Source organism: Periplaneta americana, chromosome 6, assembly GCF_040183065.1.
Source record: "Periplaneta americana isolate PAMFEO1 chromosome 6, P.americana_PAMFEO1_priV1, whole genome shotgun sequence".
Classification (NCBI taxonomy): Eukaryota; Metazoa; Arthropoda; class Insecta; order Blattodea; family Blattidae; genus Periplaneta; species Periplaneta americana.
Window position 1 is genome coordinate 37,110,626 of NC_091122.1, and position 481,164 is coordinate 37,591,789.

Below are 481,164 nucleotides of genomic sequence, written 5' to 3' on the forward strand. Positions count from 1 at the left end.
GCCACCTTTTTTCATATGGTGAAAAAAATGTTTTTTTCTTTTCTTTTCAATATTTACATGGTTTAAACCTTTACAGTGTGAAGCTTGTAATCTACAAGTATTTACATTTCTTAAAAAAGAGTAACGTCCTATATTAACATTTAGCAACTGTTGTGATCACATATTTTTTAGTATTTTACGTAACTTTTTTTATTATGAAAAATCATACATATAGACACATTTTGTGCAGATTTCGATACACCTGGTAACTTGGTTTGCACTAAATATGGCCAATTATTCCATTATATTCATTATCACTATATAACATTACCAATATATTTATTATGTGGTATGTACAAATCTTACAAAGAGAAAATTATACATTTGCAAAGAAAACAAAACAATTATTTTCAGTACCGTAGTAGATTTTCAAGAAGTCCAAAAAAAAAGTGAAATAGTAGTGAATAATAATAATAATAATAATAATAATAATAATAATAATAATAATAATAATAATAATAATAATAATATAGTATAGCGTAACAGATCAAAATAGCACTTCTTGGTCACTATATTTATGATCCTTTCAACGTTTTTATACAAGATATTAAATTAATTTTAAAAAATTCAATATCTATTTTGTAACAGTATAACTCACAATTTTACATTATAAGATAAATTCGATAACAGTGCTCCTCAACCTTTACTAGACATCAGTATTTGTTTTGTGTATTACGTTCCTTATATACATAAGTAATTTAATTGGACAATCATGTAAGAAATATGTATATAACTCTGCGTAATAAATTACCGAAGTTGGACTAAACCCCATTTATTTATAGAAAGGCAGTAGTTCCCTCAACTCAGAAACATTTCAGATCATTCAAAATTGATGAGATGATGACGATGATGTGATAATGGAGTAATGGGAATGAAATAGCAGGATCAAAAGTACTATGTAACCAGTCACACAGAGGTTCTGTCCAAAAATATTACAGGATATATTAAAAATTAAATCCTGTTCACTTGAAACTTGGAAAACTGTTAAACTTAATTTCTATGGAGTCTACTACCAGAAATTTGAGATATGTTATACAGACTTCATGCCATAGCAGATGGGCAGTGTACATGAAAGACAGTTCCGTCTTATTAGTAGGATGTGATTTTGTGGTGATTATTTTACCCCATTTAGTGCTTATTTTATCACGAATTCGTGAATATTTCGTGGAAATATTAAGGTATGGGTTAACATTTCGTGAAAATATCAGAACACAGCATACAAAATTAATATTACGTACAACATATAGAAATCGAATTACTAATTTTAAATGTTATAAACTTAATCGTATTTTCAATATTATGAACATTAAATTACACAAATTTTTTTCTTGAAAAGTAGGCCTATTATCCAGTCAATGCTTAACATCAGTTCACACGTATTTCGAAAAAGTATTGAAAAGTACTCTGATCAATCCAAAACTGTCTGATCCCAGACAGCAAATCTTACACTGGTTTACAGTACTTATCTATCCTGCTCTTGAATATAAAGTTTGAAAAGTCTCAAAATTGTTGTTGTTTTCTAATGCCAGGCGTTTGACAATAAAGTCATTTGACCTCTTGCACTCCAATATTTTTCAAAGATATTATCATGACTAGCCACTGAAGCACAGATTTTGAGGTGTTCCGAATCCATTTCTTGGTTTGAGTTGCACAATGGGCAGTTAGGGGACTGATATATTCCAATTCTATGCAGGTGTTTGGCCAAACAATCATGGCCTGTTGCCAATCTAAATTTAGCCACAGACGATTTTCGTGGTAAATCGGGAATTAACTGTGGATTTTGATGCAGAGAGTTCCATTTTTTCCCTTGGGATTGAGTTATCAAATTTTGTTTGTTGAAGTCTAAGTATGTAGATTTAATAAATCTCTTCACAGAGTAATAAGTAGATTTAGTAACAGGTCTGTAAGTAGCAGTGCTGCCCTTCTTTGCTAAAGCATCCGCATTCTCGTTTCCTAGGATTCCACAATGGGATGGTATCCATTGGAATACAATTATTTTATTGAGTGATAATAATTGACAGAGCATTTTAGTTATTTCTGCTGTTTGAGATGAAGGTGTGTGTTTAGAGACGATTGATAGAATAGCTAAAAAATAGCTCAAAATTTGAACATGACAAACGAACTCGTCAATGAAACCCTCTCACTATCAATGTTTGAAACAGGAAACCACAGTACTCCAAGACATGTTGAAGCAAAACTATTGTGATCCTGGTCTTATTCATGGATCTTGTAAACTAGAACCAGTATGCAAACTCTTTCGTCTCTGCAAAGACCTTGTAGGATTGTTCTTTACAGCTGATGCAGGGCAGCGCTATAGACGGGAAATGATTTATGAAATGGGGAAAACAATTTATACACCACTTCATAGGAAACATATTTTACTGTGCATTAGTTACAGTGCATAATGCAAATATGAGCTCATTTCATATGAAAAAATTCTTTCTCTGTTATTTGCTATGTGTTTATATTACTGTTATGATGAATGAGAACATTTTCGTCAGCCTGGGTAGCTAATCGGTATAGTGCTGGCCTTCTGTGCTCGAGGTTGCAAGTTCGATCCCACCCCAGATCGATGGCATTTAAGTGTGCTTAAATGCGACATGCTCATGTCAGTAGATTTACTGGCATGTAAAATAACTCCTGCGGGACAAAATTCCAGCACACCGGCAACGCTGATATAATCTCGGCAGTTGCGTCATTAAATGAAACGTAATTTGAATTTTTGATAACATTTTCTATGAAGTTAAGTAACTACAGATAACTTCACTTGATACATCACTAGGAGCAAACTAATGTAATTTTTCACTTATAAACAGACATTTCTGCTTTACCATTGCACTATCAAACTTACTGCACACTCCACAAAATTCAAAGAATGGCTCAATTTTACAGAAAGGACAGGAATGTATTGACAAGGACTTTTGAGTATTAAAATCCTTTCTTACAAAGGAAAGTACTGGTAATTACAACTTCCGACAGTGCTGACAGGGGTTTTTTTCAGGAGAGAGTGAAATTTCTTTCTTGCACTTGTGGTACAATGACCCTCAGTACAGTTAAAGTAACATATTTCTTCATCATGCTTTTAAAACTTTACTTTGTAAATTTGTAGTGTTTTTTGTATCGCAGATTTACTCCTGGTTGAGTGTTAGAGAAGATCGCATGGTCTTTAAATATGTCATGTTAAATAAACCATTACTATTATTATTATTATTATTATTATTATTATTATTAAAATATCATACATTTCGCAATTTATATGGAATTTTTTACTCATCCAAAAAAAGTGTTACAAACGGGATTTGGAAGCATTGTATGAGGGTAAAATTATGCAGGAATATATATGAAGTCTCCAAGAACAGTATAAAAAGTGCGTAATGAATGGGATAGCATTGTAAGAAGAAGTGTATTAATGAGGTTCTACTGTACCATAGTCGTCACATGATGTTATAATATTTTTTTTCTTAAAAAGGAGCAAAATCATTTCAATTGCAGTCAATTGAAACCCCATGAGCTTCCATGCGTACCATTACACCAATTGTTTTACATGGACTCTCCCATCCTTTACCACAGGCTCAATTGACTGCAGTGGCTGTGATGCGAACCTGCGATCTTAGGCACAATATGCTGGCTGGACATATCTTGCATGCCTTAAACCGCTAATGAATCCAACACTAATTTACCCGATTATGCATGTATACGAACTCAGGTTAAGAGTTATAAATTTGCATGCAATAGTGTATGTCTTCCAGTGTTTAAAGGTTAATCAAATCAATTGCTACAACCTATAGAATGAAACCAACCAGGAATACAATATTTCGTCTGTTGTTGGAAGGATACTGCATAGAAAACAAACTGTAGGTAAAATTTCATATTCCGTAATACATTCATGCAATTCTTTAAAATATACCCTCTGGATGCTCCCAATACATATTCGTAAATTTTATTTTTTTCGGTGCATGTTCTTTCTCTCATTATAAAGAAGTTAACAAATTTTACAGATTTATTGGTTGAGAAACACTGATTTAAATTAGGTACAACGAATATGACAAGGTCTGCATATATTTTTTCTGTGTTAATGAAAAATATTAAAATTCAGAACAAACTGCGAATGAAGATGTTTACACACACAATATTGATGATTAAAACGAAACTTTAATTTATAAAATGTTCATATTCAAGATTTCTGCAACTGTTACCAGAAATTTCAATAAAATGAAAAAGATCCAAAACAAAATATATTCTATAATCCCACTATGAAAAATGTCTACTGATGGTCTTACGCATTTTACTTCATGTACAGTAATAAACATGTATTATTTCTTACTTCTCACATTAATATAAAAGAACTGAAATTCTTATGATTCTGAAAATTAAACCTATACTCTAGTATGTTCGAAATTATATATAAAAAAAAAGGACATTAAAAAGTGGGCCCTCTGAAAGACCACAGAAAATTGGGAAGACCTCTAAGGGGAATTATGATGATTACGGCTCTGAACATTTGAATTCCCAAGTTTATAAGCAATTAAATTCAACGAAAATTCCATATGAACATAATAATAAAAAAAGAACTCCATAATATTAATAATCACATCCTTACACTAGTATTTTCGGTCGTTTTGTTGAAGTCATAAATGAAACCTGAAAATGAGCTAATGTTAGATTTTGGTCTTACTGTTTTATCTGTGGTTATGATGAGTCACTTGGAAAGGAAACTCTCTTATTATTTATACATAATAAATTTAATCATACTAATCATCTTCTTGGAATTGGTACACTGGCCTTATTTTAGTAGTTCATTAAAGCCTGATATAAACTAATTTCTAGTGGGGGACAACATTATAAAAGAAAGCCACTAATGTTTGAAAATTTACAATGGAGAGGATAGATGCATGGTTTTACTTTGCTAAATATTGAAGTCATGGATCTGAATCTCATTTGTACTGTTTTATATTAGCCAGGGTGCTCTGTCTTTACTTCAAACCGAAGTTAGAGTAAAATGAAGTACACTAATGTTTACCAAAAGTTTACATGCAATGGATTACCAGTATCACTACCACTGCTACTGCTACTGCTACTATTACTATCAATGTTCTCCCTGGGCTTCTGTAGTTGGGTGTAGGCTTACTGTCCAGCTAAAGCAAATGCTTTTTATTTCTTACATTAAAATTATTTATAAGACTGCCTGTCGTTACTCCTTTAGTATTATATTATTAGGGCCACTTGATAGAAATAGGATCATCAATAAACAGACTCGACTGTTTCCAATTTTTTTTTAAACTAATGGTGGGTATTTGACTGTTGTTCAATCACACATATGAAGCCAGTTGTGTAGACCAATTTACCAACAGAGTTGTTACCCAAGGTATGCCATAGGAGGCTGGTCAAAACTACACCAGTGATGAAATGAGATGATGATGGAGATTTTTTGGGATGTCACAAGAGAACCGGAGCTCTTGGAGAAAACTTCTGTGCTACCTGGACCATGAGACTGCATGACACAAGCTATAAATCGAGGTACACCAGAGATCGAACCTGGGTCCACAGGATTGTAAGTTTAACACTATAGCCACTAGACCACTACGGCAGCTTGTTTCCAATTGTTGAAAATGATATATTTTATTACTGAAATGTCTACTGTATGGTTGGCCTTGGTAGCGGATTCGATCCTGGCCCAGGTCGATGGCATATAAGTGTGTTTAAATGAGACAGGCTCATGTCAATAGATTTACTGGCATGTAAAAATAATTCCTGTGGGACAAAATTCCGGCACACTGGTGACGCTGGTGTAACCTCTGCAGTTGCGAGAGTCGTTAAATAAACCATAATTTTAATTTTGTACTGTATGATGTCCAATAAGAAAAAAGCAACATAACACTATTGCCAATACAACAACCAGATGAATTTTCTGATTTTCATAAGTGGCCCTAATAATATCAGCACACACGCACACATACATACACATACACATACAGTGTATGATGCTTATGTTACCACTTTTATGAAATCCCACATGGAGAGATTCTAAAACACTGCAAGAAATTTGTTTATAGGAATCAATGATTTGGTTTGTTATCACTTTTTTTTGCTGATTTATGAATTTTGTCCTTGTGCACATTATGGAAATACACAATGTTACAATCTGTTAAGGACAATCAGCAGTTGAAGAAGTGGTTTTCCTCTGAAGCAACAAAATCACAATGGATTGCACAGTCTTTCAAGAAAGAGATGGAAATAGAGGTGAAACACAATGTAGTAGCATTCGTACCTCCCTCCAACACCCTAAAAAAACCTGACCGGTGCTAAGGTAGCTTTCTGTCTTTAAAATTGTATGTTAACAGTAAAACCAAAGACAGTTTAGAAGTTCAGCTTTTTGTCTGCTTGTTGCAGTAAAACTATGGTAAAGTGTGCAAAATAAACTTGAACACTTAAAAAAATAAACTTTCAATTACTGAATGCTGTGAGAAATAACTGAAAATGAATCAATACAATGCAGTAATGCAGTTACAAATTTCACAATCCATTTTATGCAAGCTATTAAGAAACAGGAACAGTATCCTTAGAGCAGCAAAGGAAAATGGAAAGTTAAACTGTCATCGGAATTGGGGAAGACAGTCAGGTGAGTCAGTTTTAAAACTAAGGTTTGTAAAGAAGATGCTCATGTTGATATATCACAAAAGTGGAGGAAATTGTTAAGAAAACGGGAAAAGACGATTTTAAAGCAACACAAGAGTGGTTTGACCAATGAAAGTAACGAGAAAGCATCTGTACAAATGAACACATTGTAACAGAAGGATACTAATTTCTCTGTGGCAGAAAGATGGATAGAAGAGGAGTGGTCGAAAATTATATCAGAATTCCCTCCGAATTGTGTTCAAATGCAGATGAGACTGGACTTTATGATCTTCCTTCGTCTGAAAACATCTGTTAAAAATGAAAATGAAAAGAATGTAAAACTGCGAAGGATTGATTGACAGTCTTGTGTTGTGTAAATATGTGTGGAGAAGAAGAAAGATAACACCACAGTCTACTATATACAGTCGCGAAACTTGAGGTGTTTTTTTGCAACTCTCGTGATAAAGTGCTCCAAGCGGTTAGCAACTAGAAACAATAGGCTGTCCATGGTCGACTTTGGACTGTGTCGTATTTCTATCGAGTGCTAGCTCGTTGCGTATTTCACACTGATGCTTGTGAAATGTTCGTTATTGGTTATAATGAAAATGTTAATGGCTAAAATATAATAATTAGAATAATAATATGGGACAAGGAGGAGACGTTTGTAGTGCTATAAATTGTAGCAACAGTAAGAGATAGAGGCCAGAGTTATCCTTTTTCCGATTTCCGAAATATTCAGAAAGGTTCCTGGGTTTCCACAAGAATGCTGTGCAGAAACAAAACTGTTAATTTGAAGTTCTTTGTGATTGTTAGAATACATTATATCCTTAAATTTCACAATGAAATGTTTCAGTCTAAGCGAAAGGACATTAGATACTGGTTAAAGTTCTGTCATTTAGGCTGCTAAATTTCCAGAGAAATAAAGGTTAGATCTACTTTTTTTTTTCAGAGGATATATTTTTAATTGTAGCTATTAAATTTGTTATTATTTTTATGTGTTATTTTACTAAAGACGTAGAAAAATTAAGTTTGTTTTAATGAAATTTATTGATCACGTTTTATTTTAAATTCTGGTGGATTATTATTGCTTAGGCCTATGTTTTTCTTCAAAGGATATGTTTCTAATTATAGCTGTTAATTTTGTTGTTATTTTTATTTGTTGCTTTACTAGAGACGTAGAAAAAGTCTGTTACAATAAAATTTATTGATCACGTTTTATTTCCAATTCTGGTGTGATTATTATTGCTTAACCTCATCCCACTTTGATAACTATGCAAGCCTACACTACAAGTACCGGTACACGCAAGTTACTCCAGTAAGTCATATTTCCATTATTATTGTTGTAAAGAGAAATGCAAATTAATATTTATTGGTTTCATAGTTAATTATCGCTATAATCTTGAATGAGTGAAGCTATTAGAGTAAATTTCAGTTCGTTTCGCACAAACCAAAATTATATTAGCTTATTTCTTGCAGGTATCTTCGAGTTTATGGTGAAATTTAATATACTTCATTAAAATAATAAATTAATTTTATGCATTTCATATTTCTATAATGGAAGGAAGGTGTTAATTTTTCCAAAAGAACACAACGAAAGTGTAACATATTTTGTCGGCTGCTAGGAGAGAGATCTGCGATGATGAGGCGATAGTAGCGATCCTAGTGGTGGGCAACTACCCACGTTTGCATTTTTACTACATATTGAGCTTCGCAACTGTATATAGTAGACTGTGATAACACAATAGACGACTTTTTAACCCCTTCAGGCCTGATGTACATTACAGTGTACACTATTTCTTTTTTTATTTTTTTGGAATGTCTTCGATACTTTTAAATATTTTGAAAAATTCAATGTGATAGAAATGGAGAATATTATTTTTGAAACTTTTCTATACCTGAATTAAAAATAAAATTTAAAATTTTGGGGCTCCAGGGTTCAAAATTGTCCCCAAAATTTGATTTTCTGTGAAGACTTGATTTAGTAATTTTGGATTCCCAGAATTATTACGTGATGTTTTTTTTCTCAATTTTTTAAAGTATAAATTCAGGTCTGAAGGGGTTAAATACTGATAGTACAGCATCGTTTGCAGTTTCATACTGAAAATTGAAAACAACTTTTTCAATCATTGTTATCAATTAGTTAATGTTATCAGATTAGCAGCATTCAAAGGGATCATAATAAGCAATGTGCATACAACTAAATGGTTCAGATTCAATACTACTGCATTCATATTTTCTAAAAATAGAAGTGTGAAGCAGAACACTAAATAATCTAGAGACCAGAGACTAGATACAAACGATTTTGATTACAAAAAAATTGCTGACTGTCAGGCATCAATGAAAATAAGAAGTACAGGGACATCACTTTATTTTTACTAACATTTTTAACATTAACCTGGCTATACTCGGAAACACTGTTACCTCCCTTCCATTATAGGAGTTTGGAGTTGCTAGTGCAATATGTACACAAATCATTTTACTAGCTATAGGAGGAGAGAAAAGTAGTGTATCCATTTATGTTACAGGAAAATACAGTATTACGATTTTCAGTTTGGTCATTACTTTACAGTATTTTATCAAAAAACAGTAGAATAGTAACAATTCTTTTTTTCACAAACTCAAGTCTTCAGGTGGTTATATACATTATGTAATGTCTACTTTATTCAGCATATTACTAACCTAATTTATTCCTGAGAATTTTGTGAGCACTTCCGTAAGAAACCCCAATTTCTACAACTAACTTCTTGACCGACTTATTAGGACCTCGCTGCATCCTTTCTCTAGCATCTTCTACAACATCTTCTGTCACCTTTGTTGGCCATCTTACACTTTTCTTCCTTTCTGTACACTCTGTTGCTCTAAATTTATCTACCAGATTAATGACATCTCTACGAAAATATTCCGTAATGATATAATCAGGAAATTGTGAAAAAAAAAAGAAAAACTGTTGTTCACATTCGGTTATATTGTAATTCCAGTTTCCATCATTGTCCTTCATACCTACAAACAGTAAAACAAAACTCTTGTTTAAATGATGCTGTCAAGTACCGTACCATATTATAGGGTACCGCATTTTCGGTAACTCTAATCTTCACTTGTGCTCAGTCCACACAGATAAATTCAGTTATGCTACACACCATAACTGTGTGAAAATAAACTTCAATAATATAAGCTCTTTCTTCTATAGAAAATGCAACATATTTCTGAAACACACTGTACTCTGTACTGTTTATTTCACTGCTAGCAACAAGTTTGTGTGACTGACGTTAGCAAGGACATTAGTGAAAGGGGTGGGAGTCAAGTACATTTAGAAACGCAGGTACAATAAAAATTGAAGTAAAAATAAAATGATGTCCCTGTATAAATAATATGTGATCAACTAATTATTGTTTAACCTTAATATTTTGAGTATCTGTTGTTTTACTGATTAAAAAGTATAAACAGTGATATTTGTAGATTTTAATAGCACTTTGATGTTAAATTTTGTAGATTATTATAATGGCAGGCAATCTGTTAAAATAAGGCAATTTTTTAACAGCACAGTGTCACTTTTTGTATTCTTTAAAAAATTCTATCTAAAACATACAAATAATAGATACAGAAAGGGGAATGTGAAAAAGATAACAGCACTTGCAAAAATTATTACATAAATTAGGCCCTTACAGCAGTCTTTTTATTCATGCAAATAAGCGGTACTTTTTAATAATAATAAGAGAAAGGTGCGCTCGAAGGAGCATTAAAGTTTGGTTTATTGCACTGTTCATATTTTGCCTTTGATGAAGTCAGTTAGCGATCCTAAAGTAGAGGTTCTGCCACGTTCCGCCTGGCGCCCATGTGCTCCGTGTTCCAAGCAGAACTATTTGCCATCTTGCAAGCAGTGAAATGGAGCATTACCAACGGGATTGACTCATGTATTCACAGCGACTCTCAATCTGCCTTACAAACCATTGACGATAAATAAAACTTGCATTCCATAGCCATCGAAATTAGATCCTTACTACTTAAATTTGAAGGTCGTATTTGCTTAATGTGGGTGCGCGGCCACACAGGTACTGAAGGAAACGAAAGAGTGGATACATTAGCGAAGCAAGCAGCCTCAACCAATTCAGAATATAAATATTCCACCTGTCCTATTTCATACATTAAGCAGAGGATCGAGCACACAACTACACTCAAGTGAAATACATACTGGAACTCTAGTGTTAAAGGCTCTGTGACCAAGAAATTATTCTTTCCCAATGTACAAGACAGACTATGTTGCAGTCAGTTCTCAACCGACTTCTTTTTCACTCAATTTATGACCGGCCATGGAAAATTCGGTCCCTACTTTGAAAGATTTAGGATCAAAAGTGCAGAAGAATCTCTGTGCATATGCAAAGAGAATCAGATTGTTGAACATTTGATTTTTCACTGTCCAGTGTTCGAAAGGAAAAGACACTTTTTAAGATATCATATCTCGGACTGCAATTTAAATTACTGCACACCCCTTTACCATTTTCTTAGGAAAAAATGTTGTTACAAACAATTCACAGAGTTTATACGCCACATCCACGCAAGACTGTAGCTATTAATTGTATGTAAATTAATGATGATATAAAATCCTAATGCACTATCTAAAACAAGGTGTCTCTCTTTGGGACATAATAATAGTAATAACAACAATAACTATGTTTGTATTATAGATTTTACTATTGTTCAGTATTTGATGACAGGTATATAGTTTGTAACCATAAGTAATTTTGTTTTTATTTTTTTTTTACTATCGCAAACCAACTATGTAATAGGTGTTTTATTTGTAACTAAGCCAATTCTGTGCATTATCTCATTACTATTGCTTAAAATTATGTATAAAATCACAAATTAATGTAATAATCTTGCAATTTCTCTACACCTTCGATTATAATTTCTAATTTTATTTCATTTTGCAAATCAAGATTTCAGGTATAACTCCCTGTAAAGTTGATTTGATTCAATTATTTATTTCATTTTGTTTTAACTGAAAGTAATTATTGCATAACGTATTTAGTATTGTTTACTGTCTCTTAATTAGTGTATTTATATTGTAACTATGACTCAGACCTACTATTAATTCTTTAAAATTGTGTATTATCACTACATAATGTATTTCACATGTAACAAACTACAACCCTAATATACCAAAGGTAAAATAGGGTTTCAATATTTGGATAACAATAATAATAAAGGTTTGTGAACGCAGCCCAGGAGACGCTTCTAGAAGACTGTTGGATATCGAGATGGATGCTCGAGTTTTAAAGGGAGGATTATTAAAAGTGATACACGACTTCGGTCCCTGCTCGAAAAACAAGCTATTTATGTATTTGAAACTTAATGAGTCTCTGATAAATAAGAAAAGGCTCTCAGGAAGAATAAAAACTTGCCTCGACGAATTGTTGAGTAGCAATACGATTCAAGAAGTCCAGAAAAAGTATAGATTGAATGGGGATCCCGGTGTGCCGCTATTGTGGCTCTGCCCTACATGTGGGCAACCATTACCCCAACAACCCGATTCTATTCCAGATCCGGCAGAGCAATAAGATGGTGAAAAAATACAGTGTTCATCCTCCACATCGTTTGTGTTATGTTGAGTATTTATATTTTAGTCATTTATGGTCTGACTACACCTCCATTCTAAGCAGTACTTTTCGGAGATGTATTTGAATTCAGTAATTTTCTGGAACTAGCTGGCAAAAATGTTTACTTTCTCATTATACAGAGCGAAACAAATAAACCTTTACAATTTTAATGACATATACTTTTTGAACCAATAATAGCAAACGTGTGCAATCTGTTCTGAATTACAGAGCAACTGTGGAAGATTCCTCAGAGAAAATGCTGGAAATGTCTTCCACCTGCATCCGTACACAACTGTACTGTTTGCACCATATTCTGTGGCGTTCTCCAAAGTGTATCCTCGTCAATGTTGCTGATTTCATTCCTAATGGCCTCACGGAGTTCAGCAAGTGACCAGTATACTCTATCCTTAAGGTAGCCTCCATAAGAATAAGTCCGGAAAGGTTAGGTCAGGTGATCTGGATGGCCACATATTTTCTGAGATTATGCAATCACCATTGAAGCTGGCTGTAGTTTCATGGAAATGTTAGACGTATGACTTGTTGCACCATCTTGCTGGGAGTTGCCTGTATCCTGGCTCAATCGGCACAATGATTTCTCTGGTGAGTTCACTAAATGTCCTCGAACATCATCAACACAACCTTGACTCATTGCAGGTCTGTGTTTTCCACTCTCACTGAGGAGCGAGCCAGTTGTCTTCAGATTTTTTGTCATCAATAAAATAGTTGGCCCGGGTAAAACATTGTGCACACTGAATTCTTTTCAAAATGCGTGTTCAGTTTGAATCAAGGAATTTGTCTTCCAAAACCTTTTCACAATAAAAACACGCTGCCAAATTGAAAACTACATGTTCATGTTATGACTGCAAAAACTAGAGACTGTGATCCAAGAGGACTAAAAATAAAGTTTATACTAGCTTCCAGAAGGAAATTATAACTCATTAAAATGGTAAAAGTTTAAATGGATCACTCTATATTAAGTATAAAGAGAAAATATTGTGAAGCTGCATACAACAGTTTTGTGGTTCTGAAAAAGACTCTCAATATTTACAATACAAAGAAAATTATTTTTTGGCCTAGTCTCTGTGTACTACGATTTTTTTTTTTTTTTTTACAAATTAATGGACGGATTTTTTTCATACTGAGTATTTTTTCGAAGCAGTTCAATAGGAAGTGAATATGAAATATCATTATTACTAAAACACATTACCGGTATTTAAAAAAATAACATAAAACAAAAATTTACTTAAAATAGATTCAATCTATTTGTCACATAATTGTCACTGTACAAAATAGAAAAATATAAAATCAGTTTATCATATGTATCAGAGAAATTATTATTTATATAGTTATTATACATCAAAATATAAAAATCTTCAAATGAATTGGGTTTAGATATATTTCTTTATAAAATATTTTGCAAAGTTAGCTCAATTCTAGCCATTTAGAAAAAGAGCCAAAAGAAACTTTACCTTTCTATAAAAATAATTATTACCTATAATAGAACTGTAACATCAATTGAAGAAAAAATTATCCCAATTTTTGGGCTGAAAGATATCTACATGAATTTGTTTGTAAAATTAACATAACCCTATTCACTGTAGAAATGCAGAAAAATAAGAACACCTTATTTCTCTGTAGACTTGGGTGACCAGACATCCTGTTTTTAATGGAATTGTCCCTTTTTTCAGCCTTTTGTCCCGTCTCAAGAAAAATATGCTCGAGATGCCAAATGTCCTGTTTCTTTTTTTTTTTAATTGCAACCCATTTCCCTAAATTACTGTTCAAATAATTCTTTTCCTTTTATTTTATTTAATAATTACGTAAACCATTTATTAAATCTATACTGTTTCCATAGATATCACTGGAATGAATTCAATAAAGGCCATGTTGATCACAAAATGTCATTTGAAAAATGTGTCTTGCATGTACTCCTTTATTTTCCTGAAGGAAAGGCCAACACTTCCAGAGCACATTCACTCATCAAAAAAATATGATGCTTTCTTCATGGAGAATATTAAAATAGTTAAAAGTTAATAAGAGGCAAAAAAAAAGGAAAGACTACTGCAAAAAAAAAAAAGAGAGAGAGAGAGAGAGAGTTAAATTATCAGGCTGACACCCTGGAAACGTACAATGATAAGTGAAGATCGGAGAAGTGAGAGTGGGATTGATTATTTCTTGTGACGTTGGTAGAGGAGACTGATGCTGTTGACTGAACACGAAGACTGGTAGACAATGCGTGTTCATTGTGTGCGACTGAAATGATGACGAAAGTGTGTATGTTATATCATGTAAATTCCATTAAGTTAACAGAAATGTAAAAATATCTAATAAATTCAAAATGTTTTTCATTTGTTTCAAAATTATATGTCACTAGATCTCTAAAAACATCAGTGAAATTTGTATTATAATTTCTTACACAAAACAGTTCTTTAAACAAACTGATTAACAGCCAATTTTAACACATTTCATTAACAAGCATAATTTTCTTGTTTCATTAATGTTCATGATTTCACTTAACAGGGATTGAACAATGAAAAGCTCGGTAGAAATGAGGAGTAATACTAAAGAGATAGTAAAGAAAATGTAACATGGCATTTTGGTTATCCTCGGATTCGTTCATAGTATCCACTTACACAGACAGCTTGACTATCACTAATGAGCAGGCTTTGAGACTTCGGACCCAATAGAGCAGTTCAGTGGGAAATCCGCATTACGGCATACTGAGTATAGTGGTAAAGCATACAGTGGGTGGGGGTACTGTAGAATGAATGCCAACAAATACGCAAAGAAAACGCTCTGGATTTGAAGGTTCTGACAAATAATTTGGTTTTCATACAAAGTGTGTCTGAAACTATTACACGATTAGAAAAGTCAGAGCAAGAGATGCCGGAAGCCCTTAAATTAATTTAGAAAATGATACAGAGAATTAATGAGACACCAAGTACACCAGTTACTGAATGTGTAAAACAGAAGTGGAAATCAATTTTATGTAAAAATAACGGATATGGAACACTGTGTAACATAAACAGCAAATTAGTGGACATAGAGTCACCCGAGAATAAAGGACTGTCTCTTAGAGACTGCAATGATGTTAGGTTTTTTCGTTTTGCTCCTATCACATCATGCGACGTAGAGCACAGCTTTCTACAGTACAAACTTTGGCAGATAACCGAAAAAGATTTACGTTTGAGACACTGAGAATGTATCTTGTAGTAGGTACATTGCAATTCAGTACTGTAACTGCACTTCCTAAAGACGACCACTAGATAAATGAAAAAATTAAAATTGCTACATGCTTATTTCCACCATTAACACTGTGTATAATTAAACACAAATGCTTATAAAAGACAGAAGAATGAATGCTTTTCACATTCTTTTGACATTGTCATTGTGTAATGTATATTTACTTTCAGAATGTACATATGTATGTTTCCCCATACTACCGTACTCTACTCTAAATAACAACGTTGTTACCTCAACATATCTCTAACTACCTGCAGCAAGTCAACAACCTATAGTGCATGCACAGTAAACTTATTGTATCGGGTCCAAAGTCTCGAAGCCTGTGAGTATGACACATCACTGGCTCAAAAGCTCAGCTCACATCAATCTGTTGTCTTTCGTGAAATAAGTTGACACAGTTGTGATCATTATTAAATTTTATCATAAATGACACAGATATAGCAATGAACAGTGAGTATTTTTGTTAACAGTTGTGGGGCATGGCATTTTTCAAAGTGTTAGCTCCCACTGTATTTTACAGTAACATGCATGTAACACCCAACGGAAATCTGAGCAACTAGTTTATCCTCAATCTGAAATTCTTTGATTAAACTGAAAACATGGCCAGCCAAGGAAATGGCAGTGCGGTCTGAATCTTTCCTGCCATCAGGTATGATGTAATGCAAAATGGATGAAAGTTGAGATTTGCACATTACATCTGTAGCCTCGTCTTCTATTACAAATACAAATCGTGCTTCTTTGCCCTATTGCTTGATTTTATTGAATAAGACAATTCATATAGAATGAATACATCACTCAATATTATGAGATGTGCCAATAAAAACAGTAATGTTTCCAAATCGTTTCTTAATTTCTCATGAAATATTCCAGTCTGCTTTGAACACATACATAAAATCCGCCTTTGCTTTGCCTAAAATTCAAAATTTTCCTTGAAAATTTTTATGACCTTCAGACCATATCTTCTTGAAAATATTTTTTGCCCTACACATATTTGGATGAAGACGTATGATCATTTGCGAAATTCTATTTAATTGAATTCTGATTATTTTATCACATTTGTTTCCTGCAATCATGAACTACCTATCACTTTTCATAATTCTATAGAGTTGGATTTCTTATTAGTGAAAACGAGTTTAATTAGAGAATGAAAAGAAGACAACTGATGAAACTTGTATGTTACCATTTTTTAAAGACCATTTATCATCATATCTTCATAATGTTACCAAATTAATAATATAATTACTTCCCCTCCCCCCCCCATCTTTTTTTATTCAAATGAAAAGTAGTAATATTCTTTAAAAAATGCATGTCTATCACAAGTAATTCATTTATACAGCAATTTAGTTATTGCTTTTGTTTTCATTTTAAATACATTTTTAACCACCTGGACAATTATACAGTTATTATTCAAATACTTCTTCCCTTCTGCTCTGTCAATAATGAAGTAGTGGAGAGATGAAGGAATTATATGGGCTAGTAGAGTTGAATGAATTAATTAATTATTGATGTGCATGTGTATGTATACACAATTCTCAGAAGGAAATGAAAGGACTGATGTCTGTAGGTTCAAACAAAGCACCAAACAGTGCAGTTGCCATAAACATTTTATGGTTATAAGTGAACATAAATCTTCTCTTCTTGGCTTCCTCTAGATCAGCCATTTTCAACTGGTGTGCCATGAATGATCCGCTGATGTGCCACGAGAAAATGAAAATAGTAGGAGTTTTCGAAGTAAATTGGAAAAATAAAAGTGAAGAAAGTGGTAAAAAAGTGAGTCCACAATAGTCAACATTCAGTGAACGTGGCACAAGTCAAAATTCCCTCTGGTTTGGAACCACTAGTTTAGATTTATGTGTGTGCCATGAAATTTTAAATTATATCTTCAGTACGTCACATGGAAAGGTTGAAAAACGCTGCTCTAAATACAAAATGCAGAAAAAAGGTTTGCATCAACCATATCTCTTGTGAATCCTGCATTATTCTTGCTATAGATACAATCAAAAGCAAATAATGCAACCAATACCTTCCGAAATGAGCGTTCTGAAACAACTCTCATATCTTAGTAGACAGTAGAGCAGACAATGTGTAACTCACTTTCACTAGTTCTAGAAACCCGGGAAAATTATTTTGTTTCTAATCTATACAGAAATTCAGTGTAGGAAATTTGAAATATTATGTAGCCTAGTTCTCAAAAGAACATGATTTAAGTCCACACCTGTGGAGTAACGGTCAGCGCGTCTGGCCGCAAAACCAGGTGGCCCGGCTTCGATTCCCAGTCGGGGCAAATTACCTGGTTGAGGCTTTTTCCGGGGTTTTCCCTCAACCCAATATGAGCAAATGCTGGGTAACTTTTGGTGCTGAACCCCGGATTCATTTCACCGGCATTATCACCTTCATCTCATTCAGACGCTAAATAACCAAAGATGTTGATAAAGCGTCATAAAATAACCTACTAAAAAAACCATGATTTAATATCGCATCCAGTGACCTTCCGCGTCTATTGTAAATCTCATTTGCCAATGCAGGGAACAGATTTGCACAGCCACATAGAGTTGTATCACATTCTGTTTAGAGTTATCTGGTATTAATTTACCATTTTTAACATATACACAGTGGAAAAACATTTAAACGATTTACATCTTAAATATAATTAACTCATTAATAACTTTTCCCAATATTTATCAACTGTACATAAAATAGAATAACTCTTCTTGGGTTCTCAACCAGGTGGATTGGATATTTGCTTCCAAGCTTTTGATGACTAGCTCTGCCATCCTTTTCATTCCCTGAAGATGGCAGAGCTAGTCATCGAAAGCTTGGAAGCAAATATCCAACTCACCTGGCTGAGAACCCGAGAAGAGTTATTCTATGTTACCATAGAATGCCGGGAAAGCCTCAAGTCATACATTGTACCTAAAATGTTAATACAATAAACTTGACTCGTAATGAGGCAAATATTGCATTATTATTCACAGAATTTTCCTTCCCTACATTATAAATTACTGTTTTGTATACTAAATAAAAGTATTAAACAAATAATACCAGTAAGATTAGCTCATTCACATTATGAGGTAAATAAATTACGATTGCAACAGATGTAAAGTATCTGAATTTGAGTCATCTGTATCTTTCAGAACAAGGATACAGGAGTTCTGAAAACAGGACGAAGTCTTGCCATAAAGAGAAAATAAATATATGTGGACAGATAATGAGTTTCCCACCCACGCATGGTCAGTCATCCAAGCCATGGCAGGAAGCATGGGAACAAGTAATCAGTCTGAGCTAAATGGCTGTTGAAATCGCGCGTGTGCAGTAGTATGCTAAGAAAGGTATGGCTAATAATAGGCCCAAAATATTCTATTCAACAACTCGTACGTGCATACAGAATTGGCTCATGCTGCCAGGAAATTATTCCAAGAAAATTTCCCTGATGATTGCATTCCAACTCGTGCTGTGATTCGTAAATTACTTAACAAATTTTGGGATACAAGAATAAGAAACAAATACAGTGGTCATTGAAACTATTGCTGACATTGGGCATCGCCTAGAAAATTCCCCCAAATAATTTCATTAGTCAATGCCAGAAATGTTTGCAATATGAAGGAAATCACTTCCAACATCTTGGGTGATACATGTGAGTACATGTCTTTACAAATTATTATTTTTTGTAATATTATTAGTCATTGCCTCCAGTAATGAAGTTGTAGTTTTGTAAACTGCGGACACATGTTGCCATACGACCATGTGTACAGGCTCCACGGCCCATGCATAATATGGGAAACTCATAGTTCAGCCAGTACATAAACAAACTGGGAAAGTGAAAAACGTTTAGTTTCACTCAATTTCTTTCCTTGACTCCATACCCATCATAACACAGAAGGCATTTCTTCATAAAACTACCCAAGAATTCACACTCTGGTAAGAAGATACATTTAAGCAATAGTATGACTAACCCTTTCAGTTTAGAGATTCAGATCACAGACCCAAGATGAGGAAATGATTGTCACTTCACCATAGAAAAATATTGTATTGGCCAGAATCTAGTACGACCTCGATTGTAGTACTACTTCAAGCTTTCAAATGTTCTATATGGAAAAATTGAAATATCCAAATATAATACGACTTACACTTTGAAAAACGTTAGCAGTGCACACGATATGAACCATCCGAGTAGCGCTCAAGCCTCTAACACCTTTTTAGTTCCATTCTATCTCACACAATGCACGACCATGGAAAATGAGGAAGCTCTGCTAACTGCTACTTTCACTTTGGTAGTAATAGCATACATTTTCAACAGAACGAAACGTAGACCTATGGAGCTGTACAAGAATTTGTTAAGGGCTATAAACTTTCAAGAAATCAGCAACCAGTATAAAAACCTTACGACTACTTGGATGATTTCCATCAATTTTGGAGAATTATTGATGAAAATTGGGCCAAACTTTAAAAAAGCAACAACCAATCTCAAGTGAAGATAGGACAGTATTTATTGTACTAAACTCAATTCATCCTTTAAAGAATGTTATTGTGTAATTAACAAAGTATGTAAAAACACTATTTTTGGTTGATTGTATATATCAATATTCCAGGTTCACACTGACTTCACGATTCTTGGAGACAGGGGATTCATTTACAAGCCTTCAATACCTTTTGCAAATTTCAAAACAAGCTAATGGATAAATAATCCCAGAAGTTTGCCCAGCAATTGTCATTGCATTGAAGGAAAATATCAAGATGAGTTAAATTATAGTACCAACATAACGTGCTTCTTTAATGGCGATATTTTAATTGCAATACAAATAATGAAAATTGAGGGAATTAAAGATAAAAAATTCGAAATATCACACCAAGAAAAATCAATATTATTGGTGAATTTTGAAGTCGCATTGTAATAAAGAAACACATACAATAAAACTACAAACATTTTCTTTTTCGAATAATCAAAACTTGACTGCCAAATGATGTTTTTCATTTAAGTGTACAGTCAAAACGAATGTTTTAAATCAGCCAAAGAAAATTATTTTAAAATAAAACATAGGAATGAAAAATACACACAACAGACAAGACAAAAATTATTCCATTCATCAAAAATAATATGAAAAAAAAAAACAGAGGATATTAAACGTGCTGGTTTCGACTATCAGAGCAGCCATGTGGTGAACACTCCAGGGACGGAGTTTTGGCTGGATGATGTTGAAGGGAGCCAAGAGAGTTTGATTCAAATCCGGAAATGTAGTAAGAATGGAATTTGAGATTTTGTCATTGAAAGGTTGATTTGAGAAGACTCTTGAGTCTAAGGACGTTGGGAGCTGAAGCATAGGAAGTTGAGGGAGTAACTGGTTGAGTAGGTTGTCTAAGGTAACCCATTTGGGAAGAAGACATATCAAATGAAGGTGCAGATGAATGAAAACGTTCTTGTCCATAGTAAGTTGGCATTTCAAAGAAGTTTCGTTTTGCTTTCACCTGAATGTCATAAATAGCTTGCTGAACCCCTTTCCTAGTAGTCGCATGATATGCTATCATTTTCAATGAAAGGAAAGCACAAAATGATTTGACTTCACATTTTTCAACTACGGTCTTCAACCTCCCAGAAGCCATCAGCATGGCTCAGGCAGTAGTGCGTTTGCCTGCTAATCCGGAGTTTCACTCAAACATGGGTTCGATTTCAGCTTGGGCTGATTACCTGATTGTGTTTTTTCAAGGTTTTCTTCAACTGTAAGGCGAATGTCAGGTAATCTATGGCTTATCCTCGGCTTCATCTCGTCAGATACCGACTCACTAACACAAATTCCATCGACGCTAAATAACCTAGAAGTTGATACAGCATCATAAAAATAACCAATTAAAAAACATTAACGTCCCAGCAGTGGCTTGCATAATTCCAATGGCGGTTACCAGTAATTCTGTACCATCATCCTGCCTCTTCGCTCGTTTTGGAGCCCTGCCTCCTCTTTGGCACGTTGTTTTTATTATAACAGTCAACATCACCAGGATTTCACAAGACTGGACATAATTCATGAAGTCCAATCTACTTCAGACCACTCCATGCTTGAAGTGTGTATGCTTCATGAAACAAACGGCAATGAACCCATCCACACTGCAGCAACAAATCCCTTTGTGTTCGCATCCTTGCCGCAGTGCATGCTTGAAATCGCATACACACGAGCGAACAAAGTCCCGAATTCTGTTTGACCCTTATTGCCGTGACACGCCCGTGTATACCTGGCCTTATAGACTAAAAAAACTTAGAGAGTTTAATGCTATTTTAAAGTTTTGCAGTTACAGTCTTTAGCAACACACTCTTCTGGTTTCAACCGCAATCTTCACCATAGTGATCACCTTCTTCTTCTTCCTCCTTCTATTGCCCTCTTCTTCTGAATAGGAACTGGGGTCATCTTCAGGCTGGTAATCTTCCCGGAGAATGACATTCTGACTGCCATCCTTGTTATTAGAAGCACAGCAGTTCTTAAAACCTTTCACAATTCTCTCATTGCTAATCCTATTCCATGCTGTCATTACCCACTTGGTCAGCAACTGCATGCTTTGTTTTTTCAATTTGTTGTTGGAGTCAGAGCATGGTCCCTTAAGCAATGATCTATCATATACTCTCTGTGCAGGCTAGGCTGTGATTATAAAACTAATATGTTTTATGGAATAATACAGTAACAACCAAGTGGTTCATATCCAGAAGTTCTGAAACAATTACTGGAATTAAATATAAACAATCTGTATAGAAGTGTGTACAACCTTGAAAAATTTCAAGAACTAATCACAATAAAAATGTTATTACTCCTCCAAATAGTTTTTTAAATAGAGTTGGGTCCTCGATACTTTCAATACTTGGATACTTGGGAGTATTAAGAATCATAGATACTTTCCAGAAAAGGACTACATACTTTTTAGTTTATAGGATTTCTCTCATTTTTTTTATTTATTTATCAGAGCTTCCTCAAATTAGAGGCTGCCATTAGACAAAGCATACAAAACAATACAAGAACAAATAGAAGATGAGAGCTAAAAGAGTAAGAAAAAAGGCAAACAAATACACAAACAAACAATGGCAGTTTACAGAAGAAAAAAAAAATTCAAGTAAAGAATCAATGAAGGCTAAGAAGAAAAAAGAAAAATGATAATGGTGCGTCAATTTTTTCCATACACTGAATTAGAGTCCATATACGTGGTTCCGTAAAAGTTTGACTGACTCTCTAATTATGAGGAGGGCCAGTTCATTCAGAAAAGATTTGTGCAGTCCTAGGGTCTTACAGAATTGAGAAGAGAAGTTGGGTATCGTTCCTCTTGCTCCAAACATCAATCCTGTAACACTGATATCGTGAAGTTGGTATTTATCTTTATAATACGGGATGGTTGGAACGTAGATTGCTCGTTTCTCCTCATGTATGTCTTCGGGCTGTCCTTTGTATGTTTCAAACCTCATGATGGGGTCGATTATCATACCCTGAGACAGGAATTCGCTAATGGCGATTATGTCAATTCGTCTGTTACTGCCATTGTCGGCAGTTCCGTGAACTTCTTCATAGACGGTGTATTTTAGTTTTCTAAGGGCATCGGCCAATTTAGTTCTAATTGCATGGTGCCTATGTATATGCAATGTTTCGCCATAAGGGCAGGCTCCCAGGACATGTCCAAGGGTTTCTATCTCACTGAGGCATCACCTGCAGTGTTGTCCTGAGACCTACCGGGTATAGGTATTTCTTTCAATTTCAGTGATAGATTAAAATTCCACTGTACCTCAGTGTTAGATTAAAATGCCACTATACCAAAGTGTTTGGAATCATGTGGTATATCCATCTCTGTTGAAGGTTTTACAGAAATGTGTTTCCTTTTCCAACATTCAAAAATATTTTGTAACATTTGTTGCAAAATAATCTTCACCCTTGGTAAATAAAAAATTTCAATTGCCCCAGTCGTGAGATTGGGAAATCCCTCAGCAGCATATAAAAGAATTCCTAGGGAAAGAGACATACAGCAAATGGTTTAGTATTGCCACCAGAATGGTTTTGGTCAGGAATAAGACATGTAAATGAACTCCAGATGTAGAAATAAAATTGGCAAGGTCTGGTATTCCCCTAGAAAAATAACCTAATTTACTTAAACCTCTAAATTCCTTGCCTGATTTTTAAATAAGATGTGACTGATGAGACTTAGTATACATAAGTAAAATGTTATTAAGAATAGACGACCCAATGCCATATACAAAAACTGTAACCACTGTGTATGTTAAGTACCTTTGTTACTCCGAATATAGAACTAACCAAAACAGTGAAGAAAACTGTAATAATGTAATTTGCACATTCCCTTAAAATTGCAGTATCAAGTACAGAGTACTGAAGCTGTGATATCAGTATAGGACATAAAGAAAACATGCGGTATCCAGTCATCTCTATTTTTAAACCATTTTTTTTTTCTAGAAGTTATATTGGTAACAGATATACTTTATATATGAAATTAAATTATATTAAAAATATATCAATGAGATCCAGGACTTTTCCAAGAAAATTTCAATTTATGTGCACATTTATTGTAACAAAAGGGGAGAAGATGGGGAACATTCACAGGGATAGAGTACTGTACATATAATGAACTGAAATGTATCAGATTGAATTTTCTAATCTTAAGTCATATATACATATAAGTTAAACCGTAAGTAATGTCATTAATTTGAGGGGCTATTCTTTGAGATATTTCAAACAAAAAAGTTTAACACAGATTTGCTCGTTTTTGCTTCCTTTTTGAGATAAAAATTGCTTTATATGAAACATTTCATAGAGTGTTTTGGGAAAATCATTGACTGAATTTCCAATATGTGCAGTCAAATTTAAGAGAGCAGTGAATTATGATAACAAAACATTAAAAGAATTTTAGTTCTGTCCTTTAAATGTGGAGAAATTTGATCTGAACAAATATAATTTTTTATTCTGCAAAGGAATTTTTCAATGCATATATACTGTACATATATAAAAGATGTTCCAAAATTCAACACGAACTGTCTACCTTCCAAGTGACAATTTTCGTTCAATCTGTACATAAAATGCTACTGCAGTAGAAAAAACTAGACGCATAATGTATAATACCGTATTTACTCGCGTAATTCACGCCATCACATATTTCACGCACCCAAATTATTTACTATATAATTTAATAAATTAATTTCCTCGTATATTTCACGCATTTAATATTCGTGAAATACTGTAACAAGTACATGCTGAAATTTGAAGTAATGAGGTGTGTTATGTTGAGGAGCCCTGAATGTACGGTATCTTAAATGCCGTAACGAGAGAGTGCATAGCGGTATTTGGGACCGGACAGCTACCTGTTACAGGTGCATCCTTCTCGTCTATGAAAGTCCTCTAAAAATACCGGTCTAGGGTATTGACTTCCCCCTACCATTTGAATGGGGATGGTTTGAAAGCTTTGTGTTGGATCGCATCAGTTGAGTTTGAGATTCGAAAAGGGAAACCTGTCAAAAACCGTTGTTAAAAGTTTTAACAATGAATTGTAAATCCCGATATTCAAGTCATACTGCGGTTCTGATGAAGAAAGCACTGATGTACAATCCTAATGGATCACTGGAGGATAGCATTTGTAAGTACCGGTAAATAAATTGTAACATTAAAAAAAAATTGTAGTTTTGTCATATTTACCCTTAAAAATACCAGCTTGTGAAATTTCTCGCTTAATTCACGCACCCTTAATTTATAGATCAAAATTGCGGGAAAAAAGTGCGTGAAATATTCGAGTAAATACGGTATATGTGATGATACAGCATTCTTCTAAACATTTCTAAAATCTTTTAAATGGGTGTAAAGTCATCAATGAAATCTTTAACCATAATACTCACGATACACAAGCACAACCTCTATTTTAAAGCTTTTATATACAAATCAGAGACTGTAAACACAAAAATACAAAAGTCAAATATAATTTCTGTTCATAAAATAACTTAAGGAAAGTCACAATGCCAATTAAAGAACAACCATCTTACAATAAAGAAAAATATAATAATGTTCACGAATTACATACCAAAATTCTGCGAAAATAAATATAAATTTCAAATAAAGAACATGTAGAAGTATGTTACATCTTCCTCGATTATGCAGACAAAACTTTTAGGCAGTATTATATAGTATTTTAAGATCTATCAGAAAATCAAACATTTTGGCACAGTGATTTTCCCTTATCGCCACTTCAACATGAGTAAATTCTCAAGTGATATTTTCTTATATCTGTAAAATTGTCAGACAATATACAGTATTTAGGAAGAGAGCACAACTTGATAAAAAGTTAATTATATAACAATGTTGTTAGTCCAATGTATCTTCGCAAATGAATGCATCAATAAAAGGAATGATTCAAGCAAGTCAGGTCACAGAGAAATGTTTGTGAAACAAAAGGGAAAATAGGCTCAGATCCAATAAAACTCCTAGTTCCAACAGAAAAATTCACTTCTGTTAAACGCTGAAAGTCCAATACTTCTCTTTTGAAAAAATATTTGAAAAATAAACACAAATGTTAGTGCTTCAAATACATGTCTATACAGTGATATATTTACATTATATATTTATACAGAATTAAGTGACTGGGATTGAGGAATCCTGCACATGGGCAAAACAAATTGAAAACACGCGTTCATCATTTCACTGGGAATTCTGTATTGCATAAAATTGGATATAATTACACAAAATATATTACTTCATCTTTGCAAAGAGCAGTGAAAAGTACAACAGGACAAGACCTGGTGCATATTTCAATCGATAAAAATGAATTGCAATAATAAATTTGTTCTCCAGTTGAAGATGTTTGTACTGTACCTTTATATACATAATTTTAATTGTAGTAGTGCCTTGAACAGTGTGGCTGATCCAGACATATAGGAAAGGGAACTTAAATCGTAAGACATGGATATGGTGTGGATAGAGAAGAGTACGCCAACTGCAGGTAAATAGAAATAAAAGTCCCTTTACAGAAATACAGAGACATGTAAAAAATCTTAGTAATTCGTATCCTTTAGTAACACAAAAGTATGTATGGCAATGTTAATAAAAATCAATTAAACAGAAAATTACGCAGATGACATTATGTTTGTCTTAGAATATGAAATCACATTGATGTAATATGTTTGAAATATGAATACTGCAATACAATATATACATATATATTAATTATTACAACTTGTTTTAGATCTAACAGGTCGTTCTTTGTAATTCAAAGGACAGAAATATGCTTCAAATTTTCATCTGTTTACATCATAATGTCGCCTTCCAGACGAAGAGATGTAACTCAAAAACATCAATTTGAGATATGCCAGTTTTCAGTACATCCGTATGTATTTTATATATGGAAATATTCAAGAATGGCATACCTGTAAAATCAATGGTTTTAAGTTATGTCTCTTCATCTAGAAGACGACAATGTGAATATATCCACATAACTCCCACCAAAACAGAAAGTTTCTGAATTCAGAATTTCAACAACAGATGAACAAATATTTCATAATCTTACAAATTATCATCAATTAAACAGTATGGAATAATTTTATGCTGGATAGTAAATAATGAAATATAAAGGTCAGCACGAAAATAATACTTCGTAACTTTTACCTAAGTAAAACAACTCATGTTACTCCATTGTGTGTTAAATCGATATTTTTCAAATCCTGAAAAATATCTGATACTTTTCGTAATTGTAGTGCTACATTAGAGTAGAACTCCAATTTATTGTGTGGAATAAGATCAAGTTAATATTAATTTTACTGTCACATTTTCGAGAAATGCTGTGGCTAACAGAAATTATTTAAGTTTACATGATGGAAAGCAAATATCTCTAGAAAATCAAGTTTGCATATTTAGGTCAGTTATTTAATGATACTGTCTGTGCGTTTTTTTAAAGCAAAACATGAAGCGTTGCAGCAAGACCCTTCTTTTATTACTTTTGCTTTACTTTCCAACTGTGCAGCAAATCCAAACACTGCTTTAAGAGTTTACTGCACGATCCATCATGGCAGAATTCATGTTTTGGTCTTTTGCAATGTTTATTATTGTTAAATTCGTCTAGCAATAATAATTCCATGTCATTATCATGTAAGTAGAAAATATTCAACATGTTTGGTTTTTTAAGGTTAAATTTATTACTGTAGTAATAGCAGCCAATATTAATTGTCCACCATTTTGCAGTCAGCTGGCCGAATTGCGTTTTTTTCGACCCTCTTTTTCCGCAGCAAGGGATAAACCACTTTACTAAAATACTTAAAAAAACGCAAGGTGTATCAACTATTAGGTTATTTAGCATTGATTGAGATGGTAACGGAAATATTTAGAAACATGTTATATTAATTCGACTGTTATAGCTTTCATGTTTTGTTAATGAAGATCAATATTAATTGCTCCATTGATGAAAGAAAATAATTTCGTAACAATGAGTTGACTGTACTGCAAATACACTAAGCGGCAAAAAAAAAAAAAAAAAAAGTAACAAAGGAATGCATGATTGTTTGGAACTACAGCTTTAACGATTTCCAGAAATGTACAGAGTTATAGGGAGACTGGAACCTAGTCAACTAGAACAGGTTCAGGGCCGAGAAGAGCAATATCTGCTGGGGATGATTAGATCCTATAGCTACAAAGCCTACAAGTTCTACGTGAGCATCACTCCATTGCTACTAAGGCTCGAAATTGACTCCAGCAAGTTTAAGGGGTCAACCTCTGATTGAAATTCTGTCTGATATGTGTCAGAGGAAGAACAATTGTTTGTATACATCTAAAGACTGATTAGTGTAATATTAACTAGTTGGCAATGCATTCTATAGAGGGGAAAAGGAACTGACCACCCTACCCTATTATCTCCCGGCCTAGTTGCCTCATAAGTGGTGCCTCGTTGGTATCACTTTTGAGGTTCAGACCTGTCTTCGGACAGTTGACTAAACATGAACAACATCAACGAAAGAACTCTCCGAAGGAGGTTCAAAGAAGCCAATCTCTCAAGATCATCTCACACAGGATCAAAACTCAACTGGAAGTATTGCTAGCTCATCTACATCATACGAGAAAATATTGTGGATGGACAATGCAACAATGGGAGCAATGGCGAGATGAGATAGATGATTTGCCATGGGATTACTTGACATCTGCCATACATTTGGAGAAAATCTCGGGGAAAAATCCAACTAGGTAATCAGCCCAAACACAGCTCTCAATCAGCAAGTTAATTGTACATTTGAAAATGAAAACTATAAATACATTTTGCGTTTGTTTTGATCTTTTGTATCATACAACAAACATAAAGAGATGTGCAAAAACAGTTTATGTTAGGACAAACAGTAAACAGCCTCATATTGCATCGCAAAAAATAGTACAAATATATATCTAATACACTAAAACCTCGTTTTAACATTCTCGCTTTGAAGGAATAATCTGTCAAGTCCCACCAAATTACCATAAAATTAATGTAATTAATTCCCGCTTTTAAGGAATACTTTTCAAGTGGATTTTGTGACAATGTAGCCTGAAATAAACTCGACTTTCAACAATCAATAGTACCATCATATTCGATAGTGCATCTCAATCGATAGTAACATGGCACCACGTGGCTGCGTCATTCTTTATGGTCTTACTTTGCAATGCTTTCCCAGAGTGGTTGCTTTGTTTTCGAGAGTTGTATGAATCCTGTTTCCAAGTGTTTTTGTTATTTTATGCTGTTCAATTCTCTTATACCTTTTTTGGATTGCTTAAAGATCTCTTTCCCTCAAAACAGTATTGAAACTATAGGAATATGCTTTGAAGAGATCATCACCTCTTAGAGATATCATACTTTTTTCTTCAGACTATTTACCAATATTGGTTATTGGCTCAATGTTGTTTGAAAAATTTTCAACTCTCTTCTATTTTCATTCTCTTACAATAATATTTCATTTTTGAGAATTTTTTACTCAACAAGTAACATCTCACTGAACATACATTATTACTACTGTTCATCAGTTTAATGAAACTTTAAGGAACTGTTGTGGTGGTTCACAGCTGGAATGCTGTACTTACAAGGCAGGGGAATCAGATTTAAATCCTGCTCCACCCTGAATTTATAACCTGTGTTGGGCAAGTTCTTGGTCCAAGCAACAGTGATTTTTTCCAGGTACTCCTATTCCTGCAGCCTGTAGTGCACTCTGGACAGTCTCTAATAAACTATGTGGCCTATGCTTTTCAACATTTGCGATATCTACCCGAAACAATACAAATTAATCCTATCTGAGCTTCACCAGTCTTACTAAACACAAAGAAGATGTCTTTCTTGGAAATAACGAAACCACGTTTTTTGCAGGCTTCTATTATTTTCATTTAACTGTACTTGGCTTCGATCGGAAAGGGTCGTAATGTACACCCTCCCAAAAAGGCTCGATTTTCTTGGGCATTGTTGCTGTGAGACACTGTGCACTCTATGAAATCACTCACTACTGGTCTGTCACCTCTCGCCACAGTTCAACTGTCGTGTGACTCCTGGCGTACACAATGTCATTTAAAAGTCATTTCCAGAAATCAGAAACAATCCTCTGTACTTTTTGCTACATCAATGTCCCATATTGGAGAGCTAGAGTTGATGGCTTTATTGCCAAATGATCTTCAAGATATTTTTCAATATTTGCAAGACGAAACAGGTTAGTATAAATGAAGGAACATGAGGTAAGGCCACTGTCACACCATAGTGAAGATTTGAAAATCTCTTCTTTAGTTGGCCAAAACAACATTCAATTATCACCCTTTCCGCTGAGATCTTTGCTGGGGTATATCAATAGTTCTGTAAGGTGACTGAGTGCACTTCCATATCCTTCATCTGCAAGAACACGGCACTCTTACGCCTATGTATTACTGTGTAAACTACACTATTTTGCCTAATTCATGAGTTGTTTACCGAGTCAGGCTATGAGTTGTTTACCGAGTCTATGCTGGTGAAATTCTTTTGAATCACATATTACCTGAACATTGAAGTGAAAGCTTTACGATTTATGTAATTCATCTCCATGGTATGAAAGTTTAGGAATCCTTACGTGTGTGCAATCTAGTGCTCCAATTACAGTCAGAAAGTTATACCTATACTGTCAGCCAAGCTATTTTTTTTAATCGGTTTATTTTACGATGCTTTATCAACTGTGATGGTTATCTAGCATCTGAGAGAAATGAGGGTGGTAATGTCAACGAAATGAGTCCAGGGTCCAGTGACGAAAGTTACCCAGTATTTGCTCTTAATGGGTTGAAGGAAAACCTAGGAGGTGGTAATGCCAGTGAAACAAGTCCAGGGTCCAATGCCGAGAATTACCCAACATTTGCTCTTAATGGGTTGAAGGAAAACCCCAGAAAAACTTCAATCAGGTTAACTTGTTCCAACCAGAATTTGAACCTGGGCCTGCTTGTTTCATGGTCAGATGGGCTAATTGTTACTCCACAGCACTGGATGCCAGTCAGTCTTAGCTGCTCTCATATTATTAGTGGAACATGAGCCTTTTCTGTTATTTTTCTACCACAAATGCAACAACTAATGAACTCCAATCTCTTGGTCAATACCAAACTGAAATTCAGGCTCTGCCACATACCTCAAAATAACGTTATTTTTTGTTCGGAGTTGGTGCTGCCCCACTTATTTACTCCTTATTTCCAATAAGGTTCAAGATTTTGTTTTCAAATCTATATATCTTCTTAAAACCATTATCTGACAGTGCTTTTCTATCTTTATAATATTTTTTTTAGCTCAAACTCGACAAAAGTAGCCATTTATGGTTTTATTAAATTGTTCGTGAATATCTGTTGGCTTAGATTCAACAATAACTAAACAAGTGGTGTCTAGAAAAGAGCATTTAAGATTTTTCTTAGAATAAACTAAGAAGCTAAAGGTTATGCTAAGGTCTATGCATTCGAATCTTAGTTTAAACTTAAACTAGAAGCAACATCTAGCATGACCTCCTGCATGAAGTTCTTATTGTGAAGTAAAGTATTTTCTATGGGGTTCTACGTGTGCAATTCTTAATTATAAGAAATCCATAGGAATAGCATTCACTATAATTTTATGCATATGATCTATTGAGTTCACAAGGTAATGTCCCATGTCACGGGACAGGGTAGGTATTCACTGAGGATGGCAACTTAACTACATACTCTCTCCAAGACAATGCCAATGTTTCTTAACATTCCAAGAAAGTTCTCGCAACCTTAGAGTTAGTATGGACAGCTAATTCTTTTTTATATTCACCCATTTGCTGTGGAGATCTAATAATGTGCGCATTTTGAGGGTAGGTTTTGACATGGACAAATTAATCCTTGTAAGTTTCAATAAAAAGGGCAATGACAAAAGATATATTCAGTTTAATTACCAAAATGTTCAACCTGACCAAAAACTGCAGTTTCCTTCATAACAATGTCTCCCACTTAGAGTTTTGTACCTGTACTTTCAGACAATAATGTACCACAGACCCACTGTACCTTATTGTAGGAAAAATTCATGATGATGTAAGATTAAGTGGCAACTCTCCAAGTGAGACTCTCTCATTTATTTGGTGAAAAACCATGCAACATCTAGAATATCGTCATTGATTTTAAGAAACTTCCTATATGACAGTACAAAGTATAATTGTTCAGGAGAAAGAAAAAAGTTAACTAAATATCAATGGGCTACACTAGTCCTATACCTGGTAAGGTTTATCTTGTCTCAATAGCAATAAAACGAAGTCCCTTCAAATGAAGGTGGAGATATGAGGGTTGTAAATTTTCAAAATTCCTTTCAAAATCTTGTTATTGTACAGGCTACCGGAACTCAGTTTCTTGAAAGACAAGCTCAGTGACGGAACTACACAGTACGCAGAGAGATATTTTGTAATTTTATTTTGCGCTACAGAATGTATCAACTAGTCCCTTCAGACACTGGATGGATGGACGGCATCGCTCCACTCCCCCATCACCAGAACAACACAGACGAAGTAAGACAGATCTCCTTTCTCTCTCTTTTCACAGTGAGACAAAATACATCACACAGACTTTAGGCATAAGAGGGAAAGTGAAAGGGACGCAGAAACCCCTATCCATGTCCTTTTCACTTACACCGCCTTATAAACAAATGCAGAGTAAGGCTCTGTGCATCAGTGGTGAATTTTAGGTGACCAGCGAAAGCTGAAAGTTCGTAAAAGCCTGATATAATCCGTCACTGACCTTCATGTCCGCTCATACTGCACCAAAACATACTGTCTCAGCCTGGGAAGGTGGAGTGGGGAGTTAAGGGGTGGTCTGCAATGACTCAATGGAGCCAATAATGCCCAGGTCTGTCCAACACTAAGTCATTGATGTCCATCATATTCACCAACGTTTTCTACCGAATTATCTAATATTCTTATATAGGCATACAGATATTTTATTACTTTTTTCTTCCTCCTAAAAAAAAATTAGGCTTTGTACTGTCACATAGCAGCTTTCATAAAATCAACGATGATATGTAGTTTGAATTCACTGGAAAAAACGTATTATAAATGTATATTTGTGTGAAAGAATTACAATGCATTATTTTCATGCTGAACCTTCTGTATTATGGAAATTAATGTTAATAAAGTACACAAATATGAAAATAAAAGTAAAAATTCTATTTACGATTTATGCACTGAATATTTATATGCTGTCATTAATAACTTGCATAATCTTGTCTCTTGTCTGACAAGAGAATACTCTTAAAATGTATGCTGGTTTAGGTCAGTAGAAATTAAATCACCTCTAATTTTGTACTTATTATAACAAATACGTAACAGTGTACTATCAGTTACTATATTTCATCTAAAATACTCAACAATTTATATACGTACAAAATTGAAATCTTAATATTCATCCACATAATTTTCTTCACAAATAGATTTAACAATGCTGTAACAGCAGAATAGGATACAGGATATCGCAATGTATGCTATTCAGTACACCCTCCATGATGTAGGAATAGAATAAATAACTGTATTATAATTTAAATAAAATAATTGTTTTAAGTATTATTTATGTTCCTGATCATGGATTTGAATCTATGCACATATTAAGGCGCATAATTTCCTTGAGATATTCAATTGATTTAAACATAAGAATGTTGGAATAATGTGTGTTCATTATGGATCATGCATGTGAATATATGCACAGTTAAGGAGCAGAATTTCCCTTGATCTATGCAAAATATTAAAGTACACAACCAAATAAACATATACAGCATAATTAATCTTTCATTTTGATTAACGAAAAGGAAATAAATTAATCTATATCATATTTAGTAATATAACCACGACTAGGGTCTTTCATTCTAGAGTTCCAATGCACAAGAGCGAGTATTTTCTCTTCTCTTCCTCATATACTTTGGGTTTCACTTACAAAAATCTGTCATAACCAATCTGAAATCTAGGTAGAACAAGACACAAGTTTTAATATTTAATAGCAATATAAAAACTTACAATTAAATTTAAAACTTGATTAAAAAGTAGTCAAATGAAAGAGAGTAAGTTACAAATGAAGATAAATTTTAAATGAGTGGTATTATGAAAGAAACAAGATCTGAAATGTAAAATGACTCGACTTCACACAAATTATGAAGGCAGAAGGAAATCTGCTTTAAGCCAATTGTGTGCCTCCTTAAACTGTACACTATGTTATACTATGACACTTCCACGATGGTTGTGCTGATAAAATATATTTATAAAATAAAGTCTCTTCATGTATCAATTGGAAATAAAGACAATTATTTCTATGTTTAAAATTCGTAATAGCTATTTTTTTAAGAAAATACATCCTGTAAATTCAGGTCTATAGTACAAATATCACTGCATTAAAATAATACTAAAAGCACCATTAAAATAATCTAGCATGGCAGTTAAGAGCAATTGGTTCTGAATTTGTAATACAAAGTATACCAAAATGTGCATAATGAAGTGTCATCCTGTCTACAGGGACATTTTTCTAGAAACACTTCTCTCTATCCAAACCAATTTCCTGATACGAGACCATCACATTGCACAGAAGCTTTCGCCACTTCATGATTTTCTGGATACACAAGCTCTTGTTCCCATATTTTTCAACAAGTGCTATGATGGAGGCTCACCAGCATCCTGTTTGCCTGAGTTGTGCTTCAGTGTAGATGCAGAGGCACAGTTTTCCGCAGATTCTGCAGAATTCTGGTTTTTCGTGCCATTGGACACGGAACCAGATGCTGCAGCTGCAGCTGCTGCGGCGGCGGCAGCAACTGCGGCGGCATTAGCAAATTCGGCAATGCTAAAAACAAACTGCAGGCAGCCGAACTTGATGTAGGAACCATGATTCAGAAGAGCTGTACCTTCCCATCCTGCTCCACTTCCACCGATCAGGCTTGAGCTGCTAGTCCGACAGCTGCACTTCCGACAGTCCTGACACAGCATATCCATAAACTTTCTACAATTTGCAACTTTGTGGAGAACAAGGCAAATTCCACACGTTTCAAGACGAGAAACAAGTTATAAATTCTTACACTATTTCAGAATCAGTTTTCAATATACAATTTTGTCTTCAGCCAATGAAACAAAAATATTTTACACAAGTATTTTCCATCTTTCATAGTATAAAAGCCTCTGTAAGGAAAGGTAATTTTTCGTCCAACTATATGCTTGAATTGATCAGGTTTTTTCCTTACGTATGATTTTAGAGAAATTTTATGAATTTAACTTACCGTTACACCAGTTGTATATTGATTTTAAACAAGCATTTGATACAATAAATAGGAATTATATATTTGATGCAATGGCAGAATTTGGAATCCCTAGAAAGTTAATTGCCTTAACCAAGATGACCTTAATGAATACACAAAATAAAGTTAAAATACAAAATAAATGATCAGAAAAGTTCATAACTCATAATGGAATTAGACAGGGTGACTCCTTATCAACACTCTTATTTAATATTGGTCTAGAGTGAGTTATTAGAAAGATTGCCATTAATCCAGTGGGAACCATATTTAATAGAATGTTTCAATACTTTGCTTTTGCTGATGATGTAGCTGTATTTGCACGGAATGTGTCATCCTTAAATGATGTCCTCAAACAGATACATAATGAGACAAATGCTTCAAATTTAAATATTAACAGAACAAAGACAAAGTATATGAATAACATAACCACGAGAGACAATACTGTAAAAACTGTTGTCTTAAATGAGGTTACTTTTGAGAAAGTGTCAAGGTTCCGATATCTCGGCTCGATAGTCACCGAGGATAACAACATATTAACTGAAATCAAGGATAAAATAGCCATTGGTAATCGACGCCTCAGAGCATTGATAAAATTATAAGAACCAGATATATCTAAAAAAAAATGAAGGTGAGGATTTATAAAACAATTATTAAACCTACGGTGACTTTTGGAAGCGAAACCTGGACTCTACCTGAACGAGCAATAACCATCTTAAATACGTGGGAAAGGAAAATTTTAAGAAAAATTTATGGCCCTATTTATGATAAGGGAGAGTAGAGAATTAGGACCAATTCTGAACTACAAAAACTATATAAAGATCCAAGTATTGTCACTGATATAAAAATTAGACGGCTGGAGTGGCTGGGCCACATTATCAGAATGGACAATAATAATATTCCTAAAAGATTACTAGATGCCATGCTAAGTGGTAAAAGAAGAGCAGGAAGACCTAAACTACGATGGTTGGATGATGTTCAGGATGATCTAGTTAAAGCAGGAATTAAGAGATGGAGACGGAGAGCCCTAGAGAGGGAAGATTGGGCGGCAATTCTTAAGGAGGTCAAGGCTAAACTAAAAGGGCTGTATGACCACAGATGATGATATGCTTGAATTTTTAATTCTACAATATTCATAATAAGTGAGATAATACTGTAATAAAAAGTTGTTGGTGGAATAAGAAAGAAAGCCTACATTCAAACTCCATTTCTTTTTTTAACAAGACAGAATCAGGAGATTAGAATTACAGATAGTTTCCAAAATCCAGGCAAGATGGGCACGAACTTAGTACACAAGTACCACTGATTAAAACAAAATACTACAAAACATCCCTTTAAGCATGTGTCTGAAATTGTCTGTAAGAATGAAATTTTAGCTTGATCACATTGTTTAGAATATGTGCCCAAAGTATGATTCCCACATTTCAAAGATATTGCATGTATTTCTAACATATAAATACACATACACTAATACTTACAAATGTACTCACGTAGTATGCAAACACAAAAATTAATTTTGTTCCATTCCATTCCATTAATTCAAACCCTGATTTAGATAAACTGAAGTTGAATGTTGTTTCTTATCAATATTAATTGTATTAACTTACTTAAAGAATAAAGTCTAGGAATACATAAATAATATTAAATGTTACGAAGTTAGGTTACTAAAACCCAAAAGTCAAGCAGAACACTGACTTAACAATGTAGATATATATTTAAAACTCAGCAAAACAAAAAAGTGTGGCCAACTACTGCACTGAAACAGACTATCAATTCACAATTTTTCCAGAACTTCTCGTCTTCTTCTTCATAACCATCATAACACATGTTGATGAAGACAGTGGTGATGGTGATGATGATGATGATGACGGTGGTGATGACACTATACAGCATTAGCCAAGAAAGCATACCATACTGTATCATCTCCAAGAAAAACCAATCAATATATATTACAGAAACTTGACCTTTATATCAAGAATTGAACGACGGTAGCAAGAATATAAATGTACTAACACAGCTTCTGTTACTCTACGTAATTTTATTTTGTTTATAATTTTTTACAGTTATCTGGCCCAGGTGTCAGTGTTAAATTTTTATATGGTGTAACTAGCCGAATTTTGATAAAAGTACACAGCCTCTCTCCCCCATTTCTAAATACATGTTATCTCGTAATTAATGTCTGTTTTTTATGCCTGGTAAGTCTGTTAAGACTTTTAATGCTTTTTCATAAGTGTGTGAAATTTTTTAAAAGTATATGTACTGTACATATATACATACATATGCAGTACATTAGATTATGAATTAAAGACAGAATAAAAGAGTAAGAATAAAAAGGGAAAGTTGGAAGAGATAAGAGTGAGCTGGGGAGTAAGGTAATTAGAAGGAAAAGAAAGGGACAGCAAGGGAAGGGAAAAAAGAGGAAGATGAAAAGGAAGCTATGGGATCAGAAAAAATCGTATTTAAATAAAAAAAAAAAAAGTGAAATGTGCTAACAATAATAAATCAATTGAATTTTTTACATTTGTGATGATGTCATATCAAAAGGCAGTAGATACGAGCTTACAATTTTCCCATATCCTGTTTATCACAAACAAAATACCTAAATTTTAGTTTTATTATAATGTATATAAATTAATACTAAATACGTAACACTTCTTTTTCTTAAAGAGAGGTAGGAAACAAACATAGGTGTACATGACAACTATGAGAGTCAGTCAGAAATTATCCAAAATATACAGTAGCTTACATTTTCTATTGAGACTGTACTGCAAGTTACATACACACCACTATACATGACAGCTCTTCCAGCTTTGTACCACAAGTTTCACTTCGATAGTTGAATCTTTTCATTAGTTCTGGTTATATGAACATGACCTCTCTATAAGTTTGCATCTACGAAGGATAGAGAGCAGTGAACCAATTTTTAAGGCTAGAGTTTGTCGACATACACTGTAAACTTGTAGCATAATCAGAGGTGTACTGTAATGTCTATGAATGGATCAACAAGTTCAAAAATGGTTTAGAAAAGTTCAATCATGCAAGAATTGGACGATCATCCATCTTACCTATTGATGACAACAATGAACATGTACAGAACATGATACTTCAGAACAGGTGCGATACTGTTGATGAAGTGGCAAATAAAATACATATCAGTCATGATCCTGCACGGAAAATCAACCACAACGAACTCTACTTTCATAAAGTCTGTGCACAAGAAGTCCTTGAACAACTCTCAGAACTGCACAAACATCAATGGCTCTTGAACCACAACGTTAATGAAGTTAATTCCTTCTTCTAAAGGATCATCACTGGGGATAAAACTCGGATGTCACTTTGGGCCCGAAAGCAAGTGGTAGAGCATCAAATGGAAGCATCCTGAATCACCAGCCAAGAATACAACCAACAGTGGAACAAAATTGATGGCAAAACGTTTCCATTTGTGCAATTCCAAAAGTTATTTAGGAACACACCTTGATAAGACTTTATCGGAGGGGGGGGGGAGGTTATTTTGTGGATGATTTTATATGAAGAACTATAACTGATATTCATGTTTTTTGTCACTTCATTAATAAGTCACGCACTTGTTCCGAAGAATCATATTATGAGCACATTACAATGCTGCCATCAGTAGGTGTAATGGATGAAAGTCAGCTCGTTCTTTATGCTTGACTATACTTACTTACTTACTGACTTTTAAGGAACCTGTAGGTTCATTGCCGCCCTCACATAAGCCCGCCATTGGTCCCTATCCTGAGCAAGATTACTCCACTTTCTACCATCATATTCTACCTCCCTCAAATCCATTTTAATATTATCTTCCCATCTACGTCTCGGCCTCCCCAAAGGTCTTTTTCCTTCCGGCCTCCCAACTAACACTCTATATGCATTTCTGGATTCGCCCATACGTGCTACATGTCCTGCCCATCTCAAACGTCTGGATTTTATGTTCCTAATTATGTCAGGTGAAGTATACAATGCGTGCAGCTCTGCGTTGTGTAACTTTCTCCATTCTCCTGTAACTTCATCCCTCTTAGCCCCAAATATTTTCCTAAGAACCTTATTCTCAAACACCCTTAATCTCTGTTCCTCTCTCAAAGTGAGAGTCCAAGTTTCACAACCATACAGAACAACCGGTAATATAACTGTTTTATAAATTCTAACTTTCAGACTTTTTGACAGAAGACTAGATGACAAAAGCTTCTCAACCGAATAATAACAGGCATTTCCCATATTTATTCTGCGTTTAATTTCCTCCCGAGTGTCATTTATATTTGTTACTGTTGCTCCAAGATATTTGAATTTTTCCACCTCTTCGAAGGATAAATCTCCAATTTTTATAGTTCCATTTCGTACAATATTCTGGTCACGAGACATAATCATATACTTAGTCTTTTCGGGATTTACTTCCAACCCTATCGCTCTACTTGCTTCAACAAGAATTTCCGCGTTTTCCCTAATTGTTTGTGGATTTTCTCCTAACATATTCACGTCATCTGCACAGACAAGAAGCTGATGTAACCCGTTCAATTCCAAACCCTCTGTGTTATCCTGAACTTTCCTAATGGCATATTCTAGAGCGAAGTTAAAAAGTAAAGGTGATAGTGAATCTCCCTGCTTTAGCCTGCAGAGAATGACTGACTATTGACTATTGACTGCTTGACTATTCTCTAAACAATTTTTGAGCTTGTTGATCCTTTCATAGACACTGCTTTTTGGCAGTACAATATTCCTGTGTTGTGCTGAAAGTCTTCCATGTGTGTTGGGCCCTGACATACCTAAAGCCTTTAAAAATTGGATCACAGATCTCTCTTCTTCCTTGGTGCAAACTGACAGGGGAGAGTTCATGTTGATTTAGCCAAAACTAATGAAAGGATTCAACCACGGTGAAACTTTCAGCACAAAGCTGGGAAAGCTGAACACATATGTGATGTGGATGTGCACACAACTTGCAGTACAGTCTTCATAAAAAGTCACACCCATATTCTGGATAATTTTCGATTCACTCTCATACGTAAGAGTAACTAGAGAAGAAACATTCCATCTTTCTGTGAAAATGACTATAACTATTCTTACCTTTCCAGATCGTGCTGTCATGCAAGAAGCTGTGGCTTCTTCATCAGCTTCTTGCATTTTTCTTCGAACACTTCTCCTCTTATCTACAATCTCACGTATTGTCTTTACTAGTGGGTTAAGTTTGGATGGTCCAGGTGGAGGTTGTGGTGGGCCCATTTTCTCAGAAAAATCACAGGAGTAGAGAACATTATCCACTGTTGTTCCATGTTCACTGTAGTTTAATAGTTCGTAATGTTTTGTTGTCTGAAAATACAGAAGAAAATAAAAAAAGTTCTTACATTTAAGTATACTACCTTACACATAATGAAAAAGTTTGAATCCTAGCAAACTTAAATTTTACGATGAAAGAGTAATGGAACGGAGAAAAATTCTCTCCGGTGCCGGGATTTGAACCCGGGTTTTCAGCTCTACGTGCTGATACTTTATCCACTAAGCCACACCGGATACCACCCCGGCGTCGGACAGAATCGTCTCAGATTAAGCTCCAATTCTTGGGTTCCCACTAGTGGCCGCACTCTGCACTACATCATAGATGTCTATGAACGTAGGACCGAAGTCCACACATGTGCTGAGGTGCACTCGTTATGAGTGACTAGTTGGCCGGGATCCGACGGAATAAGCGCCGTCTTAAATCACGAAATGATTTACGCATATTATATAAATGTGGACTTCGGTCCTACGTTCATAGACATGACGTAGTGCAGAGGGCGGCCACTAGAGGGAACCCAAGATTTGGAGCTTAATCTGAGACGATTCTGTCTGACGCCGGGGTGGTATCCAGTGTGGCTTAGTGGATAAAGCATCAGCACGTAGAGCTGAAAACCCGGGTTCAAATCCCGGCGCCGGAGAGAATTTTTCTCCGTTCCATTACTCTTTCATCGTATGATGACGCAGAATATGTGCATGGAAATATCATATGTACCTCGGTACATTAAAATAATATATAAAACTTAAATTTGTTTCATTTTCCTTACAATGTCTATGTGGATACAAGACTAAAATAAATATTAGGAAATAGAGTAAAAACAGTATTTTACACAGAACAAAAATCTTCCTTTAAATCAAATTCTCGCATATCTGAAGAGTAAACCTTGTTGAGTGTTAAGAGAAACCCATTCAAAGCTTAAAGAATGACATATAATACTTTAAATACACGTATTTTAGAGAACATTACATGTTACAAAATAAAACCTACCAGGTAAATTACTAAAACTTGACGAGATTCAACAGAGTAATTAGTATGAAATGTTCCACTTCTACATGAAAGTCGCAATAGCGCATTTTATAAACATTCAGTAAGCAAAGATTACTACCTCATCATAAAATATGGAAGCATGTTTAGGTGAAACAAAATTACAGTGTCCATAATTGACCAACACTACATCCATGTCAGCACCTGAAAGAAAAGAACAAATATTATTAATATGTATTGTACTATTAAATGAAGGGTTTCAAGTCAGATGTGACTATCTAACAATATCACAAATGGAGAGATACTTGTTTTTAAAGTTCTTTGACATCATCAATAAAACAGAAAAATTAAAAGAATTGGTCCTTTTTAATTAAGAATGTTTTAAGATATTCTATTTATATATTTAAACATCATGTATTGCAGTATACAATTAAGTGATAAACTACCACCATAACAGACACATTTTCGTATCAGGTCAGTTATATTGGCTTAGAACAGGGGTGCACAATCCGCGGCTCGCAGGCTGAGGCCTGCGACTACGTTTGCTGGAGCCCGATAGTAAAGTTTCAAACTTAAAATTTAAAATAATATTTGAACAGACTTGTATTATTAATTACTATAAATTACAGCAATCACTAATTATTAAGACATTTATGTAAATTATTTCTTATTGGAGGATGTCTGTGACACTCCAAAAGAACATTTTTTAAAATATTGGCCCGCAGTATTTATAAGATTGAGCACCCCTGGCTTAGAATAAGGTACTGCCAAAATATTTAAATTATTACATTTTCACATCTTAACTTCTGACTAGCAAATTTATTTATTACATCGTTTTATTCCTATAATCGCAACAGTTCTGACTCTGAGTTAACAATAACTGCAGCATTAAATCTGTTTTTCCTCATATTTTAACATAAATGGTTCTTAATTTACCATAAACAAAAAAAGTTACGTTCACCAGAGCAATTATTCCTGAACTGAAGTAGTGGAGTGGATGAAAGGCAATAATAAGGGCTTAGACTTCCCTTTACAGATCATTCAAACACTGCTCAAGCTCCATAATCATTTCGACAATTTGAAGGTGTTCGGATAAAGGGGGTTAAGTTATTTTTTGTGCAAGTGGAGTTTCATTCACCAGGAGAATACACAAGTTAAATTCTACAAGTGGGTGAGCAAAAAAGCAAAATAATATTACCATTTGATGTTTTATTTGTGTAGAAAATCATTTGCAATAATTCAAAACTCATTTTTATGACTTATCTCCTTTTATCCAAATACCATTGAATTATTAAAGTTCTGTATAAACCTAGCTGTTATAACGGAGGTAAAAATGCTTTAGGATAGTCTACTTAGTCTATTGACAAATCACTCTGGCTGCATCGATTAAAACTCTAAATTTTGCAAAACTCTATTGGTTATTTTCTTCAGCACTGTTGCAGATACCTTCCCAGAAATGTTTATTCTTACATTTGAATTACATACTCTGGCCATCAGCTTGGAATATTTTCAAGGACAAGGAAATAGCTATGCTTGCTTGAAAATAATGATTCTATTATCTACTACTCCATATTTATAAAACATAACTCTGTGATGTTTGGTCAGAACATGATAACTCCAAAAATGGCCCTTTTTTCAGCTGAAAGTGCAGTCCAATATAAAATAGTTCTCTTTCGTTTAGTATAGCCATGATATCTCCATCTAATCTCATATTATTTTCATTCACATTTGTATGTAAATATAATTATGATTTGTATAGGAAAAGTGAAAATAAAAATGCTTGTATCTCAAAACAGATTTTTTGGTGTTATGTTTTGACCAAACACCACAGAACTCTGCTTAATGCTCATTCTATGAGTAGTAGTAGTATTAGCACACCCAACTATGCTAGTAACAACAGGTAGTTCCTTAAATGCACATGATAAAAAATCCACCACCTTCTCAACCCCAAGATTGGAGAGCAAGAGAATGAACAGTACTGAATTCACACTGACGTCAATTTAACAAGACAACGAACTTCCATCAGGCACAAAGGATATCCCAGTGTGGATTTTAGCACACAACCTAGTTTCTGGTACCTTCAAAACCACTACCATCTGTTGCATGAAATGTTTATTTCTAAATTTTTACAGTACTTACCCGTCCCAACTGTAAGTGTTCGGTAAGGCATAGAACACGGTAATCCTCGACCCGTAAGAGGGCACAGAATTGCCCTGGCCTGTACAGTGTGTGGTTCATGATGAAGAGCAGCTGCTGACGGAGAGCTCAAGGAGCCAGGTGGAGATGTAGATGTGGTACTGGAAGTACTAGAAGATAATGAAGGAAAGGAGTTTGTCGGTGGTGAAGGCGATGGTTGTGGAGTGGGTGAAGTACAAGGAGTTGTAGGACTTGGGAGAAGTTGTTGTAACCTTTGATATGCCAGCAGATGTATTAATCTCTCGTCTAATTTGCTCAGTTCAGAGTCTAAAGAAAGAAAGAAAAAAAAAATCAGATTAAAAGAATGACATGAATTTCGCACTCAAACTCTCCAGCATAGGTATGTCTTATTACCTAGAATGGAGAAAAACTTGGTCACTTCACTACCTATACAAAATCAAAGTACACTAAAATAAATAAATAAATAAATAAATATATATATATATATATATATTCAGGATTCTACAGCTACTGCCGTCTTCCTGTGCCAATCCTCCAAAGCCTTTTGTCTTGTGCGACTTCAGTCCTCAACCCCCTCTTGTGCGTGACCTCCATTACTTCGTTGTCCCAAGTTCTTTTTGGTCTACCTCTTTCCTCTTCTTCCTGGAGGTTTCCACTGGTAAATTTGTTTAAGCCATCTATTTTCGCCCATTCTTATCAGATGAACAAACCACTTCAAACTCTTATTTTCTATTCTATTTAACACTGTCTCTTTAGCATCCATTTTATGCCTAATTTCTTCATTTTTAATGTGGTCCAAGTGGGAGAGACTAGCACTTTGTCTCAAATAATCCATTTCTACGGCCAAAATTCTTTTTCTATAATATGCATTCGTTACCCATATTTCACTTCCGTAGTTTAATACAGATTCAACTAACATTTTACCAATATATTTTTTTGGTATCCTTCCAAAGATGTTTGTCCCACCATATAGAATTTAAACAAGTTATAATTTTTTTACTTTGTTCAATTCGGTTTTTTATTTCCTCTTCGCCAATACCTTCTGCTTTAGTTATAATTGTACCTAGATATTTTGCCTGGTTAACTTGTTTAATTTCAATTTCATCATCTATATCAATATTATCACTACTTTTAGTATTAATGGCCAAATATTGTTTTTTTTTTTTTATAATTTATAGAAAAACCCCAGGATTCATAAAATTTGTTTAATGTTTTGACCATAAATTCTAAATCAAAAAGATCTTGGGCGATCACTACTTGATCGTCTCATCTATGTCTCAGTCTCCCCAAAGGCCTTTTTCCCTCTGGCCTCCCAGGTAACACTCTACATGCATTTCTGGATTCGCCCATACATGCTACATGCCCTGCCCATCTCAAACGTTTGGATTTAATATTCATAATTCTGCCACTATTTGCTTACTTATAAAAAACAATTATTTAAAGATATAATCATGATAAATAATACATTTCATAAAGTGATAACAAAAAAAACTATTACATTCATTGAGAGTAACATTATACAAAGTACAATCAACTCCCTATAATTCGCGGTAATTAATGCACGAACTTCCGCGAAATATCGAAAATAGCAAATTATCCGCGAAATTTTTTATTATTATTATTATTATTATTATTATTATTATTATTATTATTATTATTATTATTATTATTATTATTTGAAGTCCAGTAAAAGGTAGTCTGACAGGTTTAATTACTAAAATACACTTCAAAATCAAATGCAAAGTGTGAAAAAGTGCAAAACATTTTGAAACATTACATTATCTCCTGGCTTAGTTGTCTCATGAGTGATGCCTTATTGGTGTCAGTGATGAGGTTCAAATCTATCTTCAGACAGCTGACTAAACAACATATTATTATGCAGTACTGCAGTGGAATAGAATCTTATAACAAGGAACGCAAATTTTACAAAATATCATGACACTTTAGTTTAACAAAAATGTCTTTTTTTTTTTCCTTAGAGGAGTGTTAATTTTTTCTGATTTTAGAACAAATCTAATTCGGAGATAATTACATATTCAGTAAATAAATGAGATAAAGCAGAATCAAAAAGAAAAATACTGGAGTAGTTAAGACTACTCGTAACTCTCACATATTCACTGTCCTAGTATTTTCAATATTATCAGAATAAGGAATGCCATTATCTTTGAATTAAAAGAAAAACGAAAAACCTATGAAACTCGTAATAACACTAATGCTTAACTCATTACAAAATGAAGTCATGTACTATTAACCTTCACACAAAACAATGATCCTTCACAGCCACATCTTTAAAGTACTGCATGCAACCAAACAGGAACATAAATAATATGATGGTGACGGTGTCGTGTATAGTTCCTGGGGTAGCTCAGTCGGTAGAGCATTCGCGTGCTAAGCAAAAGGTCCCGGGATCGATACCCGGCCCCGGAACAATTTTTCCTTGAAATTATTCAAACCTGCTTTACAGGGAGCTACTACCTGAAAGCCAGATTTGTATAATAAATAATATAACTCACCAACAGATCCACCCAGCATCGCTTGAAGTTGTGCACAGAGATTTGCGACAGCTGATGAATTGGGAAGTGTGGTAATGGAAGCCTTATTTGAAAACGAGTTGACTACAAGATTTGATGTTGGACTGCCCTTTCCTATAAAAACATAAAACATGCTTTCAGTATGTACAAGACATTCTAAGACACTTTAAAATAGCAGAGAAGGAGTTACTACCATAAAACCTTCTAGAAATAGTTCTTAGAAACTAGAGCACTAAATATTTCGTTACTTTAAAGCAGCATACATGTTTTTTTTTGTAATGAGAAATATCTAAAATAATGATAGTAACAGTAAGCAACAAAAGTATATATATATATAAAGCGCGCGCGCGCACGCACGCACGCACACACACAAACACCCCCCCCCCCCCTCGCGAGCTCGCGAATTTTTTCCACCTCTTCAAAATTTTGTTTTCATTTCGTACTATGTTCTGGTCACGAGGCATAATCATATACTTTGTCTTTTCTGGATTTACTTCCAAACCTATCTCATTACTTGCTTAAAGTGAAATTTCTGTGTTTTCCCCAAGAGTTTGTGGATTTTCTCCTAACATATTCACGTCCTCCACATAAACAAGCAGCTGATGTAACCCGTTCATTAATTACACAATTACAAAAAAATATGATGCTTTCAGATAATTAAGTCTGAATATTAATAATATACATTTTGCAAGATCTATTTCACCTGTGGCTCTTAAGGTCACAAGTTTCGTTCCTGAAGAAGCCATGGAAGTCTGCTGTGTTGTAGCAACTACAGCAAGTTTTCCCAGCTGTGGACGAACTACTGATGTCAGAGGACAACCATGTCGTGGTTGCAGGATTGATGTTGAGCTAACAACAAAGGAAACAACACTGTATAAGCACTATGCTGTCACAAAATTCTAAAGATAATGCTTATCAGGTACATTAATATGTAGGATTTAGCACAGAGAGTAAGATTTTAGTGCAAACAAATATTTGTTTCCAAAAATATACTTTACATCACAAATCTCAGAACAATCTTTTCAATATCTTAAAAGCCAAGTGTAAATACCACTATGTATTAAAAATTAAAGTAATTTGTATTTCTGACCTCTAGTATATTTAACATGACATTAGAAATATAAGCCTATAGGATGGTTTATATGTATACAGTTCATGTAATACAATTAACGTAATGAAATATTTTAACATATTCATTAGACTCTAATGACAAATCGTCAGCTTACAAGCAAAACACATTAAGTCTAAAATATTATCTCTGAAAAAAAGGTATTTTGAAACCACTTGACAAAACTGAATCCTCAAAATATTATTTTTAATAAGTTGTTTCTCTTTATGTGTATTTAATTTTCTAATTCTAAGTTTATACATATACATTATGTACATTATATACGTCTTTTTCTCAGAAGTAATATTTTTGACTTAATGTATTTTGCCTGTAAACTGACGAAATGAAGATATCACTATTTGAAAAACTGTGTAATAGCTTTCTATACCAAATAAAATTAAGTAATTAATTCATTACAGGGACATAAAAAATGAATAATGAACTAATGAAAGGAATAACTAAGTAAATCTATGTCCAAATACATGTACAAAACTTAAATTTTAAATTTTGAAAAATGTATGTCATTTTGGACGTAGGTACATGTTTACCAGTAATTCTTAGGATGATGATAAAGCAAAACGCAGGAATATATTTTTATTGGTCAGACACAACATATGGTACCAGTACATATCACGTTTGCTACTGATCAACGATTTGTGGGTTCAATTCTGACCACGCCTATACCATCGTTACCTTCGAAAGGGAAGAAAAGCTGAAAGGTCTGGGTAGTTGTTTTGAAGATAAAGAAACCTATTCCTAAATGAAAGGATTCTAAGCAAAATTTACTCGCTATTTCTTGCCCACATCTAAATAAAACTCTGCTAGTCATCATTCTATCATATCAGTCATCTATCCACCTTGTAGGTGCTTCATTTCAGAAATGAAATCTTTACACAGCTAGACTAGCAGAGTCCAGGAAAGTTGAAATAACTGTATCTGAGAGTAATAGAAACCAACCAATGACACATTTAAGTCACTGTATTACAAGATAAAGGTATCCCCTTTACATGCAATGGAGGGCATGAAGGTAAACTCCAGGGTCATTCAGGAAGTTTTGGCAATGAGAAAAATTCTATCACCACTTGGTAATGGACCCCGTTTTTTCAGTCTGCAGCCAGTTGTGCTACCAACTGAGCTACTTACGCATATTTTCCATTAAATTATACATAATTTATTAAATAACACCTACCACGCAAAACAACTTCTGGAAAAAAAATTTAAGTTTCAAATGATAAAATTATGTGTAAGGAAAGAATGAAAATGAAGGCAGACGAAATATCTTTTAACATGGAGGCAGGAACAATGATTCTGCAAAATCAATTCTATAGTTAGTTGGTAAATAACTAGAACATCTTGTAAGAAGTTTTCACCCCATAAATCACTTACAGAAACAAATTTTTTCGAAACTTCTACAATAAATAGTAAGAGAACATGAGTATTGTAAAAATAATATACCTGAAAACAAGTCGTTCTATGGTAACAGGCTTCTACAAAATTTAATTCATATATTTTTGACAGACTACAAACTCGTTCTTCTATTACATACAAACATGTAACAAATAACAAAAACACGTTCCATGCATGAATGTGATTCTATTGGCACAATGTTTATTCGTAAGTTAAATAATTCATAGATTCATTCATTTAGAACAGACACAGACTATGCAGTTATCTTATAATCTTTCTCTTACAGTATGATAAACATTTAAATATAACAAAAAAATTTTAACTTACACTGGAAAAAATATATATATGCGAATTAATAAATTTAGTAATATTAAACATTGAAGAAATATTTCATAGGACGACAAAGGAAGAGATGGCAAGAAAATGTGAAGATGAAACAGGCTTTAGACACCTTGAAAGATGAGAATGATGATATTTTAGAGACAAAGAAGTAGATCTATTCATTTTCTGTGAAGAAACACTGTTTTTCCTTATTCAAAAAAGTACAGTAGCTAAATAATACAATAATTGAATATCCCCCCGGAATAAGGGTCTAAGTATGTACTCAGATACCCACTCAGATCATTCAAAAGCATCTTCGTACATATAGTAATAAATCTTCATACATCCATCACAATTAGTAAATTTGAATAGTATTCATTTTTCAACCCTTAACAAACAAAAAGTACGAGGAAAAAATTACAGCAGAGAAAAGAAAATGACAAGAGATAAGAAAACCAAACCAGAAGTGAATGATAGCTTCAAAGTGAAAAAAGATTAGATATAATATTTTGAAAGAGAAATAGGCCTACACTACAAGTGTTTTAAAAAGGCATGCTTAGTTAAAAACAAACAGAAGTACATTTTCCCATAGCTTGTCAATATGCAGAATGTTATACATATCTCACAAAGTAACGAAATAACTTCTCAATCGTGCACATAGAAACATTATACTTAATTCAAGCACATACTTTTTTTTTAACAAAAAGAAAATCGTTTACATCACGTGTCAGGTATCATGACACATGGCAGTACAATCTCATATATTTTTTTTTATTTTATTGGGTTATTTTACGACGCTGTATCAACATCTAGGTTATTTAGCGTCTGAATGAAATAAAGGTGATAATGCCGGTGAAATGAGTCCAGGGTCCAGCACCGAAAGTTACCCAGCATTTGCTCATAATGGGTTGAGGGGAAAACCCCGGAAAAAACCTCAATCACGTAACTTGCCCTGACCAGGAATCGAACCCGGGCCACCTGATTTCGCGGCCAGATGCGCTGACCATTACTCCACAGGTGTGGACCAATCTCATATATATATATAAATTTTAATTTAGTTTAAAGGTATTCCTTTTAATACTGTGTCAAATAATATACTAACTAAAGCTCCTGCAGGGAAAGAAGCAACTTTTGATACCTCCATAACGTATATCTTTTAACTCCCATCCACCCCCTGAATCCCTCAGTCAATGGCAACTGAATACATAACTCGCCTTTCTATCTTTTTGACTCTGAATATTCCATATGCTTTACTAGAAACGTCAGAAGTGAAGCATCTTTCTCTGCAACCACTTTAATTATCATTTAAGTATACATGAACTTCTAAAAAGGAAGATAAATTTTAAGTATAGAATATAAACATACTGTACTCCTACCAGGAGAAAGTAGTCTCAGGGGAATGAGACGCAACAGGGTAATGCCGTGAATGAATGTTGATGTTATAAGATGTCATAAGGTCACACACGTGGGTACACGCATCTCCATTGGCTAACTCTCAAAGCACAAACAATAACACTGATACACACATATTTATACTACCCTAGTTACAAAATTAGATCACTGTTAATCTTCTGGTCTTTTAATCTCTCCATACAGGAAATAACATATGCAGAAGAGCGAATGTTTTTTTAAACTGACGTTATAACGGTAATATTATCTATCTACTTCACTCCAATATATGACGCAATAGTAAACACATTTCTTTCACAGTTAATCTCCTAGTTGGAGAACAGTAAGCTCTAGATAAGTGTGAACAGAAAATCAAAATTACAACAGCAAAACAATCTGCTTTAACACTCCTCAATTTTTATAAGAATATAGTAATATGAAACACAAAATATAGTGCTCATCTAGTTGCATACTATTTTTATAATAATGATGTACCGAAGTACATATGATATTTCCGTGCAGAAATTGTGCATCATCATATGATGAAGGATAATATAATAATATATGATATGCGAAAAATAATCACTTAGTGATTTAAGACGGTGCTTACTCTGTCGGATTCCGGCCACTTAGTCACTCATAACGAGTGTACCTCTGCACATGTATGGACATTGTGCCACTGTCATACATCTATGACGCAGTGCATGAGGGTAGGCCACTAGAGGGAACCCAAGTGGTGGAACTTAAACTGAGAGAATTCAATCCAACATAGGGATGGGAATCCGGTGTGGCTTAGTGGATAGAGTGTCAGCGCATAGAGCTGAAAACCTGGGTTCAAATCCCAGTGCCGGAGAGAATTTTTCTCTGTTCCACTCATCCTTCATTCTATAAAAGTAGTTTTCAATACATAAATATTTGAGTTTATTTTTAATTCCTTACTAGGACTACTTTTTTTGTATTATGTCATCATTAGTCTCGGAATCAGCTGACATGTTGCTGCATTTCCTGAAGCAGGAGGATACTATTTACTATACATGTGGGAAAACTAAAAATGAACGTCAGTAAAAAAAACTAAATGCAGCCAAGGTGCAAAAGAGAGTAACAGACTTTTTTTTAAATGGCTCATGATTAGTTAATTAAAAAAAACACATTCTTTTAAACTAACATTAGACTATAGTATTACAGATTACTTGTCACATTTGGTTAACTGTCAACTCCTTCCCATCCATTATAATGGATAACTGAGGTTCTCCTGTACAGATTTTGTATATAAATTTGTGCAAAATTAATTCAACATATGTACTTCAATTTGAAAAAGGAAGTTTAACTCTTGTCTGGCTGCGTATTAAACAATTTCATTTCTGTATGATTTTTAAGCGATAGTTCAAGAGAACTACATAAAATAATATCATTCTCAGCACGAAAAAGGACTGAATTGTTAGAAAATACACAGAATTTATAATGAGAAAGTATATGGGCTATTCCATATGAAATCAGTAAAAAACCTCGCATTTTTTTAATATTCAAATTTTTTCCCTATTTATACAAGGTGCTGAGGACAGTGCATTTTAAAAAATATACTATCGAAAGTCAAACGGTTTTCGTACTATTGAGCGACAAATTTAGCGTATTTTAGAGAAACAAACCTCTTTCAGTGCTCAGAATTCTGGAACCATTTACTGCAGAACATTGAACAGGAGCTCATTTTGAAGCTGACATTTGGTAGGTTATAACAAGTAATCCTTATTTTTATTGTATACAGAGATTTTACTTACTTTTAGGCTTTTTGCCCATTCGTAAAAATGTAAAAAATATTGAGAAAAAACCTTGCATTATTAAGAGGGATTCAGCATTGTTTGCTTAGTGGCTCGGCAATAAGTTTCGAGGGTATTAAATAAATTATTTTCATACGCCTGGACTTGAACGGCGCAGTACCGCATGCACTGGCCGAGAGCTGAAGATAAGCGAGCCTTGGGCGTCATTTTACTCCTGTATTTATGAAAACTTGTGATAAAGCTAGCCCAGCTATGCGCTACTAGATGAAACATCACGTGTTTGTCTCCTGGCCTTGCTTGTCTCAGCTAAATTCCGCCTCACAGTCAGCTGGTTACTTCACACGCGTAAGTTACTATTTGATATTTTCAATACTTTCTTATCAACGGTGCACCAGTAAAAAAATATGTGTTTATTTGTACTTTCAATGCGGAATCTAACCATATACTTTAAAAATATTTTTTCGTGGGCAAAGGCGTCTTAATGAAGAAAAATATAAATTTCTCCATTTCCATAAAAAGTAAGAAAAACTGTTTACATGTCAATATAAACTTTAATTTCTCAGCATCAAAATAAACCACGATTTTGATCATTGGGTGAAAGGGTTTCGGAGCCACAACAGTTTAAAGTTGCTAATTTTATGAAAATACGATAAATTTAAATATTTTTAATTTAGACACTATGAAGTTCTGATGCCTCAAACTTTGCACAAAGCATTGTATTACAGTTGTCAACGGACAGAAAAAGTTTCATTGTATTTAAAAATTGCAAGGTCAATTTTCTCCATATTTCGGTCGATTTGAGATGGAATAGCCCATATATTATCTTCATGAATTTGATTTTTGTTTAGAGTTATAAATTTTCAACATCACTTATTTAACTTCTACCGATGACTTGGTTGTTCAATTCAATTGTTAGACTTTATTTGATATATGGGAGATTCAAATAACTAAATCATTGGCAAAAGGGTTATTTTCATATCAGTCGCCTGAGAAGTTTTGGGAAGATCTTTACTAAGACCGAACTTAAAATGGCTTGAGATCAAGGTGCATTTATTTAAAATTGGATGTTGATGTGCCTAGGTTGTGGCTCAAAATTTTCGTGTTATGAATTCTAAAATCTAACATAACATATAAGACTTTACACCCAAATCTTCAAGTTCTTATATTAAACTGCAGACCTATCTAGAAACACAATTGCAATCTGATTTAAAATCCACAGAAACAGATAATGTGTTGTTTTTTCTCATATGCATCCTTTATGTCCTGCTCAAATGAGATTACTTATTCATTTGCTAATTGATGACTTCTAAATCCTGTTCAGATGCTGAAAATATATAGATTCCAATTAAATCCTACCAATATTACCAACTTCATAACTTTAGCAAAATAGTTGGTTAGAGAAAAAGATCTCTATTATTAATAACAGTAGTTCCTGGTTTCAGATTTGGAGTGATGACCTTATACCAGACTACTAGGACAGAAGTTATCCATACACACATTAATAGTGCCTTTGCTTTAAAACCCGGGGAATAAAAAAAAATAAGGCATTATTACAAAAACAGCCCTAGTCATTTTTAATGAAATTGAGTTAACACATTCACTGCCGAGCATTTAAAGGGCTAGCCTCTTAACGGAACCGGGGATTTTAAACATGACATACATTTTGCAGTGGTGTTAAATCGACTATGGTCGACGCTGGCAATTTTACACATTCATACCAAAATCGACATAAGTCGACTTTGGCCGTGAATGCGTTAAGGACACATTTGCTACTATTCGATATGTTTATAGAGTCCAAAAATGACACATATCAGATGCAATAACCACAAAGGTAAACACCAGTTGTACGGAAATAGCTGACATGTGTTATTCTATTTATTTTTATTGTTCTCCTGAAAGATAGCAATTTTGACAAGGGTTGTTTTTGTAATAATGTCTTCATATGTAATAATATAAAGCCTATGTGCAGCTGACACACTTCTATGATCCTAACAATAAAATTAAAATTTCGTTATCTAAAATACACAAAACAGTTAACAATATGAAAAGAATGGAAACAACTTGCAAAATCTAAGATGTTCTGACTTTCAGTTTTGTTGCTGAACAAATTAAATAATGAATATTGAGTACCATTATCACAAAATTATTTCTTTACACATTGAAATTTGTTTCAGTATATTATATAAAATTCAATGAAGAATATTTGGTTCAGTACATTATAAGAAATTCAACAAAGTGTAAATAATAGTACTACAAACTAATTTCTAAAACAAGTTTTTTAAAATATATTAGAAAATACACAAAACTACTCCTAATGGATGAAAAGCAGATAAGCCTTTATATGTCGCTCACAATCATTTAACTTCCTACAACATTGTGACCATTATTTGAGGACTTAAGTTCACTAAATATTATCTATCATACTCAAACTCTATCTTCCTCTCCATGCTGTTATTGTAATATATAAAATCATGCAAAAATTCTAAATATCAATTTACTCACCCTTGTTTAACAACTTTTGTTGTGACTATTTGGTTTGTTGTTCCTCCAGCACATTTATTTCCAGAACTATTATTATTATTGTTATTATTACTAATAGAATTATTATTATTATTAACGTTATTACTACTATTATTATTACTAGTATTATGCTGGATAACAGTACCACCAAACCCGGCACAAGTCTTCTGACACTGAGCACTCACTACACTTGAATCTTCTTTTATGTTGTTGTTATTGTTGTGATGATGGTTATTATTATTGTTGTTGTTATTATTACTGTTGCTAATGTTACTATTATTACTTTTGAACTCCCCATTTTGTTGTGATGGGTTTGTTAAAGTACATATTTGTTTGTCTTTGAGCAATGATATTGGCCCATTTGCTAACCCTGGAACTTTACCACACGGTGCAGGATCTGGCTGCAAACTACCATTCATTATGAACGTCCTCGTTGGATTTCCACTATTACGATTTAAAAGCGAGACACTTGGGTTGGTGGTACTCGAGCATGTACTAACAACAGAATTTGCTGTCACTGTAATGTTACAGTTACTAGTAGCACTACTATTGTTGCAACTGTTATTTGTTGGCGAAAGTGGGTCACTGTCCACTGGTGTTAATTGAGATTTCCTTATGGCACAGTCATTTTCCATAGCATTTGGTGATTTCTGTAACTGCTGTTTTTGTGTTGACATATGACACGCAATACTGGTTTGAAGGGCCACTACACTGCTGAGCCACTGAAACACAAAGATTAACACGATTATCGTACATGAAGTAAGTATAAAAAGTCCTTCAATAACCGTCTTATTAACCTAAAGAATGATACAAAAATTACATTATAGTACATTATGCAATGAGCCTATAATGGTAGTAATTAAGACGCGAGTATGTTTATGAAACGAGCGCAAGTGAGCATCTTAATTGCCATTATAGTCAAGTTTCATATGACTTTTTATGCTCGACCATGTTTCTAACTTGAAATTATTCATAAGTATTCATGTTATTCTTATCTGACTGAGGAGCATAACTGACCTTGTGCAATACCTCGTAAATTGTGAGATGTGCGCAGACGCGAAAGTGTTGATTTTTTTCGAGAAACAGATTTCGACATTGACCTTGACATTGAAAAACGAGATGACAAACTGAATTTATTTGAATATTATTTACAATTAACGCTAATTATTATAGTAACAGAACTGACTTTATTTCAAATATAGGTGATTTATTGTTGTCTTTCGATTGCATATCTGAGAATAATCGATACTAGCGCTTTCATATTACTACAATGGTATTTTCTGATTGGTGGAACACCTGAACTTTAATGAATAGGTGTACTTTAATGAGGTAACATATAGTGATACTGTGAGCATAAAGATAGGAATAGTGTGGCAAAACAATAAGATTCGATAATTGCATGATGTAAATATGGAGATGAATTAAAAACAGTATTACATGAAATAACTGTACAATCACAAAATAATGGAATAATAATCACTTAAAAGCGTAGTGGTGTAGTGATTAATCATCATACAGAGTCCAAATATTAAAATGCAAAAACCACGCATTAAATGAAAGACTAGAAGAACATGTGTGCAGCATAGATGAATGAGAATAACATAGTTAAAATGTGTAAAGTTTTGCAGCAGTCACGACACAAAATATGGGTAGTATATTAAGAATCTGTAAGAATCAATAAAAACGTTTAAGTGAAAAAGAAATGTAAAATATACGGAGCAAAGCAGAAATGTGTGTCAGATATAGCAATAAAATCGAATGAATCAATTGTAGAAAATAGCATGATACTACAGACTAAACAGAAAATGTCATATTTCCGTACACAGGTTTTTATCATGACAATCTCAATTTCTAGATATACAATATGAACATCATCTGAGTTTTTAAATACTGTGAAATCCTACTGACACAAGAATACACTCCTCCCACACTGAGGAAATTCTTGATTTACAGAATATAAAGGAAAGATCAGCTATTTTTAGCACAATGTATAGTGGTCGCAAAAAAAAAAATGGTCAGCTGAAATTTTTAGTCTTAGAAAAGAAGATTTGCGCATGTGCAGAAAAGTTTGAGCTAAGTACACAAGATAATATGTCTTAAAAGTTTCAATTTAGATATGCACTAATAAGGAGCAAATCATTTCTAACATTATGTACTGTAACAAAGAAAATTAGTGGTTTAAAATATCAATAAACTGCCTGTTATAGCAGATTCGAGAAATGCCCTCTGTGTTGGGTATATTTACTTAGGCAGGTGTCCACAAGATTACAGAATGGCTCAGGGGCAGAACTTTGGCTCTATCTTTCAATCATGAGTTCGAATCCGCATTGTGACAATTTTTTAATTATAATTTTTAGCATATCTATGTAGTATAATTGTATTTCATGTGTGTCATTCAAAATGTCCACTATCAGCATCTTGACATAATCTGGCTCCTTCAATTACTTCCCGCATATTGTTATATAATTTCTGAAGGGTTATAGTAGCTATTGCTGCTGTGACTCAATTTTGGTGTTGAATAAATAATATTTTTTTTTTTTTAACGAGGAAACACAAAGTCTAATACTGATAAGTAGACATCGGATTTTTAGGCACTAAAAATTGCAGTTTTAGGCGCCTAAAATAAGCTCAAAATTTGTAAAATTAGGTTCTATTTTAATGAAAATAGGCATTTTAGGCACATCAAGGTATCATACTTATTTCTTTCACTGAAATTTTTAGTTATACACTAAAATACGCACAAAAAAGTATGTTTAACCATTAAAAAAGAATACTATATTATATTTATAAACAGAGCTGCACAAATTTAATATATTGAAACTAATGAAATAATGATTATTGATATCAAGATTACTCATTTTAAGTTATTGAAATTCAGTTCCATGCTCAGACTTTATTATAATTATCTGCACAGTACACCACCAGAAATTGTGATTTTATGACACTCTGAAGGGCAGTACAGCTAATCGGTTTCAGACCAAAAACAGTCATTTTTATAGTATAGTATATCACATGTTGTGATTGTTGCCTGCTTCAAAACTAAGGTTGGTTCTTTGTCGGCATTTATGCCTCCAAACATGTTAAATTCGGTGAAATCTATTGCGAGTGTCGTGAGATCCAAAACATTTTGTTTCCTTTATCAATGGTTTCATGGCCGGTGTGAAGCAAATTTTCCACTTTTTAAATGTCTTAAATTTCGCAGTGAATGCATGTATAAATTATAAAAAGTAAGAGTAAAATGCGAAACTTTACAGTGAGTTGGGCATTTTTAGGCGAATATTAACAAATTAGGCTCTAATAACCGTTTTAGGGCATTTTAGGGCACTATAAAACTCTTTGAATACCTTTCAATTTCCATGAAACACAAATATTAATAATTATTTTTACTTTTCTCCTAAAGAAACAAAATAGGCATTTGCCCTAGAATCCGATGTCTGCTGATAAGTCAGTAGGTGACCACAAAACAGGTCCATTGGTCCTAACCAGGTATCGCCGAATAATTTGCAGGAGAATGACGATGATCGGGATACTTTCAGCATACATAGCACAAGCTGGCTGTGCATTTCGTGTGTACTCTCCAAATATTAATAAGATATCCATAGGGGTGTGATTTTTTGGTATAACGATATACGCGAAATATGTTAAAAACTTAATTTTATTAATGGAAAATACAAATCCCTTAGTACAAAATTAAGTGAAATATATCTGCGAATTTTCGCGAAATTGAGAGAAATTAACGAAATTACTTCATAATCAAGATATTTCCAACAAAAAACAGAATTTATGGAGAATTCACATCAAAAATGACTTAGATTCAGAATTTGAGGACAAGTAAAAAAATGTACAAATATGCAGTGTGTTCCATTTGAAATAAGTTAATGCCATTTCTGGTTGGTATTCAAATAAACTTGCAAATGTTTGTGTATTTTATATCATATAAACACTTCCCCCAAATTTACGTAAATCGTAGCATAACTATAAAAGATAATTGGAATCTACCAGGATTCAGTTACACCCAGTATATTTAAGACTACACAGTGTAAGCCTACATGTTTTCCAAAACACGCCAGATCAACAAATAAGACAGTAGAATCAATAATGAACTGATGTAAATGATATCTTTTTGGACTGCTGTAGGCATTTTTTATGTTTACTGTAATAGCAACTTTATTGTTCAATCCACTTAAATTTAAAACTAGAGACAATAACAACCATCCAGAAAATAATGGACATGACAACAAAATCTGAGCCAAAGCGAATAGTAATAGCTAACTGCTGCATATCAACATATTTCACATAATGTGCTCACATTGTATAACACATTGGATTTGATGAACTGTTTTCTTTACGAAACAATACATCCATTTGGATTACCTGTTCTTGTTCCTCCACTGTTGCTTTCTCCATGTCAACACTATCACAAGCATTCCTCTCTTCTCTTTTTTCTACAGCTGTTCTGTATTCTCCTTCTCTCAAAATATCACGTAATGAAGGCAAGAGAGGTGGAGGAAACCTGTACTGTTCCTTAACGGCATTTGGAACCTATAAACAACATTGCATTTACATAACACGAACACTAATAGATTCTACAATACAGAATTAAAATTTAGAGCAAGTCTTGATGGGAGTCTATCTGTATGTAAGAAACAATTTCACACAACTGTCCACAAGTAGCATATACACAGGGGCTCTTATTTACTGCACATGTGCAGTGTGTTGTAAGCGAAACTTATACAAAAAGGGAGCTCCAAATTTTATTTCCGCATCTGTACATTCCATCTTCACTTGTCAGAACTAAACAAAAACAAGGACAGTGTCAAGAAACATCCTGTCTCTTCATCTTCATCAAAGTTGTCATTGTCATGTTTAACATCATGTTCAGCAAAAATTAATATTTGCTTTGCTACATTAGCTTCAGATTGCCAGTGTAGATGGTTTGTCCATTTTTCTCTGTAAATAAGTGTTCATTTTCTTATGATAAATATTTTTGTTATACAATAATATCTAGGAAAAGACAGTTGTACTTTTTTTTTTGGTCACCAAATCATGTCAGTTCTTCCACTGTCACCCTAGATCATATATGTAACAGATAGGTCGGCCTTATAGACTTTGACGTCAGGTTTGTCAGGTTTACTACGCTGCCATCTAGTTGTTACATAAAGAGTCACGTCATAATTCCCATTTGAATTGCATTAGCGACTGTACTGCCTCTCGTATCTGTTTACGGCGGATGGGTGGCAATCCTGGCTGTTGTTCTCTTCAAAGTGCTGCTGATTTTAACACAGCGATGAGTTATTTGTTATATATATATATATATATATATATATATATGATCTAGGCTATCACGAACTATTACCATTACAAATCGAACATTATATTTTTTTCAAGATCAATATACAAGAATATTAAGGGTTTTAAAAAATCTCTCGAGTTATTCAACATTACCATTAATTAATAAATAATCCATGGTGCTACAGCCCATGAAGGGCCTGGACCGACCAGCCGGCTGCTGGCCTCACGACCACATGCCGAAGCAGAGGTGGACGATCATCCAACCAGAATGGAGGTATCGTGTGGTTAGCACGATGATCCCCCCAGCTGTTATAGCTGGTATTCGCAGTCGGATTTCGCTACATATCGTAGCTCCCCAAGTGCATCACGATGCTGGGTGGGCACCGGTCCCATGCACTGGCCGAAATTTCATGAGAAAATTTCTTCCCCCATGAGGACTCGAACCACCGCGCATTCAGTAATGCAAGTCCTAGGCAGGATGCCTTAGACCGCGACGCCACGGCGCATACCATTAATTACTATTAGATTAAAAATAAAAATACACAGCTTTATTTTAAAATACTCTATACCAAATAATACATCATTCAAGGTTTTCTGGATCCAAACATGTCACCTCTTCCTATACTTTTTGTTTGGTACAGTTCCAGTATCTCTGAACTTACATTATGTATTTTAGGATGACTAAAAACTTCCGACATCTGGAAAATTATATACAAACCTTCGTTGTAGATATCAGTTAGTGAGTATATGAGAGATATAAATTCACTTATGTCTACTAAACCATTACATCCATTCCAATCACATGATATCACACAAGACATTCTCGCCTCTACTCATTACCAGGCCCAGTAGGAAACTTATCTGCCTTCCACAGGGATGGAAGAGTCCAATTCTTTGTATTTGTCCTGTGTTATCTTACTTTTATCTCAGATCTTAATCTTGGCCAGAGTACAAAGTGTCAGGCACATGAGGGAAAACTCGTAACACAGCTGTGGAAGTAAGCTCTGCTTAGCAGTAAGGAAATGAAAAAAAATGAACTGCATTGTTACATACATACCCACACAAGTAGTATAAAATATTAAACATACATCTGCCTCATGTAAAGAAAGCCAAATCTGAATGATACTCACCCTGACTCTATTCCTAGGTGGTAGTTTAACTTTGAACCTAAAAGGAGGGTGTTTTCTGTGCGCTTTTCTAAAGAATTCCACTTTTATAGCATCCTGGTCTATAGGTCCTGCATAGCGATCCCATAACTTCACTCTCTCAGTGGCACTACAGGACATTAACAATTTTCGATCCTGCAATAGATAATTTGTGAAAATGTATTACATGAAACAGAACTACATATTTGAAACAGCCAAAAGAAAACTCACTGATTAAATTTTAATATAAAGAACAAAGTGGTTTCTCTCTCTCTTTATAAAATACAATGTAGTCTAAGTATATTTTCATAACAATCTACTTGCCAGTAAGTAAAAATAAGATAAAAACAATTACGTACACAAATTATATGGGCTATTCCATCTCAAATCGACCGAAATATAGAGACAATTGACCTTGCAATTTTTAAATACAATGAAACTTTTTCTGTCCGTTGACAACTGTGATACAATGCTTTGTGCAAAGTTTGAGGCCTCAGAACTTCATAGTGTTTAAATTAAAAATATTTAAATTTATCGTATTTTCATAAAATTAGCAACTTTAAACTGTTGTGGCTCCGAAACCCTTTCATCCCGTGAACAAAATCATGGTTTATTTTGATGCTGAGAAATTAAAGTTTATAGTGACATGTAAACAGTTTTTCTTACTTTTTATGGAAATGGAGAAATTTAGATTTTTCTTCATTAAGACACCTTTGCCCACGAAAAAATATTTTTAAAATATATGGTTAGATTCCGCATTGAAAGTACAAATAAACACATATTTTTTACTGGTGCACCATTGATAACAAAGTACTGAAAGTATCAAATAAAGAAAATTAATAGTATACGCGTGAAGTAACCAGCTGACTGTGATGCGGGATTTAGCCGAGACAAGCAAGGCCAGGAGACAAACACGTGATGTTTCGTCTAGTAGCGCATAGCTGGGCTAGCTTTATCACAAGTTTTCATAAATACAGGAGTAAAATGACGCCCAACGCTCGCTTATCTTCAGCTCTCGGCCAGTGTATGCTGTACTGCGCCGTTCAAGTCCAGGCATGTGAAAATAATTTATTTAATACCCTCGAAACTTATTGCCGAGCCACTAAGCAAACAATGCCGAATCCCTCTTAATAATGCAAGGTTTTTTTTCAATATTTTTTACATTTTCACAAATGGGCAAAAAGCCTAAAAGTAGTAAAATCAGATTATCTGTCTCTCTGTATACAATAAAAATAAGTATTGCTTCTTATCATAACCTACCAAATGTCAGCTTCAAAAATGAGCTCTCGTTCAATGTTCTGCAGTAAATGGTTCCAGAGTTCTGAGCGCTGAAAGAGGCTTGTTTTTATAAAATAAGCTAAATTTGTCGCTCAATAGTACGAAAACCGTTTGACTTTCGATAGTATATTTTTGAAAATGCACTCTCCTCAGCACCTTGCATAAATAGGGAAAAAATTAGAGTTTATTAAAAAAATGCGAGGTTTTTTACTGATCAATTTCATATGGAATAGCAGAACATTATTTAAAAATACTGTACAAAACACTTAACTATAGACATTGAAAATGGTGGGATACAAGACAGGCAAAAGAAAACTCACTGATTAAAAACTTTAATATAAAGAACAAACTGCTTTCTATCTCTCTTTATAAAATACAATGTAGGCAATAATGATCCAGTCAGTAAGTTTTTTTTTTTTATCCAATGCCACCAGGCTGTCTTTTCGACATTTCTGGTCTTCTCTCCTGGCTGTGGCTTAATTGTAATCCACTTCTGAGGTTGGGGCACCTGGAAGGCGGAGTTACATTACCCCGATGATGTGAGAGGATGATTATGATAATGTAGTGCCAGGAGAGGTCTTAAATCTAAATCTAAATTCCAGACCATGGACTAACACAGGAATAATCCCCTTTAAGAAAAAATTCCTGTACTCTAACCAGGAATCGAATCCGGGACCTCATGAACTATAGCCAGAAGCTCTAACCACTAGACCATGAGGCTGGTCTCCAGTCAGTAAGTAAAAACGGACTAAAAACAATTATGCACACACCCAAATTAGGTTATATATTTAAAAATACTGTACAAAACACTTACTATATATTGTTCTGGATGGTTAGGACACATCCATCTGCCTGAAGGTAAAGAAGTGAGAGGAGGATCAAGGCAATCCTGATGAAATAACAAAGGACAGTAGTCACAAGCTACCAGAGGTGCTTTCCGACAACTCCTGTTTCCAACAGAACAGAGAAGTAGCCATGAAGAACATTATCATGTTAGGTCTGGAAGTTTTATTAGACAGAGCGACTTAATGTAGCTTCAATAGGCTTTGTTTCATTGCTAAAATTTTATTTTGAAGCAATATTTATACTTGACAGTAAACAAATAATTCAATACAAAATGGCAATAAGAATTCATTCCAATAATAATATTTAAGATTGAAAGATTTCTTACAATCAGCCATGAAAGTCGTACAATGAAAGAAATGAAAAATGTTTTTAGTAATTAACTACAGTAATTCTTCAATTCTGTACCAATAAACCCATTATATTTAATCCTTATTAGAAATTATTAATCCTAAATTTGAATTCTAACTACTTCCACGTGAAATATACTGGGTGTTCATTTCAAAGTGTGTCATGACGTCACTGTTGTGAGTCAGCGATTTGAAGAGAGTTTCAGCTTTTATGTCAAAGAAGTTGCCTATTAATCAAGGCATTCAATCTGAACTTGAAAACATGTACGGTATGACTTGAACATCGTAGCAACAGATGGAAGTCTGTAAAGTCTGTGTGCTACCATAATCTCTTTCGAACTGTGTTTTGCTCAGGCAAGTCGTACGCAGAGTATTTGTTATCGGTTGCGTACGGCAACATTCCACAACACAAATCAAATGCTCCGTGTCCATGTTGACAGTCGAAGTTAATGTCAATAAATACTGTACCTAAGTAATCGTCTTAACCTCTCCCCATATCCCGACAGTAAGAAAAAAACTTACCCCAGTACGTGTTTCCGAACAGTTCACATTCCTGCCACTACTGGAGTTACCGTACGTATCGATAAGTACTTTTCAGAATGAATGCCGTACTTGCTAGGCAACTTCTCTTGCACATAGGTAATACACCTCTGCGGAAGTGTAGGAAGATTGCATTGTCTAGGCTTATCGGCTAGCCACATGATGTCATACAGCAAGCCATGACACACTTTGAACTGAACACGCAGTAGTCCATATAAATGCAAGTTTAACCATAAAAATTATACATTAATGAACTAATTAAAAACATCAGAGTATATACCTCAGGCAGATACTTACTTCCTACATTCAAAACAGACTTTGACAGGAAGTGGAACTAAACCATTATCCAATTCATAAGGCTTTTTCTTTGCTACAGAATTGCGTCTGTTTGATATTTTACTTGGGCCAGGTACTAAAAGGAAGAAACACAAACATCACACAAAGGATCACAATTAACAAAAAAGAAACATTTGTCTTATATGGAAATTGGTATCTGAAAACTGTGCAGTGGTTTCAGTTCCAGCAACACCTTCCTGAGCTAGCAAGAGAAAACTGCTACACAGCAACAGGCACCACAATTGGATAAAAACTATAACATTGATGTTTATTGAAGAGTCAGTAGGAAAAAGAAAAATGCTTAATAGTGTATAATGTAGCTGCAAGATTTGTGCTTTTTTTTTTTCTTTTAATAAAGCAGCACATTATTTTGTGTTACAAGGAATAGTGAAGTGCATTCCATAACCCACCAAAAGCAGTGTCGCGACACATGACCCTGACTCCACTCAAGCGTAACCATGGCATCCCCCTATACCCCCACCCTCTGTTTACAGCCTTCACTTCGACATAAGTAAAGACATTTATCAGCAGCGGACATATATATGTAATGTTACAAGTGTGTAGGATAATATGTTTCGATGTTTTTTTTTTCAAACAGAAAACAGATAATATGTAAAAACTTAATTTTAAGGAGCATGGGAGGAAAAGTATTTATTTTGTGCAGATGGCAAAAATATGAGGTACTTAATTTGTTGTAAAATTTTAAATGAAGTATAAAAGAAGTAAAAAAAAGTATGTTGTCATTATTCTTCTACGTATGTAGTGTAATTTGAATATTTCATTAATAAACAAACAATAAAAAGTATCACCTTCTATGTCTTAATCAGGGTAAAATACTTCGACGTTTTTTTCGACATATGTAGTGTAATTTGAATATTTCATTAATAAATAAACAATAAAAAGTATCGCCTTCTATGTCTTAATCGGGGTAAAATACTTCGACGTTTTTTTCGACATATGTAATGTAATTTGAATATTTCATTAATAAACGAACAATAAAAAGTATCGGCTTCTATGTGTTAATCGGGGTAAAATACTTCGACGTTTTTTTTCGACAAATGTAGTGTAATTTGAATATTTCATTAATAAACGAACAATAAAAAGTATCGGCTTCTATGTTTTAATCGGGGTAAAATACTTCGACGTTTTTTTCGACGTATGTAGTGTAATTTGAATATTTCATTAATAAACGAACAATAAAAAGTATCGGCTTCTTTGTCTTAATCGGGGTAAAATACTTCGACGTTTTTTTCGACATATGTAGTGTAATTTAAATATTTCATTAATAAATAAACAATAAAAAGTATCGGCTTCTATGTCTTAATCGCGGTAAAATACTTCGACGTTTTTTTAGATACTTTGACTTTTTTTTTTTTAAGTATGTAGTGTAATTTACAACTTCGTGACCAGCCTGGTACGTTTTTCTAATTTCAAATATCTGCTGATGTAAAGTACACATTCTCTTTATGGTAAATAAGAAAATAAATTTATTTTATTTTATTAATAATACAAAAATAATGAATAGAAGGATAAAACATTAACATGGAAAAAAGTGTGTATAGTTAATAAGTAGAAGAAAATTATATTGTTTTTATTTTTGATCACAGTCGTCTCTGCACTGTTATTCACTGCATTACCTGAGGAGATATCACTCCACCCCTCTCCCTGCGATAGTGGTGTGCAGGTTGCATTTCTATTACGTCACAATTTCGTAGTGTTTGGCAACCACTGCCATAACCTCTTATACTCAAATCCCATTCTCACCTTCCTGTGGTGCAACCTGTTTCTAACAAATGAGGCTCTGGGGACTGAGTCACAGCAGCATAACTGTTCCATCAAAAATGGAGGAAATGACATTTCGACATGCTGACCTGCCATGCATGCATAAGTGTCCCCTATGTGGTGAAGAGGGGATATGATCGGTGGAGTTGTCTGACAATCCTCCCGCGGGTAGTCATATGGACCGGCTAACCAACAGCAGGTGTGGTCCTCCAAACAGTTTGGGGGTTGCATGTAGGTGATATAACAGTCATAACATGAAAATATGGCTTCAGTGCCAAGAACTCAGCATTAGTTATCAACAACAACATAAGACCAGCACTTTTGTAGAGAAACATGAATTTGTCATAATATGAGAAGGGAGGTACCAGCAATTTAAAGAAGATAACATGAAAGTAACGTGAAATGGTCGTCAGAACAATGGCATAGTTGTTTTGAAAGGAATCTTGCCAATATAATGACGCCTTTTCATTCCAAAATTCAGTTACTCAACTAAAGATCCCAAAATAGTTTTCATTACAGTATACATACTCTTATCTGTGCCTGGGAAAGGTATACTCATGCCCATTTCTCTGGGCAATTCAAATTGTTTTGGATTCATAGCAGACGCTGCCTTCACCAACACATCAAGTGGGTTTGTAAATGGTGCACTTTCATCCTTCCGTGACCGCTTCTCATTTGTGGGAAGTTCTGCTGCCTCCCGTTTCCCTCGAAGGCGCCCTCTACATGTTGTAATAGCAGATGCTAGCTCTGTCCACAAACAATCGTATATTGCTTGAAATTACAAGATGGATTACAAATACACTGTGTATAATTGCAACTGAAACATGTCACTTGTATTCTAATGTAATTCAACAACAATGTTTCAACTATGAAACATAATTAATCTTTTGCAAACAAACACCTTGCACTGAAAAGGTAGATACGTAAATTAGTAATGTTTGTATATTTAATTATCTCTCTGTATAAATCATAGTCTCATACTAAATTATATACTAGTTTCTTCCAAACGGTTGATAGGAAATTTCATCCCCTGAATAGTGAACACAAACCATGAACAGAATTACTGATATACTATGCATTTTTAAATGACGCATGATGCATATTTTGTGCTGGAATTTGAGGCAGACGTTTCAAGAAACTTTGATTACTGACATACAAAGACTACTGTGGTGTCTGTATATAGCAATCAATGCTCACACATTAACAGAAAGAGAGCTCTTATAAGTTCATGCTACAATTCTTTCACATAATCTATGAGTTCTTTTAACTTTCCTATGTATCTCTTCCCCATTCCACTGTGTATAAACTTCATAAATCACAGTTCACAATGAAAAACACGCAACTACTGTATTCAGTAATTGCAAGTATATGCAATGAAACCTCTCTTATGCAGACACTTAAAGGAAATTATTTATTGTCTGTAACAGGTAAGTAACCGTTCTATAGAGGGAAATGTTTACAGAAGGAATATTTTAAATTAATGCACATGCATTTACAGTATTTCTTTAGTAGGTTATTTTACGGTGCTATATCAACATCTTAGGTTATTTGAATGGGTTATTTATCAAAGGGCGTAAGTCTTGAATACTAAATTGTTATCAATTTAAGAAAAACTGCTTACAGCTAAAATTTTGAAATTAAGGCTGAAATAAAAATTGTATCATAAATTCTACTACTAAGCATTAGAGTGTGAAACTTAGTCCTCTTCATATCTAAATCGATGTATCTATACCCAAAGAGCAGTTATTACATTACAAACTCATTTTCACAAAATTAGCGACTTAGGCCCTTTCATAAATAACCCATTCATTTAACATCTGAATGAGATGAAGGTGATAATGCCGATGAAATGAATCCGGGATCCAGCACCGATAGTTACCCACCATTTGCTCATATTGGGTTGAGGGAAAACCCCGGAAAAAACCTCAACCAGGTAACTTGCCCCGACCAGGAATCGAACCCGGGCCACCAGGTTTTGCAGCTAGATGCACTAACCAGTACTCCACAGATATAATCACAATATCACATTTTTCTCTCTGAGAATATTATAATACCTCTACTTTTTCTTTCTAAGTCAAATTCCCTTCAGGTCGTTGTGAATGCACTGTTAAATTACAAAACTTAAAACATACACAATCACCATAATACACTGCAGATTCAGTCGAACTTTATAAAGTGATGGACAGGTTGCATGTGGAAAGAAGTCAAATACACCTTCTTTCATGCTCAGTGGGGGTAGGGAATATTACAGTCCCGTCGCTCTAATTTCCGGCAGCCAATCACGTTGCAGGTTGGCTACATTTAAACGTGTGCGTCTTGTGATTCGCTGAGTAAGACGTTATTCATTTCTTAAGGCTCGATAAATACTTAATATAATCGCCCGCCATTTTGGCTCTTTCGTTGGCGTTCGCAGAAAGCACACGAGGATGTTATTTGCCGCTCAATTATTTGCTGAATTACAGTACGTTTGATTTATTATCATAGGAGCTACGACATGATAATGTTTAACGGTGTGGCAAATAGATTCCTTGTATGGTAGCTCGGCAACGAAAGAACAAAAATGGCGAACGATACTACCTACCTAAACTTTATAGAGCCTTCACTTCCTAAGACGTAAGCAAAGAGGAGGAGTCACGCCGGGAATAACAGTGTCGCGACTATAGCAGTACAAGTGAAACAAAAGAACATCTCCAAGCCAAAGATATTCTCTTTATGCTTTAAGTTGGAGCTATGACCTGGACAACAGCTGTGTTCCTACTCAATCACAATACAAGATTCTCTTTTAAGTTCACAGTTCTGCACAACCTTGTGTACGAGTTAAAGCCTCAATATCAATATTTTGTGAGGGGTTAAAAGGCAAACAGAATAAATTTGCGAATTTTATCTTTAAGCTATTCAACTTTCGACTCGATCTGAACAAAGTGTTCATAAGTGAGAGACGTCCAAGACAAATAAAAATAGCTTGTGTCCACATTGAAGAGTGTCCATTTTAAAAAAAATATTTCAGTATGGTGTTTCCTGTTCCTTTAGCTAGAGACTTCATAACACTGTCCATTATTAAAGAGGCGTCTGCAAAGAGAGATTTCACTGTACATATCTTTGTTTAACTGTGATTAAAATGTAGCATTATCTATCACATACTTCAAGAATACTGCTTTGTTTGTATGCAATCCTCACCCAATTTTAATACAAAAAACCTATTTACAAAACGCAGCAATCTGAATGAACTCTACATCCATACAGAAAGAAAAGTCTCTTCTTTTCTGGGAATTAAACTATTCAAACTTTCACTACCACATCAATACTCATACAACTGCAATCCTTCTCTACTATCATGTAACAAAGTAATATTACGAGATACTTACCTTTAACTTCCCGTGGCAACTTGACTTCACTTTTCATATTAATACTGCTACTTGGTACCATACCCTCCACCTTATTCTGAAATTCATTATTTCAATATCAAGTTTAAATAATAACACAACCCTGACATAAAATAGAATGAAACACATGAAATGAATCAAGATACTTACGGCAGCTATCCTACAAGAGTGACAAAGCCATTCTCCCATTGGAATATCAGTTTCATCAAGTGGTGGATCACTAAAATAAACAAACAGAAAATAGGTTAGTTATAAACAATTCAGAGACTGTAGATGCTATAAACGCACAAGTATGCATACAAGTTGCTGTGTTTGTTTTGATGTTCCTTGTAGAAAGGGTGTTGTGATATATTTATGAGTTTGTCTCCCATTTTGTCCTGTGGAAATAAAAGAAAGTGTTTTCTGCTCAATTTCAGTAGTCTGTGCTTATTCTACAAGCGAATCAAGGGATTCTGAATAAATTATGTCGAGAAAAAGCGTCCTCAGCTAAAGTAAAGAATGATAGTTTGAAGAAGGTGAGGGAAATTAGCACAGTGCTTCAACAATACGATGGTGATGAGGATGTTAATCATATTGTGTTACCAGATCATAAGTTTTGTCCCCTCACTTCATGTAATATAGAAAGAAAGAACTTTTTCTATGCATATGTTTATTTTTACGGACAGGAGAAACAAGTTGGATCCTGAAAACATGGAAAAGACTACAAAGTTTCATACAATCATGAAAAAAAATGAATTGTATAAAATTGGTTTTAATTAAATTAGAACTAAGAAATTAAAGTAACTGTGTGGTTTACCTTATGTCCAATAATTTGAATCAAGAAATGGATTCAGAACATCTCAAAATCTGTGCGTCAGTGGCTAACCATGACAATATCTTTGAAAAATATTGGAGTGCAAGAGGTCAAATGACTTTATTATCAAATGCCTGGCATTAGAAAACAACAACATAATTTGAATATTTTCCATTATATGGTTTGTGTTTTGGTTTTTATGGAATCCTATATTATGGTAAGTCTGCCAGCTCTTTAGTTTTTAATGCATACATAAGTGCATATTTTAGAGTTTTAGTGCATATAATTCTCAACACTAGCCATAACTCCAATTGAAGTATTTAAGAGTTTGCACAAAATATCAAATCTGCAAGGGTTCTGACATTAAATAATATAATTAAAAAGTTCACTTATAATTAACTTTCTCACTACTACTCTAAACTAAACCTTACAGATACTCATACTAAGTCTATGTAAAAAAAAAATGGCCTAACATGTTTCAGATGCCATGACAATTAACTAATAATGCTAGGCCTATGCACTTTTTTTAATACTTAAAATACACTCAAGATTCGCCAGTATCTATACTTGCCTATAATTGGAACAATTGTCACCATCTATGCAATTATAGCTGATCAATAATCTTTTCGATTTAGTTCCAAAATACAATTCATTTGTTTATAATACATTTTAAATTCTGCTCTCAGGTGACTCCTCCAATATACCTTTTCATACGAGAATTTCTAGCAAAAATCTACGGTACTTCACATTTCTATTTACCTTTCCCAACATATTATTCGTTCATCTCATCTCATATCATTGCACCTCAACCCTAAATTAAACATTCAATACATTTCTTGAATTCCTTTATCAAACCACTTTTTTGTTCAGAAAGTAAAACTTCACTATTAAGTTCAGTTCTAAATCAACGATGGGGAACTGAGCATCATGAGTAAAAAAATCCATTTCAACCCCTTTCAAGGTTTAGCACTGTTTGTTTATGAAGTAGAGGCACGGAACACTGACTCAATGCCAACATTTCAGTGGCATGTACTTAGCATTGAATAAGACGGAAGTTTCTTATGTTTGATCCCAAGTAAACATTCCGCTTTTCCATCTTGAAGGGAGAAAAAAATAATTTTCTTCCCATTCATTGTAGAAATTAAACTTTCGGTTTAAAGCCATCTTTTTTATTTACTCAATAAGTAAACACAAGGTTTGTAGGGAGTAATGAGTCAACACCAGTGATCACAGCAGAGGGGGGGGGGGGGGTCAAGACCACGCACTCTGCACTGACAATGGACTGGGTTGAAGGAGAAAAAGAGGAGACGGTATTCAGAGTACATGTTCCACGTCCCTGTTCTAAATATTAATGTGATACATTACAAACTGAATGTATCTTCTGCATTAAAAAATATTTATAACTTGCAAATCAAGCTTTCAAGTATAACTCCCTGTAAAGTTGATTTGAATAATTTCGAGGGAAAAATTGTTCCGGGGCCAGGCATCGAACCCGGGACCTTTGGTTAAACATACCAATGCTGTACCAACTGAGCTACCCGGGAACTTTACCAGACACTGATCCAATTTTTCCTTCTATATCCACAGACCTCAAAGTGGGCTGACAACCGCCAAGCAACCAACATTGAATGCACACTAACTCTGTGTGGTTTTTCTGTTAACAAACAGTAACATGTATTATGCAAATCAAGCTCTCAGGTATAACTCTCTGTGTAAAGTTGATTTGAATAATTTCGAGGGAAAAATTGTTCTGAGGCCGGGCATCGAACCTGGGACCTTTGATTAAACGTACCAACACTCTACCAACTGAGCTACCAGGAAACTCTACCAGACACCGATCCAATTTTTCCCTCTATATCCACAGACCTCAAAGTGGGCTGACAACCGTCAAGTAACCAACACAGTGCACACTAACTCTGTGTCGTTTTCTGTTAATGAACAGTGACATATATTATACAAATCAAGCTTTCAGGTATAACTCCCTGTGTAAAGTTGATTTGAATAATTTCGAGGGAAAAACTGTTCCGGGGCCAGGCATCGAACCCGAGACCTTTGGTTAAACGTACCAAAACTCTTCCAACTGAGCTACCCAGGATCTCTATCAGGTACGTTTAACCAAAGGTCCCAGGTTCGATGCTCGGCCACGAAATAATTTTTCCCTCGAAATTATTCTATTTATAACTTATTTGTAATTCAAAGAATGAAAGAAGAAAAATACTGTAACTCAGTACAAATTATTCCTTCAACCAATTTAAATAACTTGATTATGACTTATGAGGCATATACATTAAGAAATATCACTGCAAAGACTAACTCTTCATTTTTCTTAACATGGCATGTCCAAAGTATATTTACCTTTTGAAGTACAAACTTCATAATAATTTTATCAAATTTTAAATTAACAATAATACTTAGTCCTATTATAAAATGCTGAAATATATATTCAACGCATAATTAAACCTTCCCTTTCCTAACACAACTGACTTGTAAATCTGCAGCTCAATATGAGATTTTTCTAACATTGTGTCAGCAAACGCCAATTACATTTACAACTAAATCTGCCAACTATTGTCTTGTTTTATGAGCTAATTAAATTTAAGGTCCTCTCTAAGTTAATGTTGTAAATTATGCTTCAAAATTTTCTTCTTCTGTAAACAGTAGTTTCGATCTATGGAACATTAGTTCATACACCAGTTCAATATTATTCAAAGTTCACAAATTCATAAATTTCTGAAATCAATAGAATGTTATGTACTGTTCTGCTTTCCACATAGCAAAATAATATCTCTCTTCTACAAATATTTTACTGTGACAGTAAAATAAATATCGTAAACAAGTAATGAACATTAAATAACAAAGAAATAAGTTCTCTTTTTAAATATTATTTCAAATACTATATTAATTTCTATACACGTTTTTTGTACATTTTATTTATTCCTAATGTTTCAACATTGTGTTCCAATTCGTTAAATATGATATCACTAAGTCCAGGCCCAAAAATATCTGTACCACATCTGCGTATACAAGGATACATCATAGCTGCCGTATTATGGGTACATAGTTCACTTATTTCATTTAATAAAGCACAATAATTGGATGTAGAAACAGTATCAGGATGGAATGAAGGTGGGAATCCAAAGATAAAATCTTTTTCATCACCATCTACACTAATCACAAATTCCATTTGAATTTACAGCTTGAGATTCTACAGTATTTTACGGAGAATAAAAATCTTAAATTTCGGCATAAAAACTTGGTTAATTTCGGTGTTATTTCGCACAAAAAAAAAAAAAAAAAAAAAAAACATAAGCTCGATATTATTTTGCACCTACAAAAATACGACTATTTAACTCTCGTCGTGCAAAATACATTACTGAATATTCCTACAAAGACTAGAGGCCTGTATCATCAAGGGAATCTTAAGGATCTTTGTATATTTCAACAATACTTACAGTTTTCTACTGGCGTTTACCTGAAAGTATGAATAATATAAACTAATAAGCATCATTGAACATTCAGGCTATTTCTATTTTACATTTAAAAAATAATGCCACTCAAAATACAGTTTGAATATTAGATTCAAAATTCCGTATTCAAATAAGTTCTGAATATTACATTCAAAATTTTGTATACAAATATAAAATTTTCAAGAAAATTCTATTACCTAATTAAAACTAAATCCAGCTAACTCCAAACACTACAGTACAGTAGTCAGGGAACTTAGCTTCACCGAAGATTGTAGTATTAATTCACATATATATTTATATGACTTCCAATAAATATATCTTCAGAATTCGGTAAATTAAACTTTAGTTTAAAAAAATAGAATAAAAATGTCCCTTAAAAGACCCTAATTTCTAATAAATTCGTGCTAAAAACAACAAATTCGCGTATACACAAAATTTCACATAATTTTGCAAGTTCAAACTGCGATATTTTGACCTTGAAAGGCTTGAAACAATTTTTTTTTCAGCTAAAAAACTGTATTTCGCAAAGCTATGATTTGCGAAAACGAGATATCTCTATTTACAGTAAGGAAAGTCATTAAATTTACAGTATAACTGTTAAATGCTTCAACATTATTTGGAAAATGAAGAGGGAAGGGAAGGGAAGGGAAGGATTTACAGTAAGGAAAGTCATTAAATTTACAGTATAACTGTTAAATGCTTCAACATTATTTGGAAAATAAAGAGGGAAGGGAAGGGAAGGGAAGGGAAGGGAAGGGAAGGGAAGGGAAGGGAAGGGAAGGGAAGGGAAGGGAAGGGAAGGGAAGGGAAGGGAAGGGAAGGGAAGGGAAGGGAAGGGAAGGGAAGGGAAGGGGACAACCTGAAAGATTGACATATTTTGATCTTTCAAATGATTAACTTTACATTTTTTGTGACAAGTAAGACGACCACACAAAGGATAGCTTCTATGAGGAATTGGAACATACTTTTGATCATTATCTAGACATCACATGAAAATTTTATTGGGGGATTTCAACGCTAAAGTAGAATGGGAGGATATTTTTAGACCAACTATTGGAAAAGAGAGCCTAAACGTAACTAGTAGTGACAATGGAGTTAGATTAGTCAACTTTGCCACATCGAAAAATTTAATTGTCAAAAGTACAACATTCCCCCATAAGGATATACAAAAATATACTTGGACTTCTCCAGATGGATTGACACACAACCAAATAGATCACATCTTGATAGATAAATGGAGACATAATAGTATAGTAGACATTCGAACTTTCAGGGGTGCAGACTGTAATTCTGACCATTATTTGGTAATTGGAGAATTAAGAGAAAGACTATCAGTAGCCAAGTGAGTAGAGCAACAAGTTAATATTAGTAAATTCAATATTCTGAAAATTAAAGGACGAGGAAACTAAGCAACATTATCAGGTCGAAATTTCGAATAGGTTTGCCACTTCAGGAAGTTCCGACGAAGTTGAGAAAAGAGTTAGATGTTAATAGCGTGTGTGAGAATATCAGTGATAGTATCAAAACTGCAGCTGATGAAGATTGTTGCATGGTAGTAGAAAGGAGGAAACAGGCAAAATTGAAATTCTTACAGGATCCAGTTGAGAAGAAAAAATATAATTATTATTTCAATGAAAGACGGGAAGCAAGTCGTACACTTATGAATAAAAAGAGAGGTTACTTGAAGGAAAAACTGAATGAGGTAGAAACAAATAGCCTAGTAAGAATAAAAACATTCGAGATTTATAGATATTTAAGAACGGATAACAGGCAAGGGTAAACGTGATCAAGGATGAGAATGGTGACTTGCTGCAGACTCTAATTCAATCTTAAACTGATGGAAAAACTATTTTAGGCAACTACTAAATGTACATAGGCCAATAGAAATGATCGGGACGAAATTCAAATGCAAACTGCTGAGCCATTTATACCCGAACCCAGTTTCTGAAGTCGAAACTGCGATAGAAAATCTAAAAAAGTACAAGTCTCCAGGTATTGATCAAATTCCAGCAGAATTAATACAAGAGGGTGGAAGCGCATTATCTAGCGAAATTTATAAACTTGTACTTGCTATTTGGGGAAAAGGAACTTGTACCAGAACAATGGAAGGAGTCCATAACTGTACATATTTTTAAGAAGGGGGACAGGACTAACTGTACTAACTTTCGAGGAATATAACTTTTGTTCACATCATACAAAATTTTGTCCCATATTCTTCTGAGAAGATTAACTCCATACCGGTATATAGGTTTCTCTCAACATTATTCAGTTCTATGATTCACTTGGTTTTAACTAACACTCGTATTGTAAAAATCATCATAGGTATTTAATATTTCCTCTAGACTCTAGTAGCAATTAGACTTGCTGAAAATAGGCCTATTCGTAATCCATTATGAAAGAGAACTTTTACATAAAACAATCTGTCCCTTGCAAAAATTTTAAATAAACTTTACTTTACAGTCTACTACATTATGAACTACCAATGCCAATCATTCATAAAAAAACTATTTGTAGTATAAGATCAAAACCAAGTTCCTTCCCAAAAAGGCAAAAAATAAATAAATTAGGCTATATGTATTCTGAAACATAATATCTAGATATCAGTACGGTAAAAATATGCAATGACATAAGACCAATAGGCTACATAAAAACCTTCAAGCCTGTTATTTGATTTATCACATGGAAAAATGGCATGAGCAGATTATTGGATTACCGTATATAAAGTTATGTATTGTGTCAAAATCACAATATCACTAAGTTTCCTAAAAAGAAAAAACTGAAAATGGAGTACACTTAATATGAACAAAGAAGAAACAGTTCAAATGAAATTCAGTATTAAATGAAGAGTGTAATAATGAACCCACGTCGCAATAAATAGCCTACGCAACTACTGATTATCCTGTTTAAAATGTCTGAAGCCATTTTAAGAGAAGATTCATGTCAATTCAGATCAGATCCTCTCCATGATAATAATATTTTGTTGCACTAGCAACAATAACAACACAAAATATTACTGAGTATTTAAATATTCAGCATTCAGCTGATTATAGGCCTAGTGCTACAAAAAGAATAAATCAATACATCCATTTGAAATGTTTCGGATTACTTATTTCACTGTCTTTCTTCCTTCAACTGTGAATCAACTTTATGACCTAAGATAAAAGAAGAGGCAATATTGGCCAATTACAACGACGACGCACTGAAGAATAATTTTGATTTCTCTCTACAAATCATACATTTTCCTTTCTCTTAAGTTAAGTCTTCAAAGTAACTATCAAACAACTCAAGCCTTATATTGTTAAGTTAACAATGTTAAAACGGTATAATAACTGAAAGCAGTATTACGAAAAAAGGAAGCTTCATGTGACTACCTATCACATTTTACTTTCAATTCATTTTCACTAGGGTGCAGACTTGAATATTAGGGCTACAAACTAGCCTTCCACTTCATAACACTGTATCTATATAAATAATGGTAATTAGCAAGGGACCGCCGGTCTTTTAAAAGGTGTGTGTCAAGGTTAGTGGATTAGTTCCGGGGATAATCTAAGTGAAGTGAAGTGAGGTGAGGTGAGGTCGAGGATCTTAAATCATTGAAATATTTTCACATATTCCTCAGTCTCACGTCACTTAGATTATCCCCTTAACTAATCCATTAACCCTGTCACATACCTTGTAAAAGACCGGCGGTCCCTTGCTGATTATCTAAATAATAAATAATAACTTTAATATAAGACTGAAGGAATTATCATGTCAGACTTCATAATCCTACCGAACACTCTTAAATATCTCTGAATAATGCTTCCGTTCAAAACAGGCATGATAACTTCACAATTCAAATCCTAACGTCATAGGAACAATGCACTAACACTTTATCCCTTTGGGATTTATATTCTTCACAATTAACTTAAAGAAGCGTGACGATTAATTTATGATTCTTATCAAACACAGACATACAATATTGAAGTATATTACGAAATTTGAAAATGGACATGTCTTATCCTGTACTGCAGGGAACGGGACAAAGATTCTCCCAAGTCTTTTGCAAGTACTTCGGAGTAAAAAAATAAAATGAAAAAGAGAAGTGTGTCACAATTCTTTGTGACAACAATGTTACTTTATCTCTTATTATTTTTGGTATAAACTTACTGACACTGAAGGTGAAAAGAAGCTGGGCATTTATCACAACACAAAAGGTCTCCTCCTTCGCCACAAGAATCACAACTGTCGTGATTATGACCTTTCCCTGGACGTTTATAATATGGATGCAGTTCCTTCCCTTCCTTTTTCTTGGCTTTTGCAGCTTCGTCGCTTATAGGAGGGGCAATAAGAGCTTGTATTTGCTGTAACAAATGTTTAAATATAAATCTCTCATGTCAGTAGGTGTCAACGTTGGTGACATAAAACGAAATAGAAGTTTTAATCATAATTTTGTAAACATTTGGAAAAACACAACCGCCATTTTACTACAAAGATGGCTCCATTGACGATTTGCTACTCACGGGCATTAGACCTCCAGAAGTATCCAAATCATATTCTACGGTCGTCATTGTGGACTAAAACTTATTCTTGGATGTCACTCCTTTTGTTCACAAAGATTTACACGCCTTATGTCCGCTGAAAGACCATAAAATGGTGTCTTCTGCCCTTCGCTGGGTAGACTACACGTCCTGAATCTTCTGAAATATTTACACATCTGTCACACGCTCATATTAAACTGTAAAACAACAGTCTCAGTTCCTTTCTATTTGTATACATTCTAACACGTCACATGTATTATAATATTTACTGTATTTTTAAAAACATTATCCATAGCTAAATGAAAAAATTTTAAAGTAATCACAACAAATTCCTACATCTCTTGTTGGCGCAAATGGCTAAAGCACCAATACGCATGCGCACAAATAGCAAACATTATTAACCAATCACAACCAACCAATATTTAGTGCTACGGTACTCGGAATGAATTGATATCAAGGATTGTCTAGTAGAATTAAATAATCGTATTACGGTGGGCTGAATGTGACTATACATGTCAAATTACGTTGTGTAAAAATTGCTTCATCTATGTAAAATTTATAGCTACATCGCTTTTATTACCCTTCGCATTAAAATAAACATATTCATTCCAAGTTGAAATGCATTCTTTGTATTTACGAGTCACTTTGTCAAATTCGCGTTTAATGGTTTCCTCACAGGTAATCAGGGGTTTAATGTGCTAATAAGTTACCATAAAACGATGCATACTGTATTCACAATTTTCTATTGTAATTTTTTTGTTATGATCTATCAAACGTCATGAAAGAAACGTATGAAATTATCTCGAGAATCAGAGAATGAAGCGTTTAACAATGAAGATTTCATATACTCGAAGCAAAGAGAATACATTTGAAGACATTATTATCTCTGACTAATTTCGGTACAAAAAATAATTGTGTTCTATACTGAGAGGATAGGAAGACAGGAGAGAACAATCCGTTGAAGCAATCCAAGGAAAAATGCTTGAAATCGGTGCGGAGGATAAGAAATCAAACTACACCTCCTACGCCCCATAATCCTCCGCGAAATACCGCCAAATATTCAATTGCTACTATCGGACAGTCAGTCTTGTCAGGCCTATTGATTTTGCAGTAGATCTTCTGCTTTTTAGAAATCTACAGATCTACTTCTGAAAATCGAAAAATTAGACAACTCTCCTCTTCTTTGTCCTTTCGCAGCTTAATTTCACCAAACTTTTATTGAAATATAATATGAATGGGCCTTTCCTTATTGCATTAATGGTACTTATAAGCTGCAGGCAAGACCTTCTAAAAGATTCGCAGTGCTTGTCTGAGATCCTATTCTCTTAAACGAGCACGCATAGGAGTACCTTAAAACGTACCAAATCATTTACGAGAGTCCTACACACTTACGTCAAACACATAAAGTCAACATCAAAATCACTGGTCACTTCTTGTTAGGAATGTCTGATAAAATGACACTTTTCTCCTTTGATGTGTTGCAGGTCACCAGCCAGTTTTCTGAGTCCCTATTCCCTTAAATAAGCACGCACAAAGGTACCATAAAACGCGCCAAAATTATTCTTAAATTATCACTTCGTTGGAAATGCTTTCTCCATTGAATTTCAAAGGTTCGAATTTTCACAATGGACAGATTGGCAATAACTGTATTTAGAAAGCTCGGGTGTTAGAACAATGTACCGGTATAATATCACAGTGTAGTATATACAGTCACCCAGGTGGCTCGGGTTCGATTCCCGGTCGGGGCAACTTACCTGGTTGAGGTTTTTTCCGGGGTTTTCCCTCAACCCAATATGAGCAAATGCTGGGTAACTTTCGGTGTTGGACCCCGGACTCATTTCACCAGCATTATCACCTCCATCTCATTCAGACGCTAAATAACCTAAGCTGTTGATAAAGCGTCGTAAAATAAACAACTAAAATAAATATATAGTCACGAAGGTCAATACGTAGTAAATATGCATCCATAGATAGTTGCTAACGACTAGGATCACTAATATCGTCTCATTATAGACAATGCGAAATAGTACCGGCACAGTCTGTTGTTCCTAGCACCCTTACAACTCAAGCTTCGTGACTGTATACCGGTATACTAGACTGATAATATGATGCCCTCACTCTTTTCTTCACTCACGTTGCCTCAGAACGCAAATTGTTAGCATCCGAAATTAAAATAGACTATGCTCATAAGTTATCTCTTGAGTTTGTTTTACTAATTTTCAATTTTCAGGAACACACAATTGCAAAGCGAAAAGCCCCAAATTCATAATTTGAGAGCCAGTGTTGTTTCTGTCTTGCGAACTATCCTCGCATGTTATGTTAAACGCGAACATTTAAGGTCTGCAGAGATCGAAAAATTCGAGTACCAGTAGGTACCAGGATCCATGAGTTTCTCTTCCTGTAGAAAATATGTATTTTGGTGCAAAGGTGCAACTATCTTTGCCAAAATCAATTATTTACCACAGCAACATGTTACAATTTTTAAATTACATTACCTTGAGTTATAGTCGGTGAACCAGACAACAGTTCGCTTTCCTCTTGACATTTAGATTATCAGATCATTATCATATTCCTGTAGCCTACTGATTGCCTGCACACATGGACGGGAAATAACACCACTTTGAACTGTATTGTCGTTTACTTTTTGCATTTTGTTTACATGGTATTAAAAAGCTAGAGAGGTTTTGTGTTGAATTAACGTTCTTCCTTTCTTTAAAAAAAAAAAGTTAATTTTTTAACTTGCAAAATTTAAGAAGCAGTTGTATAAATTGGATCGGCTGAATGACACCACTGGAATGGATCTAATGGTGTAACTGGTTGAATATCGGCAAGTGGAGAACTCTGCATTAGAACATAGCATTTAAACCAAGTTAAAATTAATTATCAATTGAAGACTGGATATACGTAAAAAAAAAAAGGCTGTAAGTGCTAATATATTTGAAAATGAGTTAAAGAAATAATGTATGTCCCTGGCTCAACCCACTACGAAAAATGATAAGTCCCATTGTAATTTTATTTAGGCCCTAGCTTCTCCCTCAGATGTACAAAATGTATATTACTAATCGCACAAGAAAGCTCTATTTTCTACGCTTTGTCTCTTTGGCACTTACAGCCTTTTTTATGTTCAGTCTTCAATTGACTTTCAGTAAAAGTGAAATCTGTGAACTGCTAATTCCATCTGTGTTACTTTTGTATAGTGCCATTAGCAGCAAGTCAGTGAATAAAATGGTTGGACGAGAAATCAAATATCGAAAACGATGGGAAACTAAATATGATTGGTTGTACTTTAATCATACTATGTATGATTTTGTAAACTATGTGAAATGCATTTTGTAAACTATGTGAAATGCATTTAAGATGTTAGGTACAGCTTACAGCAGTAAAATTTTTGGAAATATTCAACATTTTTTTCCTCAATTATTAATGTATCTTTTACAATAATGAAAATTGGTAGGTGTAAAACACTGTCCTGCTATGTGAAAAAAATATTTTTATGATTTAAAAAAATTATTTACATTTTTTTTTTTCAAAATTCAAAATGATGGCAGTTTAATGCACAGTGATGAAGCATTTCCCTCATAATTCATAAACTTGTTAACTTTTTCATGTTCTCTCTCATTTTATTGCTGAAACTCATGTTTACAATATCATGCTCTTTCAACTACATTCCTTAATAAATAATATTTTTTTTTTGTGTTAGAAGAAAATACTGATATTTGACCATTTTTAAAATGAATTTATTTTTTTATCAGACAATCTATCAAAGGTAGAGAAATGATCTTGCATCATATTGTTGATATGACATGCATAAATACACACAAAAAATTTCACCACAGAATGTTGGATAGTTTTTGAGTTATGTGGGAAATGCTCATCACTGCACAGTGAACTGAATTTTGAAAGAAAAAAAAAATGTACTGTAAATAATTTTCTTTAAATCGTAAAAATATTTTTTTTTTCATATAGGAGAAGGACAGTGTTTCATACATACTAATTTTCATTATTGTACAAGATACAGTAATGGAGGAAAAAAATGTTGAATATTTAAAAAATTTTACTGCTGTAAGCTGTACCTAACAGCTTAAAAATGACATCGAAGCTCAAAAAAAAAAAAAAAAAAAAAAAAAAAAAAAAAAAAAAAAAAAAACCCGGAAGGTATTCATTTTAGTGCCTTTTTAAACTTTAGGAAAGCTACTGAAAGACGCATTTGTCTAATATAATTGGTACTTGTAGACTTACTAAATTTAGGTGGTTTATGTGAAAGGACACTTAACATTGGTGGTTGACTTTATGAAACAATTTTACACAAAAGGATAGCTGTTTTTTTCTATGTTCCCTTTCATACAGGCTGCCTCTGTTATTGTTGGGTAAGGTCTGAATTTTTGTTTCCTTTACTGTAAATTCTACCTCCCCCTCCGGCATAGTATATATTCACCTCAGGGGAAAAGGCAGTGGCGGTTCGTGAGTATTAAATTCAGGGGGGCTGCATACAAAAATACTTACCTTATTTAAAGATTAGTTCCATGCGCCTTGTCTTGTAGGTTGCAAACTTTTGAATCATCTTCTTATTGGAATCCGATATGTCGTTTAACATAGTCTATACAATGGAAAACATAGCTAATGCGGTCAGTCTCTCTTCTCTCATCGTATTTCTAAGATAGGATTTCACTCTTTTCAAACACGAAAAGCAACGTTCTGGTTTGGCAGTTGTCATTGGTATGGTGATAGCTATGCGTAGTAGTTTCACAACTTCTGAAAATGAGGCCTGCAAGTTCTCAGATAGAAGAAACTGCAAGAGCTTGACTGCGTCATTGTTATTTCTGAATTCTTGTCTCTGATACAACACAGTGAGATCAGTTTTTAGTTTGTCTTTATCGAACATTGGAAAAAGCTTCACACATACATTTAAGTCATTTTCAGGAAATGAGCTTTTGTAGCATTCAAATTTTTCTTGACACAGAAGAGAAGATAATATCCAGGGGCGTATTTTGCGGGCTACCGGTGGTAGCCCAAGGAAATTACAAAAGAAAAAGTTTATAATATAACATAATGTAATAATTTTGTATTATTAGTTTTACCATGGTAATTAAAATTAAAGTAATTGTTAGATATATTTTGTGTAATAATAGGGTCAGCGGTAGCCCAAACCCTTTAACCAGTATACGCCACTGATAATATCAGAAGATCTATGAAGTGGAATCGGGTGTTAGCTTGTGTGATAATGAGGTCACACACTTCCTTGGCTGCCACAACCCTTGTCTCAATCCCTTCGACCTTACGACGCTTTTTAGGGTTTTCATTTTCACAGATCTCGCTGCTCAACTGTGCACTGTTCCGTATTGTCTGTATGGCATTAACAAAACTTGATATGCACAGTCGGTTGCTGGTTCGATCCCGGCCCAGGTCGATGGCATTTAAGTGTGTTTAAATGAGACAGGCTCATGTCAGTAGATTTACTGACATTTAAAAGAATCCTGTGAGACAAAATTCCGGCATACCGGCGACGCTGATATAACCCCCCTGCAGTTGCGAGTGTCGTTAAATAAACCATAATTTAATTTTTTATATGCAGATTTGGACCTTAGAAATATCTAACTGGCGATGTTGTAGTTGGTTGTATAATATATCTACATGATACATCAATAAATGAAAAAAACTGAGCCAGAAATTGAATTCAGGACCTCCAAGAGCACGCACCAGGGCGCTTGCCTCATTTATTGTGATGTTGTTAGATGTTTCAGATTCCATTATGGTTTGAAAACATTCTAGCAATGGCTCCTTCTTCTCATGAACAACATTTACTATTCTTATTTTAAAACTCCATCTTGTTACCCCAGCTAATGGAATTGTCTTTGAAACACATTAATCTAATAAATACAGACTGAGTGGAGATCGAGGGAAAAAAGCAGGGATACGGATAAATCAGCAAAAAATATGAGAGCCTTTGTATTTTGTTTAGCGGCTCTTTCCATTATGAGATTCAACTGATGGGACTTAATTTCACATTTCTCCTGAATTGTTAAGGTACTGAACTGAATAGACTGTAAATATTGTACAGAATTAAACATTGTTGCACTTACGATGAAAGAGTAATGGAACGGAGAAAAATTCTCTCCGGCGCCGGGATTTGAACCCGGGTTTTCAGCTCTACGTGCTGACGCTTTATCCACTAAGCTACACCGGATTCTACCCCAGCGTCGGAAGAATTGTCTCTGATTAAGTTCCAACTCTTGAGTTCCCTCTGGTGGCCGCCCTCTGCACTACGTCATAGATATCTATGAACCTATGACCGAAGTCCACGCATGTGCTGAGATGCACTCGTAATGAGTGACTAGTTGGCCGGGATCTGACGGAATAAGCGCCGTCTTAAATCACGAAGTGATTTACGCATATCATGTATATTATTTTAATGTACCGAAGTACATATGATATTTCCATGCAGATCTTCTGCGTCATCATACGATGGAAGAGTAATGGAACGGAGAAAAATTCTCTCCGGTGCCGGGATTTGAACCCGGGTTTTCAGCTCTACGTGCTGACACTTTATCCACTAAGCCACACTCATTACGAGTGCACCTCAGCACATGCGTGGACTTCGGTCATAGGTTCATAGATATCTATGACGTAGTGCAGAGGGCGGCCACCAGAGGGAACCCAAGAGTTGGAACTTAATCAGAGACAATTCTTCCGACGCCGGGGTAGAATCCGGTGTGGCTTAGTGGATAAAGCGTCAGCACGTAGAGCTGAAAACCCGGGTTCAAATCCCAGCGCCGGAGAGAATTTTTCTCCGTTCCATTACTCTTTCATCGTATGATGACGCAGAATATCTGCATGGAAATATCATATGCACTTCGGTACATTAAAATAATATACATTGTTGCACTTGTTATACTCACAATATTAAAGAAAATGTATTTAAAACTGCGCGCTACTGACAAGCTGCTGCTAATTTAGCAGCGCAGGCTGCCAGGGAATCTCTGGATTCATGGCCAGGGGCAGCAGGGGGAGGGGTAAAACTAATGTGCAAAGCATCCGAGACGAGACTGGCAGCACCAGGGGAGGAAGTGACTTCACTAACGATTTTTACAACATAAAACGGGACAAGTGTCACAAATGTCTGAGGGTGCTGTAGCTCCACAGCCCCTTTTCGAAAGCCGCCCCTGGGAAAAGGTCTGAATTCAACACTGACCAGTATTATTTTCCTACATACCTTCTTCTATTTCACATTTGCAATTTGAAAAGGAAATATTTCTGGTAACTAAACTTACTATGTTTAACATATATGTTATGCAGTTGTAACTCAACCTGTCTTCCTCTTCCTGTCTAGTTCTCCCTCTGCCACAAACACACACACCTGGTCCTATGAAGTATCTCCCAGTCGGTTTCTTAATGTTTCTTCACGACATTAAATCTTTCAGCATTAGTTGTTGTAAATAGATGCCAGTATTTTCACACTAAACTTCTCTAGCTCACTGTGGTCAATACGGGATTTAATTATGTACTGTACCTATTTCAATGGTGATTCACTTTTGTACTTATGCCTATTTGAAGTAAAAAGATTTGACTCAATGTCAGCTTGTAAAATGAAAATGTACATAATTGAAGAACTGGCATGTACTTTTCACATAATATGGCTATTTTCTTTGCTGCTTACGATCAAAACTTTTTTTTTGTGCAATGGCAGGGCCCTTAACTTACCGTTATTCACCCCGATTACGAGCATGACTCATAGATGTGCAGAGAAGTGTAGATTACTTAGTTCATCAGACACTGTCCAGGGTGTGCATCATTAGCAATGGGTCTACGAGGTGTGGCTAATAAATAAAGGAACTAGTGTAAAAAAGTGGTTTATTGTCAAAATATTAGAAATGATTGGTTGTTAATTACATACGCAACTGTGGCTTACAGCTGTTTCGGTGCTTCTTCACACCATCCTCAGAGCCTACTAGATCTCGGCGTCATCTCGAACTTCGCTGCCTGTTGTGGGGTGCGTTTGCGTGTTGAAAAGTGGAGTCAAATAGTATGTGTGTTCTGAAATTGATCTGTGTGTTGAGAATTTGATCGGGGTGTGTTTTAGTGTGTGTGTATATTTCATATTGTTATAGTGTGTTGAGAACTCACCTTAATTTCCTTTAACATACTCCTCTTCCCTATCTATACAACATTGCATATATATCTTTCATTGTTCAAAGCAGTACTGCAGCTGATCATGTCATCCTCTTCAACAGTCAGCTGTTTTTGTATTTACCTCTTCCACAGACTGAAAATGTGTTTCTTTCAATACACCTTTCTCTTCTGGGAACAGGAAAAAAGTCACACAGAGCCAGATTTGGCGAATATGGAGGTTGCTCGAGTACAGGAATGTGTTTGCTTGCTATAAACTCTTTTATAGACAGGGCGTTGTGAGCTGGCACATTGTCTTGATTCAGAATCCACGAATTATTCTTCCACAGATCCGCTCTTTTCTTCCTCACTCATTCCCTCAGCTTGGTCAGGCCCTCAATGTAGTATTTCTGACTTACGGTTTGACTCTCATATGCTCATTCAGTTTCGACTTGCTCATTCTAGTTTTCTTCATCCTTGGTGAAAAGGGGGTTTTCCAGTGTATCAATTGCTTTGTCCGAAAATTCCATGTTTCATCACATGTAATGACACTTTTCAGCAAGTTGTTCTGTGAATCTCTCCATGATGTCAGAACAAAATGTTTTTCTGTTCGTCTTTTTGTTTTTGCGTGAGGTTTATAGGGGCCATATTTGCACACACTCTTTTATGTTCCACTGATCATGCAATCTTTGTCTTATTGTCTCTTTGTCCATGCTAGTTATGTCTGCGATCACCTGAAGGCTCAAACATTGATTATTCTGCACAATTTCATTATTTTTTTTATTTTTCTTTTACATTTTAATCAGTTTTCGAAGCCACAGGACCACCTGTATGTTTTAATCTTCCCCCTTCTCCCATCCTTCGCTAAATCATTTGTGCCATTCAGACATTTGCAAATGCGACATAGCATTATCGTCGTATACTTGCTTTAATACTCGTAGTTTCAAACATTACGTCGGAGATTTTTTCTTAATGCCATAATAATATTCAGATTAACACCCCACTCGACTTTTATACTTAAGGCTGGTTCACAATAAACCGGGAACGGAAACGAGAATGAGAACAGAAATGTTAACATAAATGTATTTAAATGTGGGTATTCACAATTAACTTTCACGTTCTCGTTCCCGGGGTCTGGCAAGCTTCTCGTTAATTGTGAATGTTCACATTTAAATACATTCATTTTAACAATATTTCCGTTCTCGTTGTCGTTTTCATTCCCGCTTTATTGTGAACCAGCCTTTACCATGATCCCAAAAAGATGACACAACAGCTTTTTCTTTCTCCAAAGCCCAGAGGCAAACTAAACCATAGGAAACCAGATCGAAGGTGTTTTTATCTGGACACATCAAAGTCAATTACTGGTACCCTACTACAATAAGTGTGTCCGCCGAGTTAGCTCTGTGGTAGCGTGTCTGCCTCCAGATTAGCTGGCCCAGGTTCGATTCCTGGTGGGATCAGAAATTTTCATGTAAAATTTCTACCTCGGGATTAGGAGAGATGGTGGTGCACAACTTCTAATCACTAGATTGTGCACCAATATGCCTTGGTTAAATCCCAAACCTCTCCGCAGTGCATATGAAGAGAAGGCATATGTCACTGTTGATAGTGATTTGTCCGTCGGATGGGGACATTAAGCCTGGCGGGTCCCTTGGTGCTATTCGACAGGAGTAGGCTACGTGCTATTTTATCTTTTGCAGAATTATTTTTGAAGTGAAACTTCTTTACGCAGGGTACAAGTCGAAGACTATGAAATAAAATTCTGTGACGGACATTTCGTGCTAATATTAGCACGACAGTATTGGAAATGTTTCGGCTTTAACTTTATGAATCAAGTTGCAAACCACGTATGCAGGGTTAACAGTCTTTCAGCTTTCTTAGAGTAGATAGTGGAGATTATGAAAGACAGTCTGCACTTTGTATCATACTGAAACATCTCTTCGAAGTATTAGTATACAGCACAAAATGAAATTGGCGAACACAATAAATGGTTGCAATACTATGGGAAAGGAATGACATGGGAGCATTTGAAACATAACACTATATCAATATTTGCTTCAATTATACTTCAATGCAATCCTAGTAACATTGCTATTGAATAGAAATCAGGTGCTTGCTTAGATGGAAAGATATTTACACCTGAGACTTCGGAGTGGAAAATAAGATATAACACTTTTTTACAGAACACGAAAATATAGTAATAAAAGTGACATTAACAAAGTAAATTCATTTTAAAAACAAAGCATTACAGTACAATCTAGGTTAGTTCCATTGGACTTTTAAATATTACATTAACTAAAAAGTGTAATCATAGGGCTCAGCAAAAGTCACACCTCATAAATATATTTTTCATAACTTTATTCTTTACAGTCCATATCTCTCTTTACAGCACGTCTTCAATTTATAAAGACACGCTGACAAAAAAATATTTTGTCAGGAATGCTCAATTTCTGAAGAGCACTTGTTTATATAAAATAATGTAAAATCATATTCATCATGAGATATGACTTTTGATTAATGCTGTACACACCAAAAACGAAGGAACAAGTTGATTCATAACTAAATTAAAGAAAAAAAAATAGTAATGACAACAAAAATTACACAACCTGTTTCATATCCACAGCATTACAAACTAGCGCAATTAGAACCGTTTATCGAAGGACAAAAATCAGTCTGTATACAACTGTACAGCACACAATAAGAACCGCACTTGTAAGAAAAACACTACGGTGTTGTACCAAAGTTATTATTATTAATATTATTATTAAGTATTATTATTATTGAAGATAGTTGCAAGTCTCGAAGGGTAGGGGAGAAATAGAGGAATGAGAGATTCATAAAATCACATTTTTCTCATATCTTATATCATTGAACATCATACAATTAGCAGACAGATGTAGACAGAGAAAAGGCACCTTTATATCTGAACTTTCAGACCAGCCAAAATAATATATAGGCCTACTAAAGTATCAATAAAATTTATATTAAATTACACGAAGTCTAATTGCATTAAAGGTGATAATGAAAGAAAAGTATCACTTACAATTTTGAAAGATCCTGTATGATACATTGTTCTTTAATGAAGGCCATGTATGTTTTCTCCAATAAACTTTGAAGACAGTCTAAATTTATGAAGCTAATACTTTAACTGTCTGTATTAAATATCTTAAAAGGCTGAATGTGTCTGTCATTCTGTGGAGATAAACGACAACTATATGCTATTTTTTTTTTAAATTAAATATTCAATTAGCAGCCATACTTCAAGTCCATAACATGACATGACATGACAGCCCACTGAGGGCCAATGCCGACCAGTTGACTGTTAACCTCACGTCCACATGTCTCAGGAGATGTGAATGATCACTGATACAGTATGGAAGTAACATCTGGTTAGCTGATATAGCTGGCTTTTGTAGCTGGATTTCACTACTCACTGTAGCTGGTCCCATAAACTGACCAAAATTTCATGACAAAAATTTTCTCCCTCATGAGGAACTGAATCAACATTCATACTGTATCACTACTTCAAAGCATGACAATTTAGACAACACAGCTATGGCGCAGGACCATATTTCAAGTAAAGTCTTCGAAATATTGCATTTATAGACAATTAATAATAATAATCCGTGGTGCTACAGCCCGTTAAGGGCCTAGACCGACCAGCCGGCTGCTGGCCTCACGCCCACATGCCGAAGCAGAGGTGGACGATCATCCAACCAGAATGTAGGTATCGTGTTGTTAGCATGATGATCCCCCCAGCTGTTATAGCTAGTATTTGCAACCGGACTTCGCAACCTATCGTAGCTCTCCAAGTGCATCACGATGCTGGGTGGGCACCGGTCCCATACACTGGCCGAAATTTCATGAGAAAATTTCTTCCCCCATGAGGAATCGAACCAGCACACATTCCATAACACGAGTCCTAGGCGGGATGCCTTAGACCGCGACACCACGGCGCAGGACTTTATAGACAATTATAAAATATTATATCCTTTTTCACGCAATTCATATTACAATATGCACTCTATAATAGCCTCCTTAAGACAAATAATGTACGTACTTTAAGGAGAAACGAATTTGAGATGAAGCAATAAGCCAATCCTTCTGTAATCACATACAAAATAAATAATATCTATTACTAGATAGAGATCATAATGATAACATGTCTAAATGGAGCCAGAATGAAGCCACTTCATTTCTTACAATAACTGAAAGGTAAAACACCTGCCATGTGAGACCACAGAGAGAAAGATAATTCATACATTGCACAAGAGGAAAAATGTACCGATCATTTCTTATTTTAATTATACTTGTTTTGAATTACTGAAAATTAACGGAAAATTAATATGTTTAGGCTACTACAACAGACAACAAACTATGAAAAAAAAAAAATTAAATATAAATTCATGTCTCTAACACTTACTTGATCTCTGAATTTCAAAACATATAAATAGAAAAACATTAAACATTCCACAGATTAAATACACAAACATCACATATATCAGCCCGGCTATCCACAATGAAACTTCCTTCTGTCTACACCATGTCTCTTAATTAATACATCTTGATTCTCAATTTTCAGTATACCTTATTTAAGTGTCATTTAAACACGATGTAACTGTTGGCTGAATTGACTCTAATAGAGTCTGATACAATGTCACAGTGAATACATAAGGAAAACACTGATCCAAAGTAACTGCACTCAAATGTGTCCAGTACAAATAATTGACATTTTACAAATCTAATAAGTGTCATTTCAGCTATCAGTTTTTTTTATCACCTGAAGTTGTTTGTCAGTGGTTTCCAAATTGTAGTTCACTGATAACTTTCAAACCACTTCTGAAAAAAAGTTCTCAAGTTATTTTTAATGCAGTTTCTGATTAAATTTAAATTGCGATTCTGTATATTTTATGCTTTAGAATGTCTGACTTACATTCATAGTCTTGACAATGGGAAATCGCACTGCAATTAAGATATATTTTAAAAGAAAGCATTAAATTTTCTTTTATTTACATTAGGAGAAGTATGGTAAAAAAGTCGAACAGTAGACAAGGTTACCGGTATGTATTTTCAGGAAATAGTTGTATATAGAGACAATTTAGGAACCACTGAAAGTTTATCTAAAGACAAGTAAATTTTTATGTGAAAAATGACTTCTTTAATATGGATACCAAATGTATTCACGCAGAAGAATGTTGAAAGTTGGCAGGTATGTATACTTATATATATATGCAATATGTTATAATAAATCTGATTCAGAAAGACGTTTAAAAATAACTACCAATTTTAAAATCACAATAATGTAGCCTGTGATATCACAAATTTCCCATTCCATTTTATTCACTGTCACTGTAAACATCAGATCACTGTGATTAGTATCTCATTCATGCAGACATGACAGTCACAAGTCACAACCAGTGTGATGATTTCATAGTTGGTCTTTCACTCATTTTGTCTTTGAATAATCACCAGTAGTAAGCAAACATGAGTGTATCAGTTTTCCGAATTCTGCCAGAAAATGAAGAATTTAATTTCATTTATACTGAATATTTTCAGTAACAAAGTATACTGAGTTCGTACATTAACTTTTTAATTTATTTTTATACAGTACTTAACATCACTGTGGGCCACCAGTGTGGCTAAGGCAGTAGCGCATTTGCCTTCTGATCCGGAGTTGTGCTCAGGCGTGGGTTCAATTCCTGCTTGGCCTGATTATCTGGTTAGGTTTTTTCCTAGGTTTTCCTCAACCGTAAGGCAAATGTCAGGTAACCTATAGCGAATTCTCGGCCTCATTTCGCCAAATACCATCTTGCTATCACTAATTCCATCGATGTTAAATAACCTAGCAGTTGATACAGCATTGTTAAATAACTATAAAAAAAAAAAAACTTCACCATGAGATACGATGCCTCGAAAATAATAAATCCTAGAGGAAGGGGGAAGAGAAAGGCTAGACTCTTAAATTGTACTTTACAACCAACTCTTGACTGAGAACAGGTTATATCAATTAAGAAAAAGTATGGTATTCACCTTAAAAAAAGATGACACTTACTGATGAATATTGATAATAAATGTAATAAAAATATTAAAATATTTTATCTAGAACATATTTCACTTCTTTGAATTAAATTTAATCTAGAAACAGCTCGTTTGAACAATTTTTTGGATCAACTATGATTTTGTTCCCATCATTGTCGTGGATAATAAAACTGTTATTTTCTTTCTAAGTTTTTTTAATGTCATTTTTTTTTGTTCTGATAAGTATTTGTACAACAAATTTCTTTACAGTAGTCTATCTTTACTTACCATTAGGTGATTACATTAATGTTCGATACCTTCTTATACATATCTATATTAGGACTAACGTTTTCTCTTTCACTCAAGTATCTTCAGATCCTTATTATTGCCATATATAATGAACACTTTGTTGATAATCTAATTTAGTTCTGGACTATACAATATTGAATTAAAAACATATTATTCTACTACACAATCTATAAATATCGATCTTATATTGTAATTATTTTCATTTAATTATGATGTACATGACATCTAGTTACTCTATAGAAAATATTTTATAACATTAGTTTGAAACATAAATGGTGCGTGTTCTTAAAGTTCTTGTTACAAGTTATAGTAGGCCTACATTATTATATATTTTAATTTGGGGTTGACTCGGTAACTAATAATGCATTGCTGTTACTTTGTAATATTTTTTTTTAGTTGGTTATTTAACGACGCTGTATCAACTATGAGATTATTTAGTGTTGATGAGATTGGTGATAGCGAGATGGTATTTAGCGAGACGAGGCCGAGGATTCGCCATAGATTACCTGGCATTCACCTTACGGTTGGGGAAAACCTCGGAAAAAACCCCAACCAGGTAATCAGTCCAAGCAGGGATCAAACCCGCGCCTGAGCACAACTTCAGACTGGCAGGCAAGCATCTTAACCGACTGTGGCTACTTTGTAGTACGTTTAGTTTTGCTGGTAACCACATTGGTGTTGAGAAGTCGGTGTTACATGTGCAGCAAGTGCAATCTCAGCTAAACATACTATAAAGTAACAGTAATGCATTACTAGCTACGGAGTCAACCCCAAATTAAATATAATCATGTATTACAACTTGTAACAAGAACTTTGAGAACACACACCGTACATGTTTTAAACTAATTTTAATAAATATTTTATATAGAGTAACTACATGCAATGTACACCATAATTAAATGAAAATAATTACAATATAAGATTGGTATTTATAGACTGTACAATTTACATAATTTTAATGTGTCTGATTTTAATTCAACATGTTCTCAAAGATTAGTACAATGTCGTAGAATAATATGTTTTTAATCCAATATTGTATAGTTCACAACTAAATTAGATCAACATGGTGTTCGTTATAAATAGCAATAATGATTTGAAGATGCTTGAATGAAAGCGAAAACTTTAGTACTAATATAGAAATGTATAACAAGGTGTACCATGAAAGTAATCTAATCACCTAATGATAATCAATCAATCTTCTTAATGTAACTAGCTGTTTGCTGACAACATAAAGTCCACTGTAGTCAATTCAGTTTTTGTTTTTCACGAGAAATGAGGGGTATTTTGATCGGTGTTCATTATAGTAGCTAGTAGCCAGAGTTGGGGTGTAGTCAATATATACTGCAGGGCTATGTTCACCTAATGATAAGTAAAAACGAAATATTGTAAAGAAATTTGTTTCTATTTTTTATTTTGTGCTAATGTTAACAACATTGTTATATCATCAACAAGAATGTAAATGAGTTTTCGGAATAACTGCTATAGATTCCTTCTGCATGTATATTATGTCATTGTTCTTCAAAGTCCAACTGATATACAGTCTTGAATATTAGAAATATTACAATTACGTACAAATATGTGCAACATCAAAGTCATAAAGCTTAAAAATTTAACGAGTCTATATAAAAAATCTTTTTTAAAGATAACTAACAATGGTTTTTGTAATTTCTGTAAACACAAAGAACAATAATTTCGAGATTCACAAAATGCAGGTGTAGCAGAGGTGTTGTTCGGGACAATATCAATATTAGTATCTAAATATTTTAAGACTGTTTTTCTATTTGCTTGATAACAAGAAGATATACACATTCTTAAGAAATTTTCAAAATCTTTATAGCCAATATGATCTTTAAACCATACAATTCTTTACAGCTCAACATTTTCATTTTGTGAAAAACAGAAGTTCAGTAATAAACTTGGACCCCACTCTGTTACAGTAGATAGCCACATAACTTTTGCAAATTTCTGACAGTATTACAGCCTAACAATAGTTCATCAAATACACGAAAGGTACTGAGAACATAGCAATTGATCGTAATAATATCTATTTCTCTGCATGTTACATTACTTGTATGACAATATTAGTAAGTCAGTGTTTCATGAGTTTATTCACAGCCATTATATTTCGTAAATGTCTCATATAAGAATTCCCAGATGTTCTACTTTAAGGTATACGCAAATTATGGTGAAGTGAAATTTCTCTACAAACAATATTCATATCCCATAAAAATCAAAGTGCAATTTTAAAAACTTATAAAATCCTATGTTTTAAGTGCCATAAAATTCATTTCATGGAAACTAATAGTCCGTTAAAAAAACACCTTATGATCTTTACATCCAATTTCCTAGAGTCCCACTTAAATAGTATCCTGCTGTGTTTTTGTCTATTTAATGATACCTTGGTTTCTATTATCTTTATGAAATTCTACATATAATCAGTGAATAATTACTCAATGTCAACTTAATCATACTAACTTGAGTCTTTATTCTGGAAGAATTCCGAAAACTGAAATGCAATGTTCATTCAATGGTATTTCATATTTTACATAGTGCATTCATTGTAGGGTGTTGCACACAGGTTAAATTCTTATTAACAAAAAACATCAGAGACAAAAGGTTACTATTTATGCCACAAGACGAGAATCAGAAGGTTATCAAACGACAGATTCACAAAAATATTAACATGAGGACATAGTATAATTAACGTCACGTCCATCAACACAGAACATGACACACCTTTAACTTAAAAAAATATAGATGTGTGTGCCACGCCACATTAGTAATTGTAACAACAAACAGCATATAAAAGAACAGTGTTCTGCCATGATAGAGAATATTACTGTTTCGTAGGAAAGGAAGGTTTCTGTAGAAAAGTGCAGGGATATACTTTTTCTTACCAGTAATACATCAATTCCTCCATGGGCACTTTTTAGTATATTACTGATAAAACAATTACTGTGGTATAATGATAAGTAATAATTCATGCATATTAGGGTAATTCAGCGACATCAAATGAATAACTGGATAGATTGCTCTTAAGAAGAAATTGAGAGGGGGGGGGGGACAAATTGTAATGAAAATGCGAAATCTGTATTACACAGAATTCAATACAATTGACAATAAAGCACTGGGAGAAGAAAATGATCACTTTAAACAATAAAAAAAAAAAACTTTTTTTAAAAGCTAACAAGAAATGTTAAAGTTAACATATTCATCACTTAAATGAACACTAAGAAATTAAAGAGAGTGAGTGAATGAATATATCTTACTTTTTATTTGGAGTATCTGTCTTTCTCTAGCACTTGACAGCCTTACCATTTTCTTATCCTGAACTCTTCGAACTCATTTGCAGATAGCAAATAATTAGGCGATTTGTACGTCACTACACTTCTTTAGTTTATTACAACTGCATTTGAATGTAGCCAGACAATAGTGTAAGTTCTTATAAGAGTAATAGTACAGATACTTTAATTAGCAGTAGTCATTTAAAATAGTAAATATACATACGAAGATAAAGAATGTCCTCTATTACATTTCTCATAGAATGGAATATTATAATTTGAGAACCATGCAATAGGGCAGATCCGAATAAAATTTTTTCCATTCATATTAAAATAAGCAAGCTGCAAACATACAACTCTTTAAATTACATTTTAAAGCATTAAAATACTTTGGTAGCATTTGTATGGAAAATTGAAATGCACGAGTAACAGGATAGGCATATACCACTTTCCGATATACGTACACATACTTCAAAATGTTTCTAAGGTTATCTATTTTAATAAAATATATTTATATGGAAGGAGATATAATAATCCGTGGTGTGACAGTCCATAGAGGGCCAAGGCCTACCAGCTGACTGCTAGTTTCACGTCCACATGCCTCACCAGAGTTGAATATGGGGGTAACGATAATCCCAGAGTATGAAAGGAGATAATAATCATTTATAAAATAATATGTGCCAACATAGCAAATACAAACCAGTAACAAAGACTACTATTAACATAAAATCATAAAAGTGCGCTCTTATGCTCAATGATTCTAATTACTTCTTTTTCCTCACGGCAGTCTTCTCTCAGGTTTTACAAATGTTATACATAAATACATTTGCCAAATAAATTCTGATATTCAAGTTAATCACAAAAGCATGCTCTGATTGCTTCTTTGTACAATACATTCTTTCTTTGTATAAAGAAACAGACCATCGCAACATTTCTCATGTAATGCAAAATGGAAGCACTTGATCTGTGTGTTTGTACATACTTAATATTGCTTCTCTTACAGTAGTTTAAAAAATATTCGAAACAGAAAAAAATTACTTTCATGTGGAATAAAATTTGTCAATGTATTAATGTTACAATGTTTCATCCCCGAACTATGAAAAATCGTTTTTATTATAAGCTAGAGATTTTACACTTGTTAGATTGCTTCAGCAGATTTTACATACATCATCACAAACGAAAAGTAAAATTAATTGATTAACTAGTGGACTTACTCTTGTTCATTATGTAAGATTTGTGCGGCTTACAGCTGTTTCAGTGCTTCACGCACCATCCTCAGAGCCTACTAGATCACGGCATCATCTCGAACTTCTCTGCCTGTTATGTGGGTGGTTTGATTGTTGAAAGGTGTTGAAGAGTGGAGTCAAATAGTGAACTGAAATTGATCTGTGTGTTGAGAATTTGATCTAGTGTGTTGAGTGTTGTATGTGTAAGATTTCCATGTCTGTATTTATGTTATTGTATGTATGGTTAGCATTGGTTATGTGATCGGCGTATGTAGATGTATTGTGTCCTCTCACACACTAGAACAATACGAAATATACAAACACACTAAAACACACCCCGATCAAATTCTCAAGGCATAGATCAATTTCAGTACACACACACTATTTGACTCAACTCTTCAACACCTTTCAACAATCAAACACACCCACATAATAGGCAGAGAAGTTCGAGATGACGCAGTGATCTAGTAGGCTCTGAGGATGGTGCGTGAAGCACTGAAACAACTGTAAGCCGCACAAATCTTACATAATTAACACGAGTAAGTCCACTAGTTAATCAATTAATTATATTCAAGTGTTAAAAGTAGTGTATGCAAGATTCAAAACGAAAAGTAAAGTTTCAATCATACTGTTTTACTGCAATGTATCTTCTGTAAAATAGTCTCATGTTTTCTTCCAGGATACAGAACAATAGTTACATAAAGAACATTTACGTATTATCGTGTTAGATCAGAAACTTGGTAACAAAATCGTTTAAAGTTCATTACTTCTCTGAAGCACTGCATACATAAACGTATACATTTTCTTTAAAGACCTCTTCTGCTACACTAGCTGTCATGATAATCTAGTGGCTGGAGCGCTGGATTTATAATCCTGCGAACCCAGGTTCGATCTCCGGCATACCAATTTATAACTTGTGTTGGGCAAGCCCGTGGTCCAGGTAACATAGGGGTTTTCTCAGGGAGCTCCAGTTCCCCTGTGGCATCCCAACAATTCTTCATGATCAACTCATCTCATCGCAGGTGTAGCGCAGCCCAGCCTTCTATGGTGCATCCTGGGCAATGATTTTGTTGATAAAATGGTCTAAACAACTGGCTTAATGTGGATGAATGATGAACAGTCAAGTAACCGTCATTATAAAAAATATCTGCTACAAATATAATTTAATTATATCTTTCCTTTTCAATAATTTTAAGAGTTTTTCAATTAACAGCAATGAATTTACATATATATCCACTACCTGAACATTTAATGAGAGATGTTTCTCTATATATAAAGAAACATTAGGGACATTATATATATATATATATATATATATATATACTGGGTGTTCATTTCAAAGTGTGTCATGATGTCACTGTTGTTGGGTCACCGATTTGAAGCTAGTTTCAGCTTACATGTTAGAGAAGTTGCCTATTATTTAAGGCGTTCTTCAATCTGAACTTGAGAACGTGTACGGTATAACTTGAACGTCGTAGCAACAGATGGCGGTCTGTACGGTCTGTGTGCTACCATAACCTCTTTCGAACTGTGTTTTGTGCCGGCAAGTCGTATGCAGGGTATTTGTTATCATCGGTTGCATACGGTAACATTCCACAACACAAATCAAATGCTCCGTGTCCATGTTGACCGTCGAAGTTAATGTCAACAAATACGTAAGTAATCGTCTTAACCCTCTCCCCATATCCCGACAGTACGTATTTCCAAACAGTTCACATTCCTGCCACTACCGGCGTTACCGTACGTATCGGTACGTACTCTTCAGAATGAATGCCGTACTTGCTAGGCAACTTCTCTGCCTCTTAGGTTATACACCTCTGCAGAAGTGTAGGAAGATTGAATTCTCTAGGCTCATCGGCTAGCCACATGACGGCATACAGCAAGCCATGACACATTTTGAACTGAACACCCAGTGTGTATGTATGTATGTATGTATATATATATATATATATATATATATATATATATATATACAGTAGAATCCCGGTTATCCATCAGTTATCCGACTCCCTTTCTCTCACTCTTTTTTTCTGCTGCAGAAAAAGTGTGAAATATTGTATACTACATTATATTATTATGCATTTTTTTTTTCTAAACAGGTTTATTACAATGCTTTATTGTTACAAAATATGTAGTAGGAATTCCGCCACTTCCAGCAAAAGAACAGAAACTGTTACTTTTGGGAGAGGGTGTTTTCCTAAACTTGTAAACAGTCACTACCTGCTTTCAAAGAAATGATGCCAAGAACTTTCACACAACCCGTACACCATTCAGTTCTTGTCTTACTGTTCGAGAGACCATACTGCGTAACTTCTAAACAAAATGTCTTCCATGTGTGTCAAAAGAAAATATGTTACACTACCAAAAAGAAGTGCAAATAATTTAGAGGTTTGGGAAATGAGAAACTGTGGCTCATCTCTTATTAGAATACAATACTGGCATTACAACAGTGCGTATTTCAATAAAAGACCAAGATAAAGTGTTGTTTTCTAATGCCAGGCGTTTGACAATAAAGTCATTTGACCTCTTGCACTCCAATATTTTTCAAAGATATTATCATGGCCAGCCACTGAAGCACAGATTTTGAGGTGTTCCGAATCCATTTCTTGGTTTGAGTTGCACAATGGGCAGTTAGGGGACTGATATATTCCAATTCTATGCAGGTGTTTGGCCAAACAATCATGGCCTGTTGCCAATCTAAATGCAGCTACAGACGATTTTCGTGGTAAATCGGGAATTAACTGTGGATTATGATGCAGAGAGTTCCATTTTTTCCCTTGAGATTGTGTTATCATATTTTGTTTGTTGAAGTCTAAGAATGTAGATTTAATAAATCTTTTCACAGAGGAATACGTAGATTTAGTAACAGGTCTGTAAGTAGCAGTGCTGCCCTTCTTTGCTAAAACATCCATCCGCATTCTCGTTTCCCAGGATTCCACAATGGGATGGTATCCATTGCAATACAATTCTTTTATTGAGTGATATTAATTGAGAGAGCATTTTAGTTATTTCTGCTGTTTGAGATGAAGGTGTGTGTCTAGAGACTATTGATAGAATAGCTACTTTAGAGTCTGACAATATAACTGCATTTTTAAATTTACTAATGTGGCATAGAAGATTCCTGAGACATTCACTTATTGCAATGATTTCTCCATCAAAACTTGTTGTTCCATATCCAAGAGATCTATAAAGTGAGAAGAGACACGTAACGCCTGAACCTGCACCTTGTTCTCTGGAGATCAAGGATCTGTCGGTGTATAAATGAAGCCAGTTTTGTGGAGGGTACCTAGTATTAATTGTCTCTAAAGACAATTGTTTCATTATTTCAATGTTTATTTCTGATTTCAGTATTTCTTCTGTTAAATTTAGATTATACTTTATATTTGATAGAGTTAAAGGGTTTGTTTAATTTGTAAGTTTTCTTTTAAATTCGGGATGTTGATTTTCTGTTTTAATTCTTGAACCATGGATATGAAATTTTTTTGAGTTTTTAATCTACAGAGAGGACTGTATGAATGCCAATTGTTTGCTGGTAATCTGATAAGTTTTTTATATTGGATCAGTGCTTTCTGCAGACAATTCTCACAAGCAGTTTCTTTGGCCCTTAAAAACCCATGATAAACACAAGACCACAAAGAAAATTATGAAACTGTAAGTACTGTACTTAATTTATGAAAATGTTTTATGTATGGATTATACGATGTTCAGTCCACCCCTTCATTACCACGGATAATAGAGGTTCTATTGTGTGTGTGTATAACATCCCTAAATTTCATCTAGCAAGTTCAGCAAGCCAAGAGTTCTAAAAAGGTAAAAATGAAATATTGTTCTTCATATAAAGCATAAATTATAAAAGTATGGGAAAATATCTTCAAACATTATCATTGTTGCTTTTATGAAACCTCCTATGTGACAGTACAGGGCATAATTTTTCAGGAGGAAAAAAATTAATAAAATATCAGTAGACCTACACTGATCCTCGATGATCAATGTTTTCTACTGAATTATCTAATATTCTTATGTAGGCCTATTGATATTTAATTACTTTCATGCTCGACCATGCCGAAATGTAGTAATTATACACCTGGTAGCAGTCCTTTAATGCATGTCATTAAAGTACACCTATTCATTAAAGTTCAGATTTTCGATTATTCTCGGATATGCAATCGAAAGACGAGGGGAACATCACAGAGGCTGGAAATCCAATACTGTCGCAGAAGGTTATGTTCTGTTACTATAATAATTAGCGTTAATTGTAAATGATATTCAAATAAATTCAATTTGTCATCTCGTTTTTCAATTCTAAATCAATTTCCAGGTTATACATTTTCTGCATTACATCAAGGTCAATGACATTATTGTTCCTTGGAAAAAATCAATAGTTCCGCGTCTGCGCACATCTCACAATTCAAGAGCTATGAACAAGGTCACTTCCGATCTTCTGTCAGATACAAATAAAATGTATACTTCTGAATAATTTAAAGTTAGAAATATGGTCGAGCATAAAAAGTCGTATGAAACTTGCCTATAATGGTAATTAAGACGCTCGTATGAAAATTATAAAACTCGCTTGCGCTAGTTTCATAAACAAACATACTTGCGTCTTAATTACTATCATTATAGGCTCGTTGCATAATGTACTATTTTCTTCCTATTGAAAAAATTATGCACTGTACTGTCGCATAGGTTTCATAAAATCAACAATGATATGTTACTTTGCCATTAAATGAAGATACACATTTATACAATAATAATTCAAGTGATCAACTCCACCTCCCAAATGCTAGATAGAGGCAATGTGTGCCCATTATTATAAAATTTCATTATTCATGGCTGGTAATTCATAAAAGTAAGAATAGGTATTATATAGAAAGAAAGGAAAAATATATATTTTTTTTCAGCTGAAACATTGAATGAGTAAAAGCAACTAAGATGGTCTTGAATCAAAGAACTTTGGCACAGAACATTAGTAATTTTCACAAGAATTTCATTTTTCTTACAAGTGAATATGTACTCACTCACTAATTAATTACATTCCTATCTATAATATCATAGTGATGACATCACTTACAAAAATGTGTGCAACATCCCAAATTTACTCCACAATGGTAAGAGATAATGTTATAATGTATAAATTGACAGCACAGAGGATACAGGTACAACATAAAGTATATTAACAGCAATTTCTCTACAACATTTTGTAAAACAGCTACGGTTTTATCTTAAAACAAGAGAGTGCAATAACTTTGTTTTTACAACAGTAAAAATTAATGTTAAAACCTAACTTCTGTGGACTAAAAAAAAAAAGACATCGTCATTTTAGAACACTTTAAAGCAGGATATGACAAAACAAGGTATTTTATTTTAAGTATTGGATTCATCTATTTAATATCTTTACTTTATGGATAAAATATACATTACTTCGAAATCACTATTCAAAATTGGAATATTTACTCCTTGATTTAAAAAGTATACTACCTCTATAATATTCTAATTCTGAACAGACATTCGGGTTCTATAATAAAATTAAACCAAGTATTATTGAAAGCTATCACATGTTAACTTGTATACCGTATTACCTGAATATAGAACAAAGGTAACAGTTTCCTTTAATAGATGAAACATATGTTCTATTCCACATTTATTCACTAAGATTTTGGAATACTCATGCAAATTAATTAAATGTGTATTAAGTAAGATCTAAGATACATCTCATTCACATAATATTATTAGAAAAAGACTAATATATTTTCCAATATGTGGAAAAGAAATATTTCTAATGTCTTCAATTACATAAATAAAGTAAAAGAAAAAAAATATTTCTTCCTTTTTATTAATTTCAATATGAATTACAGTAACTATAACAGAACTTCGTATTATATTAATATGTATTTTTATTAATTAAAATATTTTATGTATTATGTAAGTTTTATTATCACATCACATAATGCACATGGAAATTAATGACGATCCAACCTCTTTGGATGATGTATCACAATGCATTGTTAAATATTACAATTAAAATCTGTGTGGTCTCAAAATCCAACAACAGTGTTCAGTTAGAATATTCATCACAAAATAGTAGTTTCGAACCCTGTTAGTAATTCTCTTTACAAAAACTAATTGCTTGTTGTGATTTGTGCAAAAATGAAACATTTATAAAATGGTGCTCAGAATAAAAAAAAACTGTCTGGAACATAATGTTTTGGCTGTGTTCATGTCTTTCATTGTTGATTTAGATAACAGAAAGTATCAAAATAATAAAAGATGAAAAGGCTAGCATATGGTGTATTTCCTTCTTGCACACAGAATAAGACAAAGTACAGTACTTATTAAAAAATTAGTAATAACAAATGTGCAAGCTATTCATTCAGTTACAAAATACAATATCCTGACGATTGAAACTAAATAATGTACTAGCTACAACAATCTCTCTACAGCAATGAAAGTAGTTTAAACAAATTAGAACCCTCTAAAACTAGGATAACAGCATATTTTGTTTTAAGTTATAATTTTTTTTATATATTTTTAAAGAATACTGTTTCTTTTTTAATATCTAGGAGCAATGGCATACTTCCATGACACTATGTTCTTTTTGTAGTGCTTCTTACATATTTACTACAAAAAGCAGTAACAGTACTATACCGATAAAGATGTCGAAAGTATTTAAAAGAATTAAAATTATGCATAGGCCTATATATGTTGCTAATAATTGTATAGCACATAATATGTTAGTGTTTCAAAAATATAAATACAAAGTAACTCATTGAAAGAACTATTCTGTGGTAAAATACTATTGATTCATATTACATCATCATCTTTAAAAAATCTTATTTCAAAATAAAAAAGTAAATCAATAAATGTTAAAGTTGTCGCCTTTAGTTTATTTGTACTTTGATACATATAGCAAAATAAACTTTTTATCTGCATTATTTACAAAGACGGAAATATATTGAATATAACAAATTTAAGAATATAGGGACTTGCTTAAATACGTGTTCAAAAATGGTAGAAAATCATCTTATATTCAGGTCAATATGGTATACACAGTAAAGACGAAACAAGTTTTATTATGGAATAAAATATCTGCATACATACTGTATATGTTTACAGAAGAGAATGGAAGCTGAGTATATGAGATAATAATCACTACTGGAATAGGATCAATTTCTTTGTGTATAAATTAGTAAAATACCTCTTCTACATGTTTCATATGATTCAGAATGCAACACAAGAAACAATTATATCTCATACTGTTAACCAAGCTGAATGATATCTTCATGGAAGAACTGTATAACTTGTTCTAGAATAATTATATGTGTTGGTCCTTGCTCGAATTTCAGTTGAAATCATACTCAACAATGTCTATGTCAACATGTCCCTAACTTTAAACTTGCAGTAAGGCACATTTTATATATAAGTTTTCTGTTTTTAATTCAAATAGACTTCAATGAAATCTTGTATGGAGTGTTTCAAGTTAATTTTAACCAATTCTTACTATTGTATAGGACCACAATGTTTGTACATGTGCCTTCTGATAACCACTGAACCAAACAGCTATTTTCATAAAACACTGCAGTGATATCATTCCATTTTAGGTCACTTTGTTAATGCCCGTAATACATCTCTATCGAAAATGGCAGCTTTGGAAACTTTTTATTAAAGACATTAGCATTTATTGCTATATATATATATCTGTATATAACTTTATGTTAACATGTCATGATTCAAAAAGAGTTAACAAGTAAACTTTCAAGGACGACATAAAAGTTATGAATGTCCATAGCTCACTGGGATTCGGAACATGAAATTTACTGCATGTTATATAAAATAATAATTGTAAAAAAGTAGACTATTGAAGAACAACATTACATACCTGTAATTTCTTCGAACATTTCTAAAGACATAAAGGTAATGAACGAAAATGACCATGAGTTCTTTCCAGCCAAATTGGCACTTTCTGTAAAGACACAAAGGATTCTAAATGAATCCATGAAAAATTGGAAGAGTAAGGAATATTAAATTAATTTCGTTTTAAACATAATTTTGTAATCAATTTAATTAATACTATATTTAATAATGGTGCAATAAATGACGACATAAGAAACATATTTACTGTACTAATAAAGAGAAAGTATCTGCAGTATAAAATAAGAAAATCAAATGTACACTGATACCATAAATATGAGGTTTCACTGTTACTGCATACTATGGCCAAATTTCAATTATTTCGAAACATATTTAAAAAGAGTATCTTACATTTTGGCTGGTCTATAAGAAAGCATTTAATATCATAATTTTATTTTTTCTTAGCAAGTTTCATTACGAAAGTTTAATTTGAATTCAAATGTATTGTGTGTTAACAATGACCAACAATGTAGAGTATATCCTGTATGTTTGAGATTATAATACGAAATAATATTTTAACAGCCATGGAAATGAAGCACAATCAACTGTCTGCTTTTATTTTTCTTAATAATAGGGAACAGCCTTAGCTTAGTGCTATTTCCGCAGCTGATGGTCAGATACATAAATCATTACTGAAGAGATGCAAACTTCTATAGCATTCCTATGACAGCATTCTGTAAAAATGTCTTAATATTTACACAGTAATCCTTTCATTCAACTGTAGTTACATAATATGTCAATTTAATTATTGTATTTGCAGCCTCCTAATTCCAAGCAGATACCAATACTTTATTTTTTCGGTAATCTGTATTGCCAATACAGATTCTCGCAACAAATGTCTTATATTTGTATTACTGAATCAACTGATTATTGTCTTCAATTACATACCAATGAATTGTGTACACCAGGGGCAATTTCTCAGGGCATGCTATGCTTGCTGCGCAAGCCTAATATTTTCGTAGAATGTGTATTTCTCAAAATGGGATTACGTACATTAAAATTTCTTATGATTTTTGGATTATTGTATAGGCGTAATACCATCTGCAGGCTGCACACGCAAGTATCGCAACGCTTGCTCGTTTTTCGGAGCTACAGGAAAGACGTAGAAATAGCGAGAATATGATGCACGCGCAAGTGCCTTCCTCCTTAGTCCGTCCTAGGTGCACATGCTTCTGTTATGTGTTGTTTGAAGCTCTGGTCCAAGAGCTACACCAACGACTATTTAACGTTACACAGACCAGTATTGACAGCGGGAATGTGCTGTGATTTGCGAGTGCAATGTAATTGTATGAGCGGAATGCATGTGTTAGCTGCTGCATGTATTATTAATTCTTAAACATTAATTTGAAGTTTTGCAATGAGTTCGGAACTGTGTGTTATTGAAATCTTATTATTAAATCCATTTTCTGAGAAAGACTATTCAAGAGAAGACAGAAATAGAGAATGCTCGTTCAGTGCAGCTCAATACAACAATGTTCATTGGTTGGCAGGGTCGAAAAAACTAAATAAACTGTTTTGTTGGCCATGTTTGCTATATTATATCGAACTTCTACATCTGATAAGCGAATATGATCCAAGACTCATAATGATTTCATAATTATAAAATATATTATTTATGCGGGTCTGATTATTTTTATTAATTATGAACTATTATATCCTCCCATCTTCCCCTATGAATAAAAGAGCAAGCCTAACTTTTGTGACTAGCATTCGCCCCTGGTGTACACAACAACATTCATAATAGCAAATAATCAAAGAAAATAATGCAGAAGAAACATTTTTTTAACTTGTTTATAAGAATATAAAAATTATAGCATAAACTATAACATTTTGATATTAACACCAAAATGTGGAATGAAGAATAAAATTTATATTATTGGTACTTGCTGATATTTCACTTCATTCAGTGCAATATTAATAGTATTCTAAACACAAAAGTGTACATAGAAGGGTGCAAATGCAATATACTTTACATACAACTTTTTATCCATTCAAATACCGTATTTAACACATTTATGCCAGCATACATTAAAGTTAGGACACTTTACATAATGTAAGGTATCAGATATCTTTTTTACATCAAGTAAAAAATGGTATCATTATATTTGTCTCCTTCTGTGCTATCTATTTGAGAAATATGACATTTCTGACCAAATGGCAATGCATGGCAAAAGAAAGTTACACATAAATCATCCATCTCAACAATCTTCTGCTATGCAAAGCCACGTGTTTCTACCAATAAATGAACATTTTCCATTGCAGAAAACTTCAGAAAAATCTTTTTGTAAATTATGCTTCCATGGACAAAAAATTTGTTCACTGTTTCTAACTGTGTTGGTCGAATAAATCCATTGTTAAACCTTTACACTTGCTAGGTACTTTATTTTTACGTGGAGGAGCTGCCGAATCTCCCTGAGTGAAGCCACTTGACTATCATACAGTTTAGTGTCCACAGCTGATCCAAGACCACTCCGCGTTGAGTTGCAGCATCCGTTCTGATCACCGTTCTCCCCTCCAAAGAGACAAAGGGCTTGAAGATGGGAGGGAAGATCATCCGCAAAAATAGAGATAATGGACAGGGTTGGTGGAAGAGATTCCCAGTACTCCAATGCAGAGTCCAGTTCCTCTGCTGCCCCTTGAATATCTGTCACAAGTTTGTTGAAAGCTTCTATTCTTTTTGACTGGGACTGTTGATTCTAATATGGCAGAAATAAATTACAATGTAGCATTTGCAGTGAATAAAAATAAAAGCAAAAACACTAAATAATTGATTAAATGGCGATCTTACTCGTGTTAATTATGTAAGTATATGTGGCTTACAGTTGTTTCGGTGTTACTTGACACCATCCTCAGAGCCTACTAGATCTCGGCGCTATCTCAACTTCACTGCCTATTGCGTGGGTGTGTTCGTATGATGAAGAGTTGTGTCAAATAGTGTGTGTGTTCTGAAATTGATCTGTGTGTTGAGAATTGATTAGGGTGTGTTTTAGTGTGTCTGTATATTTCATATTGTTCTAGTGTGTTGAGTTTTTGGTTTCTGGGTTGTATGTGTAGGATTTCCATGTCTGTATTTATGTTATTGTAGGTGTGGTTAGCATTAGTTATGTGTTCGGCATATTGTAGATGTATTGTGTCCTCTGGTCATTGCGTTAATGTGTTCTTTGTATCGAGTTTGTGATGATCTGCCTGTCTGTCCAATGTAGGAACTGTCGCAACTATTGCATGTGAGTTTGTATACGCCTGTGTGGTTGTATTTATGCATACAAACTCACATGCAATAGTTGCGACAGTTTCTACATTGGACAGACAGGCAGATCATTCCAAACTCGATACAAAGAACACATTAAAGCAATAACTAGAAGACAGATGCCGAACACATAACTAATGCTAACCACACATACAATAACATAAATAAAGACATGGAAATCCTACACATACAACCCAAAAACCAAAAACTCAATACACTAGACCAATATGAAATATACAGACACACTAAAACACACCCTAATCAAATTCTCAACACACAGATCAATTTCAGAACACACACACTATTTGACACAACTCTTCATCACATGAACGCACCCACACAACAGGCAGCAAAGTTGAGATAGTGCCGAGATCTAGTAGGCTCTGAGGATGGTGTCAAGCAACACCGAAACAGCTGTAAGCCACACATGCTTACATAATTAACACAAGTAAGATCGCCATTTAATCAATTATTTATATTCAAGTGTTAAAAGTAATGTACGAAAGATTCAACATGAACAAAAACACTAAAGTTTGAATGAGTACAAGAAACAGATAGAAACCAGAGCAAAAAGAAAAGTTTACAAAATGAGATTTATTTGGATGATTACTTCAACATCATTTATGAAATAAAATAAAAAATAAATCTCAAAATAATAAACATCTTGCACAGAGTGCTGCCAGTGGCCAGTGAATTCTACCTTTTATTGGAAACAGTACTTATGGCACTATAAGTGCACAGAAAGTGTGCCTCTCTCATCATATTACTTTCGTCTGATAAGCAGGAAAGGCACATGGCTGGATGGTGGGAATTCATTGCTTAAACAGCTGTTTTAAGTCTGTCCTATAGTTGTTCGAACCACTTGAAAAATGACAGAGATAAAAATACTGTGTAGTTTAAAAGCAAGACATAGCATAGTAAACTTCGTTTGTAACAACTGTTGTGCAGATGTCTTAACTACGAACACTGTGATTACAAGTTGATTGTCTTGTGAGGAAATACAGTGGGTACATATATTCTAATGTTTTGAAATAATAAATATGAGATATTTTAAAAATCATGTACTACAGAACATCTTTAAAGAACATTGGCAGGCGAGAAAACATTTTACTAGCAGTTTACAGCAGACAAGAGGAAAACCGTCTATCTTTAAGCCTATTTTAGGTTTCCATTACATATTTAAATGTTAGATATTTAAAAAAATGATCTCAGAAATTCTTAGGGAACAGTAAGCACCAATAAGCAGAACTATCTAACATTATTACTCTCATTGAAGAAATTAATGAAAATCTCCTAGCCTCTAAATAAAAATGAAAAATTTAAAGACGAGTTTCCTTATTTCTTAGTATTTTAAGTAAATGTAGAAAAATGAAAATGACTCTGAGCTTAGGAACAGATGTATTAACATAAAAATCAAAATTACTACAGGTTTAAACATAATCATAATTGTTCAGCTACCGTCAAATGGGCAAACTTGGAACAGTGTTTAACTTGGAACATTATCATAGGGTATTTTCGTTTTGTCACAATAACACCAAACTGTAATAGAATCAATGTGCTGCACAACAAAGTAACAAGTGAAGATTATGTTGCCACTGTGACAAAACGAAAATACCCTATGATAATGTTCCAAGTTTGCCCATTTGACAGTACTTCTATGTTGTTTGTAATATTACGTGGAATTATTCAATCTATAATGTGTCCCTTTTTATCACATCTAACCAGCTACTTCCACACCACGACTACTCATATATCTGTTACACTTTTCGGCAATCGAAGTTAACTTCATCTATAATTAAAGATCAATGGGGGAATGTATACTGGGTGTTCAGTTCAAAGTGTGTCATGGCTCGCTGTATGCTGTCATATGGCTAGTCGATGAGCCTAGAGAATTCAATCTTCCTACACTTCCACAGAGGTGTATTACCTATGTGTCAGAGAAGTTGCATAGCAAGTACGGAATTCATTCTGAAGAGTACTTACTGATATGTACGGTAACGCCGGTAGTGGCAGGAATGTGAACTGTTTGGAAACATGTACTGAGGTGGGTTTTTTCTTTACTGTCAGGATATGGGGAGAGGGTTAAGACGATTTCTTACGCATTTGTTGACATTAACTTGGATGGTCAACATGGACACGGAGCATTTGATTTGTGTTGTGGAATGTTGCTGTATGCAACAGATGATAACAAATACCCTGCGTACGACTTGGCCACGCAAAACACAGTTCGAAAGAGGTTATGGTAGCACACAGACAGTACAGACCGCCATCTGTTGCTACGACGTTCAAGTTATACCATACACGTTCTCAAGTTCAGATTGAACGCCTTGATTAATAGGCAACTTCTCTGACATAAAAGCTGAAACTCGCTTCAAATCGCTGACTCACAACAGTGACGTCATGACACACTTTGAAATGAACACCCAGCATACACATGAAAAAGTCACATTTCGTGAAACATACAAAGTTTGCGTCTCTTCCCACTTTCAAACAAATTTCTCTCCTTCCCTAACTTCATGTACATTTCTTTAAGAATGAAGAAATTACTGAAGTTTGCTCTCTAGATAATGCTAATGCATTTATGAACAATCTTCTTATATTCATGTATTAATGTTGTAGCAAGTCTTTCAACAAGGTCTCAGACAAGAGCATCTTTTTTCTAGAAAATTTATTCCAAACGTATGAAGATATTGTACACAAAAAGTCATGATAATGGATATCTTTAGAGACAGTGACACAAATTGTGCATTATACGCACACACATATACACAGAGCATTCCTATGCAGACTGATCCCACTCCAGTCTCTCCCTGCTTAGCTTTCTCAGAATGGGTGCTTCACACTACTATCATATAAGCCAACATAACATGACTGCATAAGAATGCTCTGTATGTAGGCCTATGTATTGTATACAATATCATATACTTACATTCTGATTGTTGCAATTATCCTTTTTCTTCTTACTCTTCCTAACTAATGGAGCTTTCAAAGGTTTCACCAAACTGTGGCCAACACCACACAAAATAGCAGCAAAACTGATCATCTGTGTACATAAATAAGAATCAGCAAGTCTCTACTTTAATATGAAAAAATAGAAACACGATTCAACAGTAAAATGCAAGGATTTCGTAATTTTTCATAAATGGTAACAGATCTGAAATCTCAATATTGCATATCCCATAAGTCCATGTTAGAAATAAATCAAACTTTAAGATATCTTGTTACAGCTCAAACTTAAAGTTGAGTTCCGAATTATGACATAAATAATATAATTACTTTAGAAATATACTTTTAGGTATTCCATCCTGTTCACGAACTTTTTCCGTTTCAGAACAACATACAGTTTTCATATCAGGGAAAATATGTAAGACTAGAGAAACTTCGTTCCTTGCTTATACAGAGTGGATTCAGTAAATAAGTGCAAAAATTAAGCAGGAAATAGGGAATATTTTACAGAACTTTTGAGATAACGAACTTGGGATCTGTGAAGTCAGATTAAGGAGATATGAACTTAAGCATGTCTACTACTATCACTTATTGTTTTCCATATTATCTGCATTTATTATTTATATTTATTTACAATTACTTTACATTTATTTACCGGTACTTATTATTTACATTTTAAAATTATTTTCATATAATTTACAAATCCCAGTTCACAACGTAAAGCACATACTGTAATTAATCATAATCCACAGTTAATTCTCGATTTACCACGAAAATCGTCTGTAGCTGCATTTAGATTGGCAACAGGCCATGATTGTTTGGCCAAACACCTGCATAGAATTGGAATATATCAGTCCCCTAACTGCCCATTGTGCAACTCAAACCAAGAAATGGATTCGGAACACCTGAAAATCTGTGCTTCAGTGGCTGACCATGATAATATCTTTGAAAAATATTGGAGTGCAAGAAGTCAAATGACTTTATTGTCAAATGCCTGGCATTTGAAAACAACAACATTCTGTAATTAATTCTTGGAATGGTATGAAAGGGTATGGTCATTGAGTCATCATGTTCTGTAATGTGACAATGTAAATATGATAGAACCACCTTGTGGACGATAAGTTAACAAACAAAACATGAAGGATTGCCTAATATAAATAATAATGTGAATTTTAAATGTAAATACTAAAGGTTGGCAACCTATTGTAAGATAGAAAATGGTACATTGTTAACTCAGATTTGTAAGTAATATGAAAATAATAAATAAAAAAATGTAAATAGTAAGTATAAATAAATGCAAATAATATGGAAAACAGTAAGTGATAGCAACAAACTCATATCCTCATAATCTGCCTTTGCAGACCCCAAATTCCCTATCACAAAAGTTCCTATTTCTTCTTCTTCCTTTTTAGCATGCTTTTACTGAATAACTCTGTATACAGCTAACTACTGAAGTCAAACGAGACACTCAAAGAACATGAAAATATATATTTTAAATTATAATGTAAATGTATGTGATAGAGAAAAATAAATAATTTATTCGAGATTAATACAAATAATTGTCAATATTATTGTAATACAGAGAAGAGAAATCAAATCATCCAATCTCATAATTTAGTGGTTACAGTATTAGTGTAGTAATACCCATGATGCAATTAGTAACTGAAGCCACTATACGAACCAATATGGCGAGTATCACATATTTTCAAATTCATTTCCAATTCTTATATAACATGTTCTCTGTGGTTCACAGTGACACATGAATCTCATAATGTATAGGCTACTGTAAAAGATTTTAAAATTGTGTTATTAGTAGGGTTGCCAACCCTCTGTATTTCACGGGATCTCCCGTATTTGCCTCTAATTTTTAATAGTCTCCTGGCTCCCGTATTTTTCTTCTCCAAGCATTTTTCTTCCTTATTTTTTCAATGTAAAAATCATTATTCTAAACATTTGATTTCCTGTGACTGATGACTGTTTATATGATGAATTTTGTTGTTCAAGAGATGCATTGAAATGTGCAGTTTTTTTGGAATGTAAGCTTGCCGGAAATGGGTTTTAATGCTCACCTGTTTAAAATTAAACAATATTAATATAATTTTGGAAAAACTGGCTAGTTTTGTTCAATGTAAACCAAGTAGTAATGCTCATACAAGAGGATATTTCATTTCATGAACAATAAATTGGTCAGATATTTGAAACAGGAGTACGACACATCTAATCAAATCAGAGCTGCAAAGTGCAACTACTTGGCTATGCGAGACAAGATCTGTCTCAAAATACTGTTAATTTAAGCCTAGCCATCGAAATGTAGAATAAAGTTGCTTTTCAGTAACTGAACTGAATAATTAGCCAATTTTCTATGTGAAATTTTGGCGATTTCTTAATCTCTCGTATTTTCTTAAAAAAAAAAAAAAAGTTGGCAATGCATTATTAGTTATAATTTTAATTCCAAATAAATGGAAGAACTCACCTCTACTGTATTCACTACAAATTCCAGGAGTGCTCTTCTTCCAGACAGTTGATCTGCACCTTCAGCGCCCTGGACTTTGATCATGCCACTGGCTTTATGAACTGCTGATGTAATTAGATCTGCTGCTGTATTGGCCATTTTGGTCAAAGAACGGTCACTGCTATTTCCATCATCATCTCGTATAAGTAACTTCATAAGGCCTAACAATTCCAAGAGCACACAGCATGACGGTGAGGCCAGGTAACCATGCAGACGAGATGGCAATGGAGCTCCAATTATATTCTGCACAAACATAATCACGATTCAGTTATTTCAGAAAAAGAAACCTACAGTAGAACCCCCTTTTAACGAATCTCTGAGGAATTACTTTTTTTTTCTCCCTTTAAATAGGGTTTGGGAAAAACGTAATACGGCAAACGCTAAGCTCCGCCCACGACCCCTTTTCACTTTTGCCTTACAAGCTCACCACACACTCTAGTGGGAAAGAGTGGAAATAGGGGTTTAGGGTGGAGTGACATCTAGTGTAGGAAAGTGGAACAAAAAGAATAAATGCGACATCTATGAACCAAAAGAGGAACTTCGTCCTGTCTGCCTCGCTCTCTCTTCTCTCTCTCTCTCTCTCTCCAGCATCTCCTCCTCTGTTCCTTGCTTCATGTCTCTCTCTCTTTTTTTTTTCTTATGACTTCGCAGAGGGTAAGATTCGATCCGAGCAAGTTCGTAACTAAACGCTAAACGAACGCTTTTTGATCACGCTTTAGACCTCTCGGCTACCGAGGCGAGTTGGGGTAGAAGGGAAAATGAATCTATTTATGTTCAGGGAACTGCCATAACGTATTGCAGAAGAATGGCGTGGGGGACAATGACCGAATAACGTGGGTAGAAGTGGTGGAGCTTCATTGTGTCCGTGTTCAGCTTCGTGTACAGACATAACCACGTGCAGTGATGAGCCGTACCGAAGATGTGTACTTCTTCCTCAAATTGTGCAGGGAGAATTTGAAGGCGGATACGGTAAGGTACTGTGAGGAGCATGGACTACTTGCTAGTCATTACGAGTGCCCAACCTGTGGGAAAAATATGAAATTAGCGCCGAAAAGCGATGCTACTGATGGTGTGCACTGGACAGTGGGGGAGTGCGAAGTTAACAGGTGAGTGTAGTGTAATGAAAAGACCACATTACCGTATTGTGTTATGTTGTGTTAGTACATGTGGTGGGCTTTGTTGTGTTGTGTTGTGTAGTACATGCGGTGGCCTGTTGTCTAATGCGTTCCAATTTGGTTTTATGCTGTTGTCTAATGTCCCAATTTTGTTAGTATGTGTTATGAAATACGTGCGAGACGAGGCAGTGATCCATCGAAGCAGGACAGATAGTAGAGAGAGAGAGAGAGAGCATGTGAGCGAGGTGCCGAGCGGCGCGGGTGGGCATAACTTCCCCTACTGGCATTTGCAGTATTACGTTTTCGCCTAGGGTTTTACATAAAATGAGAAGGAAAAACTAAAATAATTAGTACTAACATGTGTGTTATATACCAAACATTATTATTATTTAATTAGGCCTACAATTATTATTATTTATAATAAATGTAATTATATTTTCTACTTCAAATGGTGAGAGACAAATGTTTCTCTGTTTGGTTGGACCTGAACAACATAAACTCGACAAGGAAAATTTCTCCCTCATTATTTCCCATAATAAAGTAGTTGGCAAATCATGCTTTTTCTCTTATGCGACAGTGTTATTTGAGAATTAGCCTCGACATCCCTTATTACTTTCACTTTCTGTCCGACAATTAATTTCTTTCAGTTAGTCACCATTGTAACAATGCATAAATTAACAAAAAAAACTTGTAAACAGGATCCATACAACTCGCAAGAACAAAGCAAGCAAAACAATCATTCTGTGAAAGCAACGCAAAGCAAGATCATAAAGAATAACACAGCCGCATTACTATCAATTGAGATGTGCTATTGAATATGTCGGTATTATTGATTAATGAAAGTCAAGTCCATATTTCGGGCTACATTATCACAAAATCTACTTGAAAAGTATTCCTTAAAACCAGAATTTTCCTTAAATATGGAAATTAATTATACAGAATTAGTTAAAAGTCCCGCACCACCTAAATAACTTTTGAAGCATACGGTTCAGTGACATGAAACTTGGTATGTGAGGATAACCAGAAGGTGAGCTAGCTTTGTTTTGTTTTTGTTAAGGAAGGAGTATTTTATTATTTTAATATTCAATACACTTTTCTGTTTTCTTGACTTAGCAACACTGAATTTGTACAGAAGTATCAAGTGTGGGTAATTTTTGAAAAGCTCTTAATGAGCTTCATTGAAAAATAAAAAAAATATATTGGGTGTTCCATTTAAATAAGAGAGTTGGAGTTACTTCCGGTTAAACCATAAGTAGAAAAAACTCGGTAATACCATTATTGAGTTCTTAGTTGGATATCCCCACATACCAAGGTTCGTGTCACTGAACCACATGCTTCAAAAGTTAGGTGGTGTGGGACTTTTAACTAATCCTGTATTACTTTTATGGTAATTTCGCTGGGGTTCAACAGATCATTCCTTAAAAAACAGGAAAGTTAAAAAAGGGTTTTACTGTATTATTAAAACTTTTATGCTCGACCATGCCGAAATGTAGTAATTATACACCTGGTAGCAGTCCTTTAATGCATGTCATTAAAGTACACCTACTCATTAAAGTACAGGTGTTCAGCCAATGACAACTCAGCTTACAGGTGTTCAGCCAATGACAAGTCAGCTTTGTACTGTTATAAAACCGCAAGTATCGATTATTCTCGGATATGCAATCGAAAGAGAATTAGTGAAAAGTCATGGAGGCTGGAAATCCAATACTGTCGCAGAAGGTTATGTTCTGTTACTATAATAATTAGCGTTAATTGTAAATAATATTCAAATAAATTCAATTTGTCATCTCGTTTTTCAATGTCGAATTCAATAATCAAAGTTACATCAAGTTTAACGGGATTACATCAAGGTCAATGACATTATTGTTCCTCGGAAAAAACCAATACTTTCGCGTCTGCGCACATCTCACAATTCACGGCCTAGAACAAGGTCACTTCCGATCTTGTCAGATACAAATAAAATGTATACATCTGAATAATTTCAAGTTAGAAATATGATCGAACATAAAAAGTCGTATGAAACTCGCCTATAATGGTAATTAAGAAGCTTGCGCTCGTTTCATAAACATCCATACTCGCTTCTTAATTACTATCATTACAGGCTCGTTGCATAATGTACTATTAAGAGTTGTACTTTGTACGTAACCAGGGTGCGAATTAAGATTTCCGATGAGAGGGGGGGAGGGATAGAATCCTAGATAGAGAATACCATACATAAAATTATTATTATCCCCATTCGATACGGCTCAATGCTTGGTTGCACTGAGTTGCTTGTTCTTGCATTTTGATTATAATAATAATTATATCCTTGAGCAGGCTTAAGATAAGATGTGTAATTCCTAAGTTATTGATTGTTGTCAGCTTGCCGGTGATGATAATACATCAATATTATTTTCTTTGCTTACTTTATACTGTACTTTATAAAGTATAGTTGTATTAAAACAATTATATTTTGTGAGGGGGGATAGAAGTTACGCCTGGCAGGGATGTTAATATGAATTTATGAGAGGAGGATAACATTCCAACAGGGGGGGAATCCCCCCCTCCCTCACGTGTTAATTCGCACCCTGTATGTAACACTCTCGGATTTTTACAAGAAAATACAATATCGTACCTGTGGGACTTGAGCAGGAGGATTCGTTGTGAAACTTTCATACAGATTGAGCAGTTCTTCTGTGATTTTGACAAACACTTCATATCGAGCAACTCCAAGTCCTTCATCCTTGTCTTCTCCATTAATAAGAGGGCCAACATTGTTTGGATGGTGATGATGTTGCTTAGGGTTCGGTGAATTACTTTCACTAGCACATGCTACGTCTACAGCTGCTGCCAAGCACCGCAGAGTTAAATTTCGAAGACGAAGGAATGACACATCATCCAAGAATGTTTGACGTTCAATTTCCTTTGAAACTTGTCTGTTAATGTAAGTAAAATAATTCTCTTTAAATTAAACAAAAATTCAACACAATGTGACTTGGGTATAAAATGTTAAGTTCCTTACTGTGGCACATACTTATCTCTAGAGACAGGATTTTCATGCACTATCAAATCGTAAAATATGCATGCAACCATGCACTATCAAATGGCCAAATATGCACAATGAAGGAAAAAAAACACTGAAAATATGCACTATCAAAACCGAAACTTACATTTTATTTTAGAATGACACAGACTTGAATAAAATTTATAACTGGGCGTTAATGCATAGGATGAAAATAAATGGTTCTAAAAGTAAATCTATAACATTTTGTAAAACCCGAGAGGAAACTAGTCTTAATTACGAATTCAGTGTTGTTGTAATTCCGCAAGAACAATGTTGTAAATACCTAGGAGTGTATTTAAACTCCAAACTTTCTTGGGGAGAGCATGTTGATAATGTTACGGGTAAAGCATGGTGGGCACTTTACTTTATTATGAGAATCTTGAGAAAGGCTAGCCCCAAATCGAGGGAAATAGCATATCCAATGTTAGTGCGACCGTTAATGGAATACGGAACTACATGTTGGGATCCCTATAGAATATATCAGATAAATTCCTTAGAAAGAATCCAGTATAGGGCAGCTAAATTTGTTGAAGGTAAAAGAGAAGATCGAAACGATACGATAAAAGAACTTAAATGGGAAACTTTGGAAAACAGACGTAGGAAAACTAGAATAACATCACTGTATAGAGCACATCTAGGTCAGAAAGCATGGGTAGACATAACGGCTCGGTTAGAAAAGCCAACGTACTATAGTAGGAACGATCATGATTTTAAAATCAAATGTAGGAAACAGAAAACGGATGTAGGTAAATTCTCATTTTTAAATAGAACTATAAATGATTGGAATGACCTACCTGCAGCGGTCTTTGAGGGCTGTCCTTCCTTAAGGAGTTTCAAGAATAATTTAAAAAGTTGTGTATCAAGTGCAAATTAAAATTAAGGTGACATTTAACATTTAATTTTTTAAGGTGACATGTATTTATTTAGCCTGACGAGTTACGTCCTTGGTTTGAATTGTAAATTATTAAAAAATAGCGTGTAAGAGGGCCTTAGACTAGAAATGTTTAGTTTAAATGTAGTTCTGTTTATAAGTACAATATGCATAAGGGTGTAATTATTTGACTTATTTGAACTGTTGTATCAGTGAAGCGAGGTGAGTCAGTGGAGTTATGGTTTTACAGTGCAGTGACTAGTTCCGATCAGTGATAATTTATAGGGTCAATGAAATGTGTTCTATAGTGTCAGTGAAATGTGTTATAGTGTGTCAGTGAAATGTGTCCTAAAGTGTCAGTGAAATGCGTCATAGTGCCACTACAGTGAGTGAGATGAGAATAAAGTGAAAGACTATTGAAACTTATGTAGGGCCTATACATAATTATGTAGGTTGTAATGTAAAATTAGGTATTTTATTTATGTTTTATTATTATTGTGTTAAATTATATTGTGTATTCTTATTGTATTGTGTATTGTAAATTTATTGTGCATTGCTTATCATTTTTTTGTGTATTGTTTATATTGTGTATACTACTGCCACCAGGTGCTTGCCCACTTGCAGTGTAAATAAATACATACATACAATGTACTACTAACAGTCTTTCCAAATTTCTAAGATATTCTTTTCCCTTGATCCACTGTGCCACAAGATCTCTTCTCGAACATTTAATAGGGGGCATTACAATACTTCACAGATCACCACAGAACATAAATACAGTAGCTAATTCACAAAACACCTGTACATGTAGCCTACTACAGACCTTTACTTAGTGCTTTCCAAATTAAAGGCATGTTAGGGGAAGCATGTTAGTGCTATTGTCGTCAAACTACAAAGTATGGGAGGGAGCAGAAGAGGCATCCTTCTAATAATAATTTTAGCCTTAGAGTAAGACTTGTATAGAACAGGAGTGTGGAATTCCAGTGTGACAATACATGCAAATATTCACAGAAAAAGTATACAATTTTCGAATTGACTAAACCATGAAATGGATATTTACAAAGTTTGAGAACTGTAGCAAGCTTATATAAAAACATGCATTTGCATGGAAATCCTGTCTCTACTTAACACAAAAGCAACACTGAGATTACTTTACTCATATTGCACACTGCACTGCATTTATTTCCATTACAAAATTCAATTTTTGACTTTCCTGGAATTTGCCTAACCCTACTGTCTTAATAACATAGAAGTGACTCACAAGGTTCTCACTCCCTTTCAGCCTAAGACAAGTGTCTTGTAAATGCAAATTATCTTTTAGTAGGTTATTTTTCAACCCTTTATCAACATCTTAGGTTATTTAGGTCTGAATGAGATGAAAGTGATGTCGGTGAAATGAGTCTGGGGTCCAGCACCGATAGTTACCTAGCAATTGCTCATATTGGGTTGAGAGAAAACCCTGGAAAAAACCTCAACCAGGTAACTTGCCCCAACCAGGAATCAAACCTGGGCCACCTGGTTTCGCGGCCAGACGCACTAACTGTTACTCCACAGGTGTGGACTGCAAATTATTTGTTGACAAGTATACTATATGTTGCTTTTATCATTCTCGAATATAATTTTAAATTTAAACAATCTTCTTAGTCACAAAAACTTAACACACAAATGTCTTATTATTTTACAGAAAATTGATACAGAACAAATTAAACTAATAATGTTATATATAGCTTTTGAAGTTATGCAAATATACATGGAAATGATGTGTGTAATAAGAAGGTGAGCGTAAGATTATTCTAAATAGAAAATAAGGATTTCCTTAATCCCTTCGGCCAATGCAGTGTGAGAATATTTTTGGAACATACAGTACTGCCTATTTGATAATATTCAAAGGAAATAATACACAAAAACAAATAAGACAGGACAGAACGTAATAAACAAATTCATAATTCAGCCATTTCGAACAAAATAACGACAGCCATCAATTAAGGAATGTGATCTCAAAACTCGATTAGTTCATTTTTATGATTTGTACATATATATATATATATATATATATATGATTATGTTTGAGCCCTCTATCATATTTTAAGCATGTTTTCTTCCAAAATAATGCCAATCCCCGTCTAAAAGGTTGTGTTATTGTGCACATCACTTGAAAACTTGCTCAGTCTGTAGACAGTGAATAAAAAAACTAGGCCAATCCTGTCGTAATAATGGACTAAACGCGTTTTGGCATCACATTCTTCAATTGGTCTTCAGTATAAACTTAGGTTGTCATTACTCATAAATTCTGTCTTTTAGTTATCAGTTCGTATAATATCTGAACATAAAGACTGTTTACTCTTGCTGCAAAAACACTTTTAGAAGCATGTTGAAGTAAAAATAAAATTGTGGGTCACCATTACCTTGCCCCAAGGGGCTGAATTACAGATCATTAACAGAATAAATACCACAGTATCAACACATATACAGTAATGTTATGAGAATGATGAAACAATATTTAAGTTATACTTATGCAATATGGAAGTAAAAAGACTATAAATAACATTGTTAAAATCCAAATAACGTCAAAGAAATTAAGCTGACAAGTTGCTTTGGAGTCTAACCTTAAGTGAGGGTCCCATGACATGATGACTTGTAAATCTCGATTATCCTGCAGATTATCCCAAGCCACTTTATCTTTCTCGGGTGTCACATCCATTCCTTCTATATACTGTTAAAAATTAACAATCATGAATTATAATAGGAATAACTCGTTGCACAAATTAATAAAGATACATGTCAAGATATTGAGACTGCAGTATTTAAGCAAAACAGAATACAGTTCAGATATAATGTACAGCATATAAATATGAGAATGTTCAAGTAGGGTGTGTATCCAAGCTTCACTTTCTAAGAATATAGCATTTCATTAGAATTAGTTTTAATGTTCATAACTGCTGAACTAGTACTTTTAATGAGGTTCAGTTAGCAGAAAAACGACATATTATGCAAAAGGAAAAGGTAGGTATTTAAGTGATATGACGCTGAGGAATTATGTAATGTGGGAAGATACTGAAGTTTCACCATTTCTATATAATCTTAATTATTAATAATATTTTGAAAAATAATTTAAAGTAATTTTTTTTGTATTCTTTAGCATAGATCATAGCATCTTAAGAATGATGTCATTAAGACTGTACTTCATGGTTTGCCTTTGTACCCAGTACACTGCTTCTATGAAATTACCAAGGTTTTTTTTTACTTCGTTATTTAACGATGCTGTGTCAACTACGAGATTATTTAGTGTCGATGGAATTGGTGATAGCGAGATGACATTTGGCGAGATGAGGTTGAGGATTCGCCATAGATTACCTGATATTTGCCTTATAGTTGGGGAAAATCTCAGTGCAAGCGGGAATTGAATCCACTTCCGAGCACAATTCCTGATTGGCAGGCAAGCGCCTAATCAACTGAGCTAGCCAGTGGCTAATTACCAATGTTATTTAAAAGTGTATTAAAGTGAGTCATCCTGAAGTCCATGCTTATTAAAACAGAATATAATGACCCTAGTGACACAATAGCAATATAAAGAAATTTTTAGTTACAAAGACTAACATATTTATTGGTATTAATAAGTGAAAATCTTAAATGTAAGTAATAGATATATCAAATTTTATTCCTTGCATTAAATAAATGAGAAAAAAGCTTACCTTAATAGTATCTGCGAAGTTTTTACTTGCCAGAAGCTCCAAGAGCATTCGTTCAATAGTAACAAGTGCATAATGCAATGAGTTGTTCAGTCTCTCTCGGAATTCCACAAATTCCTCTATCTTAAGAAAGGAACCAAATTTGTAAGAGAATGTTAGATGGTCTACACTCTGGAAATAAAAACGAACTAAATCAGAGTCTTCGAGGGATATTAAATTGGACTATCAACAAATACAGTTGAGCTTGGTTATAACAACAATGGTTAGTGCAACACCTCGGCTACAGTGACAGGGGATGGCAGTCATTCAGAATCACGATTTTTATATGTATTAAACAAATGTGATTTATTATTTTTATAAAAATACATTTTCAACAAGCAGCTCATTTATAGTGACATTCAGCAACAATGTCAATTTTTTAAAAATTCATGTTCTACATACATTATACACAGATTGTCCTTGCAAGGAATTCACAGGCATCTGGTAATGACGTAAGTGTCCAATACTGTTTTCATTTACTGTGACAAAAGCATTTTATAAGCCAAGATTTGGAATTCTAAACACAGAGGATTGTCCTACATTAAATAGAAACTGTTGTTGAGAGAAATAAGGTCATTAGTGATCAATACCATTTTCAGTTACTATGGCAAAAACAAATTAAGAGCCAAGATACAAACAATAGCAGGCCAAGTTGTGTACCATATTGTAATCCAGATATTCAATTCTGACTGTATTTTCAGACATTCAGTTTGCAAACTGTGTCACATAAAGTACAATGAAGCAAGGTGCAAAAAAAAAATAAATAAATAAATAAATAAAAAAATAATAATAATAATAATAATAATAATAATAAAAAAATAAAATAAAATAAATAATAAAAAAAAATAAGTGTGGAAGAGTCATGTCACAAAAATCGAGTGGTAAAAAGAAAATTATGTATGCCATGAATTTAGTTTTGTTAAGGAACAAATGAGTATGACTTTCAGATGAAATGTTTTGCAAAAAAAAAAAAATAAATAAATAAATAATAAAAAAAAAAAATAAATAAAATTACAGACTTCTAGAAGACATGTTTCTTTCTTTTAATTGAGAGTACTGCATACGGGCTATTCCATATGAAATCGATCGGTAAAAAACCTCGCATTTTTTTTATACTCTAATTTTTTCCCTACTTATACAAGGTGCTGAGGGGAGTGCATTTTCAAAAATATACTACCGAAAGTCAAACAGTTTTCGTATTATTGAGCGACAAATTTAGCGTATTTTATAAAAACAAGCCTCTTTCAGCACTCAGAACTCTGGAACCATTTACTGCAGAACATTGAACGAGAGCTTATTTCGAAGCTGACATTTGGTAGGTTATGTTAAGAAGTAATGCTTATTTTTATTGTACACAGAGAGACAGATAATCTGATTTTACTTGTTTTTAGGCCTTTTGATCATTTGTAAAAATGTAAAAAAATATTGAGAAAAAACCTTGCAGTATTAAGAGGGATTCCGCATTGTTTGCTTAGTGGTATGGCAATAAGTTTCGAGGGTATTAAATAGATTATTTTCACACGCCTAGACTTGAACGGCGCAATGGCCGAGAGCTGTAGATAAGCAAGCATTGGGCGTCATTTTTCTCCTGTGTTTATGAAAACTTGTGGTAAAGCTAGCCCAGCTACGACTGCTAAAGGAATCATCACGTGTTTATGTCTCCTGGCCTTGCTTGTCTCGACTACTTCCCATCTCACAGTCAGCTGGTTAGTTCACGCGTGTACTATTTATTTTCTTTATTTGATATTTTCAATACTTTCTTAACAACGTACCACCAGTAAAAAATATGTTTATTTGTACTTTCAATGCTGAATCTAACCATATATTTTAAAAATATTTTTTCGTTGCCAAAGGCGTTGTAATGAAGAAAAATCTCAATTTCTCCATTTCCATAAAAAGTAAGAAAAACTGTTTACATGTCAATATAAACTTTAACTTCTCAGCATCAAAATAAACCATGATTTTGATGATTGGGTGAAAGGGTTTCGGAGCCACAACAGTTTAAAGTTGCTAATTTTATGAAAATACGATAAATTTAAATATTATTAATTTAAACACTATTAAGTTCTGATGCCTCAAACTTTGCACAAAGCATTATATCACAGTTGTCTACGGACAGAAAAAGTTTCATTGTATTTAAAAATTGCAAGGTCAATTTTCTCTATATTTTGGTCGATTTGAGATGGAATAGCCCTTATATTTTAATTACTATACATTATAATATTTCATTCTGTATTTTACAAATTTTCCACAATCAAGCACAGCATTTCTATTCTAAAAATATAAAATAAATAAATAAAGAACGGTTTAAAGTATTTTAAAAAGCTATAGTACTGTAACATGTGGCAAATCCGATAAACATTTTCAGTTCTAAGTGTTAATCATATAAAGTTACATCCTAGCAAAGTGCTGATTTAATTTTAAAATCTTCTATTTTTCAGAATCCTATCTACCTAATGTAAACATCCTGCATTGTCTTCAACTTCATTTTTTAAAACTTTTGTTGTTGACCAGTCTCACCTCAATAGGAGGAGTGAATCTAGTCTTGCAATATTTCATCATTTAAAATGAGATACATACAACTGAATGTGTGAAAACGATTACTACATTACGTTTTAAAAGATTATTTAAATAATATTTCAATATTTATGACAACATATAATTATAACAAGTCATAAATGATTAGCTTGTCTATTATTTTGAGACTAATCGAAAGTAACAAGTGTGGCATGATTCTACACAGTTAGTGCCCATTCACAATGAAAAATAGGCGCAAACATAATGCGAACACAAAAGTTTGGAGTTAGTTTATTTAATGGATCCATTCATACTGGCTTACATAATCATTAACAATGACTACAGCTGCTAACGTGGTACGAGAAAAAAAAAACACTATCACACTGCACAGGAACAAAAAAAAACGATGCGATAAAATGGATTTATTTGATGAGAAACTGGTCATTTTCTTTCAAAGCCACTGTTGTCTCTATGACAAAGAAACACAAATCATATTAAGACATTTTGTTAAAAGAAAATATATGGAAACGAAATGAAATCTGAAGGTAGGTTCTAATTACAATATTATTAATATGTAGTGTCTTATATTATGAGAAATGTAAACATTTAAGTAGTAATATTATTTGTATAAGATATTTTATTTTTGTGTAGGAACACAAATTGCACTGTTACATCATCATTCATCATCGAAGCATCCATTTTTATTTGCCACACTTAATTATTTTATTTTGGAGTTAGCAACCTGTTGGCATTGTGAATGGTAAAGTGAACGTCATGTTCATGTCATATGTTTATGTGCCCCTGTTAATATTAAAGTTTTCATTGTGAATGGGTCCTTAGTCTTGTCTTCTATAATGTATGCAAAAGTGGTCTCCACTTACATCCTTGTAATTTCCTGTAAAAAACTTGAGTGTTGCTTCATAGAGTGCTGAAGTTGCTGCGAACTGGCCGGTAACAAAAATATGATTACAGTGATAATATCCCAAAGAGTCCAACTGCATATGTTTCACATCCAACAGCTCATATATTCTATGAGCAGCACCACCAGCTCCTGTACAGACACAATTTCATAAATTGAGGGTAAAGAAGTAATTCAAAATATCTTCTCATTTTGGTAACATTAGTTTGTTGCATGAAATACAACATTAAGGACGGAAAATGTGCAGAAATCTTAAAATGTGCAACAGAAATAATAAATACCATTAATATTATGTATGTAAAGTTAATTATAAATAGGGCTCGGAAGTTGATGACCTTAAAGTCACAGAAAAATGGCCTATAAAATGACCTTAAATTAAAAAAAAGACCATCTTCATAATGGTAAAATATTAAAAAAAAAGTATACTTTCATCTATGGAAAATACATTGTCACTAAAGTCAGTCACTAACTATTGCAAAAAATTTTATGCTCAACCATGCCGAAATGTAGTAATTATACACCTGGTAGTAGCCCTTTAATGCACCTCATTAAAGTACGCCTATTCATTATAATTCAGTTGTTCAGCCAATGAGAAATCGCCATTGTACCATTATAAAATCGCAAGTATCGATTATTCTCGGATATGCAATCAAAAGACAATTAGTGAAAAGTCACAGAGGCTGGAAATCCAATACTGTCGCAGAAGGTTATGTTCTGTTACTATAATAATTAGCGTTAATTGTAAATAATATTCAAATAAATTAAATTTGTCATCTCGTTTTTCAATTCTAAATCAATTTCCAGATTATATCAAGGCTAATGTTCATCTTATTCTCTACGTTATATCAAGGTCAATGACATTCGTGCTTCGGAAAAAATCAATACTTTCGCGTCTGCGCACATCTCACAATTCAGGTCAGTTCCGCTCCTCACTTACATAACCATAATATGAATACTTCTGCACTCCAATATTTTTCAAAGATATTATCATGACCAGCCACTGAAGCACAGATTTAAATATTAACTTTGATATAACATTGAAAAACGAGATGACAAATTGAATTTATTTGAATATTATTTACAATTAACGCTAATTATTATAGTAACAGAACATAACCTTCTGCGACAGTATTGGATTTCCAGCCTCCGTGACTTTTCGCTAATTCTCTTTCGATTGCATATCCGAGAATAATCTATACTTGCGGTTTTATAACGGTACAAAGCTGACTTGTCATTGGCTGAGGTTTTATAACGGTACAAAGCTGACTTGTCATTGGCTGAAAACCTGTACTTTAATGAGTAGGTGTACTTTAATGACATGCATTAAAGGACTGCTACCAGGTGTATAATTACTACACTTCGGCATGGTCGAGCATAAAGCAATTAAAAACACACACATTTGCATTTGCAACTAACTTGATATAATGAACATTTTGAGTCTTATAAAAATATATAATTTTTTTTTGCAGAAAACTGCACAAATAAATTGTTGAAGACGAAATTATTAATTTCGATGCAAGCTAACAATCTACTCTTCAGAAGAAAATTTATACACAGGATATCAAGAAAAGGAAAGTATTCTCTCTCCTGTACACATTATTTATATTACCATTAAAGTTGCACAAAACTGAACATTACCAGTCAGTCAGAAAACAAATGATACTGATGTAACAGTAGGAATAAAAGTTATGATCAAAAGATTTTCAAACTAACCCAGAACAGTGTAGAATCGTAACAATAGAAGCTTCACATGGAAGTTTGATGGACTGATTGTAAGAGCATATTCAAGGACTAGGATGGCATCATAAATATGCTGACTGCTTCCTGTCTCCACCCATACATCATACAGGATGTGTGCGGCCATAAGTGCATATGGATCATTACACCTATATAAAAGAACATTATAAATTACAATAAAAAATATATACTGAAATATACTGTACTTTCACTCACTTTTTTTTTTTAATTCCTTTACGACAGATTCAATACAACTTTAGAATATTTAAATGACATCATAAGAGATTTTCTTGAATGTCATTATTCAAACAGAGGTTTTCATAGATTCATAACAGTAAAGCAATATCTTTCAAAATTGTGGTAGTAATATATCCATATTTAAATAATGTTTACTATCTAGGTCTACATCTAATATAACAAATATTTATACATAAGAAGTCCATATTCCAATAACAATACCTGGTCATTTTTCTGAAACTTGTTTGCCTTTAAATTAAATTTTATACCTCCCAAAAATAAACATAAAAATGACTAAAACAGCCACTTCATTAATAATAATAATAATACAAAAATAAATAATGTAAAAAATGGATGAATGAATAAATAAATAAGTTAATAAATAATTCACTGAAAATATGGAATTACATACAACAATGTTATATAAACTATTCTATTTAAATAAATAAATAATTTTCTTAAAACATATTACTAATAAAACTGACACTGTATTTCCACATAACCTTGTATCAAAGGAATTGTGTATAATCTCTGTCTGTTAGACATCTATCTGTTCGCAGAATCATACCCTATCACAATTTTAACATTTTGACTAAAATGATCATTTCAATTCAAACAAATAAAAAATAATTCGTGTTTTAATTATCTATACAAAGATGGCTCCACTGTGTAGCAACAAATTTCTTGCTATAGTGTGAAGACATACGCATTGCTAGCTGTCTCCACACATTATATACATATTTCTCAGTGTAGTGTGTTATGGGCCTAATAGCAATAGCATTTTGTTTCTATATGACAAGTGATATGACAGAGTTGGCCTTGAAATGCGAAATAAAGTTACTTTATTTCATAGTGTTCAGAAAAGGCTTATTTTTCTTATGCAAAACTATTTAGAAAACTGTTACTTTCTGTTATTGTAGTAAATAAAGGTATATTTCCAATTAAAATCTCGAAATCGACTTTCCACAGTACTGGTATCACTATTTTTTCTCCCTACACTTCGAACAGTGGCAAAGTAAGAATAAAACTTGGAGTTACAGGACACAGTGATTTAAAATTAGAAATAGTGTAAGATGAAATACAATCAAACTCACGCGAACTCTGTATGCTGTATATCTCTATTAAAACTGTGTCCATGGTCATAATATTGAAGTAGAGACGATGCCAATGCCAGCTTATCTGTAACACTAAGGTCCAAGTGGCAACCAACACATCGGCTCAACTGGACACTGCTAATATGCTGTTGCATTTGTTTAACCTGCAATACAACATACACAGAAAAAAAAAAAAAACATATGTTTTGATGAAACATGAAGAGATTTTATGCGTCACATGCATAGATAGATTGATACATACATACATAACATTACATAAATATAATTTTGCCCATTGAAGAATGTTAAAGTAACAATGAGAACTACATACATTAAATAAAGCTATAAACAATAATTAAATCCACATTTCAACTTTCTTTACAAACGCGACAATTATTCATGTATTTCCACGTTTAAAAAACGTCAAAATATATTTAAAAATATACTTATACATGGTGCAGTCTTTAAGTTCTGGGAATGATCACAAAGCCTTGCTATTGACCATCACGTATGCTGGAGTGAGCTGTGATGCATAGTAAATAACACTGTTCAGAAGCTTACTAAAATTTGTGTTGAAAATGTTGAAATGCAAATAGTTCTTGGGCTGTGAATTTTTATTCAGTGCCAGGTCATTGGCAAATTGCGATTTTTTCTGTAACACAATCTCACAACACGCTTGCTGTAGTCCATGAGTCTAATTCGATGTTTTAAATGGTAGTCATGCTATAAAAATGGACAGACGACATGTGAATATGAAGATAAAAGACTTAAAAAAAAGTGTCGATGATGAAAACATGAAAAAGTGCGACATAAAAGATTTAGAACTGATAGTACTGCTGCCATAACGGGAATCTATCATAGTTCTATTCATCACATTCTTTCGGATACTTAGAACATGTCAGATATTGCAAAAAAAGAAAAGTGCGCACGCACCCACCCACCCAACTTATGGAAAAAGCAATTACAGGAGACGAAACTTTAATTTATGAATGTAACATAAAGACCAATCCACTCAATGAAAAAATCCACAATCTCCAAGACCTTATATATATATATATATATATATACATAAGTTTATTGCAATCGCGGGCTGCCAACAATGAACAGAGCAGATACAAGAGCATAAAAGTTACATGTTAATTAAAAAATATATATATATATATATATATATATATATATATATATATATTTTTAACAGAACAATAGAAAAGTTAAGGAAAAGATTATGCTTCCAAGTCTGGAGCAGTGTATAGAACATGTTCAAGGCTACACTTGTGGAAGACTCAGAATTTTTCTGTCCCAACCCATACAGCCTTTTATGTTCCCACCTTCCTGGCCAAAAACAAAATAACTGTTGTTCCTTACGCCCATAGTAAGTTTATCTTCCATAATGTGAATATTTTATCTTTCAATCATTTAAAAAAGAGCTAAAAGTAAGACTATTTCACAACATCATAGGACTTCAGGCTGAAATGCAGTGGACATTTAACGATGTGCAAAAAATTATTTTCAGGGACGTTTCCGAAATGGCGGAAGTGACGAGATGATTGGTGAAGGGTTTACAAATCAAAGGCTAAGCCACTTCATTTGTATTCAATTAATCCTGAAACTTTTCGACAGCACCATATTTTACTTAAGTCAGATCAAATAATATCACTACTCATATTCATTACTAATAATGTAGCAATGTTAGCATACCGATGACGGCAACTCTCCTTCCTTAAGGCCAACAGCTTCTTTTACTTTCTCGATGAAATCTTTCGTGCGATCATTTGGCAAAAGAGGGAGAAACATCTTAAGGTCTGACACACAGCATGGCTTATCTCCAAAGTTACGGAAGTATCTCATAAATAGTTCAACTATATCACCTGTATAAATGAAAGAACTTCATTAAAATACAATACATTTAATGAAATTATTTCTGTTATCACAGAAAACTGGAGAATAATATTTTTAAAGCACAATTATAACATAACAATACATTCATATAACGTTGTTTTAAGACTTGAGGAGAAAACAATACAAGTTCCTAAAATAAATAAAAATCTAGCCTATATCCAAAAATGTACATTGTTTTAATTTAGATATATCAATATTTACTCACTGAAATAAAAAAATCCAGCAAGATTTCAGACTTATGCATTTCTTTTTTCTGAAGCAGCGGCAAAATTCCTTTACTTTTCATGTTAATTTATTTTGGTTATATGTTATTTGTTTATACATTTTTTACATTTTACATTTATATGATCGTATTTTGTACTCTGGAAAATACAAAACGACATTTATATGTTCTAAAGCCATTTTGTTCGAAATTAGGTTTGCTGTGAAAATGTAAAATGTGGTCCATTTTGAAATTCGAGGAAATTCGAAGCTGCTCATATATTCCTCCAACAATCTTGTGTCCTCTAAAGAAATGCTTTAGAAATGGTGAAATATTTCATGACACATCATGATGTAAATGAATAAATTATGGAAGAGTTATCACAATATGAAGTCATGGTTTATTCCTTAGGAGCAAGCAGTCTGTTTTTTGTAAAATAATCACATGTTAATAATGAAAATTACACCGAGAAGATCAAAGTAAGTCAATGTCATAGAATTTTCTGAATTAGAGTATGAAATGCAATATATCAGACAACTTTAGTTCTAAGCAGCTAAGATTTTCTACAAATAATTTTTTGTTCTTCAAGAATATATGTTATAAATTTGAGTACCGGTACTGTATTACAGACTCAAAGATGGTTTAATAAAATTGTGAAGTTATAAATTTCTCTTGTGAAAATTTTTACTAATTGACTTAACTCTTTCTTCCTATACAGTCTTCAAAAATCTATTTCAGATGTTATTAAATGTCATTTCAGTTTTTCTCACCTATGCGTTTTTTTTCAGAGTTCGATAAAAATGTACAAAGTTTCACATTCAATATATTACAATTAAATCGTAGCCTAAGTTTCTTCCTCAAATGATATTACTTAAGTGCTGTCCTAGTAATTTGTTTGTGTGTGTAGGTTTCCCTGTCTCTCCTCACAACATTACTACTGGCTATGAAAAAATATCTGCCAATGCAATAATATAATCTTCGATACATTGTGACTGTCTGTAGTTCATGTGTTCTTAAGCTGAATACGCAAAAATATAAATATAAAAATAAAATGTGAATCTGAACTCAATTCAGCCACATTTAAAACTGATTTCTTCTTCTTCTTTTTTTTTGTAGTCTAAGAAAACTTAATTGTACGAGGCGTGTTCTTAAAGTAAGTTCTGTTTATTATAGCCGTCGCATCGCTGCAATCGTTATTTTGTGCATGAGTGTTTTCTTCTTCAGGCAAGCTGTGCATGCAGTTTCAGAGCTTCAGTCCGTGTGTGTGGTTAGTTGTGGTCAGTTGAAATGTTTAAAGTGATCGAGCACTCCACCGTCTGTGAGATGCGGTCTGTTATCCGTTTCTTGAATGCGAGAAACGTTCAAACCAGCTGACATTCATCGTCAGCTTTGTGAGGTGTATGGTGGTGATGATGATGCTATTAGTGATGGAATGGTCAGGAGATGGCCACACACAGCTCGTGACACCCAAAATCTAATCTCGAAATTTGGCTGGGAACAAATTGACCATCCCCCCTACAGCCCGGATTTGGCTCCAAGTGACTTTCATCTCTTCTTGCACCTCAAGAAGTTCCTCGGTGGTCAACATTTTGATGGCGACGATGAAGTGAAAACAGCAGTGCGGGAGTGGTTCGCATTGCAGCCGGACGAATTCTACAATGAGGGGATAGAAAGACTTGTGCCATGACTCAATAAATGCCTCAATAATGGTGGAGATTATGTTGAGAAGTAATTGAAGTGTGGGGAATACAATGCAACAAAAATGGTTTGTAAATATCTTCCCGTTTACTTACTAAACCCTTTTGGAACTTACTTTGAGAACACACCTCGTATGTATAAAATATACATTATAGTTGAGCTTAGAAATTAATATTAAAAACACAGGGAACAGGTATTCGGGAAGCCATTCTGTGATGGTCCAGACATTAAAACGATTTATACAACAATCGTACAATATTATATCTGTATGTCTTTTCCTTTTCAATCTTCGAAATGACGGTGCAAGTGGATGATTTTCTGGAATCAAAGGATTTTTATGATGATCAAGAAACTGTGTAGTCATCTGTAGCTATTCCGGAGGATTGTGTTCACCCCTGGAAATCCTAAATCAGAAGGCAGTATGGTGTTCTACACATACCAGTGCCTGCTATTAAGCCAGGCCTTGATTTTGGATGGTTTGTATTCTCTTAATTTGGCTGTAAGACGCAGAACTCCATACTGAACAGCCATATTGCCGGAAGTATATATGATCCATTTACACTGAACTGCTAGTGCTAATGTATTTTATTTTGTTAACAGGAATAACAGCAGTGGTGACGGTGGCAGCAGCAGCAGCAGCAGCAGTAGTAGTAGTACAGTGAAACTTCCCAATAGTGGACACCGCAGGGGAAAAATTAAATGTCCGTTATTGGGAAGTGTCCGCTATTTAGAAAATCGTTAGTATGTATACAATACATTAAAATTTCTCATACATATTCAACACTATATTTTACAGTACAGTGCAGTACAATAGACAGTGAGATTGTTTACAGTATTCATCCAGAGAGAAATCGTACCAGTAAATGTTTTGTAAATAAAATAAACATCAGTCACTGTACCACTTCACCTTACACAAAGAAATCTAGAATTGCATTCTCAGTATATGATTTTAAAATAACATCCTTATTTTTCAAAATTTCACTAACCTGAGTTTTTCCCACATTAAACTTTGTGGCCAGCTCACGAACACTAAATTTCTTCTTCTCATTATGCTTTATAATATCCACTTTCTCTTTTAGTGACAAACTTTTACGTTTTTATGACATTTTTAATGTGACTGTACTTCCGAACACTCAACTTGACAAACTAAGAAAGTACGGACTGCTCACGTACAGTATCACAACTAACAAACTGTGCTGCTTACCTTCAATAAAGTACAAGAACGTTCAAATGCACGATAATGATTGTTGCAAAGAATTCCGTTTAATTTACAACAGTCTTTTTCTTTTTTTCTTTCACGCTGTCCGTTATTTCGAAGTTTTAATTGTTGTTGGGAAATACATTTCAGTGTCCACGTCCGTTATTGAGAATGTCTGCTATTTGAAAGAATTTTACCATAACGGCCAATGTTATTTTGCAGGGGAATTTTAAAATGTCCACTATTGAGAGGAGTTCGCTATTCGGAAGTGTCCATTAAGGGAAGTTTCACTGTAGTAGTAATAAAACATTTCGTAATGCTGTACCTGTGTAAATTAAATTATGTTTTATTTCATGACGCTTGCAACTGTCGAGATTATATTGGGCCGTACGAATAAAGTTGAGCATATCCTTTTACTCTACTATTTTGAAGGATGTGCTTCAGATTTTAATAATAAAATGCAGAGCAAAACCTTCTGCTCTTGATGACGCAATAGGAAAAGAGTACTTGCTTCACAGGAAGAAGCATTTGCTTGGAGCGCAACCTTTTGCTTCAGAATTAGAAAAAATGTATGAATAAAGTGAAGCATATCCTTCGATTCCGAAGCATATCCTTCTAAAAAGTGAAGTCTGATCAGGAGCAGACTCATCTCTGTAGTTTACTGATTTGGTTTAATTACCAGTCGCATTACGTCGTGAAAAATACTACAAATTACGTTGGTGTACTGTTAGGGAGCAGTATAACAGTTTATATATACTTAATGAAGAAAATATCCAATGGATTACATCACATTTTCTGGAGGAAACACAGGAGATAAGAGGAGGGGCCCAAGTGCTAGCGCGCTGTCTACAATCCCGGAGGCCCGGATTCGATCCTTGGCCAGGTCGTGTTGGAATTTGTGATAGACAAATCAGACGTTGCAAAGAGTTTTCTCGGGATACTCCCGTTTCCCTGCAACATTCCATTTCATCTATTATCTGCAATAGTAAAAATAGGTTAGAGTGAATTCTTGGGAGTAGTACGGGTTTCCGATGCTGATATAGGAAGGGCTTGGAGCTCCGGTATTGCAGAAGAGATGGGTATACATTGGACCACTATGAGAAAAACTATTATTAATGTATTTAAATATAACGGAAAAAGCGAACAAATGGCTCAAGTTGTCACCATCATTACAAGATATAAACCTGAATAGTTATAGAAATTAAATTTTCCGAGTGTAATCAGTGTATTAGACTGCACTCGTGCGTATTGCTAAACATACACAGCATGGTGATATGGTGATAAAATTAGGAGTATGTTGCAAGCTACATGCAAAGCAAAAGAATGCTTTACTAGTGTTGCAGTTGGCCAGGGTCCGTTCTTGACTGTAGAATAAGGAAAAATTCGTCAGTTCGTGATGTGTTCAGTGGATTTAAAAATACTTGTCCTACTGAGTGACGGCTTCGAACCATGGCTCATGGTATCATATCGAAATCGGATTTTTAAATAAAGAGACAGTTATTTATAACAGAACGTTCCTTTGGCCAGCTATGAAGCAGGTTTCCCATTCTACAATACGCCTGTACAATGCTGCCTCAAACATCCCAACAGTCATATTGTTTGTTGCTTTGTGTTGCACAATGTAAACTAGTGAAGTACCTATATGATCATAATTATGACTTTACAGACAATATATAGGATTTAAATGAAGATGGAAATACTGAAGAGCAAGAGGAACCTGCCACTGAAAGGACTTCAAATACATTCACGTCACTGCATTGGTATAATTTTACTACTCGTATTTTATTGATGCACACAGATTAACGTAGAAACTTTAATTAACTATCAGTATTTCTTATAGTAGGCTTAATTATAATATTTAATAATGCTGTTATGGGTACTTCAAAGACGCATGTTAAGAGGAATTTATTAGTATGCCGAATTTTCTTACAATAATTTTTATCATTTTCTGAAATGCTACCTCTTTTTTTTCCTTTTCACTTCTGGAACTTGTCACTTTTTTCTAATATTCCAGGATGTGTAGCTAAAAATATAATTGTACTTTCAAGGGGCACAAAGCTACCGCTGTCTGAATCGGAAGATGCAGTTTTAACCACGTGGAATCCTTATTTAGTTGTGATTGAAATGTAAAGTAAAAGTAAATCCATGGCTTAACAGCCCTGAAGGGCCAAGACCGAACAGCCGGCTGCTGGCCTCACGTTCACATGCCGAAGTAGAGGTGGACGATCATCCAACCAGAATGGAGGTATCGTGTGGTTAGCACGATGATCCCCCCAGCCGTCATAACTGGTTTGCGAAACCGGATTTTCGCTACCTATCGTAGCTCCCCAAGTGCATCACGATGCTGGGTGGGTACCGGACCCATACACTGGCCGAAATTTTATGAGAAAATTTCTTCCCTCATGAGGACTCGAACCAGCGTGCATTCCGTAACGCGAGTCCTAGGCAAGATGCCTTAGACCACGACGCCACGGTGCGGGACTGTGATTGAAATGAGTGTGGTTTATTAGCATCAGAAGGAAACTTGCTTTATCATTTGGGTTGCCTACCATTGCTGCTTATCACATTTCTTTATGAAACCGAACACCCGCACTCAGCTGACAAAGAGCGCCGACAAATACACAGTACTGCAACATGAAACAATACAACAACATTCGTGAGCACATGCTCCTGTCTTAGAAGCATAAGGTCGAAGGATAAGGTAGAGGTTATTCTTACAATTCGAAGCATATGCTTATACTTCAACCTCTTGCTTCGGAGCACATCCTTATACTTCAACCTCTTGCTTCGAAGGAAATCCTTCAGTTTTATTCTTATGGCCCATTAGAGTTGCCGATGTGCCGGAATTTTTATCCTGCAGGAGTTCTGTCGCATTTAAACACACTTAAACGCCATTGACCTGGACCGGGATAGAACCTGGCTGTGTAAATTTCGATTAAAACTTATAGGGCCTACCATAAAAATATAATTATGTGATTAGATAAAGCCTTAATTCCAGTGTAAAATTCATACCAAGAAGCTCTTCTGGTTTGTCCCCACGCTCATGCAGTCTTCTGTAAAATTCTAAGTAGGCGAGATATGGTCCACGCAATCGCCTCGAAAGAGCTTCATTCTCAGAGAGTACAAGTGACAGGAAATCTTTGCACATTTCTAAGGTACTGTCTGCTATCTGCCATCTTGCATCAATACAACCATCACTATCAGCTGGTGTCGTATTATCTTTGACCTTAGAAGAATCATCTTGACCAGAATCAAGCAATGCAAGGGCAGATGTGAAGTAGTCCATATAATACGACCATCGATCCATACTGCAAAAGAAATTGTATTCAATATAAGATCATATTTATTAGAAACTAAACAAATGACATTTTCTAAATTCAACATTGATTTTATTGACGACATTGCACTTTAATTCTTAAAATCATCAGGAAATCTACCAGCACTCATTGAAATTGTTGTTAAATTGCAGATGAAATTCATCAATGCTCATTAGAATCTAAGGCTAGTGGTTCTAATGGATTTTGCACAGAATGTATTATTATTATTATTATTATTATTATTATGATTCCTACTCCATGCGGCAGTGGTCTAACATTTCTACAGATTGTAGAATTACCATCAGAGATAAACAATATGTGTACTATATAATACTGGTGACAGACTACAGTACTAATCGCGATTAGCACTTATTGCGATCAGGTCCGATCGCGATTACCGAAAATGTGGTGACACACTAGGTCCCGTCTGGTCAACAGCTGAATTACCATAGAGGAAACAATTTTCTCTATGTACATACGTATATGTTTGTTTCCCTCCTGGACAACACCTAAAGTTCATACTTTCTTTTGATGTTTGTTCATTGTTTTTTTTTTTTTTTTTTTTTTTTTTGATATGGGAATTTATTTGTTAAAATTGTTATATGCTTTACAATGTAAACTGATACAATTTATATCATTACTATTTATATTATTTTGAAAAGAGATTTTATAACCTATAAAATTTGTATCATCATGCCAAAAATTTATATTATTTTGTAATAAAATATATTTTTAAAATCAACCCTAACCTCAACGATAGCGTCGTAATGGAGACTGAAATTGCAAATCTGAAAAAGAAACCAGTTCCAGTTTGTAATCCATTATTTATTGAAATGAAATATCTTTCAACAGCCTTCTATTGCTCTCTACGTCTATATATATATGGCTGCAAAACGGTATCTGTCGGATACAGGGGGGAGAGCCATTAATCCTTCCCATTGAAGGCTTTAAGGAACCAACCTGGACAAATACCCAATGTCCCATCCCTACCTTCCCGTGGTGCAGCTGTTAGTAAGCATAATTTTACGAGCTAAACTAAAGGGAGGGGCTACTCATCAATTAGCACTGGTCAGCTTGATGAGTTATTGGCCGAATTTGGTATAATTTTCCTCTATTCAATACCTAATTCCCTCTTTACCCTTTCCTATCCATTCCTCTGACTGAACTCTTACTTTCTTCGACCCCGACAGTATTAGAGCATTCGAGGCCTAGGGGTTCAGTTCACTTTCCTTCCTACTCTTTCTACTTTTCTGTTCCCAGTGCTGACCTGCTATGGCACTAAAATCGTCCTCCAGTGGCTTAAGGAGGGAAAGTTGGTGATCAACAAGATCTCCCAACTAGATCCAGTGGACCCGTCGACCAACAGCAGGTGTGGTCCTCCACACATTCTGGGGGTTGTGTGTGAATGAAGTAGCCACCAAAACGTTAAAATATGGTGTTCACTTAAATCGGCTACAACTTGCCATTTTCATAATATCTTTGAAAAATATTGGAGTGCAAGAGGTCAAATGACTTTATTGTCAAATGCCTGGCATTAGAAAACAACAACAACATACATATATAATTCGTCATTTGTTAATATATTTCTTTTTACTTTTCTCACATCTGCATTAAATTTTTCCACTATGTCTAATAGTAGCCAAATTCATTTGCTAGCCATTCCTTTTCGTTTCTATTTCATATAATACACTGGAAGGGGTAACAAAATTCCACAGCAGAAGCTATCACGACGTCCTAAATAATATAAATTGAGGTGATTCGAAACCAAAGATTACTAAAATGTTACTTTCGTCCACTGGGCCGTGCCTCAGTGCAATTATCTTGTTCTGGAAACAGGATTTAGCTCCTGATTGTGATCGGGATGGTGACACACTACAAACCCGATCGCGATTAGGTCGACCCTATCATATTTTCATTTAATTTTGCACTCTTGTTGGGAAGTGTAGAAGTATTCTTCTGCTTTGAAGTTCAATTTCTTAGATCTGCTACATTATTTCAAATATACATATTTAATAAATAAAAATGAGATTATGGCATGCATTTTTGCAGAGATCCCTTTATTCTTAAGCAAGATACCAACATACAGTACTTACTCTTCCCTCAGAAGCAACTTATAGAGAATATTTGTGTCTCGCCACCTTTCCAATTTCATAAGCAAGCTGGCTCTCTTCAATGGAACAAAGACATAGGAAACAAGCTTCTCGCCCAACGGCCCCTCAACAACTTGCAATGCCTCTTCAAATTTACCCTAAGTGTATAAAATAAAAATCAGAGTAAGATATATTATCTGAAAATTCAGAATAAAATTCATTTTCTGCAAATAATAAAATCTTCATGATATAATGGACGAATTTACATGACATTTTCTTATAACTTATAGGCAAATTATGAGCAAAAATTTATATGATGCGAGTTATAATAGCATCACAAGTAACTTATTGTGAAGATGTGCATTCATGTAAGAAATCAGAATTAAAAAGACAATAAAATAAATAATACAAAGCACATCAACTATCTACACTTACATATACCTTAAAATTGATAATAGATAACATAAAATAGCTACATAACTTTGATATAATCATGCATAAAATGTTAAACTAGGAATATATAATGATATGCTGTGTTTTGAACGTATGCATGAGATATGAAAAGTACCAGTAATAGTTACTTAACAATACATACTGCAGATTTCATCATCGGTGTAATTTTGAAAACATTTCACAGTTTAATTTATCCATAATTTTATTAACACTGCTTTTTGTTATATAAACGGTATAATTACTGCACTACACTACGCAAAAATCCTAACTCGTAATAAAAGCATGTACAACTCAATAATAATAATAAATACAGGGAAGACAAACACTGAAGAAATGATTATGAACAAGGGAGTAAGACAAAGGTGTACGGTTTCACCTAATCTTTTCAATATCTATATTGAAGACACTATCAGGAGATGAAAAAAATTGGTACATTCAGGAATCAAATTAAAGCAGTATATGAGTTTAAATGTTTTATTATATGCTGACGCTGTAGTAATCATTGAAAATCATGAAGATGCTCTACAAAGATCTTCATTAATCATGAACACACTAAAAAATTACACTGAAGGGTCATAATTTAGAACAAGTGAAAAGTTTTAACTATCTATGTGCAATATAGCACCTCGCTATTATGGATATAAAGCAGCCATTTCAGGCACGCTTCCGTACAGGGGCAGCAGCATTTCTCTACGGTTAGAGCCTAGTTTAGGTGTGTGTATTAATCGAAAAAAATGTCATATAAGCATGCGTCCTATTCTCAATATTTTCTAGCCCCTAATTTTCGATTAATACACACACACCTAAACTGGGCTCTAACCTAGAGAAATGCCACTGCCCCTGTATGGAAGCGTGGCCGGGGGAAGATAAAAAAGTTAAATTTTTTTCTTTCACCATGTTAATAATGTCGAAAGAAGTGTTCATGCAAATTTTGGCCACTCACCCGCAATTACGAGGGCCGTAAAAAAAATAAATTCGCACAGGGGCCACTAACAGAAAGAAACACAATTGTCATTGGAAAAATGTATTGGAACAGACACAGCAATTGTTGAGCTATTTTCCAACATATTCCCCACCGTAAATGTGACATTTGTCATGTCATATGATCGACAGAGAGGTGCAAATGGCTGTCAAACGCTGGTTCTGATCCCAGGCAGTTGACTTCTAAGACACGATACAAAAATGATCCCATGGTATGACAAATGTCTCAATTCCTGTGGGAGATAGGCTATGTTAACAAATAGCTCAACAATTACTGTATCTATTTCAATAAATCTTTCCATGCAATTTTGCGTTTTTTTTTTTGTACACGACCCCAGCGAAAATCACTTTCTGGAAGGCCTCGTAATTGCACCCTTCAGAATGTTTGTTTGTGAGTTAATTAAGTCATAATACAAAAATTATTACGTTGATAAAGACAGTAAATGTACTAAGTTAATTAACTAAGCCATAATACAAAAATTATTCTCGATCTCGACAAGAATTCCTATTTTTATTAATAAAAGTTTACATTAGGCTAACATTAACAATAATTGGTATTAATCTTTAAATTTTTGTGTGAGAATCAAGGTCCAATTTTCCCGAAAGAAAGAAAGAAAGAAAGAAAGCAGTGTTTTGGAATTCCATGAAATCACCGATTCATTCTTCATGCAAGCCTAGTCGTGATCGACATAAATTCACTCTTAATTATAAATTATATTTTTGTCACTATTATTTTTAATTTATCTCGTTTAACACACTATACATTATAGATAGTAAACGATAAAGACTCATAGGTATATCACACCTGCATTTCCAGAATCATAAGATAAAGTTGCACTTCTTGCTCAGCTTCTATTTTCCCTTCGCTCACAAACTTCTTCACCATCCTCTCGGCAAGAGGTAGTACAACACTTTTGGCCAATTTTTCATCTGCCTTGTATGCCTGCATGACAACACTCATCACCGCCCAAAAGTAATATGGATTCTTTGGTTTGAGCTTGTAGAGTGCCATTGCAGCCTGCTGCTGTTTCTTGTAGTCAGCCACACGGACATACGACATAAATAAATGAGTAAGTAGTTCTTCATTGTTCGGTTCTTTCTTTGTAGCAGCTTCATATATCTCACATATCCTTTCAGCTGTTAAAAAGAGACGAATTTCATTCTTAAAAACAAATCCCAAACATTACATAATATGAATTCAATGTAGCCTACATCAATCTCGTAAACTTTCCTAAATACCTGTCTATGTGAATACATGCAATCAAAGAAATATAATCTCTATCGTAAAGTACAGGTATTATTGAAATAACAAACATGCAATTTATTAAACCTGCAAGCTTACGATTATGTATTTCCCGATAGCAGATAGTCATAGCTTGTAATGTTGAGTCATCACATGGAACTTCTGCTCTGACAACATCCAGAACTTGGATACATTCATCTTCCTTTCCTAACCGAAGTAGAGCAAGAGCCTTAAGGACCTGTACATTAAAATAATGTATTATGACAGAAGTAAATCACTCTAAACGTTAAGCTAATATAATTTAAAAACAAAAGATGGATCAAATTTCACTTCCAAATACATATTTCTTGTACCTTTGCGCACTGGAAATTTGGCTGCTTCTTAAGGACCTTTTCAGCTTCTTGCAGCGCCTTCTTATTGTTCCCATTGTCAAGCCAATCTAAATTAATGAAGAATTAATTACTTTACTACAAGTGTTTACATGCTATTCAATGAGATGAAACATAATATGGTATATTACAGAAAAAACGTCACAATGATGGAACTAGTTTCGTGCATATCCTTATTTAGATTCAAACGGTTTGGTATAAACATGTGTCTGTCGCCTGTGTTACATTATTACCATATATTGGACGAAGTCTTCTTTCCCCAACACTACTATCCACATGTGTCTTGGCAGCCATATTTGACAACAAATGCAGATTTTGAACGCAAGACGGGGGAAGAATCGCAGAATCGTCTGCTACATGTGCCGGGAAATTTGAATATTACCCCTGATTACGTATGTGATCAGAATATTACTCATTATGATTTCATCTTTATATTTTGAAAATTTTAATTAAGCAGTAGCGGAATTAAACCTCTCTTCATTGAACGAATGACACATTACGCAAAATCCAAAATAAGAATTTATTCCATTAATCAAGATAGTCTAATGCAAAAACTGATAATTCATACAGTAGATAGCAGCACATAGTAGGACTGTGCTGTACTCTGTTATTAATTCTGAGAACCAATAGAACTAGGAAGTAAGAAATGTTGCCTATATACAAGGTGCATATAAAACAAAATTTCCATTTCCATTTTACACTGCACTGCACACATTTTACATTGCGGAAAAGATCATTCAAAAAAGATTCAAATCCGAAATCGGAAACAATGATCTCATCCGAAACGAACAGTTTGGATTCCGTTCAGGTCATTCGTGCACACAGCAATTGCTGCGAACAACGGAATTCATTACCACTGCATTCAATTTAAATCGAACAGTAGCGGCTATATTCCTAGATTATACACAAGCCTTTGACAGGGTATGGCATGCGGGCTTGATATACAAATTAATTAACAATAATTTAAATTGCCGCCTAGTGAAGCTGTTGGACAATTATATTCGGGGCAGAACGTTCCAGGTTAAACTGAACGACGTGCACTCCACGTCGCGAGGTATTAACGCTGGAGTGCCTCAGGGCAGCGTTCTGGCACCGATACTTTTCCAAATTCATATTAATGACCTACCTTTTCATCAAAATTTCAATAATAGCATTCTAGCGCTATACGCGGACGATTCGGCATTTCTCACGGCATCGTGGAAGCCAACTGTTGCCATTAATAGGCTACAAGGTCACCTACGTGACATTGAACCATGGCTCCTCAGATGGAGACTTAAATTAAATATATCTAAAACACAAGCAATTTTATTTTGCAGAAGGAATAAATTCAATAGACCGGGAATAAATCATACAAAATTAGCCATAAATGGATCACAAATCGAGTGGAAAACTTCAGTTAAATATCTCGGAGTAACACTAGACAGACGGCTCACTTTCTCCGAACATGTACTACAAAAACTCAGACTTGCCAATTCTAGAATGGTGGAGCTTTATCCAATATTAAATAAAACCAGACATCTAAACATACACACAGCTCTAACTTTGTATAAAACATTAATTAGGTCAGTAATACTATATGCTTGTCCTGCTTGGGGACATGCACCTCTTACAGTCCGTAAAAAATTACAAGTTTTCCAAAACAAAATTTTAAGATTCATCACAGGACTTCCTAGAGTAACTCCTGTTAGATTGATTCATGAAGAACTAGAAATTTCGACAATTCAAGAATATATTTCAAATCAAGCCTTCTGCACGTACACCAAGTCGTACAGCAGCACAAACCCACTAATTTTTTCACTAGGAAATTACAATCCTACATTAGACAAACATAAAAGACCTAAGAGTGTACTCCACCTTCTAGCTTGGAACGACAACGTACAAGACAAATACCAAATTGAACACTAAATAACCACATGACTCTACACACAAACAAGTCTATTAATGCACTAATAATGTTATTTCTCTGTTTCAGGGTCATCACGTTATTGGCAGCATAGATGCATTGTTCTTATTGTAAACAATTTTTTATGTACCTTTAATGTATTTGTACTTTGAATAATGATTAAACCAAAACCTCCCACCTCAACATATTCCGACCCCACTATACCAATTGGCTTGTCGTCAGCACGACATCTCATCCTGCTCTAGGTTTTTCCGTGGTTTCCCTTGAGCAATAAGACAAATGTCGGGATGAGCCCTAAAAGAAATGGGCCACGGACCACTTCCCTTCCCCCACTCTTTCTCTTCTACTATCACAAAGAACTTGATAATTTCTTAGATAACAACCCTGTATTATGATAATAGGGGAAAATAAATATATTGTAAGTTCACAAGGCTAACGGCTTCGAAGCTGGGTACCTGGTTCTAATGAAGTGCACTGATAGCAATCTAAAACATGGGGGCATAAGATAGTTACTCTGCCTGCCATTAAAATTCACTTCACGAAATCCCCAAGGTAAAAAAAAAAAATCCATTTTACACATAAAGTAGGGCCCATCTCTTAAGAAGCAGACACCTCGCTTGTACGACCTCTTTTAACTTATGCAGCGCCAATGTGGGGGACAGCAAATAAGACACATGCATCGCCTACAAGTTCTTCAGAAAAAGTTCCTGCGAACAGCAACAAATGCCCCGTGGTTTGTAAGAAATCAGCAACTGCATCAAGAATTAGGAATTATTCCACTAGAACAGTACATCCATTCAATGTCAAAATCTTTCTTCAACAGCGTTCCCAGAGCTGTGACATAATATAACATTGGAGCAAGATCTTGTCAGCCATCTAGACTTAAAAGGAAACTACCTCAGGACATCTTTCTTAGCGATACTGACGACTCTTCATAAATTTAACACAGAAAATCATCATCATATTTTTATTCTTATAGTTCATAAAATGAATAAATTAATTAATTTAAAAATAAATTTAATTAGAGTAGCGTTTACAGCCAACCTCAGCATGATATTCTGTATGGGATATTCCATAATTTAACAGTTGTCTGTAATAGCAAGTTTGCTGGGCGACCAATAAATAAATAAAAAAAATAAGCAGTATAATGGGTGAAAAACTTGATATGGAAAAATATGTATTAAACCAGAGCTTTTATATCTGTTTTCACGAATAATGACAAAATTTTTCGTGATAAAATACACAAAGTTGTTGTTTACGAAAATATTGAAAAGAAAAAAGCAATAAATAATAGTTTTTAGTATTAATAGTCAGATTCTAACAATACAGTTGTCACTGTCACATCTTCATAACTGTTTTTCGTATCTCAGTAACTCTGTAACATTGTTATATTAAAGAGCTTTAAAATTGAGCTCATTCAAGTTGCTGACTGAATTAAACACATCTATCTGTCTGTCTATCCGTCCCATCCATCCATCCATCCATCCATCCATCCATCCATCCATCCATCCATCCGTCCATCCATCTATCTCCATATTTACACACATATCGATACATACTACACAAGCAGAAAGACTGACAAAAAGAAAAAAGAAAAAAAAAATATATATATATAATACGTACTTGTTTACAGTAATTATGACGAGGATTGAAACTATTGTAATCAGTAATTTGTTAAGAAACATTTTTCCTCCTGTTTTGAAATCTTTCTAAAATGTGTTGCTATTCAGGTATATAAAAACAAAAGATATTTCTGATTTCTAAATTTTGTCCTTTGCTTCTCTTCACAACAACAAATAGTTATGAGATTCTTAACAAACAGTTTACTTACTTACTTACTGGCTTTTAAGGAACCCGGAGGTTCATTGCCGCCCTCACATAAGCCCTCCATTGGTTCCTATTCTGAGCAAGATTAATCCAGTCCCTACCATCATATCCCACCTCCCTCAAATCCATTTTAATATTATCTTCCCATCTACGTCTCGGCCTCCCCAAAGGTATTTTCCCCTCTGGCCTCCCGATTAACACTCTATATGCATTTCTGGATTCGCCCATACGTGCTACATGCCCTGCCCATCTCAAACGTCTGGATTTAATGTTCCTAATTATGTCAGGTGAAGGATACAATGCGTGCAGCTCTGCGTTGTGTAACTTTCTCCATTCTCCTGTAACTTCATCCCTCTTAGCCCCAAATATTTTCCTAAGCACCTTATTCTCAAAAACCCTCAATCTCTGTTCCTCTCTCAAAGTGAGAGTCCAAGTTTCACAACCATACAGAACAACCGGTAATATAACTGTTTTATAAATTCTAACTTTCAGATTTTTTTACAGCAGACTGGAAGACAAAAGCTTCTCAACCGAATAATAACAGGCATTTCCCATATTTATTCTGCGTTTAATTTCCTCCCGAGTGTCATTTACATTTGTTACTGTTGCTCCAAGATATTTGAATTTTTCCACCTCTTCGAAGGATAAATCCCCAACTTTTATAGTTCCATTTCGTACAATATTCTATCACGAGACATAATCATATACTTAGTCTTTTCGGGATTTACTTCCAACCCTATCTCTTTACTTGCTTCAAGTAGAATTTCCGCGTTTTCCCTAATCGTTTGTGGATTTTCTCCTAACATATTCACGTCATCCGCATAGACAAGAAGCTGATGTAACCCGTTCAATTCCAAACCCTGTCTGTTATCCTGAACTTTCCTAATGGCATATTCTAGAGCGAAGTTAAAAAGTGAAGGCGATAGTGCATCTCCCTGCAAACAGTTTATAATGGTGAAATGTACGTATGAAAGGACACAATGCCCATTATCATTAAGAGTTCCTTAGATGAAGTTTAATTTATTTTAACTTCATACAGACTGAAGTATGTCGACAAAAATCAAGTGACCCAGCAGAAGTAGTGAAGGCGACAAGCATAGTGACTATGTATAAAGAAAGATATCCAACTGATGCATGATGTAAGATATATTATACTAATAGTTCATGTGTAAACAACAAGGAGGCAGGCTTTGGAATATTTAACACAGAATTTTCACAATGTACATCATTGCAAACAATTTCGACGGAAAACTAATAGCAATAAAACAGCTCTATTTAATATTTTATACAGGTTACATACAAAGAAAAACATTGTAATTCTATCAGACACCTACGCAGCATTACAGAGCATATCCAATAACAACAAAACAACAGAAAAACTACAACATATAAGAAAACTGTATAAAAACATCAAATCAAGAAATAAGGAAATTGACTTCCAGTGGATACCATCGCATGTGGGTGTGCTTGGCAATGAAGAAGGTAAGAAATTAGCTAAAACGCGCTAACTGTTACTCACAGGTGCACACAACTCCGTTCCTCGTTAGGTTAGTTCCCTTAGGACGAAGTCAAAAAGGAGAAAGAAAAATAAATAAATAAATAAATAAATAAATAAATAAATAAATAAATAAATAAATAAATAAATAAATAAATAAATGAATAAATAAATAAATAAATTTATAAACGAATTAATGAGTTTGACGTTTCGTTTAACTCGATAGCTCTACGAAGAATCACTGTGTCCAAGATTTGAAGCAGAGAATTCCGTTCGTCTTTAGATGACCAACTCAGCACGTAGTCATACAGAAGTGAATAATAAATAATAACAAATACTGTACGTAAATAAATGAATAAATTTATACATAAATTAATGAGTTAAGGCTTTCGATTAAATCGATAGCTTTACGAACAATCGCTGTGTCCAAGTTTTGAAGCAGGCAAAGACCCTCGTCTTTAGGTTAGTCACCTCAGCTCGTAGTCATAAAGAAGTAAAAAATAAATAAAATTAAATATGTAAATAAATCAATAAATTTATATATGAATTAATCAGTTAGTCGTTTCAATTACGTTGATAGGTATACGAAGAATCGCTTTGTCCAATATTTTAAGCAGGCAACTCCGTTTGTCTCTAGGTTGTTTCCCTCAGCACGTAGTCAAAAGAAGTAATAATAAGTAAAAGTAAATTAGTAGAGAATGAATAAGTTTATAAATAATTAATTATTTAATATTTTAGATTAAATAAATAGCTCTACGTTAGATCGCTGTGTACAAGATCTGAAGCAGGTAACTCCATTCTTCGTTAGGTTAGTTACCTCAACACGTTGTAATAAAGAAGTAAATAACGAATAAAAATAAATAAGTAAATAAATAAAAAAATATAATTGAATTAATGAGTAGGTTGTTTCTAATAAATCGATAGCTCTACGAAGAATCGCAGTGTCCTATATTTGAATCAGGGAACTCCGCTCGTCCTGAGGTTAATTCTCTCAGCACGCAGTCATAAACCAGTTAATAATAAATAAAAATGAATAAGTAAATGAATAATTTTTAAAATAAATTAATGAATTCGACGTTTCGATTAAAATAATCTACGAACAATCGCTGTGTCCGAGGTATGAAGCGGGCAATTCCGCTCGTCTCTAGGTTACTTCCTTCAGTTCGTAGTCATATAGAAGTAATAAATAAAAAATAGACGTAAATAAATTAATAAATTTATAACATGTTATAGAGTGGACGCGTGTGGCTTCTTCGGTTGATCATCTGCCTACATCATGTCAGATACATTTTTTAGAAGTTGTGCTGCTGTACGGTAAATAATATTTCAATGTAATTTTCTTTTAATTTCATGTCATTTTTTCATTATTTTAAGGGCATTTTATTGATCGTTTTAATTAAATTTTTAGGTCATCAATATCCGCCCCCTAGTTATAAGATATAGACATGCTCTCAAAATGCTCGTGTGCGCGCGCGCGCGCGCGTGTGTGTGTGTGTGTGTGTGTGTGGACGAACGGAAATATTCCTATATTCGACTACTTAGGTATTTTGTTATTATGTGCATACAAAACCAGAATATACCGCAACAAAGATTCTCTTATCTAACGGTCACCTGATATAGATCATCCTCGAATGTCACAATACGATCATCGGCTGCACTATGGTAACCTTTCATATGCTATCTGCAAAACGCCCTACTTCCAGCACCGGGACACTCCAGTGTGGCAGCATATATCGTCCATTAGCGTCTCCATTTTAGCCTGGCTGGCCACCTTCATCCATCCGGCATCAACAAAACTCGTACGCTTTAAACTGAAACCACAAAAATAATTTTAGCATGAAATGAAGACAATTGTATGGTGAAATGGATATTGTTGGTGAAATAAAATTTGATAATTTGGGGGAAACGGAAGAAACCCGGAAATAAGCTTCACTTTGTGATCTTGTCCATTCCATTATCATTTGCATTGAATAGTGAATATCGAAGCGCGCGCTCTTGTATAATTGTGAGGATTGAAAATCGATTTCAAAATTTTCACGAAAATATACGATTTCAAAATTTTCACGAAAATACACGATTTCAACATCCCTGATATCAAAAATTCATATCTATCTTTCTATGTAGGGCGATTTGTCCTAAACTATTGGACGGATTTTGCTCACATCTAGTATCGCACCAATTCATCCGAGAAAAATTCACATGAAATATAATCATTTTACGCAAAAAAGTAACGAACCTCTATTTGAAATTTAATGCACATAATAATGATTCACTTGAAATCACCGCTAACAATTTTCTTTTCGATAGTGATAAATGAAATTCCTAAGCAGTATGCTCCCAAAAGTTTTCATGTCAGAGTAATAAATTATCTTATATAATTTTGTCTCCAGTCTAAACATTTATAATTTAAAACATGTATCCGAATTGTTTTCTAAAATAACGTAACTCTATTCGTTACACAATATAATAAAAACGTAATTAATTTAATTTTAAAATTAGTTAATCGGTTTGTTTAATTAATATAAAATATTATATAATATATAATTATTGAAATAAAATAACCTATTTTACAAAGAAAAATGGTTATAATAATAATAATAATAATAATAATAATAATAATAATAATAATAGTAAACTGCTCCCCATTGAGGGTAGCCCTTACGTACTCAGTATATCCTCAAAAAAATTATTATACATATGTAAACATAGATATTATATTTTAAAGAAGGGAAACAAAGAAAAGGGCGTGAAAAATTACAATTGCTATTAATGTGACACCATGTGATTAATTAGGATTTGGCAGGATTTTTTTAACACAATTATCACAATGTCATCCCTCAGAGATGTTGGCAGAGCAAACTGCCGTCGAAATTCTTCGAAAAAAGCTGGTATAGTCCCACGAGTACCTATGAGCAAGCCAATACTTCAACGTGAATTAAGGCATATTTCAGCTTGAAATAGTTGACTGTAGGCTCATAGATCGACTTCTTCTCAAGGTGGACCTCGGCTGACTGATGACATATTATAATAATTACTTACATAAAACACAGATTATTTATATCACGAAAGAGCAATAACAGATTATAAATAACTTGAATATTATTTATAACGCTAAAGAACGAAAACAGAATATAAATGTTAACTTGAATATTATTTATATCGCTAAAGAACGATAAAAAGGTAAAGGTATCCCCGTAACATGCCATGAAGGCACTTGGGGGGCATGGAGGTAGAGCCCCGTGGATAACAGAATATAAATGCTAATTTGAATATTATTTATATCGCTAAAGAAAGATTAAAAAATAAAATGAAAACTTGACGAAGGCCCTAACTCACAATCTTCGAATCATTAAGCGAGCACTCTACCGCTGCTCTACGAGACGCATGTACAGAATAATTTCATAGTTCCGGAATTGCTTCTACAAGCACATGGATCCTGTAACATCGCCGTGACCCGAAGTGGACTTAGAAAATATTCGCTGTTCACGAGTACGGTCACTTCTTTTTTTGACAACTGTACCTTTCCTCCTGAATCACCCTGTGTGTAAGACCAGAAGACACATATACTCTGTTGGGATCGTTATGTCTGGCTGCACCAAACAACTGAACAACTATGCTTCTTCGCTATTATAAGATAACTAATTGCTAGAGTCAATTACATATATTATGCTCTGTTTTTTTTTGGAGTAGACAGACATAACGAGCCCAACAGAATAGACGACCTTTCTAGTCTTAGCTAATTGCCCAGATGATGGAACATGCATGTGGTTCCGAAACATTGGAAATGGTATGTTCCAGGACACGGTGGAATAACCTAAAGTCTATTTCTAATCTGTACTTATTTTATCTGGTATATGGTCATATATTATGCAAATGAATTACAGAATCTTGCATCACAACAAGAAACTATCAGCACCATCTCCTATACTTTCTATCGAAGGTACCAAATACCCCAGAGTGCAAGCAGACGTGTGGAGTACCGTTAGGCTGACTAGTCCGATAGTTCACTCGATGACATTACAGAGGTCGCAGTTCAACTCTACTCACAACTTGTAATGGTTAATAGGATTCTCCCTGTTTCAATTCAATACTTGACATTTGAGGGGCTCACAACCAGAGTGGACCAAGTCCACCAATGATCAGTTTGTGGATTAATACAATCTCGGATGAAGAAAACTTAGATTTATTCATTGCCATAACAAACCAAGTCCATAACTCATTTGTTACTCCACAGAAGACAGCATTTCCTATGGAAGGTGAAGGTTGCTAAGCGTGAGCCAGGAATTTTAAGACTCAATATCTCAGAACTATTCCAGATGGACTTGGTCCACTCTGGTTGTGAACCCCTCATTTATGTCTCCACTAGGTATGAAAAAACACAAACGACTTTCAATTGCGTGCACCTAAGTAATAATAGTCGTTGTGAAGACAAATATACTCACACTATCATATCCTATAATCACATGGATAAGCTGTATCATATTACTATTATTATTATTATTATTAGCTGAGAGATGCAGAAGGATTTTGGCGCACAGAAAATGATTTAATTTCCGTAATGATAATATTAAAACTTGTTAAATTGATAACTTTTGAACTGAACTGTGTTAACTAATAGACATTTTCTTAGAACGTCTGATAATGGTGAAAAACCAGCCGAAACTAATCACAAAGATTGAAGAGTTCGCCGGAAAAACGATGAATGTCACAGTTTTGTTAAGGTTGATGTCATTATCTAATTCAATGGATCACTACGAAATTTAATGTTGTTCTTATGAAAAATGGTAAAAAGGAGAATTATCACCACGAATACAATCATACTTTCCTTTATTTTCTATAGAAACAGCACTACATCTTGCAGTTATAGACACAATTAGATCATTATCTAATCCTTAACAGAAATGTGACATTCATCGTTTTTCCTGCGAACTCTTCAATATTACATTATTAGGCTAAGTTTCTATTAGTTAACACAGTGAACTTCAAAATTATCAATTTAATAAATTTTAACATTATCATTAGTGACATACCTCTGTGGAGTAGCTATGTCTGACCGTGAAACGAGTGGATTCGGGTTCAAATCTTGGATGAGGTTTTTTCCGAGGTTTTCCATCAATCAATTGATCCTTGGGCTCATTTCACCATCATCACATTCGTTTCTTTCCCATATGTCGGACTTGCTCTAATGTAAAGTCGGGTGCGGACTGCCACCGAACTTGAGCCCAGTGGTATGTGGTCATTAGCTGCTGGTGGTAGTGCTATGTACTGCGGGCTCTCTCCTGAGTTAGTGGAACCGGGATTGAGGGACCCCGGTGATGCCTACGTGGGAAGGTAAAAGAGATTTTGCGGACTGTAGGGAGCTCGGGGCCTTAGAACATGCACATCATTCCATTTCGCGTAATAAAATGGGCCCACCCAAGAGGCCTACGTGCGAGGGCAGTCCTTATCCCGTGCCCTTCCCCGTAAGGGGAACTAATAGATAAATATACAAGTGTTAAACGTTTTTGAATCAGTAATGAATATTTAACTTCCTTTTGTCTTCTATATGAAAATAAATTACAGAGATATAAGTTACTTACTTACTTACTTACTGTCTTTTAAGAACATGGAGGTTCATTGCCGCCCTCACATAAGCCCGCCATCGGTCCCTATCCTGAGCAAGATTAATCCATTCTCTATCATCATATCCCACCTCCCTCAAATCCATTTTAATATTATCTTCCCATCTACGTCTCGGCCCCCCCTAACGTCTTTTTCCCTCCGGCCTCCCAACTAACACTCTATATGCATTTCTGGATTCACCTATACGTGCTACATACCCTGCCCATCTCAAACGTCTGGATTTAATGTTCCTAATTATGTCAGGTGAAAAATACAGTTCTGTGTTGTTTAACTTTCTCCATTCTCCTGTAACTTCATCCCTCTTAGCCCCAAATATTTTCCTAAGCACCTTATTCTCAAACACCCTTAACTTATGTTCCTCTCTCAAAGTGAGACTCCAAATTTCACAGCCATAAAGAACAACCGGTAATATAACTGTTTTATCAATTCTAACTTTCAGATTTTTTGACAGCAGATTGGATGGTAAAAGCTTCTCAACCGAATAATAACAGGCATTTCCCATATTTATTCTGTGTTTAATTTCCTCCCGAGTATCATTTATATTTGTTACTGTTGCTCCAAGATATTTGAACTTCTCCACCTCTTCAAAAGATAAATTTCCAATTTTTATATTTCCATTTCGTACAATATTCTGGTCACGAGACATAATCATATACTTTGTCTTTTCGGGATTTACTTCCAAACCTATCTCTTTACTTGCTTCCAGTAAAATTCCCGTGTTTTCCCTAATCGTTTGTGGATTTTCTCCTAACATATTCACGTCATCCGCATAGACAAGCAGCTGATGTAACCCGTTCAATTCCAAACCCTGTCTGTTGTCCTGGATTTTCCTAATGGCATACTCTAGAGCAAAGTTAAAAAGTAAAGGTGATAGTGCATCTCCTTGCTCTAGCCCACAGTGAATTGGAAACGCATCTGAGAGAAACTGACCTATACGGACTCTGCTGTATGTTTCACTGAGACACATTTTAATTAATCGAATTAGTTTCTTGGGAATACCAAATTCAATAAGAATATCATATAAAACTTCTCTCTTAACAGAGATATATCATTGGTAAAACGAGTAAAACGTACGAAGATGATGATATATATATATATATATATATATTTTTTTTTTTTTGTCAAGAAGGTATAGCTTGAACGTGAGGAATAAATTACCAAGTTATGTAGGACTGACCGTCACGTTAACGAGGGCAGGAGAGAAACACTGTGTGCCCTTAACATAGAGCTCGTCTGAATAACTAATGATCGAATGTGAAAACTATTCTCTTTCCGATTCTTTCACCTTAAAAACAGACACAAAATATCCCCTCCCACCTCTTTCATCACTTCCTGAGGTGAAAATACTCCTGGAGCCGTCAGACCAGGTAGAGAGAGACAGAAACTCACCGGCCGTGGCTCTCAGCTGATGTGCTCTACCAAGTCAGTGCTCCGAGTGTGCCGCTAACAACCTGCGCGTGCTCTGCTCGGTGTCATCGAACGTGAGTCAGGACTCCGCGCTCCATGGAATTATGAATCCTTGTCACTGACAGAAGGTGAGTCCAGGACACATGATTTTACAAAATTATATTATAGTTCCAGATGGTAGAAATCTTGTGTTTGCGTATTTATTCTCTAACATTTTGAACCAGGATTCAAGCTAGAAAATAAATAATTATAGCAAAAATCCTCAAATGAAAAATTATATTTGTGCAAATTACGAAAAGCTTGTGCAATATTATAAATAATTGTGCAGAAAAATAAAATTGATAAAGTATGCAGAAACTAGTTCGATTAATTAAAATGTGTCTCAGTGAAACGTACAGCAGAGTCCGTATAGGTCAGTTTCTGTCAGATGCGTTTCCAATTCACTGTGGGCTAAAGCAAGGAGATGCACTATCACCTATCACGGAAATCAAACCACGGACCGCTTGAATGGAAAGCACGCATGCTAATCGTTGATCTATAAGCGGCGGACACAGGAATCAAACCACGGACCGCTTGAATGGAAAGCACGCATGCTAATCGTTGATCTACAGCGGCGGACAGGTTTAAGTTAGTTTTTCACTAATTTTTTTCAAAGTTATGAATCTCGTATATGCTCGTAGGTTTGTGCCACATAGAGTATACATTATAGTGACGTATTAATACGAATTGTAAATCGATGTATTTTCACAGTCTACTATATACAGTCACGAAGCTTGAGTTTTGAGAGTGTTAGAAACAATAGACTGTGACGGTACTATTTTGCATTGCCTGTAATGAGGCGATATTAGGATCGCTAATGTTTGCATATTTACTACGTAATGAGCTTCGCGACTGTATATACTAGACTGTGATATTTTGTTGAATTATATAACAGACTATTAAAAAGGGTCTTCATGTATTAATTCTACTTAAGGGGTTAGGTACAACTTACAACACTAACATTTTGGAAATATTCAACATTTTTTTCCTCCATTACTGTATTTTGTACAGTAATGGAAATTAGTAAGTGTAAAAAACTGTCCTTCTGCTGTATCAAAAAAGTATTGTTAATCTTACAAAAAATTATTTACAATTTTTTTTTTTCAAAATTCAATTCACTGTACAGTGATGAAGTGTTTCCCACATTGTTAAAAAACTATCCAACATTCTGTGATTCAATTTTTTGTGTATTTATGCGTGTCATATCTACAATATGATGCAAGATAACTTCTCTACCTTTGATAGCTTGTCTGATAAAAAATAAATTCCTGTTAAAAAGTGGTCAAATATTAGTATTTTCTTCTAACACAAAATAAAAAAATACATAATTTATCAAGGAATGTATTTAAAAGAGCATGATATTGTAAATATGAGTTTCAGCAATAAAATAAAAGAGAGAGAACATGAAAACTTTAACAAGTTTATGAGTTATGAGGGAAACGTTTCATCACTGCACAGTGAAATGTCACCAATCGGAATTTTGAAAAAAAAATATATATATATATATATTTCATATAGCAGAAGGACAGCGTTTTACACATACCAATTTTCATTATTGTACAAGATACAGTAATGGAGGAAAAAAATGTTGATTATTTCCAAAAACTTCACTGCTGTAAGCTGTACCTGACCCCTTAAAATGGGAAATCAGTCTGTGCGAGCGAAATACCCTCTTCCTTTTGTACTAAATTGAAGTATGATAGCAGAGATTTAGCTCATGATCTATTCCTGGCTGTTTATGCATTTTTAATTCATTTACATCCTCGTTAAGGTAATTTGCAATCTTCTGACTGTATTTATTTCAACTGTGCTGCGGAATTCAGTTCTTCATCATATTAGAATTTTGTAGACCAGGTTAGGACAGAAATGGGTTCAATCTGTGGCTTTGATAGTGTGGTTAATCGATCCAGTTGGGGGGTCACGTCTCGAAGAGTCTGCCTCTGGGGAAAGTTATACAATACATTAGCTCCTTCGAAAATATTTCAGGTTAAGTATCAGGAGCAACAGCAACAAAAATAACTGAATTCAAGAGCAAAGAGAGAGAGAGAGAGAGTAGGACAGAATTCGAAACTGTATTTGTAATTAAGAATCTTAAAGTGTAGCCTATTGCATTGGGAAAATGCACTTTATCAACATCGATGGAATTTGGATGGATTAAGTAATTTCGAAAATCTATTTATAACAATACTATATGAATCCGTCGGGCTAGCTCTGTGGTAGCGCGTCTGCCTCCAGACTAGCCGGCCCGGGTTTGATTCCCGGCGGGATCAGAGATTTTCGTGTAAAATTTCTTTCTCGGGACTAGGAGAGATAGCGATGCACTATGTCTTTTTTTAGTGGGTTATTTAACGACGCTGTATCAACTACGAGGTTATTTAGCGTCGATGAGATTGGTGATAGCGAGATGAGGCCGAGGATTCGTCATAGATTACCTGGCATTCACCTTATGGTTGGGGAAAACCTCGGAAAAAAACCCAACCAGGTAAACAGCCCAAGCGGGGATTGAACCCGCGCCCGAGCGCAACTTCAGACCGGCAGACAAGCGCCTTAACTGACTGAGCCACGCCGGTGGCTCACTTTGTCTTTCTTCTGTTGCAAGCATATGTTAAATTAAATTCAGTCTCTCTGGATATTGATAACATTAAATAAGCCGTTAAGTGCAGAAGTGGTGTAAGTAAAAAATGGGTAATGAGGGTTAAAGTAAACTTTCTGTAAAATACAGCGCAAAGTAGCAATTAATATTCAATTTATTTAAACTATTAGTAGTCAGTGGATAGCACAAAGGACATATTAATTGCTGCTTTGCGCTGTATTTTTACAGAATTTTTACTTTAAACCTCATTACCCAATTCTGACTTAAACCACTTCTGCTCTGAACGGCTCAAATCACGACAAATATCTGTCAATACAAAACTCTGCTTCGTAAAAGCAGAAAAAGACAATCAGCTGGCAAATGAAGGTCAAAATACGGGAGATATTGCATACCGTACTGCATATCTTCCAGGAGACAGCACTACTTCGGGCAGTCAGCTGACAAGTGAAGGTTAAGTAGAGGAGGTATTTCATACATTCCAGGAGATATCTACAGTAGAACCCCGATTATCCGTCACCCTATTAACCGATTGGCGGATTATCCGACTGTCTATTTCTCGCTCTTCTTTTTCTTCAGAAATAAATAACTTATATGAAGTACTGTTTTGTGCAAGTAGGTTCTACATGTTTTTGCTAGAGAGTGTTATTATAAGCTTTTATCGTTACACAGCATTGTCTACTGTTCGAATTGCCGTTCTATAATATAACTTGTATATAAAATGTCTTCCACGGATGTTAACAGGAAACGTGTTGTTCTAAGTATCGAAAAAGATGGAAATAATTGAATGATTTGAGAAAGAGAAACTGTGGCTCATCTCGCATCAGAATACGAGATTGGAGTTACAACTGCGCGATTTAATAAAAAAAAAACAAGGACAAAGTGTAAAAAAGTATGTAAATCTACAACATGAGGGCTCATTTATTTCTATCTTTCCTGAGACAGTCATTACAAAGGGCTTTCTTGCTTCTTAAAAACCCGTCGTTGACAACCAGACTTAAATTAGTGAACTTCTGATCCACTACCTAGCGAGTTAAATACAAGACCATGGAGGAAATAACGAAATCTTTTATTGTACGGGTTATCCGATATTTTCGATCAACTGTTCAGTCCATCCCCTTCATTACCACGGATAATAGAGGTTCTACTGTATTTTGCGAAAAACTGCCTCGCTATGTTTGTGACTCAAGCGCTACAGCGATGGTTAGTCGTGATATACAACTTCCTGCGAGTACAGATTTTACTGCAGTGAATGCGCATTACCACACGTCACCCACGCCCACATGATGCCAATAAATGCACTCACTCATTCACATCATCCGATAAATTCTCGGTCTGCTCAACCGAACAAGTGAACAACGTGAAAAGCTATTGGGACGCTCTATCCAAATTCCAGCACTCGCAGCGCCAAATTAAACGTGAGCAAGTATGCAATAATGTATGCAACATGGTGAAGATTACGGTTTACTTCCTGTTTTCAATACTTAAAAAATTTAACAATGTATTAATGCTCCAATAAATATCTTGTGCGAGATCGTGCGTATTTGCTTGCTTTCGGCATAAAACCAATCCGCGGAAAGTATAAAATTCCACATTCAGTATTCCCACCCTAACACACATAACAATTTCCCTCTTCTTACCGCTTAAGTGACATATTGATTTTACTGCTTTAGGCTTTTAACATATTATTTTTAGAGACGTTCAATATAGTAATAATTATAAATTGGAAACTTACCATTGCAATTTCACCTAAATTGCACTGTTAATTATTGTTTTTAAATATTTGAAAAAATTAAGTAAACTCTAAGTCATTACATAACCTTACCGTTTGTTTTAAGTTCGCATTTATAGACTGGGGGAAAAAAAGACAGACGTATATCACGGCCTGCTGGAGTATAGTAAACACAGAAAACATTTTAAAGCAACAATGTTGAAGATAGATATTTTTGTTTTGCAAATTTGCCGTCATTGAACAGAAAGCAAGATGGAGATTTCATTGCAACTAATTAGAAATTCCTCTTTCAGGTATCCTTTGAATAAAACCCAGCCAAAAATTGTATTCCACATAAAGCAAAATTAGAAATACATAAGCATGTTGAAGTTAAAGGCATTTGAAAGGATAAATTACCTATAAAACGAATAGGCTTTAAGTTAATTTTAAACTAATATCCTTCAAAGCTATAAATAAAGATTAAATTTCTTTAAGCCTTCGGATTTTACTTTTTTTTTATTGTGTATAATCTTTAGTTTTTTATTTAAGTCCTATAAACGATCTTCGCACAAAATAATGTACGATACACGAGCGGTATGTTTTATTTAAATTCTCGGAAATTAAAAAAGCTTTTTCGCTTTTTCAAACTTTCCTCGAACATGAAAACTTCAACCGCTCTTGTAACGCATATTACTATTGTTACTTTATTTGCTTCTCAGGGAAATGCGTTAGGTAATATTTAACTTATGATTAGAGCCCGGATGTTAGGCAAAATGCATTTTTTAAACTGAGTGTAAGTATGAAAGACCTATTAGAGGTAAACACATTTCCACACATTTTGGGACCATAGGCCCAATTTTTATTTTGTCTTTTTTGCCTATTTTAACTCCCGTTGCCTATTTTAAGGTTAAATGCCTTTTTTTTTAGCATTTTTACGTCGTTATTGTACATTTTCTATATTTTTAATGCATTTAAAATAAACCGCACATAAGTTATATATAAAAAAGAACGGTTGTACAAATTAAAAATATATATTCACCTCACACAAATATTTGCTGAGAATCTTATTCTCCAGCAATACATATGTTTCCAAGAAGTCGTAAACTTTTCTCCCCTATCTATTCCATCTTTTATGTCACTTAACAAAGATGTTTGAACAGTATAACCCTCAGTTCTCAGGTTTCTTCCGGGTTTACTAGCGAAAGACAGGGGATAGGGAAGTATTAAAAGTAAGTCTCCAGGTCCCATTACTGTTGTCCCTTGCACGCACAAGTCACGCGTACTTTGGAGTCTCTAAACCCCTTCTCATTTTTTTTAATTTTATTGGGTTATTTTACGACGCTGTATCAACATCTAGGTTATTTAGCGTCTGAATGAAATGAAGGTGATAATGCTGGTGAAATGAGTCCGGGGTCCAGCACCGAAAGCTACCCAGCATTTGCTCGTATTGGGTTGAGGGAAAACCCCGGAAAAACCTCAACCAGGTAACTTGCCCCGACCGATCCCCTTCTCATACCCCTCTTTTTGAGACAATACACAGTCGGTTTTTCCCGATTTCTAAAAGAAAGTAAGATAGTCCTTCTGAAATAAGTTGTTTTAAGTTTGCTCCAGTCACTTCAGTAGAATTATAAAGATCTTTTTCCACCATGAAAAACGTTCTCTCTGACAGGCGACTCACTATGACAGTTGACAACTTAAAAAAGCATCTTGGTGTGACATGTTAGCTAAGGAAAGTGAGTACCGTATGGGATAGTTTATTAAGTATTTGTTTATTTTTTGTATGTCTCCATGAATAATAAATGCCTATTTCACTGCCTATTTTTTTACTATTTTAGTGCCTATATGCCTGCCTATTTTAACCAAAATAAATGCCTAAACATCCGGGCTCTAATAATAATAGTCCGTGGCGCTAAGCCCTTTAAGGGCTCAGACCGAACAGTCGGCTGCTGGGCTCACGCCCTCTTCGGCGTGTGGACACCATTACGCGAACAACGCTCTTTCAAACAATGCTCAAATTTAAACTGCGTGTTCCTAGGACACTAATCGTTTATGCTCAGAATTGCATCAATACTTAAATATTTGAGTAATTTATCATGTAAACTCTGCCCGGTTACCAATTAATGTAGAAATAGTATACAGGTATGATTCAAAAGGTAAGGTCAACCGATGAACAAATGATTCAGAGTTATATTTAGAGCACCAAAAAATTCATTTATTTGTAACCGTTTCAGAGTTACAACAGGTCAAACAGTTAATTCACATCTCATGTTTCTTGCAATAAATACTAATTTACCGTCAGTTGTTTTGATCTAGGTTTGTTTACAAAGCATGATTTCCACCATTGACGGAATGACAATGGAACACACGCTTGAAATGTGATTGGCCAGCACGGTCTCCTGACTTAACGTCTCTGGACTTCTTTGTATGGGGTTTTATTAAAGAAAAGATGTTCGCTACGGGAGATTACAGACAGAGGTCATCTGCTCTAGCGAATTACTGCAGCTGCAACAGATATCAGACTGCGGAACGGGCTGTTACATCTTGTGCACAGCGCAGTAAGAGACGGCGCCCAGGCATGTTTGCGTGCAAACGTGCAGCTGCTCCAATAGAGTACTGTAAATTAGTAATTATTGTAAGTAAGTCACCTTAGTTGTGAGTAAATGTTTGACCTGTTGTAACTCTGAAACGGTTCCAAATAAATAAAACTGACAAAGGATTTTCCTGACCACGTTTTGTTTTAAAACAAATCCCATTACGATTTTAAAACTCATGGATTATAAATGAATCTTCTAGATTCAAAACCCTCTAAAGACCATTTTGTTCAGAATTGAGTTATACCCATACATTTTATTTTTATTTATTTATTTATTTATTTATTTATTTATTTATTTATTTATTTATTTATTTATTTATTTATTCGGGTAGAGTTAGGGCCATGAGGCCTTCTCTTCCACACTACCAGAAGTGAAATACATAACGAAACAATGACAAAAATAGTAAAGTCGTACTTAAGTATAAAAATCATTTTCATGCTCATTAACAAGATTACATGGGCTATAATGAAATATTAACTTAACATGATACATAATTAAGTTATTTACAATTCATATCCTAATTGTACTTTATGATAGGCCTAAAAGACAATTTATATACACACAGAATAACCTATAAAAATCGGCTAACACTCACAAATCAATATCATGTAAAAGTATGTAATTCTTAATTTAAATTGATTATCCGTTCGGCAATCCCTGACATGACGAGGTAAGGAGTTGGGATTATATTGCTTGATAAGAATGAATTCTAATGATTTATATAGTTTGAATTAAAAAAACCAGTAAATTTAAAGCAAATAGTTTGTTAAAAGTCACTGTTAGGTTGTAAATTCCTTCTATTTGGAACTAGTTACTGTCAAAAATCCTTTAATTTATGAAAGTGGATATAGGGGATTTTGATTCTACAGGATTCAAATATAATCCACATTTCGTTTAAGTAATGATTTATTTTGAGTGCGATTCTTTGAATTGGCTTTAGTCTTTATTTAAGGAAACAAAATAACGAATTGCGCAACCTACCCGAGAAACAGAAATGGGTTTTGAGCACGAGGCGTACCGAATATGTGGGTGGGTGGTGTTTAATCAATAGGTTATGCGGTTAGGATCAGATAAAAACAATGCGCCAGCATGGACCCTCATCTCCGACATTCACTGCAATAGGCCGAACTGCACTGAAATTAACCTCGCTCAACATTTTCGCCTCCATTCATTTCTCTACAGACCACATATCTATAAAATAAATACTCCAAAAACCCTATCCACATTTACAAAATATTCAGAGACAATCGAATTTAATTACCATCAATTAGTTTTTGACTAGGAATATGTCGTTTTAACGTTCGTGTTACTATTCGAATAAAATAATTACTTAGAATTAGATTCATATCGATCTCCTACCATGGTTCAAGCAGTTGAGTAATTGATTACAAATTCGGAGGACTCAGATTCAATTCCGGACAAGAGTGTGACGATCTGTCTGCTTTTGGAATGGATGTTTTGCGATTATTTATGCCACAACAGGCTACATGACCGAGGAATCAAAATGATGTTCAAGGACTATCTAATGTTCATTCTTAATCTTCAGTCGTCCTCGATGGACTATTGTTTAGATGAATTTAAAGTCGATAAAATCATAAGTATGGCGCTCTTCGAGAGGGAGATGGAAGTTGTGGGTCTCGTATCGTAAATTTACGGCTCGTAGAAGAACATTGTTCATGATAAATGACTGTAAGAAAAATTCGTGGGCGACATTTGATTTTGACACGGAAAAATCTCTACAGTTTAACTACTACTACTGCTACTGCTACTACCTGAAAACCACCGGCGTGGCTGAGTCGGTTAAGGTACTTGTCTGAAGTAACTATTTTCGAATTTAAGGCTTCCAAGGACCATCGGCCGGTCTGAAGTTGCGCTCGGGCGCGGGATCGATCCCCGCTTGGGCTGATTACCTGGTTTGGTTTTTCCTAGGTTTTCCCCAACCGTAAGGTGAATGCCAGGTAATCTATGACGAATCCTCGGGCTCATCTCGCCAAATACCATCTCGCTATCACTAATCTCATCGACGCTAAATTACCTCGTAGTTGATACAGCGTCGTTAAATAACCAACTAAAAAAACTACTACCTGAATAATTTCTGAAGTTGAAAGCGTTGTTATTTATTTATTTGTCTGTAACAGGGCAAAGCCCCAATATAAACAGTAAAAAATTATAATTATTTATACCATAAAAATTAAAGAAAATGTGAAAGAAGATACAGATACCAAAACAAATGAAAAATGAAAATGAAAAACTGTGGAAATATGAAAAAAAAAAAGATAAATATACATGTGTAAGATGAAAATTTAAACAGTAACAGATAGTAATATTATTTTAAATCGACTGTTTTCAATTTTTCAATAAGAAATAGTTTGTATTTAATATAAGAAATGATATCTATATCCATATTTTACATAATTAATTGAATTTAGAACATATTCTTAACAGTGGTGAATATTTGTGTGATGTGGCGTTTGGTATTTTACAGTGTAATAATCGGCGATTTCTTAAATTTGATGTTCGAGCGTTAAACTGAATTTGTGACAATATTTCGCTATTATCGAGTGGACCGTTCAATATTTTATACAATAAAAGTTGCTCAGCAAGTAATCTGAGACTGGCAAGAGGCATTAAATTAAATTCAGTAAGTAGACTGTTGTACGATTTTTTTTATGGAAGGTCGAATAATGATATTTTTTAAAATAAAGTTATCTTGAAAATCGTTTTTGAATTTTTTTTCTATTTGATTAGGGCCTAATATGTGATTTACAAGTGGGAGACAAAAATACGGAGGCATATTCCAATTTAACGCGTACAGGATAATTGAAAGCATATTTCTTATATTAAATATATAATTATGAAAATACAAATTATGATTAATAGTTACACCGAGATCTTGTGCACAATATATTCGGTCTAATTATATAATTAGCTCTAGAATAAGGTATAGTCCTTGTATAAGTCATACAACAACATTTTTTTGAGATTGAAATTTTATCTGGTATATGGGTATAACATCAGCTGATAAACATTGTCATAAATCTTTCAGAAATTTTGGATCAGAAATATGTTCTATTAATTAAACATTATTATTATTATTATTATTATTAATATTACTACTACTACTACTACTACTACTACTACTACTACTACTACTACTACTACTACTCTCGGTATGTATCGGCTACGTCAGGCAAATAAAGTGGAATATGTCTATTTAACCCATTATCAATGGTGAGAACATAGGTGGCTTCCCTGTCCCTTACTTTGCATAATATGGTCTTACACCTCTGATATTTATTTATAATTGGTTATTTAACGACCTTGTATGAATATCGTGGTTATCTGGTGGAATTGATGATGCAGAGGTGTATTTTGACGAGATTAAGTCCGAGAATTCTCCATGGAATTGCCTGATATTCTCACTAGTTTGAGAAAACCTCTTAAAAATCCTACAAGATCGCCAGCCCAAGCGGGATTCGAACCTACACCGCGCAGCCTCGGAGAACGAGTCCAACGCCGATGGTCCTTGGAAGCCTTAAATTCGAAAATAAGTTACTTACTAGAGTTTCATTATTATCCTGGTTAAACTGTCGTAACCTAGTAGCGACGTAAGTTAAAATTAAAAAGTATAGAAATTAAATTGAAACTTAAAATGACAAATGAGCACCGCAAGGTGTGATTAAAATTTGTGCTTCTTAAAATAGAAATTTCTTTCCACGATTCATTTCTATTTTGTGTCATGGAGTTCCAAACCGAGGATGAACTGCAACGTACTTCTCATCGACACTGAATAGCTCGCGGTCTGCGACATGTGATGTTGCTGGTCACGCCTCTTTGTGATACTCCGCTGGCATGCCGCAGAAGGAACAGAATCAATTGAATGACCAGTCATACATGGAATCCAGAACATTTCCTGACTCTGTTTGTGGTGAGAGTACCTGTGCACAATTTCAACCATAAATTGTGGTTAATCATCCGCTTCAGAACAAAAATTCACATCACTTCACTTCCTCTTCGTAATGAATCACCTTTTTCATTTTCACTTGTTCGTAGAGAAAGATATTTTAATATTTCAAAAGCTGTATTTCAACATTATCGGTAGACTATCTCTATTGCGATGAAAGTACAGCAGAGTGTGTTTGTGCATCGCTTTATAAACAATATTAAAACCAAGAAATATCTACTCAGAGAACATTAATAAGATTGAGATTTCACAGAGTAAAGAAAACTAGAGGAATGTTATTTACTTAAAACAGAGACTAATTTAATTGCTGAGTAATGTGTTACAATTAGAACTAAATCCATTTGAAACTTGTAATCTTCTTGATCTCGTCAGAAGCAGTGTCCAAGCTCTCTTTCCACACTTGGTCTCCGTTCTTTTCCTCCGATTGTGCTGTAGATCTTGGAACACCTGGCATATCAAAAGAAATCGAGGTCGACCCAATGCTCTCCTTGCATCTGGATTTCTAAGGAGAGCTTGATGTAACAAGTCGTTATTTTTAGTATATGGCTAAACAATTTCAATCTGAGAGCTGCTTTGTCATCTCGGTTGGGAGAACGCTGGCTTACGACGATCGCGGATTCAAGTTCAAATTTCCCCGATGTCACAGTTGTGTTCATGATGGGCAAAGCCTAGCTTCCTAAGCTTTTTCTCGGAATTCTTCAGTTTTCCCCTGGTCATTCTACAAACAATTTCCACAACTCCCATTTCATTAACATCTCCGACTCGAAAAATAGAGCCCGGCCCCAGAACAATTTTTCCCTCGAAATTATACACTGTGTGTGTTATGCAGTGCAGCATCATCCGTGTAATCGGCGCTTTTACAATTTTGAGCCTACCTTGATATTGAGGGAAAGATTGGATCGGTGTCGGCTAGAGTTCCCGGATAGCTCAGTTGGTAGAGCGTTGGTACGTTTAACCAAAAGATCCCGGATTCGATGCCCGACCCCGGAACAATTTTTCCCTCGAAATTATTCAAATCAACTTTACAGGGAGTTATACCTGAAAGCTTGATTTGCATAATACACGTCACTGTACGTTACAGAAAACCACAATTTAAGTCACACAGAGTTAATGTGCACTCAATGTTGGTTGCTTGACGGTTGTCAACCCACTTTGAGGTATGTGGATATAGAGGGAAGTCCACGCCTGTGGAGTAACGGTTAGCATGCCTAGCCGCGAAACCAGGTGGCCCGGGTTCGATTCCCGGTCGGGGCAAGTTACCTGGTTGAGGTTTTTCCGGGGTTTTCCCTCAACCCAATATGAGCAAATGCTGGGTAACTTTCGGTGTTGGACCCCGGACTCATTTCACCGGCATTATCACCTTCATCTCATTCAGACGCTAAATAACCTGAGCTGTTGATAAAGCGTCGTAAAATAACCTACTAAAAAAAAACTATAGAGGGAAAGATTGGATCGGTGTCGGGTAGAGTTCCCGGGTAGCTCAGTTGGTAGAGCGTTGGTACGTTTAACCAAAAGGTCCCGGGTTCGATGCCCGACCCCGGAACAATTTTTCACTCGAAATTATTCAAATCAACTTTACAGGGAGTTACACGTCACTGTACGTTACAGAAAACCACTCAATGTTGGTTGCTTGACGGTTGTCAGCCGACTTTGAGGTATGTGGATATAGAGGGAAAGATTGGATCGGTGTCGGGTAGAGTTCCCGGGTAGCTCAGTTGGTAGAGCGTTGGTACGTTTAACCAAAAGGTCCCGGATTCGATGCCCGACCCCGGAACAATTTTTCCCTCGAAATTATTCAAATCAACTTTACAGGGAGTTATACCTGAAAGCTTGATTTGCATAATACACATCACTGTACGTTACAGAAAACCACAATTTAAGTCACACAGAGTTAGTGTGCACTCAATGTTGGTTGCTCGACAATTGTCAGCCCACTTTAAGGTATGTGGATATAGAGGGAAAGATTGGATCGGTGTCGGGTAGAGTTCCCGGGTAGCTCAGTTGGCAGAGCGTTGGTACGTTTAACCAAAAGGTCCCGGGTTCAATGCCCGGCCCCGGAACAATTTTTCCCACGAAATTACTCAGAGCTCTGACTGTTTTTGCTTGACACCGAATAGGTAATCCACCATGGTGGGTATATCTTGCGGTTTTGTCCAAGATTAGTATATGGCAATAATGCTGGATTCTAGACGAGCCATGGATATGCATCACAGGCTTCGAGAACCTCACGCCTAAGGGGGCCATGTGGACTCAAAATAGATCTGCACACCACCACAAGAAGTATGGTATATGGATTTGATAGCTGGAGAAGAATGCGTGATGTGACGGATGAGGGCTTATCAATAAACAAACTCTTATCTTATGCTTAAAAATAAAGCGTACATCTTGACACCTGCTGGGTATTAATTGGCCGCGGATACTACAATAATATGCGTATGGAAATTAAAATATACTAATTAAGTAGTAACTATTAATAATTGCTTAATATAGTACTAATGTAATTAAAAGCTGAACTTCTCACTTCTTAAGCACAAGACCAATGACTATACTAATATCAGGAGACAAGTTCTATAGGAACTCTGAAGCACACAATTTTCGGAATTACAGACACACCTATCAGGGCAATAGCAAAATGAAAACGGTAATATAAGGTGAACCAGGAATGAAAAACTTGAACCCTCAAAATGTTACTTTTTTGTTAGATGTTTCTATTTATTTTTTCAATTCTACGATTGTACACATATATTATGTACACAATAATCCACGCCTTCTTGTCAGAAGTAACACTTTTGACTTAATGTGCTTTGATTGTAAGCTGAAGAGTACTAACAAATCTATATGAATATACAATACATGAGTTATTAGAAATGGAAATGAGATTATGTTATTGTATCACATAAAGACTCTGTTAAAGCTGCAGTTTGCCATTTGATTTATTCGTTAACATTATTATCTAAGGACTGATTTACTGTGGTAAGATTTAGGCAACTTTCCCTATATTTCAATTTTAGCATGTGAATGTGAACACGTGCCAATGCTATTAATTTTTAAAATAGTGGGAGTAACTGGATAAGATCATTTATATGAATTTAACATATGTATAAAGTATTGCGTTATCATACATTATTAGGTAAAAGAATGATTAATATCCTACAGCGAATCCTATGTTACGTGTATGATATTATAATAGACGTCTTGAATAAAGAGAAATGCTTCATTCTATTTTCGGACGGGCTAAGTACACTGCCTTCTGGTACTATTCACAACCGTGAAGAGAAGGCCTTCACAATAAACCCACTCATTTCACTAATTATTATAAAAGAAAAACCCCCTTCACCAGCCGCCGATAGCTTTTTTTTTTACCTTGGGGATGTAATTGAAGTGAATTTTAATGGCAGGCAGAGTAACTATCTCATGCCTCCATGTTTAAAATTGCTACCAGTGCACTTCATTTGAACCAGGTACCCAGCTTCGAAGCCGTTAACCCTGTGAACTTACAGTATAATTATTTCCCCTATTATTATAATACAGGTTTGTTATCTAAGAAATTAGCAAGTTCTTTGTGATAGTATGAACGAAAGAACGGGGGGGGGGGAGAGAAATGGTCCGTGGCCGATAGCTTCCTAGATATTTCTACATATATAGGTAAAGGAACGAAGATCACTAGAGGTTCCCAGAGAATAAATAATTATTGGAATAGTCTAAACATAGGGATTAAAGAATGAATATAGATTTCAAAAATGGAAGGATAATCTTGTTAGATAAAACACCAATGTATATGAGCATTTAAAGTAAGAGGAATTGAGTAATTTATTTTAAATTGTGTTTAATAAGTATATAGGACGATTCCTGCTATCTACCGTTCTGACAGGGAATCTAGAAAACGGAAGGAATACGCAATCAGTGAAGAGGTATTTGGAGACATTAATTGGTATGCTTGACCTAAACTTTTGTTCTACATGCCTAGAAACGGTATCGATTGCAAGGAACCTAGACTGAGAAAAGATGTATTTGAAGGCAGTTCGTGAGCTTTCGATTACAAAGTATGTATAATCTAAGTTAGTGTCTCCTATCGGGAATACACGATAACTGAGGATGTATTTGTAGGCAATTGGTGTACTCGATAGTAATTAGAAACAGTCGGGAGATCACCCAAGATTTCGATACTGTATCCAAAAGTTGACTCGACCTAAACGTGTGTTCTACAAGCCTAGAAATGTTATCGATTGCAAACTATGTAGAATTTAATGTTTGGTTCCGTTAAGGAACTAAATTCTAATACCTCCTCTCTCATTATACTATACCGTACTCCTAGAAACTGATGAAGTCTGTATATTTGAATGAATAGTATCGATACTGCGTTACATAATGCACTGTAAGCAATTCATATCACTCCTGATCACATATATATATATATATCAGATGGCCATTCCCATGTTATGAAATGGCAACATAAAATGAGAAGAACCACCAGAGCAACCACCGTCGGAAAGGCATTTTTTGGCAACAATCGCTAAATGGAAATACAGTTGTTCCATTCAATTCCCCCCTCCCCATAAATGTATATTTTTTAAGTACCAGGTCGCAAAATCGACCCATGCCTTTTACAAGATGTGTGTAACTTAATACATGATTCAGTCTAAAAATACAATTTACATTCAAACACTTTCACCAGGAGTGAAGTGTTTTACAAGAAATAACTCATACATTACACACTAGAAATTACTAAGCTATTGAGCAATGGATTTGGATGTGTTTTTACAGATTTTACAAATTTGGTTCTGGCATTTTGAATATAATCACTAAATAGCATTATATTTAGTGACTCATATAGTTAAGAGTTACTGATGTCATAGTCTGCTCCCGTGATAGTCCTACATACTGATCTTTGTATTTCATCCAGTCTTTTAATATGACGTATATGAGTATTTGACCAGATTTCGCAAGCATATAGCATATATGAACGGATCAGACAAGTGTATAATCAAACTTTGACTTTAAGAGAGATGCGACTTTTGAAAAGAGGATACAGCAGCATGAAATGTTGAAACGCTCTGTCTCTGATTAAACTTATATGTTGTCTGTAAGTCAGTCTTCTATCAAGATAAACGCCGAGATATTTTACAGCCGAATTAAAAGGTATGTTTTGTTGTTGAACTGTGAGTTCTTCTGGTAAGTGTGGGAATCTTATTCAAATTCTATAAGTGTTATAATGTGAGTTCTTTTGCAGTCGCCAGATGACAGCATAGTGAAATTGATAAAAATGATTGCTTTGAAAATCCATCAGGCTGATCAATCTGTTATATATAATTAGGGATATCACTAACGTTCTTTCCCCTGCTGCCTCACCTCCCGCTCCTCATGCTTAATACTTCTCCTTAAAATTCCACTTTCTATAACGGATTTGAACCTTCGAACGTTGAATTCAATGACAATCATAGTAACCGATATATTGCGAGGGAAACCGTGAAGGTTTGTAGCAGACTTTCAGGTTGGGTAACAGATTTAATCCTGATTATACTCCTGGTACAAGCAAAAATGTTCTGACCATAATATAGAGAGCTTTACCTATACAAATAAATGAAAGTGTCCTTATTCCATAACAGCCATTCAATAGAACGGTCTGCATTGAAATTGCAGTAGAGTCTGCGATTGGATTTCATTAATACGTAAATAGCAATTAGTGTAATGTAGGATACCTTTCACCGAGATAGGAATGGTTATGGTTCTTGAGACAAATAAATACAGACATACGGGACGTGTTCTGCATCTGCTTGTATTAAAACGCCGAAAGAGAAAGGCTTTTAATAGAACTGGCACACACATCTCCATACAAAAAGTGATAATGTGGGTAAACCACAGAATGGTAGCGCTACGATATAAAATACTTCCAAATATTTGTTACAAGTGTTATTGATTGGTAGTCGTAAAATTAACATGAAAATAATATCGGCTATAACAATCCTTAATATGACTTAAGATCACGTACAACACGTTGCAAAGTACCTAACAATTTATTATTTCCTTGTCCTCTTAAGGCGATTTTCTTCAGAAGAACATGTTCCTTAGAGCAAGCCAGAACACATAATTACCCGGCGCCAGGTAGCCACGGCACCTAGAAAATCTGTGTTCGTACTTGCATCACGGCGCTATGTTCGGTTCAAGTTTGTCGAGTATGGCGAAGTTCGATATTCGCCGATGTTCGCTCTGCAGAAGGAGGCCTGTCGTGTTTGTTCCACCTTGTTATAAAAATATTGGCTGCCTTCGCTCATGTTTTAATCGCTAAAGAATTTTTGCACAGATATTGCGGTTAGTTTTTCATATGAAATAATACGAAGTTTTTAATGTCTTAGTTGCCTCTTTCATGTTCGAACATTGCAGGACACTAGTTCATACCTCGTAAAAAAAAATCCGATTAACAACTGACGTGACTGTTTGTAACCCCTGCGCATTGAATGCCAGATCTTCTTCGCCACCATCTCCACCGCTACGTTTGATAAACTTTCCTTCCATGTTGGAAACAGTGGTATTTAAAAGAGATTCCGTGCACATTCATTATGATTTATGCATGGCATTGTGGTATACTTATTGTTAGTGTTACTATAGCTTCAGTTGACGTTCCAATATCGCGAACTCAGAAAATGTTTTGAATATGTAACACATCTTCCCAACGCCAGAGCCATAAATGTGTAAAATTATGTTTCGAGAATATGATGTTGATGAAGAAGTACTCATATGTCTGAAGATATTAATTTTAAGACCCATTTTTATCAAATTTTTCATTATTGGTACCGGTATTTTTGTTCCCGAAAATTGTGAAAAAATCTGGAACTTTGTTTTAAAGTAGATGTATCTCATAAAAATACCGTCTTATATAGTATTAGAAGTAATCGGTAATAGTAATAGTAGTAGCAGTAGTAGTAGTAGCAGTAGTAGTAGTAATAGTAGCAGTAGTAGTAGTAGCAGTAGTAGTAGTAGCAGTAGTAGTAGTAGTAGTAGCAGTAGTAGTAGTAGTAGCAGTAGTAGTAGTAGCAGTAGTAGTAATAGTAGCAGTAGTAGTAGCAGTAATAGCAGTAGGCTAGTAGTAGTAGTAGTAATAGTAGCAGTAGTAGTAGTAGTAGTAGTAGTAGTAGCAGTAGTAGTAGTAGCAGTAGTAGTAGTAGTAGTAGCAGTAGTAGTAGCAGTAGTAGTAATAGTAGCAGTAGTAGTAGCAGTAGGCTAGTAGTAGTAGTAGTAGTAATAGTAGCAGTAGTAGTAGTAGCAGTAGCAGTAGTAGGCCAGTAGTAGCAGTAGTAGTAGTAGTAGTAGTAGCAGTAGTAGTAGTAGTAGCAGTAGTAGGCTAGTAGTATTGGTAGGCTAGTAGTAGTAGCAGTAGTAGTAGTAGGATAGTAGCAGTAGTAGTAGTAGGCTAGTAGCAGTAGTAGTAGGCTAGTAGTAGTAGCAGTAGTAGTAGTAGTAGTAGTAGCAATAGTAGCAGTAGCAGTAGTAGTAGTAGTAGCAGTAGTAGTAGCAGTAGGCTAGTAGTAGTAGTAGCAGTAGTAGTAGGCTAGTAGTAGTAGTAGTAGCAGCAGTAATAGTAGTAGGCTAGTAGTAGTAGTAGCAGTAGTAGTAGGCTAGTAGTAGTAGTAGTAGTAGCAGTAGTAGTAGGCTAGTAGTAGTAGCAGTAGTAGTAGGCTAGTAGTAGTAGCATTAGTAGTAGTAGCAATAGTAGCAGTAGCAGTAGCAGTAGTAGTAGTAGTAGGCTAGTAGCAGTAGTAGTAGCAGTAGGCTAGTAGTAGTAGTAGTAGCAGTAGTAGTAGCAGCAGTAATAGTAGTAGGCTAGTAGTAGTAGTAGCAGTAGTAGTAGGGTAGTAGTAGTAGTAGGCTAGTAGTAGTAGCAGTAGTAGTAGGCTAGTAGCAGTAGTAGTAGCAGTAGGCTAGTGGTAGTAGCAGTAGTAGTAGTAGTAGGCTAGTAGTAATAGTAGCAGCAGTAGTAGTAGTAGCAGTAGTAGTAGTAGTAGTAGTAGCAGTAGTAGTAGCAGTAGTAGTAGTAGGCTAGTAGTAGTAGCAGTAGCAGTAGTAGTAGTAGGCTAGTAGTAATAGTAGCAGTAGCAGTAGTAGTAGTAGCAGGCTAGTAGTAGTAGTAGGCTAGTAGTAGTAGTAGCAGTAGTAGTAGGCTAGTAGTAGTAGTAGCAGCAGTAATAGTAGTAGGCTAGTAGTAGTAGTAGCAGTAGTAGTAGTAGGCTAGTAGTAGTAGTAGTGGCAGTAGTAGTAGTAGCAGTAATAGTAGTAGGCTAGTAGTAGTAGCAGTAGTAATAGTAAGCTAGTATTAGTAGCAGTAGGCTAGTAGTAGTAGTAGTAGCAGTAGTAGTAGTAGCAGTAATAGTAGTAGGCTAGTAGTAGTAGTAGTAGCAGTAGTAGTAGGCTAGTAGTAGTAGCAGTAGTAGTAGTAAGCTAGTAGTAGTAGCAGTAGGCTAGTAGTAGTAGTAGCAGTAGTAGTAGCAGTAATAGTAGTAGGCTAGTAGTAGTAGTAGTAGCAGTAGTAGTAGTCTTTTCCTGACTGCAGCGAGACAGAAACACTTGTAAGGCCCAATTGTATAAAGCTCTCTGACTAAAGATCAACTTTGATCGAAGATCGAAAAGTGAACAGAGTTCAGACACTTCTTCTATTGTATAAAACTTTTCTGCGATCAAATTACCTTGGTTCAAATGCAATCTAAGTTCACGTGAAAAGGATTTGGCAACATCGCATAAACAGGTGAAATACGTGATGCGCGGACAGGTTTGTTCAGTGTTGCCAATCTAGCGACTTTAACTCTTTTTCAACAACAATTTCTTTTAACTTTTATATTGCTTAAATAGGGATTTAGTGACCTTTTTAGCACCCCATAGTGACAAAGTTTAATTTTTCTTTGTTGATAATGAGAAATCTAGGGACTTTACAACTACTTTTTGGCGACTTTCCGTATTACACTCTGTTGGAGACACTGGTTTTTTGTGCAATGTAAATAATGGCGGACAATAAGAAGAAGGTTGACTGTTCTCAGAGTTGTTATCATGTTATGGTGTTTGATACTTCTAAACATAATAAAGCTTTTTAAAACGACAATTTTCGTTTAGTAATACAGTTAATTGAACATTTATGAATGTACCTATCATATTCATTAATAATTAATGGTTGTTATAAACATAATATAATTATAGGTTATGTTATTTGACACTGCTGAACACGATAGAGCCTTATAAAATATGAGATTGTTTGTGTATTAAGGCAAGAAATTGAAAGAAATATAAATATAAATGCACCTATCATATCTCTTAATATTAATAATAATGGATATTTTATTTGCACAATCTGCCACTCGTATATTTCAAACAGAAAAGAAATAACTGAACTTGGATCATCTAACTTAATCGGAGAAATTTCTTCAGTCAAAGTTTACTTTAGTTTGAGACAAATTAATCTCAGATTAGACTTTATACAACACAAAATTCCAAGTTCAGCTGAAACAAGGATCAATTTAACCTCTGATCTAAGATTAAATGGTTTATACAATCGGGCCTAAATGTGTTGGGCGAATCCTTGATTAATTGTAGACATCATAGAGTGAGACATTCTTTAGCATCTACGTTATAATCCTTAGGATGGGAAGTCTACGAGAAGGTACATTATGAGTCTTCAGATGGGTCTTTTAGAAGAGCTGATATCATTGAGATAAACAGGCGCGAAAAAAAAAATGCCGTTGTTATATATCCAACAATTCCTTTTGAGGCAGATTTAAATCAAGAAACAGCCGTTGACAAGAAGAACAAATCAATTTAAGAGCCTGTCCCCCATATCTTTCATACCGATATAACCTACCACTAGACAGGTGGACAATTATTGGTTTATTACGAGGGTAGCAGGGAGGAGTTTCAAAATTAACATGGTCATATTTGAAAGATTTGCACGTTCCTCTCACTTGGTTATGTGACACTGTGTTAGGTATAATCAAGGATTCATGAAAGATTCTTCAGACTAATGCCTAAACAGAACACGTGGCGCACTCATCTGCCAGGTCCTCACTCGTCTTGGATAGGTACTACTTAGGAAGTAAATCATTAGACGTAGGTATGTTTAGAATCAATTACTGCTAAATTTACATCACATTAAAATATGTTATTTTATGGGCACTGTAAACATTAGGGGCTATGCATAGACACGGGCGTGCTAAACTAGTCCTGACTATCGACTTGTACAGGATCATATCATATCATATCATATCATACCATATCATATCATATCATATCATATCATATCATATCATATCATATCATATCATATCATATCATATCATATCATATCGCTAACACTGGTTTATGAATATGAAAAACGTTATTTCGCTGATCATCCACCGGAAGCCCGCGCTAAGAATATCTGTGAATATGGCCCAATAATTCTTTACTAGTAGACCCTTCAAGATATATTGTTAGCAGAATGCTAATTCTTTTCACTGAAAGGCGGTTTCTAATTCCAGTTTTTACAAGATTCATGCAACTAAATCTTCGCTCACAATTTACAGTATGCGATGGAATTATATAAATCAATTAGAAGAAATTGTTCACTTAACTTACATGAATTGCACCAACTCTTTGAAATCAATTCCTGAACATCTATTGCTCAATATCTTTTTCGAACATTGCCCATGCCATTAGTATTTCATTTAAATTCAGATTAATTCAAACACATCTCTGATTTCATTTTCTCCATTACCATCTTCGTTTCTGAAGTCCAATGTGGTTGTCGCATTTTTGCACATTTACATTGAAAGTTAGTTGCATTATTAGAAGTTGAAAAACAAAATGCGATAAATGCATCTGTGGCTTAAACCCTAAAACTCTCTTTCTGATAGCTCATTCTTTTCCCTCTCTCACAGCTCACATGCCAGGTCTCGACTCCTTATCTACTGTATAGCAGCCTAAGTTGGCGACAAAGTCAAATAATGCATATAAAATAAACAGCAAAGATATAAAAACAATAAAATTGTATCAGAAACACTCAACAACATTAACTTTAAAAACTCATTAATATCATAAAACGGTTTGTTGATCAACCAACCAGAGACAAGTCTGTTAAAAGACTTCCTTTCCAGATTGAAAACATGTGTCGAAAATATATTTGCGACTCTCATCTACGTCTCGGCCTCCCCAAAGGTATTATTCCCTCCGGCCTTCCAACTAACACTCCATATGAATTTCTTGATTCGCTCATACGTGCTACATGCCCTGCCCATCTCAAACGTCTGGATTTAATGTTCCTAATTATGTCAGGTGAAGAATATAATGCGTGCAGTTCTGCGTTGTGTAACTTCCTCCATTCTCCTGTAACTTCATCCCTCTTAGCCCCAGATATTTTCCTAAGAACCTTATTCTCAAACACACTTAATCTCTGTTCCTCTCTCAAAGTGAGAGTCCAAGTTTCACAACCATACAAAACAACTGGTAATATAACTGTTTTATAAATTCTAACTTTCAGATTTTTTAACAGCAGCCTAGATGACAAAAGCTTCTCAACCGAATGATAACACGCATTTCCACCTCTTCGAAGGATAAATCTCAATTTTTATATTTATATTTCGTATAATATTCTGGTCGCGATACATAATCAAATACTTTGTTTTTTCGGGATTTACTTCCAAACCTATCGTTTTACTTGCTTCAAATAAAATTTCCGTGTTTTCCCTAAACGTTTGTTGATTTTCTCCGAACATATTCACGTCATCCGCATAGACAAGAAGCTGATGTAACCCATTCAATTCCAAACCCTCTCTGTTATCCTGAACTTTCCTAATGGCATATTCTACAGCGAATAGTAATAATAATAATAATAATAATAATAATAATAATAATAATAATAATCCCATGTAACAAAATAATAACTTCAAACTTCTTGGTGTTACTGTGGACACCACACTTACTTGTTCAGAGATAAGTGACAATATATTCATGACCGTGAGTGAACTGGTGGTTAGATGGATTTTCCTCCAAGGACAGACGCATCAGAATAGAAGACTCAATAAGCCACGTCGCCCTTCCAATTCACGTTTTAGAACATCCGGTCTGATTTGGTCGCCAGCCGGTGATAACCGTGTATTGCCCCGGAAGGCACGAAATTAGAAAAGAAACTGCTTTTGAAAGGAGTTGGCAAATCGCAGGACGTGAAGTAACAAATGCGTCCGTTGCCCAAGCGACGGGACAGGACGGCGGAGTCGCTAGAGCACGTCCGCTGATTCTCAGGCACCGCGGGTTCATCTGATACCTCAGACAACGGGCTTCTGGGATCATATCATGCAGCCTACGTATTGTAGCGAACATGAAGATGCTATTAATTATAGACCTGTGGCGATTCCTCCATGAAGGATATGAGGATGATCCTATAGTTTAATTTCGTGCCTCTGAGGATAGAAAACATTTTAATTACAGATTTTGATTTTCAATGCGTCCCGACGTATTAATTTCCTTTAAGCTTCCATTTTCTATCGTGAGTTGTCGCCACTGCACAACTCAAAAATAATTTCCGAGGAACCATCCAAATATCTTACAGCAAAGTATTTCTAGCAGTGAAGTTAATGGACAGGGGAGAGTGCGGAGGGAGGGGTATGGATTAAGTTTAACCGCGTTTGAGGATATGACCGCGTATCCTAATATTACGACCCTTCTTTCTGGGTGATGGAGACCCTGTCAGAGACTATAATAAGAATTTTCAAGTACCCTTATAGCCTCCTTAATTGCAGTTCATTGGTCATTTTAAAAGAATAGAAAAAAACGAAATAATTTGAAATGATATAATATAAAAAATAAAATGAATAAAAAAATTACACAAAAGTAAATAAAATGAGCTATAATAAATACAAGAATTAACAGGACTTTCAGATGACAGGACAGCCGAAAGAATATCTGAAGTTGTATTTGATCATTTAGAAGAATTTAACTGTAGCAAGAAATTAATTGCGCAAACGTACGACGGAACATCGGTAAATATCGGGCAGTACAATGGCTTAGGAACCATCTTCGCAACTAAAATGGAGAGGAGAATCGAACTTCATTACTAATAAATTGCCAGTTCCAGAATGGTGAGTCAAAGACTAACATAGGCCTACTTGTATTGACTTTGTATGCTCTATTATTATTATTATTATTATTATTATTATTATTATTGTTATTATTATTATACTAATATTATTATTAATATTAGTTTCTGTCTTGGTCATCAGTCATCAATCTTACATTCTACATAAAAAAATATCACGAGCCGCCACTGTTATAGACACTGCAACTTTTAAGACATTAAACTGGATGTCTGTTCCTTGTTTACTCTATGTACTGTGTCGTTTCAATTCACAATCTAATGCTATGCTTATTCGACCAAGAGAACTTGTCATCCGTCTAGTGGTAGGTTATATCGCTGTGAAAGATATGGAGGACAGGGTTCGTAAATTGATTTGTTTTCCTTGCCAACTGCCGTTTCTTGGTTTAAATCTGCCTCAAAACGAGAATAAATATTTTGGTGGAGAATGGCTGTGATAGAAGTTAAATTCTTGAAGGACGATGATGTGATCACATGTGATAATAATTATGTAATTATGGTGATACTAATATTGAATCAATAATTGAACAGCTCTTGTAATAAGTTATTCTTAAAGACCCTGCAGAACTTCTGAGTCCCTAACATACTTCCGAAGAAGTTTTTAACCTAACATTAAACAACTACACAATGCGGGGCTCCCTAGACGTGTGGTTATCACATCGAGATACCACCGCCGAGACAACACAGGACAAACACAAGATAAGGGATACACATAGAGTGGCCAGCTAGATCCCCAGATTTGTCGCCTTTGGACTTCTTTTTGTGGGGCCATTCAAAGTCAGTAGTATATCGAGAAAGACCCAAAAACTTAGATGATCTGGAGCATCGAATAATGGAAGTGGTGCAAGATATTGATAAAGCCTGGTTAAGTCATTTTTTAAATGGTTTCTATGATCGACTGACACTTTGTCAAGCAGCTGAGGGCTACCAGTTTGAACACAGAATTTAGAAGGTTAGCTAGTTTTGTTTTGTTTTTGTTAAGGAAGGTAAAAAAGAAAAAGGTAAAGGTATTCCCGTAACATGCTATGAGGGCATGGAGGTAGAGCCCCATGTTTTCCATGACCTCGATACTAGAATGAGGTGGTGTGGTCGGCACCACGCTCTGACCGCCTTTTACCCCCGGGAAAGACCCGGTACTCAATTTTATAGGAGGCTGAGTAAACCTCGGGGCAACGAGAAAAAAATCCCTTCATCACCTGGGATCGAACCCCGGACCTTCCAGCCCGTAGCCAGCTGCTCTACCAACTGAGCTACCCGGCCGCCCGTTAAGGAAGGAGTATTTTATTATTTTAATATTCGATACACTTTTCTGCTTTCTTGACTTAGAAACACTTAAGGTATATGTATACCTTTGCATTGCATACAAAAAAATTTGTTTTGTATAATTTTACTCTGTAAAATTTTTATACAATTGAGAATGGTACCAGAAAGAGAATGAAGTGAACAGATCCCTTGAAATTATGTCTAAATTGTTTATAAAATTATTTTGTTTATAATTTTGACATGCAACTTGAAACATGATAGCTCATGCAGTTTTTAAGATAGAGCCACAGTTTTTTCACTGTTTTATAGCTATTACTATTCTTTAGTGCCTGACATAGAGCTATTTTTTATTTTTATTTATATTAATTAAATATTATGATATATGTAACTTACAATAATATTTTATGTTGCATAAATCATGTAAAAAATCCATAGATAATTATTAATTATATTAATGTTATTTTACTCATTGTCAGGCACTGGGGACATTTCAAGGTTCAAAATGACACCAATATCTTCTTGGTATCACCATATTTGACTGAGATATCATGTTTGAAAGAATTAAATATTCTAAAATTACTATTTACAGGAAATGAGTCACAAACTTTCAGAGCCTAGAAGACTCCATCATCATATGTCACCTCTTAAGCAGCTTCATATCGGTCCAGTTTCAGCTTCTTTCTGCCTCTCAAATACCTCCGCCTTGTTTTAACTTCAGGTGTTGAATGTTTTTTGGGCATTTTTGTCCCTATTTCCATTGATGCAACAAATCCTGCGATGGTGTTTGTCCCAGGGTTTATGCCCATCGTCCTCAGAATTGTAATTTATACTTTTGTACTCTTATTAAAATGACGTACAACATCATTGACACACAAATTTACAGTTTTATGACTAACAGTAAAAGATTATAAATTACTTCATTGTGTAAAAAAGTTTTTTTCAATTTAATGATCATGCCCAGATATCTATGCATCTATTTCGGGAATAGAAAGAAGTTTATTTCACAAGCAATGCTGGACGAGGGGATTGACTGCTACGAAGATCACTCCAAAAGTAATGCACTCCAAAAGCAAGTGACCGTGGCTGATGACGCAGCATTTTTGAAAATGGGACTTATCTGAAAAAACCATAAGGCATAAATCGAAAATTCTTATATCAAATTAAAGGGGAGAAAATTCTCTATTAAAATAGTTATATTTTGAAAATTATAATTTTTCATCATTTTTTGGGTTTTGTGGGTGTACATATACCTTAATTTGTACAGAAGTATCACGTGTGGGTACTTCTTGAAAAGCTCTTAATGAGCACTATTCAAAAATAAAAAAAATATATATTTGGTGTTTCATTTAAAATAAGAGAGTTGGAGTTACTTCCGGTTAAACCGGAAGTAGAAAAAACTCGGTAATACCATTATTGAGTTTTTAGTATATGGTTATTCCCACATACCAAATTTCATTTAACTGTACTACATTCTTCAAAAGTTATTTAGGTGGTGCGGGACTTTTAACTAACCCTGTATATTATACAGTTTTATACACTCCAGGTAGGCCTACCATGCTTGTACTTTTAACAAATATTAACGTTATATGACGTGTATAGGCTAATGAATATTATGATGGTAATGGTGATGATTATGATAATGATGATGATCCAATATTTTGGCAGATCCAACGTATTGTTATAAAATTATTCTAAATGATACTTCTCAACTAGATGAGGTTTCCAGAGACAGTAAGTTTATTTAATAATTATGATGATAATGATGGCGATTAAAATTATTATAATTATAGTTTTGATGATACAACAACGATGAGATGAGATGTTAACTCTCTAAACTTGTCATAATTCTCTCTATATATCAAGAGTATCCTATAATTTACCAGGATTCAACTGTAATATTGCAGATAACAGGCCATCATTTCACTATCCCCATTGTTAATCAGCTGACGAATTAATCATCAATTAAATTATCAATGAGAAAGTCTCAATATGCCTATAACTTCGATAGGCCTACGAGTTATGTAATATAGTTCTGTATGCAAAAACTAACTACTGTAAGAAAAGGCCGGTTCTTCTACGGTTGAAGGAACCTTTTTAGGTATTCAAATAATTGTAACAATAGGATATGAAAACCGGAAGTTAGAATTTTGGAAGTACACTTGTGATTTAACATATTCGGCAGATGCGTGACTCGGAAGTGTGAAAGAACAGGTTCATGACAAAAGACAATGGAATTACCTGAATATAAAAATGAATAGTGAAAACAGAAAAAGTTGAAACAAGAATCCCACGTATCTAATACGAGAAAACTGTTTCCGACAAGAACAACTCAATTTTCAGTCTACGGCAATAAATAGACCTATTCTTATTTCTAACTACAGCATTTATTCGACAAAATGTGAAGCGGAAAGCGAAAAGGGACCTCTTGTCGGAGAAGTAAAATTTTCAGTACAAGCAAAATGGATGGTTAGGGTCGAAAATATCGATTATTATAGCTTAGTTTGTATTGTTCAAGCTCATATCAAATTTAAAAGTCTCTTAAATATGTAAAATTATATTAATGGTGACAATGTAGAACTTTAAAGCTTATTTTCTCAAAACATCTCATTTCCGTAACAAATACTCAAACTGCCATAACTCACTCAATTTATTACTTAGAAATCTAAATTTGGTATCAAAATTTTCAGTATTTAATGCTGAATTTGAAAATAACATAAACTCTAAATCTTAAATTTGCGACAAGAGGTCCCTTTTCGCTTTCCGCCTCACAATTAAAGAATTTGTATGTCATGTAATCTGAAAGTTTATTTAAGTACCGGAATGTATTTAATCTGAAGGTAAAGTAAGGCATTGATAATAATAATAATGATTTATTTTAGCTGGCAGAGTTAAGGCCGTAAGGCCTTCTCTTCCACTCAACCAGCAAAAAGTGTATATACATATGCATGAACTTACAAAGAATCCAACAATTTGATTTAGATGAGAGTTACATGTATACAAAAGTTATTTACAAATTAAACAACAAAATACTATGAACTATTAATTAAACACTGAAATAAACTGTGTAGCAGAATTAAACTAAAATACATAGAATGTTAATATATTTCAAATAATATTTGATAATAGAAAGAGATTACTACGAGACAATTAAAATACAGCACAATCAGGATGATGTCTAAAGAAAAAAGTAACAATGTAGTCAGTTGATAGTAGTAGGGATGTCAGTCCTATGTGCTTGCTGCCCTCACCCACTAGGAAATAACTCTGTAACTCATTTCCGTTGGAGGCTGAGTAAATTATAGAGCCATAGTACCACAAGAAACTTTAGATTAATGTAGAAAATGCATGACCCCATCGGAAATCGAACTCGCGACCTTCCAGCTTGCAGCCCAACGCCTTAACAGCAATGCTAACGCTCGACTGTGTATTTAATATACCTGTTTATATTATTTACAATTTTGTTTAATTGTGGAGTAATGAAATTTGATTATAATTTTATTGTTCATAAGGTATTTATTTGAATGGTAAATTATTCATTCGTTAATTAATTTTTAACCTAGCTTATGATCTGCGTTCATTCCACTTCGCTGACCAAAGCAACTTTACCGTTGCACTGAGGATAAGTAACCATCATAATGCTCCATATCCTGTCTTGTCACGGCTGCTTACTTTCAAACCTCCGTAGTCAAGAGCATGGAACAGGTTTTCTTTGCGTAGGATACTAGTCTCCATCTAACAGAACCGAATAAAAGTGCAATGACTTCCATTTTTGGCAGAATTAATCTCCCGTTACAATAGCCCGTAGTGTTCATAGTTAATAAGGCCATGTGATCTTATAACTACTATTTAACAACAAAAAAATTCAAGATTCTCAAATCAGAATAGTCTTGTTGCTTAATTCGTTGGTCTCTACGCTAAGTACAAATTATTTACTTGATTCTGCTCCACATATTTTAAAACAATGGATCAGATACTTTGACTTACTTTTTTGAAAGAATTATATTCCTCTTTTATCATATATCCATACTAACGATAACTCTAACAAAATCAGTTCAGATGAAACACAGTTACCATTGTAAATTCGTAGCTAGAGATATATGATGTATATTAAATAAATAAATGAATAAATAAATAAATAAATAAATAAATAAATAAATAAATAAATAAATAAATAAATAAATAAATAAATAAATAAATAAATAAATAAATAAATAAATAAATAAATAAATAAATAAATAAATAAATAAATAAATAAATAAATAAATAAATAAGAATTATTAATAATATAATATATAACCCCTTTGATTTGATTACCCCCTTTGATTTGATTACCTGGTTGGGTTTTTCCGAGGTTTCCCCCACCTAAAAGGCAAATGCCAGGTAATATTTTGGCGAATCCTCGGACCTCATCTCATCTCACTACATCTCGCCAAAATGTAAAAAAAAAAAATGTAAAAAAAATGTAAAAAAATGTAAAAAAATTGTACAAAATTGTAAAAATTGTAGAAAATTACTAAACTGTAGAACTATAAAAATTTGTAAAAATTGTAATTGTAATATTGTAAAATGTTGACATGTTCCACATCTTAAAGCTTCATTGCTCATGTAAGATCTATGGAATAAAATAAATGAATGAATGAATGAATGAATGAATGAATGAATGAATGAATGAATGAATGAATGAATGACCTATATTTCATTAAATTTATTTCGCTCTCAACCATATTCACAGTTCTTATAAATAAGAACCAATAAGAACCAGTTTTTTACAGTTTCGGTATGTTTAGAGAGGCATCTTTCTGATTATGTTACTGTTTATATTCTAACTCGGTCATTTCCAGGAGAAACAGTATGGTAAAATCAATATTTTCAATCAAAACCGGATAATTTCATAACATACTAATGCCAATATTTCCATGGTCTTTTTTGTATCAAAAACGTACATTTCCTGCATTCTGTATGTGCTGCAAATACCTATCTATTCAAAATCGGTCATTTCCACTTCTATGTTTAAGAGTAATAACATCTTATTGCTAATTAAAGTTATTGTAAAAGTGTTATAAATGTTATAATATATTCATTTTTCTATGATACAGTATAATGAAGGTGAAGGATTTCTATGGAGATAAGCTATTCAATTCTTATTTTTATTTTCGTGCAATGTGCATTCAGATAGTTGAACTAAATATTTTCTTTAATTGAAATTATTGTAAAAGTGTTACGGTATGGGTGATTATGTAGTAAACAACGACCAGGCCGCCATCTTCCCACATTAGAGGTCTTGGGCACATATTTGCCCGTTAGAGTATAGACTCACAATATGCTAGTCATAAGAAAATTTTCAAAATTTATATTAAAATATATGCAAGTTATGTATTTGGTAATGTAAGCTATGTGTGAGGTAAGTGACGCGTAGGCTATGTTTTACTGTTATAAATAGGGGGCAGATGTTGATGAAAAGTCATCTTCTTAATTTTCACATTAGGACGATGCCTATTAATATAGAAACCCCTTCTATGTTAATATCAACATAAAAACAATTTCTTATATTGCATTTTTTGACTTTTTGAACTAATAGGCTATTTTTATATTTTTTCGGCATTTTTTGGTCATTTTTAATACTTTGAAGAACTTTTAGATCATTTGGAATACATTTTATTTTCTTCTTTACCTATAGGTCTGTTAAATCATTTTCTAAACAAATAGGTCAGTAGTAATTACCTACTGAATAAGTGAATAACAGTGAATTTTGGGTTTTATAGTGTGGAACCGACTCTAAAGTCCATCCCTCATTCCACTGAAGGCTTCACTTCAGACAACGGAAGTAATATAAAATGCTTGACAACAGCTTAGTTTAAGTGAGGGCTTTGACCGCTACTGTTTTGTCGGTACGAGGGTGTCTTTAGAATTTATGTTTGGAAGGGGGCAAACTTTCACCGTGTCCTGGACAGGACGTGGATCGGAAGGGATGTCTACTGTAGTATACAGTATTTTCAACACAAAGATTGCAAGAATGGACGCTGCATCCACAATTTGTTTTGTTATTCACACTCCCTCATCTGGAAGCTCTGGTAACAAAAGTGAAGCGCGGCAGGAGGAGGAGACAGAGAATGAAGGCACTGACTTGGACCATCCCTGATTGAAACACATTGTAAACACTAATTAAATCTATAGTTTTTCCTTAAAAGTTTCATTTTGTTACATGTTCTTTTCCTTTATCTTAGCCTCCTCTCTCCGAGATTTGCAGGTGACTAATTTTTAACAAGTGGTGCGAATACGGTGAATAATATTTAAATGTCATTTTATTTTAATTCCATGTCATTTTTTCATTAGTTTAAGCGCAATTTAATGATCATTTTAAGTAGATTTTTAGGTCATCAACGTCCGCCCCCTAGTTATAAATGTCAAATAGCTGTCTTTCGAACAAAAGTGAACATTTCCCTCATATTTTCAAACAAAACCGGACACTTCCAAAATATGTTTGTCTATAAAATGCATGATTATTGACACCATTAGAACAACGGACGTAGTACACACGATACATAAAATTGTCATTCACTTTGGGGTAAAGTGAAGGCTCTATAAAGTTTTTCTACTTCCTAAACAAATACTATTTTGGAAATGAACGATTTTGTTCGCAACCTCCACAAATATAATTCCGCCAGATCCAGGATTTGAACTCGGGTCCGCGGTCGTCATAAGACAGCGATGTGCCGACTGAGCTACCAAGGCAACTAATTGGAGTTGTATGATTATCTCAAAATTCTGTAGGATCGAACCAAAATATTTTTTTTTCTAAAACAGCCGCTGCCTTCAGCAAGAATCTGCGTTATCGGAAAGAGCAACAACTCGGCTAAAAGCAGAAATAAGGTCGAAGCGAATTTTCATCACTTCTGCTTTCTCTGCAAATGAGATGTCAACCAAATGAATAGTTTTTACAGACGTGTCGCAGTATTGAAGCGTGCAATTTGGAGTTGTGCAAGGGATGGTAACAATACGAGACTCGTCGCCACCATCACGTCCTGGTTCAGTTACGTTGAGCAAGCCGCAGAGAACACCAGAACAGTGTTCTTGCACTTCGGATCCGGCTCAACCGCACAAAATGACGCCCTCCAAGCGCGAGTCTGTCACGGACTGATCTTTTGGCTTACCTTATTCTAACGGTCCCGTTTTCGACACTAGTTGAACCACACACCAGATTTTATAGAATGAACATCATCACAAAAGAAAAAAAAACAGCGGAATTTGTAACAAAGGCTTGCTTCTTATAGTAAGTGTAGCCTGCAATATTGGTACGCTTTACTTAACCAAGCTATAATAATAATAATAATAATAATAATAATAATAATAATAATAATAATAATAATAATAGAGGAGACTGTTGTACCTTTAAACACTTTTCACGTCTTATTTTTTTTAATTTTGGGAAATGAAATTCTTTTAATAAAAAAGTGCTTGGAATAATTATTGAAGATTCCTTTACAACTTCCTGTATGTATTTTCCTGTTTTTCAGATCTATTAAGGGTGGAAAAAATAAAATGAAGGGATATGTAATGTGTTCAAAGGTACAACAGGTTCATGTACCTTGGAACATACCTTCTTGTAAGTTGGAACATATAGAATATAGGTGGAAATATAAGCCAAAAAAACTGACAATTATATTTAAAATGTATTTGCCATCATAAACCAGAGCAGGCTTCTCTGATTGAGATTTTATTTCCTGGAGGAGCAATAACTACTTCAACAGCTTTCTTCAAGGCATCCGGATGAACTGGGGACCTATTAACTCCAGACTTACTTCGTGACATGATCTTAAAATAAAAGAAAAACAAAAACCGATAGTATTGTGTACATTGGAACACGTTCCATGGTAGAAGATGTTTTGTGTTCAAAGGTACAAGAGGATGCACTTTTAAACAAATATGGCTCCCAAAACTAGAGATTCTAATAAATCATTGAAATTAAAATATGTTATTACTCATCAGATGATAGGAAACACACCGTACTTGAAAGATAGTAACAAATAAAATCTCGTTTTGTGTTAGAAAACATATATCAATGAACGAAATGTTTACTTTTGGTACTAAAAAAACTTCTTTTGTCCACGAAACTCACACTTTGCAATAAATCAAACCGAAACTATGACCAGAGCTACTTAGCGGCTTTCTCTACAATCTACTTCAGTTTGAGTCCTCTAAGTAGAAGCAAAAATTAAAAACCAAAAAATGTTCAAAGGTACACTGTGCTAAAGGTACAACAGTCTCCCCTACTTACAAATGGCTTTTAAGGAACCCGAAGGTTCATTGCCGCCCTCACATAAGCCCGCCATCGGTCTCTATCCTGTACAAGATTAATCCAGTCCCTATCATCATATCCCACCTCCCTCAAATCCATTTTAATATTATACTCTCATCTACGTCTCGGCCTCCCCAAAGGTATTATTCCCTCCGACCTTCCAACTAACACTCTATATGAATTTCTTGATTCGCTCATACGTGCTACATGCCCTGCCCATCTCAAACGTCTGGATTTAATGTTCCTAATTATGTCAGGTGAAGAATATAATGCGTGCAGTTCTGCGTTGTGTAACTTCCTCCATTCTCCTGTAACTTCATCCCTCTTAGCCCCAGATATTTTCCTAAGAACCTTATTCTCAAACACACTTAATCTCTGTTCCTCTCTCAAAGTGAGAGTCCAAGTTTCACAACCATACAGAACAACTGGTAATATAACTGTTTTATAAATTCTAACTTTCAGATTTTTTAACAGCAGACTAGATGACAAAAGCTTCTCAACCGAATGATAACACGCATTTCCACCTCTTCGAAGGATAAATCTCAATTTTTATATTTATATTTCGTATAATATTCTGGTCGCGATACATAATTAAATACTTTATTTTTTCGGGATTTACTTCCAAACCTATCGTTTTACTTGCTTCAAATAAAATTTCCGTGTTTTCCCTAAACGTTTGTTGATTTTCTCCGAACATATTCACGTCATCCGCATAGACAAGAAGCTGATGTAACCCATTCAATTCCAAACCCTCTCTGTTATCCTGAACTTTCCTAATGGCATATTCTACAGCGAATAGTAATAATAATAATAATAATAATAATAATAATAATAATAATAATAATCCCATGTAACAAAATAATAACTTCAAACTTCTTGGTGTTACTGTGGATACCACACTTACTTGGTCACACAATGTTGATTTTGTTTGTAAAAAATTGTCAAGAGTAATATTTCTTCTGCGAACTTTGAAAATGTATATTCCGAAGAATTACATTACAGTTGTCTATTTTTCTTATTTTCATAGTATACTTCCTTACGGACTACTTTTATGAGGTAATAGTACTCATATTAATAAGGTTCTTATGTTACAAAAAAAAGCTATTAGAATTATAACAAATTCATCAATGAAGGCACACTGCAGACCGTTTTTGTGAATGAAAAAGTAATGACTATAACATCACTGTATATTTAAAAAGCTCTAAATTTTGTCAAAAATAATTCACAAATGTTGACACATAGGAATGATGTTCACCTATACAATACCAGAAATCGTTACCTATTTGATGTACCTAAGTGTAAACTAACCAAAACAATGAATAATTATTTTATTATGTCTTTAAAAATTGCAAATATATTTTCGACACATGTTTTCAATCTGGAAAGGAAGTCTTTTAACAGACTTGTCTCTGGTTGGTTGATCAACAAACCGTTTTATGATATTAATGAGTTTTTAAAGTTAATGTTGTTGAGTGTTTCTGATACAATTTTATTGTTTTTATATCTTTGCTGTTTATTTTATATGCATTATTTGACTTTGCCAATTGCACAAATTTGTGTTCACTGAGTGTACAATACTCAATATCCATTCTGGTTGGATGATCGTTCACCTCTGCTGAGGCTGGCGCCACAGATTGGCTAAAACCATTTCTATTAAAGAATAGGTTGGTCTGTATAGAAAACTGCTTCCTTTTATAACACATTTAATTGACGTAAAAATGAAACTTACGTATGCATTACATATTCAGACTGGTCATGTGAAGTGGATGTAGTGAAACGACCACATCGACCATGACGTTTACAAAAGAATTCCTGCTGTTTAAGTTGTTTCGCTCTTTTCAAAGACTTTTACTCTCTAATATTATTGTGCACGTGTACATAAACGATAAATCTAGTTATGTTGAATATACATAATGTGGTTGATGCCTCAGTTACATGAAGATAAACCAGGGTTTTTATTTCAACAAGATGGGGCTCCACCACATTTTCATCTGGAAGTGCGTGAGTATCTTAATGAGCATCTACCACAACGTTGGTGTGGACGGGCTTCTAACAATGATCGGTGTGTTCTCGTTGGCCTCCTCGGTCGCCAGATATGACTCCCTTTGATTTTTTTTCTATGGGGGTTTGTCAAAGATCAAGTGTATGTACCTCCTTTGCCAGTTAATCTTGAAGAACTTAATAACCGGATCCGTGCGGCAGTGGCAAGAGTTGATCGTGATATGCTCCAGCGGGTGTGGCAGGAGTGGATGTTTGTCGCGTGACGCGAGGAGGTCACATCGAGCACTTGTAACAGTTGATGGACCAAAAACTTGATGAGTTTCTCTTTTTATTGGTATAACTTTCAATAATGTACTTTTCATAATTCAAGGCTATGGAATCGGGTAAAGTCTTTGTAGTAGCCCTGTATTATGATATTGGGAATAATAACCGTTAGGAACAACGAAATGAGTCCGAGATTGAACGCCGAAAGTAACCTAGGAATTCTGGTTTAATTGAGGAGGGAAAACTTCGGAAAAACTCCAACCAGGTAAGTTGTCCCAACCGAAATTTGAACCTGGGCCCGCTCGTCCCACGGTCAGACATGCTAACCGTTATTCCACAGCAGTGGACCATTACATATACACTTCCATCATATTTTGAAGGTATGTTATCAATAAGAATTGCAGATGAAAGATAATTAAAACAGTTCAATTAACAGATGAACAGATTGAAGGCATTATTACAAAAACAGCCCAAGTCATTTTTAATGAAATTGAGTTAAGGACACATTTGCTACTATTTTAAATGTTTATAGAATCCAAAAATGACACATGTCAGGTGCAATAGCCACAAGGATAAACACCAGTTGTACGGAAACAGCTGACATGTGTTGTTCTATTTATTTTTATTGTTCTCCTGAAAAATAACAATTTTGGCAAGGGTTGTTTTTGTAATAATGTCTTCGATTAGTTTTTTCATCCTGAAAAAGAGTGAATATAAATGCTTGACAGAAACATTATAAATTAATTAGGTTTACCGACTTCAACATTTTGAAATGCAATGAGAGAATTAACTCCAAGTGTATATTTAGTATTAGCAACGATATAATGAAGTTGATGTGGTTAGATATATTTAAATTAAGTTGTAACTGCTAAACATTATACAAATTATTACAATAAAATCATAGTTGTTATTCTAAAATTGGGTCAGCTCGTGTTAGAAAGCAAGCATCCTGTCGAAATGTAACATCATGGATCGTCTCACTTCATACACGCGATAGTATATAATGTATGCCTTTTTAATTTCATAATACAATTTTAGTTTTCTAAATTTACATAATAGAGTCCACAGCTCATGTTCTCCAGTGAATTTAATTGACTTCTATATGAAATTATTATTATTATAAAAAGGTTGTAAAGATTCCACATCCATTCTATTATCTCTTGGTCCGGAAATGTCACGGACCGCTCTATTCTACATTTGAAATAGACAACTCACGAGAACGTTTCCGACCAGAAGAAACGGAATTAGACACCTTGATCAGTGAACCATGGTGTAACAGATACAAGTACATTTTAATCTGATCAGGATATAAAAGCGAACTTTCTTTCGTTCAGAGATGCCAGGTCTTTGAGAACTCAATCACGTGACCCGAGACGAAATACTGTAAATTCTCACCACAGCGACTTAGGCATGAGAAAGAGGAAGACGCAAATTATATGAACTCAGCAAACCTTGAAGATTTAGATTGTGTACACAGAGTCTTGAGGGAGATGTTATTAAGAATGTTCGACGTTTAAATATAGCATTCCCTGCAAGATAAGGCGTGCAGGTGATTCACCTTGATGCAACTGTTCCCTGGACAAACAATGTGCATGTATCCCTGACTGTATGTGGGCATTGTCTTGTTGTCTATGACTGCTTATGTCGCAGAAAGTTCCATTTGTGCAAAGCATTCGCAGAATGTTATAAACCCGGTTAGAAAATACATGTCTGGAATCACTAACTGAATAATGAACTATTGGGAAACTTTGATAATTTTATTTCTATTAATATTAATTAGTGGTGTAACGGGCCCGGATTCAAATCCTGGTTGGGACAAGTTACCTGGTTGAGGTTTTATCCGGGTTTTTCCCTCAACCCTCTAAAAGCAAGTAATAATAATAATAGTAATAATAATAATAATAATAATAATAATAATATTAACCTATGCCAGAACAAAGATACATATTTCTTTTTTATATAAAACACTCTAGCACCCCTAGAACGAGTAAGTTACATACCCATACATAATAATAATAATAATAATAATAATAATAATAATAATAATATTAACCTATGCCAGAACAAAGATACATATTTCTTTTTTATATAAAACACTCTAGCACCCCTAGAACGATTAAGTTACATACCCATACATAATAATAATAATAATAATAATAATAATAATATTAACCTATGCCAGAACAAAGATACATATTTCTTTTTTATATAAAACACTCTAGCACCCCTAGAACGAGTAAGTTACATACCCATACATAATAATAATAATAATAATAATAATAATAATATTAACCTATGCCAGAACAAAGATACGTATTTCTTTTTTATATAAAACACTCTAGCACCCCTAGAACGAGTAAGTTACATACCCATACATAATAATAATAATAATAATAATAATAATAATAATACTTATTATTATTATTACTATTATTATTATTATTATTATTATTATTATTATTATTATTATTTGCTCTTAAAGGGTTGAGGAAAAAACCCGGAAAAAACCTTAACCACATAATGTTAAGACATTATTTTATTAAATAACAAACTAAAAATTAAAAAAGGAAGAAGAAGAAACAGATACCATAAAAATTGAACTTTAAATTTTCTCTCTAATCAGCAATTTTTAAATTGATTTTTTGAAATAAGGAGCATTAGCAAATTATATGTTTGGAAATGTAGCTATTATCATGTTATAAAGCCTTGGACCGAAGTTGCTACTTTGTTTATATGCTACAGTTGTAGTAGATTTGGGTACTGTCAAGCATGTGTTGTCTGATCTTTTGATTTTATATCTATGTGAATATAAATTAAAAATATTTCAGTTTTTATGTACGAAATTCAATAATACATTCTTATAAATCTTATGGAAGTCAAATACTTTAAATTCTGAATACAGCAGTTCTGAAGGATAATCAAGAGGATTATTAAGGCACATTTTTATTATTCTTTTCTGTAGCAGAGTTATTGGCATGAGGGAGGTAGGCTACTATAAGCACTATCCCATTCTATAATGCCGTATTGTAATATAGCTTGTACTAATGCGAGGTAAATCAGTCGTAAAGTATGGACAGTCAAGTAATTTCGTAGGATGACAAAATTGTGAATAATTTTCTTAATTTATTGCACAGAAAAAGAACATGTTTACTCCAACGTAAATGTTGGTCGATTATTATTTCGAGATATTTAACTTGAGGAGATTCATTTAGAATAGGACAGTTACAACTATTAGAAGAACAATTGGATGTATGAATTTTTAAACACGAGCGAAAATGCTGGGTAACGTTCGGCAGTGGACCCTGGACTCATTTCGCTGGCATTATCACCTTCATATCATTCAGACGGTAGATAACCATAGTAGCTGATAAAGCACCGTAAAATGAACCACTAAAAATATAGATTCATGCTTGACTCAAGCGTATAATCAATCATATATCGATTGCTAAAGGATACAATTTTCTGAACAACAAGAATACATCCAGTTCTCTGTACTTAAAATAAATACAGAACTTAACCTCGTCATACAGCATGATTAATTATTTTGAACCATAATTAAACTATAGGACAGCTTCTGGTTATTATAGTAAGTGAATACGTTCACATTAGTATGCAGTAGCTATATGAGCTGATAACAAATTGTAGCAATTAGAATAGTGCAAAAACTGAGCTCACATACTGTACACTCAATATTCGCGACTACTGTCCGTTAATGACTGTCCGAAATTTTCCCTGGACGCTGGATCGGTCAAGGATATAGCGTTCCAGTGACTTGCCCTGCACGTTCACCGAACTTGAATTTTCTCGAACTTCTTTTTCTGTGGAAATAAATGTATTTGATTAATTATCAATGTCATTGCCATTGTCATTGACATAAGAGAGCAGTTGTGCTATCGAGTTGAACACTTTGCAACATGTTTGCTCAGTTCATTTCCATAGTTTCGTGAACAGAAAGATAATTTTGAACACTTTTTAAAGAAAGACAGTGAAAATGTTACCAGTACGTATTGTATTCGTGTGATACAAGACTAATGAAAGTAAGTTATGTGCATGACATTTAAAATGTAGAGTGTCATGTAAGGCTGACAAAATATATCGCTATATGAACATATTACACATTATTATTATTATTATTATTATTATTATTATTATTAGGCTACTGTGCTGAATAATTAAATTATGATTCGTAATAATTATAATACAGAGTAGTTAGTTGTTTTATTCTTGAATATACTCTCTATCGAGATTACATTTAAGTCACATTAATTAAAGTTTGACTTTTTTTGTACTTTTCATTTTACCAAGTAATACGTGACATATTCAACATACACGAAGTCTCATTTTCTTTTTTGTATTTGACTATTGTGTCTCTGAATCAATTTCACACTATCTTTAAGCATAGACTTAATAGAAGTCTGTCGATATTAGAACATATATACAGTAGTGTATTACATCAAATTTCTAAACCGGTTCTCAATACTAATTCAATACGTTCAGTAGCCTTTCTATTATAACTTATGGAGTTTATTTTTTCATACTTCTTTTCAGCTCTTACATCTCGAAACTCTGTGCAAGACACAAATAAGTTATTTTCCCATATAATTGAAGAGGAGGACCGACACAAGTCGTGAAGTGAAACTCTACAATTCCTTTCCATTTAATTTCTTCATACACGATGCTTGTTCACGCGCTGTTTCACACTAAGGTTAATGGCTGCTGTTGATATCGATTTGTCGTTAAATAGCCTTTAATTGTAGAACTGTTCTAAAAAAAGAGAACATAAATTATCATGCAAAGATTTCGGATACTGAAGATAATACATTTCTTACATTATTTATATAGCGCATACGTAGAATATTTATAGAAATAAAAGACGAACTTAAGGAAGAGAGAAGATATTAACATTATATATCTGAAAATTTAAGTCTAACTGAGGAGATAGCTGGAAAAAGAGCACATAGACGGAAATCATGTTGTGAGATAAACAGCTTTGAATTACTTCTAAACTTCCTTATTAAATTAAGTTTAATTTCTTGATCTTATATGCACTCATTTCAATAGAACAAAAGTTTTAAGAAAGTGTGTTATATTTGCCTTTTTTGGCTCAATGGACACTGCAATTAATTAAAAATCCAATAAATTTATTCATGTAATATGATTATTGAATTTAAAAAAATATATCAATTTCATAAATATTTGGAAACAAGTACGATGTAATAATTTAATAAATAAAACTTATATATCATTTTCATTATCAGAAATTACTTCTTGTTCTTTTGAAGCAGCTGAATCTATATATTATCTGTACCAGTACTGCTTTTATCACATAAAACCCATCACCATTCTGCAGCTGAAATCAGCTGTGCAATGATTAATTTCAACTGCTGTCCTCAGCTATACTGATTGAAGCTGCAGTGATTATAGAGACAAATATGGCGAATAATTCAAACAGATGGGCGTAAAAAAGACACATAAACCTGCATGTCCGTTTTCTAGCCAACGCCACAATTAATCCCGACACAGAATGGTCGATTTTGGTTTACGAAAATTGACCTTGCATTGTAATATATCCTCATTATGTAGTAAAATCACACTTGAATTAAAATATATGAAAAGAAAAAGTGAGAGATACTTATCGTTATTGTCTACAATAGCTTCATTTATTTATTTATTTTTTTAATTTATTTGACAATTTTTGTACATTAGTACTATCAATTGTGCTTAAATAATTAACGTTTATTTCTTTAAAATCAAACAACATATTTATTTGCAATCTTTAACAATTTTGTTTCACTTTTGTAATATCACAAAAAACAGTTCTGTGTTCAGAGAAACTATTTTAACAAAAAAAAGGGAACATTTGTAACATAAAATTTGATAGGGGCCTACCTAAGGTATAACTAGAGTTTGTAATACCTGCAAGATAATCCATTTCTCTTTATTCAATCCCAATGACAGGCGCAACTAATCGATACGAACATATGAAGACTTTGTCGGCTATGGATGCCGAATTATTTAATAATTTATTTCCTACAATTTTAACGCTAAGATGCCATACATTGTTGTATCCAACTCGTGGATAATCTTATTATGACACTCGTGAAAATTCACTCATGCCATAATCATCAAGGTTATCCACTTGTTGCATAAATAACTATTATCGCACACTTCATGGCCTGTCCTACCGTAATATACAGTATATTAGCACAGTCTACTATATACAGTCACGAAGCTTGAGTTTTGAGGGTGCTAGAAACAATAGACTGTGACGGTACTATTTTACATTGCCTGAAATGAGGCGATATTAGCGATCCTAGTGGTGAGCAATATCTAATGTTTGCATATTTACTACGTATTGAGCTTTGCGACTGTATATACTAGACTGTGATATTAGGGTCTGTATCACTTTCACCACAGAAACAATAACTTATTTACATAAATTTTAAAAGTAATTCTTGACCTTTTATTGCCTTCCAGAGATTCTGTACTCTTTGGACAGAATATGTTTTTATGAGAGTAGAATAAGTTTTCTAGAAGATGTCTTTTTTTGCAGTAATAAATAAAATTATGGTATGCAATTTCGATTTGGCGTGGAAACTTTTGCACTCGTGTAATTTCAGTACGAGCCTACGAATCTTTCCACTCATGCAAAAAAGTTCCAATTTACACACGTCACATAAATAACCATTTTGCCACAATAATCCTGTCTGCAGTATATAGCTTGTATGAGTTACAAGTACAGTTAAGACCTCGGATAACGTTGCTAGAACTTTTTCATGTTGTCACATGGACAACAATCAGTTCTTAATTTTTCCATCTGCATTCGTTCGTTAGACAAACTACACAGTTTATGTTCACGTTCCTGTTTGAAACGTATTGATAAACACATACGCAGTTCTCATGGGAAGAGGGACTTCTGATGAGTTATGTTTCTGACTAAGAATGGCATTAATTTTCATATCGAACAAGCCTTCATGATGTTCAAATCTACGATTCGTGTGTCACGAATTACGAATATTCACAGAATATTATTTAAATGTTCCTCGTGCTGCAATCTTTACAGAGAATTCATTTTTACAGAGGAAGGGCGTAAGATCAATTGTCAACATTACCTCTTAATTAACTACTGATCGTTATTTCTGCATTCATCTGCCAAAGCTATTGCACATAATATCAATCTATGCAAACAAAAAAAAGTTTCTTTGAAGCCATTGTTTTTTTTTTGTGTATGATTCGAGTATTTTCTTCGATTAGAATGCAATGGAATTGTTTGATGTTTACACATTGATACCAGCTTCAATTCAATTTATAAAATGTAGAATATTGCGATATCTTTCACTTTATATGAGCTGAATGTTTATTTCTAGGTATCCTAATAACTTACTCTTAAAATTGAATTACTATATAAAGTGTCAGTTTCTTGAACGAATATAAACTAAAATTACCAATGTCAGTTATATGCTCGCCTCTATGGTTCATTGGACAGCGCGTGCCCTTATCCAAACCAAGCTATTAATAATGGAATTCCTCAAGGATCAATATTAGGTCCCCTACTTTTTCTAGTGTTCATAAATGATCTTGCCTCCCCTAATAAAAGATGTAGGTCATCCCATATTATTTGCAGATGACACAAGTAGAGTAATTACAGTCAATAAATCCAAGACATTCCAATCTTCAATGAAGGAAATTCTCTTAAAAATAAGTGATTGGTTCTCAGTCAATAAATTAGTATTAAATTGTAACAAAACTGACATAATTCAATTTAAATCCTGTCCAAATTCAACCTCGCAAATTTCAAGAGCAATAATTAACAATAGGTCCCTATTAGAAACAACAACAATCAATTTTCTTGGCTTAAAATCGATAATGTGTTAAACTGGAAAAATCATATTAAAGAAATTACCCCCCAGCTAATTTCAGCATGTTTTGCTATTAGATCTATGAAAAAGATAGTAAATATCACTACCTTAAAAATAATATACTTTGCATACTTCCAATCGGTAATAAGTTTTGGAAAAAATTCTGGGGAAATTTCATAGATAGTAACAGTACATTTCTACTGCAAAAAAAAATATATTAGAATAATAGTAGGTGCCAAATTCGGGAATCGTGTAGGACTATTTTCAAAAACACTACAAATAATGCCCATGGCTTGTCAGTATATTCTTCATTAATAATCTTCCTCGTATGTAATCGTGAAAACTTTGTAACTAATTCAATAGTTCATAGCACAAATACGGGTCAAAAATGACTTTCATACTCCATCGGCAAGTCTATCGTGCTATCAAAAAGGAGCGCGTTATACGGCAGTAAAAATTTTAATAGCCTCCCTATCGATATAAAAAAACGAAACTCAGAATATAAGATTATTTAGGGCCAAATTAAAGAAGTACCTAATTTCTCACGCCTTCTATTCTGTAGGTGAATTCATGATATTCAACAACGCTTCATGAAATTGATACTAAAACTTTATGTTGTACTAGTAGACTATATTGTAAACCTCTTCTTTATAATATATTTCAACTAGACTGTGACTATAAATTAAGATTTTTCAGTAGTATTAAGTTTTTTGACTTGTTCCATATTCTAGCTGTGAAACAATGTATGAATACCATGGAATGTTAATAAATACAATACAATACAATTCAATACAAGCGGTTTGTGGTTCAATTCACTTTTCCGGCAGAAAGTCATCTCTTGTGATGACATAAGTAGTACATTTTTACGTCTCCTTTCCATAATTTATTTTGATTATCAAATTTACAATATTCTCTAGTTTGCACTTCCTCTTTAGCTTTTCCGTGAAGTTCCCGAGGATTTTCAACTCGCAGTTTCTTCCATCACTCAGCAGGGCATATTTTTCTCTTGTTCAAAAGGGTACAAGTTTTCAACAGACAAGACATGGCAAGCTCCAAGTGTTTTCGCGTGAAGGCGTTGATTACAGTATCGTTACTTGAGGTCATGGAACTATAGAACAACAGCGTATCGAAAGATAGAACTGATGAACACAGAGAGCGACTAATTGACAGTTAGTGACCGTAGTATAACTTTCCTCGAGTGACAAACCAAGCGGATAGGGCACAAGACAACGTAACATTTCATTCTTGGATTAACAGAGTTTTCTCAGTTGCAGTCTGTGTTTATATTAGTCTAGTAGTTAGAACCAGGGTAACTGTAAATTCCTATCTTCAATACTTTCACAGAAAAAAAATGGAAATATCCATTTTCTTCAAAAGTAACAACACATGTTATGTTTTTTATTTCAAATTCCAAGAAACCACATGAGTTTCAGTTACATTATGTTTTTCATGAAATTTAATTGGTAATATGAAGGATTATGAAGAAATAAAATTAACGACCAAAGTAAGAAATAAATCGAGAAAGGTTAAAATAATCTTACAATTGCAATTTATATTACAAAATTTATTCTGAATTCTCGCTTTTCGTTTGTAATTAATATAACTTTAGTCACCTGTGTAGCTCAGGATTAACGATCTGGAGTCTGCGCTCGGCATGGGTTCGAATCCTAATTGTACAGATATATGCTTGAATTTATTCCGAGATTCCCCAACTGTAAGGCGAGTGTTAGGTAATGTCATGGCAAAACTTCGGGCTCGTCTCACTAAATATCACTCCGTTGTTATCAATTCTACCGATGCTAGATAACAGAGCAGTTAATACAGCACTGTTAAATAACCGATAAAATGTATTTGATTTTTAATGAGGAGCAAGTATATTTGCATACAGTCATAGACTGATACAATTAAATACCTATATTTTCATTTTGGTAGTAACAATGGTCTTATTTTCGAATTTGAAAATAACATATCGTAATTTCAAACCACTAATTGGCGTAACGCGCAGGAATAGAATTTCCAACAAAAAATTAGAGAAAGCTTGGAATAAATAATATAGTGTATGATTATCACCAGTTAAAATGGAAATATGTTCAAAGAATGAGTAATTTGAGACATCCCGAGCAAGCATTTTATTGCAGATGGAAGAATGTAAAAGTTGTTGGACGACCTGAGAAGCAATGGTTGGACCAGTTCTGAGACTCGCACAGGCTCTGAAGGTCTGAACATTAAAAGGCAAAAGAAAAAGTGTGGCTCTTTGAGATCTGCTGCTGTAATTGTGGTGAACAATTTCTACACAATATGGATCTCACAAAAGCCTGTGTCATAATAAATCATATGGCTGTAGTTTTCATATAGTATGTTGGAAACAATGTACGCAAACAGTCATTGGCCGGGCGTTTATTTTGACGAAACCTAGGTCTGGACGTCAAATATTTCATCGTTAATTTTAATGAAATCTTCTATGTGACAGTACAGAGCATGCTTTTTTTTCAGGAGAAAGAAAAAAGTAATTAAATATCAATAGGCCTATTAGAAGAATATTAGATAATTTGGTAGAAAACATTGGTGAATATGATGGACATATCGGGGATCAGTGTAGGCCAATTGATGTTTAAATAATTTTTTCTTCCTCTTGAAAAATTATGCTCAGCATTGTCACACAGGAGATTTAATAAAATCAACGACGATTTGTCGAAACCCGAAATTCGGACTTTGGCCTTTATCAAACAGCCAAAGTTAGGTCTGTACAAATTGAAATCATCCAAAGCTCGAAATTATAGTCTCAATTCTGAACTCCGATTTTTCGGACGCATTCTTCCAACAAGATTTTCTGGACTTCTGTTTTCCGGGGTCAGTTTTCCGGAACTCGAATTTCAAGTATAACAGATGAACAGTTCGTGAATATCAACGATGTTCCCGATAAGCAAGTTAGCTTAAGTATGGTTGCAGCAGTATCATTTCAAGAAATGAATTTAATTCATATATTGATATTTTATTTCTACCTATTTTTTTATTTTATTGATATAAATATTAAGCGGGACAAGTTATATTAAATACTTTTTAATTATTTTTTTATTTTTGTTGGTTTTAAAATAACTATCAATTTAAGTTCATTAAAATTGTACTTTGTTAATTTATTGATTTATTATTATTTACGTACTTTATTGGAATGTTATATTAAATTATTATTTATTTAGTCTCAATCCAAGCAAGGCTTCATTAGATGTAGCTGTAGAAATCACTGTCCAAGTAATAAGCGTCATTGTGCCAAATCAGGTATGCTGAATCTAAATGTCATTTTCAAAGATATGAAAACGTTAATATAATCACAAGAAAAGTTTTTTTTGGGCCCTGGAAAATAGGCCTATTAGGCGTCCTAACCTAGATTTGATCAAAATAATCTGCCAACGGCAGTTTTCCCAGCTTGATCCGAACATAGAGGTCAATAATCCGAAGTAATTGAGACTGGTTATCAAGTAGTTAAAATTATCAAATATATGGAATTATTCTACCTGAACTTAAAAAAAATACTTTGTTCACTATTATAGATATAAAAAGATGTTAGGAGCTTCATTGGATTTTCTTTTCCAGTCTCGATTTCTGTGCTTTCCTGTGTTATACATATATTCGGTAGCGAGTTCGGATTATTGTGGTTTGGATTATCGAGGTTCTACCACAGTCTACTATATGCAGTCACGAAGCTTGAGTTTTGAGGGTGCTAGAAATAATAGATTGTAACGGTACTATTTTGCATTGCCTGTAATGAGGCGATATTAGCGATCCTAGTGGTGAGCAACTATCTAATGTTTGCATATTTACTACGTATTGAGCTTCGCGACTGTATATACTAGACTGTAGTTCTACCATATGGTAATGTTCAACTCATAGATTAAATCTAATTTTTCATGTAGATTTTAGTAGAACGAGTTTGTAAAATGATAAATAAGTGTTTTATTTTTCTCTGTCTGTATGAACTATTATACAGCTCAGTTGCAACAAAAGCATGCATAAAATACTCAACAATACAGTTATGAAACCGCAATTGTCCTCTGTAACGATTTTAGACAGCGCCCCTTTCAAAACCAAACGCACGAGCGACGTAATCGTACGTTTAATATCAGTGACTCGTAATTTCTTTACTTTCCTGAAAAGTTCGTGCTTCAAGAACATTCACGTAGATGTATAAGAAAATAATAAAAGTGGCATTCACTTCTTCTTCGTGTAAAAGCTCCCATTGTTACTTGCTAACGAAGTTTTCAGAAAGTGCATCCGTTATCATGATCGTGTCGTTATGCATTGTGTGCGACGCTGAACTCGAACTTGTTTCAGTCTCAGAATGCAAATTACTTTCGTTTCTATACAGATGAAAATCCGTGAAACAAAAGACTATGGACATCCTCAAATGTCCGTCCTAACATGGTACTGAAAACAAAGGGAGAAAATTATTCGTGAGCACGAAGCCAGACAGTCACAAGAGTCGTGAAGCGACAACTGATGTCAGCCAGCTCACATATTCAAAGTAGCGATTAGGCTCATGCACGAAAATGCGTGCTCATTTGGTAAGAAACCAGTAAAGGCGTAATAGCATTCTTCATCCAGAATCCAAGAAACGGACAACACAATGGAGTTCTACACAGTAAGTAAAGCAAGAACATGAAAACTTCTAAAAACTGTTTGTAATATATAACTTCATATGAAATTAATTTTAATAGTGTTTCTAAACAGTATTTTACATTAACATTTGAGGAAAAAAATTCGCTCCGGCGCCGGGGATCGAACCCGGGTCCTTGGTTCTACGTACCAAGCACTCTGACCACTGAGCTACGCCGAATTCAATCCACGGCACCGGATCCAATTCTCCTCCTTCAATGTTTCCCTTTGTGGCCTGACTCCAAGTTAGGTATATATGTTGACGTATATGTCCAATGTCAACTGCCATTATACTAGGAGCGCACTCAGATGAGTGACTTGTTTGGCCGGGATTCCACAGTTAAGTGCACTGTAATCTGTACAGACATATGCACTGCAGCTATGAGAATATTATAGATTTATTAATTTGTCATACAGAATATCTGTAATATTGACGGGTTCGATCCCCGGCGCCGGAGCGAATTTTTCTCCTCAAATATTAATATTGTCAATATTAAAGATATTATTCTGTATGATAAATTAATAAATCTATAATAGTATTTTACATGTTTTAATATACAAAAAACTAACCACTTAAAAACTAGCACCGAATAAGATAGATCAACAAACGTAGCACAGTTTTAATAGAGAAGGATACAAAATTTAGAATATCAACAATATCGAAGAATAGAAGTTGCAAAAATGAGTTTAAAAAAATAAAATACAGTTTCTCATTATACATTTTACGACTTTCGCAACAATTCTGTTTTATCCCGTTGCAAATAATAGGCCTATTGTCTATAGTTTATTTTAAATTTATTTTTCAGAATAAATTAATGAATTAAATATTGTAATACTCATCCAAATCAGTTGATTTCTTTTCTAGATTGAACATGAAACATATTTTTTGTAATTCAATAAAATATATATATATATATATATATATAGCACATGGAATTAATTTTGCACAAATTTACATGAAGTCAGTAAATCATTTATTACAAAAATATGTTAAATACATTAAAAATTATTATATACAGTACATTAAACAGTAATGGACGTATTAAATTTAAAACAAAAAGAATGAAATTAAATAAATTTTCCCTCGTATGAGCAACGCTCGTGGTCGGGGGTTCAAAACGTGCGTTTTATTATATTGTAATCATTTCTAATAGTTTCATATTTACGATAGTCGGAATTTAAGAGTGTTTGTATTAAGCATTAAAGTAAGCGCATTACATCTTATTTCCGTGGTTCACTCACGCGCAAGAAATGTAAGTAGGAACAGTAATCCAGTAACAATATGACGCTATTAACTGTCCGGCCGTCGGAGAAATAAAGATTATAACTAAATCCACAACGAAATGTAGTAATTAATTTATTTTAGGAAAAGGCTTTTTCCATCAAAAGTATCTTTACAGTAACCATATCATTTGACAGTTTATTCACCACAAAACAAAGATGGGGAAAATATTCGCCGATTCTTGAAGTGCTCTGCTATTATACGTTTTTGATTTCAAAAAACACACCTTAAATTTTGACTTAAAAGTAATATACAAAGTGGTGCATAAGTTGGTATTCAGTAATACAATATAGTTGTATTAAGTACAATTGATAACGAATCGATCAGGCAGTTAAATTGATGTCGATTGTTGATTGATGTCACGTAACTACAAATTATATGTAATCCTCATTTGTAATTAATAAAACTAGCCTATATTGTATTACCGTGTACCTACTTATGCAACGCCTGTTTTCCATCTGCATAATTCCTACATTAATTGACATTTAAATACTGAATATGAACAAAATCTGAACAAACGTTTACGAGAAATCGTTGTACAAAGACAGACGACATTCTCAAAACCACTTTCTCGATATTAGGATACTGAAAACATGCATTTCTGCAAAAATCTCCAATATATTATTTACAGCATCGCAATAATTCCATTTTACACTTTTGTATTTTGAAAAAATAAAAATGTAGACCTACCACTTAATCGTGACACAGACAAAGATGAATCAATAAGGAATGGGTACACAAAAATTATAGCAGATTTAAAATAAGGAAACATAGAAATTAATAATAATAATAATAATAATAATAATACCGAGTTGGAGAAAGCCCTAATTAATCTACAAAAATAATATATTCCTGTATTGGTTCTTAGTTCCTGATATTCTAATCATAACTTTTTAGCACGTCTAATTGCGTAAAGATTTGTGGGGAATACCGAAACATGTGTGTGAGAACGAGAGTTTTCCCTCTACAAACGGAACATATCTTACAGACGGCGTAACTTACGGGAAGAGGTTGGACGCAGCAAGCTACTCACAGAAATGTACTTTTGATGACCACTGCGTTAAACTATTGTGTGGTAAACGAAACCAAAGTAGGTACGTAATTTTTAAAGTAGTTACTCTTGCACCTTACATCAATTATTTCAGGTAGTCTAATTCTTAAATTTTGTCACTTATCTCTGAACAAGTTATTGGTAAATATTCTATTTAAACTATTTTGTGTGGTTATTAAATGTTAATTCTCAATAATTTCGCGTGGTTACTTTATTGTGTTCGAGTAAAATCAAATATATTCTATGAATTTTGTAGTAGTAAATTTGTTCTCTTAAGGACCGTAAACAGGACTTTTACCCCTAATTCCTAAAGAATATAACTTACATAGAGGAAGCGAAGTCTCGAGAAAGAAAGCTTGTTTTTGCACGATCGTGTTTTTCGCTGTATTTATAGCTTTTGTTGTTAGGCCTTGGAAGTTATAATTCCCACACAGAAACTTGTTTCTAGGGAAACCATTCTTCATAACATAAAACTATACTGAAATAGACCCATTACAGTGCACTTATTGTTACTTAGTTACCATTACAGTGCAGTTTTGAGAAGGATTTGGAATAATATTGCTCTAAATTTTCAATGCAAAATATATTGTATTTGCAATTTTAAAAATATGATCGTGCAAAAAATGTTGTACAATACTCGTTTCTGAAGTGCATTACAAAAACTCGGAAATTGAAAAACTCGCTCTGTTCGTTTTTCAAACTTTTTCTCAATTTTGTAAAAAGCACTTCTCAACCTTGTTTCGTAATATACTATTACAGTTCTAGCAAACTGGTGAAGGGTTGGTCACAACTCAAAGGAAAATTTGTTATTTTTCAAACATCAAAGCGATAATATCTTACTAATGAAAAACTAACAAAAGAAATGTTAATTAAATTGTAGATCATTAGGGACAAGAAATACAGAGACCATGCAAACGTTAGTTAACGAACTGGCCTTTGTTCTATAGAGTGTTCAGCTCGATTCCTGGCTGAGAACACGCACATTAGTCATGTTTGCATGGCAGGCGTAGACTGTGTCATTATAGATCCATAACTTCCCGCATATTTATACTCATATAATTATGATTAATAATAGCATACACACAATTTTATTTCATAATAAGTACTTATCTTTGTTACAAGAGTTGTTCAAAGTAGCATCCCTATCCATTCACACATTCTCGACATTTTTATGAAATTGTTATTCATATGCAATAGTAATATGCGTTACAAGAGCGGTATGTTGAAGTTTTCATGTTCGAGGAAAAGTTTGAAAAAGCGAAACGTAATTGAGCTTTTTTAATTTCCGAGAATTGAAAGAAAACATACCGCTCGTGTATCGTACATTATTTTGTGCGAAGATCGTTTATTACATACCTGAAAGAGGAATTTCTAATTAGTTGCAATGAAATCTCCATCTTGGTTTCTGTTCAATGACGGCAAATTTGCAAAACAAAAATATCTATCTTCAACATTGTTGCTTTAAAATGTTTTCTGTGTTTACTATACTCCAGCAGGCCGTAATATACGTCTGTCTCGTTTTTCCCCAGTCTATGATGAGTCTGGAATCTTGTTGATTTTTTCACGGCTTCCTTAATGTTACTTGCATCACAAATGCAGTAAATTTAGTGGAGTTGTAGAGGTTACTTAATTTTTGCAAATATTTAAAAACAATAATTAACAACGCAATTTAGGTGAAATTGCAGTGGTAAGTTTCCAATTTATAATTATTACTATATTGAACGTCTCTAAAAATAATATGTTAAAAGCCTAAAGCAGTAAAATGAATATGTCACTTAAGCGGTAAGAAGAGGGAAATTGTTATGTGTGTTAGGTTGGGAATACTGAATGTGGAATTTTAGACTTTCCGCGGATTGGTTTTGTGCGGAAACCAAGCAAATACGCACGATCTCGCACAAAAGTTATATGCTACGTATTTCCGTAATGCCTGGAATCTCTTTTCTTATATTGTCTATAAATTCGTTTAAGTATGAGAGTTATTCCTGTATCTCTGGTTTTTTTTTTACTTTCTTTTAGGCTAGGGTGTGAATAATAATTTCGTCGAAATGTCGGAAATGCATGAATAACAGAGACAAGTACTCATTATGAAATAGAACTATAATAATAAAAGTGTAAGCATGTATGAATATCTCACATAACTTCACTGCATTACCTGATGAAATTCTGCTGATCATAGAGTTCAATTTCAAAATACTTTTAAGTAAGGTCCGTAAGAAAAGCATAACTACACTTTCTTGAACGAAACAACTAGACATAATGCAGAAAGAGATAGAAAAGCAAATAAATACAAGTTATTCTAATGGAGTGGAAGGAAATACCATTAGATGCATTATTTAAATCCCTAAGCTATAGATGTTACAAGCTGCTTGAAAGGGAACTAATAAGAAATCTATATTTGGAGATATTTCGCTGGCAGCACCCGAAGAATTTCTCCTCGCCACTTCAAAAGTAGGCCTATGTCTGAGTCCCACTAAGTCTTCTATAAATTGGTTATTGATGGTATTTTCTCTTGTGTTAAAGCGGACACAACAAGTTAGTGACCTCCATCTAACTTACTGTATCAAATTACATGTATAGCTATCTTCATGCCCATATTCTATCTTAATATGCGCTCGGCATTCACAGTAGACTAAATTATGTTTTAATTGAAGTGACAGATGTAAAAGTTTTTTTAAAGCAGACACCAGAATATTCATTTATTATTTTTAAAGTGTTTAAAATGTGATGTATTTTGTTACGATAACACTCAGGGCAGGAGAGGACGAGAGAAAGCGAGAAGCTAATTTTGGTGAGGGAATTCTAATGAAAATTATTTACCTCATACTTTCCCTGGGGTTTATTGAGGCGCTAGTTCCCATTCCTACCCTCATTTCAAGAATATCCCGCATTCCTATTGTACTGAAACTGAAACGGTACAATGCCTTCAATTTTAGGGTGTTATTCAGGATTTACGAAAGAAATAAGTGATAACATTTCTTCCGAAGAAAGGCCAAGAGATTATCTTCAACAGTATATATAATTCGGAAAACTTAGTGTGGCAGGGATGTTTTTTCCTCTCTAACGATTTCTTATTGTTCAAAGTAAATAAAATGCTGTTAAACTGTCATTAAATAAACAAATGAGAATTGAAATAATTAAAGGCATAGAGCTTCTAGTAATACGGACAAGCTTTACCGAGACATAAAGAGAAGCGGGTTTTATAATAATCCCAAATTTGTAGATACTTCATAGAGTTAATTTCACAGGGAAGAAGTTCTATTTCAATAAAATATAAAAAGAATGATAATGTGAATATTTTGAGAACAACTGAACCTATAGCAAGTAGCAGAATAATTTAAAAAACAAAAATCACTCAAGTTAACAGACTTGGAGGACAGTGATTTTTAAAGGACACGCTCACAAACCTTTGTGCTAACAGGTTATATACTTGATGTCTCTTTAAAGTTTGTGGGTGATGATATGGCAAGAATGGAGTGATGGTAGAAGGAGAAGGATAGCTGAAGTCGTGGTAGAACTTGATTCATTATCAGAAATATCATGCGATTTTCCGGAGACTGAACTCGGTCCGTTTGGTGAGAAATCGTCAACAGACTGAGCTATGGCTGTGAGCTCTTAATTTCAATAATTTTGAATTATAAGCGATTAAATGTTTATACAGGGTGTTTCCGGGCTGGTGTTACAAACTTTCAGGGATGATGGGGAAGGACATATGTATCAATTTGAGATAAGGAACCCTGGTCCGGAAATGACTGAGTCGAAAATTATAAGCAAAAATAGTTGTGTGGAAATGGAATTGTAATTTCGCACCACGTGCCCTCCTTCCCTTAACCTTTTGAACAGTCGTGGAAAGACGGTATGGGCCGGATGTCTCCTACGTGGGTACTTGCACCGATACAATCTGTGAGCTTGTCTACTGTTCCCATTGGCTCATCCGTATTCTAAAATCAGGTCTGCATATTCCGCTCTCGTGTACTCCTCCATTTCACTAGGACTGATCGACTGGACACTGCAACTTGTACACATACACTGCTGTCTACAGACGTGCATATCAGGACCGACAATGTCCGTTACACATTACGCTAACTGCATTGCTTTAGTGTAGTTTCCAGTCCCCACCTTTCAGACAGCGCACTGAACGGAATACTGAAGGTAGACAACGTAAACAACGTCAGATGAATACAGTATGTCTAAGATGTACAGATAAATACACATAAATAAGGTGTACAGAGGAATAAAATTATTTCATTTCCACACAACTATTTTTGCTTGTAACTTTCGACTCACTCATTTCCGGAACAGGGTTCCTGATCTCAAATTGATACATGTGCCCTTCCCCATCATCCCTGAAAGTTTGTAACACTAGCCCGAAAACACTCTGTATACATATATTTACATGTATATTTACTTTTTAACACTTTGAGGTCTACAATTATATCCTTATAATGACTTAATAATGCATTCTTCCTAGAATTAAAAGGGAAATTCAACATTGTGAAATAATATATGTTTGAAGGAAAACAGATATTCAAAGAAAAACTAGGTGCAATCACGTATTAACTTGCATAAGTAGTCGCATCGTTTCCGTATTGGCTTACGTGAGGGAAACAATAGTGCATTGTCACCAACTTGTAGAAACGACAGAATTCTCGGAGAACAGGCGTTTCCATCTTGGTAGTCCACGAATGTTCCAGGGTTGGATAACAGTCGGACATTCCACTTCCGTTACGCATAGCGGAACTGCTTCCCTGTACTGTCATTCGAGATACATGCAGCATGACTCTGTTTCTTCCACATGATGACCAAACATATAAACATTGAAATGGATTGTCATTGCATTTAAGTGAAAACTACAATATGAACACTTTTAGAAGAACAATCGAAATAAAAATATTTAAGAGGAAAATACTCTGTAAGAGCTAAGATTCTTATAGAAAATTAAAGAGAGAATCTAATTCTTAGTAGCTGGGTTGGGATAAATAACAAACTGTACATATCTGGGAAAATCAAATATCTCATAGTTGCGTTGTAATGGATAATATAAATATCTGGGAAAAGTATTTCATTCCGAATGACTGGATTGTGATAAATAATATAATTATCTGGAAAAAATATGTCATTCCTAATATATAGGAAAAATATCTCATTTCCTATAACTTAGTTGTGATAGATAACATAGAATAAATTATCTGGGGAAAGTATCTCACTTCCAATAACCGGATTGTAATAGATAATATAAATATTTGGGAAAAGTATTTCATTCCGAATGACTGGATTGTGATAAATAATATAATTATCTGGAAAAAATATGTCATTCCTAATATATAGGAAAAATATCTCATTTCCTATAACTTAGTTGTGATAGATAACATAGAATAAATTATCTGGGGAAAGTATCTCACTTCCAATAACCGGATTGTAATAGATAATATAAATATTTGGGAAAAGTATTTCATTCCGAATGACTGGATTGTGATAAATAATATAATTATCTGGAAAAAATATGTCATTCCTAATATATAGGAAAAATATCTCATTTCCTATAACTTAGTTGTGATAGATAACATAGAATAAATTATCTGGGAAAAGTATCTCACTTCCAATAACCGGATTGTAATAGATAATATAAATATCTGGGAAAAGTATTTCATTCCGAATGACTGGATTGTGATAAATAATATAATTATCTGGAAAAAATATGTCATTCCTAATATATAGGAAAAATATCTCATTTCCTATAACTTAGTTGTGATAGATAACATAGAATAAATTATCTGGGAAAAGTATCTCACTTCCAATAACCGGATTGTAATAGATAATATAAATATCTGGGAAAAGTATTTCATTCCGAATGACTGGATTGTGATAAATAATATAATTATCTGGAAAAAATATGTCATTCCTAATATATAGGAAAAATATCTCATTTCCTATAACTTAGTTGTGATAGATAACATAGAATAAATTATCTGGGAAAAGTATCTCACTTCCAATAACCGGATTGTAATAGATAATATAAATATCTGGGAAAAGTATTTCATTCCGAATGACTGGATTGTGATAAATAATATAATTATCTGGAAAAAATATGTCATTCCTAATATATAGGAAAAATATCTCATTTCCTATAACTTAGTTGTGATAGATAACATAGAATAAATTATCTGGGAAAAGTATCTCACTTCCAATAACCGGATTGTAATAGATAATATAAATATCTGGGAAAAGTATTTCATTCCGAATGACTGGATTGTGATAAATAATATAATTATCTGGAAAAAATATGTCATTCCTAATATATAGGAAAAATATCTCATTTCCTATAACTTAGTTGTGATAGATAACATAGAATAAATTATCTGGGAAAAGTATCTCACTTCCAATAACCGGATTGTAATAGATAATATAAATATCTGGGAAAAGTATTTCATTCCGAATGACTGGATTGTGATAAATAATATAATTATCTGGAAAAAATATGTCATTCCTAATATATAGGAAAAATATCTCATTTCCTATAACTTAGTTGTGATAGATAACATAGAATAAATTATCTGGGAAAAGTATCTCACTTCCAATAACCGGATTGTAATAGATAATATAAATATCTGGGAAAAGTATTTCATTCCGAATGACTGGATTGTGATAAATAATATAATTATCTGGAAAAAATATGTCATTCCTAATATATAGGAAAAATATCTCATTTCCTATAACTTAGTTGTGATAGATAACATAGAATAAATTATCTGGGAAAAGTATCTCACTTCCAATAACCGGATTGTAATAGATAATATAAATATTTGGGAAAAGTATTTCATTCCGAATGACTGGATTGTGATAAATAATATAATTATCTGGAAAAAATATGTCATTCCTAATATATAGGAAAAATATCTCATTTCCTATAACTTAGTTGTGATAGATAACATAGAATAAATTATCTGGGAAAAGTATCTCACTTCCAATAACCGGATTGTAATAGATAATATAAATATCTGGGAAAAGTATTTCATTCCGAATGACTGGATTGTGATAAATAATATAATTATCTGGAAAAAAATATATCATTCCTAATATATAGGAAAAATATTTCATTTCCTATAACTTAGTTGCGATAGATAACATAGAATAAATTATCTGGGAAAAGTATCTCACTTCCAATAACCGTATTGTAATAGATAATATAAATATTTGGGAAAAGTATCTCATTCCTAATAATTGGGTTGTGATTTCCCAATAGTTGGTTTGTAATAGGTATTATAAATATCTGGGAAAAGTATCTCATTCCCAGTAACCGGATTGTGATAGATAATATAAATACAGAACAAATAACACTCTACAAAAACATATCAACACACAAACAAACAAATACAACCACACAGGCGTTTACAAACTCAAATGTAACACCTGCAACAACTTCTACATAGGACAGACAGGCAGATCATTTCAAACACGTTACAAAGAACACATCACAGCCATAACAAAATTACAAAACACCTCCACATATGCAGAACACATCACAAATGCCAACCATGCCTACAGAGACATCAACACAGACATGGAAATACTGCACATCCAACCAAAAAGCCAAAGACTCAACGCACTAGAACAATATGAAATGTACAGACACACGAAAACACATCCCAACGATATTCTCAACACACAACTCAATTTCAAAACACATACACTCTTTTGACTCCACACAGGAAACGAGGCGCCAAGACCAACAACGACCAGTTCCGAAGATGACCGAAAATAGGTAGAAACATGTTAACAAGGTACGTTAAAATTTAACACAAGAAAGTTCTTATCATACATATTCCGAAATAATATAAATATCTGGAAAAAGTATCTCATTCCTAATAATTGGGTTATGATAGATAATAGGCCTATAATTATCTTGCAAAGTATATCATTCCCAATAGCTGGTTTGTAATAGGTAATATATATATCTGGGAAAAGTATCTCATTCCAGTAAATGAAATGCAACAGATAATATAAATATCTGGGAAAAGTACCTCATTCCTAATAATTAGGTTGTGATAGACAATATAATTATCTGGAAAAAGTATCAATAATGATATCTGTATAGTGAACTTCGGACAAGAATGTAGAATGACCGAGCACGAGCGCTGCTCATTCGGTCTCAAATTTTGTTAATACTACTGTATCTTCTTTGTATATTGCTTGTATTATTTTATTTCTATTTCTCTTGTTTGTTTTGTAATTATATTCTTTATTCTGTATATTTAAATTTAAATAAATAAATAAATAAATAAATATATATATAAATAAATAAAAAATTAACATTTTAGATAAATTACTGCTTTCATATTACTCATGTCCAATGAATTCCATATAATGACGACAGTAAACCATGAAACATTTTTTTCCGCATTACATGAGTAATTCAACAATGATAAGAATAAAGAGTGGTAATTATTTATGAACAATTTGTTTTATGTATTCTTTTAGGACGTTTATATATTAAACAATGTGCAACATGATGATCAAGTATTCTCTTCCGAGCAATTTTCGTAATGTAAATTGCTGTCTTTGTGTGAGAATACAAGAAACGTTCATCCCTGACGTAAGGATAATTTTCTCATGTTTATGCAACCTTCATAGTACTTGCAAAGGTCCTTTCCAAAGTTACTAGTACGTTTAACAATAACATAATATTTTTCCCAAGGCAACTTGATTTGTGTGGGAAAATCCATGACCCATCTCTCAAACACATATACAAAAAATATCCAAATCGAAAATAGTGTATAACCTGGCGGTCCCACCTTACTTCATGCCCACTGAAGCTTGGAAAGAAAAAAATATAGTAAAATTCCAGCTTTATAATCCATGGAAAGAAAGTTGTGGGAAGACGTACACCAGTTTCGCAGGTCCCCATCAATCTCTGTACGAATCCGACGCGGCTGTTTTTACAGCTCACAATTGAACACAAGCACTTTTCAACCAGGTCTAAAGTACAAGGAATTTTGTCTTCTAGTGACTTTCAACTTGGGATTTCTTTGATCACATTTAAATTACGTAAGGATATTAGTATCATGCATGCAAAACTTGGGTATTTAGATAGGCCTACGTTCTAGTACACAAAGACAAACATAATGTTAAAATGCTTTTTGAAATGGGCCTCTCCAATGTTACTGGATCGTCTAACATTTCTTCTACTTGTAATCCTACCGCAATGTGACAATAATTAAGTTAATAAAATGTTTGAACCCAGCCATAGCACATGTTCTTTCCAATTAGTTACACATTGATATAGGCCTATAATAGCATTTAGCAAGTGATAATTTGCTATTCTTTTTGGTGTTTTTTAGATGATTCTTTATTGAGTAACCAAATGCATACTTAAGAAAACACATTTCAGAAACATTATAAAAGTAAATTTGTATACTTATTTCTAATGTGAGTATTATGAAGATTACAGATGTATATTGTACGGCACTTACTCGTATTTAGAAAGTCTTCTACTGAAAGTTTGATTTTACATTGTCTGTCTGTTCGCCCGTCTGTGAACTACTTAGGCTATTGGACTGATTTTGCCCGTATCTTATATGGGTCTAGGGATTTTCAACACTAACGTTTCCTCAACGTAATGATTCGTCACAATTTGTTTGTCACAGAGCTTTTCGTCACGTGAGTACGATACGTCACAAGGATATCTATTTTCTATATATATATATATATATATATATATATATATATATATATATATATATATTGCCGTTTAAAGATTCGATATGGTTATCAGCAATAATTTTCATTTCATCCAGGAGAAAGAAATGTTTTGCGATACTATAGAAAATAAAATATATAGAAACATTTTACGATACTATTAAAACAAAAACATGCAAAAGTTCTGCGATGCTCTAAAAATAAAAACCATGGAAACGTTCTGCGATACTATAAAAATAAAAATCATGGAAGTGTTTTGCGCTATTATTAAAATAAAAACCATGGAAACGTTTTACGTTCCATAAAATTAAAAACCATGGAAACATTTTGCGATACTATAAAAATTAAAAGCATGGAAATGTTTTTCGATACTATAAAAATAAGAACCATGAAAACATTTTGTAGTACTAAAAAATTAAAACCATGGAAGCGTTTTCCGCTATAGTCCGAAAATAAAAACCATGGAGATGTTTGGTTATATTATAGAAATAAAATTCATGGAAATGTTTTGCGATACTAAAAAATCAAAACCACGGGCAAGTTTTGCTATACTATAAAAATCAAAACCATAGGAACGTTTTACGATACTGTTAAAACAAAAATCATAGAAGTGTTCTGCGCTACTATTAAAATAAAAATTTGGAAAGGTTTTACGGCTCTATAAAAATAAAAACTATGGAAACATTTTGCGATACTATAAAAATGAAAACCATGGAGACGTTTTACGGTGCTATAAAATTAAAAACCATGGAAACATTTTGCGATACTATAAAAATTAAAAACATGAACATGTTTTGCAATAATATAAAAATAAAAACTATGGAAACGTTTTTCGGTACTAAAAAAATTGAAACCATGGAAACGTTTTGCGGTATAGTCTAAAAATAAAAACCATGGCGATGTTTTGTTGTATTATAAAAATAAAATTCATGGAAATGTTTTGCGTTATTATAAAATCAAAACCATGGGAATGTTTTCCTACATTATACAAATGAAAACCATAGGAACGTTTTGCGATACCATTAAAACAAAAACCATGGAAATGTTCTGCGATGCTATAAAAATAAAAACCATGGAAACGTTTTACGGCACTATAAAAATAAAAACCATGGAAACGTTTTGCGATACTATAAAAATGAAAACCATGGAGATATTTTTCGATACTAGAAATAAAAATCATGGGAATGTTTTGCGATAATATAAAAATAAAAACCATGGAGACGTTTTGCGATAATATAAAAATAAAAATCATGGAAATATTTTGCGAAATTATAAAAATAAGAACCATGGAAACATTTTGCAATACTTATAAAAATAAGGGTCATGGAAATGTTTTGAGATATTACAAAAATAAAAGCCATGGAAATGTTTTGCGATATATTATAAAATAAAAACTCTGGAAACGTTTTGCGGTATACAAACCATGGAAACGTTTTGCGATAAATAAAAACTATGGAAATATTTTTCGATAGTATAAAAATAAGAAGAATGGAAACATTTTGCAATATTATAAAAATAAGGATCATGGAAATGTTTTGAAATATTATAGAAATAAAAGCTATGGAAATGTTTTGCGATATTATAACAATAAATACCATGTAAATGTTTTGCGATATTATAAGAATAAAAATAATGCAATTGTTTTGGATATAAAAATAAATGTCATAAAAACGTTACAATCCTGAGACAAAGTGTGTAGTATGTTACCTACAGTTCTGTGACGAAAATGTAATGTGTGACGAATCAAACATATGACGAGTAATTTGTGACAAATGATCCGGAGTCATCTTATAGGCCTATATACTATGAGTTAATGCATCGTGGGAGTATCCACATGAAACGTAGTAATTTTAGCAAGGAAATAACAGTATTATATTCTGAGTAGTAGGCCTAGTCAGTGTCAAATGTCATGATTGCATACAGGTCTTCAGATCATTAATATCAGTCACATATGATTGGTAAACATTCGTCTTGACAAACACTACATCAAGTGTAGTGTGGTGGTATTATGTCCGGAGAACGAGGGGACCAAGGGAGTGGAGCGTCTCTTCGATACTTCTTCCAGGTAATGTCTTGCTAGACACGTCCATTTGGGTGTACCCCAATGATGGGAAGCGTTGTGTAGTTAAAAGAGTTAAAGAATAGTGTGTCACTGTATTCACTATAGATACTCAATCCTGAGTACTGTTCCAACTCATCATTCATTGCGATGGTTCTTCTTAGGATATTTGTTGATATTCTTTAATTATTGTCTTACCAGACATCACTTGGAGGTGGATGTTTTTTAATGAGTACAGTAATTTCGTTGTATCTAAGCCGCTGATTCACCCACAATTCAATAACAACAATGTAAATAACGTAACTATGTAAGATAATTCAATCTGCTGATTGATAATAAAACAGAAAAGAATTTACTATAAGACACAGCAAGATGCATGTATCTGACTAAAGGCGTTTAAGAACCATTCCCTTCTAAAGCCCTGGAGGAAATCTGTACACGCACTATATTTAAGGGGTGGGCGGATACCGTTGCCAGGCTGCTACAATTGTTGACCTCAAGTAAACTTTCCTTCCTCTCTGTCTGACTAGCCCATACAAAAACATAGCACCGTTTCTCTAAGTAGGTTGAAAGAAAACTCACTCGACAACTCCTGATACAAGGTCAGTGTTTCTTATTATTAGTGAAGTCATAGACATGCTTCTGGCGTCATTACACTTGTATAACAGTGAAAAAGTAGCCACAACAGCAGCGGTGTTGCTGTGCCTCTGGCATTTTTTGTATAGCTATACTTTTCTCACTTCCGATAATCGTAAGTGTACTTTTCCTTATGACTAGCATTATCTGTGGAGAATAGTCACCTACTTTACTTTTAATTGGCTTCAAATAATTTTAAATGTGAACCTCATCTTTAAAACATCATTCGTCCTGTTATGCGATATAAATATTAAGCACATATAGGCTATTTGTTTGTGCTTAAATGTATTTACGGGTGGTGCAACGAAAATCCTTCTGCATTTACACCATTCAGATAGACTCAATATGCACACACATCCAGGAGGTAGTATGAGATGTGTGGGACACCATACGACGAATGCGTTTTTAGCTTCGGACACCCGGTAGAGATGACTGCCTGTTGGAAAAGTATAGGCTATTGGATTTTTATTTGATGTGTTGCCATCTAGTGACCAATTCGAGATGTATCCACCATCAGGTCTTGAGAAACAGTATACAGTACATATCTGTACATTTGTAGTGGACGTGGGAACCAATCCGGGAATTTGCCATTTAAATAACTACTATAAATCCCAATCAGATTTTTCAAACTCAGAATTTGATCCCTGGACCTTCCGAGTGCAAGTTCAGTACTCTACTACTAAGCCACTCCGCTCGGTGGAGTTATAGAGGTGCTTATCGGCAGGGACATGGAGCATCCCTAAGCACGTCAGCCTCAATTATTTTTGAGCACTCGTGACGGAATGAGTTGCGTGCGTGCCGAATATGCTGACCGGCAAAGCCGATCACACCATCCTTCACACTACGTCATCATATGCGTATACCATATCTCTGGTGATGGTCTGCAGCATCCCACAGGGTCGTCATGTCGCCATCAGGGAGGAGATCCTGAGGAGAAGGACCCCAATGCCTCTTACGCAAAAATTGTAGTTGTTCAGAATCCACAACACTGCTGTCTATCAATCATGGGACAAACTGGGATCAACAAACACCATGACGGACGGCCGATTCGTCGTCACGCAAACATAGGAGATGTCCTATATTTCGAAACAAAAATGATAACGATAGGGGAATTGTGGAGCGTCTTAGTAGAATGATGAGGGGAAAACGAGAAAACCCCTAGAAAAATCCCCACAAATTTCGTTTGTCCACCAAAGATAGACGTTTGACATCGCCGAGATTTGAACTTTCGTCTACAATCGTCGTAAGTCAGCGCTTTACCAAGGCAGCTTCTGTCATTCCGTAGCTACTGTTGTGGTATTTCATATCGTTGGCTTAGAGCACATACTGTATTGTACTGTATGTACATTTCTAGTAAATATTGAGAAGGTGATATACTGATAATATGAGGCTAAATCTTCATTCTGCACAAGTATCGTATTGTATTTTATTGTATGGGATATTCTTAATATAGCAATTTTATTTTGCTGCAATATTTCTATAAGATGTATGCGACAGGAAACCATCTTTCAAGATTTCCCAAAATTTAGAAAGAGTGGACATATAATATTTATGTTCTAAGTGTAAGACATCGATATTATGTATATAGGTATAAATGATTTTAACACCATTACGGAATTTCGCTCTTAATGTAATAGCACAGTCTAGTATATACAGTCACGAAGCTTACTACGTAGTAAATATGGATCCATAGATACTTGCTAACCACTAGGATCGCTAATATCGCCTCACTACAGATAATGCAAAATAGTACCGGCACAGTCTATTGTTCCTAGCACCCTCACAACTAAAGCTTCGTGACTGTATATACTAGGCTGTGGTAATAGGGTCTAGCATGATATAGGGTCAGTATGATGTCATAGGTCTTCAAATTGGCAAGAAACAAACATCTATTTGTCATGTGGGAATAGATCCCACTATCATGTTTTCCGCGCAATGTTAAAACTTCAAGCTTTAGCCGTTGCGTGCACAGTGGCCCGAAAGAGCTTTACAAATAATCTATTACTTAAAATAAGTATATTTTTTTCGTTGAAGTAACCTTTTAACTTGATAATCTGTAAAATCGAAATGAATAGACATGATATGACCCTGAGATGCGCAGAAATATGCAGTCGATGGGTCTGCTCTTTCTCTGTGGCGCAGGTTATAGTGTGTCTCGCACGTTTCGCTTTAATGCGCACGGGAGTGTAAGAAGTCCAAGAGCATGGGATTCTTGCAGCAAGAAGTGTCGGACGTACAGAATGAATGATTTATGCAACACACTGCAACGATCAGTGCGAACCGACGCATGCTAATCACGCCATGAGAGGGAGCACTTACCGCTAACATTAAGTGTTGTGTCGCAAGGCGCTCGCTCCCTATGTTGAAACAGACGCCACGTGTAATATGACGTTACTGTTCTAACTTACGCTGTTTACACGTGCTTTATTACATGCTGTAGTTATTTAAAGACACAGGAGAAAGTAATTATATGAATATGACAGAATTTCAAAGTAGATCATTCCCAGTACCTATACATAAAAACAAATCAATAAGAAATGAAAAAGTTCATGTTCTCTCATATGATATCCAGAAGAGTGCTGCTGTCCACACCTGTAGAGTAAAGGCTGGTTCACAATAAACCGGAAACGGAAACGACAACAAAAACGGGAACGAAAATAATGTTAAAATGAATGTATTTAAATGTGAGTATTCACAATTGTTAATTGTGAATACTCACATTTAAATGCAGTTATTTTAACAATATTTCCGTTCTCGTTCTCGTTGTAGTTTTTTTCCCGATTTATTGTGAACCAGCCTTTACGGTTAGCGCGTCTAGCCGCAAAACTAGGCGGCGCCGGGTTCGATTCCCGGCCGGGGCAAATTACCTGGTTGAGGTTTTTTCCGGGGTTTTCCCTCAACTCAAAATGAGCAAATGCTGGGTAACTTTCGGTGTTGGACCCCGGACTCATTTCACCGGCATTATCACTTTCATCTCATTCAGACGCTAAATAACCTAAGCTGTTGATAAAGCGTCGTAAAATAATCTACTAAAATAAAAAATAAGAGTGCTTAAATTTTAGTGTTATCACCTGATTTCGGTCACAATTTCTCATTCTTTCGGCCAAGTAATGGTTCAGTCGTTATACGAGTAACTTACGGCTTATCGTCAAACACGAATGAGGTACAGTCTACATAACTGAATTATTCATTGATATTAATATGAATATCGGTATTACTAATTAATTATTAATTACGATCAAATTTCACAAGCTTAATTATTTTCATTTCATTAGTTTCCTTTACTTCAAACCAACATTACTGCTGCCAATATAACAGAAAATAACTGCCGGTTGTCGTATTTGTCAGTAAAGTATTCGAAATTCGAAAAAAGTTTGTAAAAGAAAATTCAACCTGATATCTAGAAAATCACTATAATCCACTAGCATATGTAATAATATGGGGAAAATGGATAAGTTTCACCTTAGGGTATTAAGCAAGCTGATCGGGATTATAGACACTCGCCAAGTGCTGGGAATACTATTGTAGCATGAAAGTTCTAGACCAGCTAAGTGCCAAAATCATATTTTTGAGTTATTGAAGAAAAACTGTTTAATTTTGTAATTGAAGCGGTGAGATCAATAACCATTTAAGTCTACTTTTGGCCATTCATTTTTTGCAAATTTGATATTAAATTTTGGATATTTCCACAAGTTTTACAACTTTAAAAGTTGGTATACTACTTTGTCTTGATCTCGAAAACAACCAGAAATATTATTTGCAAAAAATAATAATTAGGTAAGAAATAAAAAAGTATTTTTGCATTTTTCTCGAAAACTTGTGTAAATGGACTTGAATGGTTATTGATCTCACCGCTTCAATTGTGCTATACATGATACACTATCTGTGGACAGCCATAGGAACGACTTACATACGACCTAGAGCTTAGCGGGTCTTGCAATGCATTAGCCTCGGCATATAGATATTTTGACATAGAAAATTACAAATTGATAAAAATGGCACTTAGCTGGTTTAGAACTTCCATGCTACATTTGTTTGTATGGCCAGTATCGTGCGATTTACTGGAGGTGCGAAGTACTAAAATGTAGAATATGTGCTTACTTTAGCAGAAATACCAAAACAAATGAAGGAAAGCCTAAGGAGAATGTCCTCGAAACGTCTATCCAGGCAAGTATATATTTATCACCCTGCTGGTGAAAGGGACACAGGTCAGTAAGAAGTAGAGATGAAAAGATAACTAGCATTGGAACGAGGCAACGACGATCCGTTCTTGATTCGGAAGAAGTGAAGAAAAAAGCATTCTTGCAGGTAGTTTTGGGGCTGTATTAAACATCTATCATATGCTAATCCAAAATTTTTTGGTGACTTTTTTCACTCCGTACTTCACCGTTCAAAGCAGTACATCTAGTAGATCTACGTACTGTAAGATGAAGATATATGTCAATTTCTCTCGTCGGGAATTAAAACCATGATCATTTAGTTTACAGTTAGCCTACGGCGAAGACTCGCACATTGTTAATGCTTTGAGAAAAATGTTTTAAAGACTACTTCTTTAACCGTACTGCTAATTACTGTTATTTTCAACACGTTACTCAGGAAAATTACTAGTGATTGTCTCGTATTCGTGCTTCGCCATATGAAATGCTAAGGAGTATACATATTTTGTTTCCACTTTCGTGTGATAGACGAGGAAACTAAGGTTCAATCAAGGTACGACAGAAATTATATGGCCACACGTGATTCACAATGGTGCATTTGTTTCTATCAAATAAACGGACATAACCTCTTAAATATTAGGAATAGGACTCATTTTCATATCAACTTTGTTACTCACAACAACTACAAAACTCATATCCTAAAATTATGACCATTATTCCTGAATCACTCTGCATAGTAAAAAGAGTAAATTTTTACGTTAGAGTTCGTACAACTATGTATTATATCCAGGGACAGGTATTTATGGAAATTAATTTTATCATTTGTGTTTTTTAATAATGGTGTCGGCAGAGATTGATTTGTACTTTTGGCGGAGATTAATGGAAATTTTGGAAAACACAATTATTTTGGAATTGAAGTATTAATTCAGTATGAATATTACTTTCCAAATAATTAACATTAAAGGTTCGTTGGATTCTGGTAAATGTGCGGTATGCTCAATGGACAATATTTGTTGGATTGAGACTGTATTTAACAAACATTCATTAAAAATGAAAAAAACTTGCAGGCCTCAAAAATAACACTTTCAAATTATTAGTGAAATGTTGAATTCTTCGTCTTTTGAGTTCACTAATGTAATAGCAACACCTGGAATACCATGTAATATAGCCTACTTGGATATATAACAAATTCAAGTGAAAAAATAAATCCGAAAAAACTCATAATATGAAATTTGCTATAAAACGACGCAATAGTAATAATTCGCGAATGTGTTCATATTTCGCTATTAGAACTCTATTTCGCGATTTGTCGCGATTGTTTTATCCGCATATTATTAATCAGAATCACTTAATTCGTAAAGATTAGTAAAAAATCTATTGTATATCTATTATGTCGTGATTTTCACGATCTCCATAAATATTCGGCCCTGATTATATACATATGCATATTTTAGTATATAGGCCTAACTGCCTTCATGCTACTATTACGAATTCCATTTTAAGAATCTTTTACAGTATATTGTTGCAGATTTTGTTTTAAAAATTTTCTTGTCTAATCTTATTGCACACCTGTCTTATGTAAACAACATATTACCTCGTTTCCTAGTATTTTACTTCTGTATGAGTGATGCCATCACATTTTCCTCTTCCTGGGCAAGTTACTAGACTTCCTTCCAGATACCAGTGTGAGCACACAGAACTATTGTCTCAGTGATGTAAGTTTTGTTTTAGACAAATCCCCACCCTTCCTATATCCTGCATTGTGTCAAGAATTAACAGAGTATATTTTCGTCGGGCGCACCATTAGCAAATCTGAGACTGGGTTAAAAATTCTAATATGTCCAAGACGAGAAACAGCAGGGTTTCTCGGATTATTTCCGGCACGATACTTTCAGAAAATCATATTCCCGAATATCCTTGTTATATTATTGCTATATATTAATTTACACCAGATTCAAATTATCAAGTACTTTAGTGTTAAAGCGAAACGAGGTAAAGGAACTAGTTGTTGGTCAGAACTGGTTGTGTTTCACCTTTATTGAGAAACTAGTTCACTTACGACAAATTATACATTGCTATTACAGAATCACAACTCCTACAGCGGCCATTTCGTCGTGAAGTTGTGTTTTTATTAAGTGTAACAGTAATAATTTCACTTCAACCGTGGCGTGCACAAAATAAGGCATTTGTTTAAAATTATCACTTCGGATTTCAATTCGGAAATGTTTTTTCTTGGTAAGCGAATAGCGACTCCATATAAAATGTAAGATGTCTTTGTACAAAGCATTGAAACGAATAGCATTGGATTGACCGTGTAACAGACGACAAATGCATTCTCGCACGGTGGCCACCAAGGAGCCCCGATCTCACACCGTGCGACTTTTCTCTTTGGGGATTTATGACATACAATATTTACTTATGATTTAGATGAGTTGAAACAACTCATCACGATTGCTGTGGTCGATGCAGGTATGTTACACCGGATTTGGGACGAACTAAACTATTTCCTTGATGTGTGCCGTGACACAAAGAGCACATATTGAACATTTGTGAGTTCCCAAAGTAAACTTGAAGAATTACCTTATAAAACAGTGTAAATTGATTCCTCATAACTTTAATAGTTTTGTATTTATAAAACTGAAAATGTCTATTTATTTTGTACAATTCCTGTAGTATGTCAAGTCTCAATGAAATAAGTTCTGTTCTATCTTTTGTTGTTGTTATTATTATTATTATTATTATTATTATTATTATTATTATTAAACATCCTGTAAGTAGCCTGTGGTCAATTATAATGTTATGATGGGCCCGAAATATAATATATCTTTAACATATCTGGTTTGCGAGCAATTCTGACAGACTGTAACTACATCTTGGACTTTACATGTCTAATTTTATTTATTTCAATTTGTAAAGTAGAGTGTGATCAATATTATATTATAAATAAATGTACACTTGTCGAGAATAACGCAGTTTTTTTTTATCAAAGTGCTGTTGAGAGAGAGAATCGAGAACAAAGAACAATGGCCAACTTTCCAAAGATGTACTGGGATACACTACAAATAAGATAACATGTGCGTAAATTAAATAGCATTCAATATAATTCAACTTACTTAGGAAGATTCCATGGTGGCCCTCCCCACTCAATATTTCGAATGTATATAATACATTACTATATCAAGATAAAATTGTTTTCATAATAATTAATGACATAATAATAGAGAAAATAAGTCTACTCTACCTTATAGCGAAACCTTGAATTCATTTATACAATGAAAAACGCACACGGGAAGCAGCAAGGTATGACGATTATTATGTGTGACTATGTAATGCTATTGCAATTATAGCGGTATTGTCCAGCGTTGTGTAAAACTGAGAATATCACACGTTTTCATTATACGTCAGCGCAGTGAACTCAGAGATACAAATGCACGTATTCATTTTAATAACTGTTACAATCATAAGTTAGAAAACAATGTGTGTTCAACAACTCCAAATAAAACTGATTTAAGGTAAAGTGACTCAGAAATAAGTTAAAGAATGGGCGTTCATTCTATTACAGACTGCTTCCACATTATGGATGTGACGTCACGTAATTCAAAGTTCGATCAAACAAATTACCCTAAGCTCCAGAAATCGATTTTTACCCAGGTCGATTTTTCGCCCTCCTGTAAAATTCCGAATTCAGAATTTCCGTCATTTTTCCTAGGTATGGTCACAATGTATGGAATTTAAACTAATGTTCATTAAAAAATTTATTCAACAGCGACTTTCTTAAACCATTAGTGTATTGTTAGAACTGTACGTAGGCTTAGATATTAGCTGGATGTAATTCTGTGGTGTTCGGGTAAAGGCGGACAAGTCATTATTTTGTGCAGATGGAATTTTGTTCCCCAGATGAACACACAAGTTAAATCATACAAGTGAGTGTGCAAAAATTAAAAGAATACTAGAATTTGATTTGTTTTACTTGTGTAGAAAATTATTTGCAATAAGGATCCGAAGTTCAATTTTCATTTAGTTCCAAACTAATTTTTATGACATATCTCCCTTTACCCAAACAATATAGAATTAAAGCCAGCACGTAAACACCTTTCTTTTGGTTGTTTTCTTTTAATAATTGTTCTAAGAAATATTTGTAGTAGTTTATGAGGCATGTGTGTGAGTGTGTGTGTGTTTTTTTTTTTTTTTTTTTTTTTTTTTTTAGTTTGAACATTCCTCATTTAGTTACTTTCCTGTATATATTTAATTTATGGGTGGAAAATTAGATACATTTTTGTACCCTACTGCCTACTCTAATACAGAAAATTCTTCGGAATATGTATGATAAGAACTTTCTGTGTTAAATTTTAACGTACCTTGTTAACATGTTTCGACCTATTTTGGGTCATCAAGGTACGTTAAAATTTAACACAGAAAGTTCTTATCACATATAAGGTACGTTAAAATTTAACACAGAAAGTTCTTATCATACATAAGGTACGTTAAAATTTAACACAGAAAGTTCTTATCATAAATAAGGTACGTTAGAATTTAACACAGAAAGTTTTTATCATACATAAGGTACGTTAGAATTTAACACAGAAAGTTCTTATCATACATAAGGTACGTTAAAATTTAACACACAAAGTTCTTATCATACATAAGGTACGTTAAAATTTAACACAGAAAGTTCTTATCACACATAAGATATGTTAAAATTTAACACAGAAAGTTCTTATCATATATAAGGTACGTTAAAATTTAACACAGAAAGTTCTTATCATACATAAAGTACGTTAAAATTGAACACAGAAAGTTCTTATCACACATAAGATACGTTAAAATTTAACACAGAAAGTTCTTATCATACATATTCCGAAGTGATACAGTGTTAAAAGTTGTGTAATCAAGATGTATAGAAAATTCTTGTTTTCTGCTTTAAAGTATTTTTAGACCTTCAGTTATCATTACTTGCTCATTTGCAAACTATGCATTGTTAGGAAACTTGGTATTATGATGTGCAGTATTGTGAGATGATGAATATCTCGAGTTGTAATTTGCAATCTCAGACCCTGAAGACACAATACTTGGACCAGAAACCCATGACCTCCATTTTCTCGGTTTCACATTCTACTGTAAATCAGTTGTGTTGCGTCTAATTTTGCGTATGAGAACACAGGTACAAGGATTTTCAAGGCTGACTGAACTTTTAATTAAACATTTTCCTTCATTATCGTAGACGTTATCTCACCATAATCACTATCACCACTGTGCCATCATTATCACCCATCATCATCATCATCATCATCATCATCATAACATTGCCATTCTCATCGTCGTTGTCAACAACATTGACTGAGGTTCAGAGATCAAATGAAAATGATTATCGAAGTATAATGTAATTCAAAAGAAACTTCACAATTTAAAATGTTATACATATTATAATAGTACTTTGAGGTAGAAAAAATCACCGCATTTGGGCAAACAATGGGTGCTTTATTTATTATTTTTTGCATTTTCATAGCTACCAGTTTATTAAACATAAATGATTTTACTAGTACTACAGGGTGGGCCAAAGAAACGAGAGACTTTTAAAAAGTGAAATTAAACTTTAGATATTGTATTAAATTAAGTTTTATTATATGAAAATATAGAATATATTATGCCATTTGCATGTAAACACTATTCTTGAAAATGACATCCTTCAAATATTCTCCACCAACATGCATACATTCTTGTAATCGCTCTTTGAAGTTTCTCATTACACTTTGCGGCATTTCAACTGTGATGTTTGAAATTTCTTCACGAACTGCCATATTCAGTTCCTCAATGTTTCGCGGTTTGTTTGCGTATACCTTATTTTTTAGATACCCCATAAAAAGAAATCACATGCACTTAAATCGGGGGATCGTGCAGACCAGGGAATGTCTCCACTTCTCGATATGACTTGATTCCCAAACAAATTTGAACTTATCTATCACTGATTATGAATATAGTAAATCACGACGTTTCGAAAGTTGGCTCCACTTTCCCTTTTAAATAAACAAAATGGACGAGAAAGGTATTCTATTCGTTCCATCATAAATTGTCCATATGTTAAAATGTCCATGTGACAAAATGTCCACGAAACTAAAATGGTCATGACGTCAAAATGTCCATGAGATAAATGTTCAAACGACAAAATGTCCAGAACCGAAATTTTATTTCTCAAAATTTATTACGTACAGTACGTTATTATTACTCTGCTGCTTGAAGAGCACCCACACTTTTCAGGCGGTAGCCAAACTCTCTCAGACATATGAGAATTTAATCATTTTCCTTGTAAGTTTGGTAATTACTGACCATCCTGAGGATTTGTCGCTGATTACTCAAGTATGTTTTATTCACTGGCTCTTTTATTTACGTATGGTCTCCTCTTGCTTGTATGTTTGTGTCCACACTTTACAAAGTTACAAATTCGCCGTTCTTTACACCGCCAATAAATTTTATTTCTGTTCTTATTGTAGTCATGATGCTGGACTAGAAACCCTTTAAAAGCAAAAAAGAGTTTACTCTTTTGGGAAGTTATCACTTCAGGATCCCTTCCCATTTCACTTATAATTTACAATTACCACAGTTACCATGAACAATAAATTTGCAGTACAGTACATTATGCAACGAGCCTATAATGGTAGTAATTAAGACGCGAGTATGTTTGTTTATGAAACGAGCGCAAGCGAGTTTCATAATTTTCATACGAGCATCTTAATTACCATTATAGGCAAGTTTCATACGACTTTTTATGCTCGACCACATTTCTGACTTGAAATTATTCATAAATATTCATGTTATTCTTATCTGACTGGGGAGCGGAACTGACCTTGTGCAATATCTCGTAAATTGTGAGATGTGCGCAGACGCGAAAGTATTGATTTTTTCCGAGAAACAAAATGTCATTGACCTTGATATAATCTAGAGAGTAAAATAAACATTAATCTTGATATAACATTGAAATTGATTTAGACATTGAAAAACGAGATGACAAATTGAATTTATTTGAATATTATTTACAATTGACGCTAATTATTATTATAGTAACAGAACATAACCTTCTGCGACAGTATTGGATTTCCAGCCTCCGTGACGTTTCGCTAGTTGTCTTTCGATTGCATATCCGAGAATAATCGATACTTGCGCTTTCATATTGCTACAATGGTGTTTTCTGATTGGTGGAACACCTGAACTTTAATGAATAGGTGTACTTTAATGAGGTCCATTAAAGGGCTGCTACCAGGTGTATAATTACTACATTTAGGCATGGTCGAGCATAAACATATTTATGTTACAGATTTCTCATGGACATTCTGTCTACATTCTGGTGGACATTTTAGCAATCATGGACATTATGACTCAGGACATTTTGGTATGTCATTTTGGATATGGACAATATTATGGACATTTTAATCATAGACCTTATGTCTGGTAATCATTACAAACGGCCAAATCCACTCTCTTCTGAATAATCTACCATTGCTTTGTCCCTCATTTAGAACGATATAAATAAGAATATAAGATAAAATATAGAGCGTTGGTGTAATGAAATGTGTAATGTTAATAGAAATGGAATAAAGTCGGAAGAAACCCACATTCACAACAAGAATCACTCCAGTCCACACCTGGAATCGAACCCGCGTTCATGGAGTAAACCCTAGCTCTAGCACTCACCTACCGGAGGGATTTTCTCTGCTTGTCCCAATTATACTTACAAATCAGTGTCTGTTTAATGAAATGTTGTGTCTAATATATCCTTCCACTTGAGGTTTAATTTGAGTTATTACTAACGTGGATGACCGCAATAATTAAGTTTCACTATAATGACTTATTTTAACAAGTTTTTTTTTTCAAGACAGAGGTCGCGTGAAGACATGAAAGGTATGCATAAACGCATCATGTTCTTTTCCCACAAACGACTTTCGCTTCATTTCAGCAGGACATGTTCGATATATCGCACCCCTCGATGTGACCCAGTTCGACATCTGGGCGCCATAACAGCATCATAGCTAGAAACTAGTTTTGGAACTGGACATCGGTTTACATTGAGTTTTAAACGAGTATGAATTGTATGTGAAAATAACCAACATCCCGGAGCTACGTATAGCTACAATTATCAGAGAAGGCAAAAGTGACAGATGTTTTGAGGAAATCCATATCTTTGCCTGTAAGGACTATAGGAATTAGGTAAAATAAGCTTTCATGTTGGGAATAAATTAAATTTAATCATAGTAGAAAGAGGGAGCATAATTGCTAGGTTTTGACACAATTTATTTCATTAAGTCTCATTTCTTTATGAAAACTTTTCGTAGCTAAGTTTATTGACTCGTCACAAGAATGTAATATGATAATAATAGTAGCATTTTATTGAACGACGCTTTTTAACGAACGGAAATAATAAAATAATGATAATAATAATAATAATAATAATAATAATAATAATAGCAATGCATTATAACAGAATGTACTATTAAGAGTCAAGCAAGAACTGTTTTTGAGCCACAGACACTTAACAATTAAGTGGTATATGACCCACGCACATGAGAATATCCCGTATATGTTGTTATTGTTATTTATCCACCTGTATGAGAGTATTTCCAAGCTTGTATTATCTTTCTATAGTTGGATAGGAATGCAATGGAATTTCGAGAGGGGAGAACTACGACCCAGCACTGCAATCTTTCAAGTTCTATTGCGCTAACCCTCAAGCTAGGCGCATTCCCATACCGGCTCACTACTGCTTACCTGTGTTTAGAGCAGGCAACTCCACTCGTCCCTATGCCAGCCTCTTCCTTGCGTCGCCAGCCGACATTCGAAATGGAAAAATGTTGACGGAATTATGTAAATGCCTAATACGAGTATTGGGAAATGAGAGAGTCCCGAGGAAAAAACCCAACTACGACCTGTCCGCCACAAGCGTCACTATGGATTTTTCAACAGTAATCTCACTAGACGTTTTGATTTATCTAGAGAAAATCAAAACTCGAGTGGGATTTAATTGACTATTACACGATTAGAAGGAAGTATACAAAGATTAGAAGTAACGAAGTACTCCAATACAATAAAATATTAATTGACTTACGAAAATACAACTGTCTTCAAATGTATTATTGTACCATCTCAACATTACAAATATTACGCTAGATGCATGCTAGATGACAGTAGTGAGTTACAGTTGCATTCCACTTCAATTATCCGAATCCCAGTAATCAACGTCACTTGACAGATGATTTTCAATAAATCTTAATATTAAACAATCTCTGATACGTGACTATCCATAATATCATATAGCAGAAGTTATAACATAACCTAACTAATATACACAAGTGTTAGAAAAGTTTTAATTAACGACGATGACATAAAAAAATAAACATGAATAATTTTAAAAGGAATAATTATTGAATGTACAATTTTCAAATTTGAATGTGGTTGGTGGTTCAATTCATGTTATATTGGACGTGTGCGTAATAGAAGTGAACTCGTTGATTTAGGCCTACATGGTGTATTCAACTTATTCAGGATTTCTGAATGAATAATTTTAAAAGGAATAATTATTGAATGTACAATTTTCAAATTTGAATGTGGTTGGTGGTTCAATTGATGTTATATTGGACATGTGCGTAATAGAAGTGGAACTCGTTGATTTAGGCCTACATGGTGTATTCAACTTATTCAGGATTTCCGAATGGTGCTCTTCATTTATTTGTAAATCGGATTTCAGAAGATGCATAGGTATGATCAGTGATTTTTATTAATTCTTGTTCTTGAATGCCAATGCGAGTCATATTTGAAACTGCTGTGCATCGACTGGAGTGGTTTTATTTTATTATTTTTTTTTTTGACGTCCAGACCAGCGCAGTTTCAAATGTTGGCAAACAAAGAAACAAATGCTAGGGACGCGATAAAATTAAACAAATGCTAGGGACGCGATAAAATTGTGCGATAAGCAGCCATGATTGGTTGAAATGCGTCCTTTCATACCGTTTTATTGGTCAAAAGTAGTATGACGTAGTAAGAGTGTAATAGTCAATGAAAAATCCCAGGACTGACCGAACTCGAACTCGGAGTTCTGACCACTTAGCCACTGCAAGGGTAACTTTCTATAGTTACGCATGTATTGTGTACTCATCTGTTTTCGAGTCCATGTCAAAGCACCAGTGAATAACATGTTTTACAAATATATTACAACCCTCCCCCATGAACTATAATAAAGTCTTCCAGGTATATTATGTAAGCCTATATAAACGGACTTACCGGCGTAGCTTTGTTGGCTAAGGCGCTTGCCTACCGCGTTCGATTCCCGCTTGGGCTGATTACATGATTGGGTTTTTCCCGAGGTTTTCCCTAACCATAAGGCAAATGTCAGGTACTCTATGGCGAATCCTCGGCCTCATCTCGCCAAATATCTTCTCACTATCACCAATCTCATCGACGCTAAATAACCTCGTAGTTGATACAGCGTCGTTAAATAACCAAGTTAAAAAAATAAACGGATTTCCCTTATGTATAGAAATGGACTCGTTCTCATTGTCATTTTATCACAGCCCGCTATACTTAGCAGGCTGGTTTTTATCGGATATGACGTAAGCATTACCATGGCAACCGAAGTCGAATTTACAGTACATCCTACAAAATCCTTTAATTTGTTTTATTATAGTCGCGTCGCTATTATTTTCGGCGCGACTCCTCCTCTTTGCTTACGCCTTAGAAAGTGAAGACTCTATAAAGTCTAGGTAGGTATTATCATTCGCCATTTTAGTTCTTTCGTTGCCGAGGTACCAGACGAGGCGTTTCAGTTACATAAACTTAATGCTAAAGAACAAGAAATACACATTGCAAGGCTATCATAGTGATAATAAAACGTAATTTGAGCACCGTCACATGAATGCAGACTCCAATGGAATCTAATGCGAATAATTGAGACAGATGAAAAGATTATCTCCGTGAATGTATGTGCATTCACTCACAAACTTTCATTCTCCCCGAGGTCTTTGACGGTCTGTTTGCCAGTAATGAGAATGGGTGCTATTCTTCTTTGTCAATTAGCGAGGCCTCCGTGTTCGCGTTTGTCGAAATTGCCTCCTCTCTGACTTTTTACAAAAGATACAGGTGTGAACACGCGCTCTCACCTTCACACACTTTAAACTTTGCAACAGCTGAGCCAATAAAATGCTTTCTCACTGACAACTTTATCCTTCCTCACTACCACTATTCAGTCTTCAAATTCCCACTGTAAAATTATAGTAATAACAGTTTCACTTTGCCACGTCAAGAAATGTAGTTTCATAATTTTTTTGTCATTCTCAATATAAATGATAACTGTTTTGAAATGTAACTGACCGGATGGTTACCTATGCCTCAAGATTTTTTTTATCCAGTGCCCGCCTGAGGTAAAGAAACCTCAGTCGCCTTGCTGCCCAGTATAGTTTATATTAGGGTAGAGTAGCATAAATCGCACCACTGCTGCTAGTTTAAAACAAATTACTGTAGTAGTGTGGCATCTAGTGGTATTGTTACAATCTACCATATAAACTTCCACCATGTCACTTGATTTCTGCCACTTCTTTGTGTCAGCAGCGTGGTGATACTTACTTACTTACAAATGGCTTTTAAGGAACCCGAAGGTTCATTGCCGCCCTCACATAAGCCCGCCAGCGGTTCCCATCCTATGCAAGATTAATCCAGTCGCTATCATCATACCCCACCTCCCTCAAATCCATTTTAATATTATCTTCCCATCTACGTCTCGGCCTTCCTAAAGGTCTTTTTCCCTCTGGTCTCCCAACTAACACTCTATATGCATTTCTGGATTCGCCCATACGTGCTACATGCCCTGCCCATCTCAAACGTCTGGATTTAATGTTCCTAATTATGTCAGGTGAAGAATACAATGCGTGCAGTTCTGTGTTGTGTAACTTTCTCCATTCTCCTGTAACTTCATCCCGCTTAGCCCCAAATATTTTCCTTAGCACCTTATTCTCAAACACCCTGAACCTATGTTCCTCTCTCAGAGTGAGAGTCCAAGTTTCACAACCATACAGAAGAACCGGTAATATAACTGTTTTATAAATTCTAACTTTCAGATTTTTGGACAGCAGACTGGATGATAAGAGCTTCTCAACCGAATGATAACACGCATTTCCCATATTTATTGTGCGTTTAATTTCCTCCCGAGTGTCATTTATATTTGTTACTGTTGCTCCAAGATATTTGAATTTTTCCACCTCTTCGAAGGATAAATCTCCAATTTTTATATTTCCATTTCGTACAATATTCTGGTCACGAGACATAATCATATACTTAGTCTTTTCGGGATTTACTTCCAAACCGATCGCTCTACTTGCTTCAAGTAAAATTTCCGTGTTTTCCCTAATCGTTTGTGTATTTTCTCCTAACATATTCACGTCATCCGCATAGACAAGAAGCTGATGCTACCCGTTCAATTCCAAACCCTGCCTGTTATCCTGAACTTTCCTAATGGCATATTCTAGAGCGAAGTTGAAAAGTAAAGGTGATAGTGCATCTCCCTGCTTTAGCCCGCAGTGAATTGGAAAAGCATCAGATAGAAACTGACCTATGCGTACTCTGCTGTATGTTTCACTGAGACACATTTTAATTAATCGAACTAGTTTCTTGGGAATACCAAATTCAATAGGAATATCATATAATACTTCCCTCTTAACCGAGTCATATGCCTTTTTGAAATCTATGAATAACTGATATACTGTACCCTTATACTCCCATTTTTTCTCCATTATCTGTCGAATACAAAAAATCTGATCAATAGTCGATCTATTACGCCGAAAACCGCACTGATGATCCCCAATAATTTCATCTACGTACGGAGTTAATCTTCTCAAAAGAATATTGGACAAAATTTTGTACGACGTCAACAAAAGTGATATTCCTCGAAAGTTACCACAGTTGGCTTTGTCCCCCTTTTTAAAAATAGGTACAATTATGGACTCCTTCCATTGTTCTGGTACAATTTCCTTTTCCCAAATAGCAAGTACAAGTTTATAAATTTCGCTATATAATGCACTTCCACCCTCTTGTATTAATTCTGCTGGAATTTGATCGATGCTTATTATAGGGATACGTAACAAGCTGTTTTTTTTACGGTGATGGGTTGTTAGCCCTGATAGTGTATCTAATATTATCGCTCAGGTGGATTTAGCTAACATTTTGTAACTAAATAACGGATTTGTATGCAAAGGAATCCATAATATTAAGATGTTATTCGTTTAAAGAGGTATTAAAGAACATTTAACTTAGTAGGATTTTCGAACATGTGGTGATTATAGACTAGAATGAAGAAAATAATAACTTATGGCGTAGTTTCTCAATTCGCACCACTTTGTAGGTGCCTAACTCGCACCGGTGCGATATGAACAACTGTAGCAATTCTAACCGTACAAAAGGAGGCCCCAAACATTTTAACTGAACTAGGAATGCATCAGGTGGGTGCAATATCAAATGGTGAATGGTGTGTGTTGTACAAGCGCACCAGGTATTTTGTGCCACCTGTGATAATTTTTAAACGTCAAACAGTGCATCCTTAATTATCAGCTGGTTCTTCCAGGATCGTTATTTGTTTGCTCTGAGTCAGGTTACATCAACAGTGAACTATTTGTCGAATAGCTCAAACATTTTATTTGCCACTCAAACCTGCCATAGAAAAAAGTGCTGCTTCTGTATGTCCACCTATACGAACCATTCCAAAAATTTAGAAGCTAGATTATCTCGGGAAAATGGTGTGCTCCTGTTTTAGCTTCCTCGTCATAATACTCATAGGCCCAGACTTTACATGTTTCTATCTTCAAATCATTTCAGACAGCTATATCATGAAGCTGTTCTTAGGTGGCTTCGAGATAATCGTGGAGAAAAGGTGACGCAGTTTACAGTCTGAACTGCCTGGTGAAGCACATGGCAAATGTGTAACGATAAAAAACGCATTCAGAAAGTTTAAATGTTACGTAATTTACGCTCTATTTTTTCAATTTCATTTGTAGATGCGTTACTCTCTTTCATTAATTTCAATAAACTTGTAATTTGCATTTATTACATTATTCTTTCAAATACTCTTCAATATGTTCAATATTAAAAGCTTTCCTTCATCCTGTTCCCTGCAGATAAAGAGGTGCGATTTAAGAAACCGCAGGTGCTATTTAGGAAACTAGTTGCCTAAATGGTACCACTGACATGTGTTTCGAAAATGTCATTTTAATTAAAAAATATTAAATCAAATTCAAGAATTCTTTTTTACACCAAAGGTAAATGTTCTGGGAATGTATCTCTGTAAAGGAATGCAGAAAATAAAAATTGTATTGTTCAATAAAAATTATAAATGCTAAAGTGGCGCGATATAGGCAACCTTACCCTATCATATCTTTATCATCTTGTTTCTTCTTGAGTTTATTGTGTGTATAACTGATCAGTCTCTGAGATGTGAATCATTCATATTCCCTTGGTCTCAAAGTGGCCATCTTGGTGCGCTGATTACTGATCTGTGAAAGTGTCTCTGGAAGTATTCGTGTCCAGGTATTAATCTAAAAAAATTCCACTGAGTTTCGTCTCTTTTTCTTCTTTGGAATCCTTCCTCGTTCTTACTAAGTTGCTCTCATTTCTTTCTCACGCCAGCTGTGATGCCTTAAGATACGGACACTCAGCTTTCCTTCAGTTTACTAAGATGAAATGAAGAATTATATTGAGCTGAGGAGTGCAAGAAAGTTAGGGGTGGCAAAAGTTTATGAAAAGGAATAGAGAAAAAGGTGTTAAGTGTAAGAAGAAGTGTAAGAGTGTAATAAGATAGACTATCAAACAATGAATACAAGAGAATTAAAGTGAAAAAACAAAAAACATCTGAACAAATGTGAAGTGGAATGAGAGAGAAATTGCAAGTGTAATTAAGTGAATTAGATATTTGATGTTTTTCAATGTTATGGATTGAGGGTAGTATGAGGGTACTATAACTGTAGGAGTAGTATAGAAATAAATATATGGAAAGAGGAATAAAATAGGAAATTTAGGAGTGAAGCGAAGAGAAAGGGATCAATACGTAAATAAACAGAGGGTAGGAAAAAAAAGTGATGTAAGTGTTGTAAAATAGAGTAAACGAAAAAGTCAGCAAGTAATGTAGGAGAAAATAGCTGGAAAACAATGATTAAGTGTAGGTAGGATTTGAGGGTAGAGAAGAAAATAAATAAATAACGCAAATTATTAAGGAAGGAATATGCAATATTTAATAAGTGAGCGAGAAATGGAACGGAGACAGTCTAGGTAGGAGGGAGAGAATAGAAGAGGATAGAGAGGGAAGGACATATAGCAATTCAGTCTTAACAGAACATTAGAAAGTAATCAAGAAATTCTCGGCAAAGAATACACTAATAGAAAAGAGTTGTATGTATTAAAGGGATGGTGGACCGAAAAACAGAAATGTGAAGGTCCACCATAACTGTGAATTGTAAAATTGACTGACAAATAAATATCATATCATATCATATTGAGCTGAGGCCACGAGTGACTTTCAGAGTTTAATTTTTAGGTGGATGAGAAGCGATACGTAAATTTTTCCCGCTTTTCCCTCATTCAGAAAAAAGTATCTTTCACGCCAAATGTAGAATACAACATCCTCAATTTTACTTCCGTTTCGAAGGATGCCATATTAAATATCTTTACTGTCCTTAAAAATTTATCTTTTCATTCACGTATAGAGGGTTGTTTCCGATCTCTGATAACAAATTTGAATTACGTCATGTGAGTCAGGAATCACACCGACAGCTGAATTGCGGCGAAAGGTGACAGACCAATAGTGAGTGATTTCACAATCAGAGTGCACGGTGTATCACAGTAGCAATGCCCAAGAAAATCGAGCCTTTTTGGGAGGGGTACATAACAACCCTTTCCGATGCCAAGTACAGTTACGTGAAAATCATAGGAGCCTGCAAAAAACGTGGTTTCGTTATTTCCAAGAAAGGCATCTTGTGTGTACCTAGTAAGTCTGGCAAAGCTCGGATGGGATTAATTCCAGAGTGAAGAAAGCAAGCAAATCCACCCCCACGTCACAAGTCGCCGAACCCCACGAGATGATGCAAATTAATTTCATTCGATCTTAACCAATCTTATTAAGTACACAGAAGATGCCTTTCTTAGAAATAACGAAACCTTGTTTATTGCAGACTTCTTTTATTTTCACTTAACTGTACTTGACATCGGAAAGGGTTGTTATGTACCCTTCCCAAAAAGGCTCGATTTTCTTGGGAATTTCTGCTGTGAGTCGCCGTGCACTCTGACTATAAGATCATTCACTACTGGTCTGTCACCTCGCGCCACAGTCCAGATGTCGTGTGACTCCTGACGCACATAATGTCATTCAAATTCGTTATCAGCGATCGGAAACAACGTTGTAGAGCAACGATTTGGACAATCATTATTCAACATGCAATAAAAACGCTAAATAAACATAGCACACATGAAAATAAATATAGAGAAAACTAAGAAAATGTGATTTAACAGTAAAAAAAAAAAGCTGACACATTCTTCATAAACAACATATATATTAATTATAGTATTGAGGGATTCATATATTTGGGACATATGGTAAGCAAAGATGATGGAGCCCTTGAAGATGTTATAAATATAATTAAAAAACCTAATAATGCCTTTGTCAAATTGTATGCAATTTGGAAATAAAATTCCATATTAAGGCGTATTAAATTGAAGATCTTCAATAGTAACATCAAGTCATTTCTGTTATTTGAGTGTGAAAGCTGGAAGGCAAGTAAAATTATTGAAAATAAATTGAAAATATTCACGAATAGATGTTAACGAAGACTTTCAATAATCAGATTGTCAGAAAAATCTAAAATCAAGATCTATGGAAAATATAGGTAAAAAAATTAAATTAGAAACAAAGAAATGAAAATTGAATTAAACAGGACGTAAATTAAGGAAAGACAATGACTTTACTGAAAAGATGGCTTTAGAACAGAATCCTCAAGGGGACAGAGGAAGAACAACACTAAAACAAACATGGAGACGAACAGTTATTGGAGAAATTACGAAGAAAGAGAAAACGTGGAACATGGTGGATAAGCTGGCGTAGAAGAGGATCCGATGGAGACAATTTGTGGATGCCCTATGCTCCTGCTAGGAGATAAAGGAGATAATGATGATTATGATGATTTTGAATAAGACCGATAGCAAATGAAATGTATTATTGGATCAAATCGATCGAGAAATTAAAAAACAACTTGTAACATGTTTTTATAAGATAAATTATTGTTTATTTTTACGCCTCTTTCTCCCTCAACGGTTTAACTCTGATGTTATCTCCTATGGATAGAGGAATCCTACACTCAGTTGTGATACTTCTTGACATGAGCGACCAGTAGCAGAAAGTGACAAGATGACAAAGAAATTATGTTCTAAAGGCTTGTAGAATTGGGAACGAAGCGGATCATGACAATTTTAATTAGTATAATCCCAGAATTTGCCTGGAGATACTATACATGAAGTAATAAAAAAGGGTGTGGTTGTGTCGGGGACATAGCCGTGAGTTTACGTGAATGCGTGTCGACAGATAAAGACGATATCTTTCGTTTGGCACCAAAACCAGGGGATTAGCACATCGGAGTCGCGAGATATACTGTATTCCAACAACGAGAAAGTCTTTGGGGAATGAGACGAAGCGGGGTAATGCTGTGAATGAATGTTGATGTCATAAGGTCACACACGTGGGTACTCTTATCTCTATTGGCTAGCTCTCACAGCACAAACCATAACATTTATACACACATATTGATACTACCCTAGTTACAAAATTAGATCACTGTTAATCTCCTGGTCTTTTAATCTCTCCATACAGGAAATAACATATGCAGGAGAGCGCATGGTTTTTAAACTGACGTTATAATGGTAATATTCGTTCCAATAGATGACGCAATAGTAAGCACATTCCTTTCACGGTTGATCTCCTGGTTGGAGAACAGTAAGTCTAATGTCCGGAAATTTTCCACAAAATGACCGCCAGTCGCCGCGGACCACTTCCAAGTTCATGCTCGCATCGTAGTAATATACCCGATCGAATGAGATAACATTTATTTCAATCGTGTTATTAGTTAAGAAGTTATGATAAATCGTTACATCGAAGTTTCCGTCCTGGTAGCCCATACATCGCCTTGATTTTAAAGATATTTCACGTCAAAAGAGAAACACCTAAAATAATGTTAAATAAGAAAATTTTAAAGAAAATTTTCGATTGGTAAGTAGACAAAGAAGAAGAACATTGAAAGCCTGAAAGGAAAAATAGATGGACAAAAAATAAAATTGGAAAGATTAAAGAAACAATGGATGGATGAAATTAGACGAAGATGGATTGCTATAATTTCGCAATCAAAACTGTAATTGACAGGAAATTGCGAATAATTGACTTGCAAAAATTACTTAATTTAAAGTATCTCTCCCCTCGGCTGGATCTGAACCCAGATATCTGTGATCTAATAACAAATATGACAGCCTTTCGACCGTAGAAAAAACTTTACTTCGAAATGTATATGAAGCACGCTGCAACAAATACTGTTCAAGTAATGAATGGAAATTCCTGAAAGGTGATGGAACGAATTCTAAATGAACGTGACATTTCTTTATGCTGCCAATATGCTAATAGGAAGAGATGTTCCGAATGAGCTGCCAGGCCAGAGCATTGTGTGTTACTGGGGCAGAGCGAACAAAGCGAAACGCGAGCAGAACCGTGTCATTCTTCCGGTACCCACCACGCCTCGATGTCATCAGGTTTGCCTGCCCACAAGGGGTTTGCCTCGGGCTGCAACCAACATCTGGCAGCGGCGATGTCGGGGATATCTCTCTCACAATTACAACCAACTCAGAATTAATTCGATATCAAGAGTAAAACGTCGGTTGTGATTTTTTATCTTTTATAAAAGCCATACTTTATTATAATTTCAAATTCCGTACCTACTCAAACATGGTGGAATGATTGATTATGATCTAACGAAAAAAAAGGTACAATATTTACTTTCTAGAGAAGGGAAATAACTGCAGCATTTTAGCATTTTCTGGGAGGCTGAAAAAATTAAATCCTAAAAATCTCCCAAATGATAGTCCAGTTTGCTATGCCAGTTTTTCGAATTATTATGTTAAACATATTTATTGGAATCTAGGTGAAGATTAATTTTTTGGTCCTACAGAATACGTCTAGTACGGTAACAATTGAAGAGTCCACTGCAAGAATGATGGCTGTCACTTTCTTGTCGAAAATGAACCAAGACTGTCAATGCATAGCTTAAGACATACAAATTTATATGGCATTAACACTGATAGTCATTGTCCAGTAATGATCGGAAAATCACAGTTAAGCTTTGAGCGCTAAGCATTTCAAACTTTCAATTGCTACTCCTGAAAAATGTATTCCAAATGACATCCGCCATTCTTGCAGTGGATTCTTCAATTAATATTAGAGGAGAAAAATTCGCTCCGGCGCCGGGGATCGAACCCAGGTCCTTGGTTCTACGTACCAAACGCTCTAACCATTGAGCTACGCCGAAGTTAAATTCACAGCGCCGGATGGAATCCCCCTCCTGCAGTGTTTACCGTACCAGATATATTCTGTAGGACCAAAAAATTAATCTCCACGTAGATTCTTCGAGCAACAGCGCATATTACTGTGGAATCCCGGCCACCAAGTCACTCAACTGAGTGCGCTCCTTGTATAATGGCAGTTGACTTAATATAAAAATGTCTACATACATGTCGAATTTGGAGTCAGGCCACAAAGGGAAAAACACTGCAGGAGGGGGATTCGATCCGCTACTGGGGATTAACTTTGGCGTAGCTCAATGGTTAGAGCGCTTGGTACATAAACCCAAGGACCCGGGTTCGATCCTTGGCGTCGGAGCGAATTTTTTCCTATAATAATAATATTTAATGGAAATTACCACTCTATAGAAGATGAACGAAATGTAAATTAGGATTACGGTTAATTCCATTCTGTAAATATTTTACAAATATTTCATTATATTAGGGCCGTATTCATAGACATTCTTGGCGCAGGCTCCCGGTGGATGATCAGCGAACTAACGTTTTTCGTATTCATAAACCAGTGTTAGCGATATGATATATGAATCCTGTGCAAGTAACCAGTCGATAGCCGGGGCTAGTTTAGCACGCTCGTAGCGCGGGCTAGCGAAATATCTATGAATAGCACCCTTAGAGATTAAATAAGAGTTTCACTCGTATCAAATATAAATGTTATTTCATAAAAACTTATAAAATAGTAGGTACCTATGCTTAAAATATGAATAGTCGAATAATATAATATGTTGTGGTAGTAAGATCAAACTTAACAATATTGTCATTCCATTTTCTTTGTGTCAGCACGAAATAATATTCTTTAGTGATGTGTCTATTATTCCTGATTAAGTATCAAAATAAAAATAATGTTTCATTGCCATTATTATAATTAGTTAAAAGCATTTATCGTTGCAAAGTTAGTAGAATGGCTGAGGTAAAAAGGTGATAGATTGTAAATCTGTTTACCGTAATGCTAGTTTCAATAATATTGCAGTAGAAGAACAGAAAGATTTTCAATGTCGCTCTTGCTATTCGGAATAGAGAGGAACTCTGCGTTTGGGAAAACTACACTATCTACCAAAAAGGGATTGGGCACCGTTTTTGTCCCTTTAGAACCTCATGGTACCACCTCTTGTTGCTATAACAGCAGCCACCCTGTCAGGCATGCTCTCCACTAGTTTGGGTAGGATATCCACTGGAATGCGTCGCCATTCCTCTTGCAACATGGCACTCAGTTGGCCAATGGAAGTTGGCTGCATCTCCCGAGACCTCAATCGCCGGTCCAGTTCGTCCCAAAAGTGCTCAATGGGATTGAGATCAGGACTCTGTGCAGGCCAGTCCAGCCGATGAACATTATTGTCTGCATACCACTGCACAATACCCGCTGAAACATGGGGCCAACTTCAATTGTCCGAGTGCCATGTTGCAAGAGGAATGGCAACGCATTCCAGTGGATATCCTACCCAAACTAGTGGAGAGCATGCCTGACAGGGTGGCTGCTCTTATAGCAACAAGAGGTGGTACCACAAGGTTCTAAAGGGGCAAAAACAGTGCTCAATTACTTTTTGATAGATAGTGTATTTCCTTAAGTAAGCAGTAAATACCAAAGAGCATCTGTCGTGCCTGACTGTATGTAAATAAAAAGTGAAGGTGTTCCACATGTAGGTAATATAGACTCAAGAAAGGATGGAGAGCCACAGAACCCTGTTTTCATAACCCGAAAATGGATGTAAGTGATCAATGTCATGTTCCAACTTCTTTATAGTCGGAAACGAATTCCGGTACATCGTCTTAAGATTTTGCCTGTGCTCAGAACCAAACTCTGTCTTTTCTGTCCATAGTCAGTAGCTCTACTAACTGAATCGATTAACTTCATTTGAACAACACGTGCACAAAGAAAACTATAAAGAGATATATTAAATATAAACCAATATTACTGAAAGACCTACATAGATGAAAATCTGTCAATGTATATAGCTATTGCTTTATATTATTATTATTATTATTATTATTATTATTATTATTATTATTATTATTACTACTACTACTACTATTATTACTATTATTACTATTATTATTATTATTATTATTATTATTATTATTATTACTATTATTATTACTTTAGAGCAACAATAACTCGAAAGGAAACTAAATGCAGAATAAATATGGGAAATGCAGTCATCCAGTCTGCTTTCAAAAAATCTGAAAGTTAGAACTTATAAAAGAGTTATATTACCGGTTGTTCCATATGGTTATGAAAATTGGACTCTCGCTTTGAGAGAACAGAGGTAAAGAGTATTCGAGAATATGCTTAGGAAATATTTGGGGGCTAAGAGGGATGATATTACAGGAGAATGAGAAAGTTACACAACGCAGAACTGCACGCATTGTATTCTTCACCTAACATAATTAGGAACATTAAATCCAGACGTTTGAGATGAGCAGGGTATGTAGCACGTATGGGTGAATCCAGAAATGCATATAGGCCTAGTGTGTTAGTTGGAAGACCTGAGAGAAAAATACCTTTGGGGAAGCTGAGGTGTATCTGGGAGGATAATATTAAAAATTGATTTGGGGAAGGTGGGATATGATGGTAGGGACAGGATTAATTTTGCTCAAGATAGGGATCGATGGCGAGCTTATGTGAGAGCGGCAATGAACCTCCAGGTTCCTTAAAAGCCATTTGTAAGTAAGTTATTATTATTATCATTATTATTATTATTATTATTATTATTATTATTATTAAATAGAAGAACTCAGAATCACTTGACGACCGTATGATCGAAGTATAAGAATAATCTAGATGTATTTTTTTATTTCTTGGTTATTTAACGACGCTGTATCAACTACTAGGTTATTTAGCGTCGATGGGATTGATGATAGCGAGATGAGGCCGAGGATTCGCCATAGATTAGCTGACATTTGCCTTATGGTTGGGGAAAACCTCGGAAAAAAACCCAACCAGGTAATCAGCCCAAGCGAGAATCGAACCCGCGCCCGAACACAACTCCGGATCGTCAGGCAAGCGCCTTAGGGTACTTACACGTTGGAGCGACGATAAACGATAAAAGAAGCAGCGATGCTGTATCAGAGAGAATTGAAGCATGCATTGTCATTGAGGTGTGCATACTGGAGTAACGATAAAAGCGAAGATACACGATAAAAGCGACGAAAATGAAAAGTTCCATTTTCTTCGCTCTTGTCGTTCATATGATCTCTGATTAAGATAATATTAATCTGTATGAATACCGGTGAATATCAATATATCCGAATATTAATCGATTTATTATTATTTCGGCTTATTAAATTAATTATTGTAGATATTGACAAATTGATCAGTTGTGTATTTATTCGTCCTATGTTATGTGGTCACAAGAACCAATCACAACACAACGAATTTATACTATCTTTGGAATGAGAAACTGGTTTAATTTTGTACGTATTTAAGTTATATTAACCTTGAACTTGGCAGCTGATACTTTCTATATATCTTCTCTCATTAAGTGGATGCATAGAATATCTTCTGCTGATAAATCAAAATGTTCGCTTCCCGCGTTCTCGTTGCTCCGATACGAACACTTGATTCTTTGATAATACTAAAGCGTCGCTAGCTCATTTCTTTTATCGTTTATCGTTGCTCCAACGTGTACGTACCCTAAGCCGACTGAGCTACGCCGGTGGCTATCTAGATGTAAGTACGAGTATAATAAGAATAAGATATACAATCGATTATTGAATGCAACCTGTTCTCATTTTTAGAAATCATTTGATTACCCTTGCGTATAATGAAGTTCACAGTCGAATGCACAGTACGCTCTAATTCAGATGACGATCATTCGAAATCAATTTGATCTGCCAACACAAACAAATTCACACAGATAAAGATGAAATTAGGAGCTTCGCCAGAAATGTTTTCACGTTTCAGATAAGCACGTGCCTAGTAAAAATAAAACGAAGCAACACTTGCGTAAAGTCCAAGACACAGCGCTAAGGCACCGCGCTATCTGTGTCCTTACATCAGGTAACAGCGTGCATGCTTGGGAAGTTAATGAGAGAAGCAGTTCCCGAGATGTTGCGCTCAGACGCTTTCTATTTTCTAATGCTGGTCGTGGTCACAACCGCTACTCCATGTCGGGGTACCGCTAGTATTATTATGGTGCGTACGTATGCGGCCTACTGCTGGAGCGGTGGGCTCCTCCTGCCCCACATACGCCACTACGTGACCGTCAACTCAACAATTTATAGTCTTCCTCGTCACCAAGCTTACAGACACACGCCTACGACATAAATACGTACAGTATATTCTCTAAGGCGCCAAAGTACAGTAACTGGAAGAATTGAGTTGAGAGAAACATATATTTGAAAAAATTGAGAACTGAACTAAACGTGAATTGCAAAAAACTATGGAATATTACTCATAACTTCTTAAAATTTTATTAAAAAAAGTTTTATACAAAAGCTGTTGGAGATAAACAGGGGCAGATATTTATAGAGATTAATTTTATCATGGGTGTGAGACATGGACATTAAAAAAGAAAACAGAAGGTATGTTGGGGAGGTTTGAACGGAAGATACTCAGAAAAATATTCGGTCCTATACAAGAGAATCAACAATGGAGAATACGATACAACCAGGAACTGTATGAACTATATGAATCGATATATACTGGGTGTTCAGTTCAAAGTGTTCAAGGCTCGCTGTATGCTGTCACGTGGCTAACCGATGAGCCTAGAGAATTCAATCTTCCTACACTTCCGCAGAGGTGTATTACTTATCTGCCAGAGAAGTTGCCTAGCAAGTACGGCGTTCTTTCAGAAGAGTACTTACCCATAAGGACGGTAACGCCGGTAGTGGCAGGAATGTGAACTGTTTCGAAACATGTACTGAGGTGAGTTTTTTCTTACTATCGGGATATGGGGAGAGGGTTAAGACGATTACTTACGTACTTGTTGACATTAACTTCGACGGTCAACATGGACACAGTGCATTTGATTTGTATTGTGGAATGTTGCCGTGCGCAACCGATGATAACAAATACCCTGCGTACGACTTGGCCGCGCAAAACACAGTTCGAAAGAGGTTATGGTCGCACACAGACCGTACAGACCGCCATCTGTTGCTACGACGTTCAAGTTATACCGTACACATTCTCAAGCTCAGATTGAACGCCTTGATTGATAGGCAACTTCTCTGACACAAAAGCTGAAACTCGCTTCAAATCGCTGACTCATCAACAATGACGTCATGACACACTTTGAAATGAACACCAAGTATACTGGGTGTTCAGTTCAAAGTGTGTCATGGCTCGCTGTATGCCGTCATGTGGCTAGCCGATGAGCCTAGAGAATTCAATCTTCCTACACTTCCGCAGAGTTGTATAGCCTATGAGGCAGAGAAGTTGCCTAGCAAGTACGGCGTTCATTCTGAAGAGTACGTACCGATACGTACGGTAACGCCGGTAGTGGCAGGAATGTGAACTGTTTGGAAATACGTACTGTCGGGATATATGGGGAGAGGGTTAAGACGATTACTTACGTATTTGTTGACATTAACTTCGACGGTCGACATGGACACGGAGCATTTGATTTGTGTTGTGGAATGTTGCCGTACGCAACCGATGATAACAAATACCCTGCGTACGACTTGCCGGCGCAAAACACATTTCGAAAGAGGTTATGGTAGCACACAGACCGTACAGACCGCCATCTGTTGCTACGACGTTCAAGTTATACCGTACACGTTCTCAAGTTCAGATTGAAGAACGCCTTAAATAATAGGCAACTTCTCTAACATATAAGCTGAAACTCGCTTCAAATCGGTGACCCAACAACAGTGACGTCATTACACACTTTGAAATGAACACCCAGTATAGTCACACATATCAAGCTGAGGAGACTGGAATGGATGAGCAGAGAATACCAAAGAAAATTTTGGAAGGAAAGATTTATGGGAGGAGACCTGTTGGAAGACCTAAAGATAGGTGGATTGATGCGGTTACGACAGACTCCAGACTCTTCTTCGGAAGCGCGGCATGGAGAAGGATGGCGATGGATAGGGAAAAATGGAGGAAGAAGCTAGAGGAGGCTAGGGCCCAACATTGGGCTGTTAGGCCATAGTAGTAGTAGTAGTAATAGTAGTAGTAGTAATTTTATCATTTGTGTTTTTAATACTGGTGTCGGTGGAGAATGTTGAAGATTGATTTGTACTCTTGGCGGAGATTAATGGAAATTTTGGAAATACAATTATTTTGGAATCGGAGTATTAACTCAGTATGAATATTATTTTCCAAATAATTGACATTAAAGGTTTGTTGGATTCTAGTAAAGGTGCGGTATGGCCAATAGACAATATTTGTTGCATTGAGACTGTATTTAACACACATACATTAAAGATACTAAAAAAACTTGCAGCCGTCAAATTAACACTTTCAAATTATCAGTAAAATGTTGAATTCACCGTCTTTTGAGTTCACTAATGTAATAAGAGCACCTAAAATACCATGTAATATAGGCTACTTGCATATATATAACAAATTAAAGTGAAAAAAAACTCAGAATATGAAATTCGCTATAAAACGACGCAATAGTAATAATTCGCGAATGTGTTCATATTTCGCTATTAAAACTCTATTTCGCGATTTGTCACGATTGTTTTATCCACACATTATTAATCAGAATCACTTAATTCGTAAAGATTAGCGAAAATCTATTGTATATCGATTATGTCGTGATTTTCGCGATCTCCATAAACACCCGGCCCTGTAGATAAACCATACAATATGATACCAGTGTTCGAAAGAGGTTAGTTATTCAGGTATAAAGAGTGTGACAGTAAATTTTATTTTTTAAATGACACCCTATATTAAAATGTACATATTGCGAATCTACATTAAATATTACGTATAAACGTGTAGAAATTTTACGAATTCGCTCGTTCAATATCTTTTAACTATTTATTACACTTGTTTCGTGGACTTCAAACTTGAGGCAAATAAATATGTAAAATCATGTTGAGTAGGCCATAAAACTAAACAAAACACTATTAGTAACCAAACTTTACAACAGATCCTCAAAATGAGAAACATTCACAGCCAAACATTGTCCCATAGTGTCCCAACACAGTCTAATATATATAGTCACGAAGCTTGAGTTGATGAGGGTACTAGGAACAATAGACTGTGCCGGTACTATTTCTCATTGTATGTGATGAGGCGATAGTAGCGATCCTAGTGGTTAGCAATATTATCTATGGATGCATATTCCTACGTATTGAGCTTCGTGACTGTGTGGTCCCAGTCTATCACAAAAACACTCCAGTGTAGATATGAGAAGGAACAGATCAGTCATGCAACTGTGAGAAAGACAATAAACTGTGATTGTGATAGACTGGGACACTGCTATCGAGGTAAAAACTAAACTAAACGAAACATTTCTTCCTCTTAACACAATCACAAGAATAGGTACTGTCAAATATTTACTTAATTACTTATTTAGTGAAAGTATATTTAATTCATTTTTTATTTACTTATTTTCCGATGCAGTTTTATTTATTCTTTGCCTATTTATAAAACGAAAACTTGTCTCAAACTTGAATATATTATAAGATGTAAGATCCAGCTATGATATTTAATTAATTTTCCTTTAGCTACATAAATTTCACATTACTTGCACATTACATCAAGATTCTGTGGCTGATTGGTCATAAATAATATCGAAAAGTAACTTGGTTAAAAAATGCAATAACGTTAAAAAATGCAATAATAGCGTTATTTATCTTCATAAGACAGAAGTTTATTCGTCTTCCTCGTAGCAAACTCATCATAACAAATTGCAGCTATTGTGAAGGATTCAATTAGTCTTGCATTCAGAAGAAAGTAACAGTATTCTTTGCTACTTTCAACTTTTCTGTAATAACATTATAGAGGATGACTAGAGAATTACGAAGTTAAGTGAAAACAGATCTAAGTCCACTTTACAGATTTAGAAAGGATGCGAATGGAAAGATAAAAAGTTGAAGTCTAGTATGATTGAGGTTTTAGCTGAACAGAATGCTCAACGTCAGTAGGATGACAGAATGATTATGATCTGATAAATGAGAAGAGATTCTGAAAGGAGCGCCGTAACCTGTTCTAACGGGTCATGAACGGAATAAAACAAATCACATAATACCGAAGTCTTTCTCGCGATAAAGCCCCATATTTTCGCATCTAAATTAGCTGTTCACACAATTAGCTGTTCGATTGTGTTTATATAATCTACATACGCAATTTAATCTCCTTTATTTACTCCCCATTTCAATTTGGTTGATAGGCCTTTCCCCTCTACTCACACTCTCTACCATCAGTGAAGGAGAAGATGTTATGGACAATTTCACAAACGTTCGACTAATTGACTTTCAACACAGTAGCAAATTTCATTATTTAAAATTTGTGCCAGTAATCTACGTATATTTCGGAAGTCTACACTAAGTGCTTGTATTTCATTTTTATTGCTGTTCAAATCAACTGACACATTAAAAAGCTACTGAGAGCAGAAGTCAATGTTTTCTCCACCGCTAGCTGCTACTCTACGGCATACAGAGTGGGGCAATCTGCACTGTGTCGCTCCCCCCTGACTTCATAATAGAAACTAACATTTCTTAATTTAATTAATTATTAGTGAAAATATTGTAAGAATAACATTAAAATATACATAAACATGTAATTGTCAAACATCTGCATATTTACTTATGTATTTTATTTAATATTTTATTTTCTCGTGTGTACAGCTTGGGGGGTGCAGGTATAAGAGGTAACAGCTGCCATCTCTGTCGCTGATTGACTCAGGGGAAGTAAAAGGGGAAAGAAAATCCTTCGCGTCCTCTCAACTTGTACGAAATGTCGTTTAGATAGAAATTACAATGACCAATATGAAAATATCTAATAGAAATTATACCTTATGGAATATTTCTTCCTCTCTGGAAAAAGAATTATGGCATTTCAGATGTTTTGCATATTGTAACTAATGCCACACGTAACAATTTTAATGGATTTCTATTCCTTTTACAAGCTCATTTCTCGCAACTTTCTGGAGAAGTTCAAACGATCCTAGAAAGGGAAATATACTAAATTTTATGGCGACTTCTTAATGGATTACGTTTCAATAAAAAGAGACTTTCTTACTTACGCTCTTAAAGTACTTTCTCTTGTCAGGTAAAGACTAATTTATATTTTATTATTTCCACTTTACAACGTACGCTGATATAGGTATCCGCACCATAACATTAAGTAAATCAAAGAAACGAAGAGATTTATTACAACAGTAGTCATAGCTTGGGATCTCTTGATCACTGAGAAATACATAGCCTACATCCAAATCACCAGTTCTTTATAGTATGGAGACTGTGATCCGTATTTTTTTCTTGGTTATTTAACAACATTATTTCAACTGCAAGGTTATTTAGCGTTAATGGAATTAGTGATAACGAGATGATATTTGGCGAGATGAGGCCGAGGAATCGCCATAGATTACCTGACATTTTCCTTACGGTTGGGGAAAACCTCGGAAAAAAACCTAACCAGATAATCAGCCCAAGAGGGAATCGAACCCACGCCCGAGCGCAAATCCTTATCAGCAGGCATGCGCCTCAGCCGACTGAGCTACGCCGGTGGCTATGTGAACCGTATTATAATACAAGAAAGATTGAGCCATCAAAAGGGAATAAAAAATTAAAACAAAAGTCGAAACTTAACATCTCTGAAGGGTCAACCCGCCTTTCTGAAGTTGCGAGAACTATCGCGACACCGTGAACAAATAATGTTGAAGTCTTATAAAATATACAACGAAAGCTCTTTTCTGACGTATTCAGATACACCCAGACATGAGAGAATGGCCATGCTTTCATTTCTGCATGGTTGCGATTGATCCCAAGGTCACTTTCTATAATTAGAGCTACTAACCTCTAGAACAGGAAACTCCCCGTCAAACTGAATGAATAAGCATGTGGTTCAGTTTATGTATGAAACGTAACTAATAAGATTCTAACGCCATTGATAGTTAATTGCTTGAAAAATCATCCTTTGAAAATAAGTGTAAAGATTATCTCAGTACTAAATAAAAACGAAAAGATTACTGGAAATATTATACTTGTACACTGCATGCAACATGCAGTATTATCACAGTCTAGTACGAAGCTCAATACGTAGTAAATATGCATCCATAGATAGTTGCTAACCACTAGGATCGCTACTATCGCGTCATTACAGACAATGCGAAATAGTACCTGCACAGTCTATTGTTTCTAGTACCCTCATAAACTCAAGCTTCGTGACTGAATATACTAGACTGTGGTATTATTATACACCGTTGTTTAAATGAAACCACAGCTGCCAGACGTCCTGGATTTTCCAGGATTGTTCTGAATTTTAATGGTGTGTTCCGGGTCTTGGATTGTCCTGGAATATAAAAAAATGGAAAAATACAATTTTTTGTCCTTTTCTATAAAATTATTTTAAAAATTCCTTATTAATTTTTTCAAGATCCTGTCCAACCTATGTTCAACATCGTCGCCAACGCCGTTTGGCGCCTCCTATGAGGTTCTATTGAAATAAAAACGATAATACTATAATATGCATTGGGAATTATATCTTTATTCTATGTGGATATGGAGAAGAATGAAGCGTGTGAAATGGGCAGACAGAATAAGAAATGAAGCTGCGCTAGAAAGCGTGGGTGAAGAAAGAATGATGCTGAAACTGACCAGGAAGAGAAAAAGAAATCGGCTGGGCCACTGCCTCAGAAGAAACTGGCTACTGAAGGATGCAATGGAAGGAATGGTGAACGGAAGGAAGTTCAGGGTAGAAAAAGATATCAGATGATAGACAACATTAAGATAAATGGATCATATACGGAGACTAAGAGGAAGGCGAAAAATGGGAAAGATTGGAGATTGCTGGATTTGCAGTGAAAGTCGTGCTCATGGGCATAACACTACGAATGAATGAATCTTTATTCTTTACTACCTTTGGAAATTGATTTATTATTGATAGGATTTAAACATTGTTTAGTACATTTTTTTGTATAGATCAGGCTGTAATATGATATTTCTTTCAGACTTTATCAATAATTCAAAATAAATTTCATAATACAGCAAAATTGTAACAAAATTAAAAGTTTAGGCAAATTCATTTAATTGAAATGTGTAGTCACGTTAAGATACATTATCATTGCCTGTCCTGAATTCCTGACGAGAGAAACTGGCAATCCTGAATGAAACTGTATCGTCTGTTCTTAAAATCATTTATAAAACCACATCCCCTTTGTAAGATACTCTTAATTTTAAGTCACAAGAAATGATATTTACTCTTAGTATGATCATAGAGTAATTATGACCGCTTTTCGTCTACCTTGCCACCGTTGTTACTTCATTGTTCAACAGCCGCAACAACGATGCTGGATGATGAAATGTAACACAATAAGGTACCGGCACTGCCTTTGGCAATGTGGCTTATGACAGTCTTAACCACAGCCCGTCCGTTATGGAAGAATCCCCTATCATTCTCTACATTTTTACATCATTCAAGAGTGATGTCAGAGTCCCTGTCTCTTTCACACCGTCACCCATTATGCAACCTTCAGAAGTCAATAACCTACTCATCCTTTGCATGCCTCATAAAAAGGAAACCGAATCTCCGCTCAAGATATTATTACTTGCAATTTTCAGTTGAAGCAGTTTTAATTTATGCTTTTGAAATGAATTATAGTTCAGCCAATCTTCTTGCTCATTGTAATATATCTGTAATTTGAAAATATGTTATGTTCACTTGCATTGTGTATGCATGAAATAACTTGATTACAAGTCGGCCTAGGTGGCACAGTCGGTAGAGTGCTGATCTTCTGTGCCCGAGGTTGCTGGTTCGATCCCGGTCTAGATCGTTGGCATTTAAGTGTGCTTAAATGAGGCACGCTCATGTTAGTAGATTTACTGGTATGTAAAAGAACTCCTGCGGGACAAAATTTCGGCACACCGACGACGCTGATATTATAACCTCGGCAGTTGCGAACGTCGTTAAATGAAACATTAGGCCTATATAAAAAAACTTGATTACAACAATTCTATCATACTGTACAATGCGAGACGCTACAATTTATGTAATTTATCAATCGATGTAAATAACTCTTTTTTGAGTTTCATTTAATATCTTCTGGAGCAGAAGTTTAAGTACTCGTATTATTCCCACACTTTAATATGAAAGAAGTTGTTCTAATTAGGCTTGGATTTGAAATCTTTATATACCGGTATTATATTTTATTATTTTACAAACTATTTTAAAAATTATTTTCCTTTCAGTTCAGTAGTTAAATAGATAAAAGAATAAGGTATTTTCCGAAGGATAAGTTTTTGTGCTAATCGGTAAAAACAAGAACTTTCTCATGGGATAGATAAGAAAAGAGAAATAATGACATTCTGGAAAGGGAAACAAGAGTACCTCAACATACGAAGTTTGAAAAGATAAATAATTCTTCACATTTACCATCGACCTATCTCGCCTCCCTTTTAAGATCATGTACAAGAAATCTGAGTCATTTTCTGCTATCTACAAGAAAGTGTGAAATAATAGAACATTTGTAACTTGTAAAATAAGCCTCTTGTGTAGCTCAGTTGGTTAAGGCGCTTGTTTGCCGATTCGGAATTGCGCTCGGGCGAGGGTTCGATCCCCGCTTGGGCTGATTATCTGGTTGGGTCTTTTTTCGAAGTTTTTCCCCCAACCGTAAGGCGAATCTCAGGTAATCTATGGCGAATCCTCAGCCTCATTTCGCCTAATACCATCTCGTTACCACAACTCCCATCGCTAAATAATCTGGTAAAAATGTGAAACACAATTTCTTAATATACTGAGGAATATACCGGTACTTGTATTCTCCCACACTTAACTAACTGTTTTATTGAAAAAGTCTTTACTTGTAGACTTCATCTCGGAAATAATATGTCGACAAACTAGTATGCAAAATTACTGAAGCAGAATGGAACAGGAAATCCTCCTACTCAGTACATCTGTCACGATATGAACCCAGCATAAAATTTATCACGTTCCCAGGTTTTCTTTCCAGCTAACTTTCTACACAAATAACTGATCATCCTAAAGGAAGAAGTGAATGTACAAATAAAATCATATTATGACATTTACTCTTCATAAAACCATTTCTAAGAAATATTATATCTCTTCCAGCCTGATTTTCACCCTCTAATAAACTTTGTAGAAAATTTACACCAGAGTAAAGGTAAATATTAATAAATTATACATGAAATAAACGCCTCGTAAATCTTGGACTTTTACATGCAGCTGGATTTATGGGAAACATTTCAAGTTTTCGTATCCAAGTTGAAAGTGGTTTTAATAAGCATCACGCCTCATTAAAGGTGGCTGCACCGCATTCTATATTAATTCAAATACAGGCCTACTCTTATTCAGCTACTTCATTATTTAGCGAGGATAATTAGTAAAAATTTAAAATACGAGTAGTTTTAGATAAACCACAAAGAGATTCTCAAATTAATATAATCCTCAACCACTCTCTAGAATGTAACTGATGGTTATAGAGTAGGCCCATTTAGACTAATCTACTGCTATTTTAACCGAAATCGTACAGCTTATCTGAATACGGGTATGATACAGAAAATAAGATTTGCCTTTCAGGCTATAGAAACTACTCAAAGATTATCTGTATCCGTCTGTAATGGATCTACAAGGCGCATTGACATCATCGCTATCCCGACAAGATCAACAAGCGGATTCATAATTGATCCAACTGTAAGGATGGAAACGTGGGAAAATCAACAGGAAAAATGCGACATATACGACCCCACTATACCATATTATAAGGAAAAATATCATCTGACATCGATCGGAGTTATTGGATTACTGATTGGGGCTAGAGGGACCATCACAAAAAGATTAGCGCATTTTTGCAAGTAGTTTGGTCTAGGACAAACTCTTGTCACTGAAGTATCTCTTTCTGCAGTAAAGGGATCTATAAAAATCCTAAGAAACCATCTCTACACGTAAATAGATTGATCTTTTCCTATGGCGATCTGCTCACTTCAGTTGGGTCTTGCAACTAGTGCTAAATAGACGACTTTGATCACCTAATAGCAAATAGATACCGTACTAGGAAATTTTATGTTTTTTTTTTCTGGAATTAATTATCTTTTGTTTAGTCGTCTTCAATTATTTATAATTGTGTTATTTCTTTTTCTTTTCCTTCTCAATTGTTTTTTTTTTCATTATAATTGTGTACCTACCATTTACTAAAAAACAACAATTTTTTGGTAAGCTTTGTCTTCTAGGCAGCCTTCACTTGGAGGAAGCTGAATAAAATTTAGAATAAAAATAGCCAATATATTTTATTACAATAAGCTGCCTATAATTATTATAGCTGTTCCACAATCCACAGCTTCAAATTCATCGTCATTTAGAGCTCTATACATTCGTATAAAATTATAAAACGAATTGTTATTTATAAATAAAATTATATAAATCCATCTGTCTAGTCAATTTCACTTATTTTGTGTGACCTTTATTGTTTCAGGGAAGGAGGGACAGAAGCATGCCACAGTCATTCACCCTAGCGCTGCCGCTGCTAGGGCTGACGATTATCTCCCCGTGGTTACTACGGCTGGCAGAAGGTCATGGACGACTTATTGAACCCCCTTCCAGGGCCACTATGTGGAGGTAAGAAGGGTACTTGTATTTCTGTGATGAAGTGAAGATTCAAATTGCTTTTATGTTATTAAAATCAGTACAGATAGACTAACTGGATGAATTGAATCAGAATGATAAAAATGAGTGAGTGAGTGAGTGAGTGAGTGAGTGAGTAAAGACAATTTTGAATTTCTGGTTTTTTTTATTCAACTTCTTGCGAATGCTGAATATAAGATATGTGAATATACGCTGAAAATATATCACTGTTTCATGTGTTACATGTAAAATTAAAGGGCCATATTCATAAACATTCTTAGCGCGGGCTTCCGGTTGGATGATCAGCGAACTAACATTTTTCGTATTCATAAACCAGTGTTAGCGATATATGATATGATATGATATGATATGATATGATATGATATGATATGATATGATATGATATGATATGATATGATATGATATGATATGATATGATATGAATACTGTACAAGTAATCAGTCGATAGCCGGGGCTAGGTTAGCACGCTCGTAGCGCGGGCTAGCGAAATGTCTATGCAGAGCACCCTTAATGTTTTATTCGTCAAAACAATAATATTTTATAATACCAATAATCACAAGTACGAAAGTTCATCCATAACTTAGTACAAGTATTTCTTAATATTAATATGTTATTATTTATGTCAATATGTCAATATGACTTACAGTATGTATGATATGATATGATATGATATGATATGATATGATATGATATGATATGATATATGATATGATATGATATATGATGATATGATATGATATGATATGATATGATATGATATGATATGATATGATATGATATGATATGATATGATACGATATGAATACTGTACAAGTAATCAGTCGATAGCAGGGGCTAGGTTAGCATGCTCGTAGCGCGGGCTAGCGAAATGTCTATGCATAGCACCCTTAATGTTTTATTCGTCAAAACAATAATATTTTCTAATACCAATAACCACAAGTACGAAAGTTCATCCATAACTTAGTACAAGTATTTCTTAATATTGATATGTTATTATTTATGTCAATATGACTTACAGTATCTATACATCTGTGTGTCAATTATGCTCCATGTACGACCTATATTTCGCTGTTTTCGAGTGTAACTCATACAAATTAGTATTCATATTGTCTTTTTTCTTGTGTAAGAACTTAATCTCATTTTTCTTTGTGTCGCAAGTTTTATTTTGATAGCTGTTTTTCTTTTGTTTCCAATTTTGATAGTGGCATATTTAGATAATTTTGTTCTCAATGCATTTCCGATTGTAGTAAATATTTGCTGCAGTATTAAGAAGTTTTAATTTGGAATTTCGATATTATTTATAAATTCTAGTGTGACTCTGATTGAGCAACTTATTATTCATTTATTTTTATTTATTTATTTATTTATTTATTTACTTATTCTGGCAGAGTTAAGGCCATGAGGCCTTCTCTTCCACACTACCAGAAGTAAAATACATATTGAAACAATAACAAAAAATAATGGAATTTTCCGATAAGTCAATAATTTCTTAATATTGATATGTTAGTGTTTCCGTATGACTTACCACTACATAAGATAATAATACATTTTTCTGTATGTTTATACATTATATGACAACTTTTTTTTTTCTGAATTCCACAGGTATGGTTTCAGTACACCTCCGAACTATAATGATCATGAATTGTATTGCGGCGGATTCACACGGCAGTGGCAAAGAAATGGAGGAAAATGCGGGATTTGTGGAGATGCCTGGGATCTTCCAAAGGTGTGTTTTCATAGCCTACCATAACAGTAATCATTGATTTCTATTTCTCTACAAGGAGAAAGATCTCACTATATTGGTTTGCTAAGACCACAGTCTAGTATATACAGTCACGAAGCTTGAGTTTATGAGGGTACTAGGAACAATAGACTGTGCAAGTACTTTTTAGCATTGTCTGTAATGAGGCGATAGTAGCGATCCTAGTGGTTAGCAACTATCTATGGATGCACATTTCTACGTATTGAGCTTCGTGACTGTATATACTAGACTGTTCTAAGACGCGAACTTCCAAGCCAGTCCTTGAAGTTATAATGTAAAGAAAAATATCTTGCATCCTCCAGGGATCAAGATCACAATGATGTCCTATTATAAACAATGAAAATACTATGTTTGTTGTGTTAGTAAAATATTTAGCATAGTGATTAAATTACAGCCGGCGCAGTGTATGTAAAAGATAAGGCGCAACTTGACTCTGTATGGAATCCAAGGTCGTGGGTTCGAATATCACGAAGGACCCAAAGACATTGATATTTGTCCGTTTTACTTATGTTATCTCTGACAGTGACAATCTCGTGTACCCCAAGCCTTAAAATTTTCCCAGTAGAATGCAATATTTTATATTGACTAAATTTAAAGGGATAGGTACAGCTTACAGCAGTAAAATTTTGGAAATATTCAACATTTTTCCTCCATTACTGTATCTTGTACAATAACAAAAATTAGTATGTGTAAAACACTATATGAAAAAAAATAGTTTTACGATTTTAAAAAAATATTTACATTTTTGTTTTCAAAACTCAGTTCACTGTGCAGTGATGCAGCATTTTCCACATAACTCAAAAGTAACCAAATTCTGTGATGAAATATTTTATGTGCATTTATGCATGTCATATCTACAATATGATGCAAGATCACTTCTCTACCTTTGATAGATTGTCTGATAAAAAAATTAATTCGTTTAAAAAAATGGTCAAATATCAGTACTTTCTTCTAACACGAAATAAAAAATATATATATTATTTATCGAGGAATGTAGTTGAAAGAGCATGATATTGTAAACATGATTTTCAGCAATAAAATAAAAGAAAGAGAACATGAAAAAGTTAACAAGTTTATGAGTTATGAGGGAAATGCTTCAGCACTGCACAGTAAACTGCCACCATTTTGAATTTTGAAAAATATATATAAATAATTTTTTTTAATCGTAAAAATATTTTTTTCATATAGCAGAAGGATAGTGTTTTACACGTACCAATTTTCATTATTGTACAAGACACAGTAATGGAGGAAAAAAAAATTTAAATATTCCCAAAAATTTTACTGCTGCAAGCTATACCTAACCCCTTAATGTATTGAGGTTATTGTAATTTACATGTTTATAAATAGTACTAAGGATCATTGACGTAATTTGTTCTTATAATGTGTCAAAACTTCAATGAGTGTGCAGATATAGATGTTTGAATGTTACGCATAACAATTCTTACAAATGGTATGAAGACGAGACAAATAACTACGTAATATTGACTATGTACAAAGGAGTAGCTCTTCTGACAATGTCTTCTGACATAATGGATGTAGATAAACACCTGTTTGTAGTTCCCTTGGCTACAAGAATGAGCATGTTTTTCCAGCATGACAGAACCCTTGTACATTCTAGCTATCAGGTGATATGTAAACTAATTATCACATTCCTCGAACGATTGATCGGCCGCGGTGGCCAAGTGCATTGGCCACCAAGGTCCCCAGACCTTACTCCTGTCGAATTTTGTCTGTGGGGGTAGATGAAAGATGAAATGTACAAAAACAAAGTATATATAAGGGACGAATTAGTCGATCGCATTATAACTAGCACTGTCCTTATAAAAGAACGACAAGACAACCTCACAAGAGCAACACTTATGTTGTCAGAGCGGAAAAGTACATTGAACTGTTAGACCATATATGTAAATAAGCAATAAATGTAATCAATAAGTCATTTGCCTTTTCTCCTTGCCACTTGTAACTGTTTTTTTTATTTTAGTAGGTTATTTTACGACGCTTTATCAACAGCTTAGGTTATTTAGCGTCTGAATGAGATGAAGGTGATAATGCCGGTCTAATGAGTCCGGAGTCCAGCACCGAAAGTTACCCAACATTTGCTCATCATGGGTTGAGGGAAAACCGTGGAAAAAACCTCAACCAGGTAACTTGCCCCGACCGGGAATCGAACCCGGGCCACCTGGTTTCGCAGCCAGACGCGCTGACCGTTGTAACTCTTGTTAGGCATAATTATCTCCACACTCACTGAAAATTAGAAACTCTTGTATTGCCTTGATCACGAGCTTGTTCAGGGATTTGAACCCGGGCCCCCTTTACCTTTATAAAAATGGTGATACCACGTTGCTGCATATTCTCCAATACAATATCAATCTATCAACACAACTATCCTATAAAATATTATGTCACTTTCCTAAGGTTTGCATTATTGTCCTAACTTCATCTTCATTAACAACTTAATCATTTACATAACACAGGAATCATGTCTAATCAGAATTCAAAGAACATTATCTAAATGTTCCAAATCTGTACGTAACCTTCCAATACAAACATGCCATACAGTTGAATGAAAGTTGTGTTGCCATTGTATGCTGATGTGATGTATAAGGCGTGTAACATTCTCCTACTACGGCATTGAAATATGCTAAACACAGACCCATTGTTTTGATGCAACTTACTGATTGAGTCATGACAAACTGTTAGCACTCAGGAAATGTACCATTGGTGAGATTCCTATATTTCCTAAGGAAATGTCAGATTAAGTACCACAAATTGCACTTACAGAAGGTAGGTACTGGTAATTTGGAGGAAAGGAGTGATTAAAGGCCTCCATCATACTTCTGACAACTAACAAGTCACAACGTGACTATAGATTTGAATATTTTTTCCTATTATCTATTAAATAATTCTTAACCATAGAGTTTATACCTCATTTACCAAAAATGTTACCCCTAGCAATGTTACCATGGAGCTGAGGTGCAACAACGTAATTTGTTGGGTAAGAATTTTGTCATAAAAATTACACATGACAATTCTTACCATTATTTGTAATGGAGGGATTAACTGTGCTATACTATAAACTAGCTTAAAACTATACATTTAGGGAACTAACTAAAAGAACGCAGTAGGGGATGATACCACAGTCTAGTATGTACAGTCACGAAGCTTGAGTTGTGAGGGTGCTAGGAACAATAGACTGTGCTGGTACTATTTCGCATTGTCTGTAATGAGGCGATATTAGCGATCCTAATGGTTAGCAACTATCTATGGATGCATATTTACTACGTATTGAGCTTCGTGACTATATATACTAGACTGTGATGATACAATATTATCGCCATTATTGTATTTACTTTTTATTACTTCCATTTGTTACTTTTAATAATAGTTATTGACATAGAAGACCTCAAATAAAATGTGATAGGCCTATTAAATGAATGTATAACATGCATATCCTAATAGCTTCGGTAATTTTATTATGATTGTAATCGTGTAATCGGTACCTAATCGATTACAAAGTGCCCAACTGTAATAAGAAGGAAGTGAAGAGTATGTGTATAGGCCTACTTATATTTATGATCTTATCGTTGACTTCCATTTGTTTTTTTGCTTTAAAAGAAATGTGTGATTATGGAAATTACTGAGGGGTCTCTCCATAGCAAAAGTTTAACAACAATAATAATAATAATAATAATAATAATAATAATAATAATAATAATAATAATAATAATAATAATACCGTACTTACTTACAAATGGCTTTTAAAGAACCCGCAGGTTCATTGCCGCCCTCACATAAGCCCGCCAACAGTCCCTATCCTGTGCAAGATTAATCCAGTCTCTATCATCATATCCCACCTTCCTCAAACCCATTTAATATTGTCCTCCCATCTACGTCTCGGCCTCCCCAAAGGTCTTTTTCCCTCCGGCCTCCAAGTAATATTAATGATACCGTACTTCGATTGCTAAATAAAAAGAAAAAAAAACTTTACACTAAGCAAATAAATTGATGAAAATATAAAACATGATGAGCGCTCGGCTTCGGCAATGTTGAAACTTGAAAATGATTCTGAATTCATTGTTGTGGTGTTTTGAACCACAGACAAATAGAACATTAGTTTTGTGTGACAGTCGAAATGGTTCGAATATTGTTATTTTTTGTTATTATAGTAAAGTTACTTTGAAGTTATTTCATCTCAGTGAAATAAATTATAAACTTGAAATTTTGGTCAAAAAAGTTAAAAACTGTACCATATACCTCTAATATTTTAGGAGGGTAAAAACTATATTAAGAATTTTTAGGGGCATAATCTTGTCCCTACCTCTGATTGAGGTTATGGCTGATATATACAGATACAGAATTAAAATTTGGAGCGATTCTTGATGGGAGTTCACATGTAGGCAACAATTTTGCACGACTGTCCACAAGTAGCATACATACAGGGGCCCACGTTTACTGCACATGCGCAGTGTGTTGTAAGCGAAACAAATGGGAGCTCCAAAATTTATTTCCGTATCTGTACATTTATTATCAGGCAGTAGGCCTATATCTCACTTGACGAAATGTGTTAGAGGGAGAACAATTGTTTGATTAGTAGCTACAGGCTAAAACGATCTTTGTTCTTCGAACTCCCTCAGACACTGTGCACATTTCTATAAACATACCTACCCATAACGACTTCAGCTGCAAACAACTTTAGTAAGCCTACGTATAAGATATAAAATAAAATATATTAATACCAGAAAAAAGGGCGGATTGAAATGGGAGAATTCGTAACGAAATAATCATATGCAAGGGAGTTATAAAAATATTAATATAAAAGAAGACTCATCTTCATCTACGGTTTCTCACAAGACAGTCTTTCATCCATGGTCTTTCTTCCTAAGAAGAGACTAGAGAGTTGATGAGTTCATTTTCAACATTGTTATTTTTATATAAATAGACGAATTTTCATGTATCAAGTGCCTGGACATTAAATGAAATGGAATATTTTTACACTACCAGTACTTCTAAAAACCTACACTATAAAACTAGAGACTACTAGGCCTATACCTGTTTTTTTTTTTAAGATGGGACATGACAGTTAAGCGGCCGAGCTTGAAACTATAGCCACAGTCTAGTATATAGTCACGAAGCTCAATACGTAGTGAGAGCAGAGGCTCAATATACTACCGGTCCCCTGTATCTACGTAGGCCTACTAGAAACAGTCTGTTACATCCATCAGAATGCAAAACAGTTTATACCAAACTCTGAATACCATGACTACAACACTAGAACTTCCAGTAATATGCATTTAAAAATACCACAGGCTTGCCAGAAGTCTTAACAGTATATCTCATAATGGTTGTAAATTATACAGAGTGATTTATATAGAACTGACACATTTCTTTCATTAATTGTTTCAAAACGAATTGTGCTAGCGACAACTTATTATACCTAAAATGTAGAGGAATTTTGGGAGATTATTTATCTCTATAGCAAATGTTGAAAATGTCCTCCATCCTGCATAAGGCACAACTCAACACGTCGTTCCATGTTACTGGCCACTCGTTGGAGGACTCTGTTGTCAATAGCTTGAATCTCCTGTGTGATGTTGTGCTTCAGATCGTCCAATGTCTGGGGACGTGTGGCGTAAACCCTGTCTTTTAAGTAACCCCATAGAAAGAAGTCCGGCGTTGTCAAATCCGGAGATCTCGGTGGCCACAGGTTCCTGGAAATTATTCGGTCGTCACATAACCGGATAAATGGAACCATGCTTCATCTGTGAACCATGTGATGGACAATATGGCAGGATTTTGCACAATGAACGTCTGAAACCAACGACAATAATTCAATCTTTTATCCTTATCTGGTTCCTGTAGCTGATGAACAATCGTAACCCTATATGGCTCTAGGCTCTCTGACACATTGAGTAGGTGTACCCTGTCTCCTGCAACAAACGTCTTAATGATTTTTTGGGTGACTGCTCCAGTCGTGCTCTTACGTCAACAACAACCGTGGGAAGCCTAGATGAACGATGCTTGCCCTTTTCACTCACCAGAGATCCAGTTGTTTCCAATTTGTTTACCAGTCCCAGTATTGTGTTTCTTTTGGGAGGATTGCGAACACCAAATTCTCTCTGGTATGCCCTTTGAGTAGCTGTAATTGAATTCGTAATCCAGTATTGCTTCACAATAAACAAATTGGAAACAACTGGATCTCTGGTGAGTGAAAAGGGCAAGCATAATTCATCTAGGCTTTCCACGGTTGTCGCTGACGTAAGAGCACGACTGGAGCAGTCACCCAAAAAATCATTAAGAAGTTTGTCGCAGGAGACAGGGTACACCTACTCAATGTGTCAGAGAGCCTAAAGCCATATAGGGTTACGATTGTTCATCAGCTACAGGAACCAGATAAGGATAAAAGATTGAATTATTGTCGTTGGTTTCAGACGTTCATTGTGCAAAATCCTGCCATATTGTCCATCACATGGTTCACAGATGAAGCATGGTTCCATTTATCCGGTTATGTGACGACCGAATAATTTCCAGAACCTGTGGCCACCGAGATCTCCGGATTTGACAACGCCGGACATTTGCTATAGAGGTAAATAATCTCCCAAAATTCCTCTACATTTTAGGTATAATAAGTTGTCCTTTTGAAACAATTAATGAAAGAAATGTGTCAGTTCTATATAAATCACTCTGTACAACAAGCTCCCCTTACATTTCAGGAAGTGTGCCCAAAAAATTTTCAAGAAATCGGTAAAAAATATACTGTTGAAGCACATGCCACTGAGCATAAACGAGTACCTAAATTTAAATCTTGAACAGGAAATGTAACAATTTCTATGTTATATACTGTTATTGATTGCTGTTGTTTTCCCTGTTTACTGCTTCTTACCTTCCTCTTCATGTACCTGGTAGAAGCACGCTGGTCATAAGACAAACTGCCAAGATTGTCATTATAATAAAATATACAATGTTAGAAAGTGATCATTATTATGTTGTAATTACTATTGTATTTGTTTACATTACTATTATACTATTGTATTAACATGTAATTGTTATCTGACGATGTCATGAATCCTTGTATTCTGACGGCTAATAAATACATACATACATACATACAAATATGCATCCATAGATAGTTGCTAACCACTAGGATCGCTAATATCGCCTCATTACAGACAATGCGAAATAGTACCGGCACAGTCGATTGTTTCTAGCACCTCACAACTCAAGCTTCGTGACTGTATATACTAGACAGTGCTATAGCACTATCACAGTCTTAGCACTATGTTACCATATGGACTGCCACGCTGTCAGCTAATGGGATTGACGTTAGATGGCTGATGTTAAAATATTCATTGACAATTTATGCGAAGGTAAAAACATAATACAAAAATCGACAGAGAATGGAAGAAGAAACGTATCAATTATATATATATATATATATATATATATATATATATAAGGTCCTATTTTAAATAACCAATTATTGATACTAACATTATGTGCCCAATAATAATGTCGCCAAGAGAGCTATTGAGCACTCACCACGTGGGAACTGTAACCTTGGAAACTCAACCGTTGTTACCATAGCAACGGGCATACCCTGGCATACCACACTATGTAACATTCAGTTGTTTTTCCGATTATGCCACGTCCCATCTTAAAAAGAAATAATACAGGTATCAGCTGAGTGCTGATGTCGCCGCTGTCGTTGGATACAAAAAATCTATTATTACGGTGCATTGACGGGATCAAAGCATTCGTATAGGGAGATGACGCACTCTGCTAGTTCGTGGAATCAACACCTGTCAATTTACAACAGACGGGTAGTAAATTGTTATCAGTACGTAAATAAATAATAACAATCTACAAATTTTAATGAAGGTCTCGATTTAGTATTTGAACAATTCAGATTAGGCCTACAGGATATGAACAGGAAATGTTGTTTCAAGCAGTCTATCACATACGTAGGTCATGGTCTACTTTTGTTCAGTGTTAGAAAAACATAATAATTTCAGTTTATTATAATATGTACTACACACATTTCACATAATTCATTATATCAAGGCAATTAAACGAAGAATTATAATGGAAATAATTATCTGCAGTTTAAATTAAATTTTGAAATTTGGACTAAACTACGAAATCTTTCATGTACGGTAACTACGACATGAGTTCCCACAATTATTACAATAGAGAAATGGATAACGTTTACAAGTGACGAAATGAACATTACCGGCATCTATATGAAGAGTTAGAAAATAAATTACCGAGGGGAAATAATTAATAATTATATGAAGTAAGTTTCTAACAGTCGGCTTGCAAACACTTTTACAGTGTTCTTTTTTTATTTAGAAACTCAAAATAATGCTGAAACTCTTAACCTAACGCTATTTGTATAAATATTAAGATAGCTAGGGTTGTCAGATTTGTTTTAGGAAAAAAGGAATATGTATGCAAACTTCATACCGGTACAATAAAATTTATTGTTTATTGTGTAAGGTGTAAGGTCATAACGATATACCATTCTTACAAACCCATTAGGTCTAGTTTTATTTTAACATTTTCTTTAACTACTGCAAACCAAAGACGTTGTAGTTGCAAACACACATAGCATTATAAAAGTAAATATCTGCATATGGGCCTAATAGACTCCACGTTAAGGATAAGCGTATTGCGGAGGAAAAATATAGACAACCCTCAAATTAAGGAAGACATATTTTAAGGTACCGTAAAAAATGTACAATCTGGCAACCCTAATTATAGCCTATGTATATGACTAACCTCATGTTTCTTCTTTCCAACAGCCTCGCCCACATGAAGCAGGAGGAAAATATGCTCAGGGTATAATTGTACGTCGGTACAAAAAGAATTCAGCCATCACAATCAGAGTTGAGCTCACAGCAAACCACCGAGGCCACTTTGAGTTCCGACTGTGTCCCAACAATGCACCACGACGTGTTGGAACACAAACTTGTCTAGACAAATACGTACTACGACGAGCAAAGTTTGCAGGGGTAACAGACGAACAGAACCATGAAACCCGGTATTATCCTGCACAAGGAAATAAGGTAATGATGTCTATATAAAAAATACGCGCCAAGTCCAAATTCTATTTGAGATTACGGTTTATCGAATATGAAGATATCGATATCTTTTGTAAACTCGAGTAAAAACAAAAGGCATCGGTAGTGGAGCCATAGACTTACTAAATAACCGGAGCTTGGGGGGAGGGGGGACTTGTTATTGGTCAGCTGACAGAAACACTGGGAACATTCATTGGGACAGTTCAATCTCATAGGCTAGTGTATACAAAAGCTTATACTTATACCAACTGCTGTAGCATTTGTCAATTACGACCGTGAAACGAGTGAGCCCGGATTATTCTCCTTCTTCTTATTATATTATTATTTTATTTTTTAGTTGGTTATTTTACGACGCTTTATCAACATCTAAGGTTATTTAGCATCTGAATGTGATTAAGGTAATAATTCTGGTGAAATGAATCCGGGGTCCAGCACCGAAAGTTACCCAACATTCGCTCATATTGGGTTGAGGGAAAACCCCGGAAAAACCTCAACCAGGTAACTTGCCCGACCGGGAATCGAACCCGGGCCACCTGGTTTCACGACCAGACGCGCTAACCGTTACTCCACAGGTGTGGACTATTATTATTATTATTATTATTATTATTATTATTATTATCCGGTTAGTTTCTGCACTTGAGCTGAAGACAAATTATGAAAAATATATTATTATTTATTTATTTAATGCAACAAGCACTTGACTCATAACGTTGTGCTTACAAATGAAGAAGACAAAAAAAAATGAAATGAAATCATTTGCAACAAAAATAGCAAAATGATCACACAGCAAAATATAAATTTTTATGTGTATTCTTTTTGTTTTTAAACTGCACGATTACTATTGATTTATACGAGGTGCATCCAGAAAGTACGTTTCCCTATTAAAAAAAAAAAAAAGAAACACTTTCAGGAAAACATTTATTGGCAACAGGTACAGCATTGTTTCAGCTATTTTTCAACATAGCCACCATCAGAATTGAGACACTTGTTGTATCGTGGGATCAACTTTTGTATCCCTCTGTCATAGAAGTCTGCCGCCTGTGAATGGAACCAGCGTGTGACAGACGTCTTCAGCTCTTCGTCGTTGCCAAAACACTCACCGGAGGACAGGAATTTCTTGAGAGAGAGAGGGGGGGGAGAGGGAGATGGAGAGGGGAGGGGAGGGAGGCAGAGAGGTTCGGCCCATAGACCTGACAGAGCTGCCGATGAATTTCAATTGGCGCAATGCTTTGTGCATTAAAGAACTTCATCACCGACTGAACCTCGCAGGCGGCGGGAGAAGGAATAAGAGCTTCCATTTCGGACCACTGCTGCCACGCTACTGGCACCAGGCTGGACCTGTCCGGCTGGCATATGATTGATACGTCATAGATCTGTTACGCATGTGCAATTGACACGGCTAATTACGTTTACTTTCAAGGGGAAAAAATCGGGAAACTTACTTTCTGGATGCGCCTCGTAATTACCACTGTAGTAATGTGTGTGAGAATGATACCAATTTAATATTCATAAGATGATGACTATATTTTGTATCACTTCCTGTTAATATGGATAAATAATGCTGTATATATCCATGAATGCCAACTCCCATTCACTTCGTATTTTCATTAATGTAATATTCTGTAACAACCTTTAACTACTTTTTCAGGTGTTCGAGACGAGATACCTCTTACCACCTGGTCTGACTTGCACACAATGCATTCTTCAATGGAAATACATCGCGGGAAATAACTGGGGAACTTGTGAAAATGGCACTGGAGCGGTGGGATGTGGTCCTCAGGAGGAATTCAGGGCATGTGCTGATGTCGAGATAGTGGATTCATCTGGCGCTGCTGATGAGACACCATTCGATAATGAGATCCCAACACACGAAGAAAACAAGGACAACGAAAACACAACTACATCAACAGAAGAAACTCCAGTACCTGTGCCAGCAACCGACTGGTGGCTAATAACAGTGATTGTTGCTTGTGCTCTAATAGCAGTTACCTCTACACTGGCTCTGGTGTACTTGTATTACTATCACGCTGGTGACACAGTAAAACGATGGCTTGGAGGTGAACGGTTTCAGAAACAGGCACAACAGTCACCTCAACCTGTACCTCCCCCACGAGTAAAAAGACTGCAAACCTCCAATCCTGATGTGTAGAGAGGGAGAGAAGAAAAAAAGGAAACTGTTCATTATGGGGATGTGAAAAGACTCGAGTATTTATGACAGCTATTCGATATGATTTGAGTAGAATTACGACTGTAATCTTTGAATTTATTATGATAAGTAATATCTTCAAATGATGAATGGTATTCTGCCTCAAGTTCAGAAATAAAAACCTCTTTACAAGGAACCAAAGGAAAAAAATAATTAAAGATGTCGGAGCCTTTTTTATACATTGCATTCCAGAATTTCAGAGCCTAGTTCAGTAATGTTGGTACTACATTATTTTCATTAACTATCTCCATCAATATGCTGTTCAAGTACTTCATTCACAACAGAAATAGCAAATGGAGTTTAGTTGTATTTCATTATTAAACTACAATCCGACACTTTAATTGAAGTAATATTTGTACACCACTGCCAACAAAGGTAAATAGAAAAAAAATATATAAGACTGTATTGCAGTTAAATTTGTGCAACTAATTTTCAATTAAGATTTAAGAAATTTATTTTCATAAATTTATTTATTTCAATTTCGTGTGAAACCGAACATGGAACTGAAGAAGACATGTATATACAATTTTTATTTTAGAAATCAAAGTAATATATAAATTATTATATTAAAACGTTTTAATAACTAGTACTTGTTTAATTCCATTACATCCTACAACCTTCCTCAAAGTTCCTATATGAATGAATTTCATGTTAGTGTTCAATACTCATATAATTTTATATCATTCATATGAAAAATTCCTTGTAATTCACTCTCAGCAAATTCTACTTCAAGTAGACTGACGACTTGAGAAGGGAAGAATCAGACTATTTTTTCCCAAAACAGAGCGAAAAAGTTGTTGTTTTCTAATGCCAGGCATTTGACAATAAAGTCATTTGACCTCTTGCACTCCAATATTTTTCAAAGATATTATCATGACCAGCCACTGAAGCACAGATTTTGAGGTGTTCCGAATCCATTTCTTGGTTTGAGTTGCACAATGGGCAGTTAGGGGACTGATATATTCCTATTCTATGCAGGTGTTTGGCCAAACAATTATGGCCTTTTGCCAATCTAAATGCAGCTACAGACGATTTTCGTGGTAAATCGGGAATTAGCTGTGGATTTTGATGCAGAGAGTTCCATTTTTTCCCTTGGGATTGAGTTATCAAATTTTGTTTGTTGAAGTCTAAGTATGTAGATTTAATAAATCTCTTCACAGAGTAATACGTAGATTTAGTAACAGGTCTGTAAGTAGCAGTGCTGCCCTTCTTGCTAAAGCATCCGCATTCTCGTTTCCCAGGATTCCACAATGGGACGGTATCCATTGGAATACAATTCTTTTATTGAGTGATACTAATTGGGAGAGCATTTTAGTTATTTCTGCTGTTTGAGATGAAGGTGTGTGTTTAGAGACGATTGATAGAATAGCTGCTTTGGAGTCTGACAATATAACTGCATTCCTAAATTTATTGATGTGGCATAGAAGATTCCTGAGACATTCACTTATTGCAATGATTTCACCATCAAAACTTGTTGTTCCATATCCAAGAGATCTAAGAGCGAAAAAGTAGTATGCAGAAAACAACATTTTAATAATGTAATGGAAATTGAGTAGAAGTTTTTTACTACTGCATCATCTCATCTTTTTAATCATCATATCAATATTAGTCTTTTGTGCGAGATCGTGCGTATTTGCTTGCTTTCTGCACAAAACCAATACGCGGTAAGTATGAAATACCACATTCAGTATTCCCAACATAACACACATAACAATTTCCCTCTTCTTACCGCTTAAGAGACATATTCATTTTACTGCTTTAGGCTTTTAACATATGATTTTTAGAGACGTTTAACATAGTAATAATTATAAATTGGAAACTTACCACTTCAATTTCACCTAAATTGCACTGTTAATTATTGTTTTTAAATATTTGCAAAAATTAAGTAAACTCTACTACTCCACTAAAGTTATTGCATTCGTAATGCAAGTAACATTAAGGAAGCCGTGAAAAAATCAACAAGATTCCAGATTCCGATGTTATTATTGCAATATGTTATATAAATAATATTGTTAAAATATTAAAATGAAAAATAAATCATTACATAACCTTACCGTTTGTTTTAAGTTCGCATTTATAGACTGGGGGAAAAAAAAGACAGACGTATATCACGGCCTGCTGCAGTATAGTAAACACAGAAAACATTTTATAGCAACAATGTTGAAGAGAGATTTTTTGTTTTCCAAAATTGCCGTCATTGAACAAAAACCAAGATGGAGATTTCATTGCAACTAATTAGAAATTCCTCTTTCAGGTATGTAATAAACGATCTTCGCACAAAATAATGTACGATACACGAGCGGTATGTTTGTTTTCATGTTCGAGGAAAAGATTGAAAAAGCGAAACGCAGTTGAGCTTTTTTAATTTCCGAGAACTTGAAAACATCAACATACCGCTCTTGTAACGCATATTACTATTGAAGGAGCTGAAAAATACTGAATCTGTAACTTTAAATAAAAAAATCCAATAAGATTAAGTCTGAGAGGGAATTAATTACAAATGGAATCAAGAAATAAGGAGAAATTAATTCCGAATATCTCTTTCTTTTAATTAATTAGCACAGAAACGTACAATTCAGAGACAGGAAGTCACTTGGAAATTAATAATATGGCATTTATTTCTCTATTTCCACGATACAGATAAAAGAAGTAGTACAATATTTATCATTTTTAATTCAAATGCATAAAAATAAGACATTTATCACTGACAAATTAAAGTTAATCATAAGATATATTATTATATGAAACTAACTAATATATTCTACTTTTATACAATAACTGGATAGGTACTTAAGTGCCTAAATAAAAAAATACTTCACAATGTAGAAAGAAGATACATCACCTGATCACTGACTCGAACTACTTACATGGCATTGGTACATTTGTCAAGAGTTCCTCCTACTTCATCTTACTAGTATTAACAGAGTTAGATAGTTTCTCCTTGAATTTTGTGCAAAATCAGAATTAGAATTGATAGGTTAAAAATTATTGTAATCCTTCATTACTTTACTATCATATGACTCCTCAGAAGAATATCTGTTGTGTAACAACACAATACACAATATTGATTTATTAACATGTGGGAAGTTCATGTAAAAATTTCTTAATAATCAAATAGTATTTTATTTAATAATATTTAAGTAACATTCTGACTCATCCCTATTATAAAAGAACATTAGGAATGATAAAAAAAATCAAAATACTTTCTTTATATTTCGTAGAACGACAAAACTACATTCACTCAAAACTACCAGATGGAAAATAATATGATATTTAAAATTGTGTATTACTACCATGAGATGGCAGAGAGAATATTAGCAATGAAATTAAATATAAATATGCTTCCCATGGTGATGCAAATTTCATAATTTATTCTTTGGCATCATATACTAATTATAATTTACCTCAAAATCTAAACAGAAGTGAAAATATCAATCTTAAGAAGAAGGTAATGTTTTCAGTCTCACCTATTGTTGTTTCTTCAGAATGTTCATATTTCTCTGCAAAGGAGACTCCAATAACCACTTTTCATGAAACTCTGTATAAGAAAACTAAAACATTCAGAAATCAGGAGAGAATACAATATAAATAGTGTGGAAGCAAGATAAGTGCAACTGAAAATAAAACTTATAGTGACAAAGACAGCACACTGTGACCACAGTCTAGTATATACAGTCACGAAGCTCAATACATAGTAAATATGTATCCATAGATAGTTGCTAACCACTAGGATCGCTACTATCGCCTCATTATAGACAATGCGAAATAGAACCTGCACAGTCAATTGTTCCTAGTACCCTCATAAGCTCAAGCTTCGTGACTGTATATACTAGACTGTGCTGTGACTGTTTTTAGGAAGGACAAAACAATTGGCTATGTAGTTTAATGAAGATAACTTAAAAGAAGGGAATAAACTGTGAGGAGATCACTGTTTACTACGAAGTAAATATACTCAAATATTTATTTTATACATTCTAACATTAAATATAACAACATGAAAGAAAACTACTTTTCTTTAACAAAGTAGCATCCAGGAGGATAATTTACCTATATCATTTCTGTAGGTACAAAAAAAAAATACTTTCCTTGAAAACGAGACTGTCAAACTGGTTTGCCAATTTATTGAAAACATATTTTATAACAGGAAAAAAAAAAAAAATTATCAGAACGTACTGAATAACTACTCAACGAAAATAACTAAACTGATGGTACACTATTACCAGCACAATCAACTGAAGTATGAAAATTAAATGCATGTGGTGTTTTCTTTTACTAAGAACGGTGACAAAAAAAATTTAGGCAATATTATCCAGTAAATGCTGTCATATAAAATGAGGACAGTTCGTAAAAATCACAATGCCATGTATTATACTGTACAGAAAGAAGTATAAATCAGTAAATCGGTACTTGATGTGTGCCTCATTTCTTTGTTCCAAGCAGCAGCTGTCGAAAATCTGAATTACTCATTGGTTTCCGGGCATCTCCACTTCCTCCACCATCGTCACCATTTGTGGTGCTGCTGCTATTACTCCCATTACTTGTAACAGAGCTGGGTGCAGGTACATTGGTAGCAGAAGTGTTGCGTGACACTTGTAATGCTCTGGGAAGTAGGGACACTTGTGTTCGACCACGTCCACGCCTGTGTCAGATATAAACAATTATGTTCGTCAACTGAACTTAATTATCTGAACTTCAAACTTAGTTATTAGCAGCAGAGGTGTGAAATTTCATTCTAAAACTGGATCTGAATTTCACACCAATTAAAACTTAAACTAATGCACAGTAACAATTTCGAAGTAGTTAATACTATTGTTAACAAACATAACAGAAATGAATAAAATAATAAAAACAATCACGTTAATATACGAATCTTTGTTATATTGAAGTATTTATAGATAATTAGGTATACCATATCATCGTTCATTTTGAGGTAAATTGGGACACTCGAAGTAAGAAAAAAAATTTAAAAAGGAAAGGCGTAGACTGGACTTTCTCCACTGCTAGTAATGAAACAATATATTTTCTAATAATTTCAAGGTAAAAATTGTTCCGGGGCCGGGTATCGATCCCGGGACCTCTAGTTGAACGTACCAGCGCTCTTGCCAACTGAGCTACCCGGGAACTCCACCCGACACCGTCTCAACTTTTCCCTTTATATCCACACAACTCGCGTGGGCTGACGAAACGCCAGAGACCCACATCGAGTGCACATAATCTCTGTGCGACTTGATTGTGGTTTTTGTGTTAACGTACACAGTGACGTATATATTATGCAAATCTAGTCTTTCAGGTGAAGCTCCCTGTAAAGCAGATTCGAATAATTTCAAGGGAAAAATTGTTCTGGGGCCGGGTATCGATCCCGGACCTCTGGTTGAACGTACCAGCGCTCTTGCCAACTGAGCTACCCAGGAACTCCACCCAACACCGTCTCAACTTTTCCCTTTATATCCACACAACTCGCGTGGGCTGATGAAATGCCAGAGACCCACATCGAGTGCACACAATCTCTGTGTGACTTGAAATTGTGGTTTTCTGTTAACGTACACAGTGACATATATATTATGCAAATCTAGTCTTTCAGGTGAAGCTCCCTGTAAAGCAGATTCGAATAATTTCAAGGGAAAAATTGTTCCGGGGCCGGGTATCGATCCCGGGACCTCTGGTTGAAAGTACCAGCGCTCTTGCCAACTGAGCTACCCGGGAACTCCACCCGACACCGTCTCAACTTTTCCCTTTATATCCACACATCTCGCGTGGGCTGATGAAACACCAGACCCACATCAAGTGGACACAATTTCTGTGTGACTTGGAATTGTGGTTTTCTGTTAACGTACACAGTGACATATATATTATGCAAATCTAGTCTTTCAGGTGAAGCTCCCTGTAAAGCAGATTCGAATAACAAATTTTCCCTTGAAATTATTCGAATCTGCTTTACAGGGAGCTTCACCTGAAAGACTTGATTTGCATAATATATTTTCTTTTTTCATTAACAGCATTATCTTTCTAAACAATTTACTGCTGCTTCCCCCTCATTTAGATCAACAAAAATTAACACAGTTTTCTAAACTGAATAAATAAATATCTTCCACGTTCTTCTGAGATTATTAAAAATTACACTTGATAGAATAACTATATGGTATATGAAAAATATAAACTTTCTACAGAAATATTCAGAATTTAAAATTATATTCACCTCAAACCAAATATCAGTGTGCTCATACCTTAGTACAGAATAATTTAAATTTATATTATTGATTACGAACACACTTTCTGATGGTGAAACAACATGAAAAATACAGTGAGGTAAGTTAATGAGATTTTAAAAAGTAAGATTTCCTTAATATTATGGCACTTTTGGTCTTCACTTACGGTCCAAGATCTTTAACTCCTCCTCCCAACGACGTAACAGAAACAGAAGATGAAGATGAAGATGAAACAGCTGCTGGGGTGTTTTTCCTTTCAGGTGGTTTACTGATTGCTACAGAAATAGTTCTTTCACCAAAGGTCATTCCATCAGTTTTGATGAGTGCATGTGCTGCAGCTGCCTAGAAAATCATAATATACATTTGACATGACAGTTAAATACTACCAAAAAAAATCAAGAACATTTCACTGCACTATTATTCTACATGCAATTTTCTTCAATTTTAATATGTCGCGAAACTGCAGTGCCCTCTAAAGAGACAAAGGATTTATTGTTAGTCAAATTGAACTGTTTTTCATAAGTAAGTACTCATGACTTCTCTTACATTTTACAACTCAATACAAGGATCCTCTACTGAGCACAGAAGTTGTATTATGATTTTTAGAATAAAACCAAATGTTTAATTATCTATGTTATGTTAATTATTATGAATTTACTTCTGAAACCACAATACAGTAAAACTTTATTTATACGTTTTTATGGATCTGGAGAAAGAAACTCATAAATGAGAAAAACGTATAACTGAAATGGCATTTAATACTTACTTACAGGCTTTTAAGGAACCCGGAGGTTCACTGCCGCTTTCACATAAGCCCGCCATTGGTCCCTATCCTGAGCAAGATTAATCCATTCTCTATCATCATATCCCACCTCCCTCAAATCCATTTTAATATTATCTTCCCATCTACGTCTCGGCCTCCCTAAAGGTCTTTTTCCCTCCGGCTTCCCAACTAACACTCTATATGCATTTCTGGATTCGCCCATACGTGCTACATGCCCTGCCCATCTCAAACGTCTGGATTTAATGTTCCTAATTATGTCAGGTGAAGAATACAATGCGTGCAGTTCTGTGTTGTGTAACTTTCTCCATTCTCCTGTAACTTCATCCTTCTTAGCCCCAAATATCTTCCTAAGCACCTTATTCTCAAACACCCTTAACCTATGTTCCTCTCTCAAAGTGAGAGTCCAATGGCATTTAATAACATCTGAAAAAGCATTTTAATAACATGTGATTTATTTTACAAAAAGTCAGTTATTTTGGACTGCTTGTTTTTGTTTGTGTCTAAGGAATAAGCCATGCCTTCAAATTGTGGTATCAGTAACTGTTTCGTAATTTGTTCAGTTACATCAAAATATTTTCAGTTGAAGGAGTGTTAGGGTACGAGTAGTTGTATTCAGTGCAATCACAATTTTGGTGCCAGATTCTCACTCTGCGTAAATAGCTGTGAGGTGGAATTTGCTCAAATACTTCTGTGCCATCTCTGAATGGTTTACTGAAGCTGGCATGTGCCAGGACAAGCATGGGTAGCTTTGAGTTTCCACGAATTTCGAAGCAGGCCACATTTAACAAAGAATGAGTGCTTTATTGTCGCGTTCTTAAGGTACGGTCACAAGTCACTACTTTTGCAGCGATGCAGTACAAAAAACTGCGCAACTCTCATACTGCGACGTGTGAACAATGGTGCAACCCGAAAAGTAGCGGCTGCCGAACCTGGTGCTCGCTACTTTTTGATGCTGTGCGCAGCTTAAAAGTAGCGACGTGTGAACAGGGTTCTCAGGGTTGCAGCCGCAGCATTTTTGACATCGGTTTTGTTGAAACTTTTGCTGCGTTGCGACCAGTGTTGCCACCCAAATGTGCCAATGATACTTTTATTGTTTGGATGTATTTTAATGTTAGATGTGATGAAAATAAATTATTTGTAACAGTTATTAAATGCACAACACAGTTTGAGCATATCTGCTGACGATATAATTCACTTTTTTAATTTTCTGAAGTGTAGTTTCAAACAGGAGGGTTGCCAACATTGATTACGTGAATATGGTGTTGGTTATCATTTCAGTATATAGGCGTTTTTAAAAGCTTTATAGTAAAAATAATGCCAATTTCTGAATACTACTTAGGACAAAAAAGCAAATAATAGATAAGTAAACTTTCGCATGAGTTTCTTAATAATGCGAACATAACTACAAAATGTATATTGAGAAGTCAACGCGGAGATGGAAACCTGCAGCATGACTGCAGCTGCAAAAGTAGCGCCTTTGTGTGAACAGACTCGGAACCTCTAGTTGCAACTTTTGCTGCACTCGGGTTGTGCAGCACGAAAAGTAGCATGCAGCGTGCTACTTTTGGCTTATGTGTGAACACGACACGCAACTTTTGCAGCTGCAGTACAAAAGTTGCGCAGCAAAAGTAGCGACGTGTGACCGTACCTTTACATTTTCACAGCAAATCTAATTTCGAGCAATAATGATGTAAAACATATAAATGTCTTGTATTTCCCAGAATATAAAATTGCAAAAAAACGAAAAACATGTATCTGAAATAAATTAACATGGAAAATGTAGGAATTTTGTCAGGACATCAGGAGAAAAAAAAAGTATGTTTGAAAGCATGTAACTGTGGAGCATATAGGCCTAAAAGAAATTTTATTGTATTTACTAGCTACTTCAAAAATGCTTTAGAAAATCATATTTTTATGAAGAATAAATTTATACTGTAGATCTAAAAATCTAAGAAAATGTTCTAATGACACAAACCTCATCATCAAACTCAACATATGCCAGTCCTTTTGAATGTCCATTTCTGTATGTCACAATCCTCACATCTTTCAAAGAACCATATGGTTTGAATATTTCTTCAAGCTCTTCCTTTGTCATGGACAATGGCAAACCTGAAAGACGAAAAAAAAAAAAAAAACAGAAAATTAGTGGTAATAACACAACAAAGAAGCCTGAAACAGATAATCCAAGGAAGAGGAAATGTGAAGAAATACAGAAATAATACTTTTAAATACTTCCTTTTAAGCAATGTTAAGTATCAAAAAATGTTTGACTATAGGGGAGTAGTGGGTACAGTGAGACATAAAATATTAAGACATATGTATGCAAGTGATAATTGAAGTATTTTTAAAATCATGTGCAATAGAAATAGACATTAAAACATGGAGTATAATAATACATAAACAAAAATGTTAATAGATGAAGGACATAATATACAATAAGTGCTTGTCAAAAAAATGCAAATGTCTCACTGTTCCCATTCAGGAGGGTACAGTGAGACACCACAGTGTCTATTAACGGACATTGAAATGATTTACATTTATTTCAAAAGAAAACAAAAACTTGCTGTCTCTTTATCTTGACATGTTCTGTAGGCTTATTTAGAATCATTTTGATGTCTGTCTTCGAAACCATTGAAACATCTGGAACATTTGGAAAAGTGAATTTTCCAGGACATTTCAAACTTCTGTGAAAAAATGAAATGAATTTTTGGTACAACAAAGCTTATGATTATAAGAATTTAATGTAATTCTTTATTATTTTTTAACATTTTCTTAAATTTTGTGAATAATTTTTTATTTATGAAACCATTAAAATGTAATGTATCCATTATTTTAAGCTACAGTTTCTAAATTGGTTACTAATATGTTCATTTTTAATGTCAGTTACTGGTAAATGTAATATAATAACAGTTTGTTTTTGCAAATCATTGGTACATGGGAACAGTGAGACGTCTCAGTGTACCCTTCAATGGCATGTCTCACTGTTCCCTTTACGCATAGTTCATTTAAAAATAACGCCATCACTTCAAAATTAAAACAAGAAAGACGAAACTTTGCCATACATAATCTCAAACACCATAGTATCAGGTAACAAAACATTCATATCTCATTTGCATATCCAATATAATCTTCATTAAACACAAGCCAAAATTTTACTTCTAGAGTGAAAAATTACGAATTATTTTTTCATCACTCACCTTTATAACTAGAATCAAATCGAGTATGAAAATACTGTTACTTTACTCATGCAACATACAACTCCACTGTTACCAGCATCTCAACATCAAAATTTACCATCTAATAAAAAATGTCTCACTGTTCTCCCTGTCTTACTGTACCCAGTTCTCCCCTATAATGGAGGGATGGTTTTACACACTGGTGACCCACGTGCAGAACTTGTTCAGTCTAAGTGGAATTTGTAGCAAACAAAGATAGAGTTTCGAGCAGATTATCATGGGGAAGCCCTCTTTGCCTTTCTAGCATTCTATCAATAATAATTATTGCTCCATTGATCATCATCATCATCATCATCATCATCAAAATCAACATAATATTGCTGCAACACAGACCACCTAACATCACATGCCAGGGGAAATGCCAACAGTAGCAAAAAGAGGATTACAAGTTTGACATACTATGTACTCCCAAAAGGGAAGACTATAGTCTGTGCCTGAGTTTCTCTTTTCCTTTTTTTTTTTTAAATATATTCTATATGACTTGCATCAGCATTATAGCTTTGAGATGTGGAACAAATCAAGAGTTAAACAAAAATAAAGGTATTACCTTTCACGAATAGTTTGTTCTTCTCCAGTGTACTGCTGTATTTAAAACCAGACTGCCTCGTATGTTTATCTGAATCGCATTTTGATATGAACATTGGTCGTCCATCCATTGGTTCACGATCTCTTTTCAAAGCAGTTTCTGCCTCAGCCTAGAACATTTAAAATGCAGGAGTGTCATCTCACTGCGTTCCAATTTACATTAACGTCTAAAAAAAAAATTAAGAACTTAATTTGTATATGTTTATTAGAAGACTCATCATATAAAATATCATAATCTTATCACTTGGATAATATTCATCTTTCATAGTGTTGAATTTCAATTATTTCATTCTCCCGTCAATGAAACAATATATCACTCCTTAAACATACTTTTAAGCATTACTGAGATTACAGAATAAGAAACAGAAGAGCTTCGATTATAATCATTATTTTTATCAGATCGTGTACCTATACATTTCTTCTAGATGACTAAACATTCGCACAAACTCGAGCATTCAGTCACTAATCCAAGTGTTTCTTATTGTAATTCATGCAGCCAAGCCTGGATTTCAGGGATTCACAGTCTTCACAATAAAATTGATATTAAAGAAATGAATCACAATTATTAGTGAAGTTTGTTAACACAGCTACAGTGGTGATTTTTACTATATGTTGTTGTTGTTTTCTAATGCCAGGCGTTTGACAATAAAGTCATTTGATCTCTTGCACTCCAATATTTTTCAAAGATATTATCATGGTCAGCCACTGAAGCACAGATTTTGAGGTGTTCTGAATCCATTTCTTGGTTTGAGTTGCACAATGGGCAGTTAGGGGACTGATATATTCCAATTCTATGCAGGTGTTTGGCCAAACAATCATGGCCTGTTGCCAATCTAAATGCAGCTACAGACGATTTTCGTGGTAAATCGGGAATGAACTGTGGATTATGATGCAGAGAGTTCCATTTTTTCCCTTGAGATTGTGTTATCAAATTTTGTTTGTTGAAGTCTAAGTATGTAGATTTAATAAATCTTTTCACAGAGTAATACGTAGATTTAGTAACAGCCTAGATCATATATGTAACAGATATGTTGGGGTTATAGGCTTTGAGGTTAACAACTTTTGTCAGGTTTACTACGCTGCCATCTAGTTGTTACATAAGGAGTCACGTCATAACACCCATTTGAATTGCATTAGCGACTGTGCTGCCATCTCGTGTTCGTTTACAGTGGACAGGCAGCGATCCTGGCGGTTGTTCTCTTCAAAGTGCTGCCGATTTTACCGTAGCGAGGAGTTATCTGTTACATATATGATCTAGGGTAACAGGTATGTAAGTAGCAGTGCTGCCCTTCTTTGCTAAAGCATCCACATTCTCGTTTCCCAGGATTCCACAATGGGATGGTATCCATTGGAATACAATTCTTTTATTGAGTGATATTAATTGAGAGAGCATTTTAGTTATTTGTGTTGTTTGAGATGAAGGTGTGTGTTTAGAGACTATTGACAGAATAGCTGATTTGGAGTCTGACAATATAACTGCATTCCTAAATTTACTGATGTGGCATAGAAGATTCCTGACACTTTCACTTATTGCAATGATTTCCCCATCAAAACTTGTTGTTCCATATCCAAGAGATCTATAAGGTGAGAAGAGACAGCACATAACACCTACTATATGCAGTGACAGATACAATAGAAGCTCCATTGTCTTTTATTGGGTAACAGAAAAATTTTAAAGGAAAAGGTAAATCCTTCTCTAATAAGACATCCAGGTTACTTGTCTGAATACAAAGTGAAATAATAATAATAAAGAATAACTGATACACTTCGAAGCTCAGCAACTTCAGAAATTCTAACAAACGTATTCATTCCCTAAACTTACTTTATCCAAATGCACTAATCATCAGAGATGGAGAGAGAGCTGTTCATAGTTCTCCAATCTCAGACATGTTGTTGTTGTTGTTATCTAATGCCAGGCTTTGGCAACGAAGCCATTAGCGTTCTTGCTCTCCAATATTTCTCTGTGGTGGATCCATCAGGTAGAACTTCACAGGTTATGAGATGATCTTCAGTCATTTCTTCTTCTTTGTTGCATAGAGGGCAATTTGGATTTGTGTAAATTCCTATTTTATTCAAGTGTTTGGCCAAATAATCGTGTTCTGTAAGCAGTCTGAATTTTGCTACTGCAGATTTACGTGGGATTTCTGGAATAATTTCTGTTTTTTTTTATTAAAATGCTCCATTTTTTATCTTTGGCTTTGGTACATAGTGCTTGGTTTTGCTTGATTTTATATTTATTTTTAATTAGTCTTCTGATGGATGTAAAAGGTAGGCTTGTATTTGTATTCTGAATTAAATTGGATCCTTTTTTGGCAAGAAAGTCAGCAGTTTCATTTCCAACAATTCCGCAATGTGCAGGTATCCATTGCAATTGAATTCTTTTCTGTAGTTTTTGAAGTTGTTGGATCATTTTGTGACATTCTTTAATTTGGATTGACATCATTTTATATGAATTTATTGCATATAATGCTGCTTTAGAATTAGAGAGAATGACAGCATTTTGAAATTTATCTATTCTGTATAGTAGGTGTTGGAGTGAGATATGAATAGCCATTATTTCTGCATAAAAATTTGTTGTATGATGTCCTGCTGCTTTATAAAATGAGAATAACGCACATGTAATTCCTGATCCTAGTTGTTATCGATAGTAGACCCATCTGTGTAGATATGTAACCATTCTTCTGGTGGGTATCTATTGTTCACGGCTTCTAATGCCAGCACTTTTAGTACAGGTTTGGAATTTTCAGATTTTGTAACTGGTTCTTCTAAATCTAGTTGAATGTTAATTGGTTCGAAGGTTAGAGGGTTTTCTCTGCTTAAAATGTTTTCTTTAGATTTAGGGAAATTCAATTCTGTTTTTATTTCCGTGACTTTGGACAGGAAACTTGTTTGTGTTTTCAACTTGGTTGGTTGTAACAGTCATTTTTCCCATTTTGTTGTTGTTAACCGTAGCATTTTTTCATGGTGTGTTAGTGCCTGCTCCTCTAGAGTGAGATATATTGGAGGGTTCTGGGTTAGGGCTTGCATTGCCGTGATTGCAATCTCAGACATTAAAAATGAAAAAAGGAAAGGGTCCAAACTATACCTTCCCATACATACATACTATCTGTATTATATGGCATATCTAACATGAATATACATGAACAGAAATAACCATTAAGTATGAAACAGAGAGAAAGAACACTTATTTACTTACGACTGAACTGAACTCCACATAGCAAAAGCCTTTGGACCGACCCTTGTAATCTTTCACCAATCGAAGATCTGTGAGAGTTCCAATGGAGGAAAAGACTTCCTTTAACCTATCTTCAGTCACAGAATAATCAAGATTACTAACGAAAACTGTTCGGTTGTCTTTGGATGAATCATGAACTACTGTAACTCCATGTTCTGTTTCCATTTTCTCCCCTAAGGAAAAGAGTTCAAATTAGCCAGATAAAATTTCAGTAGTCTTCATCTTATAATTAACTATAATTAAAACATATATATTTCTCACATGATTTTATAGCTATGAATTGCAGGAACAAACGTCTCAGAATAGTCATAAAATTGACGTAGAAGAAAAATCAAAACTATAGGAGTGGCGTGTATTTCATCCACTTGTGCTCAACATAACTGTAATTCATTATACAAATTTCCACTTTACATAACGAAGTGCCATAAAATTAATTCAATTACTTCACGATCTGTAACTTAATTCAGATTCGTTAAAATCCTAAATAATTTCAAACATAATAATACATTATGCAACGAGCCTATAATGGTAGTAATTAAGACGAGAGTATATTTATGAAACAAGCGCAAGCGAGTTTCATTTTTCATACGAGCATCTTAATTACCATTATAGGCAAGTTTCATACGACTACTCGACCATATTTCTAACTTGAAATTATTCATAAGTATTCATGTTATTTTTATCTGACTGGGGAGCGGAACTGACCTTGTGCAATATCTCATAAATTGTGAGATGTGCGCAGACGCGAAAGTATTGATTTTTTCCGAGAAAGAAATGTCATTGACCTTGATATAATCTAGAGAGTAAAATAAACATTAATCTTGATATAACCTTGAAATTGATTTAGACATTGAAAAGCGAGATGACAAATTAAATTTATTTGAATATTATTTACAATTAACGCTAATTATTATAGTAACAGAACATAACCTTCTGCGACAGTATTGGATTTCCGTGACGTTTCGCTAGTTGTCTTTCAATTGCATATCCAAGAATAATCGATACTTGCGCTTTCATATTGCTACAATGGTGTTTTCTGATTGGTGGAACACCTGAACTTTAATGAATAGGTGTACTTTAATGAGGTCCATTAAAGGGCTGCTACCAGGTGTATAATTACTACATTTCGGCATGGTCGAGCATAAACACGTTTATAAATGAAAGATAAATTTAACAACTTAAAAGCTTTTGACATAAATCACAATTTTCGAGGCAAGATGAGTGGCAGTCCAAAATTATTAAAATATTTGGAAAATGTTCCAACAATAATTAACCATCCACAACTATTTAGTTGCTTTCAAGCTCACAGCACACAACAAAAATAAAATACTAGCTGAAAAATACCCTCTTGTTTTCAAACAAATTCATAACCAGTGATATCTCAATTTTGATCTCTTGATTTCATGTCACAAAGTTGGCACAAAACCTATCAAAACTATCATCTCATCATTGTCATCATCAACCCTATCGTTAAAATCATAATTTTCATCTGCCTTCATGAACTGGATAAAACTTGATTTCAACTTCAATTACCACTCTTTCTCAATCCATCATCATTTTCTCTTCCCTTAAATTGTGTTTCAAAATAAATTGAACATTTACACAGCTAAATAATATCAATTTACATAAAAACAGAAAACTTCTATTTAAAACATTCATAATTTAAAATTTCCAATCTATATTTGTGGGCACTACATTACTTCTTCAAGTGAGAGATGGACACTCACTCACTCACTCACTCTCTCACATTCCTTCCAGATTTATTTCATGTTGAATTTGGGTACACACAAGAGAAAAACTTGTAAGTTTTGAACATATACCTTTCGATTTTTTGGCTGATGGCTCTTCTGATGTGTCAACTGTTCTCTCCCTCTTTTCATAACCAGGTGGAGGTTCGGCTACTGAACTTTGTTTGGAAGGAGTGGATGCGACTTCTGCAATATTCTTTGAACCTGGTTTTGTAAGCGTAGACTTCGGAGCTACTGCTGCCCACTTACCCTCTGTTTCATGCTATAAAACATAAAGTGAATATACAGATCATTATATAATAGTGTTACATAATAAACGTTGTTAGTAAGTACGTAAATCTTTCCACATTATCATAAAGGAAATATATATATTTCATATTTCCATTTGGCTTGAAAATAAGAATCGTAAATTTTTTAACTAAAATCTGATAATAGGTAATTAATATATGACTATTTCGCCTATCTCTGTTCTTAATCATGTGCTGTAAAAACATATAAAATGCAAAACATAAAGTAATAAAATACCTTCTTTTTCCATGTATCCTTAGGGTTTTGTTTCTTCCCCTTTTCCTGTCTTCGCTCTTGTCTCCACTTATCCTGTTCTATCATTTCTGCTTGTTTTTCAGCTATTCTTTTTCTGAGGTCATTTATCTGCTTCAGCCTGAAAAACGGAAATAAAACTGTAACAATATAACACAATGAGTGAACATCATTCACTCATAGTGTTCTTCCCAAGGGCGGTATTTCACTGCAAACCCAGCTTTCTCCAGTCTTTCCCATTTTCTGCCTTCCTCTTTGTATCAGCATATGATCCATATATCTTAATGTCGTCTATCATCTGATATCGTCTTCTGCCCTAAACTCTTCTCCCATTCACCATTCCTTCCAGTGTATCCTTCAGAAGGCAGTTTCTTCTCAACCAGTGACCCAACCAATTTCTTTTTCTCTTCCTGATCAGTCTCAGCAGCATTCGTTCTTCATCCACTCTTTCCAACACAGCTTCGTTTCTTATTTCACATGCTCTATTCTTCTCCATATCCACATTTCAAATGCTTCTAGTTGCTTCTCTTCACTTCGTCGTAATGCCCATGTTTCTGTCCCATACAATGCCACACTTCACATTTAACTGTCATTATCGCCTTCATCTTCATCCATCCTACCTACTTTCATTCCTATGTCATCATACCGTACAGGGTGAACAGATTCCAACCTAGTGGGTGTCCCAACCTCAGAACAAAATTCTTCATCGTAACCGCCAGAAAGTAGGCAGAGATGCAAAGACTACATACTAATAATATGCGAAAGTTTAGAAAAGAATGATGATAATAATAATAATCTATACTAATAATAAATCTGTAGCCGAAATTTTTCTGGTAATTTTCGATTTTCCAAAAATAATTGGTCCTAACATATATAATTAACCACCCTGAAACCGAAAATCGCTTTTTTTAAATTTTTGTTTGTATGTCTGTCTGTCTGTCTGTGTGTTTGTTACCTTTTCACGCAATAATGACTGAACGGATTTCGATGAAAATTGGAATATAAATTAAGTTCGTTGTAACTTAGATTATAGGCTATATGGCATTCAAAATACATTATTTAAAAGGGGGGTTATAAGGGGGCCTGAATTAAATATATCGAAATATCTCGCTTATTACTGATTTTTATGAAAAATGTTACATAACAAATATTTCTTTAAAAATCATTTCCGATAAGTTTTATTCTTTGAAAAATTTTAATAGGACTGATATTTAATGAGATAAATGAGTTTTAAAATTAAAATAACTGCCATCTAAGGCCGTATAATGAATTAAAAAACAAATTACTTCGTCTATAAGGGGCTTTGGACAGCAACAATCGAAAGCTATGAAAGATAGCCTACAGATAACGTTTCTACGTTTCTATGAAGTAATATCTGAAGCTAAATTAACCGATTTGTATAATTAATTATTAATTCACCATTGGAAAGTGTAGTTTCTCTAGATGGACATAATGCTATAATGTTATCACAGTAACTTCTGAGTGAATCGAGGACAGGTAAGATTAAAATAGATTCTTATGCACCGAAAACTTGATAGGCTATTCTGTATATTCGTTTCCTGTATTTTCTAAACTAATTTTTATGACCAAATGAGTGGTCTCTGGATCAAAATGATCGCATTTTAATTTTTTAATTAAATTTAAATTAAGTAACATAATAAACGATTTATCCTTCTATCAAACACGAATGTTCCCTGGATCAAATGTCCTATTTTAATTATATAATTACTTTATATTTATTTCTAATGGGTGCAGCGGAGCGCACGGGTACGGCTAGTAATAATAATAATAATAGTAACAATAACAATTATAACAATAATGATGATAATAATAACAATAATATAATCAACACCATTATTCCTTACATAAGTTAGTTAAATATGGTTAGATCTTATATTAATAAACTATTTCTAACAGTTAAAAGTCTAATAGTCTAGTTGCCTCATAAGTGGGCCTTCTTGGTATTATCGCCGTGCTCTCATGGTTAACATGTCGGCATTATACCCTACAATAACGTGCGGTGTGCTTTTAAAACATAATTTTGCCGACCGATTGTTGCTCTGCAGGTTTCACTCTAAGCATCACGTTGTCACGTCTACTTCCTCGATAAGAATAAGCACTAGTTTGTTATATTGTTAAATGGCTATTATTATTATTTCATATACGAGTACGTTGACATTTTTAACTCTTAATAATCTCTTTAATAATAATTTTAATCACATACCTTAATGTTCGTCCTCAGCACAAGACATTGCAACCTCGGTTTTAGTCCACTGGATTAGACAAGTAGGTGTCATTTAATAATGGAAGCAGCTTATTGGTTGCAATATTGAAATTGAGGCGAGTGATTGGAGTGGCGACATAAGAAATTGAAAACAATAATGCAATTTAATTTCAAAGACCTGCCGAATGTTACGCACAAGGCCGCTCAAAGACCTGCCGAATGTTAACCATGAGAACGCGGCGATAATATCGCTTGTGAGGTTCAGCCCTGTCTTCGGGCAGTTGACTAAACAACAACAGTCTAATTCAAATTTTCTTTTTAGTATGGTACTGAATGACTTCTTCACTGATGTGTGCAATACAATGAAAGATTCTTCTTATTCACTTAATGGATTAAGGAATAAAAGCTGTTCTTTCCATCTTTTTCTATGTTGGAGGAAGTGGCAACATTCTTTACCAAGGTAATACATAAAGAAGTTGGACTTAAAACTTCAAGGTGGCAGCCTTACTATCCTGAATAGCATTTGTAACGAGAATTTTCTCTTAATGTTTTAAGGATGATATTGCAAGAATAATTTTATTGTCATTTATAAGTTCCAGAAGTTTCAATCACTGTAAGAATCTAGTAAACAAAAATTATGCTAGAAATCCCCATCAAATTCTAAACCAAGACCTAATGAAAAGCATCTGTTAGGCATGTTCAACAAAAAATGCATGTTGGGAAGAACACAATGAAGAGAAGAAGGATGAAATACACATAAATTAGACAATTAAATATCATATTCTATACATAAGAATTAAGCTAATTTAAAGATAATGTATGACTACTAACTGATGAGCTGAATACTCAAAATTTCATATAACAATAGCTGAACAGGAAGAAATAACAATTCCAATCTAAATACACACAAATTATACAATTAAATACAACATTCTATACATAAGAATTAAGCTAATTTAAAAATGAATGAATGAATGAATGACTATTAACTGATGAGAAGAAAATTCGAAATTTCATAAAATAATAGCTGAACAGGAATAAATATTACAATTCCACTCTTACTAAATTCAACTGAGAATTAAAAATATTTAAAATTGGAAACACAGACGTTAGGTCCTTTTTATTATGTCCACAATTTTAAAGTCCATTTTATTATGTCCATTACATTAAAGTCCATTACACTATGTCCATAAACATAGGTCCAATGAAATATATGTCCACTTTATTTTAGTCCAATTGCACAAATTTTATGTCCACATTTTACGTCCACTACATGATTATGTCCATCTACAAATTGACTTCAATTCCCTACTCAATCTCTTCTGCTTGTTCATCATCGTACAGTTCAGATGATAACTAATAGCTTTGAGGTAAGTTCTGATGTGTCCTTCTTCATTGTAGTGGTTGTAATTCCAAACAATCTTTTCTACTCAATTGAAATTTTGTTGGTACAGCCTTTTAATAGGGTGTCGCACAATCAAATGCCCGCCAAACAATAATGTATTATTATAATTTCATTATTCCTTTGGTTTTTCTTGATAAATTCCATGAAAATCCAGACCGACGCGTGATGTATGACGATGTGTTTCTGAAAACAGTTATGCCAGCCCTCGACTACGTGAGTTGTTCGATGTTGTCCTGCCAGAACCTGATTATAAGTGTTCCATATTTCAGATGCGAATCTAGGTGGCATTGTTCTTCTTGTTCCTCGAGCAGGTGTTTCTCGGATGTAAGTTCTTTCCATGTACAATGCTAAATCCATTACGTCAGGCTCAATATTATCTATAAGAGTATCAAAAACAGCCTGAACATCTTCCAGTGGTACAAAAGGAATTGACATGAAAGTGGACTTAAATAGAAGTGGACATAAATGAAAGTGGACATGAATGAAAGTGGACTTAAATAAAAGTAGACATAACAGTCATGGACCCAAAAAAATGGACGCACATAAAATGTGGACATAAATGAAAGTAGACAAAAATATTAGAGGACATAAGTTATATGGACATGGTTTCAATGGACTTAACGTCTTGGAAGCTTAAAATTGCATTCACTAATGGCGTTTCAAGTATGTATTTCACTTCGAGATATCTGTCAATAATATGTATATGCTAATAACACCAATTCTTGAGTAAGGTTATTAAAATTATATTGCACTCGGTAAGTACAGTATCATGAAAATAAAACATCAAACAATATAATATGGAAACAATAATAGAAATACCTTGACTTATATTTCGACATACAAAATTCAAATGAATCAAGTGTGCCTTCGTCTCGTTCGTAGTTGAGCCATGCATTCCCAATACTCTCTGGCCAGTCTTCAGTGCACATAAGTGCGCGTGGAAACAAACGCCTCAAATGTTTGTTGTCTCCAAATGCTCTGCAATCCCAATAACAAAAGTAATAATGATATTATATTATTATTAGGAAGATCATAAGCAAACACATCAAAACCAAAGTCATCAACACTTATTTAAAACAGTGGCAGATCATTAGAAAAAGACTTGCAGTTGGGTTGGTAATAGTTATGAAATTTTGTTCTACTAGTGCATGAAGCAAGAAATATGAAAACAAAAAATAAATTTCTGATGTATATGAGGCTTAAAATACCTACAATAAGAGAGTCGAAATTATTATGATTCAAAGAAAATACCGCCAAATTCTTTAAGTTTCAAGACCTTAACTAATACTACTCAAGTTAAAAATAATTTAATTTTACATCTCACAGTTTGTGTAATATTTGAGTTCTGTACTGGCCTTCTGAGATCTTTTATTTCTTAACTTCTGTTCTATGGAATGTAATAAAAGTATGTTGGTAAAAAAACTAATTCATTTTTGTTGATATTTACAAATAAATGTTTAACATAAAATTAATCTGACCAATAGGTACAAAAGAAATACAAAATAATATACGAAGTAACGTCAAGAAGATGTGAATTAAAGACATGGTCCATGTACACATAAGTACTGAAAATAGCTATTGATCCTTGCGTGTTTGTTTTTAAAATAAAGTGTTTAATCAGTAACTACAGTCAGTGTTTCGATATTATATCTCTTTGTTGTTACCTATTTTTTTTAAAAAGAATGTGTTTAACTTGTAATTTTAAGCCAATTTTTCTACTATTCCTTTACTGTTTGCATTTGTTTTTAAATCTTTTGTATTGCCCCTACTATTATATATTGCCCTTCAAGAATTTCGTTATTCGTTAGTTATAAGTCATTACTTGTGTTATTATTTTAATTATTGTACTTGTTCCTGAATCACGTATTTAACTTGTAACCGTAAATCATTGCTTGTAATATTCTTTTATTACTCTTAACTATTCCACTGTCCATGAATTAAGTATTAATTTGAAAGTGAAAGTCAATCTTTGTTATATTAATGTACTATTGTTTATCTTGTGAATATGTTAGGAGAAAATACACAAACGGTTAGGGAAAATACGGAAATTTTACTTGAAGCAAGTAAAGCGATCGGTTTGGAAGTAAATCCCGAAAAGACAAAGTATATGATTATGTCTCGTGGCCAGAATATTGTACGAAATGGAAATATAAAAATTGGAGATTTATCCTTCGAAGAGGTGGAAAAATTCAAATATCTTGGAGCAACAGTAACAAATATAAATGACACTCGGGAGGAAATTAAACGCAGAATAAATATGGGAAATGCGTGTTATTATTCGGTTGAGAAGCTCTTATCATCCAGTCTGCTGTCCAAAAATCTGAAAGTTACAATTTATAAAACAGTTATATTACCGGTTCTTCTGTATGGTTGTGAAACTTGGACTCTCACTTTTAGAGAGGAACATAGGTTAAGGGTGTTTGAGAATAAGGTGCTTAGGAAAATATTTGGGGCTAAGCAGGATGAAGTTACAGGAGAATGGAGAAAGTTACACAACAGAGAACTGCACGCATTGTTTTCTTCACCTGACATAATTAAAATCCCGACGTTTGAGATGGGCAGGGCATGTAGCACGTATGGGCGAATCCAGAAATGTATATAGAGTGTTAGTTGGGAGACCGGAGGGAAAAAGACCTTCAGGGAGGCCGAGACGTAGATGGGAGGATAATATTAAAATGGATTTGAGGGAGGTGGGGTATGATGATAGAGACTGGATTGATCTTGCACGGGATAGGGACCGATGGCGGGCTTGTGTGAGGGCGGCAATGAACCTTCAGGTTCCTTAAAAGCCATTTGTAAGTAAGTAAGGTCGTGTATTTACTCTGAAACGGTTAGACATTCTTGTATATCTTTTGCATTGATTATTCCTCAAACATCTCATTAATCTTTAACAGGATTCATTCTTTCATTAAGGTGCATTCTTCTAAATAATTCATGTGAATTGTAACTGTGACCACAATTTTATATTATAATTTTACTATAGTTTTTTGGTTATAAAATATGTATTTTGATGCCAACTATAACCCTAATATACCTCAGGGTGAAATAGGGTTTATTAAATTGGATAATAAAAATAGGTACAAAACAACCACACCTACATTAATATACAGAAAGCACTGGAAGATACATATTAGGTTGCAACGAGGCTGAAACATAATTAGTGGCTATGGCAGTCCTTTCATTGCACAAGCACGCACACAGACACATATATATTTTTTTATTTTAATGTCAAGGTCATTTTTATGTTCGGAAATTAAGTGATCAAGGTAGTTAAACTCTGATACTTGTCCCATTACTATTGGAAATCCCAGAATGAATAATAATTATTCTGATAATTTCATGCTAACATTTTCCAGCCAATCACTTAAGTTCACTAATGCTCAATTGATCACTGACCATCGAACTACATTAAGAGGAATGACATCACTATAGCTTTGTGCCAAAGTACAAACCTTTCCCACTGAATGTATTCAAGCCACATGGCTGCTGTTTTCTCATGTCCTTGGCCAAGGATATCGCTCCACAAAAGTCTGAACTTCTCCATGTTCCCACAATGAGCAGCTTCAATTCGAGCCCAGTACTGAAGAATATCACAATTAGGATCACCTTGAAGCCCAAAATCTGAAACATAAAACACATTACACATCACTGCTGACAGAATGGTCACACACAATATGCCGAGTAACTTTGTCTTTAGGATGAGTGAATTGATAGCGAAATGAATGTAGTGCTGAAAGGTACTTGTGCATGTATAAACATATCATATATACTCGTGGTTTTTAAGTTCGAACTTAGGGTTAAGATATAAATTAGATTTACTTTAATTAACTATGTTATATTAAGTGATTCATTGAATTTAGGATGCTCCTTGTTAATATTATTATATATTGCTACTATTATTTTATTATTAATATTATGAATTTATTATTAATTGTAATTATTGAGTGTAATTAGTTACCACTGTCACCGGGTATTTACCCATTTGCAGTGTGAATAAATACATACATACATTTCAAATCTCGCAAACAGCGCTAGCAAACCTTCTACATGGCACGTGTGCAAATTCAAATTTGCTGACTGGAATGCTTTCACTTGATCGGTACTCAAATAATCAATACTCTACTGATGTTAAAAAAACAAACCATGTAAAATGTTTTAATTTGTTGCCACTTACTGTAATTATTTACTTTAATATTTTTAACCATTAAGTGTAAGGTATTTTTAAATTTTCAACAGCAAATTTCTTATTTACATGTACATGTAATCATAATCCAATGCCACCAGGTTGTCTTTTCGACATTTCTGGTCTTCTCTCCTGGCCGTTGCTTAGTTGTAACCCACTTCTGAGGTTGGGGCACCTGGAAGGCGGAGTTACATTACCCCGATGATGTGATAGGATGAATATGATAATGTGGTGCCAGGAGAGGTCTTAAATCTAAACTTAACCTAAATTCCAGACCATGGACGAACACAGGAATAATCCCCTTTAAGGAAAAATTCCTGTGCTCTAACCGGGAATCGAACCTAGGACCTCATGAACTATAGCCAGAAGCTCTGACCACTGGATCATGAGGCTGCTTAAATATAAGAAATACAATAAAGTTTAATTTACTATTTTAGAAGCAGAACGCAAGTAATGTCATTTTGATTACTCCAGCATCATTCCTGTCACGCTGATGTCATTTCAGTCAAGGTTCAGACAGCTAACAATAATTATTTAAAAAATTTAACAAAACAATTAATAACTTGATTAAGAAAACTCTTAGGTAATGTATTTTCTAACAAACATATATACGAAGGTTGGGGCATAATTCATGGCAACTATTTTTTTTCAAAAGTAAGGATTGGTATCACAAAATGTCATATGTCGCACAGAAGCCGTGCAGTCATAGTGTGTATCTATAACACACGATAGTTCTGTGCTAGTCTGTAATAGAAAAGAGAGTAATGTTAAATCAGTTGTCAGTGTCGCGTCATGCAGGATGGATGTAATCTGTGATGAATAATGCTCGTATATCAAAATAGTCGTTCTCCATGGCAGGAATGCCAGAGAATGTCATAGAGAGTTGGTAGAAGTTATCGGGAATAATGCCCTTCCAAACCAGACAGTCGCGAGGTGGGTATCTACTTTGAGGGTCTTTAGAACGGGTATGTGTGCTGTAATGATTCTGGCACAGGAACTCTGTAATGTTACGGCAACAACTGTAATAAACATGAGGAGCAAAATGTTGGCATGTTGTTAAATGTCCGTATCTTTCGTCCATTCCTTGTCCTGTCATCTGTATATTTCACATTTTCCACCCACACTCGAATTCTCAAAAAAAAAAAAAATTAATTAGTGGACTTACTCGTGTTAATTATGTAAGATTTGTCCGGCTTACAGCTGTTTCAGTGCTTCATGCACCATCATCAGGCAGAGAAGTTCGAGATGACGCCGTGATCTAGTAGGCTCTGATGATGGTGCGTGAAGCACTGAAACAGCTGTAAGCTGGACAAATCTTACATAATTAACACGAGTAAGTCCACTAGTTAATCAATTAATTATATTCAAGTGTTAAAAGTAGCGTACGCAAGATTCAAAATGGAAAAAAAAATAGTTACCATGACTTATACCCCAACCCACGTATATTTTCCATAACCATCCCTCTGAAGCAGAATACAGAACTTTATACAACTAATTACCATTCAAATCAATCTATTTATAAAGAGATTAAGATTTTATCTTAACAATCATGATCTACTTTATAGGTGTTGTTTTTTCTTGAACTGAAATACAGTAACATCAGATTAATGTAACACTTGGACTTCATTTAGTGTTCTGCTCAAGGAAGGTCTTTAATTGCAAACCCAGCTTTCTCCAATCTTTCTTATTTTCTGCCTTCCTCTTCATTTCCTCATATGATTAGTTTACGTCCGGAATCTACCATGGAAAGACTCATCATGCCATGTTTGCAGTTTTTCTTGGGAAAGATAAATGGGGTAGCTTCCCGTTGCTTTCTGCATACCACTCTCTCTTTTGCATTATAAAAAGATCCCAGGGGGCCCCAGCGTGGATGTGAAGAGAATGGATTTGACTAATTAAGCCCTTTTGACTTCATTGAAATTCATCGCAAGGGTTAAATATCAGTTATATCAGGGTTTTTGACCAGATCAGAGACCGGGAAATCTCAATTAGGACTTATATTCTTGTTTTTGTATTTTTCTTAGTTTTTAAAAAATACGTAACCAAAATGATGTAATCCTTCTCCCTATTTCAATTAAGTTCTCGTAATTATTAAAAGAGTGACATTTCAGCTCGCCCACTTACATTAAAAGTAAAAAATATGAAGACATTTTTAACAGAAAAGTATCTACGATTCATTGAAGCTTAATTTCACCAAGTATGGCATCTGTAGTTACATCATTTTGTGAGAATGATCCTTATATGTCACCTTAATGAATTATTATTTTATTTCGGAATATGTATGATAAGTCTTTCTTGTGTTAAATTTTAACGTACCTTGTTAACATGTTCGACCTGTTTTGGGTCATCTTCAGAACTGGTCGTTGTTGGTGTTGGCACCTCTTGTTTCCTGTGTGGGTGCGTTCGTAGTGTAGAGTCAAACAAACGCACCCACACAGGACACAAGAAGTGCCAACACCAACAACGACCATTCTGAAGATGACCCAAAATAGGTCGAAACATGTTAATAAAGTATGTTAAAATTTAACACAAGGAAGACTTATCATACATATTCCGAAGTGATACAGTGTTAAAAGTTGTGTAATCAAGATGTATTATTTTATTCTGAAACACTGACAGAACCTCAGAACATGTACAACACTGAAAGATAAAATTATAATTTATAAAGAGTTTTCCTTCTTCTTGATTTGTTTAGTTTTGTTTTCAAATATCAAAATTATGTTTGTGAGAGTTATACATATGTGGAAAAATCATAAAATGTTGTAAGTTTTCTTGAATTCTACAACAAGCTAGATAGCCTACTTACACTGTGCAAGATGTTCACATGCTCTGTTAAATGTTCCTCTCAGCTCTGCTACTTCTATAGGTTGGTAACCTTTACTCCAGTCCACTCTGCGTCTCATGTAGTCAATATAACACAGCCATAAATTGCGATAATCTTCAGCATTACTGAATCCAACTGATAGTGCTTGCTCCATGACCTCTGAAATTTGCGACAAATATTCTTATGAATGATACCAGATGACATAGTAAAAGACAAAAACAAAGTCTTCTTTTATAATCCAAGTTACAAGCAGCTTTTCAATCCATTTTTTTCACACTATTACCACAGTCTAGTATATACAGTCACGAAGCTTGGGATAATTTTTTGCATTTCTCGCGATAGTTGCTAGCCGCTTGGAGCGCTGTGAGTACTAGGAACAACAGACTGTCCCACTGTTATTGTGATCTAATACAGGACGTAAGGCAGACCATGTGACTCTCTTAACCCGATTACGAAGGGTGGCATTTCAACCATATAAATTAGTTGGAATGCATAAAGAGTAACATATATTTCTCTAAAATGTAGTGTAATTTCATTAATAAACTTTAAAACAATAATTATGAGAGACTTCAGACATAATTCACTTGCGAGTTAAGGTGTAGGTTTAATATTATTTTTGGTGTGAAAATTACGTTGTTCGTATGTGTAATACTTGCCTTTATTTCGATTAAATATTGCGAAATATAGTGAACATAACCTATAATTTCCATATGAATGGCAGGACATTGGAGACTACTAAAATTAGACAGAAAGGGCCAACTGGTACAGTAAACATAACCTATAATCTCAACATATCTAAATATCTGTGCTATGCAACTGAAAATTATTGAATCGTGCATAAATGAATGTACAAGAATTTCTCACAGCAAGCCATTCTCCAAGGGAGGAATCCCAGAGATTGTCATAGACAGTTGGTAGAAGCTGTCGGGAATAATGCCCTTCCATACTGGACAGTTGCAAGGTGGGTAGCTACTCTGAGGGCTTTGAGGGAAGCTTGGGATAATTTTTTGCATTTCTCGCGATAGTTGCTAGCCGCTTGATATAACAAAAACATTGGTCAGTGTAATACCTAAAAATTAATATTTTCATATTTATACCTAATTTACAAATCTTATTTTAAAGAATACATATAATAAACTAAAAGTTATTGTACAAAATAAAATAAAAGTATTGTTCACAAGCAAATGGGTTGTCCATTACAAAAGAGAAAACGAAATTTCCTCCTTAAGATCATAACACAGCCTAATAATTGAAAAGAAAAAGAAGAAGAAGAAAGCAAAAAGTACCTTTAATTTCGTCAAACGATTTCTCATATCTTTCAAGAGCTTTCATGTAATGTTGCCATAATGGAGAACTCCAGGGACAATTTCGTACGGCTCGTTTGCACACAGGCAACACAACAGTGTCTATTTTGAGTGTGGAGTACAAGTATTCCACATATTCCAGCCAGATTGAAGCATCAAGACAGAGTTCAGCAACAGCTCTTTCATAGAGACATTGAACTCGAGCTGGGTCACCCTCAGATATCTCATGCTGAACGTAGGCTCGATAATGCTCTGCTCTACTGGCATCATCAGAGCTCAGCTGAAAAATTTAACAGGCACAATCAGTCTCTTTATGACTCGTCATACATTCTAATGCCTCTATTTCAGGACATATATTTTGTATACGAATATACAAACACAGATTCTTTCTGGGCAGAAATTAAGAGATTTGTTTATTGAATATTAACACCGATACACACCTTGATCAAGTTCAGTTTTTCAATTACACACACAATATATACAGTAAAATAATGTTTTAACATTCCCATTTTTAAGGAATGACTTCAAAAGTCCTGGCAGAACTTACTTACTTACTTACTTACAAATGGCTTTTAAGGAACCCGAAGGTTCATTGCCGCCCTCACATAAGCCCGCCAGCGGTCCCTATCCTGTGCAAGATTAATCCAGTCTCTATCATCATACCCCACCTCCCTCAAATCCATTTTAATATTATCCTCCCATCTACGTCTCGGCCTCCCTAAAGGTCTTTTTCCCTCCGGTCTCCCAACTAACACTCTATATGCATTTCTGGATTCGCCCATACGTGCTACATGCCCTGCCCATCTCAAACGTCTGGATTTAATGTTCATAATTATGTCATGTGAAGAATACAATGCGTGCAGTTCTGTGTTGTGTAACTTTCTCCATTCTCCTGTAACTTCATCCCGCTTAGCCCCAAATATTTTCCTAAGCACCTTATTCTCAAACACCCTGAACCTATGTTCCTCTCTCAGAGTGAGAGTCCAAGTTTCACACCCATACAGAAGAACCGGTAATATAACTGTTTTATAAATTCTAACTTTCAGATTTTTGGACAGCAGACTGGATGATAAGAGCTCCTGGCAGAACTACCATACAAAAATTTTATTTCTGATTTTAAGGAAAATCTCACTGTTAGGGATACATCTGAATGGAGATTTGTTAAACAGGAGCTTTACTCTAACACAAGTGATTGATTTTACAAGTTTCCTGATGTAATCCAGAGGGTGTACAACAATCAATACATAAAATGTATCTCGAAAGTTTGTAAATTAGTCCTTCTATCTATAAAGGATGACTGAGATGATATAGGAGCAGGTGACGAAAGTGCCAATAATGAATTGACATGATGGGCACTATATCATAAAAAGACAAAAAAAAAAGTATCCCCGTCACACGCCATGAAGGCACTTGGGGGGCATGGAGGTAGAGCCCTATAACTTCGGCACTAGAATGAGGTGGTGTGGTCGACACCACGCTCTGACCGCCTTTTACCCCCGGGAAAGACCCGGTACTCAATTTTTTATAGGAGGCTGAGTGAACCTGGGGGCCATTCTGGAAGTTTGGCAACGAGAAAAAATCCTGTCACCACCTGGGATCGAACCCTTCCAGTTCGTAGCCAGCTGCTCTACCAACTGAGCTACCTGGCCGCCTGAAAGAAGAGGTACTTGAGTCAAATTTTGGATAAATATTTTTAATGTTTTGGCAAGTATTTTTGTAATTTTTACCACTATGTGTGATATACATTTTCAGCACATGAAATGATGACAACTCCCTCTTATCTTCAGCCAGATTGGCGGCCTTGCTGAGAGCACATTGCACTGAGGACATACATTGTCACAGATGCGTGTCTTTGTTACACAGCACTCGGTATTTATAGCTATTAACAAAGCTCTGTACACGCGATAAGGCTCCGAATTATCTGTAACATGACTCACTTGAGATATGGGACACTATATCATTCTGCTCTAAAATTATAAATGGATCTTTCTGCACTTTTACAGCATTAAACTAAATGTAACTGTTCTGAAAAATAAATAAATAATAAATGTTCTGCAATAATAAATACCGTAGGTATTTACTCAGGTATAACTCGCACTTTTTTTTTACTGAAAATAAATGGAAAAAATTCGGGTTGTGTTATATGTGGGGATTTTTGTGTGGGAAAGGTTTCGTTGGAAAACTATTTAGACACATTATGCTTATTTATTTTTATATCCGCATACAGCTAACAGATCTAATATGGCAACTGGCATCCTTACATTATTCATCGTCACTGTTATTACTGCAGCCGACCTCCGTGTGCATCACATTCATTAGCGTATGTCAGGTCAAGTGTCCTACCTCTCTGTCACGCCCCTCATTATCATTAATTAGTGTGTTTTTTAGAAGTATGACGTCATGTGCTACTCAAGACTGGAAGTGCTATGTTTTGAATGTTGTCACACTGTAACAGAGATTTCGGAGTCTAGCAGATAGGGGGTGTTGATGGAGTTGCTACCGCTTTCATCCCCACCTTCTGCTGCTGCGTCACACGGGAATTTAAAACTAAAAATTACGATCGTACTTATGGTATGCCCACCTGCCAAGAAATTAATGCGAGTTATATGCGTTTTTTGTCCTCCCCCCCCCCCCCCTGTAAGTTCACAGTGAAAAAATATGGTGCGAGATATACGCGAGTAAATACAGTAAATAAATGAATTGAAAATGATTAATTTATAGTTTCATAGAATAAAATATCTTTAAAACAGAAATGCCAGATGTATTGACACATATTTTCAGATACACATACTCATCTGCAATTAAAATTAATACATATCTGCCCTTTAAAAAGTAAAATTAAAACTTATGTACTCTTACCAATTGTTCCTCAAAAGGAAGTATTTTGCTCAGTTTTAGAAGTGCTTTCTTGAATCCATTCTCAATGTTCTTCATGTCTACATCATCCCGTCTGTCTGGTTCTTCATTTAGCCACTCTGTAAATTCTTGGTAAGTTTTCTCCATATCGAGGAGTGGGCAAGCCAATTGACGACGAAATATAGCAACCATTCGCTTCTTCTGAGCATCTAATTCCTGTTTCTGAGCATCATTTGAGTCTGCATTGACCTTGGCCTGCAATATAAATATAATTATATTTCAAACTCGTAAGTTATAAGTACTTAATACACATTTCATAGAGTTTATTTATTTGGATATATCTGTTTTTCACATAGTGCAATAGTCCAGTATATTACTGTGTATTGCTACATAATTATCTTGATATATTCTACATGATTCTGAGTAGATATCATACTGAAATAAAGATTCTGGATATAAGTATTTTTGTGTGTTCTTAAGACAGTTTTGCACAAACGACTTCTATAAAAATAATAAGAGTTTTCACGAAACTTAGAAAACACAACATTCCTAAAGCATATGAGGCTATATCTGAACTCGGCACCATAATTAAGATATAATTAACCTTTACCCATCTCTTTGTAAAAAGCAGAAACTACATACAACAATTAGCCACTATAAAGAGACAAACAAATCAATATCATTACACATTCATGCAATTACCTACAGACTGAAATGATCCTGTGAATTCATATGTGATTTTGTAATTACCTCATTTGATTTTTTTAAGGCAAATTCAATTGATATTCAATAGTTACGGTAAATTTATTTATCATGTACTGTATTTGATGACCAAAAACTTTTAGTAGACAAGTTATACAGAGTGGCCCACTTAACCCTTTCACTTCCGATAGCGTGTGAAATATTCAGATATACACAAACTGACAATTACAAGTTAAACTACATCGAACGGACATTTGATACATGTAATGTATATTTTGGACATAAAATAATTTGCAAGATATTAGAGTCAACTTTCTTTTTTTAAATGGGAATCAACTATGTTTTGTATTATATTGTTAGCTCTGTGTAATAACAACTGACTACTTTACCGACTGTTTGAACATCACCAGTAAGAGTAAACATAAACAATGTCTGATGCACCCTTTCTTATGTCTAGTTCATAATGTTGAAGTAACTGAAGTTCAAACACACCCATAGTACTGTACGCTACTCAATAAACCCTTATTTCTTCAGTTCTGTACTGGACAATTGAACGACAAGACACTGACAAAGTGTTTTGGAATGGTTCTCTAGAAGTTTTATGTGTGTGGAGGTATGTTAAGCTACATTTCACTAGTGTATTGTATGTACAATTAATTGGTATGAATGTTTTAAACCTGAAATCAATTTAACCTATCAATCATTTCTAAGCATTTGCAGTGGATTTCACAAATGAAGAGTTGATGGATAGGACGAGGTAGTTCTGTTCAGAGATTTTCCAGCACAATCGTCTGATCTCACCCCATTAAATTTTTTCTTTGAGAACATTTGAAAAATATTGTGTATTAACAGGTTCCAACAACAGTGGAAAATATAAAAGACAGTGTTACCGCTGCATGTGCTGCAATAACACCAGAAACACTGACAGAAGTGAGTTGATCAGTGATGGAGTGTGCACAGAAGTGTTGCGATGCAAATGGCTATCTCTTCAAAGATCAATTGTAAACTTTCTGCTGTGAGAAATCTGATTGCACTCCAGAGGTTTAGTTTTGTTTTTTGAGAATAAATGTTTATTTTTTATTGTACACTACTTTTACGTCTCACTTCACCATGTGCAATATTTCCATGGTATTAAAATGTACAGTACATTGTGCTGTGATTTAATTGACGCACGACTCTAACCAGAATTGTCCTCCCTCTGTTCGATCCTTGGTCAGACATTGCTTATGTTTACTCTTACCAGTGACATTCAGACAGTCAGTACAGTAGCCAGTTGTTATTAGATAGAGTTAACGCAACATTTGCAATATAAAACATAGTTGGTTCCCATTTAAAAAAAAAAGAAAGTTGACTCTAATATGAATAATTTCAAGGGAAAAATTGTTCCGGGGCCGGGTATCAATCCCAGGAACTCTGGTTGAATGTACCAGCATTCTGCCAACTGAGCTACCCGGGAACTCCACTCGACACCATCTCAACTTTTCCCTTTATATCCACACAACTCGCGTGGGCTGACGAAACGCCAGAGACCCACATCGAGTGCACACAATCTGTGTGACTTAGTATTGTGGTTTTCTGTTAACGTACACAGTGACGTATATATTATGCAAATCTAGTCTTTCAGGTAAAGCTCCCTGTAAAGCAGATTTGAATAATTTCAAGGGAGCTTTACCTGAAAGACTAGATTTGCATAATATATACGTCACTGTGTACATTAACAGTTGGCAGAGCGCTGGTACGTTCAACCAGAGGTCCCGGGATCGATACCCGACCCCAGAACAATTTTTCCCTTGAAATTATTCAAATCTGCTTTACAGGGAGCTTTACCTGAAAGAATAGATTTGCATTGACTCTAATATCTTGAAAATTATTAGATGTACAAAAAAATACATTACATGTATCTGATGTAATTTAACTTGTAATTATCAGTTTGTGTATATCTGAAATATTTCGCACGCTATCGAAGGTGAAAGAGTTAAGTGGGCCATCCTATATAAATTATTAGTTGTTCAAAGAATAGGTGTCATTATACACCACTTTCGTTTCATACCTCTTCTTTTATAATATCTTACCTGTAACATACCAAGCATCACATTCTCAAACTCACGATAGGCCTCCCATAATATTGCTCCCTTGGCAACATGTAGGCCAACACTTGTGAGTGCACGTTCAAATGTGTCTCTCACTATTTTAACACCATACTGTAATCCCATGTTGCCAATACTGAACTGGGCGTATTCTAGCCACAGATCAACAGCTGCAAATTTAAGAAACTGGCATCACTTTTATAAAAAAAATCTCTATGTAATTACAATAGCATTGTAATCAACCACTAAGGTAAATAAGAGTAAATAAAAAAAAAAGTAACAATACTGTATAACTTAAGAGATTTAGGTTTAAGCATAGGAAAAATATATGTCATTTACACAGATAGTCTTGAACAGCTCTCTCAAATAATTCTGCTACAGCTGTACGTTCTATATCAGATGTTGCCAGACCCATTTCATCTTTCAACCAGGACAGCCACAGTTCTGAAACAAAAAAGTCAAAATGCAGAAGAAAATAACAAAATCAATTACAAAGCAGAGTTGAAAATACAAATTCGAAACTGCTTTAAAGATTTATAATAGTCTTATGAACAAAGACATGTGGTAGGTTACAATTGATAATATTCATGCAACTCCCATGAATAATATTGTATAAATAAATACAAAATATCATTGCTTCACCTGGAGTCAAAGGAAAATGTTTACTCATTGACTCTCTTGCTTTTCGAAGTCTGTCTATTTCAGCCATCTTCTGAAGTAGTTTTATGAGTTCTATGTATGTATTATACTCATATGGGTTTCGTTTAATCTATAAAAGAATATACATACACGATTAATAAATTGTCTCTCAATACAAAATACGACTACTATCTCAACAAGTAAATTTCAGAACTAGATTTATTGATTAAGAATTGTATGCAACACACTAATTCTACCAAATCAAAGTATTAAAAGAATTAAATGTTAAATGTTAGGTTTAAAAAAAAAAAAAAAACTTTATGTTGTAAGCAAACAGCTGGATACATTAAGAAGACTGATTGATTAAATGTTATGTTTTATTTAATGACACTCGCAACTGCAGAGGTTATATCAGCGTCGCCAGATGTGCCGGAATTTTGTCCCGCAGGAGTTCTTTTACATGCCAGTAAATCTACTGATATGAGCCTGTCACATTTAAGCACACTTAAATGCCATCGACCTGATCCGGGATCGAAGCCGCAACCTTGGGCATAGAAGGCCAGCGCTATACCAACTCGCCAACCAGGTCGAATTAAAAGAATTTAAGAGTCAATAAAACAAATTCCAAAATTCCAACTGCATTTAACTTCACTTCCAGCCCTGCAAATACACATTCCAATATGCAATTCTTCGACAAAAATCAATACACTTTTCCATTTACATAATTGATAAATATCCAATCTTGTGCATTTTTTATAAAAATGCTCGATATCTATTCAATAACAAGTCCCCACATCAGTTACATGGGTGAATGGAAATTGTTTTAGATTATGGAGTAAAAGCTGCAGTTTCAAATCCACATGTCGTTATTTCTTTTTAACTGAGATAAGAATGATACAACTGAATTAAAAAAAGCTTAGAAGGACGGCATACAAGATTCTATTCCCACAAGCCAGAACAGCATTGCTAGTATTACACTACTGGAATGAGGATCAGTAAATAATATTTAGTGTTGCCATATGTATCCTCAAGTTTAATCCCACATTTTGAGAAAAGTATACTAGGTATATAGAAAAAAATCCTTGATATTTGTCAAAGAATAGCATGGTGGAGTGTGTGTCCACCAATATTTCTTAATCCTGTATAATGATGATGATGATGATGATGATGATGATGATGATAATAATAATAATAATAATAATAATAATAATGGCCTGCATAATTTTACCCTCTTGCAATGCTTCCAAATCCCATTTGTAGCACTTTTTTCGGATCGGAAATGAATAAAAAATTCCATATAAATTGCGAAACTTGTAATGTTTTATGAGAATGGTGAAAAAAAATATGTTGCTGTGTCTATACTTATACTCATTGCATCATGAGTGCAAGAAAGAAATTTCACTCTCTGACTGAAAAAATTGTCGGAAGTTGCACTTTCCGAACTTTATTATTATTATTATTATTATTATTATTATTATTATTATTATTATTATTATTAATAATATACTAATCTAATATAATATCTAAATCTAATATACTAAATTTACGTATTACTCTGTGAAGAGATTTATTAAATCTACATACTTAGACTTCAACAAACAAAATTTGATAACTCAATCCCAAGGGAAAAAATGGAACTCTCTGCATCAAAATCCACAGTTAATTCCCGATTTACCACGAAAATCGTCTGTAGCTGCATTTAGATTGGCAACAGGCCATGATTGTTTGGCCAAACACCTGCATAGAATTGGAATATATCAGTCCCCTAACTGCCCATTGTGCAACTCAAACCAAGAAATGGATTCGGAACACCTCAAAATTTGTGCTTCAGTGGCTAGTCATGATAATATCTTTGAAAAATATTGGAGTGCAAGAGGTCAAATGACTTTATTGTCAAACGCCTGGCATTAGAAAACAACAACATTAATAATAATAATAATAATAATAATAATAATAATAATAAATCCTGCATAATTTTACTCTCTTACAATGCTTCCAAATCCCATTTGTAGCACTTTTTTTCGGATCGGAAATGAATAAAAAATTCCATATAAATTGCGAAACTTGTAATGCTTTAAGAGCATGGTGAAAAAAATATGTTGCTCCATCTATACAGTACTTATACTCATTGCATCATGGGTGCAAGAAAAGAATTTCACTCTCTGACTGAAAAAATTGTCGGAAGTTGCACTTTCCTAACTTTCCTTTGTATGAAAAGATTTTAACACTCAAAAGTCTTCCTGTCAATACATTCCTGTATTTCTGTAAAATTTAATCGTGCTTTGAATTCTGTGGAGTGTGCAGTAAGTTTGCAATATAAAATGACATAACAACCTGTGAAATAAATGCCCCTTTCATAATGGATGATGACAAGGATTGGACTCCTGTACAGGAGAAGTTGGGGTAAGTTAACATGGAGGATTTTGTTGACAATGAGTGACCTCAGAAATCTGCGGTGTTGACAACATGATTGTGGATCATGCTGCCACTATCACCCAAGATGAAAATTGTGTTGAGGAAATTGAATCTGCAGTGGAAAGTGTCTTCATATCAAAGAAGTCCTCGGAACCAATAATTATGCTTCCAAAATACTTTAGTGTTGCTCCTATAGCAGTGTATCAAGTGAAGTTACCTGCAGTTCCTTGAACTGCATAGAAAATGTTATCATTCATAATAGTAATGCAAACACAAGGCAAACAACAATAAAATATTGTTATCACAGGAAATGAGCTCTTATTTGCATTTTGGACTGTAACTAATGCACAATAAAATATGTTTTCTATGAAGTTTTCCTCATTTCATAAATCATATCCTGTCTACAGCATTCACTGTCCTGCTTATTATGCTTGAAGGCCACAGTCCCTTGAAAAGAGCATTAACAAGGTTATACTGTAATGATATAATGATGACTGTAGTCAACTCCGGAAATAGTGAACCTCTGCGGACTTGCATATTTCGTTCACTATATCCGAGGTTCACTAAATCCGAAGTGTCTCTCCCCTAACCTTAAATGACAGGAATGAATGAAATAGTGAACAAGAAAATAAAATACTATACAGTAATTAAAATATTTCATTCTTGTGGAATGGATTACACAGTATACTCTATACTGTTACTCACAGTTGATTTACTTAAACTATGCTGTCAACCCACGTCCGCTTCTGAAAGACCACATTCAATGTCACTTATAATATTCGCCTTATCTTCCCAAAAAACACTTTACGCTCGACATTTTTATATAGTACATTCACTGTTCGAACACTAGAAACAGACTGGTTAGGTATAAATGACAAACACTGTTACAGTGTGACTGTGTACTCAGCCTTAGAATTTCCCAGGTCACTTAATGGAAACCGGGAGGGGGTTGATGGAGTTTGAAAGCCATCAGAATCTTACCTTCATTTATGCTCTGGACATAATGCCCGTCCCCTTTTAATAAAAGAAGACAATTTCATTTTCCATTGTTTCAATGCTATCGTCATAATGGAAATATTTCTGACAACAAAAGGCAACTCTTTGATGGTGGAGGATTAGAAATAACAGTAGAGTAGTGTGCCTGAGAACAGAATAGTGGAGTGAAGCAAGGTCGTCATGCGTTGTCTGGATTTACAGTATAGATCATTGTCTAGGAATCACTAATCCTACCTTTGTCCTTTGACTAAAGGAGTAAGAATCTTAGAAACTCAACACATTCTTTCAATTTTATACTAGAAGATCTGACTTCAAATAAGAATTTGTCAGGATACAACTCTTGTAACTTCAATTTCTAAGGTCACTATAACCGTAGCGAGGGTTCACTATAAACGGAAATATTACCGGTAATGTACCTTTTAATGTATAGACGTCGGGACCAATGATTTAGGTTCACTACAGCCGAATGTTCACTATAACCAAGTTCACTATATCCAGAGTTGACTGTACTAATAATAATAATGGTAACAGTAACAATAATCATAATTAATAATAATGACGATAATGTCAATTATTATTACTACTACTACTACTACTACTACTACATTTTTAAAGTAGGTTATTTCACGATTCCTTATCAACATCTTCTTAGATTATTTAGCGTCTGAATGAGATGAAGGTGATAATGCTGGTGAAATGAGTCAGGGATCCAGCACCAATAGTTACCCAGCATTTGCTCATATTGGGTTGAGGGAAAACCCCAGAAAAAAACCTCAACCAGTTAACTTTCCCGACTGGGAATCGAACCCAGGCCATCTGGTTTCGCAGCCAGACGAGCTAACCGTAACTCCACAGCTGTGGACCACCACCACCAACACCACAATTACTATTATTATTATTATTATTATTATTATTATTATTATTATTGTGTTTATTTTTAATCGATTTTGAGCTACATCACTGCTACTTCATACCAATTTATACTATTATGTTCAGGGAAGCTTCAATGTCATATTTCATTTGGAGAAGCCATATAAAAGTTGGAATAAGTTAAGGAGAATTAGAACATTAATTTATTCTGGAGGAAAGTTTCTTCATGGATTTTGGAAGTTCTGAGCAGGTATAAATCCTATACTAAATTCCTATCATTTATATGTGCAGATTGTGGTGGCGTGACTATGGTTTTACATGTTTTAGATTTTTTAAGTTTTATGTAGTTTTGAACAGTAGCATAATGTTATGTTTATTGGTAGGAGATGATTACTGCTTGGTAGTGATTGCAGTAGGTTAGGTTAGGTTAACTTAGTTTTGCCTGGCTTAGTTAAGGTTAGCTTAGGTTAGGTTACTTTTGGTTGTGATGTTAAGTGACAGTTGAAATTATGTATTTCCGAAATTTTTTTGTATTGCCTTTCGCAAGTCGAGCATAAAACCATCGTTTGTGAAGAAAATAAAGTTGGAAAATCGTGGAGTGGTCGTTCTCTAGAATTATCGAAAATTTTATGAATTCTTACGTGAATGTAATGAACTTATATTTAAGGATAATAACAAAACTGCTTTAACCCAGGAGAAGGCGTATAGCGGGGAAAAGATCACACTACTTTAATGGCAGGAAACCTCTGACCTCCTCACTCTTTCATATCCTTAATTAGTGTCTTGTTGACAATTTGTGCACCTGAAATAATCAAAATTGTGCTCTATTTCGAACAGATGCTTGTTCTTCTTATAGCACTGTGTTTTTGACCGCTTGCACTCTCTCATGTTACAACATGAAAATGCATTCCCCTGCATCCCAGTAAGGCGCAAGGTGCACTACACTGGCAACATTGTGATGGCGTGACTTTCCTACTCCATCATAACCTTAATTAGAGCACTGTTGACATTTTGTGTACTTGTAACACTCACAGCTGTGCACTTATAATTACGAGTTCATTCTTTCTGTGTTGTCGGACAATCCTCCCTTTTTATAAATAACAGCTTACTATTCTGGTTTCCGTTTTATATGAAGAATGATTCTGCATTATTCATAAAATATTAATATATTATTTGTGTAACTTTATTAATGACCTCCAGATATGGAGGGTAGCTGTGAATATATTGAATAAGCAGTCGTGGACAGTCGATGAGGGGTGGTCCTCCAGCATGGGGGTTGGGCGAAGGGCTAACAACCCATCACCGTAAAAAACAGCTTGTTACGAAACCTTCAAATAAATGGATTTGAGGGAGGTGCGATATGATGATCGAGACTGGATTAATTTTGCTCAGGATAGGGATCAATGGCGGGCTTATGTGAAGGCGGCAATGAACCTCCGGGTTCCTTAAAAGCCAGTAAGTAAGTGACTTTATTTAGTTCTGTTAACATTACCGGTACTTCCGTAATAGGCCTATTTGGATTTATTGTGAAATGTAAAACATATTATTTCATATTTTCTACATAATATTGTAATATTCATTTCTGCAGATTTTTTCGAAAAGCACTATGATATTTTCTCCATTTGTATTAGAGATTTAATTCAACCGTTGTGTTTCTGCAATTTAGATTATAGCATTAAAGAAAAAAATAAATACCGGTACTGTAATTAAATTTTGAAACAGAAAAAAAAATGTAATGCGAAAATGTAATAAAATATTCCAAGGTTGTATTATTAAAAATCTTGTAGCCAAATTCAAGCAAAAATCAATAAGTTGAGTTCAATATTTTCAGTAGTGCTGTCTTTTTGGCATGCGCCTCCTCGTATTATAATGCATTTGCACCTTCTCCCGGGTTAACAATAATCATTATTTTGTCAAAAATCATATTCTAAAATAGAACTGGCTCTGAAACTAACTATAATAACTGTATATTCATGCAGCAAATTTCTGTGTGAAATCGGCGTGCGTGAAATATGTTTGTGTGCAAATAAATCGAATCCGAAATGATTCTCTTTTATGGTATAAAATATCATAAATAAACGGTAAAATTTGTGTTACATGCAGCACATCATAACATGGGAAATAATTCTATACTCACGTTACATTACTCTCAAGGAGTACTCAACATGATGAGCTCTATGAACATAAAATGAAATTTGGGTCTAGTTCCGAAAACCTGAATAGGCATTTAGACCTTTCTTGTACATGGAATATTTTTTAACTGTCCCAGAGATCTGGAATTTCACAGTTGCAGCCGCAGAGAGACTGTCTCCCAGTATGGATGCACCAGCTGTTCGTCTAACAGGCAAACAGTGTGCAGGTACTTACCCAGCTTATATTTTATGCTCAAAATGTCCCCTGTTAACTGCTACACATTGCTGACACCTTCTTATAAAATTATTATTAACTTTCACAAGTTCAGCAGCACTAATTGACTCCATTTCAGCTCTTTTGTAGTCTTTTACGAACATTTACTGAACCTGTTTCTTTGCATTTTTAGCTAGGTTTTTTATTGTTTTTATACAAGGTACGGGCCGGTTTGGAAATTTCTGTTGAAACTTGCGTCGCGTTTTCGCACAAGATTTTCTGTATTTTATGTAAATATTATAAATATACACACGATCACGTAATGAAAATGGAATTGGAACTAAACACTTCACACACTCATTACTAACTTCACACAAATAATTAAGCACAGCTCAGAAATTAAAGATCATTGGAGTATACATTCATCCCATACGGTAGCCAGTGTAGCACTGAGACCATCAACCGGGAACTGCGTCATCAGCGTGTTAGTCACAAGGTCGCCTAGGAGTGGGAAGCGGCAACTCTCCGGGACAGTTAAAAGATATTTCCTGTACTACGTTTTCCCGAAGGATTACGTAAGAGACATTCGAGGATATGTATTCAATTGGTTTTACGCAACGCTACATGCAATACACACTCCGATAGAAGTAGGTGTTCAATTACTGCTTTTACTTGTAAGTTTTTGCCGTTTCTTCTAATGAATAGTACCAATCTAATCTAAGCTAATTCAATCAACCCAATAGATTACATTAAGTTAGGCTGGCGATGATTACCTGAAGAAACAGCACATAAGATTAAATTAGGGGCATACCTAGGTTAGGTTAGGTTAGGTTAGACTGACATTTTCTCGGTTAGCTAATTGCCATGAAAATAAGTAATGTATCTCCCATAGTGCGTACTGCATATAGTGTCGCATAAACTTAATCCCAGAGAGGTCTAAATGCCAATTTGGGTCTGCAAAACTAGAGTCGGCAGAAATACTACGATGTTATATGGGGCCTCTGAAATATATGTTGACCTGATTTCGATTCAACATACCCCGGAAATTTAACAATAAAACACAAATTCTATCTAAGGATAGGTACTAACACACTTAAAAAAAGGTTTGGGCATGTTGTATTTATACCAAATAATATGAGAAATACATGTCTTCAAACAATTATACGTCCCATTTTATACAGCGCAGTTTACTTCAAAACAGGTTAATTTATAAGTAGCATAACTAAGTAGAGCTACTATTTCTAATTGGTTTTCATACAAATACATCTTTTAAAAAATGGAATCTAGTATTCATAAGAAAACGCAAATATAGATCTAAAATACTTATAAATGTAACTAAAACACTTAGGTTATGTTATGTATGATATGTAGTATGATTTTGTTACCTTTTTCTCAAGTTGGGTGGCTTGTTTATCTTGCTCTTCTTCATTATCTGACGTTTCATCTGAAGATTCATCTTCACTGTCACTTGATTTATCAGATATTTTATCTTTGTCTGACATTTTGTCAGTTTCCATTTTCTCACTTTCGTACACATCTTCCGCCGACATCTTTTAAATGACGCTGTTCAACAAGTATATTCAGAAATTCAAAATATCATGGTTTCAAGGCTGTTTCTGCACAGACACGGTAGTATCATTAGACGAACTTACAAAACCATATATTCTTTCTGAAAATCAGTGACATTTGTGGGATTACCGGAATAGTGTTGTGCTAACATGGGGACGTGTAAATTAATAGAATCGTTTGTTTATATTTTACTTTTGTGTTTTGCTCATTGTAATTCTATTTCAATAAGCAGAAAATTACAATATGAAGAGTTTCTAACTTCTCCACAGTATCACGACTATGAACAAATTACAAATTTATTCACAGAATTGAATTCAACTTATCCTCACTTGGCGAGGTTACATTCTATTGGTAAATCTGTGCAAAACAGAGACCTATGGATTTTAGAAATAAGTGAAAATGTGCAGGAACGCAGTTTAGGAGAACCGATGTTCAAATATGTAGCGAATATGCATGGTGATGAAACAGTTGGACGGGAATTGATGATATTCCTAGCTCAATATCTTCTAAAAAACTATGGCTCAGATAGTAGGGTGACTCATCTTGTCAATACTACTGACATATTTCTTATGCCATCTCTAAATCCAGATGGGTTTGAAGCATCACAGGTAAGGTGTTACTAATATCATGTGGAATAATATATATTTATGTGTTTTATTGAAGTGAGTCATTTCTAGTTAAGGTGTCGGGAGATACAAGTTCCGCCTATACGAGGAAAGAAACATACAGTTGTATTTGTCTTACATAAGAGTTTAAGAATACATTAATTTTGTAAGTTACATTATCTGTAAACTGTTATAACATTGAACGAAGGAATTTCTAGATTATTGTAAATTAATTTATCTAAGCTATCATCGTGGGGGCTCATCGTGCTAACCACACGATATCTCCTTTCCGGTTGGATGATCGTCCACCTCTGCTTCGACATGTGGCCGTCAGGCCAGCAGTCGGCTGGTCAGTCATGGCCCTTCACGGGCTGTAGCGCCACGGATTATTATTATTATTATTATTATTATTATTATTATTATTATTACATGTATGTAACTCCTCGTTTTTATTTCATTTACACAGGAAGGACTATGTGATTCAAAATCTGGATTTGAAGGAAGGATTAATGCAAATGGCGTAGACTTGAACAGAAATTTTCCAGACCAGTTTGATGGAAAAGCAGATGAAAATATCACTTATGGACGTGAAAATGAGACGGTTGCTGTCATGACATGGATTGTGTCCAATCCATTTGTTTTGTCAGGAAATCTACATGGAGGAGCAGTTGTAGCCAGCTACCCTTTTGATGATTCAGGGTTTGTGTTATTTTATGTGTATTAAGTTACTGGTATGCATCTTTTGGTCCAGTCAATGGTCATTATGAAATGTCTTTTATAGTCTTAAATTCTTTCTTAACTGGGAAATACAAATCTTATTTTTTCTTCATTTTTAATTGTTGTTATTTATCCTACTAGGCCTATAAACATCATGCTGAGCACTTTTAAAAAGTGGATTGATACACTTGAACAATTTATGTATCTAGGCTTAGAGTCTTAATGAACATTAGGTGAGAACTTTTTTTTTCAGTGGTGTTAGTGCCTTTACATAGATAGAATTTGTGTTGATTGTTAAATTTCCGGGGTATGTTGACTCGAAATCAGGTCAACATACATTTCAGAGGCCCCATATAATATCGTAGTATTTCTGCCGGCTTTGGTTTTGCAGATCAGAATTAGTATTTGGACCTTTCCCCCCTGCCTCTCGCTCCCCTTGTCTCTCCTTTCCTTTTTTCTCTCCCTTATTCTGCGTTTGAGGTTGCGGGTTCGATCTCGGCCCAGGTCGATGGCATTTAAGTGTGTAATGACCCTTTCATTGTATGCTTACATATTGTACTGTGATTGCCAGCATTATCATACATGCATTTCAACGTCCTCATTCATTCTGTACATTGAAAATACACATCAGTTATTGTTTTGGTGGGCAGAACTATTACAGAAAGCTGTTCCAAAATATTAATATACTCACTTACACTCACAGTGTGAAACTTGTCTAAATATAAAATATTGTTAATCACAACATTTGCTTTTTTTATGTTTTGTTATTGATGAGATTTATTCATTAAGAAGTAATATAGGCCCTATTCTGGTGCTTCTGATTTCATCAAGACAGGTTTCGAGATTAACATTTCTGCTTAGCTTTACCTTGAAACCAACCTTCTAATGTTATCTCTATCCATATCCATCAATAAGACACTAGACAAAGACTATATAGCAAATTGGAAATGTAACACACCTGTGGAGTAACGGTCAGCACGTCTGGCCGCAAAACCAGGTGGCTCGGGTTCGATTCCCGATCGGGGCAAGTTACCTGGTTGAGGTTTTTTCCCTCAACCCAATACGAGCAAATGCTGGGTAACTTTCGGTGCTGGACCCCGGACTCATTTCACCGGCATTATCACCTTCATTTCATTCAGACGCTAAATAACCTAGATGTTGATACAGCGTCGTAAAATAACCCAATAAAATAAAATAACTTAAAATCTCAAATTGTACTGGTAACACTGTAATGTTGAGTTACAGTATAATAAATTTGGTTATGAATTACAAAGAAACTTCACTAAATCTTGGAAGCTGTAATATTGTCACAAGCAATAGTAAGTCATTAGTGAATTTTTCGGCTTGCATTTTCTTTCATAATATGCAAAAAAAAACTTACATATTTCACTACTGTTAGTTTTGTAGTGTTAATCAAATCATATTCTTATGAATACCTCATTATTAATTATATTTATAAATTTAGGCCTATATTCATTCTCCCTTCTCCATAAAATATCTTATGTACTGTACGCAAAATTAGGTTAAGAATCACTGAATTTCACTTTGTACACTCGTTTTAGAAGCTTATTTGTCTCATTTTTTTATATTAGCTGACGGTATTTTGGGATTGATAAAACAGGTAAGAATAAAATGTGCTATGTAACGAAAATAAAATGACAAATATGATATTCAAATTTTCTCATGTCCGTATTAAACAACTACTTTGCACCAATAAAGGTTTAATATTGCTTTCATAAATTGTTAAAAATCAAGATATAGAACATTTTGGTAGATTAAAAGAAATTTATACATAAATTTAAAATCTCTGAATGAGCTAAGTAGCCTAAATGTTTACAAACCAGTACATTAGTGATGTATATATTCAACATTTGCCTGACCTGTAATAAATATTAAAATGCATCATAAATGGCTAACCAATCTTTGTTAAAGTATTAGTTGCTAAACGTTCTATTATTATTGTCTAAGCAGAGCTTTTATGTTATGAAAGATCCAGAATTTCACTTTCTTCATAAACACTAATAATAGTACAGTAGAACTTGGTTATAGCAACCTCGTTTTGTGCGACAACTCGCCTATAACGTCAACTATTCTGTGGTCCCAACTAATTCCCCATAAGACTTATGCTTTTCTACCTTGCTTAATACGACAAACGTATATGCGTCTACCTCGCATATAACGTCATTTTCAACCTCAGTTTTCTAAGAACCAAAGTATTTTAAGAAGTATTTTGCTGAAATCTGGCAAATCCTTTACTGTTCCCTTCTATCATAGACCAGACAGATTCCCCATCCCATTGTAACCTGCCCGATTTCATGCGATATTAATGGTACCTGCATGCAGTCAGTTTCGACAGGAAGTTTTCACTAAGTGCACGCATTTTAACGCAGTATGGCCACTAAAAGAAGTGAGTGACACTTTAGAAGCCATTAGAATTGCGAACATTTCTATGAAGCTAGGGGAGGGAGCAGTGAAATTGCAACTGAAATAATGAACATAGAAAGTAATTTAGAAAGTGTATATTGGGCAAGTAGGAGACAACAGAGTAAAATGACTGATTATTTCACTCCTCAATAAATAAGTTTGGTGAGTAATGAAGAAACTGTTTTAATACAGAATACTGTATTTATAATTGTACATGTATTTTATTGTGTTCATGGTATGCTTAAAAGTGAATACATAAATCTAAAATAAGCCTAATTATGTTTATTATTTTTCATTTTCCACCTCACTAGACTGATAATATGAATCTCGGTTACTACGACACTCGTTTATAACAACATAATTTTCAAGGTCCCTTGAATGTCGTTATAACCAAGTTCTACTGTACTTTAAAATATGAGAACATTATCATTAATTTTTAATATTAAAATTGTAAGACATTTATTAAGTACGGCAATTAACTAAAATTTATTGTTTTCTCGTAATGAACATACAGGTAAATACCTAGTCAGATATGATATTGTTGTTATGTATCGATAATTTTGTCAGTTTATGTTCATTATCATTATTCTCATTATATACTAACACTAATGAAATAATTATGTCACTCAGTATTGTATAATCATTGGTTTACAAATTTATCACACAAATATAATATGCTTTATTAAATTTGTTTTTTCAGAAGACCATCCAGAATTTGATAAGTTCTTATAGTTGAATGTATTAAGTTAATTTTTAGTGTTATAAAGTGGTAATACCTTTTTTCTCCCACATCCTTTCCTTCTTTGTTTCCTCTATTTCTGTTTTGATTTTTTTGTGTAACTTTTTCTCTCACACCCAGCTTTCCTAATTACCATAATTACACTGTAAATTGTTTTGACTTATTATGCTGCATAATTATTTATGTGACTGCCTAAATACGGTACCTACTTACTTTCCTATTATAACAAGAATTTCATACACTTAATAATAATAATAATAATAATAATAATAATAATAATAATAATAATAATAATAATAATAATAATGGTAATACAGTAAAACCCCGATTATCCGTCACCCTATTAACCGATTGATGGATTATCTGACTGTCTTTCTCTCTCGCAGAAAAAAATATGAAGTACTGTACATTAAATTAGCACGAATTTTTTCTACAGAGTGTGTTTTACAAACCTTTACCCTTACGCTTTATGGTCTACTATTCGAGTGGTCGTACTGTTTAATTTATATGCAAAATGTCTTCTACAAGTGTCAAAAGAAAACATGTTTTACTACGGAAAAAAGTGCAAGTATTTTTTTTTTGTAGGTTTCTTAAGTAGATTTTAAGTGCAAGTAATTGAGTGGTTTGGGAAAAGAGAAAATGTGGTTCATCTCACATCACAATACGAGATACGAATTACAACTGTGCGTGATTTAGAGTAATGAAAAACAAAATATAAAGTGTATAAAATTTGTAAATCTACAACATGAGACCTCTATTATTCCTATCTTTCCACAGGCGGTCGTCATATGGGGTTTCCTTGAGCATTAAAAACCCGTCATTGAAAACCAGACTTAAGTACAATAAATAATGTTTTAATAACTGGCATCGGAAAATCAAACTTGAATTGCTAAAAAAAGATTTAAATTAGTAAACTTCTGATCCACTAGTTATCGTATTAAAAGAGATCATGGAGTAAATTACGAAAATATTATGTAGCTACTTAGTTTATGAAAACTTTTATGGTACGGATTATCCGATTTTTTCGATTAACCGTTCACTCCACCACCTTCATTACCATGGATAATAGAGGTTCTACTGTAGTGAAGATGATAATGGCAATAATAATGAAAATAAATAATAGTAATAATCATCGTCGTCATCATCATCATCATTATCATCATCATCATCATCATCATCGGCATTACGGCCTTTATAGTTTAGCCTTAGCCTCCCTCAGAACATCCGACCAATCACTCCTGTCTAATGCTCGTGTTCTTCATCTTCTAATTCCAACTTTTGTTAAGTCAGCCTGAACGTCATCCAGCCATCTCAATTTAGGTCGTCCAACTTTCCTTCTTCCTAATGGCAATCATCTAGTACAGCTTTGGGTGTGCGATTGTTCTCCATCCTGGTTACATGTCCCAGCCACTCTAACCTCCTGAGTTTTATATCAACAACAATGTTAATATCTTTATACAATTAATATAACTTGGCATTTGTTCTGATTCGCCAAAACCCTTGCTCATAAGTAGGCTCAAAGATTTTTCGTAATACTTTCCTTTCCCAGGCATTTAAGATCTTTAGTGCCCTTTCAGGTAGAGTCCAGGTTTCACTTCCATATACTACTATTGGTTTGATAATAGCTTTATATATTCTTATTTTAGCTTTTCTTGAGATACACCTGGACTTCATAGTTTTATTCAATGCCCAAAGACCTCGGCTTCCAGCTGCAATCTTCTATTTTATATCAGTCGTAACATCATTATTGTCTTTCACCATGGAACCCAGATACTTAAAACGGGAAACTCTATCAAAATTAGTATTATTTAAATTAATCTTAAATAATAATTATAATAATAATAATAATAATAATAATAATACTAATAATAATAATAATAATAATAATAGTACTTGACACTATTTAGTTCAAGTGTTAATATTATCGTATATTCATTTAAATTTTCGAGGAAATTGTTTTCATTTTCTGAATATCAGTTTAAAAGGTAATTAAGTTAAGAACTAATTAAACAAAAACTATGTCAGTAAAATCTAATCTCCTAATGTTTGTGTATTAGTAATCCAACACAAACAAGTTTCATTCACATACTTTAAGGGCAAATTTTAGTTGTTCTATATCTGTTGAAAATATTTCAGAGTGTGTTTGTATTCTTGTTTCTGTTAGAACGGGACGTGAATGCTGTGAGGAAAGTCGTTCTCCAGACAATGACCTATTCAAACATCTTGCCACAGTGTATGCTAGTGCACATCCTGTTATGCGGAATGGAAATTCTTGCCCACCAGAACATTTTGCAGGAGGAATTACCAATGGTGCGATGTGGTATGAAGTAAAAGGTGAGCATCATGCATCTCTGATATGAATTTCATCATTGCTTATGGCATTTGCACGTATGACATCAACATGTACTGATCTTGTATGACTACTTCTCAATGGCCAACTGTAGGAACATTTTAAATACACTTTTACATAGGATTGATTCAGGACACACTTCTGAAAAATGTATACTTCCACATATGAGAGGCTCAGAAGCAAAGGGTTATAAGTGCACTTAAATTATTTGTGAGAAAATGTGGTTGAAAGTACTTAAGATTTCGTAAATTCCGTGAAATTTTTTATTTCAATTTTAGTGTGTGGTGTGGTTAAAAGATGTATCCTTTTGCCACTAAAATTTTAAATGTTTTAGCTTGCCCTGGATGCACTTAAGTAATGTTCTTAGAAATGTCACTTGTACCCCTTTGCTTCTGACCTCCTCATACATATACAGACATAAAGAGAAATAATGAAGGAAGTGAACATATAATTGAGAAAGTAAAGGGTGACTCAGAAAGGAATGCATTTTTAGAAAATTGATAACTTGGTTATTTTTAATTATTGTACATATTTATATGAACTAAAAATGCAGTCTTTGGAAATTACTTGTGAAAAGTCATATCATCCAGATATCTACCTTCACGGTGCTGACACTCCTCCAAGCATAACATCAATTCACCCACTACATCTTCACAGATCTGCTGAGGAATTGTTGCCATTTCTTACACTAATTTAATTTTATACAGATGCAAACACAAGTCCTTTTTTAACATATGCTGCAATTTGATCAGTGCAAATTTAAAGTTGCAGCTCATTTGCTGACTGAACATCATGGGTGACATGTCATAGATTGCCGACTGCACTCGATATTTTCCTCACTTCTGATGCTCCTACGGCGACCACAGGATGCACATTTGTTGTTGAGCCACTGACTTCAAACTTCTTCATCCATTGTTAAATAAAATTTGCACTTGGACACTGATTACTTACACAAAACGCATGTTGTTCATCAGTGAAGCGATTCATTGTCACTGATTTTCCAAGACCATTTCTACCACTGGAAACTTTCACAAACTATAATAGTTGACGTATTATTTAAATAACAAAAACATGTTACTTTTTGAGTCACTCTGTATTTGTGTTAAAATAAATTACAATATCTAATTTCTCATCATTATATATAGGAATTAAACACTAATATTTATTACTTACATTTTATTTGCAGGTGGGATGCAGGATTTCAACTATGTGCATTCCAATTGTTTTGAAGTTACGTTTGAACTGAGTTGCTGCAAATATCCCAATGCATCTAACCTTCCCACAGAATGGGCTAACAATAAAGAATCGCTTTTGTCCTTCATGGAATCTACACATATGGGAGTTAAAGGTACATAAGAAATAAATCACTGAATGATGTGAAGAAATGTTTTCTTTCATTTTACCATTTACTACTGTTGTGTTAACGTGGTAAGCATATGAAAAATCAGCTTGTATATCGGTTGTAACTAATCATTTTGATTTAATGGATTATCATGTAGGCTTTTACCAATTGATAGAATCAGATTAAAACTGGTTACACATCCCGTCTGGGATCTGCAAGCATGAGTGACATCACGCGGTGGATAGAACCAGTACTGTAGTATATGCTCGCACATGTGCACTCTCTGTTTTACAGACAAAGCTAACGCCCGCTGTGCTTTTAGATTCCAGGTGACTAGTGTACGCATTTTTGTACTTTTTTTTTTCTCCCTTTGTACATGAAACGTTTTGCTACTGTGAAATCGCGAGTATGATTTTCACCTATTCGCCTCTTTAATTTCAGTAATTATGAGTCTCTTAACAAGTTGTGGTACTAGTTAGGTTAAAAATCAAGCAATCACGTTCATGGAAATGTATGATTTGGTAAATGGTACAGAAGTGTCAAAAGTTACTGTCATGTATTTTTACAATAATACACAAGAACCATTGAACATCTACCAAAGAAAACAGCTGTTCTCTTTCGACTCTGCACTGGTCATGTCTGCCTGAATTGAACACCACAACAAAATAGAAATAAAACCCACAAATACATATACCATATATGACAGCTGTGGAGTCATGAACAAGGAACACCTCCTATAATGTAAAAAGCTTGACCTGAGAAAACAAAGAAGACAAGATCTTGCTGAATTATATTGGGACGCAAGAGAATTAATGGCTTAGGCCAATATTCAACCATTAGGAAACAACAATAAACATATTTTTATAATAAATTTTATATGAATGAAATTTCATATAGATTAATAGAAATTACTAAACATTTAATAGTACATTATGCAACGAGCCTATAATGATAGTAATTAAGATGCGAGTATGTTAATTTTCATACGAGCGTCTTAATTACCATTATAGGCAAGTTTCATACGACTTTTTATGCTCGATCATATTTCTAACTTGAAATTATTCAGAAGTATTCATTTTATTTGTATCTGATTGAAGATCGGAAGTGACCTTGTGCATAGATCGTAAATTGTGAGATGTGCACAGACGCGAAAGTATTGATTTTTCCAAGGAACAATGTCATTGACCTTGATGTAATGTAAAGAATAACATGAACTAATTTTGATATAACCTGGAAATTGATTTAGAATTGAAAAACGAGATGACAAATTGAATTTATTTGAATATTATTTACAATTAACGCTAATTATTATAGTAACAGAACATAACCTTCTGTGACAGTATTAGATTTCCAGCCTCCGTGACGTTTCCCTCATTGTCTTTCGATTGCATATCCGAGAATAATCGAAAACCTGAACTTTAATGAATAGGTGTACTTTAATGACATGCATTAAAGGACTGCTACCAGGTGTATAATTACTACATTTCGGCATGGTCGAGCATAAAAGTATTTTACAAATCGGTAATAGATAGCAAGTTTCAATTTTAAAAAATTACATTACGTTTTTTAAGCTAATATTGGAAGTTTATTTAAATTGAATATTATGAACTGTTACGATATTGTTACGTATTAAATTTTTCTATACAGTAAAATAGTTGTTGTGGTATTTATGTTAATGTAGGTACGTATTGAACTTACTGTATGTTTCGTAGTTTTATTTTGTTTTTATTGTGAAGGGAATTATAATTTCTCCAGAATAATTGAATCCCCCTCCCCCCGGAATAAGGATCTAAGTACATAGGGAAACATGTACCGTCGGCCGCGAAACCAGGTGGCCCTGGTTCGATTCCCGGTCGGGACAAGTTACCTGGTTGAGGTTTTTTCTGGGGTTTTCCCTCAATCCAGTATGAGCAAATGCTGGGTAACTTTCGGTGTTGGACCCGGACTCATTTCACCGGCATTATCACCTTCATCTCATTCAGACACTAAATAACCTAAGATGTTGATAAAGCGTCGTAAAATAACCTACTAAAATAAAAAAAAAATGTACCATATATCCTTATTCTGAGAGGGTATTTATTGCTTCTCTTCGTTTTTCTTTCCCACCACCACAAGTAGAATAGTGTGTTTCTCTTCTTGAAGTGAGTGTTTTGTAAACGCAGCTGTATATTATCGTTCATTTTCTTGGTGTTACAAAATGTAAATAGTGTTGATTTATTACAAATTTATTGATTCGAAGAATTATGTTAAGTATTAAAATAGTTCCTTGACTTACAGAATCCATCTTTAAGTATGTGTATTTTAAAGTGAATTTGGCCACCGGTGTAGCTCAGTCGGCTAAGGCACTTGCCTTCCGATCAGGAGTTGCGCTCGGGCGCAGGTTCAATTCCCGCTTGGGCTGATTACCTGGTTGGGTTTTTTCCGAGGTTTTCTCCAACTGTAAGGCAAATATCAGGTAATAAATGGCGAATCCTCGGCCTCATCTCGCCAAATATCTTCTCGTTATCACCAATTCCATCGACGCTAAATAACCTCGTAGTTGATACAAGGTCGTTAAATAACCAAGTAAAAAAAAAAAAGTAAAGTGAATTTTTTTACATGGCAGGAAGTTTTTAAATATGAAGTGAAATTGATAACATGTGAATTTGTTTTGTTATAAATTTTCAGAATGATTCACACCTGTATTCATATATATTTTGATTACACACTTTTAACATTTTGTATTACTTAAGATTTAGTAATAACAACTTTCTAGTTTAAAATGAAAACTAAGTAATAAATTACCTTAGTTGACTAGTTTCGACTGTACTTTTAATCAACTATGGTAATTTACCACTCAGTTTTCAATTTAACACTAGAAATTAATGTAACTAAATCTTAAGACATACATTCAAATAAAGTGCATGAAGGGCACTTACCAAAAATAGCATATGGTTCATTGTTAGTCTGTTCAGCATCTAAACAGTAGAGCATATATATTTTTGGCACAATGTTATTAAATTGGAATGTTCGAAAGAGTGGGTGAAGAAAGAATGATGTTGAAACTGGTCAGGAAGAGAAAAAGGAATTGATCAGGTCACTGACTCAAAAGAAACTGCGTACTGAAGGATGCACTGGAAGAAATTTTGAACCAGAAGAAGATATCAGATGTTAGACGACATTAAAATATATGGGTCATATGCAGAGACAAAGAGGAAGGCAGAAAATAGGAAAGATTGGAGAATGCTGGGTTTGCAGTGAAAGACCTGCCATTTGACAGAACACTATGTGTGTGTGTGTGCACGTGCGCTCACATTCAAAAGTAAACATACTAAAACATCTGGTGTCAAAATGTTCTCAGAAGTAAAGAAAAAATTAAACTTAATACTTACTTACAAATGCTTTTAAGAAACCCAGAGGTTCAGTGAAATCTTTATTGCATAAATTAACACATTCTACTCAAATATGTGATATAATAATATCTTCCTGGAATATTTACTGTAACACTGTATTGTTACATAACCTGATATTTTTGTATAGTTTGTATTTATGTAATTAATATTGTAACGTAGAAAAATATGTTTATAAATAGAATTGATGATATAGTTCTTATTGTGTCTGTGTTTAAATACTGGTACCTGGGTATTAATAATAATAATAATAATAATGGCTTTATTTAACCTGGCAGAGTTAAGGCCTTAAGGCCTTCTCTTACACTCAACCAGGATTAAAACTTGCTTACATAGTTGAACATAAAACTGGATCGGAATTAAGTAATTACATACTGATACAATTTAGGTACATACGAGGCCTGTCTAAAAAGTATCTGACCTTTAGCCAGAAAAAATATTTCAAATACCTGACGGAGTTGGGACCCTCATCCCCTTCAAAGTAGGCCCCTTGTGCTTGCACACACTTAGCCCACCGATCCTTCCACTGCCGGAAACACCTCTGGAAGTCTTCTTTTGGAATGGTGTTCAGCTCCGTCGTCGCATTCCGCATTATCTCTTCTCTACTCTCAAAACGGGATCCTTTCAGTGGTGTCTTCAATTTTGGAAACAACCAGAAGTCGCAAGGAGCCAGGTCTGGAGAGTAGGAAGGTTGGCGAACGGTTGTAATTCCATGTTTGGCCAAGAAAGTGTGGATCAATTGGGATGAATGTGCGGGGGCTTTGTCGTGATGCAAGTGCCAGTTGTTCGCTGTCCACATGTCTAGTCTTTTGCGCCGAACTGCATCACGGAGTCGCCGGAGAACATCGTGATAGTACTCCTTTGTCACCGTTTGTCCTTCCGGTGCGTATTCATGATGCACAATTCCACGGACATCAAAGAAAACAGTCAGCATCACCTTGATTTTGCTTCGCACCTGCAGCACTTTCTTCGGCCTTGGAGACTCGAGATGCTTCCATTGCGACGACTGTCTTTTTGTTTCTGGGTCATACCCGTACACCCATGACTCATCTCCAGTTATCACGGTGTGTTCAGAAACCCAGGATCAGTGTTGACGGTGTCCAGAAGTTCCTGTGCAACGTCATGACGGAGGTCTTTTGTTCCGGGGACAACAACTTGGGCACGAATTTTGCAGCCACTCGGTTCATGTTCAAATCATCACGCAAAATTGCATGTGCAGAATCTTTACTCACTCCAACCTCTTCAGCAATCTCCCGCACGGTCAAACGACGATCTGCCATCACTAAATTTCGCACCCTCTCAACAACAGCTGCACTCCGAGCAGTTTGGGGCCTGCCACAACGCTGCTCACTCTCCGCTGATGTGCGGCCATCTTTGAATCGGTTGAACCACTCCTTAATTTGTGTTACACCCATCGCATCTTCCCCAAACACCAGCTGAATCTTACGAATTGTTTGACTTTGAGAATCACCAAGCTTTTGACAAAATTTGATGCAGTATCTTTGCTCAATTCGTTCAGTCATCTTGCGAGAAAACTAAATCCGACAAACACTTAGAACAGCACCTTATTTGGCGACCACCAGCCAGTGACTGGCACAAGCGAATGCGGTGAAAAAATTCAAGCATGCGCATTATGGTTCCTCCTTCCACCGTGCACAGTGGCGCCGCCTTAGAATCACTACTTTGCGCGGGAAAATTTAAGGTCGGATACATTTTAGACAGGCCTCGTAATGAGATCAAAAGAGGTATTGTCAGGTATGCTGCACTTGGTAAGCCACAAATTGTTGTTTAGTCATCTGTCTGAAGGCAGGTTTGAACATCATAAGTGACAATAATAAGGCATCTCTCATAAGGCAACTAAGTCGGAGTTAATGAAGTAGGGTGACCAGTACCTTTTCTCCAAGCCACAAGTAATGCAGAGATATAGCAGTTGATGATGTGTGGTAGTAGTAAACCTAATTGACCTTATTCTGAGTATAGTACTTGTTTCTGTTGTTTTCGTTGTTCTTGATTTTGATCATTGATAGAGTATTTAAAAAATTAAAAACTATATTTCTTATCTCAGGACTTGTTTTGGATGAAGAAGGAAATGGTGTTGAAGGTGCACAAATTGGTGTGGTGGGTATACTCCACAATGTAACAACGACATCAAGAGGCGAATATTGGCGCCTGCTCGTTCCAGGCAATTATCAGCTTGCTGTCACAGCTTGGGGCTATGAACCACTGGCTCCTGTTCCTATTACTGTGGAACAAGGAAATACAACCATAATGAATTTCACACTCAGATTGGCTTCTCCACAATCAGGTACTTATGAATGAACAAACACAGCACTGCTTTCAAGAAAATGTGTTGCTTAATGTTCACTGTGCTATCAGCAGTTCAAACTTCTTTCCTTTGCACTATATTTTGAATATTCTATCAGTTTATTTTATTTTATCTTATCCTTCAACTATTTAGTTATACAGAATTTCTTAACTATAGGAACCAACTATATATTGGCTTTAACAGCTCTTCTCTGTGTTAAAGAATTTTTGTTAGATGTTCTGTTAATTTAGTTTCGGTATTGTGATGAATTATGAGGAAGGCTTCATGCAGTTGTAGGTGTGATGATGAGCAAAATAATAATCAAGTATGGAATCCTATCCAATAAGCTTGTGACATACACAATTTTAAATTAACAATATTTAAAGACAACATATATATTATTAGAAATCCTTTTTTTTTCTTTCTTTCTTTTTCGTAAGGGTTGAGAAAGAAAAATATTAATCTAAACACATAATTAAGAGCTTCAACATTTCATAAAACTGATATTCATATATTATTATAGTAATTACTTGCTAATTTAAAAACTTTTAAAATAAATATGTAATTATATCATGCTTTGAAGCAAAATCTTATGTTTTAAAATATCACAATATAATTAGCATGGTTGAGATTGTGTTACTTTTACGAAGTGTGAAATTAATGTTTAGTTATTACATTCTGTTCCAAAACAAAAGTATTTTCAAACTACAGTAGAACTTGGGTATAATGATATCCAAGGGACCTTGAAAATTATGTTGTTATAAACGAGTGTTGTAGTAACCGAGATTCATATTATCAGTCTAGTGAGGTGGAAAATGAAAAATAATAAACATAATTAGGCTTATTTTAGATTTATATATTCACTTTTAAGCATACCATTAACACAATAAAATATATGTGCAATTATAAATACAGTTTTCTGTATTAAAACAGTTTGTTCATTACTCACCAAACTTATTTACTGAGGAGTGAAGTAATCAGTCATTTTACTCTGTTGTCTCCTAATTGCCCAATATACACTTTCTAAATTAAATTCTATGTTCATTATTTCAGTTGCAATTTCACTGCTCCTTCTCCTAGCTTCATAGAAATGTTCACAATTCTAATGGCTTCTAAAGTGTCACTCACTTCTTTTAGTGGCCATACTGCGTTAAAATGCATGCACTTTGTGAAAACTTCCTGTCGAAACTAACCGCATGCAGGTACCATTAATACCGCATGAATTTGGATAGGTTACAATGGGATGGGGAATGTGCTTGCATTCCAGAGGTCTGTGATAGAAGGGAACAGTAAAGGATTTGCCAGATTTCAGCAAAATACTTTGGTTCTTAGAAAATTGTATTCCAAACCGAGGTTGAAAATGACGTTGTATGCGAAGTAGATGCATATATGTTTGTCGTATTAAGCAAGGTAGAAAAGCATATGTCTTATGGGGAATTAGTTGGGACCACAGAATATTTGACGTTATAGGCAAGGTGTCGCACAAAACGAGGTCGCTATAACCAAGTTCTACTGTATTTGAAATCCAATTGAAGCCCTCTTTTACTCTCTGACTTCTTGGCTTTATGGTTTTATGAATATGCAGTTATTTCTTCATATACTGGATCTCATGTTAAATGTGCATTTATAACAACATTTTTCATGTTTTATAAGGCCTCCAATACGGATCCATATTTGTTATACTGTATGTTGTGTTCCTTTAAAACACTTAGCATCTGAGTAACAGCGAAACAACTGAAAACTACAGGACGGTTTACAGACACACAAAATGTACATTGCAAATACGATCCATGACTTGAATGGCTTCCAGTTACTATTTGCACTGATATATTGTGTGTGTGTGAGGAAATACTATGTGATCAACTTTTCGAGGCCTACATGGATATTAACTCCCACATGTGGATGTTCGTCTTGATCTTGACCAGTTACAATTATTGGCCAAGATCAAGTCGAACCACAGTATAAAGAAGATACAGTAGAGACAACTCTTGTCGGCACCTTTGATGTTGTTGGTACTAAAATCAAGCTTAGGGAGGTCTAGTTCTCAATGAATCCAACAATGTCGCTAGTATCGGCAGCGCTAACAGCTGATTTTAGCGATCAGCTGTTCAGACGTGCTAAACTTTCAGATGAAACTTTGTATTAACTGTTGTAATTATTCCTTTGTTCTGTAGTGATATTTGTGTCTTATTATGTAGGTCTAATGAAAATTCACTTTTTATTTTCAAAATACATATAAAATTGCAGTGTTTATGATTGAAGTAAAACATACTTTTAGCGAAGTGCTTACTGTTTTATTCTGTTTCTTCATATCCATTGCATTTCTTTCCATATAATGTTATTATAGTCAACAAAATTGTATTATATCCATTGTTGACGTAACTTCATCGAAATGAATGTCATGATCTATGTAGCTAATGATTCAATATTACGTTACCAACATAAGCATTTACCAGTGACTTTAAAATTAACGTCAATTAATGAATATTTTCATGATGTTTATATACGGAAGTAATTATTATTATGATTATGTTGCCATTCCTTTGCCTCATGTCTTTCAAATTGTTAAAAGATGAGTAATAAATCTTTTCAGTTAATATTAAATTATGCCAGCCTGTCGTAGATGGAGAACCATCTGGTGGAGGTTCCAGACAATACACTGGTTTCGTGACATGCGCACTCAGAATTTGTTCCCACGAAATGGACTAGTTGACCTTACTGTATCTTCTTTATACTGTGGTCGAACCTTCACATAGGGGAGTTAACTTCCTTATAGCCCGCGAAATGTTAATTACATACTATTTCCTCACACACAATAAACATTTAGGGAAGTTCTTGCCTCATAATAAAAGCTATTAATGTGAATATAATTATTATGATTTGGAGAGTGTAATGAGTTGCAATTATTCACATAAATAAAAATGTTAGATATTTGATCTGTGAGTCATGGGGGACACATTGAGATTTGACCTAGATGCCACTGATTTATCACTTCATTTTACGTAGATAGGTTTTAAGAAAGTATGAATCTCTTGTTAATTTGTGGGGAAATATCTGCGTAATATTTCTGTTTGACAAAAATTAAATAATTGATTAAATGGCGATCTTACTCGTGTTAATTTTGTAAGCATGTGCGGCTTACAGCTGTTTCGGTGCTTCTTCACACCATCCTCAGAGCCTACTAGATCTCGGCGTCATCTCGAACTTCGCTGCCTGTTGTGTGGGTGCGTTCGATTGTTGAAAAGTGTTGAAATGTGGTGTCAAATAGTGTGTGTGTTCTGAAATTGATCTGTGTGTTGAGAATTTGATCAGGGTGTGTTTTAGTGTGTCTGTATATTAGATCAATTTCAGAACACACACTATTTGACACCACATTTGAACACTTTTCAACAATTGAATGCACCCACACAACAGGCAGCGAGGTTCGAGATGACGCCGAGATCTAGGAGGCTCTGAGGATGGTGTGAAGAAGCACCGAAACAGCTGTAAGCCGCACATGCTTACACAATTAACACAAGTAAGATCACCACTTAATCAATTATTCAAGTGTTAAAAGTAGTGTACGAAAGATTCAACATGGATGACAAAAATTTTTAATTTCTTACATAAATTTATTATTAAAGTACATATTATCACATTATATAAGTGACGTGGCTAAGACAAAAACTGGAGGCCTTTGTGATATTTAATGTTATACGTTTGGCTTTCTCATGGAGGTGCAATATATAATTAAGACATGTGACACGTATAACTGCATGTATGAAATAATATTTATCTTGTCATATAATTAATGTACTCTTGTTCTTTGTTATGTGTGGAATTTTACTTACTAAGATATAAGTAGTAACATGTAGATCATAACATGATTTACTCATATTACAACTATTATTCTTTTCTTATATTAATTTTAGATACTTTTATTGTACTCAGTGGTAACTTTGCAGCTAGGAATTATAAATGTGTGTAAAGAAGAGTGTAATCAGATTATTTGATATGACTGTGAGATGCTCTTGCTACACAGCACCATAAAACCTTCGTAATAACACCCATGGTAACTATTCCATTACTTTCGGGAACAGAATTTAGTTCTCGGTATCATATGAGTAACATTTAAAAGTGCGTACTTGCATTTCTTTAATAATAAAATGAACAAACTAGTGCTGCCCTCTTTAATATGTTCAATTGTGAACTTTGATGAATTCTTATGTTTCACAACTATCATTACGTAATCACACTTTCAGAATGTTAGCAGTACAAGATCAGAACATATTATTTCCTTGTTTCTTTCTAATAGTCATCATCATGCTACTTTCGTTTTGCAATTAGTCATAATGGCTTCTGTTTTTTTTTTTATAGTATTCTTTTTACATTTCTCTTTTTCAGTTAAATTTCAGTCAGTATATCAATTTATAATATTTTGAGACAGAGTAAACTGACATCATCAACTAATCTGTATCTTATATATAAAATGCTCAGGCTTGAATTTTTATCGTGATCATACACATTTCTTAAAAGCTTGCTTCTTTCTTGAGAATATTCAGGGGTTAAAATAGTATTAGCAAGTTTTTTTTGCAATTAAATTAAATACGTAAGATTATGTACAGGTAAAATAGTATTAATTCATAATTAGTAATGGTTAAAATGTAAGTCAGTGTTAATTTGTTGGCACAATAACGGTGTATAGTAATGAAAATCAAAGGTCTTTTATTTCCCTGATTTTGGATGTTAGAAATTCTACATCATGGTTGTAGAAGCAGTTACTCATTAATGTGAAACAAAAGCTGGAAATTTCGTGCTTGAAACATAACCGCTAACATTTTGACAGCTGTGTAAATGTGAAGAACAGAGAGTTCGCAACTTCATTTAGATTCCTTTTTTGATACGGAATTAACATTGAAGTTAAACGGATGTAGCATTTATTATATACATTTACTACATTAAGGTGAATATTTAAATAATAACTTTGATTTTCATAAAGCAAGTGGTATTAAGTTATGTACATGATGTGTTGACATTTTAATATATAGAAAATACTCAAAGAATGATATTGAATGATACAAAAACAAAGTTTTTACAGAGATGAACCAGTTTGAGAGACAGCCTCGTTCTTGCATCTGTTAGAAGTTCAGATTCTAAGAGAAACATGGTGCATCCATCATCAAATTAGAATTAAGACAAAAGGTGAAAATGAGCAAAGTGACAGAAAGAAGGAAGGACAAATAGGAGTTACTTGAAAGTTTATGGAAATAATCAATAAAGGACAGGCAAAAGTATCAATACATAAGAAAATTAACAAAATATTTATAGTTGGAAGCTGTTTCATATGTTGTCTAATATTTACCTGTCTCTTCCATTTATTTTGATAAAACATCTTAATTTGTTCACAGTATCCTTTGTGATATCGATTAATCTGTTAAAGCAAACAATTGGCCTGTAACAAAGCACCATAAGCACTTTCGAACTTTGCTCAGTGTAGGAAGTTGAGGTCTCATAACTATTTTTAGAGATACTTTTTTTTTAAATAGAAATATCTTACTCTTTTTTAATAGAAATATCTTACTTTGCCATGCAATATCAGTGAATTGTCTACCTCATACATGACATAATATGAGATTATACAAAATTAAGAAGTGAAAGATTTATATGTTTTTAAGTATTTTTATAATTTTCAATATACTGCATTGTTCTTTTTAAAAGAAGAGCATGTTGTTGTGGTGGAGGTATCTTCTTACTCATCTCAAACTTTCCTTCTGCCATAGCACTTGTTATAATATAGTGAATTAGGTGTTCCTATATGCCTTAGTAATTATTGTTATTTGATTTGATGGTTCTACCTATGGATTTATTATATCATTAAAATTTCAATACTGGCCACCACCATAGCTCAGGCAGTAAGCGTGTTTGCCTGCCAGTTCAGAACTGTGTTTGAGTGTGAATTTGATACCTGCATGGACTGATTACCTAGTTGGTTTTTATCTGAAACTTTTGCAACTGTAAGGCAAATGCCAGGTAATCACATTGGTAAATTCTCAGCTTCATCTTGGCAAATACATGTCACTATCACCAATTCCATCAGTGCTAAATAATCTGGTAGTTGATACAGTGCTGTTAAATAACCAACTAAAAAATTAAAATTCTGATAGAAATATATTAGTCACCAAGACTGCATTATCTATTGTATTTAGTTATATTACCTTCACAAATGATTTGAGCACTAATAATTTAAATATTATTTTACTCTGAGATATTTAAAGAGTATTTCCGTGAAAACTACGTTAGTGTCTCCTGAAAATTGCATTTGCTAGTTGATACATGTTTCAGTTACATATTTTAACTGTAAACATCCAGAAGATGTACAAAATTATCAGAGCCAAAATTTTTCTTCTCCATGATCCATTACCGTGCAAATGTATCTGATTTGATACTAACAACATCATTGTTCAGTTTTGTCTGTATTGTGTATGTAAGAACCCAAGTATTTTCACTTAAATTATTAAATAACGGAAACTTTATGATACATTTGTAGTAAGTTTATCAATTTACTAGGGCATATGGAACCTCTAATGATGCTATAAGTATAAGCTTGCACTTTTCTCCATGTTTTGTATGATTGCACATCATGTGTTCCTACCACTGTCAGTTTTTTATATAAAATAAAATAACTACCACTATGCATTCAATTTTTTGTGCTGTATGTCTTCTAATATAATAGTATTACAGTTTTGTATGTGTTCTAGATGTATGGTGGAATGGAAATAATATTATTGATTGATAATTATAGAGTACTATAAGGTTTTTAGTTGTGTATCAAATCATGGTGTTATTTCAGCACACTGAAGTTACGTTTTTACATAGAAGTTCTTTTTATAATGAAATGTATATTGTTCTTTCAATAATTTTATAACTATATTGTATAGAACCTATATTTTGAACATTAAAAATTGTAGTGAAACATTTTGACCAAGTCTTTACAATTCATTTATAATTTTTCAACATTTAAACTGAGTTCGGATTATAACTGATTTCAAATTCATGGCCTTTACTTCCATGGAGTGATTCAGCTAGATCATATTTCATATATAACTCACAGTTGCCACCTAGTGTTTTTCTAAAGAAAACTTATTAGTATTTCCTTTGGTTGAGAGATGTTCATTTAAAGATGATGTTCTAATATTTTCTGGATAGCCTCAGTCATTTGCTCGATTTGAAATTCAGATGGTTGTATTTCACACACACAAAGAAAATGGTAACCACATGAAATAACATTTTCTATAACTAAATATATAAAAAAAAAAAAAATACATTTTCTTATTGAATCAATACCTGGTTTTAAATATAACAAAATTTGATGACTTCTCTTGCTATTTCTTTCTAATTTCTCAGGACATACTTTCGCTTAGAGATTGCTATCTCGGGTGTCATTTTTTTTAATAATCATAATTTCTCGTCCAGAGTTTACCTTTCTTAACATGTATTTCCTAATATATATTGTAACTTTCTTTTATAATTATAATATGCTGTATAATTTTGACTGACAGCACTTTTTCTACACTTTTATTTGACTTTGTATAATCTTCAGTAAATTTTTAAAAAGAGAAAAAAAAAACTCCGTATGTTATATTTGTTATAGTATCTTAGGAACACATTCTCATCATCTTGTGGCTAAAGAATAACTATTTTGTTGTGGGCACCATTTTTTTTTTTTTGGCAGTTATATCACCTACTTACAACTCCCATCATATATGGAGGACCTGTCTTTGGTCAGTGGGTCCATCAGACCTAGTTGGGAAAACTACATGATTAGATTCCTGATTGAAATATTGGAAAGCGAGAATGCTAATGGCTTCATTGCCAGATACAAGACATTAAACAAAAACAACAAAGATTTTCACATAAGGAATATTGTGCTTGGGCATATGTATTTGTTTTTTCAGTGAGCATATTACAAACTGGTAGAGTGGGTCATAAGAAACCACTTGAAAATAGAAACCCAGGTTTTGAAATAGCTTATTTACAAATTATAATTCATAATAGTCGTCGTCGTCGTCTTCTTCTTCTTCTTCTTCTTCTTCTTCTTCTTCTTCTTCTTCTTCTTCTTCTTCTTCTTCTTCTTCCAACTGAAATCTTCTAGTTCATTTGTTGCTGTCCAGTATAATTTGGCTAAATCGGCTGTCTGCTGTTGTTTAGCATCAAGTTTGTACTGTTTGCAGGCCTTTTTGTGTTATCCAGGAGGCACTTGTAGTAAATCTACAGACGCGAGCAACCTTATCCCCCCAATTCATAATAGTAGTATTTTAGTAATCCATAATAGTTATCACTAAAATACTAGGAAGATAGATAAATCTGTTGCTTGCATTCATGCAGTTTAGGACGAATATCACATAGAAAAACTTTTTCTGATATATCAGCAATATCACTCTTTTTGCAAGATTGTACTAGCAACAATCTGATGTAATATAGTGTTTAACATATTGTATGTGTTGGATACCACCTCCCTTGTCCAGTTGATCTGTTCTGTCTTTCTCCTGTTTCCGTCTACTTTTCTATTTACAGAGCGTTTTTTCTTCCTCTTATACCTGCATTGATATGGGAACTCTGGACCAAGGCCACACCAGAAAATATTTTATCAGTCGATAATCTCCCTGTGAATTTCTACTTCTTCAATTCTGATTAATATTAATATGCACACAATTATATTTTATCTCATCACGAGTATTAAATTGTGTTACAGAAGTTCGAAATAGTGCCCGTCTGCAATCACACAATCCTAACATCTTTTTAATAAAATTTGTATTTACTTGGAATAGACCTCCATCTATATTTCTTCTAATTCGAATCCTGACATTTTTTAAAAGTAGTTCTGTAGTGTGCTCCTTATTCCTGTAGACCACAGATATGTCGCACACAGTAAGGTCTGGGGAATATGTATACCATAACCCTCTAATAATAATCATGCTATTGAAAACCTCTCCTATTAATCCCAAAGAATCTCAGGCAATGTGTGCTATGGACGAATCTTTGAATTGTGCATATTGTCTCTTAATATTGGACAACAGATTAAAAAACTGTGTGAGTATTTGTGTGCTCTACCCGCTGAATTTATATTATCTTAAAATTGTGATGGACAATAGTCGATAGTACTATCAATACTATTGACAGTTATAACTTCAACCATCGATAGTCAGACAGTTATTGATAGTATCGAAAAAAGGAAAGACCATTTAATTATTATAAGATTTCAAATTAGGGCTGGAAAAAACAATTCTTTTTTCAGGAGTCGATTCCAATGATTCAAACTTTTCTCTTTGCATTCTGATTGACTGGAACCAATTTTCTTAACCTCTATTAATTTACAAAATTGTGCAAGCTAGTGTTCCTCAATTATAATTTATAAACTGGACCTTCTATCAAGTACATTTTTTTCGTTATATCTCTATTTAAGTACTTCGCAAATTGCATGCATATATTTTTTCACACTTAACTAAGCAAATCCAGTATTTTGTTTCTGCGTATCTGTTTAATTTATCATATATCATTCACCCACAACTAAGTAATTTGGCCAAGAAGTAGGCTATCTGTGTTCACTGGGATCATCAGTTCCCTCAGAAAGACTGTTATCTAAAACTGGAAACTTAATCAATGAAAGACGAAACTGTCTGCATCCCAACAAAATGGAAATGCTTATTTTAATGGGAAACATCTTTGAAGCAATGGTTACATGTTCAAACAACATATAATGATGGCTAATGTTGGGACTTTAAGGACAGATTATAATATTGTGTGTTATTGGTATATAATTCAGATTCAATTCAGTAGATATTATTAAATTAACAGTTCAGTATGTGTTAGATAGTAATTCAGAAAATATATTCAGTTTATAACCAATTAACAAAAAAAGTTTGTAGTGACAATCAGTAGTTTCGATTATAACTATTGATAGGAATATCGATTGTAGTTCCTCGATACTATTGCAAGTGACTATCGCCTATCTCTATCTTAAAAGCATTTGGACACTTTCTTATTCTTCTTGCTGTTACGCATTGGCTTATGGCGTGTTGTACCTGCAAGGAAACCTTACCAAGTGCTACTATTGTCTGTGAGGAACCTTAAAGAATAAAAATTAAGTCTACAGAAATAAGTTGCATACTTTACAGCAACTTTAATGAAATATCAGGATTGAAATTATAAGAATTATAGATGGAAACTTTTCTGAATGAATGCAGATTTCATTAAAAGTTTACTGGAATGTCTGACTGCACATAGGCATCACTTAAAACAACTCCTATAACATAGTTTAACACTCATTATAAAATTAAATTGTGTGCATGTCATTATTAATCAAAGTTGTATAAGCAGGAATGTGCAGATGGATTGTTAATTGATGAACCGATTGGGTAAGTAGAGTTCTCACATCATCACAGCTGCAAGTGAAAAGTAAAATTCACTGTAATACTATCATATCTGCAAGGATGTACTGTTCCATTTTGACTGACCACAAGAAGAACATTGGCATCCCATTGATTTTATGTTGACAGTGAAGTCTTATGAATTTTTATAAAAGTTAATTGTGGTCTACTGTTGAGGTTTCTCTATGCAGTAGGCATTGTCTGGCTTTCTGCTATTTTGTAGCAGTTATTACAGGTTATAATTTGTAACGAGGCATTTCCAGATCTGGGTTACTATTGCCAAATTGTTTCTATGACTTCCTTTACCCGTCCTAGAAATTTTTAACATTGTCACTGAAATACTGTATGTGTGTGTCTTTTTCTAATTCCTCCCAGTTGGTAATTCCCATTTCCATGCATTCCTTCTGAATTTCATCTTTCCATTTACTTCGAGTTCTTCCCAGTGGCTTTGTGTTGTTATTAAAGGTGTTTGTTTTATACTGCTGGAATCATCCATACATATACCATGTCCTGCCCAATTTAATCTTCTGGTCCGTATTACATCTAAAATTGACAGTTGATTATAAAGTTAGTGAACATCATTACTATGTCGAATTTTCCATTTGTTTTCAAGTGGGTCGAAAATTGGACCAAAAATTTTCCTCAACACTTCGTTTTCAAAAATCATTAATTTGTGTTTTTTCTTTTTAGTTAAACTCCATGTTTTCGATCCACATAATAGTACAGGTTGGATTAGTGTTTTGTACAAAACGATTTTTAAATTTCTGGTTCAAAAACGGGAAGATAATAATTTGTGAACAGCGTAAAAAGTTTTGTTTGCTTTATGTAGTCTGTTAAGTATTTCATGTTTTCTGTCATTAGAATTGTCTATCAAAACATCAAGATATTTAAACTGGTTGACTGTTTCAAAAGTATAATTTTTAATTTTAAGACTATTGGGAATCCTTTTTGTTTTAGTGATTACCATATATTTTGTTTCATTCTCGTTAATATTTAATCCAATGTTTGGTATGAGCTTGAAATAAGACAGCTGTTTATTGAATTATTGAATAAATAATCTATTAGGTTGTTTAAGTACATATTTGATTCAGTCTGTAAAATCGCATCATACTGTAAAAATAGTTCACTGAAAAATCCTTCCCTCCCACCCCCATACACACACAGTCTTTTCTTTTCCTCCAATGACAGGATTCTTAACTTGTTATTAATTCTGACTCTACAAGTGGGCTCATAGATGTTGCTAGTGTTGAGTAGTTTACTTAGTTCGTCAGAGACTATTCAAAGTGCATTACAGGTGGTGGGTCCACATTACACTCGTAATGAATGATGATGATGATGATGATGATGATGATGGTGGTGGTGGAGAATTGTTAGTTGTCGCAGGAGACTTGTAGTACCTGGAGAAAACCCCTGTGTTGCCTGACCAATGACATGTCCAACACATGTTATAAATTCAGGATGGTAGAGCAGGTTTCAACCGTTGTCCCCTGACTTATAAGGTCAGTGCTATAGCATTGATCCACCGTGACAGGTTACACAAGAAAACACAGCCTACACAATGATATTTGAACAAATAAAATTCTAATAATGCAAATGAAAATATATCTTTTATTTGAAAACATAAATGTATGAAGAATATGGACCAAAATAAGTGTGTTCAATTACTTCAGGACATTTCTGATTTTCCATCTCCTTCTCCAGATATTTCCCTACGGTTTTTATGCCAGGATATGATCTTATACGAAAAATTATTACCTTTCTTCTCAGTATCATTTAGCATTTATCTTTATTCTACGAAAGGAACACCTTTTGCTTTATGATTACTATTCTTGAGATAAAAATATGTTGCTGACAATGGTGGTGATGATATAATATTATGACAGTTTATTGGTATTATTATACTAGATATGACAGTTAATTGAATAAGGAATCACTTTGCTCTTTTAGTACAGAATTTATTTCCTGTATTGCAGTGTTAATATACAATTTTTTTCATTCATACAACTTTTCTTCCTATTTAAATATTTAAAAGAATTATATGAATAGATTCTTAGACATTAGACTATTACAGTTTTAAAACCAAGATTTAGTCACATTTCTTTGGTTCCTTCATTTTCTTAAGATGAATTCACATAATGCATTCAATATTAATTTTAAGAAAATGTCATGTGACAGTCAGAACATAAAAGGTAAGGAAGAAGTAGTAAAGATAGAAGAAGAGTCTGTAAATATCACGTGTTATATATATATAAATGTAGTTATTTTGAAACATCTGTACTTGAAGTGAAATTAGTTTTCCTGTTTATAATATATTTCAGTTGGAAAATTGCGTCACTGTAGCAGTAATTCTCTTGTAGTGGCTAATCATTGAATAAATTGTAAAGATTAGTAAGAAATTAAACATAACTGAATATTGTTACTCTAGTAAGTAAAGTGATAAGGTGAACTCTTATCTTATTTCTACACACTTATTTATGGTATTGTTTGTCTGTTGCTAATTTAAATTCCATGATAATTCTATTAAAGAATTAGTGTTTTCCGAGTCATTTTTAAATTTAATTTAAGATTCTTCCTAAAATTATAAATGAATATAGTGTCATAGAAAACATGCATATTTTGCATTAAAATACTTACTCGGTATAAAGTAATCAAACTTTTCTTGATGTTGAGTGTATGAAGAAGTAGTAACTTTATATTTCAGAGACATTAAATTTGATTTCTAATTACAACTACCACAAAGTCTTATATTCACAGGTTTCGTCAAATGATTAGTTCTAAGATATAATTGTTGTTTAGTCAACTGTTCGAAGACACGTTTGAATCTCATAAGTGACGCCAACAAGGCATTACTTATGAGGCAACTAAGCCAGGAAATAATGGGGTAGGGTGGCCAGTTCCTTTCCCCCTCCATTTCATACATCTCTGACTAGTAACATAATACACTATAGTATAATCTAGGTATAACATCTTTTCTAAATAAGACACATTGAACTTTCCTCATTGTCCAGAGATCTAACAAAATGGTGTGTTAATGTATTGCGTAGCATTATCATAGTTTCCTCCACAATAAAGTAAACAACTATACCATACCTTAGCTACTGAAAAAACCTCCGATATCAACTTTGTAAATATTAAACAAGAAACACATATATAACATTTTTATAATTTATTTTTACGAAAGTAATGAAAAGTATTGCTTCAATTGTCAGTAGCACTTTTATTTTCTTTTTTAATCTGTATTCAGTTCAAGTTGTGAACATAATCTTGCTACTTTATGCTGCAAAATATTATTTCGGCTGTAAGACTGGACATCTCATGATATGATGAGATGATATGGAAGAAGTAGCAGGATGATTACTAGGGAATGAGAACACCTCAGGAAATTGACATAACATCACTTTTACAGCCATATTTATAGGTAACCATATAAAATTATAAAAAAAAAACATGAAATGAGAAATAATTTCAAATATAATTAAATGGAAAAAATCCTATCCAACAAAACAAGTGACTATAGTTCGATTAATACATACTTCAAGTCGTCATAAGGCCACCAGCATAGCTCAGTCGATAGGTGAGTTTGCCTGCTGATCTAAGGCTGTGCTTGGGCTTATTACCTCGTTGGTTTTATTCCGAGGTTTTCTCCAACTGTAAGGCGAATGTCAGGTAATAACATGGCGAATCCTTGGCCTCATCTCGCCAAATACTATTTTGCTGTCTTCTATTGGATGTTCCCGTTGTTTTGAATCATCCTACTTAGCCTCCTCCAGACATCTCTGTCCTCCCAACTTCTTTCATTTCTTGCAATCACTGATACTAAATAATCTAGTAGTTGATAACAGCGTCGTTAAATAACTGATTTAAAATTTAAAAAGAATAATGTGCTGAGAAAATGTAATTTGTTATCATTTGACAGATAGGCAACATAAAACCAATAAGACTGAACCAAATGTTAAATTCTTTGAGCTAAATGATAACTTGTTCAATAAGTCATTACCGTGTTTCTTTGTCAGTAACTTGATAAAAACAGATAATATTGCCTTTATAACTCCTTCAATGTCTTTATAACAATTTACGAATTAATTGATAAATGAACAATGCTGCAATGGCAAATAATATACTTCTTTCATATTTTGATGCCTTTTGAGAAGCAAATATTGTGTTTTTCAAAAACTTTATTTCGATATTTGATTTTATAGCTATACACTTTTCAGCATCTAGAATACCAAAAAAGAGTGTTTTTTTATACTGTCAGTATGCTTTTCTATGCCATAAATATTTGCTTACATTAATCATAAAATCTCCCAGATAGTGATATGAGTGAGTTCAAGTTTTTTCACACTGCAGTTATCAACTTTTATATTTCTCAGTTTACATTTGATTCTCTCATAATGATTTTATCTTCATTTATTATCATAGCATGATCTTATTTACTTACGAATTGTACAATGTAGCAATACAGCAAACTTATTCATATACCAGTAACTTACATAGTAATGACCTTTTCTTATGTTAGTCATAATACATATTTATATTTCTTTGTAGGTGATGACAATGATTTGAACATTATCTCTCATCCATCAGTTGATGAATATGGATTTGTCACACCAACAGAATTCAAGCATCACCATTATCAAGAATTAGAGGAAGAGTTGAACCTTTTAGCATCTAATTACCCTAACATTACCAAGCTGTATGATATTGGCTCCAGTGTTGAAGGAAGAAAACTCTATGTTATGGAGATATCTGATAAACCAGGAAAACATGAACCAGGTAGGTCATATTTTCAGTGATTATGTGCAGATTCTGCTTACATATTACAGCATTATATTATAATATAAAATAAAGAAGTGGATGATCGGGAAGCAATGTTCTTTTTTGCAGAGGCGATTTCTCAGGGCATGCTATGCTTGCTGCTCAAGCCCAATATTTTCGTAGAATGTGTATTTCTTAAAATGAGATTACGTGCATTAAAATTGATTTTGATTTTTGGAATACTGTATAGGCGTAATACCATCCGCAGGTTGTACACCGCAAGTATCGCAACGCTTGCTCGTTTCTCGGAGCTACAGGAAAGACGTAGAAAGAGCGAGAATATGATGCGCGTGCAAGTGCCTTCCTCCTTAATCCGTCCTAGGCTCACATGCTTCTGTTATGTGTTGTTTGAAGCTCTGGTCCGAGAGCTACACCAACGACTATTTAATGTTACACAGAGCAGTATTGACAGTGGGAATGTGCTGTGATATTTGCGAGTGCAATGTAATTGTATGAGCGGAATGCATATGTTAGCTGCTGCATGTATTATTAATTCTGAGTTCGGAATTGTGTGTTATTGAAGCCTTATTATTAAATCCATTTTCCCGAAGGACTATTCAAGAGAAGACAGACATAGAGAATATGTGCGCTCGTTCAGTGCAGCTCAATACAACAATATGCATTGGTTGGCAGGATCGAAAAAATTAAGTAAACTGTTTTGTTGGCCATGTTTGTTATATTATATCGAACTTCTACATCTGATAAGCGAATATGATCCATGACTCATAATGATTTCATAATTATAAAATAAATTATTTATGTGGGTTTGATTATTTTTATTAATTATGAATTATTATATCCTCCCATCTTCCCTATGAATAAAAGAGCAAGCCTAACTTTCGTGACTAGCATTCGCTCCTGCTTTTTTGTGTATGTGTGCATAATATTACTGATATTAATAGTAAGTTACCACATCAGACAGCATTATCAGACAAAGCCTAAACGGAGCGGAGCGCTCCACTATAACTCGTTGCGAGCTCTGGTGCTTCCACAGACATAAGCAAGTTCACGCTCCGACTGGACGTCTCTAGCACCACAACCGGTTTTGGAGTTTACAACTCTGACACTACTGACATAAGAGCATGTTTCTGCTTCTGCCTAAACTGAAATCATGGAAACTTCAACCTGCTTTTTAAAGGCATGTTGGGTCCGATAAGTATAGTATCAATCAAATAGTGTAAGTTCTTACAGTCAATTACTTAACAATATTACATGCATTGAACCTTTATGTTATTACATGAAGTAGTATTTACAAATTATGACAAATGTTTTCACCAATAAATTTGGCATCTTCAGGTCACATTAAAAACATATTGTAAATTTATTTCAACTCAACAATAATAATTCCTTTCTACAATTCACCTTAAACGCTCTCGGCAACAATGAGATTTGCTCTCCACTGACGACAATGACAATTTACTTGGACTATTACGAACAACAATGAACTTGAATCTTAACTAATATTTACAAAGCACTATTTACAAATCAGAACTGTCAGTTCTCAGTTCACAGTTCTTCTAGCTCAGTCACTCGAGTTCACAGTTTCGCGAACCACAGAACCTCAGAGACAGTCCACTGTACTCGAACTCAGGTCCCTCCAACTGCGGTCCACTGCACTCGAACTCAGGCCTTCGGATGCTGACACAGTTGCGGACGCACACTCAAGTCGAACTCCGGTACACAAGACTGGCTAGCTTGCTCTGTTCACTGGCTTACTCACTGAACTAATCATGAATCACACACACACTCCTTCGCGTCCGTAATTTATAACCACAGCAACGTAACTGAGAAACTTCGAATTCGCGATTTTTCCACTTCGACGGACTTCTGGAAGAGTCGGGAAGGTCCGTTCCCCCTTCACTCCGCATGCAGCAGTTGCGCACTCACACTCCCTCGCCGCGTAGGCCCTTTCCCCTCTCTTCTCTCCGCCGCGCGCCATCCCTCAGTGCTCCGTGGAGCCCGCGCGATCTTCTCTCTTGCGGGACGCTGGTCGTGAGTTCGAATCTCACGTCTCTGTCACAATATTAACATAAAATGAACACTTAAGATATTCCAGTTAAACACAATCGTTAAACATTAAAAACTGGTATAATAGGCAGTCTGAGCAATATGCCATTAAAATATGTGTAGCAGGGTGATGTTACCAAGATATTGTGGAGTATGCTGATAACACTGTATTAACGTGGAAGTGTACATAACGAAGAAAGAAGGCATGACAATCTTCAAGTTTATGCAGGTGCAGTTCCCAAAATGATGAAAATATGCTACAATATATAGGACGATCGTGTTGCTGTTTATGGACATATGGAATTAAAGTCCTGTAAAGTATAAAGGGTGGAGTGAAAGAATTTTTAATAAAAATTTTTAGAAAGAATATAAATTATGTTGTCGTGAATTAACGATACTTACGAGAAGGTTGAGGAGAAGTTGACTTGAGTCCATTGGTGCAGCAAAAATTCTTTCACTCTATCCTTTATACTTTACAGGACTTTAATTCCATACGTCCATAAACAGCAACATGATCGTCCTATATATTGTAGCATATTTTCATCATTTTGGGAACTGCACCTGCATAAACTTGAAGATTGTCATGCCTTCTTTCTTCGTTATGTACACTTCCATGTTAATACAGTGTTATCAGCATACTCCACGATATCTTGGTAACATCATCCTGCTACACATATTTTAATGGCATATTGCTCAGACTGCCTATTATACCAGTTTTTAATGTTTAACGATTGTGTTTAACTGGAATATCTTAAGTGTTCATTTTATGTTAATATGTTTTTAATGTGACCTGAAGATGCCAAATTTATTGGTGAAAGCGTTTGTCATAATTTGTAAATACTACTTCATATAATAACATAAAGGTTCAATGCATGTAATATTGTTAAGTAATTGACTGTAAGAACTTACACTATTCAACCTGCTTGTTTTGAAATGATGTATTCTTTGAAGAATGCTTTGCAATATTCATATCAAAATGGATTTGAGGAAGGTGGAATATGATGGGAGGGACTGACGGTGGGCTTATGTGAGGGTGGCAATGAACCTCCGGGTTCCTTAAAGGCCATTTTTAAGTATTTGTTTGTTATTTGTACTGTACTGATATTATATAACAGTAATTCTTTTTCGAAATTATATTTCAACAGACGCAACATATAGATCACAAATCATCTTCCGATTGCTTGCAATACATTCTCGATCCTATGCTTTATACTATTAATATGTGAGAGTTCATGAAACCATTTAACAATGTTAACTGATGTAATATTGTGTTATATTTTTTGCATCTGCATCTTAAAATGAGTATACAGTAAAACCCCAATAAGACGCTGTTCAAGGGACTGGGTGTAAAATGCGTATTAACTGGGACCGTGTATTAGGTGGGTATACTAATTTTGACTTATATACAGTATCTATTAGCATTTTCTTTATTGAAATACATGATTCATGAAAGGTAATACAGTGTTACTCCATTATGTAATTATTGTGCTGTACATCAAAGACATTTACAATATGTACTGTACTTAATTTTTTCGAAAAAAAAAGTCATTTATAGTTGTTTGCCATGTGCGTGTTCTCCAAGTCCTCATGTTTGCCACACTTCAGTTTCTGCGATTACATCCTCCCGACGTCGCAGCTGTAGTGATTGAGTCGTGATTTTTTATTATTGTTCTTAATGTCGATGATGGGATTCCTAATGAATCAGAGAGTTGTTTCTGAGTAAGGGTACTGTTCTCATCGTACTTTCGTAAGATTTCCAATTTTTCCGACACAGAAAGGGCTTTTCATTTAACACTCATTGTAAACACATTCACAGACATTTCAATACACAAAAGGACAACAAACTGCCCAGCAAAAATTTCCAGAATTTTATTATGGCCGAGTGAGGAATGTTGTTTGAGAGAGAGGGTTAACAAGAGGGTGAGGTATTGTAACTGTATGTAGGCTTCAACCACGCAGATAAGGAGTCAAATAAGAGAGCATAACAAGAGGGTGGGATATACTAAGGTATGACGTATGAAGGTTTAAATGCGCAGGTAAAGGGTCGAATACCAATACTTTTCAGGTTAATGGCACCAGTGAGTTTAGTGACCAAGATGTTTCATTGCTATTACAGTACATTGCTGAAAATTACATCGAAAATATTCCACAAAAACAGCGTATTATGCGGGACTTGAGTGCAACAAACAGGATATTTTATAAAGGCGTCATATATGAAATGTATAGGAACCGGACAAGAAAAGTGTATTACACGGGATAGCATAATAAGCAGGCACGTCTTATCGAGGTTTCACTGTATAATTTAATAATACCATAACTATAACATGTTCATTTTTTTAATGATTGTAACATTTATAGTACATATAAGCTCACCAGAACTATTATGCCTTAAGCTGCGACAGTTTTTGACTAACATTGATGATAATAATTCATTATTTTGTGTTAACCAGGTGAACCAGAATTTAAATATGTAGCAAACATGCATGGCAATGAAGTTGTGGGACGTGAACTGTTACTTCTGCTCATCAAATATCTTTGTGAAAATTATGGCACTGACCAACGCATTACAGACATAATCAATTCAACAAGGATACATATCTTACCAACAATGAATCCAGATGGCTATGAACGTGCTAAACCAGGTACTTAACATACAGTAGTATTCACCATAATGTTATGTAGTCAGTGGAAAGTCTTACTCGACAGCATAGACTGAGCATTTCAAATCTTTTTTTTTTTTTTTTTGGGAATACATGAGAGAATGCTATCGTAGAGGAAAAGTGTTACCAGTGCAGTATAAACTTCTCATTGTAATGACAATACTTAAAACTTGTTTGCTTTTATTTTATAGTGAACTTTTTATTTTAAAGATGTTTAAGATTATATATTTAGTTGACACCTTTTATACTCAGTCTCAATTCTTTGTCTGTATTCTAACTCAGTGGTTCCCAATCTTTTTTGACTGACGACATACTTTACTGAAGCCCACGATATCGTGACACACTTACTTGTTTTTATTTTTTATTATTATTATTATCATCATTATTATTATTATTATTATTATTATTATTATTATTATTATTATAAGCAGTGCTTTTCTTTTGGAGAAAAGGTAGTGGAACTCTGTATAGAATATTTTAAAACAGGTGGAGAGATGTATTTTTAGTTTATTCGGCACCGTCGACTGATTTGACAAAACATTTCCGCAAATACAACACTCGAGATTCTGTTTATATTCACCTTCATGCCACGTAAAATCATATTGCAAGTACTCATCACTATATTTACGAAATTCGGTGCATTTTTGTGAACTCTGAAGGGAATTTTTGCTTACATGATTTAAATTAGCATTGCTGTCATTTAACCCAGAACTTGATTCAGATTGTTATTTTTTTTTCTGAATAAAAAATTTGCCCATGATGAAGTCTAAATAAAGCACTTTTGATAAAATAGTCGCATTATCATCTGCTCACATGTATATACTGAAACTGACCAGTATGTTCTGACGATTCTAAACTCTGTTTATTACTACGTATGAAGAGTAAACGAATTACTAAGCATTGTTGCAGGTGTTCACTTTTATTTGAATTATCGCCAGGCAGAAAAATTAAACTAAGCATTGTTACAGGTGTTCACGTTTCATTGGTAAATTCTGTCTCAAAATAAAATGTTCCATATTAAAGACTTTGTTGTAAATAAAAAATGCGTTGTAAAGAGATTTCTGGATGGCATAAAATTTATTTTTCAATTCCAAAATTTCGCGACACACTCCATGGGGCTGCGTGACACACCGGTTGGGAACCACTATTCTAACCTCTGACCAAGTGATATAGAGAATTCTATCAAATGCAGCTTTTGATGGCATTATAGCTTTCCAGGTGTTGCTGCAAGTATAAACGTTTATTACGATAAATTCAGTTAGCTATATAAAATAATTGGAGTTTCGGAGATATTTTAACACAGGAAACTTACCTCCTTCAGGAGCAGGAAAGCCTCCTGGCTGCCCTCGATAGATCTGGTAAACCTATAACATTAATCATGTACAAACTGCTATGGGTTTGATTCTGTTGCCCAACACAACTTTGCTTGACGACTCGTTTACTAGACACTAATTGCCAGCACACATTTGCTCGACAACAGAATTTTCTGATAACACCTTAAGCCCTACAGTAATGAATTTCAGGTGCATTGTGTATTACAACGTAACTAGCAAAGTAACTGACATTAATTATTAAAATAATTATGATTACTATTATTATTATTATTATTATTATTATTATTAGACTGGCGGCCAGGTAGCTCAGTTGGTAGAGCAGCTGGCTACAGACTGGAAGGTCCGGGGTTCGATCCCAGGTGGTGACAGGATTTTTTGTCGTTGCCAAACTTTCAGAACTGCCCCGAGGTTCACTCAGCCTCCTATAAAATTGAGTACCGGGTCTTTCCCGGGGGTAAAAGGCGGTCAGAGCGTGGTGCTGACCACACACCTCATTCTAGTGCCGAGGTCATGGAAAGCATGGGGCTCTCCTTCCATGCCCCCTAAGTGCCTTCATGGCATGTTACGGGGATACCTTTACCTTTACCTTTTATTATTATTAGACTACACATTATAAAAACTTAAAAATTAAAATGTTAAAACAAATTTACAACTAACAGCCCTCAGAAACAATGTAAAATTACAGTTGAATGTTGTTAGCCATTCCTCGCAGGAAATCCAATATAGTTCTATTGCTTCTATCATTGTAGATGTTAAGAATTCTCTTTGTACAATCGATATATTGCTTTTTCGGTGGCGTAGCAGGCATTCCACAGATTAATGTCTTCAGTTCTCCTTTTTACCTGAATTAGATCTTTTTTAATTTCATTTACCATTGTGTATACGCCAACATGCGATTTACCAACCGGGGATTCGAGTCTCAGCTTATGTTTACCATCAGCGAGAATGGTGGATACATATCCATTGCAATTTAAATTTTTCCTTTTTTCGCAACACGAATAATATACATCACCACGATTTTTATCTTTCATCTACAACTGTCTACAACAAGCTTGGGATGTCCTTGGTTAGATGGAACTAAATCTCAGAAAACATCAGTGAATGACATCGTGACTATTTGGAGTACAATAAATTCAACTATAAACACATAGCAGCATACTACATAAAACTGTATGGGCTATTCCGTATGAAATCGATCAGTAAAAAACTTCGAATTTTTTTATACTCTAATTTTTTCCCTATTTATACAAGGTGCTGAGGAGAGTGCATTTGCAAAAATATACTATCGAAAGCCAAACGGTTTTCGTATTGTTGAGCGACAAATTTAGCATATTTTATAAAAACAAGCCTCTTTCAGCACTCAGAGCTCTGGAACCATTTACTGTAGAACATTGAACGGGAGCTTATTTTGAAGCTGACATTTAGTAGGTTATGATAAGAAATAATCCTTATTTTTATTATATACAGAGAGACAGATAATCTGATTTTACTTACTTTTAGGCTTTTTGCCCATTTGTAAAAATGTAAAAAAATATTGAGAAAAAACCTTGCATTATTAAGAGAGATTCGGCATTGTTTGCTTAGTGTCACGGCAATAAGTTCCAGGGGTATTAAATAAATGATTTTCACACGCCTAGACTTGAAAGGCGCAACACAGCACACACTGGCCGAGAGATGAAGATAAGCGAGCATTGGGCGTCATTTTACTCCTGTGTTTATGAAAACCTGTGATAAAACTAGCCCAGCTATGCGCTACTAGACGAAACATCACGTGTTTATGTCTCCTGGCCTTGCTTGCGTAGGCTAGTTCCCGCCTCACAGTCAGCTGGTTAGCTCACATGCGTACTATTTATTTTCTTTATTTGATTTTTCAATACTTTCTTATTAACGTTGCACCAGTAAAAAATACGTGTTTATTTGTACTTTCAATGCGGAATGTAACCATATATTTTAAAAATATTTTTTTCGTGGGCAAAGGTGTCTTAATTTTAAAAAAATCTAAATTTTTCCATTTCCATAAAAAGTAAGAAAAACTGTTTACATGTCAATATATACTTTAACTTTTCAGCATCAAAATAAACCATGATTTTGATCATTGGGTAAAAGGGTTTCGGAGCCACAACAGTTTAAAGTTGCTAATTTTATGAAAATACGATAAATTAAAATATTTTTAATTTAAACACTATGAAGTTGTGATGCCTCAAACTTTGCAGAAAGCATTGTATCATAGTTGTCTACAGACAGAAAAAGTTTCATTGTACAGTAAAACATCGTTAATCCGGACTACTTCGGGTGATAAGTTGACTGGTTTAACGAAAGTCCGGATTAACTGAAATAACCTAAAGAACAGTAGAAAGCGCATTAAAACTCCGTTTGCAGCAACAAAACACGTTTATTATGGTGTATTTAAAGGGCATAGGCCTAAATATGTACACATACGTGATACCCATAATTCTGACGATTAATTAATTACTCTAATGCAAATTTAGATGGATTTTCTTTATTTTCAATACTACATGTGTATTATTGTAATTATTGTAATTCCGTAGTTCTAATCTATAAAAATAAGTCTTGAAACTTGAGCCGTGCACGTCGGCTCGATCGCTCGGGCAGCTCTTCAGCAGCTTGCGCCACATATATTATCGACATATTCCCGAATGTTATATCCTAATAGCAGCAAGGATTTGTGGGTGGACAAGAGAGAGGAAATAAGAGGTTTTCTGGTTAACCGAGTAGTATCACATCGACACTCGGGAACTCGCCTCTGCCTAGACATGTAGACAAGCTAACACTCAAATTACTTATCGTTACTCGGAGATATGCCTTTGTGAAGAGATGTAACGAAAAGGGAAATTGTGCCGCGCAAATTAATATTGAATTAGTATTGAAGTTTCGAGAACGCGGAAGTTATACGTTGTCTAGGATGGGTTATTCTGGAAAGGATCCAGATTGTTGTAACATGTATTGGATATTGAGAGAGTCGCCTGTTTGGTATTACCTTGGTATTTTCTAAATTCTTTTACACATTTCCTCCTCTCATTAGTCCACGGTATGTTTGTAATAGTTTAACATTGCACAGATGTGTGTCAGTAATTTATTAGTAGCCGAGTTAAGATTGAATATGGCTTTGAGCCTCAAGTAATGTAGAGTATATTGTACTGATTATCGGGCATTAATTCTCATTTTTTATTTCATTTAGTTTAATATTGTTACATATTTTTCCATTATTAACTCTTTGTTCTTTTATGTCAGTTCATCTCATTATACATACTTGTATTTTTTACATATTTAATTTAATATATGTTATATTATTTAATATCCGGCATTGCTTATTTGTATGCTTCCACTGCGCAACTTGATCAAATCCATAGCACCTTTACCACCTGACGTAGTAGTCGTATCCAATGTGTGGTGGCATTACAAATGATAGATAGAGGCGTTGCGTTCATCTCAAACAAGGTTCTTTAATTTTTCCAAACTCATATTTTTTGGCCTGTCCGGATTAAGCGAAGTCCGGCTTACTGGGGTCCGTATTAACGACGTTTTACTGTATTTAAAAATTGCAAGGTCAATTTTCTCTATATTTCAGTCGATTTGAGATGGAATAGCCTGTATACACTGTCGTCAAGTGAATGAGTGTTGGGCAAAACCGCCATACGGCATTCATGCTGTCGGTTAGTCATTGTCGGTCGATTGAATAAGTGTCAGACAATTGAGCCGCTCCCACTGCTATCATATAAAGCACAACAAGATCAGCTCAATGCCATTCTGTGACACTAAGAAACTTCTCAGAGTGCATATCAGGTGCTGCATGTTGCGTTACAGTATCATCCTTACAAAATTGAGCACACGATTCAAATGCCATTTGACATCCCACAGAGCAGCCTACTAAGGGTAATGCATTCCTGCTAGAATGAACAGTGTTTCCAAATCAGGATGAACATGGACATTGTTTGCAAATATTATTTATAAATTAACTTAAATTCCGTAATAAAATATATCTTTCAGCATCAACAAACTGTATATTTGAGTAAAAGTGTTGTTTCACATTTATTATTTAAACTATCAAGTGTTTATGCACCACGGTTTACCTGTGAATTATAATAATAATAATAATAATAATAATAATAATAATAATAATAATAATAGTTTTATTTTTCCTGGCAGAGTTAAGACCATCAGGCCTTCTCTTTCATTCAACCAGGATCAAATCACATACAGAAAATACATACCGGTATGCAAATATGAACTTAAAAATAATAATAAACATAATTAAGTAAAAAAGAGAGATTGAATACATATACACAATCTGTATTAACTTTAAAATAACAATAATAAAAAATATATGTAATAAAAAAAAAAGAGACTGAATACATAATCACAAACAGGAAAATACATTCTAGTATACAAGTATTAACTTAAGAAAAAAAAAAAAGAATTAATACATTTGTATATAATCTCATAACTAAAGGAATAGTAGAATTAGTATGATCAGCACAGCACGTGTTACATTGAGACAATGACAATTACCTAGATATTAGTGTTAATGGAAAAATAAAGTAATGACTGTGTAAAATAATAATAATAATAATAATAGTAATAATAATAAATAAAAATTATACCTAAAAACTAGTTCTGTGCATTTAAGATATTTCTAAACAACCTAATTTTAAACAACTGAGGACTAAGACTACCCTTATTTCCAGCGGCAGCGAATTCCATGAGCAGGCCATTATATGGTTGATGTAAGTATTGATTACATTTTTGGGGAGATTCGTGTTACTTTAATATGTTCCTACGTGTGTTGGTTTCTATAACAGTATAAAATATATAACATGTGTTTTTCTCCGATTTATTTTTTAACAGGGAAAGATAATTTTAGTTTCTGTTAATCTGAGAGGTATTTATTTCGCACTTATACTGTTTAATTTCAGGAGATTTCAAGAGTGTGATTGGTCGACCTAATGCTCATAATGTTGATCTCAATAGGAATTTTCCAGATCAGTTTGGAGTTACGAAGGTATAGTGAACTTAATGTTATTTAGAAATGTGATATAATACTAAATGTAGTGTAGGTAGCTCAAAAGTAATGAATTGTAATAGTGAGTATAATGTGTTAATCTATTTCACATTCTCAGAGTCCATATTCCTTGAGTCATTTTAAATTGTTACTACCAGTCTATTTTTTATGTAGTATATTCGTAATCTCTTATGGAAAATAGTGTATTGTGGACATGATGTCTTACTTTTCAAATAGTTATTATGTTATCATACTCTGATTATTGTAGTATATTCTTTTCAGATATATGAATAGAAATTCTTTATTATATAACTTTTTTCGTATAATATATACAGTGAAACCTCTCCTTATGGACACTCCCAAGATATGGACACTTCTCATATATGGACAGATTTTTAAGTCCCAACTGAAATGATATAGAAATAATGATAAATTTAACTCTCGTTTACGGACACTCCCAGACACGGACATGGACAGCTGTTTCATAGATCTAAAGCTTGCTTTACCTCCTGACTGCGAACAGAACTTGGATTTCAAGACCTATACCTTGACCAAAACTACTTCCGACTTGACAGCTTACAGAGAAGGGGGAGCAATGTTGTCATGTTGCCCATCTTTCGTGTAAGCGAGCGAGTTGCCGATAGAGTGCAGTAATGAACGGCTGACATGAACACATACATTTCTAACCAATATGTTGAACACTAGGCATTAACATTTGTGTACATTATTATTTTTATTAGCCTATAATAACAGCATAATAATAATAATAATAATAATAATAATAATAATAATAATAAATAATAATAATAATAATAATAATTAGTAGTATTAGTAGTACCGGTATTCTTCAATGTAATTACCATTAAAAAAGCGTCGAAAGGACTGTAAGCTGTAAAAACAGTTTTAATTTAATACGAAGCCTCTACTTTTATGAGTGTCGGTATTCTTCAATGTAATATTGTTAGAAAGGTGTTAAAAAAATTGTAAACTGTAAAAATATTTATAATTAAAAATCTGCACGGCCTTTTTCTTTTCAAATATTGGTAACAGTGCTCTTATTAATTTTAACACGAGGAACAGTTCTCATTACGACTTGCGCCAAAGGTAAAAAAGACCCGCCATTATCTTTTCCTGTCAAAATACTCTCTTACATAACACACCATCTCTCGCGCTTAACTCTTTAACGGGACACCTTGTCCAATATTCTTTATTCTCCGCCTGCCTTTCCTTCCGACATTGCACAAGTCTTCTGTTTAAAAACTCTAGCAGAAACTAGAAAACACACACTCCACCAAAGACAACGAAGATAATAGTGTAATATAATTTAAACACAATAATTATCGATACACTAAAACAATAATACAACTAAATAATGTTTTTAATTTACACAAAACATGTGTTAACCAGCCACTCAGTCATTCCGGCCACTGTATTCACCACTAGGCCCTAGTATTCACGTGCAACTTGTAAACATAGGCATGCCAACATCGTCCCGTTACCATGGTTACTCGTCTCTTGTGATTGGTTGATTTGAATGGTTGCCATGGTAACATGCTAAAGGCGCCATTTGTCAGGTCGGAAGTTGTTTTGGACAGACCATAATGTGTTACAAAAATGGAAAATTTAGTACACAAATTCCTTAACATGAAAGAAAACAGTAAGGGTCTCGTAGGCTACCACTAGCCCAGCAGCCCAGTCGGCTACCCTTTTTTAGCTGAAACTGGGTGAATAAACGAAGTCATTAAATTTAACCTCTCTGATGGGTCCAAGGTTTCCACGATCGTAAAATTGTATTCAACACATGATAGGGTTAGTAGGATTATTCTCTTTACTTCAGTCAGTTGTTTTGTTTCGAGAGACATGGCATCTGAACGTAAAGGTTAAGTTGAAAACTGTAAATTATAGTACTGCATAACTACAGATTTAGAATAAAATAATTGCATGGCACAGACTGTATTTTCTTCTTTCAGTCTTATCTACTGTAGTTCAAAGTTGCAAAGAATTTACTGTAGTATACTGTATTTAGAATTAAACTTCAGTCATACATTTCATTTAAAGCATGAAGGGATACATAATGCATATTATAAATTTACTGTTAGATTGGGGAGCCTCTCTCCAATAAAGGACATCTCCCAGATGCGGGCAGATTGTTATGTCCCTTTGATGTTCGTAAATGAGAGGTTTCACTGTAGTAATTCAGTTATTCTTGTTCTCAGACCCATCTAGTACCATCAGGACCCACCTTATATTCGATGAATTTCCAGTCTATACTAATAATAAATCTGTAGCTGAAATTTTTCTGATAATTTTCGATTTTCCAAAAATAATTGGTCCTAACATATATAATTAACCACCCTGAAACCGAAAATCGCTTTTTTGAAATTTTTGTCTGTCTGTCTGTTTGTTACCTTTTCACGCGATAATGGCTGAACCGATTTCGATGAAAATTGGAATATAAATTAAGTTCGTTGTAACTTAGATTTTAGGCTATATGGCATTCAGAATACATTATTTAAAAGGGGGGTTATAAGGGGGTCTGAATTAAATAAATCGAAATGTCTCACTTATTATTGATTTTTGTGAAAAATGTTACATAACAAAAATTTCTTTAAAAATCATTTCCTATAAGTTTTATTCTTTGAAAAATTTGGATAGGACTGATATTTAATGAGATAAATGAGTTTCAAAATTAAAATAACTGCCATCTAAGGCGGTGTAATGAAATAAACAAATGAATTCGTCTGTAAGGGGCCTTGGTCAACAACAATCGAATGCTATGAATCATAGCCTACAGAGAATGTTTCTGTGTTTGTATGAAGTAATATCAGAAGCTAAATTAACCGATTTGTGTAATTAATTATTATTTCACCATTGGAAAGTGTAGTTTCTCTATATGGACATAATGCTATAATGTTATTACAGTAACTTCGGAGTGAATTGAGGACAGGTAAGATTAAAATAGCTTCTTATGCACAAACAACTTGATAGGCTATTCTGTGTATTCGTTTCCTGTATTTCTTAAAATAATGTTTATCTCAGAGAATTAACGAACCACAAGAGTGTATTGATTTAGTATGCTGTAATAATATGTTAGTTTAGCATTCCATTATTTTATAATCAACATTTTAACTATGCTCAATTGAATCGTGTTAAAATACATAAAATACATATGCATTAAATGCAATGCAAAAAATTGGGTAATGAGTCAAGCAGATTATGTTGCGTTGTTGTAAAATAAAATTTGTTCCTCCTGAGATTCAAGAGCCCCCGTAACAAATTAGAAACTTACTTATCGGTGTACATGCGTTATCAACACATTTTTTATATAATATAATATAATATAATTTAAGTTATTTGAAGGGTTCAGAACCATAGTGGGCCAAGCGCCATTTACTGAATACGTAGAAAAGAAGGGTTAAAATTAGGTTATTATCATAATTCAATGGAAACATATAGCAAGTAAAATAAAGTATACACATTAAATCTAAATGATATGTCAGTCTTCATTAAAGTATGGATCCATGTAATAAAAATTAAGAAACATGTTAAAGGAATTGTCATTGCACCAAATGAGTGGTCTCTGGACCAAAATGATCGCATTTTAATTATTTAAATACAATTTAAATTAAGTAACATATTAAACGATTTATCCTTCTAACAAACACGAATGTTCCCTGGCTCAAATGTTCTATTTTAATTATGTAATTACTTTATATTTATTTCTATGGCTAGTATCAAATATGAGACAACAATATTAATCATCCTTCAAAAATTACAGAGAAAATACATGTTTTAAGAATCTATATGGAGATAGTTATGTTAAATTATCATAAAATTGTTTCGGAATATAAAGTATATATATATGCTTTCATGTGTTAATTATAATTAACTGGGTTACCTTGTTGACTAGTTTCAGCTGGTGGGCTGTCATCAGAACAGGCTGAAACTAGTCAACAAGGTAGCCTAGTTAATTAACACGTGAAAGCATATATATACTTTATATTCTGAAGTGTTATAGTGTTAAAAGTTGTGTAATCAAGATGTATAAAATTGTTTGTAAACATTATAATGTAAATACACGTGTGTCATTTTATATTTACAGTTTAATAAAGTAGCAGAGCCAGAAACACAGGCTATTATGAATTGGATTCGTTCATACCCATTTGTTCTGTCAGCAAATTTGCATGGTGGATCTTTGGTTGCAAATGTGCCATATGATGATAATCCAACCCAAAGAAATGGTCAACCATATGTAACACCAGATGATTCAGTTTTCAAAATGCTTGCAGAAACATACTCAAATGTAAGTGCATAATGTCAGATATTTAATGTAAAAAACTTCATTTAGAATATTTGTATCAATCTGTTGCCATAATTTAGCATATAATTTTCTTCTTTATAAAATGCTTGCAGAAACATACTCAAATGTAAGTGCATAATGTCAGATATTTCATGTAAAAAAACTTCATTTAGAATATTTGTATCAATCTGTTGCCATAATTTAGCATATAATTTTCTTCTTTATAAATCCACTTTCGACAATCATCATCGCCCTTAATTAGATTGACTTTGAAATATTTGACCGTTTTATCTTATCTTACTACTCTATTGGCCTGGATCTAATACGACTCCAAGTTTTCAGATGTTCTGTATGGAAAAATAAAAATTCCTCAATATAATATCACCTACTTTGAAATTAATGTTATAGAATTAAAACAAACTTCCAAATTTTCAGTTCCAGTCTTTAGCAACATTCTCTTTTGGTTATCACTCCCCGTCTTCATAATCATCTTTTCTTCTTCTTCTTCTTCTTCTTCTTCTTACTATTATTATTATTATTTTTTTTAATTTTTATTATTATTCTCTCATTCCTCCTCCGGTTTTTTAAATTTTGAAAAACTACACATTTGGATTTTTTTATATTGCAATCCAATTATGACACAAATTGGTCATCTTCCATTGAAGATTGTGCAGCAATTATATGTACAATAAAAGAAACATAAATTCCAAAAAATAGAATATTCCAAGGAATCCAGTGAAAGAAAATATTATAATAATGTCTATGCAGTCACAACAAATTTCAGTACAAAATAAGTGAATATGAAAATTAAGACTACAAAATAGATGATAATCAAATTTCAAAAGGCATGAACCACCAGTGTAACTCAGTTGGCATAGGCATTTTCCTGCTGTTTCGGAGCTGTGCTTATGCGTGGGTTCAATTCCCACTTGGGCTGATAACCTGGTTGGATTTTTTCCAAAGTTTTCCCCAATCGTAAAGTGAATGTCAGGTAATAAATGGCGAGTCCTCGGCCTCATCTGGCCAAATACCTTCTCTACTATCAGCAATTCCACCGATGCTAAATAAACTAGTAGTTGATACAGCGTCATTAATAGGGCCTAACTAAAATAAAACTAAATCAGCTGGTCAAACTGTACATTCTATAAAGTAGTCTTCTTTTACTACTGAAAAGGCCTATGCACGAACGGTTTTCACATGGCTGTTTTTATTTTAAAAAAAACAGCGTACTGGATTCAGCAATATCAGTCATCATCATCATCATCATCACTGCTGTCGTTATCATTTTTAATTTGTAGTTTGACTTTAAGGAATTGACTGTTTTGAGAAATGTAGCTTCTTTTTAATCTTTCTCATCACCATTGATCTCTGTCAAATTTAAATGTATTTAAGTATAGTCTTCGTGCTATTTATAGTAAGCAAATTGTAAAAATAGTAATTGTAAATAGTAACAAAATTGCCTACGTTTATATACATATCTTAATTAGTTTTAATCATACTAAATTTATAATATTAAATACAAACACAAATTATGAATTTGAAATTAGGTGATAATTTATTTATGTTTATTAAAATTCCTCTTGAATGTGACAGTCAATATCTATGACTAATTATTCTTTTTTTGCACTAACTTAGGAACAGGGTTCATTTTAAGGCTTTTAAGTTGTTATCCAAAGATGGGAAATCCTCATTTATTTCTTGACAGGCACACAAGAAAATGCATTTTGGAAAACCTTGTCCGCAATACTACCCAGACGAGTTCCCAGGAGGTATTGTGAATGGTGCCAAATGGTATGTGGTGTCTGGAGGTATGCAGGACTGGAATTATTTGAACTCCAACTGCTTTGAGATCACTCTGGAACTCGGCTGCTATAAATTTCCTCCAGCTGACGAACTCACAACTTACTGGCTTGACAACAGGGAAGCTCTTCTTACTTACATTGAAACTGTGAGTAAAATGTATTTTTCTTGTGCATGAATTTCATAACATTTTTCTGGCAAAATATTATTAGGACACCACCACAATTCACTTTCGTGAACGAGTTATAGAAACTAATTTAAATAACTCTATACACGCACAATATTAAAATAAATTCACAATTTCTTATATAAAACTGATTTTCGAATAAATTTTGCTATTGATTAAACATATTGTCCATCACTTGGAACGAATTTAAACTTTATTTCTGTGGAAAAAATTACTTCTTTTGGAATTCATATAATTTTTATTGCCTAATGCAGCTGCATTTGACCTCAATACATAAGAGGTTTCTAACTCTGCGAAATAAATTGCAAAATACTTATTAGCACCTTGCAGAAATAACAACCAGAGAAAGTGAGCATGTCACCGTAGCAAGATGTATTGCAATTTGAAAGTATATTTCGCTTTATCCTCTTAATTATTTTTACATCTTGTGTTATAAAGGTGCATAAGGGTGTGCACGGCTTTGTCAGAAGTACAGAAGGTAATGGATTGCCCAATGTAACCATATCAGTGGAAGGAATCAGCCACAACGTTACTACTGCAGCTGATGGAGATTATTGGAGACTTCTTGTTCCTGGCAAATACTCCATCACAGCTTCAGCTCACGGGTTAGTGATTTTATCTATTCAACCCAAATTATTTATGGATTTAGAAAACTAAAATAAACAACAGAGAATGAAGCTTTTAGGTTGGTGGATGAAGTACTAAAATCCTTAAATTCGAAACTATGTGTTGGAGGAATAGTTTATGGTTTGGCTAAAGCATTTGACTGTGTAGATCTGATATCTCTCCTTCATCCACTGACCTTCCAGTTAAAAACATCTAGTTTATTTGAAATTGATGAGCAAATTTAAGTTATGGTATTAAAAATGAGATCTTAGTTTGGTTTACATATTATTTATGAAAGAGAAAAGAAAAAGTAAAAATAAATATAACAATAATAACAAGATACTTACTTAGTATTTAGGATTATTAAACGTAGAGTTTCCCAGGGATCAATTTTAGATCCGTTATTGTTTCTGATTTATATTAATGATTTAGCTTCAACTATAAACACTGTACTTTATTCCAAGTAATCGTATTTGCAAATGATACAAGTGTGATTATCTCAAGTAATCAATATGATCACTTCACTCACACCTGTGGAGTAATGGTTAGCACGTCTAGCCGCGAAACCAGGTGGCCCGGGTTCGATTCCCAGTCGGGGCAAGTTACCTGGTTGAGGTTTTTTCCGGGGTTTTCCCTCAACCCAATATGAGCAAATGCTGGGTAACTTTCGGTGTTGGACTTCGGACTCATTTCACCTTCATCTCATTCAGACACTAAATAACCTAAGATGTTAATAAAGCGTCGTAAAATAACCTACCAAAATAAAAATGATCACTTCATAAACACTAAGTACAGTGTTAAAGCTATTGAGTGATTGATTTAATGCAAATAAACTAGCACTTAATGTTGATGAAATCAGTGTTATCAAATTTAGTACACGTAATAGTATTCACTATTCCTTCATATTGATGTCAAAGTATCTATAGGCACAAAATTTCTTGGTTTGCAATTGGATAGTCACTTAAACTGGAAAAAAACACATAGAATATAATATTACTCCTAAATTGAGCTTTGTTTGTTAACATTCTTATTCTTTACTGGTGATAGGAACATCCTTAAAATGGCATATTTTGTTTACTTTCATTCTGGAATCAAATAGTCCACACCTGTGGAGTAACGGTCAGCGCTATTGGCCACGAAACCAGGTGGCCCAGGTTCGAATCCCGGTTGGGGCGAGTTACCTGGTTGAGGTTATTTCCGGGATTTTCCCTCAACCCAATACGAGCAAATGCTGGGTAACTTCTGATGCTGGACCCCAGACTCATTTCACCGGCATTATCACCTTCATTTCATTCAGACACTAAATAACCTAGATGTTGATACAGCGTCATAAAATAACTCAATAAAATAAAGTAATCAAATATGGACTAACATTCTGGGGTAACTAATCTGAATTTAAACCTATTTTCGTTTTACTAAAGAAAACTCTAAGCATAATTACATATGCATGAACAGACATCCTCTAAAAAGATTTAAATTTAGAGAACTTCATCTTATCTTGTAAGTACATTCTTTTCCTAATGATGTTTTATGTTAAAAATCAAGATATTTTTTATATTAATCAGAACATTAATAATGTTAATACAAGAAACAAATCAGATCTTCACTTACTGTTTGTTAGTCTCAGCTATTACAAAGAGAGGAGTTATATTAATCTTCAATGTACTACCTAATTATCTTAAAGGTACTGGGACATGACAACTGCCTATTTTAGCTCTTGAACTTGCAAATGGCATGTAGACCCTACTGAAGCATTCCTATGTCACAGATTTATGAAATTATACCATGCATTAAACAACGCTTATAGTATCTTTTGATGAAAAATTAAATCACTTATCCCCAACAGAATATTTATAGGGTGCCCCCAAATACGGTAATTAGGAAATAAATTGTTACACAGGTTTCATCAGTTAGGTATACATATCTCATAGAATTTTAATCAAATCTCTCTCATTTTTTCTAGTGTAATGAGAATATATCACATGACAATAATATGAATGCACTACTTCCTTAACTAAACACCACATATGTAGAAATTAAAAAAAATTATGAACATTTTCTCCCCCCCCCCCCCCAAATTTTCCTTAAATTTTAATTTTTAAAAATTCAGTGAAGAAGTTTAAAAGCAAACCACTTCATTCATTTTAAAGAGCTAATTAATATTTACCTGCCACAAAAATTTCATGACTCTATCTATGTTCGTTAGTTTATGTGATATATGTACCTACCATGCGTAACAATTTATTTTCTAATTACCGTATTTGGGGGTGCCCTATAAATATTCTGTTGGGAATAAGTGATTTAATTTTTCATTAAAAGATACTATAAGCATTGTTTAATGCATGGTATAAATTTCGTAAACCTGTGAAATAGGAATGCTTCAGTGGGGCCTGTGTGTCATTATTGCAAGTTCAAGAGCTAAAATAGGCAGTTGTCGTGTTCCAGTACCCTTAAAAGCATTGAAGGAGAAAGAGAAAAATTTAAAACGTAATTAATAAAATTTCTTCATATTAATACCTTCTACGTAAGTGATGAGCTGTTTATGTCTGTAAATTAAATTAATCTACTTATCAACTATGTATTAATAATTGTGCATTAAATATTTTTGTATAATTTTTTATTTGTTTCACATCTCAAAGCTGATGTAAGGTCTATGGAATGGAATACAATAAATTAAATGAAAATGAAATATGTATTGGTATTTATTAGGTAATATCATTGCATTTCGAATTAATTTTCTTACGAATTATTTAAACCCTGACAGTGCTCAGTTAATTGCCAGATGACTTCAAGCAAAAAGGATCGAAGTTTGATTCCCAAAAAGTCCTTTGAGGTTTGTGTCACATTTGCTCCAAGTATTTCATTTTCCCCTATTATTTTCACCTTTTACCGTATCATTCCTTTAATGCTCACTGCCATAAAATATGAACACATTAATCTGTGACTACTTCATACTTACCGTCTCTTCCCTGGATGAATTGCCTCTAAACTTCGAACATGATACTGCCATTTTCATGCTTAATAGCCTGTAAATATGACAATTAATTATATAAGTGTTGTTAATTTGCACACATGCAGTAACTATACTTCCTCATTTTTTCGTAGTTATTCATCTTTTTCATATAGTTCATAATTGTCATTAATCCATAAAAATTAACAAACAATTAAAGTAAATGGACTTACGTAATAACTTCTGTTTCTCATTCTTATACAGATACGAAAGTCAGACACTGGAAGTGATTGTACCATCAGATAACACAGCTAGCAGTAGCCTCAACTTCACACTCCTTAGAGACAATCCAGAAATTTGGTCCACTCGCAATGACTACGGTATACAAGTCAATTTGGAATCAGGAAGATATCTTACCAATAACGAACTTGTGGAAGCAATGGCAGAAGTAGAAAAACTGAATCCACTTGTTGCTGAGCTGAAAGCCAGCAATAATATGGTTGCAGTGCCCATACCTTCGTTGAAACTTACACATGAGGTAAGTGCTTTTAATTATATGCACTTTAATCTCATTTAACACCTCTCTTAGACGTAAGTCCTGTCAAGGCCATTTTGTTTTTCCACATCACCATCTCTCGGTATAAACAGTACGAACATCAAGGCTGAATTTGTTATATTGCTTATATAGGTCTATGTAAGTGGCTGTAATTTTATGACTTCGGTTCAACCTTGGAAACTGTAATAGCCATTGCCGCATGAAGAATATAAATGATTATTTCTTACAATTGTTAGATCTCGCTCTTCTTCAGGAAAAAGTGTATTAGGGTGAATATTCTGAAATGGGTAAATGTATGTCCCGGCTGATTTAAGGAGTTTCTTGAAAATGTTAACTGATTACTTTTGCGTTTAATTAACTAACTCTCACATTTTTTAGTTGGAAACAAAGCATAAAAGGATTAATTTTAAAATTTATAATTAAAAAATAACTTCCAAATGTCAAAATGTAGCTACGGTCCCTATGTCCCCAACTATATTTTACTCTGTTTTACTAAGTTTTTCTCGGAATGTTTCGATTTGATTTTATTTCCTCGGCCAAGATTATAAAAATAAATAGTTAAAATACTTATGAAAGATAGGAATTGTTGTTTGTTTAATTCTGAAAGGACACAACTTTAATGTAAAGTTTGTCCCCAAAAATTCCGTAACGCCGGTCCCTCGAAATAAAAAAGCTACTCAAAAGAAAATTTTGCTTCATATGGTAAAATTTAACGGTTGGTAGTGATGAGAGGTCAACATGGCACCAGTTAAAAAACTTTTCGTCCATTGTCGTAATTTATTTTATTGAAAAATACAAAAATCATCACTGATGACTGAATGTTATGTTTTCTATTGGTAACACCGGTCCCAGATGGCATTAAATATAGTTTGTATATATTAAACTTTCGTAATATATGCAAAACATTACAATGTTTGTCGACTAAAAAATCTAACCTCCATGATATTTTTAACGATTTATTTTGTCAGAACTATTGCAGAAATTATACTAATTTGTAACAACGGTCCCTGTAATGTCAGTCCCTTTATTGTGGGACCGAGTTTTCATTTAACATACAATTATTAAATACTGGTGGATAAAGTAACTTCGAATATTATTTCATGTGATTTGTTTATAGGAAAGAAAAGAAGTCTGATGATGAAAGTAGGAAATATGAAAGGGAGAAGATACGTAGGCAGAGGGCAAATATGACTGAAGAGGAGTTGCAGAAAAAAAAGGGACTATGACAAAGAATATAAAAAAAAAGAAAGAAAATAGCAGATATGACTGATAGTGAAAAAAGAAATGTTCGAAGACAAGTGAAATCTGAAGTACAGAAGTTTAGAACATACCTTAAACAATGGGCTGTAAGGGAAAGATAACAACAATCCCTTGGTTTTTTTTTTTTTTAATTAGAAAATCTTTTTTTAAGCTCAACTAATACCAGAATCTTCAATAATAGGAGCAAATGTAACCAATGTGTGAAAAAAGTACACAATTTAATATAATATATTTTTTCCAGTTTTGTTATTCATATTTGCCCGTTTCAGAATATTCCCCCATTACATTTTCCTCCCAGTTCTTTTCTTCTTTAATTAATTTCATTGATACAAATAAGCCAACTTCTCCGGTTTTCACATTAGCATTACAGAGGTTATTCCTTCTCTATTTCTTCTTCTTCTTCTTCTTCTTCTTCTAATCCTTCTTTTTTTCTTCTCCTTTTTAATTTAACTATGTGGACAGTCTTGCCTTTTTCGATTTGAAAGGTCACTCTTAGCTTATATTCTATACAAATAAATATAAAATTACTTTTGACAGAATGCTGACTTACAATTTGCAATTACTGTATAACTCTTGAACTGGTGTAGTAAACAGAGAGTTTCATAATATATAAAAATAATTATTGTTATAATATATTTCTTGTGTGTTGAAATCTCTAATTTCAATTTGTATAGTATCAGTTTCATAAATTATGAATATGATGAAAAGAGCTGTATGCAAAAAAGTAAAGAGAAATGTGGACAGATTTTGTTTCAAGTTTAGAAAGAGATCTTACTAATCCCCATCCCAAAACTTACAAAATCAATACGAAATTAAAGAGTGATGTGCGAGAAAATGTTAAAAATGAATCCTGTAAATGAAAATGAATGGGTTAACTATTTCCAAAAACTTGGTGAGACAAAGAAGACACACTACACAATTTATCACTAGATAATTATATCACAGAATTATTATGATTTGTTTGTTCTTATATGTTATTGATTGCAGCATGTTAACGAAAAAATATGCTAATCCTGTCAGAATATCACCTAAAAATTTAACTGAATAAACAGGATAAGGTGATCTATCAAATATTGGTCCTTGTTTCAGGTTGGTGGTCCTGAAGAAAATAAATTCCACGTTGCATTGATGGGGGGACTGTTTGCCTCTCAACCAATAGGCAGAGAACTTCTCATCCGATTGGCTCGGCATTTGGTTACTGCATATTCAAGAAAGAATCCCTCTGCTATCAACATCTTGTCGAAAGCAGTTATTCACATCTTGCCAGGAATTGATCCTGCATTCGAAAGAATCACTAATCCTATTTGCAATCCTCAAAGTAGTCCTGGAGAAATAGGCTATCAGTTCCTCGTGCCTTGGAATGGGAGCAATGGAGTGGCAGATGCATTGAAGATCATCATGAAGAATGAAGAATTTGATCTCGCACTTAGTATTGAAGGTGATGGAGTTTATGTAAGGTAAGCAGTTTCATAGTTGTAAATATGTAGTCATATGTATTTTCTTGTTTTGGAAATGGAATGAAGTTGATACTTAATGGACTGATGGAAATGTATCACACATCATGTTGTCACATTCCTTATTGAAATTTTTGTTTGCAGTCACCCAGCAGTAGAATTAGACTCTCAGACAGAAAATGTCTTTAAAATGTTGGCTGATCACTATATTCGAGACCATCCGAAGATGTCCTTGGTAAGTCATAATTAATTACCAGTATACCATCCGAAAAATATATTCTACTTACATGATGTAAGAGCCTGTATTCAAAAATATCGTAGTGTAATGTAAGAGAAAAGAGAAGAAGGCAAGAATTTTCTAGAATTTACAGAATTTAGATCCTTACTATTAACTATCCGGTTTAATTGAACTATTATAGAAACATAATTTATAATATTTCATATTATATATTTTCATTTTAATGTTTACGCAGTTCTATCAGGTAGCTCTTCCTGCATTTGTCCTCTGTTTCTTATTGAACAGTTTCAACGCAGCAATCCTTGTGAACACCAAGGGACGACACCAGAAACTACCGACACTACAGCCAAAACAGATGACAAAATCATGGCATTAGCTTACCAGCAATATGGTGTTCCAATGGTAAGTTATTTGTATGATAATCGTTTCACCATCTTTCTGCAGATGGCAATTTAATCACTGATATGATGTTTATTTATTCATATATTCATGTTTTCAACTCTCTCCAACTGCTTATTTGAAAATCAGTTCAGTTAAACGTTTTCATTATACGAAATATAAAGAAAAAGTATTTAGATGCTACAAAAAAATCGATGTCTAGATATTCATGGGGATACATGTTTTTGGGGCATGCCATCCACCTGTGTACAGTGATTTCATCTAAATTATTGAGATGGATTTTGTCCAGAATCTGAGCCAATTTTCAAGAATCACCGGATTTTTTTATGTAGAATAAACTGACAATTAATGAGACAGTCGACGACTATTATTATTATTATTATTATTATTATTATTATTATTATTATTATTATTATTATTATTATTATTAAACACAAACTATTTTAACCTTCATGGAGTGTCAGGTGTGAGCAGTGAGTCGACCCTTTGTCACAGATGGTCAGAGTCTGAAACCCCTTCACATGTTCTTGACAGCTGCCCTCACAGTGCTTTAGTGATTACTTCCAGACATCATTTCGTTAAACATCATCTAGCACAAATGTTGAAAAAAGAAAGATTTTGACTTGTGGAAAGGTATTTGCTGTGGCCTCAGATGAAATTGCAGATTCAGTGATATAATTGTATTCCATAAAAACAACCCTACTGCCCTAATTGTTGACTCTACAATAATTATTCTTATCTGTCACCAAATGTTGCATTAAAAAACAGAATCTGTATAGTAAATGTGAAGAATATTATAACTGGAAATTTTCGCATAAATATGGACAACGAAATTTTTTTATACATGCACTTCTCTTTGGTCCCAGAGGTATACCATCGGAAGCTGCTGTAATGTTTTTCAAGACTTTCGGCTTGGAAGATGATAAATTGAAAGATACATGTGAAAACAACCTAAATTGATTCTATGCATATTTTTTTATCACGATATTTATGAAAATTAAATTTAAATTGACTATTTTCATTCATATTCATTAATTTACTTTAATTAATTACTGCTGTAATAATTACTGGTATTGTAAAATTGTTACAAGTGTAATTCATACAATATGATGTGTTATCACTGCAGATGGCCCCTTACACCTTTTTAGGGAGATTACCATTACTTGTAATAGAAATTTTTTTACATATAAATGATCAACTGAAGCATGGTCTTATAGTGTATGTCTTTTGAACAATACTGTATAGTTCAAAAAGTGCAGAAAATCATTCACAGCATAATAAAGGAGCTGAAGCAAGACATGTAAAACGTATGTATAATGAGAAAGTACGTTTCATCCTCATGACACTCATTCTTTATCCTGAAAAGTGTGAATCAAAGAAATCCAAAATGAATGTAATCATGAAACTAGATTTTTTTATAGTCTTACTATGAATGAAAATATTCTGTTTACACTTTCCAGAGTTATCTAAATTGTTCCTCTATATCATTCTTATATCAGTTACTATTTAAACATGCGTTTTATTTATTACTCATTATTCAAAATTCTCGGATTCAGACTCCGCTTAAAGCTGTTGAATTTTATGATAAAAATTCAAGTACAGTATGTTTCAGGAAGAAAATAAAGGGAGAAGTCATGTGTAATAACAATTTATTTTATAAATTTCATCTTATTTTGAACATTTTATGTTCATACATACATATTATTCAAGACCACAACACATGCATCCATTGGCTAGGTTTACATATAGTATCACAATACATCTGATGATGGTACACCCCAGTACCGAAAACGTTAATGTAACTAATTAATAAAATTATATTTATAAAACAAGATAAGCATAGACGGTTCAGTTGATATTTCATTAATTTATTTTTTGTATGAAAGTATTATATCTGTTAAATATTCCACTTGGCGGCCATATTAGACTCACTTGCTTTATTCCTGCAGATGCATGATGTAGTCTTATTAAGAAATATTTTGTGAACTTCGTACATGTGATTAGCATTCATTTCGAATTGTTAAAATGTATAAGATTATAGCCTTGTACTTGTGTCTAAAAAAATTGGTTGATTCGACAGTGTATATATTTTATTCCAGGTGACAGCTCATGTTGGTTGTTGTAAATATACTCCTGCAAGTGATTTGGGATCTCTGTGGAGGGAAAACCTGAATTCATTGATTGAATTTCTAGCAGCTGTTGAGCAAGGTAAGAGTTCTTGTTTTTCGGTATATTACCTTGCAGTAGTTATCACAATCTTTTCTAAATATGATTTGTGTCACCCCATTTATTGCCTAGACAATGTTCTTGAAAATTTATCATATGGTGAAAAAAACAGAGCGGGAAAAATATATAAAAAATAAGTTCTCAGCTTTTTAAGATAAACCACAAAATTAATAAAAAAAAATACTGCACAAATAATTGAATTGTAGGTATATTTCATATGAGAGATTGGAGTGGTTCAAACACCTGCATGGAATTGGAATATATCAGTCCCCTAACTGCCCATTGTGCAACCCAAACCAAGAAATGGATTCGGAACACCTCAAAATCTGTTCTTCAGTGGCTGACCATGACAATATTTTTTAAAAATATTGGAGTGCAAGAGGTCAAATGACTTTATTGTCAAACGCCTGGCATTAGAAAACAACAACATATGAGAGATTTCTCCTTTTGCTTACATGGTACATTATAGTTATATTTATAACCCCTGGAGGCAGGGTGGCCCAGCTATACCCTCAGGCACCTCGGGGTCGCCACTCCCTGTACCCACCGTGGTGGGCTCCTGAGGGGAATAAAAGGGTTAGCACAATTAATTAATTATTATTCATATGTTGTATAAATACTAATGAAATCAATTTGTAACATAGTTATTTTATAGTAACTAAATTCTTCTAACATGCATATGTTTAACCTACGTTTTTTCAGGTGTTAGAGGTCATATTGAAGATAAGAATGGTGAACCTCTTCGAGAAGCTGTCGTGCGAATAAAAGGCTTTGAAAAGCCTCTTCGACTTACAAAGAATGCTGCCTTTTTCAAAGCAATGCTTTCACCTGGAGAATATGAACTAGAGGTGTGTAAAACATTTAGATAAAGATATTTTTTCAAAAACCGTTAAAGTGATATATATCTATGTTTTGTGTATTTGTTCATATCTATCAATAATTTTACAGTAATATGAAATAAAATAGATCTTGATGTATCATTTTATACAGCACTATTGACTGCCTAACAATTATTTTTAAATATATGTAGTAAATCTGTTCTCTATTACACATTATATTTACGAAAATATATAAAATAAGAGGACTTGACATTCTAATTTTAATGCTCTTGACTAGCTGTCTCAACTTAATTATAATTCTTTACATTTTGCATATAGACTGAATTGAATTACATTACCTCATAAACTAAGTTAGTCATTAAAACGTAACTGAAGAATATTGCTGGAGAATCTTTAGTGTATTGTAAATATTCATAATTTAAATATGTGTATCACTATTGTATTGATTAAGGCTGGTTGAATGGAAGAGAAGGCCTTATGACCTTAACTCTGCCAGTGAAAATAAAACGTTCTATTATTATTATTATTATTATTATTATTATATAACACATCACTTTTAAAGAATGGAGTATTTTAGTATTTTCTTAATCTTGTATCAGTAAATTCTTTTTAATTCTCTGAAATATAATATTGAGTGGAATTTATACATTCTAAATTAACCTTTTTATAATGAAATATTGAAACTAAATTTCACATACTTTGATAAGTATGAGACGAAAAACGAAAAGAGACCTCTTGTCGAAAATTTAAGATTTAGAGTTTATTTCAAAATTCAGCATTAAATTCTGAAAATTTTTATACCAAATTTAGATTTCTAACTAATAAATTGAGTGAGTTATGGCATTTTGAATATTTGTTACAGAAATGAGGTGTTTTGAGAAAACAAGCTTTAAAGTTTTACATTGTCACTATCGTTATAATTTTACATATTTAAGACACTTTTAAATCGATATGAGCTTAAACAGTAAAAACTAAGCTATAATAATTGACAAAATAGCGAATTAGACCTTAATCATCCATTTTGCTTGTACTGAAAAGTTTACTTCTCCGACAAGAGGTCCTTTTTTGCTTTCTGCGTCACAAATTATTTTGAGCATTAAATTAATAAATTTAAGTAGTTTTCAATGTAGTGTAATGCATAATTTATTTATCATTCTAAGTGTCGATGAAACTTCATATTTATCATTCAATATATGGTATATTGTTTGAACAATAGAAGTAGACGAGTTCGTGAAAACATTTACTTAATCGTATTTTCATTATTGAAGAGCTCTGTCTTTAACATCAGAAGCACCAAGAAATTTAAAAATAAATAAAAAAACACTGAGCTAAAGTCTGTCCAATGAAAGATTATTGGTGTAAACTCATTCACATGGTCTTAAGATCTGAATTGGCAATGACTCTGTTGCACTGCCTACTGGATCGCATGGCTGTGTAAACTGCCTGCTCAATCAAACTTATTTTACTACTACGTGACAGTACACACCGCTATTACTGTTAACGTTAATAGCAGTGTGCACTACTTGCCACCTAGCGGCTACTCGTGTATAAGTGTTGATTGAGCAGGCAGTGTAAGCAGCCATAGGATGTGACCCAGCAGGCAATGTTCTGTTGCCATGTGAACAGATCTATTGAGATTCTATGGTTTATCATCATGTTATTCTTTGCTAGACAGTGGACAGAGTATATTGCTTTGGATATTAGGGGTGAACTCGACAAAGAATCTCGATTGTGGGTTCGCCCTTAATATCTGCAATGTTTCATATTTTCCTCGTCATCATCATAATAGTGATTATCACTATCATCACTGTCACATGACCACCATTGTTCACATGACGTGTATGAGCATGTAATGATCAGTATATGCAAAGCAACAAATATTAATTATATGAATGGCATTTCATTACAGGTATCATGCCCACATCACGTGCGCAAAATTGTACACACAAAAGTACTGAAGAATCAATTAAATTACGTGAAAGTGGTATTGGATCGAGTAGCAGGAGAAGATGAAGAATATCATACTTATTCTCAGATTCAGAAACTTCTGTCACACCTAAACTCTGATTATGCTTCCATTACAAGACTGCATAGGTAAGTAGCAAAAAATGTCAAGCAGTATTTCGGTGGTTCGCGCAATACCGGGCAGAACTCTAAGCACAACCCGCTGCCGTCATCCAGACTGTAGCGAGCTTGAAACACTTGGACACGTGCTTGGACAATCCCCTAAAGGCGAGCTGCTGATAAATGCTAGACATCATCGTGTACGACATCGTTAAAAACTTTAAATTGGGAGATTCATGAGGAGGTACAGATGGTTCTTTTAGACGGGCAGACATTATTGCTATCAACGGATGCTTAAAACGGGCTCTTGTTCTTGACCTTACTATCCGTTTCGAAAGAAACCTAAATCAGGCCACCGAAGTTGATGTTGAGAAGAAGTCTATATATAAACCTTGTCTGCCGTATTTTTCTCAAAAGTACAACGTTCCTCTTAAACAATGGTCTGTCATTGGTTTGCTGTTTATCAGTAGAGGTTCAATTACAAAATTCACATGGAATTATCTTAAGAAACTTCACATTCCTTTTGATTATGTAATGTCTATTCTTATAAATATTATCAAGGATTCTCTTCAAATATTACATCATCATCTCTATTTCAATTAATCAACTTATATTTGCCTTCAACAATTAACTTTATTTTTTCTTTAATGTATCACATCACATTATATTGTACATGTTTATTGTATTCAGAACCCTTGTGGTCACTCAAACTCTTTGAGCTGATGTCTATAATTTAGAAATTTATTATTATATATGTATAATAAGTTTTAACCATATAAACTGAATATACACTCCTTTAAATCCTAAGATAATAGTCTGTGTTGCAAACTGTGAAATTTAAAATACAAGGTGATTCAAAAAGGATGGTGCAAAAGTAAAGTTGATTTATTCGTAACTGAACGAACCTAACACACTGGATTGACATGAAAAGACACATTAACTGTCCAAGTTTTACCTCTACACTACAAATGCTCAATGTGAGCCCCGTTCGTGATATGACAGATGTCGAAACGGTACTACTTCAGTTCTGTTCAGACTCTTGCCAGCATGTTCTCGAATATCGACTCCACTGTTTCTGTGATGCTTTGTCTCAGGTCATTCCGGTTTTGTTTGTAGCTTATGGGTGACATACACGAAGTCCTTGGTGTACCCCAACAGAAAGACGTTGCAAAGTTTTTGATCTGGCGATCATAGAGGACGAAGGCGAGGATATTGGTGAATTGTTGTTTCCTGCACTGCTGATCCAGTGTTCTAGTAGGGAAACATTACACTTCCATAAGAGCGCAGTGCCATGAATTGTGACATCTGTAGTTCCCTACCAGCCCCCTTTGTGGCCTTGTTATGACTGTGTTTGTACAGTAGTGGCAAAAAAAAAAAAACCAGACCGACCCTTGTAGCTGATTTCAGAGTCACAGATTCAAATTTTGCTAGTCACAAAGCACATCCATCTTGTATAATTAATTGTAACAACGAAATTTATTGCATTTGTTCGATTCTTACCGTCTTTTGTTTCCTTCAATGCCTCAAACTTACAGACGAAAAAACTTTGAGAGTTTTATTTTCATATGGCATCAATATTACATTTCTACCTCTATTCGGCAAAGATAACTACGTATTTTTACATTAAATAGCAGTACATACCTCTGGCTTCACTATCCATATTGAAATTACAGACGTGGACAAATTATTAGAAAAATTGGAGATTTTTATTATATATTTTTACAAAATATTATTCTTCAATTTAGTCTACAGTTGACATCTCTGCGTATTTCCAAATTAATTAAAAAATTGAAGATTTGTGTTGTATATTTTTACAAAATTTGACTCTTCAATTTAGACTACAATGGATATTTTTGCAAATTTACAAATTATTAGCAAAAGTAAAGATTTTTTTTGTATATTTTTAAAAACTTCGACTCTTCAATTTGGACTACAGGTGACATTTTGGATATTTCCAAATTATTAGCAAAACTGAAGATTTTTATTATATATTTTTATAAAATTTGACTCTGCACTTTAGACTGCAGTTGGCATTTTTGCATATTTACAAATTATTAGCAAAATTGAAAACCAATATATATTTTTTACAAAATTTGACTCTTCAATTTAGAATAGCCTACATTTGACATTTTTGCATATTTCTATCTACTGTAATGATAGAAATATGTAAAATTGTCAACTGTAGTCTAAATTGGAAAGTCAAATTTTATAAATAGAATTATCATAAAAATCGTCAATTTTGTTAATAATTTGTCCACGTCTGTACCACAATTTGACACAATACACAGCACAGGATTCTTTTGTATCAGCTACAAGGGTCATGCCAGTTTTTTTTTGCCACTACTGTACATGGCTCATATCCTATGTACTGTCTCTTCAGAAATCTGTGAATGACCCACACTTTTTCCAAGACAGAAATAGCCATTGCTTTCGAATTGCCTCACCCAACGTGCAATACAGTTTTTGTGTTGCATCCTTACCAAATTTAGCCCTAAAGCTTCTCTGTACTGTTGCTAGCCCCCATTCCATGACGCAGAATACTTTGTCTTGCTTGTTTCAATGTTGTGATTTAGTGTAGCATTACACTACAACTCTGGTGTGATGACATATACTAGCAAATAAGCACACAATAATGTGAGACCTGTCGCCTTCATTATTTTTAATAATTGACCGTTTAACATTGTTGTCACTCTCGCTACAGGTTCTTACTTTTGCGCCTCTTTTTTTAATCACCTTGTATTATTCAGACCTGAATATGTTTGCAGATTGATAAATGTAATTAAACCTTTAGGTGATAGTGATCATTGGTTTCTTCAAAACAATCAGTTTATTTTCTTCCAGTGTTGTGCAAGTATCCACTCTGAACATATTGAAAATATTACTACTAATATAAAATTTCCTTTGTTTCAGCTCTCTGTTACAAACTGAATAACAAAATATTAATTTTTTTTTTTTTTTGCAGTATTGGTACTAGCGTCGGTAATAGGAACATAACAGTAATGGAACTTGGTTTACAAAAGAGAGATACCTCGACGAAAGGTTATCCTGCACTTTTGTTTGTTGGTGACCTGCACGGAGATGAGCCAGTTACAACAGAAATGTTAATGAATCTCATCCAGTATATCTTGTCCAATTATGGTACTGATGAACAGATAACAGAGTTCGTTAAGGTTGGTTATTTCTATGTTATGAGTTCTTAATATTCAGTGACCAGTTTTTTGCCAGTGAAGAAAAAAGATAAAAATTTGAATATATTTATTTATCCTGTTACTTTGTGTCCTGCACTGTAGCATTGTAGTCATGCCTGGGTCTCTTATGAAATGTACACTGGTTCGAGTCCTCATGGGGAAGGGATTTTCTCATGAAATATTGGCTGGGGAGATCATTATGCTAATCACACCTCCATTCGTGTTGTATGATTGTTTACTTCTGCTGAGACATGTGAACTTGAGGCCAGCTGGCCAGCTTGGCCCTTCATGAGCTAGTCACACCAAGGACAGAATGGAATGGATACTTTCTGTTCATATATAGACTTATTCAGTTTGGTAATTTAGTAATGGATTGGATTGATTTAGATTATTACATTCTATGAATTCAAGTACACATGTTCATGGATAATTGTAGATACATGGTAAATATATTTTTTTTATCCAATGCCACCAGGTTGTCTTTTCGACATTTTGGTCTTCTCTCCTGGCCGTGGCTTAGTTGTAACCCACTTCTGAGGTTGGGGCACCTGGAAGGTGGAGTTACATACCCCAATGATGTGATAGGATGATTATGATAATGTGGTGCCAGGAGAGGTCTTAAATCTAAACTTAACCTAAATTCCAGACCATGGACAAACACAGGAATAATCCCCTTTAAGGAAAAATTCCTGTGCTCTAACTGGGAATCGAACCCGGGACCTCATGAACTATTGCCAGAAGCTCTGACCACTAGACCATGAGGCTGGTCACATGGTAAATATATACGTACTTATAGCCCACAAGCTACTTATATATTCAAACAGAGTTCCTGGAGTGGGAATGTTTTTATAGAGTAAAAGCATTTGAACACAGATACTTTTTGAGAGCAGATTTTAAGGGTCTCATACATGCAAAGAATTACCTGGAAGTAAGTCTGTACAAACCCAATTCCACAGGCAAGTCTCCTCGTGTATTGACGAAACGTATTAAGACTTTTGGCCTTGTGTAAAGTCTCCAGACGTCTGCGACTGCTTGAAATTTTCCGACTGTAGCACTCTCCAAATTAAGTGACAAGAATTAAACATAGAAACAAATCATACTTATGTGCATGTGATCGAGATTTCGTCATTTTTTCGTTTTAAGCAGTTTTCTGTAGCAAAAGGCAGCAAGTTATGAAAGTACAGATTTGAGAAATTGTTCTTATGCATTTATATTAACGTTAAACCTGGAAGGAATGGTATTTCTCGCGTGACCGCATTTCTTCACAGCGAATTATTGATTTTAACGACCTTTAACGACTTTTTTGTGAACTATAAGTCTAGGAGGTAAGTCTGAGCCAATCATTCATTTCAGACATACCTCTCTGAGATAAATCTTTGTTTGTATGGGATCCTTTAATTTATTAATTGATTCTATTTCTAAGGGTAAAGAATTGATAGAAAATTTGTGTACATTCATTCATGAAATGATTTAATTATTTGGGTTAAATACTGAAGATCCACTGTTCCAACCAAACAGGACTGTACGAAGGGATTTTTCTGATCATTATTCCTTACAGAATTATTTTGAGATTCCTTGAGTGGGCTTGTGTGGTAACCATTCATTCATTTTTGTCTTTTGCTGAAGTTAATAAAACATGTAGTTATGCACTTATAGCTTCCAGTAACCAAGAAGAATTTTATATTTGAATTTTGGAAATTGTGTCTAAGTCTTCACTTCGTTTGTTAAATGCATAATTATGGATTCTTTATACATGATTCTTCACATCTTTGTGTTCGGTATTCATACTAATATTAATATCCTATTACCCACCATGTTATCAATAATGCCACAGAAATTCAAGATAATATTATTTTGTAAGATATCAGACATTTGAATCGTTTCAGTAGCAGCCTAAAACTAGTTCGTGTATCAGTTTAAAACATCTCTCAGATTTATTTTCACATTATCCTGCTCTTTGATTGCGTTTTTTCAATATGTGTATCAGAACATGATAGAAGTACTATCTACCTATGTCAGTAAAATTACTTTTTGTTCCAGAAATTAACGATCCATGTTGTGCTTGATGCAAATCCTGATCATACAGCATTGCAGAAAGAAATGTTACCAGAAGACTGCAGTCCTAATCCTAAAAGTGGTAACAACAAGAATAATGTGAATTTGGATACCGATTTTCCTTCAGAAGGTAAAATTCATGTTTCATTGATATCTCTCTCTCTCTCTCCCCTTCCTCCCCTCTCTCTTCTCCTTCCTCTCCTCTCTTTTTCCTCTTTCCTATTCCCATTCCTTCGTCCCTCTTCCCCCTCTCACCCTCTCTCTCTCTCTGTTTTTTTCCTCCGTTGGTTCACAGTCATACCTTTTTTTTTTTATTTGCTGGTGCAGTACTTCGATAGCAGACCTATCATGGTAGATATGGAATATTATAATGCAAGTGACTGCTTCCTAATGAAATTGATTTTTATTGTCTTTTGTAATAAATGCACCATTACAGTGCTGATGCTCTTTTAGTAATCTTTTAAGAAGACTTTAATATACGCAATAATTATGATACATGTTGTTGTTGTTATCTAATGCCAGGCTTTGGCAACGAAGCCATTAGCGTTCTTGCTCTCCAATATTTCTCTGTGGTGGATCCATCAGGTAGAACTTCACAGGATTGTAGATGATCTTCAGTCATTTCTTCTTCTTTGTTGCATAGAGGGCAATTTGGATTTGTGTAAATTCCTATTTTATTCAAGTGTTTGGCCAAATAATCGTGTTCTGTAAGCAGTCTGAATTTTTCTACTGGAGATTTACGTGGGATTTCTGGAATAATTTCTGGTTTTTTTATTAAAATGCTCCATTTTTTATCTTTGGCTTTGGTACATAGTGCTTGGTTTTGCTTGATTTTATATTTATTTTTAATTAGTCTTTTGATGGATGTAGAAATGTTCCACAAGTGGTGCTTGTGAGAAAGGTCGGTGGACTCTAAAACTCCTCCCGGCCAGGTCCGATGGACCCATTAACCAACGACAGGTGTGGCCCTCCAGTCATACTGGGGGTTTACGTGAGTGGGTGATGTAACCACCATTACAAACAAAAAATTGATGCCCACTTAAAAAACGGTTACACTTATGCTGATTAACCTTTTACATAATTATGATACATTTAATCAATCTTCTTAATGTATCCAGTTATTTGCTGACAACATAAAGTCCACTATAGTCCACTGTAGTCTATTCAGTTGTTTTTCACGAGAAATGAGGGGTAGGTATTTTGATCGGTGTTTATTATAGATGCCTGTTGTTAGTAGCCAGAGTTGGGGTGTAGTCAATATATACTGCAGGGCTGTGTCTTCTGCAACTGGTGCGGTACTGATGATTTTAATTGACTTCTCTTGTGGTTTATGGGTGGACAGTACAGAAGAATGTGTTCCAGATCATCATGATTATTACACCACAGACAGGATACATTTAATGACTGATATCAATACTTATATGGGAAAATAGAGATTTGAATGGTAAATGTAGCTTCCACTGAGACAGTATATTTCTCACAGTCAAAGAAACAACTTCAAACTGCTTGCAGTGTCTATTTTTTAACCCCCTTACACTTTCACTCTGTATCCCTTATTATTTATATATATACACACAGACACAGACACACTGTATTTCAGAAAATAAAATGTGTAAAGAAATTAATATTGAAACTGAATTTCTTAAACGCGCAGAAGTTGTAAATATTTCACATAGAAAAAAGTGTTTCATTAGAATTATTTATTAGAGTGAAGTTAAAGTCATCAGGCCTTCTCTTTCACTTCACCATAAATCGACCTGAGGTACAAAATAATTCGTACAATATAATAAAATTATAACATTCAATCAGATTAGCTATATGATACATGTCACAGATGCTAGTACTAATATAAAATAGTATAATTTGAAAAAGTACATGAAATGCAGAATATAAAATAATACAGAAAAATAACGTACAGACAGTTAATGAAATAATATTACAAATAAAAATAAATCTTAAGCTAAATCCTTAGGGGACAAAAGAAAATACTATATTAATATGGAACATTAGCTTACACACAGGCATAAATATAATAAATATTTCTAGCTCCTATCTAATAACAACTTTCTAAGTTTATTCTGAAATGTCGGTAGGTCCGACAGTCTCTAATCTCGCACAGGAGAAAATTCCAGAGTCGGGAGAGTGGAACATTAAATGTTGAAGAATATGCAAAGGTTCTATGTTGGAGGATTAGAAGTAGACCTGAATCACATATTCATCTCTTGAATATCTATTCAAACATTCCCAAATTTGATTAATGAATGTGAACATTATAGAATTTGCAACTTACCAATATGATACTCTTCTTGATTATGTCATAAATGAATATACAATAGACGCAAATGAGGTCAGAATTGCCGATTTCAGAAATGAAAGTGAATGTAAAACATAACCCACATGAAAGATTGGCACCTCTGCATTGGAAACTGGATTTATCACTCGCCCTTCTAGTGCCATACAGGAAATGAAGCTTCCATCCTCTCTTTCCAGTAATTAACACAACATTTCTGCCTGCCCGCCCACCGGCTGTCTGTCTGTCATTGGGGAAGGAGAGGGGGAATGCTGCTAGCTCTAGTTGCAATGTTGCACTCGCCCAGTACCTTCTACATGCTTTACTAGAGACGTCAGAAGTCGATTCTTTCCCCGAAATCATTGTAGGCTCTCTGGTAGAAGAGGAGCTGCCAGCATTGTCTGAATGTGTGCTAAAGAACTTTATGCTCAACCATGCCGAAATGTAGTAATTACACACCTGGTAGTAGCCCTTTAATGCACCTCATTAAAGTACACCTATTCATTATAATTCAGTTGTTCAGCCAATGAGAAATTACCATTGTACCATTGTAAAACTGCAAGTATCGATTATTCTTGGATATGCAATCGAAAGACAATTAGCGAAAGGTCACGGAGGCTGGAAATCCAATACTGTTGCAGAAGGTTATGTTCTGTTACTATAATAATTAGCGTTAATTATAAATAATATTCAAATAAATTCAATTTGTCATCTCGTTTTTCAATTCTAAATCAATTTCCAGGTTATATCAAGACTAATGTTCATGTTATTCTCTAGATTATATCAAGGTCAATGACATTCGTGCCTCGGAAAAAATCAATACTTTCGCGTCTGCACAATTTCACAATTTAGGTCAGTTCCGCTCCTCACTTACATAACCATAACATGAATACTTATGAATAATTTCAAGTTAGAAATATGGTCGAGCATAAAAAGTCGTATGAAACTTGCCTATAATGGTAATTAAGGTGCTTGTATGAAAATTATGAAACTTGCTTGCGCTCGTTTCATAAACAAACATACTCGCGTCTTAATTACTACCATTATAGGCTCATTGCATAATGTACTATAAATTGTTTGTTATATTGCAGTTGAGAAAAAACATCTTCCTCAACCAGAAACACAAGCCTTAATGGATCTTATACAAAATACAGCACCTGTATTGACTGTGGCTTTGCACGCTGGATCTCTGCATGTGGATATACCATTTGCTAATGACAGAGGACCTAAGAAGGGCAATAAGTTTGCAACATCCGATGAAGAGGTGGGGAATTATTGACTTGTTATTCTTGTAAAGACACTGTTCTCATTGTTGTATTATTGCTAGTGTATCTCACCTCGAATTTAGATCCCAAACAGTTGCATTCTGTTACATTGCTAGACTCTGAGACTTGAGTTTTTCATTGCAATAATCGATTATGGCTTCAATTGACCGTACTGTACTTCATAGAAATTAGGAATTTGTACGTGTGAACTAGTTAGGTAACACCTATCTCTAGCTTTCCTAGATATAATTCTCTTGTTGACTTCTTTACAGTGCTAAAATTCATCCAAAATATACTGTGTTTTTGCTTTATCATAATTACATTCGGGCCACCAGTGTAGGTCTGTGGACTAAGGCACCTGTCTGCCGATCCGGAGTTGTGTTCGGGTGCGGATTTGATTCCCACTTGGGCTGATTACCTGGTTGGATTTTTTCCGAGGTTTTCTCCAATCGTAAGGCAAATGTCGGGTGATCTGTGGCGAATCCTCGGCCTCATCTCGCTATCACCAATCCCATCGATGCTAAATAACCTCATAGTTGATACAGCGTCGTTAAATAACCAAGTAAAATAAAAAAATAAATAAATAATTACATTCATTCTTCCATTCTCTCTTGTCCTTTTTAATTTTCCTTTTGAAACTGTAAGAATTAAGAAAAACATGCACTATTTGTTTGTATTCTTTTGATCCTGAAAAATAATTGATATAATACAAAATGAAATTAAGTACTTTCTTATTGAATTGTAACTTTTATTTTGTAATTCTATACTTATATTATTTTGTTATGTAATACAATAATGTGATGTTCATATTTTTGTAATATTTAATAATTTACATATCAGAACAAGTTCAGTTTTTTTTCGTGAGTATTATATCAATAATAAAAATAATAATAATAATAATAATAATAATAATAATAGTGTAACCCTACATTAATTAAAGCTTGAAAATGTAATTTCACAAGGCAAGTACTCATAATGATCATTTTTTTATTGTCCATGTAATATTTTCATTACCGAGCGAGTTGGCTCAGACAGTAGAAACAGGAGCTTAACAATAGTAAAACGGCCTACTGGTATACCTACAAATCCTAAACACGTGATATGTTAAAGCATGTATAAATAAACTTAAAAAAAATCATTATTATGATTATGATAAAACTTAAATGCTTAAATTGTTCGTTATTTTCAGATGTTCCGTATACTTGCCAAGAGTTACATTTCACATCATCCTACTATGGGAAGTGGTTATCCTAATTGCTCAAGTAACCCCAGGGACTTCTTTGAACATGGTATAAGTAATGCAGGTAGTTGGAAGCAACGGAATGGCAGCATGATTGTAAGTTCAAGTTTATTTATTGTCATTGTACAGTAAGATAAAAATGAGTAGTCCACACCTGTGGAGTAATGGTTAGCACGTCTGGCCACGAAACCAGGTGGCCCGGGTTCGATTCCCGGTCGGGGCAAGTTACCTGGTTGAGGTTTTTTCCGGGGTTTTCCCTCAACCCAATATGAGCAAATGCCGGGTAACTTTCGGTGCTGGACCCCGGACTCATTTCACCGGCATTATCACCTTGATCTCATTCAGACGCTAAATAACCTAAGCTGTTGATAAAGCGTCATAAAATAGCCTACTAAACATAAAAATGAGTGTGTTCATTTCATGTGATATTGAACACCTGTACGTTAAATAACACCATCATCTTATATGTTACAGTGTAAACCTCTTACATTGTATTATACTTATCACTCAACAAACGAAACAGATTTTATCTACTCATTATAGTAATAACTGAGTATTTATATTCATGTTACTAATATAATTTATCTATACATACTTGAATTTATATTCAAGAATATGTCATTTTTCTTGGGGAACTATTGGAAAGTAGCAATATTATATATTATATTATATAATTTATATTAATAACAAAATAGAACGAATTTTTTTTTTTTTTTTAATACCCATACATGTGTGCTGATAGAGAAAAGCATTAAAATTACAGTTGTACATCATTAAATTCTACAGGATTACAGCTACTTGAATACAAGCACATTCCAGTTGGACGTTTTCGTTGATTGCTGTGGCTCACCAGACAAGTCTCGTCTTCCCACAATCTGGAACCAGCACAGACAGAGTTTGATGGCAATGATAGAAATGGTAACCAAAGGAATTACAGGTATTTATTTTATAAAATTCTTCTTCAATGTCTTGTTCCTAATCCCAAGTAATTAGTTCTATTACATTGTGTAAAAACATTACTAAACCGTATCATTTATTAACCGAATCACCAGTAATGAACAACTTACATTCATGAACTAGAATTTGTTTATTTATTTATTTATTTATTTATTTGATTCCTCTTCCCACTTCCTGTCTCACTCTCTCTCTGTCCCTCTCGCTCTCTGTCCCATCCTCATCCTCTTCTTTTCATATTTCTCCCTCCGTCTCTCTCCCTCTTTTTGTCCCTCTCCTTCCTTCTCTGTCCCTTCTACGTCCCTCTTCCTTCCTCCCTTCCTCTCTCCTTTCCTCTCCTCTCTTTCTTTCCATCTCTCCCCCCTCACACAAAATGTGGTATTTTTATTTATTTATAAGTACCACTGATATAATGTGAGAAGATTTAAAACTGTTTTCTTTTTCAGGTTATATTATTGATGATGAAAATGCTCCAATACGTAATGCAATAGTAACTGTAGAAGGCAGTACACATGTTATAAAGGGCTCAGCAACTGGGGCCTATTGGCGGTTTCTCCCTCCAGGTGATCATACTGTCACAGTGTCTGCACCTGGCTACCTCCCAACTACTAAGCTCGTGCATGTGACCAACAACCAGTCAGGTTCCGTCATGTTCAGACTTGCCAGGGATGAGACTGTCATTGGCTTGCCTAGAATGGTGTTTATTATGTTGGCTGGTAAGTAGATTCCTCACTTGTGAACAACAGTTTACAGCTTGTTTTGAATGAACTTTAATTATTAGTACTATTGGCACTTTGCAGGGGCGAATGCTAGTTACGAAAGTTAGGCTTGCTCTTTTATTCATAGGGGAATATGGGAGGATATAATAATTCATAATTAATAAAAATAATCAGACCCACATAAATAATTTATTTTATAATTATGAAATCATTATGAGTCATGGATCATATTCGCTTATCATATGTAGAAGTTCGATATAATACAGCAAACATGGCCAACAAAACAGTTTATTTAGTTTTTCGACCCTGCCAACCAATGCACATTGTTGTATTGAGCATTACTGAACGAGCGCACATACTCTCTATAATATCTGTCTTCTCTTGAATAGTCCTTCGGGAAAAATGGATTTAATAACAAGGTTTCAATAACACAATTCCGAACTCCTTGCAATACTTCAAATTAATGTTTAAGAATTAATAATACATGCAGCAGCTAACACATGCATTCCGCTCATACAATTACATTGCACAGCACATTCCCGCTGTCAATACTGCTATGTGTAACGTTAAACAGTTGTTGGTGTAGCTCTCGGACCAGAGCTTCAAACAACACATAGTGCACCTAGGACGGACCAAGGAGGAAGGCACTTGCGCGCGCATCATATTCTCGCTATTTCTACGTCTTTCCTGTAGCTCCGAGAAACGAGCAAGCATTGCGATACTTGTGGTGTGCAACCTGCAGGTGGTATTACGCCTATACAGTATTCCAAAAATCAAAATAAATTTTAATGTACGTAATCCCATTTTGAGAAATACACATTATACGAAAATATTGGGCTTGCGCAGCAAGTATAGCATGCCCTGAGAAATCGCCCCTGGCACTTTGTTAGTATCTTATAATTGTATGCAAGCGGGAAATATATGCTCCCATTTTTTATGATTGTAAGTTTATTTCTATAATTTTACTTATTGATCAAAATATAGTTTAGTTAATTGGATATAATTGTAAGCCTCGGAAATCTGAATTATATAATGATATAATAAATAATGTAGTCGCCACAGTGGTCCAGTGGTTAGAGTGCTGGACTCAATCCTGTGGATGCGGATTCGGACCCTGTCTACCCCTGATTTATGACTTGTGTTGGGCAAGCCTGTGGTTCAGGTAATACAGAGGTTTTCTCTGGGAGCTCCAGTTCCTTTGTGGCATCCCAACAAATCTCCATTATCATATGCAAATATTTCTTTTTCGCAGGTTGTGTGTGCATGGCAATAGTTGTGTTGGGAATATGTTGCTACACAGCTTGTCAAAAAAGAGCAAATAGGGATAGGAGGGACTACTATTTTTCTCCTATTCCTCAAAAACTGCTGTTCGATGATGATAAAAAAGATGTAGACCTTTTCCGGGCACCACTCACAGGTAAAATATTTATTTCTTGTCTGTTTCATACATTTACTGAAAATAACGCAAATCATAATAATGATTAAGGCTCACATATTTGTTCATAAAAATATGTTAAAATAAATGTTTGTAATACTATGAATTACACATCACTTGAAGATAAAATTGTGAATTTAATAGAAACTAATTATGTGACTGAAACTAGAAAAATTTAACATAGTTTTAGTGAAACTATGCATTTTCGCGCATCTTACAAGTGACACTTGAGCTTTGACTGGCATCCAGTTTTGATTTCCGTTAACACGACATTTGTTTACACCATTACATCAACAGGTATTTTGAAATAATATTTAGACAATTGAGGACCTAACAACGTAAATGTGCTAAGTGTCAAAAACAACTTTCTGACATACTGATGAAAAACACGCTGTGAAATGCATATTGAGATACCTACAACACCATCTTTTGGCGCACAAATGAGTCACTTACAGTTGAGCTACGACAAAGGCAATTTAGCATGAAATTCTCATATGAATATTGTTCCCTTAGATTGAATAAAATTACATTTGAAAAATTGACACTTAGCACATTTTGAATGTTAAGTCTTCAATTGTGTGAAGGTAACATATCAGATGTAAGATACAGTTGTTGAATAATAAGTTGAAAAGCTTTGTAAAGTGGAGGGAAAAATACAAGCTGAAGAGATGCCATCATCATCACCATAATAAAATTTTCTGTAGCGATATTTTGCCAGCATTTTTATGGTTTACACTCAATTTAAATTGTACTCGGTTCTCTTTTTTTCTTATGTCTTAATCTCTTTTGTTTGAAACCTGCTTATATAATTTTTCATTTTAAATTTTATTGTGAGCTATTCTGTGTCGCAAGGCAAACCCAAAATATTGGGTCAGACTATTAAATTAAAATAAATAACTAGTTTGCTTACATTATTCAGAATTAATTAATTTTTGTTCTTAGGTTCCAGTGCAGTAACACGACCATACTATGATGAGGATGAAGATTCAGGCTCAGAAGAGGATATAGTTCTAATACATCCAAATCATCGAAAGTGGGAAAATGTTTCATCATAGTGAAAGAGAACAGATAAGTTTACCATTTTATCCCTGTGCCTTTATTTTTCCTTCACTCCTGAAAATAGTAATTATTTCTGCTGAAGAATGGAAAGTTCTCGTACATGTGTATAAAATCATATCAGGTACTGCAGGAAATAGTTACTATTTAAAAGATTTTCAGTTTATATATAACGGAAAGTCGAAATGTTAAATATCTTTTATACACCACTGTTTTGTAACTATTTTTATTATGGACATTTTATAATGCTGACGAGGTTTTGTAAAGTACAGTAATTCTTGTATAGTATTGAATTCCATTGATAGCTAACTATACACTTCAAATATACAAACTATTGTTTGTAAGTTAAAACTTTACATGTTTCAGTCGAAAATCTAAAGATCTGTAAAACTGACATAAAATGTGTCATTTTACAGTGCTTTGTCTTCCTGTCTGAGCTTTTCACTCATGCCCTAAGAGTGTGTTTGATGTATTAGTATTATAATCAATATCACCCCTGTATTTTTTGAGGAGAGGGGAGAAAGGAAAAGATTGAAAACTATAAAAGAAGTAGATGCTAATCTCTGACACAAATAAGACAAACTTTATCACAAGAATATTTTAGTAAATATGTACATCACGAAGGAAAGAAAAGAATTAAACTTTCTAAAACATTTATGTAAAATAATGTACAACTTTACATCACTTTAATATTATACAGTAATCATGGTGTTTTAAAAACATTCTAAATACTTCTGTGTATTTCAGGAGAATGAATTTACTAACAAGAAGTATGGCTTCCATTTTGCAAATGAGATTCAGTAAGTAAGTTACAAATTGAAGTAGCAACTTACATTTTTTAATGAGGCACCTGAAGCTGTAACAGCTAGATGGCAGTATTATCAATATGTGTACAAGCAAAACAAAGACGCAACAGTTGCAGGAATGACACCTCTGCATAAATGTACTATTGGCGACTTGAGCCAAGCCTTGATGCTCATTTTGTGTTGGGCTGATAATGATGCACCCTAGAATCATCACCTGTCAGGCTGGCATATCATCCCCTTCATCCTGTGTGCTCAGATTAAGTCAAATTATTGCACATTTGTCTTCTGCCCAGAAAAATCATACAACAGAGTACTGCTGGACAGGGGTGTACTCATGCAGAGTGCCGCCATCTTGTAATTGCTGCTTCTTTGTTTTGCTTGTATGCACATCGACCACTGCCATTTAGCAGTAATAGCTTTAGGTGCCTCATTAAAAAATGTAGGTCACTACTTCAGTTTGTAACTTACTTACTGACTCACCTGTGTAAGATAAAAGTAGAAGTACTCCCATACATACCATGATGCACATTGAAACATGGAGGTAGAGCTCCATGCATTCTTTGACCTTGGCACTAGAATGAGGTGTTGTAGTTGGCACCACGCTCTGACTGTCTTTTTACCTGGTATTCAGTTTGTTAGGAGGCCATTCTGGAAGTTTGGTCATGAGAAAAGTCCGTCACCACCCAGGATCGAACCCCGGATCTTGCAGTCTGTAGCCAGCTGCTCTACGAACTGAGCTACCTGGCTGCTCCCACCTGTGTAAGAGATAAATATTTTTATTATAGCACTGAAGTGGATATATGTCACTATGAGAATTGATAACATATTATTATAAATTGACATATAGGTTGACATTACAAAAGTTCGAGTGTAACTTCCATGATTACATTTTATCTGTAAAATGTTCACATTTGAATGTTCTGATGGCTAAGAAAGATAGTATGGGGTACACCAGAAACCTGTACTCTTGTTCAGTATCAGTGAATGTAAATTAAAATATAGCAAGAAACTCTCGGATGAAAGAGAATCTCTAGTCAGTAATGAGATCTAATGCCAAACATTGCATCCCCTTTTTAAATTAGGTGATCAACAGAAATTTTAAACTGCATTTATGTTTCCTTATATCGTGGAAGTGTTCAGGATACGAGTATTCATATCCTTAAATGTAATTGAATTTTTTAAATATTTTTCGTCTAATATATCTTTCCTTCACTTGGTATCTCCATATTTTCCCTTTCCCAAGCTAGAGATGTGTTGGTTCGAGCAATGTCTTTAGTTACATTAACAACAGTCCAACTTTTCTGATTAGAAATTTCTGATAAGTTAATTTCGTGCAAGCAGGTCACCAGCCTGAAGTCCTATTGTATGAACATTACGACCAGGGCATTGGTTCGAACAATGTCTTTAGTTACATTAACAACAGTCCAACTTTTCTGATTAGAGATTTCTGATAAGTTAATTTCGTGCAAGCAGGTCACCAGCCTGAAGTCCTATTGTATGAACATTACGACCAGGGCATTGGTTCGAGCAATGTCTTTAGTTACATTAACAACAGTCCAACTTTTCTGATTAGAGATGTCTGATAAGTTAATTTCGTGCAAGCAGGTCACCAGCCTGAAGTCCTATTGTATGAACATTACGACCAGGGCTATTTCCATAAGTGCTGGGAGTTGAACCTGTTTTAAGCCGTCACTTGCTTGGCCTGTAATTTATTGTAGTTCCTACATTAGCTAGAGTACGCAGTGGGATAGAATCTCTAATGAAGTCCTAATTTAGTACGTTTAATTATTATATTTTAATCTCTCGTCCCACCATAATATCAGATTAATAAGACAACGTAACATTGTTATAATGGCAGTATAAACAAATTTCTCTTACATTGAAATTGCTCTGTACTCTGGAGAATCTTATGCTCTGTTTGTTACGTAACTCTGTACTGTAGTACTGTTCTTATTTCGTGACCTTTTCCTTTATTTTACCCAACGTAAAGTCTTAACCTTTCTCTTGTGTGCAAATTAAATTTAATAGTATTTATTCTTATGTGTAAAATCTATTTTCAGCCTATGCATTCACAGGTACAGTGGAATTATGTAATTTCTGACTGACCGACTGACAGAACTTTGATTTTAGTCATGATTTACTGTGCCTCAGTCTTGTTACACAAAAAGATAAGATACTTCTTAAAAGCTTTAAAGGGTTAAAAGTGATATTTCGTATTATTGAACCCAGGTAAACAGCACAAAACTTTTCAGTTCGCAAACGGTAAATGTATACATTATGTAATGGTTTTTATTCACTTATTATAATCTAACTTCATGTTAAGTACATGTAAAAATAATAATAATAATAATTTAATACAGTGCTTCTTAGTTACAACGTGGATTTGTGGGCTGGAGATCTGACTCACATTATAAGACAACTGTGCAATAACCGATAAATAAAAATTTTCTCAAATTAATTGGCTCTTAGTCTGAATATATATTCGAGTAAAATCCCGACCATATTTGTTATATTTTTGCTTCCGGTTAGTACATTATTTTTAATCCTACCTGCAGACCTAAATAATCCGCTTGGAAAGAATTTTTTTCAATAGCAGTGTTAGGCAGTAAGACCTGCAGTAAATCCAAATCTGTAGTATAAACCAGTGTTCTGCAACCGGTGTGCCTTCAAAAAATGAAAGATGTGACGTGAAAATTAATTGAAATTAAAATGGTGTGTTAATAAAACGTGCCCAATCCTCGAGTGTGTTGTGTGTGGTGAGAACCTCAGTAATGCTATGGTTCCCAGTAAATTGAAACGACATTTGGTAACAAAACATTATTTTCTGTCAAACAAAGATGTATATTATTATCGTCAGTTGTTGGAACAAAATAAAAAAAAGTGACGCTCATGTCGGTACAGGTTTCATAAAAAGTTCAGGAAGCTAGCTATAAGTATGGCCGAACTTATTGTACAGGCCAATAAATAAAAACATTCATAATAGCTGAAGCATGCCTGAAAATTGGTCATTTCAGATGTTCCCAATTGTACGGCCCCTTGCTGACGGTAATAAAATGTTGATGGACTTAATTAAAGAACATTTAGTAATCTTGCAACAGAAGTTCAAGAATTATTTCGGAGAGAGTGTTGAAGATTTTTACTGCGTTCTTGATGCATTCATTGTGAATTCAACCATCTTCCAAATAATATACTTGTACAAGAGGAACTAGCAGACTTAAAAGCAAACAGAATATTTGAATTAAAACTTCTCGAAGTGCGTTTGGAAACATTTTTGTTGTCAATAAGGAGTGAATACCCGGCTATCTCCGAGATGGCAGTTAATATGTTATTTCCATTTTCAACTACATATGTATGTGAACTTGGTTTCTCGACGTTAACTGAAAATTAAAACATCAAAGAGTTAGGAACTCAAATCCATCGATGAAGAAATGAGGCTTACACCGTTAACAATTCCACCACAGGTCACCCACCTGTGTGCAGTTGAGTAGGCCCAAGTATCATATTGAAGGTGTGAGTAAAGTTATGTACTTTAATATTAGCAATAAAAATTCGTATTTTCTACAGTGAAATAAAGTTCATAAATTCTTAATAAATGCTAGAGTCGATTTCTGTTTTATAGAACAACAAAAGCAATAATAATAACAATAATAATAATAATAATAGACTAATAATAATTACGTAATTATATTAAGAGAGTTACATCATGGATTTTTGAGGGGATTAACATTTTGGTGTGTCGTGGTGAGTCTAGGTCCATCTAGGGTGTGCCGTGAGTATAAAAAGGTTGCGGAACACTGGTATAAACAATGACGTATCCAGGGGGAAATGTACTGTCACAGACCGAAGAAATTAAACTGTGGTATTTTAATGAACGAGATAACTGTTTCTGTGTTTGACTTGGCCTGAGCTGGAATTGTGCGTACACATAACTGTATTGTATTAATAATTATGATTATTTTATATAGTGCACACTCCTTTATTAAATAGTACTACACAAAATTAATATTGGTTACATTATGTAGATAAGCTTTATGATAATGATAAATTTGTAGATTTGTAGCAGAGTGGAAAGTAATGTTCTTATTCTCACAATATTATATTGCAAGATATGAGAAAACCTAATGAAATTCAGAACATTCACATCTCGAAATCAGAACCTGTAATGCAATATACTATTATATGACTTACCTAATATTATGTATGTCATTTGTGTGTTTTTTTTTTCTTGTATATTATTCTAAGATTTCACAAAAGTCCACCTTTGTAAGAATACATGTAGATAATGATGAGAAATTATTGTATAGATCTACAAATATTAGGTTATTTGAGCAAGTATTTCAAGTACTGAGGTTGCCATTCAAATTCAGTAATAAAATGTAAATAGAGATCTGAAGTAAGACAATTATGTTATAGTACGTATTGTGATGTATTCATTGGTGACATCGTGATAATCTTCTCGTCATTATCTGATTTCTTGCCCAGAAATGGTGTCGGTTTTACTTATTACCTCATGAGAAAATTCATCAACACTCTTAATTGTGTGTGATGTAATTTTGTTTCGATATTTGTCAGACTCCAAACGACATTGTCTCCAGATTATTATTTACATATCTCAGGGAAAGTGATAATCTGAGATTTTAGTCGTGGGTAAGGTAAAAGTCCGAACTAATGCAGCTATGTATTGTGTGAATTTAGATGTACCTGACATGTAAACATTACTGTGTTATGTTCTCCAAAGGTACTCTGAAGTTATTTTTAGATGAAACTTTTAAAAAAATTCTCAGATTTGGAGATTTGTGCAAATATGTTTTGAAGAATATATTGTACTTGTAGAAAACACCTAAAATGCATGCAGGCATGTAAGTCTGTTGTAATGAGCACGTTTGTAATAAGATAAGTGTATAGTTCCTTTGAGAGATTTTATTCTTGTCTTTCAGTATATTTGTTAATTTTGATTTACACTTTATAGTACATAGGGAATCTTCTGTATATAAAATTGAACCTGTATCCGTCCCTTTTGTACTTCTTTTTCCAGATTGTAATCATCTAAAAGTTTTTTTGCACAATCTTAAAATAAATTGATCTCCAAAAAAATATATTTCTTTGCTTGTAAGTAAAAAAAATAATATCCTTATTTTTAACTAAGAGCTTCTAGTTTGCACGGATAAATTGAAATAGATAGAACATATTTCTTTGAATAATGGTTTCTTTCCAGAATTTTATTTTATTATTATACACACAATTGCGTGAAGACATTATTTTCAGTTAAAAAATCATGTTGTCATTATTCAGAGATTTGTAATAATTATGTATAATGCAACATTTTAATTGCATGGTCTGTAACAACAAAGTGGAATGGATGTATACATGAAAAAGAAGTCACCTTGACAATAAGATCACTAGGGAAGTATGAAATTTGTGTGTTTTGCTTCGTCTTCTCTGGTGATCATTAAAAGGTGGTTTGATTATATGCTATTCATAATCTGAATGACTGTTGTATCGTAAATATAAAATAACGAGTTTCACACATGAGATTAATTGATTTATGAGATACAGTTTGTTTTATGAATGTGATTCTGAAGACATTAAGTATACCAGGAGCGGCAAAGACTCTTCGCACACATGAGCGACCTCGCAAAGCGTGCTACCCATATGGACTATTTACCTATCTCATACCAAGGACAATGGAGGGATGAGTGTACTGAGCAAGGGTCGAACAAGTGGTGGCGCGCCATACGTGTCAGTGTTCAGGAATAACTTTATTATTGAAAAATCTCAATTTGTGTCCCATCTGATTTATTTGCAGTATCGTAATAGTAGAAATAAACCTCTCCTTACGTACACAAGGAATTTATTCTTAGAAACATATATTTTATTTCGAAAAATATGTAGTACCTAAAGCATGTTACTGAAGAAAAATTAATTGAATCTTTCTGGCAAACGAAATTAAGAAACTACAAGAATTTATATTTTTTACCAACAGGATATAACAAGACCAATAATTCTTATTTGATCACAGTAAATAGATATTTAATATGGTTTGCACTGCTTAAGTCGGAATGTATTAAAACAATAGGTTTAAAAATAACACATTTATTTAATTAAAACAATTCGTGAAAATTTTTTCTGTTTTGATTTTGGAAGTGTGTCATACTGACTTCTAATTTTATATACACTTCAAGCATAAGTACTCTATCACAAAAAGTTTTTTTTTTTTCTTTGTTTCTTCTAACAGTATAACAACAGAACTTATTTTCTGGAAGAATGGATTTTCTTTATTTCTTAAATTATTTTCGCAATATCTGTATTAAGATATTTTAATGCTGCAAGCTGCAAAATGGCTTTTAATTTTGTATCCCTTATGTTTGCTCTCAGACTTGACTTTGTAGAAAGGAACTTTTCACAAGCATATGTACTACCCAACATGGATAGGCTGCAAATTTCCGTAATGTAGTTTAAATTAAGTTTTCTGCAAATCACGTGCTTCTTCCATATTATACATTGGGCATTTCCCCATTTTCCATTCCTAAAAAAGAATTTCACCCCCAATTAGGGTTAAAACAATTTGAAGATTTAAACTTCTCTCCTTCCATGTACACCCTTGCTTAGTAGTTTTTCCCTCGTCGGATGCACTTGGAGCACATATGGGCAAGTAACGGACTTCTACCGACTCCTATGTGCAACTTGCTCATACACGTGTCTATTGCCATTCCTGGAGTAGATCAAAGGCAGTATGGTGGTCCTTACGCATAAAAAGTGTCCATTTTTGTATTAGTATTAATTTGCCAAATTTTGGTTTTTAATATACGCTACATGATATTCATAAGATGATGATGATGATGAGGCAACAACCCTAACACCCAATGACTTCACATCTCCTCGCTACAGCCATGATGGCGCCAAAATTTCATATAAAATTAGCTGTGTGACCTCTCTCAGTAATAGCTCTGCATCAAGAGCAGTTACAGACCCGAACACTTGTTTGATTTGTATTTGCGACTTATGCAATATTAAAGTGATAATAAACATGCACTACAGTATATACACTTGGGTGAATCATAGTGAAAAATTTGTTGTGAGTTGGGATTACTTTCAGAATGTCAATATGAGGAAAAAAATGTTGTTGTTTTCTAATCCCAGGCATTTGACAATAAAGTCATTTGACCTCTTGCACTCCAATATTTTTCAAAGATATCATACTTTTATTTTAAATTAGGAATATTTCTAAATTTGATTAATAGTGTAATTGCGGTGGACCACAATACTGTAACAGTAATTGAAAGATAAACTTCATTAATTTAAGAAGTTCCTCTGTTTTCTATTTCACAGTATAGTGCAGTGAAGAATATCTACAGCACCTTCAACTTAAAATGCAACCCAGGCACTGGCAGGAGGGCTGTACTCTCAAGCAGTAACACCCAGCAGTGCTGTGCGGTAATTGAACTGCTAAGTGGCCCGGCATGCATTCCTTCTACCTGTATTTAGTGTTAGTTTATCTTCAGTAAAATCAATTGAATGGTGTTTATTTCCTTACCTTAAGACATAAGATGTTCAAAATGAGCTCCGTCAGCTTCAATACAATGCTCACACTGACGAAGAAGATGCTGAAATACGCGATCCAATTCCTGCCTTGAAATGCTGGAGATCAGGGCCTGAATATTTTCTTGAAGTTCCTCTAATATATGAGGATTGTTCACATACACTTTATGTTTTAACATACCTCATCCGCGGGCCTATCTGCCCGTCTGCCTGCCGCCGCACAACACCACTGAGATTTCCTGCTATAGAAATCGGCCTATCATGTGCCCACTTGCCGTGACCAGGGTTGCGTTTTAAGTTGAAGGCTCTATAGCTCCAGATAAGTAAATACTTTTGTAGGGACTAAAGTGTTAACCCTGAATGGAAGTGTTACCACTGTAATATTAACATGTTTCCTTAATAATACACATTGATTGAAGAGCTTCATGTCGAAAAACTAAGTATGTTTCCTGTTACAAAATTTAGGGCAAGCAATTATTAATGTGAATGCTGCAATGTGAGACTGATGGATGTTACCACTTAAAAACTTGTTTATAAAGGTGTGCTGCAGGGATGAAATCTCTGTGTGCCAGGTGATGACTTGTGGAGTTGTACAGTAATGTGATCTTTTGTTGAAAATGAAATAAAAAGAAAGTATAAGTGTACTTTTCTTTCAGAGTCTAATTCAATTTTATTTCCATTGTTGCAATTTTTATGCCATATTCAACACACAGAGTTTTGAAGCCTCGCTTTCAGGATTTTGCTTCATAGTGATGATTGCTCTGCTACCATAGTAACAACTAAAACCTGGGTGTGACAGCCCACAGAGAGTAAGGCCGACTTCAGGCCTCACGTCCACATGCTTTAGCAGAGGTGAACGATCATCAAAACAGTACAGGGATATCGTATGTTTAGCATGGTGATTCCACCAGCTGTTGTAGCTGGTTTTCAGAAGTGGGTGTTTGCTACCTACCATTGCTTCCCAAATTCATCATGATGCTTGGTGGGCATAGCTCCCATATACTGGCCAAAATTCCATTAGAAAATTTCTTCCTCCATGAGAACTCGAACCAGTGTGCATTCCATAACGTGAATCTAGGCATACATAGTGTTCTGGTCAAGGACAGGTCTTTCACTGCAAACCCAACATTCTCCAATCCTATTCTCTGTCTTCCTCTTATTCTCTGCTTATGACTAGAATATCACATAATGGCGAGAGACACAACCATAGTAAGTACTTCAACAAATTCTGAAATGAAAGTGGGCTGATTTCATTCCTCCAGACTCCAATAAAGAAATTACTAAAGAACATATATTTATGAATCATGGGTTGCAGCAATCCTAGTGGGACATCAACGTCTATTATGCAATATTACTCCTGCTCTTCCAGTCAAGTTAAACGACACAATAATCCCTTTTGCTTCCTGTGTTAAAAACCTTGGAGTTTACTTTGATACGCATTTAAACTGTAATGACCAAGTAACCCATATTACCAAAAAAGTGCTTTCCATACTACATTCCTTAAACAGCATTCGAAAATTCCTTCCGCTATCACTCAAGAAAATACTAGTGGAAACACTAGTAATGTCCCACGTCGATTATTGTGATTTTCTACAGACTGACCTTAATGTCAACCAGTCGCAAAAATTACGTGTTCATAATTCTTGTGTTCGCTTCGTCTGCGATGTCCGTCATGCTGACCACATTACCCCATCCTTCCAAACTCTAAACTGGCTACGGCTTAACGAACGTAGAAATTTTCATTCTCTTGTTCTCCTTTTCCAAGTCCTTCACACTTCTGCACCTACCTACCTTGCCTCCCATTTCAGTTACCTGTCATCATATCATAATCTCTTCACACGCACACAAAATAGCCGCATACTAGCCATACCAACACATAAGACATCATCGTATTCATCATCATACACAATCTCGCTCTCGCACTTGTGGAATACCCTACCCAGTGACATCAGAGACTGTCTGAATTTAGTAGCGTTCAAAAGGAAACTTATTAAGCATTTTCTTACTGCATAGAGTAGGTTTAATTTTTACTTAATCAATAAAAGAAATGCTTCTCTTTGATTTTTATTGTATTTGTAAATTTAATATTAATTGTAATTGTATTCTTAATATTGTAGTTGTAATCCCCTGGTGGAGGGGAAGAGAAGGCCTGATGGCCTTATCTATACCAGGTTAAATAAATAAATAAATAAAATAATATTATCTAATTCCCAAACTCACCTTCTCGTGGTGCAAAACCTGTAATTACTAATGTGGAAATGCTGTATCAAAACATATCCTTCTTTTGAGACTAACTTCTACAAGTTAACATATTGCTTTATATGTTGACTTGTCACAGCATAGGGAAGCAGTCCACAGATGGTGGATGTGGTAAAGGTTGGCAGATATAATTTATCCACCTGGCTAGGTCTAACGGACATGCTACCATAGAAAAGTAGAGCCCTCCATTCACATTGGGGTTGTGTATAGGTGATGTAACTGCTAAAGAATAAAAACTAAAACAGTTATAAATTGCTCTTTGAAAATTATTTCTTAGTTACCACGCAAATCAGCTGTTGCTATATTTATACTTGTGAGTGGCTATGATTATCTGACCAGTCACCTTCATAAACTTTGTTAACTACCATCACCACGATGTTTGTTATATTCTGAAGAGGAAAATATGGACATGGAGCATATCAGACATTGTCAAGCCTTAAGATGCATCCTGATATTGGGAAGCAAGGATGATAATGACTTTATTCTTAAATCCTAAGCTTAGATGCCATTTTATTTATTTATCGAAAAGATAACAGCTCCCTGTATTAACAGGCTGCCACAGAGACAGAGCATATTGAGCAATAGGCAGTTGGAAGTATAAATAATATACATACAGTATGTTTAAGTTGAAGGGAGTCTTACAACAATGACAAATGACTGAATAAAGAAGTAGCTACTAATTAATTAGTAGAAGATCATTGTTGACCATAGAGATGGTTACAGAGTATAAATATTGATCCTCTCAGAGCTGCAAGAACGATGTCATCAATTGCCTTCCTCTGTAGGCCGAAATGTTGTCAGGTCTGGAAGAAGAAACCGGGAATAGTTCTGTGCTCCAACCATACTTCAATTTGTTGTAGACCGTATTTGTCCATGAAATATGGAACGGTACGTACATAGATGTCGTTTTTTTCCCTATTTACATCTTCAGGTTGGCTCTTTTGTTTTTGAAATCTAATGGTGGGATCGATGATGTAGCCATTGTTGTTATTTGGCGGGATGGCAATCATGTCTATTCTTCTTGTACTGCCATTGTCTGCCAGTCCGTGAACTTCTTCGAACACTTGAAAATTTATTGATCTAAACTGTTCGGCGATCATCGAACGAATTCTAGGGTGTCGTGAGTTACGGAGTACTTCACCTTGCGGACAAGAGCCCAGGACATGTGCAAGTGTTTCTGGCTCTCTGTGGCATCGCCGACAGAGGATGTTGTCCCGAGTCCTGCCCGGAAGGGAACGTATGGAAGACACGTGTGCAGTCATTTTAATAGCTTCGCACCACTCGCTAGAGGTTAGGCGTTCACGATGTCGTATCCAGGAATTCGCCGGAGTAAACTCACTGTATAGCTCTACACCAAGACGAGAGGGAGAGTCAAAAAGTAACCTTAATAATTGTATGTTCAATTCAAATGTTTCTGTTATACAGATGTTTATATATATATATATATATATATATATATATATATATATATATACATACAGTGAAACCTCTCATTTACGGACATCGTAGGGACGTAACAATCTGTCCACATCTGGGAGGTGTCCTTTATTGGGAGGGAGGCTCCCGAATCTAACAGTAAATTTATAATATGCATTATGTATCCCTTCACGCTTTAAATGAAATGTATTGCTGTAGTTTAATTTTAAATACAGTATACTATAGTAAATTCTTTGCAACTTTGAACTACAGTAGATAAGACCGAAAAAAAGAAAATACAGTATATGCAATTTTATTTTAGGTCTACAGTTATGCAGTACTGTAATTTACAGTTTTCAACTTAACCTTTACGTTCAGGTGTCATGTCTCTGGAAACAGAACAACTGATTGAAGTGAAGAGAATAATCCTACTAACCCTATCAAGTATTGAATACAATTTCAAGATCGCGGAAACGTTGGACCCATCAGACAGGTTAAATTTTATGACTTTGCTTATCCACCCACTTACAGCTCAGAAAAAGTAGCCAGCTGGGCTAGTGGTAGCCTGTAAAGACCCTTATTGTCTTCTTTCATGTAAAGCAATTTATGTACAGTTCTCAAAATTAAATTTTTCATTTTTGTAACACATTAGGTCTTGAAATCCAAGTTCTGTCCGTAGTCAGGAGGTAAAGCAAGCTTTAAGGCTGTGAAACAGCTGTCCGTGTCCGTGTCTGAGAGTGTCCGTAAACGAGAGTTAAAGTTATCATTATTTCTATATTATTTCAGTTGGGACATAAAAATCTGTCCATATATGAGGAGTGTCTGTATCTTGGGGGGTGTCCGTAAAGAGAGGTTTCACTGTAGTACTACGATCTACTATGAGTCTGATTTTATATATATATATATATATATATTTATATTATATATTAAGGTTACTTTTTGACTCTGCCTCATACATATATTTATGAAACATTGTTTGGTCAAAATTATGGTTTAAATTGCATACATGTGCTCACCACTAAGTTAGCAAATGATTTTTGACTTCATATATTATTTTGGTCATTCAGCTGATTTCGTCTCTTCTGTAAAATGTCAGCTATCATAAAGAGACTTGTCCAACAACACTCATATTTCGCATATAATGTATAGTTAATCAATGCCTCATTATGACTATATCACTAGAAGTATACACTTTCTTCTTGTGCATAAAACCTCGTTAACACATTCGCTCTTGATTCGTGCGTGATGTTGATTATTATTATTGTTAATTTATTTTAATTGAAACCCATAGAATAGTGATTCCCAATGTGGGGTATGCATCGGATCTCTCAAAGGGTATACCAAAGATAATTGATAATGGCGGACATTAACATATTCAGGAAAAGTATCGCATTGATAAGCTGCAAATTTCTCTTCAAATCTGTCATGTTCACCTTCATTAACCAAACTTGGGAGTATTTAAATAAAATTTTCAAGAGATGATTATATAACATTTATTCTGTGTGGAATATCTACTACTTTTCTGCAAGCTTAAGAAATTCATATGGTGAAGAATGGTAGAACGAAGAAAAATTCTCTCTGGCACCAGGACTCGAACCCAGGTTTCCAGTTTTACGTGCTGGCGTTTTATCCACTAAGCCACATCAGATTCAAGTTCCGATGCTGGATTGAATCCCTCTCATTTTTAAGTTCTACCTTCTGTGTTTCCCTTTGTTGGCCTACTATTGTGTTTCACGTCACAGTAGGTATGTGTGACAGTAGAGACAATGTCCAACCACAAGTACAGAGGTGCACTTATTACAAGTGACTAAATGGACAGGGTCCGAAGGAATATGGCGCCATCTTGAATCACAAAGTGATTACTTACGCTTATATTACTATAATGAACTGAAGTACATATATGGAGTTTCAGTGATTAATTCTGCATTTTCATATGGTTAAGAATCGGTAGAACGGAAAAAAATTCTCTCCGGCACTGGGACTCGAACCCTGATTTCCAGCTTTACATGCTGGCACTTTATCCACTAAGCCACATTGGATTCAGTTTCCAATGCCAGATTGAATCCCTCTGGTGCTGGAGAGAATTTTTCTCTGTTCTGCCGATTCTTCATATGGAAAAACAGAATTACTGCACTGAAACTCCATTGTACTTTGGTACATCATAGTAATATGATAAGCGTAAGCAATCACTTTGTGATTCAAAACGACGCCATATTCTGTCGGACCCCGCCACTTAGTCACTCGTAATGAGTGCACCTCTGTACTAGTGGTTGGACATTGTCTGTACTGTGACACGGTACACGAGGGTAGGTCAACAAAGGGGAACACAGAAGGTAGAACTTAAAAATGAGAGGGATTCAATCCGACATTGGAACTTGAATCTGGTGTGGCTTAGTGAATAAAGTGCCAGCACATAGTGCTTGGTAACCCGAGTTCGAGTCCCGGTATCAGAGAGAATTTTTCTCCGTTCTACCGATTCTTCATCATAGTAATTTAAGAAATCCAGTTCCAATTTGAAATTATTTTATACCTCGTCATGCAATATCCTGTCGTCTACATGTCACCGCTCATTTTATTACTTTTTAGAAAATTGTAAAATAAATATTGCTTTTTTCCGAGTTTGTTTCTATTATTTTAAACTCAAGAAACTAACATTCATTCATTCATTCATTCATAGTGTTCTGCCCATGGGCAGGTCTTTCACTGCAAACCCAGCATTCTCCAGTCTTTCCTATTTTCTGCCTTCCTCTTTGTTTCATATGATCCATATATCTTAATGTCGTCTATCATCTGATATCTTCTTCTGCCTCGAACTCTTCTCCTGTTCACCATTCCTTCCAGTGCATCCTTCAGAAGGCAGTTTCTTCTCAACCAGTGACCCAGCCAATTGAAATCGTTTTATTACATCTTATGTAAGTGGTGTAGTAAAAAAAATTGTGTAGGAGGGAGTTAGGGGTACAGTTTCAGTGAAAGTCTAATAAAGGGATACGAAAGACGTAAAAAAAAAAATAATAATGAGGACTGCTGCCGTACATCTATAATCACTATTTCACAGATGTTACTGTGGCGTAATGTCATCTTATTCTGGCGGGAGAAGTACCTCTGTATTGAATATTCTCGATTTAAAAAAAATTATATATATATATATATATATATATATATATATATTGCTTTTTTCTGCAGTTTTCAACATTGAAATTGTTATTAATAATAATTTTAGGAGTGTCAATCAATGAGAGCGAGATAAGTTGCGATAAGTTCTAAAGTAGAGTCTACTTCGTTAGAATGATGACGTTATTACATTCCCTCCAATAAATTTCGATGCGTTTTTGTCATTCTTATTAGTTAAAGTGCCGAGTTATTCAATGATCTGGAATAATATTGTTAATTCTGAAAATTATTAAACTGTACCATACATTATGATGTAAGCCTATTATATTATATATAAAATACGCTACGTAAGCTAATAATATGGATACATATTTTACAATAGCAACCGTATATTTAACAATTTAATCATTTATTAATCAGAGAGATACTGTACTACAATGTGATTAATTACTGCCAGGATGTAATGTTTTCTAACATCGCGTTCTTTAGTAATAAGAGTAGGCTGCGACAAATGAAGATACTAATACTAATTTTGCTTTCATTTGCAGATTAGCATGGTGAAATGATAGAATATTCACGATTTTGCAAACAGGAAAGAACGTGAAAAGAACCAGTCGTGGTGTAGGCCTACCGTATTGTAAGGATTTCAAGGTGACCCCGCATTTTCTCAGATACAGAGGAAAACTATAGATAATATTTCTAGTTCTACACCTACTTAAGATATGCAAATGTCAAGAATCGGATATGAGATATAGACTTCAGTAGGTAAGCTACGAATGTCCTTAAGCTAACAGGTGCCTAGATCATTCAATAAAATAATGCTTTCAACTCGTATTATTCCCACAGATTTTGGCATGAAAATAGTTCTTATCGCGAAGTTTACTTCGACTGTAAATTCGAAAACAATAGGTTTAGAAAATTTGGGAAAAGCTTAGTGGTAACAAATCCAGCTCTAAACTCAACTGCCTAAGCCTTGGTGTGAATTGTGTTTTGAGAAAGCCTACGGTATGTTAAAGCATCTGCTCTTTTTTCTATAATTTCTAATATAAAAACTAGGAGGGGTGCCAAATGAGGCAAACAGGCTGTATGTTTCCAAAATGTTTTATTCAGTGAAATAATTATCCAAAACAGTTTAGATATGTAACAGCCAAATGCGAATTTACCAACAGGCTAAGTAGTTTAGTAATTAATATTTGAGGAGAAAAATTAGCTCCGGTGCCGGGGATCAAACCCGGGTCCTTGGTTCTATGTACCAAGCGCTCTGACCACTGAGCTACGCTGAATTCAATCCACAGCACCAGAACCCCGGCGCCGGAGCGAATTTTTCTCCTCAAATATTAATTGTCAATATTACAGATATTATTCTGTAGGACAAATTAATAAAAAATCTATAATATTCTCATAACTGCAGTGCATATATTTGTACAGATTTCTGTGCACGTAACTGCGGAATCCCGCCCAAACAAGTCACTCAGCTGAGTGCGCTCCTAGTATAATGGCAGTTGACATTGGACATATACGTCAACATACATTATGCGTAACTTGGAGTCAGGCCACAAAGGGAAACATTGAAGGACGAAGGTTCGATCCGGTGCTATGGATTGAATTCGGCGTAGTTCAGTGGTCAGAGCGCTTGGTACGTAGAACCAAGGTTCAATCCCCGGCACCGGAGCGAATTTTCCTCCTCAAATATTAATTGTCAATATTACAGATATTATTCTGTAGGACAAATTAATAAAAAATCTATAATAAGTAGTTTAGGCTACAGCCTAGAGCGGCAAATTTTAGGGATGTCAGCATTTTGGAAAAAATGGATTTGACCGAAATCATTAATCACTTTTCTCGGCAAAAGACAAGTTGAAAGATGTTTAAAAACTCATATCTTGCAAATTGCAAGTTCCAATTCTCACCTTGTAATAGATCCAAAATTCACATTCCTTGTTTTTCGAGATTACTGAAGAATACAATACAGCTATATTACACCCCACTGATGAAACAAAGATGGTGACGATGACGTAATATAATAATTATATATGCAAGGCATACCAAAAGTCTCAACAAACCTATCCTAACCTGTCACTGATTCTCGGCCTTACAAAAAGTCTCAGTCTATCAAAAAACAAAGTTCCGTATTGTATTCTCCAGTAAACCCATCTATCCTGAGTAGGACTAGTGAAAAAAAGAAGGTGGTAAATTTTTTAATGCCTACGGTTGGCAGAATACACCACTATATAGTGATAGCTAAATCCCTGATGTAACTGCGTGGTTTAGATCATCAGCTGATCTGGACTAGTTTTTTTTTTTATTTTTTTTATAAAAATTCCACAGTGACCCTTGTGATGGAAAAGGTTGCAGTCGCAGTTAGGGTTTTCCTCAGTGTTCTCCCGTTTTCCCAATATACACATCAACATCATTCCATTAGCATTTCTCTATTCACCAATTGGCGACATGCAGAGGAGACTGGTCCAGGGGGCATGTGGGATTGCCTACAATACAATGTAGTGGGTGAGAATGCACCTAGCTTGAGGTTACCTTAATATGTCAGTGTACAGCATAGGCAGGCATCCATGCAAGAGCAACAGCTCACCCCAATTAAAAAAAAAAGCGTGCGTCTAACATGGTTCGTTACTTAAGAGTACTGTAGATACCTGAGTTAGGGGTTAGAGCAAACAATAGAATCTAGCAATGTCGTGATTCCTCAAATGTGGCATCTACAAGAATGTGTTCGTAGATTGTTTTACATTTACTTAAAATAGCACGTATTTTAATTGCCATGTAATAAATATAATTTCCATCACTGTGGAATAACGATTAGCATCCCTGACCATGACACAAGCGGGCCCGGGTTTAAATCCCAGTTGGAACAAGTTACCTGGTTGAGATTTTTTCTGGGGTTTTCTCTCAACCCCTTAAGAGCAAATGCTGGGTAACTTTCGGTGCTGGACCTCGGACTCATTTCACTGGAATTATCACCTTAGTTTTATTCAGTTGCTAGATATTAAAATTAAATTGTTAACTGCCTCCCATTGAAGGTAGCCCAGAAGGACTCAGTATACTCTCCTACATGAATTTTACAAAATTAAATGTTTACATAAATTTTGTTGAAAGAAAATTAAAATAAACATATATGAATTATGAAGTGAAGAAAAAAAAGTTAAACAGAGTGAATATAATGACTCAGAATTTGGCAAGAGCATTTCAGAACTGAAGTTATGTCAGCAGTAAGTGTCTGTGGTAGTTCAAAAGTCTTCCTGAAGCTTTCAAAGAACTTGGGAATCACACCACGAGATCTAATAAGAAGACCAATCACCTCAATGTCTTCAAGCTTGTATTTTGCTTTGAAGTAATCAACTGTTGGCAGATAAATGTTGATATTTTCTTTATTAACATCCTCCGGTTGGCTACTCTCCATTTCAATCCTTATGGTAGTTGATAAAACATCGTAAAATAATAGTACATTATGCAACGAGCCTATAATGATAGTAATTAAGACGCAAGTATGTTTGTTTATCAAACGAGCGCAAGCGAGTTTCATAATTTTCATACAAGCGTCTTAATTACCATTATAGGCAAGTTTCATACAACTTTTTATTCTCGACCATATTTCTAACTTGAAATTATTCAGAAGTATTCATTTTATTCGCATCTCACTGAAGAGCAGAAGTGACCTTGTGCAAGCTCGTAAATTGTGAGATGTGCGCAGACGCGAAAGTATTGATTTTTTCTGAGGAACAATAATGTCATTGACCTTGATATAATTTAGAGAATAACATGAACTAATTTTGATATAACCTGGAAATTGATTTAGAATTGAAAAACGAGATGACAAATTGAATTTATTTGAATATTATTTATAATTAACGCTAATTATTATAGTAACAGAACATAACCTTCTGCGACAGTATTGGATTTCCAGCCTCCGTGATGTTTCCCTCATTGTCTTTCGATTGCATATCCGAGAATAATCGAAAACCTGAACTTTAATGAATAGGTGTACTTTAATGACATGCATTAAAGAACTGCTACCAGGTGTATAATTACTACATTTCGGCATGGTCGAGCATAAATAAATTTAAAAAATTAATAAGTGTAATGGAGAAGCATGTCATTACGTCACTATTAATTAGATTTTAGTTTGTTTAGAATCACATTTAAGTGTCTATATTTGTTTTAGCTTCTGAAGTTTAATGTACATTACTTTTAGTACTGAAGATTTAGTAGTGCTTGGCATGTACAACTTTACTGGCGTTACAATTGGACGCAACGCGCATGTTTAGTGGAGAGATCCGACCTCTCTCTCACATGAGAGAAAAACGAATCTGTGGTGATTTTGGTCGTTTATAGTCTCGTACAAGTAATGTGCCAGTAAGAAGTAATAAGGAAACATTATGGTGATTTTACTCTTTATCGAAGGATGTGTTGAAAATGATGTCTAACTTTCTGGATGCAAGATTCATATTTGGTGTAGAATTCTGAAACACCTTCTGCAACTCTCTATTTATAATTACACTATTTTAAATTCCCCCACAGATAAAAATCACAAACATTTAAATCCGGGTAATGAACAGGCAATGTCCGCAACTGATTACGCGATCATCGAACACTTTTTCTAATGCTTCTAACAACATAGCAGCTGTATGTGCAGTGGAGTTATCCTGCTGGAAGTAAGCATAATGTTTTTCATCTTCAGTCAATTTTGAAAAAAAAAAAAATCCGCAGTATGTCTTGCACATAACATTGTGAGTTGATTGTATTGTAAAACAAAACGGGGCCAATTAACTTACATGACGTAGTAATGCGACACCACACACCCACTTTCTGATTGTGAAGAGGAACTGCATGCACTAAATGAGGATTTTCAGTGTCCCAGTGCTTGTATTCTGAGAGTGGACATCACCACTTAAATGGAACCAAGCTTTGTCCGTCATTAGGTCTATTAATTTATATGAATCAACAGTACCATCATAAAAATTCACGCGAGTGGCTGGATCCCCTTGCTGTAAACCACTGTCACTCTATAAGGATAAAAGTGCAACATTTTCAGTCCTCTTAATGCTGATCTTTGTGATGCCTAAATCACCACCATTCACCAGCAATTCATTTTCCTCCCATATCAGAGAGCGATCAGATCTCCCCAGTAAACATTTGCAGTACAACCAGTTATAATTCCAGTAAGTTGTATATGCTGTGCATCGTAGTATGATAAGACTGTTTCAGCAGTTTTTTATTCCCCCAGGAAAGAAGGTGAATACTTGGTTTAAATTTAGTCTTATATATTGTGAACATTTCCATATATTCAACAAAGATTTCCCAAAGTTAGTAAAATTTACAAAGAAAATTACATTCAAATATACGGAGAAATATATTATACATCTTGAACAGCACAATTAAATCCAATGCCAAGAATAGTGACAAACACCGGCATGTAGTATATTTGATACAGACAGTTTCAGCATGATCCACACAAGTTCCAACTCCATTTTGATACATGGAACTTGTATTTTGTTATTAAACGTATAGTATATTTATTTATTTATTTTAAGTCTGGATCTGATTCTCCAATTTAATTCTTGCTGTAACAATTGTCGCTCCTTGCGAGCACCATGTAGTACTGATCTATTCTCTGCAGCTCTTCGTGCTAAATATGGGAGCACTTGATTTAGTGCACCCATAGGCACAGATTTGTACACTATATAGCCAGCACGTGCTGCAAAGTAAAATAACATAGGAATTTGTAATTTAGTTTATCAAACAACTACAGATACGAGAGACAGGAAGAAACTCCAATATTAACTTATCTTACCCAGTGGCATAGAGATTTGTTCAGCCATGCCATAGATTTGAGCAAACACCACATGGCCAGCTCTAGGATCCAGTTCAAGTTCCAGAAGTCGTGATGTAGCATGGCGAACAGTTTCTTCATTATGAGTTGCCATGATAATGAGACAACGATCTGGTCCGGTTTTCTTCGCATGCATCAAAGCTCGCTCTAGAACACTATAACAACAAAAAGTGGTATCAAATGAACTAAACGATGAACTATTGATATTAAAATGTATTCCATTGATCTTTATAGAAGAATAAACAAATTTGAGACGTTAGAAATCAGGTAGAAATATGACAACTCCCATTAAATAACCGTAATTAGCTTAAACTATTGTACATTGATATATAAGTACACATATACGTGACATGAAATAAATAATCACAAAATTATCAGTTGTATTCACTGGAAAATAAACTACAGAAGATTTCATTTTATTTGGATGGCAAAATATTAAATGAAATATATTAGGCCAAATATTTGGCTGTAGTTAATGACACAAAATTATGATGGAAGGAACATCTTGAATATATTTGTAAAGAGGTGGGGGGGGGGGAGGAGAAACGAGAGTATTTCATAGTACATACCGCAAATACCTGTTACAAAATATAGGCTTATATAAAACCAATTTTTAAATATTATGAAGAAATACTAATAACTACACATGTGGAATGCAATGTATAGTAACTAGGACTAAATAAAATCATAATCGATTTTGCAGAATCTCCTGTATATTCTTTCTGTAATCTTAAGGAAGATATGGATCAAGATCAGGGGCGTGAACTTCCCTGGAACTTAAAAAAAATGACATTTAGATTTGAATATTTTTTATACATAATAGTTTCTCCTTTTCTTATTTTTGACCGTCATAGTAATAAATCTACATCGACATAAGACATAATCCTCCTATCCCTCCTTCAGTGTAATTCCTGTGTTTGGTGCTGCGGCACATTCAAATTATAATAATGCTATCTTTATTATAGAGAGATCTAACACGTAGCACCGACCTTATGATAAAATGAAACTGACACAATATGAAATTTAACTTGTTGTGAAACATATTGAATAGGTTATTTTAACAGTTCTGAAGTGTACATAGATATTGTTAAATATTGTGTATTGTCGATTTTAAACTCATTTCAAGAGTGGTATTCACCCGTTTGTTAGTTTGAGTTCTGACTTTATTGTGAAATGTTCATTTCACATTTTGTGCATGTGACAGTTCATATTTTTAATATAAACTTCACATTATCATTCCGAGTCCTTTGGTACTTCTAATTGACCACAAAGCAAAAAGTCGCGTAATGATTCTCGCGAGGTTAGTGAAATTTTCACACTGGCAAATGTTTCTTCGCAACCATAGTATGACGAAGTTGTCGCGAACATTCTTTCAGGAACTAATTTTACATCCCACTGTGAAAACTCAGCTAATAATAATAATAATAAGAATATTAATCTCGAGCCAACGGGCAGCATAGTAACAGCGAAATCATTGAGGAAGATGTACACATGAGAACTAAAAACTTAAATTAAGAGTGTGTACATAATTTCTTTATTTTATGTATATCATAAAAAGTTAAAATACCATAGTATAAATAACTCTTCTTCCATTAATTTTTCCCTCAGAATAATTATGATGTGGAAATTTCGTATAAAAATAATGTATATTAATAAATATGTTGTTGCAAGTCATCAGGACAATTGCAATTCACGAAATTTAGAGAATCTACCTGCATTCGAAACCTGACCCCCATAACTAAACTGAGTTCTGACTAGTTCTCATTGAATTACAATTCTGGATAATTATGCTAGAGTTAAATATATTAACCTACCTGTGATAATTTTCTCCAGTCTTTACATATGATGTGCAAGTGCATTCTGGGTCTAGTTTCCTTTCTTTTTCAAGATACGCTCCTCTAACAAGTTTTACAGAAAAACATGCACCAAGGCTTTCAGTAACATCAAGTTCAAGAGTAAGTGTCTCCAGAGCTCTCTGCAAACAAAATGTAGTATTTTAAAATACGTACATTGCAGCAGTAAAAAAATAGTCTAGTCCTTTTTTGTATTATTTTAAACATATTATAAGATATCTGTCTTAAACATCCTATTTTAAGATGCTGAGATCGCTGTTAATGAAATAATTTATAACAGGAAGTTGCTACATGAATGAAAGAAAAGAATGTCAATAGCAAGTTACCACATTTCTTAACGTTGGCAAAAAAGGCCTTGTTCAATGGTACAGATGTATGACATAAAATTCACTTGGAGACGGAGTTCTTTATCAATTAATCGACGGATTAACTTGCAACTTTTTTACTGTGTTAACTTTTAGGTGATTACCTAGCTGACTAGTTTCGAAGTGTTAGCCTAGCTTTGGACAATGAAGGATAACACTTCGAAACTAGTCAGTCAGATAATTACCTAAAAGTTAACACAGTAAAAAAGTTGCAAGTTAATCAGTGATTATCTAAGTGTTAAAAGTGTATATAGAACAGTGAAGAATTAATCGACCATGGAGGTGCGTTATATAAACCAAAAAAATAAAATTGTCTTAATTTCTATTTCATACCAAAATAAATAAACAGATGTTGAATCTTTCGTACACTACTTTTAACACTTGAATATAAATAATTGATTAAATGGCGATCTTACTCGTGTTAATTATGTAAGCATGTGTGGCTTACAGCTGTTTCGGTGTTACTTGACACCATCCTCAGAGCCTACTAGATCTCGGCGCTATCTCAACTTCGCTGCCTGTTGTGTGGGTGCGTTCGTGTGATGAAGAGTTGTGTCAAATAGTGTGGAAATCCTACACATACAACGCAAAAACCAAAAACTCAACACACTAGAACAATATGAAATATACAGACACACTAAAACACACCCTAATCAAATTCTCAACACACAGATCAATTTCAGAACACACGCTATTTGACACAACTCTTCATCACACGAATGCACCCACACAACAGGCAGCAAAGTTGAGATAGCGCCGAGATCTAGTAGGCTCTGAGGATGGTATCAAGAAACACCTATAAGCCACACATGCTTACATAATTAACACGAGTAAGATCGCCATTTAATCAATTATTTAAATAAACAGAATTTCAATTTTAACTTGAAATTGAGGTATAATTTATTAACGATTTTGACTGAGGTCGTTGAGTAGATTACTGATACAAACGAACTAAAGATAATGTTATTGTAAGATACCGATACCTGTAGAATTATGATAATAATAGTGTTACTGCAGTAGAAATCATTTCGAGAATGCATTTGGTTTCAAGAGATCAGTGTTCCAATATTTAATATAAAGGTTGAAATGCAGAGAGATGTTACAACTAGATATTCTGAACTCAAAATTAAAATGATCATTCTAAAAATCAACAGATGTAAAAGATAATAAACAAGGATTGTTATGTCCTCAGTCAATAGTCAATATGAGGAAACAAAGAGGAAGGCAGAAAATAGGAAAGACTGGAGGATACTGGATTTTCAGTGAAAGACCTGTCCTTGGGCAGAACACTATGAATGATGAATGAATGACTCGTCTCTAGGCCAGCTCCCTCCAGCGTTTGTAGAATGCTATGGAATAATGATGAAATGGAGAGATGTTGACGAATAATGTGGAAACGGTAGAATAACGAGAAAAATCCCAACCAACTGTGACCTTTTCCGCTACAATTGTGACTATGAACCAACCTTAAAAAATATCGTACTTGACATGTTTTTATGTAAAAAAAATTCCTAGCCAGTGGGCTTAGATTATATGAGTGTGCACGAGATTTTAAACTACAACTTAGGTGTGCCACATGGTGAAAAAGGTTAAAAAAAACGCTGTTCTACACAGGAAGATGTCATGCATTCCACAATAGACAAGCAAAAATATGTTATTATTGACATTTTTTCATATGATTCCACAATGTGCTCCATTTGACTGGCAGATACTGAGCACATTATCTCTGTAATGAGTGATTGTGAAGTGTTAATTTCTATGTTTAAACTAATCAGGATTATGCCTTCTATCCTGTAGTTTTGTTCTTGAATTATGGTACATATTTTGTTTTCATGGAAGTGAATTAAAATTAAGCTTTGTTGCATACAATATATAAAAAGTAGTTCACCTTAAAATAACACTGATAGGTATTGGCTACAACAGGTCGATTTTGGTTGAAAGCTGCCATCATCGCTAATGTAATGAGACTGCAGCCTGGATTTACATAGCTGTACTCAGCATCCACCAGAAGACGTAATTGTTTTTCTGTAGCAACTTCACCTGGAGAAATTAATATATGCTATTTAAAATATATGTACATCCTTAGCAAAAATTCTTGGGATTAAGCATGAAGTTTAATATTTTGAGTGATTGTACATAAGCAGAAACAACAAATGTTTTTGTGAACACATTAAATTACAAGTGTAACTATTTGCTTTTCATTATTTACACAGATATATTATAATTAACGGCAAAGGAAAGTAGCTTCCAGATTTAGTACTTGGATTTTATTTATGGTACTGCTTGTTTTATACATAATGTTATCACTGGTATGTATTTATATGTGACTTTGATAGCCAACAATCGTTATCATAATTATTACAGTTCGGTTTTCACAATAATATTACTTCGAGTAGTGTTGTATTAAATTAATAAGTTCAGTGAACTAATGTATTTTAAGGAATATATGGTACAGTATATACATTTACGATTTCCATAAAATTAATAAAAATAGGGACACAGTTGCAATGTCATTAAAGAAGTAGCAAACCGAAGTTGCTCAGAATAGTTTAATAAAAGCTGCTGTCTATTTACCAAGACGTTTCAGTCTTCCCAAAGCAAGGAAGAGATTCTCACTGTCATTTTTGTCAATGCCTGAAATATGTGGCAACTGAGTTCTTCCCATCATTACAGATGCTAAATGTTCCACCATTACTTTCCATGAGTCTGCATCTTGCCATATACATACTTGGGACAGATTTTTCTGTAAAAAAGAAAAAAAATAAACAAGAAAAATGCATAGGCAGGCTACCTATTGAGTCTTGGTTAGAGAATGGGATAACTTCTACTTATGACTTCAAAGTTTACTATATTTTATGTTACTGCACAATGAGAAGATACAGATAGCATGAAGTCATGTAGGCTACATACTGTGGAGCTATGATGATGATGATGATGATGATGATGATGATGATGATGATGATGATGGTTGTTGTTTAGTAACTGTCTGAATATAGGTCTGAACCTCACAAGTGATACCAAGAAGGCACCACTTATGAGGCAACTAGACCAGAAGATAATGGGGTAAGGTGGCCAGTTCCTTTCCCCATCCATTGCATACATAGCTCACTAGCTACATATTACTTACTTACTGGCTTTTAAGGAACCCGGAGGTTCATTGCCGCCCTCACATAAGCCCGCCATTGATCCCTATCCTGAGCAATATTAATCCAGTCTCTACCATCATATCCTACCTCCCTCAAATCCATTTTAATATTATCTTCCCATCTACGTCTCGGCCTCCCCAAAGGTCTCTTGCCCTCTGGCCTCCCAACTAACACTCTATATGCATTTCTGGATTCGCCCATACGTGCTACATATCCTGCCCATCTCAAACGTCTGGATTTTATGGTTCTAATTATGTCAGGTGAAGAATACAATGCGTGCAGTTCTGTGTTGTGTAACTTTCTCCATTCTCCCGTAATTTCATCCCTCTTAGCCCCAAATATTTTCCTAAGAACCTTATTCTCAAACACCCTTAATCTCTGTTCCTCTCTCAAAGTGAGAGTCCAAGTTTCACAACCATACAGAACAACCGGTAATATAACTGTTTTATAAATTCTAACTTTCAGATTTTTTTGACAGAAGACTAGATGACAAAAGCTTCTCAACCGAATAATAACACACATTTCCCATATTTATTCTGTGTTTAATTTCCTCCCGAGTGTCATTTATGTTTGTTACTGTTGCTCCAAGATATTTGAATTTTTCCACCTCTTCGAAGGATAAATCTCCAATTTTTATAGTTCCATTTCGTACTATATTCTGGTCACGAGACATAATCATATACTTAGTCTTTTCGGGATTTACTTCCAATCCAATCGCTTTACTTGCTTCAACTAGAATTTCCGCGTTTCCCCTAATCATTTGTGCATTTTCTCCTAACATATTCGCATCTTCCGCATAGACAAGAAACTGATGTAACCCATTCAATTCCAAACCCTCTGTGTTATCCTGAATTTTCCTAATGACATATTCTAGAGCGAAGTTAAAAAGTAAAGGTGATAGTGCATCTCCCTGCTTTAGCCCGCAGTGAATTGGAAAAGCATCAGATAGCTACATATTACAAACAATATTGTTCTCGAATTTTTTCTTTAGTTTTCCCTGTCAGGAACGTTCTAGCATTGCTTCAACATCATGTTGTTACCTTAACGACAGTGAATATCAACTGGGACACTACTACATCTATTACAATAATTAATACAGTACTGCAGTTATGAAGACAGCTTATAAGGGAATTGCTAAAATATCAGTTCAGGATTTTAATTCGAAAAAATATTACAATTATTAACAGAACTATTCGTACTTACTCGAGTTACGTTTTTAATGTTGTTAATATCTTATAATATTTTTCTTCACATGGAACACTGGTATTTCACAGTCATATTAGCATTCAATCTTTTTAGTATTTCTGACTTAAAGGATTTAAAGTTATGTACATACAGATACTCCTTGAGGAGATTCAATAAACTTCAAAGCTACAGTACTAATATAATTTTTTAGTTCATATCCAGTACAATGTAACACTTTATGATATTTCATAGCACTTCACATGAAATAATTTCATAGTAATAAATATTTTCATTCCATTTCATTCATTTTCCCTTGAAATTATTCAATATTTTCATTATTACTGATTTAAAGGTTTGAATGTTAAATACATATTCTTCCAAAGGTTTCTATAAACTCTAAAGTTACAGATACCAATATCACAACTTTTTTGTTCAAATTCAGTAGCTATGATGAACTTAAATTCATCAACTGGTTCTATAAGTTAATATAGATGAACACACAAAATCTCAATTTCCATCTAATCAGAAAATATTTAGTCAAATTAATTCTGAATAAATAAATGCGAATACTCACTAATTAAAATATTTTCATAGGGTATTTCACTATGAAAATGAGATTTTATATGATTCACCTATTTACCTAATCAGTTATTGATGATTGGATTATGACAGTTTCAGCAACAAAATCACTGTACCAGGGTATCAGCCGAGACCATAGCTGTGATCTTGGTTTGCAAGCAAGGTTCATGTCCTCCATGGCGATGTGTTAGATCTGCCAACCGGAACATCTCCTCCAGATTCCTGTCGTATTTGTCCTGGCTACACAACAAAAGTTATTGTTATAAAAATGACAAATTCGTTTTCATTGTGCATTTGGTGCAATTCGTAACAATTCAGTTTTTGTGTCATGTTACCAATGATATTCCTTGTTTAGACTATTTTCTTGAACATTTTTCAAGAAATATTTTAAAATTATATTAGTGGTAGATTTAAAGCATGAAAAAACAATCCACCATTGGTACTGTGAATGCGACACTTAAAAAAAAAAGTATTGTTTCTACCGACAATGACCAATATTTATAATAACAAATCTTTTATATTTCTGCTGACAAGTTGTTTTAAATTGACCGATGATTTTCAAAGAAATTATGAAGCTACCATTGTCAACACAATAACTAGATTAAGTAATTTAGTTCGGGTAATCATCTGTTGATTCAATATGCAGTGACAGAGAATGAAGTTAGCTTTATAACAGCTTTTGGGGAGTCTAAATTGATTTTAAATTTAATAGTGTTACTGTCTTTTAAATATCTATTGCATGTAAGTTATGGACAGATTTACCATATGACATTCACAAAATTTAGTCCCCTCATTTTAAATACCTGCCTATGCCATTGATCATCATCATTATCGTCGTCGTCATCGTCATCATCATCACCATCATCATCATCATCATCATCATCATCATTATCATCATCATCTTTCTCGTCGTCAATATCCTGTCAAGTATTAAGACCTATTACAGGTTCTTCTGGGGGTCTTCTTACATTTCTTTTCCCATTTAGTTGCTAATTCAGCATCAATTTAGGTATTCTTCCACAATGCATATTTGCAACATGGTCTTTGCCGATACTGAGTTATAAAAGTTATAATTGGAATTGTTTCTACTCATAATCATATATTCATCAGTTCGTTATTTCGCTTTTGATTAAATTAGTATACCCCAAATTTCGCCTTACGAACTTCATGATGATGGTGATACGTAATTGCGCATAATAGAGACTTTTCTATCCAAATGCCCTTCTCAACTTTCCATGGTTCACCTTGATACTATATACGAGGCTCTGGCGACCAAGTCACAGAGATATAACTGTTCCACAAGCACAGGGAAATTGTTAAGTAGAGTTCCCATACATACTGTAAAATACGGGAATGTCTTTTTTTTTTTCGCTAATTTGTCCCGTTGTCCCGAAAGAGGTCTTCAGGATATGCTTTTGTCCCATATTTAAAAATTAGTGACTGAAAAAACAAAATGGGATTATCAACAGTTATTTTATTATAAATATCGTCTTCATCACTGCCAGTGGCATTGGAATTCGCTACATTGGCAACATTGGAGGTGACACTGAATGTATACACGAGTCTTAAAACAATTCTACCAGATCAAACATTGTTGAATCTTACTTGTTTCGTGAGATTATAATTGTGAAAAATGTTCTGGACCAAAGAAGATAGTGAATTGAAGGCCATTCTTAAATCAAAACATTTAGATGAAATCTGGGTGGATCTGTTTAAAAGCTCCTTAATTTTAAAAAGTGATAAAAGTTCATTACCGTCAAATGGGTAAACTTTGAACAGTGTTTTAACTTGGAACATTAGGTTATCATAGGATATTTTCGTTTTGTCACAGAGGCAACATAATCTTCACTTGTTACTTGGTTGTGCAGCATATTGGTTCTATTACAGTTTGGTGTTACTGAGACAAAACGAAAATACCCTATGATAATGTGCCAAATTAAAACACTGTTCCAAGTTTGCCCATTTGACGGTATGTGTATCCCTGGTACAAATGCAGATGCCAGATGCTGAAAGGTTGTTTTACTGTATGAACTCACTGTGGACTAATGAGAAGAACAAGTTGCATATAAAGACAAGCTGTCATTCAATATCGTAATGCACTGTAACCAATTAAAAAAAATAAAATTAAAAATATAAAGACAATAAAATCATTGCTTATTATGAAATAATTTTTCGTGAGGATTGTGTTGTATTTCATGATCATGACTTATGCTTCAAAACAAACAATTTGTTACAAGAAAACCATTCTTCAGAAAAGTATTGTATGAGTAACTCTGATTTATAACAGTGTATTCTCAGGTGAACCTATTTTGTGAGGAGTACCAGTACATTTTTACATTTTGTTCAATTTATTCTTTAAGTAGCCTACCTACTTTATTTTCAATAACAGTATTTAATTGATTTAATTATATTGTTTTATCTGTTCAAAAACAACATGATTAAGCGTAATGGAAAGCTTATTTTTAAAATCAGCGTTGAGTATCTCGTATTTTTTCTGATGTATCAGTAACCCTATTACCTAGGGTAGCACAAAAGGGAAAATGACATTCTATTAGTTGGTCGTAGTTTACTATTTTAAAATTCAGCTAAATTAGATCAGGTTAAACTTTACGATGTTCACCATGATGCGAGACTAGATTTTTGAAACGGACCCAACAAGTAGCTTTTTCTTCTTTCTTTTCCTTTCGCAGAGATGGGGTAGATAATTAGGTACTGGTAACTCCAGTGTTTCTATATCTGTGACAAGGTGCAGAAAATCAAAATATTTCGCACTAGGTTAACCAATTACTTCATAAATTTCTATCAGGCAAAGAAAAATGGTTTTCTATAAATATTAATGATAATTAAGGGCTTCATTTAAACTACACAAACCTTGAGCTACTTTCTCCAACATCTTCTTCTAGGGTTGGGGCTACCATAAGTCTAATCCCAAGTTTATGTAGAGATTTTGCTGTTGCAGCCAAATCTGAACCTTGTTGACCAGCCACAAACTGGGAATAAACTGTTGGTCGAAGGAACCATCCTAGAACCTTTTCTCCAAGTATCTGTTGCCCCTGACGAAGTAACTGTGTAAAAATTAATTAAACTGTATTCATTATGTTCAAAGTGAAAGACAGAGAGAAAGACAGACAGACAAACAGACACTGTATTAATGCTGCAACTGATATCAATATATTAAGATGAATATTTCATACATAATTCTAATTAAAGATTATGGATCGTTACACACAACAAAATCAAGCTACAGATTCCCCCTTCTTTGTAGCGTCCAACAGGCTGCCAGTTTCCTTAAGCTGCCGATCCCAGTGGTGAATGTTATTTTTATGTGGTGACTCTTCATTGCACATGCGACGATATTCACGACAAAGAAGCGTCACGGATTCAAATTTCGCAAGCCAAAGAACGCATTGAACGTTTCTCTGCACAGTCCACATCTTGACTGACTGGCGAGTTGTGATTACCTGCGCTTGCATCACACGTACTCTTTACGTTTCCGAAACTCTTCAATGCAGTGGAAATATCATCACTTGGTTTTGTTTCATTTAGCCATTTCAGGTGTCTGAAATACATTGAAAAAGTTTACATTATTATACCAGGTTCTGTGATATGTCTAAGCGACCGCAAAGCTCAATTTTACAATTTTTTTTAGCAAAATGTCGTGCAGTGATTCTCGCGAGGTTAGTGAGAATTTCACATTGGCAAATGTTTCTTCGCATCTACAGCATGACAATGTTGTCGCGAATGTTCTTCCAGGAACTAGTTTCACATCCCCCTGTGAAAATTCAGCTGATGATAATAATAATAATAATAATAATAATAATAATAATAATAATAATAATAATAATAATACACAAAATTTTAAATACCGATAGTAATCAGTCTGTTTCTCTTTTTTTTCAAAAACTTGCTCCAGGTATTTTACTAATGTCAAAATCCACTTTAACAATTCTTGGATCTCCCATCTTTTTGGAAGCTGCAGATCACATCGCTGAACAAAAACTAATTTCTTTGCAATATTTCATCAATCGTTTAAAACTAATTCATTGTCATATATTTCTTACTATCTTCTTAAAAACTGTTTTCTAATACCTAAGATGACTTACTTTATGCGTATTTATGGCTTCTTTCGTCTTTCTTACATAAAGCTGATGTTCTTTTTCGATCCAGTTTGGAAATGATCCTAAATATATGTTTTAGCGATAGTAGTTGGACTCAGACCTCTCTCCCTATTAAATTTGGTGGTGTAGGTATATGGAAACTTTCTGACGTTTGTATATCTGCTTTTCTTTCTTCTGCCTTTGGGGTTTTAAGTTGCATCAAATCGCTCTTTCCTTTATACAGTAATGCAGCTGAAATCTGCCATGTGCGTGATGCTCTGTCTAGTTTGTATACTTCCTCACAAACCACTCATCCTCCTGCCTATCCTGAATTTCAAAACCAGTGGAACGTTATTTTTTCCCAAAAAATTTTAGTTGAACTTCTTTCTTCTTTCAAATCCGAACAAGACATTGCACGTCTCCTAGCTCTTCAAGAGATGAGTCTGGAGCTTGGTTACACGAATTACCATCTTCTCACGTAAGCACTCTAATAGATAGTACATCCGTTAAAATCGCAATGGCTTTATGCCTTGGTTACAAACTCTGCCAGCCACACCAATGTATTTGCGGAGGAATTGCTGATATTTATGGCCATCATGCACTCAGCTGTGCGAGAAGCAAGGGTCGCATTCCCAGACATACATCACTCAATGATATCATTGAGATCTCCGACTTCTTGTGGCATTCCGTCTCTTTTGGAACCACCAGGTATTAGTCGCACGGATGGTAAACTACTGGATAGTATCACCTTAATTCCATGGTCTAGAGGAAAACCCTTAATTTTGGACTCTACTTGCGTTGACACTCTAGCTCCATCTCACTTGCCGAATACCGCATCTGCTGCTGAATTAGCCGTGAAGAATAAAGTCAATAAATATGCACATCTTTTAGACAATTACATCTTTATCCCCTTTGCTGTGGAGACCTTCGGTCCTTGGAGTCATGACGCTAAAGTTTTGGTATCTCAAATCGGCCAGTTTTGATTTACATTACTGGTGATCGCCATTGTACTAATTATTTGCGTCAACACTTAAGTATAGCTATTCAACGCGGAAATGCAATGAGCATTTAGGTACTCTTCCCAAATCCAGCCCTTTGGACGAACTTTTCCTTCTTTAAAATTTATTAAGCATTCTGTTTAAGTTTATTTACTATAAATAAGGTATTAGTTTGTTGTATTTTCAATAATCGAAATACATTTACTTATGTTATTTTTTTATGTTATAAAATACGTAAATAACTTATTTTATACTCATTTGTTACATTACAAAGAAGGGGAATGTTCACTAAAAAGATGCCTATATACCCAATGGCATTCTCTGAACTCCGAACACACTATAGTATTACTAGTCCTAGAGCAGATTATTTCGTTATTGTAATTTATCTTGTACTATGTCTAGATTGTCTTTGTTATAAGTTGATAAATACAGTATGATTAGAAACTAGAAGACCTAGAAATAAGCTTGACGAAGCCAAAATTTGTAAATTCATATTTATAATTAATTAATTTGTTTTAATTTATATATATATATATATATATATATATATATATATATATATAGGGTTGCCAGGTCTGTATTTTACAGGTTTGGGTTCTTCCATATTTTATCCACATTTTCTTCAGCCTTCCATCTCACGTAGGTATTTGATAATGTCCTCTTTCGAATTTCATAATTTATCTTTTTATTAATTTATTTCAATGGTAAATATGAATAGCGTTATGATGCTATGAAGTTGCTTTAATTAAATATTATTAAGTACCGTCTATAATGCTTATTAATTTCCAATTGTTTTGTAAAGGGTTTTTCAATATGTAAAAGTTTAATTAATACAAAGCAAGTGGTACGTATTAATAATGCTATGAATGAGATTTATTTCAAATTACTTTTATGTAATATCCTCCTAAAGGTAAAACATATCGATAATGCCGTAATAGGACGATTTTTGACAATAATTTCCAAAATCTAAAGGTAAAACATGTCGATAATAATGGGATGAGTATGACAATAATTTTCAAAAGCTCCCTTATTTTCAGTTTGAAAGCCTGCAACTCTAGTCTTGAAATTACATTTTCTCATCAATTTTATTGAAACTTCCCTAGTTGAAACTGATACTAGCTGTGCAACTATTAAAGAACCAACATTGTTTACTCTTACCTTAAGACTGTTATCCACAAAATAGTCTGATCCACATGCTCTCAAAACAAGAAGAGCACGCAATAATTCCCAGGTGTTTTTATGTTGGAAGGCTGTACGATGATCATCAAACTGAAGTGTTTGTGGCATGATTTTGTATGCGAAACTAGCATCTGACAATGCCCTCAATGGTTTACAGCAACTACAAGATGTCAGTCGCAATATCTGCTTCGAATTTGAAGTCCCCATAGCCTATATAACATTTAAGGTATTGTATATTACTTATGAATTATGATGTGGTACCATAAGAAATTATTATATTCGTGAAATAATTAAAGACACTCCAATTAAGGAAGTCGGTAACTTCTACAGTTATCTTTCACCTAATTTTTTATGGTGATAAATTTTATAACAGAATAGGTGTTATTAAACGTATGAAAGTATTGTTCATAAAAGAGATTTATAATGTAACTTATATTTTGCAAGACTTTCGCCCTTCATACATACATACATACATACATACCTTTCTGCCTTCTTGAGTTATTGTATAACGATTATTATCTGTAATTAAAAACAGTGCCTTTTCACATAACTGACATGAAAACAACACCACCACAGGATGTGTATTCTTTCTTCACAATCACTTGATGACGAAGGTCAAAAAACCTAAAAATAACTTTGAGGCGCTAGTAGAGTACACATGCTTAAATGTGGAATTTATAGAATGAGACACATGCCAAAAATACTTTACCTACTCCTCTTATTCAAGTAGCCACTGCCTCGCATGTGCTGGAAAGACATGTGAATGTAAAGCTACCTGCGTAAACATTGTCATACTGGCTTATTCTCAACTCAAATTTTATTGAAAATCTTGTTTATTTTATTCTGTTATTTTACGATGCTGTATCAACATCTAAGGTTATTTAGCGTCTGAATGAAATGGTGATACTGCCGGTGAAATGAGTCTGGGGTCCAGCACCGAAAGTTACCTAGCATTTGCTGGTATGGGACTGAGGGAAAACCCCGGAAAAAACCTCAACCAGGTAACTTGCCCCGACCAGGATTCGAACCCAGGCCACCTGGTTTCGTGGCCAGACGCGCTGACCGTTACTCCACAGGTGTGGACGAAAATCTTGTTCTGCTGATTTTTTTATTTACTTTAACTTGTTGCATATTATATAACAATTAGTGTGGAATTTGTATTGCAGTTACCTCGATTTTACCCTCGTCAGCAATGCAGGAATTTTAAATTCAAAAAGAAGATGAGACTACTTTACTAGCTGAATGTCTAAAGATTCAAAACTAATAAAAGAGAATTCTGGAAAAAAAAAAAAAAAGACAATACAATGAAAGAAGATAGCACATTCAAACAAACGTACATGGTATTAGAAAGAGTAAATACTGAAAGACGAGATAAAACAAAATGAAGATAGACAGGTAATAAAATGATAACATGAAATAATAGAAACTTTGTGAAGAAGGTGTATAAAGCACAATACTGTGAAAATGATTAAACTACATATGTTTTTTTTTTTTTTTTAATATTCATTTATTCTTCCTCTAAATAAATACAATCTTTTTAAAGTATAAAATATTTTTGAACACTGGAAAATAATTATTCTTTGTAATAATCAGATTGCATAGTACAGTAATTCTTTTCCACTCAAGTAATACTATTCAGAATAACATTTACATGTACTCCTTAAATCGCTATTTATCTCAGTCATAAGAAATGTGCTCATAGCATGTATTCTCCATTTGATAAACCATGTCAAGTCATAATAAAAAAAATAGGTACCTGATACCCGCTATTTAATTGTGACATTTTACATAGCTATCTCACAAGAACAGTGAAAAATAATTGCTGAACTGGGACAGGTTCCGTCTTCTTTGTTACACTACTAACAAAGCATTCATAATAGTCTAGACTATAAAAAAATAATACATTCACAAAAGCTCAAACTCTTAAAGAATGTATAAGAAAATACATGACGATCAATTTCAGCATTAAGAATTAGATATGCTCAGATGTATAGGAAGATACTCCTTGGATATGAAGTCAAGCATACATCATGAAAGAAAATACAGCATTCAAGAATCCACGTATTTTGTAAAACTATATTAAGTGAAGTTAATGTCTGTATTGGAAATTTTATGACGAGATAAACATACACACCAAGAGATACATTTAAGAGAAACTTTGCAGAAGGCACATTTCTGACAAGTCAGAGTGTGTTGTATCGAAACTTATTCTTTTACCAAAATTATTTAAAAAGTAAAAGTGAGAAAATACTAACAAGAGAACTCTCAATAAGCTCATGTCAAAATCTCTGCCCAAACTACAGGCAAATATATAAATAGCTGCCCTTATTAACTGTAAGGTTACGAAATTGAAATTTGATTAAGAGATTGTCGAAAAATTGAGTACCCCCCCAGTCTTGAGTACATGACGCAGCCATGTGCACTATCTTGCTTCACATATCACGTTACAGGGCAGGGATTCACAGAGGATGACAATTCAGCTACTCTTAAGTATATTAAAAGGGATTTCGTGGTGGGATAAGTTTGAGAAACACTGCCATAGAGAAAAGAGTTTACAGATGTTTACACACAACTGTGATCACGATTGGCTCGATAATCTCTAGTAGAGACTGTAGTCTGCCACTGGTATTAGTGTTTAGAATTGATGAAGGACATAATTTATTTTGTGAGGGAATGGCCTATACATTCACTTGTACCATAGCTAACGAAAGGAATACTGAAAAGGCACATGTGTTGAACGCAGGGTAATACTTGTAGGACCTCCCACTCTCCCTCTTGCTCCACAAAGAAAGAGCTCAGGAAGAGAGACATGGGAAGTAAGCGAGCAGTTTGAAGGGAGGTTTCGACAAGAGCTCACTAACAGTTCCCATGTAACTCAAGTGACAAGAATATCTAGAATATTTGTATAGTTTATATTACAAACTAAATTGAACATAAAAAATACTTGTACTTATAAAATCCATTTTCTCTGGGTTAGATATTTCTATACTCAAATAATGTACACACAACCACGATTTGTGGTATTGCAGTTGGAAAGATGCAGACATATCAAAGTGAGCTGTAGTAGTTAAGGGGATGATAAATACGAAATATTCACACGAGGTACACCTACCAGCAGTCTTTCTTTCCTTCTGCACTGAAAATTGGTCTATGACAAGTTCAATGAAGTTCAGCGATGCCAACATCTAGCTGCCTTTCGATGGAACTCAGTGCAAACATACAAAGTCATCATTCTTTTATTGTATTTCGGGTAAATGTTCTCACTCTTTTCAAAGTGAGAAACACTGTTCTGTGGTCATGAGGATGGTCACTAGGATCTGCAGTTGGATAGTTTCTAGTAAAAGTGTCACCAAATTGTTTTCATATAATTTAGCAAGGTTAACGCACTTTGAGAATTTTAAAAATCTGTTATGTTGTTGAGCACATTCGATTCGTGGTGCAATTCCCAAGAGTTCAGTTACACCCTGTCCCAGATTTTTTCGAAAGCATTTCGAGATCCAATTTGTCCTGGATTTTGCCAAAGATGTCATAATTTATACCGATTTAGATTTTTCTACACATATAGTAATGTTTTTAATAATAATAATAATAATAATAATAATAATAATAATAATAATCCGTGGCACTACAGCGGGCACGAAGGGCAAAGACCGACCAGTCAGCTGCTGGCCTCACAGCCACATGCCGAAGCAGAGGTGAACGATCATCCAATCAGAATGGAGGTATCGTGTGGTTAGCACGATGAGCTTCCCAGCTGGTTTGCATAACCAGATTTCGCTACCTATCGTAGCTCCCCAAGTGCATCACGATGCTGGTTGGGCACTGGTCCCATACACTGGCCGAAATTTCATGAGAAAATTTCTTCCCCCATGAGGACTCGAACCAGCGTGCATTCCGTAATGCGAGTCCTAGACAGGATACCTTAGACCACGACGTCATGGCGCGGGACAGTAATGTTTTTATGAGATGTGAACTTAGGAAAGCTGAGGAAACACAACGAGAAAACACGCAACCGACGAAGCTTTAACCATATCTAAAAAGGTTCAAATATATCCCACTCTAAAAAGAATAAAAAAACTATATACAGTAGAACTTGGTTATAGCGACCTCGTTTTGTGCGATACCTCGCCTATAATGTCAAATATTCTGTGGTCCCAACTAATTCCCCATAAGACATATGCTTTCCTACTTTGCTTAATACGACAAACACATATGCGTCTACCTCGCATATAACGTCATTTTCAACCTCAGTTTTGAATAAGATTTTCTAAGAACCAAAGTATTTTAAGAAATATTTTGTTGAAATCTGACCCTGACAAATTCTTTACAGTCTCCTTCTGTCATAGACCTCTGAAATGCAGACAGATTCCCCACCCCATTGTAACCTGCCCGAATTCATGCGGCATTAGGATTAGTTTCGACAGGAAGTTTTCACTAAGTGCACGCATTTTAAAGCAGTATGGCCACTAAAAGGAGTGACACTTTAGAAGTCATTAGAATTATGAACATGTTCTATGAAGCTAGGGAAGGGAGTAGTGAAATTGCAACTGAAATTGTGAACATAGAACGTAATTTAGCCCTAGAAAGTGTGTATTGGGCAAGTAGAAGACAACAGAGTAAAATGACTGATTACTTCACTTCTATGTAAAGTAGTTTGGTGGTGAGTACTGAACAAACTGTTTTAATACAGAATACTGTATTTATAATTGTAGGCCTACGTGTATTTTTATGTTCATTGTAGGCTTAAAAGTCAATACATAAATCCAAAATAAGTCTAATTAAGTTTGTTACTTTTCATTTTCCACCCCACTAGATTGATAATGTGAATCTCGGTTACTACGACACTCGTTTATAACAACATAATTTTTAAGATCCCTTGGATGTCGTTATAACCAAGTTCTACTGTACAGTCATCACTCATCCCCAGAGCGCTACAAAGAAAAGAAAAGATCAAATTCCTGCACAAAATACGAACAGACATCTGTATGCAGAGAAAAGGAAAACATATAAAAAAAAACTGCTAACAACCAAGAAAGCTAATTTTAAAGAAGAACAAGTAAAGTACCAAGCTCAAGAGGCGCTAACAGATCCCTACTGTGTCCTTGGCAGGAAGTCAACCAGCACTGCACAGAGATCCTAATGCAATCTTGAGAAAAACATTTCTCCCTCTCTTCAACAGAGGTAACCAACTGCAGCATGTCAAATCAAAGAGCCAGGGACATATGACATAGAGCTGATAAGCATAGTGGAAGAAGTAAGAGCAGCTGTCCCAGGGCAAAAGACAAGAAACCAGACCAAATGGAATTTATAATGAAAATCTCAAGGACACAGCAGTTCAACTGACTCCCCTTCTGGACTGATGTACTCAACACATTCAATAAAATATTTTAATATAGGCCTATATAATGCTATTTTTGTGTGCTTATGTTATTGTATTCATGTATTGCAATGTGTTGTTTTTTATTGCGTATTTATATTTTTCACGTAAATTTATATAAAAAGTTCACCATTCATTTACCCACTTCGCGAGGTGTCCCAATTTTGAGACTTAAAAATCTGGTCACCTTACAAAAACTAATGATGATACAACATTTAAAGGGGACAGTGACGAGCTCGTCTTTACGTAAAATGCAGTAGTATCTCCCATACTTCTCAACATCTAAACATTCCAATTGACCATTTTCAAAATATATCCTCCAAGACTCGCTTATACTACAACATTTCTCAAAAACATCTTCACGTTCTGTAGTCTTATTTTTTATTAATAATTCCATGTACATTACCACCATTACTGATTGCACAAAGCAAGAATCCATGAAACTCAAGACTCATCATGATTATATATTTTTCAAATTGTGTGCGAGAAGCATTGAAGAACAAAAGAGTTAAATGTTTTATTGCCAAGAACTCAGCATTTTTTTTTTAATTCTTGTAGGGGCGACTGACCTTCAGAGCCTTAATTTATGAGCAGTGATTGTGTATACATTATTTAAATTATCTAAAATATAATTTAATGTACTGAACTGTATAAAAGTAGGCAACTCTTGTTACAGAAAGCAAATATACTATACTTCAGTATAAAACTTCAGCAATTTCCTTGACTAGAGTTGTTTGTGTTTTATAGCTGTCCGTCATTTTTAAATACTATGTGTATAACAATATAGTTTAGTATCGTTTTTAAATATAAAATTAATTAATATGAAAATATAAACATCAGGTCACATTCTACCAAAATCTCTTACCAATATACCAATATAATTATTATTACAATACCACGAATATAAAAAATTAACTAAAACATGTTACAAGTTTTAAAAAAATATGAACATTTTATTATGTCACACATATCATGAAATATAAATATGTATACAATCTCAGGAATGAGATTTCGAATAATAGTTCTTCAGAGACAAAAAGCTTGGAAGCTTGGTTCCTCTCAGCTACTCGTAAATCTCCTTAATGTCACGTTTACTGTGCGCATTTTAAAAGAAAGCTATTTTGAAACATATAAAACTATTTCTTTTAGCTACTTTTATGTATCTTAGCAATGTTTCAGTTGATAAAAGTACATACAAAGACAACTTGTAATCAATTAGCTGTTAGAAGTTCCAGTTCATCAATTTATCTCATAACATTTATCTCCATTTTCAAGATTATAAAAATAATCACAAATAGAAATAACTATGAACCGAGAAGCTACTGTACTACAAGTGTGTCTTAAATGCATACATAGATGTAGCTTAGAATCTATCCTTCAAAAATCTATAAGGCAATAAGGCTCATACAGCATGGAGTAAGTAGGTCAAGGAATAATCATTACAACTGACACTCAGAATGAAAAACTCAATATTATTTTAAAGATGTAATTTTTTCGTGAAGTATTACGTACAAGATAAGAGATGGACATCATCACAAAAAGCTATTGATGCGAACTTTATTCATTACTACTTTATCTGTCTCATATTTGTAGGAAATATATGCTCCAATATTTTGGTAATTTCCTAATTTCCTTTACTCAAAAACGGAAGTCACAAATGGGAAGTTATTCTTAAATGAATTTTTTTTTTTTTACTTATAAATTTTAAGCACAATAATAAAAGATACACAATATTTAGACTGGAAATCATATTAGAATAATATTCAATGAGATGTCAGTCATGTGTACAAGAGAAATCGCATTCAAGTGATTCCACTGAAGTGTTACAAGAATCATGAAGCTACCTGTAGCAAGCAATGAAGTATAGCTTAACAACTTGAAGTAAAATCTCGTAAAATACACCAACTTCTGATCTTTCATCTCTTTCCCTTTCCCCTCGTCTTTCAGACGCCAATCTCAGTACCCGAGAGGGTGTCTGTAGGCATTGCAGGCAATAGAAGAGACCATTCTACATTACTGTCACAATTAAGATTCTCCATTTCTACCTTAACTTTCGGCTAGAAAGGTTCCTTAACACTAGCAATGCAAGTGACTAGTCAACCCCTAATCTTTTCTGTTAGCATGTGTAACAAAATTTAAGTGGATCTCCTGGCACATTACACCTGCAACTTCAATGTTGTTGATGGCGATTTCATTCTAGCCGAGTTATGCTGTGTGTCCATGTGTTATATTAAAGCAGAAATTTAAAAATATTATCATCCAAACAAGTATAAGGCCCAAGGCCTGTTATGGTCTCAGCGAGTCATTCTCGGTCTATCCCCTCCCCTTTTTACGGCCTAAAGATCTCTTCCCTTGGGTACGGTATTGAAGCATGGCTTTTGAAAATCTATTACGATTCATTGGACATGGTTTTTCCACTGCAGCTGGTACTTGTTTACGAACCATGAGACTGGTTGTAATTGAAGTTCTTGCATGATATTCTCATTTCTTTTGCGGCCCAAGCGACTTTTTCCTAGTGTTGTTCTCATAAATTTCATTTCATTTCACAGGCCATTATTCTGCTGATATCCGTACTTCTCATTGTCCATGCTTCACTTCCGTAACATAGTACAGGTCTAGCTAATGTTTTATACAAACGTATCCTTGTGTGTCGGGTCGCCCTACTAGGGAATGCTTCATAATTTTGTTGATTATCCCCATTGTTTTATTGTATTTGCAAATTTTATAAATTATAGCTATCAAGTCTCATATGAAAAGCCTTGGATGAATAGGAAGAATACTACTGACGACATTTGTAAAAATATGATCAATTATTTATTTCACATTGAATATATCGGTATTTATAATATATTATTTAAAAAACTATATTAGTCTGTATTTATTTACTGTACAACTTGCAGTGGATCAGGTAACACTGTGAATGTATATGTCTCTCTCATCCCCCCCCTCTCTTTCTCTCTCTCTCTACCTTTCTCTCACTTTCCTAACAACTAGTGCTCAACACGATCAAGCTAGGGTTTTACTTAAATTTGTGAAGCTATAATATATTAATACAGTAATTTTTAAAGGCTTATTTAGGGACAGGACCTATATAAAATAGTCGACCTGGTTGGCGAGTTGGTATAGCGCTGGCCTTCTAAGCCCAAGGTTGCGGGTTCGATCCCGGGTCAGGTCGATGGCATTTAAGTGTGCTTAAATGCGACAGGCTCATGTCAGTAGATTTACTGGCATGTAAAAGAACTCCTGCGGGACAAAATTCCGGCACAACCGGCGATGCTGATATAACCTCTGCAGTTGCGAGCGTCGTTAAATAAAACATAACTTTTTAACCTATATAAAATAACAAAATTTGTCCAAACATAACAAACTGTGTTTCTTTTATCAAAGAATCGCTTAATCTATGTAAATACCATTAAAAAAAAACCGCATCATGATATGATGCCAAACAAATGGTCTCTTATTATTTTGAAGTGGTCATGCGTGATCTCAGGACATTTAACTGTAGAAATTTCTTTTCTCAATTCTGCAAAACAAAACTTTCTACATTTTTCAATCTTCAACATGCAATGACTCTGGCACTATTAAAGATATTCATTTGAAATTTACAAGATAAGTGTAACGTAATTTAGTGAAATTTTCACATCTTCATTTTTGTATGAAATGTTTTTTTTTTTAATTGTTATTTGATATTCTTTTTAAATTCTCAATGAAGTGTTTTTAAAACTTCCTCACTTACATTTATTACGCCGTTCATAAGCTCTCATTTGAGAACTAAAATATGCATTTGTGTTAAAGGATTTCGTTCACTCGTTTTATATCAGTACCTTAATTTTTTAATCTTTTTTTTTAAGTTTGTGACCCCTGGTCTGTCCAAAAATTTAAACTAACACTTCAATCTTAATTTTCAAGACCTCTCATCATTTCTAGCCATTTAGATCATTACAGATATAACAAAAAATTAATAATAAAATGTTTTCATAGGTCCTGCCCCATAACATAAAAATAATTATTACGTGCTATTAATTCAATGATTATTACAAAATAATTAAATGAAACTGAATAACGTTATGAATGAGATGATGGGCAGGGCACTTAACACTTATGGGTGAATTCAGAAATGTGTATAGGCTAGTGTGTTAGTTGGGAGACCTGAGGGAAAAGGACCTTTAGAGAGGCGAAGACGTGGATGGAAGGATAATATTAAAATGGATTTGAGGGAGGTGAGATATGATGGTAAGGACTGGATTAATCTTGCTCAGGATAGGGACCGATGGAGGGCTTATGTGAGAGTGACAATGAACCTCCGGGTTCCTTAAAAGCCATTTGTAAGTAATTAAATGAAACTGTTACTTTAGTTTTTAAGTGTCAATTCCATATTAAAAAGACATATATTTAATACATGTAACCACATAAATTAGCCTGAAAAAGCAGAACATGACAATTTTCAGGTGAAAATAAATTAATGAAAGCACACAAGCACACTGTAAAATTTAAAAGACAGTGACAATGCATCTAACTTTGAAAGTTATTCAGGAACAAATGTAACGAGTTGGAAATAAAATATTATCAAGAAATTAAGATACTGGTCAAATTTACATTGTCAGAACAATGCCCTATGTTGAGATAAAGATACAGTATTCAGTTTTACTTGCTCCTTTTGAAATATTTAAAAAGTAATATAATCAAACTTTTCCAATGTTTTAAAAATACTAAAAAGACAATGCATAGTAAATCATGTTGAGTTATGGATTTTATGTTCAAAGAAGGCACAGATTACATAAAGATACCGAAAACTGTTCGGAACAACTATTTAACACACTATTTAGTAGCATAAACTCAATTCCATTTTCATACTGGGTAAATGTGGCCTATTTTTAGAAATGCATATTCACTCAACACATCAATGTTTGTCTCTACATACCGTACATAATTATGTTAGATCTTGAACATTGATTATCATCAGTTTGAGCATTTAATTAATGATATGTCATATAAACATAAACTGCACCATAGTAGGTGCAAAAAAGGAACATCTTTGAAATAAAGGAACGGGGATGGAAACAAGGCTGCAAAGGTAATATTTCTTTCTGTTTTACTTTGCCTCACACTAAGATTTGATTTCTCACAAATAATAAGCAAAGTATATTCTTGGCTATCTCTACTTTATGATATTCTTACCATCTTAAAGAGTTTCATTATATCGCAAATATTATGGGCCAGACATGGGTGTCTGAAAATCAAGATATACAGTAAAACTTCTTTTATAGGTTTCACACTTACATGTTTATCATGTTTCAACTTGCTGCAAAATTCCTATACTTTCCATGTGAATTTATTTTGGTTATACATTTTTCGTTTCTACGTTTTTTTTTACACTTATAGGATTGATCGTATTTTAAACCCCACAAGATATCATTTATACATTCTAAATAAATTTTACTTGAAAGCAAAAATATCACACGTGTTCATTTTAAGATGCAGTCCACTTTGAAATTCGTGGAAATTCGAAGCTGCTCATGTTTGACTCCAACAATCTTGTGTCCTTTAATGATGCTGTTAATGCTTTAGAAACAGTGAAACATTTTGTAACACACCATGATATAATTTAACAAATTATGAAATAGTTACCACAATTTGAGGACATGGCATATTCCATAGGAGCAAGCACCCCAAAATAACCAATTGTTTTTTGTAAAATAATCGCATGTTATTAAATGAAGATCACACATGAAGAACAAGATAAGTTACCGTTGTAAATTTTCTAGATTGGAGTTTGAAATGTACCTACCTAATACATCAGCCAGGTTTGGTTCTAAGCAGCTACATTTTTCTGCAAATAATCTTACATTCTTCAAGAATATGTATTATAAATTTGAGTACTGTATTACAGATTCAAAGATAGCTTAAAATGTGAAGTTATACATTTCTTTTGTAACACCTCAAAATCTGTGCTTCAGTGGCTAGTCATGATAATATCTTTGAAAAATATTGGAGTGCAAGAGGTCAAATGACTTTATTGTAAAACGCCTGGCATTAGAAAACAACAACATTTCTTTTGTGAAAATTTACTAAATTGACTTGTTCTCCCCATATAGTCTTGAAAAGCTAATTGAGATGTTATTATAGTAATATGCGTTACAAGAGCGGTATGTTGAAGTTTTCATGTTCAACTACGTTTCGCTTTTTCAATTTCCGAGAATTGAAAGAAAACATACCGCTCGTGTATCGTACATTATTTTGTGCGAAGATCGTTTATTACATATCTGAAAGAGGAATTTCTAATTAGTTGCAATGAAATCTCCATCTTGGTTTCTGTTCAATGACGGCAAATTTGCAAAACAAAAATATCTATCTTCAACATTGTTGCTTTAAAATGTTTTCTGTGTTTACTATACTCCAGCAGGCCGTGATATACAGTACGTCTGTCTTTTTTTCCCCCCAGTCTAGTTTGGAATCTTGTTGACTTTTTTCACGGCTTCCTTAATGTTACTTGCATCACGAATGCAGTAACTTTAGTAGAGTTTCCTTAATTTTTGCAAATATTTAAAAACAATAATTAACAGTGCAATTTAGGTGAAATTGCAGTGGTAAGTTCCCAATTTATAATTATTACTATATTGAACGTCTCTAAAAATAATATGTTAAAAGCCTAAAGCAGTAAAAACAATATGTCACTTAAGCGATAAGAAGAGGGAAATTGTTATGTGTTGGGAATACTGAATGTGGAATTTTAGACTTTCCGCAGATTGGTTTTGTGTGGAAACCAAGCAAATACGCACGATCTCGCACAAAATGTAATTTCAGTTATACGTTTTTCCCACTTATATGTTTTTTCTTTAGACCCCATAAAAACGTATAAATGAAGTTTTACTGTATTTTTTCCTTGTTTTGTTTCATAAAAAATGTAATATTCATAAAAAAATTAAATACACCTAACACTATTATGCAGAAACATTTCCTTTACAATAGTTATATGAAATCCAAAAATAACCTCAGTTTTTTATGTATATATACGTAAACAGCTAATATCAGGCACTTTACATAATTGCTTATCCTGCTCATTCTTAATAGTACATGTTAACACTAATGGCCAGTGCAACAAAATATACACTGTAACCCTGCCATTATGTGGTAACAAAACACTTATCACAAATTTGTGGAAGTTATATAAGTGCAGCACAAGCTTTCATAGTGAAAAATAATGTGTTCAATCTTGAAATGACACTTTTTTCAGTAACATAATAACAATATCATATAATAATATAAATAATACGGTATTATAATACATATATAATATAAAAAGAAAAAAGATTAAAAATAAAGAGAGATGCAAATGTAAATTCAATTTGATGTGAAACGTTAAGCGAAAACAAAGTAGATTTGCTACTGTGCATCATATGTTACTATATTTTCTACATTTTTTTAGTAGTTACTTACTTTCAATGTCATCAATAGACGAGATTCTGAAAATTTTCTTAATACATTTCATTTCTTTTATTCACACATATTTAAGACTTTTTGAAAGACGAAAATAACCTTGTAAATTCTGATGCTGACTTCAACCTTCTTGTTTAACAAATTTTCCTTTTAGGACATAATGCAGATGTATAATTCGCGAATATATTAAAAATATAGAAGTTAAATTTAAGAAAATGTTGTATACATAAACACTGTAATAACAAAATTAAAAAATTATTACCGAGTATTAATTACAAAAATATGTAACCATTTATTCAAACATTTTTTTGGTCACTCACTGCATTATTGTGCAATAAAGAAATGTGTCATATAAGGAACCAAGATGCAATAATATTTTATCACAATTACTGTTATACAACAGAATAATATTAGAGAAAGATAGACAGCACTGTTTATGTCAATTCATTGCGCTTTTCAAATAATGAAATTTCCCTTGTTTCAACAACTACTGGTTCTAAAGCAAAATATCATTCCTTTTAAGTTTCGAACATATGATGAAGTGCTTCCATCCAATCTAGACAAACTTCAATCTTTAACACTACTGAGATTGTGGGAAGTATGAAGGGAATGCTGCATTCCAAATAATAGCTGCCAGCATAAGAACTGTGTACAAAATAATACTGGCCCACCATACTTTTTTTTCCCAAGATTTAACTTCCAAATTCCGAAGAACGTTGATACCAACAAGGAGACCAGCAATTGCTCCTGCTAAATGAGCAACATAACCAATCTGTAAAAGATCACATTAAAATATTACAAAAAAGATTTATTTACATATTATAAGCAGACAGCGGATTTTCCATCTGATACCGAACATTAGGTGTACGTCAGTTGGAGGAAAGTCACTGAACTCATTGCTACGCTCCCTTTGTAAACCAAGGGATGTGATGTCCTGTCACTCTGTAGGAACCGAAAATTCACTGTCTGATTATAAGTTCAGAGGACGGTAACAGACTTTTAATATATTCTCATGAAGTAGGAGAAATAATCAATTTCCAAATTTCAGCAGAAATATGTACATGTTTTGAGCACTCTTGAATAATTGTTTAAAGACTTCTCAATGATGTCTCCCTTTGTGTGCAGATAATAAGTCAAGTAATAATAAGCCCAATTCTAATTGGTATGTGCAACACTTGCCAAAAATGTAAGGACACTCCTCAAAAACATTGTGATTTACCCTTATATTTTTGTTAGAATCTATAATTCACTATTATAAATTTAATAATAATAATAATAATAATAATAATAATAATAATAATAATAATAATAATAATAATCCGTGGTGCCACAGCCCTTGAAGGGCCCAAACCGATCAGCTGGCTGCTGGGTCATGTTCACATGCAGAATGGAGATATCGTGTGGTTAGCACGATGATCCCCCCCACCTTTATAGCTGGCTTTCGCAACCAGATTTCGCTACCTATCATAGCTCCCAAAGTGCATCATGCTGCTTGGTGGGCACCGGTCCCATACACTGGCCGAAATTTCATGAGAAAATTTCTTCCCCTGTGAGGACTCGAACTAGCGTGCATTCCATAATGTGAGTCCTAGCCAGGACTTAGACCACAATGCCACGGCGAGGGTCATTATAAATATGAAGAGCATTTAAAATGCACATTTTGGTGATAATTGGAATTCTCTTGCTTAGAAATGGCTATGTATTCGCAGAATTTATAAGACCTATGTAAAAAACACATTTTTTTTTTTAATTAAAAGAAATATATAAGTGATTACTAATAAAACAACGAACATACTATTTTTTTTTCTTTGTGCCAAATAAAACTTCTTTCTATTTCTTCTTGTTTAATGGTGGGTACTCGACTGTTCGTCGTTGACCCATATGAAGCCAGTTGTGCAGACCAATTTATCAACAGTCAATGTCCAGGGTGCACCATAGGAGACTGGTATATGCTACACTCTCCATGAGATGAGATGGAGATATATTGGAATGCCACAGGGGACCCAGAGCCCCAGAAAAATCCCTGTGTTATCTGGACCACAGACTTGCCCAACACAAGTTATAAATCAGGGGTACACCGGGGATTGAACCTGGGTGCACAGGATTATAAGTTCAGTGCTCTAGCCATTGGACCACTGTGGCAGTGCCAAATGAAACTGTATTTTTAAATGTTTAGTTTTTTTTAGGTGTTCTTATATTTTTGGTAAGCACTGTAAGAGGTTTACTGAAGTGTCTACAAACAATTAGTTCTCTCCCTTCTTTCCCATGAACAAAAGGTAAATTTAGTCTATTTTCTGAAATATTATATAATTGAGAATAAATAACCTTACATACATTCATTTGATACATTCTGATGAATTCTACGAGTTAAATATTCACTAATATGCTTAAAATTATAAACAAGATAATATGAATAAACTGAAATATACTGTACATAAATTCAACCTGATATCTCAGCACAGTTCAAAATGATATGCAAGTTCACTTTTGTCATTTTTATGCTTCTCAGAACTACGTTCTAATGAAATATAATCAAATAAGTCTGACATTAAAGTTAAGACAGTGAGAGTGTGCAAATTGTATTACCTGACTTTCTTGCAGTAGGACGTATCTTGTATATACAGCTGCACCAACATCAACCACCACCAAGACTAAGAAGATCAGAAGTTGATACAATGCAAACTGCATCTCAGCCCAATTCTATGCAATAAAAAAAATATATATTTTAACAGAAACCGAAGATGTCATCTATACTGAATAATGTTTACTGTAACAGAAAAAGTAGGAATTTAGGCCTCGCGCATTAGGCCTACATATACAAAATTTGAAACATGAACATGTTCTGTAACTTAAACAGGATTAATATCTGGTTAAATTGTTTTACTATTGTGTGAAAAAAAATAAATTGGAGATCAATAAATTTACTTTGAACACTGAACATTCTAACCTTCAACTGAATTATATATATTATTTTAATGTACCGAAGTACATATGATATTTCCATGCAGATGTTCTGCATCATCATACGATGTAAGAGTAATGGAACGGAGAAAAATTCTCTCCGGCGCCGGGATTTGAACCTGGGTTTTCAGCTCTACGTGCTGATGCTTTATCCACTAAGCCACACCGGATACCACCCCGGCGTCGGACAGAATCGTCCGATATATGATATGCGTAAATCACTTCGTGATTTAAGATGGCGCTTATTCCGTCGGATCCCGGCCAACTAGTCACTCATAACGAGTGCACCTCAGCACATGTGTGGACTTCGGTCCTACGTTCATAGACATCTATGATGTAGTGCAGAGGGCGGCCACTAGAGGGAACCCAAGAGTTGGAGCTTAATCTGACATATGATATGCGTAAATCACTTCGTGATTTAGGACGGTGCTTATTCCGTCGGATTCCGGCCAACTAGTTACTCATAACGAGTGCACCTCAGCACATATGTGGACTTCGGTCCTACGTTCATAGACATCTATGACGTGGCTTAGTGGATAAAGCATCAGCACGTAGAGCTGAAAACCCAGGTTCAAATCCCGGCGCCGGAGAGAATTTTTCTTCGTTCCATTACTCTTACATCGTTCAACTGAATTATCAGCAAACACTATTTCTTTATCTCAGGAATTATCAATAATGAATGAAGCCACATTTGTCCAGTAGAAATGGATTCGGAACACCTCAAAATCTGTGCTTCAGTGGCTGGCCATGATAATATCTTTGAAAAATAATGGAATGCAAGAGGTCAAATGACTTTATTGTCAAACGCCTGGCATTAGAAAACAACAACAACAACATTTGTCCAGTGACTTACTACAGTTTGCATAATATAATTTATAATAATCATATACTATAACTCACCATGCATATGGTTGCAAGATGTGCTGAAATTAAAGCGTAAACTCCACCTGATGCACCTGCCAGAAAGACACTTGGATCAGATACTGATGTTCCAAGTGACCCAGCCACAACACCTGCCAGATATACAATGACTACACGCCACCATCCATGTACCATTTCCAATGGAACACCCAGCATGATCTGGACGAACAGGTTGACGACCAAATGGAACACACTGTAACAAGAAGTATTGTTTCTGTTGGTACTAGTCCTTGTTACTAGTCGAGTCTCAATTTGTCAATAATTCTCTATACTTTACTCATTTCTAAAACAGATCAACAAAATGCAAAACTTGCAACAACTATCCTGCTCACTTCAACTTAAGGACAGCCCTGATTATAAAAGCTAACCAACCTATAAATTTTTTTAAATAGCAATTTATGTTAAAAGTCATCAAATGATTCAACTGAATACACAGTAGCAAAGTATTTCGTCCAACTGTTCATAAATTATAAGAAAATCCATCACATTATCTTTAAGTACATTGATGAATATCTCGGAAAAAGAATTATGTAACATTTAATTCCACGAATTTCACAATAAATGGTATAGCTCGCGCAAGAAACGATTACCGAAAACCGATGGTGGCATTGCTGTCTGTTTTGACGTGTGTTTGTAGGCATGCCGAGAGGGGAGAGGTGCAAGCCAATAGAAGTACTGTCTCTTCCAAGAAAATGAACAAATGAGGACATCGTTGTGGAAATAAAGAACGTAGCAAGAGAAAAATTCGAAGCTAATTAAACGCTCAACATATGTTTACGAATGAAATAATAATAATACTGTGCGATACAAGACAAGTATTCACATGCAATGGAACAAACTAAAGTCGTAATGTAACTATCACAACGCAAGACAGATTCTATTGATATCATTTCTCTTCCGACTGTACTCTTGAATATCATTCAAGTTATCTCGTGACCTTTCCTCTCGCCCGCTCTACCTTATCGCAGTGTTTGATTCGCATTCCATCCGTCGGTAATCCGTGGTTGCAAGACCTATATCAAAGGATACGAGGCGCGTCCATAAAGTAACTTTCTCACCCATCCCACAGCTAGCAAACCATATGTTGTGCGAAGCGACTGCATGTACGTGATAGAGTAATGTCCTGGCATGGTGCATGCGCTAGCGGAACTTCCCGAATGCTCTCAGTAGCTTCGTTGCATTGGTTGAAGATGGATGCTCCTATTCGAGCTCCCGCCACGTGTGAAGTACGATCAGTGATAAAGTTTTTGAATGCACAGGGCATAGCGCCGATTGAAATTTATTGTCAGCTGTGCCAGGTCTATGGGCCTAACGTCATGAGCAACCAGATGGTGCGTTGCTGCTGTAGACAATTTTCAGCAGGACGCCAAAATGTGCATGACGAGGAGTGCAGTGGGAGGCCAACCATCATCACAGACGACCTTGTGGAGCAACGCAGAAATGGGTGGGGGAAACAGAGACGTGACATAATCACTCGGTTAGACAGTAGCATATAGGTAGCCAGAAAGAACTATGAATTGGCTTCAGAGCTCTTCTGCAAGTTATGATGAGTGATATCCCTTTTATTTGTCCAGGATCGAACCCATGTCAACAGCCAATTCCATTACCTCCTGAGCTTTGTACACCACAAGCTATGCTATATTTCTGACTGACCACTTAATAGTATACTCACCCAACATGTACAAACATGTAAGTAAGAAATCTCCAAGCTTCATATCTCTTGTGTGGATTATAGATGAACACCCTTGCAGCAGGACCATTGACAGAGGATGTTCCATCCGATATTTCATCCCAAAGGAAAGCTGCTATCTGAAATTTCATATATGCATAATTATCATAAAGTACTACAAGGCAAATAATGATACAAATAAAAAGATATGATTATTGTATACAACAATTCACGTTAAACTTCAATATAGAGTAATCATCATCAGCTGTTCCGGTTTACAAAATTTTCTTTCCATCTCTTTACAGGGCATCCTAGTGATCTTTCTCCTGTGGGTCTGTAATTCAAGACTGCTTGAGGGATCCCTGTTCTAGGCATATGCTTGACACGACGGTGCCAATTATCTTGTTATCACTGTATATACTGCAGTACTGATTCCATTCTGAATTCTTGTAAGATGTCTTCATTTCTTTTGTGAGTAATTTTATGTAAATATACTTTAGTATTTAGCATTTTTCACTCATGAGCACAAAATTAATCAATTTTGAACACAAACACTGCTGACAATGAAATGGGCTCAAGATACAGAACTAACGCCTTTAATGCCATTAGTGATTATAAATTAATAATAATAATAATAATAATAATAATAATAATAATAATAATGATGATAATAATAACAGCAAATAAGACTACTTAATTTTCATAATCATCGTCTTCCTCTGGTATTTTTAATTCGTTCATAGATCTCCATCTACCATCTGTTAGTGTCAGCTATTATAAAGTAGTAGTTCACTATTCATGTATTACGGTCTTCAATACACTACCTAATTATTTTAAAGCTTTGAAGGACCAAGAGAAAAGGTTCAGAACAGAATTAACCAAATCTCTGCATACTTATAAACCCAAACAGGTAAATAGTCCAAATGGGATTCGAACCTACAATACATGCCCGATCACAGCCTTGCAATGCCAGTGGTCCTTCTTCCTTATAAAAAAAATGGTTTCCTGAATCTCTTTCGAAAGTCACTGTCGTGAAGATTATGAACCAACATGATACATTCACAAACAGTGACACTCCTTGGGCATACATACATAAGCGTTCTGTCCATGGCCAGGTCTTTCACTGCAAACCCAGCATTCTCCAATCTTTCCTATTTTCTGCCTTCCTCTTAGTCTCTGCATATGATCCACATATCTTAATGTCATCTATCATCTGATATATTCCTCTGCCATGAACTCTTCTCCCATTCACCATTCCTTCCAGTGCATCCTTCAGTAGGCAGTTTCTTCTTAGCCAGTGACCCAATCAATTTCTTTTTCTCTTTCTGATCAGTTTCAGCATTATTCTTTCTTCACCCATTCTTTCCAACACAGCTTCATTTCTTATTTTGTCTGTCCACTTCACATGCTCCATTCTTCTCCATATCCACATTTCAAATGCTTCTATTCATTTCTCTTCATCTCATCGTAATGTCCATGTTTCCATGGGCATGTAGTCAACATGATGCAATGTTACAAGTTATAAATACCAGTATGTTAAAATTACAATACATACTAGGCCTATTTTCATTAATGTATGCAGATAATAAAAAATGGGTAAGTTCATATCACAATAGGCCTATATTTAAGTAAAGAAAGTCCCTGAACATAGGCAGAGATATTTTTTTTTATTTAAGTAGGTTATTTTACGACGCGTATCAACATCTTAGGTTATTTAGCGTCTGAATGATATGAAGATGATAATGGCGGTGAAATGAGTCCGGGGTCCAGCACCAAGAGTTACCCAGCATTTGTTCAAATTGGGTTGAGGGAAAACTCCGGAAAAAACCCCAACCAGATAACTTGCCCCAACCGGGATTCGAACCCGGGCCACCTGGTTTCGCGGTCAGCCGTGTTAACCTTTACTCCACAGGTATGGACAGGCAGAAATAGAACAGCAACATGCCAATTATATCAAATAAATATTTTCGATTTTTCTTGTATGAACTTGAGTTGTGCCATCAGCCATAACTGATTATGTAGAATGCTTCATATTTGTCAACTTCGCCATTTGTTATCACTTGTATGGTCACTAGTTGTAGGTTGAACATCATCATCTGCAATAATAGCAGATGATCGACACTTACAATATTATCCATAGAATTAGCAGATTCTTCATTATTACTAATATGTTTACTTCCACTTTGTTCTATACCTTCAGAAAAAGAACGAATATCTCGCGAACTCATTGTCACATGAAGTGAACTCAATGAACTCTCTCTAGAAAATGTTTCAGGCTTGTCTCATTTCTTTCTTACCCATAATACAAAAAGATATAAAGCATAAAGAATGCCTATATTTAGAAACATAATGTTTATTTAATGGTTGATTTGTACCTATATTAATTTGCAGATAAACCTACTACAATTCCTCAGAATTATCCTTTCTTCATATCTAATGCCAGAGAGAGACAGTAGCCTATATAATTTTGACCTACGAGCATTACACTCCTATGAACCCTCGTATCTCTGCCTATGCCCTCTGTGGTCACAGAATGCACAGCACATGCATATAGGCTAATTTATTAATATCAGAGTTACACTTACCTCTATAATACTGACGAGTATCATGCACAATGCTGGAGGATAACAGCTATATTCCTTCTCATAATCTCCTTTTCCATCCAATTCATCAACTGTCAGTCTGCGTCTTACCACAGTTGCTCTAATGTAACGATTCAGTGCACGTCCCATAATGCCTTGAGTCTCTGTATGTTGAGTCTGAAGAGAAAAATTTAACACTCAATTATCAGTTCTTTATAATATGTTCCTCTCAAGCTACACACACTATTCACATATCATGAAATAATTAAATGACGATAATGGAACATGGATTGAATTGGCAGAGAAAGCCCAAGTATTCAGACGAAGCTTGGCACAGTCCCTTGGACCTTGACTACTCAACTCTTACAGGGTTACTGGGTCAGAACACTTCTCTTTATGTCTGGACTGATAGGTTCATAGATATGAGCATAAAGCAAAATCTGTGACGTTTTTAAAATGCATGTATAAAGAACTGATGTTGCAAGATCAGTATAATACAATAGCTGAGAATGAGGTCAGATAAGATGCTAATATGAAATCCTTTATCAGATCTGCATGTTACAGACAGACAATTATATATTTTTTTGTTATCAAATGACAAAACTTCCAACTTAGGTATTTTTTCTTTAAACAATTATTGATAAATTCGTAAATATATCCTCTATCTCCAGATGGAACAATTCTTTAAACTACAGAAGTACATGAAAAATTGTAAATTTAATTGAGAATTGTTCGTGATATGTAGATGTACATACGGTATATATCTTAGTAGGCTATATAAATACTGATAACCCTGATAAGAGATTCTTTCAATAGCTCATATAACATGCCCATTTATTTAAGACTGCCTCTGTTGCAAGAATAATAAGAATCTACTACAATGCATGATCATATCAGTTATCTCCTCAGTAAGGCACCAATCATGTGTGAGGGCATATTAATAATTAAGTGATCAGGAAGACAAATCATTTGGCATAAGGATAGCGAAATTTTAAGAAATTATTACGAAATAAATTAAAGTAAATTTTTAAATACAACAATTTACAAATAACTCAGATGGAATTATTTAAATCCAAACCCAAGAGACAGTGAGACTTGCTGTAACAAAATTTGATAAATTTTACTATATTTTCGTCTAAATTAAATTAAATTATGGTTTATTTAACGACGCTTGCAACTGCAGAGGTTATATCAGCATCGCAGGTGTGCCGGAATTTTGTCCCGCAGGAGTTCTTTTACATGCCAGTAAATCTACTGACATGACCTGACGCATTTAAACACACTTAAATGCCATCAACCTGGGCTGGGATCGACCCGCAACCTCAGGCATAGAAGGCCAGTGCTATACCGAGGGCGACTATTTTCGTCTATTTCTTGATCAATTTTACTATATTTTCGTCTATTTCACAGTGAGTACATTCTTGATATTCATTAAAACCTCTTAACCAGAACAATTTCACTGAAAGAGTCAAATATCATTTGCATACGTAGTTTTTCCTGACTGACTGTCACAACATCTTCACTTAGTCTTAACTGACTAGAAATTTCTCTATGTTAACTAACATGTTTTCAACATTTGAAATAATGAGACTAATATATACTATTATATCTTCATAATTTTTATTCGTAAATATTATGAAAAGAATATTAACTCGCTCTGATATAGTTTAATTTTTCAGAATATAGTAGAAACTCGAGTACACAACAGGGGCATATATTGCGAGTGTTCAAGGTGTGCGCTGGACACCCTGTAAATTCGGTAATCTCATTTTTTATTTTAAGTTGTTTTATATAATGCAACAATAATTTTAATTTATCAGAATTTAAATGCGTGGTAATCTCGTTGAAAGTTGACGTATATAGTTCAAAACTAATTTTAATTCATTATCATTTAAATATTTTAAATGCCTGCTGGTTGAATGTGCACATCATCCCCAGAATGTCTTTCGTTCTATTTTTTATTTTTTTTTTTTACTGGGTTATTTTACGACGCTGTATCAACTTCTGAGGTTATTTAGCGTCTGAATGATATGAAGGTGATAATGCCAGTGAAATGAGTCCGGGGTCCAGCACCGAAAGTTACCCAGCATTTGCTCGTATTGGGTTGAGGGAAAACCCCGGAAAAAACCTCAACCAGGTACCTTGCTCCGACCGGGATTCGAACCCGGGCCACCTGGTTTCACGGCCAGACGCGCTGACCATTACTCCACAGATGTGGACTCTTTCGTTTTATAACGTACGCTCTGCCTGACGAAGTGGGATGGGGTCTGGTCTGGTTGTCCTGTCCGTACAAAAGAACATCCCCTGCTGAGAGTTACTGCTATAATTCTCTGCGCGCGCAAGGTGGCATGATGGGGATACTCGCTTCTCTCAAGCTCGCAGATCGTCCTGTATACAGGCAGCTCAACTTGTCAATTGTAGCGTTACAAAATATTGTGTTTGACGTGTGTGTTTACTGTTTGTGTGAGTGAATTTACTGTGTTTAGGTTTTACTAGGGTTCATAGTTGTGTGCCAGCGCAGGTGAATAATTTAAATTACTTATTTAATGATAATAGCACTTGCAAATGTACACTGTAAAAGATCTTGTGCAAAAGCCATTCTCTTCTCGCCCACTGGGAGAGAAATTACATATAGTGAATAAGGGTGGACCTACCCCGCCACTTCCGAATTTAGTGCAACAATATAAAACAAAAAGCGAACAATACACTAGACATTTTTCTGTTTCACAATATGAAATAGTAGAATAGTTAGCGGGTTGTGGAACTTCAAACAGGTTATTTTGCTGGCCATGGTTACTGTTTGATCATAAATAATGCAATTTTGAATAACGTTATTTGTAGTTGCCTCCTTTCTCCGGCATTTGCAGGGCAGTCATTGAAACAAGGTGATTAATTTTTAAGAAGTTGTGGTGCGACTACTTTGAATAATATTTAAATGTCATTTTCTTTTGATTTTATGTTATTTTTCCTATAGCTTAAGGCCATTTTAATGATCATTTTAAGTCGATTTTTAGGTCATCAACATCCGCCCCATAGTTATTATTTATAAATAATACTAAATTATATATTAAAATGGCAGTTAATGTTGACCTGATATTTCACTTAGGCCTATAATAATTGTGCGAGATAGACCAACTATATATTTTTAACAGAATACCCAAACTCCAGGTTCAGCATACGCCACTGGTACACAACTAACTAGATTATAACAGTACTGGTATGGATAGGATTCCAGACAAAGGAAAAGGGATGCAGTAACTTTCTTCCACAACTGCTATTGGACACAACGAACATTCTATCAAACGAGTAGCAGTAATATTCTTGCTTCGAACATTAAGGTACTTGTCGAGAAGTAATTCTAAATTAATTAGCTATCTGCTTTCAGTGACAAAGTTATGATACAGTATTATGCAATTCACATGAGAACAGTAAATATATTTACTATTTTTCTTTACACTAGTACCTAACATTTTAATTAAATGTATACTATTTGTGATAAAACTATGGATATAAAACTATCTTATTGAAAGAAATTTTAGTCTAATCTTCTATGATTTTTACTGAAGCAATGTAAATGCTACTCACCATTTTTAGGAACTCCGGGAATTCAATATAACCATTGGCATCTTCATCTGCTCGTCTAAGGATCTGCTGAACTGTGTATTCTGGGATATCTCTTGTATAGGAATCACTCCGTATCATCTGCCGGAGCTCTGTTAACGATATTCTGCCATCGCTGTCTACATCATACTTGTCAAAAATTAATTGCCAGTGCTGAAAAACAGATGATCTCATAATAAAATACAAAATAAACACGAAAATAATTGTACATATTGGTAATTTCCTGATACAAAAACTTACTGGGTATAGAGCAATATTTGTTTGAGGGCCTGCATCTTGGCGTTGCCTCTGCGTTGGAGTCATTTCCTACAACCCAGTAACAGCAAAAAAAGAGAAACTGATTATCTTCATAATTATACAGCTTAGGACAGAAAAACTTGCCGACTGAACAAATTCTATCTTCTAATCGAAATACTTACATTAGAAAAGTATGTAGTAAGCTTGCTTCTTACCTTACTGGTATCCTATAATGTATCTCTAACGAGAAGCAGTTTTACATATGTACACATGACAGCAAATTTACATCTGTTCTCATGGCACGAGTGGTTAGAAGACTGATGTGACAGCATAAAACAAATGCGTGAAGTATTCGAGTCTCAATATCTCATTTCTTTTTTCTTTTTGTTTCTTTATTGAAAAACGGGAAATAATTATGACCCTGTTTTAATTAGCTGTTAGCATATCGTGCAAATGCTTTGTGTCATTCACGAGTTATGTCAAACACAAAAGAGAAAATAACTAAAATGTGGAATTCGAGGCAGAAAATACCTCCAAAGCAAAAACCAACTAAGCACAAAACAATTAAAAAACCTAATACCGGGTGTAATAGCCTTCTCTTCAATCACTGCTTCAAACCTTCTCCTTATGAATTGGACCAGTTGGCTGCAGTATGCAGGCCCTAGAGATCTAACCACCTCCCAACCCTGATGGACAAGCACAGAAAGTGCATCCTCTGTGGTAGGCTGCTGAGGGGGCCAATTCTCGTGCATGGACTTTTGAACCTCTGTCCAAACATTCTCGATGGGGTTAAGAACTGGAGAACATGGGGGCCAGAACACCACATCGACATCCTGTCTCCCTGCTAACCAGGTCTGAGCAACATTGGACGTGTGGACAGAATGGTTGTCCTGCATGAATTCAATGCATTGAACATTGGGAAACGTAGCCTTCACTGATGGAATCATGATGGAGTCTAATAATATGGCGATATATTGATTTGCCGTGAGATGTCCTTCGAGTCCCATAACATACCAAGGCCATAACTAGACATTAACCCCAACACGAGATTGATACGCGACCACCTCTATTCATCGTTGCCACATATCACACATCGTGTAGGGGGTGAATGTAGAGTATCCAACGCCCACTGAACGAATATTTCACTTTTATCACTGCCAATGTTGCGCTATAATCGTATATGCAAGGTAGGCTATAACAAAACCCTAAACTAACCAAACCTAACCTGTCAAAGAAGCAACAAGTTATACTAAATATGTGTAAAATTGGCCTATGTCTCTATAGTGGGCGGGACATAAGTAACATATCGCATATATAATATGATCTAGGGTGATACAATACCTTAAGAAAGATAAGGGCAACACATTGATCTGTGAGGTTAGATCCATTTTTTCCACAGAAACGCTTCACATGTAAACCTCACTGGAAACGAAGTAAGCCGAAGTTGGAGGTATATAAAACTTATTCATGTACAAGACAGCGGCAAGTTTTTGTCCTAAGTTGATGTACAGACAATAATAACAAGACACACCTTAATGTACTATCTTGATAGATAATGCATTTAGGTTATATTTATATTAAAATACAATGAATACACACATTATAACAGTAAACCTCAAACACGATTGCGACTATATAACCGTTGCCTATGATTTTAATACCTCGTGTCATATAAATTTGGAATCCCCGCTGATTCATATAACGTGTGAGTCAACTACTGTACACAACCAATAACACAGATCAGCCGATACTGACTGACATATTTACCGTTCGGGAAAATGAACCGCTATTCTTGCGATTACAATGAACAATCAATCGACTTTTAGACTCGATAATTCGTGGCATTCAAGATTGAGCTACCGCGAAATATATCGACAAAAGATGAAGCTGAATCTGAAACATCATTAAGACATCATATAAATAAATATATAATTTCGGAAGTTTGGAAATGACACCGTGGAAGGAAAAAGATAATCCGTGTTGACAATTTATGTCCATTGTGCCAATTGTTCTTTCAAAAAAAGAAAATACAAATGTTTTATAAAGAAGATAGTGATTACGTTACGGGAGTATACAGATGTAAGGACTCTATTAAGAATTTGAAAATAAGGTAATGTTCTTTCGAAAGAGTGTTGCATTTGATCGAGTCAACCTATGTTTTTGCGTTGTATAGATGTAAGTTAGATAATAATTATTAGTACTATTAGCTTAATGCTTTTCCACTGTCATGAACTCATTACCTAAAATCAAACAATCTGAGACAATTCTCCAGAAAAGCGACACCACAAAAGACAGAAGTTTCTTTTGCTTAACTGGCTTCTGTGAGATGTAACTTACAGTATATAATGAGGCAATTTCAGTTTGCAACCACAAATCCTTCAAATATAATTGATACTTTATGTTCTAATGCACTGTTATTGCCCAAACCCCTTACCGGTACTTGTTGCTATTATTTGTCCAAGACTCATTTATGTTGAAACTTTGAAAATGGCACTTAGATCCTTATCTACTTAAAGTTTTAAAATATATTTACATATCAGATTCCAGTATATGTAATCACCTACCCTAGTCATTAATCCACAGTAGTCATAAGTTTGTTCCTTATTTTCAATTGAGAATCTGGTAAACGTAATTATAAGTCCAGCGCTCTAATTACTAGACCACTGTAGTAGCTGAAATGTAGTGTATTAAACGTGATATAGGCCTATTTACTTAATTTGTGTCTTGTGTATATTTATAAAGTTATTCTTGCTCCTCTTCTGATAATTATTTACTTCAGCTGACAGTTCGTTTTCTCGACGAAATTTATTCAGAATTTCTTGACTTGTAAGCCACACAAATCAGTTGTACTTATGTGGTTCGTAACGAGATCAAAGATCCAATAGAAAGGATCGGCCTGGTTGGCGGAGTTGGTATAGCGCTGGCCTTCTATGCCCGAGATTGCGAGTTCGATCCCTAGCCAGATCGATGGCATTTAAGAGCCACACTGGCGACGTTGATATAACCTCGGCAATTGCGAGCGTCGTTAAATAAAACATTGCATTTAAAAACATGTCCAATAGAAAGGGATGTGATTGTAATTGTTTACTTCAACGACACTGTGGGTTAAGCGTATTTGGCACTCATTAGTGGTATTGTCTGATCGTGAAATTAATGTTCCACTGTGCTTTATCCTCCATCAGAATTTATTTCCGTAAATATTGCGTGTTTTATGGTGCAAATTGGCCACCTGCCTTGTATAGGAAGAATTCTCTCGTTTGTCCTCTCATGCTCCCTTTCTCTCTCTTTTCCTTTTTTCTCTTCCTCTCCTCCTTTTCTGCTGGCTGATGTTGACATTTTTTATTATGAAGTTTGTTATGATTAAAAAGATATTTTTTATTCATCTAAACGACATTGTATCAACTCGAAGTTTCATTGTTACATAATATCATTTAATATAGCTACTCTAATTTTCCTTTTTAATTTCAGAGTTAGACTTCAGCATGATAAATCATCATTTATACCTCTGCCACAATTTCAACAAGATGAAAGTGATATACAGTCCACACCCCGTCCACATAATGAAGGATTGGAGATGGAAGAAAGGACATTTTCATGGCAAGAGAAAGTTTTTAGCCCCTTTGAAATATCTTATTATCGTTATGCTGGAAATTGTCACACTGCACTGGAAGAAAAATATCATAAAGCTGTAGTAGAACTTTGTCGTGAGAGCACTCCAAATAATCGCCTCTTCACATACACGGATGGTGATGACTTCACTGATATGGAAGAGGTAACTGTATATTTCAAATCTTATTATTGGTGTTGCATGTAATGAATGACTTACGGTTTATTAATTAAATTAGGCTATGTTATAAATTTGTTATCTTTTTTTCTAAAGACCAACCAGAGTGTTACAACAGATGCCAAGCCATTAATGACTCCGTTGGTAGAAGGAATGTCAGAACTACGTCGTAGACATAAGTTTGGCCATAGAAAATCTTACAGGAAGGACATAGATTTCTCAAAGAGAAATATTGTAGATTACGCACCGAATGTTGAACTTAAGAAGAAGAACCATCTGTTACAGACTTCACTGCAGACTCTATACATCCTGGCTGATCTGAGTGTCAAGGATAGGTATGTCATTTTGTGTAAATTCTTTAAATGATCATTATAATGATCTCTAAACTGTATTACTCCCAGAAAAATGTTGTTAATAGGGTGGGGGGGGGGGGACCAGGATACTAAAAAGCAATTTATGCAACTATTGGCACTGGAAGAAATATCTTAAATGATAAAACAAACTTCTTTAACTTCATCTCATTTTCTTTTCTTGCCCTTCGAATAAAATTATTAATTTTATCCATTTTGAATCTTGCGTACCGCACTTTTAACACTTGAATATAAGTAATTGATTAACTAGCGGACTTACTCGTGTTAATTATGTAAGTTTGTGCGGCTTACAGCTGTTTCGGTGTTTCATCACACCATCCTCAGAGCCTACTAGATCTCGGTGTCATCTCGAACTTCTCTGCCTGTTATGTGGGTGCGTTTGATTGTTGAAAGGTGTTGAAAAGTGGAGTCGAATAGTGTGTGTGTACTGAAATTGATTGAGATCAAATTCTCAACACACAGATCAATTTCAGTACACACACACTATTCGACTCCACTTTTCAACACCTTTCAACAATCAAACGCCACCCACATAACAGGCAGAGGAGTTCGAGATGACCCCGAGATCTAGTAGGCTCTGAGGATGGTGTGATGAAACAGCTGTAAGCCGCACAAACTTACATAATTAACACGAGTAAGTCAGTTAGTTAATCAATTACTTATATTAATTTTATTTATGGATTAAGTAGTGTAAATGTATGAATGGGAAAGTTAAAAAAAAATGCTTTGTCTGCGATATTTTTTTCTGAAGACAATTGAATTCCTTTGAAGTGAAGGAGGAAGCTCCTTTAGAAGTATAATAAAATAAATACTGCTTTTAAACTGTTAAACACATGTCTGTTGAGAAAGTACAGTGGAGCTTTGATTGCCGTTATCAGTTCATTCTACACAACTTATGATTGTTATCAAAATGATGATATGCCAAAAATTTTAATCCATGTAAAGGTAGGCATTCACCTACTGAAAAAAAAATTCATTTCTTACATTCGGATTTTTATTACAGTATCACTCAGTTGTCTGCATTTCCTAATTAATCATCAAATAGTGTAATTTATCGCTAGAGCACATTATTTCATTGTAGTGTTCTGAAATGGACCTGGAAATAAAATTAATAGCTCTGTAACTTAAATAAACAATTAAGGACAGAGTGATACCTGGTTAATTTAGTATTTTCCTAATCTCATCCCATATGTTCTTTCTCCATATTATATTGATATAATTCTAATTTCATAAATTATAAAACTCTTCATACTGTTGGACTTAGTAAAATAATCGAGATTGTGTTAATATTAGCCATTCAGGAGAAATATACTGGTACATATCTGGCAAAAACGACTGTTAGTAGAATTTTAACAATAGTCAAATTTAATGGTACTGGTATTAATTGAGGGGCTCACAACCCGAGTGAACCAAGTCCACCAGTGATCAGTTTGTGGATTAATACAATCTCGGATGAAGAAAACTTAGATTTATTCATTGCCATAACAAACAAAGTCCACAACTCATTTGTTACTCCACAGAGGGCAGCATTTCCTATGGAAGGTGAAGATTGCTAAGCATGAGCCAGGAACTTTAAGACTCAATATCTCAGAACTATTCCAGGTGGACTTGGTCCACTCTGGTTGTGAACCCCTCAATTACCGAACAGTGGTTACTAGAAATGACGATAATCGAAGCTTCATTGTGTCTATAATTGTTGTGAGGGATTTGTTGTGATAGGGGAAATTTTAGTTATTTTGCACAATGTGCAAAGCTTGAATGATGTCTGCCGTCGATTTGCAAAAGGGGACATGTCCAAAATAACAAAGTGTTGGAAAATCGCAAAAACTGTGACTAAGTTAACAAATTAAAATGCTCATATACAGGGTGATTCAGACCACCTATAACAGTCGTTTATTTCGGAAACTAGTGCATGAAAATTTTCGAGACAAAAATGTTTATAACTAAACCACATGTGAACTTTCACTTGAGCTTGATTTCATAAATCAGCTCTAACAGGAAGTAGGGTCAGTGGTGTATCACTTTAAAATTTCAAATGGGAGTCGGGGTCAAAAACAACTTTCATAGGAAACGTTTTTATTAATTCCTACTCTTTCAATGAGGAAACGTACGAAAAGGCAATGGATGATTCAGACCACCCGTAAGTCATTTATTTCGGAAACTAGTGCCTGAAAATTTTCGAGACAAAAATGTTTATAACTAAACCATATGTGAACTTTCACTAGAACTTGATTTCATCAATCAGCTCTAATGGACTTAGGGTCAGTGGTGTATCACTTTAAAATTTCAAATGGGAGTCGGGGTAAAATAAGGTACAATTTGATAGAGCTTTTCAAAACAAACAACTTTCATAGGAAACGTTTTTATTAATTCCTACTCTGCCAGTCACTTGACTACGCCGAAGTATTAGGAGTCACTGACAGTGTTAGAAGAAGCGTACAGGTGTGTGCTGCTCAGAACGGCAGATAGTTTGAAAATTTATAAAAAAATTAATAGAACTGTCAAGCCTTTCAGTAACATGTCAACATTAATTGTCTTGTTTACATTTTCGTCTTGTAACATTTCTCAATACTGATGACATTGTCTTTTTGTACGTTTTCTCATTGAAAGAATAGGAATTGATAAAAAGGTTTCCTATGAAAGTTGTTTGTTTTGAAGAGCTCTATCAAATTGTACCTTATTTGACCCTGACTCCCATTTGAAATTTTAAAGTGATACGCCACTGACCCTACTTCCTGTTAGAGCTGATTGACGAAATCAAGCTCAAGTGAAAGTTCACATGTGCTTTAGTTATAAATATTTTTGTCTCGAAAATTTTCATGCACTAGTTTCTGAAATAAATTACTGTTACGAGTGGTCTGAATCACTCTGTATTTTTTTCTAATTAGATCACTATGGATACATACATTCAGGGTCTATGGACATTCTAATTTTTTAAGTCTGCTATGGCTTTTTTACGATTTCCCAACACTTTGTCATTTTGGACATGCCCCCTTTTGCAAATCGATGACAGATGTATAAAATACGTTAATGTTAGGATTGAAAAGAAAAATCATTTAATTAAGAAGTAACGACTTTTTTAATTTCGAAAGAGAACAAGAAACGAGTCTCCCTGTGTGATAATATGAATTTTTTTCTCTTCAATTTTTCTGTAGTTATGAACAGTAAAATTCTTTATTAAATTCTTTTAACAGTGATGAGAATTGGGTTGGAAAGTCTGAATATGTACTGTGTACAATTCGATGGGACTCTGTCATGGGTGTTCTTACTGTCACACCAGACTTCACTTCACATTCACAGTCTGCACAGATTAATGGAGTAGAGCCATATCGAATTGAAGTTGATGGCGATGCTCGGAATACATACCGCTATTGGATTGAACATGCCTCAGTCGACATGAGTCAGGAAGAGAGGGACAAGGAATTTGCAGTGATAAATAAGGTATTCTGTAGTAGATGTGCACTAAGCATTTTAATCTTTATTCACTGTTCTAATAAGTATATATTTATTTAAGTATTTTTATGGGTCTTCCATATACGGATATTGAAAAATGATTGGTACAGTATGATCAATCTGTTGTAGGATATCTGAAGCTATTAAACATTAAGCTGTGCTAAATAATAGTAATATGCGTTACAAGAGCAGTACCAGTATGTTGAAGTTTTCATGTTCGAGGAAAAGTTTGAAAAAACGAAACGTAGTTGAGCTTTTTTAATTTCCGAGAATTGAAAGAAAACATACCGCTCGTGTATCGTACATTATTTTGTGCGAAGATCTTTATTACATACCTGAAAGAGAAATTTCTAATTAGTTGCAATGAAATCTCCATCTTGGTTTCTGTTCAATGACGGCAAATTTGCAAAACAAAAATATCTATCTTCAACATTGTTGCTTTAAAATGTTTTCTGTGTTTACTATACTCCAGCAGGCCGTGATATACGTCTGTCTTTTTTTCCCCCCAGTCTATAAATGCAAACTTAAAACAAACGGTAAAGTTATGTAATGATTTATTTTTCATTTTAATATTTTAACAATATTATTTATATAACATATTGCAGTAATAACATCGGCAAGTTTAATTTTGCTGGTCAAGGAGATGTTTAGAAATGGAAAATATCTTTGACATCTAATTCTGCACATTGAAATTAATTGTTACAATTGTGCAGTTATTCAGAGTCACTGGAGCACCACCACCAGTAACTTTAGTGGAGTTGTAGAGTTTACTTAATTTTTGCAAATATTTAAAAACAATAATTAACAGTGCAATTTAGGTGAAATTGCAGTGGTAAGTTTCCAATTTGTAATTATTACTATATTGAACGTCTCTAAAAATAATATGTTAAAAGCCTAAAGCAGTAAAATCAATATGTCACTTAAGCGGTAAGAATAGGATTATTGTTATGTGTGTTAGGTTGGGAATACTTAATGTGGAATTTTAGACTTTCCGCGGATTGGTTTTGTGCGGAAACCAAGCAAATACACACGATCTCGCACAAAAAAACATACAATGTTTATACTCAGATTAACTTATGTTCAAGAACATTTCAATTAATTGAATTAATTTTACAAATAAAAGTTAATAGATTTGATATCTCATATTTCAGTATTGTGTAAATTTTGTTTGATATGTGTTGGAAGAATTGTATAATAGAGAATTTGCCTAAGAAACTAACCAGTATCACCAATATTTCAAAATAAAATTGAAGAGTATAAAAAAACGAAGGTTGTAAGTGCACAGAACAAAATTTTTCAGAAGAAACAAAAAAAACATTTTTCTTTATCCAAATCATTTATTATATTAATTGCCTACATTAACTAGGGTCTACTTCCACTTTGAATTTCAACATATGATGTAGGTTATTGGGCTTCACATGTACAACCTGTTTTGAAAATGACAAAAATTGCTCTTACAGCCATTATTGTTTACAAAGTCCCGAGTATTTCTGTATGATTTAGCTTCTATTAATTTGAGATTCACTAAAAGGACATTTAAATATTGATTTGCTTTAACCTGTAATGAAATGACGAAGTTGTTTGCAAACTTTTATTTCAAGGTAAGGAAAAGCTTGTCTTACAAATTACGTTCATATTTGTGTTTCCATGTTACAGTTATACGAGCATCATTTGGATATTCGACAACTGCAGGTGGGATCAGAATTTGAGATGCCTCGTCATGGTATATTGCAAGTGCATGTTTTATGTGAAATTACATCTGCACAATATTTTGAATACGACCATTTATTCGTACATTACTTCTTCGAGCTACCAAAAGGTTAGTTTGCTTATAATTCATATCTTAATTGTATTATCGTATATACGCGATTACTCCACGCATATCTTAGCAAAGAAAAAGTGGGGTATGCACATTATTTGAAATAAGGTTGGTACTGCTTCGCCTCAAACACTTTTTTTTTTTTAAATTTGGTGAAACGAGCGTTGAGTGACTTCCGCCGAATTTTGAATAGACACTGACTGACTTGAATTGCCAACATAGAAAACAAAAAATCACTACCTGTTCAAGAGCACCACACTCAATCGCTTTCACCTTCATCTTGATAATAAAAGCCTAAACTAACCTAACCTAACTTGTTACTAAAATCTTAATCTAACCTGTCAATAAAATCCTAAACTAACCTAACCTGTCACATATTCTCCTATACAAGGCATAACAAAGTCTAAACTATCCTAACCTAACCTGTCACAGTTTCATATATGCAAAGCATAACAAAAGCCTAAACTAACCTAACCTGTCACTAAAATATTAACCTAACTTGTCACAGATTTGCCTATACAAGGCATAATAAAACCCAAAACTACCGTAACCTAACCTGTCACAGATAAGTACATAAGACATAATAAAAGTCTAAACTAACCTAACCTAACCTGTCATAACACTCCATTTTCTTACCCCTACACACTTCCCTGAAGTATGAAAATGGCCGAATTTCTATGCTGCTGGAACATTTCAAACTAGCGTGAAACATCCGTAATGTCTCGTAAGTTATGTTGGTACAACATGTAAGATGGCTGAAGATGTTATCAGCAATAGGAAAAGAAGTCACTGAACGCTCGTTTAACCTTTAATTTTTCTCCTAAATTCAGGGTGCACGGATTATTCGATGGTGCGAAGTATTCATGTATATACGATACTTTTGTTAGGAGACTATTCATAAATCTGAACTGGTATCATTAAAAAGGTAAAGTTTAATTATTTGGCAAAAGTATTTTTGGTGTTTTCTGAACGAAATTAATACTGTGTTGTCCTGAATCTAGCATGACCTCAAATAGAATATGTTCCTAATTTTTTTTAGATCTTTTTATATGGAAAAGTAAAAATATCTCAGTATAATACGACCTACACTTTGAAAATGTTATATAATGAAAAATCTTAATGTTCTGAACTGAAACTGCATTCTTCTTCAGATTTTTATTCCTCCCACAAAATGTCATCTTCCATTCTCACTGTCATCCTTATTAGAAAACAGCATCTTTTGAAACCTTCACATTGCTAATTCTGTATGTTCTTTAATTATCAGCTGCACTCTTTGGCTTTTATTATGTGCTATTTGGGGACAGAGCACTGTCCTCTTTAAGCAACTAGTCATTATACTTTGTGTTATATCCTTCCTAAACAGGAATATTATACCCTGGTGTTACATTTCGAGCACAGAAGAAGGGCTGAATGACTGAGAATTTGATGGCTGGCTTAAAGTGATTGTAAATAAACCTTTAAGAATAACCTGCGCAGAAAGTATAATCAGTTGGTACAGTCCGTGTACATTATAGTAGACTTCTTTTACTACTGAAAAGGGCTAGGCTGCAATATAATATGAACATTGTTTTCGTGGCATTTTTTTATACAAAAACATCGTACTAGATTCAGGCCAATGCTGTACATACGAAATTGTAATTGTTCATTTTAAAAGGAATACAGCTCTGACAGCAGTGAAACAGAAATGAAAATGTTTGAAATTTGATATCATCTGGTAAAGAAATAGAGAAAGACAATGGTCACTCGCAGTCAACATCAAAATGACAGTTGACTGGATATTACTATTATAATTAATTCTCCATGTTTTCTTATTATTGAGAGGGGAGATAGGTGAAATTTTGGTCATTTTCAGTCAAAAATCGCATTTTCGTTTCTTGTAAAAAAATAAATCTCTTATTGATATGTTGAGCAAGTTTCAATGCAATGCAGCACTCGAAAGCATCAAAATTACGCAATTTATAAATGGCTGCATCCTTGAACTTCAATTCCATGCAAATTTTACAAGCTGTTTTCTCACACTTTTTTTTCAGCACATTTCGTCAGGTTCGAAGTGTAAAAGCTCTTACAATTTTGATGCTAGGAACATGAAATTTTTACTGCATGTTCTATAAAGTATGGTTAACAAATTAGAATTTCAGATTTTTGATATGTTTATTACTTTTTAGATTAAAAAATAATTTGTGTAACAATAGGTAGGGGAGACTGTTTTACCTTTAAACATTTTTCACATTTTATTTTTTTTAATTTTGGGAAATGACATTTTTTAAATTAAAAATGCTTTAAATAATTATTGAAGATTCCTTTACAACTTCCTGTATATATTTTCTTGTTCTGCACATCTATTAAGGATGGAAAAAATAAAATGTAATATGTTCGAAGGTACAACAGGTTCATGTACCTTGGAACATACCCTCTTGTAAGTTGGAACACATGGAATATAGGTGGGAATATAGTTGTAAAAACTGACAATCATATTTAAAATGTATTTGCAATCATAAACCATAGCAGGCTTCTCTGATTTAGATTTTATTTCCTAGAGGAACAAGAAGTGCTTCAGCGGCGTTCTTCAAGTCATCCGGATCAAGGGGAGGGCTCTTAATTCCAGACTTACTTCGTGACATGATCTTAAAATAAAAGAAAGACAAAAACCAATACCTTGGAACATGTTCCATGGTACAAGATGTTCTGTGTTCAAAGGTACAAGAGGGTGCACGTTTAAACAAATATGGCTCCCAAAACTAGAGATTCGAATAAATCATGGAAATTAAAATATGTTATTACTACCAGATGATACGGAAAACATTGTACTTGATGGATAGTAACAAATACAATCCGGTTTTATGTTAGAAAACATATATCAATAAACGAAATGTTTACTTTTGGTACTAAAAAAGATTTCTTTTGTTCACAGAACTCACACTTTGCAATAAACCAAACCGAAACTATGACCAGAGCTATTTAGCGTCTTTCTCTACAATCTACTTCAGTTTGAGTCCTTTAGGTAGTAGCAAAAAATAAAAAACAAAAAATGTTCAAAGGTACACTATGCTAAAGGTACAACAGTCTCCCCTACTAGAAAATTAAAAAAATAACTTTTGACAAAATAATAATTTTTTCTCTATTCTAAGGATATATTTCTGAAATATGGGTGCTTAGTGCTTTTCTAGGTACATCAAAGATACTATAATGTTTTTTCTAGATCATATATTTAAAATTTGTACGAGGAGATAGATTTTAAAAATATGCCCCAATTTTTTTTAGAAAAAGGGCGTAACTCAAAAAATATTTGAATGACATGCATGAAAATTATTTGAAGCATGTATATATGTGTGTGTGTGTGTGTTCGTGTTTGGTACCAAAAATGAACCAAGTACTCAAAAACTACAGAGGTTAGAAATTTCACCCATCGCCTCCTTTTTAGATATCAGCAATAATAATGTTTTACTCCAAGTGACAGATATATGTGGCACAATTGTATAAATCTTTTAATTTTGTATTTATGTAAATTTTTAATTTCAGGTTGGAGCTGTGATACTGCGAAACAGTTATCAGGTGTAACACAAACTTGCCATTCACGGAGTACAGGAATTGCAAACTTCAGCTATCTGGTCGAATTAACTCTGACTTTCAATTTAGAAGTACTGCAGAGTGATAGAGGTTTGTAATTACTGTGGTTTCTAATGCTCAGTATTTATAGTAAATAAAAATTAGACCTATATACTGCGATGTCCAGAGGTAGATAAATTACAGATACTATAGTCCCGTCGCTCTAATTTCCGGCAGCCAATCACGTTGCAGGTCGGCTACATTTAAACGTGTGTGTCTTGTGATTTGCTGATGAAGATGTTAACATTTCCTAAGGCTGGATAAATACTTAATATATAATCGCCCGCCATTTTGGCTCTTTCGTTGGCATTTGCAGAAAGCACACGAGGATGTTATTTTCCGCTCAATTATTTGCTGAATTGCAGTGCGTTTCATTTTTTATTATCATAGGAGCTACGATATGATAATATTTAACAGTGTGGCAAATAGATCCCTCGTCTGGTAGCTCGGCAACGAAAGAACAAAAATGGCGAACGATACTATCTACCTAGCCTTTATAGAGCCTTGACTTCCTAAGACGTAAGCAAAGAGGAGGAGTCACGCCGGAAATAACAGCGTCGCGACTTTAGATCACCATTGTGCCTAATGATTTTAATTGTTTAAGACTGGTTTCTTTTATGTCATTACAACTAATACATAAGGTTAACTAAAGCAGTCATAGAAAGAAGTTGAAGTATGTAATGTGTTTTGTTAATTAATGTTGTTAATATATTTTAGTAAAGTAAATATGTATTTATCTCTATTATCAGCGAGTAAAACTTTGTGATATTTGTCAGAGGAAGAACAATTTTTTTTATATGCATCTGAAGTTTGATTAATGTTATATGTTACTAGTCAGCAATGTGTGCAATGGAGGGGGAAAGGAACTGGCCACCCTACCCAATTATATCCTGGCTTAGTTGGCTCATAAATGATGCCTTATAAGGTGTCACTTACGGGGTTAGGTACAGCTTACAGCAGTAAAATTAATTTTTTTTTTTTAATTAAAAATGGTGGCGGTTTACTGTGTAATGATGAAGCATTTCCCTCATAACTCATAAACATGTTAAATTTTTCATGTTCTCTCTCTTTTATTTTATTGCTAAAACTCATGTTTACAATATAGTGCTCTTTCCACTACATTCCTTAATAAATAATATTTTTTTTTATTTTATGTTAGAAGAAAATAAGCTGATATTTTGACCATTTTTTTAAATGAATTTATTTTTTATCAGACAATCTATCAAAGATAGAGAAGTGATCTTGCATCATATTGTAGATATGACATGCATAAATACACACAAAAAATTTCATCGCATAATGTTGGATAGTTTTTGAGTTATGTGGGAAACGCTTCATCACTGCACAGTGAACTGAATTTTGAAAAAAAATGTAAATATTTTTTTTTAAATTGTAAAAATATTTTTTTCGTATAGCGGAAGGACAGTATTTTTTATACATACAAATTTTAATTATTGTACAAGATACAGTAATGGAGGAAAAAAATGTTGAATATTTCCAAAATTTTACTGCTGTAAGCTGTACCTAACCCTTTAAGAGGTTCAAACCTGTCTTCGGACAGTTGACTAAACAATATGTCTTTATCTTAGCTTGAATGGTTTGCCCATTGCATGTGTGGGTAATATGTGGTAGCTTCTGAAAAAAAGGACTGGCATCTGAAAATTTTGAAATGTTTGTATCCTTGTTGACATATGTATATAATTATAGTATGTGGAATGACTTTTACTCTTAACAGTTCTTATTTAATCTCTTTATAAAATATCTTACTATAAATTATCGTAAGTGGTAGTTTCTACAAAATAACACATTTTATTTTAAAAAATAGATACGTTACAGCTTTTCATTAAATAATAATACCTAATTCAGGACCATTAGATATCTTCGGGAATTCATACTGTTATTGAAAACTGTAACATTGAGTAGAATCTTTGTGGTAACTATTTACTTAAATACACACTTCATATTTCTTTCAAACTGCTAATGGCTTCATTGCCAAATGCAAGGCACTAGACAACAACATATTTCTTTCAAATGTGGTACTACAAAATGCAGTTCCACAAAATTAATCCTGGAGAAAGAAGGAAAAGGTTGCACACATAAAAATTAAGCCACTTGTAAAATAGGGAGCTTTTATTATACATATCGTATTATACAATATTGTACAACATACAGTTCAAGCCATTCACATGGATAAATACTGTATAATATATATTTATCCATCCCATTCATTTCAAGAAGTTCGTAATTTTATTTTTGGTTTTGTTTATTTGTTTTCACACTATACCATATGATGGTAAAAAAACTCTGTGTGTGTGTGTGTGTGTGTGTGTGTGTGTGTGTGTGTGTGTGTGTGTGTGTGTGTGTGCGCGCGTGCGTGCGCGCGCGCAAATAATAAATTACCAATGTGATCAGTCACTTATTGATAAAAATTATTTATATCAGTTGAAATGAATGCTTTATTTTTCTGTAGTATGGTCGGTTACAGAAGTTAGTATGTTTTATTTTATCATCAATGATATAGTACCGTAATGAAAACTTGCCACATATTGTTTGGAAGTGACACTTTCATGATGATGTTTTGAAGTTCCGAATAAGAAATACCACAACATATTTTAAAAGTTACCACGATGAAATAAATCAGTAAAGAAAATAGCACTTCAAAAATTGTTCTGGATGTCATTTGTATTATGCACTGAATACTTTTTTTAATGTCCTGTCCAGATTTATATCTTTACAATTTTCAATGTGTTGTAGAATTAAGAAATTATTTGAAGCCTTGCTTTTTATGTCTATACTTAAATGTTACATTGTGAAAAGTGTTTTAAAATGATTACATAGAAGAGTAAGATAATCTAATATATCATGAAGCTGTGCTCGACTGCTATTTAATGGTTATAGCTAATATATGGGTTTTCCAACTTCTTTTCACAGATGTTTTGCTGTCTTGGCCACAAATGTTTATTGAAGTTCTGTCTGTGGATAGTTGGAATCGATACAGAACTGAAGGCTATGGTTACATCTCACTTCCATCATCTCCTGGACAACACACCATCATTGTCTCTACATGGAGACCTCTCTCCAAAAGTCCAATTGGGGAAATGCGTAGATTTTTTATTGGTGGTTCTCCTGAACTTGAAGATCCAAGCTTTGTAGGCATACCGTCTAACTTCGAGGTAAGTATTAATTTGAGCATCATTTCTAGACTTTTATATGAACGACAAATACATTACTTGCTTCATGCTTCAGTGTTTTTGAATGATGAGTATTTGATTTCTGATTTTGTTCTGTTCTAGGACAGTCGTTTGAGCAAGCATGGCCTACACACAGTAACAAGTGGGAATGTAATATTAAAGTTCAACATCTTGCATCAATCTCAAGCTCTGATTGGGTCCAGTGTGGGAACCGACGGGGGTGGTGACACTAGAATCAATAAACATTCAACATTCTTGTTGGAAAGATTGAGTGCAGCAACTCTAGTCAACAGTGTCAATGCTGTTCTTATTGCATTTAAACGGGCAAGAGAAAGAATGTTGAAAGCAAAAGAAGGACTTGAATCCTGAAACTCATTACCATGTGTCCAAAGGTACATAATATCTTTATTGGCTGTGAAATTTTATATAAACATGAACATAAAAATGAAACTGTGTATGGTTTTATTGGTTAATAAAAAAATTGATTTGATAACCATATTGGTATATTGGTCTGAGAAACAGATATATTATACCTATAATCAGGATCCACTTGTGGAGAATAGAGATAATTATTTCAATGAAAGACAGGAAGCAAGTCGTACACTTAGGAACAAAGAGAGAGATTACTTGAAGGAAAAACTGAATGAGGTAGAAACAAATAGTAAGAATAAGAACATTCGAGATTTATATAAGGGTATAAAGGAATTTAAAAACTGATATCAGGCAAGGGTAAACGTGATCAAGGATGAGAATGGTGACTTACTTGCAGACTCTCATTCAATCCTGAACAGATGGAAAAACTATTTTGGGCAACTACTAAATATACATAGGCCAAATATAAATGATCAGGACGAAATTCAAATACAAACTGCTGAGCCATTCATACCGGAACCCACACTTTCTGAAGTCGAAATTGCGATAGAAAATCTGGAAAAGTACAAGTCTCCAGGTATCGATCAAATTCCAGCAGAATTAATACAAGAGGGTGGAAGGGCAGTATCTAGGGAAATTTATAAACTTGTACTTGAAATTTGGGAAAAGGAAATTGTACCAGAACAATGGAAGGAGTCCATAATCGTACCTATTTTTAAGAAGGGGGACAAGATTAACTGTAGTAACTTTCGAGGAATATCACTTTTGTTGACGTCATACAAAATTTTGTCGAATATCCTTTTGAGAAGATTAACTCCATATGTAGATGAAATTATTGGGGATCATCAGTGTGGTTTGAGGCGTAATAGATCGACTATTGATCAGATTTTTTGTATTTGACAGATATTGGAGAAAAAATGGGAATATAAGGGTACAGTACATCAGTTATTCATAGATTTCAAAAAGGCGTATGACTCGGTTAAGAGAGAAGTTTTATTTAATATTCTTATTGAATTTGGTATTCCCAAGAAATTAGTTCGATTAATTAAAATGTGTTTTAGTGAAACTTACAGCAGAGTCCGTATAGGCCAGTTTCTATCTGATGCTTTTCCAATTCACTGCGGGCTAAAGCAAGGAGATGCACTATCACCTTTACTTTTTAACTTCGCTCTAGAATATGCCATTAGGAACGTTCAGGATAATAGACAGGGTTTGGAGTTGAATGGGTTACATCAGCTTCTTGTCTATGCGGATGACGTGAATATGCTAGGAGAAAATCCACAAACGATTAAGGAAAACGCGGAAATTCTAGTTGAAGTAAGTAAAGCGATAGGGTTGGAAGTAAATCCCGAAAAGACAAAGTATATGATTATGTCTCGTGACCAGAATATTGTACGAAATGGAACTATAAAAATTGGAGATTTATCTTTCGAAGAGGTGGAAAAATTCAAATATCTTGGAGCAACAGTAACAAATATAAATGACACTCGGGAGGAAATTAAACGCAGAATAAATATGGGAAATGCGTGTTATTATTCGGTTGAGAAGCTTTTGTCATATAGTCTTCTGTCAAAAAATCTGAAAGTTAGAATTTATAAAACAGTTATATTACCGGTTGTGAAATTTGGACTCTCACTTTGAGAGAAGAACAGAGATTAAGGGTGTTTGAGAATAAGGTTCTTAGGAAAATATTTGGGGCTAAGAGGGATGAAGTTACAGGAGAATGGAGAAAGTTACGCAACGCAGAGCTGCACGCATTTTATTCTTCACCTGACATAATTAGGAACATAAAATCCAGACGTTTGAGATGGGCAGGGCATGTAGCACGTATGGGCGAATCCAGAAATGCATATAGAGTGTTAGTTGGGAGGCCGGAGGGAGAAAAACCTTTAGGGAGGCCGAGACGTAGGTGGGAAGATAATAAAATGGATTTGAGGGAGGTGGGATATGATGGTAGAGACTGGATTAATCTTGCTCAGGATAGGGACCAATGGCGGGCTTATGTGAGGGTGGCAATGAACCTCCGGGTTCCTTAAAATCAAGTAAGTATTATACCTATAATGAGTGACAAAATTTTCTTTCTAAGCCTATCAGTGAACCAAACAAAATTAAATCAAAATAGAATTGAAAAATTGCCTGAGAAAGTCTTTGTGTTAATTCACAGACAGTAATATAATTTTACAAGGCAGTCTTACATTTGAAATTAATAATTTAAATACTAAAATGAGTGGAAGAAAGCCGTATTTAATCAGGTTTATCTGAAAATATTTTATGTATTCCAGTTGCCACTTTCACAATTTTTTTTTTAATGTTGTTCGTAACCCTTCTGCAGTGTAATTAGTAATTACACAGTTCCATATCATACGTTGTCCCTGCTTACAAGAGGCCACAAGCCATAAAGGAAATGTATATGATAACCAGAGACTGGAACTTTGGCAGAATGCCTTTTTAAATGTGTTAAATCTATCTTCATTTTGAAAGTAAATCTGTACGAATTACACCTTTGTGATTGAAACGTCACAGTTTTATGTTGCCCTTTTCTGCCTTTTTTAAATGTAAATGCCTAATTTACAAAATAAATGTTTTTTTTTTGCCTTTATTTGATTATTTACCTATTATTTATTAATTTATTATTAAAATTTGCCTACAGGTATATTTTAATTTATTTCTATAACCACTACAATGAAAGTGACTTCACCGAATGTATATTGCAACAATGAGTGCTGCTGTGCAAAAATGTATAACAGTAAGCGTTTTGATTATCGCTTGTGTTTATTTGACAAGGCAACAATGAGTGCGGGTCTAACGTTATTTTTAACGGTTATTTTTCTTTCAGTTTTTATTGCGACATTTCATATTGCAACATATCAGTACAACCAAACACAAAAATGCACTTTCCAAGGCTACTGGGAAGAGCAATAATTGCAACATCGAGTCGAAAATCTCATTTTGCATTCGACTTACGTAAAGCTTTTCTTGCTGCTGAAATCCCTTTGTGGAAAGTGCAAGGTTGTGGATCTAGTGTAAGGTTTTTTGTAATTGCCTTTTATTGCGTATTTTAGCTATTTATAATGCCTTTTTGCCTGCCTATTTTAGCTATTTATCATGCTTTTTTTGCCTGCCTATTTTAATGGTTCATAATGCCTAAACTTCCGGTCTCTGCTCATAGCTTAGCTTTCTCTTTCCCATTTTTCTTCATTACCTAGAAAAATGTTTCTACTTTCTTCAAGTTTCTTTCTTTTAGCGATCTATGTAATTTCTTGTAAGCTATTCAGATATTAGTTCTTAAATTGACTCTTCAATAAAGTAACTTCCTTATCCTGTCATTTGTGAACAAGCTAATAATAAGCATAGTGTCCTTTTTGTCTACCAGACAGATATATAACCTTCTCACAGTTTCCTCTCCTGTTTCTTATTTTCCAAATTTCTAACCACTACCATGCTAACCCATCCATTCTTCCCTGGAGTTAACTCTTTCGCATTCTTTTTTTCTCCATAAGTTTGTTGGATACAGATAATTTCACTGACAGATAAAACATAACCACACTTTGAAGTATTTGTTTACTTTTAACGTAGGTCGCTATTTATTTATTGGCTAGAACTGCAGAGCATATTTAATAAGCAAGAAGTGGCTGGAGCTCCTTCATTCAGGATAGAATCTATAATATGGGCTGTTACATTCCTTTCAAAGGAAGCCACACCAAGGATATAACATATATTTTATTATTCACCCTTAAAATACTTCCAACCTAGAAATCTCGGATCTAGTTACCAGGTTAGAGAGCAGTAATGAAACATTACTGAAATTAGAGCGCTAATGAAATTGAATGTACACGAAGAAATCATGCTATAAATTTGCTTGGCTCACTATAAATCTATCTACTGAGTTCTGAAAGTACAGGTTGTACACGAAAGAATATCGGAATTTTAAGTGGTTTCAAGCAACAATAGGTGTTAGTATTCCATACGTAATGAAAGAGCAGCTTGGAATTTTCAAATTTTACGTATAAAAAGTTGTTACCTTACCCTGTCATGTAAGAGCCACTGTTAAAGATAACAATGCCTCCCAAGCGTACCACAAAGTGAATTCACATAATATTCATATCTAAGGGACGGAGAATCCATATGAAACACTGTAATACGAAAAGGATTCTCCAAAGGTTAATGTTTTCTGTGCAATTTCCGCACGACAAATTTATGGACCTTTCTTTTTTGCGGAAAAAACAGTTACAGGAATTTCATATCTTGGTATGCTTCAGAATTGGCTCTTCCCTCAGATGCAGGGCGGACTACAGAGCATCATTTGGCAGCAAGACTCATCCCCTCGTTTTCTTAATAAAGTGCAGGAATGGCTGACTGAAGTTTCCCCATTGCTGGATTGGTTGTCACAGTCAGAACAGCATGGCTTTATTCCTATGGCCTTCAAGATCACCCGACCTCCCCTCATGTAACTTCTTTCACTAGAGATACGTAAAAAATCAGATATACGGTATATACCACTGACTTGAAATACAGGATTGTTGTGTCCATAGCATTAAACATGCTGACCAGAGTGTGGGAAGAGCTCAACTACCAGTTGGATGTGTGCCATGTAACAAGAAGTGCCCACATTGAGAACTTGTAGTTCAAAAAATTCGGAAACTTACTCTTTGATTCCATGTATGGTTTATTATTTTATATTGTAGGTGAAAGGAATTATACAACCTTAGAACTCCGATATTCATTTTTACACATTCGATATAATAAAATTAAACTGAATAACCAATTCTATAAATAAAACTTGTGAATTAACTTGTTTACACGTAATATAGAATCTTAACAAACATGCTTTCAATACGTTATTTTTCTGATTTAGGTAATAATCCAGCATGGGTACCTCTCTTGAATTCAACATGAATGACTCCTACCTAAATCCAGCTTTAACCTCATAAATCCTTATCCTATGAAACCAAACATCGCAGTGCCTTCTCTCTTCCTTGTCTGCAATAACTGGATTATTCTGAAAGGTTAGTGTTTGAAACAGCTCTAAAATATTTGATCTTTATTTACATTAAATCATAAAGTAAGATATAATACGTAGATTAATTTTGTAATATATTTCCACTATTTGATGATGTTACCTTTCATAAAGATTTATATATAGGTCTACTATGTCCGTAAATTATTGATACTTTGTTAATTTGTTATACCACGATAAGTATTACAGCTACGTATACAGTAATAACTAATGTCATTTGAAAGACAAACGCTGAAAGATTCTCAATGTGAGCTCCATTCATGACCCAACAAATGTCCAATCTGTAGTCCAGCAAATTGTGTACTTTTCCTAGATGTTCTTGTGAATTGTTTTGAAACTGAGGTAATTCTCAATTTAAATTCATCAATATCACACAACCCCATAAAAAGAAGTCACATGGCGTGAGAAGCGAGGAAGCCATTTCATCCACTGTTCCTCTGCATCTCCAGCTCTTCCAATCCAACGGCTTGGTAGCATGGCATGGATTTCGCAGACACATCAGTCAAAATGAGATGTGACTCATCTTGCAGAAAGATGAACGTGTTGTGATGTACTGTATGTTGTGGCTCATAATGTGAACAGATCACAATCGTGGAAACTCCTTTGAGATTCTTATACGCTCCCAACACTTTCAGTTCCAAAAGAAAGAATCCTGTAAGTGATGGAACCTGGCAGTAAAGCTAGGTAATTTGGAAATATACTGCCAAGTTTGAAGTCTCCGAAAGTTAGACTTTACTCTGCTACTGATTTCCAGGTATGCTTTGTAGTTTCCCTCGTATTTTATTCCCCTAAGTGTATCTTGTTACATTATGTGATGTGCAGTTATTAGATATGTTCAATATGCTGGCCCTCATGCTGAAAACAGAGCCAAAGACACTTGCGCCAGTTGTTATGAACTTGTACGAGAATATCTGGAGAAATGTGGCAGATCTCTAGGATGCATTGCTCAAAGCGATGTATGTCACTGGTTTTCACAGAACACAAGTTGTTTAAGATGATCCCACAGATAAAAGTCTAGTGATATGAGGTCGGGAGATCTGGATGGCCATTCAACAGGACTACGATGGCCAATCCAATGACCAGGGGAACTGAACATTTGCGCCATAGTGTATTCGAGCTCCATCTTGTTGGAAATAACAAGGAAAACTGCCATCTTCAGTCACGAGGGGGAGGAACACTTTGTTGTAGTATTTTCAGGTAGCACTGAGCCTTTAGGTATTGTTGATTAATATCGATCTGATAATATGGGTGCACCATATCCTACACTATACCATAATCTTACCGGACATGCCTTTGGATGGTTCTATCCACTTAGGGTTACTGTTACTCCAGTACTTGTGGTTCTGATGGTTCACTTTACCATCAACACAGCCTTGTCACTGAATGTCACTATGTGCACGAGGGATCCCATCAATGTTGGTCCGAAGTCCAGGTGTAGTATTCAACATATCTATCAGGATCATGTTCTGATAGTTTCTACATTATATGGACCTTGAATGAGTGCCGTATTTTATTGTTGTGAAGAATATGTACAATGGATGATCGACTAATAACACTTTCTGCTTTAGATGTTATGTGCTGCATTTGGGACTCTTAACAAATGACGCCAAGACCAATGTAGAGATCCCTTTTCTGTTGCAGTTTTCAGTCAACCACTATGTTGCTTGTCATGAACAGTCCAGTTGTCCTAAATATGGATATCGTGGATGCAACAGTGCTGTGTGAAATTGGTGGTCTTTTCTGGATGTCATTTGTTGAAATCTGCAGCAATAGTATGGCAACTGCGTTCCCCAGATATCAGGGTCACCTTGGTCCTCTTTTTTTTATGTTCATGTCATCTCCAGTTTCCTGAAACATCACATTTCTGTGTTAATAACTTTCGAACCACAACACATATGTCAAATCTGATTATGGCAATGAATTCCTGAGTAAATGTTGGTCTTATTTAATATATGGCATTGTCATTTAAAAAATGTGATCTTGATCCAAGATGATGGCCATGTTCCAGAAATGCCAGCAACAGTTAGTCCCCTAGTCCATTTTTTCATGGGGTACTCAGATCTGTAATTTTTCTTTCTGTTTCCAAAAGAAAAGGTTACCATGGGACTTTACATTCACCCAGTATATTTAATAAAAATGACAATCTATCATTACTCAAGCGATGTAAAATTATTGACTTTCTGTATTAGGCAATGAAGTTTTTATTTATTTATTTTTTATTTTAGTAGGTTATTTTACGACGCTTTATCAACATCTTAAGGTTATTTAGCGTCTGGGATGAATGTGATAATGCCGGTGAAATGAGTCTGGGGTCCAGCACCGAAAGTTACCCAGCATTTGCTCATATTGGGTTAAGGGAAAACCCCGGAAAAAACCTCAACCAGATAACTTGCCCCGACCGGAAATCGAACCCAGGGCCACCTGGTTTCGCGGCCAGACGCGCTAACCATTACTCCACAATTGTGAACGGCAACGAAGTTCAAATGGCTATGAGACCATATGGAATTTTTAGTGGATAAAGATTATGCTTAATTAGATTTCTTCAGAGTACATACCGGTATTACTTTGTCCCTTACCATTGCTCTGTATTCCGTAATCATCTCTAGTCTTGCTAATTAGTATATTATAGCTAATAAACTTTAGTGCATAGTAGGAACAATATGATGACAGATGCTTAGGCTCAACACTGCTGAATTAATATAGTTGTTAGAAACATTATTGATATACTTTTGATACATCACAAATTTAAGGAATTAAATGGCACAAGATAGCTGTTATGGCAGTACTGATGGGCATAAATAAAAAAATCAATTTTTATCAGAAAATAATGTACAGTCTTAGAAATGTCGCGCAGATACTTTATAAGTCTCAGAAAGGAGGCAGTGCACATAATCGGACATACAACAAAACATAACTAATTTTATTACCTCAACTAATCCTCTTGTGAACCAGGAGCAAGTCCTCTGATCATACTCACTGCCTCATTTCTGGGACTTATAAAGTGTCTGTGCGACAAAACTTTTTTTCTAAGACTGTACACTTGTCTGTGAGCAGTATGGAACGAAGATAAATGCCAACAAAACGAAGACCATGGTTATAGGAACAAAAATAAAGAAGATAAACTTGCGAATTCTAAATGAGGCAGGAGAGCAAGTGGACAGCTTCAAATACTTGGGGTGTACTATTAGCAATAATATGGGCTGCTGCCGATAAATCAAAAGGAGAATAGCAATGGCAAAGAAAGCTTGTAGTAGAAAAAGGAGCATCTTCTGCGGACCTCTGGAGAGGGAACTAAGGAAGAGAAGAGACTAGTGAAGTGCTTTGTGTGGAGTGTAGCATTGTATGGGGGCAGAAACATGGATATTATGACGAAGTGACTAGAAGCATCTGAAATGTGGATATGGAGAAGGATGAAGCGTGTGAAATGGACAGACAATAAGAAACGAAGCTGTGTTAGAAAGAGTGAGAGAAGAAAGAATGATGCTGAAACTGATCAGAAAGAGGAAAAGGAATTGGCTAGGTCACTGGTTGAGAAGAAACTGCCTTCTGAAGTACACTTGTTTGTGAGAGTAATGAAATATGAGTCAGAATACATTATACAAAGGTACAAAGGAAGTATTGTAGTTTACAGTGTGGCACCATATGCAACATAAATCTTTTAATATTTCACTAATAGTATAATTGGTACTAGTGAATTATAGTTCAAAATATGCGTACTTACTTACAAATGGCTTTTAAAGAACCTGGAGGTTCATTGCCACTCTCACATAAGCCCACCATTGGTCCCTATCCTGAGCAAGATTAATCCAGTCTCTACCATCAAATCCATTTTAATATCCTCCCATCTACGTCTCGGTCTTCCCAAAGGTCTTTTTCCCTCAGATCTCCCAACCAACACACTATACGCATTTCACCCATACATGCTACATGCCCTGCCCATCTCAAACGCCTGGATAGATTTAATGTTCCTAATTATGTTAGGTGAAGAATACAATGCGTGCAGTTCTGCATTGTGTAACTTTTTCAATTCTCCTGTAACTTCAGCCCTCATAGCCTCAAAATTTTCCTAAGCAACTTATTCTCGAACACCCTTAACCTCTGTTCCTCTCTAACTTTCAGCTTTTTTGAGAGCAGACTGGATGACAAAAGCTTCTCAGTCGAATAATAACAGGCATTTCCCATATTTATTCTATGTTTAATTTCCTCTTGAGTGTCGTTTATATTTGTTACTGATATTAATAATGTGAAACCTTACTGTCGGCAATATTTTAATCTTTTTCTAAAGTTATACAATGTGAAAGTCCTCAGAACCGAATTATATAATGATGATTATATTTATACTTTCATATACGTAGATGCACTGACAGCTGAAGTGAAAAATATATTATGTAGGCCTATTTAAGAAAGTAAATAGGTACAGATAATTATCAGGGTAAAAGCCCTACAATTGTTACTTGTAATAATAATTCTTCTGTTTTGTGTTCATTTTTAGATGTTTTTTCGGTTATTATCATACCTGCTTCTCAATATGTTGCGAACTTTAGATAAGAAATATTTTTGAACTTTTGAACTCGTGGTTCATAGTTATCTTGCAATCTTAAACTTCCTGTGAAGGCAACACCCCTTGCGCAGTTTTAATGATTATGGACAAAAAATTATTTTCTCATAAACATTATGGCAGAGAAGAGTTGAGATTTTAACGACTGAACTCGGCATTTGAGAGTCTGCCCTCAAGTTGACTGGCCTTGGAATAACCAAATAATATTTTTAAGTTTTACGATGCTATAAAATTGAACCAAAGTTTTTTTATTATTACTTTTCTTTTCTGGCTCCCACTTCCTCTCGGCTGTTGAAAACTGAAATGTGTTTCTTTATATACAACAGAATGTTATGAACGTCATACGAAGTGATCTTTCTTGCTATAATATCCAGGCGTTCTAGCACAGGCTCATCCAGTCATTTACTAACATATCAAATAGTAGGGGATTGTGTATAAAGTACTTCATATCAATCTGTTTTGCTGTTGCGAGAAATAGTTCGGATCTAAATTGTTTCTGTTACACGCTGATATTTATACTTCTACCTCAATCAAATGGTACCATCTTCTTAGCAATTTGTGCCATTGTCTGGAATCATTAGCTTCTTAACCAATAAGTTTGTAATGCTTGATTGCCTAGTGTTGGAATATATTTCTCAATTAATTGTGAAATAACTGACCAAATGACTCTGTCCTTAAGAAGACTTTCCTCTTCTTTACTTTTCCAGCTTTGTAGCATTTTAACTGCTGTGTTGATAAAGAAAGTGTGATAGTTGTGATGGTGGTGATAGATATAGCTAATATTGAATACCGGTAAGTCTTCGAGATATATTCTGTACAGTATACTACACAAAATTTCTTTCTGAGGGAAGAGTTCAATAAGATTTTTGTGCCTAATAATAAAATTACATTATATAGGATCTCGAGGCTCTTGAGTATCATAATCGTCATATTAAGACATACTGGTATTTAAGTTTTTATCTCGGAATTTAATGGAAAAGTCACGTAGAATGCATCCACATAGAATTTCCAAAGCTATGTTTCATTACGGTCCACATGGAAAGGGATCCTAGGGCCGAAAATTGAGCATTGAGACTGTAATTGGCCATTGAGTCTTGTACGTGAATGTGCTACAAGTGAAAAGGTTACAATTTCGATTCCTTTTAGGGCCATGGATTTTGTCCATTAATCCTTCCGTCTGCCTGATGGCACTGGGGTTTATTCAGCCTCTACAGAAGTAAGTATCGGGTGTATTTCTTTATGGTTAAAGGGAGCAAACACGTAGGACTCACATCCCTGTTGTTACTGTAGCCTTAACCTCCTGCTACCCTTGTTAGAGGTCTATGTGGGGCGAAATTCTTAGACCCTGCTCATCTGAAGCAGACCTGAACCCAACCCGAAGACTAGCAGATAAAACAGGGGTCAGGAACACTGCGAGAGATATCATTCCAGTAGGAACGTAAAAAAGAGTAATCTCCCAGGTAAAACAAATAATCAATGCTCTGTGTTTATGACAGAATAGAGACCACAAATGCCGTTACGAAATCGAACTAAACAATAACTTATGATACCGTAGTCTACTGTTGTTCTGGATGGGTGTCAGATGGACTTTAATTCGTGTATGCATTAAAATTGTCCTATTTATTTAATCAGTATATAATTTGCGGAAAAAAAATTATTTGCATTTCTTTAAGACATGAGTCTGGCCTGAACCCGACAAGCATAAATGAATTTCAACTCAAGCCCTGCCCGTTGGGTTGGCTCAAGCCGTTGCAGAGCTTTACCCTCTGGGTGTCCATGATCTACGTATAGTAGGGATACTTTTACTTTCTTTTTTACACAGCAGATTAAATATCTTTTCGAAAATTACTATGCTCAGTATATGGTGTTGCTAGATGAAATTATATTTACGATATTACCACAGTCTAATACATCCCTTTAAAGCACGTGCTGGCTGAACGAGACTGTATCAACCCTATGACCAGTGCCTTGCCTGCCGATTGGGCGCAAGTGTCGCGAATGTTAGCAAAAAAAAGTGTTGAAGTTGCGTGACTGTATGTATTAGACTGTGGTATTACTTAGCTTTATTAGTAGATTAGATATATAAATTATTTCTTTTCTTGTAGTGTTGGCAGCAACAAATAATCCAATTGAATTAAACAGAAATATCGATAAAATGCGCCATTCCACCCATACCTCACAATCAAAGATATCATAGAAATTATAAATAAAGTTAGAAATGTGCACTATGTAGTTGTTAATTAAAAGTAATTAATTGTTTTTGTGTTAATCCTAATAGTCTCTTGAGTTTACCAAAGCAATAAGTATTTTAAGAAGAATGAAGGAAAGTGGCAGTGATAGTAATAATACAGCAGGTGTCAGACAGAACTAGATCAATTTTTTTATGAAAGTGTTATCAAAAGAATGTCCTCGACTTTATTAAACCACGACTGCGATATGTATGATGGTTTCAATATAATTTTACTCCACCTCGTATGCTCCTAATTGCCACAGTCTCGATATAATCCTGAGAAAGATATAGCTGACCAAAAATAAGCTAAAGAATTGTAATTGTTACATCGAGTTTAGTGTGGTGGTTGTGTGGCCTAACCCTCGTTGAATTCCATCATAGGTTTACATTCTGTGATTCTGATTTTAAAATGTTCAAATATTACTTTTTATGGGGAGCACCGTGGTCAGCAAGAGAGGGGGGGGTTGCGGCTGTTCTGCGGTTACTCTCTCATTCTGTGTCGCTGCTTCTATTGGCCGAGGAAAAGTTCTGAAGACTAGCTGCTCTGGTTTTCAAAGGTGCACTGGAATTAAAAATACATAGGAGCCAATCAGGGTTCTCCTGCAAGAATTCCTCCATATCTTGTTTCATACCTTTTGGAGGCCAGGGCCAAAATCATGGTACATCCTGAACATGTCTGGAACTTGCTAATGTTTGTTTTTATTTGTTTTTTTAAATACATATATACATATATGTGGTTTATAGTTGCCTTCGTATACAAGAAGAAAAAGGAAACTAGTTTAGAATATGCTGACCAAGCGACTTGAATTTCAGGTTTCCTAGACAGCCAACGGAATATAACTGGTTTGTTAACCTTCATTCTTTTTCTCTTGCTCTTTTGCTGAAGTTAGTTTCTGTCTCTTTCTCTTCATCTTGTAGTCCCTCTCTATCTTCTTTGCCCTTCCATGCACCTCTAGTCATTTGGGATATGTTTACTTTTTAATCTGCATTTAGCTGGTTTGTCAAGAGGAGTGGGAGTGGAGGGAGAGGGGACATAGCCCAAGGTAAAAGTAAAAAATTATTAATTACAAGTCTGGTATGTTTGGTGTGATTATCATGGCCGCTTTCGTCCTCTTTTGCTCTTATATTTCTGTTTATTTTTTTCTGTTATATGTAGCAGATCTTTATTTACGATTGCCTGCTACATTTTGAAGTGTGAAGTAAGGTTACACATTAGTGGTTTTTCGTTCATTAAAATCGTGTCGTAACATGTACTGCAAAAATGTAATTTTATACTAAGCTACAAAGACATATTACCACGTACTTCGCTTGAACGAAATGGTTCACAGCTCAGAGAGTCGGAATAATCGTATTTAAGTTACTTACTTACTTACTCACTTACTTACTTACTTACTTACTTACTTACTTACTTACTTACTTACTGGCTTTTAAGGAACCCGGAGGTTCATTGCCGCCCTCACATAAGCCCGCCATTGGTCCCTATCCTGAGTAAGATTAATCCAGTCTCTACCATCATATCCCACCTCCCTCAAATCCATTTTAATATTATCTTCCCATCTACGTCTCGGCCTCCCCAAAGGTCTTTCTCCCTCCGGCCTCCCAACTAACACTCTATAAGCATTTCTGGATTCGCCCATACGTACTACATGTCCTGCCCATCTCAAACGTCTGGATTTTATGTTCCTAATTATATCAGGTGAAGAATACAATGCGTGCAGTTCTGTGTTGTGTAACTTTCTCCATTCTCCTGTAACTTCATCCCTCTTAGCCCCAAATATTTTCCTAAGAACCTTATTCTCATACACCCTTAATCTCTGTTCCTCTCTCAAAGTGAGAGACCAAGTTTCACAACCATAAAGAACAACCGGTAATATAACTGTTTTATAAATTCTAACTTTCAGATTTTTTGACAGAAGACTAGATGACAAAAGCTTCTCAACCGAATAATAACACGCATTTCCCATATTTATTCTGGGCTTAATTTCCTCCCGAGTGTCATTTGTATTTGTTACTGTTGCTCCAAGATATTTGAATTTTTCCATCTCTTCGAAAGATAAATCTCCAATTTTTATAGTTCCATTTCGTACAATATTCTGGTCACGAGACATAATCATATACTTAGTCTTTTCTGGATTTACTTCTAACCCTATCGCTTTACTTGCGTCAACTAGAATTTCCGCGTTTTCCCTAATCGTTTGTGGATTTTCCCCTAGCATATTCATCGTATTTAAGTTAAATTTCATTAATTTTTATAAAGAATTAAGTAATCAGAGCACAATTAATAGATGCATATAATATTGTATCTACCGTATCTACGTTTTATTTCAAAGAGTAGTTGCCGGTACTCTTAGCTAGCAGGCCTGGGTTTTTAAACAACTTGTTTGAAGTTTTTTTCTGTGTTTCTCCTCAATCAATTTAAGGGCAAATACTGAACACTTTTTAGGCATTCTGGTGTGGCTTAGTGAATAGAGTGTCAGCACGTAGAGCTGAAAACCCGGGTTCAAATCCCGGTGCCGGAGAGAATTTTTCTCTGTTCCACTCATCTTTCATCATATGATGAAGCAAAATTTCTGCACGGAAATATCATATGTACTTCGATACATTATAATAATATATCTAAGTTATATAGTTTCTTTGAGAATAAAGAGGGCAAAGAGTGACTCTTACAACCTAACATTTCTGCATCTGTGGCTCAGCGCTGAAATGCTAGTCTTCTATCCAGGCGAACTGGGTTGGATCCTCGGAATTTGTGGTTGACAAGCATAGATTGTAGAGGAATTTTCTGGGGTACTTCCATTTCCCCTTCTCCACACCCCCTTATTTTATCTATCGTTTGCAGTGGTTAAAATAGTGTGGGCTGAAGTCTTGAGATTAGTATGTGTCCCTTACGCTGATTCAGTATAGGATTTAAGGGATTCGGGTTTCGCGCCCTGGAGTTTATTACGTACTCGTCTCGAGATAGGACTGGCTCTGTTAGGGCTGAGGCAGACGTTCATTTCTAGTTTCTCGATTAATGTATAAGAACCTCGCTCTGTCTCGATATAATATAACCAACATCCTAAAATAGTCTGCGAGACGACGTATAAAACTGAACTTTTATAGCGAAGTGTAAACGAAGTAATAAAAGCTCTTTTATACAGAAAACTTTGTCATTTAAAGCTTCAGATAAATTCAGTCGTCAAATGTGTTCTTATATTTTAACAGTGTATTTATTTGGACTACTGCGTGCGTAACGTGATGTGTGTATTAAATGTTCTTCAAAAGAAATTATTTGGAAAGATGAAACAATTCCTTACAGGTAGAAACACTGAACATGTTTGCCGCGATATAGAGTGCTGATTTGATATTTGAGATGCCCAGAATTTGTTTCATGAGGTCTAATTTACGAGTAGCTACTGATATTTCATTATAATATTCTCAAGATTATCGAAGTGCATGCTAACGTAGCAATGAAGACGCTACAGTATACAGTTAGAGATCGTGCGTTCGAAACCTAATGCCTTCATTGAATTTTTTCAGCTGACCTAATCCATTCGTTTGCATAAGGCACTGGAGTCGACTCAACTTTTAACATAAATGAGTACCAAAGAATTTACTTGGAGATGAAGGCTGTATATACACTGAATTCCATTAATACCGTCTCAAAAAATTCAAATTATGGTTTATTTAACGATGCTCGCAACTGCAGAGGTTATATCAGCGTCGTCAGTTTGCCGGAATTTTGTCCCGCAGGAGTTCTTTTACATGCCAGTAAATCTACTGACGAGCCTGTCACATTTAAGCACACTAAATGCTATAGACCTAAGCCGGGATCGAACCGCAATCTCGAGCACAGAAGGCCAGCGCTATACCGACTACACTACCGAGGCCGACTTAATGCCATCTCGTTTTTAATCGTACTCACAACTAAATTACGCCTTTTATCTTCACCCTACCGTGTACGTGCGACTTGACTCGCCTGTAATGTGTATTCCGGTTTTCAGTGATGTTCATGCTATAGTAGCGCTGCGCCGTCATAACATATTATAATTCGTTTGCATTGTATGCCAACATTTAAGAGGTGCAGTGCCTGCTTTGTCTTGTATAACTTACATACTTACTAGCATAACAGTGGTAAGGGGGACGAGATACTGAATGCAAACACAACTTTAAAACGTGACGGCATTAAAGGAATAGATTGTACATAGAACTGACATCTGCTACTACTACTTCCGATTTTTCAGATTTTCCTCAATTTCCCACAACTTTTGGGAACTTTATAGTCTATAATAGAGTTTTTTTTTTTACTGAGGAGGGCCCAAGATCTTGTACTGCAACCTGAGGCTTATTGTGCCGATCTCCTTTTATGGGATGATTATTGAGGTCCTTAGGACCATATCAAGAGAGTGGTGTGCGGAAAGCAACGGGAAGCTACCGCATTTATCTTTCTCAAGAAAAACTGAGTCTTTCCACGGTAAAAATGGGCATTACGACGAAGTAAAGAGAAGAGAACAGAAGCATTTGAAATGTGGATATGGAGAAGAATGGAACGTGTGAAGTGGACAGACAATAAGAAATGAAGCTGTGTTGGAAAGAGTATATTTTGCACATAGGAGTTATTGCAGGAACAACGACGATTCGCTCATATTGGGTTGAGGGAAAACCCCGGAAAAAACCTCAATCTGGTAATTTGCCCCGACCGGGATTCGTACCCGGACCACCTGGTTTCGCGGCCAGACTCGCTAACCGTTACTCCACAGGTGTGGACCACATTATTATTATTATTATTATTATTATTATTATTATTATTGTCCAGTATGTACCAGTATGTCGAACGAAACAATATATCGTTTTGCGAGATATTATCCCGAAGATGGAATTTACTGTATAAATCCTTCCGAAATGTCGGAGAAATTACATCGAAATGCAAGATTGAAAAACCAAAATCTTTACATGTCCTACAGAATAGGCTACATAACCGTACTTAGGTTTCATAATAGGCTATAGCGTGCATACGTAAGCAATACACATAAAATTTTAGTTTTGTTTTTACAAAACTGTTGAAATGGTAAAGGCAAGCATGGTATACGTAAACATTCGTGTTTTACTTTAGACAGCAAGACACAATATTAACCAAAATTGAAGTAGATGTGTGTATGCTTAGTGCTGATTTCTGATTAGGTCTATATCATCACCTCACTTAGGCTAAGCCTACTGCGTTGTACCGATTCGTCTCAGATTATGTCCACATGACGAGCATGGACTCGGATGTTATACCAGACCAGTAGGCAGGTATAATTTCCTGAGTCGGCAGCCGATGCTGATGTGTCTTGTTAGATTTTCCCATGAAATGCCTCGAAACGTAAACTCACCTTCCAGTGAGTCAGCTCGCTTTTCCAGGCACTGTTACACAATTGTGACGTACGGCAGAAAATATGCAGCAGCATTAGCACCTGCCAGGGAACGGAAAGTTCTTGTATGACACGTACGTAACCATTCCAGCTTCGGGTTTACAGACGACTAGATTGAACTTCGGATATTTTTATTTGGCAACGTACTTACCTTATCGATTTCTGTGATGGAATGATAGTGAACGTGACTAAAGAAAACACTCTCCATTTCGAGTCTCAGGGGAGGGAAAAAGATTTATCTTACATTGAAGTCCACCGCTGTGGATTAATGGTTAACATGTCTGACTGTAAAACGAGCGGGCTCGAGTTCAAATCCTGATTGGGACAAGTTACGTGGTTGAGGTTTTTTCCGAATCCTGGACTCATAAAACATTATCAACAGTAATCTCACTAGAGGTTTTGATTTATCTAGAAAAAATCAAAACTCGAGTGGGATTTAATTGAGTATTACACGATTAGAAGAACTATATAAAGATTAGAAGTAACAAAGTACTCCAATACAATAAAATATTAATTGGCTTACGAAAATACAACTGTCTTCAAATGTATTATTGTACCATCTCAACATTACGCTAAATAGTTGTTGTTGTTTTGACTTCTTTATGGACTATTGCCTTTTTACGCTAGATAGCAGTAGTGTTTTATGATTATGTTTTCTTGTTATCAGTTGTGCCAACTATGGAATCTTCATTGAACTCTGTGGACGGTTACTAGTCAAGAAGGCTTTATTGATTCAGTTTCATTTTTATTAAAACATTTGCATTCCACTTCAATCATCCGGATCCCAGTAATCAACGTCACTTGATAGATGATTTTCAATAAATCTTAGTATTAAACAATCTCTGATACGTGACTATCCATAATATCATATAGCAGAAGCTATAACAAACATAACCTAAATAATTTAAACAAATGTTAGAAAAGTTTTAATTAGGGATGCTGAAATAATCAAGAAACGTTTTAATTAACGATGATGAAATAAAAAATAAACATGAATAATTTTAAAAGAAACAATTATTGAAAGTACAATTTTCAAATTTGAGTGTTTTAGTGGTTGGTGGTTGAGTTGATGTCATATTGGAGGTGTGCATAAAAGAAGTGAACTCGTTGATGTACATGGTGTATCCCTCAACTTATTCAGGATTTCCGAATGGTGCTCTTCATACATGACAGTAATCTTTATTAATTCTTGTTCTTGAATGCCAATGCGAGTCATATTTGAATGTACTGTGCATTCGACTGAAATGGTGTGTAATTTTATGTTTTTTGACGTCCAGACCAGTGCAGTTTGAAATGTTCGCAAACAAAGAAACAAATGCTAGGGTAGTGATAAAAATAAACACATGCTAGGGACGCGATAAAAGTAAACAAATGCTAGGGACGCGATAAAATTGTGCGATAAGCAGCCATGATTGATTGAAAGACATCCTTTCGTACCGTTTTATTGGTCAAAAGTAGTGTGACGTAGTAAAAGTGTAATAGTCACCTTTATCTCACTCAGACGCTATACAACCAACGCAGTTGATAAACCGTCATAAAATAAACCAAAAAATCTCACATTGAATTCGACTAAAATCTCATGTTTTTATGTTGTCTCAGAATCTTTACATCGACGTAACCATAATATGATCGTGCAGTCTCAAATTTTTTTATTGCATATCTAGTGTAGTATAGTGTGTGCTCGACCATGCCGAAATGTAGTAATTATACACCTGGTAGCAGTACTTTAATGCATGTCATTAAAGTACACCTATTCATTAAAGTTCAGGTTTTCGATTATTCTCGGATATGCAATCGAAAGATAATGAGGAAAACGTCACGGAGGCTGGAAATCCAATACTGTCGCAGAAAGTTATGTTCTGTTACTATAATAATTAGCGTTAATTGTAAATAATAGTCAAATAAATTCAATTTGTCATCTCGTTTTTCAATTCTAAATCAATTTCCAGGTTATACCAAAATTAGTTCATGTTATTCTCTACATCAAGGTCAATGACATTATTGTTCCTCGGAAAAAATCAATACTTTCGCGTCTGCGCACATCTCACACGAGCTATACAGAAGGTCACTTCCGATCTTGAGTCAGATACAAATAAAATGATACTTCTGAATAATTTCAAGTTAGGAATATGGTCGAGCATAAAAAGTCGTATGAAACTTGCCTGTAATGGTAATTAAGACGCTCGTATGAAAATTATGAAACGAGCGCAAGCGAGTTTCATAAACAAACATACTTGCGTCTTAATTACTATCATTATAGGCTCGTTGCATAATGTACCATTAAGAAAATTTTATTACCGATTTTTTTAACTCGATATAAATTTTCTAACTTCTCAACCCGATACTAACATAAAGAAACACAGATTGAGACTCTCATAATGTAATTTCATCGCAACGTCGTATCACCCATTACATCTGTTTGTATAGAAATACATACAGATTCGCTAATTAAATAATGACGTAATAAGAATCTTTTTATGTCTGTGAAATGAGATTTTTTTACGTACATTTCCAACCTTGCTTTCTCTCAGCTGTGTAGATAATTCGGAAGAGAAAGAAAGTATATTTAATTAACTTATATAAAACAAAACAAACTTAATCAAGTTTTCAGTCTGTTTACTAAGAACAACTTTAGACGTGATCTAGTTCACTCAAACTCGTATCTCTCTCGGAATGGACGGAAAACCTGTT

General features: G+C 34.4%; 8 protein-coding genes, 1 long non-coding RNA gene and 2 other non-coding genes across 22 annotated transcripts; 5 read left to right on the forward strand and 6 right to left on the reverse strand.

Moving 5' to 3' along the window:
* Positions 1–34,045: 34,045 nt before the first annotated feature.
* Positions 34,046–78,769, reverse strand: LOC138701216 (PHD finger protein 12). Its single transcript, XM_069827885.1, has 16 exons — positions 78,404–78,769; positions 78,051–78,244; positions 69,792–69,861; positions 69,624–69,699; positions 66,787–67,005; positions 64,438–64,552; positions 63,222–63,354; positions 61,115–61,285; positions 59,067–59,234; positions 54,675–55,414; positions 46,876–47,021; positions 46,155–46,286; positions 43,624–43,947; positions 41,606–41,688; positions 40,293–40,535; positions 34,046–34,902 (listed from the first exon to the last, which is right to left on the reverse strand). Exons 1-16 carry the CDS (start codon positions 78,449–78,451, stop codon positions 34,585–34,587), a joined length of 3,180 nt encoding a protein of 1,059 aa, XP_069683986.1. The 5' UTR covers positions 78,452–78,769; the 3' UTR covers positions 34,046–34,584.
* TRNAS-GCU (transfer RNA serine (anticodon GCU)) lies at positions 45,995–46,068 on the forward strand. Its single transcript has one exon. It is a non-coding gene; the product is annotated as a tRNA-Ser (tRNA).
* Positions 51,179–51,250, forward strand: TRNAY-AUA (transfer RNA tyrosine (anticodon AUA)). The gene has a single exon. It is a non-coding gene; the product is annotated as a tRNA-Tyr (tRNA).
* A 28,295-nt stretch (positions 78,770–107,064) lies between the features above and the next one.
* Positions 107,065–143,027, reverse strand: psidin (phagocyte signaling impaired). Its single transcript, XM_069827886.1, has 16 exons — positions 142,936–143,027; positions 142,667–142,752; positions 142,413–142,551; positions 141,876–142,207; positions 139,640–139,794; positions 137,242–137,537; positions 130,931–131,100; positions 129,233–129,396; positions 127,878–128,050; positions 126,127–126,296; positions 122,693–122,860; positions 121,607–121,713; positions 117,701–118,001; positions 113,933–114,214; positions 111,443–111,556; positions 107,065–107,962 (listed from the first exon to the last, which is right to left on the reverse strand). Exons 1-16 carry the CDS (start codon positions 142,994–142,996, stop codon positions 107,621–107,623), a joined length of 3,060 nt encoding a protein of 1,019 aa, XP_069683987.1. The 5' UTR covers positions 142,997–143,027; the 3' UTR covers positions 107,065–107,620.
* An 11,906-nt stretch (positions 143,028–154,933) lies between these two features.
* On the forward strand, positions 154,934–270,140 carry LOC138701218 (uncharacterized). 4 transcript variants are annotated; one of them, XM_069827889.1, is made up of 5 exons: positions 154,934–155,084; positions 256,340–256,482; positions 258,112–258,235; positions 267,070–267,333; positions 268,997–270,140. In XM_069827889.1, exons 2-5 carry the CDS (start codon positions 256,358–256,360, stop codon positions 269,495–269,497), a joined length of 1,014 nt encoding a protein of 337 aa, XP_069683990.1. In that variant the 5' UTR covers positions 154,934–155,084; positions 256,340–256,357; the 3' UTR covers positions 269,498–270,140. The 4 variants fall into 4 exon arrangements, with proteins under 4 accessions (XP_069683990.1, XP_069683989.1, XP_069683991.1 ...); XM_069827888.1 differs by lacking the exon at positions 154,934–155,084 and adding an exon at positions 203,151–203,278; XM_069827890.1 differs by lacking the exon at positions 154,934–155,084 and adding an exon at positions 205,566–205,668.
* A 2,003-nt stretch (positions 270,141–272,143) lies between these two features.
* On the reverse strand, positions 272,144–312,323 carry Rnp4F (RNA-binding protein 4F). Its single transcript, XM_069827892.1, has 16 exons — positions 312,125–312,323; positions 304,116–304,242; positions 303,813–303,917; positions 303,459–303,643; positions 300,688–300,939; positions 297,811–298,108; positions 296,507–296,683; positions 292,970–293,138; positions 290,337–290,495; positions 285,874–286,009; positions 285,421–285,610; positions 283,562–283,773; positions 280,328–280,475; positions 278,520–278,653; positions 275,927–276,102; positions 272,144–274,193 (listed from the first exon to the last, which is right to left on the reverse strand). Exons 1-16 carry the CDS (start codon positions 312,287–312,289, stop codon positions 273,974–273,976), a joined length of 2,853 nt encoding a protein of 950 aa, XP_069683993.1. The 5' UTR covers positions 312,290–312,323; the 3' UTR covers positions 272,144–273,973.
* Positions 312,324–312,378: 55 nt separating this feature from the next.
* LOC138701219 (carboxypeptidase D-like) lies at positions 312,379–394,491 on the forward strand. Its single transcript, XM_069827891.1, has 26 exons — positions 312,379–312,916; positions 313,380–313,612; positions 318,958–319,127; positions 320,330–320,491; positions 325,940–326,179; positions 341,131–341,358; positions 345,858–346,049; positions 352,336–352,421; positions 356,524–356,724; positions 358,427–358,669; positions 359,147–359,313; positions 362,529–362,802; positions 365,170–365,537; positions 365,679–365,769; positions 366,058–366,174; positions 368,271–368,379; positions 369,100–369,245; positions 371,146–371,330; positions 374,263–374,470; positions 376,529–376,673; positions 379,925–380,097; positions 381,288–381,434; positions 382,125–382,275; positions 382,739–383,008; positions 384,264–384,428; positions 385,389–394,491. Exons 1-26 carry the CDS (start codon positions 312,458–312,460, stop codon positions 385,499–385,501), a joined length of 5,043 nt encoding a protein of 1,680 aa, XP_069683992.1. The 5' UTR covers positions 312,379–312,457; the 3' UTR covers positions 385,502–394,491.
* Positions 338,517–362,635, reverse strand: LOC138701221 (uncharacterized). Of its 3 annotated transcripts, none has more exons than XR_011332476.1 (4): positions 362,498–362,635; positions 362,274–362,340; positions 347,380–347,431; positions 338,517–340,233 (listed from the first exon to the last, which is right to left on the reverse strand). It is a non-coding gene; the product is annotated as an uncharacterized lncRNA (long non-coding RNA). The 3 variants fall into 3 exon arrangements; XR_011332477.1 differs by lacking the exon at positions 338,517–340,233 and adding an exon at positions 344,821–345,100; XR_011332478.1 differs by lacking the exon at positions 338,517–340,233 and adding an exon at positions 346,044–347,291.
* An 11,664-nt stretch (positions 394,492–406,155) lies between the features above and the next one.
* LOC138701222 (hydroxyproline dehydrogenase-like) lies at positions 406,156–421,149 on the reverse strand. Of its 4 annotated transcripts, XM_069827895.1 has the most exons (10): positions 421,048–421,109; positions 420,359–420,396; positions 419,857–420,087; positions 416,475–416,668; positions 413,720–413,843; positions 411,268–411,436; positions 410,582–410,733; positions 408,290–408,450; positions 406,437–406,630; positions 406,156–406,340 (listed from the first exon to the last, which is right to left on the reverse strand). In XM_069827895.1, exons 3-10 carry the CDS (start codon positions 420,082–420,084, stop codon positions 406,159–406,161), a joined length of 1,404 nt encoding a protein of 467 aa, XP_069683996.1. In that variant the 5' UTR covers positions 420,085–420,087; positions 420,359–420,396; positions 421,048–421,109; the 3' UTR covers positions 406,156–406,158. The 4 variants fall into 4 exon arrangements, with proteins under 4 accessions (XP_069683996.1, XP_069683997.1, XP_069683995.1 ...); XM_069827896.1 differs by lacking the exon at positions 420,359–420,396 and having other exon boundaries at positions 421,048–421,149; XM_069827894.1 differs by lacking the exon at positions 421,048–421,109 and having other exon boundaries at positions 420,359–420,952.
* Positions 421,150–423,079: 1,930 nt separating this feature from the next.
* Positions 423,080–446,471, reverse strand: LOC138701224 (rhomboid-related protein 3-like). Of its 4 annotated transcripts, XR_011332479.1 has the most exons (9): positions 446,282–446,364; positions 444,686–444,751; positions 444,410–444,598; positions 440,828–441,001; positions 438,246–438,382; positions 436,553–436,766; positions 435,278–435,391; positions 428,585–433,463; positions 423,080–428,341 (listed from the first exon to the last, which is right to left on the reverse strand). XR_011332479.1 is itself a non-coding variant. In XM_069827901.1 (8 exons), exons 2-8 carry the CDS (start codon positions 444,746–444,748, stop codon positions 433,272–433,274), a joined length of 1,083 nt encoding a protein of 360 aa, XP_069684002.1. In that variant the 5' UTR covers positions 444,749–444,751; positions 446,344–446,471; the 3' UTR covers positions 423,080–433,271. The 4 variants fall into 4 exon arrangements, 3 of the variants coding, with proteins under 3 accessions (XP_069684002.1, XP_069684000.1, XP_069684003.1); XM_069827901.1 differs by having other exon boundaries at positions 423,080–433,463; positions 446,344–446,471; XM_069827899.1 differs by having other exon boundaries at positions 423,080–433,463.
* Positions 446,358–461,404, forward strand: LOC138701223 (tectonic-like complex member MKS1). The gene is made up of 8 exons (XM_069827898.1): positions 446,358–446,792; positions 448,151–448,454; positions 448,563–448,801; positions 452,032–452,278; positions 453,947–454,109; positions 457,629–457,766; positions 460,647–460,888; positions 461,009–461,404. Exons 1-8 carry the CDS (start codon positions 446,716–446,718, stop codon positions 461,273–461,275), a joined length of 1,677 nt encoding a protein of 558 aa, XP_069683999.1. The 5' UTR covers positions 446,358–446,715; the 3' UTR covers positions 461,276–461,404.
* The last annotated feature ends 19,760 nt before the right edge of the window (positions 461,405–481,164 follow it).

Excerpts from the sequence above, each read along its gene's own strand:
- LOC138701218 (XM_069827887.1), top strand. The coding sequence starts at position 205,623 with ATGACCACTGCGTTAAACTATTGTGTGGTAAACGAAACCAAA. Across the intron at positions 205,665-256,339 it reads GTGTGGTAAACGAAACCAAA|GGAAGGAGGGACAGAAGCAT; the intron begins GTAGGTACGTAA and ends TTATTGTTTCAG. Across the intron at positions 267,334-268,996 it reads ATCCTGCACAAGGAAATAAG|GTGTTCGAGACGAGATACCT; the intron begins GTAATGATGTCT and ends CTACTTTTTCAG.
- LOC138701222 (XM_069827896.1), bottom strand. The coding sequence starts at position 420,084 with ATGGGGACTTCAAATTCGAAGCAGATATTGCGACTGACATCTTGTAGT. Across the intron at positions 413,844-416,474 it reads GTTGGAGAAAGTAGCTCAAG|CCAGGACAAATACGACAGGA; the intron begins GTTTGTGTAGTT and ends TTTGTTGTGTAG. Across the intron at positions 406,631-408,289 it reads ACTGGAGAAAATTATCACAG|TGTTCTAGAGCGAGCTTTGA; the intron begins GTAGGTTAATAT and ends TTGTTGTTATAG.
- psidin (XM_069827886.1), bottom strand. The coding sequence starts at position 142,996 with ATGGCTGCCAAGACACATGTGGATAGTAGTGTTGGGGAAAGAAGACTT. Across the intron at positions 121,714-122,692 it reads ACTTCGCAGATACTATTAAG|TATATAGAAGGAATGGATGT; the intron begins GTAAGCTTTTTT and ends AATTTTTAACAG. Across the intron at positions 111,557-113,932 it reads TTGTAGTGAATACAGTAGAG|ATGATCAGTTTTGCTGCTAT; the intron begins GTGAGTTCTTCC and ends TTATGTACACAG.
- LOC138701223 (XM_069827898.1), top strand. The coding sequence starts at position 446,716 with ATGTTTTATAAAGAAGATAGTGATTACGTTACGGGAGTATACAGATGT. Across the intron at positions 446,793-448,150 it reads ATTAAGAATTTGAAAATAAG|AGTTAGACTTCAGCATGATA; the intron begins GTAATGTTCTTT and ends TTTTAATTTCAG. Across the intron at positions 460,889-461,008 it reads GCATACCGTCTAACTTCGAG|GACAGTCGTTTGAGCAAGCA; the intron begins GTAAGTATTAAT and ends GTTCTGTTCTAG.
- LOC138701219 (XM_069827891.1), top strand. The coding sequence starts at position 312,458 with ATGGGGACGTGTAAATTAATAGAATCGTTTGTTTATATTTTACTTTTG. Across the intron at positions 366,175-368,270 it reads AGCAATATGGTGTTCCAATG|GTGACAGCTCATGTTGGTTG; the intron begins GTAAGTTATTTG and ends ATTTTATTCCAG. Across the intron at positions 376,674-379,924 it reads TACCGATTTTCCTTCAGAAG|TTGAGAAAAAACATCTTCCT; the intron begins GTAAAATTCATG and ends GTTATATTGCAG.
- Rnp4F (XM_069827892.1), bottom strand. The coding sequence starts at position 312,289 with ATGTCGGCGGAAGATGTGTACGAAAGTGAGAAAATGGAAACTGACAAA. Across the intron at positions 300,940-303,458 it reads TGATGCTTGGTATGTTACAG|GCCAAGGTCAATGCAGACTC; the intron begins GTAAGATATTAT and ends TTTATATTGCAG. Across the intron at positions 274,194-275,926 it reads GGAGTTAAAGATCTTGGACC|GCGTGGACGTGGTCGAACAC; the intron begins GTAAGTGAAGAC and ends TATCTGACACAG.
- LOC138701216 (XM_069827885.1), bottom strand. The coding sequence starts at position 78,451 with ATGACGACCGTAGAATATGATTTGGATACTTCTGGAGGTCTAATGCCC. Across the intron at positions 69,862-78,050 it reads TCTTTTCACCTTCAGTGTCA|TGATCCACCACTTGATGAAA; the intron begins GTAAGTTTATAC and ends TGTTTATTTTAG. Across the intron at positions 47,022-54,674 it reads ACAAAAGTTGTTAAACAAGG|CTCAACATCAATCCTGCAAC; the intron begins GTGAGTAAATTG and ends CTTTGTTGTTAG.
- LOC138701224 (XM_069827899.1), bottom strand. The coding sequence starts at position 446,353 with ATGACACGAGGTATTAAAATCATAGGCAACGGTTATATAGTCGCAATC. Across the intron at positions 444,599-444,685 it reads CAAATATTGCTCTATACCCA|CACTGGCAATTAATTTTTGA; the intron begins GTAAGTTTTTGT and ends TCTGTTTTTCAG. Across the intron at positions 433,464-435,277 it reads TCCTACTGCAAGAAAGTCAG|ATTGGTTATGTTGCTCATTT; the intron begins GTAATACAATTT and ends GATCTTTTACAG.